The 575687-nt window shown below is 47.1% G+C and overlaps 10 protein-coding genes and 1 non-coding gene across 23 annotated transcripts; 6 read left to right on the forward strand and 5 right to left on the reverse strand.

Annotated features, from left to right (window-relative positions):
* Nucleotides 1–2240: 2240 nt before the first annotated feature.
* EIF2D (eukaryotic translation initiation factor 2D) lies at nt 2241–21046 on the forward strand. 2 transcript variants are annotated; one of them, XM_012760405.2, is made up of 15 exons: nt 2241–2567; nt 3510–3700; nt 4845–4928; nt 5416–5506; nt 9260–9367; nt 10894–11150; nt 11645–11762; nt 13584–13629; nt 14058–14161; nt 14283–14432; nt 14797–14886; nt 15939–16034; nt 17082–17202; nt 19061–19235; nt 20844–21046. In XM_012760405.2, the coding sequence occupies exons 1-15, from the start codon at nt 2512–2514 to the stop codon at nt 20912–20914; spliced, it is 1758 nt and encodes a 585-aa protein (XP_012615859.2). In that variant the 5' UTR covers nt 2241–2511; the 3' UTR covers nt 20915–21046. The 2 variants fall into 2 exon arrangements, with proteins under 2 accessions (XP_012615859.2, XP_075853017.1); XM_075996902.1 differs by lacking the exon at nt 14283–14432.
* Nucleotides 21047–24026: 2980 nt separating this feature from the next.
* Nucleotides 24027–90856, reverse strand: RASSF5 (Ras association domain family member 5). 2 transcript variants are annotated; one of them, XM_012760423.2, is made up of 6 exons: nt 90387–90856; nt 67348–67472; nt 29825–29935; nt 28561–28858; nt 27954–28069; nt 24027–26483 (listed from the first exon to the last, which is right to left on the reverse strand). In XM_012760423.2, exons 1-6 carry the CDS (start codon nt 90835–90837, stop codon nt 26331–26333), a joined length of 1254 nt encoding a protein of 417 aa, XP_012615877.2. In that variant the 5' UTR covers nt 90838–90856; the 3' UTR covers nt 24027–26330. The 2 variants fall into 2 exon arrangements, with proteins under 2 accessions (XP_012615877.2, XP_012615887.1); XM_012760433.3 differs by lacking the exons at nt 67348–67472; nt 90387–90856 and adding an exon at nt 50606–51052.
* Nucleotides 46434–46514, reverse strand: LOC142864031 (small nucleolar RNA SNORD45). Its single transcript, XR_012914627.1, has one exon. It is a non-coding gene; the product is annotated as a small nucleolar RNA SNORD45 (small nucleolar RNA).
* A 9495-nt stretch (nt 90857–100351) lies between the features above and the next one.
* IKBKE (inhibitor of nuclear factor kappa B kinase subunit epsilon) lies at nt 100352–123107 on the reverse strand. Of its 3 annotated transcripts, none has more exons than XM_020284382.2 (22): nt 122841–123105; nt 122183–122272; nt 120501–120618; nt 119749–119889; nt 119284–119413; nt 118253–118434; nt 117591–117751; nt 116717–116827; nt 116238–116417; nt 115454–115650; nt 114699–114763; nt 114514–114605; nt 114308–114394; nt 109819–109888; nt 109586–109698; nt 107240–107316; nt 105268–105307; nt 104448–104549; nt 103192–103288; nt 102937–103043; nt 102658–102732; nt 100804–101153 (listed from the first exon to the last, which is right to left on the reverse strand). In XM_020284382.2, exons 3-22 carry the CDS (start codon nt 120585–120587, stop codon nt 101120–101122), a joined length of 2148 nt encoding a protein of 715 aa, XP_020139971.2. In that variant the 5' UTR covers nt 120588–120618; nt 122183–122272; nt 122841–123105; the 3' UTR covers nt 100804–101119. The 3 variants fall into 3 exon arrangements, with proteins under 3 accessions (XP_075853019.1, XP_020139971.2, XP_020139970.2); XM_020284381.2 differs by having other exon boundaries at nt 109819–109894; nt 122841–123102; XM_075996904.1 differs by lacking the exons at nt 102658–102732; nt 102937–103043; nt 103192–103288; nt 104448–104549 and having other exon boundaries at nt 100352–100944; nt 105291–105307; nt 109819–109894; nt 122841–123107.
* Nucleotides 123108–131224: 8117 nt separating this feature from the next.
* Nucleotides 131225–351406, reverse strand: SRGAP2 (SLIT-ROBO Rho GTPase activating protein 2). 7 transcript variants are annotated; one of them, XM_012760329.3, is made up of 24 exons: nt 351237–351405; nt 348825–349433; nt 262287–262479; nt 232923–233085; nt 198263–198325; nt 190047–190262; nt 189276–189404; nt 181761–181985; nt 177813–177914; nt 176582–176779; nt 167637–167721; nt 164242–164269; nt 162361–162385; nt 155261–155321; nt 152007–152084; nt 150941–151075; nt 149048–149153; nt 145695–145919; nt 141895–141974; nt 139666–139846; nt 137724–137870; nt 133846–134170; nt 133080–133174; nt 131583–131669 (listed from the first exon to the last, which is right to left on the reverse strand). In XM_012760329.3, exons 2-23 carry the CDS (start codon nt 348889–348891, stop codon nt 133085–133087), a joined length of 2922 nt encoding a protein of 973 aa, XP_012615783.1. In that variant the 5' UTR covers nt 348892–349433; nt 351237–351405; the 3' UTR covers nt 131583–131669; nt 133080–133084. The 7 variants fall into 7 exon arrangements, with proteins under 7 accessions (XP_012615766.1, XP_012615756.1, XP_075853020.1 ...); XM_012760312.3 differs by lacking the exon at nt 133080–133174 and having other exon boundaries at nt 131225–131669; nt 181761–181982; nt 351237–351406; XM_012760302.3 differs by lacking the exon at nt 133080–133174 and having other exon boundaries at nt 131225–131669; nt 351237–351406.
* Nucleotides 351407–351895: 489 nt separating this feature from the next.
* FAM72A (family with sequence similarity 72 member A) lies at nt 351896–366018 on the forward strand. 2 transcript variants are annotated; one of them, XM_012760364.3, is made up of 4 exons: nt 351896–352970; nt 356407–356484; nt 358987–359111; nt 364806–366018. In XM_012760364.3, the coding sequence occupies exons 1-4, from the start codon at nt 352819–352821 to the stop codon at nt 364898–364900; spliced, it is 450 nt and encodes a 149-aa protein (XP_012615818.1). In that variant the 5' UTR covers nt 351896–352818; the 3' UTR covers nt 364901–366018. The 2 variants fall into 2 exon arrangements, with proteins under 2 accessions (XP_012615818.1, XP_020139974.1); XM_020284385.2 differs by lacking the exon at nt 358987–359111 and having other exon boundaries at nt 364806–365928.
* Nucleotides 366019–412946: 46928 nt separating this feature from the next.
* AVPR1B (arginine vasopressin receptor 1B) lies at nt 412947–418576 on the forward strand. Its single transcript, XM_012761001.2, has 2 exons — nt 412947–413886; nt 418254–418576. The coding sequence occupies exons 1-2, from the start codon at nt 412947–412949 to the stop codon at nt 418574–418576; spliced, it is 1263 nt and encodes a 420-aa protein (XP_012616455.2).
* A 5723-nt stretch (nt 418577–424299) lies between these two features.
* On the reverse strand, nt 424300–428272 carry RHEX (regulator of hemoglobinization and erythroid cell expansion). The gene is made up of 5 exons (XM_012760277.2): nt 428262–428272; nt 427919–428019; nt 426462–426602; nt 425063–425124; nt 424300–424515 (listed from the first exon to the last, which is right to left on the reverse strand). Exons 1-5 carry the CDS (start codon nt 428270–428272, stop codon nt 424315–424317), a joined length of 516 nt encoding a protein of 171 aa, XP_012615731.2. The 3' UTR covers nt 424300–424314.
* Nucleotides 428273–477496: 49224 nt separating this feature from the next.
* CTSE (cathepsin E) lies at nt 477497–488508 on the forward strand. The gene is made up of 9 exons (XM_012760986.3): nt 477497–477699; nt 478365–478521; nt 479121–479238; nt 480252–480370; nt 482038–482237; nt 484342–484464; nt 485461–485602; nt 485704–485802; nt 487691–488508. The coding sequence occupies exons 1-9, from the start codon at nt 477632–477634 to the stop codon at nt 487853–487855; spliced, it is 1191 nt and encodes a 396-aa protein (XP_012616440.2). The 5' UTR covers nt 477497–477631; the 3' UTR covers nt 487856–488508.
* An 8196-nt stretch (nt 488509–496704) lies between these two features.
* On the forward strand, nt 496705–512274 carry RAB7B (RAB7B, member RAS oncogene family). Of its 2 annotated transcripts, XM_075996908.1 has the most exons (7): nt 496705–496893; nt 498562–498725; nt 503847–503915; nt 504449–504575; nt 505301–505516; nt 510390–510515; nt 511480–512274. In XM_075996908.1, the coding sequence occupies exons 3-7, from the start codon at nt 503863–503865 to the stop codon at nt 511555–511557; spliced, it is 600 nt and encodes a 199-aa protein (XP_075853023.1). In that variant the 5' UTR covers nt 496705–496893; nt 498562–498725; nt 503847–503862; the 3' UTR covers nt 511558–512274. The 2 variants fall into 2 exon arrangements, with proteins under 2 accessions (XP_075853023.1, XP_012615708.1); XM_012760254.3 differs by lacking the exon at nt 498562–498725.
* Nucleotides 512275–550179: 37905 nt separating this feature from the next.
* Nucleotides 550180–570501, forward strand: SLC26A9 (solute carrier family 26 member 9). Its single transcript, XM_012760215.3, has 20 exons — nt 550180–550362; nt 552981–553120; nt 553249–553359; nt 554021–554196; nt 555957–556121; nt 556685–556837; nt 557154–557236; nt 558013–558160; nt 558404–558517; nt 558711–558788; nt 559318–559413; nt 560923–561029; nt 561489–561558; nt 561678–561770; nt 561864–561977; nt 562605–562886; nt 563857–563911; nt 565055–565200; nt 567097–567168; nt 568202–570501. Exons 1-20 carry the CDS (start codon nt 550238–550240, stop codon nt 568247–568249), a joined length of 2376 nt encoding a protein of 791 aa, XP_012615669.2. The 5' UTR covers nt 550180–550237; the 3' UTR covers nt 568250–570501.
* The last annotated feature ends 5186 nt before the right edge of the window (nt 570502–575687 follow it).

The following is a 575687-nucleotide window of genomic DNA, read 5'->3' on the forward strand; positions in this document are numbered from 1 at the left end:
ACTCATTTATTTTTGAGACAGGGTCTCACTGTATCACCCAGGCTGGTCTCAAACTTCTAGGTTCAAGTGAGAGTCCTGCCTCAGCCTCCTTAGTAGCTAGGGTTACAGATGTGAGCCACTGTGCCTGGCTGAATCATACACTTTAAATGGGTGAATCATATATGAAACAAACACAGATTGCTGGGTCTTGCCCTCAGAATTCCTTAATTTGTAGGTCTAGGGTGACATCTGAGAATTTTGCATTTTTAACAAGTTCCTGGGTGATGCCTCTGCCACTCTAGAGATTCTACTTTGAGAACCACTGGTTTAAGGCCCTCTGGTAAAGGATGGGCAGGGAGGCAGGATGAGGTGTGGTGGTCACAGGTGAGTGGCAAGCAGCCCTCGGTGGAGCACTGATAACTGTCCACCCATCTTTCTCCACCCTTTTCTTTTTTTCAGTTAAGTCTCTAAAAGATACTATAGAAAATACTTTAGAAGATCATGGTCTGACCTGAAGGTTGAGATGAAGAAAATGCTACTTTTCCATAAGGAACCACTAAGGCTTTGTTATCCATTAACTTACCTAAAAGTCTTTTGAATATTTTTTTCATCCCGGGTCTCTACTTTTGGCTTGCAGGTTGTTCTGTTGAATCTGAGGTGTGGGATAAGGTCAGTGTGGGCAGTAAGCAGCCTGTGTGTCACGACACCCTTTCTGGGCCAGAGGAAGAAGGGAGAATGGTAACCACTAGCTGGAGAAGGCTCCTTAGTCACAGCCTTCTTTTCTGAGCAGCTCAGATTCGGCTTCAGACGTCTTCTCAATATGGCTCTCCAGACTGCTAGTAACAACCTGTGAGAGTCGGCATGGGAAACAGAACTTGACTGACATCCTGGGATCAGGGGCTCTTGAGGAAACTTTGATCTCATTAGTCTGGTTAACTCTGGTTAACTCTAAAGTTTAGCAATGCTACCCTTTTTTGTCATGATCCTCTTCCTTGTATATAAGATATTTGAATTGTTTCCAGGTTTTGGCAAGTATGAAAAAGGCTCTATCCCATTTATGTCCTGATTTGTATGAACACTGGTTTTCAATTTGCTTGGAGAAATTCCTAAGACTGGGATTGCTAGATCATATGGGATATGTATGTTGACTTTATAACTGCCAAACTGTTTTCCAAAGTTAGGAACCATTTTGCATTCCCACCAGCAATGTATAAGAGTTCCAGTTGCTCTACATCCTTGTCAGAACTCAGTATTGTCAGTTTTTGTTTTGTTTTAACCATTCTAATAAATGTGTAGTGGAATACAAACTCAAGGGGACAGAGGTCTGTGGGCACTGACCACTTCTGGGCTTCTGTGACATTGGCTGTGTGGCTGGGGTACTTGAGAATAAAGGCCCACCGCTGGGTCAGACGTTTCGGATGAGTTGGAGCAAGCACCTAGACCACAATAGGTGGTGGGAAGACACTGTGGAAGGCCTAAGTTTTGGACTGCCAATGTGGAGTTCTCCTCTGTGCAACTGTGTCACCCAATCAAGCAATTAGGATTTTTTTTATTGGTGGATGGATACTCTGCTCTGCAGTTTTAATATGCAAAATTTAATTTAGTAGGGGCCAGGACCCTCAGATGTTTAAATCTTTGTATGTGACGTCTTATCCATGACATATGATGTGCAACAGTTTCTTCGGCTTGAAATTTCTAGTATTCCCCTGAATAACTTTCCTCAGCTCCCTAGACAGAGGCTTCCTCAGTAACTGTGCTGCAACAGACTCCAAGGTTATCATATACCCCAAGCCTGGCCAAATATGGGCTCAAGGGGACAGAAGTCTGTGGGCGGTGTCCTCTTCTGGGCTGCTCACAGGGAAAACTAATTTATCTTTCCTGCCTGTGTGACCGTCTGTAGCAAATCCTGGGACAACAAGGGGTTCTTTGTTACTGAATTATCTAAATTAAAAAATCAGGGAGGAAAAAAATCTTAGAGAAAATTCTAGCTGATGCCCCTAGCTTACAGTACAATGTAAAGATCTTAATTTAAAAAGCCTTTAAGAAACGCAAGTATAGTAAACTGCAAGTATAGTAAAACATGCATTCCATTAATTTTGCAGAATTGAACCCAACCGAACAGACGTGAACTGGCCGTGCAGCTCAGACAAGTACCTAACTCAACAGAACGGAAGGAAACCATCGGAGTCGCGTAAGGGCAGTCGGGTCACTACAGACGAGCGCCCCGAGCTGCTCGCGCAGGCGCACAGCCGTGCGAGGGCGGGGCCGACGGGCGAGGGAGGAGAAGTTCTCCAGGCGCCCTGCTCCGCTCTGCTTCAGTTCCCTTCATCGCCGCTAGGGGCGGCCGCGGCCTCCGCAGCGGCAACAGCCGGGAAGCTGAGCGGCCCGCGTTTCCAGCCGGGCCATTTTCTCCGCCGGGCCCCAGCATGGCTGCCCCCAGGGCTGCGGGCCGTGCAGCTGCAGCACTCTGGCTTTCCTGACATCCCCTGGCTTCTGTGCTTTCCTTGCCTTCCCCGGGCCACCCCAGCAGACATGTTTGCCAAGGCCTTTCGGGTCAAGTCCAACACGGCCATCAAGGGGTCGGACAGGTGAGGGAGGGAACGGGCCTGCTTAGGCTGGGATCCAGTCTTAGCTGGACTTGATCAGCAACCTGGAGCGGAGGCTGAGGGGTACAGCCAGAGAAGGAACCTAAGGGTGAAAGGGTGTGTGTGTGTGTGTGTGTGTGTGTGTGTGTGTGTGAGGGCTAGACACATTTTAAGGGTGAGTATGGAGAGAGGGGCCTGATTTACCTCCCAGGCTGTCTTTTGGATATTCTAGTGAGTTTAAAAGAAAACATAATTCAGGCAGCGTTTCCTGACTGTAGACTAAGGTGTTGTGAAGGCTGCAAAAAAAAAAAAAAAAAAAAAAAAAAAAAAAAAAGGAATACAGGCTCCTTGCCCTCTAAAGAGCTTAGAGCTCCTTGGGCGAGATCAGACGGGGTACCCAGAATTAAAAGTATATAAGAAAAAGTGTCTGGTGATTAATTCTGGTAGGAGAGACAGCTGGAAGCTGAGATGGAAGGGAATACGGCATCTGTGGTAAGGAGAACTGTATCTGTGCAGATACCACCTTGGGAATTTTGGAACTAGTGTTCTCTAATTGTCATTCTTGGTGTTATGGTATAGCCACTTAATCATAAGCTGACAGAATTGCCAAGCATATATGAGAAAGGAGTGGGTCTGAGGGCCAGGAATGGAGTCTGGAAGGCAGGGCTGAGTTTTCTGTGGCAGGAAAACTTGGGTTGCTCTCTGGGCCTCAGTTTTCCCATCCACAAAACGGAAAGACATGTCTCAGGATCGTGTGAAAAGAGATGTCAAGACACAGGATGAGAAAGAGAATAAGATGTTCTGGAAGAGTGTGTGAGACTAGGGCATCATAAACCAGATAGTGTTTCCTTGGCCCTCATGATTTTATAGTGAGTCCTTCTGAGTTCTTGAAATTTACCGAAGTCCATCCAGGCAGCATTCATGGTGCTGGTGTGCTTTCCGCAGGAGAAAGCTTCGGGCTGATGTGGCAGCTGCTTTCCCCACCCTTGGAACTGATCAGGTCTCTGAGTTAGTACCTGGAAAGGAGGAACTCAACATTCTGAAGTTGTATGCTCACAGAGGGGATGCAGTGACTGTGTACGTGAGTGGTGGTAACCCCATCCTATTTGAACTGGAGAAAAATCTGTATCCGACAGGTATGACAACAGGATGGAGATGGCCATTACTATAATCCTTGCCTAACATCTGCTTCTTTCTTTTTCTTCCATTAACTTTCCTCCAAACAAACACAGGATCTCTCGATACCATCCCTAAGGATCTTTGTAGATCTAGTGTTGCTGGATTTGGGTTTTTCAGAATCAGAAATGGCTATAGGAGAAAGAAAAAAAGGGCTAACACAGAAAGAGAGGATGGTTGCAAAGGGAAGTACTGAGATGAAGGAACAATGGCTGAGGAGTTTAAAGTGGGCTAACTAGGGATAGAGCAGAAATCTTGAAAAGGATGGAACTTCAGAGCATGTAAAAAACGTTTCTAAAAACAATTTATAGCAGGATTTCCCTAAGATACTGAAGAGAGATACTGTGATAGGAAAGAAGCTGGTTTAATTAAGCTCCATACCCAGCTGTCTTTGTGATACACTTCAATCACATGTCTCACAGGGATTCATTTAGGCTCTGACTGGCTCTCTAGGATTCTTTGCTTTCTCTTTGTCATAAATCTCAGGGACTCAGTCTCCTTTTCTCATTTCCATAGCTGTTGATACCTACTTTGTCACTTGGGGCTTTTTGTCCCCCAGGGTTGGCTGCAGCAGTGCAATATGTTGTCGTCTTAGGCCATTCCTGCCCCTACCCACCCCCTTCCCTGCTGTACCTGAAGACAAACACAGACCTTTTTTGAAGCTAAGTGTTTTATTGCTAATCACTGTGAAGCATAGGGAATAAAAATGATAAACATGGGAAAGTTTCAAAATTTCTTACAGGCTGGTTTGCTCTTCTCAGGTTACTTGCTTCTGAATCCATAATTGGAAGCCTCCTTGGTTCTGTGCCCCTACTTTTATCCACTGTGACCATTTTCTGCTACTGTAATCCAGGTGCCTCCAAGTCTCAAATGATACTTGGTTTCTTAGGTCTTTGCCTTCCTCCAGAATGAAACCTCTTTGGGCATCTCCTCTAGCTTCGAGTTGAGTTTCTTTTCTGTATTCTAATTCAGCCTTCTCTCTAGCTTTGAGTTGAGTTTCTTCTCTGTATTCTAATTAAAGTGACTGTAATGTGAAGCTTTGTCAATTCCTTAGGGGATTGACTTTTTGGTAGTAAGTGTTTTCTGGGTCTCTTTTTTGTACAGTGTACGCGCTGTGGTCTTATCCTGATCTTCTCCCAACCTTCACAACATGGCCTCTGGTACTTGAAAAACTGGTCGGAGGAGCAGGTAAGAGGATTTTCCTATGTTCTGGCTATCAGCTGAAATCTACTTAGTACCAGCCTACTGATTTAATACATTTACACATTTCCTGTGTTCATATGGTTGAAAAATGGAATTTTTTCCACTGTGTGCGTTACATCTCTCACTTGGCTGGCTCCATGAGCTCTCTGAGCCTCTCTGACCCTGTTGTAGGGCTTAAATAAGTAAGTACCTTGTGAACTGCCCTATACTATACTTTAAGTCAATAAGCTGAATTTAGGAGATCAGGACAAGATAGATTGTGGTATAGGACACTCGGTCTGGTGCGTCTGTTTGACGTCTAGTCACCCCCCTGCAAAGGGAGAAGATCTCATACTCAAGTTGTCCTTTTTCACTTTTATTGTGAATAACATACATGTTTCTTTGTCAGGTGAGTGAGTAAATGATGAACTAAAACATGGGATTTGATGGAGGCAGAATGTAGGTTGTGATGCTTTTGTTTTGTTTGTTGCAGATTTGATGCTGCCGGGACTAGTTGTGCCCCCTGCTGGTCTGCCGCAGGTACAGAAAGGGGACCTCTGTGCCATTGCCTTGGTGGGGAACAGGTACTGTGCCAGGCGGCTGTGCCTTTTCAGGGGGGAGAAACTTAGGTAAAAGAGGGTTGAAGGGGAATGACAACTTCTAAAGCATATGAACAAAAGATTGAAAGAAAAAATAGATTCTTCTGGCTAGGTGTGTTGGTTCATACCTGTAATCCCAGCACTTTGGGAGGGTAAGGCAGGAGGATTGCTAGAGGCCAGGAGTTTGAGACCAGCCTGGGCAACATAGTGAGACCCGATCTCTACAAAAAATTAAAAAATTAACTGGTATGGTGGCACATGGCTGTGTTCTCAGCTACTCAGGAGGCTGAGGCAAGAGGATCCCTTGAGTCTAGGAGTTGGAGGCTACAGTGAGCTATGATTGTGCCACTGCACTCTAGCCTGGGTGACAGAGTAAGACTCACTCTGTCTCAAAAAAACCCAAAAGGTTCTTTTGAAAAAAGCAGAAAGTGGGCCATTGGGGGAATTGCAGTGAGCCTGAGCCTGTTGGGAAGGGTCCATGCATCCAGGCTGAATGTATTTGCTGTGGCTACTGCTGCTTTTTTGGTTTTAATATTTTTTAAAAATAATTTTAGATTTACAGATGAATTGCAAAGATAGTAGAGTTCTGATTTACTTTTTTTTTTTTTTTGAGACAGAGTCTCACTGTGTTGCTCAGGCTAGAGTACTGTGGCGTCAGCCTAGCTCACAGTAACCTCAGACTCCTGGGCTAAAGCAATCCTTCTGCCTCAGCCTCCTAAGTAGCTGGGACTACAGGCATGCACCACCATGCCAGACTAATTTTTTCTATATATATATATATTTTTAATTTTATTTTTTGAGACAGAGTCTCGCTTTGTTGCCCAGGGTAGAGTGAGTGCCATGGTGGCAGCCTAGCTCACAGCAACCTCAAACTCCTGGGCTCAAGCAATCTTTCTGCCTCAGCCTCCTGAGTAGCTGGGATTACAGGCATGCGCCACCATGCCCGGCTATCTATAGACATATTTTTAGTTGCCCAATTAATTTCTTTCTGTTTTTAGCAGAGACAGGGTTTCGCTCTTGCTCAGGCTGGTTTCGAACTCCTGACCTTGAGCGATCTGCCCGCCTTAGCCTCCCAGAGTGCCAGGATTACAGGTGTGAGCCACCGCGCCCGGCCCCGATTTACTCTTTACCCCAGCTTCCTCAAATGGTAACATCTCACATAATCACAATATGGTTATAACAACTAAAGAATTAGCATTGGTACAATACTGTCAACTAAACTACAGACTTTATTTGTATTTCCCCAATTTTCCACTAATGTCTTTTTTTCATTCAAGGATCCGGTCTAGGATACCACATTGCATTTAGCTGTCGTGTCTTCTTAGTCTCCTTCTGCCTGTGACACTTACTTGGTCTTCCCTTGTCTTTCATCACCTTCATACTTTCCCCTATCATCCACATCAGCAGCCTCATCTTTTTAATTGTTTTTAATAGCTTTATTGAGATGTAGTTTATATACCATAAAATTCACCTTTTAAAAATGTGTATTTCAGGCCGGGCGCGGTGGCTCACACCTGTAATCCTAGCACTCTGGGAGGCCGAGGCGGGCGGATTGCTCGAGGTTGGGAGTTCGAAACCATCCTGAGCGAGACCCCGTCTCTACTAAAAATAGAAAGAAATTAATTGACCAACTAAAAATATATATACAAAAAATTAGCCGGGCATGGTGGTACATGCCTGTAGTCCCAGCTACTTGGGAGGCTGAGGCAGGAGGATCGCTTGAGCCCAGGAGTTTGAGGTTGCTGTGAGCTAGGCTGACGCCACGGCACTCACTCTAGCCTGGGCAACAAAAGTGAGACTCTGTCTCAAAAAAAAAAAAAAAAAAAAAAAAAAATGTGTATTTCAGTTTTTATAGAGTTGTTCAACCATCACGCCCCTGCTTCTTTTTAAAAATAAATTAGGAAGTAATTGTCTGAACAACTTTTAAAAAATCAAAAGCTCCCTCACCCCACAATTCTTTTCCCCTAGAAGTACTCGTTATCATTTTGATGTGTATCCTTGCTGCCCCTCTTGAATGCATAGATACAGATGTATATGAAAAATATGTGGTTTGGGGTACGTGTGTTTAAAAATATATAAAGAACACTGTGCATGTATTGTTTTTTTCACTTAATATAATATGGCCATTTTTCATGTCAGCACACACAGATCTGCTGAATCTTTTACTTGCTGCGTAGTAATGGAAGAAGTCCCCTCCCGATGGACACTGAGGTTGCCTCCAATTTGTCTGTATTACAAACAATACCTTATTGATGCCTCTAGGGCTACCAGTGCCAATATTTTTCTAAAGTAGATGCTAAAATGCAGAACTGGTGGGTCGAAAAGCATGTGCATTTTCCGTTTTTCTACAAAAAAGCTGTGTCAGTTTTCACTCCTGCCTACAGCGTATGTGGGGCCTGTTTCCCTGCACCCTCACCAACACCGGGTATAATGGATCATTTTCATTTGTGTCATCCCAGTGAGTGAAAAATGAGATCTCATTACTCTAATCATTGCTTCTTTGAGAGAGAAGAAGAGAGAGACTGTAGGCATAAAAGGGGTCAGTGTTTAAAGATCTTGTTTTTGCTACTCATATTCTTCTGTTTTCCTTGAACCTTTTGGAAACAAGCACATAGAATCTTTTCTTGTTTCCGTATAACAGAAATTACAGTTGAAAAGAATGGTGACATCATTATTTTTCCCCCTGTATTCTATCCAAGATAGGAGGAAACTACATTAATGAATATTTGGCGTATTCAATTTAGCCTTTAAAGCATAGCTGGGGATGGTTTGTGGCAGGGGTGAGTTTATGAGGGGTGGGAGGTTGTTAAAAATACAAGTCATGTTCAAGACGGGAGTTCTCAAGCCATTGACCTTTGCAAGGAAAAAAAATTCTTTAAAAAACGCTTTTTAGAAATGGGAAAGAAGCCAGATTTAAAATGGCTATGATAGGAACTGACCTATAGGTGCAGTAAATGGAGCCACCAGATTTAGTAAAAAAGTTTTTTTTTTTTTTTTTTTTACTACACTTGAGAACTCTGCCCTTGAATTTTCTCCCTTGAACCCAGGCTACGTTGCCAGTCCTGTGTATCCCCCACTGTCACCCAGCTGGCCCCCTATCCCACAGGCAATATGTGACCAATGCTTGAGTAACACTAGGTTGACAATTTCTCATTTGGGCTTTGGGAATTTTTGTAGCTACTATCAATGTGGTTGTTTTTGATATCCTGGAAGTACCCAGCTCTTAGATACATAGTTATACAGGGCAAGCACTGTCATGAGGAGCCAGCTCAGAAGGAACCTCTCTGGCTGTCCCCACTGTTTGTCTCTCCTCTCTTCCCTATGGCATCCCTCAACCCCAAGCATGTGAATTGCTTCCCCTCTGAACTTCCTTGTAGGATGGCTATGACTTCTTTAAGGGAGAGGAGATAATTTATATTTTTGAAATTAAAGGGAATTATAAATATCCTTCCAAGTCCTGCCTGGGTTTAATTCATAATAGTAATAAAACAAAGGTAGTGATAACCTCAGCAGAGGAGTTATTTATATAGAAGAGTAATGTTTGTTTAAAGGATTTTTGAAAGTTATACTTACAGGTAATCTGAAGAAAACTGAGACTGGACTGAGTTTAGTTTTACGATACAAGAGGATGTTCACGTTGGTAGCTGTGGTGTGTTTGCCACGCATGCGGAAAGATGGCCTTCACATGTGCTTTTCTGGTAGACTTTCCCTGACCCTGGTCTCTGGCTTCCTTCTTAGAGCCCCTGTAGCAATTGGAGTTGCTGCCATGTCCACAGCTGAGATGCTGACTTCAGGCCTGAAGGGAAGGGGCTTCTCAGTGCTCCACACTTACCAGGACCATCTGTGGTGGGTACAGCGTTTCTTCTGTTGATGGGTGCAGAGAGCACGGGGCCCGAGATTCAGAAATGGAAGTGTCGGTCCCAGCCACGTCCTTAGGCAAGTTGCGGACCCCAGACTTTCATTTCCTTGCCAAATATGGAGAAAATATATATTTTTTTTCCTGTTTGGACAAGAAATGAGACAGAACTTTGTTTTTGGGGTGAATTACAGAATCCTAGACCTGAAAGAAGGCCTTAGGGATTGTCTACTCTGCCCCTGAGTACGGTGATATTCAATTTTTTATAGTTCTGGTCAGTCTGCCCTTAGCTACCATGCACACTTTAGGCATCATCTGGTCCCGTGGTGAGGACTTCTGAATCCAGATCAAAGCAGATACAGCCTCAGGCACCAGAGTGCTAGCCAATTACTTTTATGTTATTCAGATTTCACATTTCAGACTCCTCCTCACTATGGAAGTAACACTTTCTGACCATGACAGTTGCTTTCTTGAGCCAGATACCAGTTCATTTCCAGTTATTTTCTTGTCATTTTACCAAAACAATAACCAGTGCTTTCCTCGAAAGCCAAGTACCTGGTCTTTTAGCCAAGCGTTGTGACCTAGACGGAGCCATCCTTATGTTTTCTAGCCCAGTCTCGGAGTTATTCATTTTACAAGGGTTGTCCAAGCACTACCTCATTAGCCTAATTTTTTAGCAGATACTTGAGGGCTGAGGGCTGGTGTTCCTCTAGCACCGTGTGGATTGTCAGTCCAGGCAGTAGCAATCATGGTCCTGTTGTCTAAGTTGTTTTGTCAACAGCTGCCCCACACCTTAAAAGTGTTTATGGTATTTACCTGATCAGAATAGCCTAACCATACACTTTGGCCTTACTGTTAAAAATACAAATAAGCCTTGCTATAGGTATCACTTAAAACGTAGTTTGATCTACATGTCTGTGGCTAATATAAAGCTTTTTCCCTCTCTGCGTGCTCTGCTATGTGGCATCGCTGTTTTTCCTGTCTTCCTAAGGCCTAGTGGCATAAAACCTTGGTAATCTGTACTCTCCAAGTTAGACTGCCTTGTATTTAACACAGAAGCCACTGATTTTGCAGTCCCTGAGCAGTCCAGGTATTCGTGTGTTGTTCCATGCACAGGAGCCCTGGGTTTGTCTTTCACCAAACTGGTACTACAGATGCATTTATGATCTTAATGTTATTTAATTCAAAATGGTTTTATTATTAACTTATATGAAGGGAACATTTTGGGGGCTTACCTTAAGCTACTTTTTCTTTAATCTTTCTTTGTCTTGGAATGCCTATGATTATCTTTTTAAGGAGAAAGCAAGACTTACTGTCCTCATTTCAGAAATGAGGAAACTGAGGCATGGAATTTTCTAGGCCCAGAACTGAAAATAGGATTGAGGTGGGAGCACAGGCTCTCTGCTCTTCCCTGGACATTCCTGCCTGTCTCTGAATTCCCTGCTGACTCTTCCCTGACCAGGGTCGGAGAGTGTTGTGGCTGCTGCTTGGTGTTTCTGACATGAGATTTTTCCAGGCGATCTGGAGACAAGTCCTCTCCACCTTCCATTGCTCCACTGGCCCTGGATCCTGCAGACCTCAGTGAAGAGAAGGAGTCTGTCCAGGTGAACCCTGCCTTGCAGGGAGACATGGGGCGCCTGACCCTGGAGGGAGAGGAGGAGGAGAATGGGGAGCTTCACCAGGCGAGTGGGGAGAAGGCCCTCTCAGAAGCCTCAGAAGATACCAGCACTGGGGGCCTGAACCAAGACTCCACAGACAGCAAAACCCTTCAAGGTAGAACTCTGGGAGAAGGGCCCATCTCCCCTCCTCTCAATTTAGGAGCTGAATATGCTCTAGCTCACGTCTGATTAGAATGGCACCGAAGCTCCAGGAGAGGAGGGAAAAGTCCGTATTTCTATGAGGGTGGTGCAGCAGCCCTTTGCTGTCCTGGAGTCCTTTCCACATAAGTCATATCTCCTGGGGTGCCAATCTGCCCTGGCATTTGGACTATTCCCAGCTACAGAGCCCTCTAGGGCTTGGTTTCTTCTGGCTCTGATATGGGTGAATGCCCCTGGCTTGGTGGGTCTTAGTGGCTTGACTCATCTGGGGTCAGCTCTCTTTGAAGGCTCAGTGCTCAAAAGAGTGTGGGAGCTTTGGTACCTGGGAATGGGCTCCTTTTCAGGGCCAAGGGGATGAGGGGGGACAGAGCTGGGGAGGTCGTTTTCTGGTACTGCAGCAGGCATTCTGTACCCCTTAGGAAGGATGTGGTTCTTGTCTTTTCCTTGCAGAGCAAATGGATGAATTATTACAGCGATGTTTCTTGCATGCTTTGAAGTGCCGAGTCAAAAAAGCTGACCTCCCTTTACTCACCAGCACTTTCCTTGGCAGCCACATGTTCTCCTGCTGGTATGGAAGGCGAAAGGCCAGGGATTGGGTCTCGCTCCTGTGTCTTGGCAGTAGGATAGGACAGGGCCCATAGGAGGCTGGTTGAGGGACGTGCTGTACAAAGAGAGGAGTAGGGGGTTGATCTGGCAAACTAATTAGGTCCTGGGTTTTAAACACGTAAACTTTAGTTAGTGGAAGGCTCTTGAGGAAATGGAAGGTTAAAAGTGTCAAGATTCTCTGAACACTGCCTCTGCTGTGGTGGTCCTAGGCTGTCTCTGATGAATCAGGCAGCATTTCTGGTACGGGAAGCGTCCCAGGGGCAGCCTGTCCGTCAGGAGGCTTCTTTGGGAATGTTCAACACCCTCGCACTTCTGAAAAGTACGTGGGCCACATTAGGTTTTATCAGGAGGAGGAATTGGTGTGAACCCCCAGCCCACTGAGAACACGAGGCACCAGGGAGGTGGTGTTACACGTGGATGGAATCGGACTTTGAAGATAGACCCATCTGGGCTAAACCTGTGGCTCCCCTGGGTGTCCGAGCAAGGTAGATTTCAACTAGTCACTGGGCTTCTCTCAACCCTGCTGGCCAGTAATCACAGGGCTGCTGTAAAGATTAAGTAGCCTGACATGTGGCAAGCACTTGATAAATACTGTCATGTCAGGAGGTTTGCTTATTGATTTTTACCTTGAGATTGAACATCTTTTTTTTTTTTTTTTTTTTTTTTTTTAAGGAACCACATTTTCTGCTAATTTTTTATTTTCTTTTTTTTTTTTTGAACATCTTTCTTTTTGAGAATCTTGCTCTAATTTTTAAAACAGTAGTTTCTAATGTAATCTCTTCCCATTTACACACGAACTTCTTTAAGGCATTCTACGACAAGTGTGGTGGGACACTTGGTAATTTGTCTTGACCTTGCTGGGTTGTAAGTAGCTAGGCAAAGGGGTTCTGGAATATTCTCTAGGATAGAGGTTCTTAAACCGGGGTGGGTGTAGAGGGGCTCCCTAAGAATCCCACTGCTCTTGTATGTCACATTTTGAGAGAAGGTGTGAGTTCTGGGGAGAGGAAAAGATTTACACTTTTTGTCAGGAGTCTGCCTCTCAGAACTAATTGCTCTAGGGCAGGGGTCAGCAGACTTCTTCTGTAAAGGCCCAGTAGTAAATGTGCTGTTTTGCAGGCCATACCATCTCTGTTGCAGCTATTCTACTCTGCTATCGTGGCACGAATGTGACCACATAGACAGTGGATAAGTGATGAGTGTGGCTGAATTTGTCCCTAGGATTTTATTTGCTGAACCCTGCTATAGGCCTGGCTGTCTATAAGTGTCAGCTTGGTGTTGGAAAGGTTCACCTTGAGGTGGAGCTTTTTTTTTTTTTTTAGAGGGAGAATGCTCTGATGGATAGAGGTGGAACTTTTGAGGCCACTGAAGCTTGTCTGTTCTGAGGGGAATGTAAAGCTATATCCAGTACAGTAGCCACTAGTCACATGTGACTATTTTAAATTTAAATTAATTAAAGGCAAATAAATTTTAAAATTCAGTTCCTCGGTCACATTAGTCTCATTTCAGGTGCTGAATAGCCACACGTGGTTAGTGGCTACCATATTAGACAGCATAGATAGAAAACATTTCATCTTCATGGAAAGTTCTATCTGACAGCACTGACTGAGAGTCCCATAGTCTGCTTCCCTCTCTGTTCCCACCACTGGGCAGAGAGTTCTGGAACGGCAGCCTCTCTCTGAATCGTGGGAGGGGCAGGCTGAGGAAAGAGGCCCTCCTCTCAGTGTCAGGCGGGCTCCCCCCCCACTGCTTGCTGGCTTAACTTGCCTTTTCCATCTGCCATCAGCCCTGAAGGACGACAGCTGGACATAAAGAAGTCAAGCTACAGAAAGGTAAGCAGACACCTTCTCTGCATCCCACACACAGAGTTGTGTAGGGGCACACGTGACATGAGCCAGAGGGACACTGGGGAAGCCCTGTCTAGAGGGCTCAAACTGAAGAATTAAGTGTTTTGATTCCAGGTGTAAGGGGGAAAAAAGAAACTCTTCCTGAGTCGCAGCTGTTGGTGGCAGCCACTCCCCTTTCCCCTTTGACCCCTTTATGTCTGATTAGAGTTCTAAGAGTCTTCACCAGTTAGTCTCTAGCAGCTTCTTGCTACCTGACCCTCAGGGTGGGGGCCTTGCAGTTCCTAGATTGATGAGGGCAGGGACTGTCCCACTTCCCTGCACAGTTCCTGCCTGGCTTGGTCTGGCATATCCTAGGTGCGCAGTATGTGTGTGGAACCAATGAAGTCCCCTACCACTAGCCCTCTCTCCCTTAGCTCTCTAAGTTCCTGCAGCAAATGCAGCAGGAGCAGATTATACAGGTGAAGGAGCTGAGCAAAGGGGTGGAGAGCATTGTGGCTGTGGACTGGAAACACCCGAGGTGAGTGCAGGGGGCCTGGTCACTAGAGTCCAGCCGACCCCAGGGCACCTGGGCCCCGGACTGGGGATTGCAAGACACTAGTATAAAATGTGTTCTTTTCTTTCCTTCTGCTGGGTTTTAGGATCACCTCTTTCGTCATGCCCGAGCCCTCCCCGACCTCCCAGACTATCCAGGAGGGTAGCAGGGAACAGCCCTATCACCCTCCAGATATAAAATCCCTCTACTGTGTCCCAGCCAGCATGACCCTGCTCTTCCAGGAGTCTGGCCACAAGTGAGTTTTTGGAGAGCAGCCCTTCTCTGCCTGCTTGGTGTTCTGGCCTGCAGTTCTCTCAACCTAAGTAGTGTTCTTCTGTGACTGGCAAACCTGCTCTGCCACGTTCTCCCTTTCTCCCAAATCCAGCTTCAAACCTCTTTCCCCGGAAGTTTCTCTGGACCAAGCGATCGAGAGAGTAGGTCTCTCCCTTTTCCACCTGTGATTATTCTTCACACAGTCATGCTCACCTCGGTCAGGAAAAGGGAAGAAAATAGAGGCAAAAGCTGAGGAGAGCTTCCTGCTCAGCCCGGAGTGAGGCTGAGGATGTGCAGCGTGCCCCCTGGCGCAGCGTGAGCTAACCCCCTGGTCCCTCCTCACCTAGGAAGGGCAGCGTGCTGGAGGGCAGCGAGATCCGAACCATCGTCATTAACTACGCCAAGAAGAATGACCTGGTGGATGCAGACAACAAAAAGTGAGTGGATGATGAGCAGAGCTAGCTCTGTCTTAGTGGGTATTTATCTTTAGCAGACGTGGACACATTTGGGGAGGGTGTCTGGAACCGGGTGTAGAAAATCACAGCATCTTAGAAGTAATCAAGACGGTTGGTTTCCAAACCATGGGCTGTGGACACCCAGAGTTAGTGCCTGGGGTGTTCAGATCTATATATGCTGTCAACACTGATGTAGACGGAGCAATTATCTCACTTATACCTGCACCCGTGATCTTCAAGGGACGATTGTGGGGAATAAATGCACACATTAAAAAAAAGTTTACTGAAGTCATCATGGCTTTTTGGTATTCTTTTTTTTTTTTATTGATACATGATATTTGTACATATTTATGGGGCACATGTGATATTTTGTTACATGTATAAAATGTGTAATGATCAAGTGAGGGTATTTTGGGTATCCATCAACTCTAGCATTTGTCATTTCTGTGTGTTGGGAACATTTCAAGTCCTCTCTTTTAGCTGTTTTGAAATATACAATACATTGTTATTAACTATAGTCACCCTACTCTGAACTGAACTGATTGCTTCTATCTAACTGTATGTTTGCATCCATTGTGGTATTATTTTCTTAATAAGTGGATACTGGTGGTAAACTACCAGATGAAGAGAGTTCAATGAATTATTTTTACTTTAAAAAGACAGCACCATGATCAAAAAGTAGGGGCCTACCAGCCTAATTTAATGCCCGCATTTTCAAGATCCCCACTTCCTGTGTTTCACCCCTGCTAGCCTACTATGAAACTAAGCCCAGAGAGCTGCAATCACAGGGTCAGTTAGCAGAGCTAAACAAAGAATTCTGGTCTTCAGATTTATCTCACCCCACTTTCCCTTCCACCACCCGCTTCTCCTCCTGGGAAAGCACACTTGTACCTCCCATCCACAGGGTACGTTGCTTGTCAGACTATGGTCCCGTAATTGATTGTATCCTGGATGACCATAAGGACATACAAGACATGAATCCTGAGTTGCCCCTTGGGTCTGGGATTTCCTTACTGCCTCTTCTTTCCCTTCAGTCTTGTAAAGTTGGATCCCATCCTATGTGACTGCCTCTTAGAGAAAAATGAACAGCACACAGTCATGAAGCTTCCATGGGACAGTCTCCTGAGCAGGTAACAGGCATTAGCAGTCCCTCTCAACTTTTCTGTCCCCTGCCCTTAATATCTCTGTCACATTGAATTTTAATAATGTCACTATGTTAGTCTCTGACTTTCTTTCTGTAATTCATACCATGTCAGTCTACATAAACATAGGCTTGAGTAATTCTGATGTGGAGTCTCTAGAACAATTTGAGCCAACACAATATAGAGAACTTGAGAGGAAGAAAGAAAAGGAATATTAATTAAAAATAAGAATACCAATAAGATTTAGAAGCAAAGGAAGTTTGGGAGGAATTGTCTTAAAAAGTCTTCAAAGGAAAGATTCTTAATACTCCTTGTTTTCCACAGAACCATACCTAAAAATAGTTTAGTAAGGATTCAGCAAAGTACTGCCATTGCCTGCCACCTGTTTTTGTAAATAAAGTTTTATGGAACAGAGCCACATCCATTTATGTGTTGTCTGTGAGCTGCTTTTCTGCTATAATGGGAGAATGAGTAGTTGTAACAGAGACCAGATGGCCCACAAAACCTAAAATATTTATTGTCTAGCCCTTCATAGAAAAAGTTTATCTATCCTGTTATATGTAATAGCAAGAGAAAATTTGGTTAGATAAAAGGTAGAAATTCCTTGTGGGTAAAGGTATTCTGTAAAACATGTCAGAAATGTGAAGCGACACTTGCAGGCAACAGGCTGGATAAGGTACATTCTTAAGACAGGAAGTCACCTCCACAGAGTGGACTGGGCAGGTTCTCAGGCAGCCAGGCCAGTGGACAGGTTCCAGGAGCTCAAGTCACTGATGTTCCCTTTCCAGAATCAGTGGGTCTCGACCTTGGCTGCACTTTGGGGAGCCTTAAAAAGTGTGTCTGGTCAAGGATACTGATTTAATTGGTCTGGGGTGCAGCACCCCAGGTGATTTGAATGATTCTAACGTATAGCCAAGGTTTCAAACCCCTGCCCTGCAAGATTTTGACTTACATTCAACTGCCTGCTGGTAGTGGAGTATGAGGAAATGGTTTCTGTTGGCTTTATCAGCGTACGACTCATAACTCCCATTTCAGATGTTTGGAAAAATTACAGCCTGCCTATCAAGTGACCTTTCCCGGACAAGAGCCCATTGTGAAGAAAGGGAAAATCTGTCCAATTGACATCACCTTAGCACAGAGAGCTTCTAATAAAAAGGTAATTTTCAAAAGATACAATGTTTGAGGATGGCGATTTAATGTCCTTGCCAAGTTCTGGTCTCCCTAATGTGATTGGGGTTTTTAGATTGGTCTCGCACACCTCAAAGGTTGTTTATGAAACACCCGTGTTTGTGGGCTCTGTAAGAAACAGGTAAAGCTGGCTGGCTGCCCTCTAGGATTTTGTGCTGGGAAACTTGCTAGAGCCTGGTTCCTAAAGTAAACAGGATTTTACTTTTATTTTTTTCTTGGAACTATGTTATGAGCTTTCAGCTCTTACACATCCTTTTAACTCTTGGGCCTTGCTCAATGTAACTAGCTTGTAAACAACTGCTAAAAGAACTGAGTGTTTAGCTCGACAACACAAAGTTGTAGGGAACCAATTATATTTGCCCTCAAATATGTGGAACGCTGTCCTCTGGAAAAGGAGTGCAGAAACAGGATTCGTGGGAAATCCCAAGAAGACAGACTTGAGTTCAAAATAAGGAACTTTCTAGTAGTGTATGGTTATGGGCATGGGCTTTGGACTTAGACCTGGGTTCAAATGCAGCCTTTGCCTCACTCCTTGACCTCGAGCATGCTACTTAATCTCTTTTTATCTGAGTTTCATTGTATGAGAAATGGACCTAATACCTACTTTGAGGATCAAATGAAGGAATATATATGAGTGAAGCACTTAGAATAACACTTGGCATATCAGCATTCAATAAATGAGAAACATATTGATAAATTTAATAATAATTAGCAATAACCACTATTTATTGAATGTTTAATTATGTGTCAGATACCATACTAAGCAATTTTTATGTGTATTAATTTATTTAAACACTAATTCTCTATTAATAGTATAATAATTAGAGTTGTCCCAAATTGAAATTGGTGTTTTTCCATAAACTGTTTTGGCATAAAAAAAAGGAAAAAAAAAAGAAATTGGTATTTAATGAAATAGTGAGTTATTTTCTGGAGGTCTGCAAGCAAAGATTAGGTGACCACTTTCAAGCGGAAGATGTAATCGTGGGTTCGTGTATCAGTGGGTTGGAATAGAGGTGACCTCTAATGTCTTACTGATTCTCAGATTCTCTGGGTCTGGAGTCCCTTGACAAGCTTAAAGCCATTTGGAACTTTTATAGACTTTATTGATAGCAGTCGTTCCCACCCACCCTGACAGTAACACACTTTACCATCTATAGTCATGAATAAGAGAGATCTTGTTTAAAGCAACAAAGAGAGAATCATGATTTTTAAAAAGCATTAATGTTTTTCTTTTTTATCTCAAAGTCAAATACTTATCATTTGCAAAGTTGATGAATAATAGGAAAATGAATATCTTGCTGACTAGATACTTGATATTAAAGAATTATTGGTAATATATTTTTAGGTGTGATGATGGTTTTATTTTAATGTTAAAAAAGATGTAAAAGCCTTATCTTTTGGATATGCGTACTGAAATATTTACAGATGAAATGATCTGATATCTAGGAGGATTTACTTTAAAGTAATACAGGAGTCAGGAGTAGGTGGGGATATAGATGAATCAAGGTTAGCCATGAGTTGATAATTGTTGAAACTGGTGATAGGTATGTGAGGTTCATTATATTATTCTACTTGTGTTTATAACTTCTCCATAATATAAAACATTTTCAAAAAGCATGCGTTGTATGTAGGATACAGAATATCCTACTAAATATATAACACATATATAGGATGGGGTAAGATCAACTTAGCACAAAAATAATTTACTGGATAAAAAGGTTCCTCAGTTACAGGGATGGTGACCTATCAGAATGCAGGGGGTGGCTCCAGAAGCGTGCATTTGCGTCGCCACCACCACTGGTCTTCTTTCCCCACTGTCCCTCCAGGTGACCGTGGTCCGGAACTTGGAGCCCTATGGTCTGGACCCATGCTCAGTGGCTGCCATCCTCCAGCAGCGATGCCAGGCCAGCACCACCGTCACTCCTGCCTCCGGGGCCAAGGACAGCCTGCAGGTGCAGATCCAGGGAAACCAGATCCACCACCTCAGCTGGCTGTTGCTCGGTGAGCATCCTCTGAAGAGCAGAGGCCTCGGTCTAGCGTGGCAGAGACCTTCCTGCTGACTCAGCTCGGTCTAGGGTCTAGTTATCATAATACCTACACACGCGCGCGCACACACACACACACACACACACACAGCAAAAGGTGGAGCCAGTGTTTGAACCAGATCTTTGGCCCCTTTCAAATTCAATGTTCTCTCCACCATACTATTAGAGTAGTTTTCTTTCTGTTCTTCTCTTTTTATAAAACAGTTGTTGAGCACCCAATCTCTGCCGGATACTTTGCTGGGCTTGTCGCAGGCATCGCTACTAATCGTAATGATGTTGCAGAACTGTGACCTATTTTGCAGATGAGGAAACTGAGGTTCCAGAGAGGTTCGGTGCCCTGCCCTGAGATCAGCTGACTCTTGAGTGCTTCAGCTCGGCTTGGAATCTTTTTAGACTCCAGAGCCCAAGGTCTTTCTGCTAACTCTGGGCCACCTAGCTTCCAGTTTGTCCTTAGTGCAAATCAGCTTCCACATCTCTGTCTGATCAGCTTTCTTAGACAAATGTGATCATATCACTCCCCTCTAAAACACTTTTCTTTTCTTTTTTAAAAAATTTAAAAAGTTTTTTTAAAGGACACAGTGACTGGAATCTAATAAACTTTGTATACCTCTTCTATGCTTTCAGAATAAACTCCTAAGCTAGTAAACGAGACCCTCCCAGCCTGAGCGCATTTTTCCTGCCGTCTGTCTGGCAGCTCGGCACCCCCATGCCAGGCATCGCTGTGTGCTTGCTGTCCCCAAATACACATGCTATGTCCTCACTTGTACACTTTCACCTGGGCTGTCCTCTCGTCTAACGTACTTTCCCGCAACCTGAATCTGCTTCGCCCTCAAAGCTCACTGGCCCAGCTCCAGGGTCGTGGGGAGCCTGTCCCAGAGCATGGCCTATTTCCCTAAATTAGCGTTTAAAAAATTGCTAACGTAGCACTTTCCCATCGTGTGTATATTTCTGGCTAGTATCTGCAGCTCGGCTAATTTTTTTCTATCTGAACCCCCTGCCAGACTGAGCTTCTCAAGGCAGAAACCTCCCCTTGTTCATCCTCAGGGCCTGGTACACAGTAAATGCTCAATAAGCAAATTCACGTCACGGCCTATGGCAGTACCCAGCAGCTAACTTCTAGAGTGGGGTTCCTTTATGTGAAGAACCCCATGTGAGGTGCTGAGAAGAAATATAGAGGAAAATAGATGAATGCACGATTCAACACAGACACATATATTCTCTCTCATGAGAAAATTATAAATGCCCGAAGCACACCTAGAAAGCAGCTAATCAGTGCGAAGATTACTGAAACAAACACTTGAGCCTTGAGGTACAGGGACAGATGGTCCATCCAGAAGGCCTCCCTGGGAAGCTGGGTTTGAGCTGGGTGTGGAAGAGCAGATCACATGACGGGAGTTCTTGATGGCAGGAATGAGCCCTGTGTGGGGCTGAGGGGGCCGGGGGTCAGCTGTGGCCATGGGGTCGGGGCCCAGGAGTGACACGGTGAGCCGAAGGGGAAGCGTGGGGGGCCAGCGGGGGGGCAAGGTCATGCCCCACTGAGGAGTGTCTGCTTTTTGGATTGTAGAAGAATATCAGATCCCTCGAAAATACATCCAAGGCCTAGAAAAGGCCCCCAAACCTGGCAAGAAGAAGTGACAGACTCTTTGTTTCATGCGCTGATCCAGTGGAAATCCAAGCTCTTGGGGTGGTAATTTTTATGAACATTTTCAGCTTTTGCAAATACAAAATATAATTCTTTACCCAAATAAATTTTTATTCTAATCTAAATATGATTTCCCTCTTGTTTCCTCCACTTAGCTAAAATGTTATACTAACTTTTAAAGCCAGAAGCATTTTAAATCGACAGAAGAGGCCACAGTGGTGAGCCTTTTCCAGTGACTCGGTTTCAGTGGTTTAGTTCCTACCCTGTTTTCAGGACAGACCATTCAAAAGTTCAGGCAGGTGTCCTTCCTGTTTTTAAAGCCCCGCTACCAAATATTCCACAGCCTCTTGCTCATCTGTTCCTACTACCTAATTAACCTCCTAGCCCCAAAATAGTCCCTTCACATCTCTAAAGAGTTAGTCATATAGAAACCAGTACACAGCTGTTCTCTATCATCAGTCAAGGCAACAGAAGAAAGAATCGATCCCAAATTGCAGCAGACTTTAGGCCAGCCAGAAGTAAGAAACAATAAAAGCACATGAGGACATGGGTTTCTACAGGACAGTGATTCCTCCCCAACTTCAGCACACTGCCACCGGCTGGTAAATGTGTGATACCCCTCCAACGCGGTGGCTTTGTTACAGTGAAGACTTGTACCCAACCAATGCCCTCTTCAGCCCCAACTTCTTAACCTGGGCTCATGGAAGTGGTCGTTAGTTTGTCTTCAGAGGCTCCAACTCCCGGAAATGGTGCACAAGATTTTGTATGATCGTTTTCCCGACAGAGGGGCGGTGCTTTTTATCAAATTCCCAAAGAGATCACTTGAGGCCAAAGAGATTCAGAACCGTGGCTCTGGTCCCTGCTCAGCTCATGGAAGTCTTTTCTGTGAGCAGACCTATCCTTGTACAACAGGAAGGAGGCAGAGCTGGGCTAAATTCCTTAAGAGTTCTTGGGTTTTACCATTAAGAAACAATTATATCTTGGGAGGCCGAGGCGGGCGGATTGCTCAAGGTCAGGAGTTCAAAACCAGCCTGAGCAAGAGTGAGACCCCGTCTCTACTATAAACAGAAAGAAATTAATTGGCCAACTGATATATATATATAAAACATTAGCCGGGCATGGTGGCGCATGCCTGTAGTCCCAGCTACCCGGGAGGCTGAGGCAGAAGGATCACTCGAGCCCAGGAGTTTGAGGTTGCTGTGAGCTAGGCTGACGCCATGGCACTCACTCTAGCCTGGACAACAAAGTGAGACTCTGTCTCAAAAAAAAAAAAAAAAGAAACAATTATACTTCAACTGACTTCCTTTTTCTTTCTCATCTTACTTTTTTAAAAATTTGAGATAAGAAAGGCTTGAAAATATCCATAATATCCACAGATTACCCATATGAGGCTTGAAAAGGAAGAAAGGATGGGTGTGAAGATGAGTGTGGGATGCCTCTTACCTTTGTTATCAGGCCCAGAATAGGCCTCTTCCCTTGTAAGTAAGCTCCTTAATCTCACTAATCCCGTCTCTACTGGTATGAACGTATGGAACTGGGGAAGGGCTTTCTGGAAATTGACCCCCAACAGGATCCTATTACAACAAAGCCTTTAGCCAGCCAGTCTGATCTCAGGGAGCATGAAATGTATAATAGTAATGAACTATGGTCCTTATATGGATACAAATAACATGTAGTACTGTGCAAAATTCTTTCCCAAACACGATGCTTTGCACAATCTTGGAGGGATCAGAGGCGCAGAGATGTTACGTCTTGCCTTGTTAATCCCCTGCTAAAGACACAAAGCCAGTAAGTGGTAGGGCTGGTTCTAAATTGAACGTCTACGCTTAACTGTGGTTTGACCCAGAATTCTGCCGTGACACAGTGCTGTCAAGACCTGTGCTGTGAATGGTTTTTCCAGTAATGGTGACACATTTGCATGAGTCATCTTCCTTCTCCCCTGTATGAACAGCATAGGGACGTGTACGAAGGTAGAATAGAGTTGGACTGTGTAATAGGTTCTTTTTTTCTAGGTGCTGAGCCAAATAATCTAGATCAAGGTCAAACGTACAACTTTGAATTTATTAACCCCATGCTACAACCAAATGAGTTTCAGTGAAAAGCAGAAACTGGATCATTTCTAGCTTGGGCAAAAATCACTGAAGGATACTCTTCTTGGAGGTGTAGGTGAACAGCTGTTACAGATGTGCCCCATTCTTGGGTAATTTTAAGAATGTCTGCTGGACATTCATTCTTTCTTTTGGACCCTATTCATTGCATTCTATGTGATCAATACTGGAAGGCAGGTAAGAATTTATTTTTAATAACTTTTATGTGATTTTTTTTTCTTCTGTGATTACTGCGATGTTCCTTTGATGGAAGTGAGAGCATGCTAAAGTGAAAAGGCCATTTTGATCATCTAATCTAGTCTTCTCTCTCCAGGTGAAATGATCTTAAACTTTCAAAGACACATTCCTATCTATCTTTTGTTTTTCTCTAAAGAGTCAGGGTCTCACTCTGTCACCCAGGCTGGAGCGTGGTGGTACCATCACAGCTCACCGCAGTCTCGAACTCCTAGCCTCAAGTGATCCTTCTGCTTCAGCCTCCTGAGTAGCTAGGACTGTAGGTGTGCACCATCACACATGGCTAATTTTTTAATTTTCGTAGAGATTTGACTAGTCTCAAACTCCTGGCCTCAAACAAGCCTCCCAAAGTGCTGGGATTATAGGCATGAGCCACTGTGCCCGGCCCTATTTTATTCTTAAATAGTTCCAGAAATAGAAAAATCATTGCTTACCTCAGTAGCCTGTCCTGGTGTTCAATCACCCTTAGCTCCAGAAAGCTCTCCTCTTTTTCTAAGTCAGCATCTCCTTCTGTACTAAGTCCCTTTGACTCTCCCCAGCTCCGTGGAGACAACAGAATGGCCGGTCACCAAGGCAGTGCCTTCCAGCACGTAACATTTGGACAATTTTCTCCAAATTATTTGAACAGTAGCTTTTATTCCTCTGCACACTGGCAAAAAAGAAAATCTGAATCTGCCAAGAAATATGGGATTGTCTCTGTTCCCCTTCCAACTCCCGATTTCCGTAAGATGGTGAAGTTCAAGGAAGACGTTTCCAATACGAATCATTTTTGCAACAAGCTTTTATTACTTTTTTTTTAAAACCCATATAAGAAAGACATTTAAAAAGAAAATATCCTCAAAACAAACACTGACACGCTGAGCAACACAACCATAGAAGGCACTACCAGCAGTTACACCCACCTCTGGGAGGGAAAGATACGCTATAATATACGTTTTTTCAGAGGCTTAGACCTCAGCATAGGTCCTGGGTCTAACTGTGCTTTAGATAAAGTCTGAATTCATAAACACCCTTCTCTCTTTATATATACCATATGCCTTTATGTGTATATATATATATATATATATATACATGATTTTTTTTCCTTCTCAAAAATAAAATAGCCATCCCCTTGGAGGGAGGTTCTCAGCAGCATTCACAGCAGTTGCAGCAGGAGCCATGCCTTCTATCAACGTTAGAGACATGCAGGACGAGGGGAAATGACTCTACCTGCTCCCTTTAATATACAGCAGGGAGAGAGATTTTTTTAAGGGAGGGAAGTGATAAGGCTGAGCGTGGGATGGTAGATAACCAGGGTTTTTGTGGCTTAAAAAAATCTTAAGAGTTGCGAGCTTATGTTACTTTTGCAGCTCTGAAGACTGCACACAGTTCCTGTGACAAGGGGTCAGCATTCCTTCTGGGATCAGGGCAGTGTGGACTCAGCCTGGGTCAGGGCGGGAACTTCTGAGGCTACATGAAGAAGCAGCGTGGGCTTGAACCAGCCCGGGAGAGACTGGCAGAGGACAACAAAGAAATGGTTTCTCAGAGGCTGGATTGGAAAACCCACCCTGCTTTGAATGACGATTGCCAGTCCTTCTCCCTCTGCATCGGAGCGTCTTTGCAGTCGCGGCTACTCGCTGGCATTGTGCGACTCATTTATTTTAGGGTTCAGCCTGAACGAGAAGCCAGTGCACATGTACAGTCAGGAATCTGAGCCTCCCTGTCAACGTGGTCTCATGTCACTTCTTGGAAGTCAAAACTCAGGTACCCAGATGGGAAGGAGGTCTGTGACCCTCACCCGCTACTCAGAGTGAGGGCCCTGCAGGGCTCGCCTCCCACACCACCCTCGTCCACTTCCTGGTACGAGTGGGCCGGCAGCAGAGCTTCATGCACACACGCCTGTGTGCTCCTATCTCTCTCTGAAAACAAAAAGGCACTGAGGTCAGCGGGGAGGCCAGGCCCAGGGGCTCACCGGGCGAGCGCTGGGCCGGCCCAAGCTTCGGAACAGAAAGGACTCCGAGTTGGCCGAGCTGGAGGTTCCCCCTCTGTAGTCAAGGCAACTCCTTAGGCAGCACCTGGAGATCCCAGCGTCCCCACGGGAGGAGGGAGGCAGTGCTGGAGGCCAAGGGCAAAAGGAGGCAGCCCAGGCCCTCCTCTGTTCGCTAGCTGGGGGAATGGTGAAGACGGCTTCCAGGAGGTTCTCTGCATCGCTTTTGGGCTTTCTCTTACTGCCTGATTTCCCTACTCAGCAGGAGACTTTTAAAATGATAAACAGCTGGTTTCCCTTTGGCGGAAACACATGAGGGTTATGGCAATATTAAACTCAAATTTGTAACTTATAAAGAAATAATTGTCGACAAAGACGTGACTACTAAGTACCACACGTACGCAGAGATATATGCCTTTGGGTTTACATGTGCACCGTCTCTTGGGCAGTGAGGGCCAGGGCCAGGGCAGGCTGCAGCTTCTCTGGAAATCTCCGAGCCAGTCGTAGCTTTGGTGCTCCTAACCCTGAGCCCTGGGCCAGTGGCTCTGTGAACTTCCCTTATGCATGAACAGCGGGCACCTTGGGGCAGTGGGGACAGTCCTTTTATGAGCATCTCCCTGCTTTCAGGGTCTCAGCTCAGACCTGCTAAGGGAATGTGCTACAACTTTTCACTCATAAATAAAGGTACTGTAAGTGGCAAATACGGACATTGAAGAAGAATCAAAGCCAGAGAAAGAACACGTAGCTCTAAAACCTTCCTTCCTTCCTTTGCCGGCTGGCGTGGTAGGTTCCAGTCTGGTGACGAGAGAGGCAACGATTTGGTTTGCAAAAGGCTTGCAGAGTGAGAGGGGACAATGGCTGTTTGTTTCACGTGAGTTCTGGTCCCCGGCAGAGCCTGGCGAGGAGTCAGCGTCGGGGTGAGCAGGAGTCACCCCGCACAAACGCTTGTCCACGGAGGAGACTTTGTGCCACGGCTGGAACTGCTGGGCGGGCACAGATGCACCCGCCAGAGGTGTCCTGAGAAAAAAGTGTCTGTTGCAAAATAATAATTAATAATAAAAATAAATCCGAGGGCATCGGGAGGAGAGGAAGCAGGACCGGTTACCCGGGTTTGCCCTGGGATTCTCTTAAGGCCTCCTCCAGTTTCTGCCTAAACTTGTCGTACTTCTTTTGCACTTGCTGGATCTTGTCCTGCTCCTCTTTCTCCAAGATGGTGAGGAAGTTCTGGAGTTCAGGGATGGAGAAGGCATCCCACTGTGAGGCGACAGGGAGAGAGATGGGGAGAAACAGAACAGGAGACGAGTTAGAAGCGGAGATGGCCTGCAGGGCCCTGCTGCCCCCTTCTTCCCATGGTTTACATGTGAGGTCCACACACAGTTTGCTAGTGGATAGGAAGGTGCAGTGAATGCAGCTTGGGTTTTACATGTCTGTCCTACCGGCAGCAAAATCCCAAATCCTGGCATCTTGTGACCAAGAGTTGCTGGTCCATGAACCATGCTTTTATTTGGAGAATCAATAATCTTGAGTTCTATGTAGTGGCTGAGTTCTTGACGATGATGCTGGAACCACCCCAGGCTCCCAACATGCAGACCCTCGAGGGGCAGGGGAGGAGAGCAGGACGTGGACTCAGGAGACCCGGATGTGAGCCTGACTCTACCTCTCACCAGCCAAGTGACCTCGGGCACATCACTCCACCCTTCCCAGCCCACTTTCTTATCTGCCATGGAATCTGGGTGCCGACTTCCCATGGCTGGGAGAGACCATGAGAGTCTGGCTGGCTCAGGCTGACCCAGGAGCAGAGGCCCATGGGGCCAAGCACTGAGACTCCTAAGCTAAACTAAGCACAAAGAGCATTAGGGTTTATTTAATTTAGTCCCACATCGGATAAACAAGAAACCTGAGGTCCACGGAGGGAAGGTGGCATGACTGTGATCACACAGCTTATGGAGCAGAACTGGAACTCGAGCCCAGGCCTCCGAACTCCCAGGCCTGTGAGCTTCCCACAGGGCCAGCCGTGTTCACACACTTCTAGTGGAATACTTTTTCCAAACATAATCTTTCACAGTGCCAGTATATAAAGCAGATGGAAGGCAGAGCTGCTCTGGTTGAAATGGGAAGAGGGGGCTGAGCCCCACCCAAGACTGCTTCTCAAGACCCTAGGCCTCCACTGAACACAATGTGACAAACTGCTCTTGGTCACTCATCCCAGGACACAGGGAGCACCAGCCTGGTGTCACCCTAGTTTACAGCACAAGACCGGACACGAGTTAGCCCCCCTAGGGGGAAGGAGGGGCAGTATTTAAGAACAAGAGACAGACAAATGGCTCAAAAATGTCTACACCCAGTGAAGCTCAGCGGTGGAGCTTACTGGACATCCGGCCATCCTGGAGCAAAAACAGCCTGGGCCTGAACACAGGGAGTTTCTCAGCCCCGGGCCACCCTGAGTTTGCAGGAACAAAGCACACAAAATCCTTTTCCAGGGTCCTTGCCAGAAAACAGGCCCTGACTTGCTCCCCCAGGGCGCTCAGTCCTGGCTGACACGCTGAGCCCGGGCGCAGGGCTCACCCCGGGCGCAGGGCTCACCCCGCTCAGCTTTCTCTGCAGCCATGGTCCTGCCGCTGCGGCTGCGTGGCCCCCACCTGTGCTGGCTGGTTAGGACGACACCCACCTGCACCCACGCAGGGTGCCCCAAGGGCTGGGTCTGTGCAGAGGGTCCAGACCTACCTCCACCTCTCCGGTTTCGTTCTCCTTTAGCACGAAGCTGAGGATGTCAGTGTCGGGCCCAGCGAGCAGGCGCAGGTAGAGGGGGCAGTCGGCGACGGACAGCTTCTGGAAGAGCACTGCAAAGCAAGGGGGCGTCGGGGGCTCATCTCGGGAAAGGAGGGTGGGGCGACGGGCAGGGCAGGGGTGGGGTGCTGATAACTGGAAGTGGACATGCATAAAAGTCCTTTCAACCTCACGACATGAACCTGACAAGAATAAAGGAGCCATAACCTTTTGTCGTGGGTGTCTGCTCAGAGTCTGAAGCAAGTTTCCATTCACATCCTCTCCTAAAAGGTTAGGAGTGGTGGGCGGATTCCTCCCCTCGCACAGATTGGGAAGTGGGAGCCCAGGGTGTGGTTCTCCTGAGGCCACGCAGAGCGGCATGAGCTGCTCTCGTCTCCCAGAGTCCCCCGCGTGTGGCTCTTCCACAGATCTGAGTACCACGTGGACGGCTGGACCCCCGGGACACAGGAGAAGCCCACTCCTACCCTCCACGGCTGGCAGGGGTTTCGGAGGGTGGCAAGGACAGAGCTGGGAAAGGCAGCCCTGGCTGGGATCTCTCTCATACCTTGTCCGTCCTTGTGTGTCCGCTTAAAAAGTGCAAACTTCTGGGGATTGTCCACGACCATGAACTTCTTGAGCAGCCCCTGGATGACTTCGCTGACCGTGGTGGTGCTGCTGATGTGGAGCTGCTTGATGGCATCGAGGGGCAGGTAGAAGGACGTCCGCTTGTCGGTGGTGGCCGCCAGGTTCACTTCCTTGATGGCATCATAGATGGACTGGGGCCGGATCCCAGCAGGCACGGTCACTGGCCGCCGAAGTTTCAGATGCACTTTGATGAAACCCGTGTAGGTGCCGTCTTCACTCTGCCGGTGGGGGGGATGTCACATGGGGTCAGGGAGGTCTGTCTTGCACTGCCAGACCTGCCGCTCTGGGCTGTTGCACCCACCTGTCTCCTTGAATTCCTTCCTGCTTCTGCTGACCTGGGCTTGCAGGAGAGCAGAGATGCACCCCCCCCCCCCCGCCATGGCAGGAAGGAGAAGGCTCATGGCGTCCAGCCACCAGAGAGGACTTGGGGGGCACAGTGGCTTTCCCTCTCCAGAGCTTCAGGCTGGCTGCCCCCAAACCTGCCAGCAGGCAGACGCGACGGCCTTTGGTGAGTCCCCCTCTAAGCAGCAGGGTACCATTGGCCTCTCCAGTTTGCACCTCTGAACCAGGCAGCAGCAGAAAGGGCCCATGGAGAACAGCCCACTGGGTTTTTCTCCTGCGTCTTTTTGCAAAGGACCCACAACCTTTACGATTTAAACCAGACCCACCTGTGACTGGGTTTGCTGGCGTCCCATGGGCTGAAGCCCCAAAGAGCCAGTTGCTGCCGGCCACCAGCAGGGGGCAGGGTTCTCCTACCTGCACCCCTCCCCACTGAGGCTGGCCTCTCCAGCCCAGTGCTAAACTGGGTGCCCTCCCCTCTCCGCACCCTGCACAGTCTAGGGGGGAGGAGGAGGAGCTGCTGCCCACTCCCCTTGTCAGGGGCTCCCTGGTGGCCAAGCAACACCAGGCCCTGGGTCATCGTATATCATCTGATCTCTTAGTTTACAATGAAGCTCAGGGAAGTTAAGAAAGTTTTCCAAAGTCACATGCCAACAAGTGGAAGGGCCGGATTGGATCTGGGTCTCATTCCCAAGCCCGTTCTATTTCCTAAAGCACCCGGAGGCCAGCGCCTGGCTGTCAGCCCTCCATGACCCCGGAGGCGCCTGGAGACCAGGAGAAAGGGGAGGGCCGTGCAGAGGAGTCGCCAGGGGACCCAGGCAGAGGGGGCAGGAGCGGGTGCTCACCAGCTTCATGCCCAGGCAGTTCTTCTCTCGTGTGTTGTAGCTGTCGATCTTCTGCCTGATCTCCTGCAGTGTGGGCGGGCGCCGCGGCTCCTCTGCAGCTCTGCAGACGCTCTGGAACAGACGCGGGAGGGGGCGGTTGGGTGTGCAGCGGTTCTCAGGATGAGCCCGGGACGTCGCGCCCTCCCAAAGGCCTGCCAGGCCAGGCCAGGAAGGATGGAGCACCAGCCCCATACCCTGAAACTAGTCGCACAGACTGCAGCGAGACAGCGAGAGGTCAGGTCCCAGCTGCGCCACTGCAGAGCCGGCCATCCCTGGGGAAGCAACTCACATCTCAGCCTCAGTTTCCTCACCTGTGAAATGGGACAAGCCCCACAGGCTTGTCTCGAGACCAGTGAGACTGTGTCTGGCACATGGGCCCTGCTCATTTGCATGTGGACGGTTGCTGCGGGGAAGGTGCCTTTACCCGCCATGGTGGATGCAAGCCATGCTCCGTCTCCTCCAGGCAGTAACAACCAAGCTGGAGGGACAGGCGTGTGTGCGTGCTGCTGGCGTGTGCTGAGGGGAGAGACAGGAATTTCCCCAGACCCAAAGGACCAAGAGACGCAGACACAGTTCAGGCCCCTGGTCACAGTGCTTTGCACATAACAAGCAGTAAATGTCTATTTGTCAAAGGAACGCGTGAAGTGGCAGCGGTCAGCAGCTGGAGCCCTCTGAGATAAGCGAGGAGATAAACCTCTTCTGCTGGGGCAGAGGGACAACAGCACTGACCTAGCACCAACTCTGTGCCGAGTACTCATTTAATTCTCACAAACCAAAACTGCAAGATAGCGTATTACCCCCACTTCACAAGTGAGACTACCAAGACTAAGAATTGAGCAAGTTGCCTAGTGCGCTACAATCAGTATCGTGTTTCCCCGAAAATAAGACCTACCCACAAAATAAGCCCTAGCAGGATTTCTAAGCATTTGCACATTATAAGCCCTACCCCGAAAAGAAGGCCTAGTGACGGGCGTGGCTACGCAGCGAGTTTGCACAACCCATGCATTTCGTCATGGAGCGGGAAAGAAGACGAGCAGCCCTTCTCATCTGCCCCGTGAGAGCTCTATCGCTCGACAGGAGAGATTGGGGCCAGTGGTTCTAAAGGAAATAGAGTCGCAAGACATTCAGGATGGAATTCGGGGTTTGGAGAGTGATGATGATGTTCCAGAAGAAGACGACTTCACTATATTTGAATAAATGTAGATTGTTGTACCGTACTTAAAAAAAATAACACATCCCCTGAAAATAAGCCCCAGGGTATCTTCTTGAGGAAAAATAAATATAAGACCCTGTCTTATTTTCGGGGAAACACGGTTTGTACAGAGCTGAACAGAAATTGCAGGTCTGTCCTGTTGTGTTCTTCCTACAACACCAGGATTCATTCTTCTCCTAGGTTCCCCTGATGGCCTCTTCCCCGGACCTCTGGGGAAGGGGAAGGGGAAGGGGAGAAGATGGAGTATAGGGGTGAGTTCTGGGGTCTAAGCAACTCTGCCCCTCAGCCAATTCCCTGGATTTCTCGAGTTCACGGCCACCCACTTCCCGTGGCCGAGAGTGCTGGAAGAGGTTGGCCAAACCTGCTGGGAATTTGCCTGATCTTGGAAATCTAGTAGGCTCAGGGAAGATCAGGATACTCCCTTGGCAAACAAGGAAACTGAGGCCCACAGAGGGGTGCCTCTGATGCCACGTGACACCTTCCTGTGGGTGTCTGGCTTTGGCTGGGAATTTCACAGCCACCCAACATCACGCACAGCGGAACACAGCGGGGCACCCGCCACAGAGCCTGCGCCTGGCCCGCCTCCCCGGAGCAAGCCTGTCTCTGGGAGACGTGCCACACTGAAGGGTATGCCCCCACTTCCTCCTCTCACTCTCCACTCCCACGGAACCGGTGCGGCGTCAGGCTCTGGCTGCCAAGAGGGGCTGACGTGGCCGGGCCTGAGTGTGGCTGCAGCCTCCCAACCCACCCCCAGCCCTCAGCGCGGGGGGAGCCGACATCCTCTCTCGTCATAGCATCTTCCCCTGGCCTGTCTGCAGCCTCTGGACTCTTGCTCCGGGGCTCTTGATCTCCTGCTAACAGCAGCACTGTGCTGGGTACTTTCTTGCATACCTTCTCTTACGTACTACCTGTATTTTCCAGATTACAAAACTGAGGCTACGAGAGGTTAAGAAACACACCAGGCTGGGCATGGTGGCTCACGCCTGTAATCCCAGCACTTTGGGGGGCCAGGGAGGGAGGATGGCTTGAGGCCAGGAGTTTGAGACCAGCCTGAGCAACATAGCGAGATCTTGTCTCTACAAAAAATAAGAGAAATGAGCCAGATGTGCTGGCACACACCTGTAGTCCCAGCCTCTCAGAAGGCTGAAGTGGGAAGATCATTTGAGCCCGGGAGTTCGAGGCTGCAGCGAACTAAGATGATGCCACTGTCCTCATGCCTGGGTGACAGAGCAAGATCGTGTGCTAAAAAAGACAGAAAGGAGAGCGAGAGAGAGAGAGAGAGAGAGAAGAAGAAGGAGGAGGAGGAGGAGGAGGAGGAGGAAGGTGGAACAAAGAAAGAAAGAAGAAAAGAGAAAGAGAAAAGAGGAGAGGAGAGGAGAGGAGAGGAGAGGAGAGGAGAGGAGAGGAGAGGAGAGGAGAGGAGAGGAGAAGAGAAGAGAAGAGAAGAGAAGAGAAGAGAAGAGAAGAGAAGAGAAGAGAAGAGAAGAGAAGAGAAACAAGCAAACATGCCACAAGCAAACATGCCTGTGGTCGCACTGCTAGTGAGTGGCTGAAGAGAGACTGGAACTAAGTCCACCTAAGGCTGGAGCCCACGTCCACGCACCACGTGCGCCCCACGCCGGGGCGGCCTCTGCTGCGAGGGGCCGGCCCGCCATGCCCACAGTGACCGCGGAACTCCGTGCTGCAGGGATGAGCAGCTGCTAAACCAAGGCCTACAAATACCCGGCCTGTGGAATGTTCATCCAAGAGGCAGCTGACCAGTGGGTCGGGGCCCAGACCCGGCCCTGCACCTTCACGGGCGCTGCCTGTCGCCTGTGAAGACGGCAAGGAGGGCTTGTAACCTGTGGAGCGGGCTGCAGCCTCCGGGATGCAGGGCCGACCCTCTGCCCGTGTGCCCGCCCGGTCTCCGGGACCGGACCTGACCCCGCGCAGGACCACGCGAGGGGAGGCACTGTCCGGCCATCTCCCGTTTGCCTGAGGTGAGTAACAAGTGGTGTGAGCCTCACAGACCGTCTTTATTCAGTCAGTCATCAACCCGGGGACTCTCAAAATGGAGCCTCTCACTCCTGTTCCCTTCCTCAGTCGGCTCCTGGAGCTCCCGGTCCCCGGTGCCCGCCAGCCGGGCACGTCTCTGTGGCCCAGATGCGGCCGGCCCCGGCCCTACCCCGCCGTCCCTCTCAGAGCTGCCACTAGGAAAGACCAGCTGTCTGGGAGCTGTCGTGTGCTCCTCTGTCTCTGAAGCAAGGAGGCCGTCACTCCTCAGGAGTTAATGGCTTCCTCATACCCATCTACAAAAAGAGACTTAAATGATGCAAAGAAAACTCTAGAAGCTCTTGGAAGAGCTCCTCTCACAGTTTCCAACCGAACTGCAGCCATTTCCCTGCAGGAAAAGGCAGCTGTCGGCTCTCAGAGGCCTGGTTCTGAGCACGGCGAGTCCGAGCTGCTTTAGCCTAAGGCTTCTTCTTCTTCCTGTTCCCCTTTTCCTCAGCAGATAAACCATCTATTCTCTCTCTCTGCCGCCACGAACCTGGGGAAGTGACTCAAGTGGCCGCGGGTGCCCCTGCCTCCCAGGGCTGACGCAGAAGACGGTGGCTGTGACCTCACCGTGCCGAGGCCCTCTGGGTGTGGCGGGGAGCCCATCTGGGAGGGCCAGGAGCCCCGCGTGGGGCCCACACTACAGACCTCACAGTCCTGGAATGTCGGCACCCGGGTCTGGGACGGCTGCTGCCCACGCCAGATCCCGCAGACGAGATCTGACCCGTGGGCTGGATGAGTCACCTCCCAAAGTAGGCCAGCCCCCAGCCGCAGCCACGAGGTGGTGTGGAATCTAGACCAGTCGTTCTTTTTTTTTTTTTTTTTTTGAGACAGAGTCTCACTCAGTTGCCCTGAGTAGAGTGCCGTGGCGTCAGTCTAACACACAGCAACCTCCAACTCCTGGGCTCAAGCGATCCTCCTGCCTCAGTCTCCCGATTAGCTGGGACTATAGGCATGCACCACCATGCCCGGCTAATTTTTTCTATATATATTAGTTGGCCAATTAATTTCTTTCTATTTATAGTAGAGACGGGGTCTCGCTGTTGCTCAGGCTGGTTTCGAACTCCTGACCTCGAGCGATCCACCCGCCTCGGCCTCCCAGAGTGCTTGGATTACAGGCGTGAGCCACCGCGCCCGGCCAGAGCTGACACTTTGGCACCAACGAATATACGCTGCCCCAGAGGTTGACCCAAAAGGCAGTATCTGTGGTATGAGCAAGATCAATAATGTAGTCATCTTCCGAGGGTGAGACAAAGACCTCGATTTCTATTCATCTGACAGATTCTCAAGTCTTCAAAGCGAAAGATTGGTCTCTGTCCATGTGTACACCGCTAGAAACCCAGCAGATAAGAGTTTCGTCTCTCGGGGTGACCCAAGATGGAGACAGAATGGGGAGCTCTTACGATTTGACAAATACAGGCATTGGCCCGTGAGGGGTCTCTCCTGGGGGGCTTACACATCTCCTTGCATACGGCAGGGAATTCATCTGCTCCGAGTAAGCCCCTGGCATTGGTGGCAGATGGCTGAGCTGTCCCCAATGCGCCGGGCACATCCAGGGCGCCGCTGAAGACTGGGTTTGTGCTCACACGTGCTAAGCTGTGGGAAATGGCCGTGTCCTCTTTTAGCTCTCGAGCTTATTGGGGTACAGCCAAGTGCGGAGGCTGGGCGCTGGGAACAGAGCAGGGGGACCCTCCCCTGAGCGATTCTCTAATGTTTCCACAGAAATATTCTCAGCAAAATCAGGAGGACCACACCCCTGTAGTCTGGACCCCGTCTCAGAGCTGATTTGCCCTGAGTCGAGGTTTCCTTTATCCTATTTTTAAAACAACAAAAATGAAACTGGCTAATTCTGCATTCTAATCAATGACATATACAAAGTCTTTTTTTTTTTTTTTTTTTTGAGACAGTCTCACTCTGTTGCCCAGGCTAGAGTGCCATGGCGTCAGCCTAGCTCACAGCAACCTCAAACTCCTGGGCTCAAGCAATCCTCCTGCCTCAGCCTCCTGAGTAGCTGGGACTACAGGCATGCACCACCATGCCCGGCTAATTTTTCTATATATTTTTAGTTGGCCAATTACTTTCTCTCTATTTTTAGTAGAGACAGGGATCTCATTCTTGCTCAGGCTGGTTTCGAACTCCTGACCTTGAGTGATCCGCCTGCCTCGCCCTCCCAGAGTGCCAGGATTACAGGTGTGAGCCCCCGCGCCTGGCCTACAAAGTCTTAATTTTGCTCACTGAGGAGTGACCCAGTGCTCTGAGGACAGGCTGTAAGTGAGTCTTGTGGCTTCTAGTGTCCCCAGGTGGGCACAGGGTGCCCAGGAATGCTGCAGCAACAAGAGGGGCATCCCAGTGGGAGGAGTGGGCTGAGGACAGTGTGTTCCCACCTGCAGTGCCGCAGCCATCAGGTATATTCATGCCCACTTTTTCTTGACCTCAATCACACAAACCTTATTTTGCTAAAAACTCCACTCTCCTTTTTAAACTTGTCAGTCTCTTCTCCTTTCTGCTCGATACTTTCACCCTATCACTCCTGTCTGCCCATCTGAAGTCCCCTTATCTGTTAATCGCCCTTTAATGATCCCATCCCTGAATGATGATGACAATGATGATGATGATGATGGTGATGATGGTCCTTCATTACATCTAATTAGGGACCATGCACTATTCTACTCACCTGGCACGTACTAGCTCACTTCATCCTCAAAGCAAATTTATGACAAGATACTATTTTGATGCCCATTTTATAGTAGAGGAAACTGGGCCACAGTAAGGTTATAGCTAACCTGCCACTAAAGCTAACACTGTACTATCTAGTACTTAAATATGCATCTATTTATATTAACCTCCAAGTCGATCATCTGTCTAAGTTTTTCTTCCCAACTAGACTGAAGCTCTTAGTGACTTACATCTCCCTCCCTCCCTCCCTCCCTCCCTCCCTCCCTCCCTCCCTTCCTTCCTTCCTTCCTTCCTTCCTTCCCTCCCTTTCTTGACAGGGTCTTGCTATGTTGCCCAGGCTGGAGTACAGTGGCTATTCACCAGCTCAATCATACTGCACTACAGCTTTGAACTCCTGGCCTCAAGTGATCCTCCCACTTCTCCCTCCAAAGGAGCAGGAACTACAGGTGTATGCCACCACACCTGGCATACTTCTATTTCTTCTCATGCTTGGTGGCACTGAGCATGAGGCAGATAGTAAATATCTGCCTAATACCTTGAGTAAATAGTTGCTCAAGAAACTTCCATGGTTAAAAAAAAGGTCTTAGTTATTCCTAGGAATGACAGTGCAGACAGCCTTGGATTTCGCCTAGAGTGAGTTCTGTGAGAGAGGCAGCCACACCTGTCTTGTCTGCCACGGCATCCCAGGGCCTGGTTCCAATTTGACACGTAGTAAGGGTTCCATAAGTATGTGCAGGATGAACACGAGTGCCTGCCTTTTGACTCCCATTATAAACTATGTGATCTTGAGAAAGTCAGATAACCTCCTTAAGCCTAAGTTTCTTCATTTATAATTTTGGAATAAAAATCCTTGCCTCATAGGATTTGTGCAGAGATAAAATCAAATGACATAATAATGGGTTTGAAAGCGTTTTGCAAATGATTAAACCTATCCAAAGGCATATATTGTTATTATCATCCCAGGAAAACAAAGCCCTGCCCCTCTGAGCCAACCTCATTTCTCACTTTCCTTGAGCACTTATTCTAGATTTGTCCCATACCCTCAGAGTCCACTCATTTCGTTCTCAACTCCAGTGTTTGGCAGACTTCTTCTGTAAAAGGCCAGAGAGTAACTATTTTAGGCGCTGCAGGCCAAACAGTCCAATGCAGACTACTCAAGTCTGCCATCATAATACAAAAGCAGCCGCTAGAGGAGTGTGGCTGTGTTCCAATAAAACTTTATTTATAGAACCTGGCCCACGGACAGTGGTTTGCTCTACACCATTGTTTGTGCAGTCTAGATTGCATACCAGAATACATACTCCTCATTTCCCCTAGTTCCCTCTACCCCATGTAGTTTCCCAGTGAAATTTCTCCAGCCCACAGCAATCTCCCCATTCTCTGCTCTCCTAATATATCAGATTCCTGATCCTCAAATGGAGAAAGATACACACAGTTTTGCCCGCGTCCCTTCCTTTCTCCTGAATCGGACTTCCTACATTTCCTGTGTATTTCCTCACAACACCAGTGAATGGGCCTTTGTCACTTTACTCTCGCTTAATGGACGCTTTCCATGAGTAGACAAAGGCTTGCTCACCTCACTGGAGTTCTGCTCACTCCCCATTCTCCAGGGAGGAGGTAAGAAAACTGGTGGGGGCAGGGATGCAGGTGGGTGGCTAGGCCCACTCACTGGCTCAGAGACTCACTCCTGAACACCAGCCTTGTGGCCCCAAAGTCTCCTATTCCTGTTGCAGCAAAACTGCAAATGACCATGCGTCAGGGATCTCTGCAGCTGCTTGCTGGTGTTAAATCCATACTGCAAGAACTGATGGAGGTGATTTCAGAACCTGTATGGCTGCATTTGCCATCTAATTATAGGCTGCTTTTTATTGTTTAATGATTGCTTCACATATGTTAATCCTATCTCCCCAATTAGACGCTCCCTGGGGGGAGACTGACATTAGTCTGGTGCTCGAACTTCTTTGGCACCCGCTGTGGGGCTTGGCTAACTACTGGGCTGACCTCCAAGAAGGAGTCAGATAAATACCTGTGGATTGGGCAGCAGGGCAGCCTGGGTGAGTTCCAGCCCAGAGCCCACCCTGGGTCATGGACACCAGGCAGCCTGGGTCCAGGAGCCCCTCCCACTGTCCTGCACCCACAGGTCTAAGGTCAAGTGCCTTGGCTGGAAGCCAGCCCTGCGGCTTGGCTCTTGCAGCTTGCTGGTGAGAATGAATGTAAGACCAGCAAACGATCTGTGACCTTCAGCAAGTCACTTCCCCTCTCAGGGCCTCACTTTCCTCATCGGTGGAATCATGAAGTGAGAGCAGAGAAGCTCTAATAAGGCCCTTTGCAGGATTCGAATCTTCCACATAAGATAAGGTGGTTTTTTTCATCACTGCTTCCTCTTCTATTTCAGAGAATTGGGTGTGGGAATGGGGGGCCTCTCGGAAGCTCGCTGGGCACCTCTGAATTGCAGCAAGAACGCCTGGTCTAGCAAGTACTTAAGAATGTGTCTAACCCCTACGACTTTAGTTTTTTTCACTGCTCGATACCTGCTTTCTCTGCTCGGCAGCAAGACGGGGCCAAGCTCAAGCAGGTCTACGCCTTCTTAACTCATACACGACTCAAGAAAACAAAACAAAAAATACCCCGGAAGCTTGAGCCTTTGCCACATTTCCTCTTTCTCAGCTCTGAGCAAATCTGTCAGCAGCAATTCTTTCACCCCCGCCCCACCTTGGGCGGAAGAAGCATCTCCAGGCCTGAGCCATCTCCTGCAGAAAGACCACCTGCAGATGCTGGGGGCCTGCCCTGAACAGGAACCCTGGGGGCAAGGGGCAGCCACCCATCTGCGTGGGCCGGGTTTCAAACGCCCTGCTCAACGTCCAAACCACACTCAAGGGTCATCGGTCCCCTTGTGATGATCTCAACCAGAAGGAAAAACAGGGCCTCATGGCAGGGCCCCCTCCCAGGTCCACCCATGGCAGTGGAAGGGTAGATTCCCACAGGTCCCTCCATGGAGCTGTCCATCGTCTCCAAAACAGAAGGGTTAGAAACTCCTAAACTGTGTTCTCCAATAGGTTATTCGCTGCAGAGCCAGGAAGGGGCTTCGGCATGGAACCATCCGTGCAAGCAGCTCCGGCAGCGAACAGCGGAAGGGCAGGGGAAGCAAGGGGGTGGGGGCTTGAGCAGCGAAAGAATCTGAAGTCCCAAAAGACAAAAATGCAGCGCAGATGGTCAATGTCCACAGTCAGTCAACAGAAACGCATTGAACTGCCTCAGGGTGAGGACTGTGAAAGGCACCTTGGGAGGTGGAGCAGACAGGTGTAGTCCCTGCCCTTGGGAGCCCCCAGATTATCTAGGAGGGAAGACAGAGACGCATGCGCTGCTGTGGCACACACCAGAGCAGGCATAGTGCAATGCGGAACAAAAAGCCTCAGGCAGCCCAGATCAGCTTCCTGTGGTGAAGGTCATTCCAGCAGGTTCCCAGGGTGCCAGCATGTCCCAGAGCCTGGGCACAGGGTCCCCATTCTTTGAGGTGGCTATCTCAGTCTATGCACAGGAGCAGCTCACCTAGGGTGAGTCAGGACCAGGAGGGAACAGAAGCCCCACGCAGCAGGCCAAGGGCTGCAGGGACCTAGGCTCAAGCCCTGCAGTGCCCCGGTATAACAATAAAAACTGCCAACAGCCGGGCACCGCCCTGAGGGCTTCACAGTCAGGATCTCATTCAATCCCCTAAGTAACTCAACAAGGGAGGCACCCTTCTACCCAGCACCCCTGCTCTTGACCGCTAGACCATGCTGCCATGCACGCTGGGCCTCAGGTGGCCTGCGCTGGCCATGCCCTTGGTCTTCTGTGAACTTGAGCAGGTCCATCTCACTGAGAGTCAGATCTCATTGTTTGTGAAATGCAGTTTACCCATTTGTTGTGGCGATTACAGGAGGCTGTGCATCTGAAAGTGCTTAGCACGATGTGAGTACACAGTAAGCGCTCAATAAACGTTAGCTAGTGCATCATCATCTGAATCATCATCACCATCATCATGGTCGTTTGTCTAGCAGGATGAAGGAGAGGTTGGAGACTGACCCAATATGGGAGTCCTCATGCCTCTGACCTTGATCCCTGCCAGTGCCAGCCAGGGCCACATCATGACTTTCATGGTCCTGAGCACTTTTGTCTTTGGGGACAGGGGACCGTTCCTCCATAAAAAGACATTGAAAATTATATTTTTATGATTGCACTGGTATAAAGACAAATATATTAACATCTCATATTTTCTTCAACTTAAAAGTTCATTTTTTTTCCTCCTGATTTTAAAAGAAATTAAAACATTTTTATGGGCGTCTAAAGTCCTGTGGGCCCCTCTAGTCCCGGGCCTGCTGTGCCTCACAGATAAGCTTGGCCACACTTTCCAGCTGTTCATCTCAGGTAGGTTGACCAACTGTGCTTGTGCTGGTTTGCCAGGAGTGAGGGGTTTCTCTGGGTGCAGGACTTCCAGTGCTAAAACCAGGGCAGTCCAGGGGCAACCAGTACTTCTATGACCCTAGCCCCAGTGACCCCCACTCAGGTCTAGAGGGTCTGCGTCCTCTCTTTTCCTCTCTGCTGCAGGACCCAGGGACACTGTGTGCTCTTCTGTCCTCTGCAAAACTGCACCCATGGACTTGATTTGGAGGTTCTTCTGATACCGCCCCTGACCCCAAACACACACCTTGAGGTCAAGCCATGGCCTAGGACCCAGTTTGGTGGCTGTCCCAGAAGATAAGCACCATCCCTGCAGCTGGATCCAGGAGGCAAGCTCCTCAGGGCAGGGACTTGGCCGTGTGTACTGGTGCCGCCCCCAGAACACACCAGAGGGGCTCATTAAACATTTGCTTAATGAACTGAATAAAACACAAAGTAGTAGGAGAACACACACACACACACACACACACACACACACACACACACACACACACACACACCTCAAATCCCCAAATCAAATGTAGGGAAATTGAAATGTTCCAGTATTTTATAAAGGTCTGGATTGTAGGATTCCTGGTCCATGCACCTATTTAATTCTGAGACAGTAAGTGAACATCAGACATGACTCTGTCCTCTATGTCTAAGGCTAGATAACCCAAACCCCTTTTCCTCCTCTGCGTCTTCATGAAGTCCCCTTTTCAGCTCAGAGGTCTAAAGTAGGAATCCAGGCAGAATAGGGTAATACCCATTCTTCTGAGATGGCCACAGGAATTTTCCCTCTGGGCATTTTCTCATGCCATAAAGAGTTTCTAGAAGGTCGTTCTTCAGGTCAGTTTTCCTCATTGGGTTTCCAGCTACGTGCCTGTCCCCTCACTCAGCCTCACCTAGGTCAGCCTCCTTCCAGTCTCCCTGAGCCCTCAGTCTGACCATTCGGCCTGGGAAGTCATTCTCTTCATTTGATAGGACTTGCCCCCTGGCCTTGGAACTGACAGTATGTCTTTTGGGATACTCATTTTTATCTAGAATTAGTGGATTTTCCAACAACATCGATGTATGCCCAATTATTCCAGCACTGATTCCATCCTCTGTATATTAGTGTTAGTGGTATAAGCCAGTCTTCCCCATTAAACCATGATCACCCCAAACTCAGCGATTGCACCTTTTCCGTCTTTGTATTCCCAGACCACCCTCGATCAGAGTGCTGTGGAGTGAATTAGGAACAGGTGTGGGCTACGGAAGTGAGGAAGTGAGCCGTCCCAGTACCCTGTCCTGGGGCCCAGGCTCTCCTAAAGCTAGACTCAACTCTTTCAGAAGATTACATCTCATATCATATATCTGATAAGGGATCGATTTCGACTATATATAAAAACTCCTATCATGCAATAACAAAAAAATAAACAACCTGATTAAAAAATGGACAAAGGGCATGAACAGACATGTCTCTAGAGAAGATCTATAAATGATCAATAAGCACATGAAAAGATGCTCAACATCACTGGTCATTAGGGAAATGCAAATGCAAACTACAGTGAGATACCACTTCACCTCTATTAGCATGGCTATTATTAAAAACAATAACAACAGAAAATAAAGTATTGGCACGGATGTGGAGAGATTGGAACCCTGTGCATTGACTTTATGTGGCCATAAAGTCACAGTATGGTGCAGCCGCTGTGGAAAATGGTATGGTGATTCCTCAAAAAATGAAACATAGAATTACCGTATGATCCAGCAATTCCACTTCCGGGTACATACAGAAAGAACTGAAAGCAAGGATTCAAACAGATACTGGAACACCCATGTTCACAGCAGCATTAATCACAATAGCCAAAAGGTGGAAGCAACCCAAATATTCATCGATGGATGAACAGATGAACAAAATGTAGCGTATAAACACACACACACACACACACACACACACACACACACACCCCAGAATATTATTCAGCCTTAAAGAGGAAGGAAATTGAGACACATGCTATAACATGGATGAACTTTGAAAACATCATGCTAAGTGAAATAAGCCAGTCACAAAAGGGCAAATACTGTATAATTCTACTTACATGAGGTTTCTACAGTAATCAAATTAACAGTGACAGGAAGCAGAACGCTGGTGGACAGGCCTTGGGGAGGGGAAAACGGGAGTTGCTGTTGAATATTTCAGTTGGGGAAGATAAAAAGTTCTAGAGATGGATTGGTGGTGATAGGTGCAAAACAACGCGACTGTCATACTTAATGCCACTGTACTTAAGAATGGTTACGATGGTAAATGTTATGTTATGTGTATTTTACCACAATAAAAAAAAAAAAAAAAGAGGATTCCAAGGGCAGGGGAACGTGGAGGCCATGTACCTGGCTGGTTTGATCTGGTCTCCATGAAGCTGGAGCTTCCCTCGTGCTCTGTATTCCAAGCAAGTGAGGAGTCAAGCCCACTTCTAACTAAGCAAGGCAGCCCCCTTTCGTCTTAAGACCTCCAGGAACAGACTCTTTTCCTAGGACGAAGCCACCCTCCTGGTAGGAGCACTGAAAAATGAACGCTAGGGGGGAAGTGGACAGCCCAGCCCAGCCTGCTCAGAGCCTCCCAGGGTCTCCCCAGAAAGGAGGTGAGGGCACAGAAGCCTGCACCCCTGGATCTGGAAGGGGCCCCAAGATGGACTAGAGCTAGCGCAACCTGCGGTCATGGGGAGACTCAGGTTGTGGGGACTTCCCAACCCGCTTCAGATGCTCTCCCAATGCCTTGCCATGGCAGGGTCAGGGAGCCGCGCCTGGCTTCCCAACCCCACAGCACCTACAGAGATGGGCGAGGCCATAGAGGCACGGTACGCTCCTGGGGCCGCAGAGCTGGCGGCTGGCCACCGAGCTCGCCATCGGAGTCATCCAACCCCACCTTCAGATCCTTGCTCTCATGCAGCGGAGAAAGCTTTAAACAACGTCGTTTCAGCTTGACACACAAGAGTCCCAGAGGCTCTGAGAGCCACAGAGCGAAACCTGGCAGAATCACTAGGCCTTGGGAGAGAGAGGTGGCTTTAGGCGCCAGGCTCATGGCTTCTGACCACGGGCTGCCCAGGGCCAGGTGCTGTGACTGTGGGCGGGCGCACTCTCCCCCGCCACCTGCTGGCTCCAGCTCCCTGCAGGACAGGGCGTTCAGCTCCACAAACGATCCGGACAATTCAGAGGTGGCAAGTGGGGCGTGGGAGCCGAGCATCCCTGGTGGCGAGCCAGTGCCCAGCGCCCGGCACACCCGCGCTGCCCGCACGTGCTAGGAGGGGAAGGGCGGCTCGGGACTTGCGCCAGCCGCCAGGACACCGGCCTGCGCCGCCCGCTGGAAACCCTGGCCCTTCCTGGCTCCCCTCTGCCTTCGGCTCTGGGGGCCGGGGTGGTGCTGATGTCGCAGCCTCTTCACCTGCCCTCACGTGTCCTCCCCTCACTGCGCCGCCTGCCCTGCCAACCCTGCCCCGGCCTGGCGGTCCGCGCACCCAGGGCTTCAGGGATTAATCTGTGATACTGAGACATGTCCTAGTTGGTCATTAAGAGCTCTGAGTCTTTTTCGGGTGTATTCCCTAACTGTTCCACCAATGCCCAGGGCCAGGGGACATTTGATTTCCTGTATCCCCCAAATGGCCTGGCAAGATGTGTTATCCTGAGTACAGCTGGCATGGGGTTGCATTTGGGGGTACCTTCTGGCCTCACTGCTGGGCTTCAGCTACTTGGAGGATTCTGGGAGGAGCCACAGGAGAGGCAGGATGGTTTAGTGGTTAGAGTTCCGGCACTGGACTACTTAGGCACAAATCTGGATCTGCCGCTTACTACTGTGTGACCCGGGGAACATTACCTGGCCCCCTCTGTGCCTCCGTGTCCTCGCCGTCAAATGGACACGATCACAGAGACAACCTCATATAGTTGCTGTGAGGATTTAGCCTACACGTGTAAAGCACTTAAAACGATGCCTGACAGCCAGGCGCGGTGGCTCACGCCTGTAATCCTGGCACTCTGGGAGGCCGAGGCGGGTGGATTGCTCAAGGTCAGGAGTTCGAAACCACCCTGAGCAAGAGCGAGACCCCGTCTCTACTATAAATAGAAAGAAATTAATTGGCCAACTAATATATATAGAAAAAATCAGCCGGGCATGGTGGCGCATGCCTGTAGTCCCAGCTACTTGGAAGGCTGAGGCAGGAGGATTGCTTGAGCCCAGGAGTTTGAGGTTGCTGTGAGCCAGGCTGACGCCACGGCACTCACTCTAGCCTGGGCAACAAGGTGAGACTCTGTCTCAAAAAAAAAAAAAAAAAACCGATGCCTGACACACATAAGGCCCGATGATTAACCGTCACTCTCACATGTCATGCTCGCAAAGGGTTGTCACCCAGACAACCTTGAAATAAGAGTTCCGCACGTTGTGACGAGAGTAACAGAGAAAGCTCCAAGCAGGACCCAGGGAACCTGAGTCCTCAGTGCTGTCCCTACGTAGCTGTGTGACTGGGAACAAATCCTTAATCCCTCTGGGCTTCAAGTTCCAACCTAGGAACCTCTCAGGGATCTGTGACAAACTGTCGTCTTATGTTCCAATGGGAGCCATCAATTGCCACATAGTTCCTAAACACATGGTTCCTAGATTTCAGCATATATGAGAATCACTTGGGGAGATAAAAAAAAAAAAAAAAAAAAAAAGCAGGCTCAAGGGTTCTATCTCCAAAGATTCAGGAGACAGTAGGTCTGAGGCGGGGTCCCTGAAACTCCCTTTTCAAAGAGTGATTCTGATGCAGGTGGCCGGGGCCACCCTGTGAGAAACACCAAAGCCTGCAGACGCTGCGGAGAGACCAAAGAGGTGCTGGGTAAGGAAAAGCATCTGTCCTCAAGCAGCCCCCAGTGTAGCTGGGGGAGGCAGGACCAGTCCCAGAGGCAGAGGAAGGAGAGGCACAAGGTCAAAGAGACAGAGGTCATGCCCTTCTCCAAGAAGATATGAGCAGAGCTTCAGAGGTGGCTGGTGCAGAGAGGGTGGAAGGAGGAACTCTCGTGGCAGGGACAACCAACTGCTGACCACGACCTGCCTCCTGGTCCGCCGGGGCTCACAGCTGTACTTCATTTCCCAGCCTCCCCTGAGGCGAGGCATGGCCACGTGACGGAGGCCCGGCCAATGGCACGGGGCGGAAGAAACACACCATTTCCGGGCCTGGCCCACAAAACTCTCCCATGTGTTATCCTGAGCCCACACCTGCCAATTTTACTTTACGTAAAGTGGGAAATAAACCTCTTAATAGATTCGATGACTGAAAATCAGGGGCTGCTTGTTGTAATTCAGTCCATCCTGATTGTACAGGACACAAGAGAGAAGACAAAGCAACTGAACCCAACCAGCACTTAGCGCCTGCTTTCCTAACCAGGTACTTGGTCTTGCAGTGGACCCCAGGGAGATGCGATTTCTGATCTTACAGGGCTGCCAGACCAGAGGAGGCAACGGGCAGTGAAGTCCCCAGGGGTGGGGGACAGATGACATTCCTAAGGGGAAGGCCAGTATGCAGAATCTTCTGGGTTTGGCTTGGGCTGTGCGAGCTTTGAGATAACACATAAAAAACAGTGAAATGGTCCAATGGTTCTGAAGATTCTTGTTTTATCTTTATTGCTCAACTTTGGAGCTAACTTATTGTTAGTATTCTTTTCTCTCATGTGAAGGTGGTGAGCAGCAGGTGCCTCGCCCGAGGCCTGGGTGTGCCCACTGCTAGCACAGAGAGGATTTCCCCGGCTCTTCCCAGGACTGTCAGGGTTGGCTGGTGTCCCTGGAGGAGCGCAGAGGCCCTGTCCAGGGAGGAGGCAGCTGGCCAGGCCGGCAGAGATGGAACAAGTGCCAGAACGGAATAGGCAGTTGTCTGCTGTCCTGAGCTCCAAGACTCCCCTCCTCTCTGCATTTTCCTTAAAGAAATTCAATGGTGTCAGTGTAGACCTGAGAAGGCCTTGGGGCCTGGGGACATGGGAGGGTGCTTAAGGAAAACATTTAACCATAAATATTGTCAGCCTTCTGTTCTTCATATCCACAAAGGAAAACACACAGGAGCGAAAATCTGCAGCAGGAGGATAGATTTTTATCTCTTAAAATCTTTCAATTTTAGCATAAACAGGGAGAAGAACTTTTACTTTTTTTGTTTGCTTTTCTTTTTATTGACCTGGCGTTCTATGATGATGAGGGAAGAACTTTTCTTTTTTTTGTTTTTGTTTTTTCAGGTCTCAGAGTGATTCTAGAGCTAAAGTAGTAATAATCAACTTTTTAGATTCAGAATCCATGCCAACTCATCATCGACCAGTTTTAAATGATTAAAGTATTAAGATCACAGGGACTTCCTTCCCGCCAGTGTGAGACGTAGGGCCAGCGTAACCTTGCCTTACGGAACAGAGGGGTGTAAGGACCTTACTCAGCCTGCGGTCGTTTGAGTCTTTCCGTTTTGTAAAAGGCTCTGAGAGGACCAAGCCTACAGTCTGTCCTGGGTCACCCACTGAGTAAAACAGAAAGACCAAGAAGAAGAGCACTTGACAAGGAGTCCAAGCGGGGCGTTAGTCCTGGCTCCACTGGGCCACGTGCATGGCCTGGCGAAGTCCTTCCACCTCTCTGGGCCTCAGTTTCTCCACCGATAAAGTGAGCTGCTCTGACGTTCTGCAAGAAGCAGGTTTTATGTGTCCTCAGTGTGCTCAGCCCAGGGCTCTCCAGCGGCCTGGGGTCCCGGAGCCCGTCGAACGTGCAGGGAGAGCCCAGCGTCCCTGCCCAGATGTCAAAACCCTAAATGGCCACCACCTGCAGGCATCTGCGAAATTAACAGGAATGGAAGCTGGCCCCAGATAGGAGTAAAGGAGCAAATGGCAGGGATGGCCAGAGGGCCTGGCCTCGCTTTACAGTCCCCAGCCCTACAACCACCGAACCCTGTTGGTTGAGAGACTAAAGCGGAACATTCTCTGGGCCAGGAGGCAAGAGATGTAGGTTCTAATCCTGGGTTCACCATAAGCTTGCCCCGTGACCTTGGCTAGGTCCCCCTACCTCTCTAGATGCCAGCGTCTTGGACCGGGGCGACTGTGTGCCTTACTGAGCCCACCCAAGTCTGCACCGCCCGAGCACCCAGGCCGGCTCTCTCCCCAGGCCCACGTGGACACGCGTGACCCAGGGAAACCCAATCTGACGGTGCCCAGCCAAGCAGGAAAGCCCCGGGACAGTACCGCCTCAGCCTCCTGAAACTTCGTGGTGTGACTCAACACCAGGTCCCCCGCCCCTCTCAAATGCGACACATGGCCCCAGGAGGCCGCCATTTTCTCAAAGGAGACATCAAGCTGGGGCCTGGCCCCCTTTGCCCCTTGCTGTTCCCCTGACCTTCAGGTGCCTCCTCTGTGAGATGGGGACGCCTGCCCCACGCCTCCCGCCTCCCACCAAAGGGGACTGGAGAGAGGTCTCGGGGACTCCTTGGAGACAGGCTGGTGACAAGTCCCAGGAGGTGGCACGGGAACAGCAGCGCGTGCGACTTCCCCGAACCTGCGTTCAGCCAGAACACTGAGCAGCAGACACAGGTTGTTCTGACAAGGCTATTTATAGACGCCGGCGCAGCCTTCCCCAACGGGGGCCTCGGTCTCTCGGCGACCAGGAAACATATACACTCCTTTCCTTGGAGACAGGAAAGAGAATTTCTCTTAGGAGCTCAGACGTGATCGCTCTTTGGGTGGGAGAAAAACATTGTTCGGGTCGGAGTGAGGCTGGGATATGACAGATCTCTTTGAAACCCTTTCCAGAAATGACTGCATGGAAGAAGCGAAGGCTAAAAAAATGGTATTAAAGGGGAAAGAAATGAAAGACTGAAACCTTTGGAGGAAGCGTCCCAGACCCTCAGCCAGCCACACACCCTGCTGGCAGCCTGTCTTCCCAGCCAGTGGGCCCACGCCGGGCCTGCCCACCAGCCCTGCCCCTCCCTGGAGAGTTCTGTGCTGAAGGCCAGCTTGGAGCTGGGGGACACTGTCCTTATGCCATAGTTGGGCAGAGCTCAGGGATAAGGGGGTTGGTGGCCACCTCCACTTCCTTCTCTGAAGCATTTATCCCTTAATGCCCTGACCCTGGTTCAACAAAATCAGTTTTTTTAGAAAGGATTCTGGCCTTCTAGGGGGTGCTAGACTCTGGGAAAATGAGGCAGGGATATATACAGAGGCCTCAAGATACGCAATGGATTCAGGATACAAAATAAAGAAAGAGTTTCTGTGGACAGCAAACTAAAGATGTATTTTCAGGAGTGACACTAGGAAGGAGAATTTGGGGGAAGAATGGGGAAGGCTGCTTAGGCCATGGAACAAGTCATTCCCCCAGCACCAACCCCATCCCAGTGTATTTTCTTGTAGGCTATTTCTATCTCTTCCAAGAAATATCAGAAACAGCTATCTTTTTTCTTTTTTTTTTTGAGACCGAGTCTTGCTCTGTTGCCTGGGCCAGAGTGCCGTGGCGTCAGCATGGCTCATAGCAACCTCAAACTCTTGGGCTCACGAGATCCTCCTGCCTCAGCCTCCCGAGTAGCTGGGACTACAGGCATGAGCCACCATGCCCGGCTAATTTTTTTTTCTATATATTTTAAGTTGGCCAATTAATTTCTGTCTATTTTTTTTTTTTTTTTAGTAGAGATGGGGTCTAGCTCTTGCTCAGGCTGGTTTCGAACTCCTGACCTCCAGTGATCCTCCTGCCTCGGCCTCCCAGAGTGCTAGGATTACAGGCATGAGCCACCATGCCTGGCCTAGAAACTGATCTTTTTCAATTGCCAAGTAAAAGAAACCCCAGCTCTGCAGTGCCCCTTCTTCACCCAGTTATGCAAAAATCTCACCCTCTGAGGCTTACAGCCTCACTGGCAGCTGAGAGGCAAGCACAGCAGCTAAACCTTGTTTTAAAAACAGGAACCATTTCCTTCCCAGGCAGCAACCAAACTCTCGAGCAACAGTTCCAAACCTCAGCTGCATATCAGAATCACCTGGGGAGCTTCTCAAAACCCTGATGCCCAGGCCAATTAAATAAGACTCCCTGGGTGGGGGACCCAGGTATCATCAGTATTTTCTCAAGCTCCGGCGATCCCAGTGTGTGGCTAAGATTGACACCCGCTGGTCTGAAGACCCAGATAGCAGGCAGGCCTGTGGGGGAGGGGCAGGCCACACCAAGAGGCAAGAACCCCAAGAGAGGGTGGGACACCACCCCTCTGCAGCAAAGGGTGTTCTGCATGAGCCCCACTTAAAGCCAGAGAAGGGGACACCTGTCCCTTTTCCCCTCATCTTCCAGAACATTCCCCCACCCCCAGCCACATCAGGGGGTGCCCCAGAAAGCAGATGCTGGTTCCAGGGGCCTGTTTTAGGTGATTCCTTCAGACAAAATCACAACCTCTCCTTCATTCAGTTCCTGGGCGTCCTCCCACAACTGGAAGGTCCAGTGCATCTGCCTGACTCTGGGACCCAGCAAATGCAGGGCCTACAGGCAAGATGAATTATTAAGGAAGGAGGCCTCAGAGTCAGGCCTGGGGATGTTTTGGGTTAATTCTAGTTTGGAGTAGGACTACTGAATTAATGATGATCCTGCCACACACCTGTGACATTTAACAGCTCACTTCTGACTATAAACAGTCCGGTCTAGGTAACCTCTCTGAGGACCAGGCTTGGAGTCCTCTCATCTAAACAACAAAGCAAATAAACAAAAATAGCTTTACCCCCACTCCTTCCAAGATACCCGCAGATCTGTGGCCCTGCAGCCAGCTGGGAAAGTGCCCAGGGCGCCCAGGCTTGCTGGGTGTCTAGAATCTGACACCTTTGGGAAATACATACAGTCCCATCAGAGAACACACACAAGCCCTTTAGGTTACCCAAACCAGGAATTTAAAACAGTAGCATGACAGCAGCCTAGGAGAGACATTTTAGTTTGCTTCTGAAAACACCCCGGACTTCTGCAAAGTTGCCGGACTACGTTTTAAGATGGTTTCTGGCCCCTTCCAATACGGAAGTCTCAACCTAAGAATGTTTATCCTACTTAGGGACGACTGCATGTCATCCACCTTCCATCTAGAACTTCTAAAGGAGGATTTGGGGGAAAAAATGAGACAGAGCAGTGTGGCCCGGTCACCTGCTCAGGTACAGGTGAGCATGCAGCCAAGTGCAGTCCCTGAGCCCAGTGCAGTCCCCAAATCCTAGCGAGCCATTTTGAAGAGGACTAGGGTAGGAGGGCTGACCCGAGATTGGTCTGCTCAGCCAGCAAGTTCAAGAGCGCTCTCCAAGGGCAACTGCCCCACCAGTCTCCTGACAACAAGGCTTAGCGTGTGTGGGGGAGCCAGGTTTCCCTTCTAGACCACAGGAGTTATTCCCCCACCCGAAAGGCTCTTGTATTCCTTTATCCTGTTTACCTTTGGAGCATGTTTGCTCTGCGCGTTCCTGAAAAAGGTGGTCTTGGCAGTGAAGAAGCAATCTTCCAGCTCCTCATCCAGGCTGCAGTACCCACTGCTCATGCTGCTGTCCACGGTCATCTAGTCCGGAGCCCCGGCCCGAGGCCGCCAGGGCATGGGAGGGGGCCGGGCTCGGGATGCAGGACGCGGCAGAGGGAGGTGGGGACCCCTCCCGGGGCTCGCCGTGGCGTCAGCCCCCAGCCCCGCCGGGAGCTAGGCGGCTGGGAGGCCGGGCACAGCCGGCGTTTCCTCCGCAGTGGCTGGGGCTCGGGCAGAGCAACCTGTCCCCGTCCCTGCACCGCCGCCCGCACTGCCCGGGGCGGCCCTGGGCGCCCGGCTCCACTGGCGCTCCGCTCCCCGCCTCGCAGGGCCTCTGCGGTTTCATCTGCCCGGCGCCGGCTCCCTCCCTCCGCCCCGCGTGCACAGCGCCACCGCCACACCTCCCCCGCCTCCTGCCTTTCCTGCCCCTCCAGCGGTGGCAGGCAGTGCAGTTCTGAAGCCACTTCCTCTGCAAGGTTCCTCAAGGCGGGCTGGGCCGTCACTGCGCACTCCCCCGCCTCCCCACCCACCTGGGTGCCACACGACCAACCAACCGACTGTGGACCCAGGGCACCGCAGGTCAGATTAGGGATGCCGCGAAGGAATGGGCCAGGATGGATCTGGGGGCGCGGATGGAATTCATTCCTTGTGTTCCTTCTTCAAAGAGCCCATTCTCATCACCTATGGTGACCCGGGTTCACGCAGCAGACAGTGGGGTAAGGTCAACGCCATCCACCCCCCCTTCTCCCCATGCACCGCCTAGGCCCACCCCACCCCCAGCCCCCATTGGCTGAGTGGGGGAGCCAGGCAGTCAGAGTGGCTGGAGAGGTAACCGGAGAAGAAGAAAATCAGTATCTGGCCTGCCTGGGAAGCAGCACTATTTGAACTTGGAAAAGCCAGAAGAAACTGCAGGCAACCCACAAGCACATGCAAATCACATGCAAAGTTATGGCTACCTGGAGAGAGAGCTGCTTTCCCGCCCACAGAAGCAGGCCCTGGGGCTTCTCAGGATACCAAAGGAGCCTGCAGGCACCACCCGGGATATCTGTGCCTTTTCCTGACAATCTGGCCAACAGGGGTCTTTGCCAGATCCTGTGTTCCTAACATCAAGGATGGCTCATTTGCATCTCTCCATCCTGGCCCTGTCTAGGGCGAATCCCTTCCAAACAATTAGGGCGACAGCCCACAACTTCTCAGACCACAGTCTGTACCGTAGTAGCTACAGCTACCGCTGTTTGTGCCCCTGTATATGCCAGGTGATTTGCATGCAGCCTGTCATTTAGCTTCCCCCACAGCCTTGAGATAGAGACTATTTATGGATGAGGAAACTAAGGCTCAGAGTCACACAAGTAGGACATGTGTGGTGGGACTCAGCCCCCGGTCTGTGTGACTCCAGGGCCCATGCTCTTAGTCACTGCGATATACAGTCGCTTGGCAGAGATGAGACTATTTTGGTGGCCACCCTGTCGTCTTTAAATGCAGCAGGGCCCGGAGTCGTAGGAAAAGCCTTCAGAGCCTGCCACCATGCTGGCGGAGTCTGGGGGTTTGTGGACCCCGAGGGGGGGGGGCACTCTGGACGGTGGCCCGGAGCAGCTATCAGGACGCTGCCAGTCGGTGTGACTTTTCCTGCGGTTCCGAGACAACCCAGTCCTGGGGGAGCACACACGCACGCTGGGTGGGGGACAAGACTTAGCCCCCAGACACCAAGCTGCCAACTCCATTTTTCAGCTCTGGTTACTTTTATGAGGAACCCTCTTCCTCCCCCACCTTTGCCAAATCTGTCAGTGCTCAGGAGGGTTTCAAACTGCAGCCCAGTTTGGCTCCATCCTCCCACACAGTCTTTTTCCCAGAAGCCTGCAAGGGCCTGGCAGGCGCAAACAGGAGAGAGCTGAGAGCCGGCGCCCCAGCGGGCTGGCCGCCCCCGGCTCAGGAGAACTGTCAATACCAGTAGCCGCTTCCTCTGGCAGGAAGATACTACGTGGAGGTAGACAGCGGGTGAGGACCAGGTGTTTGTGGGGCGAGATCTCGATCTCACCTTAATGCGGTTGAAGACAGGTTCTGGCTTTGCCTGGAGCAACCTTTCCTTCAAATGGGTATTTCTGAGGCTGTTTGGAGGAGTTTCCCCCATAGAGGGGGTTCTCTGTGTCTTTGGGCCATCAATAGCACTCCACTTCCTTTTTCCAGCAGCTAAGAACCATAATTTCTCTTTTTTTTTGAGATAGAGTCTCACTCTGTTGCCAGGGCTAGAGTGCCGTGGCATCAGCCTAACTCACAGCAACCTCAAACCCTGGGCTCAAGCGATCCTCCTGCCTCAGCCTCCCGAGTAGCTGGGACTACAGGCATGCGCCACCGTGCCCGACTAATTTTTTCTATATATTTTTAGTTGGCCAATTACTTTCTTTCTATTTTTAGTAGAGACGGGGGTCTCGCTCTTGCTCAGGCTGGTTTCGAACTCCTGACCTCGAGTGATCTTCCCGCCTCAGCTTCCCAGAATGCTAGGATTACAGGCGTGAGCCACCACACCCGGCCCACACTTTTCTTTATAAAAAGAAGCTCCTTACTCAGTGGGAAGATAATTAGGATAAAACAGGCCCCAGATTCTCTGCGGCCACACTGTGCCCCTGGTGTCACGTGGGGAGCTCTGCAATGCAACGGCAGCGCGACACATTCAAAACGTGTGATCTTAAACTACGGCCAATAACAACTCCTTCAAACACCAAGCCAAGGTACCCCAGGAGCCAGCACGCATCCCTCCTTGTGAGCAACTCACGAGATGCCAAACCTGGGTAGGAAAGCTCTTGGGATACTGTGTTCTTGTAGGGTGCCGCTCTGCCATTCCCAACCATATGCAAATATGGTGTCTGATTAGGGCTTTTCAAATCCTTTTTCACATCCGTTACTTCACGGAGGCTCCCCTACAACCTTGAGAGCAGACATTATGCCCATTTTATAGAAGGGGAAACTGAGGGAAGTAGCTTGTTCCACCACAGCTCTTTACTTTCAAAGCCTCTTGACTTCTAGCTAACATCCGTTTCCCTGCCCTACCCCAGGGACCCTAGGACGGGAAGAAGTATGCAACGATCATATGTGATATGCCAAGCTGGCCAGCCTGCAGGAAGTAAAATCCAGACTGAAGCCCCAAGGTCTCAAAGGGAGGAAGACAGGACTCTCCTTAGCATCTAACGACCCTGTCGGAAACCTCTTCCCTATGAATAATCGATAGTAGCGATAACTTGGCCATGGTAAGGGGGAGGGGGCGTGGAAGAGCCTGAGCAACAGCCTTTTAAGCCTCTGAGAGGGGACTGCACAAAGGATGGGAACTGGCTGCTCCTGTCTCTGGACCCAGGAAGAGGGGGCTGGGCCTAAAGCTCAGCATCCAGAGCCCTAGGTCCATGGCGCCGTGCTGGGGCTCAGAAAGCTTCACTGCAGTGATGAATGGGCCACTTTCATGACTTGAAGTGTCAGATGATGAAAGACGTTATTTTAAGCTTTCTTCCTTTCTCAAGTGCAACCCTGTCACGTGGCCAGACCCCCTTGTGGGATCTACCCCGTGGTTCTGCATGTTCTAGAAAGGCTGTGGTACAAGACTGGAAGTCGGGAGCTGGTATTCCAGTCCCAGCTGCAACTCCAGCTTGATAGGGCATCTTCAGCAACTTTGGACTTCAGGCTTCCTCATCGGCTCAACTGAAGGGTGTAAGGGGTGGAGATCAGACGTAGGGCCTCATGGCCTACCAACATACTCTGAGACTGAAAACCGGGGTGAGGTGCCACCCCACTGCTGAAATGTATTTTGCAATCATTATTAGCTCGTCTGAGCAGACACCGTACTACTGACACCAACGTGCATCATGTCAATTAATCCCCACGGCAAACCTAGGAGGAAGCTATGTTTATCATCACTATTTTGCAGAGAGGAAAGGGAGGTTCGGACAGGTTAAGTAACCTCACATAGTCACACATGCTACTTGAGGGAGCGGAATATCACCCCAGGTAGGTCTGACTCCAGATCCCACGTCCTTGAACTCCACACTCCATGGCCTCGTGGTCTACCCCTGGGGTTGCTCTCTTACTAACCACACTGCCTGAAATTATAGCCCATTGCAAACAAGTCAGGAGCCTCTTTCTCAGCCTGTCTGTGCCCCTTCCCTTCAGCTCACTGGGGTCTTCTCTTCTCCCCCTGTATGCCCCTGCTCTCCCCGGGGGTCAGTTTCACCAATGCCAATGGTATCAACCACACCTGGAAGACTCAGGGCTTATAATTCTCTCTCTTGGCCGGGTGCCGTGGCTCACACCTGTAATCCTAGCACTCTGGAAGGCCGAGGTGGGCGGATTGCTCAAGGTCAGGAGTTCAAAACCAGCCTGAGCAAGAGCAAGACCCCGGCTCTACTATAAATAGAAAGAAATTAATTGGCCAACTAATATATAGAGAAAAAAATTAGCTGGGCCTGGTGGCGCATGCCTGTAGTCCCAGCTACTCGGGAGACTGAGGCAGGAGGATCGCTTGAGCCCAGGAGTTTGAGGTTGCTGTGAGCTAGGCTGACGCCACGGCACTCACTCTAGCCTGGGCAGCAAAGCGAGACTCTGTCTCAAAAAAAAAAAAAAAGAGAGAGAGAATTCTCTTTCTCCCAGCCATCTCCAGACGGGTACCTGCAACAGCTCCCCGAGCACCAGCCCTCCCCACTGGGGCGTCAGTCTCAATGCGTCCAAAATGGAGCTCACTATTCCCTGCCTCACCCTCCACCTGCTCCTCCTCCCCCTTCATGATTTCCCATCTCGCTGACGGCACTGACCTAGATTGTTGCAAAGCCTTCCAGGAGTTCCCTTTGTTCCCACCTCCGCCTCCTCCAAACTCCACACCCCCTTGTCGCCAAAGTTACCCTTCTAAGATCAACATCTAATCCCGTCCCCTATCATAAATCCTTCTACTCAGGTTTCAACTGATAATTATTGAATAATTACTGTGTATCAGGTTCTAGTTGCTTATTTTTTCATTCATTCATTTAACAGATATTTACTGGGCGCCTTCTGCATGGCAGGCACCAGACTGGGTGTTCCAGTTCAAGCACGAGTAAGACGCAGTCCCTGCCTTCTCGCAATGTATCGTCTATAGGACAACGACATTCAATAAGAAGGTCTATTCAAGTCCCCGGGCTCTTACACATGTCGTCATCTCACTTAATCCTCACATTCCTGCAAGAGGGCGTTTTACAGATGAGTAAGCTGAGGATCAGATTGGCTAATGTGCCCAAGCAAGTAACTGGTAGGAGCAGATTTCAAACGCAGAACCCCTGTGTCTCAGTTTCAGTTGTAATTGTCCCTCCTCCATCGAGTCCCAGTGCCTGTTCCAAACTCTCCAGCCGGTCCTCCAAGGCCCTTCGGGAGGCGTGCCCGGCCAACCGCTCACTCCCAGCACCAGCCACAACCCAGCATCCCTTGTTACAGCCGTGCAAAATTCGATTTGCGTTCCCAGAAACCATCCTGCCCTCTTGTGGTGTTGCTCTTGCTGTTTTCTCTGCCTGTCAAGATCCTCCTCCTATGTAACCCCCAATCCCCCCCGCCCAGCCACCCCCTCCTTCCTGACATGTGTTCCCCAATAACCACACTTCCCACACCTTCTGTGCGACTCTCGGAGGCACCGCTTCCCAGACGTCCTAGCTGGGTTGAGTCGTAAGAATGCCGCCCACCATCCCGAGGGCAGCGCTGCCTGGCGTTAAGTTGGCTGTGTACAGCAAAGAGCTCAGTTTCCCCCCAGACGACTTCCTACCGCAAGAGGTAAGTGGCTGCCCAGCATTTAGGATCTCAGGAGTGCTGGCCCACACCACGCTTCTGCCAGGCTGCCAGGCTAACAGCTTTGACAGGCCACGATGCTTACAAAGACTGAAGACAGGTAAACCACCCCAGTGGTCCAGAACAAGAGGCAGAGACCCTTCAAGAGCTCATGATTCTGCCTCCTAATTGCCTCCTCCCTTAGCGGGGACAGAGAATGGCCAAAGATGTTCCTGATCAGCAACCCTCTCCCTCACCTGCCCCTCTCCAGAAAGGGCCAATCCTCCCACGCCCAGGGCAGCGTGGCCAGCAGTGGGAGACGTGAGCAAGACCTAGCGAGGAGGGTCTTGTTGCCCCCAACCCCAGACCTCAGGGCTGAGCTGGCCCAGCCACCGGTCATCTCAGGCAATCCATTGCTTCCAGAACAGAGGCGCGGGTGGGGCTGAGGAGCACAGAGCAATGTCTCAGGGCTTAAGGATCTCTAGAGAAATAAGTCCTCGAGCTCTGTGATCGCTCCTTGGAGGCAGGACCTCAGGGGCCTCCTTGTTGGGAAGCGTTTCCACTCTGCCTGATCAGAAGAAGAAGTGGGTGCCAGTTGGTCCAGCCTGGGCTGGTCGGATAGGCCTTGGGGCGGCTCCCGGGAGGGATGGCTGTCTATCCAGTGCAGGAGAATCACTGACAGCTTTGGCCGGCACTTCCGGCTTGGGGAGCGTGGCCGGGAATCTGGAAGGAGCGGTGGAGGGAGCTGCCCCAGATGTCGCCAGAGTGGGGCGGAAGGAGTGGGAGAACTGGCTCCTTCCTTCCGCACTTGTCGGGGGGCTGGCACTCCTCTGGCTGCCGATGGAATCCTCTGAGAGAGGCAATCAGTGCCTTATCAAGGGAAAGAGTCTGGAGAGAAATCAGTGCCCAATTTTAGACTCGGAAGCCAAGGAAATATGACTGAGAGACTAGGCAGGGTCTAGTGTGTTCTGCTCCCCAACCCACCCAATCTGCCAGGAGAGATTAAATCTGAGACCCTGGTCTCTGACTTACGTGACATTCATGCCATGCCAGCGGGAGGTGGTGAGCCTCCTCTTATTTGTGGCAGATGACAGAGTATGCTCTCGATGTCAGTTGGTTGCTAGATTGTAAAGGTATTAAGCTATCGAAAGCCAGGTTATAGAGCTGAGGACACTGCCCTCACTCCAAGATGGGTTGCTTCCCCCAAATCAGAAAGGGGCTGTCAGCAGCCGTAAGGACTGGGTACCAGGGTGCGTGTGCTGATTGCACAGGGGACGACAGAAATTCCTTTTTTGGAAAGTGTTACCATATTTTGGACTGTGAGAGCAGCCATGCTTCACATCCTTAGCTGGCTTGAGGATGATGTGTTTGCAGCACCGTCCTGCCAGGCTGCAGGCTCTCAGAAGCACGGTGGGGCATGGGGAACTAACAGGTACACACCACACGCTAGTCCTATTGTGTATATTCCTTGTGCAGGGTGCTGGGGGCACAACAAGATATATAAAGTCCATGTTCCATGGAGCTTACAAGTACTTTTATACAGTTGCCACGACAACCACACTGGTGTCCCCATTTAATAAGTAAGAGAGGTTACACATAATACTTTCCCAGGGTCACAAAGACAATTAAGTGAGAGAGCCAGGATTTTGAATGCAGGACAAATTCCTAAAGCCCAAGTTCAAAATCAAATGAAACCTGGGTGTGGTGGCTCACGCCTGTAATCCTAGCACTCTGGGAGGACAAGTTGGGTGGATCGCTCAAGGTCAGCAGTTCGAGACCAGCCTGAGCAAGAGCAAGACCTTGTCTCTACTGGAAATAGAAATAAATTAATTGGGCAACTAAAAATATGTAGAAAAAATTAGCCGGGCATGGTGGCACATGCCTGTAGTCCCAGCTACTCAGGAGGCTGAGGCAAGAGGATTGCTTGAGCCCAGGAGTTTGAGGTTGCTGTGAGCTAGGCTGATGCCAAGGCATTCTAGCCGGGGCAACAAAGTGAGACTCTGACTTAAAATAAAAAAAAATCAAATGAAACCAAGGACTTACTGAGCACCTATTGTATGCAAGGCTCAGTGCACTGTGAGGAAGACTAAATGCTCTGCCCTCAAGGCACTGACCTAACTCACAACGGTGGGTATCAAATGCATTAATATGTATAAATTGCTTAGAACAGTGCCTGGGACTGCTGCTTCTGGGAAAGGTGGAGTAACAGGGTTCAGATATTCCCTCCTGATTAAAACAATCAAAAAAAATGGACAAAACTTATGAAACAATGGTTTTTAAGATACCAGATATCAGGCAATACGGGATGCAATCCCTAGAGACAGGCGGCAAATGAGATGATCCCATTGATCACCCCCAGCACACTGCCTTGAGGGTTTCCAGGCTGTGGTGCAGAGAGGAAACTGAGACGGAGCCTAGAAAACTTCCTGGAGTTGAGGAGATGCTGCTGAGAGTCTGGGAAGACCAAGGCAGCTGGAGTCCACAGGACATAGTGATTGAATGGAGACAGCTGCAGAGAGAGAGAGATCTGCAGGAGGCCCTCCCCGAAGTAGTCAGCCGATCCATGCATGCATGTGAGGAAGTGGCCCATGGCTAGAGAAAGAACCACCTAAAAGGAGTAGAGGTGGCAGTATCTTGCCCCAGGAAAAGTGCCTGTTCCCATAAGCCAGACTAAAAACCTCACGATTCATCAGACATCGGGTAGAATACACAGAGTCATACCTTAGTGAGTGGGAAATAATTAACCCCGAGCACTGCTTCAATCCTACCTAGCAAATCTTAAATGCAAGACCCAAAAGGATCAAACCATTTCCGAGCAACTTAACTGAGCCCCCAGAAAAAAGCTCAAGAATATTTATAGGAATGTGAAAATATTCAGCACCCAACAAGGTGAAATGTGCAATGTCTAGTATCCAATAAAAAAATTATCAAACATGCAAAGAGGCAGAAAACCATGACCCTTAATCAGGAGAAAAATAAATCAACTGAGAATCAATCCATAACTGACACAGATATTAGAATTAGCAAAGACTCTAAAAGCTATTATAAGTGTATGATACTTACTCAAAAAGCGAAGTAGAGACATGGGAGATATAAAAAATACCCAAATCAAACTTCTAGAGATGAAATTGACAATGTCACAAATTGAATTGAGATTAATAACAGTAGATGACATTCATTGAGGGATCCTTGTATTCTGTCTACTTGTTTCATTTATTATTGAGAAAGAGGTGTTGAAATCTCCAAGTATAATTATGGATTTGCCTATTTTTTCTTTACAGTTCTCTATTCCTGTATTTTGAAGCTCCATTATTAGGTGCATAAACTTTTAGGATTATTATGTCCTCTTGATTAACTGACCAGTTTATCATCATGAAATAATTTTCTTTATCCCTGTAAACATTCTTTGCTCTGAAATCTACTTTGCCTGATACTTATACCCACTGCAGCTTTCTTTTGACTACCATTAGCATGGTATTTCCTTTATCCATTCTTCTATTTTTAGGCTATTTGTGTCTTTTTTTTTTTTTTTTTTTTTTTTTGAGACAGAGTCTCGCTTTGTTGTCCAGGCTAGAGTGAGTGCCGTGGCGTCAGCCTAGCTCACAGCAACCTCAAACTCCTGGGCTCGAGTGATCCTCCTGCCTCAGCCTCCCGAGTAGCTGAGACTACAGGCATGCGCCACCATGCCCGGCTAATTTTTTTTTTATATATATATCAGTTGGCCAATTAATTTCTTTCTATTTATAGTAGAGACGGGGTCTCGCTCTTGCTCAGGCTGGTTTTGAACTCCTGACCTTGAGCAATCCGCCCGCCTCGGCCTCCCAAGAGCTAGGATTACAGGCGTGAGCCACAGCGCCCGGCCTATTTGTGTCTTTATATCTAAAGGTTATTTCTTTTTTTTTTTTTTTTTTTGAGACAGAGTCTCGCTTTCTTGCCCAGGCTAGAGTGAGTGCCATGGCGTCAGCCTTGCTCACAGCAACCTCAGACTCCTGGGCTCAAGCCATCCTCCTGCCTCAGCCTCCCGAGTAGCTGGGACTACAGGCACGAGCCACCATGCCCGGCTGATTTTTATATTATATATATTAGTTGGCCAATTAATTTCTTTCTACTTTTTTTTTTTTTTTATGGTAGAGACAGGGTCTCGCTCAGGCTGGTTTTGAACTCCTGACCTTGAGCAATCCGCCTGCCTCGGCCTCCCAGAGTGCTAGGATTACAGGCGTGAGCCACCGCGCCCGGCCTAAAGGTTATTTCTTAAAGGCAGCAAATAGTCAGATCTTGTTTTTTTATAAATCCAATCTGATCCTCTCTACCCTTTAATTGGAGTATTTAGATCATTTGCATTTAATGCAATTGTTGATATAGCTTGGTTTTAAGTCTATCATCTTGCTATTTGTTTTCTATTTGCATTCTATCTGTTCTTGGTTCCCTTTTTCCTTTTTTTCTGCCTTCTTTTGGATTAATTGCATATATTCTATAATTCCATTTTATCCCATTTGTTGCCACGGGCTTTAATCCTTTGTTTTGCTATTTTAGTGGCTGTCTTAGACTTTACAGTATACAGATGCTCTTCAACTCACGACGGGATTGCATCCCAATAAACCCACTGTAAGTTGAAAATATCATAAGTGGAAAATGTATTTAATGCACCTAATCTACTGACCATGACAGCTTAGCCTAGCCTACCCTAAACATGCTCAGAACACTTACATTCGCCTACAGTTGGGCAAAATCATCTAACACAAAACCTATTATATAACAAAGTATTGAACATCTCATGTAATTTATTGGATGCTGTACTAAAAGTATGGTTTCTACCGAATGCATATCTCCTCCGCAACATTGTAAAGTCAAACAATCCTAAGTAGGACCATCGAAAGCCAGGGACCGTCTGTGTGTCTCTATCTTATCACAGTCTACCTGTCAAGTGACATTGTACCACTTCACGTGTAGTATTAAAAACCTTGCAATTCAATCTGATAAACACTTATTGAAACTTTCAGAAGAGACCCAGGATCCTGGGGTCCCTCAAGACTCAGCGTTTGGGGGGGACCCTAGGACCTCCAGCAGGGACACCCCCCACCCCACCCCCGCCCCAGCCCGGTTCCTCCCTTCCCTTCGCTTCCCTCCTTGCTCCCTGGCTCCCCCGTGTGGTAGTCCCGGGTTCAACAGGAGGCGGCCGGGCCGCGGGACAGGGCGGGGCGGGCCGCGGGCGCTTCCCCTTCCGAAGGGCCTGGAAGGGCAGAGCCGCGGGTAATGGAGACAGCGCTGTGTCTGCGGGAGGGAGCTCAGGGCCAGGAGCCAGGAAACTCGGAACTCGACGCCAGCTGAGTCACCACTCTGCTGCTGCAGGGGCTGAGGGCTGATTCAGGCAGGGGCCCTGCTTGGCGTGGCAGCGGCCAGGTCCCCATTTGGGGGTGTGCGGGGCAGGACCTGCGGGGCTAATCCGCGGGTGAAGGGGACCAGAGTCCTCTACAGAGTGCAACAGTGACTTGGGCCTCAATGTTAGCAGGGGATAACTGCAAGTCTCAGCACAAAGTGCCGGCCCAAGCCAAAGTCAGTGTCCTGGCTTTATATCCAGGACAGAAACCCAACTTCCTGGGATTTTCAGGAGTTGGCAGGGCTAGACCATGGAGGGTTTCTGATCCAGATTTAGACGCATTCTGAGGGCAACAAGAAGCCACTGATGGTTTTCATCACCGGAGTGACATGATAAAAAATGCCCAGTAAGGCTGTCAGGGGGGCCAGAGGTGGCCCAGGACTGTTACCCAGTTTTGTCCACACAGCACGTCTCACTGGGGCCACACGACCGCCCCGCGCACCCTCCCACTGCTCGGAGGAGAACCTGAGGCCCCAGACACTGGAAAGGCAAGTAATTCATCTACACAGTCCAGATTGGAACCTAGCTCTTCAGTCCCCCAGGCCAAGCCTCTCCCTTTTCTTTAAGAGAACATTTATTGCCCTTTCAAAATAATATATTAGGAACATAGGGAAGCATTTGGCCATTCAAACAGCACAGAGGCAAACAGCAAAAGTTGAGGACCTCGCTCCATCTCGGTCCATTTCCACCCGCTGCGGAGGTAAAGTCTCTTTCAGTAGATAGCTGGGCACCAGCCAGGCCCCTGCCCTGCATTTACACACACATGTATACAGACGTACACAATACAAACAGCCTGGTCACATGCGTACTGCGGGCAGGCTTGTTTTCACTTGTACTCTTCCTTATCCCTGAATACGGACCTCCTTTGGAAGGGCACCTTGGTACCAGTAGGGATGGCTGGAGTTTCCTTCCCAGCATCTCTTTAAGCTCCCTCCACGGCTCCTACTGCCCCCGAGGCACTCCGTGGACCCTGTACCCTGGGAGTCCAAGCACCAGATGACCAAAGACAGTAGCCTCTGACAGGCAGCGTCTCCCACAAATGACACCCAAAGAACCTGGCTTAGTAAGTATTTGTGGAATGCATTTAAGGCAGTCCTTAGGCACACCGATTTTAGAGATCAAGTATTAATTTATTGTGCGCCAGGGAAAAAAATCCTAAGTACATCAAACCAGTGGTTCAAGGATATTTGACAATTTCCTTTAATATAAGTTTTATTTAAGTTTAATAAAATGAGTCTATTTAAAGAGGCATATTAAGTAAATGATGGCACAGGTGGAGCATGGATATGGCAGAACCCTAAGTGTGGAAGGTGCCTGATGAGGTCTGAGAACTGCAGTGGGGAGGGGCTGGCTTCTGCAGAGGGGGGAGTGCCTGAGAGCCTGGTGTCCCAGGTTGCTGCTCAGGGTCTCTGGAGGGCCAGGAGGAGGGGGGAGGAGCTCTGGCCTGTTGGATGTGGGAGGATCTGAGCGCTGGCCACAGGGGAGTTGAGTGGAAGGGGGAGTGCTTATGATTCAGTTTTGCAATCTGTGCATTCCAAGCACCAAAGGCCAGAAGGACACAGCTGCCAGGGTTCCCCTGGGTCGCCGTGGGTTATAATGAGAGTCTACAGTAGTGGGCAAGGACGAAGGCTTCCCTGAGGATCGGCTTCCCCATAGGCAATGAAAGAACTGGGCCAAACCCTCAGAGGTCTCACTTGATGTCAAGCAGTACACTGGGAATCCACTGAGGGTTTTTTCATCCCAGAGGTGACATGATAAGAGCACCTTTAAGAGGACTGGAAGTCTAAATCCTTCAGGGCATGCCCCTAAAGAAAGGAACTGCAGCTGTTTTGGTAACTGATTGGGTCTTCAACCGACAGCAATGATGTTCTCTAGCAAAGAGGCTTAAACTGAAGAAGGGGGTGGGCTTGAAGGAGATTTGCTCAGTGACACATGGGTGCCCAGGGAAGAGTCAGACACCACAGACCTGGAGATCTCCAAGAAGAGATTCCAAAACCACTGGGTCTGGAGTTGACCAAGACACAGGCGGCTGCCAGCCCCCCCTCCTCTGTTTCTGATGCCTGCAAGAGACAGGCCAACCCGAGTGGCCTTGTGAGTTTGCAGCTGGGGGCTCTGGGCCCATCCCTGCCCCCTTCCACGTCTGTTTCTCCTTCCTCCCCCGCTGCCTCCCTCTGGCATGGCAGAGAAAAGACAGACCGGGGGATTGTTTCTTTTAAAATGTTGGGGCCAGGTACTTTTCTACAGATGGTCTCAACCATGTTTTGAAAAATGTATGGCTGTACAGGAAGAACATACACAAATGTTAATGAAGAGTGGTTCTCTCTGGTTGGAGAAAAATCAATGGCTTTTTTTTTCCCCTTAAAGACCAGAGAGGAGAAATGCTACCAAGATGAGCCCTCCTAACAGTCAAATGCCCCCCAAACTAGCTGAGCTCAGACCTGGGCCCCGGCTACAATAAATCCCCCAAGAAAGTGGCCCTCGCACACGGGGTTAGCTCAGCCCTTGGTGATGTCAAGGTGAAAGAAAGTTCTATTTCTGTATTTAACAGAGATCCAAGCCAAGGCGGAAATCAGCACAAACAAGCTTTTTAGCAAAGGCGAGTGGGCCTGGAGCGGGGCCCGGCTTTTATTGATAGAGGGCTCGGTCCTGCCCCAGTTCTGCTGAAGCATGCAGCCAGGCCTGTCCAAGGCAAACACAGCCGCCCGATCCAGCCGGCCTGAGAGCAAACCCCACGCAAGGCCGTTTGCCAGCCGGGCGCTGCTCAGGACCCATGCGGGACTCTTGGCTCCTTCCCCTGTGATATTTCAGTGGTGGTTCTGCTCTGGACACAGCCCTAATTTAGCTTGCCAGAAGGTTCTGAGCTTGACTCCTCTCTCCAACAGAGGAAAGGGGGTCACTCTGTTTCTGAAAACCCAGGCCTGAAAGCACCTCTTCTCTGCTGACATTCAGGGCATGGGACAGTGCACACAGCAGGTCCCAGGCCCTTCCCTGGGCCTTTGCCCACCACACCTGGGGGGGTGGCCAATGTGCTCTAGGGCAGAGTTTCTCAATCCCAGCACAATGGCCATATGGGGCGAGACAATTCCTTGTCGAGGGGCTGTCCTATGCAATACGGGGTGTTTAGCAGCAGCCCTGGACTCTACTAGAAGTCAGTAGCACCCCCCAAGTTGTGACAACCACAAGTGTCTCCAGCAAATTAGAACGATAAAAGTTGTTTTAAGTAAGATTTTTAGGAAATGTTGCTATAGCGTGTGCATCCTTTGCCTTTTAAAGAAAATATTCAACAGAATTCTGCATTGCTCATCAGTGCCCTGGGAGTCAGATGTATCCCTTCTCCTTCCACCGTCCCCTTCTGGATGGATAGGTTCTGGCTAAGGCAAGGCCCTCCCAAGAGAGCTGGTTACATTCAGGCCACGCTATAAACAGTTACTATTCCAAAGTTTATAGAGGATGCACAGAATTTTTTTTTTCCTTTTTTTGAGTCAGGGTCTTGCTCTGTCTGCTGGGCTAGAGTGCAGTGGCATCATCATAGTTCACAGAAACATTAAGTACTGGGCTCAAGGAATCCTCTTGCCTCAGCCTCCCAAGTAGCTGGGACTACAGGTGCATGCCCCCATGCCTGGCTAATTTTTCTGTTTCTTTGTAGAGACGGAGGGTCTCGCTCTTGCTCAGGCTGGTCTCGAACTCCTGACCTCAAGTGATCCTCCCACCTTGGCCTCCCAGAGTGCTACGATTATAGGCATGAGCCACCACGCCTGGCATTTTTTTAAAAAATGAGTCAGAATCTTTCTCTGTCACCTGGGCTGCAGTGCAGTAGCATCATCGTACCTCACTGTGGCCTCGAACTCCTGGGCTAGAGTGATTCTCCTGCCTCAGCCACCTGAGTAGCTGCACTACAGCACCATACCTGGCTATTTTTTTTTTTTTTTTTTAAGCCAGAACTAGAGCTTACAACTGGCTGGTCTGGAACTCCTGGTTTGAGCGATTCCTCCCACCTCAGCCTCCCAAAGTGCTGGGATTACAGGTGTGAGCCACTGTACCTGGCCCAGAATTTTAAACTACACATCTTAGAACCAATTCAATATCATCTTGATAAAAACATACATCATACTTGCTTTCTGATAATGCTTTCCCTGGGGGAGAAAAAGGCACGGGGCGATAGCTGGGAGGCTAGAGACACCACGGCAGATAAGTCATTTGGATGCAGTTTGATCATGTATATCATGGCCAGAAAAATCACGTGGGGAGCTACTCTGGGGACTTGGGGCTGTTCTTGAGCACCCCACCCAGTATCTGGGTCCCCAATTATTGTCTCCCAGAGCACCCTGGGATCTCCTCTTATAGACCCTACTGTAAGCATAGGATGGACAGGGGCCATGTCTGTTCCCTTCATTACTAAGTCCTCAGCTTCCTGGGCCTAGCACATGGCGATACTCAAAACATATTTGGCGGCCGGGTGCAGTGGCTCACACCTGTAATCCTAGCACTCTGGGAGGCCAAGACGGGAGGATTGCTCGAGGTCAGGAGTTCGAACCAGCCTGAGCAAGAGCGAGACCCCATCTCTACTATAAATAGAAAGAAATTAATTGGCCAACTAATATATATAGAAAAAAAAACATATTTGGGAAATAAACAAAAGGCTGATCTCCTGGAATACTCCTTACTTCCCTGGCTGGCAACCTTTGACTCACGCATTAAGGCTTAGATCAAACATCACCTCCTCTGAGAAGCCTTCCCTGATTTCTCTCTGCAGAAACAAATGCACTATGTACCAAAAACATGTGCTTCGTACTCCTATCACTCCGTGCCTCACAGTATATACCATTTGGTTGTATTCTGCCTCCTCTGCCAGCATGCAAGGTCTCCAAGGACAAGAATCGGGATGCGTCATTTATTACCGCTACTCTCACCAGTGCTTGGCACATAGTAGAGAGTTAATAAGTGCTTGTTCACTGCAAGAATCAATAAATGCACTCCTCTGTTTCCATTCTAAATCCTGGACACCAAAGTTCAGACACATCATATTTCAAGTGTCCTGGCAGGACACAGAACCAAAAGCTGTGTTGGACATCAGTTTCCTGGTCCCGTAACACAGGGAAGAAACATTTGCCCTGCCCCTCTGAAGGCTGCTCTGACCTGGCTGGAGGGTGTGCTTGAGAAGCCTTCGCCCCATCACCCCGCTGCCCCAAGGGACCTCCGGAAGGCTTCTCTGGGACTTCCCCACCCCCTCCCACACCCCTGGCTCAGAGCCCTAGGCCAAAGTAGGCTCTGTGCTTGGGGAGAGCTACGGGGGACTCTTGAGTATCTTCTAACATCTCCATGTCACTGCCCCCAGTCCCCTTGGAAAGGGGGGTGCCTATGGACTCCACCTGGCCAGAGGAGGGGACCCCAACACTCAGCACACATGGCGTCCTGAAGCCTCACGCCACCTCCTGAGCACCGGAGCTCCTGGGAGACAACGTGGAGCCCGCAGCACCTGCAGATACTGTTCCCAGCCGGGTCCGCAAGCCTTGCTGCCTACCTGGCTGAAGGGCGGGCTGAGGGTGTTTTCTGGAGAGGGCCTGTCCCGGGACGACGAGCCCTCCTGCTGACTGCAGTCCAGCTGGATCAGGTTGCGGCACTCTGGGTGGCAGGTGAATTTACAGTCTGCAGGGAAAGAACCAAAGGAGGGTTAGGGGCCAGGCAGAATTCCTACCCACCTCCACCCAGAGAAATGACCTGGGAGGTTGCACCTAGTTCCCGATGGGCACAGCAAAGCAGGAGAGACGCGGAGGGATGGAGACAGCGTGAGAATGCCACCGTGCTCTCTGTGCCACCAGGAAGTGCTTTACACATTTGCAAACTGCTTTCACCTACATTCTCTCCTGTGACCCTGCAGTCATCCTTATTGCCACTTTAGAGACAAGAAATCAGAGCCTCGGGACTTCAGTGACTTTCTCAAGGTCAGACCACCTGGCCCTGGACTGGTGCTTTTCCTACTAATTTACGTTAATCACCATTGTCCCTGGATCCCCAGGGAAGGACTGAACTTCTCTGGGTCTTTTTTCACCAATCTGTAAAATACATAGTGGAACATCTCAAATCTGAAATCCAAAATGCTCTAAAATCTGAACGTTTTTGAGCACTCACATGATACTGAAAGGGAAGGCTCATTGGAGCACTGCAGATTTTGGATTTTTGAACTTGGGATGCTGAACTGGTGTAATGCAAATGTTCCCCAATCCCCCCAAATCTGGAACACTTCTGGTCCCAAGTATTTCAGACAAGGGATGCTCAACCTGTACAGGTAATAGCTGCCGGCCTGCCTGTTGCACAGGATGTTTATATTAATATTTACAGGGGAGGGCAGGGCTTGAAGAGTTAAAGGTGCTTCCAGAGACAAAGGCATTTTCACCAGCAGGAAGGGCTGTTACCCCTCTCTGACCCTGAGCGGTCTAGAAACGTGGGCAAGGCTGCTGGAACCCAGGCGACATAGCCACAACCCAGGTGACAACATCCCACGTCAGGTACGCAGGGGGACGTACACCACAGGCAGTGCTCACTTCCATGGAAGCAGAGACTTCACGACCAGAGTCGAAAAGATCCCCGGGGACCACCTTAGAGATGGGGAAACTGAGGCCCAGAGAGGTAAAGGGAGGTGCCCAGTGACACACAGCTCATCGGTGGCAGAGTCAAGGCTGCTAGTATTTTCTGGCTCTCTTGAGGCTCTCCCTGGAGGTTCCCTGGCAGAGGGAAGTGACGGCCAAGGGGCCAGGAGACATCGAGGTGACTCAGCGGCTCGAGGGGAGGGCAGGAGATGGGGGCAGGGGTGGGAGTGAAGAAAAGGGTGGCGGCAGAAGAAGTCAGTACAAGGCCATCAGCGACAAGACGCTTGGATCCGAGGCGGGGTCCCCGCGGATAGCTGCTGGGTCAGCCACAGTCACCTGTCCTGGGGGGCCACGGCTCAGTGGGAAGGCCCAGCCTTCTAGGTGCCGGGGTCTCCATGAGTTTTCCTTCCTGAGTGTGAAGTCAGGTGCATGGGGACGGGGTGGGGGGCGCAGGGCTCGTGGCGGGAAACTCCCCAGCCTGGACTTGCTGGGAGGACGTGGGGATGAGGGGACCACTTTGGGTTGATACAGGCTGAGGCCCCCTGAGACTCTTCCTTTCTTCTAACAAGCTCCAAAAATTCAGCATATTGGTCCTTTTTTTTTTTTTTAAGCTGCCATAGCAGACTCTATCGTGGGGTGGGGGTGGTGGCCCCTCTTCTCCCCACTCTTCTGGAATGAGACTCCACTCTCCCCAGCTGCCCCCTTCTCTAACGCCCCCAAAGACACGCACCTGGGCCACAGTCCTTGTATGGGTTTTGCCACCAATGTCAGCACGGGGGCACCTTGACAAGCGTAGGGAGGCACAGAGATTCCAGAACCCCACAGCATTCTTACGCCACGGGCTGAATGTCCTAACGACCTTTCTGGGCTGGGACGGTGTTGAGAAGCCCCCCTGCTCATCTCCATCCTCTCCAAAGGTGATGCCCACCATCGTGCCGTCTTTCTGACCCTGCGCTTCTCTACGCCTCCCTCCTGCTCCCGCCTGGGGACAGAATGGGTGACTGCCAATTCTCTGAGGCATGTACCGTCTACCTGCAGGTGCCCAGCGCCGTTCCGGGCCCCTCGGCGGGAGATCTCCTGCTCGGCCTGAAAATAACCTCCCCCGTTAGTGGGGCGAAGGGCACAGCGGGCTGTGCAGGCCAGGCCTCTCCTGTCCCCGGTGCCCCAAAACGCCCCGGCTTTGATAAGCAGGCGCTGAGGCCGGAGCCCACAAAGAACAGCATTGTTCCTGGGCTTCGGCCCTGGGACGCACCTGCATGGCTCCTGGCCATGCCCCGAGCCACAAGGAATGCTCCGGGGGTGCCAAGCAGTGGGAGCAGAGAGGGGAGGAAGGACGGGAGCTCTCTCGAACTCTACCGCTACCGTCCATGCGCGGGCCGGAAAGCATCTTTGAATGGGAGAACGTTCTCTTTCCTCTTCCAGCGGCTCATCCTGTTGACACAGGCCCTCCACCTCCACCTGTGCATCCAGATCTCCCTCCCTTTCCATGCCGCGTGCTCTGACATCCACACTGACATGCCCGGACAACAGCACCCACGCCTCAGAAAGATCTTTTTACAGGCCTGATGCTGAGCTGGACAGAGCGAAGGAACAGAAGACTCCCAGAGAAGTGTCTTGGGATTTTATAAAAAGCACATGTGAGCACTGAAGACTTTGTTCCATCAGACCGGGTAATCACAGACTGCAGCAAAACCACCGAAGCACGTCTTCCTGCTCCCTGAAAATGCCAAGACCAGGGCTTTCAGGCCAGCAGATATGAGGTCAGAGCTTCCATGCCCTTCTCCAAACACAAAAGCAACAGCCCGTAGGCCTGATGTGTCTGAGCAGCGGGGAGGCCCGCGGGACTCCAAGGACAGGGCGGTGCCCCAGGGACGCGGTGGTGAGCCCCTGCAGACCGCCACTCCCCCATGGCAGCTCGTCGCCAGGTGCTGCCAAACCAACCCCTGCCCTCGGCATCCCACCGTCCTCCACAGCCTTCCACGGGTGCTCAGTTTGGACAAGGACAGGAAGAGGGAGCCTGGGTGGAACACGGCCACGCAGCCCCCCGGGAAGGACCCAGCCGGTGCCATGGTCCCTGCCAGCAGCATCCGTGTCCCAAGCCCGGGCATGCACGTGCTCCGTGCAGCCTGAGGGTGAGGATGAGTAAGACAAGACTCCCGGGAAGCCCAGGCTAGCCGGGCGGATGGGACACACACGTGAAAAGACAACTGACGCCCGAGACAGCCCAAAGCAGGGGCCCGACTGTGGTGCAGATCTAGAAAGCTCGTCCAGCTAGACACACCAGCGCAGCCAGGGAGGCTTAAAGGTGCAGGAGGCTCTGGGAGGAGCAGAATCAAAGGACCAGGGTCGGGCAGCTCATAGGACCTTATCTCAGGGGCCAAGAGGAGGCAGGGGGCTCCGGCATCTCTAAACAGCTAGGACGAGGACCTCGTCAATAAGAGGCAGCAAAAGATGAGGAAGCATCATTCGCGGGTTCCGACTGTAGCTTCTCTGGGGGAGCGGGCATTTCGTGACCTTCGCGTTGCCATCCCTGAGACAGAATCACCCCTCCCCTTCTCCATCCCTTCCTTTTGACTGTAGCCCCTGTCTGCATTCCCAGAGGAGGAAAATAAATGTGCTTCCAGGATTTGGAAGAGGGGCCGTGTTAGTCTGTTTAGGGTTGCCATAAAGGGAATGTCTGGGGCTGGGTAATGGATAAAGAAGAGAGGTTCGTTCGGCTCCCGGTTCTGCAGCCTGTGCGAGCACGCACGGCGCCAGCATCTGCTCGTGGTGGTGGGGGCTTCACGGAGCTTCTAGTCAAGACGGAAGGCGGAGGGGAGCAGGCGTGTCGCAGCATGGCGAGAGGAGGAGCCAGAGAGGGAGGAGGCGGCGGTGCCAGGCGCATTTAAACAACCAGCTCTGGCGTGAGCTAATACGGCGGGAACTCGGTCATTATGGTGGGAGGGCACCGCGCCATTCATTCATGAGATCCGCCCCCAAGACCCAAACACCCTTCCACTTGGCCCTACTTCCAACACTGGGGATGGAATTTCAACATGAGATTTGGAGGGACAGGTATCCGAAATATGTCAGGGCCTATGGACATAGAAGGGGCCGAGTGTCAGGAGAAATGAAGGAGACAGACCACAATAGGGGCCCCTCTTCCAAAGAGGGAGCCGTGAGCCTGGATGCAGCCGCCCTCAACACTCAGACTGTGTTGGGTTCCTGGGACTGCCCTCACCAAGCACCCTGGACCCAGCGGCTTAAAGCAGAAGCTTATGAGCTCAGTTCTGCAGGCTGGGAGATTGAAACCAAGTTGTTGGCAGGGCCAGGCTTCTCTAAAATACGTAGGGGCGTCCTTTCTTGTCTCTCCCTAGCTGTGGCTGGTCTGCTGGCAATCCTTGGTGTTCCAGCGGCATGACTTTAATCTCTGCCTCCGTCCTCACATGGTTTCTCTGTCTCCTTATACGAACACCAGTCACCCTACCTCAGTATGACCTCATCTTAACTAATACGCAGGTTGTCATGTGGACATAAGTTTTCTTTTCTTTTTTTTTTTGAGACAGAGTCTCACTCTGTTGCCTGGGCTAGAGTGCCGTGGCGTCAGCCTAGCTCACAGCAACCTCCAACTCCTGGGCTCAAGCGATCCTCCTGCCTCAGCCTCCCAAGCAGCTGGGACTACAGGCATGCGCCACCATGCCCGGCAATTTTTTCTATACGTTTTTAGTTGTCCTGCTGATTTCTTTCTATTTTTAGTAGAGACAAGGGTCTAACTCTTGCTCAGGCTGGTCTCGAACTCCTGAGTTCAAACGATCCTCCCGCCTCGGCCTCCCAGAGTGCTGGGATTACAGGCGTGAGCCACCGCACCTGGCCTGGACGTAAGTTTTCAACTCACTTGGTCTGCCTCTATTTTAGAGATGAGGAAATTGAGACTTGAAGCGGTGAAGCGGCCTGCTGACTGCCTGACAGCTAGCAAGTGGCAGGTTGGCAGTGCAGCCCCATCACACCGCCTGCTTCTTCTTGACAGTCCTGTTTTCTCATCCAGTGGCCTCTCCCTCAGACAAGTCCCCTCCACTTGGTCCTGGTCCCCCCTACCCTGCACTGCTTGAGGCCAGGGATGGGCTTCCCTGGGGATGGGAGTTAGGGTGGCCCGAGGCCAGAAGAGCCTGGGTTGAAGGGAAGTGCTTTTCTCTCTGCTCCAGCAGGTAGCAGCGAGCCTGTCCCTCCCCGAGGCCTCCGCCTTGTCCTTATAAGGCCCGGATGTCACAGCTCCCCTCCCAGCTAAGCCAAGCCACTCAGCCTTGGAGGCTGCCGGGCCCCAAGAGTTTACGAACCTACCTGTACCCAGCCAGTTCTCCATCCACGCCCCCTTTGTCTCCGGGATGCCACCGCTGGGAGAACTACCCAGGCAGCGGCCACAGGTGCTTGTCCTGGGCTCTCCGGGCAACTTCAGCAGAGAGGCCAGCTCTTTGGCCAAGGTCAAGCTCCAGAAGGTAGCAAGCTCTTAATCGCCCCTCGTCAAAGAGGCCAGCGTCTGCAGACCTGCTCCCCGTGGCGCCAAATGGACACAGGGCTCCCAGCGCCCTGGCACCAAAGTGCACCCACGTGCCAGCTGCAAACCAGAAACCTTTACACAGACTCTGTGGTCCCTTGAAAGGCACCGCCTAACCTGTGTGACAGAGGTCTCTGAGGACGAGTGCAGAAGATGGAGCACTCAGGCCGGACAGGAGCTAGGGAGTGGAAAGAATTCGGATATTCCAGAGTCACACGGATCAGGGTATGAACCTGAGCCCTGACTCTAATTAGGTGTGAGATGCCTGGACCATGAACCTCAGTTAAATATGGCGTCCACTTGGTCTCAGTTTCCTCACCTGCAAAATGGAGGTGATAATATATTTCTTGCCAGCAAATTTGTTGTCGAAATTAGAGAGAATGTATGTAAGTCATCCAACAGTGCCCAGCACACAGTAGGCGCTCAATAAGTGGCAGCTGCCACTTTCAACACTATGGGACTCAGGGGTCTGGGTACCCAATTTTTTTCTGTTGACTCGGCATGTGATGCCAGCCAAAATACCTCTCCAGTTTCAGGTCCTCTTCTAATGTGCTAAGGTGGGAAGAATCGTGCAACTTTGCTGCTTATCTAAGTTTCTCCTACCTGCTCCCACCTCCCTCCAACCTCTGCCTCTGCTGGGCACAGACGTAAGGCAAGGGATGGAAGGGCAGGCCATGCTGGTGAGTGGGAAGGTGGAGAGACGGGAATTGCCAACCTTGGAGGTCTGCAGCCATTGCCAAAATCAACACGATCTATGCATTTTTCAGACTCCCGGCCAAACTCCTAGTGAGGCCAGCAGCAAAGGAATGGAAACTCCCCACTGCTGGGGTCCGGCGGCTCCGGACATCTGCATCTTATGTTTCCAGGAAGGAGCCTGGAAACCCAGCCCTCTTGAGGCCACGCACTGAGGTTCCTTGTTTCAGAAGATGGACCACCCAGGAGGGCACTCAGCACCCCCCAGCCCAGCCCAGAGGGCATGGAGCAGGGGTCCTCAAACTTTTTAAACAGGGGGCCAGTTCACGGTCCCTCAGACCGTTGGAGAGTGTGCACTATGGGCCCGGGACCAGTCGGCTGCTAAGCAGGACAGGCAGCGGCGGCAAAAACACTCGGTGGGCCAGATAAGTGTCCTAGGCGGGCAGCATGTGGCCCCGTAAGCTGTAGTTTGAGGATGCCTGGCATGGAGGTGCACAACTGCTTCTTGCCCTATGCAACCCTAACCCTAACTCCAACACACATGCGCCCACACACATACACACACGCAGGCAGAATGAATGAGAATGTCATGTAAGGGTAAGACAAGTGACCTAGAATTCTCAGTCGGAGCTTGCCAGCCCCGCCCACAGACAGGCAAGGGGGCAGCTGGGCGTGCAGGGGCTGTCGTCTCCATGGGAAGAGGCAAGAGGACGCGCCCGAACACGCTCCGGTTTGGGCGAGATGTTCAGTTCCCGAGTAAGACCGTGGGTGGGGCCGGCGCGCTCTGTGGCAGCGGCTCCTCCAGGTCGGGCTGAGCAGAGAAAGTGCGGGAGAAGGTGGGGTCACCTAGGGAGGCTCAGCTGAACTGAGGACACCCCAAGAGCCTGGGCTCTGCTGTCTCCCAAAACAACCCTACCAGTTTTGCGTGTGGCAGGGCTGGGTGGGGCTGGCATAGGCACTTTTTTTTTTTTTTTTTGAGACAGAGTCTCACTTTGTTGCCCAGGCTAGAGTGAGTGCCGTGGCGTCAGCCTAGCTCACAGCAACCTCAAACTCTTGGGTTTAAGCGATCCTCCTGACCCAGCCTCCTGAATAGCTGGGACTACAGGCATGCGCCACCATGCCCGGTTAATTTTTTCTATATATTTTTAGTTGTCCAGATAGTTTCTATTTTTAGTAGAGATGGGGTCTCACTCTTGCTCAGGCTGTCTCGAACTCCTGACCTTGAGCGATCCTCCCTCCTCGGCCTCCCAGAGTGCTGGGATTACAGGCGTGAGCCACCGCGCCCGGCCTGGCACAGGCACTTTTAAGTGACCTTCTCGTACTGAAGGGAAAGACAAAAGATCTGCTTGGTTGTTGCTCAGAGACCAAAGCAGATCTTACAATTCTGGAACCTTGGTCCCTAAGATCTAATGCATCAGCTGTCCGTTCCCCAAGCCTGGCCCCTTGTCACATTTCCAAGCAGGCTGCATGCGTCCCCTGGGGCCCTCCTCCCAAACATACCCGGCCGGCCTGGCAGCAGTCGGGCGCCCAGACTAGCCCGCAGTGGCATCACCCCGTCCCACGTGGGAGGGCGTGGGTGGGCGTGCCCCCCGGCAGGCCCATTCATCATCTATCTCCAACACGGCCACACATCCCGAGGCTGAAAACACCAACAAAAGGAAGGCGCTGTGGCCAGGCCAGGCTGGGTGTGTTTGAAGAGGAGCAGGTGGAGGGAGGGAGGGATGGCAGTTCACAGCAAGTTCAGACGGATGATCAGGAGGTAAGAGACCCACCATGTGCCCAGGACATCGGGGACAGGGCTCGGTCCCCGGGTACCTTTTCCACAAGGCTCGTTTCTCGCCACTTTGCTTTTTGGGGGTACTGTACGTTGATGCCCGCCCCCACCTTGCCCTGTGCGTATGTGCATGTATGTGTAAAATGACAAACAAATTAATAGGGGTGAGCCATTTTTAACAATTCATGGTTCAACTTCAGACAGTGTTAAGTGACTGACTCCCTGCTAGGGCGATGCTAGAACCCTCTTCCCCATCCCTTCTGCCCCCATCCCCTGTGATGTTTTCAATATTTTATTTTTTACACTTCCAACATTTATAACATTCACATTGTTTTAACCATAATGCACCATGCGGTTGTCTAAAATTCGCTCTGCTTTTAAATGGATTATGTCCTCTTACGATAGCTAAACTATTTTTAATTTTTTTTTTTTTTTTTTTTTGCGACAGAGTCTCACTTTGTTGCCCAGGCTAGAGTGAGTGCCGTGACGTCAGCCTAGCTCACAGCAACCTCAAACTCCTGGGCTCGAGCGATCCTTCTGCCTCAGCCTCCCGAGTAGCTGGGACTACAGGCATGCGCCACCATGCCTGGCTAATTTTTTCTATATATATTAGTTGGCCAATTAATTTCTTCCTATTTTTATAGTAGAGACGGGGTCTCGCTCTTGCTCATGCTGGTTTCGAACTCCTGACCTCGAGCAATCTGCCCGCCTCGGCCTCCCAGAGTGCTAGGATTACAGGCAAGAGCCACCTCGCCCGGCCTTAATTTTTTTTATCTTAATTCATTTTGGGGTGGACTATATCTGAGGGGGTTACTTATATTTTTATACACGTTCTGTTTCATGATGATGCTGTATGCACCTTAAAGAGACACATCCCAATTTTTTGGCCTTTTTATACTGTGGCTCTGTGTTCTCGTGCAGTGCAGTCTGCTGATGACAACGGTCAGGAGAAATGTGGAAGGAGCAGGAAGAGGTGGGACAGGCCACAGGTTTTCAGTGCAAGCCACAGAGCATCCCTGAGAGTCCCTCCTTGGCCAAGAATGGTAAGAGGCAGATTTGGGGGAAAAAATGTAAGAGTAAATGGTGTGAGGCAGGGTGCAAGGGTGAGCAAGCCAATGGACCCCATTCCTCACGTGCCAGTGGGTGTGGGAGATTTGTCATCCGGACCCTCTGACACCACACGGCAAAGGTTCAAGCTGTGTGCAGCCTGTGGCCAGGCAGAGAGAAGTGCAAAGATACAGCACGAGTTTTGAACAAGGCAATTAAAGTATGTGGGACCATTTGGACACTTGTACTCAGAGAGACACAGACAGAGTATTAACCCTTTCAATCTGGTTATGTCTCCTATCTTTCCACATCTACCTAGTTCCTAACGGGTTTTTCCCTTGTACATGCAAGCATTCGTTCAGCACGTATTCACTGAGGGCCTGCCGGGGGTCAAGCACCTTTCCAAAAGACAGCCAGCTCCATCCAAAGGCCTGTGTAACAGGAAGGAGTGTACGGGAGCATGCCAGAGATAAGATATATCCTATGTCGATTGTCACCACAGGAAAAAAAGAAATCCTATTACCAGAGTGCCTTAAGAAAAGAAAACAATACTTTAAGACATTGTAGACAGTTGGGTTTAAGGGAATTTAACGGACGGCGACAAGCCCACAGTATCCAAAGTCAGATACCAGAGCTGGCAGATACCCTCTCGGCCCCCCGCCTGCCCAGGAGGGGCCCCCTTCTCTCGGCATGTGTCATTCTGCGCTGGGTGTAAGAGAGACAAACCAGCAGGGCCCCCCCCCAGCCCCAGGCTTGGTCCCCCTACCCCCATCCCCGGGGCCGCTAAGAAGACAGGAGGCGGCAACCCAGGTTCTAGTAGGGAGGGGCACAGACAGACGGAGAGAGAAAGGGAGGGTTTTCTTGCTTTTGTTTTTTTGTTTTTAAAGCAGAAACGCCATCTTTCAGAAGCGGGAAAGGAAAGCCTCTTCCTAAGCTGGAGGATATTTTTGGTAGTGTCCCACAGACCCCAAAGATAAGGACAGCCAAGTAGGTTTGCACGCGTCTTGCCCTGGCGTATGACAGCAAGACCTTGGAGCTTGTGCAGGAGCTCAGATGTTGAACACACACACACACACACACACACACACACACACACAGCTACATGTGTACGGGTACGCCCCGTCCACGTGCCAGGGGGTCACGGGAGGCCAGAAGAGCAGGCAGGTTCAGTTCTTCTTGGGACAACCAGGCTACTGCATCCAACTGGTTTTTCCACACCTGCTTTGCTGTCACTTGCAGCCATTCAAAGCGCCAATCGCCAGATCACCAACCGGGCGAAAGCAGACTTTGCAGGGGGAAGCAAAGCAAACAGATGACGTCTGCGCAGGCCTCTCTGCCGGAGGCGCACGAAGGCGTCCCTCACAGCCCTGTCGCTCCAGCCAGGCCCACCAGAGACTTCTGGAGAGACCCAGGCCTGTTCCCGCTGACCCCCAAGCAGCCTTCCTTTTAAAATGACATACGCCTTGCTCCTTGGCGGCATGCCTGCTCAGCTCCTAATGATGCCCGGTGGGCTAATCTGGCTCTGCCTGTTAATTGCTCGCCGTGGTGACCTCAACGACAGGAATTTTTCTGGGGAGTGCGTGTCAGATTCCCTCCTCCACTTTTGCCCTTCAACCTTCAACCCGACCTCTTCCGCCGACACGCAGGCAGCCCACCTTGCTCCAGGTGCAGTGGAAGAGCAGACAGCCGTGTTGGGGGGCTTGTCGGGATGACCCCCCAGAGCAGCCGCTGGTCTTCCCGGGAGCACTCCAGCACATCCGCTGCCCGCACGGGGCGCGCTCTGCGCCAAGCATCGCACGAGCTGTTTCACGTGGGAGGTTGGGTTTAATCCACCGAACGCCAGCTTGAGGTCGGAATTCTCTGCCCCATTTATTTTATACTTGAAAATCCCAGGGCTTGGGCGGGTTAATCTGTAGGAGGAAGGCCCTACAGCCAGGAAGTGCCAACTCCAGGACCCAGGCTCAACCTGACCTGGCTCCAAGCCCATTTTCTTAAACGCCACACTCCAGGTAGCTCGTGGAGTCCTGTGAGATGAAGATATTCCAGAAGTCCACGCTCCCTTCATTGCAAGGATCCTGCCTTCTCCCTCCTCTTCCGTCAGTTAAGCCCAAACACTAACACAAGTCAAGCGAGCGCGCCGTAGCTGCAGTGCGGTGTTTGCCTGACCTTAATGCTGCCACTCCAGGCCCGATCGATTTTATTAAATCTATAACTCCTTGGGCTGAACAGCAAAGGAGCAAGGAAATGATCTGTTGAATAATTCTTACAGAGAGAAGGAAAGAGAGGACGGACGTGAATGCACAAGTAAGCATTTCAACGAGGAGGTCAGTATTGGACTCCCTTCTCAGCAAAGGTTACAGTATATGTTATTAGGCTATTGATGAGGATAAATTATTCAGGCTGGCTAAAGTGCATTTGCTTCCAAAGGGGGATTAGATCTAGATGAATTAAATTTTTCACCTCTCAAGAGGAAAAGCCTTAATCGGAAAAATTATACTTCTTAGAGTCAGGATCCAATGGTTTTTCAAACTCTGCTCCCCCAAACTTAGCCCAGAGATGGCACTGCACGGTTAGTTCCATCCCTAAGACCCGCTTAGACCCTCATCTCTTCCTGAAAGTATATGGGAACAGAGTGGGGACAAATGGAGAGGGGAGCCCCGAGGAGAGCTCCAAAGACTGTCCACCAGCAAAGGAGGCAGCTCCAGACCTCACTGCACGGCAGTGACCTTCCTTCTCTGGGCCACCTCATCTGTAAAACAGAAGAATCCCTTTCCCGTTCCCACCATACCGCGATCTGGAGGGAATAAGTGATATCAAAAACAAATAAACGTAAATGCTTTGTGTCTTTAGCAGAGAGTGCCACAGAGATACAAGATGTTGGAGACAGGAGAAGGAACCCGAGGCTGGAAGGCAGGTGCCCGGGGTTCCCAGTCCTGGCACCGCCACCAACAGGGGCCTTTCGAGGGTTCAGCTTCCTTTCTTTGAAAAAGGGGAGTCGGACAACCTAAGGGACTAGGATCATCTGGATTGCTATTGTCTCTCCTTCTCATCTTTCACTCACCCCATGCTGTCTGTTATCTTTCCCCGGGCAAGGACTGTTCTCACCCTCATTAGTGCTCTGGAAAGGAAATCAGTGGCCCAGGCACAGCCTGAGGCTGAGGCTCCCGTCCAGCTGTGTTCCACCCTGCAGCCTCCAGCCCTACGTGGCCTGCCCACTGGGGCTGCACCTCCACTAACAGTGCAGGTGAGAACTCACTGCCTAGGACGCCCCGCTGCTCCCGGGTCCTCAGAAGGCTGACTCAGCAGCTTGGCAAGGTCTGACGCCCCTTTAGGGCGGACAGAATGTAGAACAGCAGCCATGCAAGATACCCATGTTCTACCAGCTCAGAGACCCCGATTAAGATGACTGCTTAAGCCCTGATTCTCAGCCCAGGAAAGGGTGTCCAAATCCATGGCCAACACGAGGGCTCTGAAACAGGCTGCCCACGTCCTTTCGGCCTGGCTGTTCGTCCCACACTGGGCAAGGTGACAGTACCTGAGCCTTGGTCCCTGCACAGTCAGGAGGGCCAAGGACTGGTGCCGAGTTCAGCTGCCAGGAGAACCCTGCACCATGGCCACTAGCAGAGACCTCCGAACCCCAGCACCCCTGCACGCCCCCAGCTGGGTGGGCGGGGACCTACCCTGAGCCCGCCGGGCCTCTCTTCGGAACCTCTGCAGGATCTGGAGCTTTTCAGAGACCGAGCGGCTCTTTGGGAGCCTGCGGAAGAGCCGCTGGAGCCGGGCAGCGACCGTTCCAAAGCAGGCAGCAGCCACCTCCTCCTCCTGCTCCTGGCCCTCGGTCATCCCGGCTGGGCTGCGGGAGATCGATAGCTTTTCTCCAGGCCTGGCGTCAGGGGTGGAGTGCTCAGCGGGGAGGGCTGCGACCCGCTCAGGCAGGCACCTGGGACCTGGGGCCCTGGCACCAGCACAGAGTGGCCGATGCCTTGTCTTTCCCGTAGGTCCTTTCCCCTCCACCTCCCCCAATGGAAAACTTTCTATTCCTGGGGCTTTTAGCTTGATAAGATAAAAATGCCCCCAACCAGACGGGCTGCAGGGAAGAGCCTGCCCTGAGCCTCCCTCCTCAGTCTCGCCTGTGAGTCTGAAAATCAATGCCTCCAAAGTTTCCAGGGACGACAGAAGTGATCGGTTACCTCCCGCCACACGCCCGGACCAGAACTCGTTAATGGGTTTCTTTGGGGATGGCGGATTAATAATGCTTTACCAGCCGAATAGGCCCCTAAGGGACAAACTGGAGCTAATTCACATCCTCCCGTGCTGAGCCCAGGGCGGGGGAGGGCCCATGAGGAGGCGGTGTTGCTTTTAAGAGGGTCAGACCATTTATCTGAGACCAGACACCTGGGCAGAAAAGGATCTGACCCTATGGGTACAGAAGGGAAGAGAGAAAAGGAGAAAAAAACAGTCAGGGCAGATATGCTGTTCTCTTGCCCTAAAACAGCCCTCACAGGGTGTCCCCTTACTCTGACTCCCAGGAGCAGCCAAGTCCCGATGGAAAAAGTTCCAGGAGGTCCCATTGCCCAGGCCAAGATCGAGGACTGGCGCCAGATAGGTAGCAGAACCTTCCAGAAAGGCCACTGGAAAGGGGTGATGCTCCCAGGCTGACCAGAGATGAGAGGACTGCCCTGCCAACCGCCAGTGGGGGCCAGTTCAACTCCAAGGAGGAACACTCGTTCTTTAACCAGAGGAAATGAACCTCAGAGGGCTCACGCGCTTGCAGAACCCCTGGTTGAAGATGCATCGCACACCTGTGCTCAGGCCAGCGTGCGTGAGGTCCGGGGAGTCAGCACTCACGAGCTCAGATGTGAGCTACGCGATACCCTGTGCAGCCACCAACCTCTGGCTCAACTCCTTTGTGCTGTCGTTTTCCCCAGGGCCCAAGAGAATGCTGAAGCACGTGCTCTCCTTGGGCTTACTTAGAGAAGAAAATGTAGAACAAACCTAAGCTGCACTCCGATCACCTGCCCTTCTCATAGAGGATCTGACCAGGAGGTCTGTGTTGAGATCACCCCTCACTACGGCGGGCCTCAGAATTTAGTGCAGCAGCAAGCAGTAAAACACATTGTTCACAAGTCATTTACTCTATATAGAAACACCTCAAAATGTCACTCTGCCTTAGGCCCAGACGTTGGTTCCTTCTCCACAATGCTTCCCGGGAAACACTGGGCTGCCCATGGCCTTTTGTTGTGGCCCTCTGGTTTACCCAGCAGCCTCTGCACCAGAAGAGGGTCACAAGCCAGCCCAGGTCCTGAAATGACACTCGGTAGCTTCAGGCAAGGGGCAGGAGCCCAGGTTCCCGGCCCTGCAGCAGCTCTGACCCTTGCACCTGAGGTCGCCTCGGGGGTCCAGGAACTCGGGCGTGGCTGGGCCCAGGCAGGGGCAGCACCCACCCTCCCGCCCTCAGAGAACAGAGCACAGGCCTGCTGGGGGGTGGTTTTAAAATGTGAATCACGTGTAGTCGGGGAAAATCCCTCCCAAATGCCCCATTTGGGCTCAAGAATATGCTGACCTCACTTCTCTTTTTGCCTCATCACAGAGCTGCTCGTCGACAGGGAAGCCAGCATGAAAGAGCTGGCAGAGATAGAGACAGGATCTTCATTCCTGGCCCCTGAGAACTAGAGAGGGTCTCTGCTGCAGCAGTGGTCTGAGAGGAGCACTGTCTAGAGGCAGGGGAATGCCTGCAATGGCCTCTTGCTACCTCTGACCCAAGAACCTCCATGCTGCAGGGGAGTCCAGCCAAAGCCCAACATAATTTGAATCAACAGCCTTCACCTCCTTAAGGGCTGGTATACAATGTATTCTCACCCTATTTATATAAAGGTACCTCCAGATTGCTTTTAACAACACTCGTCACTAGAACAGACATTCATGGATGGCATGCTCAACTCTTTCTCTCAAAACTCTTAAGTTATGGAATGTGTTGCTCCATTTGTTTTTTTGTTTTGTTTAGAGACAGGGTCTTACTCTGTCACCCAGTCTGGAGTACAGTGGTGTCATCATAGCTCACTGTAGCCTCGAACTCCCAGGCTCCAGAGATCCTCCTGCCTCAGCCTCCCAAGCAGCTATGACTACAGGCATGCACCACCACACCTGGCTAATTAAAAAAAAAAATTTTTTTTTTTAGAGATGGGGTCTCACTATGTTTCCCAGGCTAGTCTTGAACTCCTGGCCTCGAGCAATCCTCCTGCCTTGACCTCCCAAAGTGCCAGGATTACAGGAATGAACCACTGCAGTCGGCTTGTTGTTCTATTTGAATATTAAGGCAACCTTTGAGTTTTGGGGGATTTTTGCTACTTTTCTCAGATACAGAAAAAACATAATTGTTTCAACAGACACCACCAAATCTCCAGCTTCCATTCAACTTGGATGGAAAAAACAGCCTCCTCCAAGTCAGCAAGAAAAGCAAGCGATGATACCTGTTCCCAAATGGGAGCCCGACCTGGCGAAATATACAGAGAGCCGGAGCTAGGTTGCGGGTGGGGGACTTTCCCCAGATTTGCTATTCCCAGTGGGGCCACACCACTGCCCGGGATTAGAGCCAGAGGTCCGTTATGCAGATCTCAGTTTATTTTCTAGTTCCTATCCAACTCTTCTTCCCTCTACCTAGCCCCTCTGGGATCGAATCTGTTCATGTCACTTTGGTTCCTGGTTAGTCCTGTGTCATGAACTCTGACAGATGGGTCATGGCAAGGAGGAAGCATGGAACAGGAAAAGATCTACCTGCCTGTCCACACCCACCCCCCTACACCTGCTGAACGCCAAGGGGATGGGGTGGGAGTGAGGAGGGACGTGCTTGCTTCTTTTAACTTAGGATTTGGAAAAACTTCACCCTTTTGTTTAAAGATCTCATGATTTACGCATGTTGATGATCAATTTAGAAACTGCTGAAAGCTGGCGTTAAGTACAGCCAGCTCTCAATTACCCAGACACCGAAGGCTTCTCTAGCTTGCACTTGGCTCACCCCTTTTTATTTTTTTCTGTATCTCCTTTTTTGGACATTTCAGCATTCATTGGCAGAAGAGGGGCCTGAGGAATAAGTAAACTCAACTAATTTAATGATGTTCGCTCATAAGGCAAAATGCTATATTGGGTTCTGGTACTGGCTTTGCTACTAATGATCTGGGTCATCTTAGAGAAGTCACTTGATTTCCCTGAATCCTGCATTTCCTCATCTGTAAGATGGCCATGATTAAACCAGCCCTACCTACCTCACAAGGAAACTGCAAGGCGAACAGAGACAGTGCCCATAAAAATGCTTTAGATACAGCCAAGCATGATAAAAGTTATCTCTGCTCCCACGATCTCTTTGCCATTCTCAACTCTTCCTATTCCATGTGAATAGTCCCATCCTAGCGGGTGCACAGAACAGCCACTTATATCTTCAGCAAACACGATGATAATTCTTTCCCAGATCTAGCATCCAGTAGAAACAAAACATAAAAGGATTAAAAAAGAAAAAAGACAAAGAGCATTCGTCTTCTTTTAGGCCTGACTTTGAAGAACCTGCAGTCTGATTTCTTCAAGGTCCACGCGAGCCAAGTTTCAACTTTCTAGCGGCCCCAGCCATTGGTTGCTGCAGACATCTGGATTAGAAAGAACTGCCCCACCTGGAGATGTGTTTGTTCAAGAAACAGGGAGGGGGAGCCGAAGGTAGAGCACAGGCCCTCCACTGAAAGGTAAACACGACCCAGCCCAGACGCGGTCACAGGTGAGTGTCACACTCGGGCCCCCGCCTGCCTGCCCAGTGACACACAGGAATGAACCGGCCTCGCTTTCCAGCACAAACACCTTACAGATCTTCAGCACAGGGTCATCCTGCGCTTCCTGCCCCCACACCCATGCCCTCAAAGGGGACCAGGGCTGTAGGTGTAGACAGGAAAATCTGAAGAAAATCTAGGACCTGCTATAGCTCCCAGGGGTCACCAGACCCCTCAGCCAAGATGGGGCGTTCTTCACCAGGAAGCTGGGCACATGCAACAGTGCCAGGAGGGACTCCACTGCTCTTCCTCCTTCCTCTCCAAAAAGGGCACGAAAAGAACCAAACCTCATAGGTTTCCCTATGGACACACCCTTCCGGAACTTTCCCCTACTCCAGCAAGCAAAGGCAGGCCAGCACAGGCCTGGCATGGGCTTGCCAGCCACTTCCGCCAAAGACTACGCCTTGAACTTTTGGGGTGCACCAGGTTCTTCCCATGTCTCAGCATGGCATGTGGGTGCTTTGGAAAAAACCCAAATATCACCTCCCCAGGGCCGAGTCAAGATAGTCTTGGCCTTGGGGCAGGGCTGCCTGTGACTGTTCCCAAGCCCGGACTGTATCCTGCTTAACCAGTGCTCCCAGGGACCAAGGCCTCTGCCCTGTCTGACATCATGACCGCAGCCTCCTCGCTCTTTCCCCAAAGCCCAAAAGAAGGCTCTGCTTCCCTCTCAGCCCTGAGATCCAGCCTGGAATATGGGAAGGGAAGCTTGCCAAAATTCTTGGAAAAAAACCGAAAGTGACTAAATGAAAAGCCATCTCCCCAGTCAGGGCTGGCCTTCCCTGTGTCAGCTGCCGCCAGGGCTTCCCGAGATGGGGCCGGGGAGAGCCAGAAGAAAGCCCTGCGGGAGGGGTGGGTGGCGGGAGTCAGCAGAGACCAAGACGGGGTGGGGACGCAGAAAGCACCCGCCACCACCAGCCCAGCGCAGGCCGGCTCTGCGAGCTCAGGGAAGGGATGGCAGGAGCTGGCATTGCCCAAACCGCAGGAACGAGGCTCAGTCCCGGCGGCTGTGGGGTGGGGGTGGGGGTGGGGGTGGGGGTTGCATGCTTTGCACACCCACAAATACTCTCCCACCCAAGAGTACTCACCTTGTCATCTAAAGAATGGGAACAGGAAGGGCCTCTAATGAGGCCAGAGATGTGTTTACAGTTCCTCACCAGCCTTACTAATGCCCGGGGCAGGGCAAGGGTGGCAAGCAGCTGTCCTCCAGGGGACACTGAGGAGCGAGGGGTGGGCGTGGGAGCCAGAGAGCGCCCTGTGGGGGAGCACTCGGGCTTTTGGAGCTGTGGCCCACACCCATGGCTGTCCCGTCCCAGGGGCTGCCTCAGACACAGCCCTGCTGGGCACCTGAGCGGGTCCAACGTCACTGCTGCCCCTCGCAGGGTGGACAGGTGACCCCTGGACAGGTGAGTCCCTCTCCACGTGGGATCTCGGCAGAAGCATCCCTGCATTCTGAACGCGTGAAGCTATTCTGAGGAGGAACGGAAACACTGCGGGCTCTTCAGAGAGGAGGCATTGCTGACTTGCGGGGAGTCCTTCCTGACGGGGTGGGCCTGGCATGAGCCTCCCGGGCCCCCCCCGTCCCCCCCCCCCCCCGACGGGACGAATTCACCCCGGCGGGGCCCGTGGGGCTGGGCTGGGGGCTGTCTTTCCCTTGTCACAGGCTTGGCACAGGCTGACGTACCAGCGAACTTGGGCAGGAGAGGAAAGCTCCCAGACGGAACCCTCGGTGCGCAGGGGGACGGCAGTTCTCCCCCACCTAATAACTCGGCGGGATCAGCAGGCAGACACGCACGCTCATTACCAAGTCTAATTAGGCTGGCAGACAAGTGGCATTAATCATTTTTGACTGTACCTGGGATTCAAGCCCCCCACACTCCATAATCAGAAAATTTCATGCTCTGATGAACAGTAGGGAAAATTAAGCCCACATTTAATCCTTTCCCTTTCATCTTTTGAGAAGACTGGAAGCAGGGAAGAGAGGAAAACAGGGGTGCAGCTGGGGCGAGCTGGGGGGAGCTCAGAAGGCCTCTTTGAAAGCATTCCGGGTCCTTTCCCTGTCCCCTAATACACACACCCTCCGATAGGACCTTTCTTGAGAAGAAAACCCCAGTGAGAGCTCAGGGTAGGGGAGGGATTGGGGGTGGGAGATTTTCACCGTCTCTAACAATAACATATCCATCTCAGCGCTTTTCTTAAACTCCAAAGTCAAACATGAGCCTAAATCAATGAAAATGCAAGCCACGCACTGAACAAATACCTTCCAAGTGCACGAAGTAAATAAATACAAGAGCCGCCAAGACAACACAGGACACTGTCCAACATTCCTGAAATAAAGACTGACCTTTCTCTGCTACAGGAAGCGTCAAGGCCAATGTGCCAGTGGCCTCTTGCAAAGAAGCCACAACAGGGCATGATGGGTCTGCAGCAGCCCGGGGCTGTCCCACAGGGCGCTCCAGTCATGCAGAGTCCAGATGAACCCAGCCGTTAGTGCAGGACCAAGACTAGAGAGGCCGGACAAGGGGGCCCACGCGACACCAGCCACATGCAACAAAAAATCCTTTATGCCCCTCGCTCAGGGCTGCACGGCAAACAGCTCATGCTCACACCTGTAATTAGAGTCTATCACCAGAGGGGGAGGTCAGGATGGTGAGCCCCCCCGGGCCTCCCTTTCCACCCTGTAATTCCAATCACTGAACGCTTCACTGGGAATAACTCCCCCGGCTGGGGAGAGAGACTCTCAGCCCAGGAACAGAGAGGTGGCACTCACGAACTGCGTCCAAGGTATGTCTAAGCATCTCCCGCAGGAGCGTTTGGTCCAGGATGGCTTACACGCCCGCCAAAATGACATGACAGGTAAGAGGCCATCTCCATGTGCCTTCCACAGAAGAAAGGGTCCACGACCTGCAAGGGACAGTCCCTGAGAACAAAGCTAAAGGGCAGCCGGTGAGTTTCCTGGGTTATTTGCTGTTGACTACTCCCTCCCGGAGTGCTGGAGGTGGATTCTTACCATTGCCACCACCGCCACCCCAAACACACGTGTGCATTCACGCGACCTTTCTTTTTCTCGCTCTCTTTCTGCCTTTCCACCAGTCTGCACGGGATTTCCTTCTCTATCTAACGAATATGATTTCTTTAATCCTAAAAATTAGCATCCGCTCTGAACTTGTCCGTTCACAAAATCCAGCATTAACCAGAGGTTGGTGACAGACCTTGAAGTCGGGGTAAGCTTAAGTTAGATGAACTTTCACTAAGAAGGCAGGCAGGCAGTGGGAAGACAGGCTCCTAAAAGCTTCCCTTCCTGGAAGTCCATTTGCCAACACGGCTCCCTAACCCTGTGTCAGCCTCCTGTACAGACAGATGTCATTCACACACCCACTGTCCCCCTGCTTGTCTCCAAGAGCAGGGAGATTTAATAGTACAAACGAGCCACCACCTTCATCACCTACCACTTCTTGAGACCCCGCTCTGTGCCTGGCACTTACTGGGCACAAGTGATAGAGACAAGGCGCCAATGTCTTTGTGGCCCTAGGCCAGGCATGGACGGGTCTCAGCCACTGGCATTCTGCGTGCCATAGCAGGCTTCCCCCAAGGACATCAGGCAGGAGCGGCATTACCCAAACTTTCTAGAATACCTACAGTACTCCTTTCCTACTTAGCAACTTGCAGAGTTTAAAAACTGTACTTACTGCTTGGAAAGGTGATTGTAGGAGATGTCTCGAGCCCAGGCTAATCGTTACAGCTGTTGGATGGGAGGGAATAATAGCGTTCGTATCTCATTAAACATTCATATTGCATTTTGCCAGGCAGTGTTCCGAGTGCTTTACGTATATTAATCCATTTACTTCTCACATTAACATGATGAAGTAGGTAATATTATTATCCCCATTTTTTTTTTAAAACAAGGAAACAGAACACAGAGATGCCCAAGGTCACAGGGGGACTAAGTGACAGCCAGGATTCAAACTCAGGACTCTGGTTCTAGTCCCTGCTTTTAATCACTGCATAGTATGGCCTTCTAAAGGTCCTATTTCTGACCCTTGCTTTTCAAAATGAAGATAAGACAAACCAGCTCCGCCATGGAATTAGACCTTCAACTTAAAAGAAAGATGCTTGGTGCATTTGGCCTGCTGTATCTCCATCTAACAGCCCTCACCAGCACATCAGAAATTTCTCAACGTTTCCCATCCAGCCACAGGGTCACAATTAGTTAAATATTAATAATGACAAACAGAGACTCCTCTCTGTAGCCCCTTGATTCCAGTTCTGCCTCCTCTCTGGTGTTCAGACATCCTTAGCTGGTATTACACCAACTATGTGGGGGGTCATGGGAGCAAAGACCTCACCACGTCAACCACGTCACTCACAGAGTCAGAGGTACCACCCGTGGACCTGGGTCTTCCTGCCACTGGCAGCTATTCATGTCCAATCAAAGGGAATAAACAATTGTAATGTGATGTGAGGATAAATGCATTTAATCACGGAGTGCCACACATATGCTTATGGAAACACATACAAATATACCATTATCACCAAACAAACAAAAAAAATCATCAAACTATGCACAAAGCACTCAACAATTGATACAGCCTCCAAAAGTCTAAATACAAACTAGAAAGCCAATGAAGCATATTTCCTGAGATTTCAGCACAATAAAACCCACGACAGTGAGGCTCCTGCCTCTCTGTCCCCGTGTGTACGGTTGGTGGATATGGCAGAGAACTCTTGAGAAGGCAAAAGCTGCCAACACATCAATTCTACTGTAAGGTCGGAGGAGTTTACCAAGTGACAGCATTCCTTCCTTCCACAACATACACCTCTATAACTTCTGCTCTTTCCTGCTTACTTAGCACCTGCATCGGGAGTTCTGGTGATGGCAAAAGCAGCTCCCACTCCCCGCTCCCCCCCCCATTCTTCCCCTTCCATGTGACCCTGGCTTAGCGTCTGAGCTCTCCTTCCCCGCTGCCAGCTGCAGTGGGCTGTGTCTGCAGACAGAGGAAAGGCAGGGGTCCCTGATGCGGGAGTAGCTGCTGCTGTCCAATGCCCCAGTCAGACGGGACATGTGAAGCTGCCATCGTGGGGGAAGGGAAAGATGCAAACCACAATCCATTTCCAGAGATGCTCGTTAGAGGTTGTGCCATTATCCACGCTCTGTGCTTCAGATATTTCAAATATCTATGTCAACACATAAACACACGGCCACAGATATCCTCTGCCAGACCCAGCTACAGCAAATACAGGGGTGAGGCTGGAGGGAGAACACCTATTAAAGGAATACACATACCTAACAGTAGGAGAAGAAAAATAATAAACCCCAAGAAGACTGCAGATTTGCTTAGTAAAATCTATACAGTGGGTGCCCAGTGTTTTGGGGCTTTGGAAGACGACTTAGGGGGTCTGGGGCTGAGAGCTCTGCTGAAGAAGGGACCCTGCCGGGAGTTGGGTGATGTTAGAACATGAGGACTGGTGCAGGAACCCAAGAGGAAGAGGAGGAGGCAGGGCACAGCCCCACACTGGAACAGAGCCCAAAGGTTTGAGGGGCACAGGTGGAAGGCAGGAGGGGGTGCAGGTTCAGGGTGACTTCAGGCTCTTTTCAGCTTAGCAGCCTGCTTCCATCCAAAGCCTAACCAGTCTCCTCCCTGTCCCGCCAGGTCCCCCTGGAGGCGGGGTCTGGGTTTGTACCATAGGTGGACAAACAAGCCATTTGGCCATTAACCCAATAAGCAAGGGTCAAACGGTCATCTCAATAGCAGCCTCACGACCTCCTCCCAAGAACTCACAACGAAAGCATGAGGGTGCACAGGGAGACAACGGAATGACCTTGCGGTGGCGGCCATCAACCTCAACCCGCCTGCTGCAGACGCGCGTGTGTCTGGGGAGGGCCCGGGCGCCCACCTGCCGGGAGAGGTGCCCGTTAAATACCGCATACCGGGGCAGCAGGCACTCTCTAAAGGATACCCAGCAGGGCACCGAGGAGCACAGTGTCTCGTCCAGGGGTTACCTCACTCAAAGTGGGGGCTCCCCTGGCGCCAGAGAGGGCACTGGCCCCTCTCCCTGCCCGGGCAGCGCCTGGCGGCCCTCGCCCCGCCGCGGTCTCCCGCGCCCCCGCCCCGCACTTACTGGCGCAGCGCAGCGCCTGCCGCAGCACCTCCCGTCCGCACAGGTCGCACCAGCCGGGGCCGCCCCGCAGCGCCAGCTCGGCGAAGCGGTGCCCCTCGCCTCGCTCGGCCGGCACGCGGGGGTCCTGCGGCTGCTCGAAGATGCTCCGCACGTCGCGGGGTCGGGGAGCCCCAGGCCGCCGCCGCAGTCTCTGCTGCAGCCCGGGCCGGAGCGCGCGAGCCGGCCGGGAAGCCCGCGGCTGGGGCTCCAGGCTCCCCCGGGCAGCCCTCCGGGCGCCGCCGCCCTCCTGCGCCCCGGGCGCGCTGGAGCGGGGCGCGGGCACGCAGCGGCGCGAGGACCGGCCGGGCGGCGGCGGCTCCGGGCCGCCCAGGCTCTGCAGATAGCGCGGCGGCTCGGGGTCCAAGCGCAGCGGGTACGGGCGCTGCCCGATGGCCGGGGACGCCATGGCCATGCCGGGCTGGCGGCGGCGGCGGCGCTCACACTCCCGAGCCAGCCCCGGGAGAAGGGGCGGCCCCGGGCGAGCGCGCCTTTAAAGGGACCGCAGCCCGCGGGGCGGGGCGGGGGCGGGGCCTTCGGAGCGGGGAAGGACCGCGCGGGGGAAAGACCGACGGACCGCGGGGCAGGGTCGGCGGTGGGCGGTGTGCGCGCGAGCGGGGCTTTGGGGACGTCGGGAAGCGGACTGGACAGCTGGGGCGGCCGAAGCATTCCGCACGGGAAAGGCTCTATAAAGTACGGCCCAGAAGGCGCGTTCCTGTAGGGGCCCTTGGCCGTCAGCGCTGCCCCTGCCCCTGTCCCGTCACTGCCCACGACACCAGGGCCACCCCCGCCCGCCGCCCCCCGCGCGCCGGGGAGGGCGCGGCAGCCGGCTGAGGATGGAAGGGGTCTGGGCAGGGGTCGGTCCTCCGTCCAGGCGCCCACCCGCCGCCACGCTCCCGGGGTTGGAGCCGGGAGGCCTGTGCGCGGTCCTCTTCCTCCCCGCGCCCCCAGCCCGGCGACGGGCGGGAATGCCCCGCTCGCGCCCAGGGACGGGTGGCGCGCTGGGGGCGCTTCCGAGGCCGACCGCGGGAAGCCGCCGCTGCCGCTGGCAGAGCCGTCGCGTGCCGCTTTCGCTCTGGTTGGAGTTCCCCTCCGCACGGCGCTGCCGGGTAGGATATTCCTCTTTCCCGGAATGGGAGGAGTGGTATGGGGATCTTGTCCCCGGACTGTGCGGGCGCTCCCAGCCCGCCAGGGGTCGGGGGAGTTTTTCTCCCGAAGCCAAACCCTCCCCCCTCCGGCTTGCAGCTGCTCGCGCGATGACTGTGGGAACACCAGTGCCCCTGAACGCCCTGCTTTGTACCTGGTGTAGACAGCTCACCTGTGGGACCCGGAGAGCGATCTCTCTTCTCCCAGCACTTTTCCCGGCGAAGGCTTGCTTAATGGGCCCCTGCCTGGTTGGTGGCTCTGCCGTCACCATCTTGAGCGTCTTAATTTTTGCACAAAGGGCCCAACATTTCCCCCCCACTGGTTCCCGCAAATTATGCAGCCGTTCCTGACCAGCACTTCGCCGCTGAGACAGGCCCATCTCGTGGACGAGGAAATGGGCAGAGCCAGGACTCCCGGATCTTTGAATTTGTGTGTCCTTTCGGGGACCAGCAAAGACCCTTAACAGACCTGGGCCCCCTCTAGCCCCGGGTAGCTTAAGGGTAAACTGGGCTGGGGGTGGGGAGACGGGTGATGCTGTCGTAGTACTCTGCAGTTCCACTGCTCTGCTTCGATCACACGTTTCCTCTTAAAACACGGGTTCCATTTGGTTAATTTAGCTCTGGTCACCAGCAACCAACTTTGGGAATAGTCTCAATTCTTCTGGACGAGGGTCTCTTCCTCCTCTTCCCAGGCCAGAGATGGGTCTCCCCCTAATGTTTGGTAGGGGAATCTTCTCTTTCACTTTCTGTTTTCCCTTTGGAGGTAATTTTTACGTAATTCCTAAAATTTTTTAGTCCAGTGGCCAGGGAATTCCCAACCTGCTTTGGTCTATGGCTTCTCCCTCATGCTGGTGGTAATCACAGGCTCCTCAGCCTCGGGAATTTGTAGCACAGGACAGGTTCCTCGGTCTGGGGTGACTGCTTCTGTCACCAGAAACCTGAGCTTCTCCCCTCTGGAGGTGGTTTCTGAGGAATGACCCACAGGGCCACCAGCCCCACAGTGCTGCAAAAGAGAAGGAGCTCAGGTCCGGGCGCGGTGGCTCACGCCTGTAATCCTAGCTCTCTGGGAGGCCGAGGCGGGAGGATTGCTCAAGATCAGGAGTTCGAAACCAGCCTAAGCAAGCGTGAGACCCCATCTCTACTAAAAATAGAAAGAAATTAATTGACCAACTAAAAATATATCGAAAAAATTAGCCAAGCATGGTGGCGCACGCCTGTAGTCCCAGCTACTCGGGAGGCTGAGGCAGGAGGATCGCCTGAGCCCAGGAGTTGGAGGTTGCTGTGAGCTAGGCTGATGCCACGGCACTCTAGCTAGGGCAACAAGAGTGAGACTCTGTCTCCAAAAAAAAACAGGAAAAAAGAAAAAAAAGAGAGAGAAGGAGCTCGGATGGGGAGAGGACTGTGAGCTGCAAGCAGCCCCCTCCACTCCACCCTTCCTCCACCTTTCCTCTCCTTTTCTGAACCTGACTTTCCCTACATCAGTGGTTTTCCAACCCTGGCATGCATCACTATCGCCCGGAGGGCTTATTAAATCACAGATTACCGGGCTCCACGCCTAGAGTTTCTGAGTCAGTAGGTTTGGGGCTGGGGTTTGAGATTTTGCATTTTTGGCAAGTGCCCAGGTGGTATTGATGCTGCTGACCCAAGGACCCCACTCTGAGAACCACTGCTCTAGCTCTAAGACGGTGATAAGAGAATGGGCTTCTCTGTTCTCCCCACAAAACTGGTGAACGGCAGGGGACATGACTGGGAAAAACCCAACAGGGGCTATTCCTGAATACTTTCTGCAGAAGGGAAAACACACCTTGCTTCATGTGCTCTCTTCTTCCCATCTCTCCCACTTTTTCTGCAACCAGTTCTCTTGGGGTTGTTGCAGAAACCTGAGTTGCCCATCAATATTGGCTTGTGTCCACCCTATGTTATCCGTCCATCTCCACTGGCTTGAGACTTGCTTGGTGATCACCTCCTCCTAGGACGGTGGCGGGCCAGGTGGGGTCCAGGACACGAACCCAACTTGAGCTCCGGGTGACAGCCTGGTGTGGCAAGAAGCAACAGGGATCAGGCAAAAAGTACATCAGGGGAAGATCAGTTTTGAAATGCCATTTGTGAAATAATTGCCAACAACTCCGTTTCTGTCCTTCCCCCCAGCCCAGATTCCCCAGGGTACAGGGGCTCGCAGGGGTGAACGTCAACTCTGGCCATGGGAAACTGAGGACTCTGTGGAATGAGCAGGCATAAAAGCCTTCCCAGCTGTCTGAGCCGCACAGAAGCAAGCTCTGGGCTTTGCTTTCCTGCTGCAGCTCTGGCTTGCTGGAGTGGCGGCTGCTGTCAGTGCCGAATGTGGGAGGAGATTGTGCAGGGCCAGATTTGGCTTCTGGGTTGGGAACAGAGATGCAGATGGAGATAATATAACTTCATGTAACCAATCCAAAACCTTTGTCAAGTTTATCTTGAGGCTCATCTCCCTGAGCCAAGAAATTGAGGTCAGAGGAGGTAGCTGCCTCCCTCAACCTCAACGGGAGGCTCCCTGGCTGGAACTTGCCTCCTCCGATGCTGTCGTCCCTGCCTCGACCCCTTCTTTCCTGAAACAGCATCCCCTCCTACCACACACACACACGCACGCACACACACACACACACAAACACACACACGCACACACAGTAGCAACTCGGCATTTCTCCTTCCCCAGCGAAGTGTCTGATGCCTGGACTTCTAACATTTTTTTGGATCTGTCTTTGGTCATCCAGCCTACAAGTATAAGGCCACAGCATCTGCCAAGACACCTCCACTGGGAGTTTTTCCCATTGTTAGCAGATCCTCTTAGCTCAGAGCTATTGATTTTTTTCTATCTGTGACTCACTCCCAGCAGAGTGGGTGTGCTGCTTTTATTTTTGACCAGGGAGAAGGATCATGACAGCGAGGTTTGGGTGTGTGGTCAGCGTGTGAGGTCACTTCAGAGGTGGTCCCAGAGCGTGTTGGTTTCTCTATTGGGCGAGTTGTTTCAAGGCTGTCCCCAACTTCCCCCCACCCACCCCTGTAGAAGGAAGGAAAAGGGAAGGACAGAACATGGCCTGAATTCCTGGAGGGGAAATTCTAGGTTTTGTTTTGCTTTGAGGCGTTTGAAGTCTCCTGAAATCCCCAAAGCTTTTAGGGAACTCTGAGGGCCCCTGGCAGGTGTACAACTGTCTACATAGAATTACTGTATCAGTCAGGACAGATTAGGTTATACCGCAGTAACAAACAAGCCCCACATCTCAGTGCTTTTAAACAACGGAGACTTCTTCCTTGCTCACATTACATGCCCCTTGCAGGTGGGCAGAGGCACTCTGCTCATCAAAGTCACCACGTCTAGCATCACCAGCCACTGTGCTAGAGGGAAATTGAAAGATCTTGGAGGATCACCCATCAGCATTTAAAAGCTCCAGTCACTTTTGCTCATAGCTCATTGGCCAGAACTAGTTATATGGCTCCACCCTGCAAAGAGGAGCAAGAAGTACAATTCTACTATGTGCTCAGAATATTCTGGAAAGAGCTGGAAATAGCTGGGAGTCAGCACCAGTGTCCAGTGCAGTCTCCAAGAGCATAGAACAGTTACTCATTCATTTAACAAGTAATTCTCTAATATCCACTATGCATCAGGTGCCGTCTTAGGCACGAGAGGCACAATGGTGAAATGGACATGTTTGTGAAGGTCACATTTTAGCGGGAGAGCCAGACAATAAACAAATAAACCTAAGTGTAACATGGTGTCAGGTTGTAAGTACTTTGATGAAAAATAAACCACATTAAGGGAATAGAAAGTGACAGGGACACTTTGTTAGACTGGGAGAGATCTTCTTGAGGAGCAAACATTTAAACATAGGCTTGAACAGAGCAAGCCCTTTGTCTATCTGAGCAAGAGTGTTCTAGGCTAAGAGACCCCAGACTTTCCCAAACTGTATTCACAAGTCTGTTGTGTAGATATCAGCCTGTATTTTACAAGAGGCTTTGATTGACATGGCTTAACAGACCACACTTTGAAAGTGGGGGCTGCAGCAGTGGGTAGTTAAAAGTGTGTGCCCCCCCCCACCCCCGCCCGCAACACAGGCATTTGAGGGTTGACACCCTTATCCTTGTTCCCTGCGGAAGCACAGCTGCCCAGCGCTGCTTCCTGCCGTCCTCGGGCAGCATGTTGCACACAGAGCTCAGCCTCCCAAAGAAGTGAGCACTGTTCACAGCGTGTAACGGGGGTCAGGAACACCTTACATCACTAGACTGTGAGCAGGGACTGTGACAGAACGTTGCTGGATAATCAGGCGGCTTCTCTGAAAGTCCGTTGTATAAGGCCATGTGTGATACATATTTGCTCAGGAAACATGCATTGAGCATCTATTATGGGGCGGGCACTTTTGGCTGCATGATTTCATCCCCGTGGCAACTCTGTAAAACGGCTGGCACTCCTATTTTACAGATGAAAACATCGAGGCTTGGAGAAGTCATGTGACTGACCCAAACAGATGTCCCAGTCTGGACTCAAATCCATAATTTGCCTTTGCACTGCCCAGCGGGTGTGGTAGAAAGGGCAGTGTTTGGAATCGCCGATCTTGCTTTGTAGGTGCAGCTTGAAGAATCTGCAAACTCTTTCCCCAGTTTCCTCTCCTCATTGAAACCTGCTCTACCTTCAAGGTCTAGTCCAAGTGCAAAGAGCCTTCCCAGAGCCATCCGGCTCTAATCCATCGCTCCTTCTGGGCTCCCAAAACAAGTCCCTTGTGTCTCTAACATTCCTGTCATTCTAACGTGAGTCGCAGTTACGTTTTACATTTTTGCCTCCCTCACTTGGGTCTTTTTGGTCTTTCTGATTCCACTGTGCAGGGCACATGGGAGGTGCTCGTTAAATGTTTAATGAAATGAACTTGGCTGTAGGCTCACAACTTATTCCTATTCCAACATCTCTTAGCACCCCTTCAAGTCGTGGCCCCTGCACCCAGGGAGGGGGAGATGAAGGGATTGTTTGATCTAGGGAGGGTGGCAGGTGCCCGAAGACCTGGGGTGGGGGGTTGCTGTGCAGAATTCCTCCAAAGACTCCTGTACGCGCTCCACGGTGCTGGCCAGTGGGGTGGATTTCCTGCCTCCAGATGCTTGGAACTGGCCAGGAGTGAGGGCTAGCAGGGCCCCGTGCCCACTCTCAGTGGGGTGGGCTTTCTGTGTGTCACCAAACGCCAGTGCTCCCAAGGGGATCTCCTAGGTCCTTGATCGTACTTGGGGACAAGAAGGGCAAATCAGGGTGGGAACATGAGCAGGGATCTGAGGGTTCCCGGAAAGATGTCACCATGTAGGGTGGAGGCTTGTTTTCCACCAGTTTAGTGGCGCCTCCTCCATCTGTGCCTCAATGATGGACTTTTTCCATCCCCAGCCACTCTGCCAAGCTGATGATAAGACTGGTGTGTGTGTGTGTGTGTGTGTGTGTGTGTGCGCGCGTGTGTGTTTCTTCCCGTGTTGGAAAACTCAGATATTCCAGGCAGATTTGTCAGCAGCTTTTCCCTAAGCCAGAGGGAGGCTCCAAGCCACAGCCACTTACGTCCCCGCACTGAGCCGGCTCTGCGCCCATCACTGTGGCAGGAAGCCACTGGCTGGGGTTATGACAGACCAGTGACAGCAGAGTGGCCTGGATGACATCACGGCTATCCCTGCACCACCTCTGCCCCACCCATCTGTCTCTTCCTCAGTGTCTCTGGGTGGGCCGGTCGGTGGGTTGTGCTGCTCTCATTTCTGCCCCCTGTACCCCCTCCCCGCTCTTTCTCTTTCTCCCTTTCCCTCTTTGTTCCTCACTCCCATTTCTCACCTCGCCCTCCCCTCTCTCTTCACTAAGGGTGCAGGGAAAGGACCCACTGCTCCAAGTGGCAGTGATTCTGAGCTTCCAAGGAAAATAAACCGAAGCTACTTCAGGTCATCCTGGCCCCTTCCTTAGCACCTCCCATTGGGGCTGCCGATTAGGGATCCTTTGTGAGATGCAGGGGAAGCAGCCAGGACTTCCACCCTTCACAAATTCAATGAGGCAGTTTGGAAGCGAACCCAGCATGACCAGTTGCAGCCATCCTTTGAGGATGCTGAAGTGAGGCGGCTCCAAGAAAGCAAACGGTGGTTCCAGAAGGAGGGTAGCCAGGCCATGGTCAAGATCCAGCCTGTCCTTACACTGGCTTCCCTGGTCTCAGCTGTCAGGGTGGGGCGTGGCGTGGGGCACCCAGTGTACCACCCGCTGCCAATTGGCCTATGCTGGGCCATTCTTCACATCCTCTAAGGGACATTTGCAAACCCTGCCTCGGTGTTCTCAAGCTTGTGTAAGAATCACCAAGGAAGCTCATCAACCATGCAGATTCCTGGGCCACGCCCTTATGGGCTGGATTCAGGAGCTGGGTGGGGTCCTAGGATCTGTGTATTGAACCAGGACACCAGTCTCAGAAGAGGAAACTGGGGATTCTGAGAAAGAGACAGCGGGACAGCCCTGCAGCACCAAGGCACGAAAGCAGCACGAGACCCTCTGAGCTGGCTGTGCTTCCAGCCTGAGGAGCTGGGGCACCCTGCACCCTTCCAGCGGGGCCCTCTCTCACTGGAGCCAGCCTGTTTTAAGAAGACAGCTGCTACAAATCTGAATGCCACATGGACTCTTCCCAGATATTCGCGACCTTATAGCCAAGTGAGGATGTGCATAGAACTGACATTGTATTTTAGGCACTTTATGGAAATATCTAATCCATTCCTACCCATCACTTTCCACCCACCTGCCTCATACAGGCACCGAAGAGTAGTAGCTTTCAAATCCCAATTGGACTTGACCTAAAACCTGTCTATGAGAAGTTCTCTGAGGTCAAGCTCAAGTTCCTTAATGTGGCCTGCAAGAACTTTTTGGGGCTGGTTCCTCCCATTCTGCAGTACCAACTTACTGCTTCCACTTGCTCTCTAGTAACACAGGAATACTTGTAGTTCCTCCTGTCTCTGGGTCTCCGCTGCTCCCGCTGCCAGGAATGCCTTCCATGCTTTCTGGGCTAGGTATCACCTGCTCACCTGCTAGGACTCCACTCGAGTCACCTGCTCTCAAAGTCATTCCCTGACACCCTCCCAGCCTGGCCCAAGCACCCTCCCCTGTGATGATGGTGACTCAATGTTAATACTACACTTGAGCTATGCATTCCTGTCATAGCACTCATGCTGTGACTTTGGGGTCACCTGTTGGCATGCCTGCCTGACCCCATAGAGGTGAGCTCCTAAGGGGCAGGCAAGGTGTCTTAGTCACCTCTGTAGTTCCAGCACTTAGCGTGGGGCCCAAAACACTACAGGTGCTCATTTCATGTCTGGTGACCTAAACAGGCTCTTTTTGTTTGCAGGGTTATGTAGGAATCAGGGCAGACAATGGAGAGGGAAGTTTAAGTGGTGTTCAGACACCTGAGATCTTACAGGTCGCTCTGGCCATGGGCCTTGGCCCAGTTGCTCATTTCCTGCTGAGGTGGACTCAGAAGCTCTGCAGGACTCCAGATGGGGGAGGCCCTCAAGCCAGCCGCTCCACCCAGCGTAGAAACAGACAGAAGCCTTGGCGTGAGTGTGCCCCCACGGCTCATGGGTGTTGCTCATGACATCATTACAGCCCAGATCATATCATCTCCCAGAAATCTGCATTTGGCCTTCATCTCCCAGAAATCATGCCCTGGCTCTCTCAGTGAGCTCCGCCGAGCCCGTGGGGGCCACAGCAGCTGCAGCTGCCAGGGAAAACCCACTGTGGGACTTCCCTGAAGGGCCACTGATGAGCCGGAAGTGTGGGGCTGGAATTCACAGCAGCAGAGCCAACCAGAGGTGGCATAGGGCCCAGGGGACATCAAGGCAGCAGCTGGCCCCCGAGGCCCGGGGACTTGAACCTGTGGGCTTAAGGGACTCCATGAGCTTGAGGCCCAAATAGCAATCATGGAGCCACTTAGGCCTGATGCACGCCAACAGCCTCCAGCAACCCTCCCCTGGGTCTTTCCCCAGAGAAGCACACAGAGGGTGGCAGCTCCCGGGACTCACGGTTCCTCACTCGAGGCCCTGCTGGGTCCACAGGTGGAGGAAGCTCAGGATGTGGCGGCCCCCATGCAGATGGGCTGGAAGGATCTCTGGGGTTCTCTGGGCTCAAGCATGCAGTCGTCTCTGTATTGCAAAGCCCATAGCGGGGCTTCCACTCATCCCCCTCTCCTCCTGGGGCCATCTTACTGTGTCCCCTTCCCCTTGCTCCACCCCGCCCCAGGCTAGGTGGGTGGTCCAGCTCTGGCTTAAGGGAGGGCTGGAGGTATTGCAGGGGAAAGACTAAATTTGCGAGCAGTTTGCACAAATCGGAATGCCTTGACCACCGCTTCCAGACAGAATGAGGGAATGCTTACAACGACCCCTGGTAGTACTCAGACCCGATATTTAGGACACAGCCTAAGTTTTGAACAGTGCCAGGGATGGGAAAAAGCAGCAGGAACTTAGATGGTGGGTGTGGGGTTAAAAAAAAATGGACCTTCTTTCTCTCTAAATTCCAGGTCCTTCGTACAGCTCCCCAAATGACAGGGCCGGGAGGATGGAAGGAATGGGAAGGCCCTCCCAGCAGGGGACATCTTCCTTGGGCTCTTCCCTGAAATTAGAGCCCATTTAGGGGAAAGGCGGGCATTGGGAAATGACAAGTCCCCATTTCCTAACACTTCCCACAGATCCCCACCCAGGCCCTGCTCTCTTGCCAAGAGCCTCCAGCTGGGAGCCTCCCCTCCCTCCCGGACACGGCCCAGAGAGCCACAGAGGTAGAAAAGAAGAGAAGGCGTTTATTCCGTTTCCTGAAGGTGCCGGTGCTGACTGCGAGGCCTGTGCTCCTGGGGTGGCCGCCCCTTACTGCTGGTGGCTGCGTGTCCAGGGCCAGGTGCTGCCTCAGAGACAGGGAGAGGGGCCCCGGGGCACAGCCACCTGGCCTGGGTCACTCATTTGCTCCATCTTAGGCTCAGCCAGAGCAAGAGTAGAGGGAAAATGAGGCTCCGTGTTGCCTGGGGCTGAATGCGGTCACTCCGGAAGCCACTGGCCAGCAGACCGAGCTGTGTCTAATGTGAAACGCCTTAGGAGGAAGGAAGACTGAGATGAGGTCATTTGACCCTGCACCCTGGGTCCCCTCTCTTGTTCCCCAGGGAGTGAAGCCCTGTAAACCAGAGAGGCAGGGTGAGAGGGCATGGGGCAGCCACTGTCCCCACGACCTGGCCAGGTGCAGCCATACAGGCCAGGGTGACAGAGGAGCAGTATCTGAGCCTGGATAAGATAGAAAGGTCAGCCCAGGCAGGGGCTGCCACACTGTTGCTTGTGGGTCTGGACAGAGACGGCCTGGTGCCCCAGTCTTGGATGTGCTGCTTCCCGGGCGGAAAGGCAGTGGAAGGTAATGCTGGTGGCATCTCCCGGCCATTGGCCAGGAGGGAGGTAGGCTGATGAGATGGGACCGGACCTCGCCCTGGGCTGGGTCCCATAGTGCAGGAGAGCAGTGTTTGAATCTTTCTAATGCTTCAGGATGCCTCGTGCACCCCATGGAGCTCAGACATCAGGAGCTGCTGGGACTCTCCTTAACCTGCAAGGAAAGGCACAGGTGAGCTTCGCCCACCTGCTGGAGCAGCCCGCAGGCCACACCCCAGGGCCCCGCACCATCAGCTTTCACTGAGCCCTCCATGTCTTCCGCTCTCCTCGTGCAGGGTCTTCATTCCCCAAGGTCCCTCTGCTTCCCGTCGCTGACTGCACATTAGAATCACCTGGGAAGCTTATAAAAATCCCCAACCCCGGCTGCACCCAGATCTCTTGGGCAAGACCCAGGCGCCTGTACTTTTAAAAGCTCCCCTGGTCATTCCAACGTGCAGCCAGGGTTTAGGAGGAGGGAAAAGGAGTCCCAATGGGTCACTGGGCTCCTTGGCTATGGCTCTGAATAAGGAAGTGAAAATTCATTAAAACAAAGTTTTGAGCTGTCTGTAAGTAGATTACAAATCACAGCAAGAAAAATTTATGTCGGCACTAAAATTGGAACTTCCTGCTCAAGAGAGCTGTTTTGGAAACTCTTTCCAAGATGCTGTGGAATCTCCTCTTTGTGGGTATTTAAGAGGGTGAGTCCTCCTCTTGCTGGACTAGGACAGGGAGAAGATGCCCCCCTCATCCAAGGACCCTCTGACACTCTGGGGACAGACCACAAGCTCTGCTCCTGGTTTCCCGACCTCTCGGTCCCTATTCTAAGGAGGCTGGTAAGAAGCAGAGGCAGGATTCAAATCTTGTTGGATTGCTGCTGACCCTTCCCACGCTGCCACTGCTTCCCCAAGGGGGGACGACGGGCAGGAGGCTGCCGGGGAGGGTGTGGGAGTGTGCACACGTGTGTACGTGTATGTAAATAGGCCACTAACCTTCAGGGCACGCAAGGACCATTCTTTCTTCCGAGACCATCTCTTTGGTGTTAAATGCGCTGTATGAAGCGCGACTACAGGATGGCAGTGTTTTCCCCCTTTCAAATGTGCTCACTTTGGTATATGGGTGGTTGGCAACTCTGTCATTCTCCAATTTTCTTTTGTGAGTTTTACACAGATTCCCGAAGCCCGAGCCCTGCTGCATTCCCACACCAGCCCCTCCACTACCCCGCAGCCCCCATCCGGAGCCCGTCCAGGGTCTCTGCTGGGCCTGCAGCCCGGGGCCGGCCTGTGAGCGCTGGCGGGAGGAACGGGGCCCCACGAGGCCGGAGGAACACAGGCCTTGGACAGTGCTGTGGGGACGGAAACGGCACCCACTTTGAGGATGGCTGTGAAGATTAAAGGAGGCGATTTGGGGAAAGCCCAGGCACGGTCCACATTCAGCGCAGAGCTGGACACGGCACAAGTCCCTGCCTCCGAGCCCCCTCTCTGTGACAGCATGGAGGGTCACATTGTAAAGACTCAGGACGATGACTCATTTGTGGACAAGGCCTAAGCTCTAGGACAGCTGTTTGGAAAATGGACAGGTGTCATCAAACCTGCAGGAGCAGGCACAGGGACTCTCTCTGCAGCCCGAGGCAAGGAAGGCTCGACCCCCGCCTTCCCCGGCGCACAGTGGGAGCTCCTTACCGTTCGAAGATGATGCGGTTGTTGTCCTGGAGGTCAAACGCCAGCCGCTTCATCTCCTGGCAGAGCTCCTCCATGCTGTCCAAGGCGGAGGCAGGAGGGGCAGCTCAGGCCAACGTCGCACTGCCCAGACCCCTTCCCCGGAGGCCCGGCCCCCACCAAGGCAGCCTCTGCATTCCTGCCTCTTAGGCCTGGCAGGAGGCAAAACTCCTGGGGCCCTAACCTTAGCACGCTCTCCCTCTTCCGCTCCCCTCTTCCACACTCCCCCTCTCCGGCACTTACTGGAAAATCAGGTCCTTTGGCATAGGACAAGGAGCTACGGGGGGTGGTGAGGCTGGGGCCCCCTGTGTTCTGTCCTGCAGGAGCTGGTGAGACAGCCGGTCCAGGATCTGAAGGGAAGCCGGGCTTTAGTCAGCTCTTACGAGCCAGCTTACGAGTGGCTGCGTAGGGCCGTGCTGAGGAAGGGCGAGAAGGAGATAACAACGCTGCCCCCGGTCTGCACCCCTGGCCTGCCCAGAGTCCTCCGGCCTCTCCCACCTTGCCGAGGCTCTCCTGGGCTCCCTGGGCTTCGGTGTTGCAGGCGGCCACGGAACAGCCCACCAGGCGCAGGTGGTTCCTGGTGTCGTGCACCACCCTTGAGAGAGCAGATAAAGGACTGGGATTAGAGCAGGGCTCAGCCCACTCTTCCCCGGGGCCACCTGGCTGGTGTCGGGTCACCACACGGACACAGATAGGTCCCAGGCATTCACCCCGATCTCGGCCTCTGCCCTTCCAGCTGTGGCCTCACCTGTCCCCTGCCCCTTTGCAATAATGCCGAGGAGCGTGTCTGACAGAGGCCAGGAGGCGCCCACCAGACCAGAGTGGGGAATGCTGGCAGCATGCGCGTGGCTGGTGACACATGCCAGCTATGGTGGGCGTGGCACAGGGAAGGCTGGAGAGAGGCAGGGAACTTATACGGGGGATGGCCCACACTCCTGTTTCCAGTGTGACTTCCTTCTCTCTCTCTAAGTGGAAGGAGTGAGTGAAAACACCTGCCCCAGCCCCAGCGCCGTCCCCCCAGCGGCTGGTCCTTAACCCTGCTACACATTAGAATCACCTGGGAGAGCTTGTCGCCTCCTGCTACCCCAGCCCTGCTCCAGAGAAAGGAAACCAGCATTTGGCCTGGGTGGGGGTGGGGAGCCGGGCGGCGGAATTCTGAGAGGAGGGTGGGGAGGGCCTGGGCCTCCGCCCCGTTACAAGTGCACAGGTGGCCTCACTCAGAGCCCGGCACACCTGGGAACTGCCCTCTCTTCTCGGGAGCGGCCCGTGTTCAGGCAGGCAGGGGAGGGAGGGCAGGCCTTGTCTGGGAAGGGAGAACCCCAAACTCCTGAAGGGGACAGTGTGAGAGAGGGTTCTATTTATGGGTCACTGCCACCTGTCCTTATCCCAGAGGGACCTTGTGTTCTCCCTAGAGAGATTCCCCAACACGGCCAGCTGGCCCAGTGGGAAGAAGAATCCAGATTTTAGAGGCCGACATACCACGTGCTAGAGTTGGGTCTGCCACTTACTAGCTGTGTGAGGAACAGGCCTGTTTCCTCCCTGCAGAGTACGGTGCTGATAACTACTGCACAGGCAGGTGCTGTGGGATTCAGTAAGCTGATGTGTGTGCACTCGGGCACACAAAACCACTCACGTCCTCATACTCCTTCACCGGCTCCTCCCTCTCCACCAGGGCTCCGCAGAGCCCAGGCCCTCTGAAGCCTGGAGCGGCCAGGCCGGGCCCTGGGACCCCCGAGCTCAGGAGGGGCCGTTACCTCATCCGCTTGCCATGCGTGACTAGGGACGCCTGGTACTTCTGCACACACTCCTCCTGGAACACCTGCAGGAGCCTTTTGGCCAGGTGGCTGAAATTCACCCTAGAGCGACAGGGAAGGCAAGGCTCGGAAGTGAGCAGCTGGGGCCACCTGTGCACACGCCTACCCCCCCCCCCCCCGTCCGGGTCTCCAGCGTCACCGTGGCATCAGTGCCCAAGCCCTGGGCCCACAGCAGGGCTGGCTGTGTCTCCGGGGACAGAGAGGACAGTCACACACTTGGATAGCGAAGGGGAGAGGCCAGCAAAGCACACGCTTCAAGAGGGAGACCTGGGCCCTGGGGGACACACCCCCTCTAGCTCAGACCCCAGAGGGCAGGGCAGAGAGACAGTCCATGGAAGGAGGGTGTGTGTGTGTGTGTGTGTGTGTGTGTGTGTGTGTGTGTGTGTGTGTAGGGCGGGCGGATGGGTGTAGAACTGGGGGGTAAGTCTCCAAACGGCCATGAAATCAGGGAGGGCCTCCTGGACAATGAGAATGTCCCGGAAACAGAGGAGCAGGGGTCAGGAGCAGGAAGTGGGCAGCAGTAAATCAGTGAGGACAATCAAGGGCGCAAATCTGCAAACAGTCCCGTCCGTGCAGGAAGTAAAGCCAGCTACATCCAGATTGCTTCTGGGGAGCCTCCGTCCACTGGCCCCAGGTAACCTGGCCCAGATGGGGTGGCCCTTAGCTCCGCCACAGCCTGGCAGGGTCAGGGCCCTTCCTCGCTCTGCCCTGGCGACACCCACCCCCCGCCCACCCGCAGGCCGGCGGACGGGCCACTCACTTATCCAGCTTGTGAATCTGCTCCTCGTTGTAGCCAAGCCCTGAGGGAAACAGACAGGACCGAGGTCACCTACTCAGCCGGCCAACGGGACAGAGTGCCGCGAGGGTCGGGGGACAGTTACAAAGAGGAAGACGGCTCAGCCTGGGCCCTGCTTTATGGAAGCTCACGGCCAACAGATCGGGGAAGGGGAGAGGAAGGAAATAAGTACCCGAGGGCGATTGCATTTGCCTCCAGAGGACTCAGTAGGTGAGACGGCCCTGATGCTCATGTACTAGCGACATGCTGCCCCCTGCTGGGCTTCGTGGGAATTGCCCTCCAGGGTTGAGGCAGCCCCAGGATGCAACGGTGGTGCAGGTTGCTCTGTGGGCCAAGAGCAGAACCCCCTTCCTGGGCCCTGTGCACCGCCAGCTGAGAGCACTTAGGAAGTCCAAGAGACGCGGGACAAGTCCCAGCCCGGCCTCCTGTTAGCAGGTGGCTGTCCGCAAGTGACTGCACCTCTCTGCACCTGTGTCCCCGTCCTCACAGCACATGACACAGGACTCCAGTGAGGACCAAGGGAGGAGCACCCGGAGAGCCACTGCCCAGCTTAAAAAGTGGAACCTTCCAGCACTCCGGGTGTTTGCAGCGAAGGGTGCATTCTGAATTTTAAGAAAAGACTCTTAAAGGCCAGGGGAAGTCAAACTCCGCTGAGGCTGTCAAACGGGGTGGTCAAAAGCAGCTGGACATAGATAGCTTGGGCCACTTAGCTCTTGCTGTGTCTGGGTCTCAGTTTCCTCCTCTAAGAAATGGGCAGGGAAATGGAGCTAGAGTTTCTGTGAGCATTAAATCACTTAGGAACGTGCACAGGCCCTAGGACGGTGCCCGGCACGAGGGGGGCGCCCAGTTTAGATCACAGGATTGTGGAAAAGCCACTGAGATGCTCCTAAAATCACAGCAAAGGGTCCAGCTGGATACAAGGCGCCGGGTCTCCCGGGAACAGGAGGGACCCGAGTTCCCCGCCTCCTGCGTCCTCCCCCACACCCTAAGGACAGGCTCAGAGGCAGGGTGGCAGCTCCCAAGCAGAGAGAGTCACTTTCCAGATCCTTGTGTCCACTACAGGGTCGGCAGGCACACAGAGCTACCGAGCACTTGCCACGGGCTGGTGTGACTGAGGAACTGAATTTTCAATTACTCTAAAGCTTAAAACAGAAGCAGCGTAAACTATTTTTTCCCCCATTAAACACAGCTCTGTTATTTTGGTAAGACTATGTTTCACTTTGGTAAAAAGTTAGCTTCCCAATACAGATGTGCTATAAGTGCAAAATATATGTGGGAATTTGAAGGTTTAGCACACACACACAAAAGACATTAAGTATGTCTTCAGTAATTTTGTTTATATCGATTACATGCTGATATGAGACTTTGGATATATTGGGTTGAATAAAATATATTATTAAAATTAATTTCACCTGTTTTCTACTTTTTAAAATTTGGCTACTAGAAAGCTTAAAAGTACATATGTGGCTGGCGATTATAGTTCTATGGAATGGTGGTTTTTAGATAATCCCAGGGATAGAAGATGAAGCCCAAGACCATCAGGCTGTATATTAGGAGATGTTTAGCGCATTGGAGGGGAGCTGGAGGGTTGGTTCCTGGTATCGGAGGGGGCCTCCCCAGGCTCCCTCTGACCCCATCACTAGCTCTCCCCTGGGATGACCCTGCCCCATGATGGCAGCCACCTCGGGCAAGCGGCTCCCCTATCCCTGGGCACGTGAGTGGGCTGCCCCTGCCCAGAGGGTCTCTGCGAGCCTTGTAGATAACAGCCAAAATGCCTGGCCCAGTGTCTCGAAATGGGACTTCTCCTGATCCCCCCTTTTCTAGAAAACCTGGTTATCTCAGTGTTCCAAAGACACAGTGCCCAGGGCGACTCTCTTTAAACAGTAAAGTGCTCTGCCACAGCGAGGGGAATATTTTGCCCTCCCCGTCGGCTCACCTGGCCTCAGCCTAGATTTCTTGAACTGTTTGTAGATGAGGTTCATCTTGTCCAAACAACACTGAATCTGCTGGTTGCTGTGGGCAGGAGAAGGGACCGGGTGTTGGAAGAGTCACACGGCACAGAGTGACGGTGAGGGGGGAGTGGGATGGCATGGGAGGAGGGGAGGAGCCGTCTCCCTGCAGAAGGAGCCTCACTGCCACGGTTTTGGGGGGCCATTCTGGAGTGGGGGTGACTGCCCTTTCTCCAAGCTTATTTGAGACCCCCTGGAGCAGCCAGCACCTCTCACCCTCATGGTTTATTCTCTCTCCCTTACACACTCATACACTCACACACACACTCACACACACTCACACACACACACTCACACACACTCACACACACACACACACTCACACACACTCACACACACACTCACACACTCACACACACACTCACACACACTCACACACACTCACACACACACTCACACACTCACTCACACTCACACACTCACACACTCACACACACTCACACACACACACTCACACACACTCACACACACACTCACACACTCACACACACACTCACACACTCACACACACACTCACACACACTCACACACACTCACTCACACACTCACACACACTCACACACACTCACACACACACACACACACACACACTCACACACACTCACACACACACACTCACACACACACACACTCACACACACTCACACACACTCACACTCACACACACTCACTCACACTCACTAACACACACTCACACTCACGCCACCAGTTAAGTAAGAAAGCCAATCAGGACAGGCAGCAGGAACTGGCCTTTGCTATATAAGAAGGCTCGAGAATAGACCCCGAGAAGGAGCCCAGGCCCCTGAAACCTAAGGGGGTCTGGACGTGATGGCTGGGGACGGAGCGGGGCAGGAATCTCTCTCCGGTCACCGGCAAAGGGCAGCAGCGGGCAGCTTCTTGGCGTACCCAATGCCTGGCACAGAGAAGAATCTTAAATACTGAATCAACAACCCTTGTTTAAAACAAGAATGATTCGACCGTCCTCGGTCCTGCCTGGAGGTGGGGAATCTGGAAGGTGACCTCTCAGGGACCTTCTCAGGCTGGGGTTTAAGGTCACGATCGTTTCTTCCTTCCGCTTTTCAGGCTGGATGCAAACACACTGAGAAGTCGGGTGTGGGGCGGGGGAGCTCTTCCTCACCCTCAGGCCTGTGTGGCTCGCCTTCCTCCCTCGAGCACCTCCGAAGGACCCCATCTCCGCTATTTCTGGAGCTGGGCTCTGGGCAGAGGACAAGCGTGTTCCCACCTGCCCCGGGAGCCTGCCCTGCCAGGAACACTGGGGCAGGGGACCAGGCGGCTGGGATGGGGCCTCAGACCCACAGCCTGTGTCCAGAAAGCTCAGGGCCAAACGTATTCTGAATTCAGAATCGTCTCCTGATGTCAGAAAGGCAATTCAGGCCAGGCACCGTGGCTCACACCTGAAATCTTAGCACTCTGGGAGGCCGAGGCGAGAGGATCGCTCAAGGTCAGGAGTTCGAAACCAGCCTGAGCAAGAGTGAGACCCCCATCTCTACTAAAAATAGAAATAAATTATCTGGACACCTAAAATACATAGAAAAACTTAGCCGGGCATGGTGGCACATGACTGTAGTCCCTGCTACTGGGAGGCTGAGGCAGCAGGATTGCTTGAGCCCAGCAGTTTGAGGTTGCTGTGAGCTAGGCTGATGCCATGGCACACTAGCCTGGGCAACAGAGTAAGACTCTGTCTCAAAAAAAAGGCAATTCAGCACACCCAGGGCATGTTGTGGACCAGCCCTGGCAGGGTCTGGGCAGCAATTCCTGATCCAATACATTCACACCTTCAGAGAACCATGGGAATATTTGCCCCAAGTGGGATAAAGTAAGACTATAAAGAGATTCATGCCAGTTTGGGTTAGGTTTTGCAGTTAAAACAGTTGAGAAAAAACCCTGCGGTTTTCAGAGCTTTTTGAGTTTAGAATTGGGGTCGTGGGGCTGTGGATCTATGCAGGCTCCGATTGCAGTGGGTGTCATAGAAAACGTTTGGGGGGCTCTCCCTGGGGCAGCATGCTTGGGGATTGGGGGAGGCAGGGCTCTGCACACATCAGACTGCGGGGCGGGTGGGCACTTTCACGTTTGTTAGAAAGGAGAATGGGGGCTTCGAGGTCGTGAGTCCCTGCCTGGGCTGGGCCAAGAACAGAGGCTTAGGAGGCGGACGGAGCAAGGGAGGAAGCAGGCTGACTTCCACAAGGGCTCCTGGCGCTTCCGGGCTGCACGCCCCCCTACCCCACCCCACAAAGAAGGAAAATCCCACAGACCTTCTGTCCTCATGTACCTGATCCCGGCTCTTCGCCAGCTCCAAGCTCAGGCTGCTGAGGCCCGCCTGGGTCTCTGTGATGTTTTGGGAACATTTGGAGAGGACCTCAGCCAACTGCGGGGCGAAAAGGGAGACCCGAGTGGGACCCTCAGTTGGGGGTCCGATGTGCACGCTGGCAGGACCACCGCCCCGCCTCTGCCCCTGAGGAGCCCCCCGACCTGGAGCCCCACTCACAGTCCGCAGCCTGGACCTCAGCTCTGCCACCTCCTGCAGCTCCTGGACCTCAGGCACCCCAGCCACGCTGCTGAACCTCGAAAGCAGGAGAAAGGCCACCTTTAGGGGCTTGGGAGGCAGCTGGACAGCTCTGGGACTGCACGCCGGGCGTGGCGTAATTTTGGACAGCCTTGCTGGCTTGCGGGATCTCTGGGGGTTTTGTGCTTGGGACAGAGGAACCAACTTGAAGAGGGCCCTGCTCACCGAAGTCGTGACATCGTTGAGCATTGCAAAGAATAAAGTTTGAGGTGGCTTGAAACACCTTGAATCTATGAAAATTCATGAGCCCATGATGCAAGGCAGCTAAGAATGAACTCCTTACCAAGAAAACTTGTAACTAAAGGGAAAGAATTAAATTCTTTTCTGGCAGAAACTGTGTTTTCTGATAACCAATAGCTTGCTGACGAGGGGAAAGCTGTATTTCGTAGACTACTAGCCAATAATGTGCCAGAACTTGGAACATTAGCGTCCTGCTGCCCTAGTAAAATTCTTCTCTTGGGTACAGTGTTAAAATCAACGATGAATGGTGAAGAGGTGGACATCTACGTGGTGATACGGTAACACCATGCTGCTTCTTTGTTTTGCAGGGAAAATGGAAACGCACAGTAGAGCAATCAGATTGTCACCTCCCCCCCCCAATGCTATGTCGACATGAAGTGCCCAGCATCGTCTGTGATGTATTCCAGCACAACATATTCAACCCGAATCCACCCTGCCTTTAGAACTCCCAGTTTGCAGGAAATGCCAGGACAGAAGAACAAGGCAAACTTAAGAGGAAGCTCTCGGTGAGTCCAGAAGGTAAGACAACAAGGGACAGGTTGCTGGTGTCATGAAAATTGGGGTGGGGGGAGGGAGGGCCAATTTGTGCTCCATTCAAACAGACTTAACCCTTTGCACTCGGATGTTGAGTGTGACTCGACACGGTTAGCAAAAATTATAGAGATTAAAATTACTCTTTGAGTGTATCAATAATTTGAAATATAAAAATATCCAAATAAATAAGTTTGTATGAAAAGAAACTCCAGTTTTTTATTCTACTGCCGCACTTTGTAAAATCTGGGGTATTTAAAAAATTAAATCCCTAGTAGAATAAAGGAATCGAGAAAAAAGCGAGTGCAAAGGGTTAAGGAACATCATAACCAGATACACAGTGTGGTCTTAGACTGCATCCCAGTTTGAACAAAGCTAGCTATGCAAGGAAATTCTGGGGACAATTAGAAAAATTTGAATGTGAAGTGGGTCAATTAGATGAGATGAAAATGCATTGACACGGAGGGGGGAGCTCATTTGCTGGGAAAAGCAGGTTATAAAACAGCAAATACACAATAATCTCATGTTGGTTAATGTATATACTTATACAGTAGGAAGATATCTACTAAGGTGTAATAACCTATCTCTGGGTGGTAGGATATGGTGTTTTTATTTTCTTAGTTTTACTTATCTGTCTTTTCTAACATTTTACCATTAACATATACTTTTTTTCAGTAACAATAATGATTTAAAAAAGTATCTGGTATATTTCGGCCTAGCAAAGAGTTTAGCACATAGTAGTTACTCAATGCATGATTGTTGAATGAATTACTGAATGCACGAATGGCTTTTAGGGCATTTAATACTTGATGGCAGAGGAGGATGAGGCTGACCCAATCCAACTGAGCAGGGAGTCAGTTGTTTGTTTTTTGAGACAAAGTCTCACTCTGTTGCCCGGGCTAGAGTGCAGTGGCATCAGCTCACAGCAACCTCAAACTCCTGGGCTCAAGCAATCCTCCTGCCTCAGCCTCCCCAGTAGCTGGGACTACAGGCATGTGCCACCACACCCAGCTAATCTTTTGTTTCTATTTTTAGTTTGCCCAGCTAATTTTTTTCTACTTTTAGTAGATACAGAGTCTCAGTCTCGCTCTTGCTCAGGCTGGTCTCGAACTCCTGACCTCAAGAAATCTTACCGCCTCAGCCTCCCAGAGTGCTAGGGTTACAGGTGTGAGCCACCACGCCAGGCCAGGAGACACAGGTTTGAGTCCTAGTCCTAGTGGCCACACTTGCTACCTGCATGATGATCTTGGGTGAGTCACTTTAGCTCTCCAAGCCTCGGGTTCTTCATCTATAAAATGGGGAGACAAATTTCCTTCCTGCTACCTAATAAGGTGTCTGTGGGGATCAAATGGGACCTCAGAGACAAAGGTCTTGGCTAGAGAGCACATTTACACAAACACACACTTTTGGGGGCGGGGGTGAGGGAAGCCCTGGGATTCCTGAAGCCAGTCCCCGCTGAGCGGTGTCTCCGGCTAGCAGCAGCTACCAAGGCAGGCCTCGGGACAAAGGCAAATCTGCCCTGCCAAGGGAGCAGCCTGGGGAGCCTGAGGCAGGAGGAGCACCGTGGGGCAGAGGTGAGGAACCAGGCTGGCTACTGGCAGGCCATTTTGCACCAGGTGTTTGGACTCCTGCAAAAGTGACATTCAGCTCATTAAAGTACCTGATTCCACTGGGGGAGGAGCTAGCGGCTTTGGACCTTAGAAGGACCTGCAGGTCTGAGAATGAGCAGAAAAGAATGGGATTGCAAAATGTTGGAGCTGGGAGGCCTCAGAGATCATCCAACCCTCTCGTTTTGAAAAGGAGGACATAGAGGCCCAGGTAGGGAAGTGACAATGGCCTGGGGTCACACCGAGAGCTGCTTGAAGAGATTGCACCTGGCCCTCCGACTCCCTGCTCGGGGCTCTTTCTGCTCTCCGTCCCCTCCTTGACTGAGGCTGCAATAGGCTTCGAAGCGGGCACTTGTCTGACCTGAGTTCTCTAGACCAGGGTGCAGAATGTGGTTCCGGGGACAGATGTGGCATCATGTCACGCAGAGAGGCCCATGCTCCGAGTTCTCTAGACACACCACGCCTCAGAGCCAGAGTGGGGGAACCGCAGCCAGCAGACCCCAGGACTCCAGACCTGGGCCCGTGGGCCACCACCCACACTCCCGTCAGTCCAGGCCAGTGGGCAGAGAGACGCCCCGAATGCTTTCTCTGCACATCTTCCCAGAAGGAGAACCTACAAGGCTCCCTACTGGTCATTTTATTGGGGTCTGACCTCCTTGCATGCCCTCCTCCGTCCCTCTCCGGCTCTACTCTGGGACGTTTGCCATCCTGGCTATGGCTTTGGCAAGTCTCACCTGCACTCCCTCCCTCCGCCAACATACGGCCCCTTCTCTGTCTCTGCACAGACCTTCCCACCTGAGGTAGTCTCCTTCCTCGGCCTAAACAGCCTCATCTTCCAGGAAGGCCTCCTTGGTTGCCCTGACCCATCTCTAGTCTCCCCCTACGCAGCCAGCCTGTCAGCCCTCACACGCCTGGGAAGGGCTAACAGCTCCGGGGAGCATGGGCCTCTCCGTGTGACACGATGCCACATCTGTCCCCGGAACCCCGTTCTGCACCCTGGTCAGAGCTCTGCTCAAGGAGCTTCACCAGCAGCTCTGCTGAGTGACCCCTGCTCTTTGTCACCGTTTGAAGGGGGCTTAGCCACGAGCCGGACTCCATCCATGTCACCTGGAGACTCCTCTTCCTCCTCTCTGCACCCCACCTCCCCCCGCCCCTCCGTCCGTGTTGCCTCTGCCAGGCCCGAGAGGCACGCGAGGCTGCAGTGAGTCGGACCACTGCCGGGAAACTCCCTGCACCTCCCTGGGGACAAGGGCTGGGGGTGGCGGGTGGAGGGGGGCCTTCAGGCATGCTTGGCAGTCTCTGATCCTCTGTCCCCAAGACTCCCACCACCTGGCTTCCTCGGGCTGCAGAGCTCCCACCTCTCGCCCATAGCGTGGCCCGTGCCTTCAGGACCCGGGTCAGTGCCCGCTTCTCCACAGTGCCCTGGCCACCTCCTGTGTTCCCCATCCTCAGGCCCTCAGCTTGGCGTCCTCTTCCTCCTCGGTCTCCCTTTTCATCCAGCCCATCCTCCCTAACCAGACCAAGACAGGGGAGTGGAGGAAGGGTGACAAGGATTGGGGCAGGGGACCCTTAGAAGGCAAGGACACGTTGAAGACCCAGAGGAAGCAGGAGAAGGGGCGTGGAGGATGAGACCACCTGGATCTCCAACGTGGGTCACATCTGGGCACCGTGCGTGGGTGTGAGTCCTTTCCCTAGACACCTGCTGTGGGCCTCGGTGCAGGGTGAGCACTCAAAATCATTCAGAAAAGAGCCTGGCAGGACAGAGGCCCCTTCCTGGGCCAGGGAGGCTGCTTTGGGACCTGGAGAACCAGTGCCCCTTGTGCCCCCCCAAGTGAGGGCCTGGGTTGGGGGGAGAGATATGGAGTCATCTGGGGCAGTGGGGGGATGAAGGACAGGGTGGGGGCCCTCCCTAGTCCACCAGGACTGCAGGAGAGCTCTGGGTGGGGAGGCGAGGTGCAGCAGGGGTATCAGGGGTGAGGAGCAGACAGACAGCAAGGCTGAGAGGCCCCAGCTGGCCCGGGCAGGACACCTACCTCTCGGTGCCCAGGCTGCTGCTGAGGAAGAGGAGGGCTGTCCTCGTGACCTCTAGAGTCCGCCTGCACGTGGTCTGGAGCACCTCCCTGCCCGAGGGGGATGGAGTCAGAGCCACCTTGCCCAGGGAGACCAGGGACGGGGACATGTCCCCGGGCGGTACAGAGAGGTCACGGCGGCCGCCTCGACCCCCCCCCAAGGCACTCACGCTGCCCAGTGCAGCCCGCGCAGCATCAGCTCCTGCCCGTCCAGCAGGGCCCCCGCCAGCCGCAGGGCCTGGTAGCCGGCGCCCAGCACGGCCTGAAACACACAGGTGGGCAGGGGCAGGTCCCACACCTCCTGCCCCCCACCCCCGTCTGCACCCCTCCCTGCCACCGGGGGGCCGCCCCTCACCTTGGCTGTGTTGTAATCTGCCTGCAGGTCCACTTTGGGGACAAACTTGGGGACGTCCAGGGCAGCTGCAGATAAAGACCCCTGTCTCAATGGCCTGCCTTTATGGTTCTGGGTCTACTCCGAGCTCACCTTTCGCTATTTGCAGCTGACACCGCTCACCGCCAACCCCACACCCCCGGAGCCCCCCAGCTTCCAAGCCTCGCACCTAAGACCTGTCTTTACCGTGCGGTCCTTCACTGCCACCTTGTGGCCACTTTGAGAACTACACCCTCATGCCCAAGGGCCCCTCTCAACAGCCAGAAAGTGGACTAAAACCACCCTCTTGCCCACGTGTTTCCAGGTTAATTCCAGAGAAGAGGACGAAACTGGCATCATTCAAATGAGAGTGAATGATGTTTGTGCTATAACTTGGAGAAAAGACAAAGCTCTGGACCCCTGACCACCTTCCAGCAGTTTGGGCTCCTGCTTCCTCCGGCACAAATGACCTGAGGCAGAGAGTATGTTAAATCCGAATCTCTCTGTTCCCACTGGAGTTCCCCCCCCCCCACAGCCTTGTGGATGCTGTGAAGCCCAGAGAGGTCAAGCCACTAGCCCAAGTCACGCAGCATCTCAGAGGCGGCTGCAGAATTAGAACCCAGCTCTGCCGTCTGCACCCTGTGGGCCCCAAGAGACACGCACGCACGGGGAAAACCAACCAGACTGCAAACCCCTGCCTCCTGGAGGAGAAAAGACCCAGCCTGGGTGGCCCTACTCACGGTCCCTGAAGGCCAGCCCCTTGGGGGTCTCGCTGGCCATGCTGAAGAGGGTCAGGGGGCTGCTTGCCGTCGTGTGGGCGATGTGCTGTGCTGACAGGCTGGGCTCGAGGACACAGAGGTGGCCCTCGAAGAGGTACTCCTGGTGCCGGGGGGCCACATTGGTCTGCTCATACACGGCCTCCAGGAAGATGGCTATCCTAGACACGGCAGGGGGAGGGGTGGAGGGCAGGGGGAGGCGTCAGCAGGCAGGACGCAGGGTCAAGGTGCCCTAAGCCCCTGATAAGACTTTGCTCGTGAACAGGGCTCAGTGTTTTGGGGGGTGAGTACTGGGGTGGTTTTCTCTCTCATCAAGGGTGGAGAGAAAGAGCAGAGAGTTCGTGTCATATGAGTAGATGGAGACAGGGTGGGGACAGAGCCCGGGAGCCCCGGTAACCCCGCCTCTGCCCCGGCCCCTCCTCACACCACACTCCCGTTAAAATTCACCTAGTCCCACAATGCGCCCCAGGAACGAGGGTTGGTTCTATGGGCAATACATTTAGAAAACGTATGGTCAGCACACAGGCGCTTCTCAAATGCATGGTGCATCTTAGCCGCGCAAAGGTGCGGAATCTCTGAAGTCCACGCCAGGAAACCTGTTCCACTTTGTGAACTAGAGTTTTCCCAAACAACCCGTAGGTCTAGACCTAGAGGTTTCATCTCTAAACACTCCCTAGCCCGTGCTTTGGGAGGTGCCCCTTCTGCCCGGGTAGGGGTCCTCGCGCCGCCCCCCCCTCGCCGGCCTTACGTGTTGTGGGCGTGGATGTAGACGTGGTGCAGGACCGCCTGCGACAGGGAGAACACGTGGAAGACCACACGCTGCAGGATGTCGCTTGTCTCCGCGAAGAACTGGTCGAAGCCCCAGCACTTGGCCTGCTCCACCTCCAGGATGTTGGCCAGGATGGGCACCAGCTGGCTCTGCAAACCCCTGCCCTCCCGGGACACAGACACCGTCAGGGGCTGGGCCCCAGCCGTGTCCCCGAGCAGGTGACAGGGGCAGGAGAACGCCCTGAAGATCGAGGCCGGGGTGGCCGGGGAGGGAGAGCCGGAAGAACACGTTCCAGCATCCGGGTGGAAAACCTGAGGCCGCAAGGACAAGTGTGGTGGTGCCCCAGCCCTCAGTGTGCCCGGGGCCCCGCTGGAACAGGCCTGGGACATCCTGGCTCAGCAGAGAGAAGTGACAGGCAGCCCAGACTCGAGCATCGCCTGCCCAGCAGGGCCACTCACTTCGACAGGCGGCAGGTGACGGGGAGGGTGTAGCTCCACTCCAGGGGCCCGTTCTCCCGCCTCTGCGTGCCCGCGATGGCCCCGGGTGGCTTCTCCGTGGTGATCCGGTGCCTGGGGTGAGGCAGGGCCGGGTCAGCAGGGTCCCAGACATCACACCTCCAGGAAGGACAGACTCAGCAGGGAGGGCTCAGGGCACTGGGTCCTGTCACCCAGCCACTCTACGGTCACCAGGAAAATGGAAGTGGAGAGGCCCCAGCTCCCAGCCGACGAGCTCGCCTAGCCTGGGAAGTCCCCTGCCAAGCACTTCGCTTAGGCAGAGACCTTTGTCCTGTCCGCCGCCTCCACACCTTCGCCGGGGCGGTGGCTGCTGCCCGCAGAGTCTAACCTTCCCTGACAGCCTGTCCGTGCCAGCGTCCTGCCCCTTTCCGGAAGCCAGAACAGGTTCCGCTCGGCTCGACCCCTAGGCTGAGGGTGGCCCACCTCAAGTCTGCCTTGTTCTGGGCAGGGCACTCAGGGACAGCAGCCACTGTCTCCAGCCACTTGCTGCGCCCGTGCCAGCAGGAAACCAAGAGGGACCTTGGCCCTGGGGACCGGATGCTGGTTCCTGGCCCACTTTTGACCCCCACGCCAGGCGCTGTGACCTGGGCAAGTCGAAGGTGGGGGAACATTCGAAGGCTCCCAGCAGGCCACGGGCAGGGCCCGGCTCCGCCTTTGACCGACAGTTTAACAAAGGACGTATCTACCGGGAGCCTGGCCCGGGCTTGGAGCGCAGGAGGGTGGCAGAGTTCGAAGGGGGAAGAGGGGATGCAGCAGGGGCCAGCAGGGGAGAGCCCAGGGCCGGCCCCCCTCCTGCCTGGCCCGCGGCCCACCGTACATGATCTCCTTGTTGCGCCGCGGCCCGCCGAAGGGGATGAAGGGCAGGCTGCCGGTGGCCGCGTGGTACAGGGTCACCCCGATGCTCCAGAGATCCACGGTCACCCCGAACGCCTTCTGCTGGGGCTTGCGAAGCACCGCGCGCTCATACATGTCGGGGTGCTGCCGGGGAGGGAGCCGGAAAGCAGCCATGGTGGGGGCAGGCAAGGGCCCCTCCACCCACAGGTGAAAGCGGGACTACTCAGAACCCTGCTCCTTTGTCACCTTAAAAACCGGCGTTCCTTTCCTGGGGGGCCACCCGGAGCGTGTCCCCCTGCCCCGCCTCGCCCTGGGGGTGACGAGTGGCCCCGTCCCACCTCCTCCCAAACAGGTCCTGGGGGCCCCTCACCAGGCAGGCCGGCCGGGCAGGGTTCTTCTGGCTGGGTGCAGGGGGTGAGGTGTCACCCTTCTGGCTGGGGTGCAGGGGGTAAGTGAGGTGTCACCCTTCTGGCTGGGTGCAGGGGGTGAGGTGTCACCCTTCTGGCTGGGTGCAGGGGGTGAGGTGTCACCCTTCTGGCTGGGGTACAGGGGGTAAGTGAGGTGTCACCCTTCCGGAAGTGGGGGGTGGGCCGGCCCCCTCCAGGGGGCTCTGAGGGGTCACGGTGTCCCCAGCGGCTCACTCACCAGGTACTCCTCGGTCCCGTAGACCGAGAGGAACTTCTCGTCGTCGTCCAGCTCCCGGGCGGCCCCGAAGTCGGTCAGCTTGTAGATGCTCTGCCCCTCCTCCCCCACCAGGCGCATGATGTTCCCCGGCTTGATGTCGCGGTGGACGACGCCGTTCTCCCGCAGGTGGTTCATGCCGGCCACTGGGGACAGACGGGGGCTGCTGGGTGGCTCTGGCTGGGGACAGTCTGGAGCCGGAGGCCTGTCTTGGTGGGAGGCCGTCCTTGCCTCCCGGTAGACAGGGCTTCCCGAGGGCTGACGGGGCCACGGGACAAGCAGGGAGTGGTGGTGGGCTCGGGGACAAAGGAGGGAGCCCCAGGGGCACTGGGCACGCAGACTCCAGCCGTCTTCTCTAGAAACCAAGGGGGTGGCGGCTCTGCCTCCCCCAGGCCCAGACCCCTTTGTGGTACTTATTTAACTGTGGTAAATTATGCAAAACACAACTTATCAGTTCAGCCATTGTTGGGCGTACAGTTCGGTGGCGGTAGGCTCATCGTCTTGCCACCCTCACCACCATCCATCTCCAGAACTTTCTCATCCTTCCAAACAGAACCTCTGTGCCCACGGAACACCGCTCCCCAGGCCCCTTCCCCGCCCCTGGCACCCGCCACTCTACTGTCTGTCCCCATGAACCCCGAGTGAGAGGAATCGCACGGTGGTTGTCCCTTTGTGACCGCTTATTTCACTTGGCATGGTGTCTTCCAGATCTGCCCATGTTGTGGCGTGTGTGCGAATCTCCTTCCTTTTGAGGTGGAATGATATTCTATTGCACATATGCCCCCCATTTCGTCTATGTATTTAGGCCCTTTGCACCCTCTGGCTGTTGCAGACAATGCTGCCGCCAACGTTGGTGTTCAATCTTTTTTGAGCTGGAGTTTTAAACCGAGTGATTCGCAGGGACCAGACAGCCGGGTGCTGCCCAGTAGGCCTGCCCCGGGCTTGTGGCTGGTGGGGGTGCGGCCGGGCGGGGCGGGGGCGGGGCGGGGGCTCACCCACGCAGCGCAGCACCACCAGGAACTCGTCCTCGGGCAGCCCGAAGGCGTTTTCGGGGCTCTCCAGCACGCTGAGCAGGCTGCCGCTGGCGCAGTACTCCATCACCAGCACCTTCTGCCGGCCGCACCCCTGCGCGGGACAGAGGGGCGTTGGGAGGGTGCGCTTCCCCTCCCCGCCCGTCAGGAAGAGGTGGCTCAGCCTAGAGCCCCCACTCTCTAGGGGGCCTGGGCTCCCCTCCTTGGCCTCACACTGATCCCACACACTGGAGTCCAAGGCCGCCTTCTCCGGGAAGCCCTCCCTGCTTAGGCACTTATTCCGCCCCTGCATTCCTCGCTCCCCTCTGCAGCTGGCCTGCTCCGCCTGACCCGCTGACGAGCAGGCCTCCGCTAGTGCGTGGCTCGGCTCTCCCCCGGCTGGGAGGGCCAAGGCCAAGACCACCCTCTCCGACCCAGCCCCGCACCCACCGTCTCCTCGACGGCGAAGAGCTTGACGATGTTCTGGTGGCTCAGCTTGCGCAGGACCTCGAACTCCCTCACCTGCACCTCGCGGGGCCGCAGGTAGCTGGCGACGTTGAAGACCTTCACGGCCACCAGCTCCCCGGATTTCTGCCACGGGGGAGACAGCAGGGGCATAATACAAGTCTCACCCCGCAGGGGAGCAGCCACACCCCAGAGCTGAGCAGACAGCCGGTTGGAGGGGGGCTCCCGACCTCAGCTCCTTCCCCTACTTGGGGGTAGATGGTCCAGCACCAGGATGTGACAAGGGCTTGGCACACCTGACACCTGCAGAGGGTGGCTGTTACTGTTATTATAGGCCCCTGACAATAACTGCAATGGCAGCCGACACTCCTGGCGTTGGCAGCAGAGCAGGGATTGGAACCCGGCCTGTCTGGAGTAGCGCCTCTTAGATTCTTGCAGGAAAAATCCAACACAAGTGCTGCTTCCCGCCTTTGCTATTCCTAATCCCATTGCTGTTACCTCCCTTGGATGCTTGCGTGGTGACTTCATCTTTCTCTTGTCCCAGCTCGTACCTGACAGAGGCACCCTCCCGGGGAGCCCTTTCCAGCTCCTCACACTTCTGCTCAAGCCCATGGTGGCCCCTTCCCCGGACTGTGCTGAACCAAACCCAGAGGCCCCTGTCCGGCCGCGAACCACCTTTGGAGCGCCCTGGGGGCCGGCTGGGCCCCCGTCCCAGGGGCGAGGGGCCAGACCCCTACCTTGTTGCGGGCCTTGTACACGCTGGCGGTGGCGCCCTGCCCCAGCAGGTCGTCCGTGTGCCACAGGTAGTTGACTGTGCTCTGCATTTCCTCTCTAGGCTGGGCGGCCACCTCCCACCTGAAAAAGAACGTGCTAGGGGCTCAGGGTTCCATTCCTGACCAGGGGTGGACACTGGTGACCAGAGGCCATGCCCCAGGACCACCTCACGGAGGGCTCCGCATGGCCATTCCACAGGCAAAGGAGCAGGGGAAGTGAGGCACAGAAAAGTTAAGTAACTTCCCCAAAAAGAAGCAGAGCACAGCAGCAAGATCCTCTGCCTGTCCCCCTCATAGGGACTTTGCCTGTCCTCACTCCCCAGGGCCCCTTGGGCCCCCTCCCCAGACAGGCCATTCTGCTGAGACAGACCGTCTCTGTCATCTCTCCCAGGAAACTGAGAATTCTGGGTTTTGGCCTCCAGGCCTGGGATTGTCCCAGGAAGCAGAACAGCGCTGGAGGAAGGGCCCCGGGTCAGGCAGCGCTAACCACACCACCACAAATCTCCAGGATTGCAACACAAGCCTGGACCCCCCCCACACCCCACCCACTCGCCCGCCTGCCAGGCCCACCACTTCCTGCCGCTGCGAGCTCACAGCTGCTGCTAGCCAGGCGGCCAGCACGGCCAGGTCCATCAGGGGGACAGGGTGCTGCAGGGTGTGAGCGTGTGTGTGTGAGTGTGTGTGTGAGTGAGTGTGTGAGTGTGAGTGTGAGCAGGGCTGGAAGAGGCAAGGAATCATCCCCCTAAGGGCTTAGGAGCTCCGGGGAGGATCTGAAAGCCCCTACACTCCATTCCACATCTTTGCCCTCATCCTCTTCTCTCCTAAGGCTGGTTCCTCCATAGCCACTGGTTCCAGAAAGTGTAGCCTCAGAAGTTAAACTCAACGCCTCTCTGGGAAATAGGGCCAGAGCTGGCCTTTTGGGGATGCCTGGGGCCAGGACCATAAGGAGGGCCACCATCCCTTAAATACTGTTAAATAAGGCTGGACTGGAGAAGGCCTCTTCCTATCTCGACATCTTATAAGTTCTCAAACAGAGGGTCCCTGTGCCTGGAACCCTATGTCCTTGGCTCGGAGCCTTTCCTCTCTGGATTCCTTTTTTAAAATGCAAATTCTTGGGAATGTCCCGTTCCTGAGCCAGAAGCCACACGAAGAGATCAGCAGCCAATTCCTAGTTTCAGGTACTGTACCAGTGTTTGCCTTGCACGGAAGGACTGGGGTCCGTGGAGGCTTCCTGAAGACAACACAGAGCTGGGTGTGACTAGGTCAGCCAGGCTTTCCCCGAGGCCGAGGGGTCAGTCTGCAGGTCTGGGATGCGGGGCTGGGGCAGAGCACGCGGAAACCACGGCAAGGCTCTGGGACTAGGGCGAGGAACACCTGAGGACGCTGTGGTGAAGGGCAATGTGGTGCAAAGGGCAGGCCCCGCACAGGCAGTGTGGCCCTGGTTCTGTGTCCAGGAGGTCCGACTGTGGCACAGATGTACCCGGCTCAGCCCTGCACACCCTGCAGCCCCGCCCCCCGCACCTGTGCACGGAGGGGCGCAGCAGCCTCGGTGAACCTGCCGACCCTCCCACCGCCTCCCCTCCCTGCTCGACCCTCCCACCGCCTCCCCTCCCTGCTCAGGCTCTCCTGTGGCCAGATGCACTCACCCTGCGCTCCGAGCCGCCCTGAGTCAGGCGGAGACTGTCCCTGGCGAGCGTGTCTTACTCGGTCTGTCTGTGGCGCGTCCAGGAGCTGAGCTGCACCGGAAAGAGGAGGGCGGGTGAGAGGCGCCCCTTGGTGCTGTTTGCTTCTCAGCCTCCATCAAAGGCCACCACCGGCCCTAGCCCTTTGACCCTTTCCTGTGTGCCACCCTCCCCCACAGGGCTGGGGGGTTTCCAGCCCTGATCCCTGGCTGTTCCGGGAGACTGTCCTGGCCACTCCTACTGCTGGGACTCTGGTGGGGGAGACAGACCCAGGAGAAGCGAGGGAAGGCACTAGAAGCTGCCCCTGCCTGCAGGTGTGGGTGAGCAGAGCCCAGGGAGGCAGCATCATCCCCATGGCCTCTGTCCTCCGTGCCACAACCCTCCCTGCCGCCCACTGGCCTCCGAGCAGTCCTTTCCAAGAGTGCCAGCCGGAGAGGGAGTAGGGACACCACCGACCCCCAGCAGCCACAGAGAGACACAGGGAGGGGGCGCTGGGCCTGGATCACTGCTGCTGCCACTGACTGCCGGCACCTTGCGCTCAGCTGACTTCTGCCCTGGCTGCCCCGGCCTGCTCCCTTCACCCCACCCGCCCCCCACGGACAGACAGACGCTGTGCACTCACCCCATCTCGGCTGCAGGGGACTGGGTGGCACCCCAGAACTTTCAGGGCTTTCTGTCATTCATGGGCGGTGCTCCTAGCATCCTGGTAGCCACAGGCCCCTAGGACCTGCAGGCAGGGCAGTTGAAACGGCCTTGTGCCACCCCGGGAGCGGGGACTCCTGGGTTTCTCCTGCCTCCTCGCTCAGCACAGAGCCCTGGCTCTCGGCTCACTCACACTTCCTGATTTCGTTCTCTCTCTCTTTCTTTCTCTCTTAAAGAGACAGAGGCAGCTGAGTACAGCCACCACTTCAGCAGGAAGGAGAAAGAGGATACTCTGAGTTCCCAAGTGGAGGTGCAGGAACCAGAGTCTGAGTCACAGAGAGGCCAGGGACCCTGGCCCTGATGGCGGGGGCTGTGGCCAGCCGGCCAAGGGTTGCTGTCCCCTGTCTCCTGCAGTTCTCTGGAGCAGGGGTGCTCAGGCTTTGCCCAGAGTCAGCAGAGCGGGTTGGGCAAGTTAGCCAAGTGGAGCAGCCTGGGAAGACCAAGTTCCCACACCCAGGAGCCCCGGGGAGGTCCAGGACCTGTGCCTAGCCAGTTCTTGGAGCAGCTGGATCTGACTCAGCTTTGCAGGGAAGAAGAGCAAGCACTGGAACCCGGGTGATGCCCTCGGGCATGGCCTAGAGCACAGCACACAGCCAGCTTTCTCACCCAGAGCACGAGGAGGGTGACACTCACGCTGTGGGTGGCATGGATGGCAGGGAGCAGTGTATTTGGAAATGCCTGGCAGGCTGGAAACTGATTTACAGACAGGCATTGAAGGCACTGAGGCCTGCACCGCCTCAGCAATTTGTCCCCGATCTTCAGAGACTGCTGGGGCTGGAGCCCAGGTGCCAACTGCCCAGCCAGGACTCAGTGCCCCAGATCGAATGTCCTAGGGGACGGGGGAGGTCTGCGCCGCTCTGGTTAGCTCTGAGATAGCAGTTGGATATGAAATGGTTAAAACCAGGAAATTCCATGTTTCTATAGAATGTTGGAGGGACTTTCCCATGGCCACACCTGGTGGTTTCCTCTGCCGGCCCCACCCCTGCCATAGCGACACCAGAACAGGAACAGAGCTGAGAACTGTCTCATCCTCAGATATGTGTACCTGCTGGGGACACCGGCAGCCCGAGACATTGCTGCAGGGTCTTGCAGCAGAACCAGAGCCTCGTGTTCCACCCAGTGTTCCCAGCGCTCCACAGAACTGCACTTTCTTGGCACCCCAGTCAGGGGGGAGCATGTGACTTCCCTACCACAGCATTTACTTGCTGATGCAACCCCCCCCAGCTCCGCCCTCTGGCAGGGTGACTATCATGAGCAGAGCCCCCCTGCTGGCCCACAAGGGACATTTGCCTTTGGGAAGAAATCTACTCTTGTCATCTTAGGCCACTGAGGTTCCCAGTGTAGCTTATCCCTAAGCACGTACCTATTTCCCCATGAACCTGCTGGGTCCTCCCCAGCGTTCTTCCCTTCCTCTCTGTAGCACGCCCAATCTCTTTCCCTTTCTCTTTTCCTCATTGCCCGCAAAGACGATGCGTGTCCAGCTCCCACCAGGAAGCAGGCACTGTGTGCTGACATGAAGGCGAGACCTAGGCATCCCCCCAGGAGTCTGGGGGCCACAACAGCATGGGGATGATGTGAGACACACACTGCAGCAGCCAGCGAGTTTGTGAACCCTGCCGGCGGGAAGGGGCATCGGAGGAGGAAGGTGGTTACGCAAGGCTGGCCAGGAGAAGGCTGCCTGGACTTTGGCGAGAGAGGAGTCAGGTGGAGAAGAGGGAGCTGCAGGGAGGGATTCCGGGCGGCGGGCGCATGCGCAGAGGCACAGGAGTGTGAGAAGAGCTGGACCACGGCTGGAGAGGAAGGGGCGGGGGAGGCGGCTGGGACAGATCAAGTTCCCTTGGGCATCCTCTGTGAGGTGTGGATGAAACGAGGCAATGCCTCACCTGGGCCCCAACTAGGGGTTCCATCCCGGGAGGGGCAGGAGCCTGGTGGGCTCCCAAAGGGAAGGAGAGTCCTTAAGAGGCCTCGCCACGTTTTCCTGAGTGGCTCTGAGGAGTCATAGGAACAGAAGTGGCAACCCAAAGTCCTGCAAGGACCAGAGGCGGGAAGAGGACGGTCTTCGATGGCAGCTCTCAGGGACAACTTTTCACGTCTGCCTTCCACAGACAGGGGGAAGGGCGGGAGCTAGTGACGGCCCCATGGCGGTGTGAGTCCTGAGTCTGCCGCTTATTCTGGCCGACCTTGAGCAAGGCGCTCGACCCTTCTCATAGAGTCGGCCTGAAAACAAGAGACGAAGTGCCTGGCGCCTGGTGGGCTCTGAATAGATATTAGTTGTTTTTTCTGCCCCTGAAAACAGGGCCTGAGCCAGTTTTCTCAGCCACTCACCTGCCAGTGCCTTAGGGAGAGGGGAGAGAAGGGTGTGTGTGGGGGGTTATGTGGAAGAGGCTGGGGGTGGCATTTCAGGGCAGTGTGTACTCCCTGTGCTTGGTCACAGGTCTGAAGGGCTCAGTGACGAGGTCTCAGAGCTCCTCACCACTTTCAGGAGTCAACGCCGCGGGGAGCTTTGGGTGCGGGAGGGACACACATTGCAGCCAGGCCTGGAGCTGCTCCCCCGAGCAGCCGAGCAGCCGGGGCAGGAGATGCGGGAGCAGCATCCAGGCCACTGAGGAAAACTGGTCCCCGCACCCTCATGTGTCCTCTTTCCTAGTGTGGAAAAGCAAGTAATTCAGACTCTCGACTCTTCAGAACTCCTCCGCAACATTCCCTCCCATGCTCTCAGCTAACGAACTTGAAATAAAAGCGGCCATGGAAAGGGAACTCCTTTATTTTTTTATCCCAACATCCGCCGCCTGCCTTGTGTCTGTGCTCAGACACCTGCCTTCCTCCCACGAGACAGGAGAAAGTGCTTCTTTTTTTTTTTGAGACAGAGTCTCACTCTGTTGCCAGGGCTAGAGTGCCGTGGCGTCAGCCTAGCTCTCGGCAACCTCAAACTCCTGGGCTCAAGCGATCCTCCTGCCTCAGCCTCCTGAGTAGCTGGGACTACAGGCATGCACCACCATGCCTGGCTGATTTTTTCCTATATATTTTTAGTTGGCCAATTAATTTCTTTCTATTTTTAGTAGAGACGGGGTCTCACTCTTGCTCAGGCTGGTTTTGAACTCCTGACCTTGAGCGATCCTCCCACTTTGGCCTCCCAGAGTGCTAGGGTTACAGGCGTGAGCCACTGTGCCAGGCCAGAAAAGTGCTTCTTGAGACTTTTCTAGTGGCTGTGGCTAACCCTTCCACTTGTGCCATGTAACCCCCCCCTCCCGCCCCCAGCATGCTCATTCTTCCCATCCTACTGGGTCCTTCCCACCGGGCAAACATGCCTCAGTGTTGTCCATCCTCAAAGCAGAGATCTGGCCCCTTGACCCCTCTCGATGCTCCCCATTCAAGAGCTATCATGAGTTACTGCCTCCTCTTCCCTTCCCATCTGCTGCCTAATCTAGTCTCATTGAACTCATCTCCCCTCTCCCCTAAAAATGTTCTTGTCCAGGTCACCAAATGATTCCCTTTCTACTCCAGCCTCATCTCACCCCAACGGCATCCAACAGTTGATCCCTCCTCCTTTGTTGAAACATTTCCTTCTCTTGGTTTCTGTGACCCTGTGTTCTCCCAGCCACCTACCTCATTGTCACTTGCTCTTTCTGCCTTCTTCGCTGGCTCCCTCTCTCCTCTGCTGGATTTCTAATTACTGGGACCTTCTCTTTATTCCACCTACACGTTCTTCCCAGGACTCTGTTTGAATACAGCCATGGCATAATAGCTCCTAATATGTTTTCAGTATGATCTCTCCCTACAACTCCAGATTCATATATCCGGGTGTCTGTCTGCTATTTCCACTGGGATGTCCACTAGTCAGGGCAACCTCACCACGCCCAGCACAGTTCTTGATTGCCTGCATTGCTCCTTCCTGCCATAACAGCCTTCCTGGCACTCACTATCTTATTACATTGTTTCAGAGTAACAGTTATTTTGCTTTATTTATCTGTCTTCCCTGATTAAAAAGAAAGCTCCGTTATCTATTTCTTCAGTTTGATACTATATAACAATACTCGCACAGAGACGATTCAAGTTTGTTAACTGACTAAATGAGTCTTTAGCATATGCAATATGCCAAGGTTAACTAACTCCTCAGTAGACGGTAACATCACATACCTATGGATATAAACATTTAGATTAGATCATCTTAAAGACTGTTTCCTAAATTTGTACCTCCCAGATCTCCTTTTTTGGTTTCTATCTGGATGGAATGGGCTTGGGTTTTGACTGTGTCCATTGCCACTAGTTTCCGTCACGATCCCATCAGGATATATGAGACGAATGAAGAGGACCCAAAACGCATGGCCCGCCTTTGCCTGAGGACCCTCCAAAAAGGCTCTTTGGTCCTCTGCTCACAGCCTAAGAACTGGCTCCATCTCACAGTGACCCTGGGGTGTTCTGGGCCATCCCCACTCCACCTCCAGGCAGGGAGTGAGAGCTATTCATACCACAGGGTGGCACTCACACAAGGCCAAGGCAAGAGAAGCTCGAGGGGTAGCTATTCCTTTAAAACAGGGGTGGGTAGGGGAAGATGACGGATTGTAAGAGCATGACAGAGCTGAATGAAAGATAGAGATGACAAACCTCAGAAGCGGATGTAAAGTGTCTGGCGTGAGGCTGGGGGTAGGATTCCTTGTGTTACCACTATACACAGAGTACCCCCTTGGACAGAAGAGATGTGACCCTTCCCTGGGGCATGTGGTATCAGAACAAGCCAATGAAAGATCTAGGATCCCTTTGGAGTTGTTACCTTTGTATAACTGTACCCTTGAACTTACGCTCTGCTAGAATCAAAATCTAACGGAGAGAAAGCATCTCCTTTCTCCTCTACCCCCCCAACAGTGCCGGCATATTGGGTAGCTCTTCTAGGGTGGGTGGGGGGGACTGCAGAGGGAAGAATGACTCAGGGCTTTGGTTGTGGAAGAAACAGAACTTCTGGTCACCTTTGGTTGTAGCTGGCAAAGTTTCCAAGTAACTTCTTAGGCCTCACTCCTCCCAAGTGCAGAAACCTGAATGGAGATAGAAATGAGAACAGTGCTCACTGAACACAGGGAAGGTGGATTCTGAGAAGGAGATGGTTCTCATGGCAACAGACTGCCCAATGGTGAGCCGGCAGACTTTCTACAAAGCCTCTTAGGCTCCACCATAGGCTGAATGGAAATGCAGGGCAGGGGTGAGCAGGGTGGGGGGACCCACGTTCTAAATGCAGCTCTGCCTGCCTTGGTGACGAGGGAGAAGGTGGCTGGCTCTAAGGTCATCTCATTTCTCCCTGTTGCCAGGCAGGGCTCTGTTAGCACAGACGAATCAAAACCCCTCCTGGGCAGCTGCACTCCTGAAGCAGTGATCTCAGGGAGTGAGGAAGGGATATGAACTGCAGCATCGAAACCTAAAAATGTATTTTATTTTGAAGTTGTGCTTTGGATTTTCCCCAATCCAACATCTGTTGAGTGACAGTCTTAGGTTCACACAAAGCATCTCCAAGCATACATACAATATTCCAGTTATCAACACTATTGTAAAGAATATGCCATTTTACACAAATGTGACATACAAGTCAGACGCCACAACATTGCAATTCCCTGGAAGATCTAGCTTCTCTTCTGCACGTGAAGTACATACACACCAGCCCTTCCAGTGCTCTGTTCGTCCTGACGCTGGCGTCATGGCTCCTCATCTTCTTGGGGAGAAACCAGGGCGCCCTGAGGAGGTTGGCTGAGACCAGTGTTTCCAGTTTACAGGCTGCTGGCTACAAACTCCTCTGTGTTTCCAAGTTGGGATGCTGGTAGCCCCACCCCACCTCTCTTCCCCAAAGACTGACCCTTCAGCGTCCACACCAGGAAAAGGATCCACGCCACGAGGGGCAGAGCGGGGGCTCTTTGAAGCATCATGCTGGTTTCGGCAAGCATATCTGAGGAAGACTGGTCTCCCTAGGCCCTGGGTGGCCAGCTCCATTTGGCTTTTCGGTGTAAAAATCACAGTGTGCAACCTCAATTCCAGTTGATCGTGGTGAAGTCTGCCGAGAAGGACTCTCCTCCTATCGGTTCCTCGTCCTCTCGACAGGACCATCTCGAGGGTGTCAGGAGCACCAGAGATGGGGAAGATAGCTCTGCTCCCAGAGTTGGGTTGAGCAGGTGGCCATTCACACTGTTCAGTTCATGACGCAAATCAACAGCAGATGGACACTGACCAAGGGGATGGTGAACACGAGTCATGTACAGGGTTGAAAGAGAAATAAGGCAGGAGCAACAGAACAGGCCCAAAGCATTGTCATTAAGAAAGCTTTGCTTTTACTTTCTTAGAGGGGAATAGGCTGGAGAGAGGGGGACAGGGCAGGTGTGGGTGCCAGTTTTGATCAGTTGGATTAGAAGGAATGTAAAGTGAAGGGTAGGGCTTCATTTCTAGCAAGGAAACAGCTCCTTGGGTATGGAAGCCCCCTGTTGGCCGAGGACCTGTACAAGCCCAGGTGACAGACCAGTAAACGGAGCAACAAAAGCCAAGAATCCAAAGGATTGTAAGTTGCCCCTTGCAGGCCGACTTGCTTTACAGAAGGAGTTCTTTGGTTCTCCCCTTCTAGCTCGTGGAATGGTTTCTCTGGTGCCAGAGGTTAGCTTTCTCAGTGGCGGCTTCCCACCAAGCTCCCCTTTCCCTTCACACAGAATGAGAAAAAAATCCTACCGCATTCTCTAGATCCAACTACCAACTTCACAGCTTGGTCCAAAAAGGATCTCTTCTAGGTGAAAGATAAGAAAATAGATTTTCCTACCTGAATGGCAACCCACCATCTCTCCTGAACTACAGAAGATATAATAATAAGGCTAAAATAAAAGCACAGCTTTAAAACCAGAAAACATAGAGAAGAGGAATGAGTTTTAGCTTCACTCAAGTAGCAGTCTGAGATCCATGAGCCTGGATTTCTCCAGTCCTGGGACTCCTGGGGTAGCAAGACGCTAGGGGAGCCAGGACCACGGGCAGCAGGTTTGCAGACTGAATTGGAGCAGACAAGGGTACCATTTTTGCAGTTTGGAAGGGAACCAGAAAAAAGGCCAAAAGAGAACCAAACTATTCAGCATCTAATTTTTAATTTTTGTTTAGATTCTGGCTTTGGGAAGGCTTTAGAGCCGGTGAGGTCAAAGTACCCTTAGTTGTCCTTGTTGGCATAAATGGAAACTGGTTTTAAGGGACAGTGTCTCTCTTTAATCTAACTAGGGCTCTTAAGCCTCTGTTGGTCCCCGAGGAGAGACTTTACCAAATAACCAAACTAAGAAGTGAACTTAAAATAAGTTTTCATTTGGGAACGATTTTTGGGTTAGCAAAGCTGAATTCAATTTTGTAACAGAAGAATGAATTTAATGTTTTAAGTGCCAAAAGCAACAGTAGGAGGAAGAGGGACCCATTTCTTACCTTTTCCAAACCTGCCACAAACACAATAAAACTCCCTTAAGACTCTTTACCCTAAAAGGAACCAGCTATAAAACTGTCTTATACAGGAAAATGTCTTAAATGGAAAATGGTCCATCAGAGAAAAAGATAGGAACCCGGGAAATGTCTATACATTCGGAAAAACTTTAAAAGCTCCTTAATAAGATCGGAGTGTACTTCTAGAGGATGGAGGAGAGCAAGAGCAAACACCAACGACCAATTCACACCAACAGAAAGAAGACAGAGAGAAAGCCCCCAATCCCAGACAGGTTACAGGATTGTCCCATCCTGTGAAATTTCATAAGATGGAGAGATTTCAAAGGCCAGGTTCTCTGGCCCAGACAGAACAAAGTTTGTAACGGAAACAAAGACCCCTGGTGGCTCCTGTGTGAACAGCCACAATAACTTACAAAGAGACTGGTCTATGACCAGAAGAGGCTACACATGCCAGAAACTAGAAAACCTACAAGTATGTGCGTGTGTGTGTGTGTGTAAAATGAAGAATGGACTATATATGATTCTCTATAATCAGTACCCAAAACAAGATGCCACTGAGAGCTAGATGGCAGCAGCCAGCCATCTGGTCAAGGCATCCCCTTGGTCTGAGGGGACTGAGACTGGAGCTCACGTCCTTCTGACTTGCCTCACCAGATTTCACAGTGACTGATAATGAAAAACTGTCTCTGGCTAACCTAAGAACGGCATGGACTACAGCTGGCTGGATTACGACGACTGGGGGAAGCAGAGGGAAAGGAAGGGAAAGGCGATAACGAGGGGTTCATTCTCAAGGTTTAGGGTGATGGGGAGGCTAATTCCTGCAAGAACAACTTAGAATCTAATTTTCAACTGAAGTCCCCAAGCTAGTTAAATAGGAAGATTTTAATAACAGTCAGTCCCCTTGTCTAGAACAATTAAATTATATGCCTCAGACAGTACAAGACTTGTCAGTAGACTGTGGGGAAGCTGAAGAGTTGACACCAGGGCTAGTGGCATTTGTTTTGGGGAAGACAGTGGGCTTGGGCCGGGTAGCTGGTGGTTTGACCGGGGCGGCCATCTTGACAGACTTGACAGGCCGGAAGGTGCAGGCGATGTCCCCAGCGGTGCTGGCGCTGCGCTGGAAGGTGGGCTCGGGGTCTTTGAGGAGCTGTGTGTGCAGGGGGCTGGAGGGCTCTGATGTGGGGGCCACCACCGGGGAGGTTTTGAGGGGCTCCAAGGTGTCCAGAACCACATCAGGGGTGTGCTTGACGCTGCTCTGCCGCTCTAGCTCCCGCAGCTCGTTCAGGGCTGAGTTCATTGTTGTCTCGATGTCCTGTAGAACAGGAGGAGGAGGAGGTGAGGCAAATGCAGGGAGGAGTCCCCAAGGATCCTATTTCAGTAACAGAGGCCAAGTCATGAAGAGACCACTATCCAGATTACTGCACTTGGCCCCAAATCCTGACAATATGAATTCTCAGAATGTGGGGAAAGGGGGACAGAGGGGTTTTCATTATCCTGAGATGTTTTCATTTAGCAGGAGTGGTTGAGAAGTTCTTAAAATGGAGACCTTGGGTTTTAGAGACAGGTACTGAAATATTTATGGACAAAATGACATATCCGGTGGGGAGGGGAAAGGTGGGTGAACTAAGAGTGGCCAGGAGTTTGGTCAGGGGTACATGGGGACTCATTATCTGATTGTCCCTACTTTGGGGTAGGTTTGAAATTGTACGAAATAATCAACTTATAAAAAAGTGGTAGAGATGAAGTATGATCTTTATTCTCTTGGACTTCAAGGGTAAGAAGGGTTAGTCCTTCCTCCTCGGATGCTGAGGAAAGTTTCAGGAGGCCAGTCCCTTACGATTCATCAGGACACCTCCTCTGGCCCCTCCTCCCCGGCTCATGGAAGTGTCTAACTTGAAAGCATTTTCATCTACCCGTCACCATGGGAGGCGACCAAACAGTGACCAGGAGGGGGCGCCAAAGCCCACATAGGTGAATTGCCTGGAGCACTTCAGATCTTAAAGAGCAGTCCCAGCCCAGGGGTTCAAGGCAGAACCAAGAACCTTTGTAAGCAAGCCAGCTGCCTCCCAGAGAGGCCTCCCAGCTCCCCCTCCCTCCCACAAACTTGTGTCTGCCACCCCCAAACCGCCACAGGACTCCTCCTAGGGATTAGGCTCACATTGAAAGATTCTATGTTCCAAGCAAACGCCCCTGGTTAAGGTTTCTTTGTCCTACAGAGCGATCCATGCTTTCTGTTGACAGTGATTCAATTTTAATTAAAATTTTTTAATTATTATGAGTACGTAACAGTTGTATATCTTTATAGGTTACATGTGATGTTTCGATACAGGCAGTGATTCAATTTCACTCGTCCCCATGACATTCTCAAGCCCTTAAAATGCTCAGGAAGAAGCTCCTTCCTCAGTCATGCTCTGCAGCAAGAGTCTGTCCCAGCTATGCACCTTTTCCTGACATTCTTATTAATGCCCGGCCAAGGGGGGAGCTGGGAGGATTCCCACGGTGCAAGGCAGATTGCAGCCAAGAGCTTAAACAGAGGCACAGAACAGAAAGCTAGCAAAGCGAGACATCTCAGGCTTGCCAGATACACCTCCGTAAGCAGAACACCACAGTTTAGCCAATAGAGACCACGCCCAGCCTCTATCGCCCCCCTGCAAGACGGGGTGAGGAGAATCTCAACTTGGTTGAGACCATAAGAGGGCAACAGTGAGCCCTTAGTTCCTACCTGGTCTAATGAAAATTATATAGTTGGGAGAGACGTCTGAGTGAACTGCTTGGAGTGGCCCCGGTAGTCGGATTTTTAGAGATGGGGTTGGATCTCTAATATTTCATGGAAAACAGACAGTCATCAGTGTGATGCGTACACGGAAGGAAGACCCTGCAGTCAGGAAGCTCATTTCCACTGCATCTTGAGGTTTGGCCTGGAGATCCTTTTGGTACCTGAGCTCTCAGGAGCCAGAGTATTTCTGGGCCTTTAAGACCAGGTGGAGATTGTTCCAATTATATATTAATTGCTTTATAGATCAAAGAAAGGTGCAGATTGTTGATTGATCATCTATCTGCTAGGTACCGGAGAGCAGCCTTAGGCATTGGGATGAGCAGAATGATATAAAAATGTGGCCAGAGTGATATCTGAGCCTCCATACTTGGGTATTGAAGTCTACCAGGGTCTGAGACTCCAAACTTGGGCTGAATGGACTCTATCAAAATACTCCAATTACTGGCTTTAAAAATTAAAACATTCCTGCAAATAGCCAGTGTATGAGCAAGAAGCCAGAATTCTTTTATTCTGGGGAGAGAGGGAAAGGCAGATTGCTGGTTAAGCCATCTTATTGGGTCCACATGGCCAAGCGTGGACACGGATTTGGTATATAATGTACAAAATACCATTTTGTTTCAAGTCCTGTTATCATTAGCATGGGCTGCCCTAAGTATAGAGTATATATAGATGAGTATCGACTCATGCTGTTTGTCCAGGAGCCCTCAGTTACCTGTGCAATGACCTCAGGGTCCATGGGCCGATGGTTATTGAAGCTTTTTGACCTTCCTGCTGTGGCAGTCTTCCGGATCTGGGGACTGTCCAGCCGGTTCTTCAGGGATGAATGGCGGCTGATGGAGTTGAGGCTCCCGTGCCCACTGATGGAACACTTTTCTGGCCCTTCTTTGGGGAGACTCTGGCTCAGGATGGGTTGGGAGGATGGGCGGCAGCTAGCCCCCACCCCCGGGGAGGAGGAGTCAGTCAGGGAACTGCTCAACCCATGGCTGTCACTCCGAAATGTTTTCCGGATGCTTCCAGATTCTGGACGCTTCCTTTGCCTTTAATCACAAACAGAAAAGGCAGTGTGATCAGGGAGCCCTGGCTCCAAGGAAGTTAGAAAGAGTGAGAGGGGCAGATGATGGCACCCAGGGACTTCTGGAAGGAGAGGGACACAGAGTACATTCTCTCCCCAGTGTCACCTTCTCTTGTATTCTCCATATCTCTATTCCCCTGCCACCCCCAACCTGGGCAAAGGAGAAATGGATACTTACTTGGTGGTTATGGGCTTTGAGTTCTCAAGATGTAAGGTGCTGTCAAAAAAATGTCTGCCTGGTTAAGTGAAAGTTTCTAGTAGGAGATAGATTCATGGAAAGACCCTCTCCATTACCTGCTGTGAACAGAAACCCAAGGCCCCAAGTAGGAGAAGAAATCTCACCATCACCAAGGAGGTGGGGAATTGCTGGTAAGAGAAGAGTTAACTTCAAATTTTAACATGTCTCCTATTCCAACGAGACTATAATCATTTTGGGTGCTGGCAAGAGGTTGCTCTTGCTAATTCTGTAGACATGGAAGCAAAACAGTTTTCAAGAGATAGCGATGGTGCAGAATTAGGGCCCAGTTTGTGCGTTTTCTTACTGTGAATGTTCATCTACATGACTCCTAAGTCAACCAGCACTGGGTTGAGCCCTGGCTCGGGGTCAGTTTGTTCCAGACCACTGAGGGCTCTCATACAAAAGAGCTTGGCAGAATCCTAGTTCTAAGGGTGTTGCCCGCTGCTGAATAATTTCATTTTCTCTTGGAATCAGATTTTAAAGGACTTAAATCTAAGAAGCAATGAAACTTCTGGTCCACATGGTAGCTGGACAGCTCTGATCTTGAGTCCACCAAGGGAGATTGGGACTGAGGCTGCAGTTGAGGGTGGAAGGAGAGAAGAAGGGGTAGGATTCTGGAGCTAAAGAGTGGTCAGTGTACGAGGCAGGCACAGTGCCTAAGCCAGTCCTGGTCCTACTCATCGCTGAGGTCCTTAGCTTTCTAGCCCTGGGGCCTGGCCCAGGACCTGGCACATATCAGCTACTCCATGAATCCTGCCTGCTTGGCACTTTTAGCTTTGTGAGTCAGCCCTTCTCGAGTGGAAAAAGGATGTTCTCAGAGTCTTATAGGCCATGCTGAAATGACCTCTCCTCTGCAAAGATTTCTCTGGCACCACTACTGCAGGCAGAATGGGTCCCTCCCTCCTCCGCTCCTCCAGAGCGTCTATGACACTACTTGTTAGTTACCTGTTCATATGGTCTTCACCCTGCCAGACTGTGAGTTCTGAAACCAGCGGCCATGTCTTATTCATCTCTGAATAGCCAGCATGCGTGCTTGGTACAACAGCAGATACTTAATAGATGCATGGAATTAAGTTGAAATGCCACACCCTAATAATTTTTTGCTGATTTTCTTTTTCCACTCGAGGATGGCTGACTCACAAGCTTGAAACTGCTGAGAAGGCAGATATCTGGAGAGGCCGCAGGGCGCCTCACCCCGAGCCAGGCCCCAGGGATGGAAGACGAGGAAGACAGAGTTCCTGGTTCCAAGGAGCTCAGTCTGGCGGGGATCTGAGTCCAGCATGAGTACCAAGAGGTACTCTGAATGCTTTGGGACATAGCATAAGGGCACCTGACTCAGGCCTGGGGCAGTCTGGGTGTCAGAAAAGCTTCCCTAAGGAGGTGCATCTTTGGACTGAGTCCTGAAGGGAGAGGAGGAGTTGATCAAGTGAGGAGATGGCAGTCGTGGAGGCCCAGAGGTGAAAGAGAACCCGGGCACTCAGGAAACTGAAGGAGCTTGGGAGGAGTGATGGGGGCGAGCGGGAGGTCAGGCTGAAAGGCAGACCTGCTCCTATGGGCCAGTCATGCCCAGGGGCTGCCGCTTACCCCCCCCACTGGTACCTGTGGCTTGTCCTCCAAGAACTCCATCATGAGAAGCCTGACACCTCCAAGCAAGGAGTTCAAGAGAACCACCTTTCTACTAGATGTTCATCTTTTGACTATTTCAGTTGTTAGTCTCCACAGTTTCTTTGTACAAATGGCATGAAATATACGATGGCTTAAAAATATGTACTTAACTAATTATTTAGCTCTTACTCCACGAACCCCGCCTTGGTTGCCAGGTTAATTATAGGCTTACGACCTTATGATTGTGGGCTTATACTATAACTAATATAGGCTTGTAAAAAGAAGAAAAATGTGATTAGCCCACAGTTACTTTATACTAGCTTGCCCTCCTAGCAGGGCAGTATGCTGCAGAAAAATAGAAAACCTCATTTTTTTTTTTTTACTAGTCTGAATTAAATTATAACTACACTGAGTAAGTGATCTGAGCCAACTACTTTACTAACTTGAGGGTGAACGAGATGGAAAAGAGCCACGTGCCCCAACCGCTCCCCCGGCTACCGTCTGGTTGGAAAAAAGCCAAGAGATCTGGGAAAGCTGGTAGAGTTTAAAAACAACAAGCATCTTTTATTCTCCTTCCAGTCTCGGTGTCCAGAGGCTACGGTTAACAGGTTTTCAGAGTGCAAATCATTTCATTCCTCCAAAGCCAGAGGGGAATAAAAACTGTACATCATCTCCAATCCATATTCATCAGGAGTGCCCTGGAGCTGGTCGTCCTGCTGGCACGGGGCCAAGTCTCAGGGGCTGGCGGAAAGAGGTCTGCAGGCTTTGGGACTTGGTGTCTGGCCCCTTGAGATGAGATTTAGTTCTCCAATAACCTGAATGCCCCCTGGGGAGGCAGCAGCACACGCAGGCGTGGAATCCCTCTAGCCAGCCAGATCGGGCGTGGGTGGACTGAAAACCCCAGGATGTCGCTAACGGCCACAATGAAAGCTGGGGGTCAGAGGTAAGAGCCTGCTGGACAGGAGCGGGAATCCGCAGAAGGACTAAGAAGGAAGGATGATACACAGGGCTAGCGCAGTGGGAAAAAATGAAAACTTCTTTTCCCTCGTGAAGGAGCGGAGTATAAGGGGGAGCCAGGGATCAGGCGGTGAGCAAAGAGCTCAGGACAAAGCTTTCCTTGGGGACATCGTGGTCTCCTGTCCTCCACGGGAGTGAATGCAGGGCGGGGCAGCCACAGACACATGATATCAAAATAAACCCACCTGGGCTGACATCAGCCTAGCAGGAGACACACACGAGACTCTGAATCTTTGCACAAACGAGGGTCAAGGGAGACAGATAACAAAGACTATTCTATGAGAAAAACTGGAGAAGAGAAGGCACCTCTGAGAAACAGTACAAACCAGGTTGCATAAAGTGACCAAAGCTTTGGCCAGAGTTTTAGCCAGAAGACTGCCAGGAGGTCTGGGCTGACAGACACTGTGGGAACACACAAAAGAGCACCGTACCACAGCACAAGGGCAGCTAGCTGGAGACCTGGACTTGTCTCCGAGGCCTGTGGAAGCTTCCTCAGCCCTGTCCGCCTCGTAGCAGCAATGAACACATGCAAACGGTTAGGCCGGGGAGAGCCGGGACCCTCTGCGCAGCGCAGGAATGGAGAGGGGGGTTAGGCCAGAGGGTGACGCTGGGGGTGGCAAGTCATTCAGGGGAGCAGAAAATGAAAAGCAGAGCTTACTTGTTGATGTTTGCAAGATAAATATCGGCTACATGACCCCCACTGGGACAGCTGGCCCCCGCTCTGGCTGTCACCTTTTCTTCAGGTGGCTCAGATATGACCTCAATCTCAGACTTGGGGCTGGACCTCTCCACGACACCGTCCTCGCTGGGGGAGAAGGGGCAGGCAGGCAGGGAGGAGGGAAAACAACAACAACACAAAAAGCAGTGTTAAATCGGCAAGATGGCCCCCCGACACACACGCGACCCCACACAGCTCTGAGGCGGCAGCGACACCTGGCTGGGCTAGCTCTGTGAGCAGAGGCGAGGAAACCTAAGGGCCTTTGGAGGGTTGTTTAAATAAAAATAAATAATCCGCTGAGTTCTGCGGGCTCCTCAGCTCCTCAGGAAAGCTTGGCTAGGGGACACCTGGATTCGAGGCATCTGCTTTCTACCCCACGCTGCTTTCTCGGGGCGGCCGCGCCGGGGCCACCTCCTGGGGAAGGAGGCGGCAAGTCCAGGTTGTGGTTTATCTGCTGAGGTCCCGGGCGCTGCCGAGTAAGGACAGTCAGCTCTGTGGTGGCTCTGGAGATGCCGGCGTCGAGGAAGGACACCGCCACACGCTGTCGTAGCGCATCTAGCCCCGCTTAGAGAGTCCAAGCTGGTCCCAGGTTTCTCCACTGCTCTCCTGGCCCCTCTGGCTACTGATGACAAAGAAAGCCCCTTCTCCCCCACAATTCATCTTCTCTTGATCCTGTAGTGAAGTCATAACGCTAAATTTGGGAGGGTCCTGTCCACGCACAGATTGCCACCAGGTTTGCGATGCTATCAACAGAGGGAGGATTTCCCTGCAGAACGAGCCGGGGAGAGGCTGGGAGGGTGCAGACTCATTCAGGATATCAACCTTTAAGAAATAATATTAAGGGAAGGACTAAAAACACTGACAGCATCGTATCCAATGGGAAGGGAGTTGGGCGCACAGGCAGGGCAAAGGGACAGGGAGGCAGGTTGGGTGGGCCCAGGGGACACTGTGTCAAAGTGTGGGAACCAACCGATAGCCCATCTGGGGAGATCTCTCCGGGGCCAGCTCAGGTTCCCTTTGTTCCCTGACATCCTTTCCCTCCTCTCCCCCATCCTGCCCTACATCAACCACATCTGGGTTAAAGGAACTGGGTCACTTCCATAAGGCTGCTTAAGCCAGATTTCTCCTAGAAAAGTAACTTGTCATTTTCATTTGCAAGTTGAAAAGTGCCACCAGCAGCTCAACAGGTTGGGGCGAACCTAATTTTTGAAAAAAAAAAAAAAAAAAAAAAAAAAGACGGAGAAGCAAAAATGTTTTCCCAGACTAATCTTCCCGGAAAGGAAATGTAGGTGGTCACATAAAGATTCTTGGCCTGGTGCGGTGGCTCACGCCTATAATCTTAGCACTCTGGGAGGCTAAGGTGGGAGGATCGCTTGAGGTCAGGAGTTCGAGACCAGCCTAAGCAAGAGTGAGATGTCTTTGTACTAAAAATAGAATAAAAGTAGCAGGTCATGGTGGCTCGAGCCTATAGTCCCAGCTACTGGGGAGGCTGAGGCAGGAGGACAGCTTGAGCCCAGGAGTTTGAGATTGCAGTGAGCTATGATGATGCCACAGCACTCTAGCTGGGGCAACAGAGTGAGACCCTGTCTCAATAAATAAATAAATAAGTAAAAGAAATAAAAAACCCTCATTATTACTCATCAGGTATAAATGTAGATGAGTACTGGCTGGCAGTTTCTAAAATGATTGGATTGGGGGCAATCTGCAGGGGCACAGATAGTGGAGAGATGTTAAAAAATTCTCTACTGCGGAGGGTGGAGGGGGAGAGGCGGCTTTCAAGGAACTGTGTGAGCCTCAGGACCACACTGGCGCCCCCTGGGGGTTGGTTTTCCTCATACAAATGAAGTCTCACTCCCACAGTGCAGCCAGGGGCCCAACGTACGTGTCTTGGACCACGATGTACTGATGGGGGATGAGTCCGTCGATGCCATTGTGCCGGCCTTCCCACCAGTCGTCGGAAGCCCGCTGGTAAAGCAGCAGGGACGCCCCCTTCTTGAAGGACAGCTCTCGGGCTGTCCGGCCCACGTAGTCAAACTTGGCAATGGCCTCGATGGGCTCACATTCTGAGAAGGGCAGAAAGGAAGGAAACACATGTTCTTGGGACCTACAGACTCAGCAAACTGGGTGGAAAAGCACAATTAGCTGAACTTACAGTGGAAGATAACTTAGTGTGAAAAAGAAGCTTTGGATGACCTACAAAGCAGGTAATTCTCACATAGACTGTGCATTACCCTGGAAGCACCTGGATCCTGTTCCCTGCCTTTGCACATGCTGGTCCCTCCACTGGGAATCTTATTCTCTTTCATCTCATCAAGTCACAACTCAAACATCCCTGCTTCCTATGGCAACTTCTCTGGTGTTTCTACAGCTCTGTAGGTGGAGGTCTATCATCAAACTTGCCATACTGTATTTCAAGCATTATTTCTTTTCTGATTATATAATAACTCCATCAAATTGTAGAAAACGTATCATACTGCATTTTAAATATTTATTTGTATTATTCATTCCTTCCAGTAGAACATGAACTCCTAGGCTCTATAAAGAGAAAATAACTTGCTCAATCAACTTTCTAAGGAACAAAATAGGGAAATGTATTTGGTGACCATTATATGGGAAAATATATATGAGACTAATCTGAAAAATTAAAAGGGGTTCACAAATACAATATATTTTTACTTTTGTGTGGCTTCTGTCTCCTCATCTGGAAAATGGGGATAATAAGAGTGCCTTTGTCATGAAGCTCTTATGAAGAATCAATGAATTACAATTTGTAAAAGGGCTTGGAACCATGCCCGGTCCCTAGTAGGTGTTCTGTGTGCATGAGTCATTGTCACCATTATCTTATCTGTTCTGTGCTGCAGGCAGAGGTCAGAGAGTGAAAAGAAGGCTCTCAGAAACCTGGAACCTGAGATGAAAGTCAGCTATTCTGGGTAGCAGAGAGAAAGGCTGATTAAAAACAAGACTATGCCTAGACAGCCCCAGCTGGTGGGTCTGCTCCTGTACGGGCAGGGCCAGAGATTTCACTGTAGGAGGCTGATCAGAGAAGGCCTGTCTACACACCCCAATCTTAGTTCTTTCTCCACAGCCTCAGGTATGGCACTGGACCTCTTTGACCTCCATTTTCTCAACTATAAAATAGCGGCCATATCTATATCACTAGGGATTAAAGAAGTAACATATATAAAGCCTCTAAGGGTGCTGGGCAAAAGGTAGGCTCTAACCTATACTAATTTCCCTAGTCCACCTACTCCCCTCCTAGAATGTGGCAAATGATCATACTGATCCTTCTGACATCAGGATCTAAATAAGGCAGTCCTAATTTTTTTCTCCTTTAGAGGTTGGCCTAGGATTCCAGAATTCCCAGCAAGGCAGGGAGCGGGGAAAGCTCTGTAGACTGTGCCATTTCATTCTCGTGCCCAGAAAATTCTGAGGCCCCTTGTCAGCTGCTGAGACTTCCAGAGCCCAGGTGACCCAGAAATAGAGGTGTGGGACTGTTGGAAGGAGGCGAAAATGTGCTGGCGGGACAGACCCTAATAAATCACGGGCACCGCAGAGGGGCCCGAGGATGACAGCCGAGCATTCTACCCCCGACGCACACCCACAAGGCTGCTCGGCGCTCGCCTGTCTGCACTTTGGAAGGGTCAGTTTTTCCAGTCGGCAGGCGTGAAGACGTGTGGTTTCTGCATCCTTACCCCCACTCCCCTCTGGCTTGCTTCTGTTGGGTTCTGGGTATCCAGCTTCTCTGTTCCCCAGGCTTACTGTTTTTTAATGTGTTTTCCTTCACTTTGGTCTCCAGCTACCTGGCAGGAGTCTGGGCTGTGATAAGGGACTGACATCATGCTGGACCCAGGCCAGACAAGAAGCTGGGAGGTGGGGCAAGAATATGAAAGGTCTAGTTCTTCACTTCTGGTTTCATACAGAGACCATTCTATTTGAAGAGGCGGGCTGTCTCTCCACAGAAGGGAAGGAATGAAAATGAGAGATGGGACAGCTCACTGCCCGTCCTCAGGGGACTGCTAGGCAGGAAGGTTCGCCAGGCGCACAGGATATATAATCACTTCCTTCTGCTTCACCCAGGCGGCCCCACTGACCCGGTAGCAGGGCTTCGTACCGTCATCGCTGGTGTGGTGCTCTGTGGTCACATCCTGGGCTGAGTCTTCAGCCAACGTAGTCTCTCCATGAGGGCTGTCACTGCAACAGAAGCAAGAGTGACTGGGGCATCAGCGTTGGCTTATAAAATTCCTGTCTTCCCCTTCATACAGCCTGGAGCAAGGGTATCAAATCGATCTTATGCTCTCTACACCCTAAGCGCACACAACAGACAGATGCTTGTAATGAAATATAAGGCTCTAGAGGTTCTCTAGCCTAGCTCCTGCGACAAAAACTACTCGAGACTACTTGGGACTTAGAATATCTCAAGACAAAGAAAAGCCCTGTTGAAGTTATAAGTTACATTTTTTAGAAAATATAGAGTAATGCCTTAAGGGCTAATTCTCTATGTGAATTCATTCCTAGTTCTCAAGGAGGGAGCCTGGTGGAAGGAAAAACTGGGCTTTAGCATCAGATACACCTGGATCTGAAAACCAGCTCTGACACTTGGTAATGTGTGACCCTGAGCAAGTTACTTAATCTCTTTAAGCCTCAGCTAACTTATCTACAAATTGAGGATAATGATCCATATACTTGATAGAGCTGTGTGAGGATTTAATGAAATAATTTAGTAACAAGCTTGGCACAGAGGGGGTGCTTAATACGTGATACTTCCTTTCCCTATTTTGCTTGATTCTTCTAGGTTGCTTTGTGGTTAGACCATGTACTGGTGAGAAAGTGGAAGGTGAGTCACAGGAGTAGGGAGGAAACAGACGTAGGGGAGGAAGAATCTGCTGGGGGCTAGACTCGACAAGAGGGCAGGCATGGAAGCCTGGTTAAGTTCTTGAAATAATTCACAGAATCTAAAACCATCCAGGGGAGAGAATCGAGGGTGGCCAAAGCTGTTACTAGCAAAGTCGTTTCTATTCCTGATCTCCCAGCTTATGGACTTGACAGTTCATGAGGATGCCTGGAAATTCTTATTTCCTGAAAAGTAGAGAAACCCTGTTCATCTCTAAAGGTCTCCCCCTCTCCAGGCAGTTCTGTGAAAGCATCACCACCCCCTCAACCCCACAGCCTGGCCACACAGTTTCTACCTCTGAGGTCTACAGCCTCTTCCTCCCCATGGGATGGGTCCTACACTCCTAGGAAGTTCCTCAAAGAGGAGGTGACCAGTTCAGAACTCACCCCTTATGGAGCAAGTCAGTTCCAAGGTTTTTCCAGACTCCAGAGAACATTCTAGGAGAATATCAATAGGGGTTCCTCTTTGTCAAAAACCATAGGCACAATTTCTCACTGTTTTCTGGGCCTAGAAACCCTCTGATGAGGGAAAAGTTCTGGGATCCCTTGGGGCCTCCAGGGGTGCAAAGGGCAAAGGTAAACTTTCCCCTAGGACTTGAAGTTCATTTACATGGCCATCCACTGAGGCAACAGTTCTAAAATTCAGGGAGCTCTGGAGGGCTTGTTAAAAAACAGACTGTCACACCCCAGAATTTCTGAGTCACTAGGTCTGGGTGGAGCCAGGGAATTTGCATTTCTAACCAGTCCTGTGTGATATAGGTGCTACAGGGACTTTGCTTTGAAAACCGCTATTTTACGGTAAGGGTAAGATGGTGGTTTTTAAGGCCCTTCTTGCCCTAAAATCCTATGTTTCTCTCGTTACACACCCTCACCCCCAGCAAGACCCCTAGTAGGCCCACCAACGCCTGAGGTCTCATAAGAAGCCCACCATGCCCCCCAGCAGGCAGTTCCAGAAAACTGGGTTCCGTTTCCAGGCTGGAAGTGTGGTGGAAGGGATGGGCCTCTCCTCTCCATGGTGCTGGGGAGGACAAGGGGCCTGGTGCTCCCCTCTCCCTGGCTGAGCTGGCCTCCTGGCCATTATCCAGGCTCCTTGGAGCTCTACCTCCCCTTCTGCCACCCCCGGCTCACCTCCTTCACCATCCTAGCTCACTGTGCTGGTGCTTCTCTCTTTCCAATGAAGGGATCGCAGAGGCCTGGAGCTTTCTGCGTGAACCCAGTGGTCTGAAGGGCTCTCCCAACCCAGGGTCACCGACTCCTGCTCCTCGGGGTCTGCTGGCCTCCTTACCCGGTCTGTGGCAGTAAATTTCCCAGACTAATCTTGTGGTTTTTCTGGGGGCTGCTAATAAATGCTGGGTGCGTGACAAATGAGGGAGGGGACTTGGGGAGAACACCTTGCAGAAAACTGGAGGAAGGGGCCCACCTATCTGTGTCCCCATGAGCCACAGACTCCCGGGGCTGTCTGTTCCTCTGTGCTGGGACTCCAGTGCAGGGCTGTCGGGGAGCTCTGTCCCCTGGGCATCGGCCCTGAGCCTGCAGCAGTTTGATATTTGAGAAGTAAAGGCAGACATTCTGCCTGACTTTAGAAGGAAGGTAAAGCAAGAACTGGGAACCCTATTCTACAGCTTTTCACTATTATGCAAAGGGGAAAACTATCTTTGTAAGTCACATGCACAAGGACAGCTCCCTGGAGTTCATCAGCCAGTACGCTGAGACCTGAACTGACCAACAACCTCCCCAGTCACCACCAACCATCTGTCAGTGACAAAAACCTCTCTCTCCCAGCTGGCCAGCATAGGTTGCTCTAGCTCAAACCCAGACACTGAAAGCTGCAGTACAGCGCCCAGGGATGTCACTGATATCATTATGTTCACAGACATCTGAATGCCAATTTCTTCCCTCCTTGGGCAAGAGGCTCTTCTGTGGGGGTCAGAGAGAAGTGTGGCCCAACCGGCCTCTAATTAAGTAAACAAGCTCCCCCGTCCTGCCCTACTTCAGCCGATAGCGATGGGGCTGGCTGAATTGGTTCCAGATGTTGAATTCAGATGGAATCCGATTTGGGCTGGCTTGTGCTTTCAGCTCAGGCTGAAACGCTATTTAGGGGAAGAAGGGAGGGGGAGGAATAGGAGGAGGAGAGGGAGTAAGGGACGTTAGAGACTAAAAGAGAGAGGCAGTTGTCTTTGTGTTTAGCAGAAAAATGACATCCTCAGTGGCATAGCGGTGAGCAGTGTGGGGTGACATATGGTGTCCTGTACTAGGTGATAAGAGATCAGGGTTCCCTCCTCACCACTGGGGTGGCCTGAAGCACTGTCACTGGCCTCTCTGGGCTGCAATGACTGCTTCTGTCAAATGAAAACAGTGCTTTGTCTGATGGAGGGGTCTAGGGAAGATGTCCCCTAGGGATTCCAGTTAGATCTGTTCCAAGACGAGGTCATGGAAAACCTTGCCCCACGGAATCTAATCCTGCTTTAGGGTGGGACCACGCCTGACCTGCCAGAAATGGAGCTTACCTCCCTTTCTCTTCACAACTTTCTGAAATCATTCTAAAGCGTCATCTTACAAACTCACAGTCAGGCAATTATGCCTCATCTCTAAACTCCTCCTAGTAAGAATGGGATTCCCTGGGACCCAGGACTGTCTTTCTCCTGATAGACGGCACAAAGCAGAAGTCTGAGAGACCCTGTTGACTAGAGAACAGCAGTTCTATTACATATGCAACTTTATAAAAAATCCTTCCCTGTAGATTTTAGTATTATTATTAATGTTGTTGTCATTATCTTTTCAAATGGTTTCTAACTGCTCAGAACTCACAAAAAAGGGAGGTGGCACAAAGTGGCATTTATTTTGTAGGTGCAATGAGGTGGGGACTGTCTATACCATCCTCAGACCCTGGCAGCCTGAAGAGCCTGGGTGTGGGAGGCTGGGAGGATCTGGGTGTTTCCTTTGGTTTTTGTTTGGCCATCTGGCCCCCATGCCAGTGTGCGTTGGTGACTCCCTCCCTTCCTCTAGCCCCAAGTCCCCTACCAGTAATCCTCCATGCTTCCTCCTCTGCTGTAGACAGGGCCCTCCAGCTCCCTGGGGCTTGGGAAGATGTTCTCATGCTGGATGATGATGGTTTTGATCAGCTCATTCACGTGGGCTTGGCAGGACACCTGGTCGTGGCCCTCCGGCACTGACATCAGCGAGGGCCCGAAGCAGATGGCGAGGTTGTAGGGGTCCATCATGTTCTCTTCACTGAACTGTGATAAACTGGAGGAGAAGGGAAAGGGGGCAAGCTGGAGAGCTCTCGCATGAATGCCCAGAAAACACAATCACAGAAGGCACTGCCAAGAGCAAAAGCAGAAGGTCCACAAATTGTCACCTGCCTTTCTGGGCGTCAGAGGCCTTCCAGAAAGTCAGCTGGGGAGAAGAGAGTGACCACCAGGATGGTCATTCAGGAGCCAAGGAAAAGCAAGGTGGAGGTACCTTCTTGCAGGTCTGATCCTTCCTCTCTCTCCATCCTCCTTACTGCCCCATCCTCACCCCTACCATAGCCCTTGTCCACTGAAGCCATTCTGCCTTGGGAAAATACTCTGCAGAGCTGAAGATGGCTCTCATAGACCAAGGCACTGAGCTGCCAGAGCAGACAGGGACCCCAGGCTGCCCTGGTAATGATATGGCCAGAAGGCACAGGCATTGTGCATTGTGTATCCTCTTGCATAACAAAATAATCAAATTATTAGGGATATTCTATTCCAGCCTCTAAGACTTATTAAAAAAAAATAGCCAACTGATTAGCTTTTGTATTCCATCAAGCCAGCGAATTTCTTTCTGCAAGAGCTAATGCAATTGTTTTTCGTTTTCATAATATCCTCCCATATTATTACGTTCAGGATTTATTCAGGAAAAGGTCAGCGTGCTGTTCAGCTTCTGCTCAGCTTCCTCTGGAGGCTGGCTGACTTAATTCTTGGGTGTTTATTTATTCTGGGAACTCCCCCTTCTCAGCCAGCAGCTGCTCCAGCCACACCTCCAGCCTTGGCCAAGGACCCAAGGCCTTCAATGAGCCACTGCGCCCGATGAGTGCCCATCAGGCCTTGTCTGCCCAGGCACTGGGGGCCGGGCCAGCTCTGGACGCACCCTCCCGCCCCCATAGCCTTCAGAGCTGTGAGCTCTGCTGGGGAGAGTGGCCTCCCTTATGGGCATCAGCAGGAAGTCCCCAGCACCGGATTCTGACAGATCCTATGAAGAAACCAAAGCCCTCTGATGGGAACTAGAGGCCTGACACTCAGCTGTCTTCATCTGAGCAGCTGTTCTTCTGTATTGGAAACTGTTTATTTCTAGGGTGCCCCATATCCAGACTCACATTGCAAAGCAGGTTTTTCTCCAACCCAATGGTGTTCTCCTCTCCTGGAGATTCTGATATGTACCCTTGCCCTTTCAGGAATCACTGCAGGACATGAGAAGTGGCACTATGGATGGGAACGACTGTCATGCAAAGAAAGTTGAGGATCACTATTCTCTAGGACCTAGAACCAAATGCAGCAGAGGCCAGTGATGGGGAAGTTACAGATCTCAGCAGCTGGACTGCTTCACCAGAGTCCTTTCATTTTTTGGACACAGGTTCTCACTCTGTTGCCGGGGCTAGAGTGCAGTGGTGTCATCATCACAGCTCACTGCAATCTCACACTCCTGGGCTCAAGAGATTCTCCTGCCTCAACCACCCAAGTAGCTGGGACTATAGGCGCGAATCACCACGCCCAGCTAATTTTTTCTGTTTTTAGCAGAGATAGGGTCTTGCTGTTGCTCAGGCTGGTCTCGAGCTCCTGAGCTCAAGCAATCCTCTGGCCTTGGCCTCCCAGAGTGCTAGGATTATAGGTGTGAGCCACCGAGCCCAGCCAACACTGTGATTATTAATGCTGTACCACTAACACTTTGATGAGCTAATCAATCTTTTTTTAATCAGAAAAAAACCCAACCAGTAAAACAAAACTAATAACTTGAATTGGTGCAATTCCTACATTTTCTCCATTGTGGCCACCATCTCCAGCACCACGCCGTGCTCGCTCTGTTGCTTCTCCCATTGTACTTTCACACACAGCCAACCAGGCCCTGCCTGCTCCCCCATGTCCCACTGTCACACTCCTTGCTCTGGGGGGACAGACTAGGCTCATGTTGAGGGCAAATATTGGTCTACGAGGGGAGACAATGATTGGTGGCCCTGAGGGGACTGACTAATTGCAGAGTAATTAGCAGGGTTTCCAGGCTGTGTGTGAACACCCTGTGTGAGTCATTAGGGGTTTTTAAGCCAAAGGCGGTTGCGGGCTGAGTCAGGGCATGGCTAATGAATGGAGCAAACGTGGCCATGTGGAAGAGGCCAGCTGGGGAGCAAGGACCCTCTGTAGCCCTACAGGGCTAACAGTGGGGCCACGTGATGGTGTGGGTGCCCGAGAAAAGGTCTCAGGCATGGGCTGCCAACTCAGATGTCTACAGGGCCAAGCTGAACTTATAAGCAAGCTGGGGCTTGCGAACTGGCCTCTAAAGTTGTATTCCTTTTAAACAGAGACCAATCTTGCAGGAAGACTCTTCATCTTCACAAAGAAATATGTGCTAAAATACCTTGGCCTGTTGGTTTACCTTTTGTTTTCCCCTTTTTGATTTATGGATATGGGGAAATATTTTTATGCTATATGAAAAGCCACAAGGCAAGAGTGATGATAAATGACACCTGAATTCAGCCTCAGGCTTGGGAAGTAACTGCAAGGGTGGGCTGGGCTGTGCCTGTCCCAGCTAGGGGGCAGCCCTTACTGCACGAGGAGTTGCCACTGCATGGGAATATAGATCTAGTATTGCCAGATCTAATAATTTTTCAAAGGAATCTAGAAATCTAGGTTTTTGAAGAGTGACATCTTCTGCTTGCTTCCCAAATCCAAACCCATTTTTATCATTAGCTTAAAATCCTGCATGTCTTTATGGCTCCTTTTCCACTTCCTTTAGGCTGCTGGTTGCACACCGTCTTCTCAGAGAGGCCTTTGCTAACCACCTATGTACAGTGGCTCTCCCTCCTTTCATCTCCTCCCCTGGCCCCATTCAGATCTCTACACTCTCTCCCTCTTCTTTACCCTTCTTTATTTTTCTACTAAGCACTTATTCCTCCTGACATATCTGTTATTGTCTCTTTTCCCTTGGAATGTGAGTTAAATGATATTAAGGCTTTCATCTCTTCTTTAACAAGAAGAGATCTGCTTTTTTAGCATTCTTACAGCCTAGCACTGTGGCCAGCACACAGTAGGTGCTGAATAAATATTTTTTGGAATGGATGAATAGACACAGGTCCATCTGAGAACTTGCAGTTGCCAAATCAAGGCCCGATCCAGTTGTTCACCAGGAAGGCTACTCACTGATTGAGGAAGGCAAAGAGGTATCTCATGATAATCAGAGTGGTTTTGGGCAGGACCAGGAGGACTTTCCGGATGTGCAGAGCCCTCTCCTGCAGGTTGTCCATTGCTGAAAGAAGAAAGCCACGTGTTACCCTCATTGTGACTGAGACCCCAGGGAGTAACGATCAGAAGTCCTCACGACCAGCAGGAGCAACACACAGAGCGTCACTTCAAGCTCACACACAGCACTGGTGCACAGTGACAGGCTTTCATCCCTGTTGCTTCTCAGGTTGAGGCTGCTGGGAGAGGACGCTTACCGAGGCAGGGTGCAAGGTATGTGCTCCTTGGGCCCAGAAGGGGTTGAGGATGTTCCCCATAGCCTCTACTACCCTCTTATTCAAGTGACCACAGACAAGGAGCTGTCCACAAACCTGCAATGACTGCTCAACATGAATTCTTAGAGGGCCTACATCTGGGGTGGGAGAGAGGCTGCCTAGGTCCTGTCCTGCCCACTCTACACATGTGTCACTTTGTCCTCTGCACAAGTCTGGCTCATCTTCCCCCTCCCTTATCTGCAGTCCGGATGAGCAGAACGTGGTCAGAGGTGGGAGATGGCAGGCCCCTCGGTAAGGAATGATATCCAAGAAGAAGACAGAGAGGTTTCCTTGTGCTGTAACAGGTTAGTTACAGGCATGGCTATGGGCCTGTGGCCTCCACCATGGGCAGCCTCCCACTGCTACAGTGCGCCATGTGCAATTGTCATTTTCTATGAGCGCCATTATGTGAAAAGAGATGAGAAGTACTGGGTTAGGAGGAGGAGTGTATCTCAGGGGAGAACTGGGCAGCCAAGGGATTTTAAGCTGTCTTGGCAGCCCCAGTTTGGTTTAAGATACTTTACCTAGGCCCAGTCCTAGAAAAAGACATGAAGACATGACCCACGGGATGTATATACTTAACCACCCACATAACTCATTTCCACTAGCCTCCCACAAATAGCTGGTCAATAAACAAAACCAGACAGCTGCTTCCTGAATGTTCTGGGCCTTTCTCTCTCAGAATAACTGAGAGAAGGAAAAGTGCTCAGGGCAGATATTGAGTCAGACTGGAAACCTGGGGAGCATGAAGACCCTGGCTGACCTAGGAAGAAGGATCATTTTTCCATTTAAATGGCACTATTCCCTCTGGCCTCTGGAGCCATCGTTCAGATGGGGTCTGCTTCCAGAATGGCCTGATATTAATCCAAATTTCCACTGATTGTTTTCCATAGGAAAAAAAAATGAGAGGATGTTCTAGTATCGCAAGCTAAATGAAATGGCTAGGAATAGCTTTTTACGACCTAAATTTTAGAGTAAGAGGTAGAGAACCCCTAAGAGAGTAAAGTAGAGAATATATCTTTCTCTTTGGGAAAGTATATTACCACTGCACAGAGGCGTTCGTTCCTAGAAAAACACACATTAATACATCTCACAGGTAAGCCATGTCAGGTTTAAAGCAACAAGCAGGAAATATTTGCAACACTTATGCTTTTTCTTCTTGTATCGTGAAAGGTACAAGCATTAATATGTAAGCTTCAAATACATAATTGAAAATCACCAGGTCTTATATATGAATATAGAGGTATTTTACTAAAGGAAGATAACTCCCAGAGAAGCAAAAGTGTTGAAGACTGAGATGAATTATAAAGAAAGAAGCCAGGAGCCCTGACCTGGGGTCCTAGATTCTTACTAAAAAGCCATTTCTCCTCCTCACCCGCCAGGGGCTAATGGAGTTGAGGATGAGGGGGAGAAACTTCGCTGGGGAAAAGGGAAGCTTTACTGAAAAGCTTATGAGAAAACAGAGACTCTGCATATTTTTTATCTCTTGCTGCCAGGTGCTCCGGCCCAGAAGGCAGTCTGAAGCCAGGATGGTACTTACTGACACAGGCCATCAGGTCATGAAAGATGTCCTTGGGGAAGAGAGGGTGTTCCAGCCCCCGGAAATAAAGTTTCAGGACACCAGCTATAGAGTCCATGTCGTGGTCATTCTGGTCACCAGCCAGGGGGTCCTCTCCTGGGGATAAGCAACCCCCCCCCAAAAAAAAGAGAGAGTGAGAGAGGCGAAAACATATAGGACAAAACAGAAGTGGTGGTGGGGGGTGAACTATTTGTACCCTTTCCAGTCTATCAGCTCTCTGCCCAGCATGGCGGCCATGCGTAGGGCAGACCAGGGAAAGATAAAGCAAAGACTGCTCAGTTTCAGGGGGCCCAGGCCCAGAGGAGGGCAGAAAAGTCCATCAGCATAAACTCTTTTGTGCCAGCCCAGCTCAGAGACATTCCCTATGGGTTAGGGTTGGGACACAGCAATTGTTTCTCTCACAAGAATCATGAAACCAGGCTGGGACGAAGTCTCTAGGGGAGGAAAATGAGGCCAAGGAGGCCAGTTCCTCAGACAAGCTCTCATTCCTCCTGGCCCACAACACAAAAAACACTACCTACTTACAGGAGAACAATCATGCCAGAGCTCCCTATGGAAAATTTCATATCAGATGTAATTAGATTTAATGATAGGACCAACCTCAAATTGAAACTATATATATCCATTACAGTGACGGAAATTGCCAAAGCTTGCCCATTACCTTAATAGCCCACAAGATAATAAATGGGCTACAATGAACTTGCGCATTAGCCTTGATATTAACTGCCACCAAGGGTTCCGGATGAAACCATAAACCGCCCAGATATCATAGTTAACTTCTTGGGTTTTGGCAGATCATTGGCATGAGAGGCAGGATGATTGGGGCCGAGGAGGCAGGAGGGAGCTGGGATGTGCCCGGTATCTCCCCGCATATCCCAAGGGGAGCGTGTACAGGCGAGCAGGTGCGCTTTGAAGTGGGAAGCGAGCTGGCTTCTAACCTCTGGGGACCTCTCAGGGGAGAAAGGGCAAGCCAATACCCTAGGGGGTTGGCAAACATTGGGCCTTATCTTCAAGGCTGTTGCCTCACCTCTCTCAAAGGCGTTTTTGATGTCATTTACTTCCACCTGGGATCCTGACACCCGGAAAATTCCTTCATGCTGTAGTCCTGGAAACACAGGAAAAAATGACCAAGGAGAGGCAAAAGCAAATTCACACCCATAATGCCAAGCTGAGTTGGATGCCTATCTCCCCCAACCAGTGCGTATTTAAGCACCCTGCTCTCTTCTGTAGGCCATAGGAGAAAAACATGTGCAAGGATGTTGGAAAAGTGACTGGAATGATTACAAAGCATTGGACTAAAGAAAACATCGCATCAGAGACTCCTCCTGACTCCAAGGGTGACTATGAAGCAGGTTCCTTCTCTTGTTTTTGCCTCTGTGCCTCTCTGTTCCCGTCTAAAAAGTGGAGAAGTAACCCGCTAGTGTTTTCTTATCACGGAGGATCAAGAATAGGGAAATGGAGCCTGAGCAATCAGGTGAGACCTTAAAAACTCTTATAAACTAAACTAAAATAAAAAGGATGGGGAAATGGGTCATGGCAGCCAAGACATTACTTACCACTGGAGGAGTTCCATAAAGTCTGAGATTATAATTATTGTGTTAGCTGCACTAACACGGTTTGATTGTTCCAGTGGGGCAATGCTTTCAATATTTATGAAAACCAAAGGACAGGAATATGTAAGTGATCAGTCAGCAGACAGCATTGCCCGGCACTGTGCTAGGCACTGGTACCTGACTACAGGACCAGCTCTAAAGACAACATGCATCAATGTTACACTATGATAATGGGCACAGAGAGTCTGTCGTCTTAGGTTTTGTTAGAAAAGAAAAAATCATGGAGAAGAAGGCTTGTATAGTGATTGCTGCTAATAAATGCTTTCACATAGATAATTCATTCGTCCCCACAAGTGATAACCTATGACAAGGTAAGGGTTGGCAGCAGTCCCATTTTCTAGGTGAGGGGATTGATGAATGACGACCAGCCTGCAGTTACATAGGGAATAAAAAACAGGGCCGAGACCCAAGCCCAGGCCTTGTGGCTGCAGTGGTGTACCCAGTCCTCAACACCAGGCTTGTGTGGTCTGTCATTGTGCCAATGCAGAGAGAACAGGAGCCACACTGGTCAGTCTGAATATGGATGGACATGGCTTACAGACAGCGCCACATATACAACTGTAAAAACAGTGAGAAATCCAGGACGCACTGTGCCTGCACAGGGGCAGAGACAGGTACATTCAAGCCACAATATCCAGAACCTGTTTACTTCTCAGCTAATACCACAGCTAACACCCCAGACCTGGCCACCATCATGTCTTCCTTGGGCTACTGCAGTGGCTTCCTATTTTCTCCTTATGGCCTTATGTCCATCTATACAGCAGCCAGGGACCCTTTAAAAAGATGACTCCCTGTTGAAAATTCTCTAATTGGTTTCCCATGTCGCTCAGAATTAAATCTGAATGCCTATCTTAGCCTATGAGGCCCTAAGGATCTGGCTTCCAGCTTCATCTCCTGTCGCTCTCCTCCTCATTCACGCTGCTCCAGCCCCGCTGGCCTCCTGCATGCCACTCCTTGCATATACCAAGGGTCTCAGCACTTGCAGTTTTCTCTCCCCAAGATACTCTTCCCCAGATATCCACATGGCTCATGGTCTTGTGACTCTGCTCAAATGTCCTCTTCTTAGAAGAAGCCTTGTCCCTGAACCCACCTAGAAGAGTGCCCCCTCTTTCTTCTCCATCCCCTCACTTTGCTTTATTTTTCCTCATGACATTCACCAACACCTGATATGCTGTATTTATTGGCTGATCAACTGATCATCTGTTCAACTAGCCTTCAGTGGAATATAAGGTTCCTAAAGGCAGAAACTTTTTATTGGCACACAATAAGCAATCGATATATATTTGTTGAAAGAATGAATGAAATGATGAATGAATAGTAGTTCACACTTTTTTCTTCCTAAAGACACAAATAATTCTTCTTCCTCTGAACTCAGTTTGGACTTATCTTTGCCAATTGCTTGACCATTAATCATTACTATCTTGTGAAATTCCTTATATTGCTGTTCTGAATTACTACAGCTTATCTCTATTTATTTAACTTATCACTTGCTTACTTATTTTCTCCCAAGTGAATCATAAAACCACTTAAAGACAGGAATAGTGTATTACTGCTGTTTCTCTTTTCCTATTTGGCAAAGCATGGTGCTCAGCATTGATCAGGGACTTGATAAATATTTGTTGACTATTCAATAGTGATATACAATGCTGTTTCTTCAAGTGAATAGAGATAAGATTTAAAAACTGTAGCTGATTAAAATGAGGTAAGTTGTAAACATGCTAAAATAATTACTATTCCAAAAACGAACCTGAGAAATGCCCCAGTTGAGAGGGAGAGAGGATGGCAAGGAGAGGGAGAGAGAATGGCTGCCTCTGCATTTAGACAAGCAATATTTTACACATTTCCTTAGCTCTAGGAAGGTCATGCTGTCCTTTTTCCTATCACTGGACAGGACAGCATCTAAAAACAATTTCTGATGCCCAGTTCCTAGAAATCTTGGTAGCACTAGCTCACCTTTCTAAATACTCTTATACTTAGAAAATCATTTCTCTGGTAGTTATCTCCATCCCTAAAGTCTGCCAACCAGACCAGTAGCTGGTGAGGAATGACATTTATGAGATTCAGCTTTATCCAAGCAGAAGACAACGTGATTTGATTTAGGTTGAGAAAGGGCCAGCCCCTCTAGGCTCTCAAAAGTTAGATACAACTTTAAGACCAGTTACTAGCTAAGCTCTTGGGGACATTGTATTCAGTGAGATCAAGCCAGAACAAAAACTGAATTTTATTAATAATCAGTGCAACATTAGAAAAGGAACTGTTTTCGAACCAGTCTTATACAGAACGCCAACGTGGCAAAGCGGTCAGCTGTGTGGTGGGCACTACCTGCGCACCCAAAGGCCATGAGTAATGGCGAAACTGCTGCCTCCATGTAACACCAGCTGTACTTATTCACGTAACAGCTGCAATTTAAAACTCACTCTCAATTAGAAAAAAGGGCGTGTGATAAGTGGCTGAGTCCATTTTGGGTCCAAACTTATGATGTCATTCTATGTCTAGGTGTGGCCATTCCGAGGTGGCAAACATTATGCGAACAAATAAAAATTTATTCCTTTTCTGAGAATGTCAGGATGGGAAGTCAATCTCTATTCTTATTCTACAAAGAATTCCTGGAAGTTCTTCCCAATCTTTGCACAAATATGGGCAAAAATATGGCTGCAATCCTGCTTACCGTGTCTGCTGATGAACCGGATACAGCTTTCTACCACCAGAGGAATTGCCTGGCTGGAGTCCTGGAAAGCCAAATAGAAACACATTAGAATCTTCGAACAGAGACAGCTCAGGGTCAGAGAAAATGGGTCAAACAGTGTGGATCATGTCTTGGCGGCCAGTCCACAAAGAAGCACCTGCCCTGTCTTCCAAGCTCCAGCATACAAAAACACAACCACTAACTTGGAAAGCCACAGAGATGCCTTCAATTTAGCATGTCCTAAACAGAACTGATCATCTTTTATCTCAAATCAGCTCCTTACCCCTGGCCATCCAATCAGTCATTCTCTCAAGTCTGCCTCTTAAATTTCTCAAATCCATTTACTTCTCTCCATTTCTACTGCTACCAACCTAGCTCAATCCACCAATATCTCAACTCCCACCCTTGCCATCTTCCCATCTAAGTTTCTCTTCCTTCACAAAGTGGTTAGGTGATCTCATTTAAACTCTCTCAAAGACTTCTCATTGCTCTCTTCACACTGCCTTGCATATCTAGGATCCTGCCTTTGCCTCCATTTCCATAGTCTGCTCTTCCCCTAGTTTCTGCTAGGTCCTTTAAGTGGATTGGTTCTGGTAACAACCCTATGGAGTACATATTATTATTATTATTGTAATACTCATTGGACAAATGAGGAACTGAAAGCTTACTGAGGTTAAATAGCTGCTTATGGTCACATAGCTGGTAAATGGCAAATTCAGGATTCAAACCCAGGCAGTCTCCCTCTGAGACTGAATACTGTACCACTACCATACTGTACCCTAGGAGTTCAGCAAATATTGCCAGGTGTACATATCAACTATTACTGAAAACTAGTAGGGTTTTATAATGTAGCTAAATGCAAGCTGTGTGAAAGAGATTAGGCAGAGGGGCCCAAAACCTAACTAGAAAGTGCTTTAGGTGGACAAATATTGGACTCTCAAGTGGTATGGGTCTGTGTGACTTCTGCCCATTTCACGGGTTTGCCTGTGCCTTTCCCCTGGCTCTAAATTTTCCACTATAGCCAAGGGGTTTGGCCACTTTTAGGGAAGCAGCTGGGTATAATGAAGAAGTCAGGATGAGAAAAGAGCTGGCTTAGCCTCTAGATCCCAAGCTTGCTGGGAACTAGAGATGCTGCCAAAGGGAGTACTGCACGTGCCCAGGTGGAGCTGGAGTCAGGAAGGCCTCAGCAACCCAAATGCTCATCTTTGTGACCCCCAAACCCATCTGCTTCCTCCAGTTTTCCAGCTACAGTAGCCACTGTCTGCCCTCTTGTTGCTGGTATCACTGACTTTTGCCAGTCGGGGTAATCTTAGAGAAAGAATCTTTGTCTTTCTTTTTTACTGTAATGAAGAAACTGGGTTCCACTATAAAAAAGCCAAAAAAGTCTCAATTTGAGAGAAGCCTTTTTTATGGTTACAGACTTCTGTTATTGTATTTTTCATTTATACATAGTAGCAACAGGAGAATGAAGCTAGACCCTTATCTCTCACCAGATACAAAAATCAAATCAAAATGGGTTAAAGATTTAAATGCTCTTGGGAGGCCGAGGCGGGCGGATTGCTCAAGGTCAGGAGTTCAAAACCAGCCTGAGCAAGAGCGAGACCCCGTCTCTACTATAAATAGAAAGAAATTAATTGGCCAACTAATATATATATAAAAAAAATTAGCCGGGCATGGTGGCTCATGCCTGTAGTCCCAGCTACCCGGGAGGCTGAGGCAGAAGGATCACTGGAGCCCAGGAGTTTGAGGTTGCTGTGAGCTAGGCTGACGCCACGGCACTCACTCTAGCCTGGACAACAAAGTGAGACTCTGTCTCAAAAAAAAAAAAAAATAAAAAATAAAAATAAAAAATAAAAAATAAAAAATGTTAAAAAAAAAAAAAAAAAAAAAAGATTTAAATGTAAGACCTGAAACTAATAAGAAAATATTGGGGAAATGCTTTAGGACCCTGGTCTGGGCAAAGATTTTTTGGATAAGGCCTTAAAAGCACAGGCAACAAAAACAAAAACAGACAAATAAGATTACATTGAACTAAAAAGCTTCTGCACAGCAAAGGAAACGATCAACAGAGTGAAGAAACAACCTACAGAATGAGAAAAAATATATGCAAACTATCTCTCTGACAAGGTATTAATAACCAGAATATACAGGAAACTCAACTCAATAGCAAAAAGGCAAATAATCTGGTTAAAAATTGGGCAAATAGTTTTAGTAGACATTTCTCAAGAGATATACAAATGGCTAAAAGGCATATAAAAATGCTTAACACCAGTAATCACAAGAAATACAAATCAAAACAATGAGATATCATCTCACCCTAGTTAAAATGGTTATTATCAAAAAGACAAAAAATAAAAAATTCTGGTGAGGATGTGAAGAAAGGGGAATGCCCCTACACTGTTGTTGGTGGGAATATAAATTATTAGTACAGCCACTATGGAAAACAGTATGGAGGTCCCTCAAGAAACTAAAAATAGATCTACTATATGATCTAGCAATCCCACCACTGGATACATATCCCCCCCACAAAAAAGAAAGAAAATCAGTTTATCAAAGTATCAGTATATCTGTATTCCCATGTGGACTGAAGCACTATTCACAATAGCTAATATATGGAAGCAACCTATGTATCCATCAATGGACGAATGGATACAGAAAACGTGGTGCATGCGTGCATATGTGTGTGAGAGAGAGAAAGACACACACACACACATATATAATGGAATATTATTCAGCTATAAAAAAGAATAAAATTCTGTCATTTGCAGCAAGATGGATGGAACTAGAGGACATCATGTTAAATAAAATAAGCCAGGCACACAAAGACAAATATCACATGTTCTCACTCATATGTGGGAGCTAAAGTAGTTGATTTCATGAAAGCGGAGAGTAGAATGATAGTAACTAGAGGCTGGGAAGTGGGGTTGGGGAAAGAAAAGAGGTTGGTTAATGAGTACAAAAATACAGTTAGCTGGAACAAATAAGTTCTGGTGTTTGATAGCACAGCAAGGTGACAAGAGTTCACAATAATTTGTTGTATATTTCAAAACAGCTAGAAGAGAAGATCTGGAATGTTCCCAACACAAAAAAGATAAATATTTGAGGTGATAGACATATCAACTTCTCTGATTTGATCATTGGACATTATATGCATGTATCAAAATATCACATGTACCCCATAAACATATACAATTATTATGTATCAATAAATTGTAAAAAAACTAGTAGCAGCAGTGATAACAAGAATAGTGACATGAGATTTGTAAAGTTTTGCTGGTCCCAGATTTATATATAAAGACCCAGAGGGAGGAAAGTTGGGAAGCTTACAGGTTATACTGGCTTCAACAAGTTATGTGAGTACAAAATTCTGCCTGGACCCGTAGGAAATGGAGTATCAATGGTAGTTAAAGGTAAATACGAAGGGTTGGTAGGAAACAAAGCATCAAAGATATCAAGCTGCATGTCCATGGTTGCCAGTAGCACTCAGAAGTAGCCTGATAATCTGTGGCAGACAAGGATAGGCTAGCGATGGCCTGTCTTAACTACAGAAGAGGATTTTCCTAGTCCCCACTGCTCCAATGTACACTAAGATAGAGTCCAGTGGAAGCAGAAAATGGGCAAAGTTACAAAGGCTTTGAACACTCCTGCCATCCTCCTCTCTCCTTGTGATGTTTCTGAGCTGTGAGTGAATTGATCTCCCTGAGATGTGCCTGTGTGCTCCTGTGGTGCCCCAAAGACCTGCACTTCACTTGACTTTGCATACAGCTGACTGAACAGTTTCTTGGTCTCAAACTCCTGGCCTTAAGTGATCCTCCTGCCTCAGCCTCTCAAAGTGCTGGAATTTTAAATGAGTGAGCCACGTACCTGGCCATGACCATGTGGTTGCTATTCACTGTCTGTCTCTCTTTCTCCTTCTCTTCTTCCCTCCACCAATCCATGTCAGTTTAATTCTTTTATATGTACTAATTTTGGTCATATAACCTCAGATTTGGAAGGGGTTTTTAAGGACCATCAGGCCAAATTCTCATCCAGTCAGATTAAGAAAATGTTAAACAGCCAGGCGTGGTGGCTCATGCCTGTCATCCTAGCACTCTGGGAGGCCGAGGCAGGCGGATTGCTCGAGGTCAGGAGTTCGAAACCAGCCTGAGCAAGAGCGAGACCCTGTCTCTACTATAAATAGAAAGAAATTAATTGGCCAACTAATATATATATAATATATATATATATTAATTGGCCAACTAATATATATAAAATTAGCTGGGCATGGTGGCGCATGCCTGTAGTCCCAGCTACTTGGGAGGCTGAGGCAGGAGGATTGCTTGAGCCCAGGAGTTTGAGGTTGCTGTGAGCTAGGCTGACGCCATGGCACTCACTCTAGCCTGGGCAACAAAATGAGATTTTGTCTCAAAAAAAAAAAAAAAAAAAAAAAAAAAAGAAAACGTTAAACTAAAAGTGGAGGAGGGAGAAAGGTAGAGCATAACTTGGAGAAGACAGTACAGCAGCAGCAGTCCAATGATTTGCAGGTAAAACAATCACAACAATCAGAGAAGTAGCCAGATAATGTCTAAATATACATTGTTTGGCATAATTTCTTACAAGTAAGAGGGTTAGGGTTTTTGTCAGGACTAACCTCTAATTACATTTGTTAATTTCTATTGTCACCAAAGGAGAAGATAGATCTTGACAACTGATTAGATGTGGGTAATGAAAAAAAAAAGGCATCAAAGATAAGATTTGGGGCCTCTGGGACTGTGAAAAATGGAGAGTCCCCATGCACACAAATAGACAAATGAAGGGAGGAGCTAAGGAAACCAGAATGTGGTGGGGGCGAAGAGACTGGTGCTGAGAGTAGAAGGTGCTACTGTAACTTCAAGCATAAACATCCAGTTGATCACTGAGGAGTTAGATCCAAAGACTCAGAAAGACAGCATTATAGAACAAAAGGATGCTTAGAGTAGGAGAGAAAGATTCATCAAAGGGAACAAGAGGGACAAAGGAAGAAACATGGAGAGATGTCAAGAGAGGAGCAAACGCTGGGGGAATGTCTAAATTTAGAGGAATAGAGAAAGAAGGGCCAGCAAAGATACGGACTTCATGGCCACGGGAGAGAAAATGCTGGGCTTGCAGGGAGCAGGGAAGGTCTAGAAGTAGCAGTGGAAGTGTCTGCTTTTTAAAGAAAGGTCTGGGATGGTTTGAACCTAGCCTTTGTCAAGGTCAAAAAGGACTTGAACCCATTAGGGATCCTTAAAAACCAAAAGCTACAATTCTTTCTCTTGTTTGGCTGATTTGCCATAAACAAACAAACATTTATTTCCTGATTATTTATATAACAGTGCTCATCTTCCAAATTACTTACTATTTTAGCCTCCTGACCATTTTAGAAAAGCTTTTTTGCTGATCCACCAGTAGATTTGAACTGCTAGAGAGAAACTGGGGCAGCAAAAGGAAAACAAGGTCGTTATTTGATCGGGGTTTTTGGTGTATCCTGGAACTCTCACTCAAATCTAGCACCAGGCAAATACACTTTGCCTGCAACTGCTTATGCACAGGAGGATGCAAACCAGCTGGGTGCCATTCCCCACCGATGGTGAGCCCAACCAAGGGCACGTACCACCTGCCAAACTGTGGTCTCCGTCACTCCTGCAGCCAGCACAGAGGCTGCAAAGCCCTTACACATACATACGTTCCATCTACATGCAAGAGACCCAGTTTCAGTCCAGGAACTGAAAGGAACAAACTTGTCCATTTCTGTTCTTAGTGTTAAAGAGAAAAAGGCGTATTCCCTCTTCATGGTATCCACCTATTATTAATAATTTTAAAGGCAATAAATTATCCCTGGGGGGCACTCCAATCCTATCTAGTTTTAAATGAAATTAATGGGAGAAAGGAAAGAAGAATAAATAGAGGAACAAGTGGAAGGAGAGTTGCAATGAAATTTCTATAATTAAAAAAAAAAAAGTCAGTACATCTGATGGCATTCTCTCTCATCAAAATGGGGTCCAAAGTAGAGAGAGGGAAAAATAGTGACAGCAGAGCTAAGACAAGTGAGGCCTATGTCATCTGAGTTCCCCAGATGAACCACCCACCCAGCTGGAGCAGTCAGATGAGCTGAAGAGACGCTAGGGCTGCTGACACCACAAAAACCACGCACCCTCTACATTCGATTATCTCCCTGTGGCTAGAGCTGCTGTGAATTACCCAAAATGATTTTTTAAAGCCTGGATCAGCTTTCCCTTGAGCAGATACAAAGATATTTCTGAGCTCTCTCTACCCCCTCCCTGCTAACTGCCGACTGCATAGCTGATATAAGCTTAGGGGACTTAAAATCATTTCCGTGTTTGCCATAAAGTATAATTAGGAAGTCAAATTTGCTACTGCAAAAAAAAAAAAAAATACTTCAATTAATTTTTTTTTTAAACAAGCACAAGTGCTGTTTAGATTATCCACTGATGTGGATTATCCACGCCGCTGCTCTCTAAGATCCCTCCTAATATGGGTAATGAGAGCTGGCTGCCCAGTAGCAGATTTTAATACAACACTGAAGATCATGCACAAAATTGCAGAGTTGAACAGCTCCTGCCTATCTTTCCTAGACCAGACTTAATCTTTGCATTGTTAGCATGTCTTAGGAATACATCCAGATGACTATACCACCAGAAACAATCAAACAAAATCTGCAAACTTGAAAGCAGACTGTCTAGTCTAGGTAATTAGCTGTCGTGAGTTGCCCACATACTAGCACAAACGAAGGAAATGGCCAGCCTTTTGTGATCTCTTGGAAAAGGATGCCATAGGTAGTTCTGGACCAATCTGTCCCAGTCAAACCAAATCCCTAGTATGCAAGAGGATAAACGACTAGAAAGGAAAGGAACAAGTCAAAAAGACCATGACCACTCCAACTGAAGTTAAAGCAATGAAGTTGCCATAACATTAAACATATTATGACTAAATGGTACATTCCAAGTGTAGGCATGAAGTCAGAAAAATGTCTATCCTGCCCGCCCACATTGGCGTTACATAAACGGCTATGGGATGTACTTGATTTTCACGCCAGACCAGCCTGGCTCTTGTCGGGCCCTTACCTGTTTCCTCACAGTTGAGCTACGCCTGTGTTCGATCCCGTGGAGTCAGAGACGATCAAGACAGGAACAGTGAAGAAAAAGAAAAATATCGGGATAGAATGAGACAAATGATCTCTCTTAAACCCAGAAGTAAAGTTTTTAATAATTAAAAACAATCTGTGTGCTGGTAATGGAACAAGTTACATTATTCAGCTCAGTCCTGAAAGTGGCTAAGAGACTTGATCAATTACTTCCCCAATAAAGCCCAATAATGCTCTTTTCTTCACAAAAGCATAGCAGTCCCTGCTCTTAATGTCTACCACCACTCAAAATTAGAATAGGAGGGAATTAGTTCAATTTACTAATTCAATTTACTAGTTCAACTTACTAAAATATATTTAGGTTAGACAACAAGATCTTTCTGTTTGCAAGGAGAGACTGGTAAACACCAAAGGATGCTACAGGGTTTTTTTGTTTTGTTTTGTTTTCCTCTTAGAAATCCTTGAAGATCCCTATCTTTATAGGAAGCAATTTTTCTGGATTTAAAGGGTAGAGCATCCATTCTAGAAGGAACCTTAGGGATCCTCTGGGTCAATGTTTTTCAAGCTGTGTTTAGCCTCAAAAGCCTTTTCTCAACAGAAATCTGACTAGAGTCACAACACACAAACCAGGGAGGGCAGTGCTGCCCTGCTCTGAGTGAAGGCAGCGACCAGAACCTGGCCACCAGGCCACTCCTGAGGAACCTCTTTGGAATTCTGGAGCTCCTAGGACCTAGTGCAATGCTCCTGTCTTACAGAAGAGGAAACCAGAGTTCAGAGAAGGGAAAAGTGCCGCCCAAGGTCACAGAGTGAAATTACCCAGCAGCAGGAAATTCAGCTCAGCTCTTTTCAATCCCACAGAGTCTTCTGTAGATAGAGGACCTCAGGTGAACTTGCACTAAGACTCTATCACCAAGAAGATATATTCCACAGAATTCCATTATCCTAGGCCATTATCCTTGGACTAGTTGCCTGTAGTCACCAAGACTGGTATATTAATGGGATCTTTATTGTAATACACAATGACAAAACAATGAAAGCCAAATGAAGCTCTCTCTAAATAATGAGCCCATAATTGTAAACGGCCTCATGATTATTGTGTGTGTTGGCAGATATAAGTGGTTGATATAACGGGCTAACCCAGGGTCTCTAAGGAGTCCGGCCCATTAAAGCCCTTCCTCCAGTTAAATCAGCACATTTGAAGGCATCTTGACTGCTGGCTGAATGAGCGTGCTGCATTCTGCCAGCTCACAAGTTTTCTCACAGCAGTACCATGACTGGGAGGGAAAATATTTGGCTGGGTGAGGGAGGGAGGGAAGGTGGGGAAAGATCAGGAGGGCTGCATACTTGTATGTCAGGGAAAAATTTCTACCAATGCTGTCTGGCAAGCCAACGTGCCGTAGTATTTCGTTATCCGGCAATAGTCACTAATTAGGGGCTGTCATCTTTTCCAGGCATAAAAAATCAGATCAAATGCTATCTCTCAATATTCTTTCTCTGGCTCAGAGACATCCCAAAGCCCACATGTTGAAGTTTAGTTCTTAGGGTTAGGTTACCAGGATCCTCCAGAGTTGAACATTTATTTTCCTTGCATTGCAGTGGCTTTTCAGAGTCTCTGAGACTATTTCAGCAAAGGATAATAATCTGCTCTTTCCCTAAAGTCTCAGAAAAGTCCATTTCCATCTGAGACCAGATGGGGTCAGCAAGGCAAAGAGAAGGAAACAACCCTCTCCCTAGGCCACTGCTTTGCAAAGTCACTGGATGTCTTTACAACTCAACTCCTTGTCCCTTTCCCAGGCTGGGAATGCGCTGCCCCATGGGCCTCTCTTTATCGCTTCCCAGCCCTGTTCCAGGCCACACTTACCTGGCTAGACTGCAATCTGTCCGCTGACCTGTTGGAAAGACAAAAGCAGAAAGCATATTTTTGTGCTGTGTTGAAGCAGAATTGCCACGCCCTGCCCATCTCTCCAGATAGCCACTAGTACAATAACAGTGTGACAAAGAAGGAAAAAAAGACAGAAGCACCCAGAGCCTCTTTCTGGGCAAGAACTGTTTCTGATGGTGATTCCCAGTCCAGGGTTGCCAGTATCCCTAAACCTTAGGTTTGAAAATTCTGCTTTCCAATGGGAAAACAGGGATGGATGTAGGTGAACAATAGCAAGACAAATCATACTTTATACAACAAATTATTAGAAGCCTTCCCAGAGATAAAATTCAGCTATTCAATTTCTCTTATCTGTATATGGAGTTTGCGGGGGAATAAGCTTGCTTGCTCTTGAGTAGACAAACACACACACACATACACACAGAGTTGGGGTTAGGAAGGGAAGAAGAAAAAGGAGCTGTTTGGGGAGAGAATGGAGAGATTTAAATGTTGATATTGCTATCAAATCATGGTTCTCAATCCAATAGTGGGCCCTAAAGTTTAATGGGTCATTGCCAGCTTTAAAAAATGAAATAGAAAATCTTAAAGCTCATAAGAAGTATTCTTATGCTTTTTTTTTTTATTTCGGCATATTATGGGGGTACAGATTTTAAGGTTTGAATAAATGCCCATTTCCCCCCTCCCCCCAAATGTCTGAATCTCCATCATGACCATCCCCCAGATGGTGCACATCTCACTCATTATGTATGTATATACCCGTCCCCCTCCCCCCTCCCACCTGCCCAATACCCTATTACTGTAGTACCTATGTGTCCACTTAGGTGCTGCTCAGTTAATACCAGTTTGCTGGCGAATATATCTGGTGCTTGTTTTTCCATTCTTGGGATACTTCACTTAGTAGTATGGGTTCCAGCTCTAACCAGGAAAATATAAGATGTGCTATATCACCATTGTTTCTTAGAGCTGAATTATTCTTATGCTTTTAAAAAATATACATCCATGTATACATGGGCCAGGCTTTAATACATATTGCTTTCTTTGGGTCCACAGTTAAGGAAGGCTGATCTGTATTAGACCTGCATTATTTAAACCAGGGCCAAACCCCAGCAGGTGCTAAGCTGGGGAAGTAGAGATTAACTCCCACACTTCTCATCCAAACTCGGGAAAGGCAACTCCAAGGGCTGGAAGAGTGGGGGGGGGGAGGCTTTTCCCTGCCTTTAAAGGTTGCTAATTGTTGATTACAGATCAGTTCATCTTGAGCAAAACCATCCCCCACCCCTAACAGCCTCTCATTACCAAAGGCTCAGCTTTCATCTGCAAAAATATTATTCTGAGCCATTATTTTCAACATCTGCCCCATTTCCATTCTGGAATATTCATACACATCAATTATCCCTCTGTGGCAAGAACAAGGGACTCTTGCATTATGGTGACAAATATATACAGAAAGCAATGACATGATGACTTGCGCACAGGAAGACTTACAATTTTTTTTTCTTTAGTGCTAGAACTTGTCATCTTTAGATTAAGGCAATTTGCAGCCTTCGTCCCTCCATAGTAGTACGGTTGGTGCTTATATGTGCACGAGCAAAGCCATTCACTCACATGCATGCATGCACATCTGTGATCCCAAGGCCCTGTTCCTTGTCTTACTTATGGGCTATGCTCAGATTGTCTCGACAAAAAGAAATAACAGCCATAGTTTGCTTCAAATAGTTCTGGGTTTCCTTTCCTCCAGTTCCCCATGGAGCAATCTGATAACCCAAGAGTAAAGATTTTCTATAAGCAAAGTTTGGCTCTCAGTGTGCCCAAACCTGTTTAGTCTGAGTCCCTTGGGTGGTGGGGAGGAAAGAGAAACAGAAGTTAACTAACAGGTTTTCTTCACATAAAAGAAAATGCCTTAAAAAAAAAAATCACAAGATGGGGGGAGGGGGCACAAAAAAGAGAGAGAGGGGGAGAGAGAGAGAGAGAGAGAGATCTCACAAAATCAAAGACTAAAGAAAAAAAAATTAATCATCTGGGGGAATTGTCCCAGGTAGGAAAAGGATAGAGTAAGAAGGGTGGGTAAGAAGCTCTGGTATAAAAAGTGGGCTCATGCCTGTAATCCTAGTACTCTGGGAGGCAGAGGTGGGAGGATAGCTTGAGGTCAGGAGTTCGAGACCAGCTTGAGCAAGAGTGAGACCCCCGTCTCTACTAAAAACAGAAAAATTAGCCGGGCATGGTGGTGAGCACCTGTAATCCCAGCTACTCGGGAGGCTGAGGTAGGAGGATTGCTTGAGCCCAGGAGTTTGAAGTTGCTGTGAGCTAGGCTGACGCCACGGCATCCTAGCCCAGGTGACAGAGCGAGACTCCGCCTCAAAAAAAAAAAAAAGTGGGGCTCCAATCCTGGGCCAATGAGTACTGCACACTTTCCTACACTCTGCAGTTTGTCTGAAGAGTGCTCAAGAATTTATTTAAAAATGTTAGAGCTCTTTGTGAGTGCAGGCTTGTCTGTCACTGATGTTAACACATATTCCCTGTGGCCTCCCTCCTCTTCTTCTCCCTCACATCTTTACGTGAGGAGATTAGTGGGGGAGGGAGGAAGGGCATTCAGAGGCATCCCCAACCTGGGAATCCCATTAATCATAGGATGCAGAGAGCTAGGCAGGAGACCCGGGCAGGGCGCCAAAAAACCCCGGGGAAACTTCTCTTCCAGCCTCCGCCTTCTGTTTGACAGCCGAGGAGAGACACTGCAGAGTGCCAGTCCAGTTCTCTGCCTCGCTACTTTCCAGGGTCTGGTTAAAATCATCCTAGGAGACGAGACAGTCCATTCAGCACCGTGGCCTGAGCACAGCCACAGCAGAGGGACCTTCAAAGCACTTGGACAACGTCAGGACCCTTCAAAGCAGAGGGAAACTGATACTCATGCTGGAAGCTACAGAAAGTGGCAGTCTGTCCATCCCTCCTGCATTTGAGGATCCCCACCCCTCCTCAGAGTGGCTGGGGATCTCATCTCACAGCTCCCTGCCTTCTTGCTCCAGCCTGGGTCCTGCCACAGAGGACTGAGAGTTTTAACAAAGCGCCTGGAGAGTGAGTGCCCCTCAGCCCGTTACCCCAGCCGCGGCAGGCAGTGGAGGAGGGGGACTGGGCGGAGAGCAGACATGCTCCATTTAAACAAATAGATGATGCACGTTAGTGCTTCATTAAGCATTGGCCTTTCCCCATTACTCAAGCAGTCACTGGGGGCACGTGCTTCCACATCTAACAGGCCAGGAAAAGAAACGCATTCGAATAACGAGATCGAGTCCACTTGGCTGAGGATGGAGGCGTGAGCTCGACAAGAAAGCTGAGCTGGTCTCACTGCCAGGCTCTAGCAAGAGGGTTCCCACACTCACTTTCTCCTAGGGTTTTCTGCAGAAGGTCGTGCTTGGCTTGTAATTTGGTGATGAGGTTCCTGCCCTCCAGGTACTCCTTCATTTTCTACAAGAGAGGAAGGAGGAGAAAGAGTCATCAGTCTCCTGAAGAAGGAAAAAAATCACGGATCTCAGCTGGACAATTCAATTCCCTGTTTTAGAGGTTATTTGGTTTCTGACCCAATTTCCACCAGGTCCATTTTTTATTTCTTTAAGGCCCTGAGCATACGGGCAGCTGCTGATTTTCATGGCAGATTAGTATCGTGTTCCACGTTTTGCTGGGAGCTCCACGTTGGCTAGTGTATAGAAACTCTTTCCTAGAGCCCCCATCTGTCTGCTTCAGTTTCCCTGAAGAAGAGCAGGGAGGGTGGATAGACCCCTGAGCCCCGGTCTTCTTGGTACAAGGACACACACCTGCTACTAGACACCTCCGCTGACATCCTGTCCTGCCTGGCCCCTCTCCAGGTGCATTCCATCACACCAGGATCAGTGCCACTGGCACGCTCAGCCCCGCCTCAGCTGCAAGCCCGGCATGCAGAGCATCTTTGTCTGAGCCACATCCCAATCAGCCTCCTTCTCCGCTCTAATGGAGTCTTTCTGGAAAGCTTGGGAAGTCGAGCACTCAGGGGAAGGGGCTGCCGCCCCCCGCCCCCGACTTGCATACACACATACAGTTCCAAATACAAGATGAGGTTTTGGAAATGTTATCCCACCTGCTCTAACAGTCAAAATATGATTGCTGTGCTGCACTTGCAGGTTTGCTCTCTCTCAACCCTTGTCTGTCCAGTGAGAGACTGTATTTTCCCAGACAATTCATCAATCTTTAAAACAACGCTAAGAACTATTATTATCATTATCCCCATTTTACAGATGAGGGCACTGATGTTTGGAGAGTTTAATTAAGTTGATCAAGGTCAAAGAGTGAGTGGGGAATCTATCCAAATACATGCAGTCTGACAATACAGCAGCGTGTGCTCTTAACCATTATGATAAAATGCTCCATTCATTGTGACGCAGAGCAGAAGGAAAGAAGCAGAATTAAACTTCACAATATTAATTCTTTTTATATGTGTAGCAGCTTGAGGTGTTTTAGAGCACTTTAGTATATATTTTCTCATTTGATTCTCATAATAACTATTTACAGCACATAGGGTAGACTATTATTTCCTTATTACAGATAAGAATATGAGCTCAGGGGAGGGGGTGTTAATAAAATTGCTGATTGTTGCAAGCTAGTAAGTGGTAGTGGCAGGCCTGGACCCTAGGCCTTTGAACTTGTCACACAGTGTCTTTTGCACTCTCCCCCACAGCCATTCTTGGGATCTCAGTTTGCCTTGGTTGTCTCCTACTGCAGTAGCTTTTAGTTAAAAAGTTCACATTGTACAGAAAAGTATAGAGTAAAAGTAACTCCTGCTGTCAGTCTGCCAGACTGGAGGTCATCGGCCCATGTCTAACTCAGAAGCCAAATGGCAGGGTTTCCCAAAGTGTGACCTGTGAATCACTGGTGATGTGTAAGATTGTTGAGGTGGTAAGCAGATACAACATTTTAAACTAAAATAGTTTTGTCTGTCTTTTAATGTGTATTAAGGAAAAACATAATTATACGTCAAACCGTTGTTTTCATGGCTATTTACCACTTAGGGTTAAGACTGGTAGAAAGAAAAGGTGAAAAAATGTGAGTTACTTTTACTCTATACTTTTCTGTACAATGTGAACTTTTAACTCAAGAGCTTGTCTCTCTCTCTCTCTCTCTCTCTCTCAAAAACAAAAGAAAAAACCTGCTTTCTCCGGGATGCAATCCCTGGCCCACCTGTGCTCACCCAGATGGTCCTGTGTGTACCTTGAAAATCTGCATGACAGCACTTCTCTTAAAGCCCTGTAGCAGAAGGTTTATCACTCATATGTCTTTCTCTCTAGACAGCCTCCTCCCTATGGTCAGAGACCATGTCATTCATTATTCTCTGTGTCCCTGATGCTTAGTCTCAATGCCTTACAGATAACAGATACCCAATGGGTAAATAAATGAGTAGTCTCACTCTCCTCTGGATAGAACCTTCCTCAGCAGTTATAAACCAAGCCCTTAAGTGTGCCCCTCATCTCTAAATTAAGTATAAAGCAAAGCAAAACACACTGTATACCAAATCATTCCTGCTGCCTTATTCACAACCTGTTCCCTCTGCTCCTTTATGCTTTTGCACGAGAACATCTGCATGAAAATAGGCTCTGTTGTCACCTTCCCTTTTCCATCTGCTCCAGCTGCCAGCTCACCTGCTGTCAGTCTTCCCTGGGTGATATCCTAATCCCCAACCAATGCTTAATTGTGGGCTTGGAACAGTACTTTAGGACCCATAGGTGAAAAGCCTTCAGGAAACATCCACTGGTAAGGATGCAGTCCTCAAAAGCCTCTCTTTGGAAGGAGATTCTTAAAGGTTTCCTAATGAGGAAAATTCACCAAGAAGCTATAACCCTCAAAACAAGACCAGACTGCTCAGAAAACAGATGAATGCAAATTCCTTCCCTTCACTCATGTTTCTACTTGTGATTCCAGAAATCATTTTTTCATTCATATTCCCAGTTCACTAGCTAACTGTGGCTGTCACTGGTGAACCATTAAAAATAAATAATAATCTGATAAAGAGGGATGATGGATTACCTTTTCAGGTTCCATTAAACCCTGAAGGATCAAAACTGTGTCAATTGCATCCCTTATACTGGCGTGGAAACCATGGCTGGGAATTTTCCATCTATGTGAGCTGGGGTTGGGAAAGTAAAGGCATTCCAGAGTTTGTAGGCATGTTGTGTATCACTCCCCCACCCCGCCCCTAAGTCAGCATTCATGTGTATGAGACCTAAGCTGGGGATAAATGGCCTTGCCTTTATTGGTAGAGCTGAGTTAGAAGGAAGATTCCAGGTGCTGCGGGACAGACACACAGAGAAAGGAGCTGAGACAGCTGAAGGCAAGGGAAGAATAGGTGACCTTCAATGATTTCTGGAGACCAGGAGGCCAAGAAAAGAGCTGCTTATTATCTCAAATCTCAAAATTCCCTCCTTGAGCAATTAGGGTCACTTTCCTTATTCAAGGCATGTTCCAATATTAGGTCATTAATTTTCTTTCATTTCACTTCCTATACTCAGCTTCCCTCAACAAATGCGCAAAAAAGTAAAGTGATTAGCTAGCTGGTGGTTTCCTCAATGGAGGAGCAAAAGAAAAGGTAATATTTTATTCTTGGTATCACCAAAATAAAACCAAGTTCCTAAAACACAGTCTGACCAGTGCCCATCCCCCACAACTTTCACACTCAAATGGATCAAAACTGAGAATTTCTTCAAAAAGTAGGATGGGAGGCAAAGAGTCTATTGGGGGTTTTATTTTGTTTTGTGTTTTACCATTGTGAAACTTCAATTCAGTTTTTATGATTTCATTAATTCATTTCCTAATAATTCCTAATTGGTTATTAACTGTCAGCAATGAGTTTTGTTTACTGAAAAGTATTAACATAATAATTTATCTTTCTGAGTCCTCCCTCCCTGACATTTTAGTTGCATTAAAATGAAAAAGATTGAGTTGGAATATTCTACACTTACTAACTCTTCTAACCTGGGACAGGTCACTTAACCCCTGCCTCCTGTCTTAGTTTCTCCATCTGAAAAATGGGAATAGTATCTTTCTCACAAAGCTGTTGAGAATGAAACTGGGTAACAAGCAGTACTGTGATTGGCACAGGGCCTGGCACATAGCAGGTACTCAAAAAGTGTTCCTTATGCCTGAATCACCTGCTCAGCTAACTTAAAAACATTCCTTCCCTAAACTTCTTTGCTTTGTGCTAAAATGTAAGAAGCTGAATCAAGGCAGAAGGTTTTGAGCCTTTCAAAAAATTAGTAAGAGGCATGAGAATACTTTTCAAATCTTTACTTTAAATACACTCTTACCACGGGGGTATAAAACCCATAGGATCTTGCTTATGCTTTGGATTCAATCTGTGTGAACCCAAGGCCGTAAGTTTCCACTGCCACAAAGGGGTGGAGTGGGCAGCAGGAATCTACGCCTAGCCAATTGCATGCACAGAGACACACAGATGTCATCATTGTGCTGCTTCCCCACCATCCAGGCACGCTGACATTTCCCCTCCTCCCCATCAATTTTTAAAATAGGAAACAGCTGTCAGACAGAATACATAATAGCGTAAACCTCAAATGGAGCACATCTCCCCAGTTTAATTGACATGGCAGGGGCATTCACTCATTTGTACCTGCTTAGCACACATTTACCAAGGGCCTGCAAGAAAATACCAAGATAAAAAGATCTTAGATCACAAGTTGGAAGTCCAGTGGTCTAGCCCAGTGCCCCAATGGCCAAGACACTGCCTTCTCTCTTATTACCTTACCTGAACCTGTCCCTAAGAATTCGGGCAGTCTAGCTTTGTTACTCTATCAGCTATAATCCTTAACCCCTTCCTTGCTCCATTCCCCATACAAAACCTCATACTCCAACTCCCCATACAAGGAAACACTTAGGAAAAATGCCAGCCTTAATAAGGCTTGGAATCCTTGGCTAAACAGTGAGGACTGCTGCCGATGAGCAGGGAACTGGTTAAATAAGTGATGGTGCATCCAGACAATGGAATTCTGTCCAGCCATTGAAAAAGGAGGCAGATCTTTTTGGACTAATATAAAAATAATATCCAAAATAAATTAAGTGAAGAAAGTAAAGAACAGTATGAATGGAATACTTCTATTTTATTTCATTCCATTTCTAATGTAATTTATTGTATTAAGGGGTGTTCATGGATACGTCAGTTGTTGCCCATATATAGCCTATTTCTGGAAAGACACAGAAGAAACTGGTTTCAATCACCAGCAGAAGGGAGGAGAGAAGGGGTCAGGAATGAAAAGAAGCTTCACAATACTTTCTCCTGTATGCCCTTTTGAAATCTTTGCACCTTAAAAAAAAATCTATTTTTAACAATCGCAATAAAAAAGGCAATGGGAAAAAAGTAGGCATTGCTGAATTATGTGTTATAATAGATGAGTGATAGACACAAAGCCAAGGAGATCAGAAGACATGTCCCCACTTAGGGCAAATAAGAGGAGAAAGTTGCTGAGCTGCTCCTGAGCCTTTCCCTTGGTCTCAGCTTCTTCAGCAGGGTGGAGAGAAAAAGCCTGTGTATAGAGACCAGACGACCAGAGTTCCCGGTTCAGCCCTACTGGAGAACCCTGAATGACCTACTCATCCTCTCTGGATTTATTTTCTTTCAAATGAGAAAGGTTGGGTTAGAGGATTTTTAAAAATCAATTCAAGTTTTAAAATTTCATGATTATTTTCCTGAGACTCTTGCAAGCAAGATCTTTATAGAGAATGTTTCAAATTTCTAATTGATGTCATCTGGCAAATCAGTCTGATGATGGCCACCAGTAGTCAGAAAGCTTTCCTACCAGCTATGGTCACTAGGCATACTACCTAGGAGTCAAGCCATGACAAGGGACTCCTTTCTCAACTTTCCAAAAAGAGCTTACAGGATGCACTGCTCTGACATCTTTGAAGGGCATAGAAAAAAACACAGGGGCAACAGTTTGGTAGAGGCAACAGACAAAAAAAGCACATCTGCATTTATATTGGCTTTATATGGGTTGCATGGTAAATTGGCAGCCACTCTGTTTAACATGGGCACTCCTTTTCTTAAATGTCTATTTCACTAGCCAAAAAAAAGCTCTTTTATCATGAAATGAATTATATGATGCATTTGAAGCACAAGTCACAAAGATGAGGAACTCTCTTATAAATCCATTACTAGACAAGTCTAGACAAAAATTGTTCCTGCTAGCCAAGGAAATTTGCACACAATTTTGATAAGTAGCACTAGGGCCACAAAAGACAGGAAATGGGTTAGAGGACAATGCATTCAGACAGAAGGCGAAAGGGGGAAAGGATTTGAGAGGTCACCAGTTTGAACACGGTCATTCCTGCTTTTACTAAAGGTCAACCCTGAATACAAATTTTATAGATTCATTTAAAGCCCAAAAGCAATTCTGACAAAGACTGTCTTTTTTTTTCTTTTTTTCTTTTTTTTTTTTTTTTTTTGAGACAGGGTCTCACTTTGTTGTCCAGGCTAGAGTGAGCGCCGTGGCGTCAGCCTAGCTCACAGCAACCTCAAACTCCTGGGCTCAAGCAGTCCTCCTGCCTCAGCTCCCAAGTAGCTGGGACTACAGGCATGCGCCACCATGCCCAGCTAATTTTTTAATATATGTTAGTTGGCCAATTAGTTTCTTTCTATTTATAGTAGAGACGGGGTCTCGCTCTTGCTGGTTTCGAACTCCCGACCTCGAGCAATCCACCCGCCTCAGCCTCCCAGAGAGCTAGGATTACAGGCGTGAGCCACCGCGCCCGGCCTAAAGACTGTCTTAAATACAGATTTTTAAGTCCAAAATTTCTTACTTAACCTAAAAAATGGAAATATTCAGCAATGTAATGAGATTGGGTTATTTAAATAGTGTTATATCTATGCAGTCCAGACAGACCAGCCAAACAATCCTATTATTAAAAGCCTCTAGAGAGTGTTCAACAAGCTCCTTAGATAATGAAGCTTGGGGAGGTGACACATCCCTCATTATAGTCAGAAAATTCTCTTAACACCTAAGCCAGGTTTTTGCATGCCTTTATGCTTTTGCACATGCTGCTCTTTCCTCAAGGAGTGCCATTCTCCTCCCTGATTCCCCGCCTGGTTCGCTCATCCATCAAGATCAAGCACAAAATCACTGTGTGTGTGATGCTTCCTCAATTCCACTCATCCTGGTTGCCATTCAGGAAGATGTGCACATATGCATTTAAAAAATTTTTATTGTTTTGATTTTATAAAAATCAATCTATTGTAACTGTTTAGGAATATATGAAGTAAAAATGAAAGTTATCCCTTTACATACCCAATCCCATCATTCCCTCTTCATATTACACTGTCAGCATTCCCAACTTGTAGTACTGTGTCTGGCAAACAGTAAATCCTCAATAAATGATCAATGAATAATAAATAAATTCAATGATTAATAAACAAATTAAGAATGATGATGGTGAAAATAAGTTTTTAGCATTTATTGAACACTACAAAATCAAGCAGCATATTAAATATTTTACAAAAATGAATGCGTGAGCCAAAATATCAATAATTTCTTGTGTAGATTTTATTATTTAACTCATAAATATGCTTAAAGAATGTTATAATTAAATGACTTAGATTGGAAAGCAATATATATGGCAGCTTCCCATTCTTTGTAATAAAATTACAAATATATGCTCATATGTTTATATATGCATAGAAAAGAGATTATAAAGGAATATATTCCAATGCCATTATCTCTAGGTGGTAGGACTATGGATAGTTTTCATTTATTTTATTATTTTTTATTTATTTATCAAGACAAACTAGTCCTGAGCCCGCATATTCATAGCTCAGGAACACAGGTGAGTGACAAACTTTTATGTAAATCAATGCAAAGAAATTCTTTATATTCCAAAATCACTTTGCACTCTGAAAGATACCACCCTTCCTCATCTCCTCAAAATCTTTCATAGAATCATAATTTCTGTAGAAATCTGCATATGCCTTCTTTCTTGGTTCAGCCACAGCAAACCTATAGAAAGCTGCAACTCCCAGGGATACAACGAATGCTCCGACAACACGAAACCACAGATGCCTGGCCAGGAGGCCACGTACCTGAGATTTTGTCCAAGTGCTGGAAGCCATGGTAGTTACTGTCATTGATGGCTATGCCAACCTCAACATGTCCTTCCTGGCTGATGGAGAAATGAACTGCCTATGGAAAATTTTAATTTTCTTCTTTTTCCTTCTAAAGTTTAATAATGAGCATGCTTTACTTTGTTATAATAATTTTTTAAAAAGTTGTTTTAGAAGAACAATACTGATAAATCACTCTCTTTTAGCAGTTTTCTCTAGGATAAAAAAAGTCTGAAGTTTGAGCTTAACTAATTAAAAAACAGATTTCTTAAAGAGAAATTAACAAATCATTAGTGTTCTTAATAGATAAAGGGTGGTGTTCAATGAAGAATTAAACAAATCATTCCAGTTGGAAGAAAAATTCAATTTACTGTATGCAGACTGTGTTTCTTAACTGAAGAACAAGTTAATTCCTTTCATTCAGAATCAGTATGCATAATCACTGGCTACATTTCATCCTACATCTGCAAACTTAATTTTTCCTTTCTTGGTCATCAGAAGATTAAGAAATAAATTTTAGTCCAGGCAATGAATCCTACTTGGCAAGCTCAAAATCATTATTAACAAGCAGCACCAAAGACCAACTAGCAACCTTCCAAAGGACTGTTAACAATACTTAAAAAAAATTAGTCCATCTGTCTAAAAGAAGACTGCAAATAAATGAATAATAAAATACAATGTTTTAGAATTCTCTGTAAAACAGCAATGCTATATATTACCTGTCCCTTTGAATTTCACCAATAATTATGAAAATAGGTTCCCAACAATGAAAGTCATAAAATAATGTCATCATATCACCTAGAAGAGACTATAGACTTTTAAAAATAAGATATGTGCTATCCAAAAATTTGGATGTAGTTCCTAAGAACTAAATAATGAATTCCCCCTTTTTTGATCCCCTGTGGCTGAGAAGGAAGCTTTCAAATGAATGCCTACTAGCTGGTTAAAAATTTCTTAAAAAAAAAAAATCTTATTAGTAGTATACTTAGGAGCATCCTTTCTCTTGGTGGTCCCTGTTAGTTATATACAACTTCTAGATATGTATTCCTTTAAGTGTAGGGCTGGTCTCAGAGTATGCCCATATTCAAATCTATGATATGCAAAGCCTGCCCTTCAGACACTTCACAAGGACTGTGAGTGCCAAGTCTCCCTTGTGTGCTGCAGTGCTGATGCTCTTTAAAGGCCACAGAGCTCCCTTACCGTGAAATAAAACTGCTCTGTCTCTTGCTGGTTGGCTCTCCTCTTAGCAATGCTGGGCTTGCTCATGAAGGTTTCTGAGACTGTGGACTTGACGGACTCCATGGAGTTGCTGTACTGGAAGCAGTCAGACACATCAAAATCCTCGACAGTCACAATGTCCTGGATGGTCTGCAGAGTGGCCTCCATTGTCTTCTTTACCTGCAATAACAAGGGCCAACATAATGTTTGGGGGTATGGGGGCTGCGAAAAAGCAGGGGACGGAGAAGCTTGGAGAAGTGGGGGAGGGAGCGGGCTGGGGAAGGACAGAGAATGCCACCAGAGGGTGCAGCTCTGCTTCCCACCGGACAGTGTGAAGGGAGTGATAAACATCACGTGGACTCTGCGACAGCACGCTACTCTCTCCAATGGGAACCTAGAAGCCACTACCTCCTTTGAGCTATGTATTTGACCTAGTTCTTTTATTTAATGTTAACTTTTAAATTTTAATATTAACTCTTCGTTATAATGTAAGTGCTAAGGGAAAGACAATGAAACAAATCCAAACCAACCCCTCTGTACACACAGCTAGTTAAAATGTGTGAAGGGCCTAGTCCTCCAAAGCCCCAGGTTCTGTTTCATGACCTTCAACAAATTGATGAACCTGTTTGCTCATTTGCACACGAAGTGACCCATCCCCAATCCTTTCTGATCTTCCTGAGAAAAATAAGAATTACTGAGATGCAAAGTAAGAAGCCAACTGAGCTCAACACAAAGCTGGATCATCAATCATATTGCCCTTTTGAACTGGTTGTTGAAAGCAAATATATTGGGACCAGAAGAAAGTCACCCTTTCCTAAGAGGATGGAGATGTTTAAAGTGTCAAAGTCAAAGGCCTCTGTTTGTTTGAAAATGCTGGAAAAAACTAGGCATGAGGGGGTGGTTTCAGAGACACAATATTGTTCAGACAGCTGCCAAGTGCCATTTTGATTAAATGTGTAGAGGGGGAAAAAAGCATTTTACAAAAGCTCAAAATAGAGCACAACCTTTGGCAATGCAAGAGCAACTTCCTGGAGTTCAAGGGCAGGATGTAGCAGAGGGGGAAAGTCCAAGCCTACATTTGGCTAGGAAATGTTTGCGGCAGCCCGGACATTCTCTGCATGCTCCTTCCACCTGCTCCCAGATGGGCAGCAGCAAGAGGTTCAACAGGGGAACTCCGAAGGTGGCTCTGAGCCCCCCTAAGCAGAAAACTCACCTCTTCATTCTCAATCTTCAGAGTGGATAAGCGAGACTGCAGTTGTTGGCATCTCTGCACCAGCTCACTCTGGACAGGCTGCTGGGCACAGAGCTGGGAAGCCTGCCAAAAGAAAGCAACACCAGGTCAGGAAGAGGATACGGTTCTTTTGGTGGTTCCAGAGTTCCCACTACTGGTAATAAAACCACTCATATTCAAGGTGTAAGGCTTGCAGTTTCTATGTTGAAACGAAATCCAAAGCCAATGTGTGTGGATCCTTTTCAGGACCAAATAGCTCATGAAAGGAATGGGGAAGGGAATCAGTTTGGAAAGATCAGGTCTCTCTCTTTGGAGCTCACCTCTAGGCTGCTGCTTGGCAGGGGCAGCAGCTCCATGGAAGGCTGACAGTGCTAGAGAAGAGTGCCGTAGGCAGCCCCAGCTCCAGAAACACAACGCTTTGGCACACTGAGGATTTCCTGCTAGAGGTCCAAGTGGCCACCTCTCTGGCCCCTCCCTCGTCCCCCTTTGTGCGCCAGAGTGAAAGCAGGAGAGAAGTGGGTCAGGAGGCTAACTTGCTGCTGCTGGCTGCCAGCATGTGTTTATAAACCCAGGCTCCATGTGAGAGCTCTGATTCAATGAAAGAGAACGTGAAGCCAGGAACAAGATCGTATCACAGGCTATGTTAGAGGGCCCCAGAGGGCATGGAATCTGGTGGGACTTGGCATTTTCCAAAGAGCCATCATTTTATCCTAGGTCATCAGTAGATCTCTGTGGGAGAGGAGTCTGCCTTTCTCTCAAAGATTATTGTCAACTAGCTTTCCCCTGTGAAGGAATGGCTGGATCCATTGTCTCCAGATGGGAGTGTGCCTACGGCATGAGGTCGCCCACAGTCCCCAGGATGACGGATGAGGAACAGAAGGCTGGGAGAGTTGGGAGGCAGGACCCATGTGAAGGCAACTCCTGTCACCTCGCTACCATGTGTCCTCTAGCCTCTTGTCTGCAGAGAGCTATCGGGATAGAACCGGCCTCCGGCCTCCTCGGCAATGAGTGGGCACATTCACAGGCCCACAGACCATTCTCTTGCTTGAAAAGACAAAACCTCTCTTCAAATGGAGGGAGCTGGGACTTGACCTTTTTCTCCATTGGCTTTTAAGCTCCCAACTGACTTGACCTCCTCCTCCAGCTGAAAGGCTGGCCTGAGCCAGCTCTCAGATCTGAAGAGAGCTGACTTCACTCTGGCTCTTGGATAATCAGACACAATGGAGAAAGCTCAGTGGCCAGAATGTGTTAGCGCCAAGAGTGAAACTCTCTGGCTGTCTGATGTCACCGGTCAGGCATCCAGAGCCCCACAAGCCTCTGGGGGCACCAAGAGTGGAGCCAAGTACCTCCTCCTAGTACATCTGAGAGCACTTGGCATCATTTCATGTGCTGAGCGCCCCAGAAACACCAGTCAATGTGGGGCCTTGGCCAATTCCAGGGCTTCCGGTCAAAATGCCACCCGAACTCTGGCCCTAGTTCAAGGACTTCCAGGCAGCTCCCTTTTGTTGCCTGCATAATCTACAGACAGCCCACACTGGTGGGGATAGACTTAGCTGTAGGGCCCAAGAACGACTCACCCTCTCATCTCACTTTATTTTCACTCATCTGAAAGCTAGACTGGAATATAGAACCTTTACAAGCTCTAGGAATGGCCCTGGCTGCTGCCTGGCTCAGCCACTGATCAGCTATATCACACAAGGGGAGGGCCCAGGCAGAAGAGTGAGCTATTGATTTTAAAGTAAACCAGACCTAGCAGGGAGGAATCATGGAGGGAAAGTCACCTCCAAGCCTGTTCCTTTAAGAAGCAACTGAGCTGTGGATGCATGGTTTGGCAATGGTCCGCTACCGGGGTGCAAGGTAATGCATTCCAGCTGTACTCTGGAGTATGGAAATAAAGCTCTGACAGGGCGGGGAGGGGGCCTGAGCACCCAGCATCTGGATTCCCCCTTTATGGAGACAAGCTGTTTGGCTCAGAAGGCAACCCAGTCAACACGGGAAAATGTATCACTCCACTCAGCTGGTCCCCAAGTTCCACTGATCCTTGGGAAGGAATCTCAGCGGCAGCTGGAGAAAGGGCTTGGAAGGCAAGTTTGACCAGAAGCCAGGGCAGGTGAGGAATGGGGCTTCCTGGGGCTCGGTGACACCCCTTCCCTCAATTCTAATTGCACATGCTGCCGTCTCACTTCCCCATCTGTTCAGACACTGACATTTCCTAAGCCACAGCAATGGAAGCAAACTGTGAATGGTTTGATTTTCCCCAAGCAGGAGAGGAAAGAAATCATCTCCACATTTTTGTCTTTAGGATAGAAATGACCTCCACTCCATGGTGGCCTATTGATGACAGAAGATCCTCTGTTTACACTGCTACAGCTGTCATTTTGGTACAGATATTTCTAGAGAATCTGGATACTAATCCTAAGGGAAGCACCATTGCTAGGGAGAGCACGTTGTTTTTTTTTTGGTCCCCTGGTATCCGCTCTTCCTTCTTTTGCAACTTTGGTCTGACTGCCCTCTGGGGGACCCCACTCCACCACTCAGGCCATGTGCTCTGGATGGAGCACGTGACCCCAGCATAAGCCAACCCGCCAGCTGCAGATACCTGGGATTGGCTTAGGGATAAGCACTTCACCCAATCAAAACTAATGACACACACGATGCTTTAGTGAGGGCTTTGAGGAGGGAGGCAGATATTCTTTCCAGTAGATTTCAGCCCACCAGGAAATAAGGCTGGAAATGTAGCCACCTTGGCTCCACGGGACAAGGGCCTACCTGAGAACAAAGCTAACACAGAGGAAGTAGAGCAGAGAGAGTCTGGGTAAAGTTCCTGGTCCTAAATCCAACCATGCCTGGAGATCCATTTGATTTATTTTATTATTATTTTTTTGAGACAGGGTCTTGCTCTGTTGCCCCAGTTAGAGTGCAGTGGTCTCATCATAGCTTCCTGCAACCTCAAACTCCTGGGCTCAAGTGATCTTCCTGCCTCAGCCTCCCGAGTAGCTGGGACTACAGGCATGAGCTGCCACACTTGGCTAATTTTCTATTTTTTGTAGAGACAGGGTCTCACCGTCTTGATCTTTTCTATTACATAAGCCTATATATCCTCCTTCTGATGTAACCAGTAGGTGAAATGGTGGTTCTTACCCACAGGAATGAGGTTCTTTCTGACTTGTATGCACAGCCATCACAAGTAGAACCAAAAGATTCAGAGCAATGAAAACCCAGGAGCTTCTCTTTCCTCTCCTTTTAGTTTATTTCGGCCCTTTCTGTTGTAGTCATTGGACGTGGTGCCCAGAACAAGGCCCCTGTGTTCACGCTCCCCTGCCTGGGTAACCAGCATCAGGCCTTCAGAGTGGTATCTTAGTAGGCACCTATTCTTTTTTGGTCAATACTCAAGCAGAACTATACACTTTATCATAATCTTCTAAACTCAACAGAATATGATTCTTCAGAACTCTGCCAATTGTCAAAGGATCACGCCATTCCCCAGCTTAGTCCCCCTCCCCCATAAGAGCCTCTAGGACATGGCCCCACCTCAGCCTTCTGGCCTTACCACCACCTTCCTTTCACCATGGTGCACTGTTAGTAGTTTTTAGAATGGACCTGCTATTTTTCACCTTCTTTGATCCTGCTGGGTCCCTTCAGATGCCTCCCCCATGCATTTTTCTAACTCTCTCCTAATCTCAGAAGTGTAAGCTTGCTGAGGACTCTAATCTCCAATGTCTACAGCTAAGCCTGGTGGACAGCAGGCACTCGGTAATCGTGTGCTCAGTGAGTAGAATGTGCCTCACTCACCTGACAGGGAGCCAGTCCCAGGCCTCCCTCCCCACCCCCCTCCTCCCCCCAAATAACATGGCTTCTGTGTAATGAATCTAGGCGCAAGTGCATTCAAGCCCGTTGGGGAGGGGGGTAAAGATAAGGAGAGGGCCTCACCATGTCCCCCATGTGGGGCTGGAACTCAAACTTCATAGGGGGGCAGAAGACGTTGTTGTACATCTCCATGAGGCGCTGCTTGTCACTGGTTGCATCCAGGTTTTCTACTGCATTCTCGATGGCATCCAGCCCTTCGTGCTTCGACTGTTCCAGATTTAACTCAGCGGAGAGGAAGGTGCGCAGAGCCCGGTTCAGGCTAGCATGGTAGCCTAGGTCACAGCACTGCTGTGGGAAGGAGAAGGAACATGAGCACACCATGGGCCAATCCACGGCTTGGAGGAAAGGAAGGGTGGTCCTCAGGGCAGATCTGACCACGTCAATGAGACTGGCTGTGGGTGGCAAGAGGGCTGACACTCTGACTTCCAAGGTCTGGGTGAGAGGCCTCAGTTCTTGACTCCCAGTTCAATGGTTAAACAGAGAGGACTGTGCAGTGGTTAGAAGGAAGAAAATTCATAAGAACAAAATGACATTATTTAATTAAGCCCTGTACAGTAATAGTCCATAAATAGGAAAAGAGGTAAGAGTTAAAGAGAATCTTCTTCCATTTTCAGGCTTATCTGGGAATGCCCTTATAACAAAATTCAATAATAAAAATACAGCCTGCTACTCCCTGAGGGTTACTGTGGTTTAGTCACTACATAGCAACCAAACCAGACCATTTCAGCACTCAAGGGCCTGAAAGGAGTGTTGCAACCGCAGCTAATTTATGCAAACGCAACTCTAGGTGGGAGAGGGAGAAAATGGGGGGCTGACTCTGGACAATCATCCCCACCGACTCCCAATGCTCTAAGGCAGGTCTGAGCTGCAGACTAGGATTTCTGACATGCCTCCTGCTTCCCAGCATCTGACAACAGATGCCCCTGCCCTACAGAAATAGCATTTATAAGGCCAAAAAGTTCTAAGCATAGTGTTACTACTGGGGAAACTCATATCTTATAAGGGATTCTGATTTTCTACAGCAGAACGAAAAAAGAAACTTGTATGGAAGAGGCAATTGTATAAAAAATAAAATATACTAGAGGTGGAATCAAGCAACCTTGGGAAAGCCACTCCCCACCCCCAAACCTGTTTCCTTCACAGTACAGTGAACAGCATGGACCAGGTCAGTGGTTTCCAAGCTGTAGACCAGAGTTCTAGGTTCTGTGCCAGCTCTCAGGCTGCCCTTGAGAAGGGGGTAAAAGGGCAACCCAACTAGTAGGACCTGGAGCCTCCCATCCTTCCTCTGACCGAGCCAGCTCTGTTCTTTTTCCTATTTGATATTCTGGGATTCTGTGTAAGGTCGGGTTTGAAGAAAGAATTCTTTTGCTAGAGAAAAAGTCTGAAACTCCTTGGACTAAATGTCATCCCTAAGGCCCTCTTCAGCAGTGGCATTCTGTATCTCTGTGAGTACATTCCCCACCCCTCCAAAAGGACCCAGAGATCCTGATTCTTTGGCCACCCATTATCGCCTCGGTTGCTTAAGCATCTTAGAGGTCCAGAACCTGAGAAGAAACATCAGAGAAGAATCCATGGACAGCGTAAGGCCATCCGCCTGATTGCTAACTCATTGCATAAGCAAGCATCACATTAACTCGCTCCCGAGCCTTTCCCTCTCATCATGATCACATTGGGAACAGGCATTATTGGGGAAGAAAAAGCATGTGACATGCCTCCTCCTTCCTGGCACCTGACAAGAAGCTCAGTGAGAGCATCCGTCAGGCTGGGCTCTGGGTTCAGTGCCAGCAGGCCCCGGCAGGTGCCTGGCTGCGGCGGAATAACAGCAGTTACAGCTTCACTAGAGGCCGAGGATGGAAAGACGTTACATTCAGTCGGGGGGAAGAGCAAGTGGGAGCCAGACAAAGGCGGCTGATTAGGAGGCTGCACGTGCAGGATCCTCCCACCTCTGGGAGACGCTGCTGGTCTCACCAGGCTGCCCAGGAACCTGTAAGCCTTCCTGACCAGCTCTGCGTGGACCCTGATGACGAACTCTGGGCCTGTGAGTCGAACGAGCAGAAATGACACTGCCCACAGCGTGTATGTCAGGGGGCAGGTGGGTAAGGGGTCGAATTGGGGGGAGGAAAGGTGCCCGTCAAAAACCTTTACCTATTTTTGGTAATTCCCTTTTCCTCTCCATTCCCACTACCTGAACCCTCTTTCATACTCTTACCATTTTACAACAGTGCCACCTGCTTCGCTGCCTAAAATGTGACTTTTATTCTGCCACACCCCTGCTGAAGAACCTAAAATACCTCTCATTTTTTTTTTTTTTTCCTGAGGTAAAAGCCAGCTTCCTCAATCTGGAAATTTAGAAGATGCTTCTATTCACTATGTGTGCTTACTATATGTCAGTCAGCGTGCTAAGTGCTTTACATACATTCTATTTTAATCCTCACGATAACCCCAGTGAGCTCGGTATTATCTTAATTTTTCAGACTCAGAAGCTGAGGTTCAGTGACGATAAATAACTTGAGCAAGGTCCAATAGCCAGAACAAATTATATCTGTCTTCAGCCCCGCCATCCAACACCAGCTCCCTCTATCTTCTTTAGATTCTTCTGCTTTGAACCAGTGATGTACTTTTTGTTTAGGGGCGAGTGTTAGAAAAGCACAGGTCTCAAATCAGCCATATATGACCATAAGCAAGCCACTTAATCTCTGCGCCTCCAATGAGGATAACGCCAGTCTCATAGGTTGTTGTGAGGCTAACAGGCAATCTATTTCCATATATTTGGCACCATGTAGACACTAAACAAACCTGATATATCCAAATCCACCAACTTCTGCCCCTCAGCTCTTAGAATATCCTCTTCCTTCACCTACTAGAATTGGATCAGATCTTCAAGATCCAAATCAAATTCCCAGCCTCTGGGAAGCCAGCTGACCCTGCCATCCTGACCTCCACTGACCCCAGGCCTTAGAACCACAATCTTCTGCTGCCCTCATTGACACAGAATACACTCCCTCGTTCTGTGACTTGCCCATTTCTTCTCACCCCAACCAGAAGGCAAGCTTCCTGAAGGCCTGGCCAGTGTCTCATCCTTCTTTATATCTCTCACCATTAGGCCTTGCTCACAGCAGGCATCTAATAAACTCCTCGTTGATTGACTAATGCTACAAGTACAGATTCCAGCTTCTCAGGAAATGACACACTTAGGCTGAATACTGACCTAAGTCAAGTGGATGGATGAAGCCACTGACGTCTTTTGTTTTGCTCACTCTGTATGGCCAAAGGAAGGCTGGGAGATTTCCCAGGCTAATGCACTATCTCTATTTACATAACAGTTCTGAAGCTTTTCTGTGTCCAGGAGTGGGGCTCTCACTCATAGTGTGCCCCCTCGCTCCTCCATGCCTCTAGCCAACTAGGGAGATTTGTAAGAGAAGAGTTTTTCCAGAATCTTGGCTATCTATATACCTGCAAGGGCAACAGCCAGAAACTGAGCCTTTAGCAAAGAAGCAGTATCTGGCAAGGTTAGGTAAGTGAGATCTGAATATTTCCTCCTGTTCCCAGGAGAATCCCAGGAAGTAGAGGCAGCACATTATTTTGTTCACAATAGGGACAAAGCAAGCTTTCCATGGCTTCTGATGAGTTCTGTGGCCACGCTGGGCTCCCCTAGCCATTTCTGGGTTATATAAATGTTTGATGAAAAATCTCTCAGGGGAAATCAAATTTTTATAAGAATTTAATGACAGCCCATCCAGATGTATGACTTGAGTTGATAGCCCATTAACCCTTTACCAGCTGATATCCTCACCCAGAGACTCTATAGAAGGCCTAGGAAAGAAAAAGGAGTGTTTCATGACACTCACTTCACGTTCACACAGAAGAGAAAAATAACTGCCCTTAATACAATTTCTTATTGAACAAGCCAAGTTCCCTCATGTCTGACTTGGGTGCACATGGTGTCACAGACTCTCTATCCACGTACATGCACTCACGACACTCCAGCTATGCACGAGGACAAGGCCCTGTTCTTCACTCGTCCATCTGCTCCTGTGTTGAGACAGCCACAGGAGTACGGGGGAGGAAGATTGCATTCCAACGAGCCCACAGTTCTTAGACACTATCAAATGAGCTCAGAATGCTTTTTGGCTTGAAGTCAAGGTTTTCCTGGTGTGTCAGATGCCTCACGCGGATTCCTATAGTCTGAGTTTAAATCTTGTGCCACACTATAAAAAGAAGTTGAAGGCTAGTTCTTGTGTCAATGTAATGGCATGGACAAAAATAACTTCTTTTCACTTATGCTCAAAGCCTTAAGCACACGCTGAGCTTCAAAACCCTTAGGAAGGAGGCAGAATGGGGTATGGACAGATGGCAATGGACTGGAACAAGATTCATCCCCGGTTTTAAGGCAAGTTCTGGATACTGTCAAGATGAGGATGCCAATGTGCCCACTTACTCCTGCTCCTCACTTACTCCTGCTCTGTTGGTTCATTGCCAGAGCATCCTTTTGGCCCTTTTTATTGCATAGATCAGCAAGAAAAAGAAAGAAAACACTGATACACACAAACAACATGGATGAAGCGTAAAAACATCATGCTGGGCAAAAGAAACCAGGTAGAAAAAAGTGTATCTACTATATAATCCCATCTTTGCGAAGTTCTATAACAGGGACAATGAACTTCTAGTGAAAGAAATCATAACAGTGGTTGCCTTGGGATGGGGGATTGACTGGGAAGAGATAAGAGGAATTTTCTGAGGTGACAGAAATATATCTTTCATCAAAATATTTATTCTATATCTTGATACAGATGTAGGTCACAAGCATCTATAAATTTATCAAAGACTCTGGAAACTGTAACATTTAAATTCAGTATTTGTATGCAAATTACATAAATACCTCAAAACAATATTAAAAGGCACAAAAAGAAAAAAAATCTTAGCTTAGGGGATCATCTTTTTCCTCTCGCTCTTCTTCCCTTCTTCCTTCAATGAACATACTACGTGCTCAGCTATGCACTAACACACGGGGGCTACTGAGGGAAAGAAAACCCTTGGTTCCTCCCCTCACAGAACTTACAGAGAAGGCCTAGAGATCTTCCCCTGTTCATAGTACTGTGGCTCTCAAACTTCTCTTTGATCCCCAACTCAAAGTAAGAAATACGTCTTATATTTTAACACACTCACGCGCGCATGCGTACGCACACACGTACATACACATGTAACATAAATGTTTTACACAATAAAACTTAACCTTACTAGTAGGATACACCCTGATATTTTCTTTCTAACTCTAGCCTAGCCTGGTCTATTCATTTGCAAAAACAGGTCAAACTCATAAAAGTGATTTCATGACTCCCCTAATGGATCTGACCCACAGTTTAAAAAACATTGTCATAGACTCTATAAATACCTCCAGGGCAAAAACCACTACATTCCATTTGATGCTGAGCACATAGCCTCACCCTAAATAAATATTTACTGAACAATTATATAGCAGAGTAATATTATCAGCTTTTTAAAAAAATCTATTCTCATCCTAGGAAAAATATAAACAAACAATAAACAAAATAATATACAACCAAAACATAGCAATAAAGAAATAAGAGCAACTTTACTACCCATGTGGCCTGGACTTGCTCACAGTGACCTAGACCCACGCCCTGCTGAGTTCTAAGAGGCTTCTTTTTCAATGGCACTTTACACCATATCCTGTGAAATTGGACTCTTACCAGATTTTTTTTTTAAATGCAATGATAGTAAGGAATAAGAGAGCTTGCTTCTTGGACTGATCTTAAAACACCTGCTCACACCTGACGGACAGTCTATGGATTGCACAGGTAGTAACAGAAACAGCAGTATCCCCTCTGTTCCCCTGAAGTCAGCATTTTGGTGAGAAAAGTAGAGAACTTGCCCTGGGGACAAAAGAAGGAGAAAAGAACGAACCAGTAGAAGAGGTATGGCAGACTGCCTAGTCCAATTTTTTACCAAGTAGCAGAAATTGTCCATAAGAAAGAACTGATTCTCTTGCTTAGGCTGAGAACAGGCCTCTCTCCCAACAGTGAGGAGCTGCTCCCCTGAGGAGGAGAAAGGATCTTGTTTAGGGCTTTGACCTCCATTGAAGGACAGTGTTCAGATTGGCATCAACAAGCAGAGGGAACAAAGAAGTGCTTGGACAGGGACCAGGGCTCCACTTACCCAGTGAGACTGTGACACTCAGGACATTAAGAGACTAAAACCTACTGAACCAAAAATCCCTGGCTGAAGGGAGACAGGAATCTGTATTTTAGAAAAGTTGCCCAAGCAACTCTGATGTGAGGCCAGATTAAAGTCCCAATGATCTAGTCCAGTTCTTCAGTTTGTTAGAGGGGGCAAGAGATGGGGTAGGAAACAAAGCAGATTTCTAGAACAGTTCAGTGACAATCCTAGATGACACAGCTAGTGATATAACAGTGAATCTTGGACTAGAACTCCACATGATGTATAGTGTGGCAGGTTTGCTTGTGGAGAAACTGAGGCAGGAAAGCGTGAGAGATCTGGCTAGAATCTTGCAAGGCTCAGCTGCTGCCGCCAAGAGCCTGGAGCAAGTGTCAGGTGTCGAAGAGAAGACTGGCTGGGATATACCTCAAGCCCCAGAGACTGAGCTGCCGATGCTAAATCAGCTGGCTCCAGAAGCCCTACTTTGGTGACTAGGGGGAGAGGTGAGAAAGGGTGTATTCACATAGCTTCACATAGGACTGGATCAGGAACTGGGCCAGACTGCAGTCTGCAGGTGAGAGGGCTTACAAGACCCAACTATAAGGTTGGAGGAGAAACAGCAGGAAAAACAAGGCCAAGGCTGACTCACAAGGCCAAAGACAAAAAGCCTATCCCTTGTGCTTGCCCCATGCCAAACATGTGCCTACTAACCTGCTTTTCTCAATCATCTTTGTGTCACATATCAAAAAGACTGGGCCAGAGGTCAGGGTCATCTGGATACCTTCTCGACAGGACCCTCATTTGCAGTGTAACCTTGGCAGGTAAGTCTCTTAACCCTCTGGGCCCCTAGCTTCCTTATCTACAAATTGGAGATAGCAATGCTTATCCATAAGGGTGATGTGAAAATCAAATGAGTTAATAGCAAGAAACATTAAGTGCTATGATATATAAATGTAAGGTATGGCATTCTAACTCTTTAGTTCTTGCCACTCAGTTCTATGTTCAAGAAGCAGATGTAAGGGAGTATTTCCTGGCAGACAGAAGAGTACAGTGTTTATGAGCATGGGTTTAGAAATCAGACTTAGGTGCAAAGTTTGCCTCTGTCATTTATAATATTAACTGACTCTGGGTAAATCACTAAATACTTTGAATGCTAATCTATAAAAATAGAGATAATAATGCTTTCCTCCCAGAATTGTAGTGACGATTGAATGAGATAAAATATAAACTGCTTCACCTCGTACTTGATACATGGCAAGCTCCCTGGTGGATCACGGCTACTACCTTCATAATTGTTCTCAAAATGCCCCAGATGTCTGAACAATGAAATTGGGGAACGTCTGACCAGGATTCTGAAACCAGAAAAGAGGTGCCCGTAGGCCCCTGGCTTTAAGCACTTACATCAATAAGGTCAGACAGGTCGTGGATGTAGTACTTGAAAACAGATGCATTGGTTGCCTCCAAAGCCAGTAAGTACTCATTCCGGGCTTTAATGGCCTTCAGCTTATTCTCTGTGTACTTGGCTTGGCGCTGAAAAGGGAACAGAAGTTCAATTTTATTATTTTTTTTAAAAGGAGAGATTGTTCTCTAAAAGATTAAAGTACAGTACATTCAAGAACCAGAACTGTGCTGCTACTCCCTATACACGTCTGCCTTAAATTGGGTTCTAATTCTGTTTAATGAGATTCGAGGGCATAATGTAGATCATTCCAGGAAAGGTTAATGAGGCTCCCTACTTCAGATGCGTGCCCCACTTTGATTCTACGTTCAAATACCATTCTCCATCTTGGCACTGCCACTCTGAAGGAGGTGCCACTATCCTGTCCCCGAACACCTGATACCTGAAGCCAAACCCTAGGTTCACAGTCTCCTCCCATCCCCTAAAGCAATAGGATATTGAGTTGTATGTGGAAAATGGATTTGGAAAGGTGACTACCTGTTTTTGTTTATCTGCTAGAGGTTAAAAACTTGGAACTATGTGCCCAAGTTCTTCCAATACCTACCTAGTACTCCTGCCAGGGCAAAGAGCAAGGACTCGCTTTTGGTCATTAGGCACTAAAGGAACCCAGAGCTCCCTTATTCTGCTCTTCCTGGTGCCCACTGGGAAAGCCCTATCAGTCTTGCTTCCAGAACGTTGGTCCCCAGCTCCTATAGTTACCGGAGCCTACGTACCTTCTCCTTCATCTTCTCGATCTTCTTCACTGAGCTCCTCCGGACATGTTTCTCCTCAATGCGGACGTTGGCTGTGGAGTCAGGGGAGCGTGGGGTCTGCCGGTCTTCCTGCTTGACTGATTTACCGATTTGCTTTTCCTCCTGCTTTTCCGCCTCCTTTAGCTTGCTCTGAGCACTGATGCTGTCGGCATTGTACATGTGATACGTCTTCATGACCTGCAAGACACCCCCCCGCCGCACCCCTAGAGGTCAAGCCAATGGGTCAATTCTTTCTCTGCTTTACAGACTAAGGGACTCAGCGGGACCTCTCCCCCATGAAGCAATAGCCTCACACCCCTAAGGGAAAAATCCAGAAGCATTTGGTTTAGCAAACATTATATATTAAAGACCACTTTAAGGCACAGGAAAGCAGTATTTGATCTGAGCCAATGTGGCTTCTTATTGAAATGACTGCATGTCTGTCCATAATGTATTATTAACTTCTATTTATTATCATTTGTAATCATCACTCTTTTATATCGGCCAAGTGATTTCTATTGCTTAGCCATCTCACAATACCAAGTAGATGGGAAACAACAGCACCAGCTCTCAGACCCCGGGGGCAAAGCCTTCCCGGGTGGGTTGGGAACCCAAAGAGGGAAGTACAGCCTGTGGAGTAGCCTAGACTTTGTTTTCATTTTTCAGATATAAAATGGGGAAGAGAAAAAGGCTCCAAAAGCTCTTTCTGCTGGTCTGGCATTCTGGGGATCTGTCTGGCCTGCTCTATCCAGATCAAACACCTTCTCTCACAGCAACTGGGACAGCAGCAGCAATAACAATGGCAACTGTCATTTACTGAGCACTTAGTACATCCCTGGCTTTGTGACAAGTGTCACACATACATTTTCTCATTTCATCCTAGCAGTTCTACGATCAGACAACAACCCTATAAGACTGTAAATCTGTACAATTCAGGTAAGAGCCTGCCTGGGAGGGAGTAAAATCCGTATCAAGTATAACTAGGGTTCCCAGAGGAAGGAGGTAATATAAAAGGAGAGGGATGTAATTTTCAAATTTTCCATCACAGTGACTATCTAGGAGTCTAATCCTGTTTTTTAACAGGGAGGCCAGGAAGCCTGAACTTGAGCTTGTTTCTAACCTTCCCAAATATACTACTTCCAGTGACACGGGGCCTGCTCTGCTCTGCTGGGGGTTTCTGTTTCCACACGAGGAGCCTCCAGCTTCTTTCTAGGAATTAAAACTGCTTGATAACAAACCAAGCAGTCTGAAGTTCAAGAGTGCTGAAATGTTCATGCCATGAAATTTCTCTGAGAGGGAGAATTAGAGTGTGTAGGAGTTGGGGTGGATGTGCGTCGTGTGTGGGAGTTCTTAATGACAGAGGAAAGTGAGGGTACAATATTAATATTCATCTCTATCACTTAGTACATGCTATGTGCCAGGGCTGTATGTATGTCACCTCATTTGATTCTCACAACACCTCTGTGAAAAACATGCTATTATTTATATTTCTAAACATGAGGAAATAAGGCTCAAAGACATTAACTGTCACACACAGGGTCGTACAACTAGTAAATGACAGAATTGGGGTACAAACCCAGGTCTGTCAGACTCCAAAGACTAAGATCCTAGCCACTGAGCAGCAGTGACTCTCCTCTGCATAGGACTGGAGCTGAATTAGTTGGGAAGAAAGGTTAAGAATGGTCTAGACAGTCTTGAAGAGAGAAATTGCTTCCATTTATGAACCTGAGTTAGAGCAGTGTCTCAACTGCTTCTCAACTATTTTGGCCCCCAGAGGACATTTGGCAACATAAGTGCATATTTTTGATTGTCACAACTTTTGGTCTACTATTGGCATCCAATGGGTAGAGGCCAGGGATGCTGCTAAACACCGTATGCACGGAACAGCCCCCCACAACAAAGAATTATCTGGCTTAAAATGTCAGTGGTGCTGAGAAAACCTGGGTTCGAGGCACTTTGCAGGTATACTCATAACCCTTAGGATTAGCTGGAGGTGAAGGAAGAAATACAGAATATTGGAATACTAACAAAATCAAAGTACATTCGAGTCTGAATTATGTCTCATTTGGTTGCAGAATGTTTTAAATCAGCTTCATTTTGTTCTGAACATGACACCATTTCCCCTAAGATCCAGTCTGATTATACTCTGCATATTCTCCATGCAAGAGAAAAAATATTTTTAACAACCAATAGCATTAAAAAGCCTTTCTAAGTAATTCAAATAGACCTCCAGCTTCCCGGGTTGACTAAGACATGGGAAGGAGGCACCTGTTCTCCTGGTTGAATTACTGTAGATGGGACGGATGCTCCTTTCTTCTCTTTTTTCACCTGACTCTGACCAAGGGATTCAAAAGCTGGAATGAACAGTGATAATAGTAAATGATGTTCTTAAAAAAGTGATTTTCTATTTCATAAACGTGCATGATAGAGGAAACACTATGCATGAACATAACAGATAAAAAAGAGCTCAAAGAATACTGCCAACCAGACAACAAATGAAGTAATAAAAATCAGCAACTTACACTGTTCCTTTCCCCTAAGAAAACATAAAAACCTCTTTTGTCAAAAGAGAGTAAAACACCACCTAACCTAAGAAACTAAATTCCTAAGGGTAGGAATCACTCCTTCTTTTGTGTTTTCCTTTTTTCTCCATGGGAAATATGTCATATAGGCAATGGTGGTTTTATAATCAAAGTGGCTCCCCAAATGATTTAATGACACTGAATCTCATCTCTGGGGAAATAAGGGAGAAACATTGCTAGTGTCCTCCAACTCCAGGGAAAACTCAGGCACCCAGAGGCTGAAGCTTTAATAAGTGATGCCAAAGCAACTGAGGAAATAGGGAGGTCAAGATAAGACTTCGAGAAATATGTATAGCGAGGCAAATACAAACTAGGGAGAAAAAAATCAAAAGTCTACATTTTCAGTTCTACATAGAATATTTACTTTACTTTGAAAAAATAACTATTGAATTCATGCATTTAGCTCTGCTCCCTCCCTGAGCCACACTAAAATATTAGAAAAAAAGTTTTTATTACTTTTTAGGTATAAACTGAGGAAAACAAAAAGAATGGAAGCAGAAGCCAAAAAGCATGTAGGCAAGTAGTAAGTGACCTACTGAATCCTAAACCAAAAGTAGGGAGAGCCAAAAAGCAGCTGGACTTATATCACAGAAGCCCTAAGAGAAGCTGGTAGCAGTGGGATGAAGGTAGAGCTAAAAACAAGAGGGACTATTGAAAGTCTGGGAACAGGGAGACTCCCAGATCCCCTTCACTACTGCAGTGGAAGACAAGGGGGTCCATGGACTAGGGGACACCAGGCTCAGCTGGGGATAGGGGTATGAACAGGAGGATCAATTGAAAGTTCTATACTGAATGTTAAGATGCTCCAGGCCTCTTGACAACTCCACTCCCAGACATAAGTGGGAGATCGGAAATGCCTTCTCTCAGTAATCTGAACACCCAAGATAAAAGACCTAGAAATAGTGATGTCAGGGCTGCCCCAAGAACACAGCCTAGTCTGATCACCCTACAGTAAAGTTCACAGTTGACACAGAACTTTTTAGTGCCCACTTTACAATGTGAGCAGGCAGCAAAGGATTATCACACATTTAAGGAAATATCTCACGTGAAAGACTAAGACCAAAACTAGCAATTTAGAGGAAACAGTATACAGAGAGACAAAACTTTGAAAACAATACATCAATAGTAGCCTTAGAGAGAGAGAAATGAGAAATGAAAAGATCTGCGTCATGAAACAAGAGCTGGATGCAACAAAAAAGGAACATGTAGAGAACAATAAAAGAGTTCTTGGCAATTAAGATGCAATTCAAGTATTCCTCCAAGGAGCCTGACTTCATGCCTCTCCTCTGTGCAGATATGTAAGAGTTATCACCTCACTTTTTACTTGCTGCTTTATTTTTCTGTCTTTCCTCATTAAAACTAAATGTCTTGGGTTTAGGGACATCTCTTCTTTTTGCATCTGTATTGCCTAGTGCCAGGATCAAATAGACAAGCAGAGTTGGGAGACTATTAACTGCCATTGTTTGGAGGGAACAGGTGCTAAATTCCAGTCTAAAGTAGCTCTGCAAGCAAGCAGCTGCTGCACCCAGTCGAGGGACTATATATTTAGGGAGAGTACAGAAGCCTAAGACCTCTGGGACATAACAGCTCCAGAGTGTCCTGACCCCTCTTTGTTCTTTCTTTATTCTAGAGTTTTCTTGACCCTTCATACTCAGTCAATCCATGTGGCTTCAAATACACTCCTTCTTCCTGTGGGGGCTTGCTAGGCCTTTTCAGACACGGCCTCTAAGTACAACTGAGGCAGCAGAGAATCCCAAAGTTCTTTGGGAAGCAGTGTGGTCTGACTTCAAAGGCATTCCTGGAGCATCAGTTAGAAAATGAAAACCACTTATGCCACGGCTCACACACTAGCCAGCTCATTATGGGGGAAACACATGGAGAAGCATGCTCACTGGGGCTGCTCTCTGAATAGCAGCTGTGGGGAGCGGGCCCTGGCACAGAATGCCAAGTCAGGGAAATCAAAGGCCCTTCAGGCAGAAAAAGAGGAAGGTGCAGAGGGGCAGCTGGCCACTTGTGGTGGGATTCTGGACCTCTTCCCAAAGGCATTTTTATTTGGGAACACCTGGGATCATCAAGTTCAAAAGTACTTAAATTACCAACCTTTGGGTAATCAGTCCCCCAAAAAGAAGTATTCATGGGCATCAGGGATAGACACGAGGTAAGAAGAGCACTGAAAAATAGGGTGCATTTCTTATATCCTTGTTTCCTTTTCCCAGTGTCCCAGATAATTCTATTGCCTACAAAGTCACTAAAATGAGAGGCCCTTTCCTGCCTTCCTGGTGAGCAAATAAGGGGAAAGCTCTCCTTTATTCTCTTCCTGACTCCTCTGAGCAAATGTGTATACAGCAAGTAGCTTCCCAAAGCCAGCATACAGTAGCTCCAACTTCCTACTTGAAGAAACCGCTATCCCATGCAAGGTAACCAGGAATTTTCCCAGTTTAAGCACGGAAAAGTCTCAAATCTCAGGAAACTCTTCAGTTGTATGTAAACTGGGACAGTCACTCCAATCTCATGGTGTCTTATTCAGACCAGTCGTAAGCTTACCTCACTTTCCAGAAGAAATAACTCATATGTCTGTTCTCTGAACTTTCTAATGGCCTATAGAATCTGCAAACTCATTTGACCCTTCACTATAGTCTGATATTTCAGGAAGTATAACCCCCAACTATTCTGCCCCCAGGATATGGAGCTATCAGTACATTGAGTATACTGAGACACCAGGGTCACAGAGGCTTGGAGTATCCCCCAAGTTCATATAGCTAGTAGTCAAGACAGGGCAGAATCTCAGTTGCCTAACTCAGGAGACTCCAGTCATTAGACCAGGGTCTCTCAACCTTGGTCTTTTGACATTCTGGGCCAGATAATTCTTTGTTGTGGGGGGCTGTCCTATGCATTGTAGGATTTTAGCAGCATCCCTGGCCTCTAAGTCTAATATTAGATGCCAGTAGCACCACCCATTCCTCCAGTTGTGACAACCAAAATTGTCTGCAGACATTGGCAAATATCCCCTAGGGAGAAAAATCACTCTGTTTATCACTGCACCAGACTGTTCTGCCTTCTCTGGAACTTTCTAGTGTCTTCTATTCCTTTTTTCGCTTCCCATTTCCTATTAGAGGAAAAAAAAAATCAAATTTTAATTTTGGCCTTGGACAGATTATAAGAGTCCCTCATAGTACGGGACAGCACATTTAGGCAATTCTCAGTTTGAACACCAGTGGGAAGATTTTATGCTCTGCCTTGACTGTGGCCTCTCCATAGTGGCCAGCAAAGCAGCTGGCCAATATTGAACTGCCTGAAGTCTGCAGTCATGGGTAGCAGCATGGCCCTCCTCAGACCAGAGAAGCAAGTTCCAGAGTTTGCTTTCTCGCTTGGACACAGCTTACAGACTTTCATTTCCATTTTTGAAAATCATTGCATATGAAAAGATCTAGGACTCTAGCGAACGGATCCTTAGATACCATTCTTCCTTTGCTGCCTCGAGTCCCACTGCAGAAGCGGCGCACTGGATGGCTTGCAGTTTGCTGGTTATCCAACCTACTCCTCCCTAGAAACAGCTGCAAATAGCAGAGGCTCAAGATGCTTACAGGAAAAATAAAAGGATTTATATGATGACTACATGTGTCATTTTCTCTCTTAGGGAATTCTCTGCCAGTAGAAAGGAGTAATAGCTCTTCTTGGTGCCTAGTAGATGCTCTAAAAATAAAAAGCAGAAGTAAAGCATTAAAAAGACAAGGTTCAGGAAACCCATCGAGTCTGAAAATGGTTCGCATCGACGTGTTTCTAATTTTAAAAAGCCTTAACTTCATTTGAGAGAAGTGAAAACTTGGGAGCTGAACCAAAGGGTACCATCTATCTGCTTGGCTTTGGCGCGGAAGAGTCACCAAGTAGAAATTCAAAACAAAAACTGAGCAAAACTGAGCATCACTGGAGACAAGTCATATGATTCTACCCTATTTACTTGCTTAACAGTTGCTATGACAAAATGGCCACACCTAGGCTTCTGGATCAAGAACATGGAGTTCTCTGATCCCAAATGCTTGTGATGCATGTCACCAGTGCCTGTTCTTTTTGTGAATTAAGAAAGAAAAGAAAGAAAGAAAGAAAGAAAGAAAGAAAGAAAGAAAGAAAGAAAGAAAGAAAGAAAGAAAGAAAGAAAGAAAGAAAAAAGGGAGAGGAGAGGAGTGGAGAGGAGAGGAGAGGAGAGGAGAGGAGAGGAGAGGAGAGGAGAGGAGAGAGGGGAGGGGAGGGGGGGAGGGGGGAGGAGAGGAGAGGAGAGGAGAGGAGAGGAGAGGAGAGGGGAGGGGAGGGGAGGGGAGGGGAGAGGGGAGAGAGGAGAGAGGAGAGAAGAAAGGAAAGGAAGGGAAGGGAAAGGGAAAGGGAAAGGGAAAGGGAAAGGGAAAGGGAAAGGGAAGAAGGGGAGGGGAGGGGAGGGGAGGGGAGGGGAGGGGAGGGGAGGGGAGGGGAGGGGAGGGGAGGGGAGGGGAGGGAGGGAGGGAAGGGAAGGGAAGGGAAGGGAAGGGAAGGGAAGGGAAGGGAAGGGAAGGGAAGGGAAGGGAAGGGAAGGGAAGGGAAGGGAAGGGAAGGGAAGGGAAGGGAAGGGAAGGGAAGGGAAGGGAAGGGAAGGGAAGGAAAGGAAAGGAAAGGAAAGGAAAGGAAAGGAAAGGAAAGGAAAGGAAAGGAAAGGAAAGGAAAGGAAAGGAAAGGAAGAAAAGATGGGGGCAGCAAGTAAACACGGAATCAATTTCACCTCCAAACAGGATGGGGCAACCCTGGAGAATGACACAGAGCACTGGCACAGGCGAACTGGAGAAGGGTCCCTGAAAGGTGTTAGCTATACAGTTTAAGTATTCCCTGTATGACAACAGGAATTTCCTTGGTGTGCATGTGCGTAAGAGTATGTTTATTTCAATTATAATTAATGAAATATGGCTGGAGGAGAAACAATCATGAGTACCTCTCAGTGCATGAATTAATACGCATCAGCCACTGGCATCATGTGCTTAAAGTGCCAGTCACTTCAGAACAGATTGTGTTCTCTTCTCCAAGCCCACAGCCTACTTCTTCACTGAGGTTTGGCCTTTATAAAACTCCAGGAAGCTGGTGCAAAGTTCTCTCTGCCTGAAGTGATCCCTCATATTAGGGGCATTTAGGACTCTGTACTTCCTCTAGAGCACCTGCTCTAGTCTCAGAACTGCAGATTATTTCAGGATCTGATGCAAAACCTTGAACAATAAATCCTTTCCAAGAAGCATATATTAATGGTACAATGCAGGCTATGTCCTTGCCATTAGGTTCAGGGTCCCATGTTTGCTGCTAATGGGGTCAGCTGTGCTGGTGACCTAGGCCTTGGTTGGTCTCTAGTGATCATGCCCCAAAGAAAGCCAGGACGAGCTTGCACAGCTGAGGAGGAATCTTATTTTGAGAAAGTACTTTTTGGCTCATTCAGTTTTGAAAATAAGAACGTGAAAAAAGAGATGGGTGGGGTCACCCCCAGTGGGGACCATGCACTGTCCTCAACCTCAGTTCAGTTCTGTTGCTGATGTGACTGTGGCTGAAAGCTGCCAAATGCTGCTTTCCCTCTGCTTGTTCAAGAGCCAAGCAACCCATCTGATTTACCGAGTAGAGCTCGTTCAGGACCTTCATCAAATCATCTTGGAGCTGCTGGCCGACTTCTTTACTCTGCAAGGAAAGAGGAATGAAGGTTAATTGGGAAACAGAAGGAGGAAGGAGGGGGCAACAAAGGCAAGGCAGCATCAGCTCTACAAATAACCCAGACTCAATTAAGGCCCATTATTTAACCCAGCAAATCAGATAACCACTCCAATCAGACCCAATTATGGTCAGATTACTCAAAGAGTTTTAATAAAATGAAATGTGCCCTTTCTATAGCCTAGCAAAGGCAATCATGTGGAGGGAGGGTTGTAGCCTTTGATTTTTCTATTGGTCCCCAAAGGGCTGTCCTGAAAGCCACATCCTACCTAGCAACTGTTGTTAGGTGGAACATACTTGCTCAGATACTTGTAAGTTGAGCATTCCAGAGGATTGCAAAGGAAAATTGTGTATGTAATAGGATGAGATAGGAAAAAGAATATAAACATTCAAGGACTTCAAAGTCCCTAACTAAATAAGAAACTCCAAGCAGGAAGGAACTATATTTCTCACTTGCTTTATTTCAACCCCAAACTCCCAGGGCAGTGGTACCTCAATATTGACTACTTGTGAGATTAGCTAATGTTACTTGATTCTGAGAATATATGTTAAGGGGTCTCCAACTGGTTAATTCTGAGCAGTAGTAGCTCTCAGATTCTTTGCTGCTGCCACCCAAGACTGACATCTACATAGAGCAGCAAAAAATAGAGAAGAATGAGGAAGCAGGAAGGAAACTGTCACATCTTCTATAGCGAGTGTTATATACCAAGCCCAAGAAGGTAGGAGATAAAACAGATTGGTATCACTGGGTCATTGAGAGAGGAAGCCCTTGTTTTATTTTCTGCCAGCTCCTTCTAGTTCTTTCCTACTAAAAATTCGGATACCAAAAATGCCCTCCAAATAGAAGGTATAATACTGCCCCGATAGATTAGCTCTTAGGCAAAGAAAGGAAGAGGACTTTCATGTCAGAAATATATTCATTTAATATCTTTGCTTTTTATCAAGACACATACATCTTTATCTTAAAAATATTTTTTCTGATTACAAATGTAATATATGTTTATTGTAATAAATAAGGAAACTGTAGAAAACCTCAGAAAACAAAAATAACCTTTACTTTCTGTCACTAAGAAATCACCACTCTAGACTTTGTTATATATATATATATTTAATCATCTCTCTCATTATTATTTTTACAAAATTGGGATGGCATTATAAACTCTGTTTTGTAACTTATTCACAAATATGTTGTGAGCATTTCCCAATGTGTTATTCCTTTATTGCATTTTAATATAGATTGATGTAGCTCCTATTCTTGGACATTTACTTTGTTTCTAATTTTTTGTGATAAAAAATGTGGTATATTAAATTACTTTGTATATAATCTATGCACATACCTTTCATTATTTTTTCCTACAAGTAACATTGCTAGGTCAAAGACTACTCATTTATACTGTTAAATTGCCCTTGAGAAAAATGGTACCAATTTAAAATACCACCAGCAGGATGCAAGAATGCTATTTCACTGTTTTCTTGTCTTGGCAATTTGATGTGCTATCTATTGTAAAGTCCTTTGATTCTAGTAAGGCCAAGAATTTTTAAAAACATGTTTATCAGTCATTTTCATTTTTTCTTTTATGGTTTGCTATTTTTCTGTTAAGGTGTTCTCTGTCCATTTTTCTATTAAGATATTCATTATTAAATATAACATATGTGTGACCTCTGTCATGAGCAGGCATGAATTTTTACCACTGGTAGTGGGAAAAGGGGTGGAAGGAGCCCTAAATGAGCAACTGCAAGAGTCTCCTCCCAGCTCCTCCATTGCCAAGGAAATAACTTTAGACAACCTGGTTAATCTCTCTGGGCCTCTATTTTCCTTTCTATAAAACGAAAGCCTTCAGCTAAAACATGTCTACAGTCTTTCCCAACTTTGCCATTCTGTGATCCTACAAGATCTTTTACCTGGCTTCCTGAGTCCATGTTAGTTTCAAACACCCCCTCCCTCCTTCAATGAACAGTCGGTTAGCTACACACCATAGCATAGAAGATAATGAGCAAGTTCTCCTTAGGGACCCAGATGCTCTACAAAATGGATGGCTTCAGGGGCACCTTGCCAGTCTTAAATTCACCATTCCCAGTGTCTCCCATCCAATGACCTCCCCTGCTGGGAGAAGCCACCAGAGGGAATGGCCTGCGTCTATGCTCCCACACACCAGCCTCTCCTCCCCATTGAGAGAAAAGCTGAGCTTCACCGAAGCAGCAGAGGCCCCAGGAGGTGCAGCGAGGCAAAATGACTCACTGCCAGCCCAGAGTCAGCAACAGGGTCAGGAAGCGACCACAAGTATCACTTCCCACTGCCCTGCCCTCCCACCTCCAGGCCAGCTCCCCCTACCAGCCTCCCGTCCTCTCTTACTACTTCCTTCTGTTTAAATGGCAGAGGTTAAAGGAGAAAGCTCCTATTCCTCCACCCTGTTGCTTACCCATGACTTAAATAACTTAGTCCCAGAGTGGGGAAGGGGGGAGAAGGGGAGAAGGGGGAAAGTGTAACCAATAAAATAGCAATTAAGCCCAGGCAGATGTTTCCTTTCATGTACTGATTAGTTGGGAGGACCCCTCAACTATTATCCCTGTTTATTTGAACAGGCTGCTGAAGCAATCTAACTTACCGCTCCCTCTGGCTGAGGGTTGGGCTGGGAATACACAAGTAGCTCACCCAGTTGCAATGTACGATAAAGCCCCTAGCAATCAGGCACAATTCTGACACAAGGCGAGAGGCAGGAAATTGTCAGCGTCTCTCCTTTCACAGATGATAAAAGGCAACGCGCTATTTCAGAAACCTCAACTGTGTGCCTTTGGTGGGAAGCGTGGCCCCAGGAAGGGCTTCCGTGCTGGCCACTGCGGAGGGGCTGACCTAGCTGGGAAGCCACAAGGGGGCCCCACCCAAAGACAAGGGGGACATTTATTCCTGAGAACAACAAAACCTGATGAGGCTGAGTACATGACAATGAAGACTGTAGAGCCTTTCCATTCCCTATAAAAAAGCAAGGGGTTTCTAGGCAGGGAAGAAAAAGAGAATTTACAGAGTAGTCTTTGTGCATTAATATACAGCCTGCATGTCTTTTCTTTAAAATTTCTTGGAAGAGAATGAGTCATCTAAACATTGCAGGAAACCAAATAGAAGTGGGGGGGGGCTGGAAATTACTCTGGGCAAAGTTTTTCTCTTAAATGTTTGCATAGTAATCTTTGCCTGGAAAAAAAAAAGATGCCTAAATTTAGAATAGAGATGTGGCACAGTTAACAATGCTCGTTCTGTGGGATGGGAAGTGAGATGGTGTGCTGAGGCTGGGATCTTTTATTTTGAAACTCGCCACAACCATTTGGCCAGAGTGTGCTTCACTCTGCCTGCTGCCGAGGAGAGGCTGATCGGAAGACAATGAGATTGCAACAGCTCTTGCCAGTTGTGGGCTTACAAAATGGGTAGGGAAGCTGCCTTTTGCAACAGATAACAGCAATGGAAACAGAACTGAAATGCACAGCACCCTCTCTGCAAGACTGTAATGTTCCAAAGCCTCCTTGCTCACAGGAAGGATACAGGAGCAGAAATGTAAGGAAACATGAGCTACATGGTCTGGGCTACCTAGACACTAGGCTGGTCTTTCACCTTCAGAGCTCTTTAAATCTGTACATTTCCTGGGCTTGGATGGGCTTGCCTATTAACATTTCCCAAAGAACATCAATTATGAGGGTTTTCAAACCAGTTCTCATCTGGGAAATTACCTATTACCTATTCTCTATTTACATGAACACTAATGTGCTTTCCAAGTTGGGAGTGAGGTGGGGTTGTTGTTTATTGGCTATCTACACTTCAAAGCTGTATTACTTGACAGGCCCAAAATTGCCCCCTATTTGCATGAAAGAGGTGGCTGGGAGAGGAAGGCACATCTCTGCCATGTGGTGAGACAAGAGCTAATTTCAGCCCCATCCCGAGGTTGAGCCTGTCAGCAGGTAGAAACAGTAGGGCCATTTAGTTCTGTGCTGATTAGCCTGTGTCAGCAGTTTTCCAAAAAAGAATCCAATTTTCAAGGGCACACATATAATCTACCAGTGCTAGCATCCCCTTCTCGCCCCAAAGATTCTTCAGAGACCAACTGTTAAAAAATTTCAGTTTAAAATTAAATTTACTTTTACAGATTTCAGAGGAAAGGGATATGACCCTATGTTAAGCTCTGGCAGCAGCAGAAATGCCACCAGACATAAGGTGATGGTTTCAGGGGTACTCGCTCACCACTTCAAAGAGGCCAAGTTTCATGAGCTGGCACTTTGCCGGAAATGCCGTTGGTGGCGAGGACAGGGCTAAAAGGAGTGGCTGTTTGGCAGCAGGGACAGTGCTAGGTGATGGTGAGCAGTGTGTCTGGCCTCTCCCCCACCTAATTCAGTCTACCAAAATAGGTGGCCCCGTGTGAGGCTGGGTGCTGAGGTTGCAGGGGTTCAGAGGGTGGTGACAGAGCAGGTCAGAGCTCAGGAATGACTTCCAGATTTCCTCTCGACCATGCTACTTGCATATATGCAAGCAAGGCTCTTTCTATTTAGCATTCACTTATAGGTTTGGCTACCACGTTGATGGCTCTAATAAAAGTTGAGCTCCAGTTAGAACCTCATACTCTGGGGAGCCCAAGGATGTATAAAATATAAATATACTGAACTGTAAGACTTTTATAAAGAGGTAGGCTAGGAGCTGCCACAAGAGGGACACCAGAGGTGCTTTTGCCTCCTGAAGATGGGTAGATCAAGATGTTCAAAAAATATACTTTTTATTGTAACAATATAATATGCGTGCCTACAATAAAAGTACTTATGTGCAGTACATATAATAGTTCCTACTCTTTCCTATTTTTTTTACGTTGCTCATAACTCACTAAACTTATTTTACAACTCATTAATGAGTCACTATACACAGGTTTAAAAAGACTGGGTACATACAAAAGACTGTCATTGTGGAATGAATAAAGAAAATAGCAGTTTAAGGATAAGAGCCCACCAACCAAGACGGGAGTTAAATAACTTGCCCTGTTAATGTGGCTGATTGGATGTTTCAAAGCAGGTTCAATTACTGGATCCTGGCAAGGGAGAAGTGGCTGGATTTCAGGGAGCCAGCAATAAAGAATCCATCAGCAAATATTTATAGAACCTCTATGATGTGTCAGGCACTTGTGGTTTGAATACGAAACAGATAGTTTAAAAGTTTACAATCTGCTCAGAAAGATGGACATTAATCTGATGTCTGAGCCCATCAGAATGCAATCCTTCCAATCTCAAAAGCATTACTAGAAATGAAATTTCTTAAAGTTAATTTTCAGTTTAAGATCAATTTTTGTTCCTATCTCAGCCAAGAGGTTTCCAACACTATAACCTAACTCCTGAGCAAGTAAGATGTTGAATACAGCTTGCTAGAAACAGAAATCTGATTTCAAAAAATCCAGCTATTACACATTAAATTCTTTTTCTTTAATTTTGCCCTTCTAAATTAGTAATAGATATCTCAGGTTATAATGCTATTTCTTCAGAATCAGTGACTCCCAAAGCGGTCACATTCCATTTTTAAAGAATCCCTTAAGCTTACAAGCACCATAAAAACTAATCTCACCAGTAGCTCCTTCACTCAGAAGTTAATGGGTATTGTTAAACTTTGCTAGTGACAAAGTTATATATTAAAAGAAAATGTCAGAAACTAGACAAAATTTAAGACCCAATACAAGTTTCAGGATTCATCTTCTGAAATATGAATGATTTCTCAACTTGATTTCTGTTTAATCATCTGAAAAACCTGGTCTGAAAAAAAAAATCCCAAAGCTACTAAAACATGAAACCATCTTAAACTAATAGAAGAGACAGATGATAACTTTTGAAGCATCTTTCTGAATCCTCCGTGGTGCTCAGCTCACTGCTTGGTACACAATAACCATAAAATAATCAGCTGTTGAATCAACTAAATCAACATTCAGTTCAGGCTTAAACACTATGCTTTCACATAATGACAAGAAAACAATATAGCGGCATTTTCTTCACATAGATTATTAAAAGTGGAAACTCCATCAGAGGTTATCCCCATAAACTCTCTTTGGTTACACTTCAGAGATGAGTCCAGAAAGTCGAAATGACTTTTCCAGAGTCACACAGCTATTCAGTATTCTATCAGGGAACACAGGCAGTATTAGAAGAAGGTTAAACATGTAGGCTCTGGAGCATGGTTTGAATCCTGCTTCTACTCCGCAATTATATGACCCTGGGTAAGTTATTTAACCACTCTGTGCCTCAGCTTCCACATCTGTAAAATAGGGTAATAATAATAATGAGATAATCTGTGTAAAGTGTTTAAAACAGAATATAGCACCTAGTATGTTCAACAAATGTTAGCTAATATTAACATTAGAATCCAGCCTTCTCAACATCCATTTGATTTCCACTGCACTATGCTGCCTCCTTACGTACTCTCAAATATGTTCATGACATGTGGACTTGCAAAGGCCTCCGGAAGCCACTTCCCAGGCATGATTCCTCCAATGAGGCTCTACGGACACACAGGGGAAATGGTTCTTCGTTTTTCCTAATGTCCGCTGTTGCACAATCCATTTCTCTCTCCAGTTTTAGTAAAAACTAAAGTAACAATGACTGTAAGAAATAACGCAATTTTCCTGGGGAAAGAAAACAAAACAAAACAAAAAACTCAAAATAAAGATGACAAAAATATTTGGCAGAAAGGAGGAAATGGTGGGGCCAGGGGTGGTAGAAAGGAATTAAGAAAGATGTCGTTATCTTCGATTCCTCCAGGTAGATGAAACAGAAAAGATCCTTCTCAGCTGCACAAGTAGGACATGGTTCAACTGGGGTCATAAATTAAACATCCAAAGGTAGGAGCTCCCTACGACTTAGGTCACAGAATACCAAGACTACCCATGATCAAGTTCTGGTTTAATGAAATCTAGGATCTCCTCTAGGATACTTGTTTCTGAAAGCCATTTCCTTAAGGCTTTTCCAGGAACTCTGCATTGCGAGCAGTAACACTTAATTGATAACTCACAAGTAATACCAGTGGCTGTGGGAGAACATCCATTCCCTGACATGGATTCAGCTTCTACCCTCTGTGGATGCTCACTCTGCTCGGTTACAACTGACCAAGCCTCTTGTCAGAGAAACACATAATCCAGACAAGATTGAATACCGCTGGGCTGGGATAGGGGAGTTGGGGATTGGAGTAGGAAGAGGCTAAAGGCCTTCTGCTCTCCTAGGACCTCTGACAGCACAGTCCTATAACATTCTGAATGTTCCTCCATGGTTGTTTTACTCTCTTTGAATGATCTGTCCTAATACTAAGAAAATAAGCTCAAAACAACATCCCTTAACATGGAAGAGATAATCAAGTCTGAGACTTGAGTGGGGGTGTAAGGTCTTCAGGCCCTGATCTCTCATGACAAAGCATTTCTTGAAGTTATTCTGAAGATGAATGATCATTCATTTCCCAAGCAGGACACTAAAGGCATAGGAATGGTGTCTAGGTGACTGTGGGCACCCTTGAGTAGACAAGGACACAAGGGACAAAAGACACAAAAGCAAACAGGCAACACGAGAACTCAAATCTCTCAGCACCTGTAAAATGAACTCAGGAGGAAAAGCAATCAGTGGCCTGGAACTGGGAAAGAAGGGGGGAAAAAAAGGAGCCAGAATGATAAGGTGCTTGAAAGCATATGCCCTACTCCAATAAGAAATTCTAGGAGCTGGGGGTTGGGAAGAATGCCTGTGTGGCTCCCAGATGGCTGGGCCAGGAGGCTGGAAGAACAGGAGTTAATAGAGCTCATGTGAAAATTGGCAGTGTGACTACCAAGAGGAGGAGGGCAGCCTGGTAGGAAGTAAAACAGTCAGCAGCACCCGTACAGGAAATGCCTGGGGCACTGGGAAAATCGCTGATAAAATACTTTTAAAATAAAGAGGAACCCAGAAGCAAAGCCAATTTATTGAGGGATCTGTGTAGTTTTAGAAGTCTTGGAGTTGCCTTAGAACCCTACTGTCGAGAGAAGAGGCTCCTGAGGGTTCAATTATGAAAAGAGCACTTTCCTCTTCTCTTCTAGGGACAGGATCTTGCTCTGCTGCCCAGGCTGGAATGCAGTGGCAGTCATAGCTCACTGAAGCTTCAAACTTCTGGACTCAAGTGATGCTCCTGCCTCAGCCTTCCAAGTAGCTGAGGCACACCACCATGTCTGGCTAATTTTTTAAAAAGATTTTGTAGAGATGAGGTCTCACTGTGTTGCCCAGGCTGGTCTCAAACTTCTGGCCTCAAGTGACCCCCACCCCCCCATCTCATCTTCCCAAAGTGCTGTTATTATGGGCTTGAGCCACTACGCCTGGCCTGAGAGCATTTTCTTGACACCCCAGGTGCCAGGGTTGGACATGAGAGGAGCATAAAGCCAACCTTTCGTGTGCTTGTTGGTCATTTGTATATCTTCTTTGGAGAAACACCTATTCAAGCCTTTTGTCTATTTTTTAATTGGGTTGTTTGTCTTCTTGTTGTTGAGTTGTAAGAGTTCTTTATGTATTCTGGATACTAGACTCTTATGAAATAAATGATTTGAAAATATTTTTTTCTCATTCCATAGGTTGTCTTTTCATTTTCTTGATAGTGTCCTTTAAAACACAGACGTTTTTGATTTTGATGAAATTCAACTGATTTATTTTTTCTTTTGTTGTGTGTGTTTTGGTGTCATATCTAAGAAACCATTGCCTAATTCAAGGTCGTGAAGATGACTTACACCAATATTTTCTTCTAAGAGTTTTTTAGGTTTAGCCATTTATATCTTAGATCCATTTTGAGTAGATTCTTTATTATTTCCAGTTTTGCTTATCATTTAATTTCATAAACATATTAAACATAGTTAATTTAAAGTTTGTGTCTAACAACACCATTACCTGGATTTCCTGTGAATCTGTTGTTTTCCTTAGTTTTTGGTCACAAATCTTATTTACTCATATGCTTAATTATTTATAATTGAGTGCCAAACATTGTATATGAAAAACAATGAGAGATATATAGTAGGCCTAGGATAAAAGTATCTTCCTCTAGAGAAGATTTAAATTTGCTGCTAGCCACTAGCTATCCTAGATCACCTTAATTCAATTAGAGATTAAGATAATTTGAAGCTAGGCTTTAATCCCTGTGAGACTGCTAAAGTCTATTTCTGCCTTATCCTTACTTCTAAGTAATATCCCTTTGGTGTCCCAAAACCTGGGGGAATTTTACCAGGGTGCCCCTTCCTTGGTCTTAAATTCCAATTTTTGTCCTGTTAGCCCTACCAATCTATTAAAAGATGTACTCAGCTTCTCACCCCTCAGCATTCTTTTCTAGAATGGTAGATACTTCTTGGGGGAAGGCAGCTCCTGAAGCAGAAGAGTTGGTCTGAATTACCTGAGCTGCTTTTTCCAGAAGCACACCTCTAAGTTTAAACTTTGAACACAGATTATTATATGTTTATTTGTATCTCTCACCAGGTCCAGTGCAACTCCAGCTACCTAATACACACTGAAATGTGCTTTGTATGAAAGAATGAATGGATACTGGTGATAGGGAAGGCACACCACACTTTTGTTTTAAAGTTGTTCATTTCCCAGGACATGGTAACCAAAGCATTCTGGTCAAACAAGAGAAAAGCAAGCCTGAGGTTTTAAATATGGTTCCTCATTATTTACTTAGGGGCTTTTCAGAAACCACAATCCATGAAAGAGAAAGAGGAGGCTGAATTTATCTCAAACAAAGGGCATTTTTGAAGTTATCTGAGTTATTTAAGAATCCAGATTCAAATCTCAGAGATCCTCTGGTGACCCCCAAGTTCACCAAATGGAGGAGTTCTACCAGAAGTTTGAAAGATGAACACATACAAAAGTAGTCTATGGGGCCATTGGGGCATCTAGTTCCTGAGACATATGTGAGAACATCAGCTTTACCAGCCATCTCAACTTCTATAACAGCACACTGGCCTTTCCTAAGTGATACTAGCATAAAAATGGAAAGAAGTAATCATTGACTTCTAATTGCTCTCCAACAAGTGGCCACATGCTGTTGATTTTTCCTTCATGATGCGTCTGACATCTGTCTCCTTTGCATTCTTCCTGTCACTGCTACCACATCGCAGGCCCTGATTACCCTGTCCCTGAATGAGAGGCCCAGTCTTTTTGAGCCAGCAGCACTATTATAACATTTTCCTGTGAATAAACCTTCTGTGGTTCCCTAGTGCTCTCAGAATAAGGTGTGTTCTTCAGGGCTCTTCGTGTCCTTGGTGTGGCATTCAGGGCTCTTTTCAGCTTTGTCTCAGCTGCTCTCCTCATCAACAATCTGATTTAGCCAAACTTTTTACTCACCACCCTTTGAAGAGTGCTCACACATTTCTGTGCTTTCATCCTGAAGCCTGCTCCTTCCATATGGAATGTCCTTCCACTCCAGCTCCCCCTCCACACTCACCAACTCCTCACTTTTTCATCTTTAATTACTGAAATCATTTTCATTCACTAAAAACCCAGCTCAGATTTCACCCCTCTACTTGCTGCACAGAAAGCACTTAGTACTTATAGGTGCTAAAGCTCAGACAGGTCAAGCAATTTGCCCACGGGAACAGCTATTAAATGGTAGAGTTGGAATGTGAACTCACAAACTCCTGTTCAATGCTATTTTGTCTTATTTGTATTCCACTCATCTTGTACAATGCCTTGCATATCATAAACACCCAATAATTATTGGATAAAGATGGGAGGGAAGAAAGACCATCAATTTTCACAGCAAGAAAGAGAGGGATAATAGAAGAGAATATTCTTAATTTATCAGTTTTTAAATCCTCAGGTATATACTGCTGAAAAAGTTGTGATTCCATCTGTTCAAAAGAGAATCATATATGCAGAGCTATAAAAATAAGCTTTCTGGTGAAAGGAAAGGAATCCAAAACTTAATCAGCTTTTCAATCCATTTGCTGTATTTGGATGGCTGGCAGTTCAAAGGGCAAATGGCAAAAGCATGTCTCATGAAGCACCATGCCCACAGTGCAGATGGAACTAAGCCAAGGGGTTACCCATCTAGAAAGCATTACTGCTTTCCCAGTGACAGGCACAGTCCCGGGGAAGCCTTCAACAGTCCATCTGTTCTTCACTTTGGTCTTCAGACTTAACGATGAATGAGAGGAAGATGATGGGTAAATGACAAGTGTGGGCACTGCTTCTCGTTCTTGCCCTGTAGAGTTCAGGCAATAATCTTCTTGGGGAGCCCCAAGCAAGGGGGTGGAAAGAGGCTGAAGACAATGGGTGCTTTCAGGAGTCCTCTTAGTACCCAGAAGAGAAGCAAAGAGCAGAGGGAAGGTTTGAACACCCAAAGAAAAGGAAACCACTTCTTAATCCCTTCCCAAAGCAAGGACCATGATCAAAGAATTGCTTGCTGTAGTTATAGCAAAAAGAAAGCAACAGCATGCCTCATTGCATTCCTGCCTTTCCATGCCCGGCTGTCTTCTCAACTCGAGATGAAGAGCATGGCTGCCGGCTGGCCTCTCCGCAATCACCCCCACACCCCCCACTCCTGGGGACAATTGAGCTGTGTCTCTAGCATGTGTGGAGCTGCAGGTCATGGCCATATTTAACGAGAACATTCACTCTCCACAGGCGCTACAAGGCTCCTCAAAACGCCCTTTGTGAGACTGTGCCTTTCTCTCCACCCCCCTTGACACTAATTTAATCAAGATGTCCTTCTAGTTGTAGATGGGGTGGACTCGTCAGTTCCGCATTCCTTGTGGCATTAGGACTTCGAAGTCAAATACGCAGGGCTGAAACCAGCAAGTTGAGGAGAGGGAGTCAGGGTCTCTAAGCCACACAGCATGTCAACCTTTTATGTAAACCCTAGGTATAAAGAGTGCTCTAGGTTTGTGGTATGTTTTTATAATTTTTAATTAACCCTAAATATTCCAGAGAGGTTGAGAAATATTTTCTTAGGCAAGTACACAGACATCTAGAAGCACATTTTTTTAAAGGCAAGAAAAAGGAAAAAGACAGGATTTTATCTATATATTTTTGGATTCTTTAGCACTGTTTATAGAATGTGGAATTAGAAAAGAGAGCCCACTGTCACAACTATGCCTGCCCCTTTTCTCCTTTTTTCTACTTTGCGCACCCACAAGTTTACAAAATCTGAAAACTTTAATTGTCTTGACCGTGAACCAGATGTTAATTCAAATTTGCCTTCCTTAGCTATTTCTTTAGATCACTATCATCCAGCAGTAAATGTCAAAATTGTGGTAGGGAATTAAACCAGTAAGAAAAATAAACAAAGAAACCATCTGGAGGCCTGGGTCCCCACCGAGATTACCTGATTCTTGATCTGATTGTTCTTTTCCTACGCTGTGGTATCTCCCAAAGAGGGCTTCACTACTCGTCACCACTTTCCTGAGTTGATTTGTGGACACCAAGCCAAACCTCTGAAGTGTGTGTCTTGTGGGCCACAAGCAGTCAAGTGTATTTGAGGATGGCATGAGGCAGGCCTGGGGAACTTAGACAATCTATCTTAGGAGCTGATTTGAATGCGTGTTGAAATTCCTCTGTCAACCTCAGATCCAACTGTCTTGACCTCCCGCCTGGGACATGTAACCATTCCCTCCATCATCTGCCTGCCAGTTGAATCAGCTCACATCAACAGTGGCAGGAATATATTTAAAGGGCTGTTGTTTCACAGGCACAAGTGTATTTTCAGAAACCAAGCAGGACTCCAGAATAGAAGAGGGGTATACTCGCCATAGCTTTTGGAGCAAAATGCTCAACTCCGTCTCCTCCTTCTTGGCTCAAGTAGGCCATTGACCTGGGGTCAGGAACAACCCAAAATTCTTAGGCCAAGTCCAAAGTTCTCTTCAAGTAATTCTATAAACTCAATTAAATTCCCAGTCATGAAAAACTGAAATGCTCTTTCCAGCTCCCTTGCAAAGCAATGCTGCAAAAGTTCACCACGCTCAAACAACACCCCCATGCTACTTCTTAAGGTAAGAATGGAGCCTTCTCTCCTTTCCTTTCTCTCTTTATGCTGACTTGCTTGTTTTCTCTCTTTCTCTGGAAAAGCCAATAAGAAATGCTTCCTTGATGCTGTCAAATCATATGACCATGGCCTACAGCTCCAGGTTTTGTGTTAGGACAGAGAGCACTAATTCTGAACTCAAGAGAGAAGGATACTAGCTTGGCCAGCAAGTAGCAGAAATTTAGGAAAAGGGCCAATGGAAGTAGCCTTTGGGTTATAGAGAACACCATCTGGTTTGCTCACATCCTAGAACCAAATGGTGAGCACATCTACACTGGAGATTAGAAACAGCTCTGGACTGAACAACATGAATTTGGTCTGAGAGTCATCCAGGTAAAACCCATTATTGGAATCGTTTCAGTTAAGAAGCATCTTTAGAACTTAAAAATTAGTGAGCAAAGGAAGGAGAAATAGGAGGAGAAGACACACTTTGTGAAATGTCATTTAATGAGATCCATAGTATGTTTAATAAAGCCAGCCACTCTGGTTCTTAGAGAAGTAACACAGAGGTTACACAGATACTTGATAATCTATGGAAAATGTGATTATTTTTTTTTTTTGCCTGTCTCAGAATTTTGCCAGCATTTAAATCTGTAGCACAAAATGTAAACTCTGTTTATTCTGATTCCAAATATAGCTAGAATGTCTCTATTCCTCTCACTGTCTCCAATCAGGACCCCATCATCTCGTAAATGAACTATTACAATAGCTTTCTCACTGTTCTCGAAGCTCTCTAACACCCAAACATCTCAGAGTAATCTTTATAAAAGGTAAATCTGTCCATGGTGCTCTCTTGGTAAAACCCATTACTGGAATTGTTTCAGTTACGAAGCATCTTTAGATGTTAAAAATTAGTGAACAAAGGAAGGAGAAACAGAATAGTTACATACTCTCAAAGTATCCTTACCAGATACTTTCTAAAGTGCAAAGGGAAAGGTAGTAACTTTACAGTAAAGTAACCTGGGAGATACCCACCTTAACCAAGTAACCAAAATTATCGCCACCAACAATGGGACAACTTGACAGAATGTGCCTCCTGATATAATGCACTGAGAAGAACAGAACATTACTTCTATGGTGTTCTTGCTGAAATTGCTTAACCTGAACCTAATCATGAGGAAACATCCGAAAAACCAAACTTGAGGGAGATTATACAAAACAACTGGCTAGTACTCTTCAACAGGGTCAAAATCATGAAAGACAAAGGAAGACAGAGGAATCATTAGAGATTAGAGGTGACTAAGGAGACAGTTCACCTCAATATAATGTGTGCTCCCAAACTGAACCCTGATCCAGAAATTGAACATTAGTAATCAGCGAAATTTCAATAAGATCAGTATTGTATTGTGATTATAGTATTATATCAGTGTTAATTTCTTGTACCACAGTTATATGAGATTTTAACATTTTGGGAATTTGGGTTACGAGTACGCAGGGATTTTTGTACAATTGTTGCAATCTTTCTTTAAGTCTGAAATTATCTTAAAGTGAAAAGTTAAAACCACAACATTAAGAGGGCTTCTGCTTCACTGGCTCCAGAAGATAAGCCCTTTAGTGTAACATACAAGGTCCTCCCTGCCCAGCCTCCTTGCTTGACATTCCTCTACAAGGGACCTGTGCTCAGCCAGCCTCACTAATGACACCTATAGTTCTGGAACACTCCGCACTTGTTTATATTCCCTTCTTTCCTGGCTAAGCTGTTTCACCTCCCAGGAATTCCTATCCTTTTCTCTCCAAAACTACCACTCTCCTTAAGACACAGAAAACTTCATAAGACAAAACTCACCTCATGCTTCCCTTCAATGAAGAACTCATTATTGCACTGCATTATTATAGCTTATTTACAAGTCTGTCTCTCCCACTAGACTCTGTGCTCTTATGTCAGGGGCCATGTCATGCCATCTTCATAGTTTCAACAAATGGCAGTGTGCCCCTCAGAGCCAGAACTCAATCAACTATGTGTTGAGTGAATGTACTATCTACACTTAGAACTCGCATAACACCCCACACATCTGTGTAGTGTCTAATAGTTTGCCAAACACTTTCACAGAAATTTCCTCACTTAATCACAGAATTTCAGAGAGAAAACTCAGAAAGACTAGTACAAACTCTTATTTTACAGATTAGAAAACCAAGTCCTGGAGGGGTTACAGGTTACAGAGTTAGGTTGCACTGTGAGTCAGTGTGAAAGCTGGGATAAGATTCTCATTCCCAGATCAGGATTTTTTTTTTAAATTCATAAACCATAATAAAGGTCTCTTTCCTCCACACCAACAAATACCACAGTGTGTTTGCATGCAGAACTGTCTGGGGCAAGGGTAGGGAACCTGTGGCTTTAAGGCCACATATAGCCTTTCTAGGTCCTTAAGTGTGGACTTTTGATGAAATCCAAATTTTATGGAACAAATCCTTTTATTTTTATTAATACATTTATGTTTGTCTTTTATATTTTTATTTTATTTTTAAATTGAATGTATTTAAAATACTAAAGAATAAAATATGTTTCAACGAAATAATCCTCCAAGATTGACTGGTAAGCCATAAGTGCTAAATTGATGGCTGCTACAATTCATGATTAAGCTCTAACTTCCTGCCTGACTAGCACCATTACCAACATGAGGCTACCTGGTAAGTTTATGGGGGTTTCGTACACCAATCTGTTACCAGCTTTTGACAACGGTATACTGTATTTCTGTTTGAAGTGGAATTTGTGAATAGTTTGCACAGCTCAACAGTAGTTTTTAATTCTGTCTGCTGAACAGCCCATTACATCAAAGAAGACCAAGAGAACACTGAAAGAAGAAAACAGATTTTTTAAATGAGGATTGGGAATTACAATATTATCTTGTTTCTGCTAAACATAAGGTGATTTGCTTGCTTTGTGATACTGCAATATCAACATTAAAGAAATTCAATGCTCATCAGCATTATAACACTCATAAGGATCACAAATATTTTAAATTAGAGGGAGAAGTGCGAAAGATTGTATTTAGAAATTAAAAGATGAAAAGCAAAAGCAAAGATAATTTTTTCAAGCAGCAATAAGACCTGGAAATAATGCCACTGAAGCAACTTCTAAAGTAGCTTGTATACTTGGGAAAAAAGGAAAACCATTCAGTGCTGTAAAACTTGTGAAAGAATGAATTGTTGTAGTTGTAGGATGTGTAGACCCAGATAACGTTTCAAAGTACAAACAACTGCTTCTTTAAAGGAGAACCATACTGATCAGCAACATGAATTAGCCTTCATCTTATCAGAACAACTTCATGCAATACTTCAAAAGGAAAATATATATTATTCAATTGCTTTAGATGAATCAACTGATACTACTGACTTGGCACAGGTTTTATACTTCATTCAGGTCACGACAGAAGATTTTTTCTGCTACAAAGAGTTACTTGTTTTGGGAACTCTTGTGAACAGAACATGGGGAATAGATATTTTCTACAATTTTTGAGATAAATGTCGTGACATTGGACTGATTTTGATAAATTTAGTGAGTGTACGTACAGATGGTGTACCTTCCATGACAGGAAAACATGAAGGGTTTATTGCACAGATAAAAAAATGTATTAACAGATCTAGATGCTCTCATTTCTTTTTATTATATCTTGCATGAGCAAAATCTCTATGCTAAAGCTAATATTTTAAGTGATACTTTGCAACAAGTTATATAACTATATTTGTACAAATGCAACACTGCATGGTCAGTTTCGTGACATGCTGAAGTTGAAGTAGGAGGTATTCAATGTGGATTTGCATATCATTCTAAGTTGCACTGGCTATCACAGGGACAGGAATTAGCTAAAATATTATCTCTGCAAGAACAGCTAGTTAAATTTTGTGGAGAACAGAATTAGCAATGTGAATTATTGAAAGAAGGTTTCTATAGGAATGCAGTATTTCTATGTGATCTGTCAAATCAAAACAACTTAATGTTTCTTTGCAAGGTAAAACTAAGTCTATATATGATATGTGGCAAAAAATCCAAAGCATTTCGAAAATAGCTATCTTTTTTCAAAATACTTCTTCTTCAAAAGGAAATTTTGGATGAACATTTTCTCCAGTTAGCAAAGGTCATTGATGAGCAGGATGATATTAATATATGTGAATCATTTGAAGAATACACAGCTGTTACAGACCTATTAATTGGATAATACAACAAAAGGTTCACTGACTTTTAAAAGTCATGACATCACACTCAAATTAGCATTTCAGCCTCGCCTAGTTGATATGAAGGCACCTAAAGAACTACAGATGGAATTGATTGAGCTCTCAGTAGATGACATTTTACAGTCATTGTCTGATGCTAAGAAAGATCCAACTGAAATACGGAAAAATGTAGTTGAATATTCATGCTTTTGGCAACATGCCCAAAAAATGCTTTCTTACTTTTCAACCACTTATTGCTATGAACTATATTCTCCTGCCTAACCCAAATCAAGATGCCCTTAAGATCACAAATGACTGACACCCATCTAAAGGATCAACTGAAACTGCAGACATCCATGCTGCAACCACATATTCAAATGCTTTCCAACAAAAAGCAGACACAACAAAGTCATTAAAAGGTGAGTTAACTTTAAAATTAACAAATAGCTTTCATTTTTTGAAATTATTAAGTACATAGTAGTTAGGTTTTTTACAAAATAATGTACATTTTTAAGTGTATCTAATTGAAGTTTCTTCAACGTGGCCTTATTTGCTTATAGCTAAATTAATGTGGCCTTCCAACATGAAAAGGTTCCCTACCCATGGAGGCCTGGTTGTGGTGCTTGGGGAAAGTACTTAATAAACGCTTGCTAACATGAACTGAATCACCAAGGAGCAGCACCTTCATTCCTCATTTCATTCTTGTTGACCCTGAACAAAGTGTGACTTCTAAGGTCTAACCTAACCAAGGCACTAACTGCATCTTCTGAGAAATGTGCAGCCAGAATACACTAGTCTTAAGAGAGAAGGCCTGACTTTCCACCTAAGAGATCTCTGATCCAGAGAGAGCAGGAGCCTGGCTTTCCTCCAGGGCTGGTGGAAGGATGAGGCAGAGACTACATAGCCCCAAGCTATGTGGTATCGGGCCAGAGGCAACAAGCTCAGATCACATCCTTACATCTAACCTGAGGAGGAAGCTCGTCAATGTGTCAGAAATCATCTGCTCTGATTACAACACCCTTTTTAATCTTCCTGGCCCAAGAGGGGATATGCACTGATAACTTTAATAATGCCAGCAGGTACAATTAATTTCCATTCCCACTCTTCTTATACTGTTACGTGAAGGGGATTGGAAGGACAGAATTAGACTCCACTGGGGCTTCAGCCTGCAGCTCTGAGACAGACAGACTGCTCCAAACTCTGCAGAGAAAACCTTGTCGTGTGTTTCACCAAAAGAACCAACGCTGACCTCTCAAAGCTTGAAAGACCTGAGTGGCCTTGAGGACAGGGGTAGTTGTTTTGTGTTGGGTAACAATGGCTACAAAATGAAATTAAATGAAAAGACCCAGGCAGGATTTGATATGAGACTCCTGGACATAGATATTAAGCAATATTTTTTGTTGTTTTAAAGAAGAATATCTATTTTATTGGTCGATGTGTTCTGCATTTAATGTATCTCTAATGTAAAGTTTTTTAAATGACTTTATCAAGCTTTTTAAAACTAAAAACATAAAGTCAACTAGAAAAGGTTATCTTGATTTATATAACATTTCTCTTCCAAAGCAGTTTCCCATCCTTTGTCATTGTTATCCTCACATGATCTCCAGCAGGCAAAGAGGGCAAGAAATGTGCTTCTTGTTCAGTTAATAGATGGGCACACGGGAGTCTGGGAAGGTCAAATTCTTGTGTAAGATTCACAAGAAGATAATGCTACAGTTGGAAGGGAATTTATTTTTAACTCCCTATCTCAGGCTTACATTATTATATTCCTTCTCATGATTAGCTTAAAAGGCAAGAAAAGTGCTAGAAATTTTACAGGAGGTTGTGTTGAGGGCAGCACTGTTTCCAAGCTTCCAAAATCCAAATTTGCTCAGATCCCATTCTTCCTGGCCCCTTCACAGTACCCATCATTGAGTCCTCTCATTTAAGTGCTATGAGCCATATTATTCTCATTTTCCTTTTAATTTGTTCTTCTCTCCTCTTTACTAGCTCTTCTGTGTCCTCTCTCTAGGCCTGAAGTGCCCTCTACTCTGAGTACTCACTTTCATGGCTTCAAGTCTCAGTTTTATGCGGTTAATTTTCAAATCTCCCTTCCAGCTCTTACACTCACTAAACCTTCCCTTTACCATGTCTAAAACTGACCTCAGGCAGTGTGGTGTGTCCCGGGATGAGCAGTGAATAGAAGTTAGAAGACCTGATGGGTCTGGTCACATCTCTACCACTATCTAACTGGGTAAACTAAGGCAAGTCACTTCTCATTGGCTCTCAGATTCTTCACTAATTATAGGGCGGGGCTAGAATCAGTGGCTCTTCCACATATTTCACTTAGTCAATGGCAACTCCAACTTCCAGTGGCTCAGGCCAAAATGCTTGGGGTCATCTTTGACTGTTCTTTTTCTGGCATGCCACATGCAATCCAGCAGGAAATCCTGTTGGCTCTGTCTTCAAAATATATCCCAGAATTTGACCACTCCTCACCACCTCCAAAGCTACTACTCTGTTTCAATACACTATCACCCTCTGCCTGAATTATTTATAGAAGTCTCCTTAATTGGTCTCCCTTTCCTGCTTCCACCTTGCTCCTCCTTTAGTCCTCTCTTACCATAGAAGCCAGAATAATCCTATCTAAACAGGAGTCAGACTGTATCACACCTCTCCAAATCTTCCAATGGCTCTCGAATGGTTTCCAAGGCCCTTCCTGATGCAGTCTGTCCCCTGCCCCCAACCACATCTACTACCACTCTTCTTGCCTACTATGCACCAGGCTTCCTTACTGCTTCTCTAACCAGATATGCACGTTCCCATCTCATGGCCTTATACACTGTTTATTCTGCCTGAAATACCTTCCTCAGAGGCGAGCTAACAGCAAAATCCCTCATTTGCCCCAAGAATCAGTTAAAATGCTAGCTTATCAGTGAGGCCTTCCCTAACCCCCCTATATAAAGTAGCAATATCTCTAGTACTCCATCTTCTTTACCCTGTTCTATTTTATCATCATCTGATATATATTTATTGATTTATTTATGTATTATCTGTTTCTCCTACTGGAGTATAAGCTCCAGGCAGGCAAGGACTCTTTGTTATTTGCTGTATTCCAGTGCCTAGTACAGTGCCTGGAACATGGAAGGGCCATTATAAATATTTGTTGAATGACGAAGTCAATTTTGATTTTTCTCTCTCGCATTTACCTCCACCCACCCACCACATGTCATGTCACTTGGTCCTGTCTATATTGTCATTGTTTTGTCTCTTAGTAAATCTCATTCTTTCAGTTCCCATTGTCATTATCTAAGAACTAGGTTCCATTATCCCTCTGAATTATTATAACAGGCTCCCAAATAGTTTCTTCCACCCTATACCACACTGAACAGTGCCACCAATAGCATGGAAATCATGGTTTTCAAGATTTCATTGTCCTGCCTAAGATGGTGGATGGCTCCCTTTGACGTATAGTTTGAACTCCTCTCACTGCCATTCAAAGTTTGCCATACTCAGGCTCCAAGCTCTTCCCACATATTTCTCTCATTGCTGGCGAAAAGGAAGCCTCTGTATTGTCAGACTGGTCTCATGACTGGCATCTCTAGTAGGAATGAAGAGGCAGGAAAAGAAGTTGGTATTAGATAATATGGAAACATTTAAAATATATTTCCATAAGAATATTGAGAATTCTGGCAGCAGGTAATGAAAAGGACATCAGCTCAATTCTTTTCCTTCTATGATGCTTTCCTGACTCTCCTCTCATGAATCTATTCCTTTTCCAAGTTCCTGTAGACAACTAATTATCTGTACCACTCATTAAATTGCTGTCTTAAGTTGTAACCTACGTCAGGAGTCTCTGGCCTGTCTATTCAGCTGAGATGTAAGAAATCTAAAATCTTGAACCATGTTGAAAGCTTTCTCTGTAGCCCTTTTATAGTGTCAACTTGAATACTGAGCAATTACAGACAATCAAACAATATTAGTAAATTGAACTGAATGAACCAGTAGTGCTCCTGAATCTAAATAAAGCAATGCTTTTTTTTTCTTAAGAGTCCCTGAAAGAAGGGTCAGGTAAGCTCTGCAGTTTTCCTTGACTAAGAACTCAAAGGCTCAGAAAGGCCACTGACTCAGAGAGCAGCAAAAAGAGAATGTGTTTTTCTCCTCTCCACCCTCAAAATGAACATCAAAAGGAAAACAAGGTCATGGGAAGAGGCAAGGCAGGAAAGGATGCGATGCTTATGTGGGCAGAAGGCTTGGATTATCTTGGCTTTGGAGAAGAGACAATTAAAGTTAGAGACTTCTGGATCTCCCAGTTTGCCTTCTGTATTTCCTTTCTACCCTATATGATAACACACTGCTAAAAAAAGATTAGCTTAGAGATGCAAAGACCATCCTAGTTGGGAGATGGCACAAGACACACACTCTTCTACATGAACATAACCAGACATCATCTGGCCATAACACAACTCTACAGAGCACTTTGTTCCCAGGTTTTACTGATTCTTATGAAAAGTAAGGTTATGAGTAATTTTCTTGTGTAAAGATGAGGAAACTGAAACTTGGTATCGTGAAAGAACTCCACTGAGCCAGCCCAGGCTCAGGCACAGCTCTGAGGTTCAGATTCCCAGCTGAGCTCAAAGACAATGAGGAAGACAGAAGAGGAAGAAAAAGAGAAAGAAGAAGAGGGGGAAACCCTCTCTCCTTGCCTTATATTAAATAAAAGTAGGGTATTTCCAAATGAAAGCACAGGCCACCTAGTCACTCTAAAAACAAGTGACTCCCAAGAAGATATCAAGGAGATTCCAGATTGCTTCTGGATGTACAAGAACATGGTCCAATGGAGAGTCAAGACAACATAACCAAAGAACCAGAAGGAATGTATGAATAAACTATGGGATAGCCAGAATATTGAATGCTGTATAGTCATAAATAGCAATATTTTTAAAGATGCAATGGCATGAGAAAAATGCTTGCTCAAAATGTTAAATTAAAGAAGTACTTATATAACATATTATGCAATATGATCCTCATTTTCTAAAGAAAACTATGCATAGAAAAGAGATTAGAAATACAAAAACATTAGTAATGATTCTAAGTAATCATTATTTTCTTTTTATTATTTTTGTTTTTCCCCATAATGTCTTGAAAAAACATGTATTACTTCTATAATTGGGAAAAAAAGCCAAAGCTAAAGGGTTTTTGGTTTGTCTATTTAAAAATTAAAGGAAAAATAAAATAAAAACAGAAAATGTTAATTCCCAGTCCTGTCCCTCAGCAATAACTACTTAGCTTACCAAGATGATAATTTCACGAGTTCTTGAGACCATGAAGAGAGATGCTCCTAGGTTCCTGTGGCCTTTTGAATAATTAGTGCAGACAACTCAAATTAATCTATAACTGTAAGTTACATGTTGAATAAATGCTGGGGAAAGCTGGCTATAGACACAAATGACTTGTGGAGTATGGGGGAAAGGAAGAAAAAGAAAAACAAAACAAAATAAAACAAAACCCCCAAGGGCTGGGCTTAAAAGCAAAGAAAGGTAGGATTAGGTAGAAAAACTAAGAGATCAGAAAAAGTACAGTATTGTAAGGAAAGAAGACAATGAAAAAGAAAAAACAGATGATGCTATCTCAAAAGAAGGAAAATTTAAATTTTGTTCTTATTTTAAATAAAAATCATGCTCAGACAAGCAGGAAGAAATTCAAAGGAAAACTCTCAACAAAGATACATAGGAGAATCAAAAGAAGCCAGTCCTGCAAGAAGGGAGGCAAAAACCAAGGGTACGTACTCTGTCTGTACAAGCTAGGCAAGAAGCAGAAGCAGAAAGCACAATGGAAACACTGGCCTGACAGAGGCATAGGAATGTATGAGTAGAATGCATGAGCCACTAATTCCCTGCACAAGCACTGGCTCTTTAGCTTATGAAGATGACTGCCACCTTCCTACACGCAAGGCAGCAGAGCATGATGATGTGAAGAGATGAGGGGAAGCCAAGTACCTAGGCTCGAATCCCAATTTTCCAATCAACCAGCTGTATAACCTTGGGTAAATTGCTTAACCTGCCTGCTGATGCTCTTATCTCCAAATGGGGATGATAAAACCAGCACTCATCTCTGAGGGTTGTTGTGATGATTAAATAGGTTAATACATATAAAGTACTTAGCACAGTCCCTGGGCATGATTAACACTCATTTGGAATTAGTTATAATTTTTTTTATTATTGCTGTGAATTGTGTAATAAAAAATTGATACCTAGTCAGTTTGCACACCATTAGTGTGTATAGTTTCTCCTGAGACTAATAAGTTTTTGCAAACTACTGTTTGCATGGTACCTGATGAGTTGTATTAATAATCCTCTCGTTTCCTCAGAGAGGCATCTTGCAGTCAAGAGCTGGTAAAAAGTAACTTGTCTAAAATTATCAACTGATGTTTAAATTATCAGATAAATGATTGAATTGGTACCCCAACATTTGTATGATGACACCTGCATAACATATTACAATCAGCTTTCTATCATGTGAGAAAAAAATGTAACTATAAAATAGAAGTTCAGACTATCACCATCCTATTCTTTGGCATAAATATTACAAATGCAAATAGCATCACTATTGGTGAGTTAACTAGATATTACATATTTTCTGATGTGATGTAACGTGAAGTACTAATATTGCTTTATTATGCACTCTAAATCAAAAATATATAACTTGAATCCATTTGGGCCTTTAAAAACAACTTCCAATTTACAGGAAATACAGGATACAGGCAGAAGCTAAACAACACCACAAGTAAACAACCAGGCAAATCTAGAAGGTGGGACATTTTGCAGGACAACTGGCCTGGTCTCTTAAACAAATCAGTGTCATAGAAAGAGAATAGTACTAGATTAAAGGAGACTTAAGGGACATAAACCAGTGTGCATTAGATACTGGCTTAGACAAATCAGTTGTCAAGACATTTTTAGGACAAGAGAGAAATGTTTGCATGGCCTAGGTATTAGATGAAATGAAAATTCACTGAAATGTAAAGGTAAAGATCTTTACTAAAATAGCAGATTACAAAAAGGTATGTACAGTACAATCTGCTTTTTTAAAAGTCATATTTTTGTCTGTATTTTCTAATTTTCTATAATACATATGTACTATAAAATGTTAAAAGATGATTCAAAAGAATAGACGGAAGGGAGGTAGAAAAAAGAGGGGAGAAGGTAAGGGAAAGGAAAAGTAGAGAAAGGGGAGATGAAAGGGAAGAGAGGGGAAAAAGAAGGGGAAAGAGGAAGAGGGAGAGAGGAAGAGAGGGAGAGAGTGGAAGAGAGGGAGAGACAGGTTTTGAATATACTATCGTTAAAGCCTGGATTGTGACCAGGTTCAATGATACATTGGAAAGAACAACAACCTTCCAATATAAGGTTCATAGCAACATTATTTAAAATAGCCTCAAACTGGAAACTATCCAAATCCTATCAATAGAATAGACAAAATTGAAAATTTCATGTCCCAGGAACCATCTCAACTCAAGGCAAACTAGGACACTTGGCCATCTCAGGTGCTGTCCACTGCAGAGAAGATGTGATTTATAGTTCAAAGCCTGCCAAGTTAGAGGGCTTGATAAACATCTTGGATTTCCATTGAAACCCTAGAAAAACCACTCCTTAAGTATATACAATATGTTTCAGGACTAGGGGTGAAACCAAAATATGCCCACATTAACAAAGCATATAATCAACCCCACACAAGTCCAAGCTGGTCAACCAGTAATTTAATGCCCTATTAGAACAAAATGTAATACTCTTCAGAGGAAGATAAGCACACCTAGAGTCTATATGCATCCAATATGTCTCTACAATGTCCAATATATAATAAAAAATTAGTAGGCATGTAAAAACAAATAAAGAAATGTGATCCTTAGTCAAGAGAAAAATCAATAAATAGACATACAGATAATGTAGATGTTGGAAATAGCACACAAGAAATTTTAAACGACTGGCAAATATGTTTTTAAAATACCCATATGATCTTGGGAGGCTGAGGCAAGAGGATGGCTTAAGCCCAGGAGTTTAAGTATAGCTTGGGCAACACAGCAAGAGCTCATCTTTAAAAAAGAAAGAAAGAAAAGAAAAGTATATCCATAAGAAAAGATGGATATAATTAGTGAAGAGATGTGAAATCTTTATTTCAGGAGATATATAGAAACTATAAGAAAAGAACCAAATGGAAATTATAAAACTAAAACACACAATATCTGAAATAAAAAATTCACTGGATGGCATTAATAGCATATTAGATGCAATAAAAGAAGGAATTGATAAACTTTAGAAATCATCTAAACTAAAGCACAAAGGAAAAAAAAAGGTTGAACCTCTGGGACTGTATCAAGTAGTCTACTATACAAGCAAGAGAGGAAAGAGAGATGGGACAGAAAAAAAATACGTGCCAAAATTTTTCCCAGATTTATCTACAGATGAAGGATATCAGAATACCTGAGTATTGTATTTATTCAAGCCAAATGAATACAAACAATGAAAACCACACTTAGACTCTTATCATAGTCAAACTGCTAAAAACCAGAGATAAAGAAAAAATACTAAAAGCAGCCCCCCAAAAAAGAAGAAAAGAAAGAAAGAAGATATATTACATATAAGTAAACAATAATAAAATCTTAAGAACCACAACTGCCTTCTTATCAGAAACAATGGAGGCCCAGAGACAAAAGAATGATATATTTAAATTATCGAAAGAATATTATCTGATTCCACTTATATATAAAAAAATTTAAAACAGGCAAATACTTATATTGTGTTAGAAGTCAGGATAGTGGCTACCCTTCAGGGGTAATGACCAGAAGAGGGCAAAGGGGGGCTCATGGGATACTAGTGACATTTTTTTTCTTTATCTGGGTGCTGGTTACCACTCATTGCACTATATATACTTTATGGGCACTTTCTCTAAGCATTTTATACTTCCATAAAAAGTTTAGAGAAAATACCTTGCAAAATAGATAAAAGGATTAGAGAAAATATACATTTGGGGCCTACTACAGCGGATGGTATTCATAGTAAGCATTTTATGAAAAGTTGCTACTATTATTATCATCATCATCCCACAGAAAGTTTTGGAAGATTTAAATAGACTGAGCTCTAAGCTCCCTGGGGGCGAATCTTACTCCTCAACTTGATTTTTAAGTTCTTTTAAGCACCTACCATAATGCTGTGTTTACAGTGTTCACTAAAATACTTACTGACTGTGTGATTTTCTAATTTAGGGCAGTGTTCAAATGCCCAGGCTGCATTTGGACACTCTTGTTTTCTGTCCACTGCACCTCTCTAGCTCATACTCCATTTGTTAGACTGCTCTTCTTCAGCTTCTCTTAATTGTTCTTTGATCTATAAAAATCGAAGTACCATCACACCTTTGAATGTTCTAAATATAGCACCTTGAGCTGTTTCCAAAAAGACAGATAGATACCTAAGAACTAAAACACCAAAAAGGCAAACATACAAACTAATCTAAGCAAAGGACATCTTTGATGCACACATTCCCTTTGAGCTGCATCTTCCTAAGTCCAAAAAAAGCCTGGACCACCCAGAGAGAAGCCTCTAGGGAGACCATACAGATGCTGCTGACCTAGTGTCACAGAAACCAAAGCTAAAACACCAGCAACTGCACGAGCTGCAAAGCTCCCCTCAGTGTTGGCTTTGGCAGCAAACCTGACGCCCCTTATCAGCAGAGATACCTTTGAAGTAGCTGGCAGCCTTCCATCCCCTACTCAAATAAGCTCAGCTTCACATCCTATTCTTTTCTCCAAAGAGGATCTTTTCATCAGATATGAGAGAAAAAAAGCTCAATTAATCAGAACAGATTTTTGCTACCAACAAGATAAATTGGAACTGGAACAACTGTCAGCAAAGCACCATGCAACACTGTTAGTTAGTGACCATGTTACAATGTGGAGGAAATTCAGTCAGTAACAGATACTGAGTTCAGTGGGAGAGAAGGGTATGGTGGCTGGGGAAGAGAGGGAAGGTTATCTATTCCTTCTCCCAGAAAGTTAAACCCTTTCTCAAGGGCGCAGAACACAGCGATGCAATCTCTGGAAAACCATGCTTTCTCTATTCATTCATTCATTCATTCATTCATTCATTCATTCATTCATTCATTCATTCATTCAATCAATATTACCTACTAGAGATATTCAACTACGCCAGCATTGTGTGTTATTTCTTCTCCTCTTCTTATTTATGAGAATAACACCACCCAGCATGCCTCCTCACAGTATCATCACGCTCCCTCCTCACATATGCCAAACAGCTGGACTCAAAGACTTTGTAGGAAATCCTATCCCAGCCCAGAGGGGATGAAAAGATAGGTAAGATGCACTGCTTTTAGTTTGAAATCCCCTTTATCCTCTTGTACTACCAGACTCATTTTCTTGATGCCAAAGGAAATGTGACTGTCGTGGCAATTCTCCTGTGACTGATTTCCTAATGGTAAAAGGGACATGTTTAACATCTGAGGGCCCTGGAGAAAAGTATTAATTGAGCCTCTTACATTCCTTCCTCAGCACTCTTCTTGCCTTCCCCACTTCCTGCAGCTGAAGGAAGCCAGAGTCAGCCTTTGTCACCAGATTTTATCTGAAACTGATTCACCCTTCATCACCCTCCAAGAATACATTAGGAAACCACAATGGGTTGCCTAGAGAAACTGGCTTAAATTCTTCAACACTGCGTTGCAGGGGCAAACATGGCTCACATACAGACGAACAGGATCTTATGGCTTCAGATGTCCTCTGTGCTCTGCAGTTTGCCCAAGATGGACAACAGCGTGTAGCAGCGGTTCTCAACCCTGGCTGTATGCAACAACCATCCAGGACCTATTCCAGAGACTCTGATTCAATTGCACTGGGGTGGGGTCTTGGCACGGGTATTTTAAAAATTATCTTTTAAATCAACTTTATCAAGGCATAATTTACATACAATAAAATGTAACATTTTAAATGTGTGATAAATTTTGTCAAATGCACCGCCAAGATCACATAATGTTTTTGTGACCATACAAATTCCCTGTGTCCCCTTCAGTCAATCTTTCATCCCCACCCTGATCCCAAGGCAATCACTGATCTGTTTTCTATCACTATAGATTAGATTTCTTTTCTGAAATTTTATATAAATCGAATCATACAGAATGTACTCATTGTGCTTGGCTTCTTTTTATCAGGATAATGTTGGTGGAGTTCATTTACATTATATCTATCTAGCATTTTGTTTCTTTTTATTGCTGCCTAGTATTCATACATGGATATACCATATGTTTTTCCATTCATCTGTTAATGGATGTTTGAGTTGTTTCCAGTTTTGGCTGTTATAAAGTCGTAGTTTCCTATGGCAGCTGTAACAAAGCAAACTTGGTGACTTAAAACAACACCCATTTATTCTATTATGGTTTTGGAGGTCAGGACTCCAAAACTAATTTCACTGGTCTGAAATCAAGGTGCCAGCTGGGCTGCCTTTGCTCAGGAGGCTTTCAGGAAGAATTTGTTTTCTTGCCTTTTCTAGCATCTAGAGTTGTATTCCTTGGCTCATGGACCCTTCCTCCATCTCCAAAGCCAGTGGCATAGCATCTCCTCTCTATGACTCTGCTCCTATCACATGGCCTTCCTTTCTTTTACCTGTAATCCCCCTCTTATAAGGACACCTGTGATTGCATTAAGGGCCAACTGGATAATCAAGCATAATATCCCCATCACAAGAGCCTCAAACTAGTCTTATCTGCAAAGTCTTACATGCATAAAGTAACATTCACAGGTTCCAGGGGTGAAAACATGGACATCTTTGCAGCAGGGGGCAGGGAGGATTATTCAGCCTACCACAAAAGCTTTATGAATATTCAGGCACAAGTCTCTTGTAGACATATGCTTTTATTTCTCTGGAGTAAATATCTAGAAATAACTTGAATTGCTGGGTCATATGATAAGCATGTATTTAACTTTATAAGAGACTGCCAAACTAGTTTCCAAAGTGGTTGTACCATTTTACATTCTTACCAGCAACATATGAAAGTTCCATCCATCCTCACTAACGCTTGGCATTATCAGTTGTTTTAATTTTAACCACTCTAGTGAGTGTATAGTGTATCTCCTTATAGTTTTAATTCGAATTTACCTGATGACTAATGATATTGAGCATCTTTTCATATGATGATTGACCATCTAAATATTTTCATTAGTGAAGTATCTACTATATAATAAAAATTTTCCCATTTCTAAAAATTTAGGTAGTTTTATTATTGAGTTCTAAGAGTTCTTTATTCTACATACTGATATAAGTCATTGTGAGATATGGGTATTGCAAATATTTTCTCCCAGTCTGTGGCTTGCCTTTCATTTTCTTAACAATGTCTTTCTGGCCAAGGCAGGTGGATCGTTTGAGCTCAGGCGTTCGAGACCAGCCTGAGCAAGAGCGAGACCCCATCTCTACTAAAAAATAGAAAGACATTATATGGACAACTAAAAATATATATAGAAAAAATTAGCTGGGCATGGTGGTGCATGCCTGTAGTCCCAGCTACTCGGGTGGCTGAGGCAGGAAGATGGCTTGAGCCCAGGAGTTTGAGGTTGCTGTGAGCTAGGCTGACGCCATGACACTCTAGCCCGGGCAACAGAGTGAGACTCTGTCTAAAAAAAAAAAAAAAAAGTCTTTCGAAGAACAAAAGTCCAAGACCTAACAAAGTCCAGGTGATCATTTTTTTTTTCATGCAAGGTCACAAAAATTTATTTTTAACTTCCCAAGTAATTTTCATGCTCAGGCAAAGTTGAGAACTACTGGCTACAGGAAATATGATCTGGCTTTCTCAATTTAACCTGAGTTTTTGCCACAGAAACTTAGAATACTAAAGGCAAAAAAGGAGTACAGTCAACTGGAGTACTGTAAAAACAAGGGTGCAATTGAGAGTGTTAGGACTGTCTGAATTGACCAGCTTCCAAACTTAAGTGTGAGCAGCTGTCAGGGCTAGAAACAGTGACAGAAAAGTCAGAGGTACTTTCAGTGCGTTCCAGCTAAGTAAAACGAGGAAGAGAGAACAGGATTGTCCTCTCTCCTGCGGGAGAAAGCACACCCAAGTTTACTTCAGTTTAAACCGAGCAAGGGGGAAAAATTATTTCTGATCCTGGTGGGATTCTTTAGAACATGCCTTTTACAGAGACCACATGAAGATGGGAGTCAAACCTGGCAGTGTTTGGCCACCGTTTTTTGAAGCCCCGCATTAAACAAATGAAGGTGACAGCAATAATATTTGCCCAAACCTTAGGTCCAACAGGGATTAGACAGACTGAGCTTTCATTACATGAAAGGAGATGTCAGGAGCACCGAATGGGCTCAATTTTCCCTGGAGTGCTAGACAAAGTCGGTCTGTTTCTAAGCTGTGGACAGGAGGCTACTTTCTCCAGATGTTATATTTAGCTAAAGGAATCTCCAACATGCTTCATGCAAAATGTAAAATATGTCCCAGCAGACATAACCACAAACCAGAGGGCTAGCAGGGTGCATCCCTTAAGGGGGTTCAGTAGCATAGAGGGGCCAATTGTGCAGCCACCCTGACATCCCCAAATTAGCTAAATTAGCCGTGAGCCAGATTTTTGGCCAGTACTCACATTTAATGAGTCTTTGTTCCTCTCCCAGAGGGGCAGAGAGATTCTGCCCCTGGGGAGAATAAATAAACATACTGCCCTATTTCCCTCCCAACTTTCAGCTGCTTGCTTCAACCCAGGTAAGAGAAACAACACAATGTTGATGTTTAATGGCTCCATACCCTGTGAAGATTTGTGTGCAAAAGATTAGATTAATTCTATAACTAAATGAAATATCTGAATTCAATGGAAAAGAATGAGAAAATTCATAATACTCCCTTCCCTGCACTCCATACAGAAAGAGTACTGGGTTTCATTTAGATGAAAATATTAGGTTCTAGAGCTAGATAACTGGATTTAAACACTAGCTTCACCTCATTTTTACTTAATGTCTTTAAGCCTCAGTTTCCCTCTTCATAAGTAGAGATGATAATAACAGTAACTACCTTATAGAATTATTTTAAGGACTAAAGGAGATAATGTATTATATAAGGTGCTTAACACAGTACCTGGCAATAAGAGTTCAAAAAAAATACTGACTTTTATTATCATAGCTTTTACCAGTGAATTGTTAAGTTTTATAGATTTTTTTTTAAACAAATTTAAAAAAGAAGACAATCTATGACTTTTGCTCACAACAAATAGATGCAAATTCACATAAAGGACAGGTGTCCATAGTCAAAACAGAAATAAAGGTATCTTTTCTGAAGTCTATGTCTCCAGAGAGATGGATTTTCCTTTTGCTACTGGAACCAAATTTACTAGAAAAACAAAAGATACACCTATTTTATACATTTGGATCTCAGTTTGGCATCTCTTGGCTGATGGTCACTGTAGATAGCAGCATCTGAAACAATGCTTCATTCCTCAAGAAATTCAATGTTCATTTGCTTAAGCTAGCCCTCTCCATGCCCACACCTACTTTTGTTTGTCCTTATCTCTGGGAGTGCAATTTACCTATCACAATGTAACAAATGTTACCCAACAACCAGAAGGACCCCCATCCTACCCACCCAGAATACCCCTGTCATCATAGAAGTGTAGTATATTGGATTTAGAAGGTACCATGTGAATCATATAGCCCAAACTTTTTTTAAGTTTAGGGAACTGAGGCACAGAAAGCACAGAAGCAACTGTCCAGAGTCTTAGAGTTAAGAGCAGAGCTAGGCCCAAGCGAAAAGATCACTTGGAAACGGTCTCTGCTCTGACAGTGCAAAGCAAGCCCAGGGGAGATTCACATAATAGACTGGCCAGGCACATTCCTTAGGTCTCTTTGTCTGATTACTATATATTAACCAGTGGGACTCTAATTCTTCATGTACAACACACTCTAAACAAAAGAGATAGAAAAATTAGGGCATGAAGAATGTTTCTAGAAAGCAGAGAGGCTCTCGCCCAACCAAAATAGAATACATCTATTCTTATGATCTTCCAACCAGCTTGTACCTTAGAGCTCCCTGTCTACACTGGAATTCCAGGGGAAAGAGAGAAGAGATTGCTCACCCTGTGGGATAGCAGTCATTGGCCATTCAACAATACTATGTGTGTCTCTAGTCAACTACAATTTAACTGATGCAAAGTTATAAAGACCAACAGAAAGTCCTATGATCTTCAGCTATACACAACAGTATGAATAAATCTCATAAACATAATGTTGAATGAGAAAAACCAGACACAAAAGAGTACATACCGTATGATTCTATTTATATAAAGTATGAAACCAAGCAAAACTAATCTCTGCTGTTACAATTCAGAACACTTGTTATCCGTGGGGATTTGGAGGTGGGGAATGACTAGATGGGAGCCCGAGCATGGGGTGCTGAAATGTTCTGATTCTTGATCTGGCAGCTGATTACACAGGTATGTTCAGTTAGTGAAAATGTATTTAGCTATAAACTTATGTATATTTTTTTCAATGAAATGTAACGTATTAAAGTCCTGTGAGAAATAAGAGAAGTTCTTCCTTACACTCTAGCATAGAAATGTATAGCTTAAGGAGGTCAGCCCTGAGCTCAGAGCTAGGAAAATCATTCATGGGTGGATTTTCCTTCTGGAGGTCATACGCCCCATGCTTTGTATATGTGCCATGCACACAGATCCTTAGTAAAATGTGTATGGGACACTTGAAGAGCCAGGTACACTCAAAGCTTTGCTGTCTGGCTGCCTTCAGCATAAACATCTCTGAGATCTGGAGAGGCTATAAGAGTCAGCTGGGTTCTTCTCTAACCTTCTAAGGCTCGGAGAAAAGGGAGCTGAGAGATTGGGAAAATTCTAGCTAAGTGAATACCTCTCACAAAAGTTTTTTTCTCAGATGAACAGAGAAAATGGAGGTGGAAACTATCAGTCAATCTCTTTCCTTCTTGAGATAGTCAAAGTGGTTGTCATGGTCACAAAGAAGAGCCAAGGTGGTGCTCAATTACTGTCAAGGTTTCACCTAAATAGGTTTTAATTTTAGTCACACACACACATCACCGACTACTGCAGAATAACTCAAATTAGTGACAAGCAAGTAAGAGAAGATGCGGGAAACCATGAAAAGTCGGTCAAAAGTACACTTACCCCTAAATGAAGTGTGGCCCCAACCACAGCACAGCCGGGCCACTAATAATAGCCAGTGAGCTCTGCGAGGAGTTATCTTTCTCTTCATTGTTTTCTTTGTCAGATGTTTGTACCCTCAATATTCTGTCTCTAAGACACAGGGAAAGCATCTCATGGATGCAATTATGTAGATGGATGATTCTAAATCAGTTATTTTATCAAGAAATTATGTATTAATTTCAGATCTAGTGAAAGCTGGAAAACTTCCTAATATTAAGAATTAGAAAACTGACCATGAGCTATGGCTAAATCAATCACAATCCTGTTTACTGCAGTCTTTTCTCTCATAGCCTCAAATCTTAATACTCAATTTTGTCAACTGGAAATTGATGGATTCTAAATATACCCGCTTCCTACCTACAACCTGTAGGAGGATTATTTGTCTTCTGAAAAGTCTTCAGAGGATGTTGGAGCTTGAATGTTAGACATGGCCTGTCACACACAATGGTTGGGGCCTTTGCCATCATTTGTAACCAGTTCACGAATAGATGATTACACTGTGAGCTCAAGTTGAGAGAGCTTAGAAAAGAGGTTCCTGGGTTTCTAAGAGGTTGGTTCCACCACTGATAGGTAAGGTGAATTTGGCAGAAAGTCCTTAAAATTACTGCAATTGAGTTTTCCTTCATCAAGTTGCTCAACCTACACTCAAGAATTGTGCTAACAATTGAGCTTCAGAAAGCATTCAATCACCCACAGACAAAGACATGTCATGATAAGAATAACCAAATTCATGAGTCCACCTTGGCTGAGATGAGAACTTGGAGAGACAACTAAAGCCAAAACACAAACATACATGAATTTGCTAAATGAACAAGAAGAGGAAAACATAAAAAATGACACTGAATGTTCCCAAAGCTCAACAGCTTCACAATTTACCTTAAGAAAACTTCCCCAAACACAGTTATTATTAATATATGCATATATTATTCATAGGTACCATGTGAAGGTACAACCCTGGGATTGCTAGGTATGACCCTGGGATTGTACCTTGCAAATGGTTACTTTTCCAGGGCTACTATTAATTCAGCTCAAAAAGGAAGAAAGGAATGCCAATTCAAATATTTTTTCTGCACAACTATGTGGTGAGAATTACCAGTGGAAAGCCTTTTAAGTAGGCCAATAATATATTCTCTCTTTTATTTACAAGATTGTATCACTGCTTAACCCAAGAACCTCTGTGACTAGGAACATCTCTATACCTTTTTAAAGAGTCTTCCTGAGTCCTCGCTGACTTGGACAAATCGAGGAATGATATTATTCAGGTAGATATCACTCAGGGTGGTGTGGTCCCTGCTCTCCCGCTTCACCTGGTTTAAGAGGAGATTCCAACAGTTGACTGGTGAGAGAACATTCTGATCCTTCCTGCAGAGAAATAGCAAGGGGAAAAAAATCATCATTGGTAAGCAGCAAGGGCCAACATCTACAACTATAATCTATGTTATAAACTCATAGCAATCAAATCCAAACCAAAAACAAAGATATCTTTCCTAAAGCCCATCTCTCTAGTTTTCTTCTTTTCTAAAAACTCAGTGGAGAAAAAAGGAGAATATAAGAATAATAAGAAGGAGAAGGAGGGGAAATGAAGAGGGAAAGAGAAGAAGGAGAGGAAGGAGAGGCAGAACTATCTGTTGAGCATCTACTGTGTTCTAAGAACGTGGTGAATTCTTTATATGTATTATGTCATCTAAGCTCTATCATTTCACTGTAAAAAGAAACTACCGTTATCTCCATTTTACTGATTGGAAAACTGAGGCTCAGAAAAGGTGTGACTTGCCCACAGATAGTTAAGAGTCACACAGCAAGTAAGAGGGAGTCAGGGACTAGAACAACAGCTCCACATTGTCTGGCTAGAAAAAGTCTAGGTTGTCTGAGTCCAAAGTCCATAACCTTAGCCACCAAGTCATTTGGTTTGTCTCTAGGGTTAGAGACAAAAGTTACAGTTTTTGTCTAGTGCACTACAGACTAAATCCCCACAAATTTATCCATTGTAAGGATTCAGTAAAGACAATTTTGGAGACATTTGCCATGAAAAAGTCACTGAAAACTCTAGAGTTCTATGGAACATAGGAGGTTTTGATTTCATTGACTGATCCCTCATTTCATGTCCCACACAACCAAGAATACAAACCATATCTGAACATATGTGTTCCTAACATGTCTACAGCTTGAGTGGAGCAGTAAAATGCTAAACCAAATGCTTATTTCTAATGAAAACATTGTGATTCAAAAGAATTATTGATTACCTCCTCAGTTCACAGCACTAATTTAAGCAACAAGAAAGTTCTGCATCTGGAAGTTGAATTTAAGGAGAGAAACAGAAAGTAGGAATCATTTACAGCACTATTTATCAAGGGACACTGTATACTTAGCATATGGCCAGGCCCTTTCCACATGTTGTTTAACTTAAACCCCACAACTACCTGATGAGGTGGGTGTGATTAACCACATTTGGCAGATGAGGAAAGTTGAACTAAAAAAGGTTAAACACTTTGCTCAAGGTCACATAACTAAAAAGTAGCAATGTTGGAATTCAAACCAAGTCTATCAGAGAGTATTTTCAACCACTGCAAAAAATCAGTGTTCATTCCCATTTTCCCTCTTCCTCTCTCCAAACTCTTAATGCAAAGAAAGTGAGTTGAGAGGGGCTTGCTTCTTGAGTCAGCACTGCCTCTATTCAGTGCTGAAGGCTGCCAAGCAGCTGCGATTTGTAAAGCATGGAGAGTTCAACTTAGAAGGGCTTTTCCAATTCTGTAGTAATAACTCTTAAAAAATAATCATGCCGCACCTACTTGGGCTTCAGAACACATCAGACAAATTAAAAAATCAAACTGTTCTAAACCTGTTCCTCTACCCTCACCTCCTGCCCCAGGCATCACTTTTCTGTAGCCAGAATCATTAACATTTATGTGCCAAGTACTGTGATAACATTATGTCCACTTACCTTTCTAGGGAAATTAAAAGATTTCTATGGAAATTAAAAGATTTCTATGGAAATTAAAAGATTTCTATGGAAAAAATATATACTAGCTGAGAGGGAGAAATACATATAATTAATCCATGCCTTTCAAAATGTTTAGCATCTGAAAAAAAAAGTGAGCAGGAAACCATCCTAAATTCAAAATAGTGAGAGATTTGAGCAAATGTATTCAATGACATTGTATGTTTCCATCACAAGAAAACTTTCAAATTGATTATAAGTTGGTTTCAGTTATAAAATTCTAAATAATTTAATTTACATTTTTATTAAGTGGTTTCTCTTGGCAATATACCCATGTCCTCAGTAAGTATGGACTAGACCAGGCAATTATACTTGCTTTTTAAAAGCACATGTAAGACCTTAAATTGACAATTGGTTTCAATCTGCTTCTTAGGGGAGAAAGAATACGTGTTGGTGGTCTACATTAGTTCTTTTCTTATGGCTCTTTACACACAAAAAAATGATGCTACAATTCAATTCCATAAATGTATAAACATTTGTATCTTAAATGAACAAGGTGCAGCATTAGGTGATTTGGTAGTTACAAAAATAACAATGTCACAATGCAGTGTGGGAGACAAAAAAAGATCTATAATAAAACAGAATTGTAATAGAAGGCCAGCTAGCTCACAAATATATGCTGCAGATCACAGAGAAGACAGGGGAGGCAAAACCAACTTGACACCATGGAAAAGGATACACAATGCCCAGGGCACCCTCAAAAGAAAGGATGACGAAACAAAGATGGGTTAATAAAGAGGGTGAGTGGAAGTAGAAATCTTTTAAAATAAAATGCTTCACCACTTAACACTAATAAACTTGAAGAACTTTTAAGGTGCCACAAGTACTTTTACCACATGTATTTATTTCTATCCTTACAGCATATAGTGGGATAGCTACAGTATTATTATTGGTTTCACTGAGCAGGAGCTTTTAAGCTGTGTTCAGAAATACTTTGGAATTAACAGTCAATCGCATTGCAATGAAAACAACTGTAACACATCCATCCAAATGAGCAACCTACATTCCAATGAGCAAGGGACCCAGGACACAGTTGCTCTGCATTAGATGCCACCACAATGTCTCAAGGGCTGCTAAGTGAGCTTTGTTGTATGCAAGCCCTGGAATAAAGAATCACTGCATGCTCCAGAACCTCTGAACAATGTGCTATTGGTTAGAATGGGTGTAGCTCTGCACAGGCTTATTTTTTCATTCAAGCCTGCATGTGCCTCCTCAGATAAAGCTGTATAGGTGAACACGGAACTTGACATACAGCAGCCAGGTTCAATTACATGCCACCGATGGCTCAGGGGCCTATGCTGGGTTCATGGTAGACCATGGCTGGGCAGCAAGAATCGACATGTTCAATATCATGCCATCTCATTATCAATTGTTACAGTGCTTATTATACATGTTGGGGCTTATCCAATTAATATTTATGAAGGAGAATGGGAATAGCTGCCTGGTAACATTAGTGATTCAACTTTAAAACAAAAATATCTTATTTTTCAAACATCTAAATCAATTTAACATTATCTCAAGATTATAATAACTTATCTGTCTGAATCAAGATTGTCTTGATATTGGACTACCCAAAACAAAACCAGAAATGTCTTGGATGTTGAAACTGATATAAAACTGTAACTCTTATTAATAATCCTGATTTCAATATTTTTATTTCATGAACACAGCCTCATTGTTCTCATTGACTCTGTAATAAGTACTCACTTCAAAAGTAGATTTAGGCCGGGTGCAATGGCTCACGCCTGTAATCCTAGCACTCTGGGAGGCCTAGGAGGGCGGATTGCTCGAGGTCAGGAGTTCGAAACCAGCCTGAGCAAGAGCAAGACCCTGTCTCTACTATAAATAGAAATTAATTGGCCAACTAATATATATAGAAAAAATTAGCTGGGCATGGTGGCGCATGCCTGTAGTCCCAGCTACTCGGGAGGCTGAGGCAGAAGGATTGCCTGAGCCCAGGAGTTTGAGGTTGCTGTGAGCTAGGATGACGCCACGGCACTCACTCTAGCCTGGACAACAAAGCGAGACTCTGTCTCAAAAAGAAAAAAAAAAAAGTAGATTTATACCATCAAAAATGCTGCTTTGATCTATATCATATATTGGGGTTCTATGCAAGATTTTTATTTTTTAAAAAAGAGTCTATGGCTTCAAGAAAAACCCAGCATTAGACCCTGTTGTGTGTTTCTTACGGGTTCTCAGTCTCTTTTACTACTACTGCAGCTTTTCAGACACTGGTCCGTTGAGTTCATATGCTTTTTCACACATATTCCTCCTTTCAACTGAGGTGTTTTAATTCATTCATTCATTTATTTGGGGGTAGGGTTGGGGTAGGAGAGGTACAGAGAATATGGGAGGAAGAGATCACAAATATACCATACAGACAATTTTCCCAGCCAACATGAACAAAGATGAAACACATTTCAGGATGGAAAATAAGCAAGTCAACGAGACGTGATTTCATAGGGAGCATATTAAGGCTCTGCTAGAGTGGTTTCCTGCTCCAGAAGCTTTGCAGCCTCATTTTATTTGGGGCCTCTGGAGCCAAGGGAACTTCATTTGGTTAGGAGATTGAAATTTGTCTTTACATCTTTTCCATCTATCATTTGTTTGCACAGTCTCTTTACTTTCCCCACCCCCAGAGCCCTAGGTTGTGTAATACTTGGGCATTTAAAGAAAAGGGGCTGCATCCCTTAGGAATGTGCTGAACAGCTGCAAACCTCCTCAAACACTAATCCCTAAAAAGCAGACAAAATATCCAGGAGTATTTTTCTTACTTAAAAAAATTTTCAGGAGGAAGATCAAGAAAACATCATACTGTACATGAGAGGGAATGACTCTGGAGTCAAAAGAAAGGAGACTCAGAAAGTTACAAGCTGCCTGTGCATCTGCAGAAGAGATTATCACCATAAATGCACTGAAAGATATAAATCTGCACAGCTGAATCATTAGCTTCGAAGACATTAGCCCAGGTTTTGTCCCTCAACTTAGACTAATTATGGATGGCCAACAAACTCTGCAGCAAATGCTCAGAGGGATTTCTTTAAAATATCTAGGGTGAAGAGCCAAGTCCATAAAGGTTCAAGTTGGCTTCTATATTATACTTCCCTTTTTTCCATATTCCCTCTGTTTATTTTCGATCATCTCATCTATAAAATGGACACATGGCCTGTCAGTGTACATCTTGCTCCCTAAAGATCTTCAAAGCATGCTTGTAAAATCCTGGAAGCTCTCCTGGCCTAAGGTGTCATTTAATTAATTGCTATGTTCATGGCTCCACAGATGGAATGCATGGCATGAGGTTGGCATTGCTGGAATGGCTTGAGCTTCTGGTTGCTATAGTGAGGTATGTTTCCTTTTGGGCCAATAGTCTCTGACTGGCCCACTTCTCAGGGCTATTGTGTGGATCAAATGAGATGATGGATGCAAAAGAACTATGCCAACAGCAAAGCATTATAAAAATGTGAGGAAATATTACTACTTTTATTTCCAAACAAACTAGGACTCAGCTTTCATCAATTTCCAACATGCTCCTCACCCGGCCCTGGGCCAGGGCCAAGATCGCAGCCTGCTGAAAATGCACAGCCCTCAGCAAATAATGACTGGGGTAAGACAGCAGCAACAGGCAATTAACAAAGCAGCTGTAAGTCTCTGGGAAGACGTGAGGGAGATACCAACTGGAGAGCAGAATTTAATCTTCCACTGTCCTTTCCCTAAGGGACAAAGTGGAATGATCAGTCCTGCATTCCACACTGGGAACTGTGTGCTGAGGTTGACAGGAAGGAATCCAGAGGGAGCCAGATTGCCAGAACCCTAGATGCTTCAGTAACTTCCACTGAGCCCCCACTCCCTGTCTCAGAATTCCTATCAAATCTGCCAGTCTGGATAGAGAGATGGCAAATACCAACACATCTAGGAGGAATATCATTTCTCACTTTTAAAAATAGACATGTCTGTGATGACAGACAAAACCCAAAATGAGTTAAATATATCATTCGGTATATGTTACTGAGCATCCAACTATGAGAATACAAAAATAAATAAATAAATAAAGGTACATGCATAATAAAAAGAATCGCTTAGGGATGGTTGAACAGGGAACTAGTGACAGGGAGGAGGCTGGAGTTTTTAACCTAAATTCCCTCCTGGCACCTTGATTAAAATGAAACGAACTGAGGCAGCCAAAGAGATTATTTTATTCAGATGAGTGTTATTAGCCTTTCTGGCTTATTTTCTCTATTATGCATTTTGCTGATGCTGACAGAAGCGGGCAGGCCGGATAGAGAGGAAAGCTGCAGCGGATTTATGGTCTGACAGTGCCATGCATAAAATCAGACCCTTGCTGACCCAGATAAGCCAGAGGATGGATTGGATTTGCTGGGGAAGGTGTTAAAAGAAGGAGGGGGAAGAAATCACCAAGGTGTGAACTGACTTGAAAAAGATTCTGCCTCAAATGGTGGCTGCTGGTTATGTGACCCAGTAGTACCGTGGCAGCCTGGAGATACCTTTCAAAGACAGGTGGGCAGGCAGGGGGGCAGACACACTTCTCTGGGCTTATCATAGCTTGGGCTTTAGCTTTGCCAGCAATGAGATCAGCGCCAGAGAGTTCAGAGACAGAAAGAGAAAAGTGCCAAAGGCAAAAATAATGTATTCTATGTATGGAGAAATGAGCTTTCAATTTTTCAGGGATGAGTTAGTACCACAAATTGTCTTCAGTAGCCTAGACAGATGATTAGAAAGGATTCAAGCAGTGGTGTACCCACCTTACTCAAAATAGCCTAAATTGTCCCCTATAATAAGGTTTGGGGAAAGAGCAGTATGGAAATAGGATTCTTGTGGCTCTGGATTAGTTCCATGGAGCCCAGCCACACCCTTGGGAGAATGGCATGCCCAAGAGCGGGGAGCTTAGGAATCTGCTTTGAAGTAGAGAGCTGGACGAGCAACTTGTCTGACATCTATTAAGTGTTAATAAGAATTTTCTGAATGGTTATAGCACCAAGGTTTTTCAGGGTAAGGTCAGAGACCTAAGAATGGCCCCCAAATACGAGCCATAGCTGACACTCAGTAGAAATGTCTTTATCAGTTTATGTCAAGTGAGAGACTTTACCTTCCCTTCAACCACCCCCTTGGTACTGTGTTCACAGCAGACAGGAGGTGGTTGGAGGTTCTTCACATCACTCAAGACAGCTCTATGGACCCCATGAAAGCAAACATGGTGCTCTACCCAAGATTTGAGTCTCTGCCATCCAGAATTCTTGCCTAGACTTCTGACATCTTACTTTCCAGGCTCCTTCTCTGAGTTCCTGATCTCTCATTTCATTCCTTCATTCAACAAATATTAACTGAGCACCTACTATGGGCCAAACACTGTTCTATGTGCTAGGAGGATAGGATCAACATTTTTGTTTCTGACCTGCTTGTTCCATGTTTGCAGACTTCCTGGATCCAAGACAGCACTTTCCTGCTCCTAGACTGTGCATCCACCAGCTAGCTGCAACCACATCTTAGCCTGGTCTTGCTGCTGGACCTGGCCTGCCTGCCAACCCTCTCTATGGCTTCTGCAGACCTGAGACTTCCCCTTCATTTATATCCCCCATTTTGGCAATAGCATTCCCAGAACTATAAAGAGGAATAAACAAAGAGGCTATTAAACCCTCCTGGGTTCTTTAGGTACAATCTGAATGCTAGAGCACAAGGACTATGCACTCCACCCCAACATGATCCATAGAACTATGGGCCTAGAAATTCACTGACGTATTAAACATGCTCCCTGAAAGTCTCCCCAAATAGGCTATGATCACATCAAAAGGCCTGAGCTCACTAATTCATTCAATTCATTCAATTAAACTAAAACGAGAGCAAAAGACATACAAAGGTGTGATCGATGACCAAGGAACATAAAATTGATATATATTTCTCAGTTTTAAAAGAATCCGTGAGCATCTACATTATGTTGACAGTTGGATCCACATATTCTATAGAAAAACCTGTGAACAACTCTACAATTATATCTTCAGTTTTTACTTCTCTAGTTAATTAAGATGTCACCAGAAACCCCTAAGTAATTATAGCACATGACAAACATACAGAGAAAAAAAATACAAGCAGATGTGTTAGCAGATTTTTAAAATAAATGAAACCTTGGGAGATGAGTGAGGCAGACAGTCTGGCTCACCCCTGATAGTTCATTCTAGAGAAATAAATACCTGTCTGTGCCAAGGTGGAATGACGTCACTCAGAAATCTACACATTTATTTTCAAAGTGGTAACCACCCCTTTAGGAGCAAGCATCTCCCTGGCACCAGGCATGAGTGGAGAAGCTTGATCTACAGCCAGTAATTCCTCCTGGCTGGCAAACAGCACTTAAGTATGCCAAGCACCAAACAAGCCACTGAGAAAAAAACGTATCCATAAGGGTGTTCTCCCTTCCCGAATACCTGTTCCTGGGACAATGAGTCCCCTTACATGGCTCATGCCAACAACGAAAAGGAGGAAAAAAGTAATATAACTTGATTCTATGACACTATAGGCCTAAATGGAATGAAGTCTACATAGTCATCAGATAAGCTGCATATCTCATTATCAGTTCTCATGTGTTATTTTGATATTTATTGGAAAGAAGTCTCCTGAGGACAGGGTCTATTTTGGAACATTCAATGAACACATAACACCAAGAATGGGTGGGTCCTTAATCAGTATTGACTAATAACAGAGGCCGCAGCCAAAGAAAACCTATAAGTGTTGAACACAGAAAAACTATGATTCATTTAATGAATAGTTAATATCTTCAGCCTCTGCCAATCTTGCCTAATCAACTGCTCCAGCATATATCTTGTGCTCACTCTCTGGGTGGCTATTAAGTAATGAATTTGTACATCCATTGACTTGTGTGCCCTAAATTATGCCATATCATTAACCATGTTGATACTTTACTGGCAAAACTTTAAAGGGTTGTGTGGTGTAAGAGATGCCCTAGTCAATTTCCAGGTTAGTAGGTCAAATTATTGAGTTTGAGTCCTTAGGAAATCTGGATGAACAAAGAAATCCCAACCATACTCTGCAGAAAGCACCCAGAACTATGCTTAAGACCCAGAGTAATTCGAAGTTATGCCACTTATTATCTAGGTAAATTTGAGCAAGTCACAAATGCACTCTGGATCTCAAAATTTTTTCATCTGTTGAAAAAATGGGAGCCAGGCCTGATGGCTCACACCTGTAGTCCCAACTACTCAGGAGGCTGAAGAGGTATGATCTCTTGTGCCCAGGAGTTTGAGGTTGTACTGCACAATGATCTCACCTTTGAATAACCACTGCCCTCCTGTCTGGAGTGTCTTTTTAAGTCTCTTTTTAAGAGAATGTGTCTCTTAAAAAAAGAATGGGGACAGCAGACCTGCCCTGCCTACTTCATATGACTTTTGTGAAGATCAAGCCAAACAAGGTGATGTCCATAAAAAACTTTATAAACATGGAAGTGTTTTAACGATGATGATAAATCAGTTATCATCATCATAATTTCTTATTATTGTAACAATAATTTTTTTTCATACCTGACAGCCCACAAAATGAATTCACACCCACAAAACAAAGTGGCTGAAGAGACAAAAACACATCTCAAAATTCCTAGGCCTTATTACCCAATTTTACAATAAACTAGTTTTATAAATCTCCTACTTCATCAGTACACTAAATAGGAAGACATTTTATTATTATTAACTTATCATCTGGTTCTCTGGAAATTCCCAAACTCAGTGAATCTTCTGTGCCCAACCTAGCCAAGGCTTTAAAGGGAAGACTTTTAAAGAGAAAAGGCCAGAGTGTACAAAAAATAGAATCATGGAATTTCAGAGCTAGAAGGGACTTTTAAGATGGGCTAGAGTCTAGACCAAACCTGTCATTTTCTAAATGAGGACAGTGAGGCACAGGGAGCCTGAGGTCTCACAGATAATTGGTGGAGCAAGGCAAGAACCCAGGTCTCCTGACAAGTAACCATTTTCTTATTTCATTGTGGTGGTTGTTACATTTCAACCCAAAAGCCCTTACATCTCAAAGGCCTGGTGCTAAAGGAGTTAATGGACAATGAGCTATTCTAAGATAACACATAACAGGAATACCAAGGGTCCATGAACCCAGAGGGAGCAAAACTGCTGGTGCCTAACGGCGCCTGAAAGCATGTTGACACACTGCATGCGGTTACACATGAAAGGCAAGGGAATAGGAAAAGCAGTTTTGAATCCCACCCCATTCTAATTTGGGACAGGCTCTGGGCACCTACTGGAGGGCTGGGCCACACCCCAGCCACTCTGTAAAATGACCCTTCAGTTCCTTCACTCTCTATTCTGTGGCCCTCATTAACCCCTTCTCTGCCTTCATAAGGGCCATAACAGACATTAGAAAAAGAGAACGATCAAGGAACATCTACTCCAGAAGTGAGTGTAAGTAACTGGGGTCATTCTGTGATGAGAAGAGGCTCAGTCTGGATGCAGCTGATTCCTGTTAGCGACCACCCTCTCCAAGCAAGTGTGTGATTGGAAGCCTTAAACAGCCAGGCTCAGAAGTCCAGAGGAGGAGCAGTTTCTCTAAGTGTCAGGCTTCAAGACCCAAATTCACCTTGCATCAGAATCACCTGGAGGACTTGTTTAAATCGTGGATTCTTGTGCTCCTCTGCCAGAGATTCCAATTTACTAGGGGTGGGGTGATGCCCAGGAATCTGCATTTTAAATAAGCATCCCAGGCAATTTTATACACACCAATAAATTAAGAATCAGTGCTCTTAAAGCAATGTTTTACAAACTGCGGGATACAGCTCATTAGTGGGGTTTTAAAAAAAAGGTCAATTCATAGGGTACCACCTAGCATTTCTCAAAATATGAAACAGAAAATAGTAGAACAGAATAACAGAACAAAGTAGAAAATATCAGAGTACACCATATAGAGCAACGGTAAGTACTGTTTTGTGAAAGTGTTCTCAGCTATTTATTTAATAATATAAATGTGTGTGTGTGTTTTCCACCTTGCAGTACAAAATATAGTGATTCGTGATCAAAAAGTTTAAAAGTCACTGCTCTAGAGCTATGGTCCTAAATTTTGGGAGATGATTATATACCCCAGATCCTTTTGAGAACTGAGGATATTCTTTCTAGTATTCTCTTCCAAAGGAGGAGGGGAGGGAGGGAAGGAGGGAGGGAGGGAGGGAGGGAGGGAGGGAGGGAGGGAGGAAGGAAGGAAGGAAGGAAGGAAGGAAGGAAGGAAGGAAGGAAGGAAGGAAGGAAGGAAGGAAGGAAGGAAGGAAGGAAGGAAGGAAGGAAGGATTATTTGTACTAATATATAAATCTAGGGGGTCCCTGAACTTCTGGAAGCCTATTCTCTAAGGACTTGTTTTTTTGTTTTTTTTTTTTTTACCTTACTCAATGCAGAGTGATAAGGACTTGTTTTGAAGACAGCTCCTATATCGTCTAGCACTCTGGTTACAGTGGGCACCCAATAATTACTGGACTATGCCAACAGTTTTCTCCAGATGCTCTGTAAATAATGGCTAGTGTCTTCCTTATACACCTATAAGGCAAGTATCCCTACTACGTTGATTCTTTTTCTCTTATTTTCAGGGTGACTAGAAATGCTGAATTTAAACAATCTTCTACAAGACATTGGGAGAAAGCAGTTGGCAAATTCCAAGAATAAGGATTCTGAAAGCAAAGATGTGGGCACAGCATCACTGTTTCCCAAGGAACATGCTCCTCTCTACAGAGAGTGTCTACAGGCTCCCTGCAAGGGCTGGCAGTGGCACTGGCACTTTTTTGCACCCTCATTGATAAAGTCAATAGAGAAATATCTACTTTATTCCCAGGTTGGTGAATTCTTTGACCTACCCACAGCACAGAGGGCTGAGCCTCACGTTCTCTATATGATCAAAAGGGACATAAATTCCTTAGTCCTATATGGAAGAATTTAAAAGGGTTTAGAAAATTAGAAAACCAACCAACAACCATAGTTTGATTATCAACACAGTCCTATCCCAATGGTTAAACCTATTAGTACACAAAAAGAGTAAAAATGAGGGCAAAGGTCTTCAAAACCAGCCTTTATCAAGTGAGGCCTACAAAGAGGTGATGGAAAGTGACAAAGTACAATGAGGTGGGTGAGGATGCACCAGTGAGAAGACAGAATCGAACCCTAAAACTATTCTAAAATTTCCTGAAGCTTTTCAGTAATTTGTTTTCATGCAGTGGAAATTGGCACAACATCTAGGATGTGCTGGTCCATCTGCTTTATAACTTTAACTGTAGGCAAGATTCAGAACAGCTGGAATCAGCAGCACTGACCGGCTTATATGTGTCTGGAGGAAAGAGAAATAAAATGAGTGTGTGGGAGATGCAGGAAGAGGGTTAAAGGGGGCAGAGGAAAGGAAATCTGGAAGCCATCGGGAGACAGACAGAAAAAAATGGCCAGGTCAGAATTGATGCAAAAGAGCCACTAGCAAGGCCAAAAGCTAAGGAGGAGAAATTGCAGGGGCAACAGATCAGGGAGCTAGCAAACAGTCCAGGAGCTGGACTTTAAGTTCTACAAGTTTGGGTGTCAATGAGAGTGCCCTGGGGCTTCACCCCTGAGAGATCAGATCAAGATCATCCAAAGGTCCTACATGAAGCATATTACATGAGCTAGTGGTAAACAGTCTGCGCAATCATAGTCTGGAGCTGAGACACAAGCTGGATTCTTGGTTCCCTAAGTGCAAAAGAGGTGATCAGATAGAATGTCAAGGAGAACCTAAGAAAATAGTCATTGGACAAATGGGCATGTGTCCCAATCTATCAGATGATGGGCTCAGAGACAGGGCTGGCCCAGGAGAGGGGAAAATGTCTGTAGAAGAGTCCTTGGTGCACGCTCTTTGTCTGGCTTATAGCCCCACCACTGACTTCTTAAGGCCTGACTTAAGCTATGAATAAGCAGGTCTCTCGCTTTTACTGAGACTGCCCAATCTCTACTCAAGAGAAAAGATTTGGCAGTGAGAAATGTCAATCAAGACCTCATTTTGGAGAGGAAAAAATTAAATATAAACAGCAATAAATAAACCAAATTGTATGTCAAACAAATATCACCATACTAAAAGTCTAGGGGCTGGGGAATGTTATGGTTTGAAAATGCTGTGTGTCTTCCAAAACTCCTGTTGAAATTTGACTGCCATTGCAGTGGTGTTAAGAGATGTTTGGACCATGGGGGAGGATCCTTCATGAATAGATTACTGCTCTCTTGGGAGTGAGCTCTCACTCTCGTGGGACTGGATTAGTTCCTAAGAGAGAAGGTTGAGATAAAGTGAGTTTCCCCCTATGTTTGCTCTCTTTGCACTCACCTTCCTGCTTCTCCGCCATGTTGAGGAGCACATGTCCTCGCCAGAAACTGAGCAAATGCTGGCGCCATGCTCTTATGCGTTCCAGCTACCACAACCATGAGCCAAATAAACCTCTTTTCTTTATACATTACCCAGTCTCAGGTATTCTGTTAGAGCAACACAAAATGGACTAAGACAGGGGAGAAAGAACTAGCCAACTAACTTTTGAACACTGTGTTTTGGCCCTCAAGGCTGAAAACAAAAAGAATTCTAAACCTGTATTAATGCGTAGTTAGTAGTCTTCTTTTCAGAGGCATGGGTTAGTGATTCCATGCAGAGAACAGTGGAAAAGGGAGAAAACTGAATAAAACATGTGGTATTGGATTGGAATTGAAGACACTGATATGAACGCATAGGCTGTAATGTAGATAAGCATATGGATAGAGAAATAGTTATAGAAGTACATGGGGGGGTATCGGCGTCTGTGTGTACAAGCATCTATCTATGACCTCCGTCTGCAAAGAGGGACTATATACTAATGGTATTCCAATAACAAAGAGCACACCCACACAGCACCCATGGTTTCTAAATACCATTCTCCACTAAAAGCAACCAAGGCTCTCTCAAGAAATGGCCAACACTAGAGCTAAGGCTAAGAAAGTAGAAGGTAAACCTGGACCATCTTATTGTACCAGAAGGAAAGGAAGTGCTCAAAGAATGATGGGAACATATCAAAAGGACACAGGAGGCTGGGCACAGTGGCTCATGCCTGTAATGCCAGCACTCTGGGAGGCCAAGGTGGGAGCATTGCTTTGAGGCCAGGAATTTAAGACCAGCCTCGGCAACAGAGAGACCCCATCTCTAAAAAAAAAAAAAAAAAATAGCCAGGCACGGGCCTGTAGTCCCAGCTACTGAGGAGGCTGAGGCAAGAGGATCACTTAAGCCCAGGAGTTGGAGGCTGCAATCAGCTATGATCATGCCATTGCACTCCACCCTGGGCAACAGAGTGAGACTCCATCTCTCAAAAAAGAAAAAAGGACACAGGAGCCAGCTTATAGGGACTCTATTGGCCAAATCTGGGACAATATGAACATTAAAATAAAGATGATAAAGCATTATAACTATTGAATAAAAATCCACAAATCCACATTAATATAAACAAAATACTAGATAAAAAAAATGGGAACAATGGAAAAGTTCTTCCTTTTACAATAGAATTCCAACTGATAAATGTAGAAGGAATGATGGAAACTGGAAAAATGACTATTTGGTAATCATCACAATAATAATTGATTCAAGCAAGAATTATCAATTAATGCTAAAATTAGTTGAGTATAAGGGCTGAAGAGTAACTTGAGATTTACATGATACTCTAAGTATCTCTCCACAATATATTCATTAATTACAAAGCATAGAATAAAATAACTTTATGGTAGAGAAACCTGGCAGATACCACTTTAACCAAATGGTCAAAGTTAATATCACCAGCAATGGGACAGATCATCAGCAAGTGCCTCCTGATATGATGTAGGAAAGAATATGACATTACTTTTATGGTATTCCTGCCAAAAGTGTATAACTTGAATCTAATCATAAGGAAATATCAGAAATTATCTGAAATATCAAATTAAGGGATATTCTACAAAATAACGGGACTAAAAGGTCCAAAAAATGTCAATGTCATGAAATACAGACTTCAAAATCATTCCACATTAAAGGAAACTAAAGATTAACACAACTGAATGAAATGCATAACCATGAACTTTCTTTTGCCAAAAAGAACACTTTAGGAACAATTGGTAAAATTTGAATGTCTATGGATTAGATAATATTAATAATGTATCAATTTTTATGTCCTAATTTTGATGGCTGTACTGCAACTGCATAAGACAACATCCTTATTTTTAGTAAATATACCCTAAAGAATGTATAGATAAAAGGGCATCATGTCTACAACTTACTCTCAAGTATATCAGGGAAAAAAAGTGTATGTGTGTGGATTGTATATGGAAAGAAAAAGAAGTTTAAATCAAATGTATCAACATGTTAACCTTTTGGGGTAATCTGGACAAGATGGTGGTATACAGATATTCTTTGTACTATACCTGCAGTTTTTCTGTAAGCCTAATATTATGTCAAAATTTTTTAAATGTTTAAAGATTCCATTCTGGAGAAAAATGAAATCATTTCTCCTGAGTATATGCTATTTTGTGTTATCTTTTTCATATAAGCCTTCTATCTTTCACACAATACTACAAGCCTCCTAAGGGCAGGAGCTGGGTCCTACACCTACCTCTCTGTGACCCCAGAACCCGCACAGAAGCTGTTGGTCATTGTTGATGATTAGGATGAAGCCAAGTGTTTATTACTGAATCACATGTAATAAAGATGACTAAAAGGGTCACTTATCATTCAACAATTCTGGTTCCTTGACCTTGAACTCTACGCCTTCTTAGAATTAACACATGCACACATACACACACTTAAAATATTTTACATTAAATAGTAACTTCCATGAGCTAGAATGGTAGCTTATTTTCCTGTGTATATTTAATTCCAGCACAGACCTTGACATAGAATAAATGTTTTCAGAAATAATAAGTGAACTTCACATACCAAGATTAGTGTTTCCCAAAACTTCCTATATTAATGGATAAAATGACCAGTAGTGGACTTATTTTTCAGATGGAATAATACACAAAGGTGTTCTTAGCCCCCCAAATAATGTGATTTTATAAAACAATTTTAAGTCAGCTGTTTCTGGCTGATTAGAATGACTCAAAAACATGCCCTGGCCTGATAAATTGCTTTTTCCCATTTGATTAAAGGCGAGAACCTTTCTAAAGTCTTTAGTTTGGTAGCAAAAAAGCCTACTAAAGATGTATCACATTTTTCCATTATGGCTTCCCTGAACTGTGTTGTAAGGTAGAAGATTCCTAAGCACTCTAGTTACTGGCTAGAAACTCAGTATATGTGCTTGGGGACTCGGGGATGGGGATAAAGAAGAGGCAGCCCTGAAGTCTCTAAAAGCCCTTTTATCTTCACCCACCTCCATTTAATGATGTAACGGAGATCTGGCAAAATCAACATTGAGAAAGTATGAGAATAAGGTTAGAATCCAAGACAAAGCCAGTAACAATAGCCCATTAATTAGTATATCATAAAAGCCTACATTGCTTCCCTTAGGAGGTGCGAATAGGAGAGACTATGCTGAGCACCTGTGTCTGCACACATAGAAAACAGAAGCAAGGAAGAAGTTGATAATCCAGTCCAGGTATAAAAGGGAGTGAGGGAGGGGAGGAGGGCAGGGAGTCAATACATCTAGGAAGCTAAGCCTTTCTTTACTGTGCCTGCCTTCCTGGGTTCACTTCACTTGCCATGCAGAGTCAGCTCAACAGCATAGGCCTTGTCTTCCAAGGAAATCCATCCGAGGAATCATTTCCACCTGTACACCGCAGAATCACTTCTGTACAACTTCCTCCTTTTGCTAAATCCCTGAGATGCTGCCTATAAATTCAAAGAATTTCAAGCATCAACAGTAACCCCTACCCCCACCCTAGAACTTAGTTATGAACATCTGTTGTTTACAAGGGTTCAGGCTGAGAGCTGCCAGACTTGTTCTGCAACCTCTACTTTAACACAGAGGCTGCCAGGGAGGGGTGTCTGAATTTCATGCAAGAATGCCCTGTCCCGACTGCTTAAACAGGAATTGGCAAACACAGCTCAGCATCCTACTGCTGAAGATAATCCTAGTTTGTTCAATTCATTTTCTAATACTGGTTCTTTAACCAGCTGTACCCAAAATATGTTAAGAAGCAGAACTGTGCTCATTGATCCTCCCTGAATTTAAACCTCGAGGGGCAATGATGGTGGGGATGTATAAGCAGGAGCCAGCAGAGAAGGTGATCCTGTTTTAACTTTAAAAAACCCAAACCCTTGGTCCTTGCCTGCGAGAGTGGCCACTGCGTTGGTGCTCTGGGGCTTGGACCCTGGCTAGCCAGAAATAAAAAAAATAAAATAAAAATAAAAAAAAAAAACCCAAACCCTACTTTTTTCTCATTCTCCTTAAATCCTTCATTAATACTGAGTCCCTCCCATATGACTCTGTTTCTCCTCACAGTGTGATAGTTCAGTGCAGTACAGGAATTAGATATTAAAGTCTTTACTTCAATTAACTTGGGACCAAATCTAATTGAGAACATAACTGTGCTATCTTTTACCTTTCCCTGACTGAAGCAAGCACGAGTCCCTCCTGAGTACTCCACCTTCCTTCTCTTCCCAGTGACTACTGGAACCTACTTTAAATGGGATCCTATTTTTAGATTCCTGTGCACATGTGTTCTTATTATTCGCTCTCAGCCTGTCTGATTTTCCCCATTGCAATTATAAAAGTCCGTATAGCAGAGACTATCTTTTCTTCTCATCTCATAAACCCTCCCACTTAACACAGTCAGCTCCCAATAAGATGGCATGGCTTTTGCCTTGAAAAGAGAACTGGATCAAAGTAAATTCATTTAATTGGCTGCAAATTCCTGAGAATTAAAGATTCCCAAGAACACGTTGCCTGGTAGAAGCAGGAAGCACATCGCTTCCTGTGTCTACTATGAAATTATTATGGGGCTTACAGAAGCAGAGAAAATGAATCTAAAAGCTCTCCATGCCCCAGCACTGTTGTCAAGGAACATGATCACCACTGTCATTGCTCCATGGAGCTGAAAGCCTGAGGAATCGCCTGCTGACATTCCAGGGGCAGATCCTAGGAGACACAGGAAACTCTCAGGAGTCTCCAACATCCTCCCAATTGCTCATAAAAGCATGTCTTGCTTCTGACCTGCCCTCTTATCATTCCCTACCCTAAAAGGGTGACATACAGATATTTATGCAGAAGCTTGGGAGATTCTGTTTGGCCTCATGAGACAAACAACTTAATAAACCACATTCTGTTGTGCTCATGACTGCAGTTTGTATTACACCAATGTGCTGGTCTCCAAGGCTTACAAAACTGGCCTTTTTGTATTCATGCAAGTCAAAACTGGGACCTGTGGGCCTCAACACTATATATCTTTATGGAAAATCAACAATTTGGCAACAGGACTAACTATTGACTCCCAAGGGACAAGGAAACCAGAGGGTGGCTATATGACAAGTTTCCTCCACTTGATGACTGTGAGCCTGGATCTAACACATCAAGGTTGAACTACGTCACACCTTACAGGACAAAACATACAATTGCTGAGTTTTTGTGGGGAATGGCCATACAATTATATAAAGTCACACAATTACATATGTCCTGCCCATTGTAGCCATACCATACAAATCAGGAAGGAGGATGAATTTGTCATTCAGGAGGACCCATGGGGGTTTCTGAAGAAAATGGAGACTGACATGATATTACCTAGCCAGGCTTAGGAATGTTTACCTCTGCACAGGAAGTGACTAGTGAATCTAATCTACCAGTGTTTTATGTACTATGTCTGTGCTGAGTCCCAGCTCCCAAGGATGATGATAATGGTTGCTATTGCTTAAATTTACTCCCTGCTGGCTGGGTATGGTGACTCACACTTGGCAGTTTGAGAGGCCAAGGAGGGAAGATTGTTTGAGGCCAGGAGTTCAAAACCAGCCTGGGCAACATAGTGAAACACTGTTTCCACAAAAAATTTTTTAAAAATTAGTGGGGGGTGGTGGTGTGCACCTGTAGTTCCAGCTACTTGTGGGACAGAGGCACGAGGATCCCTTGAGCCCAGGAGTTCCAGGTTATAGTGAATTATGATCATGCCACTGCACTGCAGCCTGGATGACAGAGCAAGACCCTATCTCCAAAAAAATGTTAAATAAATAAATAAATTTACTATGTGCCCAAGCACCGTCCTAAGGGCTTCACATATATTAGTTCACTTAACTAGCACAATAATTCCTTGAAGTAGATACTATTATTATACTTATTTTGCAAATGAGGAAACTGAGGGGATTAAGAATCTTCAGCTAAAATGACACAGCTAGTAAGTGGGAAAATCCAGGATTCTAACACCAGGAAATCTGGTTCAAGAAATCTGGTTTGAGAACTATCATGCTTGACTCCTCCTGCGGTGATGATAATTATATCAGCTACCATTTCTTGGGTGTCTATTAGGTTATAGATACTAGCCTATTGCTTTACATATATTCTATATAATCCTAGAACAAGCCTTCAAGGTAAATATTACTCTCCACCTTTCATAGATAAGAAAACTGAGACTAAAAGGGGTTAAGTGACTTGCTGAAGGTCATACAGCTAGCTATGAGCAAAAGAGATAGGATTCAGATCCAAATTTGTCTGGCTCAAAGCTCTGAACTTTTTCTAAGTCACAAAGATTTCCAAAGAGCTTTCAGGCCGGGTGCGGTGGCTCATGCCTGTAATCCTAGCACTCTGAGAGGCCGAGGTGGGCAGATCACTCGAGGTCAGGAGTTCGAAACCAGCCTGAGTAAGAGCAAGACCCCGTCTCTACTATAAATAGAAAGAAATTAATTGGCCAACTAATATATATAGAAAAAAATTAGCCAGGCATGGTGGCACATGCCTGTAGTCCCAGCTACTTGGATGCTGAGGCAGGAAGATTGCTTGAGTCCAGGAGATTGAGGTTGCTGTGAGCTAGGCTGATGCCACGGCACTCACTCTAGCCTGGGCAACAAAGTGAGACTCTGTCTCATAAATAAATAAACCAAAGAGCTTTCAATTGAATTCTTTCTCCATTCCAAAGACTGCCCACCACCCTATCTTGCTGATCCCGAAGCAACCTTCTTGTGTCTCTTCCGTCCTGCTTTACCCACGTGTGAGAATTCCTCTCAACTCTTCCTCCAAAAAGGACTCAACTGCCACCAAAGCTTCTATATGGACTGGGCCCATGAAAAACACACCAAAGAACCTTTTGTTAATTTCTAAATAAAGGCAGCTTAAGCCATGGGGAAGGAAAGCCAACCCTTGCTCAACACCAGATGCTACATCTGGGCAAAATCTTTCCTAGGGGAACAAACAGCTCCCAAATATGTCCAAAATGAATGAGTGACGCACTGGTCCCAGGAAGTCAGGGGTTCTCCCTTCCTGCAGCGTGATGTTTCCGCCTATTTCCCTCCTCAAGGTCACCCCATACTCAAAGAGGAACTTTCTGGTCCTCCACCCTTTGCTGATTTGCAACCATGGCTATAACATTCTCCATGGTCAACTGACTCTGTACTTTTCAACCTGTGAGACTGGTGAACAACTCTGAACTCAACTTCAGAGGAGGAATCCACGGTTTGGTGCAGGTTGATGTAACTACAGAGACTGTGCACATTCAAATGCTGGGCCTAAGGCCAAGATCATAGACTCGACAAGAATTTCTCTTTAATTAATTGTGTACCTAACCTCCCACTGAAAGGAGTATTGCAAGTTGAATGTCTATCAAATCCTTGAGATACCTATGTCCTGCTCCCTCACTTCCCTTCCAGTAGTAACATAACTCATAACCAGCCAAATACACAGATTTACTTTCCATGTGTACCTCCCTGATATACTGCAAATTTAATGTTAGTGAAAATAGGATATTGTCACGTTCCTCTCTATACCTAGTACCTAGCTCAATGCCTGGTAGATAATTAGGTCCCAAAAATGTGTACTGATTGATGCACAAATAAATATAGCTTTTAAATCCTTTTCAACCTTTTGTAATCTGAGTACAAGGAAGTTTCCCATTTTCCTTTTAAAACCTTATTGCTAGAAATCACAAATATTTCCACAGCCTCAACCATCCCCTCTCTATGAACATGGCCACATCTCCACCAATAGCCAAGACCTCTCTTTAGCCTTGCATACAACCATTTATTTTCTGTGGAGCATTGGAAATTTCAGCTTTGGTATCCTCCCAATACCTTAAGCTTAACATCTCAAAACCAAATTTCTCGTATTCTAGCCCTTCAAAAATAATTTCTTCTCTTAACTTCTGTATTTCTGTTAAAGGCACGGTTAATTTACCCATCACCCAAGTCCAAAAGAAACTTCACAGACCTCTTTCTTTTGTGGCTTCCAAGTTCACTTGAAACCTGAATCCCATCAGTCTGTAGATTCTTCCTGCCAGGTGCTGTAAGCTCCAGGAGTACAGGGGGTGGTATCTGCCTTGCCTGGCATGTGTCTGGCACGTGGTAAGAGCACGATACATATTTGCTAAATGGATGGAAGGATAAATGCCTATTCTTTTCATTCCTACCATCCCACTCTAATTTAGATCCTTATTATCTACTGTAGCAACTGGTTTCCCCATCTCAAGTTTCTTGTCACTTAGTAAACTACCACCAGGTTAATCTTCCTTAAGCAGAGTGTATACCTTAGCTTGGACACTAAGCTATTTAAATCTTCAGTGGTTTCCAGTGTCTCCTGCATAGAGTCAAATCTCTTAGTCAAGTGTCAAGACCCTCCATAACATGATCCTACCTAGTTCCTTTATATATACTTGCTTCCCCAGCCAAACCAGTCTACTCACTGCACCTCAAAAGTAGTTTGTACTTTCCTCCACCTGTGCCCCTCTTGCCTAGAACATTCTCCCCTCCCTCTCTCTCTCCATCTATCAAGATCCATTTTCTTCAAAGCCTGGTTCAAATACCATTTCCTCACTGAAGTTTCCTGACCACACCAACTGGGCATCATCTCTCATGTGGCATGCACTTGGTACTTGCGACAAATAGTCTTACATTGAGCATTTGTGTTCTTGCATTCAGATTTAATTTCTCTCTGATTAGATTATACATTCATGTGGGAAAGAATTACTACTTTTGCTTCTTTGGATTTCTCTCCTCTAAGAAAGAGTGTAGAATAATACCTTTAAAATGTTCAACAAATATTTGCTGAGGAGAAGGAAAAGCTGAAAGAAAGAAAAGACGTTGACAGTGGGTTATAAAATAGCATTAGGTCTCTGTAAGGATCACAGCAGGATAGCAATGTAGAAGTATTCCTCTAAAAACTCAACAGAAAAAAAGCTACCTCAAAATAAAAGAAAGAAATGAGCTATTAAAAATAGGAGATCAAAACCAAGTGAGCTACAACTGAAAGGTAATTTACAGCAAGTCTGTGTAAGGGAAAAAAAAAAACACAACAAAAACAGCCGATGCATTATCAATTAGAGTCCTGCTGGGCAATATTAACACAGATTCCACTTAAAAGAGACAATCAAAGGCTCAGCAACAAATAGGAATACATTTATGCTCTTCAAGGAGCCAAAGAAAATGCAAGAACATCTTCCCTGGGAAGGCTTCCCACCCTCACATAATACTGTATAACTGCTCTTAATCAAACCAGGCCAACAGAATTTCAGACATTAACAGGGTCCTCCCACAATTCACAGGGATGAGGGAAGCCATGTTACCTATCTTAAACAAAGCAGAATAAGGTAGAATCAAACAATCGCCCTAGTTCTATCTGCAGCATCTCTCGCTCTTTCTCTAGGGGAGGGGGAAAGGAGAGAGACGGGACCACAGGGTCAGACTTTGCAACAGAGTCTGAGCTATGTGGGCTCTAATGAGGATGTCTGCTCTGAGCACAGTGTGGGAGAGGACAAAAGGTGAGCAGGAGCAAGGCAGAATAGGCAGCAAAGCCAAAGGGTGACAAGGGAAGCAGCTTCCAGGGGAAGAAGTCGTCCAAGAGACGAAGAAAGCACTGCAGCAACATTTGTTCCTAAATGCAGTCACTTAGAACTGTAACAAAATCCCCAACCTCACCCAGTATGAGAGGCTGAAATCTAGCCAGAGAAAGTGGCCTGGAGAAGGGTGGGATGAATCCATGTGGACCAACGTAAGCCCCAGCCAACCTGCCCCATCCCAAGTTGAATAGTTTCCACGTCCCTGAGACGCGTCTGTCCAGAGTTGCCGCTGGCAGCTGCTCTCCTGGCAGCACAGGGAGACAAATTCATGGCATTGCTGGGCCAACAGCTGCTACAGCTCCGGGGGAGGTGATGAGTGCCCGCTGAGATGCTCTGGGCAGAGAATGAACTATTCTGGGACCAGTCCTAGAGTCAGCAAAATCGAGGCTACAGTTCACCAGCTGAATGAAAATACAGTACGATCGTCACTGCAGAGACCCAGGAAACCAAGAGCCTGGGTCTGTCCCAGTTTCTCAGACTTCAATTGATGCTTGCCCTCACATTTGACCCCATTTTGTCTATTTCCAAGGGCATGACTTCAGTTTTGGCCCACATTAACCTCACCACTGGACTGCCATACTTTCTTAACAGGTCCTCCTCCTTCCAGCCTCTCCACTCCAACTGATCATATGCATCGTTGCCATAGTTACCTCTCCAAACAAAGCATGGCCATAATTATGTTTCTTGCTCAAAACTATCAATGATTCCCCTATGCTTACAGAATAAAGCCCAAACCCTGTTGCCTGGCATTCATAAATCTCTGTAATCGTCTGGTCCCTACCGCCTTTTCCAGGTTTATTTCACGATCACATTTATAATTCTTATTCTTCAGCAAAACAGACAAGTTAATCCACCAGTCTTATTTTTCTCAGCTCTCTTAACCTTTACTAACACTGCAAAAAATGCTTTCTCTCTGCAAAACATGCTTCCTCCCCTACCTTTTCATCTTCTTTCTATAACTTCTACATTGTCTCAATTATATTATGCTTATAGAACCAACACTAGATTGGCACTTTTATTTTTCCATTTTCCATCCATTGAACTTTACCTCCACAGAGCCCTCCCCAATCCCCCAACAAAAATAAATCTCTCTTCTTGGTGCACCTGTGGCACTCTGTATGGATGGGCAGCCATAGTCTTTCATACACCTGCCCTTCCATACACCACACAGGGACAACATGGCAGATGCTTCTGACTGTCCCTTAATATGTTTCCCCTTCTTCCACATTAACAGAAACTCTGTTGTCACCCAAAATAATAACTACCTTTCCCAGGCTCCCTTGCAGCTCAGCATAACCATGTGACTAAGTTCTGGCTAGTTGGCTGTGAGCTGAAGAGATGTGTGTGCCCCTTCTAGACTGCACCTTTAAAAAATAAGGAGGGGACGGATATAATGGGTGTGGTGCACACTGTCTGTGGGACGGACATGCTTATAGCACTGACTCGGGTGGGGCAAAGGCAATATATGTAACCTAAACATTTGTATCCCCATAATATGCTGAAATAGAAAAAATTAAGGATGTGCCTACCTCTTGCCCTGTTGCCTTTCCTGCTGGCTGGAATGGAAACATGGTGGCAGTGCGCCATGTTGTGTCATACAGAAAAAGACAACACTCCAGGGATGGACTAAGGAGCCTAACACAGCCAAGGGTGGCTAACACCCAGACTGTTACATGAGAGAGAAATCAACCTCTATCTTGGGTAAGCCATTATTACTTGGCACCTGTTACAACAGCCAAACCTATAATATATCTTAACCAAATCAGACATGCCTCAAATGCCTTTCCTGTGCCAAAATGTCAACTTTTTGGTTGCTAAGAAATGTTTCAAGTATGGCCTAGTAATGCTGCCCGCCAAGTGCCTGTTCAGTTTCAGCTGGTACTACGCAAACACCTGAATACCTGGTTATCTTTTGCAATATAGAAATGAGTGGCAAATGGAAAAATGAAAGTGCTGTTTACTAGTGCTACCCTGAGAAGTCGCAGTCTCAGCACTGTATTAATAAGACAAAGGTAGAAACCATCAGCCATATGGACTCTTTACAAGCTCACTGGACTTAAGCAGGAAGGTTGTGAGTTTGATTGTGGAAAAAGGAAAAAAATTAAAGAGACGGTACAAATAAATGCTGAAAATATATCGAGTAAGGTATAATTCAGAATTTCACATATACACTTATAACAATAGAACCTGCCTACTCCATGGAAAACTGCTGTTAGACATTCAATCACTTGACTTTTATATACATTTTTAGGAATTATGTATGAAAGCAGGATGTTGCCTGGACCTCTCTTATTGAGCTTCTCATCATCTTGCCTTACTAAATGCATTTGTACATATGTCTCATCTCCTCTTCCATTAGGCTGTACCATATGAAATTGCCACTACGTGACCATTTCTTACCTATAAAAACACCAATGCCTTATATATGAAAGCATATCAGTAAGAAATCACAGAGATTAACTTTTACAGATCTTCTACTTGAAACATTTGTAGTTCCATCAGACAACACTATTCTACTTCACCTTCTACCCTACCAAAAAATAAACAAAAACAAAAAACCTCCCCTGTCACCCAGGTAACTTTTACTTCTCATAGTAGTAAATTTTACTACTCCCTAACATTGGGTGTCCCCCAAGCCTCAGGTCCTGGATTTATCACTTTCGTTCTCTTTCTCATCCCTGAGTTCATACACTTTCTAATCTTCCACAATCACCTATACTGAAGATTCTGCTACTAGCCTCAGTCATAACCTCTTACCTCAGCAGTACATCTATCTCTACCTGGATACCTCAAGGCCTCACACTGCCCCAAACCCAACATATCCAAAGTAAGATCACCATTCACAACAGGTTTCCCCTCAACATTCCCATTTCTATTATGGATGCCACAATTCTTCTAGGTTGCCAAGTTAGAGACACTGGGTCACCTTTGACCATTATAGATTTTACCCAATCAGTCCTGTCTAGTCTCTTGAACACCTCTTGAATCCACTCCTTCCTCTCCATTCTTTTTTTGCTATCACATTATACATGGATTATCCCCAAACCCTCCATCCTAGCCTTCTCTGACATAAAAATTCACTCTTCTACCATATTTTCCCTCATGTCTCTCTCCCCACACAAGAACCCAGAGGGCTCACTACCATGCTATCACATCAGATCTTAACTCTCTGCTTGCTGCAAAGAGCTATCATTTGGAGTCAACTCTCCTTATGTAACCTTGTTTTCCACTGCTTTTAAAAATATCTGTGTTCTCATATCTCTAGTATAGTGCTTTTCATATTATATTGTTTACATGTCTCTTTTCCCTGTTAACTAGGAATTCTGAAACTTATATTAGTCCCCATAGGAATCAGTACAGAGCACAGCACCGATATTTAAAAGTTTGTTGAATAAGTAGATTGTTACTCAGGATAAGATTAGACAGGAGCTATTGGAGTAAACCAGACACAAAGTGATGGCCAAAGGAGTGGAGAAGTTCCATTTCTCTAGGTTCCTGTACCACCTTGTACTTTCCTTTCACAAAACTTACCCCAACTTTAAATTATGTATCTAATCATGTGATTTGTTTAATTCCCGTTTCCCTGTTCTATTGTAAGTGAAATGTGGAAGAGGCAGTGCTTGTTCCCTGTTATATCTCAAGGCACATGAAGGAGTTCAAGGAAGGTGCAATGAAAATAGTTGGACGAATGCAATAGTTAAGAACCTTCCGTTTAAGGAAGCTGGATCCCATATTATCCTCTACATCCCCTCATCCCCAAACATTCCTGCCTCCTCTCACCTGCACATGCTGTGCTGCTCTCCTACAGAAATCTACCTTTAAAAATCTAACCTAGGCTGGGCATGGTGGTTCACGCCTGTAATCCTGGCACTCTGGGAGGCTGAGGCAGGAGGATCACTTGAGATCAGGAGTTCAAGACCAGACTAAGCAAGAATGAGGCGCCATCTCCACTAAAAAATAGAAAAAATTTGCTAGGCATGGTGGTGCACACCTGTAGTCCCAGGTGCTTGGGAGGCTGAGGCAAGAGGATCATTTGAGCCCAGGAGTTTGAGGTTGCTGTGAACTGGGCTGATGCCACGGCACTCTAGCCTGGGTGACAGAGTGAGATTCTGTCTCAAAAAAATAAAAAAATAAATAAAAAATAAAAAATAAAATAAGATCTAACCTAAATTCTACTTGTTTCATGAAAACTTTCTTGACTATTCCAGATCCTTTATCCATCACTGACAAGTTTTCTTTGACCTCTTATCAGATCTATGTTCTAAATAATACCAACAATCTCTTAATGAGATCATTATTGCTTTTTCCTCTAATTGCTTCTTATATTCAAAATCTTTTCTCCCCAACCAGATATGACCCCCTCTGGAAACACACAATGAACTTTTCTTGTATCTTCAAATACCCTGTACAATACTGAGCACAGAGCTAGTTCTCAATACATACTCACTGGCTACTTAAGAAAAAATGATGCTACGTACTAGCTTTATCAGAAAGGAAATTTATTCTTCCAGCCTTGGGGGAAAAACCCTGTGCCTTGTATGTGATCTTAATCACAGCAATACAGATGATTTAGAGATTAACACATATGAACCTTGGTTTGTAATAAATACATCCTTAAGCTGAGAATATGATATAGTACTAAAAATCACATGCTATTTTAAACTTAGGAGGAGCTTACCAACAGAATAAGCCTAATTTTGAATCATTTTCTAAAGCAAATGATTTCTCCCCTAAGTCTTCATTTATCACATACTAAAATAACATTTTATTATCAGTTGATTCTCTTATCATAAAGAGAATAGGACTTGGGGAAGATAAGAGACTCGGAGGAGAAAGCATCTGGAAGAAATTCTCATTCTGGCTTATTTTGAGAATGTAATGGTCTCCTCAATCTTACCCTCCATATTTTTTGCTCAGAGCTGGCTCCTACAGGATAATTTTTGTCCTGTATTATCAGATCATAAGCAAAAATAGAAAATAGGGAAAATATAATATTAACTCTTAAATTCATCCATTCATTTACTCATCCCACAATATTCAGTGAGCATCTAATATTAATATATACCACAAATTATGCTCAGCACTGTGGGAAGATGAATCAAATAAACTTGTACAGTCCACTAAGGGAAGATAATAGACAGCGCTGAATGCCCTAAGAGAAAAATAAAAGGCTGTAAGAATTCAGAAGATGGAGAACATTTGTTCTTCTGAGAGAATCAGGAAAGTTCTTGGAATCTGAGATGGGTCATAAGACATGGGTATGTCTTAGACATGCAGAGATATAAAGAATGGGCACATAAGCTCAAATAACAAGATGCCAACAGCCCACTAGAGTGAACGTTCTGTCTGGCTAAGGTATAGTGGAACAGAAATGGAAAATATGGTTAGAAAACTGGTCAAGGCCAAATGCAGTGGGGCTTGAAGACCAAGCCAAGAAGAATGCATCTTTGTGAATAGAGCAGCACTTCTCAAACTTCAGTGTGAACACAAATCACCTGAGGATCTTGTTATAGCAGGTCTGGGATGGGGCCTGAGAGTCTGCGTTTCCAACATTCCAGATGATGTTGACACTTGGAGACCACAATTTGAGTATCAAGAACATGGACAATGGGTAGCCATTGAAAGTTTCGCAGAAAGAAACTACCTGATCCCCAGTGTGTTCCAGGAAGACTAAATCTGATCATAGTGAAACAGGCAGAATGGAGCACGGAGAAACTTCAGACTGTGGTCCTCAGGGCTGCCTGTTCATTAGAATCACCTGGGAAGCTTTTACACCATCCTATTACCCAGGCTTCACTCCCAGAAATTATCATTTAATTGGTCTGGAGTGGGGCCCAGATTTCTGTATTTTTAAAAAGTTCTCCATGGAATTCTAATGTGTAGCCAGGGTTGAAAATCTCTGCTATAGATAATAGACTAAGTATTGTAATCATTTAGGCAAAAGATGATGATCTAAACTAAGGCAATAGCAAGGGAACACAATGAAAGGGCCAGTTGCAAAAATATTGTAAATGTAGAAGGAATAAACTTAGCAACTGCCAAGGCAGAGATTTAGATGTATGGCTATGATATCATTCATTTCTTCTGGCTAAAGACAGTTTGGTGAAATGGTTAAAAGTACAGACCCTAGAGCCAAACTGCTTGGGTTTGAATCCCAGCTCTATTTACTAGGGACGAGTTGTGTGTGTGTGTGTGTGTGTGTGTGTGTGTGTGTGTGTGTGTGACCTTGGGTTAAGTTCCCTAACCTCTTTATGCCTCAGTTTCCTCATCTGTAAATTGAGGTTAATAACAATAACTAACGTATGGAGTTGTTGTGGCATTTAAGTGAGCTAACATATATGAAAAGCTCTTAGAACCATATTTGGCAGTAAAAACAGCTATAAAAGTGTTTGCTGTAATTATTAGTGTGGTTCATCAATATCTCTAGGATATTGAAATGCACATGAGACTGATCTGAAAAAAGGGAAGTTCTTGAGGGCTTTTAACCAATTTGACATCAGTAGCTCATGAATCCAACTGGATCTAAGTGGCACACTCTGCCTCCCTCTACCCCAAACCCCACTCCCAATATCTCTAAAAGTAACAGCCACAGAGTCCCTACTTGAATTGCTGGTCCTTGGTGCTACGTGTCTTGGCCAGGAAGCGCTCGGCCAACTTCTCCAGGTTGCGGGAGTAGTCCATCTCAATCTCAGCCTTCTTCCGGAAGAAGTCCTGGAGGTCCTGCAATAGCTGCACACGGAGCTCACACTGCTGGTCCAAGCATTTCATCTGCTCTGTGAGCTGAGCACGGATCTCTGAAACAAAAACAAAGGAAAACAGTCAGACAGACAGCCCTAAATAAACACCATACATGTCAACATTCACCCGCCTTCAATTTACTTGCTCCCTGTGGTCTGGGGAATTGAAAGCCCTTAATAAAAAAGCCTTAAGTCTAAACTGACCATTTGATGTGAGGCACCTCCAAAACTCCACCAACTCTTTTTGGCATTGAAGAATATTGTGAATCAAGAATCTGCTGAATCATTTAGGAGATGCTGCTTATTAGACATAATAATATTCAGAGTTACCATTTATTGAGCAATTTACTGTGTTTCTGGCATAGTACCAGAATTTGGGTTCTCTTCTGGCAGAGGGCCCGAAGGAATTATCTCCCAACCACTGTATGAGATAGGTTCTACCGTGTTTCCCCGAAAATAAGACAGGGTCTTATATTTATTTTCCCTCAAGAAGACACCCTAGGGCTTATTTTCAGGGGATGTGTTATTTTTTTTAAGTATGGTACAACAATCTACATTTATTCAAATATAGTTAAGTCGTCTTCTTCTGGAACATCATCATCACTCTCCAAATCCCGAATTCCATCCTGAATTTCTTACAACTCTATTTCCTTTAGAACCATTGGCCCCAATCTCTCATGTCAAGCAATAGAACTCTCATGGGGCAGATGAGAAGGGCTGCTCATCTTGTTTACCGCTCCTCGACGAAATGCATGGGTTGTGCAGATACGCTGTGTAGCCAAGCCCATCACTAGGTCTTATTCTTGGAATAGGGCTTATATTGTGCTTACAAATCCTGCTAGGGCTTATTTTATGGGTAGGTCTTATTTTCGGGGAAACACAGTATTTTATCCCCATTTTCAAGATCAGAAAACTGAGTCTTGAAGAAGTCACGCTTTTAAGTGGTGGAGCTGGGATTCAAACCCAGAATGACTGACTCCTACATTTTATATTTTCTCCCATCATTTCAAAATGTTTTCTAGCATCTTCATGATGTAGAGTGAGGGTCAGGATATTTTAATGGAGGTAGAATGGGATCTGTCCAAGGTCAAATGGGAGCAATCGAACAAGACAAGAACCAGGATTTTTAGGCAAGCAAACAATTCGCTGTCAATTAGATTTCACAGTTCGCACTATCACAGAATGTAAATCAATTTTCAAGAAGTTGACTTGGAAAGAGATTTTTTTCACTAACAAATATCACTCATATCTCTGTTGCTTCATTCTCACGAATGCCAAAAAGCTTCTACGGTGTCACAGCTAGAAACATTTCTGGTTAAGTTTTAACTTGCAGATTTCTGGCTGGCCAGAGGCCATGTACAGGGCTAGCAAACACTGTCTCCCTGGAACTGCAGCAATGGTAGCTCCAGATACAACCAGATCTGCCTCAAATGCAATACTGCATTTGTTACTGACAAGAGACCTGGCACTCACAGGAAGCAATCTGCCAAAGCTAGACTTTTCAGCTCAGAGAAGGCCTGCAGGGTGTATTCTGCTGAAGTTATGTCCCAAGTCCCAGCTGAGTCAGAATGGAGCCATTTCTTTCACCCCCTTCCCCTGCGAGCCTGCTCAGCTCAAGTGTATTAGGATGTGACAGTAACTCCAATCCCAGGGAAAAAGAGTACCTATATTATGCCTCTCCTTATGCATGCTCCAAATTCATTCCCAAATAGTACAGTTGTTAACAATGCCTTCTATCTATGCCATGTAATGCATGGTTACAGAGGCTGGTGGTGTCTAGAGTTTTCATCTGTAGCTAAATCATAGGCAAATCCAGGACTGGATCTATGATGCTGAAAGGTTCACAACCATTCCTCTCAAGAAGCAATGAAGATGGGTAAATGGTGCATTTAGCTTTGCCTTGGAATCACTGGTGGTCCGTAATCTATCCCCATCTATAATTTTTGTTTCTGTGTTTACAGATATCGGTATGTAGTACAAGTATCTGGTTCTTTGTGGGTGATCTTAGGTGATCTGTAAGTGCAGTTCTCACCCTCTTCACCTTCACGCCTCCCCCTTGCCAACCACCAGTGCCAACCAGCCCTGCAGTAACCTCACCTGAACTGAAACTGAGCACGGAAGGATTGTTTGAAGCAGACAGAAGGCTGTACAGAAAAGCCGCCTACCTCATCACTCATCAAAGCTCTCTTGTTCTGAGTTTTATGGAGTCTGATTACAAGGGTGTTGGGGTAAAAATCTGCAGAGGTCACGTTAAGCATTTGGGCCTTGCCAGGGATTTCTGGATCTCTTAAAGGCAACAGCCCTTTTTGAGACTATTCCTGGAGGCATCTGTCCCCTTCTACATACTACTGAAAAGCTGGCAGTAGTAGCCATTGCGTGGGCAGACTGTGGGTAGAGAGGACACTCAAAATGCTCATTGATACTACTTACAACTTGACCATTAAATAAGAATCAAGGCCTCCTAAGATGAAAAGCTTTCTGGGTACCCAATCAGTAACAGATGTACAGGGGATATGGATGGGCAGTAGGGCTGTCAGGCCCCTCTGTGTTGCCTATAATTCACTTACAAATTTGCCTCAGTAACATCACCAGGGGAGCAGAAAGGAATACTTAGATTGCATGACCCAACCGCCACCAAAAAAAGAGAGGTCTAGGCAAAGTCCCATGATAACTAGGAAGTTCTAGGCCACTCTAGAGTTGTCCTGTCCAAAAAATAAGCACTTCATAGGAAGCCTCTATGATTTAATCTAAGGCCCCAGGCATATCCAGCCAGGATGGATTTCCACCCTGACTTTCTCAGAGGCAATACAATAAACTGCATCCCACTCTCAGCCACCCACTCTGGGACCCTTTAAGGGAAAGGAGCATGTGTTTACTGAACATGTTTTCTGGACCTTTATACATATCATATCATCTCATTTAATTCTCATAACTAGTCTATAAGGTAGCCCCAATTATCCTGATTGCACAGATGAGAAAACTGAAGTCAGACTCACTAAGTAATTCACCAAAGGGTCGGCAATTAGGTGCAAGTGGGGTTGGAGCTAAAGTAAGGTTTGTCCAATTTGTCAAAGAGATTGATGGTAGGGCAGGGAAACGAAAACAAAAAATAGAACACTAAGTTGGAGTCTCTGATGGTATTTCCGGGAAAATCACAGTGACTAAGACTCCCCCCTAGAACACAGCCTTCTCCATCTTCCAGCAGAGGAGGTTCAAGCCCCCAAAGACAAGTTGGACTAGCCCACCAGATCATGAGCTAGCCCATGTTTCAGCCTGTCCACAACCAGACTAGATCCCTTCCCTACTTCCTAGATCTACTCTATAGGGCAGCGGTGGAGGAAGTGCTTTTCTGTGAGCACAACCTGAGGTCTGCCAGTAAGCCTAGAAGACAGAGAAAGTAAGAAAGTGATATCTCCACCGCTGATCCAGAAAAAGAAAAGGCTCTGCTAATAGATACCACCTGCCACTGTGGCTTCTTTGTGACATGACACCACTGAGCATCTCCCCTCCCCCACTACCCGTCTCAAAGAAGCCTCCCTTGCTACCATCTTCAGAGCATCCACACAGACATTTAAGGGACACTCTAAGCACCCCCACCCCTAGGCCCACAGCTCCAAGACAGAACAGCTGCTCTGTCCAGGGGCAGAATGTGCTGCTTCAGGCTTTGCTGCTGCTGCTACTGGGACAGAGACAAACAATGGTCCCCAAGAAGGCATCTATGCCAGCCCCAGTCCTCTGTCCATGCACATAAGGGGCAGGAAACAATAGGCCACTGAATGCCAGCATGCCTGGGCCATGTGCCCAAGCTGGAGGCCCCTCTGCACTCTGGCCTACCAAGAAACCAAAGGGCAAGAAGAAAGGGACAATTTATAAAAACATGGAGAATTTCCTGACAGTTCCTTTGTGAGCTTAGGTGAGCATGCACGTGCACATGTGTGCACACTCAAAGACTCACACCACGGGGTCCTTGTAGATTCCTTCCTTATACTACATGGGAAGAGGTCAAGCTCTCACATTATAGAGGCAGTTATATCTCAGGAGTATGAAAGAATTCCCTGGCTATCCACAAAGCCAAAGCACTAAGGTCACCATGAACCACCTGGAGTGATACATACCAAAAACAGCCTCCCCTGGGCACCCAATAGAGCCCATTTATTTAGCAAATCTTCCTGAGCCTCTCCTGTATAGCAGGCCCTATGCTAGGTGATAGTGACAAAGGGGAACAAGATAGGCCTAAGCCCTGTCCTAATAAAGCACAGCTTGACAAAGAAGGGAAAGAAAGGAAGGTCAAGAGAGCAAAGAAAGTCTTACTGTTTTTGCTTTGAATATTTGTTATTATAACAAAGCCATAGTAATAAGCCCCAATCTAAAGACCTAAGATTCAAAAATCATCAATAGCAGAAAGAAAAGAAAGTAAGTAACAAACCTAAGAAGGAATCCATGTCCTCTGATTCTTTTTTCTATCATGTTTTTAAAAAATAGCACTTGAATAAAACCTGAAGTTTCCCTTACAAGAAGGAACATTCATTATTCATTCATTTACTTGAGCCGCATTGGTGGTATAGTGGTGAGCATAGCTGCCTTCCATTTACTTATTTATTTTTATTTAAATTTTTTAGAGATAGGATCTTGCTCTGTCACCCAGACTGGAGTAAAATGGTGCAATCATGGCTCACTGTAACCTCAAACTCCTGGGCTCAAGGGATCCTCCAGCCTCAGCCTCCAGAGTAGCTGGGACTACAGGTGGCACCACCATGCCCAGCTAATTTTTTTACTTTTTGTAGAGACTGGTCTCTCTATGTTGACCAGGCTGATCTAGAATTCCTGGCCTCAAGTGATCCTCCTTCTCTAGCCTCCCAAAGTGCTGGGATTACAGGTGTCAGTAAGCATGTTTGGCAGGCTTTTAAACAAGTTTCTTGAAACACAGAGTTGACCTCTGATATTTCATTCAAAAATACAAGATGAAATTTAACCCCACTGTCTTAAAATTAAGATAATGGGTGATGGTTGTACAACCTTGTGAATATACTAAAGAAAACATTGAATTGTACATTTAAAAAGAATGAATTTTAAGGCATGTGAATTATATCTCACTAAAAAAATAGATTAAAAAGATTTAACCCCACCAAATAGCATATTTTGTTGAGCACTATCTGCCAGCTAAGTGGAAAATGGCCCAACAAACAGGAACCAAAAGGAGGAATAAATTCTTGGTTTCCATTTCTCCATTTGTATGGGTTAAATCAGTTCTATATTGAATATTTCCAAAGCAAATCTTGGAAGCTGCCCCTTTGGACAGCAGGGTTGGCCATGACTTTAAACTCCATTAGCAGATCACCATCCCATCATTTCCGAAGGGTGTCACATCAAAACTTGGCAAGGAATGTTTTTATGTGTGAATTCCAATCCAGGATCAGCAGACACACCCAAGAAAGCTTTCCCCTGGGAAATACTGCCTCCTTGCTCATGCTTGGCCACAGCTGAGATACCAGCTACACCTGTCCTAGGATTTAGAAAGATGCTTTTGATTTCCTTTTCAGAAAGATGCTGAAAGATCATCATAAGGATGCAACTGGAAGAAAAACTAGCCCTAATAGATTACTGATCGTTTAACAAAATCAGGGCCTTACCACACTGACAATCATGTAGACCCTACATTATAACACTTGCCAATCCAGGTGACACAGTCCTCTGAAAACCGTCCCCACTTCAGAGGACACCCAGGGAATTCACCAGTCAGCACAGTACAGGGGGCGAGGTGGATTTAGTTCAGCCGACTGCTTTCAATCCAGAGATACCAGCCTCTCCCCCATTCAAAATTCATTTCCTTCTTGAGTAATTTTTCTCTAAATCTTGAATCCTACATTTCTAAGGAGAAAATGGGGTGGAAGGGCAGGCTTGGAAAAAGACGTGATCTTTCAGGAGAGTCACATAGGCACGTCCTTCCATTCTCCTTGATGTGCCGGCACCCAGGGGGCAGGAGCAGCGACTCCCACAGGCTGTCGCCAGCGTGCAGAGCATGAGATCAGCCTGTGTTCCCCATTGGGAACCTGGCCAGACTGCCAGTCTTTTTCCACCAAATCTGCCTCACCTGCTTTTAGCCCTTTCACAAACACATGATGTCACCTCGGCCATCTCAGGAATATTAATTCCTAGTACCTTTCCAGCAAGTGTTATGTAAGAATACAATTGAGGCTTTCATCAGGCTCTGCCCTCCATATCTCTTACCAAGACTTTTTATCACAACAGTAATCGGCCCCTCTCAAAACTGTTCCCCAGGAAACAAAATGCCGGAATGCCCTGCCAAGTCTCGCTCTTTACCCTGCTGGTTTGCGTTTCTGCAAACTTAGTAAAAGGGAAGACTCTTAAAAATCTTTGCTGGACAGATGTGAGAGCCGGAGCCGAGAGAAGCAAAGGGGACTGACCATGATCGCACAGCTATTTAGTTGCAGATCTAGGACTGAAGCCCAAGGCACTGGGTTCCCCAAGCCAATGTTCTTTCTTACTTTTATTGCAAACATTTATTTGAGTACCTTCCAGATTCCCTGGGAATACAAGACGAAAGTCCTCATTCAAAGTTGGCAGGGTAGAAGGAAAGAAACAAGAAAAGAAACCTATAAGAAACAAGGTGAGATAATAACATAAGTGTATGAGGTATGCACACAGAGCAGCAAGAAGGGAGGAACAGCACCATCCTCGATCCACTTGTTACGACACATCCTTCAGTCATTGACATTATTGCTTACTTAAGAGTAGTCAGTTTCCCAAGAAAAGCCCATCAAGCTACTTTTGGTAAACTAAAAAACGCTCCCTGAACTGTGTTGACTGGTGAATTCTCTGGGTGTTTTCTGAAGTGGGGACAGTTTTCAGAGGACTGTGTCACCTGGATTGGTAAGTGTCATAATGTAGGGTCTACATGATAGTCAGTGTGGTAGGGCCCTGATTTTGTTAAACTATCAGTAATCTATTAGGGCTAATTTTTCTTCTAGTTGCATCCTTATGATGAGCCTTCAGCATCTTTCTAAAAAGGAAATCAAAAGCATCTTTCTAAATCCTAGGACAGGTGTAGCCAGTATCTCAGCTGTGGCCAAGCATGAGCAAGGAGGCAGTATTTCCCAGGAGAAGCTTTCTTGGGTGTGTCTGCTGATCCTGGATTTGAACTACTCTTCCTCAAGGAGTGTGAATGATAGCCTTTTTCCCTCATTACTTTACTGTATTAAATAAACTCTACAGAACTATTCATAGACATGAGCTACTCCAAACAACCAACTAACAAATAGCTATTAAGCCCCTGGAATCATTGTTTTTCATCCCTTACATCCATTCCTTCCCCACTCTTAGTCCATATGCTTTTGGTAAAACTGATTCTACCCCTGCGCTCTCCAAAGATGGTGGATGTTAATTCCAGGCCTTGGCTGGGAGCTACTAGACCAGGGAACAATGAAAGACTGAGATTGTTGCTGCTGTCCTGCCACTGTGAGTGGAAAGCCTGACTGATAATGGAGCTGGCCTGGAGAAGCAAACTGAGAGATGGGGGAAAGGAAGCACGAGCACCTTAAACAAGTCATGGCCAGAAGCCGGCCCTATCCCTGGACTTTTTAGTTTTGAGTTGGACACAAGCCAATTCATTCACTTTTGCTTAAAACATTTTGCATTGGGTTTTTGGTCACTTGCAAACCAAGGAGTCTTAATGGATAAGGTGAGGGATTCTGAAATCTTCAAAAGTATGAAGGTCCCTGTTCTCAAAGAACTTGCAATCTAATTGTGAAGACACAATCAAAATACATAATACGTTCTTCGAATTTATATAATTATTTATATATTACATAATTATACAAGATATAGAATTATATAGTATGTAAATTTTGGTGTTATCATATATTACAAGCACATGAAATTAAAAATAAATGCTACAGCCAGGCGTGGTGGCTCACACCTTAATCCTAGCACTCTGGGAGGCTGAGGCGGGCAGATCGCTTGAGCTCAGGAGTTTGAGACCACCCTGAGCAAGAGCAAGACCCCACCTCTACTAAAAAAATAGAAAGAAATTAGATGGACAACTAAAAATATATATATATATAAAATCAGCCGGGCATGGTGGCACATGCCTGTAGTCCCAGCTACTTGGGAGGCTGATGCAGGAGGATTGCTTGAGCCCAGGAGTTTGAGGTTGCTGTGAGCTAGGCTGACACCAAGGCACTCTAGCCTGGGCAACAGAGTGAGACTCTGTCTCAAAAAAGAAAAAAAAAAAAAAAGAATAAATACTACAAGTAAAAATTTTGAGGCTCAGGAAGATTAATGGGCACTAACATTACTAAAGTAAGACTTCCTGAAGAAGATTAAACTCCTTGAGAAGAAGAAATTTGTTCAGTTTATTAATGTATTTTAGGGGCCCAGTAGGACTGCAAATTTGTGGAGGGAAGGTAGGAGAAGAGAAAGACAGGGAGAGAGAATGGGAAGAAATAGAAGTCTGAGCTACTAGAATACTATTCCGAGGATGTGTTAGAATATCAGTAAATGAAGGATGAGGAAAGAATATTCCAGAAGAAGATAAAATGTAGGCCCAGAGATGACTGTGTTGAGTGTGACCTCTTTGTGAGGCGGTGAGGAGGATTACTTGAACAAAGGGTGACACTGGGGCGTGGTCACAGATAAGGGTGCAAGGGGAGGAAGAGCGGCTCCAAAAGCCAACAAAGGAGTTTGGATGGCCAGAAATGTAGCTGGTAAAAGTTTGTGTCATGATGAAAACAACAGAGTTGAAGGAGGATCACAGTGGAGGAGGTCTGCTGGATGGATTCCTGGGCCTTCTAAATGAAGAGGTGGAGCGCGCATTAATAAGCAACACATGGCAGAGAGGTCTAAATGAGTAGGAGGATTCCACGAGTGGAAAATTCCTGTACACATTAACACTGATCATTAGCAGTAATACGCACTTTAGAGCCCGTGACCCTAAAGTGTGATTCCAAACTATTCTTCCCTTTACAGTGGTGAGTACACTGGACCCATAAGAGAGATTCCTGGGTTCAAAGGTAGGACAGTAAGCATGGCAGGAGGAAGTGGGGGCAGTTGTGACTGGAGCCCTGGCCCCTTGGCTTTCCTTTCTACTACAATTCTCTCGATTGAACTTTAAATGTAGCCATCTTCAAAACTGTCTACCTTGTGCAGCAGATTCTTCCAAAGCTATGAAAGAAAGAACCTCTCCTCTCCTTACACTAACTCCACACTACCTAAAAACAATGCATGCAGCTTTGGAGACAAAGAGAAACCAACTACTGAGAACAAGAAGGAGAAAAATGGCCCTACGAGTTTCCAAAGGATGCTCAGTCATCCATTAACTTTCCAGCTTCCAAGAGAAGGCACAGAAAGCAACTCCATAAAGCTGACAAGGAGGGAGGGTGTGGAGGGGGATAGCTCAATGAACTTTAATCCTCATGATTGCTCTGGCAGGCCGCCTTAGCTCTTTCAAGTAACTCAACAGCAAGTCAAAGACAAAAGGCTCCCAAATGAACAAGCTGCCACATCAAATGCCAAAGTAGTAATTTTAGCTCCTAGGCTTTGCCTGAGATGTTTAAGAAACAGAATTTCCAAGGTCCAAAATCTAGAATTAACTTGTACTACAAACTAAAGACTCAGAATGTGAAGACCAACAGCTCCTCTGGGAAATGTCACCTTATCTGATGCCCCTGGATTCATTGCTAGTGACAAGCTACAAGTCAGTTCCCAAGGACCAAGATAACTAACAGGGAAACCCAGCAAATATTTATCTAGCACCATCTCTGTGCAAAGATCTGGGTGAAGAATCACTGGAACACACCTGACAATGTAAGACATAAACACAAGAAAATGTCAAGCATTGTCTTACCCTCAAGAAGCTTATAATACAACTAGGAAAAAAGAGACTAAAGTAATTCAACAATATAAGGCTGTGCCTGCCAGGTGCCAAAATCATAGTCCCAGATGGTGTTCAGAAAAGAGAAGGCAAATAAAAGCAGCATGGACCCGAGTTAGTTTTGAGAGCTTGAGCTGGGGAGAATTGAAAGAGAAGTAGGAGTGCTGATGGAATAAGGGTTGTGGTTAGCAGAGCAAAGGCAAGGAGGCTGTGAGTGGAGCACTGTGACTTAAAGTTTCACGCAGAAGAGTATGATGAGAGAGGGTGGTAAACCAGGCCAAGGCCAGCAGGGAGAGCCTTGCATGCTTGATGAGCAGAACAGATACAAGCACAGTCCACAACTCTGGACCAAGCAAGATAAGAGTCCTGAAAAGCAGGACAGTTCAAAGAGCGCCAAAACCCAAGGAATTTCCTACAACTCCTGAAAAGACCAACTATCAATTCAAACATGGCCACTCTGTTAAAGGACAAAGGTAAACTGTATGTTGCTCAAGTCTCCTGCACAATCAAGTTGAAAACAATCCAGATCAATAGTGAAATCCAGACCATACATTCCTGGAGAGAGCTGGCTCTGGAGAGTTTATTTTATTTTGTGCAGGACCCAGCTTCGCATACAGTATTGGCACATTGTTTTAGGTTTAGTTAACAAGCAGGGACCAAGCACCTATTAGTTATCAGGGAGAGGGATAAACAAAAATTATTAAAAGGAGGACTAAGAGATTTTGTTGGTCCGTGAAATGCCTATAAAGCATTCTGTTGGAAAAGGCAGTTGCATTCTCCAGTCTGGAGTTCTCAGGAGAGATCAAGTCTAGAAATAGACATTTGGGAGCTATCAGCAAGAAGCTGGGAGTTAGGAAGTTAACCACGAAAGTAAATACAGCTGTATACAGAGAGCATGAATGTATGAAAAAGAAATAGGCCTAGGCCTGGGACACCCCAATTTAGATGGAAAGCAAAGGAAGTAGAGATAGGAAAGTAGAATAAGAATGAAAAGAGATGTAGTACAAAAGTGTCAATAACCACAGAGTGTTTAAATAAGATAGCAGGGCAGAGTTCATTAACTTTGGCAATTAGGGCACCCAGTTTATGCATCACTCAAGATGGACACAATTGCCTTGCTGCTGGCTGGACCAGCCTGCAATGCTCCTGTTGCAATGGCTATTCCTGGTGCTTCATGTTGTTGGTGGACCAGCCTGACAGCACCTTGCCTTGTACCCACGCTGCATGTCTCTCAATCCCAACATTGAGGGTTTCTCTATTTCCACTATGACATGAGATTTGGATGGACCTGCTCAGCCAGCAGCCATGTGACCAGTAAGTACAGAGGAGGTGAAGTTCTATGAAGTCAGACTTTGACCTATAAGACATGGGACTTGATGAATGGAATCTTTTCCCTGCAGTGCACTGTTCCAAGATGTAGTAGCTTCACAGAGTTATCTGAAGATGTGTCAAAAGACCAAGCAATCAGCCTCTCATGAAGCTATGGCCGGCTTATTAGCAGTGCCTTATTTCGTTCTTTCTGCTTCCCTTCTTCACTTCCCCTTTATCCTCATTCCTGCTTCTCTGGGATGACTCTCCCAAATAAAGTGTAAGCCTTTGCCCCTGGTTCTATTTTTTAGTGAATCTGGACTAAGATACCTACTACGCACCAGGCACTATTCTAGATGCTGGGTAGATAGTCCCTTCTTTGAAGAAACTTTTATTCCAGTGGAAGAATCTTTCCAGTGATCCTTGAGAATAACCAACCAATTATTTTTCAAGAGCTCAACATATATATTAAGTAATTGGTTGGTTACAAGAACTGATTTAGTTGACCACAGTTTATTTTCTATGGAAAGGAAAACTGTCTCCACAAAAGTTAAGGCAGACACATCTTACAAATTTACTAGTAATCACAGATACCATGTATTAAATGCTTACTATGTGCCAAGCAGGCTCCTATTAAGTTGAGTCACTATTCAAGTATAAAGGCACATTATCTTGTTTAATCCTCAAAACATCCCAAGGGGATACATTTGTAGTAAAGTAGAGTGGTTAAGAGGACAGACTGCATTCAGAAAAACCTGGGTTTTAATTCTCGCTTGGCCACCTGCTAGCTCTGTCTCCTTGAACATTTAATCTCTCTTAAGTCTGTTTTATTATCTATAAAATGGAGCTTGTATTAATAACAGCAACCACTCCATCAGATTGTTCTGAAAAGTAAAAGAGATAATGTACATAAAGTGCTTACTATTAATACATGCCTACTACCTAGTAAGCCTTCAGGAAAAGTCAACTATGATTTCTCCCATTTCACAGATGAGGGACCACTGAGGTTCAGAGAGTTTAGTTAACTACATTAGGTCATTCAGATAGTAACAGATCACAACAGGATTTGAACCTAGATTTGTTTAATTCTAAAATCATTGCTCTTAACCACTCTTAACCAGAGCTGAGATATGAGGCCATATCTTATTTGTACATTTGTTTACAGAGCTGAGATATGGCCTCATTTGGTTATCTTTCACAGTGGGATCCTATAGTTCTTTGATTGGTTACCAAAAAGGATCCCTGAATTTATTCAACTTACCAAATAAGAGGGCTCACGCTCACTGTCTTAACTCTGAATGTTTAAGAGTATGTATTGAGGTTAGGGTGGAGAAACAACTTTTTTCATTTCTTCTTGAAAGAGATAGCAACAAAAAGTCCATGCCACCACCTAAAGATGCTATCAACCAGAGAGGCGGCAGAGAAAAGTCTGATTCTGGAACCAGACTGCTTGCGTTCAAAATTCGAGCCCCACCATTTACTAGCTGTGTGACCTTCAGCAAGTTACTTAACTTCTCTATGGCACAATGGCCCCAGCTGTAAAACTTTGTTAATAATAGTATCTATGTCATAACATTTTTATGAGTTAATATTTGTAAAGTTATTAGAACATTGTAAGCGCTATATATGTTTTTGTTAAATACACAAATAAAATCTATCTCATAGCTCTTTGATCCTTTATCAACAAGAAGGTATAGAAAGTGATAGGAATTGAATAGAACAAATTAGTAGCTTCAAACTTCTGCAAGCCAACATACATGCACACATACACACAACTGAAATAAGTTTCATGAAACAATATTTATCCTTAGAACATGCCATGAACTGGTTGTAGTTCACTAATTTGCTTTCATGATCTAAAAGGTCTTGATCTGCAGTTTGAAGAGCTCTAGAATGAACCACGTGGCTACCAAAGGCAGAACTAGAACAGTTTTCAAACCACTCAGCTCCTTTTTCATGGTTATTATTAAATCAGAAAGGACCTAAGTTTCACTTCTTGCTGGAAAAGAAACTGCACATTCTGGATCCTCCTCCCATGCCCTCTACAGTTCATGTGAGCACTAGAAATTCAGAGAACACCATGGAACCAGTGGGTACTTCCTGTGTATACAACTCATGTCACTGTTGCCCAATGTAAGGTATTCCCATCCCACATCATAAAGAGTCCTGTGTCCTGTTCTGAGTTTCATCTTCCTGATTTTGAGAGCCAGCAGCTATAGTCACCCACTGCACCTTCAGAGCAAAGAAGTCGCTCATCTAACACAACAAAGCAATGTTGTTATATATTTAATGAATGGATTACAAACAGACTAGATGAACCTTATTAATGACCAAGTTTTTAAAAGAAGAGTTCTTATCACTTAGAGACAAATGTTAAAATATTCAAGAATGAATAAGGTCTGGTATTTTCTTCAAAGTAACGGAAGAGAGTGGCAGTGGGTTGGGGACATAGATAAAACAAGTTGGCCATGCATGAGCTGGTAATTATTGAGGTAGGGCAATGAACACATGAGAGTTCATAACACTGATCTCTCTACTTTTACATGTTTGAAATTTTTCAACATAAAAACTTTTTAAAAATATAATTAATGTTATATTTTTTAAAAGGCTTAAGATTCTCACAGTAAATGCAAAAAAAGAAGATAAACCAAAAAAAAATTCAGAAAACTACATCTATGAATAGAAAAGGCACACCATAAACCAAAAAATGAACACAGAATAATCAACATCAAGACATATGATGTTTAAATTTTTGACCTTCAAGGATAAAGAATGAATTACATAAGAATTGATGAAGAAAAGGCAAATTTACTAACAAAGTAGGAGGGAAAAGCAGGTTGGTCTCAGACCTTTCCATAGCAATATATTCAAGGCATAAAGATAATGTAGCCATGTCTTAAAAAATTCTGAGAGAGAGCAATTGTGATCTAAGAATATTATGACAAGCTGAATCACACTCAAGTGTAAAAATGGTTCAGACATTCTCAAACTTGGAAGATCTCAGCCTATATAGCACCCACGAACCTCTCTCTTGAGAAACAGAAATCTTGGATCCTATTGATCAATCAAAACAAAAACCATAGGAACCAGGAAGCAGATAAAAGAATAGGTGGTTAGATTCAGCACCAAGACCAAAAAATGGAAGCATACAGGTTTAAATGTAAATGTTAAAAACCCTGCCAAGAGATAAAATAAAAGATATATAAGCTATAGAAATTGGGAGATGGGGAGGAGAGGCACAGGAAGTATAAAAACATGAATCACCTAATTCTTTCAGTCAATCCATCTAAAAGTGAAGATATAGCTAAAAATGCACTTTAAAATGTTAATGACTTCAGCCTCTTAATGGTATTCATAATCATTTTCTTAACCTTAGAGAGAACTTTTAGGAACTATTATCTTTGGTGGAGAAGCAACATTATCTGAAGTTCAACAGTTTCTTTATTTCACTTCAGTTTCCTTTTTTTCTGTTAAATTCAAATAAAAAGAAATGTAAAGTAAAAAGAATTATTTTTATTCTTAAAGCACATATGGTATAATGCCATTCTTATAAAATTATTTCACTCTTACTAGCCATCCTTCTGTTTGTGTACCGAATGTTAACAGTGGAAATGAAAGTCCATGTGCCTCATTATCAAATCCACAGCCTTCTCCTGCCTGCCTGTGTCAGCTCCTATATCCTAGGTTTATCTCCCAACCTGCAAACCAGAACCCATCTCTTCTTGCTTACTCAAGTCCTTTGCTCCTAAAATAATACATTCTTGTTTTCTGTAGCATCATTTTTCCCTCTCTACTTGCTCATTTCCACAAGCAAATAAACATGCTCTATTTTTCCCCATCTTATTATTAATTAAAAAAAAAAAAAACAGACACATTTGCCTTGATCTCTCCCTTTTCCCCACCCAAGTACCTTTTCATCTTGACTTCTCTTTACAGTAAGATTCAAAATGGCTGTCCATACTTTCTGCTTCCACTTTTCCTCTTCCCTTTTTCTCTTTAGCCCACTATAACCAGGCTCTTGCTTCTACCACTCTTGGGATGGGTGGTAATGACCTTCACATTGCCAAACACAGCTGGCTCTCAAGACTACACCCACTCCACCACCACCAGGACTGACCCCAGGACTCTAACCCCTCCTGATATGTTTCCACACACACATTCTATCTCCTTTGCTAGATCTTCTCCTTTTCTGACCTCTAAATGCTGAAATTCCCTAAGGCTCAGTCATAGGCCCTCATTTCCAGCTCTACTTGCTTTCCAGCACATCTCATTCAGTTCTATGTCTGTCCGGTGATCCCCACATTTGTATCCGCCATCTAGACCTCTCCCTGAACTCCAGTGGTAACTGAGTTGCCATTTTCTCTTAGATAATCTAACAGGTACCTAGAACTTAACATGCCCAAATCTGAACTCTTGATACCCTGTCCTGACTCCCCACCCTCCCCACCATGTTCCCAACCCCAGTAACAACACCACCATTTACCTGCCAGGCCCAAAACCTTCAGCGTTCTTTTTTTCTGGAATTCTAAAATCTTTCCTGATTCAGAGTTATTATTGATTCTTCTCTCAGCTCTACCTTCAAAAGGAGTCTAGAATCCAACCTCTTCTTATCCTTTCCACCATTCCAACATAGCTCAACTCCGCATCAGTTTGCTCTGAATTACTATGGTAGCTCCTAACTGGTCCTGCTACCTACCCCCCTTGTTGCCTTGCAGTCTATTCTCCATACTGCAGCCCTGCTCATCACCCTCCCATGGCTTCTCACTAGAGAAAAGCTAAAGGCTTTCCAGTGACCAGTGCACCCTTACTCACTGGCCTCTCAGAACATGGCCAGCACACTCCCACCTCAGGGCCTTTGCATGTGCTTCCCTTGGCTTGAAGCACACTTCCCTCAGATGTCACCCTCTCAAAGCAGCCTTTGCAACCACTCCATCTGAAAGAGCCCCTGACACTCTCTATGCCCTTACCCCATTTTATTTTTCTTCACAACACTTACAAATCTATTTAGGTACCTGTTTATCATCTTCTCCTCCCACTAGAGTGTAAGCCCCATGAGGGTAGGGACATTGTTTTGTTCTCTGCTCATCTTGATGCCATAGTGCCTGACACCAGTAAACACTCAATGACTACACAGTTGAATGAATGAATGAAGAGCCGTTTTAGTGTGATGGGATTTGGAACAATTTATTGCTGCTGACTTCTTTTTACTTTTCAGTTTTGCTTGGAACTTTTATGAGTATTTACTATTTTTTTTAAAAAAACCAAGAGTTATTCCTTTAAAAATTAAAAAGGAAAACCAACCAAAAATCAGAGAGATGCATTATCTAGTCATCTCTGCTATATTTTGACAAGTGTTTTTCCCCCATTATTTATAATAGCCACAAAAGGATTCCAAAGTAATGCCCACAGGGCATTTTTCATAATTAATGAAATCTTTTTAAGAGGAAACTTTACCAGAACAAAAGTTTTAATTGCCCAGAGCTGACTAAGGAGTATGAATACAAGGCTTCCAAGTAAGAATAAAATTTGACAAGGTTTTCCTAAATTTCACTCTCCACTGTGATTTTTTTCCCCCTAATATTGCTACCATATCCACATGCCAAAATCCAGGATCTGCTAGCAAACTACAAATAAAAAAGTGTGATGGTCATTGGTAATACTTAAATGGAAAATAAGAATATCACTTTTTGAATGGGAAATAGGAAGCATGAGTGGCACCCAAGGCCAGGTCACAGTTTCAGTCTCTCCTCTCTATCTCCCCACCTCCATAATTACCTACATCTTCTGCTCTTTTCATGATGAGGAAGGAAGCAGCCATAGTATGTCCACACTGGAAAAATCGACTACTAATCTGGCACCAGAGAACTTACCATAGAAGGTTATGCAACCCTTTTTTTCTTTTTTTTTGAACCCAAGATTCAAAGCTTGTTCTCCTAACACTTATGTCTAAGTTTTCTAAGGCCGTCGACTGTCGACCAAGCAGTAGACTGTGAACCCCCAGAAGTTCACAGAAATGTTCCAGGGTCTTCACGCTGCTAACTGCAATCACCAACACTGCTCATTTTCTTTTTAAAAAAATCAACAACCTATTGTTTTCCCAATTATCCCTTTAAAATTGGACAGTTTAGAATTGCTGCTATATCAAGAGAATGTGCACAATGGTTAGCAGCCATGAGCCAGGCTAGACCAAGGTGGGTTTTTGTGATTACTGTAAAATGTAACAACATAAAATTTACCATTTTAACCATTTTAAGCGTACAATTCAGCAGCATTAATTACATTCATGTTGTTGTACAAACATCACTACAGAACTTTTTCATCTTCCCCAACTGAACCTCAGTACTCATTAAATAGTAACTCCCCACTCTCCCCACTACCCCAGTCCCTGGCAACCACCATTAAGGCCAAGATGGTTTTCAGCATTCTCCAGTTTTTTACTGCTTTAATTCTTTGTCATATATCATAAAATGTACAATTGTACTGGATTATAGGTTAAAAACAAGAAATATAAGAACATAGATGATGAAATCCAATTGTCAATTACACATAAAAACAGTATCAAGTCATCTAATTCACATCAAGATGATCTTTGACAGATCAGTGTGTTATGTTTATCTGATTAACTCTGTCGTACTTCAAAATCCAATGCTAAAGACATAAGAAATAGGGATAATCATGTCCAAACTGGCTTTATAGGTATTAAACGAAAGGCATTCCATACCTACAATGTGTTATTCCCTTACAGATAGGCAGTTAGAAACTCTGTGGTACCCCATGACATATAAGCAAAATTGAAAAATTATATGTAAGAAGGAGTCATTTTTTAAGACTGCAAAATGTAAAAATTCCAAATATTAGGTCAGGAAAGCATGTTTCTCTTATTTTTAAAAACTTGTGTTAGCAAGTAATTGAATTTCCAACTACATATTTAATGTACATTTGGTCTCAAACTAAGTATCATATTTTATATTAAAAAATTTTTTTACAAATCACACATTTCTTACATAATTTATTTAAATAAATTAAATAATGTACATCACTTGTTAAATGAGAAAAACTATCTTCATAGGTAATATAGGCTATTAAATTTTAAAGTCTATATTAAAATAAGTTGCATAATATTTTAATAAGGTTGATATAAAAGAAAATGTTTACCTAAATTCACTTCTTTATCATAATTTATAAAAGTAATAACATTATTTTTTAAATTCCAGAGCAGGTTCACAAAATTATATTACCCTAAAAGGAGCTCATACATTTTAAAATGTTGGGAAATGCCAGTCTAATAGAAAAGATTCTAGTAATTTTCACCAGCTTCCTGGGCCTGCCTTCCAAAGGAATCTAGTCTATCAGAAAAGACAGATTGTAAAATGTAATTGCAATCTGATGAGCCCATTATCAAGGGAAAAGAGGATGGTGTAGGAACATACAGTAATTGGTCTAGGACTCAGCAAGGAGCTCCCAGAGGACCTGGATTTAAAAGACTGAAATTAGCCAGAGAAATAGGACAGGAAAAGTACTCCAGAGGGAACAGCATGTTCAAAGGCCCAGAGGCAAGAGGAAGAAAGCCACATGCAAGAAACTGAAATAATCGGAAGAAATTCAGAGTAACTGATGCATAGAATTTAAATGGGAAGATGAAAAAAGATGAGACTGTTGAGGGAGGTAGGGATCAAGCCCTGGAGAACACTGCAAATAATCTGAAGAAGTATGGAATTATTCCTAAGAGCCATGGGAAGCCATTAATGTGAACACGGAGTAGAAATTAGATAAGCAAACCACAATGTTTTTAATGACATAAGTGCTTCTCTCCAACAGAGAGCCAAAGTAGAAGGGAAATGTGAGACTTTTCATTTTCAGAGGGCTCAAGGCTTCTAAGAATCTTCTAATAATGACTCCCTCAAGCTGAATTTTCCAAATAAAGCAAAATGCAAATAACCCCCCCAAAACACAAAGAGCCTGGCAATCCAAAGCTCTGAGCTTGCAAGCGGACGGTCCCATAGTTTAGATATTAGAGGCAGCAGCAGGACCACTGCATGAGTCAGATTTGGGCCTCTGGGTTTCACTTTCCTCATCGGAGGAACCTCAATTAGTATTTATCCTCTGCCTACCTACCTCACGCCATTTAAAGGCCACGTCTCAACCACATGCCTCAACAATATAAGTGGAAAGGATTCTGCCAGCTGCTTTGACTCAATCCACCAGAAAAAGACAACAAGAAACAAGCAAATGCTTCATAATGTACAGTCTGTCTAAAGTTACAAGGCCGCCTGATCATTTCACACCTCTGAAAAAACACCCTACTGTTCAAATCCATACGTGGGCATATTCAGAATTTGCTTGAGGCAGGAACAAAATTCAGAGCCAAGTCAGATAACAACAAAAACCACTGAAATAAATAAAATAAGAACCAAATAAAAAGATTAAAACTTAACTCTTCATTCAATCTGGTACCACGGTCATGGACCAGGCTTAGTCCAGATGCAACTGATAGAAGTGAATCAGGCTGGACCCGCGAAACCTGGATTCTAGACCCTGAACAGACTATGTCATTTGCCTTGATAGCACTTTTGTAGAATTGGTTGTGATTTTACATGTCCCAAAAATTTAGTACCGGTTTTTAAGATCAGTGAGAAAATGAAAGCAAAGTATTATGGGTTCCATCACAGAAAAGCACTCAAGTTCTTCTTATTATGTCTGCCAGACTTTTTAAGACCATTATAGAAAATCGCTTTAAATTATTTTATGTGTCTCCAAACTTTCTGGGCAGGGACTATGTCAAAATTGATTTTTTAAAATTTTTTTTTTTCTTTTTGTTTAGACAAGAGTCTCCCTCTGTTGTTCTGGTTAGAGTGCTGTGGCACCAGCCTAGCTCTCAGCAACTTCAAATTCCTGGGCTCACGCAATCCTCCTGCCTCAGCCTCCCAAGTAGCTCAGATTACAGGCTCAAACCACCACGCCCAGCTAATTTTTTCTATTTTTGGTAGAGACATGGGTCTGGCTCTTGCTCAGACTGGTCTCGAACCCTCAACCTCAAGTGATCCTCCCACCTCAGATGCCCAGAGTGCTAGGATTACAGGGTGAACCACCTCATGCAGCCAAAAAAGAAATTTTTTTTTAATATTAGAATACTTTTAGAGGAAAAGACACAAAATAACACAATAGCCTGACTGGATGAATCTGATTCCTTAAAAATTTCATTTTCCTTTCCAATAGAGTAGACTACCCCAACTTTTAGAAAAGAAATCCCTATTCCAGTCCTTTATTATTAAATGGCACATTTCTCAGAATAAAAGGCTGAAAGCATAGTTCCTCTAATTCATAAGCTCTATTCTGTAGCATTTTACACACACTCTCTATTATGACACTCAGCACAATGTACAGTAATTAGCAATTTACATCTGTCTTCCCTGCCAGGCTAGGAGCGCCACAAGTCCAAGACCATGTCTTATTCATTGTTAACAACCCCAGCACCTAGCACAGAGCTGGCATAAATGTTGAATTGAAATAAATGGAAATGAGTTGTGCTTTCCCTGTCTTCAACAATGAATCTTTGGCAGATTCCAACAAAGCCTCCAAGTTAACTATGTGCAGATCCTGGGTCAGCTAGACGCACAATGAAGATTTCTGCCTAATTGCCTCTTTCTCCGCTCTTCCTTCCCCTTCCCTCTTCACCTCCAGAGGGGAGTTCCTGCTGGAAATTGCACAATTCTTTGTGCAGAGAGAAACAACAAGCTTAGTTCCTGTTGACCTGAACAGCATAATGTTCTGGCACAGTATCCTCCACCTTCACAGAAGAGCAACAAACCCAATCTGGGTTGTTTTTCTAACTGAAAACAGTCATTTGAACTTCTACTTTTATCTCACCGAGACATAACCTTCTGAGGCACTGACTTCTCTTCTAAACTCCTCAGTCCCATAAGAAGCAAATACAACTTTGGATGGCCTCAGACAGTGTTTTCTGAACTTCTTTTAACAACAACTCAAAATGTACAATATATGTTATAATGTGACCCAGTACATGCACACATGTGGACACAGACACTATACTAAAAAAATAGTTTGATATATGAATATTTACCCTTTCTACATTCAATTCACTTTAATATTTTCTATTCTTTTTTATCCCATTCCATTTATATTTTCAAAACCACCAGCAAGTAGTCAACTAAATTGGCTCCACAACCTACTCTGCAAAGGAGTCATAATCTGCAGTTGGAAACACACCTGTCTATGGACAGGGCTCTGGTCAATGTTTTCAAAATCAGTTTGGAGATTTTAAGTAGCTCTTAAAAACAAAACAAATAGAAAACCAGGTATACAAGACAAAATATTAATCTGAAATAAACCACTTCTTCCTTCCTGGGTAAACCACACCACTGCTGGACTTTGTAGCACAAAGGAATATAGGGATTTGGTGAGGAGGTCAGGGCTAGACTGGATCCAGATATGTCCAATATCCAACCAGGCCATGAGAGAACTCCCACTCCCATTGAAATGAAATGCCTCCAAAGTGATCCTCTAGCTATGCTTTTTTGGGTGTGAAAGAGGGTAATGAACAGAGTGGATACAGCCTGATTTCTTCCTAGAGTCTGAGTTTCAAAGTGCTTTCAATTCTATTACTTCATTTAATGGGATGCTGTCAGAAAGTTCATTTCCAGAATTAGAAGATTATCAGTTAGGTGGTACAGAAAAGTATTTCAGGATGCTGTCTGGGATAAGACAGTCAACAGTGGTGAAACACCTTCAGAAATTGATGAAAATAATGCCAAATATGCCAAAAATCATAAGTATTTGAGATTCTTGAAGCAGAAGAAGGAGAAGGCTGGGCTAAGAGTAAGCTATGTAGTCTTCTTATTCTGTGTGCCTGGGAAAGGGGTGAAAGGTACAGGGAGTGTCACCAACTTACCAAGTCTGAAAAAGGGTAAGTTCCAGGTTTCTAGTAAGGCTTTGATGCAAGTTTCTCTATATCCCCCCTTACAATCAACCTTTCCCACCTCAACTACTAAGGAGAGACCTTATGGAGTTTAGAAGATAGTAAAGATGGAAAGCTGTAAGATCTGATGGTATCTACGTGATACAGATATAAATTGATATAGATACAGATATGTTCAGAATAAAAGCCAATGGCCTAACATGACATGACATGATCAGGCATCCCCTCCTCTCTGACCTCAACTCCTAATACTCCTCTCATGTCCACCAGACCACTCTGCTTCAGCCACGGTGGCCTTCTTGCTATTTCTCAAATATACCAAGCACACTTGGGCCTTAGGGATCTACTTTAAGGCCTTATGAATGGGCTGTGTCCTCTTACTGGAATGTTCTTCCTCCAATATCCTCATAGCTTACGCTCTCCTTCAAATCTCTGCACAAATGTGACCTGCTCTATGAGGCCTCACCTAAAAGCTCCCTGTCTCTCATTTAAAAATGCGACTGACTTCACTACCACCCAGCATTCCTGAACCCCTTTGCTATACTTATTACCTTCCAAATACTAAGCAATTTACATATTCATCATGTTTCTTGTTTTGTCTCGCTCCTCTTCCACTGGAATGTTAACTCCAGTTATCTGGAGATCCAGAGATCTTTCATTTATTAACTGAAATAAACAAAGCACCCTGAGTAGGGTCTGATACATGAAAGATGATCAAAAATATCTACTAAATGAACAGATGAGTGAATGAATAAATGAATGAATAAATCTATAACCTAGTATGTAAGTATCTTTTCACCTACTTGATAATGGCTAAAAAAAGAACAGGGCCTTCTAATCACAGATGGAGACAAGTGACTGAAATGCAAATGTTCATTTACATTAAAGACTAGAGGTCAAACTGTCAGGATAAATTAATAACCCCAGATCCTCCTCTGTTTTTATGAGGGAGGAGTCGTCTGCAGGGTAGTACTGGCAGCCACCATAAAGGAAGGGAAAAGAGCAAAGAGAGAAGAGATCTATACAAAAAGCCAGAACGTTCACCACTTATCCATGAGCTAGTTCTATTAACTTTTACCTAAGCAGGAACAAACCAGAAGTTTTAGGAAATATTTTTGTCAAGTCTCTGAATAGCATCATTTAGAATGATCTATGAAGAAATATGTTTGTACTTATTTAATGCAGAGTTCCTTATAGAACAGTATGGCCCTGAAACGTGAAGAAAAACAGTTTCTCCTCATTCTGGCAAGATTTGAAACCAAATTTATCCAATAACCAGAGAGTCAAAACCACCAAAATTTTCGGTGTGCCTACTGGCCCATGAGAGTATCAGATGAGCACTTGGGAGGGGTGGCCTAAAAGGCAACAGCTTGAATTTCCAATCCTGAAACCTTAACAGGACTGGGCAGCAAATACCCAGCTGCCGTATGATAACAATTCAGGACCCTAAGCCTGCTTCTCTGTGGGAAGGCAACACCCTAAAAATAAAATAAGGGAAGTTAAAAGAAGATTCTTCACCCGTCTTCTCATTCTCATGGAGGAGCTAGGCTAGTGCTTATAGAGAGGTAGATTTATTTTTCACCAGCAAGCACTGTCCCAGCCTAAGGAAACCCCTAGACAGGATTTCAGGCCACATGGGGGCAATTTCAGAAGGATGAGGCCATAAAACAATTAAAGAGGGAAAGGGTTAATCTGTAGCTGGTTATAATCCATAGCCCAGAGCAGCACTGCTACAAATGGCAATCTCACATCAGCCACTGGCTTTTCAACCCAGGCAATTTTCTTCACTCCCCCTTCCTTCCCCCTCCCCCCCCCCAAAAAAAAACATGTTTTATAAGGGTGGAGAGGTGGAAAGATGGCAGAGGGTTAGATTTCTCACATCTAAGGCCCTCAGGCAACCTGAATTTACGGAAGCCACTCTCCCAGGAGGGGGCATATTGTGACCAAGCTTTCCTGCAGTACCTCCTGCCATCTGCAAAATTAAATTAAATGGTCCTTCGCTTTTGAAATCCTGCCATCAGTGTACCAAAGGGAATATCTGAGTATACCAGGCAGGGATGATGGCTTTTCCTTTTTACCAACACACACAAATCATTAGGAGATTAAGTCTCTGAATAGCTAATGTGCATTTTCATAAAGAAGGCGAAGTTAAACCACTCAGTCTTAACACCCACGTGGAAGGGGTTGAAAGGGACTGAGATTGCACTTGCTGCTGCCTTTGGAACATGATTAAAAGCGGGGCAGACAGAAAGTTAATGGCTTTTTCACCTCACTTTCTGAGGTGGGGGTGCCAGCAATGGACACAGGAAATCAGGTGCCAAGAGCTGAAGGAGAAGAGGAAAGGGCTGTTGCAGGCCTATAGTGCACTGGGGAGGCCCCTGGAAGGAAAAAGTATCCCCACCCCAACCCACGGAGCTGTTCTCTGAGGGGGTTAAACGCAAGGACATCTGAAGACCTGCATTCACCATACTGCCGATGGCTGCTCTAAGAAAATTGAGATTTAAAGCAAAGCAAGGTGCTCCTGTCACTTTTTGTCCTTTCTGCTCTACCTGTTTCCATTTTCTGACCCTAAAACCCGTAGAAAAGATTCTGATAGCTTTAGCCATCCCCCCACCTTCCCCTGACAGAACAATTTAATTCAACAAAGTTATTTCCACACTCACCTAGTCTCACTTCCAATATGCCTAAATTTGGAACAATGGAAGCAAGTGGGTGAAAAGGAACAAAGAAAAGAAAATTCAGGAAATGACAATCTTCAGAGTAGTGGTATATAATTTGAAAAGTAACTCAGACTGGGAACAGACTTTATTTGAATATAAAATTGCATACAAATCATATTTAATTCAAACCACTTCAATCCAACAAATCTTTACTGAGCACCTACTACTATACCCTGTGGGGAAAGACAAAAAAAAAAAAAGCAAACCGATTGGTCAGAGCCCCATCCAATCTCAAACACAGCAGGCTCCTATTCATGCACCAAGAGGGGACTTTTGGAAAAATTTAATAGAGGCTTTTCATTAGAGAGATATAATAAAGAACATATGCCCACCTAAAAGTCACTCTTAACAGTGTCTTTAGACCCATTTGCCACCCCTTCCAACCCAAGAATAGACAAAAAGGAAAGTGGGAAGGGCCAAAGCAGAGAAATCAGGCAGTTGCCAGCAAAGCTCAGGAATATATGCTTCTTGAGAAGACTTCTGGCAGGAAGGGTGAGAGAAAGAATCTTTACATCATATTCTTCTCTGAGAAATTATAATTCACAGGAGAGATTATTCACCAAGATTTTTTTAAACCACTATACTTATTAATAAGCCTGTTTCCCTTTTTCCCTGTCTTGTTCTGAAAGATACAGAATTTTCAGAGGGAGAAACAGGAAAAAAAGATCTGAGATCTAGCAAGAGATACTAGGGTATCAGGACTGACAGAGTAAAGGGATGGAGAAAAAAAAATCAAAGAAGCTGGGAACAAGGGAAGTCTACAAAACTCCTTGCCCCAGAATGTCTACACTCCCAAGCCCAACATCCAGTTGTTTTTGTATTATAGAAGCACATATTCTAGTATCATAAAAATGGCATCAACTGGAAAGGCTGATAAATTCTCATTCTCAATATAGTGACTACTCACAGAAGGGTTTTTACAAAAATGAAAAGCTCCCCCAGAAGTCTTAACTCTAAGGGTCATCAAAATTAGGACAATCTCTTTTGAGCTTACACAATGCTGTGTCCTCAGAGGGGCTCCAGGGTAGATCTGAAACTGAAATAACATCAGACCTCTCTGACACTTATTCCTACTGTCAGTGTCTGCCAGCAACTAGCCAAGAGCAAAGTCCAGAGAGTTTCTTTAGGGAAAAGGAGCCTCACTCTGGATCCCAATTCTACTCTGAAAAATGCAACAGTACAACTAGTATTTCACACCAAAGAGGTTCACTTTAAAAACCCAAGGACACAGAGGGAGAGTCAGGGTGACAGAGCTTGAATTCTGGTAGAAAATACAAATCCCAAGATATCTTCTTCTCCTGTCCAAAATCAAGAGCTGACCAGGCTTAGAGAGGAAATACTCCTGCGGAGTGCAGTATACAATACTCCTGCTCATTCCTTCCAGAAAGCCCTCTTCTTGGGATACGTCCTCCAGAGATGCAGGGCGTTCTCCCATTCTGCAAGGCTTCAAAGCAAAGCCAAGGAGCTGCCTGCTGTATTTCAGTACTCTTAGAACGCAGCAAGTTCCAGTGAATTCCGGTGAGTTCCAGGGATAGTTCCAGCTATCTGTGTGCCAACTCCCAGCTACTCTAAGATGTAAAAAGTGGAACACAGGAGTTTGTGGCTGCAAAGACGGAGAGAAAATGATAGCTTAAAAGAAAAGGGCATCATCTTTCTTGATAATTATTTTCTTCATTTTGGTTTTCTGTATTTTCCAAATTTGTCTATGATAAACATGCTGCTTTTCTAATCAGAAAAAGCAATAAACGTTATTTTTTTAAATCAACAAGAGCACTATCCTGAATGCTTTGAGGCAGTGCTCTAGGGGTGGGTGCTTCATTCCTTGGTGAGGGTAGGGGACAGGAAGCCTTTTCAAAAAAGAAGATGAAGAAATTCTAGGGGGTTAGGAAACAGTGGTGATTTCCTATGCTTTAGTGTGCACACTTACAGTGAAGAAAAAAATAATTTATAACAGAAGGCACCTAGTTAGTGCACTGCACAAGAAAGTATTCAAAATAGAGAATCATTATTTCTGGGTATGTTCTGAGCAGAAAGAGTTCTACTTGGATGCGTTGTAATCCCTGGGTGTGACAGGGTTATAAAGCCCAAATACAATAGAATCCTAAACACTTAGGGCTTCTCTAGTGTCTCAGTAGCTTTGCCTCCTGTTTCAGGAGGGCCAGAGTCACTACTGGTCACTGCCAAGCAGACAGGACAGGAACACCGCTCCCCCTTGTATAAGGAAATCTCAGCTCACCCTCCGTTTCTGTTCTCCTAATGGCTTCCTGGAAGACTAGGGTGATACAGGTTCTTCACCATGAGTGCCATGAGAGAGTGTCCTAATGTTAATTCAGTGTTACACGGGCCTGGGCTCGCAGGAAGCACACATACATTACGGGGAGAAACAGATGCCCATTTCCAACAGAAACATCTGCTCCTTCCAGTTCAGGAAAATCTGTTGGCAGAGAATTGTGTGGTAGCATTTTTTTTCTTAGAAAAAAAAGCTAAAAAGCACACCACAGAAATATGGACCAATTCTATTAGGATACAATCCATCCTCCATGCTTAAGGGAAAGGTACCAAAATCCTGCTTCCTGAACTCTTGCCCACTGTTACCAACACCTGAGCACCATAAGTCTCTCCACAAAGGTGCGACGGTGCCTGGTTAGAGCTCCCTGACTAGTTCACTGATCCAGTCTACTATGATGGACTGAAAACCATGAGCTATAAGAAAGGAAATTTATTTAAGTTTTCTTCTAAGTCAAGGTCTACAGCTGTCCATGTTGGTCAAGACCCTGCCAGACCCTGAGAACTGGAAAACTCTGAAGTTAGATACCTTTAGACTCAAACAGCACCACCACCCCACTCCACACTCTGCCATGCTCGGAAATTAACAGGGGCACTTTTTGTTTGCCACAATGTCTGGAGTAGTGCTACTGGCATTTAGTGCAAAGGGCTGGGAATATAATGTCCTATAATCTGTGGGACTGTCCCAAAATGCATTCAAAATGCCAACAGCATCTTTACTAAGAATCATTATGGACTGTACAAGTAGTTTGGTTTTGTTGGTTTTGTCTTCTGTTTTCCTAAATGGGCATAACATTCATTCACCTGGGGGAAACATTTTCAAACAGTAAAAGACAGTAAACAATGAAAAGTAAGTTTCCTTCCTATCCCTGCCCTGCCCCAAAGTTCTATACCTCTGCAGAAATCATTGTTACTATTTTCTTGTATATTCTTCTAGAAATAGTGTATGTGTACAGAAGCATCTGTGCGTTTGTCCCTTCCCTTTTGAAAACGTGACTCATACACCACATTTTTTTTCATTTAATAGTGGTATCTTGGAGATTCTTCATATAGTACATATCAATCTGCTCTTACTTTCTTTTGGCTATATAGAATTCCACTGGATAGCCACACTTTCATTTATTCAACCAGTCCCTTTTTGATGGTCCCTGACATTGTTTCCAATTTTGTGCCAACATAAACAATGCAGAGGTAGGTATATCTTAGAGTAAAGTCTTGGAAAGGAGCCAATAAGTCAAAGGGTCCATTTAAAATTCTTTCTGATACTGCCCAACCAACAATGTATGAAATTTCCTGCTGCCCTGTACCCTGAGAATGCAACGTATTAGCAAATGTTTTTATCTAATATGTGAAAAATGATTACACATTGTAGTTGTAATTTAATTGTCTTTCCCTATTATAAGTGAGATCAGGCATCATTTATTTCCTATGACCATACATTTGTATGTTGCAATTAAGTCTGTGGTTGTTTGTTTGAAATAACAGTTCATGCTCTTTGCTTACTTTTTGTTTGGGATTACTAATCTTTTTTGACTTTTTGTTGGCTGTGTGAACACTTTATCTATAAAGGAAATTAGCCCTTTCTTATGGGCTGCAATTATTTTTCCCAGTTCGTCTGTTGGCTTTATGATATATTTTTAACCATGGAAAACTTTTAAAATTTATCAATCTTTTCTTATATAGCTTCCAAATTTTCTGTCATGCTTAGATTATATCCATGGTTTAAAAAAAATACTCCCATGTTTTATTTTAATATTTTATAGTTTTGTTTTATACATGTATATTTTAATCAATATAAAATTTACTTTCCTATAAGGAGAAAGATAGGGATCCAATTTAATTTTTTCCCAAATGGCTACCCAATTGTCTCAAAACCAGTTATTGAAAAATCCATTTCTCTCACCTGTCCTACCAATTTGAAATGCCGTAGTTTACTCAATGCCAAATTCCTGTGTGTATTTTAGATCTACTTCTGAATCCTCTATCCTGTTTTTCTGGACTCTACTTATAATTTGGAGATGGAAAAAAACAAATCTAGGGCTAAACCCTGCAGTGTCATAAAGAAAAGGAAATAAAAGGAAATGGCCTTTGAGAGGCTAGAGGCACTGTTCATATAAATTGGAATGAAAAAGCACTCTCTCTGATGACTTTAAGTCCACTATTCCATGGGACTTTACCTGGCAACTTGTCTTTTGCTTGTAAACAGTTTATATGTTTAAATATAAGCCTTTTATTAAAATGTAACATACATACAGAAATGACCACAACTCTTAAGTATCCAGCTTAAACAATTTTCACAAAGTAAACAAAACCATGCAACCAGCACCCAGATGAAGAAACAGACCACACCAGCACTCCAGAAGCCCCTTTGAGTCCCCTTCCGGTCATTACCCTCCCCCAAGGGTGACCAAGATCCTAATTAACTATCACCATAGATTGGTTCTGCCTGTTTTGAAACTTCACATAAATGAAATCATAAACTAGGTACTCCTGTTTCATGCCTCTTTCACGTTTATGATTAGGAGAGTGATCCATGTTGTTATATGTAGTTCTAATTCATATATTCTCCTTATATACAGCAGTGTTCCACTACAATTTATATTTATTCGTTCTGCTTCTGATGAGCATTTTCATAGCTGTTTGGGTCTTACAATTAACACTGCTAAGATTATCCTTGTATGTCTTTTAGTCATCCTACTGATTTTAGCCTTTCTAAATCCTTTTGTTTTAGGTATGTCTCTTGTATACGACAGAGTTGTGTTTTTGCTGTCAAGCCAATCTGAAAATATTTTCCTTTTATTAGGAAGTTTCAGCTCATTTGTATTGTTACATATATTCAGTCTTGAATCTGTCTGTCATATTATTTTACATTATTTTTGCTGTTTCTATTATGTTATATTCATTCTGTGATTTGTTTTCTTTGCTTTTTTTTCCATTTAGGGAAATTTGTCTTTTTGTCTAGTGGTTATCTTTATACTAATACTTTTTATGATGTCCTTAGCTGCCTTTTTCCTTTACTTACTCTCCTACTATTTGGCTTGTCAGCTTTTAATGACTCCTTTAACACTCGCTTATTTATTAATTTTGTGACAATTGTATTCTATTCTCCCCTTTCTACCTATTTTCTTCCCTTCTCCCATTTTTATTTGCTTTATTTCTATTTTTCAGAACACATACAATTTATACACATTATTCTTCTACTCTTATCCTTACCTTTGCTTTAGTCATTACATCTATCTTAAAATATATTCCATATTCATCATCAGCCCTTTTGTTAAAATTTTTCCAAGTCATATTTACATGGAAGAACTTGTCACCTTCAATTTAAAAAATATGTTCACTGTGCATATAATTTTATTGGTGCATTATTTTCTTTATTTTGAAGATATCAATCCACTTTTTATTCTGGCTTCCTTTTTTTTTCTATTAAGAATTCATCTTTTCCTCTAATTGATTCTCCATTAAAGTTAAATGTCCTTTTTTCTCAGGTTGCTTTTAAATTTTTCTCTTTGTTTTTGTTTGTCAGTCAGTTGTACTATCATGTGCCATGGCCTGGTTTTCTAGATTTATCCTGTGTAGATTCAAAGTGCTTCTTGAATCTGTAGTTTGATATCTTTTGTAGTTTTGAGAAATACTCAACATTACCTCTTTAAGTATTGCTTCTATCTTTGTCTCTCTGTCCTCTCCTTCTGGGCCTCCAATTGCTAATGCATTAGATCTTTTCTATGTGTGGTTCTTTATATCTCTAATATCTTTTCTCTATTTTTAAAAATAATTTTGGTCTCTATTTCCTTTTGGATGTTTTCTTTTAATATATGACATGTTTACTAATTATTTATTCAATTATATCCACTCTACATAAAACCCATCTACTAAATTCTTACTTTAATTTATTATACTTTTTAGTTTTATACTTGACTTTTTTTTAATTTATTTATTTATTTTAATTTTAGCGTATTATGGGGGTACAAGTGTTAAGGTTACATATATTGCCCATGGCCCCCCGCCCCCCTTGAGTAAGAGCTTCAAGTGTGTCCATCCCCCAAATGTTGCACATCTTACTGATTGTGGTTGTATATACCCATCCTCTCCTCCCCCCTCCCACCCTCCCGACACCCGATAAATGTTACTCCTATATGTGCACTTAGGTGTTGATCAGTTAATACCAGTTTGCTGATGAGTACATGTGGTGTTTGTTTTTCCATTCTTGAGATACTTCACTTAGTAGAATGGGTTCCAGCTGTATCCAGGAATATACAAGAGGTGCTATATCACCATTGTTTCTTAAAGCTGAGTAGTATTCCATGGTATACATATACCACATTTTATTAATCCACTCATGAATTGATGGGCACTTGGGTTGTTTCCAGAGCTTTGCAATTGTGAATTGTGCTGCTATAAACATTCGAGTGCAGGTGTCTTTTTCATAAAGTGACTTTTGATCTTTTGGGTAGATGCCCGGTAGTGGAATTGCTGGATCAAATGGTAGATCTACTTGTATCGCTTTGAGGCCTCTCCATATTGCTTTCCACAGAGGTTGAATTAGTTTGCAGTCCCACCAGCAGAGTAGGAGTGTTCCTCTCTCTCCGTATCCACACCAGCATTTGTTGTTTGGGGACTTTTTGATAAAGGCCATTTTCACTGGAGTTAAGTGATATCTCATTGTGGTTTTGATTTGCATTTCCCTGATGATTAGAGATGTTGAACATTTTTTCATGACATTTTACTCAGTTTTTAGTTTCCAGTTCTCTGCCAAAATTATCAATCTTATTTTTATCTTACCCTTAAGCATATTTTGCAAAATTATTTTTTAATCCATATCTGATATTACCATTATCTGGATCCTCTGTGGATTTGTTTCTATTGTCTATTATGTCTCTTAGTTTCAAATCATATTGTCATTTTACCTCATATGTCTGGCTATTTTTGATTGCATACTGAGCATTTGATATGAAAAACTATAGAAGTTATAAAAATAATTTAAGACTTCTCCAAAGAGGATTTTCCTTTACTTCTGAAATATGAAACCGGCCATCAGTCAAGATCCTCAACCCAATTAGGGAGTAAGAGGATATGAAGCTAGTCTCAGTCCCTATGAGGGATAGTCTAGTTAATTTCATGTTTGATCCTAAAGTTCAGCCCTTCAGAGTATCAACTCAAAGCCAAAGATCTTTACCAAGGCCCACCATCCTTGGCAAATACTAAATTCAATTTTGAACTCCTAGCCCTATGAATGTATAAAAGTTTTATTAGGTTTCTAGCCTCTCAGGTGCCTCATCCAGAATCAGAAGATGCCCCCAGAGGGAAATCTATCCCAATGCTACTTTGAGTTTCCTTGTTTTCCATGATCTTGGCCACATAATGTCTTACTGCCTTGTTAGTTCTCCAGTGACTTCAAAATAATTTATAAAATTTTTTCCAACTTTTAGATTATTCCATATGGAATTACCTTGTCCATGATATCCAGAAGAACGCCAATGTTCTGAAGTTGGGACAAGCATAGTTGGTGAAACAGCTTGATAATGTCATTAGGGATGCAGGGCTCTATCTATTATTCTTCAGCTAACACAGCCCTTTATGTCACAAGATGGCAGCTGAACTTCCAGGCATCTCATCATATGTTAAGCAATAAAAAACAAAGAGGATGAAAGAAATGGGACACGACAGCCTGGTCTGTGTCCTTCTCATATATTTTTAATAAACAAGAATTTCCTCTTTGGGTTCTTTTTGCCCTATTCATAATAATTTGCCTTCTCTTTTATTATATTAGCAGCAACTTTGAACAAGTCACATAACTTCTCTAGGTCTTAGTTTCTGTCAAATGAGTAACCTGTACTAGATGATCTCTAAGCTCCTTCCAACTCAAACATTCTTAGATTCTATTAACTCACTTATTTTCTCATTATTTTTAGGAGAAAAGTATAAAGAAATAGGAGAATCCACCTATTTAACAGGCAAGAACTTAAGTCTTAAGTCCAGAGCTTTATCCCTTGGATAGCAGAGGTCTCAATTTAAGTTAAATCATTATACTAATACCTAGGTTTAAAAATTAAACTGGAGAGAAAGAAATATATTCCCTTTATGAAAAATAATTCTAGGTCTTGTTATAATGTTTTCCTAATGCCTTTAAATTATGCTTAGATTTATAGTAATTCAATTTGCACACAACTTTTAAGAATGCCCATACACTTTTTTGTTCATGCTTACGGACTATTATGTTCCTGAAATAGACCAATACTCCTTGGGTTTCCTATCACCAAGAATATCAGACATTCCTTTTCTCTTGGTATTTCTCGCACCACCCTTCTATGACATTAGGGGCAATTTTCTAAGTGCTTCTCAAACCCAAATCTTTAGCTATTAGCGAGTATTCAAAGAAACACCTTTAAACCTCCAGCTTGAATTTTTATATATTTAATTCTTTAGAGGTGGAATGTTGAGAGATTCCATATATTTGCTTAAAAGAAATATGAAAAGATTCCTTATTTTTCTCCACCCTTTCTCACATTCCTCATAACCAACCAACCCTCCCAAAAGGGGGGCATAATTTGCCTACATTATGCCAAATATTTCAGCTTTTATTTTCACCATGGAAAAAGCATTAAACTCAGCTGAATTATTCATGAGACCCTAGGTAACATGATCGTTGTTTTTGGCCTTCAGCTCCGATATTTTCAGTCTTGCAACTCATTTTAGGGTTTCTGAATGGGGCTAACAAGGGACTTTGCTATACACATCATTAAACTGTTGGCATGTGTCCTGGCATGGAAATTTACACTGTATCAATACACCCATATATTTGCAAGGATGCATGTGTCTTCAATGCTGGGCTATCCATTTTTCCTACTTCCCTGGAGTTTCATCCAGATCGGATTTTCAGAGTATATGCCAACATGCGATGACTAAAATATTGAAGACAGAAAAAAACATCTCAGCTCCAGTTTGGAGATTCTCAATCTTTCTCCAGAGACTGGCTTGACTGATGAAGGGCAAATATCACCATGTACAAGCCTCTGGATTCCTTCAGTGCAGTTGTAAAAGCATTTTTCTGAGTTTGGACACAGAACTGTGCAGTCCATACTCTCACAGTGTCCCAAGTTTTGAATGAGTTGGTTCATCCTTATAACAGTCATTTAGACATGTCTCTTCTCTTGACCTTCTCCATTCTCATTGCTTTGGTTTGTCCCAAAGAAAAGGAAGAAAAGAAAAGCAGATGAAGCTCTCCTTCCCCCATTACAATTCCCAAGCACCACTTTTCTCACTGCTCCCATCAAGACAGAATAGGTGCTGCCCACTTTTGTACCAAGAGATCTCCTATGCTCATACAATGGAATCCTCAACAATTGGATGAGCTTCCCTATAGAAAAGCATCCCTATGCTTTTTCCAGAAAATCATAACCAGTCCCAAAGCTTTCATTGGGGACATTTAAGCAAGATTTAAGGAAATAGTTCATTGTTCTATTTCTTTCCAAAATCATATTAGACAAGAAATAAGAATTATGCATCCATTTCCATTCCCCTTTCCCCAGTATAAGAGCCAAGTTAACACAACTTAACTGGACCAGTAACCACTAAGCAACTGGATCTCAGGACAATCTGACTGCTGAAGACAGATACCCTCAGGGAGGGGCTTAACACAGCACATAAACAAAGCTCCAATTTTATCTCCCACTAAACCCAGTGGGATACTAATGAGTTTTCAAGGATGCAAAGCAAACTAATATTATTCTTGGCTGTCATTTATTTTGGAGTGTAGTAGGTATTTAATTTTGTCACAATGTTACCAAGTAACAACATGTTTCTCTCTTGCCTTCAGTGTTATCTCCTTTCCAAGGCCTAAGACAGTACTCTGGAAATACCCAGTCTTAAGACATATAGAGAAATATTAAAAAATATTAACAAGGGTCATGGGGGATTCTCATTTCCATCCCATGACCTGTTTGCTCTTTGAGACTTTTCTATGGATGTCCTTATTTATTTTCTTTCATATCACTTATCTCAATTTGTAATTATCTTTATTTGTTTACTTAAATTTATTGTCTGTCTCCCTCATATAATGTAAGCTACATCAAGGAAGAGACTTTGTCTGTCTTGTTCATTATTATATCTCCAACTTCACAGCGTCCAACACAAAGTTAAACACTCAATAAATATGTACTAATGACTATTAAAGCATCAGGATGGGCTGGGTTCTGCAACAGTAACAAGCAACCCCAAAAACCTCAGTGGCTTAAAACAACAAAAGCTTATTTCTTGTTTATGCTGTGTGTCCAACAAGAGTCAGGAAGAATGAATCTGTTCATCATTCAAGAGCTCAAACTGACAGAAGTTCCACCTGGTCACAAACTTTCACAATCACCAAGGCAAGAGAAGGAGTACTCTTGTACTAAACTGCCCCATACTGGCAACTGCTTCTGCCCAGAAGTGCCATGTATCGCCACGTTTCACTGGCCGATGCAAGTCAAATGGCAACCCCTAACTTTAAGGGGAAGGAGAGAATTAGATGTGAGTGAGCACTGTGCAGAGAATTAAATAGCAAATCTAGAATCATGATGTTGTGAGGGGTTTTATTTGGTCCAGTCGTGTTTCTGGGCAAGGTTGCAATTAGAAGATAACAGACAACAGCAGATGTACTAAAGCAGTGGTCCCCCACCTTTTTGGCACCAGGGACTGGTTTCATGGAAGACAATTTTTCCACGGATGGGGGGAGGAGGCAAGGGGGAGGTGGATCTCAGGAGGTGATGCGAGTGATGGGGAGCTTACCTCCTGCTATGCAGCCTGGTTCCTAACAGGCCACAGACCATACCAGGGGTTAGGGAACACGGTACTAAAGAATCAAACAAACTAACAATGGACATTACGTATATTCTACCAAAAAGCTTTTCACAATCAGTAATCAAGAAGCACTACCAGAAGAGTCTTTACAAAAATATTTATGTATGTGTGTATATATTTATACATATGTGTGTGTCTTAATTGCCCAGTCAAGAGGAAATACCTATATTCATTATGTCATTTACCTTAGGAACAAAGTAAATGATTAAGGTGCACTCTGTATTCATGCTCCCTGTAATTAAATCCTGCTTGGAGACTAAACCAATTGTAGAAAAACATACAACAGTTTGCTGTCATGTTTTCAGATGACAAAAAAAGAAACACAACAGCTTACTGAAATCCCAATTATACATTTATTTTTTACCCAAGTAATACATGAGAACAAAAGCAATAAACTAGTGGCAGCATTTAGGCCACTAAGGCACATCCACCTATTACCTCAGAAGCCTGCATATCATTCTGACTCATGTTTGGAACTTTCTCTACAGCACATCTCTCGGTATTTCCTGCAGATACAGAGCGAGCAAGATTTCATTCCTGCCAGACGAGCCTTTTTTTATCTCCACCAGTCAGTCTCTTACAGTGAGATAACCTCCAGTCACAACTCTCCCTCCAAATGAATTCCCAAGTTGCCATGGTAACTAACACCTTCCTCCAATACTGTCAATATGCTTCCCAACCCTAAAGGCAGCCCTCTTGATTCACTGCCAGAAGTACCAATCTCCTCATGCAAGAAAGAGCACCTGCCTTTGCTCGACAGATATAAATGAGACCCTTTAGAAGACTCTCTGTTAATAACAGTAGCAGCTACCACCTATTAAGAGCCAACTTTATATCTATTATCTCATTTAATCATTTCAAAAAAATACTGCATGGTAGATATTCTCCTTATGTTACAGGCTAAAATAATTATAAATCAGAGGTTACATACTTGGACAAGGGACAGAACCAAGATTTGAATACAGAATTCTCTGACCAGATTATCTCTGAGGCTTCCTCCATCCATATAAACCTTTTCCAGCTCAGAAAAGTAACCTTATGTGTTTGTTCTCTCAGCCTATCCCTGCTCCTTTTTCCAAAAGGGCTTTCTACATTTCAAGACAATTTAGTTTGCTTTAATATCAACACAATGCTGCTGTAACTCCAACAGGCACTTTAAGGTGTGTTAATGCTGATTAAACATTAAGAAAGAAAAGACTTCATTCTCCTGCTGTGTATCTCCAAAGACTTTGGTGTGGAAGAGATAATAAGTGTTAAGTGTTTTATACTGAGGATGAATGTACAGGATCCATTCCTAGCAGATGTTAAGGCATCCGCAATGTGACCAGGTGCCAAGGAATGTCCCTAAGGGTGGGACCACAGCCAAGTCTCCTGGATTTGCTTCCTTGGGCCCCTTCAAAGCCTGCCCCACGGCCCCACCCCTAAGACCCACACCCTCACTGTTCGCCTCTAAACACAAATCCAGAGACACACAAAGCAAGCACTGTACGTACTTCTGAACTGATCCGTCCCCTCCCCCATCCCCAACACACAGGGAGACTTTATGTTAGCCTTGTAAATAAGAGTGAAAAACTTATTTACAGTTATTTTTCCAGTCTGCCTTTTTTTAACCACTCACCTGGCAGCAACTGTTATATCCCTGGCCAGCAGCTATTTGTAAAACTGGTCTGCCTCCCTATTTTCACACCAAAGATACTAATTTATTAGTAGAAAGAATTCTAAATAAGACAATTAGCAAGTCACCTAGAATTTCCACCCACTCCACAAAGGCACACAAACAAGAGAATTAACCCGATTTGTTGTCTATAATAAACAGGATGTTCTACTCACCACAGAGTCCCAGAGGCTGGTCCCAATGACTAATCCCCAGTAGTAATGGCTATAATGGCCCAGTTCCCTATTTTATAACTATGTGCTGAAATTCGTAAGGTGCTCCTCCCCCACCCCATCTTCTTCTGCATACTTCTGCACATCAATCCATTAAGAATCTGAAGTGTAATTTATCTTATTCACTATTATCCTGTTAAATTGCTCTACAGCTGCCATGGCAGTAATTGCAGTGATCAGTGATTCAGACTTCTTGAGCAAAGGGACTTAAGTAGGTTTCATTATTAAAATTTCCAAAGGTTTTATTATTAAAATAAACCTGAAATAGAGCAGTATGCCTCCATGGGGCAGGCATACTAATGATTCTTAAGTTATGAAGGGATGTCGGTCTCATCATCAATGTTTCACTAGTGAATACAGGTAATTGGGAATTTATCAACCAATAAAACGAACCAGCATTCTAAGAATGAAGAATAATAAGTTGAGTTTAAGTAGTGTATGCAGTGCTATGCAACCCTTTAAAAAGCTGCCTTTGTTCACTGAGGTATTGCTTGCAATAGTAAATACTGGAAACAACACCACGTGTCCATTTGTAAGGAACTGGTTTAATAAACCAGGAGGTAGCAGTGCACACAATGGAATACCATGCAGCTCCAATAAAAGAATGAGAAAGCTCTCTCTGTACCAACATGGAAAGAGGCCCAGGATATACTGTTAAGGACATAAAGCAGGTTACAGAACAAGTTACATAATGAGCTACCTTTTGTGTAAAAGAGTAGGAGGGAATAAGAATATATATTCATATTTGCTTGTATTTACATAAAGAAACACCGGATAGATATATAAGAAACTATTATGATTGGCATATAATATGGAGCAGCGTTTTTACAGGGTGGACCAGATAGAGGAGGAAATAATATTTCTCAACATATACCTTTCAAAATAATTGTTTCATGTTTTAAATTTATATTTATTTACTACTAATTTCATTTGTGGAGGGAAGGTTGGGGCTCCATTTCCTCCACTTTGGAACCAAGTAATCAGGCTTCAGACTTCTTACCTCTGCTGCCAGAAGTCACTAACCTCAGGACAGGAATAATTTAGGTCAAAGGAACAGCAAGACTAATACTCGAATGTCTCCTTAGGGAAGGAGAAAACTGATAAAACATGTGAGCCCCTAAAATGTGAGCATTATATATAAGGCTGGGTTAAAATGTCTTCCAAAAATGTACAAACAGCAGAGGTGTGACAATATTCTTAAAAAATCAGAGTGAGGGAGTAGAGAGTGGTCCTCTTTCTCTACGCTCTTTACAGTTTTGATTTCATTCTTGGATTTTCATAATGGACTTTCGTAAAGAGGGGAGATTTACATCCAAGTCTAGGATTACAACTATTTCAAGGCCACTTTCGACATAAGTGCTTTTTTTATAAATCACTTCCGTTGTTCCCCTTCCCCAGATAAGAAGTAAAAAGAGAAAAGGAAAGGGGCAACTATTGTTCGGTGCAAGTCAAGGGTTTATCTAGCATCGTGGGTTAAAAGAATTGGCACCAAAATGAATAAAATTAAGCTATTTGTTTAACCCTAGTGTCAGAGAATTCTTGCTCCCACAACACACCAAGGACAACTAGACCTTCCCACCTATCCATAATAGCCTCAACTAGATAAATGCAAACATGAACCAACTGTGGAGTTATTAATAAAAGGCCACAAATGTTCCAATGTTAGTATGGAATTGGGAAGGAAAGAAGCCCCCAGAGCTGCCCCAGTCATCCCATGTAAGAGAAAAAGGCTGGCAACCAGAGAGTAGTTAAGGCAAGCCCTCATCTGAGCCCATCAGCCTTTGCAGAAAAAACAATCCGTAGTCACGGGATGACCAGACTAACAGATACAAACTATCCATACAGCTAGTTTGGCTTTGCTTCCTCTCTAGGTCCAAACTGTATCAGAAATAAATGCCATATGAGATCTATCCCTGCCCTTTTCATCATATACCCTCCTTAGAGAGCCCACACTAGCTGACTGCTCCAGAATTCTTGTCATCACCAGTCCAGACTCATGCCACTGAGCTCCAGACCTATCTTCCCAACTACCCTTTAGACATCTCTACCTGGATGTAGCAAGGAGCAAGTCTTGTTATCTTTTCATCTCGGGTGCCCAGCACAGTACCAGGAATACTGTTGGTGCTCCATGAATATAAAATGAAAGCAATCAATCAACAGGAGTACAATAACCAGCACAGTGCAAAATTCTAAATGCAACAACTCAATAAATACCAATTTTAAAGGCAATGAAGCAAGATTTTGCACAAGACTCTTTCTTTCCTTTCTTTGGAAGCAACCCCAGTAGAGGCTATATGTATAACTCTGAATAGGACTTTGGCTTTTGTCACCCAGATTCTACCTGGCAAGCAGCCACTCACCTCTTTCTAAAAGACCGGTGGGCAAAGGCAGAGAGAGAGGAAATGCAAATCTATCATGTGGTTTCCTGTGAGCAACTCAGGTAAAAGGATTAGGAAAGGAGACATAATACACAAACTAAACTGCAATTTAGGGATTCTCTATGGGTTCCAAGTACTTGCATTCTCCCTGTCACCTATTAGCAAAGAAAAACCAATGCTGGCTGTTTTGCTATATAAAATAACCTAAGAGGTTCAGGGAATTTCTTCAGAACTGCTTCACCAAGTAGAATGGAAATTGTTACTTCTAGAAGAATTTTCATTAGCCCTTTGAAATCCTTCAACATTCATTAAGGCCAAAGAGTATTCACCTAATTCAGTCTGATGGGTATGAGAATAGAGTCTTCCTAGGGAATACAGCTCCCAAATTGTTCAGCTGGGAAGTGAGGAGGGAATTTATTACTCAAAATCAAAGGAAAATGAAAAGAGGCCAACCCAGAATGTCATTACTCTCTTTCTTGGGTGGAGGATTGAGTTCCAGAGTCACTCTGTTACCTTTACATGACCTCCTTACTTAGTATCTAAAAGCTTCCGGTGTTGGGTGCAGCCAGCGAGGTTCTCTTCTAATGTAATAGAATCTGCTTCAGCTAAGCTTGTGCAGAGGCATCTCCAGACTCCAGAAATGATAGGCTATAAATTACTGGATCTCCTATTTGATATAATGAAGTGTAAGTTACTAACTGCAGTCCTGAATGACCACTCCACATGCTACTCAGCCTTGCCTGAAGTGAATCCAACTGAAGGACTGGAGAGAGTAAAAGGCAGAGCTAGATCTGGGATTAACTCACTGGAGTCTAACTCATCACTACTCACCTCTGGGTCCAATCCCAGAGCCCAAGTAGAAGATAAGGGAATAAGGCTCCTGGGTTCTTCCCTAATATCTGCATCTCTTCACATTTGTTATCTCTATGTGAATTAGCTAAGCAGGCTAAAGTAAAATAACTAAATGTTTAAACCCTATATAGAGAATCTCCAGAGATTCACAAAACTGCATTCAAGATAGCTACATAGTCAACCTTGAGGATGACTAATTGATGAACTAGCGATCAACCAGATTTAGGACCATTCAAAATTCCCGTCAAGTATCTGCCAGTATCAACAGGGAGCCAAGAACAAACCATTCAAATGGGCCTCTTTACAAAGCCATCTCCTCATATTCTTCTCTTTAATAAAACTGTAGCCCATTATCTACCCTGAAAGCCCTTTGCCAATAGTACAAAGCCAGAGCATGCCGCTCCCTGGCAGGAAATCAACAGGATGACCTACTAAACAGCACTCTGAAGATGCTCAGATCTGTGAATTACAAAAGGAGAGATAGAGAATTAGTCAGCCAGGTATACGCTGTGCCAAAAGCACACTACAACCTCCCCACCCCTAACCTGCCTAATCCTAGCAGCCGATGCCAACCTGATGAGACAGGCTTATAGGTCCTCAAACTAAAACAGGAACTCCTGAGTTGGGTTCTTTAGAACTCAGGAAGCAGCAGTAAATCTTTAAAGATCAGATAAGATCTTGATGAGGTGAGGGAGGGTTTCAGATGAATGGAATGCTGGTAGAACACAGGGCTTGCTTACTAGAATATTTGGTGTGGGTTGGGGCAACTATTCTAACCTGAGAAATGGGCCCCAGTGAGGCCCGGTCTGCAGTCCAAGGCACATGGACAGGGCTAGCAAAATTCAGGGTGACCGGAGCAAAACTGTCAGAACCAGGAAGACCACACCAGCGGGGAGAGCACAAATTTCAAGAGATGAATCTTTATAAGAGTACAGCAGAACTACACAGTGGTTTCAGAAGATCTGTTGATTCCCAGCAAGAACTTCATGCTGGATCTGAGCAGGGATGCAGGCTATAGTACCAGGAGAGGAGGTTCACTAAAGTAATTCAACCCTACAGCCCAGACTGTATTCCCTACTAAAAGGAATCAAGGCTCCCTAGAGAAATGGCGGATTCCATATCTGGTGCAGGACATAGAGCCTGGAACATCTTGTCGTACCAGAAAGCAAAGAACTTATCAAAGTCCAGTGGGGTCATGTCAAAAGTTACACGGGAGTCAACTTGAAGGGACACTTACTGACCTGAGATGAGACAATGTGAGCATCCAAAACAAGTAATAAATAATGACCTAAAATGAGCCAAAACACATCAAATGCATAATAATCTATGAGTTCATAATGATAATTCAGAAAAAAAACAAAAAATATTATTGGTCACTAGTGGAGATTACTAGGTCACTAACTCAGTGAATGTAAATTCAACCAAGAGAAGCTGGGGAAATCGAAGGCATGAGAAAGGTGGCAAGGACTAGCAGAGAAGTATACATAGGTTAAGGGAAAAAATGACAACGCATCGTATAGTCCTGACTACTTTATCAAAAGCACCCAAAAAAAGATCTCATCATTCCCCTCACCTCCACCCACATCTAAAGAGCGACACACAGCACACGCAAAGGCAGCAGAATGAGGACAGCATTCTCAACAGACCAGCTGTGAGTACCCAGACAGACACCCGACCTCAACAGCTCACAGAACAGCCCCTCCCTAACCACCACTCAAGTAACCAGCTGGGAAAGTATTCAGAAAACCCGCATCCTGACACACCATTGCCAAACAACTTAAACAGCAACGAACAACCCATCTAAACAGCAATGCTGACTGCCAGGAAAAGTTTTGCAGGGACAAGGAGTAAAAGGAAAAGCAGATCCCTTGGGGTCCACCAAGACCCAGTCTCTTAGCTTTAGCACTTACAAATGCAGAATCCATACACCTCTGGGGCCTGTGGAGCTCCACGAGGCAAGTTGTCTCCCTCCATCTCCTCAAAGATAAATGAGCAGGCAATCTGGCCAGAAAACCACTCAGGGCATTACTCTTTAAAGAATCTTTTATAGGGTCAAAGAGGAATGGGTCTACAGGCTACGTGTATTCCCTACTGATTCTGGGGATGATGTCAGAATCCCTTTCCAGATGTGTTTAACACTTTGTGGTCACTTGTATTCCTGCCACTGAGCGTCAGTGCTTTGCTAATTTGAACTGATTCCAAGTCTGGCTGACCCCAGCTCCCTGGATCTGGTTACCATTCGCTAAGATTGTCATCCATACTATACTCTTTCAAAGAGTTCTAAAAACAGTTCTTCGCCTACTCTTCCAAGTAATAACGTTTGCCAAAGAAACACAGGTAATACAATTAGCATACTACCAAGAGAGCAAAAAGTGGAGGGAGAGGAGAAACTAGGAAAATAATATGTGGACTCATATTTATTTCTAAAGCTGGGTTAATATCCTTTTGCTTGTGCCTAAATGAAGCACCAATTTAAAACTGCTACTGGGAAAAAAAGAAAAAGAGAAGGAAAGGAAGCCCAAATCTCAAAGTATAACTTTTAGCATAAAAAATAAGAACTGATAAGAAATCCATTTCCTGATTATTTGCCCCACTGGCTGAAGAGCTGCCTTTGCCACTAAGGATCAGAGCACTCTGTATTTGATGGTGGAATCTAAGTCAGAATCCAGCATAATCTCCAACAAGTGAAAACATCAAGGTGAGTGTCCTTCTGACCTTGAGATTGCTTCTCTAGCTCTTTGAGAAGAAAATATACAAGAACCAAGCAGAAAAGCCCCTTTTGCCACGCCAGTTGTTTAAACTCAGTTACTCAAAGTTCACCTTGTCCAGATTAAGGGCTCCCATGACTAACTGAGAGTCAGATCTGAAAATCACTCAGAAAGCTAAAGGTAATCTTGCAAAACTTGAAAAGGGAAAATTCAGCTGGTGCTCAGAAACTCCACTTGCCCAGACTTAAAAGAAATCATCTACAGAGTAGCTCTTAGTTCCTAATTCTAGGCCTTATTGTTTTGCTGGGTGTCTTAGGGCAGCGGTCCCCAACCTTTCTGGCACCAGGGACTGGTTTCATGGAAGACAATTTTTCCGTTAACAGGTATGGCGTGCGGAGGGGTGGCAGGGGATGGTTTCGGGATGATTCAAGCGTATTACATTTATTGTGCACTTTATTTCTATTATTATTACATTGTCACCTGCCACTCACTGATAGGGTTTTGATATGAGTCTGCAAGCAATTGCTTTATTATGGCCTTTGTGCAGTCAAACCTCTCTGCTAATGATAATCTGTATTTGCAGCCGCTCCCCAGTGATAGCATCACAGCCTCAGCTCCGCCTCAGATCATCAGGCATGAGATTCTCATAAGGAGCACACCTAGATCCCTCGCATGCGCAGTTTACAGTAGGGTTTGTGCTGCTATGAGAATCTAATGCCACTACTGATCTGACAGGAGGTGGAGTTCAGGCAGTGATGCGAGCAATGGGGAGCAGTAAATACAGATGAAGCTTCCCTCGCTTGCCTGCTGCTCACCTTCTGCTGTGCGGCCTGGTTCCTAACAGGCCACGGATCAGTACTGACCTATGGCCCAAGGGTTGGGAATTGCAGTCCTAGGGCATAGCCCTAAACTTTTCTGGCTTTTATTATTTTGCCTGCCTAATGTAAGAAAACTAAGCTAAAAAATTTGTTATAAGCAAACCAAAATGAAGCTCTCTAGGTGATCTGGCTACCATACTCAGGAGACTTGAACTTCCCTAGACCCAAAAATGGCTATCTGGAAGTCAGCATTCCCAGAGTACATTTCAGATCTAAACTGGAAATATGTTGGTGTAAACTAAGAAAGTCCAGAGCCTTTGCTTAAGTAAAACTAGATGCAGCAAAAAACATGGGCTTTTTGCATGATTGGTATTATAATAAAGGCTGCAGAGAGTAGAATTAAATATGATGCCTTCTTCACATATGATCAAAGTACCTTGTAAACTGAAATTGGGGCACCATATATCACAAACCAGATGGCAAGAAATTAAGGAAATTTAAGTCTTTTGTATGCCATCTCAATTACACCCTGGTCAGTTGACAAACACAGTCCAGCAAATGCTGGAAGAGTTTTTCTCTCTTTAAAAGTCCTCTCCCACTTCATCCTGCTTAACAAAAGACCTCATGCACTTAGAAAGAGGATGGAGATGAGCCAGCTTCAGGACATGCTGCATGGGGAGAACTGACTGTCCCAAAGAGAGGGCTCTACACCCCTCTGACAACTCCACAATAGACTGGCTACACACAAATGCCTGAAATAAGGAAGTCCATCAAGAAAATGAACAGTTGGCGAGATCAAGGCTTCTGGCCCAAAGGGCTTGCAGCTGGTCTGGCCATTCATCAAAAAATCTGAATTTAAATGGAGACACATTCGACTGTGACATGTAATAAAAGAACTGGAGCGGCAAAGGGTCTTGATTTTGGTTTCCTTTCCACCCTACATATCTCCTGCCAGTGGAAGGCGGAGCATGCCTGTGGTGCTCCTGGCACATCTGGGGTAGTTCCCATTCACACTGGTGAACCTTTGGGATTTTCCACACATTACAGGGTCATCGTCCATCTATGCTAACCTAAAATGTCCAGATAAAAGCTCCTGTTTAGAGTCTGGAAAGAAATTGTCAAATCTGAAAGCCCGTGAACTCTCTCAGCCAGGGGACCACATGCAGTAAAGACTATGGAATCAGATGTCAGAAGCCTAATTTCAGATTGGCTCCTAACCAGCTTGATGACTCTGGGCAATTCACTTACTTTTTCTAGACTCTGTTATTCTCCCATCGATGATGAGAAAAACAGACTGAATGGTCTCCCAGATCCCTTCCAATCTTAACATCCTCTGACTTTATGATTAAAGAGTGATACTAATAAGGCCAAAACTGTGGCTTAAATCTGATAGGAGCCTGTTAGGATTATGCTAAGAACAATTATTCCAGCCAGACAGAGCCATTCTGACCACATCCTCCCCACACCAGCCATCGGACAGATATGTGCCCCTGGTCTAAGAAGTCCCTTCTACAGAGAACACTGACTGAGTGATTCAGTAATAGGCTGATTTATTCATTCAACCAACAGATACTTTCTGAGCACCTTAAAGGCATTAGGGATACAGCAGAACAAAACAGACAAAATCTTTTCCCTTATGGAGCTTGCATTCTAGTGAAGGCAGAAGAGAAGTCAGACATTAATCAAATAGGAAATATGAGATAAGGGTACATTTTATGTGAAATAGCCTGGAAGGCCTGTTGATAAGGTAATTTTTGAGCAGTGATCCAAGACAGTGAGGGAATGAGCCATGCAGACAGTAGGGGAAGAATGTTCCAGGCAGAAGGAACAGCAAGGCCCTGAGACAGGACAGGGCCAAGCATGCCTGGTATGTTAAAGGAAACACCATGAATGAGTCCAATGTTGACGAAGAGGAGTAAGAGCAGGAGAGTAGTAGGAAGCAGGAAGTACTATCAGATAAGTAGCAGAGGCCAGATGACGTAAAAACTGGAAAGCCACTGGAGGATTTGAACAAAGGAGTAATGTGATCTGAATTCCATTTTAAAGGGATTTCGCTAGCTGTTGTGTTGAGAATAGACTGAGGGGCCAAGAATGAAAACAAGGAGACCAGTCAGGAGGTTACTGAGATAATCCAGGTGAGAGATGATGGCAGCTGGGTCCAGGGACATAGCAGTGAGGAGTGAACAGAGAGAGTCTGGGATACATTCTGAAGTGGAGACAACTGAACACTGGGGGATAGTATTTTGGAAATTTTTGGCACTACTGCAGAATCTAACGAAGGTAAATGAGACTAAATTCCAACATCCACTGTGAGATCCTGGGATTAGGGATTTGTTCATCTGTCACCTAGTGTCCAGACAGTACCTGGTACATAATTAGCATCCAGAAAATGTGGAATGAATGAATGAGGAACCGAATATGTTCTGAAACCAAAAGATCTGCAATTTGATCATTAGGACACCAAAAAGCATTTGATATTAGACATAATTTTACTAACAATGGATCTCCCTCCCCTGAGTGAATCTATCTTTTTTTGTAAAAAGTTCCCCTTTATTTCACAGCAGTAAGCAGTGAAGCTGACAAACAACTTCATGTAATACAGCTGAGAATCTGAACAACTGGGCCATTTCCCTAAGAGGCCATATGTAGTCACCAAATCTCATATCATGTCAGCACCTCCCACCTAAAACATAGGGATGAACGTTTCACAAGCAAGCTCATGTTTTTATAAATACTGAGTCATGCGGGTAACTAAAAAGATACGCTTATGAATATTTTTATTATTACTATAACAAGCAATGAATAAAATAAGCCAAACCTATACTATTCCTATAGGAGAAGCCAATAGGCTATTCTAGAATGTGCTCCATTACCTCTGTGAAGTTGAGAACAGTAATTTCTAGATTTCTTTCCCAATAGCACTGCTCTGAGAAAGGTGACAATTCCTACTACAGAACTACCTCTGTCAAGGTAACCCTTGAGATTCCCGAAGTTCTTAACCCACAGAGACTGACAGTGTGCAAAATCTAGGAGCAGAAAATCCAGCATCAGGGAAAAATAATGAAAGTTGTGCTATACACTATATTCTGGCAGCAGTTTTCTTCGTTAAGTCATTGATCATCTTGAAGAGCTAAATTAAAATCCAACATTAATCAGACAGTAGGTATAAAAAACATCTTATTTACCAAAATAGAAAAAGGAGCAAGAAAAACAAGACATGGAAAGTGGTTGAGACCAAATTACACTGCAAGGGAAGCAGCAACATTTGGGAGACCAAGTCCTAGACAGATTCATCATCTGAGTTGGAAATCATTTGATGCGACCTTGGGCCAATTATTTAACTTCTGTGCCTCTGTCTCCCATCTGTGCCTGAGTCTCCCACTCAGTGTATGGGAGAACAAATTATTTCAGGCCCCTCCTATCGTAACAAGGATGTTAAGAAGCTGAGATCATGTCTCTAGGAGCTCCAGGGGTTCCCTGGAGAAAGACACTGCACTATCTTTAGTAAGATAATTAAGGAATAAGCTGCTCTTAGAAACAAGCACCCCCACAGTATGCAGGTACCCTCTCCCCAGTATCATTTGGCTTCAGAGTTGGGCAACCAAAATATGCCTGCATAATATTCCAAGCTCAGGGGTAGGGCAAGCCTCTTTGTGGGTACTGTCAGGAGCCCTAAATGTGAATCCATTCTCACACATATAATAACTACATTCAAGTGTTTAATAAACATTTAGTGATGTTTTAAAATCATTAGTATCTTCAATGAAATGACCACACTGTTGCCTATCTATTAAGAGGGATGGTGTGCAAGCTATGAACTAATAGGAGGCCCTGATCATGAACCCCTGGGCAAGTTCTGACCCTCAATTTCCACCTCTGTATTATGGGCTTGACAATATTGAGGATTAAATGTAGTGACATGTGAAATGCTACTAGCACGGCCCTTGGCTCATAGAAAGAGCAAAACAAGTACTAAAGTAGCCCTCCTGTCTTCCAGGGCTCTGCTCAAGAAATAACAAGGGCTGTTAATCCTTTAATCATGGATCCAGAGGAAAATGAAACAGGAAAGGGTTCACCTACAAGTATTTATCTGTCTGTATCCCCTTATAACTCCTTGGGTGGAGCAGAATTAAACAAGCTGAATTTTAATTAGAATCATAACATGGAATGTCCAAGGTAAGCCAGGCTCATAAACTCCAGACAATTAGAAGGAGACTGGTCTCTAATGGACTGCTCCATACCTGGCCTTGTCAATGACAGAAGCAGACCCAGTCCTTTGTCCCAGCTTCCCAAAGAAATATATTAGCCAGGCACACATGGCTCCAGTGGGATGTGGGGTCAGAGGCTTTCTATTCCGGCGATTGTGGTCTAAGAATAGAACTCTTGAGCACAAGGCAAATAGACTCACAAGGATTGTGTTCATCTACTATCCACATTACCATCTGAGGACTATTTAAAGCATAAGACCAGAAAGCTTCCCTGTGAATAGGGGGATGGAGGAGGGGAAATAGACAGTGTATGTTTTTAATATAGTTCTTCTACAATTTATAAATATACTACAACTTGTACAACCCCAATTTGGGTCCCAGAATCTGGAGATGCACATCCATCCTCACAAGCTCAGATATCTTACTTGGCTCCCTGTCAACCACTGAGCAAGAAATGTCAAGTTCATTTGACAAATGGAAAAGTGGGAAGCATGGAGGGACAAGCTTGCATACTGCTAAGTCCACTGCTAATAACAGAAACAGCTAAAGCTGATTGTGTGCTTCTATATGCCAGGCCCTCACTAGGCATTTCCCCTTCACTCACTTTAACCTTATAACATCCCTATAAGCTAGCCAGTTATTTCGTTCACATTTTACAACAAGAACACTAAAGAACTAAAAGATTAAGCAATTTACTTTCATAAAACTTACATGTGGCATAGGTAGGATTTGAACCCAGGTCCCTCTGACAATAACACTTGTTTGAGGTGTAGTTTGTTTATAGTTACACCATGCTGCCTGCCTCTCTTGGTTTCTCTCTGCTAACTTAGGAATGCAAGGAACCTATAATCCAAAACCATACTCTAAACACTACTAAATCTCATATCTTATTACTGATGTCATCAATTTGGTGAGCAAAGAGAATTAAGTAGTCCAAGACCAACAACAGAGTCTTTAGGGACAGAAACCACACCATAATTCCAATTAGCTAGACAAAACAGATCAATTTCATATCAAAGGAATGTTTACTAGAAAAGACCAGGTGACCTTCAGCCTCTGATAAGACTTCATCTCATCACTTTTCCTATCCTGACATCCCTATACTTCAGCAGACTTCATATATTCTGAATCCATACCAAAGACTAATCTAGGATTTTGCCATTACTAAGCCAAAGGTAAGTTCTTTGGGTTTGCATCAATATAAAGTTTTTATTTTGCAAAGCCAGCCTCTCTGCTGTATTGTAGACCTGTCAAACTTCAAGTTCCCAGAACACATCCAAAGTGACAACTCTGAGCCTTACCATGTTCAATGGAACTGGTCACGATTTGTCAGACCAGGGGCAAGATCAATTCTCCTGATCTTCCACATCTTTTACAGAAAGTTGCTTTCACTGGCATCTCTAGCATCACTCAAATCATCGACAGCAATTAAGGAAAAAAATGACACAAAAAATTTAATAACAAAGATAAACCAGAAAAAGTACATATGACACAGTCCAAACTAAGCTGGGCACGTTCTCACAATCTGTTGGAAACGACTTTACCTGAAGGCTGTGTGATTCATTTTAACTCAGTGCTAATATGGAAAGGTCTAGGCCTCTACAGGAGCCCCTGGTAGAAACCTTCATGCTTTCCCAAACCAGGCATCCAGGGCCTGGATCTGATATGGTTTCTCCACTGTCCTCCTCTCCATCAGATGAAGATAGTTGACTGGTGTTTGTCTTATCTAAGAAAGCTAACTGGCAACAGTGATGCAGTATGACAAATGGAAAGTATGGGGATCTTGAATAGGCAAAGCACATAGTTAACACACACAGGAACATGCTGTTAACCAAATCAGTCTATAGCAAGTATTTTCTCTACATTTCTTTCTCATAAATCTTAATCAAATCTGGAGAGAGGGTGAAATGATGCTGTAAGATTCTGTGTACCACTCTTAAGGAAGAAAAAATTTCCTTTCTTTTAAGAAGCGTGCCCTAGCTATAATATCTTTTGAGGTGGTTGAATGGACTTGGTGTTCTGAGTAAGAAAGGAAATAAGATTTTTGTTTTCCATTTAGTGAAATGATCAAGTAGAATAGCTTATATACAGACCCAAATCCCTTTCAGATAATCTGCTTGGAGGTAATGCCACAATTCCAGGCCCTCATTGAAGAAATCCTATCTCATATTGGGTTCTAATTAAAAATGTGCCATTTTAAAATGTTAACCTGTAGGTCATCAATATTAAATGATAAGCATATAGGGTAAGGACTAGATGTATATTTGCCTTACTATACTCGCTTCAAGTAAGTTCAAAATAAAGATCGTTCAGTGATAGTGACAGTGACAATACAGACCCTGGCTAATATCATCACCATTCTAATCCTGTGGAAAATGTTATCTGGAAACAGTCCTCTCTATCAATCACACCATCAGACAAGGAAGCTGGGTAATTGGTTCAATTTCCAGACACTAATATATTCAAATCAATTAATCAGTAGTCACTGAGTGACTAGAAAGTGGCCAACACTCCACTGTGTGCTGTAACATCCATCAGACATTTCCAGTCCTGCTCTTTAACTTTCAAAGGCAAATCAGGTTCAACTTCAATGTGAAAGACTGAACAACAAATCAAAGAGCACTTAAACTGCTGAAGAAGGTTTAGTCCCGTCAGCCAAGGTGCCCCTTTCTTTCCCAGACACTAAACCCACTCAGAATGACAGGAGCTGTGCCATCAACTAAGCAGATGCAGGTCATCGCTACGGAAGAAACAGGACAGGTTGGAAATCCTCTTTTTGAGAGTTGATCTACCCTTTCTCTCCAGATCCCTTAGAAGAAAGAGTCATCCCCTCCTCCACCTCTGTCTGAGACACACAGTATAAAATTTCCTGCCCAAAGAGGAAGGTCTAAAGGACACTAGCAACTGTTAGGAGTTTCCCTATGACTCGAAGCCTCTTTGCTCTTGCCTGGAGCAGGCAGAGTCCACATTCAGAAGCATCTTGTTTCCTGTTCTCTGGGTTAGAGCCCCAACTAAGAATAGCACCCCATTCATACTGCTATGTACACATCCTTTTCATTTGCCGTTTTCTTTTATATATGCATGAAACCCTGTTCTTGTACATTCTCCAAGGTAAATGGAAATATTTATAAACGGGCACACAGCAGCAGTTTTATCCCTTGTCTAGTCTATAAAAAGGCATTGCCTAGACGAAGTCTACTGCAGAGCTGAGTGTCACAGGAATTAGCTGGGCTACAGGTTCCCTACCTGAAGCTCCAAACAAAACTCACACTCAGAGATTGTAACCCAGTGACAATACATACAGGATGCTCACCCAGTACCTGCTCAGAACCTCACCTTTGTGCATGTCCTAAACTTAAAGAAAATTAGAAGACCATAAAAATTGGTCTCTTTTTAGTAGGCAGAATCATGTGAAATTACCTAAAAAATGGTAATTGCATATGGTTTAACCTAATAGAATCCTAAAAAGCAAATTGGGGATTTTGCTAATGAGCAAGAAGGCAAAATCCATTGTTTCCCAGTTGGCTCCACTATGGAACACCTTGTAAGACAGGCCAGGCATTGATAAGAGACAACTATTCATTCATGGTTCCATATCCATACCTCTATCTGTTCCTGGCCCTCAAGAGTTCACAAAGGAATAGGCAAGTGAACAGGCAAATACAACACAGTATGGAAACTGCTACTGTATAGACAAGCACAAAATCAGAACTCTGTACACAACTCAAGAATAACGTTTCTCACACTGAATTTTGCCTGATTGTTTGTTCATGGACCTCCCCAATTAGATGAAGCACACTTAGCGGCAGGAACCGTATTCCCTTCATCTTTGAAGCCCAAGCACACAGCCTAGTTTGTGCACACCATCGGTGTTGAATGATGTCTGTCTCATGACTAAATGACTTAGAGGCTGAGTAGCCTCTTTGTAAAAATAAGGTGAGTGTGAAGTATTTCTGTTAGGAACTCTCAGGTTCTTGTATTTTAGACCAGACTATTAATTATAGCACTAGAAAGAGAAGAACAGACTCCTGATTATAGAACTATAAAGAAAAGCAGGCCGGGCGCGGTGGCTCAAGCCTGTAATCCTAGCACTCTGGGAGGCCGAGGCGGGCGGATTGCTCGAAGTCAGGAGTTCGAAACCAGCCTGAGCAAGAGCAAGACCCCGTCTCTACTATAAATAGAAAGAAATTAATTGGCCAACTAATATATATATATATAAAATTAGCCGGGCGTGGTGGCGCATGCCTGTAGTCCCAGCTACTCGGGAGGCTGAGGCAGCAGGATTGCTTGAGCCCAGGAGTTTGAGGTTGCTGTGAGCTAGGCTGACGCCACGGCACTCACTCTAGCCTGTGCAACAAAGCGAGACTCTGTCTCAAAAAAAAAAAAAAAAGCAGAAAAGGGGTGGGAAGGAGACTATACTTTATAATCAAAATAAGCCTGAAATTACAGGCTAAAGTCTGCCTCTTTAGGATGGTAGCTATGGAAGTCAGAATTATAACAGCTCACCTGCTGAATCAACTAGCCAAAAAATTAAAATTAAAAAAAGTTTTTAAAAAATATCTGCCTATAACTGGGAGTATAGCAGCATCTTTTTCTCTCTCAACTTAGTATCTTTTGATTTCAGTTGATTTCCCTTATTTTATGAGCAGAACCATCAAGAGCAAAGGAAGTAAAAGGTGTTCTGTGAACTAAAGCAAAGGGGACTAACCAAACCACTGCAGCTCAGGTGTGAGAGAACACTTTCTATCAGTCTTTTGGAAAAGGTGGGCATTATTCCCTCTAGGAGCTGGGATGCCTTTTATAAGTTAAAAAAAAAAAATCGAATTTATATGGACACCAAAATAGGCAATTAAATGTTGAATTAAATAACCAAGACAAGAAAAGAGGTTAGGCTGACTGCCAGGTGTCAGAGTTGAAGGAGTTAAAACACACACACACACACACACACACACACATACACACACACACACATACATACACATTGTCTACAAAACCCCTCCCAGACTTAAAAAAGTCATTTGAGTCACCTTTTAAACCTACACAGCAATCATTTCTGAAAGAAAGAGCAGTTAAAAAGCTAGCCTCAAAGAAAACCTATCAAGAAATCCATCCCTACCTCCAAATAACCAAAGCTTTAGAAAGGGATGGCATAGAGCTTTTCCTGATATGAAATCTTTTATCTATACATTAACTTCTAAAGAGGGCCTGGCCAGAGCACCATACTGCTTTGGAAGTAGAGGAAGTCTTTATCCTAATGAATTGATCTCATCAATTTAACTGCACATTTGATCCCAAGACCCTTTGTGGGCCTGATAACCCAGGGGAGGCCCTTAAGTGAGGCTGCCCCCAGGGTGGCCCACTTCATCACAGCCACCAGCAGACAGACAAAGGCCACTAGGGAGATTCTTATTTTATTATGTAAATCACAGGAAGCCACATTTAGCTCCTGTACTCCCCTGCAGCATCCCTATTTCTACCCAGTACAGACAGCAGAGATGGAAGAGGAAGTCTGTCTGCATAAGTGAAAAGGGCAGGGCTGCCCGCTCCTGTTTGGTGGTGGATGAACACAACTGTAAACACCCACAGTTAAGTTTCTCTCTTTTTCTCTCGCAAACCCATTTCAGTCAATTTAATTCCAAGAAATGGAAAAGTTGACATAAATGGCAAAGGGTTAAAGTCGAGTTCAGAAGCCCTGTGGGAAAACCATAGACTTTAGAGGCAGACTCTGAGAGCCTGGATCTCAGTTCCTAGGACCTGTGTGACTGTGGGCATGTTACTTAATTTTTCTGAGCCTCGGGTTCCTCATCTTTAAAATGGGGATAAGAATACTCATACCACAAGGCTGGTGTGGGATTGTTTTTTGGAGCTTCTAAGACAAGAGGTTTACTGAGGGCTATATGACTTCATTCTGTCTCAGGGAAGCAGAAACTGGATATGAAACTGAAGAACTAGATAGGGCCTAGGCATGAACAAATTCTGCTTGCTTGCACGCATGGCTGGGGGATGTTTGTGTTTTCGGGGAGTCAGCTCCATGAGTTTAAGACCAAACTGGAGGAACCCTCCACAGTGATGGGTACAGAACATTTCCATAGATGTGCTCAAAACCACTGCAGAATTCTCTCCCTATTCTAGAATTCCTGAGTTGGTTGACTTTATCCAATTCAGAATAAAACCCAAAGACTGCCATGATCGGTCAATGTCTTTCTTTTTAAGGAATATTAAGTAATCCAAGAAAGACCCAGACAACTCATTCTATAATGAAATCAGCATTGCTAATAAATAAAATTACTCTCTCAATCAAAATCTACACTTTTCTCAAGACATCTGTCAAAAATTGCAAATGCTACAGACAAGTGGAAAGACTGGCCACAAGGCAGCATAAAATCCCTCTGGCTGAAAAGTACATCAAGAATCATTTCATTTAACTTCCAGGCCAGGGTATCAATTTAAAGCCAACCACAAAAGTAGCTCCTGCTCTTCTTTTGGGAAGAGGGACTTGAGAAGGTAGCCTCCAATACCATCTCCTTCCTTTTACCACTGTCTCCTAATAACCTACAAAAAAGGGAAAAGTCTGACATTCAGCATTAACCTTGCAAAGAAATTCCCTTTGCCAGCCCACAGGCATTTTGTTTGTTTGGTTAGCTTTTTGCCATTGCTGCTGCTGTCACCTTTCTGACCAAGAGGCCTACAGACTAGCACTTTTTTAGATTCATTTCTGGCTGTGAGTAAAATTTGGAAAGACTGAATTTGTGGTATCTACTGGGTCCCAAAAGCATGGGAAGACAAAAGACCATAGCTCTTTCTCAGATTCAGCTCAGAACTAGCCTTATGCCAACAGCTAGAAAAATCACTTCCATTAACACTGCTTCCAAATGGAACCCTTCCACCCTCTGCCCAGCTCCCAGCCCAGGACCTGGGACCTACACTGCTGTTTGTTTTGGCACCTGCAAGCTTCGTTCACATGCAGCCAGACTACAGTGCAGAAGCAGTTTCAGAAGGGCCCTCCAACAAAGGAGAGGCCTGGGAGGAAAGTGACAGGCAGGGTCTAATGTCCCACAGTAGCTTGTTTCACTGCCACTGTGGCTTTACCTGCCACCTGCCAGAAGCTATTCAAATACTCTGAGCAATGTCCAGCCATGAGGATCCTTTTAATTCTCTGGAGTCAAGAGGGTGTTCCCAGAAAACCAAAAGCATCAGTTTCTCCCTCTCGGCAGTTTCTTTAGATTTTTGGGTTCCTTTCACCCTGTCTCAAAGGACCCTCAACCCTTAAAATAAGAAACAGCATTCTGAAAACAAATTGTACTCATTACTCAACTGTTCAAAGATTAAACCTTATACCATATCCTTGTTGGCTCCCAAAGAGTCCTCATCTGTAAAAGGGAATAATAACATAATATGCCTTGTGTCTTCTTTTAGGGCTATGGAGATTAATTGAGATAATATACCCTTAGTACAGTGGAGGACCCATACTCTAAGAAAAAGGCCCTGGCTCACATTAAAAGATTTGTGAATGCATGTACATTTATATACTCTTAAGTTAAAATAAAATGCTTAGGGACTATTTCAGTTTTGTTTTTAAAGATTCTTTGTTTTAACTGCCTTTTGGTATTAACTCACCAACTAGCAGCCCAATTACCCCAGATAAGAAGGTGTCTCCAGTATACCTTCCTATTTTTTTTTTCTTCTTTTTTTTATTTCTTTTTAAATTTTCTTCTTCTTTTATTTTTTCTTTTTTTTTTCTTTTATTTTTTATATGCCACTTCGCCAGGATACCTTCCTATTTTTTAGATTGATAGCAAAAAGAGTTTATATTCACTTAGCTCAAACCAATCAGGTAGCAGAAAAAGTTGGCTTCGGGTTTTATAAAATAGACCTGTTAAATACCTCTCAAATAGATAAAATGCAGGTGGGATACTAAATTTTAGCCATATTTCCACAGACTGAGATGCAAAGCACAGGACAAGAGATGAAGGATGTCTCAAATGCCACCTCAGCTTTGGTCACAGGTCTGGATACAGACCATCAGTTGATCCAAGCATCTGATGTTTCCAAATGGCATGTGATGCTATCTCTTCAAGGAGAAAATGTCTCAGGTGATGTTTTATTGAGAAAAGGTCCAAATACCAATTATCAAAGAGGAGAGAGATCCCTTCCCAAGACCCCTTTATAGTCAGTGTAATACATTTCAGTTTATTTGCCTAGAATGCTGGAATTCTAGGCCACATAACTAGATTCCATGCACTGAAACTAAACCAACATCATTAGCTTCTCACCAGAGCTTTCTGCCATCAAAATGTAGTCTGTCAAGGGAGGCAGCACAGGGCCTCATGTCAAGAGAAGTCTGCAGCAGCAGAAAGGCAAGTGAAAAGGAGACTTCAGTGGAGTTTCAGTCACCTGACAACAGTCTTAAAACAGATATTTATCCTATAGAGGATCCCAGTGATGGAGGAAAGAAAAGTAACTAACTCTTTATTTTCTTTAAAGATAGGCATTGGTATAAGAGGAGAGAAAAGAACTGGGGAAGCCTTTGTGCATTAAGAGCTGAGTTTATTTTTACACTGCCAACAGAGGCAAGGTAATTCTATAAGCATCATTTAACTCTCCCACTAGAAACAAAATAGAGTAAGCCATTATTGCCTTGCATTCCACATCTCCAACGCCAGAATCACTTGTTTTTTCCCCAGAAATTAAATTGATTCTCACAGAATGGCACCCAAACGTGTGCTTTCAAAGGCAGATCCCAAAACTGATGGGGTCCTCAGTGAGAGGCATTTTCCAATTCAATTTCGAGTCAGGAAATCTGTGGGTCTCTTCTCTTCAGTAGGGGTAGGCCTAGATGACTTCTAAATCTCCCTCTTTCCCAAACTCTGATTTTGAAGAAACAAAAGGAAATGAGTTTCAATTATAGCTGTCGAGTTTTAAGTCAGGTATCTGCAAGAAATTCCTAATCTAAGCGCTGTCAATCAGTGAAACAGGTTTCAAAATAGGTTGTGGAATCTTCCCCAGAGACAGTTAAAAATAGGCTAGGCAGCCATCTGTCTTGGTAGGGTACAGCCCTTCCAGGAGGTGGGCATCAGAACAAAACCCTCCCTCCTTCCTAGGGTATCTAAGAATGAGAAGTGATTAGGGCTAAGAAGAAAGAAAGAAGGAGGGAGCAGCAGCCCATCTGGGCCCAGGTACAGCTGTGGGCTAGGCAGCTGAGATTTCCTGTGGAAGGGGAAGCTACACAGAGGAATATGTGAGAAGAAAAAGGAAATAACCACACACCTCGGTACTCTTTGGGGAGAGTTGAGCCAATCTGCTTCCTAGCTGTGGCAGCTCAATTTGGTTCTGGGGCCTGAGAGCTCAGCCATAGCTCCTTGGGGAAGGTATTATTCCCCTCCCTAGCTCCCAAACAAGTGTATACATGAAGCCTAAGTGGCAAATGGGAACTGTCAAATAAATCCAAGATCTTCCCAGGTGACCAGCAGCACCCATCAAGTATCTCCAAAAAGTTTTCCTTTAAAATATACTTTTTTTATTCTTTATCACCTTACTTGGTCATCTGTAATCTTACCCATTTCCTGCAGTTCTTAACATTTCCTTCATTGCTATGGAAAACTCTTGGGGCATGAAAAGGAATGAAAGCTTCATGGGCCTTTAGAAATCAAACTCCAATGGGAAATGGTAGAGAGAGAGCATTGCTATGGCCTGTGACCTCTGCAAAACTGGAATTGTCCCTCTCTGCAGACATGGACAGCTCTTTGCCCCCATCTCTGTGCAAACACTTCAGATGCACACACTGGGGGGGGGGGCATCTAAAAGACTTAGTACACTAAGTCTTTGTTCCTACCACTGTGTCTTCCTGAAGCACACTAGAGTCAGCCACATGGCATTGGCACATGAGTATTCAGGTACCCAGCTTTGCTGACAGACAAAACACACAAAGCCCACTATTTTCTAAGCCTCCATGGTGCAAGAGGCTCCTGCATGGGGAGGAGAGGGCAGTGAGGTCAAGGAGTCAACACCAGGGACTCACCAAGCTGGGGTAAGCAGCAAAGTAAAGACGAAGGTGAGGGATGGCCACCAGCTGTTGAGAGCTAGACACTAGGAAGTACAAGGCAAAACTAGTGCTTGAGGCTCAGTTCTCTAAAACTGAACTTTTTTCTGCTTGAGATTGCCAGCTCAGGAGAAACCTGAAGCTCAAGCATGCAGTCTGGTGATTCTTCCCCCCTTCACAAAGCCAGAGAAATTTGTGAAGATAACTAGAAGAAAATCAATACTGCAGGGCCCGAGATTTAAGATGAGCTTTTGCAGAGGAGAAATCTGAGTCTGTTCTTTCCTTGCAGCTGTCCTACATCAAATGAGATGGGGCTCTTACCCGAACAGAAGATAGCAGACTTACTGAGAACAGGAGATCATGGATATGAAAGGGCCCTGAAAACTCCAATAGCCCAAAACAAATGAAAGGGATTAATAGCAGAGGGCTGCCCCTCAACTGGGTGGCTAAATGGGAGCAAAGGTCACCTAGAAAAGTAGAGACTGCCATTCTGGGTCATCTCCTGTGGCCACCGTAGGGGCTCAACAAGGGCACCCACCTTTCATTTTGTTGGTCTCGGGCAAAGCTGGCTATGAAGAGTCAGGCCCCAACCTTCCTTTGCTGGATGCCACACAGCAACTCCAGGGAACACTTAGGGCACAGCATCTGGGCAGACATCCTAACCCTCTGGAATGTAGTTTGAACATAGTGGATACTATGTTCAAAATCCGGAACTTAGGAACAGTATATCGGGGAGTATCTCTCCCCAAGGTAAAGAGAGGGATCTGTCTAAGACCTGCTGTATGTAGCTATGAAACTCAGGTTTGCTCACTGGGATTCCTTCGTCAGATTAGGAATTCAGACTGCTTAAGGCCTTGGGAAACTGCAACTAGGCAGCAGAGAGCTGGTTTCCAAGGAGTAGACTGAGTAAACAATACAGAAGTAGAGCATCCTCTAGAGGTTGTCTCGTCTACCACCTTACACGCTGCCTCCTGCTCCCCTACCCCCAGCAGGCTACTGGGAAGCCAGTGCAGACAGGTGAGTGGGTGTCCTGTTTTTCAAGCTTTCCTGGGAAGGAGAACCTACATTATCTTTCTATAGCCTGGAGCTAGAAAAAGAAGGGAAGGAAGGAACTAACAATGGAGTAACCAACCCACTAACTTCCATTCACTCTCATAACTCAACACGATGAGGCAGGCTGGCTGCCAGCCAGTATTCTCTCCAGAAGCATATCACTGAAAGGCTGTCAAATCAGAGTGTGGGACAGTGAAAATAGCATTGGATTGGACATCAAAAGATCGAGGGGGGAGGTTAAGGCAAAGGAGCATGAGGGATTTGGGGGGACGATATAAATGTTGAATAAGTTGTTTATAACATTTGTCAAAACTCATTTAACTACAAGTTTAAAATGAGTGCATTTTATTGTATATAAATTACACCTCAATAAAGCGGTTTTTAAGAGAAAAAATAAGCATTCCAAATCCTGATCCCACCCCTATTAACTATGTGGCCTTGGACGTGTCACTTAGCCTACCTAATGCCTTAGTTTTCCCATCTTTTAAATAGGGTTAATAATTTCTGCTTTGCTTACCTCACAGGATATTTAAGATTCAATGAGATAATATACATGAACCCATTTTAAAAAGCACAAAATACTAAGCAAATATGAGGTAATTATAATTATGTTTGTTCCGTAATACTTGGGACCTCCCTTGCTATATATTTCCTGGTGACTTTCTTTTTTTTGCTTTTGCTTCTTCTTCTTCTTTTTTTTTTTTTTTTTTTTTTTGAGACAGAGTTTTGCTCTGGGGCTGGAGTGCAATGGCATCATCATAGCTCACTGCAATCTCCAACTCCTGGGCTCAAGCGATTCTCCTGCCTCAGCCTCCCAAGTAGCTGGGACGACAGACAGGTATGTGCTACCACATCCATCTAATTTTTCTATTTTTTGTAGAGATGGGGGTCTCGTTCTGGCTCAGGCTGGTCTCGAACTCCTGGTGATCTTAAGACGGGAAAATTCTGTTTTATTTAATTGATAATGGTTCAAAAATCTTTCCTCTAGAAAACCTTGACCTGAGTATACTACTTGCTTCAGACTGTCTGCTTGCCCACCTCTTCACTAAGTTGTAAATGTAACTCACATTTCCACACAGGCCCTTCTGGCTCCCACAGATAAGCACCCCAGCTTGGGAGCACAGCCACTGAACACAGTTGCCGGACCAGAATGCAGACACCAGGGCAGATACCATTCTACGAAACTGTGTGCTCTTCCCTTCCTGGGGAAATTAGTGAGTTGACATTTTATACGTTGCCACAGAGAGCTGTCTCTGGCAAAGGAAAAGGAAAAAATAAAAAAAAAGCAGGATCTCCTCACAGAAGGACAAAAGGGGAAAAACACTGAAGCCTGAGCAGTTAGGTACAAACCTACCCAGTTAGGAGAATTAGCTCAAAGGGACTATGAGGATCTATTCCAACAACTTCATTTCACAAACAGGAAAACTAATTCGTATTTGTGAGAGGGTGAGAGTTCAAGGCTAAGCAAAATTGTTAAGTTGGTCCATAGGCAGGTGTCCCAACCTTCTCATTCTAGCCTCAAATACCTACTTACTTTCTGGTAAGGTGCCCTCCCTCCCTCAGTTGGCACTTAGTAGTTTTAGGCCCTTAATCAAAACCTCGTACAAGAAACAAATGCAATCTCACACTAAAGTATAAACAAACAAATAGCCTTTGGGGTGAGAATATGGGGGAAAAGATCATTTTAAAGAGGTAAAGCTGATAGTAGAAGAGATGTCTTCAGCCCATCCACCTATAGGGAGCCTTCCAACAGCCCTAAAATCACACCCAATCTGTGGTTTTGTACCTGACTACAGGCAAATAGTGTACCAAAGCTTGAAACTCTTCCAGATAAGTCCAAGTGGCCTTACAAAGAAGTTCAAGTGGGCCTATAGAGTTGAAGGTCTTATCTGCAAACCTGCCTTTCCTTCCTATAGAGTGTGTGCTATAAGTAGCAACACTGGCCAATAGAAAGGTTTTACTCGTCAAAGTTCCACATACACCCCTGCCAATGCCATTCTTCCTTGTAAATGCTCAAGTCCATATGGGACGAATACCATTCATTCTGGTCTCACCTAGTGGAGACAGAAAACAAGTCTCATGTTTGTCCACCTAGTCTAAGCCACCATCACCTCACTCGATCACTACAAGAGTCTTACAACCAGTACTTTTCCTTCTACTTTATACCCACTACCATTCACTTTCCGCACAGCAAGCAGAGCGATACTTAAAAAAATAAATAAATCAGATGTGTCACTGCCCTGCTCTTTGCCTTCTAGCATCTTCCCATTGCACTAGGAATCAAATGCAAAGCCCTTATCATGTGCTCTTAGGCTCTGTGAGGCCTGACCCTCCCTGCCTGTTCCACCTCACTCCGTATTCCTCTCCCACTTGCTCACTACCCTCTGGCCACACAGACCTTCTTTCTGTTCCTCAAACATATACAGGCCCATTCACCTTCAGACCCTAGCACCTGCTGCTCCCTCTGCCCCCAGATCTTCCCTTGGCTGGCTCCTTCCTTCTTCTCATCACAGTGTCAGCTCAGGCATCATCTCTAAGAGGCCTTCCCTGACCTTGCATGGTTAAGTACGCCCTACTTCCCTGCCAGCCACTCTCACATCACCTTGCTTCTATTTCCTTCAGACCACTCAACTACCCTAAACTACGCTATTAACTTATCCATTTATTTATTTATTGGCTATTTCTCTCACTAAGATTACAGCTCTATGAAAGCAGGAACTTGTTCTATCTTGTGGATAACCCTATCTCTAGCACCAGACCAGAGCCTGGTACATAGTAGACATACATCACTATGTATTTTGAGTACATGAATGAATACTTTTTTAAAAAAACAAACCAAACTGAATATCTTCAAAGACAGGCTAGGGTCCTCTGGTAGACACCACAGAGATAGCATGTCCTGGGTCACACTTGCACTCACAAGAAATGCCAACACTGGCATACACTTCACCAACAGGCAAATACATCTATAAGCTGCAGAGGTAAGATCAAGTGCTTCCATCGGGCATTTTCATAATTAATCATCAGCATTCATAGGCTAAGATACCTAACATACCAACTTTAGCATTGATCTGAAGAAAATCTATTCATTTAAACAGACAAAACATGCTGTCATTTTTATTTCCCTTACAAAGTGTGCCAATGTAGCAGGAACATTTTGATTGACTGAACATCTTTCTCTCAATGCAAGTGGCAATTGATAGGTGTACCAAGGGACTAATAGTCCAACAACTCAAGTCAAAAGCAGAGAAAACTTTTCCCTTCTCTTAGAGGCATAAGTAAGATATTTCAAAATACATGAAAATTACTAATACTTTACATTCTCTTTTAAGAGACACTAACAGTGACACTGTTACCCATTCTGTTTGGAACAAGGTAAGATGTATATATTAATATATACATGTATACATGTGTGTTTAAATAGATATATCTCAAGAAGTAACCAGAAGAACTCCTACTAGGGCATGGACTCCACAGCCCAGTAAGTGATACACCACTTCATCTCCATCAAGATCTTAATTCTTGCCTCTATAGAGAATAAATGAGATGACAGAACTAAAAGCACTTTGAGTTTCTAAGAGAAAGAAGCTATAGAAATCCTGACAGAAAAAAAGAAAAAGTACAAATAGAATCTCTGAGAGGATAAAAAAAAAAAAAAGTGTTGCATAAAAAGAGAGTCAAGGTGTTAATTGCTGAAGAGTCCTTCAGGTTGCAGAGCGGGATCCTTGACTATTCTTCCATATCCTGCAGCCCCCTCTTTCTCTTCAAAGATCAGCAGTGATTAAGTCCCCCATTCCAATCAGCCTGTTTATTCAGTGGCCTTTTGACAACCCAATGCTAGGTGCTGCACAGGTGTGGCCCAGCCACACAGGCCTGTACAAGTTTCCACCACACCCAGGCTTCAGCTTGGTAGAAAATGAAAAAGGCCAAAAGAGTTTTAATGAGTTGTTAATGATTTAAATGTTCACAGTGATAATGCTTGCAAGATAAGACAAAAGGAACATAAGAGCAGTGAAACCAAATCAAACCAAGAATACATTCAACAGCGTGAATGCAATTACACAACCTCTGCATAAATTTAGGAAGCTTCTGAAATAGGACAGGAAGATCCAAAGGTCTGGCCTCCTGCCTCCACTCAGAAGCCCACCCAAAGTATTCTGCCCTTTTCTTTAAACTCTCCTGGAATTCAAAAGCCTTCCCTTGTAATTTTATCTTATTGCACCAAAAACATTTGGCTCCTGTCTAATGATCCTACCTCTTACCTGCTTACTGAGGACAGGACTAAACTTGAGTTGTTCCCTATAGACAAAAGTACAATGGTTGACACTAAAGATCGCCTATTTGAAGTAAAACTGGTTTTAAGCAGGTTCTCGCACTTGGTGTATTTTTCTAAAACATCCCAACAACACAACAAGATGAGATTGGAAAATGGCTCCCTTGGCTAGTTGAGAAGGAATGTAATCCTAAAAAAAAAAAAAGGCCTTAATGGAAGGCATCACCCTGCTAGGGAACCAGCAGACACATGCCATTCTTTTGTACAATATTTTTGCAAGCAAATTTGATTTTGTTTACCTAAATTTGTCCAAGTTAGGGATAAAAAGAAATAGTACAACACCAAAATAGATCTATAAGAAGGGTCTCCAATGTCCCATTCTCAGCTCCAAAATAAATTAGTCAGTTTAACATTAAGTCAAGACACTTAGAATGCTGCTACATATGAATGATTCTAGGTCATGGTTAAGATGGCTCTTTAAACTATCAACAAGAACATGGCTTAATCACCTGTTAAGTGCCCAATACTATGTTAAACACCCATGGCAGGAACAAAAGAAGTATGAAATAAAATTCCCATCATCCACACCTAACAATCTAGAGACAGCCTTCAATTAATTTACCAATAGGGTGCATGCATTGCTTAATATAATAACATAATTTGTAAATTTGTTGTTTGAAGTCCAAACACATTTCACCATAAAAGGCACGCTATGGTGTTTCAGTTCTCAGGCTGGTAGAAAACCATCTTAGCCTGTAATGTAATTGAAATACCAAGTACTGGATGTGCAAATGAAACACGATATGGAAAACTGGCATAATATTAGAAATATCTGACATGTATATGGTGATTTGTTTGCTACAAAGAGTTCTTCATACACATAAACTTCACTACAATACTGTGGACAGGGGATTATTTGGTAGTACATGGTAACATTTTCAACATTTGAGGAAACTTAAGCACAGAAAGCCTAGAAACTTTTTCAAAGTCACAAAGCTACACAAAGTGACGGCAGGACTCTAATGTCAGCCTTCCAACTCCAAATCCCATCCTCTTTCCACTAGTGTTAAAACTGAATAAGAAATAGGTGCAGAGTATTTTGTTTTGCTTTGTTTTTTAAGACTGGTGTCTGAGAAAGAGGAAATTTTATTTGAGAAAGATGAAGAGGTAAATGGAGACATTTAGTGATTCAAAAGAAGGCTTAGGGGCACTTTTAGAAGCTTTCAAGGTTGACAGCACTGGTGTTAATTGCTTTCATTTCACTTTGGTGCCTTGTGGCCAGGCTTTTCCTTCTTTCAGCTTTCTCACTGAGGCTTTTCAAGTTCAACTGCCTTGATTAGGATATGTTTGGTTTGGGTTTCCATTCATGAACAGGAATACACCATCAGCAAGAAGGGTTTGAAAAGATTTCCTTAGGGTAACTGGATAAGCACTAGAAAAGACAAGAGAAGAAGTAGTCGAAGACAGACATGTGGATGAGAAAGCTGCCTGAAGTGGAATTAACTGAGTGGATAGCCTTGAAAAGGAGGCAAAGGGGGAGGGGAGCTGAGGGAGGGTATTTTTCTATTAAAGAGGCAGGGGTACTAATGTTGAGCTAGTCCTCACCACTGTCCCATCAGGCCAGGGCAGCTTGGCAGGAAGGCAGAAGAAGAAGGTAGCAGCAGCCATAATTCAGCTATGCATAAACATGGGTCTTCCCCATGACTCCCACCCCATGAGGGTCTATAGTTGAGAAGACATCTATGAAATTAGCAGGTGACAATACAAATAATTCCACATCTATGCCTTCTACAAAAATCCTTCTAATTGAATAAAAGTAAAAAGAGTTTCATTCATTCATCCAATTAACATTTACTATATGCCAAGCACTGCAGTAGATGCTAAAAAAACAAGATAAACAAGAACAGTCCCTGCCCTCAAGGAGCTCATAGTTTAGCAGGCAAGAAAGACGTATAAACAAATAAATGCAAAATAGTGGTACGAGCTTATCTAGTTAAATACCAAATACAGCATTGGCACAGTCACACTTCAAGCATGGACAGAGCCCAATAGGTTTTCCAACATGCTCAACTTGGCCGACTTGCTATTTATCACTTACCCATCCATATACAGAGGCCCACACTAATACTTAGGCCAAATCTCCATTATTAATCACATATTTACCAGCTAAGTCACTTTTCTGATGTCTATCCTGCCCAAGTCACTGTTTTGTTTCTAAGGGGCAGGAATGTGTGTGTTCATAAATCTTGCCCAAATTATGTAAGAGCAACGTGAACCTGGGGTGATGAAAAAGGGGTTCAACACAACATGGCATGTCACTTCAAGCATGGCCCAGAAAGCAACAGGAGAATCACTTGAACAAACACACTTGAGCCGATGTTATATAGGTTAAGTCCCATTAAAACAAACACCAAGAGACTGTCCACCTTCTTCTGTCACAGCAAATAAAATCTTAATTTGTACTTGTTTGAGCTATGTTATTTATGAAGCTGATGTTGTCTGAGCTATGTAATTTACAAAGCTGATGCCCAAGCATTGTATCATTTAGTCAACACAACCACCTCTAGGTGTAGGAATTACTATGTTCATCTTATATCTGAAGAGGCTGAAGTTAGGAAAGATTAGGGATTTACCCCAGGGCCATGCAGTTGATGGCAAGGGTCAGAGCTGGGTCTGGTACCCAAGCCTTCTGACCTCTAGCTGGGTGTTTTTTCCTACCAAACTACATCTTAAAATTTCCCAAGCCAATTGTGCATAATCTTTGTTACACAGGAAGGGAAAAAAAAAAAGGAGGATAATAATTCCTATAGTCTTCTTGGATCCAACATACTGGATGAGAAGTACTCCAGGCTACTCTCCTCAAAACAGAAATAACACTAAAAGTTCAAAGCTTTTGAAGGTGAGGATAGAATACATTAAGTTTGAATGCCAATATCTAAAGTATATTTTCCTACAAATAGCTTTAGCCTAATCTCCTCTTTCAACAAGTCCTACATTACAAACTCCAATCAAATCCACTATCAAAGAGCCATCTCACCATCCCCAAGTTTATTCAAATTCAGGAGATTAGCCACTCCTGCCTCCACACCCTGAAACAGCACCCGTACCACCCAGTCATGTTTTGCTAAACTCAGCCTCTCCCACACTCCCTGGGCTGTCTTTAAAATAACTTGTCCATTAGCCAGCTCTTCAGTCACCCATGGGAGCTCAGGTGGTAGAGGGTGGTGGCAGGGCTTCACTTGACCTTTCTTTAATTCACAGCTGACCCTCAGAAGAGGCTTCCAACCCAACTTAGAGCAGGCCAGCTCAGAATTCAAGTTTTTCCTTTCCTTGTTTAGCTGTGTTCATCTCCTACAAGGTGTGGGTAAAGAAAATGCTATTAATTCCAGAATGCAAACACACAATCCCCTTCAAGGGAGAACACTTCTCAAACTGAAATGTAAAGAAGCTGCAAAGGAGGTCAGGTATTTGGCATGTACCGGAGGTGTCATCTATTTCACAGTTTCTCTGCAACATTCCTAATTTAGAAGAAAGGAAAATGACAGGTTTAATGAAAGGGGGGAATGGGGGGTGGCATTGTCACTTGCCTAATGAAATTCCTGCTTGAATGGAACTGTCATCTCAAACTCAGGATGTCTAAAATAACGCTTATTCTTTCATCAACTGCAGCATCTCTTCCTGATTTCCCCATGTCTATTTCTGCCATTAACACCATCATTCTCCCTGTCTCCCAAACTAGAAACCTCAGGCATTCCTGACTCTTACCACACCCCTAGTCCCCACACCCATCTCTGCAACTTATTTTCCTACCTTAGCGGTGTCTCTTGATTACAGTGTGGCCGAACACAGTATTGAGGGTGAAACAACAAGAAGGCCTTGGAGTTAAACAGACCTGAGCTGCAGTCCCCTCTCCACCATGGGTCACCATAATCTCGGATCATCTGCCCAAACTCAAGTTTCTTATGCAGTAAATGGAGAATCACACTTCCCCATAGGTGGCTCTAAGAATTGATCACATTTAGCAACACACCCGCAGCACCCACCCGCAGGGCCTGGCACACACTACCATATACTGTACAGACAGAAGCAAACCTCCCTTCCCAGCCAGGCTACCCAGAGCAACCAGGGAGTCCCTCTGAAGCATGACTTCACCACACCACTCTTCAACTCAGACTGCCTCCATTGTTCTCCACTGCCTCAGTATAGGGCCAGACCCTGGCTGACCTTCAAGATTATCAAAAACTATCCAGTTCCATCTTACTCCTCTGTCTATGACTCCTCTGCTCCAGCCAAAGAGTCTACTCACTCATTCAGCACACATTTATTGGGTGCTGACCACATGCAAACATGGTGCTGGATGCTGGGAATGTTGAAATGAAAGGCTGCCCACTGCCCACCCTCAAAGAACTCACAAGCCTTCTGGTAGTGAGTGTGGTCTGGGGGGGAGGGAGCATGGGGTGGGGGTGCGGGTGGATAAAACCATCATTGTATTAGGGTGTAGGAAGTGATGCAGGAGCGGTAAGCATGGTGGGGGCTGTGGGAACACCACTGAGGGAAGACACACTGCCTCTGTTCTTTCCTCCTACTCTCCACTTAGCCAAATCCTACTCCATAAATCAAGGTCTTATTCATTCTGGCCCACACCTCTCCCATCTTGGAATTCCTCAAGTTCTTATCGACACCACTCATTTTCAGTCATCCACTGGCTGATGTCATTTCTTGCATTGCTGTGGGCTCATTTTTTTTTTAATTACTCGTAGGCTGTTTTTCTCCACTGGTTTATACGATCATAGAGGATAAGGGCTAGACTCTAGACAGCTCTAAATCTCTCACAGAAACTACATAGTCATTATTTGCAGCATAGGTAATATATTTGGAACCACTTACAACCACAAAATAATGCATTTTCTTCCCCTCACTGCTAGGTCCTGACTTCTGCACGGCTTACCCTTTTCATCCAACCCAAAATGAGAGAAAACCCCTGGCTGTCTCCAAAAAACTTTTCAAAATTTTCTAAAAACAGTAGTTTTGACTTTAAAAAAAATTTTTTAAAGTCAAAAGTTATTCAAATTAAATATCAGGTGGACACGCACTAAATATTGTAAACATATGAGCAAAGCTGTTCTGGTTAGAGCTGTTGTGATAGCCTAGTGCTGCCTTCCTCAAAAGGGAAAGCACTCAAGTCCTTCGCCAACAACCAACCCCTGTTGTGCAACCAGGGCCAGCACCACTAAAGCACGATGGAGAATTCATCTTGCCCACAAATAGGTATAAATTACATATGTGTACAAAAGAGACATTACAAATGAATGGGGGAAAAGATGGACCCTTCAATAAATGTAGCTAAGACAAACAGCCATATGGAATATAAAATAAAGTTAGGTTCCTACCTCACACCATTCATGAAAATAAATTCCTTGTTTATTCAAGACAGATATGTGAGGGCCGGGCATAGTGGCTCATGCCTATAATCCTAGCACTCTGGGAGGCCAAGATGGAAGGATCGCTTGAGGTCAGGAGTTTGAGACCAGCCTCAGCAAGAGCAAGACCCCGTCTCTACTAAAAATAGAAAGAAATTCGCCAGACAACTAAAAATAGAAAAAATCAGCTGGGCGTGGTGGCACACACCTGTAGTTCCAGCTACTCGGGAGGTTGAGGCAGGAGGATGACTTGAGCCCAGGAGTAGGAGGTTGCTGTGAGCTAGGTTGATACCATGGCACTCTAGCCCGGGCAACAGATCAAGCCTCTGTCTCAAAAAAAAGATAGATATGTGAGAAGCAACATCTTAAAACTTTTATAAGAAAATATAGAAGAATATCCTTATGATTTCTGGATAGGAAAAGTTTTGTATATGTGTGTGTTTTAAATAAGTTCAGACAATAAAGAAAAAGTTAGATAGATCTGACTATATTAAAATTTGGAATTTCCTATACATCAAAGAATTCAATAAAAAGTCAAAAAATAAGCCAACTCTGGGAAGAAGGTATTGCAATCCACAATCAACAAATGATGAGTATCCAGAATATATAAGGAATACCTACACATCTATAATAAGAAAATGAAAGACAATCTAAAAGAGCTAGCTCTAGATTGCAACTTAAGAACTACTCTGGTGGACACCCACTAAATATCCTAAACATACGAGCAGAGTTGCTCTGGTTGGAAGAGTTGCTCTGGAACTGTTAGGAGAGCCTCCAGCTCCATTCTCCCAGAGATTAAAGGACAGAACACAGTGAGGTGACATCTTCTCTTCCTTGCATATATTTTTATATTTTATTTAATTTATAATATTCATTATCATTTATTATCTCAGTTTATATAACAAACCTGAGATATAGCCAGAACATATGTTATGCCATTTTATTTTTATTTATTTATTTATTTATTTTTTGAGACAGAGTCTCACTCTGTTGCCCGGGCTAGAGTGCCGTGGCGTCAGCCTAGCTCACAGCAAACTCAAACTCCTGGGCTCAAGTAATCCTCCTGCCTCAGCCTCCTGAGTAGCTGGAGAGTAGCTGGAACTACAGGCATGTGCCACCATGCCCAGCTAATTTTTCTATATATTTTTAGTTGGCCAATTAATTTCTTTCTATTTTTAGTAGAGATCGGGTCTTGCTCTTGCTCAGGCTGGTCTCGAACTCCTCAAACGATCTGCCCACCTTGGCCTCCCACACTGCTAGGATAACAGGCCTGAGCCACCGCCCCTGGCCTTATGCTATTTTATTGATAAGAAAATTGAGACTCAAGAAGTTAAATGATCAGTCCAAGGAGATATATATATATACATATATATATATATATATATATATCTTCCCTAGTGAGAAGCAAAACCTGGTTTTCTACCTTCTAATTCATAATCTTTCCACACACACAAAAAAAAAAAAAAAAACCCTACCTCTACTTTTTAAAAAACACCTATTTCACACAAAATCTGTACATGAATGTTCATAGCAGCGTTATTCAGAATAAACCAAAATTGGAAACAACCTGTGTCCTTCATAGGTGAATGGTTAAACTATCACACATTCATATCATGGGATACTACTCAGCAATAAAGAATGCACTATTGATAATGCACAACAACCTCAACGAATCTCCAGAGAATTACGCTGAGAAGAAGGGGAAAAAAAGGTCAAGGCTACATACTTTTGATTCCATTTTCATCATATTCTGGAAATGACAAAAATTATAGACATGGAGAACAGATTAGTGGTTGCCAGTGTTAAGGACTTGGACTAAGGTGGGCTGGGATGAGGGAGTGAAGGTGGGTGGCAGAAAAGAACAAGATGAGGGATCCTTGTAGTGATAGAATTGTTTAGAATTTTCACTGTATCAATGTCAGTGTCCTGATTGTGACATTGTACTATAGTTGCTCAAGATGTTAACAATCAGGGGAAACTAAGTAAAAGGTATGTGCAATCTCTCTATGTTATTTCTTACAACTGCATGTGAATGTACAATTATCTCAAAATAAAATATTACAAAAAAAATGAAAACAAAAACAAAACAAGGCCCCAAATCTTCCTGCTCTATTATAGTACCATTCTGAGGTTAAATGACATAAAGTATGGGAAGGCACTTCACAGACTGCCATGTGCCCCATAAATACTAGTTAACTATCATCATCTTCCTCCAGCAACCAGCCTCATCACCATTACTCACTGTTAGACTATTCCCTTGGCCATAGGGCCTTCAACATCCCTCTACTGTGATCCTATCAGCTATCCTGTGTCATCTGTCTGTCCCTCTTGCTAGTGTTTGAATGCCCTTTCCAAAACAAATGTTGAAACTTGATCACCAGTGTGAGGCCTCTAAGAGGTGATTGGATCGTGAAGGCTTTGGATTAGTAGGTTATCATGGGAGTGGAACTAGTGTTTGTAAGAAGAGGAAGAGAGACCTGAAGCAGCATGTTAGCAGGCTAAGATCTCCCACCATGGGATACCCTGTACCACTTCAGGACTCTTCAGAGAATCCTCACCAGCAAGAAAGCCTTCACCAGATTCAGCTCTCAGCCTTGGACTTGCCAGCTTCAAGAATTATAAGAAATAAAAGTTTCTTTATAACTACCCAGTTTCAGATATTCTATAATAACCAACAGAAAATGGACTAAGATACCTTAATAGGCTGAAGCTCCTTGAAGGCAGAAAGCTTTTTATTTCTGTATACCCACAACCTAACATAGCACAAAACACACAGTAGATGCTAAATAAATGGGTGCCGGGTTGAAATTAGCTCATGATCTTCTTGTTCAATACAAAGTTCCAAACACTGGAGGGAGTAAGGAGGGGAAGGGACTGGGGAGAACACTCTAGTAGCCTTGAGCCAACGCCTTCAAAGTTTCATTAATAGTCTCCTCCTTCCCGAGTTGCTGAGATCCCCAATGAAGCAAAGGTCTGTACAGAGGGTGTGGCAGCAGCAACAAAAACATGAGTTCAATTCATTAGGGCTCTTCTTTATTCTACTTCAAGCTCTGCAAATGAAGGAATTGACCATTTATAGTTTGGGTCACTGGAACAAGATGGGAAGGTGAGCTGTGGTGCACTCTTTTGGAAAAGATTTTAAAGGTTAGCTGACAGCCCTTTTCCTGAAATGATTAGACTGAAGAATTGCCTGGGGGCAGAAGAATGTATTAAATGATCTGTCAAGATCACTCAGAGACCGCACACTCTCTGCCTAGGCAAACATATTTGGCTGGTGGGGTAGGGAGGGGGTTCCCACGCCCTGAAAACAATGCCAGCTCCTCACTCCTACTCCAAATAGTTTCGAGCATGAAAAAGCACAAGCAGTTGCTTTGCTGCTCCTAATGTTATCGGATAATTTTTCAAATTCTTACTCAATTACACATCACGCTCTTATCTGCAATCTCCACAGGCCAAATAGCCCTGCTTTCACATCATGCCCACTAAGCCTGCAGAACACAAGTATCCCTCCCAAGTAATTCCCGCTCCCATAAACATGAGATCGTTTTACATTAAGTTTTGTGAGTGTGTGAGTGTGTGAGTGTGTGTGTGTGTGTGTGTGCGCGCGCGCGCGGGTGCACATGTACATATGTAATTCCTTTTCTTCTAGGAAGAGTAAGGAGGAGATTTGAGGCAAGGGAAGTTTAGAAAGTTGGGAGAATTCTGTTTTTGCCTAGATAATGATTAACTCTTTTGCTGCTGAATCCAGAAGAGCTGGCCTTTCTGGACTGGCAGTCCTGTTCCCTGGCCAAAGCAGCAAAAGAAAGCTCACAGGCACACACTTCTTAGAAAGAAGCAACTCAAATAAATCAGTTTCAGCTTTGGCAGTGGGTGCAGTACTGTTGTTTTAAGGAGAACTAGGTGTTTCAAAATTGTGTTGTTACTGGCCTTACAATATCCAGATCAAGAACCTCATTAATCAAAGTAACATGTCATCTACCCAAAATGCTTTGCTGTTTGGTTTAAAATTGCTGACAGCAAAGAATTGAGATAACTTACATCACCATGAATCATTGAATAAATAAAAGAGATCAAAAGATACAGCACAATTGACCCCAACAATGTCTAAAACATAAAGCCTATTAGTGTCATTTAAAGATGAAACCTTAAATCAGGAGTAAGAAAGAGAGTAGAAAGAACTCATGGCATCTAATCTCTGGTTTCTATCCTTCCCCAGATTGGGAACAATAATCAACATTTAGAGTCTATATGACAACTCACTTTATAATAACCATTTTTTGTTCATATGTCCTCATAATGATGAAACAAGGAACTAATAATCCATCTTTTCACTTTCCAGCTGAGAAGTTGAGAATCCCCAAGGTGGAATGACTTATCCAACATTACATAGCTAGTCCTCTATTACCCTACAACTCTCCCTCCCTATGAATGATATTTTTTAAATTCTGTAATGATAAAAATATGAACTGTCATTATTATTAATAGTGCTCATTTTAAAACAACAGACTGTTACTTAGCCTATTCATTAGGTGAACAGAAAACAAACATAAACATGAAAACATTTCAGCTCCATATTACAGCACACTTCATCACAATCCTCTAAGAAATCCCTTAGTTAACAAAGGGCCTAAGGTACGAAGAGGGGTATAAGAAGCAAGAGGCTGGCCAGGTGCAGTAGCTCACGCCTATAATCCTAGCACTCTGGGGGGCTGAGGCGGGCAGGTCGTGTTTGAGCTCAGGAGTTCGAGACCAGCCTGAGCAAGAGCGAGACCCTGTCTCTACCAAAAATAGAAAAAATTAGCCGGGCATGGTGGCGCATGCCTGTAGTCCCAGCTACTCTGGAGGCTGAGGCAGGAGGATGGCTTGAGCCCAGGAGTTTGAGGTTGCTGTGAGCTAAACTGATGCCATGGCACTCACTCTAGCCTGGGCAACAGAGTGAGACTCTGTCTCAAAAAAAGAAAAAGAAGCAAGAGGCCATCCTACATCCTAGGAGGGCCTGAAGTCACTTCCCCCACACCCAGATGTCTAGATTAACCCTCTGCCAGTTCCACATCCACACCACCACCCCCAGTTTGTCCCAGCCCAGATGTTAGGAATTAAAAGCCTCCCACTTCCCTGTTATTTAATTTTCACGAAAGACAATCAAATTCCTTTTTCTTTTTCTTTTAAATTCAAGTACTACACACAGTTACATAAATGTCTATAATGCCAAGAGTTACACAAATTCCATTTCTGGCCTACCGGTATGGATAAGGAAAACCATACAAACCAGTTAGAGCAAGGAATTTTCTCACTCTCAAAGTCTCTGAGCTTATTAGAAGTCCAAGGTTTAATATAGTTATCCTGATTGAAGCATTCATTGTCCCTAGTGATCCAGTCACAAGTCCACCAGTAGATCCATTGAGTAACTGTTCCTTCCCTCGATTTCTCCAGCTGTGAGGCATATCTTCTATTAAATCATGATACTTAACCAAGTATCACTTCAACTGCTCTCCAAGCCAGCTGCCACTCTGCCACCACCTCGGGTTTACCTTCCATATGCGTGCAACAGTCATTCAGGCTTAGCAAGCTCTGGGGCTAGGGAGAATGTCATTCAGAGAATACAATTTTTGTACTTACAAGTGTACCTGCTTAAAAGGGACAACATCATCATCTTCAATATCTTAAATAAGCAAGAATCACGAATCATAAAAGCTGGGAGGATCTTAGAAATTTTCTAATTTAACCCCTAATTTCCTAGATAAGAAAACCAAGGAGTAGTCAGGTCAAGTATGTATGTAACAGGAAAACATTTAAGACATTGTATTAGCCCTTTTTAGTACCAAGATACTAGGAAATGAGAACAATCAACTAAATGTGTATAGCATTTCATAGTTTCAAAAGCCTTTCAAGTGAATTCTTCCATTTGAGCCTAACAAAAGTGTTAATCTGTATTCATCCTCTGTCTTTATCACTTACTAGCTTTGTGCTTTGGAACAAGTTATTTAACCTTCATTGTGCTTCATTTGTAAAATGGGGATAATACGTGTAGCTACCTCATAGGACTGTTGGGAAATACATGAGTCAATACATATAAAACACTTAAAATATAGCTGAGACATAAAAAGCACTCAATAGATATTAGTCAAGAATTGTTGGCCCTTGATAATAATAAAATTGTTGGTCAAGAATCTTATAGATGAGGAAACTAGGGGTTTTAAGACCTTAGGTGAGTTACCCCCAAAATCACAGTAGTAAATGACAAACTCAAACTAGGACTCAAGCTTTCTGCCTCCCAATCCACCACTCTTTCCCTTGAAACCATTCGTCTATGCATTAATAGAATCCTGTAGTTCAATTTGTTAGAAAGTACTCTATTGTACAAAAAGAAATACTGCTCTAAAACAGGTACCTCAGGCCCGGCGGGGTGGCTCACGCCTATAATCCTAGCACTCTGGGAGGCCGAGGTGGGCTGATCGCTCGAGGTCAGGAGTTCAAAACCAGCCTGAGCAAGAGCGAGACCCTGTCTCTACTATAAATAGAAAGGAAATTAATTGGCCAACTAATATATATAGAAAAAAATTAGCCGGGCATGGTGGCACATGCCTGTAGTCCTAGCTACTCTGGAGGCTGAGGCAGCAGGATTGCTTGAGCCCAGGAGTTTGAGGTTGCTGTGAGCTAGGCTGACGCCACGGCACTCACTCTAGCCTGGGCAACAAAGAGAGACTCTGTCTCAAAAAATAAAAAAAAATAAAATAAATAAAACAGGTAACTCAGCCAAGATGCCTCCCCAAAGAACTATATTCATCTGATAAAATCTGGTTGAGTATCCTCCCCCTAAAATTAACACACACACACACACACACACACACACACACACACACAAGTCTAGTGGGAAAAGGGAGCAGATTTCTAAAGAATTTCAATTTTTGGAGAAATTGTTGCTAACTCCTCAGAAACAGGATGTATTTCTGAAAGCTCATGGCATGGTACACCTTGGCCAGGCTCGTGTTTTTGAGTCCCTTTGTTTCTGTGCTTTGTCTTACTGTGGAGCCCTGGCCACCCAGCCACCCGCAGCTGCCAGAGTCATCTTCTCCAGTGAGAGCATTCAGACCCTGCCTATCATGTTGTGATTCTAAATGCAGGATCTGGGCTCAAACAGCAAACACAAGGTCCCAACTTTCCTTGGTGACTTTGGTGAAAATGACAAAGGTGACAATGCCTTTTGAGTCACCTGCCCACTGATTAATGTATTTTTAGAAGATATAGTTAAAACTAAAAAAACAAAAAACAAAAAGACTCTGCCTTCTCCCTAACAGATGGTATCCTAAAATACACACAAAAATGGAGGAACACTTCTCAGCTGTTTTGCTTCCTCGCAAATATATATTTCAAGTTCAGAACCATTCATTCACAATGCATAAATAAAAGTCAAGGCTATTTAATACCAGGTGACTTGAAAAACCAGAAGGGAGAGTTTTCCTGTTTGTCCCTTTGGCCCTTTCCTCCCCACATTTACCATAGATCACCCAGCTGCTTCTAATCAGGCAATAGCTCTCTCCAAACCCTGCTTCGAAAAAGTATGACAACAGTTCTCTTTTCAAGTCAACCCTGTTTTAGTTTTATTTTTATTTTTTTTAAGACAGAGTCTCACTTTGTTGCCCAGGCTAGAGTGAGTGCCGTGGTGTCAGTCTAGCTCACAGCAACCTCAAACTCCAGGGCTCAAGCGATCCTGCTGCCTCAGCCTCCCGAGTAGCTGGGACTACAGGCATGCGCCACCATGCCCGGCTAATTTTTTCTATATATATTAGTTGGCCAATTAATTTCTTTCTATTTATAGTAGAGATGGGGTCTCGCTCTTGCTCAGGCTGGTTTTGAACTCCTGACCTCGAGCAATCCACCCGCCTCAGCCTCCCAGAGAGCTAGGATTACAGGCGTGAGCCACCGCGCCTGGCCCTCAACCCTGTTTTAACTCCTGGTCAAGACAGATTAATCATTCTCAAATTTAGACTGTGAATATCTGTTAAAAATAGTGAATAAATCCTAGACAAATGCAGACTTTATTTTGCTCCTATTACAGAAAGCCTTACATTTGTTTTAAACTCTTAGGAATTTCAGAGTTAATATTTTCCTTGGTTTTTAAGGTAAGAGACGTGATTGAAGAAATTTTGTCAACTCAAGTATAGCTCTAGGGCAGTGATTCTAAAAAGGGCAGAGGGGGTAATAAATAAGGAGAAACACATCCCCTTGGTCTGTCGGGGGAGCCTCTAGAATGCTATATGGTTTGTCCTTATCCTTGTGTAATGACAATATATTCACAATATTTAACCTATTTCAAATTTCAAATAACATTAACATAGGGAGTGGGCTTTTTATTGGAGTCGGGGAGAACTGCAGAAGCATGGCATCATGGTACTTGTCACATCCAACATCAGGAAACAGTTCAATTCAATTTACAAACATTTTAGTGCCTACTATGTACCAGAAGCTGGACATGCAGAAATGAGTAAAAGACAGTTCTTTCCAGAAGGTGCTCAGTGAGTTGTAAACAAAGAGATGTAAATGAAGAGATTACAAAGTAACATGATGAGTGCCATAATACGAGTATGCACAAGGATGTAGCAGAGGAGATGCTGAGGGTGCCTTGACTAACCCTGTGCAGAAAGCAAGGGGAGATGCTGAGGAATCCTGCTTGGGATCCTACACAGGGTTACTGTGCAGAAAACAAGGATACGCAGGGGAGCAGGAAAGACTTTCTGGAGGTAGTAATATCTGAGCTGGGATGAATAAATTTTCCAGGTTCAAGGAAAAGAGTCCATTCCAAAGAGAGGACAGAGCATGGATAAAGCACAAATAACACAATCTAGGAAGGAAACTTGAGGCAGTTCAGCTCTATGGTGGTATAAAATATAAGCAGGGGAAATGGGAAGGAATGAATATAAAGTATTTTATGCTATGACATTAGCAAAAAAATAAGGGTTCTTTAATCTCTTTGGTGATATTGTGCAAGATATACGGTCAAGATGAAATTAAGAAACTATTTCTAAAAGATTATTTGCAATATTCTAGGTCATCCATTTATTCATTCATTATTACAGTCAATAAATGTTTACTGATTTGAGCTGTAACAGTGTTCTAGACACATTTCCTATATGAAAGAACCTCATAATAAGAGTTTTTTGTTTACCATTTAATATTTGCCACACACTGAGCCAGTAGTTTAAACACAATAGCAATAAACAGCAAGGTAGGTCTTGTTATTGCCACAGAAGAGGAAGCTTGGAAGAGAAGTTGAGTGACTTGAGCAAGGTCATAGAGCAAGAAGGTGATATTGACAAGACTACACCTGAGGGGTGATTCTAAAGCCCATACTGTTTGCACTGGACTTTACCAGGAAGGTGACATTTCAGTAGATGAAGATGTTGAGTGGGCAGTAAGAAAAAAGCATTCCATAAACAGCATTCAGAACTCAGACTCTGGTGACAGTTGAGGTTCTATTCTAATTCCTGTTCCATCCTTCACCAGACCCTAGGTGAGTAACTGAACATCCTGTATCTCACTGTCCTTATCCGCAGAACGGGATAACAGTAATACATTCCTCCCAAAGGTAGAGTAAGGATTATTTACGTAAAGCATAATGCCCCAAACAAATAGCAAAATGTTACCTAATAGTATATATGTTTAAAAATGGCAAACAGGGCAGATAGGCTTCTAGTCCTCTCAAAGTAAAAGGAGAAATATGGTTGAAATGATAAGTTGCAGGCAGATTGAGGACTGAGCTCATGTCTACCTGAGAAAGCTGTTCTCTATTCAGCAGGCAATTAGGGAGTCGATCACTAGAGGAAAGAAGCCATATTCATAACGTTCTGAGTGATTCTCTAGTAGGAACCCCCACCCCCTCCCCTTGGCATCTGACTCATTTATGATCCTTTCTAAAGAGGCATGAGGCCCTGGGGACTGGTTCAAACAAGGTCTGTAGGAAAACAGATACTGTCACTGCTTAGCTCCTAACATGGCAAGGTTTTTTTCTTTTTCTTTCTCCCTCCATCCTGTACCTTCCCTCCTAAAAACATAGTGATGACTGAGGCACAATCATTAACCCAACTTCCCTGGGAGACTGTGCCTTAGTTAAACAAATTTTCCAGAAACCAATCTGGGTAGCTTAGATCATCATTTACTTATAATTTTTTAAAACTTGGTAATACCTGGTTCTTACTTATTTATCTTTAAGTTAATGTCTTTTCTATAATATAACATGGTTATTATGGTACTCATTTATCAATACATTTTAATGAAGAAACTTCTGGGGTGATGGTTAGGTTCACTATCTTGATTGTGATGGCTTCATGGGTATATAACATGTCAAAGCTTATCAAATTGTACACTTTAAACATGTGCAGTTTATTAAATGTCAATTAAATCTCAATAAAGCTATCAAAATACAGTAAGAGTTTAGTCAATTCACATAATTATTGAAAGGTATAGAGCTTTATACTTAATATACAATGTTCATATTATGACTATAATACATATTGATAATATGAAAATATGAATGCATATATTAAAACCTTAATTCTAAAAAATTTATCAGGACAGGTGATTATACAGAACTATATATTCAGGCTTGTAAAACTTTGGTATAGAAGACATTTTTAACAAACAGGAATATCTCTATGTTCACAGCAGCCTTATTAACAACAGGCAAAAAGGTGGAAGCAACCCAAGTGCCCGACAAATGAATGAATAAACAAAATGCAATATATACATACAATGAAATGTTATTCAGCCTTAAAAAAGAAGGAAATTCTGACATATGCTACAATATGGATGAATCTTGAGGATGTTATGCTAAGTTAAATATGCCAGTCACAAAAGGACATATACTGCATGATTCCACTTACATATATACATATATATATAGTACCTATGCAGTATATTATATATATGCAATACCTAGAGTTGTCAAATAGAGACAGAAAGGACAACGGTGGTTGCTGGGGGACAGGGGAGAATGGTGAGTTATTGTTTAATGGGTATAGAGTCACAGTTTTGCAAGATGAAAGTTCTGTGGATGGAAGGTGATGGTGATGGTTGCATAACAATGTGAATGTACTTAATGCTACTAAACTGTACACTTTAGAATGGTGAAAATAGTCGATCTTATGTGTGTTTTATCACAATTAAAGAGAGATATGAGAGTTCCTACACATTGTTGTAAAATCAGTAAAGGTTAAGTTATTTTGTAATTTTTTAAAAATATTTTTAAGTGTTCCTATTATTTATTTTTAAATGAAACATTTTCCAAAGTAACTTTCCCAAATTCCCCAAAAGGTGAATTCTGGAGCTGACATCAGGTTAAAACCGTTCACTTGAATTTTATTACTAGTAAAAATCTACAGATCAACTGGTTTTTCCCTGCAGCATGACATTTTCCTAATGTCAGAGGTCAAGGATATAAGGTAAGCACAATTCCCACAATGAAGTTCCCTATTCTGGAATGAGAACTCTACAGGTGCCACTGTGTAGCCCCAGTTGATCTGGAATGACTAGCAGGAGTCTGGGTTTGGGCACCTGCTGATTTTAAAGGGGGGGGGGCATGGGGGGGAGTGTGTTACTACATATCAGGGTCAGCTCAGACTCTGTAAACTTCATAGTAGAGAAATGATCAGAGCTTATCTAGGCTTTCAACCTGCGTGATGCATGTGGATGTGGCCATAACTACCAAATAGGCCAACTACCAAAGGAAATTTCTGTTCCCAATCCCCAAAAGAATGCTGAAATTGGAAAAGCTAAGGACCCCTCCTGAAAACGCATTTCCAACCATTACTACGTTGCACAGCACAAGGCATCCCCTGGCTCCTTGCCCACCACCTTCCTCCAGGGTCTGTCAGTTCTGAGATGCAGAGTATGGTACTTGAATTTTTCCAAGAGCTTCGTTTTCTTCCGGGAGTTCACCTTACTGCAGTCACTATTTTTCTTTCTTTTTTTCCCTGAGCAAGGGAAGAGAAGCCCTCAATCATCTCACAGGAAAATGATAGCATCTGCTTGGGGATTCCAACTAGATGTTTTACTGCAGCTTTTCACAAACTGATTATATTTAATGCTCCCTTGGGGAATGGGGGTGGGGAGGAAAGAAGCCTTGGAGAAGACCTTTGTTGGCATGAGTAAAGAATTGCTCAGACCTCCCAAGGGAAAACGCTTGTTTAAATACCAGCAATCGGCATTCCCAAGTGTGTGTGCACACACAATATAACTAGAGCTTTATATTTCATCTCCCGCTCTCAAAGGGCTCTGAACGGGTTAAACTGTTCCAGGCGAAGGCCTGCACTTTTTCTATCAAAATGCTCCAGATGGAAATTACAAAATTTCACTTCTCAGCTCTGTGGTATACACACACTGTTCTCCTAAGACATTTAAAAAAAGAAGGAAAAAAAAAAAAAAGACAAGACCCCTAATGTTCTCAAGAAAGAAAATTTGACTGCTCCGCATACAGTGCCACTCTGTTTCAGACCATTCCTCCTAGAATATTTGTATTAGCTGTCAATCTCAAGCTTTCTGGGAGACTAAAAACTCAAGGTATGGAGAGCATAAAAGAAAGGGGCCTTAAATAAGGAAATGACAATATCTGGGAATATATGCAGTGATGTGAATTCACCCAAATACCACCCAGACTAACAGCTGTGGTAACCATGCCCTGCACCTTACCACCTTTTGCTGCTCCAATCCCAGCACAAAGCTAACAGGCTAGCGGCTGAAGGCCTAGGTTATGACCATGAATCTGACCAGGGTTGTAAAGAATTTCCAGAAATTAATGTGCAGCTGGCCCTCCATATCTGTGAATTCCATGTCCTCAGATTCAACCAACTACAGATAGAAAATATTTTGGGGGAAAAATACAAATAACAATACAATAATAAAAAATAATACAAATTAAAAAACAATACAGTATAACAACTATTTACATAGCATTTACATTGTATTAGGTATTATAAGTAATCTAGAGATGATTTAAACCATATGGGGGGATGTGTGTACATAGGTTATATGCAAATACTAGGCCATTTTATATAAGGGACAAGTATCCTCAGATGTTGGTATCCTCGTTGGGGGTGGGGAGTCTTGGAACCAATGCTCCCTGGATACCAAGGGACAACTGTATATGAAAGCACTTTGTAAATGCTCTTTGGAAAGAGCTATGTAAAAAGACTAAGTACATTATTGCTTTCGAGTCAGACATCGATAGACACGAACTTTCAAAGGAATCTGAACACCCACAAACCAGAAACAATGATGGTTTTTAATAAGGCACTACAAGGCAGGCTGACTAAGGAGGCATGCCCTTCATAAAACCACATTGGGGTAGGGTTGGGGTTGTAGCCTCAGAAATCCTTCAGGGCACATGCAGGCAGGCAGTTTAAGGGGAGGTAAAAATCAAGAGATAAAGAGGGTCCCATAAAAGGTCCCATTAGATGAGGGTCCCATATAGAGTCCACTTAATTCAAACTATTCTGATTGACATACAGGACCCAGAACTCTGGTCAGAGACATACAGAGCTACAATTAGACAGTTCACCTGTTCATTCTACTGAAAAGGAAACTGATATTCAGGCAGTTTAAATGACTGACCAGAGATACCTATTGTTACTAATGGATGAACTTCTAGTAGAACTCAAATTTCATTCTTTGACTTGTTTCCTATCATTTAATAGCTGGCAATTTAGGAGTGAATATGCAATGTAGCCGCAACAGTAAGGCCAACTGAGCAAAAAGGAAAACTCACTAACAGAGTAGACTATACCATTATTGAGCACTTACAAGTACCAGACACTGTTCTAAAAGATTTATATATACTATCTCATTGACTCCTCATAACTACTTTAGGAAATGCATATTATTTCCAAATAGGGAAACTGAGGCTCGAACAAGTCACATAACTTGCCAGAGCCACAACGCAAGCAAGTGATAGAACCAAGAGTGAAACCTGAATCCCTTTGACTCTTAAAAACCATGCTCTTAACCACCAAACCAAACTGCTTGGATGTTACAGCAATTCTCTTTTTCATCTTGGCATCTATAAGTGAAGTAAGGCTGGCAGTACCATAAGTCCCATATAACACATAAACACCTGAAAGTCATAATAATTATGACCCAAGGCTTCTACTTAGGAGGGGACAGAGCAAGCCCAGAACACAGGTCTTTGGTCTCCAAATCCTGTGCTCTTCCATAGAGAGCGAGGTTCTAGAATGTAAGCTCCATGTGGGTGAGGGCTTTTTCTTCTTCACTGCTGTATTGCTAGCCCCCAGAACAGGAGGCACTCAATAAATAGTTAATGAATAAAAGAATGAAGTCAAGCTGCCATGGTTTGGCTATGTGACCTTGGAAGGGCTTCTCCTCTCTAAGCCTCAGTTTCCTCATGTGGTGAAAGGAAATTGACAATAATACCCACTACCTAGGTTGATGTGAGGATTGAACCAGACCATTCATATAAAGCACTTGGGACAGGCTAGAACACAATGAGCATGCAAAATGTAGTCTATTCTTATCATCATTACTACAATTATTCATTGACAGATTTGGGGTCCCGAAGAATTTTTTACATTTTTTTCCCCACCCTCATCAGATGTTTCATAGTAAAGATACAGAATGGGAAATTGGAGTCGGTAAACCTGCTTCCAGTTTCAGATCTGCCACCACCTAGCTGTGTGACCTTGGACAAGCCTCTTCAATTCTCTGTACTCTCCTCAGCTGTAAAATGAGGGACTAAACTATTCAAATCAGTTCCGTGAGCATTAATCGGGCACCTTCACTGAATAAGACATCATGCTCATCCACCTATAAAATTCTATGATTCTTAATGGTGTCAATGGAAAAATATCAGAGCAAAGTAAAACAGTCTGCTGCTTGTGACAAGGTTGAAAAGAAAACCCAAATAGCCAAATGCATTACATCATCTCAACGAACGATGTTTGTAAATACACAAAGTGTTTAATTTTGAGAGACTTGTGAGAAATCCTTTACCAAAAAGAAACTGGCAGATACAGTAATTAACACCTAGCAGTCCTGAACCTTCCAAAAAATAAACATGTAAAATCACTTTGCACCTTAGTCAAATGGCATACTTCTAGAGAGGAATCTGGGAAAATCAAAGTTATTAACACTCCCTATGGCAACAGTTTAAGAATAGCATGTGTAAAAAAAAAAAAGAATGACATATCTGGTTAAAACTGCAGGGGGGATTCCAGGAGCAGAATGCAGTGCATCTGGACAGGACACAGAGGCCAGTGGCCTATTGTTTACAAAAACAGGCCGGGATTATAAACACTGACAAGAAGCCAAGACCTCAATTATAACTCACAACCACACCTCTCTCAATCCCAGTTCAACTAAAGCTATCAATCAGTCAACTCCCCCATCTCTGTAATAAACCTACCAATATTTGCAGCCAAGTGGATAGAAGGTCCCTTAGGGCACCTCCAGCATTGACCAAACTGATGACATAAAAAATATTCTGTAGCACAATGGAAACTCTTAAACTACCTTCCAACCTTCCAAGAGATAAGGGAAGCTGCCATTTCAAACTCTACCCCTGTCCCCACCCCAGGCAATCATTAGAGAGAAGACATGGCCCTTCCCAAGTCCTCTATGATAGGAAAAGGTCTCCTTGCTCTGGTGCAGGGAAAGAAGGAGGGGCCCCTCCCTCTGTACTCTGAAACAAAGGAAAACCCAGAGCTCCAACCATGTGGTGTAACATTCAAGGCCACCCACCTCTCTCACTCCCCAGCTAAGGTCTCAATGGGCTGGAGCCACATGGTTCTTACCAGTGACTGACCAAGAAGGGACAGTGCCCTGCACAAACACATGCTGGGGCTCTTTAACAGGCAGGAACCCTTCCTAGGGGAATTGCTGGTTAAGAAAAGGCTATCTGAGTACAAGTTCTAATTCATAAGCCAAGTCATGCAGTTGACTAGATGAGAAGACAGGTCACTTGGTTTCTCCAGTCCACATTTGCTTTACCCTTCACATTGTTGCAGAGGGAAATAGGGCTTTAAAAGCATGCATTCTGGAGCAGAGGGCGACAGCACAGAAGGGTTAAACAATTATGTCTTCTCATTTTCCAGAATCAGCACCACCCAGAAACCCTAATATCCCAACTCTATTCAGATTTAGGTGAGGGCGGAGACAGGGTGTGGGTGGCCTTATTCTTTCTGTTCTCTGATCTCTGATGGTAAGCAGGCTGACCAGGGATCAGGCAAGCACAAGGTGCGCCCAAGGTGGCTATAGACTTTCAGTGTCCAATGCCATACGAAATGTCATGTTTTAATATAGTGTATCAGAAAAAAAACCCTGCCTCTCTCAGAGCTCTCCAAATGGTACACCTTCTCAAGGTTGCCTTTCTCTCTCTAGACTCGTCTTCAATCTCTGAAATAAATGTCCAAACACCTGTCAGATTTCAGTTGTCCTTCAAGGAAACCTGACCCAGACACCCAGAGGCAAATTGTGCCTTTCTCTCTCCAAGAACCTCTTGCCCCTCCCCCCACCCTGTCCACCTTGGGGAAAGGGCTGCCAAAATAATGGTCAGCCCTACAGAGACATTCTTAAAGCCCATACTGAAAATTCTTTTCCAGCGCCCGTAGCTCCTGGCACTGCCCATCCTCCGAAGGTTCAGACCCACCTATGAAACCACCTTTGGGGTAGCTCAGTCTACCCCCACCTGCTCCGCCCAAAGAAATGAACAGCCTGCAAATCAGGGTGGAAATACATGCCCCACCAGTCCACAGAGCACTTGCAGTATGCTATTTTTCAAAGCCCTTACCTTTGACCTGAGTATCGTACTCTGCTATGATCTCCTTATCCTTTTTGAATTTGGCTGGAGACGTCATGTTTTCCTTCTTTCTTCCAAATTCGAATTGTAAATTGATAGATCCACGGGAAAAATCCAACCACCAAAATCAATACCTCCAAGACCGCTTCTCCCGAGGGCACAAGGGGCCCCCCGCGGTGGTCTCCAGCGCTCCGTGGAGCGCGGGCAGCGGGATGGGCAGGCGGCTACGGCGGGCACATGCAGACGGTGGGCGCTGGGGCCGGGTGCGGCAGTGGCTGGTTCCTGTGCTAGAACCGGAGCCGCAGCCTCAGCATTAGCCGGGAGAACTGCAGCGCCCGGAGGCTGGCCTGGGGTCTGACATCAACGACACAGGCGGGGAGTGGAAGTCCTTCCGCACAACATGATGTGGGGGTGCGGGGGTGTGGACGCGCCCAGCTGTGTCCCCGGGAGGGAGTGGGTGCGTATCGGGGTGCCGGGGGAGGGCTGGGCGTGCTTCGCGGTTTTTTGTCGTAGAGGCTCCAAGATGCTGCAAATCAAATCCCAAACGGGAGCCGCAGCAACGCAGACTGGATCGGAAGTCGTTTGCTCCGGTTCACTTGCCTGTAAATGCAGGAAAAGGGGGAGGGGGTGATCAGCCAGAGCGCAGATCCCAATCGCAGCGGGGGTGGGGTAGGGGACGTCTTTCCCAGCCCGGCCTGGGCCCATTCATCTCGGCCAAACGCCGCCCGGCCCGCAGAGCCAGGCGCTACGAGGTGGAGAGGAAGGAAGCTCCCTCTGGATTTTGTTTTAAGGCTGAAAGAAAACACTTTGGAGCAGCCGCCCGCGCGGGCTCCGGGCGGGGACTGCGGCGGGAACGCGGAGCTCCGGGCGGGGACTGCGGCACCTCGGCGGCCTCCCGAGCCCCGCCAGCCCCGCCAGCTCTGGGCAGCGGCCAGCCCGTGGGGGCCCTCGGGGCCCTGCCCCCGACGTGGCCCCTGACCCCCGGCTGGGGCACCTCCCTGGACATCAAAGAAGATCAAAGCCAGGGAGGGACAAGCCACCCGGGCACAACTTTTCTTCCCCTCCCGCCCCTCCTCCCAGTTGTTTTGTTTTGGGTTACTAGCTTCTCTTGGCAGCTAAATGTTGGGGCGGGTGGGGGGGATCTGCAGGAAAAAGCCTGCTCGGCAAGGGACGCATCCAGGAAAACAATGTGGTCGGCAGAAGCAGGAAACGGGTTAGAGGATAGGGTCGGAGCCGGGAAAACAAGGGGCGGGGGGCGGAAGGCAGCCGTCGCCTCCCCCAAGCCAGGGACAAGAGTGACTCTAAATGTCACCCCCAATATTTTTTTGTCACCCAAGCCCAGGGAACCCGGATACCGCACCCAATCCTAGGCTGGGGGTGAGGGGAGGTCAGTGAGGGTCGCAGTCTCGACTCCTCGCATCAGGAGGTGCGGGAGCAGATCCTGCCCTGGCCAAGGCCCGGGAGGCGGGAGGGAAGCAGGCGGGAGCGCCGAGCCCGCGTCAAATTCCCCCGCGTGCCGCAGCGGCGACCCTCTCTCCGTGATGGCCCCTGCCCCTCTGGCCACCGGGAGGAGGAGACTCTTGCTAGTGTCTCCCACTTCCCTCAGCTGGAGGAAGGGCCACACGGAGGGAGGAAGAGAGGGAGCAGAGGCGGCGTGGTTCAGGCGGGCAGGAAGCGGGGAGGCGGGCGTGAGGTGGGGTCCTGAGGCTGGACGGGCGCCCGGGGACAACAGGAGCCGCACACGCTGGGCAGGCGGGAGAGGGCTGCCTCGCGGGTGAGGGGGAGCTGGGAGACTGTCGTGGGCCAAGACGTTACGTGACGCGCGAGGATGTTAGCAACTTTGGGGAGCAAAGCGCTGGTCTGGGAATGGGAGTGGGTGAAGAGAAGCCCACTGGGGCGGGCCGGGGGGTGGGACAGGGGAAGAGCCCCGGAAGCTGTGAGGAACACCCATCCTCCGGGTCCCAGGCTGTGACCCCGGGCTGACTGCCAGGGCTTGGGAAGAGGCCAGCCGAGGGTTACGCGCGACGCCGACGACGGCCGCCCCAAGGTGGACCGCAGCGGCCGAGTGCAGGGGAGCTGGGCAGGGGCTGGGTGCGGGCTGCGCTGCGGCGGTCTGTGAGGCGGTCTGTGAGCCCGGGCAGAGTCCCAGGCTGTGCGGTGATGGGCGGAGAGACGCGCGGTCCTGAGAAGTATTATGGGCTGTACTGGGAGATTTGGAGAGGGTCGGGAAGGGGGGCGATCTGAGGGACGGGGGGCGATCTGAGGGATTCCGGGCGGCACCGCTAAGGCGATGCCGCGAGCAGCATCCGCGCCCTCTCCTTCCCGCCCCAGCCCGGGTTTGTTCAGTCAGGGCTCCAGCCCGGCGGCCGGGAAGAAGAAAGGAGAGAAGGAAGGAGCCTTTACCTGGCTCTGACGCGACGGGTCCCAGGCCCCCGACTCCGATTCCCCGGATCTCCTCCCTCTCTTCCCCGCCACCCGCTTCTACGCAGATCGGTCCCCCTGTCCCTGAGGAGCCTCGGCCAACTCCGCAGGACCCCGCCGGGAAGCAAAACCCACCCCCTTGCCAATCACCGCCCGTTTTCTATCGACCGATGGGGCCTATAGCCAATAGAAATAGCTGATCCCGAGAGGCCAGGAATGAGGGGGAGGAGCTGGCAAAACTCGGAGGTGTGACTAGCACTGTCCAGGCGTGGTCACAGGTTAAGCTCCTCCCCTGGCTGTCGATCCCTAAAATAGAACTGATGGGCGGGATTAAGATGGAACCGACAACCAAACACAAACGCCTGTGCTAAGGCACGACCAATTGGACCGAGGTAGAGAGAAGGGGGGTGTTGCGGGGAATTTTAGCCAATAGAGAGTAGAGGCTGGCGGAGACTGTAGGACGTCTTCCAATAAGAAGCGCGAGGGGCGCGTCTTGCCACTTTCACCAGGGCGGGAAGAGGGTTTGCCGAAACCTCCCGAAGCCGGCCAATGAAATCGGAGGCGGAGCCAAGCTCGGCCAACCAGAAAGCCGAGCTGATCTCGGCACCGTTACTGGGGCGGGGCGTGAGGTCTCCACGCACTAAACTCTCGTCAGGGGAAGGCCCCGGGGCCTTCCAATGCGGGACTCGGGCGAACTCTAGTTCTCCCAATCCGTGCGCGGCGCTGGCAATTCAAACTGACAGCCGGTTGAAAGGCAGAGAAAGCGGAAGAGGGCGCAAAAAACGACGTGTTTGGTGACAGACCCCAGCGCCGACTGAGCCCCCAAAGCGACCTCCGCCCCTCCCCACCAACACCACCGCGCGCTCGGGAGCGGCCGCTGCGGGAGAGACCTGAGGGGACAGCGCGGGGCCCGAGGGAGAGCTGAGGGGAGGGAGGACGCGAGAGAAACGGCGCGAGCGCGAGCAGGCTGAGGGCCGGGGGCCGCCCCGAGAGGGGCCCGCGGACCAGCAGAGCGGAGGAAGGTCGCGGGAGAGAGCGGGGAGACTGAGGACAGCCAGGGGTCGTTCCGGTGGAAAAGCTGAGGGAGTTCCTGAATCTGGGGAAGAGGGGGCGTGGGTGGGGACGCCTAGTCCGCGGATCCGGGAGTGGAATTGAAGGAGGGGCTTAATGCCGGGAGAGGGACGTCCTAGGAGAAGTTTCCAATAAAAGACAACGGGAGAAGGCTGAGGGAATTGCTCTAGGGACGGGGGCTAAAGAGGAGGGGATCCTTTTAGACAGCAAAAAGGCAAAACTGTTGAGAAGTCCCCATCAAACTCCACTCCCTTCTCTGAAACGTTAAAAGGGAAACCAAGTTTGCTGCTCTCCCCTGTTGCTACTCAATAAATATTACTTTTACCCTTCCACGGGGGAAAAAAAGGAAAGAACTCTTTTCCTTCCCAATTTTAGGGCTTAGCAAAGCTTGAAGCCTCCTAACTTGGTTTTTAGCCTGGAGAAATCAAAGTAGAAGGACTATCGCTCTTGGTTCCTTTTTCAAAACCCCACGCTTCATCCTTCCTGGGACGCCATGTCTGCCAACAGTTGTAGTTTCAAGGACCGGTGCGTGTCCATCCTGTGTTGCAAATTCTGTAAACAAGTGCTCAGCTCTAGGGGAATGAAGGCTGTTTTGCTGGCTGATACTGAAATAGACCTTTTCTCTACAGACATCCCTCCTACCAAGTAAGTCACGCTGGAGGCGGGCAACAGTAGCCTTTAACTAAATGGGAAAAGTGTATAGCTTGGATCTCTGGGAGTCAACAACAAGGTTATTATCATTTTGGTGTTCCAGCCACTCCCAACAGTCTGATGATCCCCTTGGAATATATCTAAGTAAGCAGACTGTCTGGACCAAAGTCTGTGGTTTAGCTACAGTGGTCAGTCCTGATGCAATGCTTCTAGGTCACTTATGGTCACGTGACCACACATCCCTTAGGTTTGAGCCCTGGCTGGGTGCCCTGCCCGACCATCCTATTTTACTAAATCAAGTCCATGACTGGGATTCTTGGTAAATTCAGGAAAGATTTTTCTGTACTGTTGGAGAGGAGAGGTCGTTTAAGTTTTTCGTTTTTATCCGTAAAGTTTTACACACACACACACAAAAAAAAAAAACCAACATAGTTTTCTAACATTATTTGCAATTGGCATGCTGAGTCAAATCCATTATCCATCAAATTCAGTATTCTCTCCTCAAATCTTTCTGTTCCTCTCTGGGAGAAATACATTTATTTTTACAGGACGAAAAATAGATTTAGCCTTAAAATAATCTGTATCTCCTATAAAGCCTGTTTGGGGTATTACACGTTTGTTTGCATAATTGAACCCTTTTAAAATCTATTTTCAGTCACCACCCACTTTCGGGTGTAGAGTCTTTAAGAATTTGCTACCTATTTGGTATAATAGCCATTTTATTTTACTCTACACTTTTTTCTATCTCTAAAAGGTATTTTATCTCTCTATAGTCAATGTATATGTGCCCTACATGATTTCCAAGATTTATTTCTTTATTGAAATCTTATTATTAGAATGAAAGAAACTATCCAAAATATAAGTGGATAGCTATTCTTTAAGTCTTTGGACACAGAGCCAGAGGGAGCAGGCTAAAAACCATAATTTATTTAAAATAAATTCCATGTCTGGGCACAGTGGCTCACGCCTGTAATCTCAGCACTTTGGGAGGCCAAGGTGGGAGGATCTCTTGAGGCTAGCCTGAGCAACATAGCAAGACCCCCGTCTCCACACAAAAAAAATTTTTTTTAATTAGCTAGGTGTGGTGGCCCACACCTGTAATTCCAGCAACTTGGGAGGCTGAGGCAGGAGAGTTGCTTGAGGAGTTTGAGGATGCAGTGAGCTATGTTTGTACCACTGCACTGTAACTGGGGCAACAGAGCAAGACTCTGTCACCAAAAAAATTTTTTTAAAAAGAATTTCATCATAATCAGAGAAACTTTAAAAGTTTTAAAATATATCCAGGTAAAGCTCTGGACTCTTCCTCCCTTTAAATCTTTTCCAAATTGGTCTAAGTGTAGTCATGCCTATCAGCAAAGCCAAAGGTTCTCATGTATTGCAAATATAAATGGGTTGATATTATAAGTTTGTGAGTGTGTGCATGTGTGTTGCAAAAAAGGAAAACACTAGAAAATAAATCATAGAACTTACTGCTGCAAAGATTCTATGATTTATTGCACTTTTTTTAGTGCTTTTTTTCCCCTTTTTTTCTTTTCTTTCTTTTTTTAAGATACAGGGTCTCCCTCTGTTGCCAGGACTGAAGTGCAGTGGGCTGATCATCATTCACTTAACCTCAAACTCCTGGGCTTAAGCAATCCTCCCACCTCAGCCTCCCAAGTAGCTGGGACTACAGGCCCACATTGTCACACCCAGCTGATTGTTAAAATTTTCTTTGTAGTGACAGAATCTTGTTATGTTGCCCAGGCTGGTCTCAAACTCCTGGCCTCAAGCCATCCCTACCCCTCACACAAAGTACTGGGGTTACAGGTATAAGCCACCATACCCAGCCAATTCTTTTTAGTGGCACATACACACACAAATTTAAAACATTAACTCATTCATCTTTGCAATAGCTGTGGTAAGTAATAAGGTAGTCATAAGGAAGACTCAGGTAAACTATTAATATTATAGGTTAGATGACAGTCTAGAGTAGAATCAGGTTTTTCCTATTGTCTATTCCTTGTAGAGGTTATGAAAGCGATGGATTAATGTGCTAAACTGCAGCGGTCCCCAATCTTTTTGGCACCAGGGACCAGTTTCATGGAAGACAATGTTTAGAGGGGGCAGGGAGGGGAGAAAGGGGATGAGGGAGTATGGGCGGAGCTCCGGCAAGACTGATCCCTGACCTGCTCTGGGGTTTGGGACCACAGTGCTAAAGTGTGAATCAATGAACAGTAGGTTTCTTTTTTTTTAATAGAAGTTTTCTCAGATGTTTGTGGTGAGCTCACAAATATTAACTGACTCTTACAATATATACTGTAGTTCTACATTAGTCTCTTTCAGCTCTTTGGATTTACAAAAGTTGTGCTAAATCACATTTAAAAGTACATTAAAAGTTTAGGTCCAGCGTGGTGCCTCACGCCTGTAATCCTAGCACTCTGGGAGGCCGAGGCGGGCGGATTGCTGTAGGTCAGGAGTTCAAAACCAGCCTGAGCAGGACCTCGTCTCTACTAAAAATAGAAAGAAATTAATTGATCAACTAAAAATATATATAGAAAAAATTAGCTGGGCATAGTGGCGCATGCTTGTAGTCCCAACTACTCGGGAGGCTGAGGCAGAAGGATTGCTTGAGCCCAGGAGTTTGAGGTTGCTGTGAGCTAGGCTGATGCCATGGCACTCACTCTAGCCTGGGCAACCAAGTGAGACTCTGTCTCAAAAAAAAAAAAAAAAAACACTATAAAAAAAGTACATTTGATGATGAGGATGTGGAGAAATTAGAACCCTTTCACACTGCAGGAATGTAAAATGGTATAGTCACTATGGAAAACTGTATGGTAATTCCCCAAAAAATTAAATATAGAATTACCATATGATCCAGCAGTTCCATTTCTAGGTATTTATACAAAAGAATGCAAAGCAGAAACTTGAAGAGATATTTGCATATGCATGTTTTAACAGCATTAATCACAATGGCCCAGAAGTGGAAGCAATCCAAATGTCCATTAACTCCACAGATGAATGGATAAGCAAAGTATGGTATATACATATAATAGCCTTATAAAGCAAGGAAATCCTGTCACATGCTACAACATGGATGAACCTTGAGGACTTTATGCTAAGTGAAATAAGCCAGTCATCAAAAGACAAATACTGTATTCCACTTTTATGAAGTATCTAAATTAGTCAAATTCACTGAAAAAGAAAGTAGAATGGTAGTGGCTTGGGGCTGAGAGGAGGGGAAATGGGGAGTTGTTGTTTAATAAGTATAGAGCTTCAATTTTACAAAATGAAAAAGGCATGGAAATTCATTGCACAACAATGTGATTATATTTAACACTTCTGAACTGTACACTTAAAAATGAGTAAGTTGGTAAATTTTATCTTATTTTTTGGCCACAGTTAAATTTTTTTAGAAGCATATTTAACTGCCTTTATACTTTTCTCTCTCCAGTGCAGTGGACTTCATTGGAAGATGCTATTTCACCAAAATCTGCAAATGTAAACTGAAGGACATCGCATGTTTAAAGTGGTAATTTGTAGTAATATTCTAGATAGCCTTGGGTTTAGAAGATGGATGTTGACATCAAAGCACAGAGATAGGTTCAATGGGCTGCAGGGAGAACTGATATAACCCATGCAATGAGCCATTGAAAAAATCATTTGTTACTTAGAGCTACTTTTTAAAAGGATCTTGTAATACTTCACATTTGTATATGATTTTACAATTTTCAAAGTGCATTCACAAGTATCTGCTTTAATTTTCAGAACAAGGCCATATAGTTTGGGGAGAATACTTTGATTTACAGTAGTACCTCTACCTTACTTTCTATGTGGTCTTGAGTAAAGTCCTTAAACCTCTAAACCTCTGAACCACTGTTTCTTTATTTAACTTCTATCTTATTAATATAATATCTCAATAAAATAGAAATTGTCTTTTTTATTTACCTTATAAAGTTGTAAATATCAAATGAATTATGAATGTTAAAAGGCTTAATAAACTAAATTACAACACAGATGACAGCCATTACTATAACCTTTTGAGAGGTAGATGAACGTGTGTTATTATTCCCATTTTAGGGAGAAAAAAGTTGAGATTTTCTCATTCAAATGGGGTTTGAATTATAAATTGTAATCCTAATCATTTAACTTAGCAAACTCTTCTTATGTGCTAATAATGACTAGTTGATTTCATTCATTCATTTATTCATTAAAGCTATATTTATATTGAGAACCTACGATATGCTAGTCAATATTATAGGGACTGGAAACACAGCAACAAACAAGATAAAGTCACTAGCCTTTGGACATTATATTCTAAGATGATCAATCAATAAGATATTTAAATAAATAGGATATTTAATATGGTAGAAAGTACTTCTGAGGAAATAATAATAATAATAAATGATAAAGGATTATAGAAGTTGAGAAAGTAGGTGAGAGCTATTTTAGTTGTCATGGTCAGGAAAGCCTTCTTATAAAGAGTAAGAGGAAATAGCAAATGCAAAGAATTGATGGCAAGAAGCTTAACATGTTCAAGGAACAAAAGACTGATGGCTACCGTGCTTGAAATGTGAACATGGAGGGAAAATAGTATGAATAGTTTACATATGAACCCAGATAACCTAGAGCAGTGTTGTCCAATAGAAATGTGCAAGCCATATATGTAATTTAAATTGTTCTAGTAACAACATTTTAAAATTAAAACAAAATAGGCAAAATTAAGTTTAATCATATATTTTATTTAACCCAGTATGTCCAAAATATTCTCAATTCAACATGCAACCAACATAAATTACTAATGTAAATTTCACATTCTATTTTTGGTATGAAAGGGTTTTTTATTTTCATTTTTGGTCAGTTGGAAGCCATTGAAGGGGTTTTAACAAGGTAGCAAAATGATCTGATGTAGCCCCGCTAGAATGTTCACTCCATGAGAACAAGGACTTGGCTTTGTCCACTGCTATATTCCTAGCACCTAGAACAATGCCTGGCATATAGTAGATGTTCAGTAAACATTGAGTGAGTAAACGAATGGATGAATGAATGAATATAGGGGATAATTAATGCCATAGAATTTACTCTTGCAATGTAGTCTTATAAATAACTGTCAGTCCTAGTCCAAGAACAACTTTTATTTTCATTTGTTTGCCTTTCAAGCAGGTTATGATTAGAAGACATATTTTAGGTGGGCTGGTACCTTTTATAGTAATCTTTATAGGGTCTCATAAAAGTGACTGACTCCCACATCTCACAGGGTGAAATGAGGCTATAATAAGAATGTTTATAACTCAAGGTATAAACAGTTCATGTTGCATTTTTTTTAAAAAAAGTACTAAAACATTCCCTGTAGGTTCACTCTATTTAATATGTAACTAGCTAATAAAAAAAGAAAATTGTGAAAGAGTAAGGTACTTATAATTAGCTAGATAATACTGAAGACAGTAAAACCTTTTGCAACTTTCTCTAGAGGCTGTAGATATTCTTTATTTCTGAATTCCTTCAAAAACACTGAAACTAAAATTAGAGCAGCCAGCTTGTGTTTGGTTTACAGGGACTCATGCTGTCTTCCTACTCCTCCATCTGTTGAAACAGTTTTTAGGTGCTGGGATGGAACTAGAACATGTAAGAACCCAACTTGCCACAGTTCTGAAATAGCAAAAACCTTTACCCACTGATCTGAGTTTATTTAATTTATTTTGTCTGTACTGCACATCAATTTGGGTACTTAATGGAACAAATCACAACCTGATGGCATCCAGAAGCTAGCTTCTAAAGGGAGAATGCATAAAACGATACTATAAAGAAATGCAAGAATATGTTAGTATTATTTCACTTAAAGACCATTTTCCCACTTAATGGTATAACTACAACCATTATCAGAATAGCTCCCATCCCAAAGATCCCAGGAATGGAGGTTGTTTGGAGGAAATGAGATCTAAATTATATGGTCTGTGTATTTATATTAGCACGTAAAAATGCTTATCTGGCTCAGTATTACATGGTATATAACAGCATTTACTTTCTTTTTTAGTGGGAACATCGTAGGTTATCATGTGATTGTTCCATGTACTTCCTGCCTTCTTTCCTGCAACAATGGACACTTCTGGATGTTTCACAGCCAGGCCGTTTATGATATTAACAGACTAGACTCTACTGGTAAGAAGCAATAGATTTAGACATTCCTTTAACATTTCTCTATAAATACCTGAGTGAAACTCCCAGTAGATAATTTCAGGATTCCTTTAGACCTTCTTAGCTGGGTTGTATCAGCTACAGTGAAACTCCAATCCTTTTTTCCCCAATCACATGAAAGTTATTAGGCAAAGTTCATTGTCATTTCTATATTCATCATTGTATTTTAGGGCCTCAAACTAACTAGATTTCTTGGTCTTTTAAAATTAATATCTTAATTGCTTAAAATTAATATTTAAATTGCTGTATTAATACATATTCTGACTCCAGAGAATTTTTGAAGATTTTTAGATTCGATAGTCAAATGTGTGTGTATGTGCACACATGCACATGTAAGAAAGGAAGGGAGGGCTAGGCAGGGTAGTAGGGTTGAGGGGAGGAGAAATAGGTAACCTCTATATGTGGTGATGCTTCAGGATAAAAACAAACATTTTGGCATCTATATTAATAAGTTATGTAGAATCTTAGTTGAGGGAAATACTTGGTACCAATATGTTGTACAGGCATACCTTGGAGATATTATAAATTCAGTTCCAGACCATTGCAATAAAGCAAATATCATAAGATATTTTGGTCATAAGATTTTTTGGTTTCTCAGTGTGTATAATAGATATGTTTACATTATACTGTAGTCTATTAAGTGTGCAATATCATTGTAACAATGTATATACCTTAATTTAAAATACTTTATTGCTAAAAAATGCAAACAGCCAGGCATGGTGACTCATCCACATAATCCCAGCTACTTAGGAGGTTAAGGTGGGGTGGATCATTTCACTTGAGGCCAGTGACCTATGATCATGCCACTATAACCCAGCCTGGTACAGGCTAGACCCTGTCTCTTAAAAAAAAATGCTAATAATCACCTGAGTCTTCAACAAATCAAAATCTTTTCCTGGTGGAGGGTCTTGCCTCTATGTTGATGGCTGCTGACCGATCACAGGGTGGTAGTTGCTGAAGGATGGAGTGTCTGCAACAACAATTTCTTAAAATAGGACAACAATGAAGTTTGCCACATAGGTTGACTCTTCCTTTCATGAAGGATTTCTCTGTAGTATGCAATGCTATTTTGATAGCATTTTACCCACAGTAGACATTCTTTAAAAATTGGAGACATTCCTTTAAAATCCTGCCACTGCCTTGTCAACTAAGTTTATGGAATATTCTAAATCCTTTGTCTTCATTTCAACAGTGTTCATAGCATCTTCACCAGGGGTAGATTCCATCTCAAGAAACCACTTTCTTCACACATCCATAAGAAGTAACTCCTCATCTGTTAAAGTTTAATCATGAGATTGCAGCAACTAAGACACATCCTTGGGTTCCAATTCAAATTCTAATTCTCCGTTTCTACCACATCTGCAGTTAATTCCTCCACTGAAGTCTTGAACCCATCAAAGTCATCCATGAGTGTTGGAATTAACTTCTTTCAAACTCCATGAATCTTGATATTTTGACCTCCCCCCCAAATCACAAATGTGCATTTCCTGAAGCTTTTCAATTTACTTTACACAGATCCATCAGAGGAATTACAGTCTATGGCAGATATAGCCTTATGAAATGTATTTCTTAAGTAATAAAACTTGAAAGTCTAAATTACTCCTTGATCCATGGGCTTCAGAATGGACATTGTGTTAGCAGACATGAAAACAACATTCGTCTCCTTGTACATCTCCACCAGAATTCTTGGGTGACCAGGTACATTGTCAAAGAGCAGTAATACATTGAAAGGAATATTTTTTTCTGAGCAGTAGTTCTTAACAATGGGCTTAAAATATTTAGTAAACCATGTTGTAAACAGACACTATCATCCAGGCTCTGTTGTTCCATTGATAGAGTACAGGCAGAGTACATTTAGCATAATTGTTAAGGAGCCTAGGATTTTCAGAATGGTAAATTAATGTTGGCTTTAACTTAAAGTCACCAGCTGCATTAGCCTCTAACAAGAAAGGCAGCTTGTCCTTTGAATTTTGAAGCCAGGTATGACTTCTCTCTAGCTATGAAAGTTGTATATGGTATCTTCTTCCAATAGAAGGTTGTTTTGTCTGCATTAAAAATCTGTTGCTTAGTGTAGCCACCTTCATCAATTTTCTTACCTAGATATTCTGAATAACTTGTTGCAGCTTCTATATCAGCACTTGCTGCTTCATTTGCACTTTTATAGAGATGGCTTCTTTCCTTAAACCTCATGAACCAACCTCTGCTAGTTTCCAACTTTTCTTCTGTAGTTTCCTTGACTTTCTTAGCCTTCATAGAATTGAAGAGAGTTAGGACCTTGCTCTGGAGTAGGCTTTGGCTTAAGAGAATGTCATGGTTGGTTTTGATCATCTATCTGGACCACTAAAACTTTCTCCATGTAAGCAATAAGGCTGTTTTGCTTTCTTCTTTGTGTGTTCACTGGAGTAACATTTTTTATTTCCTTCAAGAATTTGTTCTTTGTATTCACAACTTGGCTAATGTTTGATGCAAAAGGCCTAGCTTTTGGCCTATCTTGGCTTTCAACATTCCTTCCTCACTAAGCTTCATCATTTCTAGCTTTTGATTTAAAGTGAGAGGCATGTGACTTCATCATTGTAGGGATATTAATTGGCCTAATAATTTCAACATTATTGTGTCTCAGGGAATAGGGAGCCTGAGGAGAGGAACAACTGGTCAATGGAGCAATCAGAACATACATAATATTTATCTATTAAGTTCACCATCTTATATTGATACAATTCATGGCACCACAATACTGTTATAATAATAACGCCAGAAGACTGCTGATCACAGATCACCATAAAAGGTATAATAATAATGAAGAAGTTTGAAATATTATGAGAATTACCAAATGTGACACAGAGATATGAAATGAGTATATGCTGTTAGAAAAATGGTGCCAATAGACTTACTCAACAGAGTATCACAAACCTTCAATTTGTAAAAAGCTCAATAAAGCAAAGCACAGTAAAATGAAGTATGATTGTACTAATTACTTTAGTAAGAAAATATACTACCAATTCTTAAAAGATATTTACATATTTTTATATTGTCTAGAGCTGTTCAATTTTGTTATAGGACACATGTTCTCGATGTCTAATATCTATTTACACAACAGACCAAGTTGAGTTTAAGGAACTTGACAATCTAAGTTGACACTAGCATTCTTAGGGTTCTAAATGTATGTTTTAGTCGTCTTTGGAACTTAAAATATATTCCTTTTTTAAAAAATATGATTCGCCTTCACACATCAAAAGATCATGAGTACAAGCTAGATTATTAGGATCTTTAAACCCTCTAATTATGCTTAGAGTTTTATAGACTTAATTTTTTTTATCATCTGGGATTCAACTGTGGCTCATGATTCATCATTTGGGGGTCTTAATTTAAGAACCTAGCATGTTAAGAAAGCTATTTTTAAACAAGGATTTATGTGAACTCCCCTAAGTAGGATAGAAGCTCCTAATTTAGACCTCCATTTTTGTTTGTGTTGCTCACGGGACTCATTAAAGGAAGTCTCTGCTTTGATACTATTTTTCCTGCTTCATAGAAATAAAAACATAGGGTGGAGATTTTTTTATTTTGATTTACTTTTTAATATTGGTCAATTTTTCAAAGATAAAAGCCCAGAGTCTTCTATGTGCACTGAATCTAATCCATAAGAAACAGATGTATCACAGGATTTCCTTCCTGCCTTCTTAACAGAGAAAGGAAGGTACCGCTTCTGTCAGATCCAATCTCGTAGTTTATTTTTCCTCCTTTGAACCAATTGTGCCGAGCTGCTTCATGTTTCTGAGTATTGACTCCAAGACTACCAAACTTTTCCTTTGTAACCCTAATATTGCAATTTAAAGCAATATTTTCTAGATGCTTGGTATAAAAGAAGGTTTCTAATGGTCTTGGAACTATCCTTGAATCACCTGATTCAGCAGCATCAAAGGGATACATACACAAGCGTTATAAAATTCTAGAATGTTTAGATTGAAAAGGCCCCCAGTAGGATTGTATTCTAGGCTACCATTCACAGAGAGGCCTGATTTCTTAGAGCTTTCCTAAGGAACGTTGGGAAATCTCAGCCCAATTCCTGAAATTGGCAAATACCCTCAACGGCAAATTGGCTTTATCTGTCCATGTAGTATAGGTTCTAATTTTCACTTAGATTTTGGCCTACCACTTCCTTATAATCCCGTCAGCTCTTCAATGTCATATTACCAGAAGCAGAACACCATTTATTCTTGGTGGGGTGAGGAGTGTTTTTTATTATAAGCAATTCAAACACAAAAAGATTACAGAAAATATGAGAGATGTGTATATCCTCACCAGTATCAGATAAATGCTAACTTTTTGCCTAATTAGATTCCAACTCTCTTTCAGCTGAGATAGACAGTTGACTATTTCAGCTATTACAATGTCACACCGCTCCTCCTTGTACATGTCTCCTTGGGCACCTATGCAAGAGGGACAGCTAGAGGAAGGGCTCTATTTGCAGTATCTTAATAATTTTTCTTAAATTCACACAATGTAATACTCTAAAGAAATAAAAATAAATTAGCTAAATCTACATACATCAACATAGATAAACCTCAAAAACATAATAAGCGAGAAAAGAAAATTAGGAAAAAACATGTAGTATCATACCATTCTATAAACATTTTAAATATACAAAGCAATAATATATGTTGTCTGTGGTTGCATGTATTCATAGTAAAGAAAATAAAACTATCCATGGCATACTTGTAGTGGTGGAAACCAGTTCAAACCAAATCACCACACCCTGGCTTATTCCTTTCCACCATGTGGCTGCTGTCTCAGTGTGTATGGAGTGGGTATCCACAATTGTGGAATCTTCTTTGTGTCCATACTGACAAATGCACAGCTTGAGATTTGCTCTTGTTGAAATTCATTGGCTATCCTAGAGGTCAATTTTCTTCAATTTAGTGCTTTTAATTTATAGTACATGGCCAGAATAAATCAAATCATTGTCCTCTAATGTCTGTTTGGTTATTTACTATATACTCGTTCCGTGTTCTTCAGTATGAAATCTGCTATTCTTTCTCAATGAGATTTTAGATTATTGTTTTGTTTATTATATTGACTGCTACAAAACCGATCCTAAAGTTTAGTTTACAACTCTGCCTTGACAGTCTCTAGACTGAAACCCACCTATATGAAGTATTGCAGTTCATATTATAACTGGCTCTAAAACTTTGCTTTTTTTAATGAGAAAAATGGCACCAGCTACTTCTATGCTTATTGAAGAGATGAGGCTTATTCAGGACTTTTCCCTGCACCCTCCAAGTAGGTACTTAATCTAAAAGGATCTTGTGAGATCTCCATTCTTAGAGATCATTAAAATAGATTAGAAGATTATCAATCATAATCATTATGCCAATGATTATGGCATAATGTAGCTGGAGGCAGAGTTTGAGTAAATGGATTCCTGAGACGTTTTTGAGTTCTAAGATTCTAGAAGTCCAGCCCTTGCTTAAAAGGGTTTAAAGAATGTTTGTTTAGGTCCTAGATGGATAATATTATTTGCAATACATTTTTTAATGGCTTTTCTCTTTACTGCTAACATGATGGGTTATCGAAGAATGTTAACATATAAAGTTTCATATATCATGTTCTGAGTTGTATCAGTAGCAAGCACTAAAGAATTTTTTGACCTTTTATTTTCAGGTGTAAACGTCCTACTTTGGGGCAACTTGCCAGAAATAGAAGAGAATACAGATGAAGATCTGTTAGATATCTCAGCAGAGGAGTGTATTAGATGAATGGAATTATGATACATATAATATTCAAACTTTTCTATTTAAAAATATATTAATGGATCAACTTTAAAATTGATAGTAACGGTTTGCCAGTGATTTCTTTCTTTGGAAAACAAAAATGGGGCATTTGCTGATTTATTTATTTGCTGTCTCAAATTAATTACCTCAGTTTAATTTAAGCCAATGGAATTGTTCTTTTCTTCTACTTCTCCCTGTCCCCTACCCTTTTGCCTAGTATAGGTATATTCCTAAATTCAGCTAGGAAAAGATTCTTTCACATGTCACTCAGCTACCTCCCAATCTGGGGGAGTTTTTCTTACAACTTGATGCCAGATACCATTAATTTTACATTCTTGAATAAAGGGCATTAGTACCCACACATATATCAACCACGTGTATAACAGGCATGTATCAACTGAGTATTAACAAGGGATTTTAAAAAATGGGCTGTTTGGTTTCCATGGGTACTGGTTCTCATATGTTATATTGGCAATAACTGCTTTAATATGTAGCAAGACTTTGTGAATCAGCAAATACAGTAAATTAAAACTTTAAAATATGTGGAGGAATCCTCTTGATTCCTCAGCATGATCTTAGATAAATGAGTTTGTCAGAAAATTATCAATCTATACTGTCTATCAATGTTATTTATTTACATTCTTCTAAAGCCATTATGGATATTGTATTATGAAAGCCAGATAAACTCAAACTCTGTCTTTAAGTTATCCAGTTCTCTAGGGCTTTCTCTGTAAATAGCAAACTTTCGATGAGTAGTCTCAGTCCCAACTCTTAAATAGAAAAAAACTAAAGTGGTTTGCTTAAGCCATTATACATTATAAAGAGCTATTTTGTCTTGTTTTGTTTTGGTGTTTTCAGAGCCGCATTCAGAGCCACACAGGAATAGGAAACTGGGATAATGTTGGATTCTGTTTTTATGTAAAGCTAAAATAAATGTATCTCTTTTAATATCTCAGTTGTAGGTATTTTGTCAATAGTGATACTAAAGCAGACTGAGTTGAAGTTTTGTAAATAAAGTTTGTTCTAAAAATGACCATTTTTCCTTTAATTTTTTATTATACTCACATATCTAAAAATATAGTTATAGTATATAAAGTATAGAATTATTTTATTTATTTATTTATTTATTTTTGAGTCAGAGTCTCGCTTTGTTGCTCAGGCTAGAGTGAGTGCCGCGGCATCAGCCCAGCTCACAGCAACCTCAATCTCCTGGGCTCAAGCAATCCTTCTGCCTCAGGCTCCCGAGTAGCTGGGACTACAGGCATGCAGGCATGCGCCACCATGCCCGGCTAATTTTTTCTATATATATTAAGTTGGCCAATTAATTTCTTTCTATTTATAGTAGAGACAGGGTCTCGCTCTTGCTCAGGCTGGTTTCGAACTCCTGATCTTGAGCAATCCGCCTTCCTTGGTCTCCCAGAGTGCTAGGATTACAGACGTGAGCCACCGTGCCCGGCTTAAAGTATAGAATTATTAATATAAGGCTAATGTTTATTGAATACTTACTATGTGCCAGACACTGTTCTAAGTGCTTTATGCATTTAACTCACTCCATACAACAAACCCAGAGGTAGGTACCATTACTATTCCTTTTTTTACTGATAAGACTGGTGAAACAGAGATGTGAAGTAACTTGTCTAAAGTCACATAACCGGTCAGAGGTATGGCCACATTCAAACAGCAGACAGACTGACTCCAGAGCTCCCACTCCTAATCTTTACGCTATACCCCTGACCACCTCCACACATGAATTATGATCTCACTTAGCCAGGATAGGTGCTGGGTAACTAACTACATTGTTTTGTACCCTAGGTGAGGACAGAATTTGATTTGAAGATTGAACCAACCCATACCGGTCTTAGGGTAAAAGTGTCCTGAAGGCATTAAAACAGCCATTTGCTGTAAACCAAGATAAAAGGTGCTTCAGGAAAAGCTGTTGCTCCCACCTGGAAAACTTTTCCAAAAGCCTTTCACTCTTACCATCAACACTAACAGATAGCCGTCAAAAGAACCAAAGGAATGATTGAGGAACAATTTATTTTCAGATTTTTTTTTAACCTCTCTTAAATTCTTTCTGGAACAAGGTGGGTACAATGAATAAGAGGAAAAAATATATATACTTCTTGGGTTAATTTGTTCAATTAGAGAAGAATAGTTTAATGCTCGAGTAAGGAATGTGGCAAGTTTAAAATTCAATAGAGTTCATCTGGTTTCCGTTCAGCTCATGCCTTCAAAGGCTATGGTTGACTGAGGGGCTCTTTGAAGAGCAAAAGCAAGACAGAGGTGTGCTGGGTGAAGCAAACCCCAAATATGATCCCACTCCAGCTGGAAAATATTTCAAGTTATTCAGCTACCTTTAGCTAACTGGGTTATGGGAAAGCCAATTTTAAGCATATAATAAATTAATAAAGTTTTATCTAGAGAAATATATTCATGATGCTGTTTTTTTGGTTTGGTTGTTTTTGTTTTTTTTTAAGACAGGGTCTTGCTCTGTCACCCCAGCTAGAATACAGTGGCATCATCATAGCTCACTGCATCCTCAAACTCCTCCTGCCTCAGCCTCCTCCGAGCTCAAACAATCCTCTTGCGTCAGCCTCCCAAGTAGGGGGGACTACAGGCATGTGCCACCATGCCTGGCTAAATTTTCTGTTTTTGGTAGAGATAGTGTCTTGCTCTTGCTCAGGCTGGTCTCAAACTCCTGACCTAAAGCAATCTTCCCACCTTGGCCCCCCAAAGTGCTAGGCTTACAGGCACTTTTACTGCTTTCTAATAAAAACAAATTATATACACTCTGGTTTAAGACCAAAACAGAATCACATATGTGGATTTAGTATACGTTTTCTAGCCTTAGCATAATTCTTTGGCCTAGAAAACCCATCTATGTTTTGATCCTCTTTTAAAATTTGATGCAATTCTATAAGCCTGTATTATTCTCCCATAGTGTGGCAAGAATTGCACAATGACATGTTCATACTTCAGAGAGTACACAGTGAGTTGGAGAAAGGATAGAATCCTACAAGTCTGTCTAATTCATCGGGTCAAGTGATTTAACAAAGCATCTTAAAGCGCTATGACTCCATAGATGAAAGAGTAATCATTCTGAGTAGTAGGAGAGAGCGGGAGTTGAGAAAGCTACTGAGAAGAAATGAGACTTGCTCAGGCTTTGATGGACAGGAGTTTGCCAACTCAGATGAGAGTTTTGGGCAGACAGAATAGTGTAAGCAAATGGATGGGGGTTTAAAAGTATCTTGCCTATTTGGGAAATTATATGTCGTCCTCCATACCTCCCAAAATATGTAATAAGAATTAATTAGAAGATGGCAATAACAAGGAAGGTTAAGATCATGGTTAGGAAGGTTAAGAAGGGTGTTATGCCATTATAAACTTAGACTTGATCCGGTGGTGATGTGGAGTTATTGAAGTTTTTAAGCAGGAGAATAAAATGATCAGATTTAGGGCGATAGCTCTGATGATAAAGTGTAATCCACTTTAGTTTTCCAAACATCCTTTCTTTGATGCACTTAACAACTTGACCATGGAAATTATGTTTGCTGTCTTTACCCTAAGAACCCATGTAGTTCTTTAAGTTCCCTGGGTTTTTTGTCTTTCATGGAACCTCTGGTCTGCAATTGGGCACTTTTTTCCTTTTCCACCCTGACATTCCTGAAGTTCAAGGAAAGGGCAGTGAGTCATCGGCTCACGCCCCATAGCCTTTTCTGCTATTTTATCTTTTTCCTCAACCCAGTTTCTCAACCTCAAAGTCCAGCTCTGGTGAGGCATCTTGGGGCCTAATCTTAAAGCCATAATATTTTGAATAATCGATGGCTCTGAAAACCAGGTCTTTAAATAGTAATTTAGGGAGATTGCCCTATAAAGAACTGCTCTTTTGATCTCTGAATCACATTGGCTTATTAAGAATAATGTATGTTGCTTCCTTTGGTGAGGAGGAAGTGACCACGACATATAGACCATAATCTAGAAAATTAATCAGAACACAAATAGGGAGTGAGGGAAGGTAAGTGAGAATACGGATCAAATAGTTTCCCTTCAGTGGTGAATTACTCGATAAAGTCTTTCCCTATTTTAACATTCATGCTTATAAAAGGAAAGTTTCCTTTTCTGCCTTTTTTTTTTTTAATTTTAAAAGCAGCCTAAAACATAGTTTCTTTCTTGCCTGGTATTGAGCAAATGCCAAATCTACCCTAAACTGCACAGATGGAAAAAATTAGTCTATGTCTGTGGTACCTCTGGGGTTGAATATTTTTAGTACTTAAATCTTTAGCTAAAGATTCTTTCTTCCAGCACTCTCAAAGAATCATTTTATTGTCATCCAATGGATAAATTTACTGAGATAGAAATTATTAATAACAATATCATGTTTTTATTTATCCCTTTATAATTTATTGAGAGTTTTAACATATACTTTAATCCTCAGAATAATCTTGGGAGCTATCATTCCCATTTTACAAATTAAAAAATAAAATCTTAGTCACAATACCCAGAGAGTTAGAAGATCTAAACCTTAATCTGGATCTTCTCATCTTAATTTAGGGTTTCCTCCCACTTCCCTAAGTGACCCTAAATTAAGGTCTATTTTCCTTCACTTAGGATTAATTTTCTTTGACATTCAACCTCAAAGCCCAATTACTTTCATTCATTAATCCATTCAACACATATTTATTGAATGCCTGCTATATGGACAAAATAGATGCTGGGGATATAGGACTAAAAAAGACAAAATTTCTGCTGTCACATGGAGCTGACATTCTAGTTGAGGATAAGGAAGAAAGTTAACATTGATTATTTTCCGTGTGCCAGGCATTGTTCTAAGTGCTTTACATGTAACTGCTGACAGATGGATCCTATTATCATCCTGGCGATATAGATCAGGAAACTGAGGCATAGAGAGGTTAAGGAACTTGTCCACAGTCACAGGGCTAGTAGACGATACCACTCTAAGATTTGGAGGGACCAAAATTAATTAGCTTAATGGCTGTGCTTCCTTTTTATTTTCCAGTGTAGTTATCTTCCATCCTAATAAAGTCATGTTTTCCATTAGCAATCTTCCTATACTCCTCTTTCCCTATTAGACCTTTGTTGATTTTTGTTTTATTTTACTTTAAAAAAAATTTAAGAGATGGGGGGGAGGTCTCACTATGTTGCCCAGGCTGGTCTTGAACTTGTTTTCAAGGATCCTCCCTCCTCAGCCTCCCAAGGCACTGAGATTACAGGCATGACCGCACTGAGCTGAGTTTTGTTTTAAATTGAGATGGGAACAACATCTCCCTTTTCAGTAATGGAGACTCGGTTTACCTGTGAACAATAAGAATGCTAGTCTTATACACTATGGAGAAAGGAAAAAAATTACGCAAAACTCTTAATTTCTAATTTTGTTGTTCTTCTATCTGGAAACAAAGTCTTTTTTCGCTAGTCTAGACTTTTATAAACAATAAAAGTTCACAAGAAAGTAAATAAGTTTTTAAAGCTGTTTGTCTCAAATATCTCATAATAAAAAGTGAATTAAATGACTACCTTTTGCAAATTGCTCTAATCTCAGCCTTCCTTCTAAGCTTGAATTTAAAATCTATTTATATGGAATTTCAGAAGCAGCCTTTTCTTAAATGAGCACCACTGAATCTTCATAACAAGATTATGTATGTCTTATGAGGAAAGCAAAAACAGGTAAAAAATTTTGCATTTGGAGACTTATACAAGAGTGGGTTGATAAATAGCAAACAATTAATTGAATCTGCCAAATATGGGCATAATTGAACTTTGCCCACCAAAATGCCTCTCTACACTTCCGTTCACACAAATCACTTCCTCTGGAAGGGCGCCCATGGTAAAAGTAGGCATATGGGAATGATTCACTTGGGGAAAGTTGTACCCAGAATATCAAAACAGTTTGCTTTCTGTCTCTATCCTTGCCATAATTTTTCTACCCAAAGGAACCACCTGCTATTATGGCCGTGACACCTGAAAAGCTTTCTGGATATTTCGGGAGATTGCTCATGCGTGGGTGGATTTTCAGGCTGTTCCATGGTATTTTAAAAAATGTTTCTTTGGGGAAAATATTCTCAGAGACTGGAACATTGCCGTGTCTTATCAAAATTGCTCTCTAGTCTTGTTCAAAAATACCTTAAAACATTGAGCTGCAGATGGAATTCAGTAGAAGACATACTGAGCTAATTTCCTTTGTGTGACATTACCCAGAGAAATCAAGCTGTCAGTATCCTGAAGAACAAGACCTCAAAGAGAGATGGTGGCCAAAGCCATAGGAAACAGGAATGATTGAAGAGCTTGCCCTTCAAGAACTTCTCCACATCCTCCCTCTCATTTTTTCTAATGAAAATTTATTACAAAAAAAATAAACAGACTCAGAATGTTTGACTTGGGATGGCTGTACAGTGATAATAAAGATGGCAAATACTAGGTGAAAAAAAAATCTTGAATCCTAAATCTTTCTTGATACTCCAGAATGTATTCATAAAAGGGAATGACAGTAACTAACACAGGGTTTTAGGCATGTAGAATTTTATACTCTAAGCTAATAAGAGACAATCATTTCTAAATTATGCCTTCCCTTCATCAAACTTTAGTTCAATCATTTAACAAATATTTAATGAGCGTCTCTTTTGTGTGGACATACACTATTTTAGGTGTTGTATAGTGAACATTTTTAAAAACCCTTTCTTCTATGCCTTTCCTCAATGCATAGGCTAGAAAAATAACAGTTACATTTCCCAGACTCCCTTGCATCTAGGGGTTCAGCCACAATTTGCTCTCTCCTAGTTATGTGCACTCACACAAGTCTTGATTTCAGACTTGTAAGTGACTTTTTGTAAGTGACTTCCTGATGCCCAAATTCTAACAGGCTCTATGAACAAATTTCAATGACTCCCCTCTCTATATATATTTTTATAATCTTCTCCTTTAACTAACTATAATACTTGATCTTTTGAGTTGTTTCCCAAAAATGGTGGATTTTCTGCAAGACAAAGCAGCTGAGATTCTGAAAGCCCCCGGGCAGTCTTTCTGATGTAAGGACTCACCATCCCTCTGTAACCTACTTATTGCACTAGACCCTTGTTATTTTATTTTATTTTATTATTTTTATTTTGAGACAGAGTCTCTCTCTGTTGCCCAGGTAGAGTGCAGTGGCATCATCGTAGCTCACTGCAACTTCAAACTCCTGGGTTCAAGCAATCCTCCTCCCTCCGCCTCCAGAGTAGCTAGCTGGGGGCTAACTTTTCTATTTTTAGTAGAGATAGGATCTTGCTGTTGCTCAGGCTGGTCTTACTCTTGCTCAGGCTTGTCTCAAACTCCTGAGCTCAAGCAATTCTCCTGCCTTTGCTTCCCAGAGTGCTAGAATTACAGGTGCAAAAATTGCAACACAACTTGCGCCCCCCACCCCCAAGCCCCTGGTCAATTTCCTCTGCTTAAAAACCCTGACTCTCCGCTAGTGGAGAAGATGGATTTGAGACAGCTTCTCTCTTTCTCTTGATAAGAGGTCTTATTTTAAAAATTCCTTTCTTCCTTGGCAATCCTTGTTGTCTCAATAATTGGATTTTTGTGCAACGAGTAGCTGGACCTAGGGTGAAACCCCCTTGTGATTTTGATAACAAGATTGTGACTAAGCGGGTGTATTTCTGGAGCTAGAAAGTGGTGGATGGCTTCTTGATCCTTAGCTTCTAGATTATGGTGTGAGGGGTTGAGACATTGCATACCTGCAAGGCCCACACCCCAGTGGAGCCGGAACTAACATCTGGCTTCTGGAAACTGTTGTTTGCTTGCCATGGAAACCGTTGCTTGCTTGCTTGTTTGCGCCAACTTTGCATTGTTTGAACCCCTATATAGTGGGGCTACCAGCCAACCAATCATGTTAAAGGTCAATGCACGATCCACACGTGATCAGCCACTGCATAGCGTATGCACCATAGGGATAAAAGGCACGCTGCAACCCCAGTCGCTGCAACCCCAGTCGGGGTCCTTGCCTGCAAGAGTGGCCACTGCGTTGGTGCTCTAGGGCTTGGACCCTGGCTAGCCAGAAAATAAACCTCCTCTTGTGTAATTACATCCTCGATGTCTCTGCTTTTCTGTCCGGTGTGGCTGTGGAAGGTCGTTCCCTAACAATGGCAGAAGTAACAGCCCTTCTAGCAGGCCAGTTCTGCAGTATTATTCTGGGAGCCATTCCTTGAGGCTGTGCTTAGAGCCTACCCCTCCAGCCCTCAAGTGGTTTTGCAATCCTGAAATTCACTGACATATCAGTTATCTGTGGCTGTGTAATGAACACTTTCAAAGCTTAGTGTGGTTGGGCAATTCTGCTAGTCCCACCTGGTCTCAGAAGTGTGGTTGTATTTAGCTGTCAGCTGCCCTAAATTGAGAGGTCCTAGATGGTCTTACTGACAAGACTGGGATTTTGTGGGAATGCCCTAAAGTCTGATCTCTCTCCCTCTGTCGCTCTCTCTCCCTCTGTCCCTCTCTCTCATCTCTCATCATTCAGTAATATAGCCTGAGCTTCTTTACGCAATGATTGCCTTCTAAGAGGGTGAAAATGGGAGCTGCAATGCCTCTTAAGGCTAGGTCTGAAAGTCACACAATATCACTTCTGCCTTATTCTATTGGTCAAAGTTAATAAGAGGGCTGGCCCAGATCCAAGGAGAGGGAAAAATAGACTCCATTTCTTTACGGGAATTGTGGCAAAGTCACATTGCAAAAAGGTGTGAAACGGGAAGGACTTGTAACATAGTGTCACTCTGCCATAACTGTCTTAAATCCCTTTCTGCTTCAAATAGCTAAAGTAGCTTCTGTTATCTGCAGCTAAACTCTAGCAGATACAGAAAGCAAGCTGTGAGCCCAGATAGGAGGCACTGCAATAGCCCAAGGAAGAAAGGAAGAGATAGATGTAGGACATACTTTGAAAGTAGCTGACAGGACTTAGATGGATTGGAAATGAGTAAGAGAGAACACAAGGAAGATGGCAAGAATGAAGTCTATCTAGAGTGACTTCACGGTCTGGTAGGGGATTGTGGTGCATTTTACTGAAATGACAAAGGACAAGTTTGGAGAGAAAATTAAAGATTTTGTTTTCGAATATGCCTGTTAGACATCAATCAGGCAGTTGTACATAGGATTCTGTGGTCCTTGGGAAGAAGTATGGGCTACAGATATAAAGTTTAGATCCATCTGCATATAAAAGGCATTTAAAGATGTAACATTTGATTTTGTCAACAAAGGAGAAGCATAGATAGAGAAGAGACTGAGCTGTTGGGGACAGCAATGTTTACATGTAGATAGCTAAGTAGAATCCATTTTAGTGTATACAGGAATCCCTGGAAACACTCGCTAACACTGTAGATTCCAGGGCCCTAGTCCTATCAGTTATAATTCAGATTTAATTTGAAGGCCTGGCCATCTGCATTGTCAACAGTGCAGGTTATTCCAAAGTAGATAATTTGGGAGTATCCTCTGAAAAACACTGAAATAGACTACCATCCATCTAAGGAAACATTTTATGAGTCTTTAAATTCCAGGATACTTTTTTCTGTCTCCCCACTTCCTCTCATCCATCATGCATGAAAGACTTCTTTAAGATGCTGAGAGAGGAACCTGGGCCTTTTATTTTTTTTCTAATTGCTTTTTGCAGAGTGGTGAAAGTTAACTGCAAACTCCTGCTGGGAAAAGGCGAGACAGTATAGACCTAAAAATAGTGTCTGCTCTCCAAGAGAGGTACATTCATCTTCAAGCACCCAGTCTGATGCCCATTGGTAACACTTCATGAAGCAAAACCAAGAGCAAAGTCCACACTTCTTTTTTCCTTAATTATAAGCAGCATGTGCTCCTTCCATATCTCAGCAAGTGAAGAACAGTTACACTCCTCCCAGTGTTTCACAGAGGGTTTATTTTATTGCTTATTTTTTTAAAATTATTATGGGTACATAATAGTTGTATATCTTTCACAGAGGGTTTAGAAGGAGATTAGATCAAAAGCCAATACTGATGTCGATTTTACTTTCCTATCCATCAAAATTAATGCTGATTAGGCCTCTGTAATGGGAAAATGCCCCCCATTGTTTATACCGTCATAATACAAGACTGAATTCTTATTGACAGTGAACGTGTATTTCCCAAACACATAAATGTGAAAATATTTTCACTCCTACCTAGTCTGGGAGTGTAAATCAAATGTTGATGGTGGTAAAATTATACAGATGTATTCTCGCCTTTTGCAGTTCAGTGGTTGCAAGGGGGCCTGAAGCGGCAGAAGCCACGTGCTGAAATAATGATCGCATTGATTAAGTGCCAATTACTCCTGGAGACTTCTCAAAGGCCTTTGTTGCAGAGTTGAAACTGGGCTTTCTGTCTGATATTAGATAGATCTTTGTAATCCTAGGCGATCGCTGGTTTAGGATCTCTAGCAATTACTTGTGTCATGCACTTTAATCAGCAGCCTGCTTACTATTATAATAAGTCTCCACACCCACTAAGAAGCATTACTCAGACTCTGTTTTCCTTAGCCCCCACCCTGCTCCCATGAACCTGAGCTTCAGACCCGTACATGATTAAGTGGCTCTGGTGAATCATCCTCAGTCAGATGGGAGAGCCTTCCAACCAGAGCCAGACCTTCACCACAACCAACGAATGGGGTAATGAATCCTATAGGCCCAACCAGAGGTCCAGTTACCTATCTAGTTGTTCCTCTGGGTATCAATCTTCTGGCTGGAATTAATTCTCCTATTTTGCACACTTGCTTCCATTAGCAAATATTTAGAAGGGACCTATACTTGCATATTGTTCTTTCCTAAAGTTTTGAATCTAATCACCATCATTGGCTGATTTTGCCAAGTCTTTGAAATACTTGCCAGACTATTCCATGATAGAACATGGATGGACTGAAAGTTGAGCTAAAAGGGTGACTAAGTCACCAACTTGCTGTGCGACCTCAGGCATTTGTTTCCAAACAAGCGAGTTGAGCAATAAGTTTTCTGAGATTCCCTTCCTATTCTAGCATTTGATGGATTCATTTCATTTTTGCAGTCAGCTTCTTATTCAGTTGCCAGAGGCAATTGTATTAGTTTGCTAGAGCTGCCACAGCAAAGTACTACCAACTGGGTGGCTTAAACAACAGAAATGTATTATCTCACAGTCTGGAGGCTAGATGTCCAAGACCAAGATATTGGTGGGGTTGGTGCTCTCTGAGGGCTGTCATCTTCATATTATGTTCCTCCTTTGTGCATGTCTGTCTCCAAATGTCCCCTTTTATAAGGACACTGGTCATATTTGATTAGAATCCACCCTGATGACCTCATTTTAACTTGATTACATCTGTAAAGACTCTGTCTTCAAATAAGGTCACATTCTGAGGGACCATGGGTTAGGACTTCAACATATGAATACTTAGGGGACACGATTCTACTCATAACAAAAAATTAAGTATCAAATATAGATAAGGAGCAAAGAGTAATGATTTGACTGATTTCAAGGCTGGTGACTGACAAGGGCATGATAAGCTGCAGATTGTTGAATTTCTATTGTATACCCTAATGGCTTAAACCTATACTGACACTAATCTTTGCCTTCCACGTATGGATTTTGCGTAAGAGTGAGCTGTGAATCCCTTTGTATCTGAAATTCTTAGCTTTGCCATGCTTTCCAATGTTATTTCATCTGTTTTTATAATTGAATGTGAAACTTTTTTTAAAAAAGAGTCCAATGACTCTTTAACCAATTATTGCTCAAAGAAGTCTCCGAAGTGTTAAGTAGGTAGGTCATTATTTAATTGAATGGCCCTGTTGAGGTTTGATTGAGATTGGCCAGCAGAGGATATAATTATGAGTAGAATATACTTTCCTGTGCTGATATGGTTCTCCTGATTACATAGTGTTATTTATGTACTAAAAACAGAGAAAAGGATGCGTTCGTTTCTGCTGACTCACAGCTACACATTTGGCTTTAATGGCAATAAGTGAAAGAGTTCAATCAATTCAAATAAGGTCAGGTTGGGGTAGAACAGGGTATTTGTCAGTAAAGAAACTGACAGTGGTGCAGAAACTGACTGATAAGTCCAGATTTATCACCACAAGCACCCTTCTCATCACTGATCTCTTTTCCAGAGCCTCTGTAGTCTGGAACTCCACTAGATGGAGCAAAGGACCAGGAATTAGCCAACCAAGAGTGCTCACAAGCAAATATAGACCAGTGTTGCAGCTATTTTTCCTCTATGAAACCTAGACAAAGGCTGGAAGAAAATCAAGTTCCTGAAACTGCTTGAGATCAAATGTTCCCTACTCATTAAAATGGACAGTAGCTCAAGGAATAAAGAAACTCAGATTTGCTGAGCTGGACATAATTACTAAATACACAGGAGGCACACCCATCTTGGACTGTTTCCCCATGGCTTGGCTCTCCTTACATATTTCCTTTCTGCTTTCATTGGTGTTAGATGGAATTCAGGGCAGACCTCTTACCCAAGCTCTTGTAGTGGAAAGATCTTATTCTCCTATTCTAAGATCATGCATCTCCTTTTTCCTGCCTGCTATAACCATCCCAATGTTCTGGTATCAACCTGGTTTCTATTGACATATGTTCTCTTTGATTCCAGGCCTTTGGATTCTAATCTCCTCTTCCTTTCTGCACTTATATGTTGGTTAGCTGAGCAGGGGCCAGGGACTTGGCTGATTCTTATTTGAGGACTTTTAAGCTGTCAAGGGAGACTGTCCTATTTCCCTGTCAGTTCTTTGTCCCTTATGCAAAGTGTACTCTGTCTGCCTTTGCATTCAAACTGCAGGTGTTAACTGTTCTATGCCTCAGTCCAAATCTGCTACGAATGGAAGACATAGTTTCTTTATCGCCATCACCATTCCCCAACACACAAGTCCGAACACTTGCAGAGGGACATTTAATGAAGGAGGTTAAGTTCCAAATCCAAAATTACTCTGTTTTTCTTTTTTTTTTTTTTCATGGCCATGACTCTATGGCAGGACAATCTATCGAAATATTAATTTCTTTGTCTAATTCCTATATTTTCTCTTCCCTTCTGATCTAAGGCCTTTAGTAATTTCTCACCTTAGAGATACTTTGCACAATGATCCTGCTGTCTTTGGATAAAACCTGAACTCATTGAAGAGAGTATTATCAGTGTCTTCGAAAGCAGCAGGAAAAGGAAAGGAGAAAATTTCCCAAGAATATGAAGAAGTTTGCAGTTGGCAGGTGAGAGTGGGTGTGGCAGGAGGGTGTTGGACTGGGCCAGTGGGGTGAGTTTGTCAGCTTCTCTCTGCCACAATTTTCCCCCCCTGAAATGGGGATGATAATAGTATGTCCCTTACAAGTTTGTTGGTTGAACCTAATCAGAGAATGCATGCAAAGTGTTTAGAAAATCAGTACTTGACATACAGCAAAATGTAATGAATGTAAGCTATTATTTCTATAGTTTTTTTTGCACCATTATTGTGGCTGGGGAAATTTTAATTTTTAAAATACATAATACACACAAATGGTACAAAAGCATTTAAAAAGATAGACAATGAAAGATAAGGGTGTATAATAAAAGACTGTTTTCCTAATTTCCTCCCTAAATGCAACCTGTGTCACTAATTTCTGTACATTATCAAATGAAATTACCTATATATGTTTCTGCATCTTTTCCCCCTTAGCAATACATCATGGGAATCGGTCTTTAATAGCATTCCACTATATGGATATACTCTAGCTCATTAACTTGTTTAACCAATCTTTCTCATAGACATCTAAGTTTCTGATTTTTTGCTCTTACATATAATGCTACAGTAAAATCTTTATATCTACATCTTTGACCACATCTGAAATATCTGTGGGATAAATTCTTAGAAGTGGAATTACTGAAGTGAAGGCTTTGTACACTATAAAACTTGATATTGTCAAATTGCCCTCCACACTGCAAATTATACTCCCACCACCTATATGTGAGAATTCCAACAGAGATTATTCATTTTTTTTTATGTTTGCCAATCTGCTAACTCCTCTTATCATTTTTATTTGCATTTATCTTAAGAATGAGATTGGGCATATTGGTTTTCTTTCTTTTTTTTTCTTCTTTTTTTAATAAGGACAGGATCTGAATGGGCATATTGTTTATATTCTAAAATCCCATTTCCATTTCCTGTTTGAGAAACAATCTACTATAAAATGGATTGTTCAGAAGTGAAAATAGCATATCTGCCAGTTACATGAAAATCCTTCTAATCTCATCACTGGGAAGAAACATATTTCTGTCATCACAAGCAGCCTGACAGTTCCATTATGTGATGTACTCTGAATTCTTTGTGGTTATCCCTCAATTCCACTGCACCAGGGAGCTAACAGAAGAAGATTCTTGTTTCCTTTAGCGTATGTGGTAGTGAAAGGTGCCCAGGGATCAACGGATGAAAATGATAAGATGCCTCCTTGGACACATTCCTACAGACTGTCACTTGCTCAAAGCATGTGGAGCATCCAACAGCAAAAGAACTCAAATTAATCTTTGCATCCAAGACACCCCAGCGAAAGCTTTCAGACATAAGAGAAGCAGAATGAATCAAATTTTATAAAATGCCTGAATAATTTAAAAATGGTTATCTTGTGCCGTTATACTCTCTTGCAGTTTTTCTGTGAAAGAGAAAAATAAGTGCAACGGGAATGGATCCATCAAATGTCAGCCCATTTACCAAAAGAACCTCAAGGCAACCATAAGCTCCTTTCTCCAGGCTGTTATCTGGGAAGGAAGAGACTCCAGGAGAGCTGCACACTCAGAGCTAACAATAACCCAGGGAAGAGGGGGAAAAAATGATCAAAAGGAACTTTTCTGTCTAACACACACTATTTCTTTCCCAGGAAGGAAACGCTGCTAACTAGGGAGCCAAATCCAAATGTAGGGATTTAATTAATTTTCCATTTGGAAATTGCAATCAGGATAGTCAGTGTCTACTCTACGCTCTCTGCCACCCTGAGCATTAGCACACCTATATGCGTAATTTACCTAGAAGGTGGACTGTTACTCCAACCATAAGATGGGCAGAATCAAAACTTGCAGGGATCATCTAGTTTATTATTTTACAGATGCAGGAATCTGAGATGAGAGTCGAGTGGCTTCTCCAAGGCTGCATTGTGCAGAGCAGGTACCATTACCGGAACAGAACTGCAGACTACTGGCCTCATCATGCTACAGTCAAAGGCTCTTTCCATTGGTAAAACCAGCAGTGCGGCTACTGCAAGATTTGTGGTCAAAGATATATTTACATATAAATCTATATTAGTCTGCTCAGGCTGCCATAACACTAAAATATAGCAACAAACCAGTACCAAAATATCAACAAACAAATACCAACAACAAACAATATAACAAAACACCACAGGCAAAATGTCTATTGCACAACAGACATTTAATTCTCACAGTTCTGTGGGCTGGGAAGTCCAAGATCAAGGTGCTGACGGTTTTGGTTCCTCATTTGCAGTCAGCTGCCTTCTTGCTATGTCCTCACATGATTTCCAGCAAGCTCTGGTGTCTCTTCCTCTTCTTAAAAGGGCACTAATCCTCCCATCACAAGAGCATCACCTTCGTGACTTTGTCTAAACTTAACTATTTTCCAAAGGCCCATCTCTAGGTACCATTACATGAGTGGCCAGGGCTTCAACATATGAATGGGGGCGGGGTGGCAATTCAGTTCACAGCAAAAAAACCCAAAATAAATAAATAAATACACACACACACACACACACACACACACATATGTATTAGTTGTTGTTAGCCTCCTCCCACCAGGAAGAATGACCCATGAGAGCAGGGACTTGGTCTGTTTTGTTGGCATATATTGAGCTACAACTATATTCAATAAACATTTGCTGAAGGAGAAGGTTTATTGAGTGCTTGCTATGTGCTAAGCACTGTTCTAAGCATTTCACATTAATTCACAGAATCCTTGCAATAGTATCACAAGAATGGAAAAACAAGCACCACATGTACTCACCATCAAATTGGTTTCAACTTAACAACACTTAAGTGCACATATAGTTGTAACATTCATCGGGTGTCGGGCAGGCGGGAGGGCGGTGGAGGGGATGGGTATAGCCATACCTAATGTGTGCGGTGTGCACTGTCTGGGGGATGGACACACTTGAAGCTCTGACTTGGGTGGGGCAAAGGCAATATATGTAACCTAAACATTTGTATCCCCATAATATGTTGAAATAAAAACATTTTTAAAAGAATCCAATCCTTGCAATAGCTTTATAAAGTAGGTACTATTATTCCCTCGATGTCTATGTGAGGAAATTTAGGCACGAAGGGGTTAAATAGTTGCCCCGTTTTCATAGGTTTCACAAAACCAAGTTTTGAAATAAGGCAACCTGGCTCCTTAGCCCATTTCCTCATCCAGTACATTATGCACACAGTGTGCATTTACCCCCCAAAAAACTACTAGGGGGTGCCTATGGACTTACAAATTTGCATGAATATAAGGTACAATGTTGGCTGATGTGTTGACTTTTTCTCCCAATACCCCATAGTTTCTAGAAATGCTTCTGATTATAACACCCCAAATTCTCGAATATAACAACTGTTCTGGTGGGAACAGTGTTTCCATTGCACTGTTGTTACCTAGGCTTACACTGTGGATGTGGATTACTGCCTCAAGTCTTGTTCTTCCAGTAGCTGGTGGACAGGTTCCCCCTGACTCAGATTCTTCACAACACAACATTGCCATTGACTTAATTTTCCATTCTTGGGGCTTCCCATCATTGTGAAAAGTGATAATAAAGTGGCCAGGCATGGTGGCTCACACCTGTAATCCTAGCATTCTGGGAGGCCAAGGCGGGAGGATCACTTAAGGTCAGGAGTTCAAAACCAGCTTGAGCAAGAGTGAGACCCCGTCTCTACTAAAAATAGAAAGAAATTAATTGGCCAACTAAAAAATATATGGAAAAAATTAGCCGGGCATGGTGGCGTGTGCCTGTAGTCCCAGCTACTCGGGAGGCTGAGGCAGGAGGATTGCTTGAGCCCAGGAGTTTGAGGTTGCTGTGAGCTAGGCTGACACCACGGCACTCACTCTAGCCTGGGCAACAGAGTGAGACTCTATCTAAAAATAAAAAGTTATAATAAAGTAAGAATACTGATGGCAAATGGACTTAGGGGTGGAAGCGGTGGAGAAGACCTTTTGCACCAATAGCAAAACATGACACAGCTGGGTTTTGAGATAAAATTCCACTTTGCTGGTAAGGATCAACATTCTAGGAAAATAACAAATTGCATGTTTACTATGGGCTGGACATTTTCACAATTCATGTTATATAATCCTTGCTTAACTTTGAGATAACTTTTCCATACAGAGAAGAACCTGGGGGCTCTTAGCTGATAAGAGGAGGAACAAGGATTTAAAACCAGGTCTGCGTGATTTCGGCCGTCTGCGATTTCACCAGCCTGTGCTGCCTTCTCTCCAAGGAGTGGCACATCCACTAAAAACGTGGGATGGAAGCCCATCTCATGTATTCTTTAAGTAGGGGTCCTCAAACTTTTTAAACAGGGGGCCGGTTCACTGTCCCTCAGACCGTTGGAGGGCCAGACTATAGTTAAAAAAAAACTATGAACAAATTCCTATGCACACTGCACATATCTTATTTTGATGTAAGAAAACAAATGGGCAAAAACACCTGCATGTGGCCCTTGGGCCTGTAGTTTGAGGACGCCTGCTTTAAGGTGTGTAAGTAGTTGCATTTCTTAGGGGTAGGAAGTATGTGACCAAAGCAAGAAGCATATCGTGTCATCATTACATCACAGTCTGAACAAAAAGCAAAATTCATCAATGTACCAGAGTCATATTCCTAACCAAACTCCAATTCTTTTCCTGTAGCAACTGCACAGTCATTCTCTTTCCCCTACCCTCACCTCTCTCTTTCTCGCTTTTCCTTCCTCCCTCCTCGAATAGTTATTGGAGGTTGATTTTCACTTGAAATATATTAATGATCAAAATATGCATCTCTTTTCATTTTTTTTTGTAGCTTTATTGAGATAATTTGCATGCCATAAGGTCCACCCATATCAAGTGTGCAACTCAATGGCTTTCAATATATTCACATTACCATATCCTAATTTTAGAACATTTTCATCACCCCCGAAAGAAACTGTGTACTCATTAGCAGTCATTTCCCAATCGCCACTTTCCCAGCCCTAGATCACCACTCATCTATTTTCTGTCTCTAGATTTGCCTATTCTAGACATTTCCTATAAATGGTATCATGCAGTATGTAGTCTTTTGGGGACTGGATTCTTTGACTTAGCATGTTTTTGAGGTTCATTATGCTGTGGCATGTGTCAGTACTTCATTTCTTCTTAGTTCCTGCAAAGTCTCCTTTATAAAAAGCCTTCCTTCATCCATCAATGTGTTCTGAATTTAGGCTGATCTCTCCAGTGAGCCCAGCCTTGCCCAGAGCCTGTCTCCTGGGGACAGGAGCTTTGACACGAGACAAAACAACGTCATGATAGAGACATACAGATTGACCCTGGGTTCCTGTCCTGGCCACTGTCAGAAATCCCAGAATTCCTTTGAAGGACAAGGTGGGGCTCTGTGGACGGCAGGTAGGGAATGACATCAGGACCTGTAGTGGCTGGGGCTGATGGCACCAGTTCCTCACCCTGTTTTGTTTCGTTCTTGTGTTGAGTTTAGATTTTTAGATGAATAATTTTTATCCAAAAGCTGCTTCTCCTCTGAGAACCATTTGAAGCTTTATACAGTCTCCTCCGGAAGCTTCTGCAACCAGAAAACTTGATTCTGCTGCCACCTGCTGTCCTTAAGCCAGAAACAACTTTGGAAAAGAGGGCCTCGCTCAGGCCTGGTTGAATGAGGCATGAGTTTCAGTTTTCAAAAGCTTTTTTGCTGATGCTGTGCTTGTATATTGAGGTCTCTTCTTTATGTCCATATTTTTGTGTTTTCTAGCTAGACGGTCTTATTCCTTGAAAATGCAACAAAAGAGCGTTCCATGAAAGCTTTGTCAATACGAAAAGATCCCTATAAGCTTTTTTCCTCTTCTTAATCAGACCTCAGGTGCTAGCATGGTCCATGGAATCCACGTCTTCACTTCCTTGCCTCTCTCTTGTCCTTCTTGGATCTGACAGGCATTTATTTGCTGCTTATTTTGGATCAGGTTTTGGGAAGGATGTGAAGGTATAGAATGTGATTGACCTGGGTCATTGTCTTCCAGGAAATGACACTCTTGGGGACAGTTATACCCAGATAGCTGGGATGGCCTCTGGGACAGTAAGGAAAAAAATGGAAAAATTTTAGAAATAGAATAAAGCTCATAGAATAAGGATATAAAGAAAGAAAATTTTTTGTACAGCTTGTGTTTTAAGCTAAGTTATATTACAGAGTTTATATTACAGAGTCAAAAAGGTTTAAAAACATGAAAAAGTTTATAAAGTAAAAAAAGCCACAGTCAGCTAAAGTTAATTAATTAATTGATTAATTATTCTTTTTTTTGAGACAGAGTCTCACTCTGTTGCCCAGGCTAGAGTGCCATGGCATCAGCCTAGTTCACAGCAACTTCAAATTCCTGGGCTTAAGCAATCCTCCTGCCTCAGCCTCCCGAGTAGCTGGGACTATAGGCACACACCACCACTCCCGGCTAATTTTTTCTATTTTTAGTTGTTTGGCTAATTTCTTTCTATTTATAGTAGAGATGGGGTCTTGCTCTTGCTCAGGCTGGTCTCAAACTCCTCACCTTGAGCGATCCTTCCACCTCGGCCTCCCAGATAGCTAGGATTACAGGCATGAGCCACCGTGCCTGGCCTAAGTTAATTTATTATTGAAGAAAGAAAAATACTTTTAGGCTGGGCGCAGTGGCTCACGCCTGCAATCCTAGCTCTCTGGGAGGCCGAGGTGGGCGGATTGCTCGAGGTCAGGAGTTCGAAACCAGCCTGAGCAAGAGCAAGACCCCGTCTCTATTATAAATAGAAAGAAATTAATTGGCCAACTAATATATATAGAAAAAATTAGCCGGGCATGGTGGTATGTGCCTGTAGTCCCAACTACTGGGGAGGCTGAGGCAGCAGGATCGCTTGAGCCCAGGAGTTTGAGGTTGCTGTGAGCTAGGCTAATGCCACGGCACTCACTCTAGCCTAGGCAACAAAGTGAGACTCTGTCTCAAAAATATATATATATTTTTAAATAAATTTAGTGCAGCTAATGTTTGTGAAGGCTACAGTAGTGTCCAGTAATGTCCTAGGCTTTCACATTCACTCTCGGCTCCCTGACTCAGCCAGAGCAACCTCCAGTCCTGCAAGCGCCATGCATGGCAAGTGCCCTATACGGGTGTGCCATTTTTTATCTTTTATACCGAGTGGAAAAAACACAAACTTCTTCCTCTGCTCTTGCACCATAACTTTCAAGCCCGAAGACGTCTGTGATCAAATGTATGGGTTTTTCTCCTTCCTAGCAAGCAAGCAATCAGTTCTGCCTCAGACACCGGCTGGTTGTTCTCCAATCCGATTCAATTCTGATTCCATCCACCTGGAGGTAGCGTCAGCTGCCACAGGTTGAGGGTTCAGTCCCACAAGGCTGCCCCCCACTTCAGACACCAGTCACAAGTCTGGGCCTCCAGAACCTCTGGCTTTTAGTTGGGGTTCCCACACCCCCCTCTTTAGGCTCCATTATTTTGCTAGAGCAGTTCGCAGAACTCGGGGAGGCGCTGAGGCTGGTTTATAATAAAGGCGACTGCAAAGGACACAGATGGAGAGATGCACAGGGTGTGGGAAGGGACGAGGGAGCTTCCCTGGCCTCCCTGGGTGTACCACCCCCAGGGACCTCCACGTGTTCAGCTGTCTAGAAGCTCTCCGTGCCCTGTCCTCTTGGGTTTTCTATGGAGACTTCATTGGATAGGCATGATTGGCAGCCATGCAGCAATGAGACTGGACAGTAAAGGTGTGGTCTAGCACTAACAGACTGACTGGGGAAACTGAGCAAGGCCCACCTGTTCGGATTCTTCATGGCCTCCCTGCACCCTTCCTTCCTCCAGGGTCTAGGCAGGACCCCTTCTGAAATGGGGGTCTCATGACCTACAATCAGACAAGACAGGTCAGAGAATTTCTTGATGGCCAGCTCCAAAACAGAAAGGCAGGGGAAGATTCCTGCCTTGGGAAGAAAAAGAATCAGGAGAAAGGAGGACAGGAGAGGGTCAGAGAGAGGGAGAGATTCCGTTTTCTGAGGCTGCTTCTGAGACCTAAATCACCCCAACCTCATAACAAGGGCTATGAACCAGGAATGGCGGATGAAAACCAATATATATACCATAATGTCATATCTACCATATTTTTGTCGCACCTTCTCTGTGTTTAGATATGTTTAGATGCACAAATACTTACCATTGTGTTTCAGTGTTCTACAGTGTGCAGTACGGTACCATGCGGTGCAGGCTTGTAGCCTAGGAGCCATGGGCTACACCGTATAGCCTGGGGTGTCCTAGGCTATCCCACCTCTGTGTGTGTAATACACCCCATGATGTTTGCACTACCATGAAATCACCTAATGATGAACTTCTCAGAACGTATCCCCATGGTTAAGTGACCTGGATTTGGGGCCATCCTCTTCCCCCAGCTATATTGCTAGAAGGAGGAGGAGGCAGGAATCCTGGGGTATCTTACAGCTGATGTCTTCCAGCCCATCTCTGCATGGATCCTGATGTTGCCAGTGCTGTTTGGGTGTTCCCTCTGCTCCTAACCTAGCAGGCTGTCTGAAGCCGTCACTGTCCCCATGATCGAGGAGCTACTGCCCTGTTTGTCAGCCTCTATGCCAGTCAACACCTGGCCTCAAGAAGCCACACACCAGCTTGAAAGTTTCCCTCCTTGCCTTTTCTAAGCACATGGCAGCACTGTTCTTGTGCCTTAATGATCTCATTCAAACTACAAATATTAATCGAGTGCCCACTAGCTATCAGGCACTGTGTTTGGCACCAAGAGTACAACAGTGAACTATAGACAGGGTCTCTGCGCTTTGGAGCTTACAGACCAACAAAGCAAACTGCTCTGTAACCAGGAAATGACAATGCACCTTGTAAATGCATGACAAAGGAAGTCCAGGATCTGTCAGAGCACAAAGGAGTGGCACCTGATTAAGATTTAGGAGGTCAGAGAAGGCTTCGGGAAAGAAGAAAGCTCTAATCTGAACTCTAAAGGCTAAATCTGACTTAGCAAGATGAACAGGGAGAGAAAGCCTGGCCCAGGGAAGGCAGCTTTTATTTCATTCGTTTTATGGATTCTTACAATCATAGAAGCCTGGTCCAAGGGGGCAGATCACAAGCCTGTCCTGCTGCTGCTGTTTCTAGATGCTTAGACAGTGGTAGCCTCTCCCTCTGGTCTTGTGTCCACTCCCGTATCAGCTGGTACATCCTAACTCCCTCTCTCAGAACTCCTTCCCCACTTGGTGCACTGCTTTGGGGCTGGGCCAGATTGAGACCCGCAGATACATAGGTTGTATTTTCGTTAAATATTTCTCCAGTGCCCAGTGGAAGAAGGCCGAGGAGGAGGGCCACTGGCAGTAAAGCCTCCAAAACCCAGGAATCTTTAGCTCTAGCCACAGACTTGCAGAGCCCTCTCCAAAAAAACCCAAACCAAACCAAAACAAAAAACAGCTTTGTAGTTCACTTGGCCACCCTTCTTAGAAGGACCATCTATTGTCACCCAAAGCCCATGAAGGAGGGGAGGAGGGTCTTACCTTCTAACTGCGTCCCCTAGTGGCTTATCAAGGTATTTATTCCAACCCCATTTAATGCTCCCATAAGAGGATTTCTGATGAAACATAATGTTCTCTTTGAATTTATATTTCCAGTGATATTTTAGTGCCCTAGTGACGTTTTACTCCTTATATATTGACAGCTAAGGCAGTCCTGGTTTACCCCTTCATCCAGGTTTCCCTTGAACAGTTTGAGAGATGAGATGGTTGGAAAGTAGCACCTGCATGTCCCATCCCATATTCTTCCCACAGGTTCTTCCACCTGTTATGTAAACAGCAGCCTGGTGGGCCCATCTCTCCCGCTCACCCCCACACGCCTAGACCTGTCTGAATGAGGCGAATAAATATAGCTGAGACGTACACACTGGGGCCCCAGTTGTACTTGTAACTTGATCGAGGAGGGACAGGGATTTATTATCAAGAGGCCAGAGAGATGAGCTAACAACTGCTAGGTTTTAAAAAAAGATCGATAATACTAATACTAGCACCTTCTTTTTTTTTTTTTTTTTTTTTTTTCCATCCTAGTTTGTCCTAAAGCACCTTCAATTTTAATGTACTTTATAATGTTCAAAGATCTTTCACAAGGAGTTCATTGACCGCTGATCTCCAAAGACCCCTGTGAGGAATCAGGGAAGGTATTATTATTTCACTGTTAAGAAAACAAGTTAAAGAAGAATAAGTGTTTGTCAAGATTTTCTCTTAGAAGGAAAGCTTGGAGTAGAGGGCAGTGTCATGTGTTTTCTTTTAGCCAGATTCTTCATGGGGACATTGAGGGGGAAAGTTCCACACTCCAATCTTACGTGACACCACATTCTACCAAGTTCACACCAATCAGGCATGAAATTCCTTTTTTTTTTTTTTAAAAAAGATACCAGCTTTCTACAGATCTTCTAAGTTTAAACTCTCTGGAAAGAATCTTTCCCATTCTGATGTCTTCATTTCTTTCATTATCAGGAAGTCCATCTTTACATCTAGCCTTTATCCTTTTGTTTCAGAAATTAAGAAACACTTCTCTACCTCCTAACTTTGTTAAAAATGAAGAATTAGGTGATACCTTTTCTCTAAGAACATAATTTAAAAGACATTTTGGAACGACTCCAAGGCATTCTATTATTCCAGTTCATTCAGTTTTGCCCCAGAGGCCTGTCCTTGGACCCCCCGCCTTAAAGCTCTGACCTGGTGTTGGACAAATTCTCTTTCCTTGTGTTCCCTTAGCATAGGAGGACATTTCCCAAGATGTCATTACTTGATACTCAGAGACAGCAAAAAGAAAATTAGGTCAGGAAATACACAGCATATAAAAGCCGTCAAGTTTTCAAAGAACAAGTTTCTGGTCCTAAGATAACGTTGAAGGGCTCTTCTGACTTCACGGCACCTGGTCGGATTTCTCCGCCAGGTGACAGCTGAAGCCATCTAGCCTTCCTGACCCTCAGTAGCTGGTCTAATTGGTATCTCGTCCTTTTCCTGGATAAGCACGACCCACCTGTCTGTACAAAAACACAAGCTTTCCTACCATTTGAAGTCCTCCCCTCTTAATTTTGGTGTGTCCTAAAGTTGGGCTCCACATGCTGCCCCAAGCAATGAACAGAACTCTCACACCTATCCCTCATTTTTTTTTTTTTTTGAGGCAGAGTTTCACTGTGTCACCCTGGTTGGAATGGTGACAGAGTGGCATCATTATAGCTCACAGCAACCTCAAACTCCTGGACTCGAGCGATCCTCCTGCCTCAGCCTCCCAAGTAGCTGGGACTACAGGCGTGCACTAAGAAGCTGGGCTAATGTTTTTTTAATTTTTAGCAGAGATGGGGTCTTGCTCTTGCTCAGATTGGTCTTGAACTCCTGAGCTCAAACGATGCACCTGCTCGGCCTCCTAGAGCGCTAGCATTACAGGTGTGAGCCACTGAGCCTGGCCCCCATGCCTCATTAGGCAACCCTTCCAGGTCTGGGATACCAGCTCTCCCGCCTGAGGATCCTGTGGGAGTCATGCTCACCCATCACCAGTATACAATATAACAACAATTTAATAAGGCAATAATCATAGCATAATTTAGCAACAATAAGATTAATTCCCTTAAAGGGAGGCAAGACATACACACAGGAAACAATTACCTCTAAGGGCCAGGCAATATGTGATCAAGTGCCAAAATGATGGGTACCGTTGATAAGTAGGAGTCGAAAGAGAAGGGGAGAAGAACGTGGGCTGGAATAGCCAGGGAGGCTCTGCAGAGGCCTGAGCAGCACTTGGGATGAGCTACGAATGTGGCAGCTCAGGGTGTGATGGGGAGAGTTAGGGCCACAGCTGACCCACCCAGATGGCAGGTGCAGCCCACACCTGGCACACGACATGGTAAGTGAAGTCAGTGAAGCCCTCTCAACCTCTCCAGATACCATCTACACCATCACAGGCATTGGCCGCTCCATGTTGGGGATCTCTTTGGGAGTGGTGGTAGATAAGGTAGAATCCTTGCTAACATGTGTCATTCATTGCCTCGAATGGGGTAGCTATTCAATAGCAGGTGCCTCTGCTTCTAACTTCTATGGGGCTTCTAAGGGGTGAGTTACCTATTTTAGTATTTAATCTAGTCCCTTGTCTCCATTTTATGGGCTAGTTGAAAGCAAAAGTAACCATCCCAGCCTGCTGTCACTTTCCTTTAACTAAAAGGTCACTGGTTACAACAGGAATACCATATGCATTAAGATAAGGTCTCAACTGTTTTGTTTCTACATGAACAAATAAGATAAAAAGGTTTCAGGCTGCTATTCATAAGCACTTTCAACAAATACACTGTGGGTGTAAAGAGTCTCCACTCCCGGTAAATGAGAAGCCAAATCAGATAGGCTATTATATTAAATACCTTGGGGTCCATCTGAGTCCCCTTGCACCTGACTTTGCAGCACAGATCTGGGTTCCAGTTCCAGCCTATGGGGGGCGCTCTAGAGCCAGCGTGGAGCCCTTGCTCAGGGGAATCCTCTGGTTTCTTGGTTTGGGTCAGTTTTATAGTGTTGTTTTATTTTGTTTGCAGGACTGGAAGGCAGCCTCTCAAAATGGTCTCTGGCCATCCATGCTTTGGTCAGTTTAAGCACGCAATGCAATTTCAACACTGAGCAGGCAAAGATGAGGTGGAGGAGTGACTGATTAGCTGGATCTCAGGCAGCAAGGGGTCCGGGATTCGTTATTGCCATTCCAACTGTGGCTGTGTCACAAGTAGATTCAGGAAACAACAGGAAGTTGAGATTCAAGTATGTCCCAGAGAATACTAAGGCAGTGTTTCCTAACCAGCGGCCCGTGGCCCTGCCAGGTTTACCATGTTGCCCCAGGGGCTTTATATCCTTAAAAGTGGGATTGCTGTCTATTACATTTTTTAGAAATTTCATAAGTCAGTTTCTCAAAAGCAGGATAAAAGAATCAAATATCAAGCCTTTCAAAGTAGTTTTTTCTTGTTATCATATGTAAATTTCAATGTGTATTTTAATATTGCAAACCCCAAACCGAACACTATAGAATATACCTTTTCAATATTTATTTGTTGCACAATCATACCTTTTTATGCAATTAATTTAAAGTAAATTAAGGAGCACCATATCATTTGTTGAACGGGGAAAAGCAGAAAACTGGCTCAATGTCGAAATATTACAGTAAAATGAACATTTTAATGCAATCGTTGATCTTGTACCGAGCTAAAAATATTTGCATTTAAGACTGGACACGGTGGCTCACTCCTGTAATCCTAGCACCCTGGGAGGCCGAGGCAGGAGGATCTCTTGAGGTCAGGAGTTTGAGACCAGCCTGAGCAAGAGTGAGACCCCATCTCTACTATAAATAAAAAGAAATTAATTGGCCAACTAAAAATATATAGAAAGATTATTTTTAAAAAATTTGTATTTAAAATCATGTTGTTATTATATACTTTGTGTAATAGCATTTATCGTTCTCTTTTAGCCATCTAGATGCTTTGGACACTCTTTTCATATTTGGGACTCTCTCATCTAGTGAGTCTGCCTTTTGAAAATAGAAGCGAAATTTCTCCAGCTTCCCTTGAAGTGAGGGTGCAGGCTCGTGGCACAGACCCCTCCGATCAGTGCTCCTGTATGTGATTTCAGGGTGGGAAACAATGTCATGAAGATGGGGCCCTGAGTGGAATCCATTCAGATGAGAGCACAGAAACAGCTAAGAGACATCCAGCTTCCGGCGGAAGTAGAGGCCAGCACTTCCCATAGCGTCCCTGCCCGGCATTAGGGCTTTGCCCAGGGGCAGAGACCGTAGTCGCAGTCTTGGTTCCGGCTGCCCCTTTTAAGCTTGCTTGGTTTCCTGGTTGTCTCTCCTGGAGACTATGCAAAGGACAATTATGCAAATCTTCTAGAGATTACACTAATAGCTTTTAATATAGCGGTCCTTTAACATTTATGTATGCATTCCCAAAACAAATTTAATTAAGCTGATTTTCTAAAGTGTTCAGGTCATTACATAGTAAATTGCATTTTAGGACCATTTTGTTCTACATAAATGTTCTGCTGTTAAGAGTGCAGTTTAATCTACCTTGCAGAAAATAAACAACAAAAGGAGAAGGTGTTGAAACACCAGTAGGTGTGGTGGTTACAAAAGATATAGTAATTGTTATTTTAAGTGCATTATTTACAGTTGAATTCACAACATATCTCCATTAAGTCAATCTAAATCTAATAAGCACATACTATGAATGACTAAGCTGGCAGAGTAGTGGCTGATGAGGAACAGCAAGAGAGCGTGTCCAAGTAAAAACCGAGTATGAATTTATGACATCAACAATCCTTTGGCCAAAATTAATGATAATGTTTCTTCTACAAGTCTGAAGGAGCTTTTAAGGAAATACACAGTGTCACTGCTTACTTTCTTTTCCTAACTTGAAAGACATAAATTTATTCTGTCCGAAGTGAAGGTGGGACTTGCCATCCATCGGCTCTTTGAAATAATTCGAAACACTCAACTGACATGCGGGTGAATGCAGGTGACGTTTTATAGCATAGTCCTGTTCTCTGACATACTTTTGACAGAATTTGAATATCTTAATTCTAAGATGGATAGAAAGAAGATAAAATAAAGGGAAAGAGTTGGGGGGGGGTGCAGGGTGGATAAGGCCCGGAGTGCTGCCATGAGTTTGTCGCCTAGGTGGAATGAGCTCTGCTAAGTTCAGTGTTTTGTTCTGACCTTATCTCTCTGCTTTGCCTGCTCAGTAACTCTTCTGGAGCAGCAATGCATTCTTTGACAATAGCCAGGGGATGGAAGAGGCAAGATCATTCAGCACAATCTGCCATTGCTCCTGCCACTTCCCTCCTCAATATACATGAACTCAGGACATCCCCAAATTCTACACTATGTTTCTCGCTCATCAGAAATATGGAGAAGAGAGAAAAAGACATGCAGCCCTGGTATAAGATGGCAATGTCTTGAATGAAGGAGGCTTCAGTATATTGAATCATCTCAAAATCATCTTGGAGGTTATTATACCCCAGTGCGATGCCTCATCATTAAATTCAGAAGGTTTAAAGATATGCTAGTCATTCATTCATTCACTACTTTGTAATAAAATGGAGCATGGCAATTGTGAAAAGGGCGTTGGAAATGAGGAAACAGTATGATGCCTTGACTTCAGACATGTAATAAGACACTGATTTCAGGAGAGGAGTGCTTTTAGAATTCAAATAATTGAAAATTGGTTTCTTCTAAAAGTCGAAGACATGGAACCTGTTCTCCAAGGCTGGAAACTAGTGATCTGTACATGGAATCTCCATCTCTAAGCATAAAACCTATATGAACTCTGGAGTTCCAGGCACCCAAAGTCTGTCCAGTCTGCCTCTGTGCCCTTGGACAGATTGTCCGGCCACACTGAACGTCACCACCCCCCATTTCATGTGAGGAGGGAGCCAGACAAGATAGTCGCTGAGACCAGTTCCAGCCCTGGCATTCTGTTCTCTGCCTCTGTTTTATGCCTCTCTCTGTTAAGGCCCTCTTCCCCTTGTCCTCGAACATTGCAAGGCTGAATGAGTTTGAGGCAAACCAGGCCATCTGAGCAAGGAGAAATCAGATTAGCTTTGATCCCACCCTGACCCCTTCTCCCTCCTGTGGTTTCCTCCATTATTTCAGCTGTTGCCCACAAAAGAGTTTTTTTTTATTTGGTTGAAGCTTCCCATTCAACCCAGAAAATCAAATACCATTTTAAAAGATCTTGACTTTGTAAGTTAGCCTGGCAGCTGCCTGGGGAGCCTCACGATCCCTCTCTGTTCAAAGGCCGGTCCTTGCTCTCCACTTTATAACTCTCGTCTTGGCCTCTTCTTTCCGTGTGGGTGGGCTTGGCTGCCCAGGGGACTCTGGTCTGTTTGTGCCTGGGTCCAAGGAGGGGAGGGTATTGGGGTCAGCAGACTAACCGAGGAGTGGAGTGAGTCTTCGGGGCGTCTCTGGGCATTTTGCCTGAGGGCAAGTACTTCTAACTGTCTTCCATATACCTGAAAGATAAACTTCAAGTGCTTTTTCTTGATTTATCAATTTTAGACATTATGCATTTAGTTCCTGCAATGGTTGGTGACTCTTTTACACACTTACACATCCTAGCTCCTCTCTTCCTTTTTCCTAATACAGTGCTGAGGGTCTTATGACCCTGAAATATTGTCGACCCCAGAACACGCACATACTATGCTGTGATTACCTTTCTGTTCCTCTCTAGCTGTTCTCTCCCCCGACCCCCGGGGTTCTGTGTTTCTTTCTTTTTCCTCATACTATTTGCCTTGATTCTTGCCTCATTTTTTTTTCTCCCCAAACCTCCATCATCTCACCTATTCTATCTGGCCCCTTTCTTCCCAGAGATCCCCTACACAAGTCCTCTGTGGAAGAAACACTTTCGCTTGTTTAAAAAACAGGCATTGAGTGCCCACTGATGGCCAGGCCCACTTGGGTGAATCCATTAAAGCATTGAATCATTTCTTTCCAGAACCATATGCTGGGTGCCTGCTATGTGACAGGCACTAGTCACACAGAGTTAAATAAAACGTAACTTTTGTGCCCGTGTAGCTAGCTCTCTCCCTCACCTGGGCCCAGGTCCCATTCCTGGTACCTAGCCCAGTACCTGGCAGATAGGTGGCCCTCAGTAAACATTTATTATTGAGAACATTATTGGACCCATCTTTCGGGCCCATCTTCACTCATCTCCACCCTAATCCTGCCCCCTTCAGGCCCAGGATAAGGTGTTCTGGGCTGCATCCTGTCACAAAGTCCTTTCTATCCCCAAGCGAGGCAATATATGGGCCTAAGGTACCCATACATTGAAGTTTCCCATTCAACCCAGAAAATCAAATACCATTTTAAAAGATCTTGACTTTGTAAGTTAGCCTGGCAGCTGCCTGGGGAGCCTCACGATCGCTCTCTGTTCAAAGGCCGGTCCTTGCTCTCCACTTTATAGCTCTCATCTTGGCTGTTTCCCCGAAAATAAGTTTCCCCGAAAATAAGACCTACCCATAAAATAAGCCCTAGCAGGATTTCTAAGCATTTGTGCAATATCAGCTCTACCCCAAAAATAAGCCCTAGTGACGGGCGTGGCTACGCAGCGTGTCTGCACAACCCATGCATTTCATGGTGGAGCGGTCAAGAAGACAAACAGCCCTTCTCATCTGCCCCATGGTGACAGCTACTATCCCAGAGGTGACTGGGTGAGGGCAGCCCCACCAACAAGGTCATCTCCCCCTGTCAGGTCCCGGCCATCCTGTGCGTGCTGCAAGCTGAGGCTTTGAGGGGAAAACAACACATCCCCTGAAAATAAGCCCTAGGGTGTCTTCTTGAGGAAAAATAAATATAAGACCCTGTCTTATTTTCGGGGAGACACGGTAGGACTGTGGAACCGGAGCCTAGGCAGCTGATCTGATGTCTTCCTCACTCTCGAAGCTGAAGGCAGCGCTCCCCTGCTCCAAGCCTGTTCCCCTGACTACAAACTGTGACTTGAGACGGCCCCCCTCTCCTGCCCCTGCCTGTGGTTTAGGGCAAGGTGGAAGTTCTCGGCCACGCGAGGCCTTAGGAGGCACGGCCGTGTACTCTTTCGAAGGATTTCGTTTCAGCTCAGATGTCTTCTGCGATTATTTCGCAGTGACAAAGAGCTCGTGTGTGCATCCGGCGACAGCTTCCTCCTCCTGCCCCGAGGAAGTCGGCACCTGCTCGCTCAGGACAGGCTTTCCCACAGATTGTCCCTGCTGCTGTCCTCCCACCTCAGGTCTCTGGTTGCTGCCAGAGCCATCTCATCTCACCCTCCATCTGGACGGCAGATTAAAAGTCCACACACAATGCCAGGGGCCATTGCAGATGGTCATGCACCTGGGACTCTTGAGCCCCCGGGCCTCCTCGGGGCCTGGCTTTGGACTTCCCTGCTTGGCCGACAGCCTTGGAAGCTCCGGCTCATCTAGCAGGGAGCTGTAAAGCTGGCCCCTCCTCAGAACAGCCTGCAGCCCGAGTCCACGCTGAAAGGAGGTGTTAAACTGACATATGTAACTTAATATCTGGTGACTTCGCCCAGGCAGGGCACAAAAGTGATGCGAGCCCAGCCACTGTGACCCTATGTGGCTGGCATTCGTGGTCCTTTCCCCCCCATAGCTACAGCCACAGTGCCCCCCACACAGGCCGCCTCAGCAACTCACAGGGAGACGTTCTCATGACCCCTCGATATCTGAATCTCTCCCTCTCGTTGGTCTCTGGTGAAGAACCTGGGCCCACATGCTTCCAACCTCCTTTCCACATGGCAGCCATAAAAGTATATATTTTATTTTATTTTATTATTTTATTTTGAGACAGAGTCTCACTTTGTTGCCCAGGCTAGAGTGAGTGCCGTGGCATCAGCCTAGCTCACAGCAACCTCAAACTCCTGGGCTCAAGCGATCCTCCTGCCTCAGCTTCCCGAGTAGCTGGGACTACAGGCATGTGCCACCATGCCTGGCTAATTTTTTTTTCTATGTATATTAGTTGGCCAATTAATTTCTTTCTATTTATAGTAGAGACAGGGTCTCGCTCTTGCTCAGGCTGGTCTCGAACTCCTGACCTTGAGCAATCCTTCCGCCTCGGCCTCCCAGAGTGGTAGGATTACAGGTGTGAGCCATCATGCCCTGCCCATAGAGCAGTGGTTCTTAAATGAAGTTCAGGACTAGCAATATCAACATCACACAGGGACTTGCTAGAAATGCAGATTCCCCAGTCCTACCCAGGTCTGCTGGATCAGAAACTCTAGTGGTGGGACCCAGCAATCCATCTTGCCGAGCCCTCTAGAGGATTCCGAGGCAGGCTAAAGTTTGATAACCACTGCTTTAAAAAGGGGGCTGTCAAGAATGGAAAAACAAGCACCACATATACTCACCAGCAAACTGGTATTAACTAAGCCGCACCTAAGTGGACACATAGGAACTACAGTAATAGGATATTGGGCAGGAGGGAGCGGGGAGGGGGCAGGTATATACACACATAATGAGTGAGATGTGCACCATCTGGAGGATGGTCATGCTGGAAACTCAGACTTGTGGGGGGAGGGGGGAAGGGCATTTATTGAAACTTTAAAATTTGTACCCCCATAATATGCCGAAATAAAAAAAGGGGGGGGCTGTGTTGCCCCTACTCTTTTCACTTGGTCACCTTTCCTTGGCATCCATGATAGGAAAATGGGATGCTCTTTAGGAGGGTGGCCACCATCCTAGTTTATGGGGACTGTCCCCATTTACTGAAAGTCCCACATTCCAGGAATGCCCTCATTCCCCAGCAACCAGAACAGGTGGACCCCCTACTATCTAAAACCCTTTCCACTCAAATACCACACCCACCAGGCACGTTGAATAATGTGTGATAAGTGCACTGGTGGGTTTTAAAATGTTAGTTTGATCTGATATCCTGTGAGGTCTCTGCTAAGTCCCGCAGGAGAGGTGCACGGCCATGAGGTTATGCCTGGTCACCATGGTTCCCACGTCACATGTCTGCGTAAAGCAAACACTGCTGTGCCTTGCTCAGGCCCCTCTCCCTTCTGTGGACAATTTGGTTTTGTTTTTCAAAGCAGGGCACCATGGTAGTAAAAAAAAAAACAACCCCACAATTCTCAGAGACCCCTACTACCACCCACCTACTCACATAGATGGCTCCAAAGAAAGTGAAAATAGAACTTTCCATCCATTTCTCGTGCAGGCAAAACGAAATGATGACATCATTCACAGGTTGCAAAGTCCTCATCCGAGAGCAGCAGGAACTTCCTTTTTTTTTTTTTTTTTCCTCTTCAAAATGTATTTACTTTCAAATTTTCCAGTTAGCTGGGTGTTCTTTAAGAAAGCCCAAGGCCGGGCGCTGTGGCTCACGCCTGTAATCCTAGCTCTTGGGAGGCCGAGGCGGGCGGATTGCTCAAGGTCAGGAGTTCAAAACCAGCCTGAGCAAGAGCGAGACCCCGTCTCTACTATAAATAGAAAGAAATTAATTGGCCAACTGATATATATATATAAAATTAGCCGGGCATGGTGGCACATGCCTGTAGTCCCAGCTACTCGGGAGGCTGAGGCAGAAGGATCACTCTAGCCCAGGAGTTTGAGGTTGCTGTGAGCTAGGCTGACGCCACGGCACTCACTCTAGCCTGGACAACAAAGCGAGACTCTGTCTCAAAAAAAAAAAAAAAAAAAAGAAAGCCCAGAAATTTGGCTTCAGATTGAAATTGCAAACCTGGATCATACTCTATTGAGACTTCCTCCCAAACCAATGTTTGCAAATGAATTTAAAATCTAAATGCCCAAGGAAGCCAAAGAAAGAACCCCAAGTTCCTTGTAATGCAAAGATTGGCTTCAAGAGTGAGTGTAAGCTTTCTGATGGCCACGGCTAGGATCATATGGAGGTGGTTTATGATCGAGGGGAAAAATGATGACCCAATTCTCGTCCCCCCAGAAAACCACAGTGTCTCAGCTGAGACCAGCTAAACACACGGTCAAGTTTGAGCTGGCCTCTCCTCTGGACGTACGCTGCTGCAGGCGAGGAAATGTGAGAATATTTGATTCAGCATCAGATCGGTCTTGGTGACGGATGCCGACCATCGGATTGGACCGACGTTCAGCGAGCATCTATTCGGTCTTGGGTCTCTGTCTTTGGTGGTTGCAGATCCTGGATCTCGCGGAAATCTCACGGGAACTCTGGGAGGAGTGCAAGGCCAGTGTGAACACTTCCATTTGCTAATGGAGGAAACCGAGGCTCAGAGAAGTTCATCAACTGGAACAAGATGACATAACTAGCATTCGGCAAAAGTAGAATTGGAATCTGGCGTCCTGACTTCAAGTTCAATGCCAATTCACAGCTCCCTCGATTCCAGCAACCAAGCCCTTGAGCAGTTCAGTTGCTCGTTATTATCACCACCACCACTACTACCACCCCTCTACTGCTAATCCCTCCACAGTTGCCATTCCTGCTGTGGTTACTGTTTTAGTTCCTGCTGTGCACCAGGCCCTGTCCTGAGCCCTATTCATGTGTAATCTCGTGTATTCCTCTCTACAGCCTCATCTCAAAAGGATGTGGACGGAGACTGAAAGAGGTTAAGTCACTTGCTCAGTCACTTAGCTGAAGTTTGACCCTTGGTCCATTTGACTGCAGAGGCTGAGCTCTAGAATCAGTATAATAAAGTGTACCCCTCTCCAAAATGCCATGCCTGGTTCCCCTCCTTGCCCCTCCAGGTTGAATTTCTGCCTGGGTTATTTGTCTGCTACCACAGTTCCTGGAATTGGGCCCCTGTTTTGTTCTTCCCATTCCTTCTGGGAACTCTTATCTGGGACTCCCAGGATTAGACCTCTGCCACCCTGAGCTCACCGCTGTAACCTCCCCTTCACTGGGGCCTGTGAGCTAAGCTTAGGGTCTGCCGGACCCCTCTCCCTCACATTCAACGTTCACCTTCCCAGTTAGAATTTCTCGGTAGCCCCTAGTAGTGGGTTCTTTTGAGATGTGTCCCCGTCATCCAACAGCCAGTACTATCTGCTACACTTTCTTCCTCTTTTCGCATCATGCTGAGTCCCACCCCAAGTCTCCTCTCTCCGCCCCGCTCTGATGGGTGCTCCCAACCCCATGCCTGCAGGCTCCAATAGACCACCACCCTTTCGCAAAGGCCTGAAACACTTTATTCTTAAATTCTCGGGAAAAAGACAGTTTGGAGAATTGTCACGTATTTACATGGAGTGGCAATTTTGTAAACGTTCATGTGCATGTCTGTCATCCTGTCAGGAGCAAGCCTGTTGTGCATGCGTGTTCTCTACTCTCTCTTCACGAAACAGAGAGGAGGCCGGGCGCGGTGGCTCACGCCTGTAATCCTAGCTCTCTGGGAGGCCGAGACGGGCGGATCGCTCAAGGTCAGGAGTTCGAAACCAGCCTGCGCAAGAGCGAGACCCCGTCTCTACTATAAATAGAAAGAAATTAATTGGCCAACTAATATATATAGAAAAAATTAGCCGGGCATGGTGGCACATGCCTGTAGTCCCAGCTACTTGGGAGGCTGAGGCAGGAGGATCACTTGAGCCCAGGAGTTTGAGGTTGCTGTGAGCAAGGCTGATGCCACGGCACTCACTCACTCTAGCCTGGGCAACAAAGGGAGACTCTGTCTCAAAAAAAAAAAAAAAGAAAAAAAGAGAGAGAGAGAGGAGCGGAGCTATCTCCCAGCGCATGGGCTATGGGCGTCCCTCCCCTTCCCCCCAAACACCCAACTGCTTGTCTAAGGGGAAACTTAGGTAAACTAATAATTAAAGAAACTGTGCTAAATTTTATCTGCAGAGGACTTCACCAAGTACTATGGACTCAGAGAGAAGAAAGGGCCTAACCCTGTCTGAATAGTTAAGGGAAGGCCTCCCGGAGGAGGTAACATTTGAGCTGTGTTTTGAAGAATCAGCAAGAGTTCTTAGCATGTTGAGATTTTACTATCAATTTATAGCTTTCCATGTTTACTGAAAATTCCTCCCAACCCAGCCCTTCAAACTTCTTTATTCACAAGTTCTACGGCTAAATTCTAGCTGGTGAGATGACAAAAGAATGTAAGATATAGTCACTCTCTTTCAGGAGCTTGCAATTTCGTTGACAGAGAGCATACCTACATGGGTAAGAGTCAGCTAGCTTTTCAAGATGGTCTGTTAAGGGCTAGAATGGGAACCATCGCTATCTCGTTCACTGCTCTGTCTCTGCGTCTTATTATTGCACTTGACATTCAGCAGCCCTCGGTAAAGGCTGGCTGAATGCAGGAATGAATGATGAATGCCTGGTGTGGGGGGAAGACTTTGATTTGGACCCTGAAGGCAGGGCCATGTTGGGAGAGACAGCAGGGAAAGCACGTACTGCCTTGTATTCTTTTGCCTTTCTTGTGTGCGGGTTGGTGTCCCCAACTAAATCACAAACATCGCAGCGAAAGGACCATACTTTATGCATCTCTTACAGCCAAAGACAACCAGGCACTTAGTAGATTCCCATAAATATTAGTTAGATTCAAGGGCGAGCTAGAGTTTTATCAACCCTCACTCAAAACTAACGACAACCCCCATCCTCTCTGTGTTACCTACTGCCTCAGAGGAAAATGGGGCTGATGTGTTCCTTCTCTCCTTCCCCACCGCCTCTCCCTCTCTGGGTGTCCCGGGGTCTGAGTCGAGCAGCTCTGTGACCAGGCAGCTGACAGACGTGCACGGGACAATTGCTTCTCACTTCAGAGACCCACCGCAGACTGCTCGCTGGCCCGACGCCAGCACCGTTCTCGCGTCCCCTTGCTCTGCCCTCTGCCATCAGCCAGCCTAGGAAGCTGGGAGGTAGCATCTCAGAGGGAAGAGACCCCTAAAATCAAGAAATGCAGCAAGCAAAGCAAGGGTCCCCTCAGGCATCGCTGGTGGGTGGTCACCAGGCCCCGCTGAGACGTCTCGATTGGAGATTCTTTCCACGAATATTTACAGAGTGCTCTCCTGTACCAGGTGCAGTGCAAACACCAATCAGGGTCACAGCCCTGTAACATCTCCCGGGGACGGTGAGAGCTCTGGAGCAAACTCAACCAGTCTCCTATGGCAGACCCTGGAGCTGGGGCTGAACGCCCAGCACCCCGAAATCTGGACAGACCCGTCCCCCCGTAGCCAATTTACAAATGAGCCATGCATGAGCACAGCCATCCAGTGACCGGAAGGCTTACACCTGCTTTCCAACACACACCTCCTGGAATGGAATTTATAACCAGGAGGTTTCTTGGTCAGCATGGAATCAACCCAAAGGGAGGGGATGGCTGTGGAAGAGGCTGAGGACTTTTCTGGATCTTTTTATATCAGAATACCTGTGTCCACTGATGGGAGTGCATTCCCTTGAGTGCATTCTTCTCCTTGAAACACCTTTTTCTGGTGGGCACATAACGTCATCTCCAAAGATTACGACTTTATTCAAATCAGTTATGTTTCCAATTGTGCTTTCCCGAGGTTACCTTGATGTTCCATGGGGAGTGTAGGTGACTTAACAGTGCCCAGGAAACACCCTGGCCCAGGGCTCCCTACCGTACTGGTTCTGGTATGTCTATATCAGTGTCTAGAGGTGGGGATGGTGGGGAACAGTTTGGCAACTCTTGATCTGGTCCTGTGTGGTGTTGACAGGTGTTACAGCAGGGCTCACAGGTTTAAATGCAACAGGGACCAGGTGCGTCGCATAAAGGAGTGAAGCAGCCTGAATAAAGCAGTCTCTCGAGCATGCATGTGCTTCTTAATGATCTTTACTACAGGAGGAAAAGAGCACAGGCGTGAGGATTAATGGCAGCTGATGCTCAGTGAGGCGAGTGCTGGGGACCCTGTGAAGCTGGGGAGGGCGTGTTCCTGTGCAAAGTGACCGCTGTTCCCTCCAGCAGACAGTGGCCCTGGGGGAAGGAGGTCTTGAACTCACCAGGTCTGGTTTTTTTTTTTTTTCCCAAACAAAGTTGGTAATCTGGATTTTTAGGTGAAATCACCTGATTTCTTATGTGTTAGCAATCAACTCAAGCTCATTTGAAAAATGCTTCCTGGGCCAGGTAAGGTGGCTCACACCTGTAATCCTAGCACTCTGGGAGGCGGAGGCAAGAAGATCACTTGAGATCAGGAGTTCGAGACCCCGTGTCTATTAAAAATAGAAAAATTAGCCGGGCGTGGTGGCGAGCGCCTGTAGTCCCAGCTACATGGGAGGCTGAGGCAGGAGGATCACTGAACCCAGGAGTTTGAGGCTGACGTGAGCTATGATGACACCACTGCACTCCAGCCCAGGCAACAGAACAAGACCCTCTCTCAAAAAACAACAACAACAAACCTCCATAAACAAAACAAAACATGTTGGGGCCAGACTCAGAAAGCAACTTCTGCCTTAGATGTAAAAGGATCCCGTGAATAAATGTTTTAGGAAATGCTGGTTTCAAAAAACAACATAGACAAAAAAAAAAACAAAAGCAAATTTTGCTGTTGTTTTTATATCACAGAACTTCTCAGGGCCTTTCAGATACCGATGTGTGTTTGAATGTCCAGTTCAGCCCTGTTGGCCTCACACAGACAAAGCATCTCCTCGGATGGGTGTCTACAGGTGGCCGTGTGCATCCATTCCTAGTTGATTGTCCAGCTTCAGTCCAGCCAGGGCCGTTTTCTGGCCCTCTCCCCAAAGCCAAGGGTGCCTTCTTCGCAGGGCTCAGAGCAGGGTGTGCGGCTGCTGGCTGCAGAGGAACCCAGGCACGGAGACAGCCTGCCCTGCTCCGGAGGGACATTGCATTTCTATCCAGCTCACCGTCCGGGCTGAGTTCAACTTGGCCGAGAAGCTGCAGACCCTTTGCCCCTGTCGGTCTCACCTCCTGCGATGCTTCCCTCCTCCTTATTTTCATTCCAGGATTGTCACCCTGTGTGAAATCTGGCTCAGAGCTCCCCATCACCACCCCCTCCCAAAGCATCACCTGACTTATTTCCACCCTCCCTACCTCCCCAGCTGGTGCCGATTCCTCCATAGACAGTCTAAGCCAGGGGTCCTCAAACTTTTTAAACAGGGGGCCAGTTCACTGTCCCTCAGACGGTTGGAGAGTGCGCTCTGTGGGCCCGGGAAGAGTCGGCTGCTAAGCAGGACAGGCAGCAGCGACAAACACACCTGGAGGGCTGGATAAATGTGCTAGGCGGCCCGTGTGTGGCCCGCAGGCCGTAGTTTGAGGACGCCTGGTCTAAGCCCATACTTAGGGCCCAGCAAAGCAGAGGAACCATAAAAATGAGAAAAGAGCAGCTGTAATGAATTTATCCAGAATATTGCATTTGGACAATCTAGAAAGAAGTTTTTAAAATGTCAGCATTTATATGAGCCTCCAGTGTTTCAGTTGGGATTACACTCAAGGAAGGCCGATCACCATCTCTCCAGGGCCCGGGGCCTCTGCTAGCAAAAATGGAATCAGTTTGTTTGGACTATTTCATACTTTTTATTTGTTTGTCGTCTATAACCTTCCAACTTCCAAAAGGGATGGGAGACTGCCTACAATAAAATACACGGATATGACGGAGGTTGACATGTGGCATCTGCCCCCGTCTTTCCAGCACCTCCAGCCCTTATCTGACTCTAGGCTTGCTGCCAACCTCCGAATAGAGCTTCTGCCTCTAGCTCCCCTCTCACGTCCATTCTGCGTACTCCTGCCAGAATAACCCCTTTAAAACACACAGTCATTATATTACCTTCCTGCTTTTTTTTATCATCTCTACCTATCTTGTAAGCTGCCTAAAGAAATAAACTAGATTTCTGTATATTCCCTAAGTCATAGCGATTCTCAAACTCTGGCGTAGAACTTATTTGAAATGTAACTCCCTGGTTTTTACCTCCAGAGACTGATTTAGTAGGACTGGGGTGAGGCTCAGCAATCTGCCTTTTATGTCCCAGACAGGCACCCCAGAAGACTATGGTACTAGTGGTCTATAGACTACTAATTGAGAAGTATTATCTTTTATTTTTTTTTCCATTTATTTATTTATTTTGAGATGAGTCTTGCTCTGTCGCCTGGCCTAGAGTGCAATGGTGTCATTATAGCTCACTGCAACCTCAAACTCCTGGGTTCATTGATCCTCCTGCCTCAGCCTCCCAAGTAGTTGAGACTACGGACTCGAGTCATCACTCCCAGCTAACTTTTCTGTTTTTTGTAGAGATGGGGTTTCATTCTAGCTCAGGCTGGTCACAAACTCCTGGCCTAAAGCAATCCTACCGCCTCAGCCTCTCAAAATGCTAGGATTATAGACGTGAACCACCGAGCCTGGCCTATTTTATTTTATTTTTTCCTTAGAGGTGCAGTTTTGCTATTAGTATGGTGCTCAGGCTGGACTTGAACTCCTAGCCTCAAACCATTCTCGCATCTCAGCCTCCCAGAGTATTAGGATTACAGGTGTGAGCTGCTGCATCCAGCCAGTGTTGTGTTTTAAATCTGGTAGGGACCTAATAAATGGATATAAGTTGAGCTTAGTTGTTCTTAAATTACCTGTATTTTGTTTTCTCTGAAAAGATTTTATTTCCCCACTTTCTTCCCTCTAGGATCTGGTAGACTGTTGATTAATTTCATGCTAAAGTGGTTGGAGAAGCTATTCAGAAGAGAAAAGAGGAGGAAGGAGCTTCTAAATGGCTTTCACTGCATACCTGGGGAATTTGCAAGTTCATACTTCGGAGGCAAAATGTATTGCTAGTGATGTCCGAATAAACCAAAGTGAAGGCCACTGAAGAAAAGTCTTTTCCATCTCTGCCTACCCACACCATCATTTACTCCTCCGGAGAAGAATGCCAAAAAAGACGGTACAGACAACAGAAATATATTTTAGGCCCCAATAGGCCCCATGCAGTGCTCACTTTCTAAAAGGAAAAAAGGGAGCCAGAGCCAGGAGGAGCAGCAGGGAACAGCTATAGCATCAAATAATAACATGACGTGCATTGCATTGAGCACTTACTATGTACCACGCACTGTGAGGCACACATAATCTCTAATGTTCACAATACCCTCAAGAAGGTATTAAGTGTTCCCATTTTATAGATACGGAAACTGTCTTCCTACCTTCTGTTACATCAGCATGACTCCAGCAAGGGCAAATGTGGAAAAACACAGAGCAATGAAAAGACAGCCACGTTTCCCACGAGTCGAGCTCTAGTGCAGAAGGGAAAGGGGCCTAAAGAGGGAGAAGAACTCAGGCTAAGGGATCTTCCTAGAGGGTAGGAAATGACCCTTCCGTGCCCAAGGGCTTACGGGTGACTTTCCCCTGCGTAGGTATAAACACCCCCAAACAGGCCTCGGAGTGCTTGCGAGACTCTGTAATCTGCTCAGTTCATTGTCAGCCAAAGGTGAGTTATTAGAAGTAGCTGACATTTCTCTTGGACACTGATTCCATTCAGTTGATCAGTATTACATTATCTCCAAAAGAAAAAATCACAAAACACCTCTCTGGGCTGGACACAGTGGCTCACACCTGTAAGCCTAGCACTCTGGGAGGCCAAGGCGAGAGGATCGCTCAAAGTCAGGAGTTTGAGAAGAGCCTGAGCAAGAGCAAGACCCCCATCTTTACTAAAAATAGAAAGGAATTAATTGGCCAACTAAAAATATATAGAAAAAATTAGCCGGGCATGGTGGCGCATGCCTGTAGTCCCAGCTACTTGGGAGGCTGAGGCAGGAGGATCGCTTGAGGCCAGGAGTTTGAGGTTGCTGTGAGCTAGGCTGATGCCAGGGCACTCTAGCATGGGCAATGGAGTGAGACTCTGTCTCAAAAAAGAAAAACAAAAAAACCCACCTCTCTGGCTCAGACTGTCCCCGTCCCCCCCACCAGCGACACTGTTGCAGTCTCTGCTCACATTGGGGTGTCCTCCTCAGCTGTGTTTTGGGCTGCAGTCCTTCTGACCACCTGGTGAGGTTCCCTCTCTGGGCTTCCCCATGCTCGCCACGTGCCTCAGACCCTGGTTTGGTGTGCCCCTCCCGACGCTTCTCCTGTCACAGGACTTGGCCACCAGAAAGGGACGCCGCCCCTCCTGCCTCCCAGCAGACGTGTTTACTCCCCTGTTCTCCTTTCACTGCTACCCCGCCGAGGACCACCCCAGTGTTAGAATCCGTCACCAGGCCCCAGCCAGAGTGGCCTCTGCTCTATGTCCCCCAGCACTTCCGGTGGCAGGGCCCTTTCATTCGACTTGTTCTTCCGGTTCCTGAATGTTCCTCTCAGGAGGAGCCCAGCTCAGCGGGCACCTGGGGCTGAGCTGGAAGGTGATCCCAGCGCCACCGCGGAAGGCTGCTTTGAGAGTCTCATATGCACACACTGACTTGCTCCTTTCCCCCCACGATGAGTTCATTTCCCATCCGGGACGATGTCTGGGAGGCTGGGAGAGGCCATCCATCCCTGGCATCTCAGAGTCTGAGGCTCGGGACACAGCCATCAGCTGCCGTGAGTCCAGTCATGAATGCACCGTGAAACCCTAAAGCAAAGACAGCCTCCAGTCTACCAGTCCCCGCCTGACCCACTAGCCCCAAATTTGTAACCGATACCCAGTTGAGTCCCATGGCGTGGGATCCTTGCTACGTATATTTTTTGAGTAGCGCTGCTAGCATGGGGTCCGTACTTTCTGAACCCTAAACTGCACGCAGGATCTACGTGTTGCAAGAAGCAGCCTACTTGAAGTTGAGCGTGTCTCAGACACGTGGCCGTTGGGTATCGAAGACGTATCGGAGACATCTGTTGGTGGTTCCCTCCATCAAACGGCACAGTCACAGGTTTGCTAGGGAGGCATGGAAAATTAGGGGCGACCACGTTCCCAAGATCAAGTTCACCTGCGCTGTGAGGCTGGGAAGGGGAGACTGCCCTGTCGTCCGGAGTTGTGGAGATGAGACGCCATGAAGGCTGGGGTGAGTGAGAGATGACAAGCAGCATTCTCAGGTGAGGGACAGAGGCAGCAGTGTGGACGGAGGCGCCCTGGAGGCAGCTTGAGCAAAGCAGAAGGTTGGGGGCATGAGAGGCCAGGCTTAGGAAAGGTGGCTTGATCTAACTATGCGCATAGGGAGGATTTGTGACGTTATTTCAGGATAATCAGCCAGCAGAACGAGGTGGCACCATTTGACAGAAGTCTAGAGGTAGGGAGACCAGCTAGGTGCTATTGTATTAGTCTTTTTTTTTTAATTATTTTTATTTTTATAGATTTAGGGGATACATGTGCAGATCTGTTACATAGACACATTGCATAGTGGCGAAGTCTCGGCTTTTTGTGTAAGCCCCATCCAATTAGCGTGCGTAGTACCCATTGGGTAGTTTCTCACCCCACCCCTCCCCACTCTCCCACCTCCGCCCTTCTGCGTCTCCAGTGTCTATTAGTCCACTTTCTGTGCCCACGCTGTTGCGCTGGTCTTGCTGTCAGCTGGGCCACCTGCTCCTCGGGGTCTGGAGAAGCTGCACCTGAACCCCTGCCCCCACCGCACGCTCTGTGAGGTCCATACGCCCCTGCTCACTCCTAGTCACCTTGAACTCCAGCGTCCGGCTTTGCTGAACGCTCATTCTGCATTTGCCAGTTTTCCCTTCATCTCTGCCTCAACATTGGCAGAATGCAAAGGATGCAGCCTTTTCTCCATCCCCTCCCCGCGTCCTCCCGAAGGTGTTTACGCGAGGCAGCTGTGCGTGGAAGGAAGCAATGTGGGGCACGTGTGCGTCACGGGCACTCAGAGCACACAGCTGCTGAAAATCAGACTTCCCCGTTCTTAAAAAGCCCACATGCCATTCCTGCTGACTCGGCGCTCGCCTGGGTACCAGCTGTCTCTCCCTCCTCCTCCTCCTCCTCTCTCTAACTCTCCCTCGCTTTCCAAATCCTATTTACCTTTCGTGCTAGTGGTTTAACCATCTCCTCCTTGCTGCCTTCTAGACCAAACCATCAGGGTCTTTCCTCTGTCTCCCCGCAATCCATTAGGTCTTTTCCTAGGCAAAGACAATTCCTTCTTAAGAGAGGCTCTGATGACAGTTTTGTGAGTAACGACTTTTCTTGGAGCCCCCCCCCCCACTTCCGCCTTCCCCTCTGTCCCACTTTGGAAACTGGTGGGCTAGATACTTTTTGAGAGCCCTTGCCTGCTTCAAGCTCTATCAGTCTATGATAGACGATTAAAAGAAAAGCCAAAACTTTTTCATGAACTGATGCTAACTAATGGAGAAAATTTCAACTGTTCCCCAAAAGAAGCCAAGGGTGATGTTATCTGAGTGTAACAAGAAGCTGTGGCAGAGAGCTAAGTACCCCTGGAGACTCTAGCCCCAGCCCCAGTGAAGCTGTCTAGCACGGACTCTGCCTCTCCTCCCTTGGAGCTGAGGTCTGCCCTGGGGCTGGGCAGGGGAAGTGTCCCTGTTGTATAAACGGCCACCCCTCTCCAGCTGCCTGCTGTGTTTCTGGTTGCCAGGATGCTCGGGCACCAGATCCCATCATGGCCACACATTTCTGTGGCATATGGTCTGAGAGGCTCCCCAAAGCCACTGTACACAGGTGATTTGACCCTAGCCTAATGGGGCTGTTGAAATTCTTGCCAACATGAGAGTCACTTCCCTGATCTCCCTGTCAAAAGGCAAATCACATACTATACAAATGATTATGCTATTCTCTCTACTTTCGTGGGTTTAAAAAAATATCTGCAAAAATAAAGCGATATTACCTGGAGGGGATAACTCATTTACTCATGTGTGCCCATTACATTCTGAATTAACATTCAACGAAAGTTTATTGAGCTTCTATAATGTGCCAAGCACTGAGTTGACTTTATTAGCTTCGGTGTTGCATCTTGTTGCCTTAAGGCAGTGAATCAGACTTTCTGTGGGTGAGGCCTGGATATTCATGGTTTGTCCAGGAGGAGATTTGCGTAGACAGCAGGGGGAGAGCACTGGGTAGACCTGGATCCTGGTCAGGGTCCGACCCTCCTTCCTTCCGTATCTGTGTGTGATGTTGAGAACTTCATTTGCCTCTTTGGCTTTCAATTTGGACTCTCCTCTGAAAAATGAGAGAGTGGCACTTGACGGTCTTTGAGGTCCTTTCCATCACTCCTATCCAAAAGGACATCTCTTTCACTGCAATATTCCGAGACCGTACAGGATACCTTGTGAGAGGAGCAAAGTGGAGACTTACTGGGAGTCCCTGAAGTCAAAACTGGTTAGGCTGACCCTCCCATCCTCCACATTGTTCCTGTCACCTGTTAACCTTCCATCAATCTCCAGGTTAAACCAACTTAACGCAAGATGGTGGCAACACCAAGGGCTGCTCCCAGCTATAAAAGATGCATTAGTCCCCATAATGGCCCAACTTCCCAGATCACTTCCTCCATCTGGACGTTTATGGGAGAGTGAATCGAGAGTTGCCCAGAACACTCTCTGTGAGACGCCAGTTGTGGCAAGTAACAGCACTCTGACAGGGCTCTGTGTCCTAGCTGGGAAGAGGTCTCTTCAGGTCAGGCTCCCAAAAGCTGCGGGAGGAAAATGTCCTTTCTCACTTTCTTCTGCTCGGATCATGGTGTGGCATAAGAGGGACACACGTCCCCGCTCTTCTTTGGCCAATAATAATGCAGGAAGAATTTTGAGTTCACCCTTTTGGCCCAAATGGGAGATTATTAAGGAATGAGATACTGTATTCATATTGTAAATATGTATTCTGAAAAACAAATTTTATTTTTCACGATAGGTCTATTCCTGACAACACTGTGTTCCAGCTGAATATATGAAAATAGAACCCTTCTTTCTTCTTCAACGGAAGTGACACCTAACAATTTGGATGTAGATTTCTCTGCCTCTTAAATCTACCAGTTAGTAATATAGAAACCAGCATTAAAATCCAAGGAAGCAAATTTCTTTTGTAAAGGATTTGATTACATTATTTGAGGATGAATCATGTCATTTAAAAAAAAAAATTTAAATACTTTTGGGGGGAGAAGCCTTTATAAAAATCTTCTTATTCCCTTAAGATTCAACTTTCAGTTCGTATGGCTGCAGTCTCAGATGGGGACTCACAAGTCACTGTGCCCCTAGCCATGTGGGATCAGTGGGGCAGAAAGTGTGCATGTGTCCCTGCTCATCTACCAAGGGGAAGGCCAACAGATGATGCTTAAAACCAAAAAAAATCAAGAAATAGATTAACAGCAAATAAATCTACTAAATGAATTTAAAATGGTGGCATCTGTCAAGAAATACCGTTAAGTCAAGTAAAAAGATCAATGACAAAATGGGGAAAAATATTTGCAACTTAAAATGTCAGGCAAAGGTTAATTACCGAGGTCTATAAAGTTTCCCAGAAAAGAGAATTAAAAAGGTCAACAATCACAGAAAAAGCAGCTAGAGATAGCAATCATTATTAGGAAACAAAATGCAAATGGCCCTTAACATTACGAAAAGGTGTTCGACCTCACTTAAAAGGCATCCACATTAAAACTATACTGAGATACTGTTTTTAATTTTATCAGATTGGAGGATGCTACCACGTGTTAGGTGAGAAATGTTAAGTGTGATGAAATGTTAAGTAGGATGAAATGAGGGAGATGGATTTGTAGGCTGTTTGGGAGGTAGAACCTTCGAGAAATGATGAGATGGACGGATGGGTGGCGTTGTAAAGGTGAGTCTGGTTTGATGAAAAGTCAAGCTGAAAGAACTTCCCTGCCATGAAAGACCTTGCTCTGAGAGTCTTGGACCATGCAATTGTCTCTCCTGATGAACTGCCAACCGGCCCCAGGGAGGGTCCCCGGAATCCACCTTGTGTCTGTGCCGAAGATGCGGTGAATTCCACAACCGGTACCCTGCGATACCTTCTCTACTGAGCTCTAGTAAGCTTTCTCTGGGTGGGATGTTGTTCCATTTTCATTTTTAAGCTCAGCACCCGGCGCCTTTAACACAGCGGGTGATAGTCAAGCTGCCGACGCCCAGTGTAAATGGGGCTGCTGTGCTATTAGAAAAGCACCCGCACCCGGGCTGGTTCCAGCCCCGCCTCTGCCATTTACCAGTTATCTCATCTTCTAGAGCAAGTCCCATCACTTATCTGGGCCCCTGCTTTCCACCTCTCAGGGCGGTTAACTGCGTTTACAATATCAGAAGCACCTAACGAATGAAGAGCATGCAGGTTAAGGCCAGCGATTAAGACTTCCCTTGGAGACTGCAAATTCTGGGAATTTCTCCTGTCGTCTGCTCCGGTCAAGTGCGCCAGGGTTCCCAGGTCTAGCTCCGGCCCCTCCCCACCTCGCTCCTCTCCCCACCATCCCCCCCCCCCGCCCCCCACAAACGTCCTCACTTTTCCTTCCTCCCCTATGGCTCCAAGTCCCTCCCCAGAGTCCCTGGCCCACTTGGCCACCCCTGAAGATTTGGGGTGCTTGGTTGGCTAACGCGGGGCCTGGGGCAGGGGCGCGCGCAACAGCGCCACCAGCTGTACTGTCCCTGCGCGGTTGGGAAGAATGACCGCCTCTGCACGTCCTCCCCCCTCCCCAGCCCCCCACCCCCGTGTGCACCTGTCTGGAGAGACAGACAGTCCAGTCCGAGGGTTCCAGGGCGAGAGCGCAGAGAGGTTTATTGGTCTGTCTGTCTGCGGGTCGGTGGATCCTGCCGGCTGGTGAGCGCTTTGCTAGCATCAGAGCCCGCTTCTCTTGCTTCCCGGCCCTGGTCCACCGTCCCCTCTGTCCTGCCTCCCTCCTCCGCACTCCCTCCCCCAGCCGGCCTCTCGGTCCTCCTGCCCAGCGGGTGCCTGTGACTCTCACTCCGCCCTCCTCTGCCGGAGCCACTGGCCAGCCCCGCCGCGGGGCTCGGCTGGAAGCGCATAAAACCCGCTGCGCTCCCGCCCCGCAGCTGCCTGCGCTGGAGCTGGGGACTTGGCTGGGGCTTCCAGCCCTGAGGGCGTCGCCGCCGATGGCCCCGGACCGCAGGCTTAAGGGCGTCCGCTCTCCGCTACCAGAAAAGTTTGGGGAAAGTGAACTTGGGGGGGATTTGGGAGCAGGGACAGCTCCCCCAGTCTTCTTTCCTTTCCAGAAGCCTCACTCGGCGGCGCAGCCTCAGCCGATCTTCCCCTTCTGATAGCAAGTCTCCCTGCCCCTCCTGCTCTTCTCCCGGGTCCCCTTCCCTGCACTGGGATCCGCCATCTCTGCTGCATTTTCTCTTTCCTTATCTCATTCTCCATCCCTGTCCTCTGAACCATTTCCACCTGTTTTCACGCCTTCCCCATCATTCCCACCTTTCTCCTTTCTCTTCGCCTTAAACCTTCCCCTGCCCCTCTGTCGTATCCATCACACCTGTCTACTCGCATCCACGCCCTCCATCCACCCTTCTGCCTCCTCCTCTTCCCTCTCAGCAAACCTTGACCATGGATCCTGGGCTTCCCAGGGCTGCCAGCCCCACCCCGCAGGGCACCCTCTCTGCGCCCAATGCCACAACACCCTGGCTGGGCCGGGATGAGGAGCTGGCCAAGGTGGAGATCGGAGTCCTGGCCACTGTCCTGCTGCTGGCCACAGGGGGCAACCTGGCCGTGCTGCTGACCTTGGGCCAGCCCGGCCGCAAGCGCTCCCGCATGCACCTGTTCGTGCTGCACCTGGCCCTGACCGACCTGGCGGTGGCGCTCTTCCAGGTGCTGCCCCAGCTGCTGTGGGACATCACCTACCGCTTCCAGGGCCCCGACCTCCTCTGCCGGGCCGTCAAGTACCTGCAGGTGCTCAGCATGTTTGCCTCCACCTACATGCTGCTGGCCATGACGCTGGACCGCTACCTGGCGGTCTGTCACCCGCTGCGCAGCCTGCAGCAGCCCAGCCAGTCCACCTACCCCCTCATCGCTGCTCCCTGGCTGCTGGCCGCCGTCCTCAGCCTCCCTCAAGTCTTCATTTTTTCTCTGCGGGAGGTGATCCAGGGCTCGGGGGTGCTGGACTGCTGGGCAGACTTCCGCTTCCCCTGGGGAGCACGGGCCTACCTCACCTGGACCACCCTGGCCATCTTCGTCTTGCCCGTGGCCATGCTCACGGCCTGCTACGGCCTCATCTGCCACGAGATCTGTAAAAACCTGAAAGTCAAGACAGAGGCCTGGCGGGTGGAAGGAGGGGGCTGGAGGACTTGCGACAGGCCCTCACCCTCTGCCCCAGCGGTGGCCGCTCGGGGGCTGGCATCCCGGGTGAGCAGCACCAGCACCATCTCACGGGCCAAGATCCGAACCGTGAAGATGACCTTTGTCATCGTGCTGGCCTATATCGCGTGCTGGGCACCCTTCTTCAGTGTCCAGATGTGGTCCGTGTGGGACGAGAACGCCCCTGATGAAGGCAAGTGTGGGGTCTGTGTGGGGGCAGAGAGGCGGGAAAGAGCAGGAAGGGAGGCAGGAGGGTTCAGGCAGGTCCCAGTGCCTCCCAGGGCCAGGCAGGTGACAAACCAGTGGAGCAATGAAGAAAGCTGGTGCCTGTTCCACGTGAAAAGGGGCAGCGACAGCTCCCTTCCAGCTTACCGATGCCACCTGAGTTTCTTTTATGTGAAGTTTCCTGGTTTTTAAATATTGGTAACTAATTTAACAATCTTAAAACACTATGTGGCACTAGTGAAATATGACTGTCGGCAGATTCGGTCAACCGACTGCCAGTTTGCTAGATGGGCTTTGGAGTCGTAGAATGAGAGAGCCGGAAGGGATTTTTGAACGATCTGATCCAGGTGGCAATCCCTGGCCTGTGAACTGCCTTGCTCGGCACCCTTCCCTCTTGCACCTGGACATGACTTTGGGCTCCTTCTCAGCAGCAACTTCCAGCTAATTAGGATTGGCACGTGACAGCCCTGAGATGTCAAGTTCAACCCCTTCCTTTTTTGCTAATGAGGAAACAGAGGCTCAGGGAGGAGCCATGGCTTGCCCAGGCCACACAGCTAAGGAGTGACAAAGTGGAGAGTAGAACCCAGGCTGTCCTTTCCCCAACCCCACTCCTAACCCTGGATCTGAAAGTGGCTCTAAACAGAGGGAGGCCTTCCTCCTATGTGGTAAAACAAAATGGGACCCTCCAAGAGGACTGTGTTCCAGTTGGCATGTGGGAGCCCTTGTTCTCGTCATTTTCTGGCCCTCTGAGCTTCAGACAGTGGCTGGTGGTCCTGCCATCTGGAGGTGAGCTTGTTCTGGAGGGCGGGAGCTGTGTCTGGGTAGCCTAAGTGGTGTCCAAAGACACTTGCACCTGCCCCTAAGCAGGAATGGGACATGGGGACGCATGCATGTCACCTTGTCTGGGTGGCCGTGGAGAGAGGTGACTGTGCCCCGCATTGCATCGCCTAGTGAGGCAGCTCAGGGTGTGTGATGGGTGCAGCGCGCAACTGCCCAGGGAGCTCTGTGCGCAGGTCCCACTGGAAGCTTCCAGAGAGTTCCCTGACCAGCAGACACAGGCTACCAGTTCCTCCCAGCCCTTGGGGACTTGTCCCCTTCTCATGTGTTTTTTATTTCTAATCTCATTTTGCTCATCCCAGGACCTGCTCAAGCCAAATGCTTTGCTTTTCTGCAGAGATGAAATAGGGGAATGCTATTCGGGAATTTAACACAACCATGGAAGAGAAGTGCAAAAACAATGCCAATCCATTATGATCCCCTGGATCCCTTCTTAACCACCCTTTTGACATCAGTCTGGACAAGAGACTATATGCAAATTATCGTTTAAGCAATAAGCATATTAATACTTGGTAATTTAATTTTTTTTTACTTTTTTCAGCATATTATGGGGGTACAAATATTAAGGTTACGTATATTGCCCTTGCCTCCCCACCCCCTCAAGTCAGAGCTTCAAGCATGTCCACCCCTAGTTGGTGCACATCACACTCATTATGTATGTATATACCCATCCCCTCCCCCACCACCTGCCCAACACCTGATAGATGTTATTCCTATATGTGCACTTAGGTGTTGATCAGTTAATACCAGTTTGCTGATGAGTACATGTGGTGTTTGTTTTTCCATTCTTGGGATACTTCACTTAGTAGAATGGGTTCCAGCTCTGTCCAGGAAAATACAAGAGGTGCTATATCACCATTGCTTCTTATAGCTGAATAGCACTCCATGGTATACATACACCGCATTTTATTAATCCACTCATGTACTGATGGGCACTTGGGTTGTTTCCACATCTTTGCAATTGTGAATTGTACTGCTATAAACATTCGAGTGCAAGTGTCTTTTTTAATGAGTGACTTTTGTTCTTTTGGGTAGATGCCCAGTAGTGAATTGTTGGATCAAATGGTAGATCCACTTGTATTGCTTTTAGGTATCTCCATATTGCTTTCCGCAGAGGTTGCACTAGTTTGCAGTCCCAGGCTTTCTCTATTTTACATCTGAGTAACTTGAGGCTCAGAGGGGTCAAATAACTGGTCCAGAATGCCACCGCTGGTAAGAGATGGAGCTAGGACTTGAATCAAGGTCTTTATGGGCCAAACCTTATCCATGGTGTGGCTTTACTCCCAACAGTTGCAGCTGAGCCAGTGGCACCAGGGGTGACATGGTCTTTGGCACCTTTATTGAGGGGCCTATGAAAAGACGGGGATCCTGCCACTCAGCCGGTGCAGACTGTCTCGCTTGCCTGCGGTGTCCACTGTTGTCACGAGCCTGTCCCTCCACACCTTATCCATCACTTGTGTAGAGTGAGTATAAGTGTAGGCCACTTACCAAAGGCCTTCTGGGCAAGGCGTGCAGGAACAAGTGTTCTCTTGCAGACAATGTGCCCTCTCAGAAAAAGGAAATCCCTTTGGGCTGAGATTCATTACCTTAAATTTACTTTCCAGTTTCCCTCCATAGCATGCTGGCCCCGGCCCCAGGCCCCGAGTCTGTGGTCAGAGGCTGCGGGGCTCCTTGCCCCTGCCCTCCCCCTGGCTGTCAGCTGAGTTTCTGCCAGGATGCAGTGGCTGCCACCCAGACTGGATACAGTGGATCTCGAGTGCTGGGAAGCGGGGCCTCTGCTGGCTCTGGTCCTTCCCCTGCGGCCCATCTCCAGCCCCTGTGCTGGGCCTGGCTCAGCTGGACCAAAGCAAACAGACACTTCCTGAGTGGAGGCACTTGTGGAACTCCTTTGTTCCTGGCTTCACCTGGGCACTGCACTGATGGAGCAGACAGGATGAATAGCATCTCCCCTGCCACAGCTGCTTCCTGAATCTTTTGTAGCTCATGCTTATATGGTAACCAGGAAGCAGACCAGAACCCAGGCAAAACAGAAGGAGGCTGAGTTTGTTGTTGAGGCTGGTTTCCCTCCACCTGCAGGTGCCCTGCCCCTCGCCCTCACATCTGTGCCCTAGACCTATCCATCCCGGCCCAGATGCCTCCAGCTTCCTTCCCTATGACCTGTGCCTTCTAGCAAATGCTCTTACCCTGTGTCTTCCCTTTGCATGGGCCATGAGTGGCCACACCTGTGAACACACCCATGCAACATGTACAGAAGGAACCGGTGTTTCTGAAGCTTTCACGGTACCTTGCAGAGTAGGCACTTGAGTTTGCTGGTTGGAGCTACAGCGGGGTGCAGGATCTCTGCCTTAGAGCTAGAAGACCTAGGTTCGAGTGGCAGTTCTTATTAACTGTGCCATAAAAAATTGGAAAGTTTACCATCAGGTTCCTTCGAGCTCTGACATGGCTTTCAGTGAGATTCTGCAATGTCCACTGAAAAGCAAGGTAGCTCAGCACGCCACCTCCGTCCGCCACCACGGTAACCGGGGCTGATCGGCAGGAGGCCAGGGCCCACCCAGCAGCTTTACCGTTGGCATGAGGAGTTTCATTTAGTCTTCAGAGAGAGCATCGTGTCTGGAAGGAATCTTATTAGAGTCTTTGCACGCTCACATTTTGACTGCTCAAGAGAGAAATCGGTTTTCCCTGCAGGAAGGTGCATTCTCTGAGTGTAATCTGAGAACACAGAACAATTGCTGGTCTGCAGTGGGATGCTTGAGTGGCCCTGTCCCAGAAGTTGTCCCCTCTGCTGCTGGTGGCAATGACGACCTGGGTACCTGTGGGGCAGTCAGGCTCTGCCAATTGCCTTGCCAGGTCCCAGGTTCAAGTCCTAGCCATGCTCATCTCTAATTATAGAACCCCAAGTGACTCCCGTCTCCTCCCTGGGACTCAGTTTCCTCGTCTGTCCAGGGAGGCTTGGACTCCCTCCCAGGGTCCCTGGCAGAGTCGGTGCCCACACAGTGAGTGACTGTCCAAGTGAGCGGGACTTCCCCGAGGGCTGGAGGAAGACAGAATCCAGAGGGTGATGTGAATCCACGATCTACGACGTCAGTGGGGACAGGCGTGGAAGTGGCCTGAACTTGGTTATTTTCCCTGCGTGCTTTATGGAAGGTGTATCGTCCTAGACATACATCCGTTAGGGGATTCAGGGTCTATATTTTGGAACAAAGACAGTTTCTCCTATCTGGGCTGGTCCTACCCCTGGCAGCGTTCAACCACCTCAATTCAACTCGAAGCAAACCTCAGTCCCTACCCTCACCTGTAGTTACCAAACAAAACCCAAAAATGATCAGTGAAAGAAGACCGTGGAGTCCGGAATCCCAGGTTCAAGTCCTAGCTGTGCTCATCTCTAATGATAGAACTCCCAGGTGACTCTCTTCTCTTCCCTGGGACTCAGTTTCCCCATCTGCCCAGGGAGGCTTGGACAGATTCATTCTAAGGCTCCTCGTGCTTTTCTCTTGGTAGATTCCACCGATGTGGCTTTCACCATCTCCATGCTTTTGGGCAACCTCAGCAGCTGCTGCAACCCCTGGATCTACATGGGCTTCAACAGCCACCTGTTGCCGCGCCCCCTGCGTCATCTTGCCTGCTGCGGGGGTCCCCGGCCACGCATGCGCCGGCAGCTCTCCAACGGCAGCCTGTCGAGCCGCCGCACCACGCTGCTGACCCGCTCCAGCTGCCCGCCCACCCTCAACCTCAGCCTCGGAGGGACGCCCCGGCCCGTGGAGTCCCTGAGGGACTTAGAGCAGGTGGACGGAGAAGCCACCACTGACACCAGCATCTTCTAGGGAAGACTCCGTGGAGTCTGGCGGTGCCCCAGGACTCGTGGCAGGTCTCTGCCCACCCCAGGCACTGGGCGGGCGTAGAGCTGGGAGGGTCAGGACTGGAGTTGGGGGGTCCCACCCGAGGAGGCAGAGTGGAGAGGCCAGAATGGCTGCCCTTGCCCTGGTGTCACGGCCGCCCCTAGTGTGAGGGCTGCCCTCATGGGCTCCCAGTCTCAGTGCTGGGAGTTGGGGACAATCAAACTGCCCGCCTCCCTGGTCCCACCACACTCACAGGGTGTCTGTGAGCACCTCGGGTGGAGGATGCCGTGCCCCGGGTCTGGGCAGGGCTAGGATGGAGCCGCCTGGGGGTCCACAGGTGGCAGGAACTCAGAGGCTGGCCTCGTGCCTTGGCTACCTGCCCCCTTTCTAACCTGACTAGCTTGACCAGGAAAGGGGGAAATGAAAAACTGTGAGGAGGACCCCATTTGGATCCTGGATTACTGTTGTTGTTTTTGTAGAGAGAGGATTGTTTAATGAAGAAGTGGATGAGCAGGTGGGGTGTCACCTGCTGTGCCCACCTGTCCCCTGAGGGAGCTGGACGGCCTAGTGGAGATGCAGGACATAGTAGGAACTCTGCAGGGGCCGGTTCCTCTGCTCCCCATCCCGCCCCCATTACAGGGTGGGTGACGGGCAAGTCTTGTACGTCCTCAGTGGTATGGCCCACTGGGGGCGAGGGTGGGAAGAAAGAGGGAGAGAAGGAGGAGATGAAAATGGTCACAATAAAATTAAGAGTAGGAATAAGCCTCAGAGGCGTCAGGGATGAGTTACCCACCCTCCAAGGGATCCAGACTGTTCCGGGCTGCCCGGAGGAGACATCCTTTGAGAAACAGTGACATGATCATGGTTCTGGATGTCCTTGAGGTTCTTCAGAGTTTCCATGAATTGTGGATGCTGTGGTCGAGCCAGAAGCCCGGATTTGAATCTCAGCTCTGTATTCAGGTACCTGTATGGCCTTGGGTGAGTCCCCGCCCCTCTCCTGGCGCCAGTCTCCTCATCTGTAGAACAGGTGAGATGATCTCTAAGGTCGTTCCAGGAGCTAACCTCTCATGACTTTGAAAGACTGGAAATGGTGTTACAGTAGAGAGCCAGCTCTAGAAGAATTGTTGGATTTTCATGACAGTGATGTTTATACCCCTTGACTCAATTTTGGTGACTGCGGATCCCATCGTGGCCATTACTGTCCACTTTTGTCCTTGGTCTCATGAAGCTGAATCCTCCTCCAAGGCCGATAGACACTGCAGGGCCAGGTAGAACCTGGGGCCTTGCCCTGCTCCTCCTCGTTATCTTCAACCTGTGGGAAGCAAGTGGGCTCTGTGCTCTCTGGGGTCAGTCCGGTTTCCAACGGCCAACCCAGGACAAACTGCACGATGCTGTCTCTGGGCTGGGCATTCGTGTGGAGTGTTTCTGCCATCCTGTGGCCTGTGCAACACCGTACTTTAGTCCCTTAAAGCCCGTTTTTAGGAGCAGGAGGTGAGGGGCATGCAGGGCTGAGAGGATGGCAGGAGGCAGTAATCAGCTGACAGTGGGTATTTCTCAAAATGGCTTTTCCTGTTGTTCGATATAGGCCAGTAATTTCCTAGATGAATACGTCTGTGTTTTGTCGGTAAATAGGTCTTCTATCTCTCCCGGAGCTGTGCATTCAACCCAGGCTGTAGCAGTTTACTCCTGGGTCGGGAACCCAGAGACGTAGTTGAAATTGACCAATAAAAGTCTTTAATATCCAAGACATTTCTGAGCATCTTCATTTACTAGGGACAATGATAATGGGATGTGCAAGATAAAATTAAAATGTGATCTTCTTGAGCAAAGGAGTGAGGGGGAGGACAAGGTGACCTCCTAGGAGCCCCTGCCCCCCTCCCTTAGCGAGAAAAGAAGAGTCTTGGAGTTTGCCCTGGAGCCACAAGGTGGCAGTGTGGAGCTGAAAGTGAGCCCGGGCTGGGGAGGGCGCTGAGTTGGGCAGCTGCTTCCTGACAATCCAAATAAGGTCCCTTCTCCAGCCAAATATTGCTGAGATCCAGGGCACGTGCTTCACTTCTCCTGGAGGTACAAAGCAGTAATGCCCTACAGAGACAGGCTGGAAAAGTCACCCAGCCTCTCAGCCTCAATGCCATCGTGAACTTTCTCCTAAAGTAAGTTGTGAAGAGCCTTGGCCTGTCATTTGACCCAGCCCCTCTGAGATACCTGGACATACACTTCCTTCTCTCTACGCCCGTGGAGGATGTATTTGGCAAGGGCAAAGAACAAGAAGTTTCTACTGCAGTGAGCATAGAAATTCCTGCCTGCAGGGCAGTGAGACACATGGGTGTGTGTTTAAGGGAGCCAGTGGGACCTCAAAAAAACCACATAAGCTGGAGTTACCTTACTGTGTTCTGCTTTAGAGGCTGGGGGCATGGGTTAGGAGGCCCCTTTAGAGCCTCCCTGGGCCCAGCAATATGTTCTGATCCCAGGAGCAAACAAACCCACTGATAGCATAAAATACCTCCTCACCCCAGTAGGTCTGGTTGGCTCATGAGATACGTAATGGAACTTTGCTGCAGTCCCCATGGCGGGCATTGGGATGCTTGCTCCTTTAGAACAAGAATTCACTGGAAACAGGTCACATTTGCTGTGGTCTGCTGAGGTTTATATTCCCAGTTCATCGTTGGCATGTAACCAACCATCTACCGGTTGCCAATAGCAAACCAATGTCTTTGTATTTTACCATCAGATAATTTTGGGGAGATTTTTTTTCCAGTCCTCATCTGTTCAGGAACCCCGCCTGGAGCAGCATGACTGTCCCCTGGAGGTGCCAATGACATACAACATGGGAGAATGTGACTTCGTTGAACTGGACACTATGTTCCTCAAAGGGTGATTACTCACACAGGTGACTATTCGTACGGATTTTAGACAGTTGACCTTCTGAGCTCACAGAAATATCACGAACAAAAGGCCATTTTATCTCTAGCAACATGGCTTGCAATGACTTTAAGGATTATCTCAAATTGTTAGCTGGCTCTAGTCATCAGCTTATCAGCTCAAACTCCTTCGGAGGTGAAATCAGCCTTCGTTCTTACATATTAGGGCATCTGAGGGGTCACTGAAGTTCAAAAACTCTGTAAGTCACTTGGTGGAGTCACATTTTCAACTCTACTCTTTTATTTACTTATTTATTTTGAGCCAGAGTCTTATTGTGTCGCCCGGGCTAGAGTGCCATGGCGTCAGCCTAGCTCACAGCAACCTCAAACTCCTGGGCTCAAGTGATCCTGCTGCCTCAGCCTCCCGAGTAGCTGGGACTACAGGCATGTGCCACAACACCCGGCTAATTTTTCTATTTTTTGTAGAAACGGGGTTTTGCTCTTGCTCAGGCTGGTCTCGAACTCCTGACCTTAAGCCATCCTCGTGCTTCGGCCTCCCAGAGTGCTAGGATTAGAGGTGTGAAAGGCAGAAAGAACAGCACTTGCCAGGCCTGTCCCTGTTCTTTCTGCCTTTTCTTTCATCAGTGGATTTTCTACCCTTCTTCCTGCACTAAGCTCACAAATCACCTCTCTCTGGGATGTTTCTCTGATTAAGTCCATCTGATCCTAAACATTTTATTTCCCCAGATCTAAACGTTGATAGGCTTTGCTTTCATTTCTCTGTGTTAATTCCCTTTGTTACGTGTTCTTTTCTATGTGTTCCTGTCCCCACAAGTAGGACTTAGATGCTTTGACCCCACCCTGATAACCCCAGATAATCAAGTCTTCTTTTTTGTTTATGTCTCTTCCCACTCCCCAGGGCCTGTCCCATAATTCTGTAGAAAGCAGGCACCCTATCTGTGTCACCCTAGTTGTCCCCTCTCCGGGAGTGGGAACTGTCCTGGCACTGTCCCTGCCCAGTCTCTCTTGGGTGCACTGTAACTTGTCTGAACCTTTTCAGCATACTCTTAAATTTTTTTTTCCTTTTTATTTATTTTTTAAATTTTATTTTATTTTTGAGACAGAGTCTTGCTCTGTCACCTAGGCTAGAGTGCCGTTGCATCAGTCTAGCTCACAGCAACTTCAAACTCCTGGGCTCAAGCGATCCTCCTGCCTCAGCCTCCCGAGTAGCTGGGACTACAGGTGCACACCACCATGCCCGGCTAATTTTTTTTCATTTTTAGTAGAGACAGGGTCTCACTTTTGCTCAGGCTGATCTCAAACTCCTGATCTCAAGCGATCCTCCCACCTCTGCTTCCCAGAGTGCTAGGATTACAGGGCTGAGCCACCACATCTGGCCTTTTTTCTTTTTTTTCCTTTTTGAAGGACATCAATAAGAGGTCGAGTTTCATTTTTTTATGCAAGGACAATGTTGTTGTTATTGTTGGTGTTTATTCCTCATTCATTCTGCCTCTCTAATCAGTAGAATCTCTTGTTGTCCATTATGCAAATCTTTCTAAGGAGAGGGGCAACAACAGAAGCTAAATGGTGAAGGAACAAACAGACCAACAAAATTTTCCAGCCCCAGAAACCCAAACCAGAACCATCCCTGTAGATCACCCTGGGTAGGAGGAACAAAGAGGGAAGTCCGCCCATGCTCCCAGCGCTGGAGCCTGCAAGGCCCCTCCCAGCCAGCAGGTGGAGCAGTTACTACATCTCGGGTCCCTAAGACCTGAAAGCCAGGTTGAATTTAGCTAGGCACAGGCCGACAGTTTCAATTTGGGCGGCATGTTTGTTTAGGTATTGTGAACACATATGTTTTCATTTTATGTCTTAATTAGCTGTTGAAAAAAATATATATTTCTGTAGACATTGGATATTGCTCGTTATTGATTTTAAAGCATTTTCATTCTCTGTGGTTTCCCAGGGCTAGGATATCTGCAAACGATGACAAATTTATCCCCCTTTCCAAAGGTTATAGCTCTTATTTGTGTTAACTGTTTTATTGCACGGATGAGAACTTCCAGAACCATGTTAGATAATAAAGGACATGGCAGGCTTATGGACATTCTGACTTTGTTTCTGACTTCATGGGAATGTGTCTAAGACCTTACAGTTAAATATCATGTAATCTGCTGGTTTGAGATAAGTGTTCTTAATCAAGTTAAGAAAGCGTCCTTGTATTCCTGATTGGTTTTTGTTATACCTGGGGAATGGATATTGGATTTTATTGGATTGAGTTTTGGAAGATCTTTCTTGAAATAACAGATTGTGGCGCTGGTTGACATTTACCGGGATTCTATCTGCCACCTTTTGCTCATAAGAAACGCAGTCATTATAAGCAAATTCAAAGGTTGATGGACGGCGGGCCTCTTAAATGGACCATTTAAAGTTCTGAGGGCAGAGCAGGGTTACTCGGCAAAACACATCACTGCAAAAAAGGGACCACTGCAGGGTTAGGCAACAGAAAGGGAGGAACTGGTGGTTGCAATTTTATTTAAAACTTTTAAGGACGTTGTTCATTGCCAATAATTAAAGAGCTCAAAGAGACGTCATTTAATCATAAGACTGCCAAACAGAACTCTATTACAGCTGATTAAAACTTTAAAAAAATTTTTTGTGGGGAGAGACTTCACTCCTTTCTTTGCTGATGGACTCCAGTGCTTTACCTGGAAGTTCTTCCTGACATCTGATCTGAATCTTTGCTGGGGCATAGGCCTATTTTTTTTTTTTTTTTTTTTTGCCCATCCCTTAAAAAAAAGTATTTCCCTAAAAATTAAGTGTGAGAATGCATAGAAAATTGTACCCCATTTAAAAATCTAGAATTCACATGGCCACTTGAGTGTACTCCACCGGCTCACAAACAGCAGGATTCACAAAAGTCCAGAAATTGGGCACGTGGCTTTTGGGATTGACATTGACATAATCCGTGCCTTCCTTTATGTTCTCATAGTCCAGGGCAGACTCGTTTTTCAGTCCTGCGGAGGTCGAAAAAACCACTGGCGTGTAATTCACATCCTTGGTGGCCTTAGGAGAAAAGCAGAGACGTGGGGGTCAAAATCTCTACTATGCGTGGAGGAGGTGAGGCCCCGGCACCGAGCGCTCGCTCACAGGGGCTTGCCCAGGGCTTGGTAGGGAAGGACCTGGGTCCAGGCAGCTGTGTCTAAAAGCAGTCCGGGGCCATTAGGAAGGCACCAATGGCTTTGTCCTCCTGTCTGCAGGGAATGGGCTTACGGATGAGCAGGTGGAGGAGAAGGGACGGTAAGATGCAGGGACTCAATCCAAGCGAGGTCAGGACTCGGAGCAGATTTTGGCCCAGTGACTGGGGTAGGGGGAGAGGGAGGGGTCTCCTCTTAGCATCTTCATTTTCATAGTCTGCTCAGACCCACTTTGCCTTGATGATCTGTGCTGATTTGGGGGCTGTGGGTGGAAGCCTGGCCACCGTCACCTAAGGATGCCGTGGTGACTCAAGAAGCCCTCTTTTCTTGCTCCCACCCCCATCGCTTGGGTGGCCTGAGTGCTCAGAGTTTTGCAGCAGGGACCCCAGACTGAGGTCACCAGGCCTGTCCATTACCTGGTGGGCGAGAGGTGGGCTGCTGGAGCTGTCCGAGCTGTCTGAGGATGTGTCGCTGTCATCTGGGGAGAAACAGAAACGGTCCCTCTTCCAAGGCCAGCCAGAGGGTGTTAAGGGAGGACAGAGACAGTGGAAGGGAGAACTCTATTGTTGTCAGATAAAGACAGAGGCAGAGCTGGCAATGCAGAGTAGAATGGGGAAGAGAGATACCTAGCCCCCCAAAAGAGAAAGAAGGGGAAACAGAACAGAGAACTCATGGTGGGAGAGAGAACCTCCAAAATTAGGCAGAAACATGTCCAGGAGTCCAGGCACCGCTGCTTCATTGCACTCCACCTAAGATCAATAAAATATCCACAAGGCTTGACTGAGCTTGGGAAGGACTGTCTGCCGGAAAGAGAAGCCAACGGGGACAGTGTGGCCCCACCCAGACAGAAGTCACAGGCCCAGCTTGTAGTCCAAAGTTGTCATTAACTCTAGGTGGATCACGTCTCCTTTCGTGACCTGGTTTGTGTCCCCTGTGAAACAAGAGGGCTGAGCAGTGATCTCTGAGGTCCCTGTCAGCCAGGCTCTGACGCCGGCCAGGCTCTGGGGCAGCACTGGGCGCCTGTCCCGTCTGCCGCAACACCGGACACGGTGAGCAGCTCCGCGCCGTCTGGCTGCTGCAGACACGGAGTCCTTATCGCAGCTGAAAAGATCAAATCAGAAGGGCAGAGCAAACTCGCACGAATCAAGAGATGAGCCCGTGGGACGGTGCCATCTCCAGTGAGTGAGCCGCCCTGGGTGGGCAGGTGCCCTGCTGCTGAAGCAGCGATTTCCACTGTCAACCGTGACCCGTTGGGTGTCCTGGCCTGTGGCGGCATTCCTGTTGGCTCGCTTGCAGGAGGGCGATGCAGACGTGAACCGTCACTGAGACCTGTATGTGTTCAAACGCCCAGACACCCATGCAGATCTAAGACCGTGGGGAAGGGTCCCTCTGGGGGGGGGGGGCAGCTCCTGGAGCCAGCCCCGGACTCTGGCCACGGCTGGAGGCGGGCAGACGGGGTGGAGATTTTAACCCCGCTATTAGCTGGCCAAGCAGAAGAAATGATCTTACAGTATCACAGAGAGGAGCAGAGACAGTCCCCAAGCCCCACTGCAATTGTTTGCACATGCCCAAGCCCAGAGAAGAACTTAGACCCACAGGAGCCCAGCAGGGTCTCCCCACGTGAGAGACTGAACCCCCTTCTGAGGAAGGAGGGCTGGCAAGGCCTGGCCTGGTGCAGGTGTGAGCGGGGCTCAGGCTGGAGGCTTGGGCCAGCCGGGACGGACTTGGACTGCTGCGGGGAGTGTGTGTGTCCCTGGGTGTCCAGACAGAGCAAAATAAGCTTCAGGACAAGTTCTCCCCCGGCCCCTTACTCACGCCTGTAACGGGGGTCAGCCACAGCGGGGCTTCTCTCTGTCCCAGTCTCCATCTCCTTGGCAGCGGGCGGCTGACAGTGGGCAGAGCCGGGCTTGGGGGTCTGGAGCCGGGCCCCTTTCAGCATCTGTTCAGTCTGGTGGGCTAGCGGGGAGAGGGCAAAGGGCAAAAGAGGAAGCTGCCTGGGTCGGGAACGTCCTCTCTTGAATCTAGTGCCTCCTGAACGCTGCGCTCAGCCCTCGGGCCTCCCGACCTCGGGGCTGCTCGACCCCTTGGAGTCAAAGCCAAGCCCAGCGCCTGAGGCCCTCCTCGGCCTCACCCCTCCTGCCTCTCCGGCCTCTCTGCCACCTCTCTCCGCCTTCTCCTCTGCTCCGGCCTCCCGGCCTCTCTGCCCCTTCTGGCGTGTGCCCAGCGCCGCCGCCTTCCGGCCTTGGCAGGTGCGACTGGGTTCTCAGGCCCTGCGATTTGCACTCGAATGTCAGCATCTCAGGGTGCCGCCACCCCAGTCCGCATCTCCTTGCCTGCCTTCATTTTCCCTTCTACCGCTTACCATAGCCTAACATGCCTATGTTTTACTTATTTATCTTATTATATATATATATATATATATTTTTTTTTTTTTCTGAGACTGAGTCTCGCTCTTTGTTGCCCAGGCCAGAGTGAGTGCCGTGGCATCGGCCTAGCTCCCAGCAACCTCAAACTCCTGGGCTCAAGCGATCCTCCTGCCTCAGCCTCCCGAGTAGCTGGGACTACAGGCATGCACCACCATGCCTGGCTAATTTTTTCTATATATGTTAGTTGGCCAACTTTCTATTTATATTAGAGATGGGGTCTTGCTCTTGCTCAGGCTGGTTTCGAACTCCCGACCTCAAGCAATCTGCCTGCCTCGGCCTCCCAGAGTCCTAGGATTACAGGCATGAGCCACTGCGCGGGCCTTATTTATTTTATTTCTTATCCCATGGAAGGAAAGTTCCATAGGGCTGCAATCATTGTTTCGTTCTCTGTTGTGTGCTGTTGTATAGCCTGGGCCCAGAAAGTGCCTTAGGTGCTCGATAAATATTGGTTGAATGAATGAATGGGTGGAGAAACCGAGGCTTCCTTTACTGCAAACACCCTCTAGACATCATCTTGCCCAAGCCCCTGTCTTGGCACAGCCAAAGCGGTGCTATTTTATTTTCCCCAGTTACAATCCCCTCTCAAGACAGAGCTTCTCCACCTGCTGTTATAAATCAGTTCAAGAATTTAAACCAATCTCTAGTTTAATCTCTAAGTCCAGCCGTATTTCCATCTGCTACAATGCAAAGCCGTGCCTTCATTTTCAGCGTTTGGCAGTGATGAGGAAATTTAATTAGGCCCAGGTTAAGCGAGCCCTTCCTCATAAGCGTTGCAGCAGCGTGTGTCTGGGCAGAGGAAGGCAGACTCTGAGGGTGACGGGAGGGAGAGGATGCTGAGCCGGTTACCCATGTGCCTGCTGAGCAGGTAGTTGGTGGCTGCGAGGAGGCAGGCCTGCAGGAAGAGGGACACCACCGCGATCACTAAGCCATGCCAGACCTTCATGTCTCTGTCGGGAAAGGAGAAGGGGCAAAGTCAGAGATTGCAGAGATTGTTAATACAATTGCAAACCTATCCCTGCCCCAGCCAGAGGCAGACGTCTGGCATTGCTGTGTGTCCCAGAGCAGGTCCCTATGCCTCTCTGGGCAATGCGGCTGGGGCAGCCGGGGAGGGTGGTCTGCCTGCTTGGAAGCCAGGCAGGCCCCAGGCAGCCTGCCTGCAGCCCCGTCTGGCTCTTCTCAGCCCACTCACTCCGTCAGCATGGTGAGCTGCTCGCTCCTAAGTGGGGCTCAGGCACTTTGAGGAACCACCCCGGGCGCTCGTCTCCAAGTGGGGCCACCGGCAGGACTTTCCCGGAGACCTGCAGGAGGCAAGGCAGCCGGTCAGGACTCCTGGGCTCTGTGCCCAAATGTCCCCCAGGCAGACGTGGTGGCTTGGGGGTCATGTGCTTTCCTCTCCCCAGATTTCAGTTTCTGAGTCTGTAAAATAGGCAGTAACAACGTCAATACCTAATGGCCAGTGGGTGATCACTTACTTGATGACAACCATAGTACCGAGCCCCTGGCACACCCGCCACGGCCCCCTTACCAAGGCACGCAACAATCCTATGACACAGCTGCGATCACCCTCCTTCCATGACCAGCCACAGAGGCTCAGAGAGGGGAGTGAGCCTGAGGTCACGCAGTTGGGTGTGGCCATGGCTACATTCGGGCTCTTAGTCCACAGCCCAGCTCTAACCATGCCCCTCTGCCCAACACGAGTGTCGCCCACTGCTGCAGACACAAGGGGTCCTCCCCGAGCAAATGCACTGCTGCGGTTACTTTGAAGACGTCCACATCTTAAATGCACACGCTGCTTCATTGGGCTGCGCGGATGCTCTTATACCCTCACAAATAAGTTTATTTTAAAAAACAGTTTATGAATTCCATCAATGTGTTGGCAAATATAGAGGGTTTTTTTTGTTTTTTGTTTTTTTTTGCTATATGCAAAGTCATGATAATTTCCAAGCCTTTGCAATAAATACTTGCTGAGCACTGAGACGAGGTCGTGCCCACCGACCCGCTGCAGACCTGTAAACCTTTTGGCGGGAGGGTCGGGGCTGGGGGTGGGGGGAGAGGCAATTTTATTCCACTGCCAAGGAAGTTGGTCAAACTCTAATGTGCATAAAATCCTCTCAGCTGGGGCCCTTCAATACTCCTGCTGGGACGGCCATATAAGGAAGGTTGGACTTGACACAGAGAGATTTATGGCATCACAGAAGACACAAAAATTGTGGAAAGGGGCTAGAAGCTGGTTTGGGAAATCAACAATGTTCCATTTTTAAAGGAACTCTGGCGCGGTTAGTATTGGTTACCTAATATCGAATGTCTCATTTGTCCTTAATCACCGAAACCATTTTCCCCCTAAAGAGGATGGCCAGTAAGCCAGGGTGGTGTCCTAATATGACACTCCAAGTCTTCCATTTTTTAAGGCTCCTCTCCTGATTTATTTATTAAAAACTACACAACTAATAGATATTTGTAGAAGAATTAAAAATATAAATGATAAAGCATTTTACAGAATCATCTCAAATGGTATTCCGTATCCTTCCAAAAAATGTTCTCGATATTTTCTTGAATATGTGTACTCTATAAATGTGTGAATGTGCAAATATGTGTGTACACATATACAATCTTTTAAAAACATGTGATCCTGCAGATTAGTATCTTCTTCTTCACTTAGCATCATACACGTGTTTTCCGATCAGAGAAACCTCCATTAAAAGGACCCAATTCGGGGACTCGCAGGCCAAATTTGGCACCTAGATGATTTTTGTCTGGTGATGTGCTTTAGAGGCTTGAATTTTTAGGCCCTAAAATGGGATTTGTTCCCTTCAGTTCCTCACTGATCCCTGAAGGCATCAGTTTGCCTCCCCGGAGTTTGATAGCGTCATTTTAAACTACCACCATTTCGCTCTATCAGTGTTTGCCACTAGTGCCTGAGATTTGGGGGCTAGGCAAGGCCTCGCTGTCTAGAACTGTTGTACACACTGCAGGACATGGAGCATCCTGAAGTCCCACCAAGGTCAGAGGTCAAGCGACTAGCAACATGACCACATGCATTCCCAAATGCTCCCAGTTGAGAATCACTGTATTTGATAAATGTTTTGTTATTTTAAAACTAACATCTTATTTTGGCTTTTTTTTTTTTTTTTTTTTTTTTTTGAGACAGAGTCTCACTCTAATGCTCAAACTAGAGTGCCGTGGCATCAGCCTAGCTCACAGCAACCTCAAACTCCCAGCTCAAGCAATCCTTCTGCATCAGCCTTCCCAGTAGCTGGGACTACAGGCATGCGCCACAGTGCCCAGCTAATTTTTTCTATGTATTTTTAGTTGTACAGCTAATTTCTTTCTAGTTTTAGAGACGGGGGTCTCACTCTTGCTCAGGCTGGTCTCGAACTCCTGACTTCGAGCAATCCTCCCGCCTCGGCCACCCAGAGTGCTAGGATTACAGGCGTGAGCCACCACGCCCGGCCCTTATTTTGGCTCTTTATACAAAACTAAAACTTTCTTCCATCGTTTAAATATACTATGAGTATCTTACTGACCAAATGACACACAGCAGCTGTGTTAAATGAAAGCAGTATACAGCATAGACTTCAGCCAGAGCTAAATATAGATCCCAGTTTCGTACCCTTGTAGATGTGAATTATTGAATTCAGTGCCTCAGTTTTTATGCCTGTAAAATGGGGAGAATAATAGTATCTACTTCACAGAGTTCTTGTGTGGGCTCAGTGATTTCTGCTGTTTTTTAAGACCTTTATACAATGCCAGGCACATGGGAAGCACTCAATCATTATCAGGTATTATTCAACCCTAAAACACACCACCACAAATGTGACTAGTGTAAATCGATACTAAAAATTGGGTTGGAAGCCGGGCACAGTGGCTCATGCCTCTAATCCTAGCACTCTGGGAGGCCGAGGCGGGAAGATCGCTCAAGGTCAGAAATTCAAAACCAGTCTCAGCAAGAGTGAGACCCCGTCTCTACTAAAAATAGAAAGAAATTAATTGGCCAACTAAAAATGTATATATATATAAAAATTAGCCGGACATCGTGGTGCATGCCTGTAGTCCCAGCTACTCGGGAGGCTGAGGCAGGAGGATAGCTTGAGCCCAGGAGTTTGAGGTTGCTGTGAGCTAGGCTGATGCCACGGCACTCTAGTCTGGGCAACAGAGTGAGACTCTGCCTCAAAAAAAAGAAAAATAAATAAATAAATAATAAAAATTGGGTTGCTCTATTTTAGAAAACTTAAGCATTTTCTTTTTTGAGTACAGTTTGGAGATAAGGAAGATCCAGGACAGGATGAGGTATGAAAATTATGACAGATGTCATTATTTAAGTGGTTAATGGCCCCTAACCACAATGAGCAGCTTGTTCCTTGGGGTCTAATTGATGATTGCTGATCAGGCAGAAAATCAGCAAAACATCTGCTCATGTGGGTGCACACATCCCTCCCTCCCCCAAATAAGTAGGAAATGAGTAATTTAAGGTAATTATGTTGTGAAAAAGCTCCTGGACCGCGTGAGAGCTTAGTACATCTCGGTCCAGCGTCAGGGTGGGGACTGTCCTGCGCTCGTCCACTGTGCTGAATTTTGACACCCAGGCCCACACTGTGCAGTGCCTGCCAGGCGCCTCAAAACCACACTCCATCAGGGTGCTGGGAGCATTTATTCTGTGTGCTTCAGAGCTATAGTCAAAGCCGGATTCCATTTTATTAAATTTCCCTCCTCTATTGATGAATGAGCTTTCTCACGGCCTTCCTATTAATAACGCACGCAGCATAACGCCAGGGGCGGAAAAAAGGACGCCCCTTTTCCTGCTCGACACTCTGTTTTCTCAGGATTGATTTATTCTAGAAAGAATGATTTAAAATGAGGTCACACACACAAAAAAAGATTGTTTCAGGCCGGGCGCGGTGGCTCACGCCTGTAATCCTAGCACTCTGGGAGGCCGAGGCGGGTGGATTGCTCAAGGTCAGGAGTTCAAAACCAGCCTGAGCGAGACCCCGTCTCTACCATAAAAATAGAAAGAAATTAATTGGCCAACTAATATATATATATATAAAAATCAGCCGGGCATGATGGCTTGTGCCTGTAGTCCCAGCTACTTGGGAGGCTGAGGCAGGAGGATGGCTTGAGCCCAGGAGTTTGAGGTTGCTGTGAGCTAGGCTGACGCCACGGCACTCACTCTAGCCTAGGCAAGAAAGCTAGACTCTGTCTCAAAAAAAAAAAAAAAAAAAAAAAAAGATTGTTTCTCTGAAAATCATACAGATTAAAGTAATGACAATTACTTGTCAACATTGTCAACATTGTTAGACTGACTTTATCAATTTTTTTAAAATTAGCTTCTCCCAGCTCTATTACCTGCTAATGGTGAGACCTTGGACGGGCAGCAGTCTCCTCAAGGCCCTAGTGAATTAGCGGGCTCAGCAAGGTCCTCCTAAGACGCTTTCCAGCCCTAAGCATTCTGTTCTATTTTTTTTTTTTTCTTTTTGAGACAGCCTATTGCTCTGTCACCCAGGCTAGAGTACAGTGGTGTCATCATAACTCATTCCAACCTCACACTCCTGGGCTCCAGCGATCCTCCTGCCTCAGCCTCCCAAGTAGCTGGGACTACAGGCGTGCGCCACCATGACATAGGGAATATAACCACAGAGTCAGAGAGATAAAAAAAAAATTGTGGGGCGACTAAGATTTTTGGGATGTGATCTCAATAAAATTGGTGATTTCCTGAAAAAAAAAATAAATTAGCAAAATTGATTCCACAAAGCACAGGAAACTTTTTTTTTTTTTTGAGACAGAGTCTCACTTTGTTGCCCAGGCTAGAGTGAGTGCCGTGGCATCAGCCTAGCTCACAGCAACCTCAAACTCCTGGGCTCAAGCGATCCTTCTGCCTCAGCCTCCCGAGTAGCTGGGACTACAGGCATGTACCACCATGCCCGGCTCATTTTTTCTATATATATTAGTTGGCCAATTGATTTCTTTCTATTTATAGTAGAGACGGGGTCTCGCTCTTGCTCAGGCTGGTTTCGAACTCCTGACCTCGAGCAATCTGCCCGCCTCGGCCTCCCAGAGTGCTAGGATTACAGGCGTGAGCCACCGCGCCCGGCCAAGCACAGGAAACTTAAACAGACTAAAACCTAAGCACAATAACAGGAAAGAAATTTGGGAAGCAGCATAGTTTCTGGCCACTAATGTTGGAGTCAGACTGCTTGGGTTGAAATCCCCACTCATTCCCTGCCTGAGGTTGGCCTGGTTATTAACCTCTCAAAGCCTCAGTCTTCTCATATATATGATGGGACAATACTCACTAGTGTCAGGATTGGATACGATGAATATAAATGATACTTCTGAGGACGGAATAAGATGAGGTATGCGTAATAGTTATTATGGTTTTGGGCACATCATAATAAGCATCCACTATTGCCAGCTATCATTATTTAGAAAGTAAAAGCATTATCAGAGTTATCTCCTAAAAATCCATATCTAGATGGTTTGACAAAAGAGTTATTTCAAACTTTCAGGGAACATGTAATTCTTATGTACTGTAGGCCAATTTAGGGCACAGAAAAAGATGGAAAACTCTGTAGGCCCATCTCACGTATGAATACAGAGAAAAACATATGGTGATATCAAGAAGTTAGCCCAGCATGGCCAGGAAATCGATTATCACAACAATGGAAACTAACACTGAGAATTTATCACGTACTTTAATCCTCTCACTCTATGAAAATAGCCATGACCACCATTGCATAGATGATGAAACCAAGGCGTAGAGAGGTTGAACGATTTGTCTTGTTCCCTGGTTGGGGGAGTCACTGACTCAAACGCCTGAATCCCAATCATTACAGGGAGCTGCCTTTTATATAGTACAAATATGACATCGATAGATCCAGTTTTAGAAATGATGATCTTGGTAAAGTGCAAAGAGTATTTGATGAAATTGAATACTCCTTTCTAATTTTTTCCAGTTCATAAAATATGAGGAGCGTTTCTTACTACAATAGAGAATAATAAATTGGTGCAGGACTGATAACTGCACCAAATAAGCACTATCTTAACAAATGGTAAAATATTTTAGCAGTTATCTGAGGACAAGGATGTCTGCTGTGACCATTTTTTGAAATTAGTCCTAGAAGTTCTAATTCCTGGAAATTGAAAATTCCTCCAACCTCTTATAATAATAAGGATATAAAAATTTATCAAGTATGTTCTATGTGGCAGACACTTTTAGATATATTAACTCATCCAATTCTCAAAACCACCCCAGGAAATAGGTACTATTATTATTTCCAATTAACAGAGGATAAAACTAGACACAGAGAGGTTACTTAACATGCTTAAGATGGTGAAAAGAGTTCACGGGGCTTCGTACTGAGGCAGGAGTACAGAAGCAGGTGCTGGAGCCTGAGCTATTAACTGCTGCATTAAAGAAATGAAAGTATAGCTTTGGGCAAGGAGAAATCAAACTCAACCTTATTTGCAAAATATATGATTTTATACCTAGAAATCCCAAAAGAATCCCTTGCAAAACTAGTGGAATTAATGAGGCTACCCAGTAACGTCCTGTAGAGAGGATAAATATTCTAAAATTACCAGCTGTTCTTATTAGTATACCAGCAAAGGACAAAAAATAGAATGGGAAAAAGTACCATGAGATTTAGCAACCACCACAACAGAAATATCTAAAAGCATCTTGGCTGGGCGCCGTGGCTCACGTCTGTCATCCCAGCACTCTGGGAGGCCGAGGCGGGCGGATTGCTCAAGGTTGGAAGTTCGAAACCAGCCTGAGCAAGAGCAAGACCCAGTCTCTACTATAAATAGAAAGAAATTAATTGGCCAACTAATATATATAGAAAAAATTAGCTGGGCATGGTGGCGCATGCCTGTAGTCCCAGCTACTCGGGAGGCTGAGGCAGGAGGATCGCTTGAGCCCAGGAGATTGAGGTTGCTGTGAGCTAGGCTGACGCCACGGCACTCACTCTAGCCTGGGCAACAAAGCGAGACTCTGTCTCAAAAGAAAAAAAAAAAAAGAAAGAAATATCTAAAAGCATCTTAATTATCAGAAAATCTTTGAAGAAAATAATAAAAATTTACTGAGAGATATAAAAGGCTTAAACTAATCAAAAGACGTGTTACGTTTCAGATTGAGAAGATAGAACACTTTAAAAGATCCCTTTTGAAATTAACTTATTGATTCAATATAATTCCAATCAAAATGGCAGTGAAAATTTTTTGTAACTCAAGATTATTCTAAAATTTATCTGGGGAAAAATAAGAACAATCAAGAAGAATGGAGTAATATTTGAAAAGGAATTGTTACAATGTAGGTTTCTGACTATCACTTTTTAAAAGTAGCGTAGACTTGAAAATAATATGCCAGTGTGTACAATAAATCTGTCACAAAAGTGGTTCACAAAGCAAGTGGAGGAGAGGAAAGCATTATTTAACAAACATTACGCATGGGACAATAGGATAGCTGCCTGTAGGGAAAAAGAAAATACTAGATAACAAAATAAATTCCAAAGGGATTAAGGACGTAAATACTTTTAAATTGAGCCATTAAAATGAGAATGAAATGGGATTTGATATTCATATACATAATAATATTTATTAAATCCCCAGATGGGAGAAAACTTTCTCAGTTTAGATGCAATGGAAAAAATCACAAAGGAATACATGAAAAATAGATTTGACTCTAAAATATGAAAACTTCGTAAGTTAAGTTTTAAAGGCAAATGGACAAAAAAGTTGGGTAAGTATGGCAAAGCACAATTTTGAAGAGTTTACATCTTTTTCTTAACATAAATTGTTAACATAAATTGTTAAGAAAAACACTAGAATCGCCAAATGGTAAATGGATAAAGTGTGTGGAACAGACAATTTACAAATAATCCGAAGCTATTACTGCAAAAGAGCTCTAGACAGTAGTGATTATAAAAGTGAAAAATGGGAAACACTCTAAATAAAAAACCAAAAACTAAATAAATTAGGGCTAAGGGATAAATGGAATATTATATGGCCATTTAAAATTACATTTAGGAAGAATTCGTCTGGAGAAATAAACCTGTCCGGTGAAAAGGTAGAATGCAGTTGTATTTAGCTACATACAACACAATCACCCTGTAAAAAGTGAACATAAAAAGAAAGAAAAATTGCAAAGAGAGAAAACTCTGGGTCATTAAACTTCTTTCTCTATCATATTAGTTCAGCAATAACCCACCCAATCAATTTGATTCAGTTCACCAAATCCAGTAATTAATCAAGTAATTAACATATGCATGACTTCATATATTTATTAGGTTTTGTGGTGCCAACACATAAAATCTACACTCTTAGCAATTTTTAAGAATACGATACATTGTTATTAATTACAGTCAAAAAATGTTTTAAAACACTGAAACAAGCCCAGATTTCCTGAGTGTCTTAAGTTAGCGCGCCACCAAATTTATCTACGTAAATTATAGCGCATCACGTCGATAGAACATGGAGATAATCGGCTAGATGTCTGAACTTCAGTCAATCAAATATCGACTGAGTGGTCTATGTGCATGGCCCTGTGTGAACTACTCCGACAGCATGAAGGAGAGAAAGCCATTTGCACCTTCAAGAGCTCATTTGTACTTGGAAAATAATATATAAAAAGTTGGCAGGGCACAGTGGTTCATGCCTGTAGTCCCAGCAACTGGGGAGGCTGAGGCAGGAGGATCGCTTGAGCCCAGGAGTTTGAGGCTGCAGTGAGCTGTGATTGCACCACTGCATTTCCAGCCTGGGCAACACAGTGAGATCCTGTCTTAAATTAAAAAAAAAAAAAATTCATATACATATATATGTGTGTGTGTATACACACATATGAAAAGTCAAAAAGCAGAAGAAATGCCACAGCAGAAGAATGATGAATTTCCAGAAGAAGTGGCGTCAATAACACATTATATTTCAGAGGAAAAAGAGATCCCCGTGTGATAGAAGGAGAGTCACCGAGAGGGCATTATTTGAAGAACAGACAGTGGGTGGATGGGAAGAGGGTTGAATGCCACCCAGCTGCAGGGGACAGCTTTAGTGGAATTGGTTGGCTTCCGACAGCGTTCGATCCATATTTGACCACATGTAAATAAGATAATGTGGAAAACACTGAGTGAGTGAGTGAAAACGGCGAGTGAGTGCAAGAGAAAGGCCAGGTGTGGGGACTTGTGGCCAGACAGGCTGAGCTGCGATTTCAGCCCTGGGCTTCTCAGCTGTGAGTTTCTTTACCCCTCTAGCCTCGGTGACAGATCTGTAAAATGCAGGTGGCACCTGTTTCGTGTTTTTAGCTCACACGTGTTGTGTGTTTACTATGTACATGCCAGCACCATAAAAACATTTTAAATATGCTATCTTGTTTAGTCCCCAGAATGACAACCATATGAGGTAGGTACTATTGTTCTCCTCACTTTACATGTGAGAAAGCCAGGACCTCATCCCCCCTGGAGGAGACAGAATTTAAACCCAGGTGGTTTGGAGCCAGAGCCTTCGCCAAGCCGCGTACAGGATTGAAAATGCTCAGTGGAGGCCGGGTGCAGTGGCTCACGCCTGTAATCCTAGCACTCTGGGAGGCCGAGGAGGGAGGATTGCTCGAGGTCAGGAGTTTGAGACCAGCCTGAGCAAGAGCGAGACCCCCTGTCTCTACTCAAAATAGAAAAAAATTAATTGGCCAACTAAAAATATATAGAAAAAATTAGCCAGGCCCAGCTACTTGGGAGGCTGAGGCAGGAGGATTGCTTGAGCCCAGGAGTTTGAGGTTGCTGTGAGCTAGGCTGACGCCACGGCACTCACTCTAGCCTGGGCAACAAAGTGAGACTCTGTCCCCAAAAAAAAAAAAAAAAAACCACAAAAAAACCAGAAAATGCTCAGTGGAATGCCTGGAATATATGGGTGCTCAACACGGTATGATCCTTAGGACAGCGAAGAAGATTCGACCCCAAGCTGGCTTACCTATACAAACACACACGGGGCCCTGTGGGAGCACTGGGCTCACTCATAATTTTCAGGTGGGAGGTATAAGCAACCCGTAGTACAAGCCATGGGGTCCTGGGAAGCCCCTTGTCCTAAATAGTCCCTGCTCTAGTGACTGTCTTCCTGCTCCGGTGACTGTCACCGAGCCCACTCACCAGGGGACAGAGAAGGGCAAAATACAGGAAGGGAGGAACAGAGTCTGCCAAATACCACGGGGAAGGGGATGAGAAAGCTTTAGGGCATCACCTTTGTCCTGGGTATGAGAGAACTCTCTTCTGGATTCTCTTTGGCTCCCGTCACCGTGTCGGGGGTGGTCAGGACTCCTCTGGAATGTGGGATGAGAATCTAGACGAACACTCCAGCTCAGCGACTTTATAAATTCAGCCACCTTGGGCACATCACTTCCTCTCCCTGAGCCTCGGTTTCCCCGTCTATAAAATGAGGGCGGTGGGCTAAATCGATTTAGTCTTGACATTTTGTTGTTCTAGAATGCCGTGATTCTAACATGGGCATAAAGGATTAGATTCAAATTAACCAGAAAGCAACTTGGGGTCTCAACCAGAGAAGCTGCATCTCTCGCCACACTTATTTCTAGTTGCAGGGACTGCCAATATTTTCAGGAGGAAAGCAAGTCATCCAGTTTCTGATTAGTAATTTTAGGGGAAGCATTTTTGCAAGAAATTCCTTGAGATGGATGCAACATGAGTGCAACTTAGTTCCAAGGCTAAATCAGCAAAAACACAAAGAATTACAAGCAACTTTAACAGTGTCCATAGATTCTTTTTGCTAGTTCCCACAAAGCTCCAGGTGGATTGTAAAGGGCCAGATTATTCTCCATTTCCTCAATTGGCCTGTTGAATTTCAGAGATACTAAGCACCGTCTACAGATTATGCTGCCTTTGGTGGCTGGGACCATGTCTAGTCCATATTTTACAGTCCACAGTCATAGCATGGTACTTAGAGACACTGGGGGTGGGGGATGGGGAAAGCATTTTGTAATACTCTGTACACATAGCAATGAAATCAATTCACATGTATTAATAATAAACACTATTTAAACTTGGGGGAGCCACTTAACATCCCTGAGTCTCAGTTTCCACCTCTTTGCATTGGTAAGTCAATTATCTCCCTCACAGAATTATCATGAGGGTTGCACGAGAACCTTCTAGCACTGTTCCTGCCTCCTTATCGGGACTCAGGGCCAGGGCGGGCTCCCTGGGCTTGCAGCCTGTGCAACCTAGCAGGGTCCCGGGCTCACAAGGGCCCCACAACTTGGCTTAATGCTTTGCCATTGCCGTCTTTCAATTCTTAATAATTTTTGAACAAGAGACGCCAGATTTTCATTTTGCACACTAGGTTCCACCGATGATGTAGTCGATCCTAATTCAGGCATTGTGGTAGAATTGCCAATGGGGTAGAATGGCCAACGCTCACAGGGTAAGGTCAACACACAGAACAAAAAGCAGGGGCAGCCAATCTGCAAGTCTCCCTTGAGTGCCTGATCCGGCTCCCAGCCCCTTCTCGGGCTGGCGACACGCTGGAGAAAGGCCTGGTCTGGGGGCGCTTTTCTGCGCTGAAGTTCTCCAGTTTTCTTTCACTGATTCAGTCAAGTCATTCAACACCCCGGTGCCTCAGTTTCCTCAACTGGAAAGCAGAGCTACTTATAGCACCTACATCTGCAGTGTCGTGAAGATTAAATGAAGCAAACCACGGAAAGCTCTTAGAACGTTCCCGGCATACAGTGGGCTCTCTGTAGGGGTTGGCTCTTGCTGTTCTGTTGTTCTTGTCGGCCTTTCCTTGCCCAGATGTTTGCGTGGCTTTTCCTTTGACAGCATGCATTTTCTGGCTTCTACTCATAACGTTTTAAAACTTCTAGGCTGATCCTTTCCCTCCACACCTACTAGAACCTTGCAGCTCAGGCAAATCCCAAGGAAAACACTGCTATGCGGAGGTATCTCTGAGATCTGGCTCCCATTTGACTTATCAAAAAAATTAATGGCTACATTTTTTTTAAGAAGGGTCTTACTATGTTGCCCAGGCTGGAGCGTGGTGGCTATTCACAGGCACGATCCCAGCGCGGACCAGCATGGGAGTTTGGACCTGCTCCATCATTTCTGACCTGGCTTGGTTCACACCTCCTTAGGCAATGGTGGTCTCCACTCCTGGGATGTCACCATACTGATGCTGAACTTAGTGCGGACATTTGATTGGCACCGCACACTACAGCCCAGAACTCCTGGGCTCAAGTGATCCTCCCGCCTCAGCCTCCCAAGTAGCTGGGACTACAGGCACCAGCAATAGCTACTGTTGATAGAGCACTGTACTGGCACTAAATGTATATTGTCTGAATCCTTGTAGCAACCCCGTACAACAGGTGTTTTTATACCCATTTTACAGATGAGGAAACCGAGGCTTACAAAAGTTTAGTAAAGTGAGGATTTGAAACCAGTTTTTTCTGGATCCAAAGTCTATGCACTTTCTAGCCAGAGCCCTAACGGCTGCTGCTGCGAAGGCAGACAGATCCCAGGTCTCAGGAATGAGAGATTAATGCCCATAGAGTGCGAACTGCTGAATCTTAGGCTCACTCCAAGCTGATTGCAAATTGAATTCCACACCCTGGAATCCCAGCACATAAACGGAGAATCCTCTCTAAAACTTCAACACATACACATTCACAAACAAATGCACACCCTTCAAACTAATTCAAAATCCTACCTGCCCCGACAGTACTTACCCCCGGGACCATGAGCAAGGTCTGATCCTGGCCTGGGTTTCAGCGATGGCCTCATGGAAACGTCTCCCCCGCCCGTCCCCAGCCCCACCCCAAACCTCTGTCACTGGAGGTCAATCGCAAATGTTTCATCATTTCCAACAAGACGGTGGCACTGCTGCTCGGAAGATAGCAATCTAGCTCAGCTGAGCAGAGCAGGGTGAAGCCACAGATAACACTTTCCGTCTTTTTTGACCATGCTCTGCCCCGCTCCCCAGCGCAGACAGTTTGTGTAGATGGAGGAGATCAGCAGTCTCTTTCCCTCCTTATGTGAGCACACATTTAAATACTACAGAGCAGACAGCCGGGGGTTAGAGCAGAAAGAGCACTGGAGGAGGAGTCGTGAAGCCTGGGTTCAAGTCCCAGCACTGGCACCAACGCACTGCATGAGCTCGGACAACTCACTCCCCCACCCAGGGACTCATGTTCCCCCTCTGTAAAATGAAGTCGGTCTCCAGATGTGTTAGCAAAGAGCCCGTCCGACCTGGCTCGTCTCTGAATCTGAATGCCACGTGGCTCTAGATTAAGAGTGTGCGTACGTATAGGACACAGGGCAGTGGATGAGAGTAATTTTTTGAGGATAACTTCTTTGCCGTTAAGCACCGGTTGAGGACAGCCCGAAGTGGCCGCTATCACAGTGCATGTGACAGATAATGACACAAGGGAAGGAAGGCCAATTTCAGGCTCTTCGGAGATCTCGAGCGAAAACCCCAAGATCTAAACTTGGGAGTGAAGAAGAACGGTAGGAGGATAAAATGACCCAGATATAAAACAGACAGAGAAAGCAGAGATGTATGGGCCTCTATGATGTCACACCCCTGTTTGGGACAAATTGCCTGAAGCCATTATTTCAATCCAGGCTCCCCCACTTGGTACCTGGGTGACTTGGGAGAAAGTTACTTAACCTCTCTGATCCTCAGTTTTTCCAGCTGTAAAACAGGGTTAATAATAAATATCTAATTTTTAAAAAGATCTCATAAGGTTGTTCAAGGTTAAAATATAAATAAGAAGGCAAAGCATGTTAACAGAGTGTCCTTTCTGTGGTAAACAACAAAGGACAGCTATTAACATTTCTATTTTTTTTTTTTTTTTTTTTGAGACAGAATCTCACTCTGTTGCCCCTGCAAGAGTGCGGTGGTGTCAGCCTAGCTCACAGCAACCTCAAATTCCCGGGCTCAAGCGATCCTCCTGCCTCAGCCTCCCGAGTAGCTGGGACTAACAGGCATGCACCACCATGCCCGGCTCATTTTTTCTATATATTTTTAGTTGATCAATTAATTTCTTTCTATTTTTAGTAGAGACGGGGTCTCGCTCTTGCTCAGGCTGGTTTTGAACTCCTGACCTTGAGCAATCCTCCCACCTGGGCCTCTCTGAGTGCTAGGATTACAGGTAGGATTACAGGCGTGAGCCACCCCGCCTGGCCTCTATTTTTCAAATGAGAATCAGAAAGCCTCCCCTCAGGCTGAATCTCTTTCAGTGCTTTATGAGCCATTGATGTAACACAGCTACCTGTGGAATTACGTCTGTAGCTGCAGTTTCCTTCCTTTGCATAGCTTATGTTAAGAACGTGAGGCTCCTTCATCACTCGAGATTTTAGGACAGCACAAGAACAGTGGTAGCGGCTGCATGGAGTGATTTCCTACCTGGGCTCTCCACACCTGCTCCAGGTTTGCCCTGCCAGTATCCATACACGCCTCTCCCTGCTCCCAGCTCGGCCACGGGCTCTAAGTCACTCGCTCTGGCTACAGTTAAGCTGTGGCAATCAAGCCAAGATCCTTGACTTGCTATTTCTATTACCTGTTTGCATGAACCTGGTGTAGACAGGGCAGCCGCCAACATCACGCAACATCCCATAATAGTCACGCTGCTCCAGTCTCCTGTGTGGACGGACCACTCTTGGGCCAGAACCTTCCATGATGCTGCTCCGAGGCTCCCAATACCGTGTAGTTGTTGAGGATCTTTGAATACAACATATTTTGGGTCCTCCGTGTGCCATTTTTAGAGATCCTCATTTGACTGGGGACTAGGATGGGGCGTTTTTAAATCCCATGCCAGGGAAGGTGGCACCTTTATTTAATAGCTACACTTCTGTGCACACTCTCGCTAGGACAGTGCTGCAGCAATACGCTTCCGTCTTTGTAAGATTTGTTGGGGTTTAGTGGAAAATCCACTTGACCTAAACTTCAAAGTCCTGGAGATCTGAGGCATTTATCCTTTCTGGACGGCATTTTTTCTCACAGATGATTATAAAGAGTTTCGAGTGGATTATTTCCAGCATCCTTTCTGCTCTAAAATGCCTTGATTTTGTGTCTTAGGTGTCATTTGCGACTGCGCCCTAAACAGCAAAGTGAGAGCTGTGGAGGTCTGTGCCTCACTCTCTGTGTCCCCTCTTGCCAAAACTCTGCCAGCACCTAGAAGGTGCTCAATACATGTTTTTGGCGTGGATAAAGGGCTGGATTAAAGCGCGCTGTTACCCATGCATGGTGACTGCCTGCCATCTTACCTGCTCCTGTCACTACACGCAAACACTTGTGAAAGAGGAAAAGACGATTTGCTCACAAAGGCTTTTTGCGCCTGCTCCTGCCCGGAGGCCGGAGGCCGCTGGGAATGACCTCAGGCTCCTGCTCCTCTCCGAGGCCTGGGTCCAGGCTCCACGCCAAGCCCGGCATGATACCGGCCCCCTTCTCTCTGCTTTCGGCTGACAAGGCTCCAGCCCCAAGGGTAACAAGCCAGGGGAGATCAGAACAGTGATAGATGAAGCTATAACGCCTGTACCATTAAGAGGAAGCTATTTTTGATAGTTTATCACCTGGTGGAGAAAGAGACTCTGATGGAGGCTGATAACACGAGTTCGCCTCCCACCCCAGCCCCTCACCGTTTCCTAAGATAACAGCCTCCCTCCCTTCCAAGCCCGCCACCCCTGCTGTGCGTCATGTCTCCCACATTGTTGAGACACGATTTGTCTCACAGAGAACAGAGCTACTACTCTCTGTGGGAGAAAGGGGAATGGAGTGCCAACAGGATCAGGGATTTTCCAAGAGGGGAAAAAGTCCTACTCATGATCCAATCACTCTAATATATTTTTGCATAATGGCCTTGTCTGTATACTTGCATTTTTAAAAAACTAGTGGTGTTTGTTTGTTTGTTTGTTTGTTTGTTTGTTTGTTGGGACGGAATCTCACTTCTGTTGCCCGGGCTAGAATGAGTGCCGTGGCGTCAGCCTAGCGCACAGCAACCTCAAACTCCTGGACTCAAGCGATCCTCCTGCCTCAGCCTCCAGGGTAGCTGGGACTACAGGGATGTGCCACCATTCCCGGATAATTTTTTTTTTTTTATGTATTTTTAGTTGTCCTGCTAATTTCTTTCTATTTTGAGTAGAGACGGGGTCTTGCTCAGGCTGGTCTCGAACTCCTGACCTTGAGCGATCCACCCGCCTTGGCCTCCCAGAGTGCTATGATTACAGGCGTGAGCCACCGCACCTGGCAAAAATAGTTTTTAAAATTGTTTTCCACCTTATAACTAAGGAGCTTTTAATACACACAATTCTGGTTATGTCACTCTCTGCTTAGAATTCTCCAGTGGCTTCCCATGGCATTTAGGATGAAATCCAAGATCCCAACAAGGTCTATCAGGCTTCCGTACTCTGGAACTGCCACCCTTTCAGCAGTGTCCCTGCTACTATGCTTGCTTTGCTCTTTTGACACTCTCCCAGGCCTCCTCCCACTGCAGGGAGTTCATAAACGAGGGTCCCTCCAAACCCAGACATCTCTCATAGTATTTGTAATGGCTGAGATCACCTTGCTGATAAAACCCTGAATTCCAAGCCAGTCCTGTGGGTCCTCATCATTCAGTTGTTTCCAACGTTCTACTATTGGAGATAATGCTGGGATGGATACCTCTGTATATGTTAAATTTTAGAGGGCTCATTTTATTATTTTGTTTTATTTTTGAGATAGGGTGTCACTCTGTTACCCAGGCCGAAGTGCAGTGGCGTGATCACAGCTCACTGCAGCCTCCAAACCGTGGGCTCAAGTGATCCTCCTGCCTCAGCCTCCCGAGTAGCTGGGACTGCAGGCGTGCACCACCAAGGCTGGCTAATTTTTATTTTACTTTTTGCAAAGATAAGGTCTCCGTGTGTTGCCCAGGCTGGTCTTGAGCTGGCCTCAAGTGAGCCTCCTATCTTGGCCTCTCAAAGCTCTAGGATTCCAGGCGTGAGCCACTATGCCCAGCCTTTTGGGTTATTTTTGATTATTATTATATTATATTTATAATATATATTTATATTATTATATATTTATATATTATATTTTATTATATATTATTATATATTATATTTTATATATTAATATGTTTATATTATTATTATTAGGGTGAAGTTCCAAGAGCAGATATTGAAGTCAGAGGAAAGGTGTCTCTATTGCTCTTGCATTATATTGACCTTTTGCTGTAAGAAAGTCCATCTTACAACTCCACTAGCAGTGTTTGAGTGTATCCATTTCATTACAACCTGGGAAGCAATAAATTGTCATTTTGCAGTAATTCTCTATAGTATCTCCATAGGTGTTTTAATTTATTTTTTCAAATATGTATATTACTAGTGATAAAATGACTTAACTGTGTTTTGAGCACCAGCTACTCTATCAGTTGTATGCCAGTCTATACCACTGCACCAGCCACCACGCGCCAACCCAGTTAATGCTCAGGACAACCTTACGAGGAATGGTTTGGATTGATTACATTGTGGATACTGTTTTAAAATGAAGAATCTCAAGACTGGAAAGGTTAACTTGCCCCAAATCACCGAGTGGTGGTACGTAGCAGAATTGGAATTCCAATTCAGATCACTTATTAGTATTGTCATTATTATTTCAAAAGCTATTTGCTTTATGCAGTCTTTCTCTACCTTCTGTATCTTCTAGCTAATTGACATTTTGCACACTCAACCTGCCACGTTTCAGGGTGCACCCAGCAGGCAGCAGGCCTAGATAGAGGACACATATGCAGCCCCGGGCACTGTGCCTTTAGGGCAGGCGTCCTCAAACTACCGCCCACGGGCCACATGCGGGCCGCCTGGCACATTTATCCCGCCCTCCGGGTGTTTTTGCCTCTGCTGCCTGTCCTGCTTAGCAGCCGACTCGTCCTGGGCCCACAATGCCAACGGTCTTAGGGACAGTGAACTGGCCCCCTGTTTAAAAAGTTTGAGGACCCCTGCTTTAGGGCAACGGTCTGTAGACAGTGGCTTCTTGCTCCCCAGCCACCTCTACCACCCTTTCCCTTTCTTGCAGATTACACTTTTTATTGATTAAAGATCTCACTCTATACCCTGAAGCTGAACCCTAGTGACAGATGTATTAAAATGCCTACCTCGTAGTATTGTTCAATATTCCATGAGCCCATATGAAGTACTTTGTTAGTTATAAAACACTCTACAAATGCCGGGCTTTATTATCTTTAAATACAGGTTGAGTATCCGTTACCCAAAAACGTTCGTGACCAGAAGTGTTTTGGATTTTGGATTTTTTCCCCCTTCTGGAATATTTGCATATACATAATGACATATCTTGGGGATGGGACCTAAGTCTAAACATGAAATTCACTTATATTTCATATATATCTTGCACACATAGCCTGAAGATAATTTTATACGATATTTTTAATAATTCTGTGCACAAAATAAAGCTCGTGTACATTGCACTCTCGGAAAGCAAAGGTGTCACTTGTCCCAGCCACCCATGCGGACGATCTGTGGCTGTCTGTTATCCCAATCATTCTTGACCCCAAATTCAGGTGCTATTGATAAGCAATCATTTTCTCACTATTATTCACATCTAAGTACTTAACAGTAAAAGGCCTGACATGCCATTTACACGGTGAAAAACTAACGTGTTCAGGGCAGCTAAGCAACGCCGCGGCACCACCGGGACACCTGGACCAGCTGTGAGACCAACAGCCTCATCAACAGCTGGCGTCTCATTTGCAGCGTTGAAAACGTCTTCAACATGCACGTCTTCCAGCTCACCGACGGACTCTGAAGGTAAGTATTTTGCATGTGTAAGGAGATCAGACATCCTTTTTTCTCTTTTGACATAGGGAACCCTTCAAAGTCACCACCTCGTTCCTCATCGTCACTGAATGCAGTCAGGGGGCAGCAGGTGCGTCAGGCATGCACACCTGAGTCCCTAGTCACCGAGTCCCAAGTGTTGGCAACTGCACGCACGGCGTCCTTCATGCCAAATTTCTTTCGAAAACCTTCCATACCTACGCCTCTGTTCGTTCACTGCTGCTGGCGTGCTATTCAGGAAAACGATTTTATATTTCCTCTTCATTGATCTGAGGGAACCCTGGTCACGTGGCTGATGGATGGAGTCACATTTGGCAGGAGGTACACGGCACAAACTTTGTCTTGGATGCGAATTTCGGCTGGAGGATGAGCAGAACAGGTGTGACGGGAGGTCAGCCTCTAGTCCGGCTTCCCTGCTGTGAGCGTGAGTCTCTGGCATGAAATGTTTGTGAAATCAATCAGCAAAGATGTCCCTGGTGATCCAAGCCTTCTTGTGAGCATAATAATGGACCGGTAAGAAATCGATTCTTTGAAAACAGTGAGCACACTGGCTTTGGCCTGTCGCTGGAGGTTTACACTGATGCATTGGCACGCCCCAGCACAGTTATTAAGATTATGTCCTTGGCATCCTTGATCCCTAGAGGGCTGTAGTCAGGGGCAGTGATGCCCAAGCAGTGATGTTTCAGCAGCATCATAGACTTGTTCTGGTGTCAGATGCTCATCAGGGACAACCTTGGCAAACTCATCAGTGAGTTTCTCCACTGTTTCCCGATCAGCATATGCTTTATCACCACACATCTTCACAGATGTCATGCCGCGTCTTTTAAAAATTCCTGCAACCAGCCTTTTGAATATTTGCAGTTTCCTTCCATTTTTGAGGTCACCGTGATAGATGTGTGCTTGCTCCCTGATCACACCGTGAAGCGGCGTGTGTTCAGTCTTCAGTGCATGGCCGAATCTTCAGTTCTGGCTTTACGTGGTGTTCTTCTGTTTTTCCTTATCTGCTACTCGTCACTTTCAGCAGAGAACTTGAACAGCGGATCCTTCTGTTTCTCCGGGTCATGCGTGGTGGTCGTTCCAACACCACACTCTTCGCTGAGATGTTCCACGCTTGCACCGCTGCCCAGTTCCTCTAACAGTTTCACTGTCTGTGCTATAAAGAACATAAATGCTTCCTTTTCTCTTATCACTGTTAGCCATGGGGTTATCTACAGGCTTCTTTTTTAAAAAAACATTTTCAACAATATCTTTTTAGCACAGAACAGAGAATAAGCAAAACAACACAATGAATAATGCACACACGTCTTGGACCCATGGGAGGTATCACGGGGTCATTGGCACATCCGGGTACCATTGGCACATCCAGCCTGCACTCAAGCCATTGTATTGCCCTTTGTGTACGTGCGTGTTGTCTGGCAATTGCACGAGGCAGACATGCAAGGTAGTCAGCCATGCACGTGTCCCCAGCCATGCATGTGACCCATGAATTCACTCCTATGGGGTGTTAACTCCTGACAGGGCAGGATAGGAGAGACAAAAAACAGAAGCTGGGCCCTGAACGGTGTGAATTCCCCCTTCTCAGCCCTTGCCTCGAGAGGAACAAGAGCTACCGTATTTCCCCTACCTACCCATCAAATAAGCCCAAGCAGGATTTCTAAGCATCTGCGCAATACAAGCCCCACCCCGAAAATAAGACCTAGTGACAGGCGTGGCTGCACAGCACATCTGCACAACCCATGCATGTCGTCGCAGAGCAGTAAAGAAGACGAGCAGCCCTTCTCATCTGCCCCAGGAGAGCTCTATTGCTCGACAGGAGAGATTGGGGCCAATGGTTCTAAAGGAAATAGAGTCACAAGAAATTCAGGAATTCGGGGTTTGGAGAGTGATGATGATGTTCCAGAAGAAGACGACTTCACTCTATTTGAATAAATGTAGATTGTTGTACCGTACTTAAAAAAAAATAACACATCCCCTGAAAATAAGCCCCAGGGTGTCTTCTTAAGGAAAAATAAATATAAGACGCTGTCTTATTTTGGGGGAAACACGGTAGAAAGAGCTCCTTTCTTGGCCAGTCTGTCTCAGGAACCTGACTCTGGGGCTGGGGGTGGTCTGGGTGAGCATGCCCCTTGTCTCTCGTATGTCACTCCTGTCCATTAGAACTGCACGCACATTCCAGTAACGAGAAGGAACACTCAGCCATTTACCTCCATCAGGACAGGTTTTATGCATTTTTTAAACACACACACACAAATACACAAGTCTAAAGCGAGCGCTGTGCAAGGTCCAGCCAGGGCCCAGGTCTGACTCTCCGCTCCGAGCGTCTGGCTGGTCCCGTCATTGGAACACGATGGAGGCGTACTCCACCTGGTCCGGGGAAGTCCTCCTGGGGCGGTGGAAAGGGGGCACGTTGGCATAAATGGCGAATCCGTCCCCCTCCCGGGGGGGCAGGCGGATCACGTTGGCGTAGATGGCATCGGCGTGGCAGGACAGGTCCTAGAGACAGAACCCTGGTTAGAGGCAGATGGCCGGGCGCCAGGGACTTGCAACGACAAAACCAGGTCCTGGGCTGTCCCTACAGGACGGCGGGGAGAACACGGGGTTCTTGCTGAGCAAGCCCGGGTCTCCCTCCGTTTCCACAAGCACCGTCTTCCAGGCCTGCTCCCTGCCTCGCCCCCACCTCCCGCTGTGTGGGGTCTGTCTAGGGACAAGAAGAAATCCCTGTGGAGAAGGCCCGGAGCCCCGCTAGGTGGGACTCGACTATTTCCTCACCGAAGATCTGTGGAGAAAGTTGCTCTGATGCCTCAGCTGTCTCTTGAATAGTCCTAGAAAAATCAACGAGCTCAGCGTCAGTCTGACTCAGGGTCGTAGCCGTCTTTGCGTGGTTGATTTAGGGCTCAGCTTTGAAAGGCGAAATCCACCATGTTCGACCCCAACGGGCCTCTGAGACTAAGTTAAATTCCCAGGAAGACAGGGTAGGGGAAAGGAGTACACTTTATAATTTTGTTTTTATTTAGAGGAGATGATTTGGTGTCAATATTTCTTTTTGTTGATGTGTATAAACCATAAGTGCGTATGCAGATGGCGCATACTGTATGTGGCTCTCAACAGGAAGAGCTTGTGCGATGGACACATCTTATTGTCACGGACGGTGTCCCTGGCAACTCCAGAGAAGAAAACCTACAGCCCGCCCACTCCCCTCCTCCCCCGAGGCTGCCCCTTGGGAAGGACATCCCCATCTCTGCCTCAGTTTCTCCTCTTCCTTCACCCCCAGTTCCAGGGCTGGGGATGTTCCACTCACTCTCGTGCCTCCATTTCTTCAGGGTCATGTACAAAAGACACAGCAGGAGCAGGATGAGGGCCACGACACCAATGGAGCCAGAGAGGACCGTGGCTGCTGTGCTCAGGCTGAGGGAAGCAACCGAGGGAAGTGAGGACCACCCACTGCCCTGGCCGGCTTTGGTGACCATCCATAAAATCGCCCCACTCCTTGGGAATCCCTCCCAGCTCTGGGCTTCCACCTCCCCAGTGGCCGGCCATTCTGGGCCCTTCTCCTCGGCCCTGCCCGCACAGTCCCCAGGGACCCCCTCCCGTGGACCCCGGCCGCCCCCTCCACGGCCCAACCCTTCTCTCACCCACCTGCTGAGCCCTGCTGTTTCAGCCTCTGGCTGGACGGCGGTGCTGTTCTCTGCAGAAAGGGAAGGAGAGGAAAAGCAAAGGAGATGTGAAAGTAATTCTTGCACACCTGTGCAAACGGGCTCTACAGGATCCTCAATGGTAACATCAGCTACCATTTGTTGGGGACTTAATACATGCCGGGCACACCCATTATCTCACACAATCTTCATAGGTAGGCATGAAGTAGGAACAATCATTGTTTCCATTCTACAGTAAAGAAAACAGCTCGCAGGGATCAGACTCCATCAAGGTCATGGAGCTGGTAAAAGGCAGAGTCTGGACTTGAACGCACGTCTCTCTGGAACCCACGTCTGCTGCCTCCTTGTGATCGTTTCACTCCTGAGCTCTACTCTTCTTGCCAAGAGTAAGCAGATGTGGCAGGACGTCCAGAATAAAGACAACTGGGGACAGAGATACGTATGGGGCAGGGGTTGTGACAGGGGGCAGGGGTCGTGACAGAGGTCAGGACACAAGCAGGCTGGGCTACGAGCGCAAAGAGGTGGCAGGTACGAGAGTGTCTGCCCGTGTTCTGGTAAGGAAGGGGAGGATTATTCTCAGTGAGAAAGAATTTCTCCTGCCTCCAGGGATGGAGACACGGAGCCCATCACCTCTCCAGCAGCAGTGTGTCCCCGGATTCTCGGAGTGAGAAGGAGTCTTAAAACCCTCCCGCCTACAGGTGAGGAGCGCAGCGGAAGGCACCTGGCTGCGGTACGAGCTGGAGTCAGGACTTGAGTCCGCGTTTCTGACTCCAAACGCGAAGCTCTCTTCCCCCGCACTCAGGCCCCTGCCTAAGTCTTCCCCAGTCAAGTGGCGCTGTGTGATTCAGCCCTCCTGACAGGTGCCACCTCTCTGGCCCCGCGTCTTGGGAGCTGGCTACCCAGATACTCTACCGCAGAGACTGCTGTGGGGGGTTGTGGAGGGAACATATGGGGCGACCAGGGCAATGTAATCCTCACTGCTGGCAACTAGCATGTGGGGTGCAAGCAAGCCTCTCGGGGCACCAAGGCCAGGTGGAATCAGGTTGGCCCTCTTAACAGCTCCCTTCCTCTCTGCCTTTTTCCCTCTCCGCCCTCTGACCTCAGGGAGTTTTCCTTTGACAGCTCTGTCCACCTGCTGGACGAAGGGCAGGGAGGGGCTTGGACACCATGTCTTCCCAGTGTCTGCGGCACCGGCTGTGAGTCACCCCAGGTGAGGCTCCAAGTCACAGGGCATGGTGTGTGGGCGCGTGTGGAGGGTGAGATGACACAGATAGCCCTGAGCGATGAGAGGGGAACTTGGGGCGCCAGCTGGGGGAGGCTGGCGGGGGTAGGGCACACCTGTTTACAGCAAGGTGGAAAGACAGCATGCGAGTGTCCAGCCGGGGCCGGACAGGCCAGCACCCACCCCGGGAAGGCAGAGGAGGGGCGTGGGGGCGGGAGGAACAAGCACGAGGGATGACGTCATGAAAGAGCCTGAGATTTAAGGTCCAGTCACCCGGGTCTCGTGCCTTCCTAACTGCGTGATCCTAGGACACCCACGTAACCTTTCTGAGCTCATCTGAGAAATGGATGTGATACGAATACCTGCCTCACAGAATTGTTTATGAGCTCAGTGGTCTGACTAATAGTTGACAGTAAGTAACCACCGTTTAGCATTGGTCTCACCTGAGCAGAGCAATGGAGTAGGATTGTCCAGGGAGGCGTTGCTGGCTTCCAAGTCCTGGAACCTACAGTCGGTCCCATTCATTTTGCCAAGGGGTCCATCCAGATCCATCCAGGGTTTCCTGTTCCAGGTACTGAGGTTCCAAGGACAGGTGGTCCCCGTAGCTAGAAGCAGAGTTTCTCGGCGGTCTTTAGCAGCAGCTGGCAGACTCGGGACCCCGGGGAGCTGGCGCCCCTCTTCTCCTCCACGCCTTTCATCCCTCCATGGGAGCCTGTCGGACGGGAGGATGTTAGAGTCACCACCGGAGGGTGGGGGGTGGCCTCAGAGGGCACGGAGATAGCACCGCTGTCCAGATGAAGGCCTGTTCAGACAGCACTTAGGCAGCACAAGTCCAAAGGCAGCTCCCAGCCTTTCCGTCTCATCTATCAGTATCTGAAATTACCCCAATCATTCACTTATTTACTTGAGTATTCTCAGTCTCTCATCACAAGAATGTGAGCTCCACAGAACAGAAACCTCCTCTGTTTTGGTCACCACTGCATCCCCAATGTGTAGAACAATACCTCCTGCGGGGAATAGGTTCAATATATATTTGTTGAGTGAATGAATTAATGAATGAATTAATGAATGAATTAATGAATGCCAAAGAGTCCTTCATAGCAGCCTGCCCAGGGTCACCCAACCTCTACCAGAATTTTGAAGAGCGAATCTCTTAGTTGATGGACAATCTTTATCCTTTGAAGAAGAAATTGGTTTAAAGTATCCCAAAGTTGCTCTGCACAAGTCCAACTGTGCGATAAAAGTAGGTGATAGTTGAGCTGGGTGATGCCAGTTTCAGAAATCGAAGGGCAAGGGCAGTGTCCCGGGGGAGCCCAGAGGAGGAAGCCCTGCCTGGGTGTGTGTGGCAAGCAGGAGAGAGGAGAGGAAGAGTAGGGAAGCCTTGGTCCCAACAGTCACCGTCCCAGGCACTCGCCCACCTTGGCCTCCAGCCCCTGGTCAGGGCGTGACGCAGGAGAGAGGTGTGCTGAAGACCAAAGGAAAGGAGATTGTCACCTCTGCTCCCCCACCCCTGCCAACCCCCCACAAAGAGATCTGCAGGAGCAGCCAGGAAATCCCCTCTCTAACAAGGCAAGCGTTGGAACCAAGAACCCAGGGGGCATGGATGAGTCACTTCCCCTGCTTGGACTCAGTTTCCCTATTTGCGAAATGACTCGAGAGTGACTAAGAAAACGATGAGTTCTTTTCACAAGTGCCTCTCCTTGCCCCTTTCCGTTGTGTCCTTCTACCTGTCCCCTTGGACATTGTACATTTCTCCTAAAAATCGTGCTACTGCTCAGAGAATACTCAGAACTCTTTTTTTGGAGAATAGCCTTTCTAAGTGTCAGAAATTGTTTTTATTTTTAATTTTGTAAGGAGGGAGGACATCATAATCGGTTTGGGGCATTTAAAGTTTTGCTTCATTATGTAACATTCAGATGGTTTAGAATTCAAAAGTGATGAAAGGATAGTCCTTGAAAATCTGCTCTTCTACCCTTGACCTCAGCCAACTCGTCGCCCTTCCTGGAGGCAGCCAGCAGGCCCAGTTTCTCGTCCACCTTTTGCATGCACGAGCAAACACATACATGCACACTACGCAGGTTTTTTGCCTACAGATCATAATGTACTATACACATTGTCTTACCTTTTACTTTTGAAAAAGTATGTCTTGGAGTTAATTTATTATCAGTATGTGCAGAGCTTTCTCATTCTTTTCTTCAGCTGCAGAATGTTCTAGTCTATGGATGCCCACAGTTTATTTAACTGATCACCCAGTAGTGGACCTTTAGATTGCTTCCATTTTCACTCTTGAAATGATGATGCCGTTATTAAGTTTCTACAAACATCATTTTGCACATGTGTGAACACATGCGTACACTTAGATGGCCATTAGATTTGCAATCCGAATTTTAAGAAGGCAGTACTACTTTTTTTTTTTTTTTTTTTTTTGAGACAGAGTCTCACTTTGTTGCCCAGGCTAGAGTGAGTGCCGTGGCGTCAGCCTGGCTCACAGCAACCTCAATCTCCGGGGCTCGGTGATCCTCCTGCCTCAGCCTCCCGAGTGGCTGGGACTACAGGCATGTGCCACCATGCCCAGCTAATTTTTTGTATATATATTTTTAGTTGGTCAATTAATTTCTTTCTATTTTTGGTAGAGACGGGGTCTCGCTCAGGCTGGTTTCGAACTCCTGACCTTGAGCAATCCGCCCTCCTCCGCCTCCCAAAGTGCTAGGATTACAGGCATGAGCCACCACGCCCGGCCTGGCAGTACTACTTTTAAGAAATTCAAAATTCAGTGTCGCCCAATGAGACTACAAGATTTCACTGTGAATGTCCTTTGGCTGTTTCCAAAACTAAAAATGCTCCTCAAAGAGCAAAGATTTGAGACCACTGAGGATATTCGACAGAACTGCCAACTTCTCTACCAGCGTCCTCCAAATACCTTCAACAATAGCAGTATCACTAGAATAAGGGGAATAGTTGCCCAGACGATGGTTATGGGTGGGATAAACTCACAATGACACAGATATTTCCAAATATTTCAAACAAGATGTACTGAGTCTCAACTATAGTCTGTTTAAAACCCAGACTGCAAGGATGAACAGAGAATGGCCTTGTCATCAAGAAACCTACAATCTAAGGTGCTAGTTCTCAAAGTATGGTCCAGGGATCCCCTGGGGGTTCCAGAGATCTTTGCCGGGGATTGGTGAGGTCAAAACCATTTACATGATAATATTAAGATGCTAATTGCCTTTTTCACTCTTAGTCTCTCTCAAGTGTACAGTAGCGTTTTCCAAAGTCTACATGACATATGACACGGCAACAGACTGAATGCAAAAGCATATCTGAGAATCCAGCTCTCTTTTATCAAGCGAGAGATAAAATATTAATACTAAGGTTTGCAAAAATGTAAAACAATGCTATTCTCACTACATTTTTCATGTTTTGGAAAACAGTTATTTTTCATAAAATATGTTTAAGATATAATAGTTTTAGCACCATTTTTAAAAGACATTAAATCAACATTTTAAAACTTCTTTAGTTTTAATTTCTGATACGGCCAATAGAAGTAGATATGAAACAAATAAACAACAGCTCTTTGGGTTCCTTAATAACTTTCGAGCGTGTATAGGGGGTCCTGAGATTGAAGAGTTTGAGAACTGCTGGGCTGATGGCATTTCTGTGAAGGGTGAGAGGGGAGCACTTTGCCAAGAGTGTGTGATCTCACGGAGTGCAAGCCAAAAGATGCAGGGGGACAGAAATGGGTGTTCCCAAATAGTATATGTGTCAAGGAGGTCGGCAATCTCTTGGGAGCGAGAATTCTCCCGGGGGCTCCTGGCTGGCAGAGCGGCAGCTGTATGGACCTGGGGGAGGGGGGCCTGAGACTCAAAGGTGGGGGTGGGGGCTGGACAAACAGCAGCAGCCATTGGCCAGACTAGGCTGCCCACTGCTTCCTGTTGCAATCCCAAGGGTCACCTGCCGGAAACACTTCCTCGGTGGCTGCTGGTGCCTGAAATTCCAGTGGAAGTGTTTCATGCCCTTAGCGAAAAGGCAAGCTCAGTGCCAACAATGCCAAGCATGACTGGAGCTTACACAAATGCATAAATAACATTATAGAAGATAGATTAGGTCACACTCTAACACAACAAGAGTCTACGGCAGCAGTGGGATAGGGTGGGTGGGGGAGTGTGTATGGAGAACAAGGGGGACTAAAATATATGAAATAAATAGAGCATAAGAACTGTGCATGGCCCCATGGTGGCAGAGTGACAGCAACTAAAGAGTTTTATCAATCTAATTCTGGATAGCTAAAATTAGAGAGGGAGAGAAAAAAATACAATCCAGCCAAACTTTTTTTAGCACGTGGTATGTGTCCAGCAGTGTGAGACAGGTGGCAGGGGTAGAGAAGAACGGCACATGGGCCATGGATGCAGAAAGGGCTGCCCCACGCCCACCCCGACCCCAGCCTAGGTGGGAAGACACCCACCCTGGCCCCAGCAGCTATAGCCAAAGGCAAGTATATGGTCAGTGCTAAAAAGAAAAGTACAAAGAAAGGGCTGTTGGATCAGAGAGGAGGGGCCAGTTGTTTTTAGCTTGGGTGATGAGGGAAGGCTGCGTGGAGGAGGTGGCATCTGTGCTGTCCCTGGATGCACGGGAAGGACTCCTACAGGCAGGTGGGAGGGGGCCCGGAGCAAAGGCATGGCAGGTGGAACGTGCAGTCATTTTCCCTTCGGTGAACGTCTGAAATCATGGTAAGAGATGGAGCGCCGGGCTCCTGGGGCGAAGGGAAGGCTGTCACCTAGGATGCAGAAGGCAGGAAGGAAGGAGAAACAGGATCTGAGGAGAAAGACAGAGAAAGTGCGAGAAAGACGGTGCATGAGCCCTGTGTGGACCGAGAGCCTGTCCGATTTCACTTATCTCCTGCGCACCCCGGCCAGTGCCTGAGACACAGCAGACCCTCTCTAAAGCTGGGTGAATGAGTGACAGCCGCTGCACGCTCCCTTCTCTCCTTCCCAGGCTGGCCCAGAGGCAGCGCTGTAACCACGCAGAACCCTCCGGAACGCAGGGGAAGGGGACGTTCCGCAATCTTCTTCCGGGCTTCCGTTGAGGCAGACACTCTCCCCATTTCTGGGACTTTCAATGCTTTTCTGGTTGTTTTTGCAAAATTTCATTTCTCAAAATAGAAACCCTGTGTCTTCCTGAGGTTTTTTTTTTTTTTTTTTTTTTTTTTACAGAGCCCTTTACTGGTTGGGGTTGCTTTAAAGATCACCATCGGGTTCTCAGTTCTCTCAGTGGCTCGTTTGCAAACATCAAACAAGCCCTGAACATTTGGCTTCCTAAGAAAGTCAAAATGTCAGCCTCTTGGGCTCCCCCCTGCAGGGCACCAATGAAAATGGGAAGCAGGTGACTGAACAGGAACCGACCCCACGTCCATGGGAATCACTGTCTTTTACTGGCCCTGCATGTATCCTTCATGTGATTTAAAAACATAATAAAATTCTTATTAAAAGCAAGCACATTTTTAACAAGTGCCAAATGGTAACCTTACTCACATCTCATGATTGCATTTACTACTCAGAACCGGGGATATCTCCTGTGACTTTCAGGCAGCAGTTTGAAGGATTAGGCATACTTATCCCCATTTGGAGCTCAGGGTCACAGTTAGCAAACAGCGAAACCAGCATCCAATCACAGGTCTCACAATCCCTGAAACTACGCTCCATTTACCGCACAGGTTGTTTCTATGTGGCCTTTATTAACGGTAATGGCCACACAAACGTTTAGAGTAGTTAAGGACGGTTGTTCAGGTTGTTTATTGCTCAAGGGTGTGACTTCTATGGAAACTATCATAGACATCATTATTTCGAAGGTTTTCTCACATTTTTTATTTAACTGCCGACTCCAAAGGTAAGCAACTTATATTCTTACTACAATAATTTGCTGGCAAGTAACAGTAAAATGTCTTATCTAACAAAAACCCATTTATTATGATAATTTCTGACAGATGGAAATAAAGAGACTTTCTAACAGGGTTGACATTTACTTGCTTTGTAAATTGAAGTAGAATGAGTTTGATAAAGACCTTATTGTCTTGAATAACTAGTGTTGTAATAATGTGTTTCCAAACAAGGAGTTGCTTTTCCAACTTAATTTTTATCTAATTTTTTAAAAAATCCTCTAATTGTTTTGTGCTTTCAACTAAACTTGAAGGTTTGCATTACAATTCGTATTGTCTGCCTGAATGATAGTTCTGAATTTTTAATTTAGATCTAAAAGATTTTCATTATGACATAATTCACTTTTGTAAAAAATAATTATAATGCCATTATATATCCATAAAGTTATTATTTTATATTCATAAATCTGAGACTACTGTATAACAAATTGCTAATTATATCATAACTATTGCTATGGTTTGTTAAAGGAAATTTCTTAAGGACAAAAATTAACTGCTGATGAAGTTTCCTGGCTCATTGGCCAGGCACAGATACTATAGGCCAGGTGTGGTGGCTCATGCCTGTAATCCTAGCACTCAGGGAGGCCAAGGTGGCCAAGGTGGGTGTATCACTCAAGGTCAGGAGTTCGAAACCAGCAAGAGCGAGACCCTGTCTCTACTAAAAATAGAAAGAAATTAATTGGCCAATTAAAAATATATAGAAAAAATTAGCCAGGCATGGTGGTGCATGCCTGTAGTCCCAGCTACTCGGGAGGCTGAGGCAGGAGGATCGCTTGAGCCCAGGAGTTTGAGGTTGCTGTGAGCTAGGCTGACAACCATGGAACTCTAGCCTGGGCAACAGAGTGAGACTCTGTCTCAAAAAAAAAAAAAAAAAAAGGTACTATATTATTTCTCCTGAGGTATTGAAAAGAAAAAAAAAATCAAACCAAAACCAGAAAATGAAAAGCTGTCTACAGAAGAAGTTAAATAAAATTGTTTGGATTCTTGAATAAATTGGGGGAGAAAAAGGTAGAATGCCAAAAAAAAAAAAATAGAGTTTAGAGTCATTGGTTTCCATGAATGTGTCACAGAAATGTGAGTGGTATTTGAATTCGCTTTTTAGTTCCATTGTCAACCATAATGAAATTTATAAAAATATCTAATTTTTAAAAATGCAAAGAATCCAAATGCATGGCCATGTAATTTGAATATGAAACAAAGGCAGACCCTAGTTAAAAATCATTCACCTCAAGTAAGAAATTTTTACTTTATAAAAGGTAATACAAGTTGAAAGTTTTGGGAAATGTAATGGACATAAAATTTTCCCAACTGGTGGGGAGGGGGAAATGACTAGATTCTGGTTACTTTATTATACTTCAAAGGATTTTTCGTTTTGCCAGCTTTTTGAAAACAAAACAAAACAAAAATCAACTGGAAAATGAGAAAGAATGCAAAGATTGTAATAGTTTAGGATGTTTTTAAAAATAAACATGGAGAATCTGAAATGATCATCAATAGGAGTGCTAAGTATTCAAATTTCAAATCTGATTTGAAATATGTAATTATTAATGCTGCAAAACAGGTTCCATATGATAAGGAAAATATTGGCCTGCTGTGGTTGAACACATAATAAACACAATTCCATTTTGGCAAGACCAATCTGGTATTCAGAGAATTATCCAAGAAAATGTATGAGCAGTATGACCAGAATTTTCTTCATTTACAGAAACCATAGAAGATTCCTAGCATTATAGCAGAACATTTACACAGAATACAAATATAAACACCAAAAAACATTTACACATTATTTAGAAGATGAAAACCAAAACCAAATAATTAAAAATAGCAGATTTGTTGACTGAAATCATTTTGAATTTTGTAAGAAATGTTAAATATCACACAAACAACTGAGGTTCATCTCCTAATGTAAGCCATGCGGAATGGTTAACAATTATTTTTAGGTTTGTAAATTTTCAAGAGGCAATTATGTCTATGTAAATATTTAAAAATTTTTTCCATAGTAAATAATATTGCTGGAGAAGGATTATAAAGATTTTTAGTAGACCACCAATAAAAAAAAAAACAACCCACTGATTCTAGGCTAGAATCAGTGAGGAAGCAAAAGAGATACAACAATGATGAAAGAAATGTATGACAAACAATGAGTTTCAACATTAGTCCCTAAAAGATTCTAAGGCTGCCTATTCTTTAAACCTAGTAGTGAACAAAATATTAAAAAGGGTTTTTTTGACACCATTTATTCCTATATCATCCAAGAACTGTTTGACTTTAGCAAAACATTGGAGAGTATTGAAAACAGAATAATCAAGCATAAACTTGAGACTACTGTCCAATACATGATAGAAATATCAATTTGAAACCATTGTGACCCAAAAAAGTCAATTAGAGGCATATGGAACGTTCTTTAGAGATCACTGACACTGATAAAGATAATAAAGATTCTAGAACACAAGCAAATCTATACTTTTGAAAATATATAATTTCAAATATATTTGCTCAGCACTAATTGGACATGATTTTTTTTTTTTTTTTTTTTTGAGACAGAGTCTCGCTTGTTGACCAGGCTAGAGTGAGTGCCGTGGCGTCAGCCTAGCTCACAGCAACCTCAAACTCCTGGGCTCAAGCGATCCTCCTGCCTCAGCCTCCCGAGTAGCTGGGACTACAGGCATGCGCCACCATGCCCGGCTAATTTTTTTATATATATATATTAGTTGGCCAATTAATTTCTTTCTATTTATAGTAGAGACGGGGTCTTGCTCTTGCTCAGGCTGGTTTCGAACTCCTGACCTCCAGCAATCCGCCCGCCTCGGTCTCCCAGAGTGCTAGGATTACAGGCGTGAGCCACCGCGCCCGGCTTGGACATGATATTTTAATTAAAATTTACAACAACATAAATACTAAAATAAGCAGAAATCAAAAGTTCATACACCCAACGTCCCTGAAAAATATCAATAGGATTAAGAAACTCTTGGAAAAAAATAAACTTTTACCTAGTTTGTTACACAATGTTTACAAAAATATATATTATTGATGCTAGACACGTTGTAATCCCATGACATTGATGCCAGTTTCTCCAAAATAGAAAGCACTAAACAAAGGAAAGAGATGACTCATTTTAACTGTGACTTGTGTGACCAGCCCTTCCACCATCCAGAGGTCAATATCAAAGTCAATTTTATTCTGTTATTGGAAACAATAATAATTGCTCTTTTAAAAAGGCTTATGGATCTCAAAGACTATCGTGGCCTTTTCAGTATTTTGGTTAACATGTAGACTTTGAAAAATTAATGATAAATGTGAGTTTCTGCAACCAGAAACATGATTGAAAATAAATGATTGTAAAAATACATGATTGAAATTGAGGAACATCGTATGAAGTGTGACGCTGTGGATGAGACGTTGGTGTTAAGGGGAACTAAAATCTTTAAACTGCTTTCTAAAATCTAGATGACTCACAGGAAGTGGGTAGATATATTTGCAGTAATGACATACTGGACACATTTTACTAAAACCATCGAAGCTCTCCCCCAGTGGAAATCGTAGCTTCTCACATATAAAATTTACAAAAACACTACTATTCACAACGTCACAAGAAAGACTATCAATTTTAGCGACCCTTTCTATAGAAAATAAAGTGCTGCAACAACCCAGCATTGAAATCGCCACGGACAATTGTGTTCCCATGAAAATTATTTTACTACCGAAATTATCTTACAACGAATCGCTCTGTCCCAGGGATTTCTGAGTTCCTGATTATTGCGACGAAAGCACTAATTTTCTGGTGTTTTGGATTTAAGAGGGAAAGAGGGGGAGTGGCCCAGGGAGAAAGGAGAGACTGGGAATTAGGAGGGCAAGAGGGAGGGATGGAGTTGGGAGCCCAGCTCTGAGATAACAAAAGCTTTGGAAAGGGAAGAGAGTTTGTGGAAAGGAGAGTTGAGAGGCAAATGGAATTACCAAAAGGCAGCCTGGGCAGAGTCGAAGCTGCCTGTGAATGCAGCCCCTGGGGGGGAAAATATTCTCATGGCTGTTCAACTTCTTTTTACAGCCCTTAGGGCTTTTCCCCCCCTTACTTACAGAGCATCTCTCGTTTTGGCATCTAGCAAGGCTCACAATTTATCTTGCTGCTCCGATCTCTCTCTAGTAATGCCTGCTGCTTTTCATGTAGGTCAGCCAAGCAGCTTTGCAACGAACTTGGGTTTTTTTTTTTTTTGCAGCAAATCTATTTTGATATGTGATAACCAAGGGTTAGACGACCTCCACTTTCCTGCTCTTCTATTTTAAAACACATTTCAGTAAACGTCCTCCCAATCTGGGACACCTAGCGCCTGAGCCTCGTTGGAGTCACTTTGTATTCGGCTCACTTTGAAAATCGGTATACTTTGAAAACTTAATGATAAATGTGAGTTTCTGCAGACAGAGCAGGTGTTCAATACGTGTGCTCGTGGAGTAGGGGGGGAAGCTGTGAAGGAAAGAGAGCAAGTGAGAGCACAGCCGAGGCTCGGTGAGAACCTGCTGCCTGGGCAGGGACGCGGGTTCTAGTCCCAGATCCTCCTGTCCCTCAGCCCCCACTCTGACCTGCCCCTCCGTCAGCCAACAGGCACTCCAGCCAGTTGTTTCTTTCTTTCTTTCTTTCTTTCTTTTTTTTTTTGAGACAGAGTCTCACTCTGTTGCCTGGGCTAGAGTGCTGTGGCATCAGCCTAGCTCACAGCAACCTCCAACTCCTGGGCTCAAGTGATCCTCCTGCCCCAGCCTCCCCGAGTAGCTGGGACTACAGGCACGTGCCACCACGCCTGGCTAATTTTTTCTATTTTTAGTTGTTTGGCTAATTTCTTTCTATTTTTAGTAGAGACGGGGTCTCTACTCTTGCTCAGGCTGGTCTCAAACTCCTGAGCTCAAGCAATCCTCCTGCCTCGGCCTCCCAGAGTGCTAGGAATACAGGCGTGAGCCACCGTGCCCGGCCCAGCCAGTTGTTCTTGGTCTTTTCTATTCGCGCCGCTCTTGGGAAGGACTCGCTTGGGATCACGCAGAGGGAGGAGGGGTGTCCAGCATCCAGCCGGCTCCCCCGAAGCCTTGCTTCCCCCCAGGGCCGGCAGCACCAGCCTAGTGCACAAGTGTGCCCTCCCTGGAGCCGGCCTCTTCCCTCCCCCCTTGTCCATCCCTCCCTCATCTTCGTTCCAGACCCAGCACGCCCTGGGCACCCTGGGCTTTCTCTCCTGCCCTGTCCCTTAGCGGCAGAGCCCTGGGGCAGCTCCAGGAGCAGGCGGCAGGGCCCGGCAAGAATGGCAAGTCAGCAAAGTACTGGCTCCTCACCACTTCCTGTTTGTTCAGCATTTATTGAGCACCTACTGTGTGCTCTCTGCTTTGAAAGGCCCTCAACCCAGTTAAAAGTTTACATAAATTTCCTTCAGCAGTTCCTAAAAACACCACAGCATTCCCTGGGGGTGACGATATGTCTTTACAACCTTGTTAAGATTAAGGTCATTTTTACCTTTGTTTTTTGTTTTTTTGTGTTTTCTTGAGACAGAGTCTCACTCTGTTGCCCAAGGTAGAGTGAGTGCCATGGTATCAGCCTAGCTCACAGCAACCTCAAACTCCTGGGCTCAAGCAATCCTCCTGCCTCAGCCTCCCGAGTAGCTGGGACTACGGGCATGCGCCACCATGCCCAGCTAATTTTTTCTATATATATTTAGTTGTCCAATTAATTTCTTCCTATTTTTAGTAGAGATGGGGTCTCGATCTTGCTCAGGCTGGTTTTGAACTCCTGACCTTGAGTGATCCGCCCGCCTTGGCTTCCCAGAGTGCTAGGATTACAGGCATGAGTCACCATGCCAGGCCTACCTTTGTTTTTTAAGACATCTTCCCTGTTTCTGAAGCTCTTGGTCTTTGGGGAAGGTGGTGGTGGTGGGGGAATATAAATAATAAGCTTTAGCCAAACAGAAAACCATCTTTAGCTTGTTCTTCCCATCAAAGCTGCTGCCTGCAAGGTTAGGCACCTTCCGGTGGCCTTTTCTTATGGACTTTCACGGGAAAGATGTATTTTAGAGGTTACGTACGTCCGTATATGACTTGACAATCTCCACTGTCAACATATCGAAAGATCTTTGAGAATTTGTCTGTTTTCCAGAAGTAACTCTAACAGGGCTTTTGTTGATCAAAAGTGTTTTTCCTGCTTTTCTGCACAGCTACACAGCGACAGGCAAGGCTTCCTGACTAGCAGTCGTGGCCTTAAACAACACGCGGGCCCTGGCTGCTAGTAGGCACATGTAAGAAACAGGTTTTCAAATCCTAACAGCTCTTCCTGCCCCTTCTCCCCCACCCCACCTTCAAACCCCAGGAGCAAATTTCAAAGGGAGTTCGATAAAGGACGCGTATATCCCTGATCCCTGATCCCTTCTTCTTCTTCTTCTTCTTTTTTTTTTTTTTTTAACATCAAGGCTCAAAGACTTGAAGCGAATTAATTCAGGGCTCAGCCTACTTAAACAGATAAAAAAAAAAATCGTTATTCAGGCCCAAATCCATTTAGAAGTACTAACGACTGCAGGGCACTTCAATGTACCCTCCAGGGATTTGGAACAAGAAATGGGAACTCGTTTGGAAAATCAATCTTCATAGGCCTTCTTAGCAGCAATCAGCGGGCATTGAATAAAGAAAGGAGGGTGAGGCCGGAGTGGGGGGCGGGTGGGTGGAGGGGCTTTAGCTGTCTTTGGACTAATCAGCTCGCAGCTGCGAAGAGGCCCCCGGGCTGGACTTGATTCGCTCTTCACATCGAGTTTTGAAAAGGGAAGAGGCTGTCAGCCTTAAAAGAGTGGACTCCTAAGGGCGGCCCAGCTTTGATGCTGCTCTTATAAATCGGGCTTTTCAGGGAGGATTATTCATGGCAGGCTTATGAAAGGACTTGGCACCCCTCTCCGATCCGCCGGACAGGTAATGAGGATTTCCAGTCATTCGAGCCATGACACCGGGTCGCCATTCCCAGGACTCGCACCCAGTGTGCCACCGCCCTGGAAACCACCTGCTGAGTGGGCAGCCCTCAAAAACCCCCTAATCCTCGACAATGAACTTGAGGCTTTCTGCCCACCCACGCGACCTGGACTCCCTGGCCCCGAATTTAGTGCTCAAGACATTCAGCAGAAACCCGAACATGAGGAAATAATAAGGTTTTCAGATTTTTTTTTTGTTGTTTAATAAAAATTCTTCTTTAGAAAATATTTCTCTAATTCCAGATGTAAGCCATTAGGGATTAATCTACAGGGGCAGCTGGGTGAGATGGCGGCGCTCGTCTATAAGTCCCAGCTACTTAGGAGGCTGAGGTGGGAGGATGGCTTGAGGCCAGGAGTTTGAGGCTGTGATTTTTGTCTGTGAATAGCTACTGTACTCCAGCCTGGGCAACATAGGGAGATTCTGTCTCAAAAAAAAAAAGAAAAGAAAAGAAAAGAAAAAGGGCTACAAGGGCAGCTTGATTAGGTTTCCCCACCCAGCAGGCTCAGGATCACAAACAGCAAACGGTAAAGGTCCGTTTTGTTTTACGGAGGTAGGAACGCTCCCTGTCCTAGGTCACTTAGTAATGGGACGTTCCCGGGTGCTCTGAGACCCAGGTGGGCTCATTCCTTGCACAATCTAGAAACCTGTGATAAAGAGTAAACCATCCAGGGTCTCCTTAATGAACCCCTTCGGTGGGCAGGCACCACAGAACATACAAGCGAGTGGGGGAAGCCCTGGAGACTCAGCTCAAATGATGCAAACATGAAGCCACGTGCTACCAGTGCGGGAAAACTTGCTCTCCGACTCGGGCCCTCCATGTTTCCAGCCCTGACCCTGCGCTTCTTACTAGGGGGATGATTTGGGGCGAGTTATCGGAGCTCTTAAGCCTCTGTTTCTTCATCTGCAAAAAGGTAGAGAAAGCAACGCCTACTTTACCAGACTGTTAGGAAAATAAATTTAAAGAAGATAAAATGTGTAAAGCTGGTAGCCCGGGCGTTCAATTAAAGTTAGTCCCTCTCCTATTTGCTGCTGCCTGAATTTCTTTATCCTAGAAAAATGGGTGCAATTATAGATAAGGCTTAAATGACATGAACAATGAATGCACTTAGTAAAGTGTAATAATCAGGGATTCGACAAACATAAAGGGATCCCGCTCTGGCCAATTAAACATTCTGAGGGCTTTAGAAGCCCAGGGAGAAGGACGTCCCTAAGTCTGGTTAGAGGTTAAGGGCAGCAAGGGAGGGTGGGAGAGGGGAGGCCGGGGAAGTATAGACCAGAGATGTTCAATAGAAATATAATGCAAGCCACGTGGGCAATCTAAAATGTTCTAGTAGCCACATTTTAAAAAGTAAAAAGAAACGAAACAATCTTAATGGTGTATTTTATTTAACCCAATATATCAAAATATTACTATTTCAACTTATACTCAATATAAAAATTATTAGTGTTTTCTATTCTTTTTTTCCCTACCGAGTCTTCAAAATCAGGGTGTATTTTACACTTTAGTGCAAATCTCAAGTCAAGTGCTGGACAGTGTAGGTATAGACAAATCCTCACGTCCAACAGCTGTGCTGGGTGTTGGGGACCAAAAAATCCAGACTAGAGCCTGGGGCCTTGCCCTCGAGGGACTCAGTATCTAGTTTGGGATCTAGGACAGTTGGGGAAAATTCACCCAACGGTATGCATTTTCCTGTGGGTTCCCAGGCTGCCTATCATAAGGTACCAAACCTGTAGCTCCATCCTTTGCCTATAAGCCTTAGACAGACCCCGACCTCAATATTCCGTCCCATTGTCCACATAAGCAGTTGTCAGATCACGTATTTGATTTTGGGGGTTTGGGGATATACAGCACCCTAGAAAGCAGTTCAAAGGAAGGGGGGGATGCCCTTCCTCTCTAATCCCTTCGGGCCACATGGTGCCCGCTTTACGCTGGGTGAGCCCGAATTCTGCACAAGTAGGAAAGGAACCGAAAGAGAAGCCTCAGCCCTACACGGACAGTTTACCTGTCTCCTGGCCCAGCAGCGGCGGCGGGAGGAGCCCTCCAGGCTGAAGAGGCAGCTGCTCTCACTGCCTGCTGCACCCGCGCCAGCCTGTCTTCTTCCCCTCGCCCCTCCCTTGACAGCCTCTTCATTTCCTCCACTGCCTGGCTCAGCTCTCGGGGATGCTCGCACCACGCTGACATGAAAAGCCAGTGGCTGCTGTGGCTTGCAGAGCAGTCCTCGCGCTGGGAAGGCAGGAGCCTCAAGCAGAACCAGAAACTGAGGTTTGCTTTAGATTCCCTAGTGTTTTTTGGAAACCCTTTCTGCCTTTCTGCAACCCCACCTTTCTGCCCCTACCCTAAGATTCTTCCTTAACTATCTCTGCTGAGAAACTAATTCATACTAAAGGGTTAATGACTGCGTGGGCCATCTTTCCCAGGGATAGTTGCATTTTTAAAAGACTAAATAATAACCAAAGGGAGAGCTAAAATGTACTGAGTGCTTACTAGCTGCTAGGCACTGTGCTAAGAGGGTCATGCCTCACTCTAGGGAATGACTAGACAATGGCAGGATTTCAAGCACGGTGACAACAGGTGCAATAGAAGTGTCTTCCTGGTGCTTTTAAAATATTCAGTAGACAACTTCTGTGCAACCCTACGTATGGGGGATAGTCAGTGGAGTGTATAAGAGAGCTGCACTTTCTTTCCCCTTAAGTTTTCAATTGTAGAGCCATTTTTGTTGTTTATGGTTTGAGGGTAAAGGAATCAAAGTTGTTTTCATTCATTCATTCATTCATTCATTCATTCACCAAATGTGTATTGAGTGCTTCCGCTGAGCCAGGCAGTAGCGTAGGTGCTTGGGAGACAGACGTGATCGAGACAGGCACAGCTCAGCTCTCGTGGAACTTACAACACGGTGAGGAGAGACAGGCAATAAGCAAACCAGCAAAACAAGGCAATTACAGATTTTGGTCATCCCGTAAACAAAAGGAACAAAGGGGGGCGATACAGAAAAACTGGGGAGTAGGCTGGAGGCTCTTCAAATCTAGGCTGCAGGGGAGGCCCCTGGAGGAGGTGGTGCGGTCTCCCCGAATCCCACTGGTGCTCCTCCCCCTACCTGTGGGCTTCTGAGCATCAGCCGAAGCTTCACCTCTTCTTCATCAGAGAACTCTCCCTGGGTGCTCTTGGCCAGCTCCATGGCTTCCACCACTTTCTATATACCGATGACTCTCAAATTTCTATCTCCAGCCCCAACAAGTCTGATGAGCACCAAACCCACAAACTCAAGGGTCCGAGCTGCTATCACCCCTGAAAAGTCTACTGGCACCTAAACCTCCTATGCCCAAACAGACCACTTCTTCCAGCCTGTTTCTGCTCCCTTGATCCCTGCACTCAGTAAACGGGCTACTATCCACCCCATGGCTCAAACCAAAAGTTTGGGAGTCACTGTATTTTATTTATTTTTTATTTTATTTTATTTTATTTTGTTTTATTTTGAGACAGAGTCTCACTGTGTTGCCTGGGCTAGAGTGCTGTGGCGTCAGCCTAGCTCACAGCAACCTCTGACTCCTGGGCTCAAGCGATCCTCCTGCCTCAGCCTCCCAAGTAGCTGGGACTACAGGCATGCGCCACCATGCCCGGCTAAGGTTTTCTATGTATATTAGTTGTCCAATTAATTTCTTTCTTTTTATAGTAGAGACGGGGTCTCACTCTTGCTCAGGCTGGTTTCGAACTCCTGACCTCGAGCAATCCGCCCACCTAGGCCTCCCAGAGTGCTAGGATTACAGGCGTGAGCCACCGTGCCCGGCCTTGTCTTTGTTTTTTAAATTGTTTCTGAGTAGGTAATTGTGGTAGGCAGAATAATGGCCACCAAAGATGTTCATATTTAATCTCTGGAATCTGTTCGAAGGTTGTTGCCTTACATAGCAAAAGGGACTTTGCCCGTGTAATTAAATTAAGGATGTTGAGATGGGAAAATGTGCTTGGATTATCTGGGCAGGTGGAATCTAATCACAGGAGTCTTTAAAAGAGGGTAATCTTTCCCAGCTGTGGTCACAGGGAAACATAGCTTTGGAAGAAACGTCAGGTACACAAAACACTGCTAACTTAGAAGATGGAGGAAGGGACCATGAGCCAAGGAATGTGGGAAGCCTCCAGAAGCTAGAAGAGGCAAGAAAACAGATTTTCTTTAAGGGCCTCCAGAAAACAGCACATCTCCCCAATCCCTTTATGTTAGTCCACTAAGACCTGTGTCAAACTTCGAACTTACACAACTGTCAAATAATAAATTTGCACTGTTTGAAAGCCACTACCTTTGCGATCGTTTGTCATAGCAGCAATAGAAAACTAATAAAGTGATATGGTCCCGTGATTCAAAATTCAAAAAAGTACAAAATGATATACAACAAGCCCCCTTCCCATCCTGGCCCCATTCACCCAGTTCTCCTCCTGAGAAGCACCTAATGCTACTGATTTCTTGGTATTTCCTTCCAGAGACACCCTATGCGTACATAAGCGAGTGGGGCTATGTCGATTTTCACCTTTTCTTTTATACAAATGGTGCATACTATACGTACCACTCCACGTTTTCCAGCCCAGCAATATAGTCTAGAGGTTTCCCTTTGGAGCTTCTTCATTGTTTTATTATGGTGCCCCAGCATTCCATTGCTTAGCTGTAATTATGTAGCTATCTCTTATTGTCGCCTATTTCCAAGTTTTCCCATCACCAACAATGCTCTGTGCACAAATAACCTTGAACCTGCAGCATTTCGCTCAGGTTAACTGTGTCCGTGAGACAAACCGGGAGTCATCCTTGCCTTCATCCCTCTCTAATCCACCAGCCTGCCCTGTGGGTTCTATCTCCAAAACAAGCCTCAGCCCACCACCTCTTCCCTTGTCCACCACCCCACTCCATTGCGGCCACCGTCATCTCTGGCCTGGGCCACCGCAGTGGACATGTCCCCCTGAGAATTGGATCAAGAAGACCGAGTTTCCTGCACTTGCGTCTTGCTCTTTCGGGGACGAGCTCTCTCACGGCCTGGGATTTCTAGTCTCTCAAATAGGATCAGTGAGACTAAGCATCCAGATTTTTCTTCGAATGCATAAATGGTGTTTGCCAAGGCTTCAGTGAGGGGGCTCCATGTGGAAGCTCTCTTATAAAAGAAACTTGTTAAACCCGAAAGGAAAATCAGAGAGCGTCTCCCTGTCTTGGAAGAGACTTTATCTTAATTGCATCTGTAGCATGTGTTTTCTTCCCCCTGCGTTCCCAGGGCATTTAATGGGCTGGGAACAGGACAAGAGTTTTTAGAAAAGGAGATAAATGCACCTTATGCAAGACTCTGAGATGGAAATTTTGCCTTTATCTTACTTAGCTGTAGCCTAAATCCTTCCCTGAGGGCTCTTGAGAAAGTTCCAGGATGGAAACTGAGGCAGAGTCCAGCAGGAAGTAGAACATGGGAGAAAGGAGCACTCCAGAGGGAGGCCCCTGCCGCCATAAATCTAAAAATGAAAACCTGTGGAGACTCACAAAGGGAAGGAACCGGATGTACGATGTCCTTTGCCTAGGATGCTATGATAATAAAATTTTAACCCATTATTTTTGAACGCTTACTATAGGTCGTGCGTTTTTCACGTATGCTTTTATTTAATTATTCTAACAACCTCATTTTTACAGATAAGGAAACTGAGGGTTGGAGAGTATTTTTATTATCTAGCCTTTAATGGCTGAGCCCTTGATTGCAGAGTAAGAACCGAGGACAGGTAGAAGCCTCAGTAGTGTTCCTGAACAATTAAAATGCCCATAAAGGGTGAACAACCTTCAGTATGTATTTCAGTCTGTTAACATATACAATAACATACATGTGAGCTATACATGGCAGCTGAGGTGGTTTAAGATCACAGACTTTGGAGAGAGACTTCCTGGGCTTGAGCCTGGTTCCATCATTACTGGCTGTGTGGCCTCAGGCAAATTGCTTTACCTCTCTGAGCCTCCTGCTGATTACATTTAAAGCACTTAGAGCAGTGTGTGGCATAAAGTGGGAACTCAGTCAGTGTCAGACACTGGCCCTGGCACATGTGCTTTGGCCAGGGTACCTAGACTGAGGGCTCACTCCGCGTCAAGCACTGGGCCGGGTGACGCACAGAAAGCACTCGTCCCAAGCATGGTCTCACGGAAACCTCACAACTGCCGGCGAGGAAGGCATCCTTCCTTTTCTGTAGTGGAGGAAACTGAGGCTTCCACACATCCCTGATGTCATGCAATCGTCTGTTCAGTGGCAGAGCTGGAAGCCAAACCTTGCTTTTTCCGCTTTCAAAGCTGGGCTCAGTAGCGAGCGCAGAAGTTGGTGGCGTCAGGGCTCCTCTCTGGCAAGCCCTAGGCATGATCTGCTCCTCCCACTTACGGGTACAGGGACACATGCACAGGTGTGCACACACCACACACACACACACACACACACACACACAGCCGCGGTATTCAGGTGAGAAACTTCCCCAACGCCTGCGCCCTCTGCTGACGGTGCTGTCGCAAATTCTGGTCTGAAAGGCACTCTTCTGCAATAGAATTGCTGGGGGTTTGAGAAATGACTCAGAGCAATTGAATTCTTGACGTGGTGAGATGCTAGAGACTTTGGATCCTTCTTATTTACTGTTGCATGAAAACGAGAGGCTCTGACAAACCAAAGCAGATCAGACACAGGAAAAGTAAGCGTTTAGTGCCAGGTGCTCTCTTTTAGGAATAAACAGAGGGTTTGATCACTTTAAACTTTTATTTTTTCCATAATTCAGTGTGTGGGAGGGACCAGTAGAGTGCATGGGAGGATTTTGCACCTGTCAGCAATGCAGCAATGATCCTGGCCCAGAGGCTTCCTGAAGGTGCAAGAGAAAATGTCTGCAAAGATTACGCAGTGCGAAGATTTCTCATCACGCATCTCCACACTCCACACCCCACACTGCACACACTCGTCTCTTCTTATATTAAAAGGCCTCAAATTTTTCACTATGCAGGGAATTCTTCTTTCTCTCTTTCCCCTTCTCCTTCTTTCCCCCAAACCCAATTTTCTTTTCCAGAAAGAAATTCTAAAATGTTAGACCTTAGAGATCATCCAATACAGCGCGATGGGTAAGAATACCCGCTTCGGAGCCAGGCAAACCTAGGTTTGGGTCCCGGCTACAGCACCTTATGCAAGCCACTTGAACCCTCTGTGCCTCAGTTATCTCATGTGTAAAATGGGCTTAAAAATAATACCTACCTGATAGGGTTTGACATTTGAAGGACATTTGAACAGCTCCTTCAAAGGTCCTTCAAAGGACATTTGAAGGAGCTGAATGCTTATAAGTCCCTTAGCTCAGAGCCTGCCACGCGGTTTATGTCCCTAACGTGTTCCTTGTTGTTATCACCCAAGCCAACCTCTTTCTTTATTTTATAGACAAGGAGACTAGACTCAGAGAGAAGTGATTTGTCTGCAGTCATATGGCCAGTGAGTGGCAGAGACAAAAAGAGGTCCAGGCGTCCCATCTCAGCCCTCTTTCTGCTGTACGCACACAGTATCATGCATGGATTTTCCCTCATTTATTAACTTCAAACCAAAAGGCATTGGGACATTTTCCAGTTGCCAGAGCCAGGGCCCCCTGGAGGGCATCCTGGAGGGCTTCCTGGAGGGCATCCTAGAGGGCTTCCTGGAGGGAATCATGGAGGGCTTCCTGGAGGCCCCGTCCCTCTGATCAGGAGCCAGCTCGTGTCTCACAGGAACACACTCTGTCCTGGGAGCTCTCAAGCCCCAATACAGTTGATTCCACAGAGCACCGAGCAACTGTCCTCTCATCATTAATTCACCTTCTAGAAGCTGAAGCTCCAGAAAGGAGAGGTTGACTTAGGTAGTGTCGCCACCAACAGCTTTCCAACATTCTGCAAACAGACGAAACCTCCAAGCCACATTCCTGAGGGTCCCTCTCTCTCCCCAGAGACCCTCTCCCATGGCTGAGAGACTGGATCCATTGCCTAGATTATGCCTCCTTTTTGCCTACAAAAACGTGGTACCGTTTTACCCCAAATGATCCTCCCTCGCCCTTTTCTCACAAGACACACGCACACACTGGCAGGTACACGCCCAAGGGCTTTTGTTCCCTAGAAAATGTCCTCATTGTCCACAGCGGTGTTCCATTCTGGCTGGGAGGAGCCAGGAATCTGCAGTCTGTTTTGGTTCCTGGTGTTTCTGGAGAAAACGGATCCCACGAGCTCTAACAAACATCCCACGCTCTTGCTCCTAACCTTAGTCAAGCCTTCCAAATGCTAGCCAGACCCTGGGGCTCCTTGCAGGCAGTCGGGCCGTGTCAGCCCCGCTCGGTGGCCAGGCAGCCCACAGCTGCTCCGGCCAATCAGCATAGTTTTCAAGCCTAGGCCAGCCAACCCTTCTCAGTGTGAGGAAAGGTCTGGAAGATGGAAAAGGAGACAGAGGTTACGGTTTATGCTCATTTCAGCAGTTCACTTTGGGAGGCTGAGGCAGAAGCATTGCTTGAGGTCAGGAGCTTGAGACCAGGGCAATCGAGAGACCCTGTCTCTACAAAAAAATAGAAAAATTAGCCGGACAAGGTGGCGGGCACCTGTAGTCCCAGCTACTAAGGAGGCCGAGGCAGGAAGATCGCTCGAGCCCAGGAGTTGGAGGTTGCTGTGAGTTATGATGACACCACTGCACTCCAGCCTGGGTACAGCATGAGACACTATCTCAAAAAACAAAACAAAACAAAAAAACCAGTTCAGTGATAGTGATGTTATAATTCCGTAGCAGAAAGATGGCTGCACTAGAAGTTAGGCAGCCTGGGTCCTAACCCTAGCTCTGCCATTATATGAACCAACCACATGGTCTTGGGTCAGTCACTTTGCTCCTCTGTTCCTCAGTTCTCCCATCTGCTCTATAAGTGGGTTTACCTTGAGGGTCTGTAATAAGCCTTTCAGTGCACAGTTTTTATAACGACTATCTTCAGTCCCTAGTACATGTTATAGTTTTCAAAGTACTTCCACATATAGGCATACCTCAGAGATGGTGTGGGTTTGGTTCCAGACCAGCACAATAAAGTGAATATTGCACTAAAACAAGCCACACAAAGTTTTTGGTTTCCCAGTGCATATGAAAGTTATGTTTACATTCTACTTTAGTCTATTAAGTATGCCATAGAATTATGTCTAAAAACACAATGTACATATCCTCATTGAAAATATTTTTTTTTGAGACAGAGTCTCACTCTGTTGCCTGGGCTAGAGTTCCATGATGTCAGCCTACCTCACAGCAACCTCAAACTCCTGGGCTCAAGTGATCCTCCTGCCTCAGCCTCCCGAGTAGCTGGGACTACAGGCATGCACCACCACGCCTGGCTAATATTTTCTATATATTTTTAGTTGTCCAATTAATTTCTTTCTATTTTTAGTAGAGACGGGGTCTCGCTCTTGCTCAGGCTGGTTTCGAACTCCTGACCTTGAGCAATCCACCCGCTTCGGCCTCCCAGAGTGCTAGGATTACAGGCGTGAGCCACCTCGGCCTGCCATTAAAAATATTTTATTGCTTAAAAATGCTAGCATTCATCTGAGCCTTCAGTGAGTCATAATCTTTTTGCTGGTGGAGGGTCCTGCCTCTATCAGGGTCCTGCTGACTGATCAGGGTGGTGGTTGTGAAGGATGGAGCAGCTGTGGCAATTTCTTAAAATAAGACAACAATGAAATTGTTGACAATGAATTGTTAACAGTCTGAATCCTTTGTTGTCATTTCCACAATGTTCCCAGCATCCTCGCCAGCAGTAGTTTCCATTTTAAGAAACCACTTTCTTTGCTCGTCCATAAGAAGCAACTCCTCATCCGTTCTCGTTTATCATGAGATTGCAGCAATGTAATCACATCTTCAGGCTCTGCTTCTAATTCTAGCTCTCTTGCCATTTCCATCACAGCTGCAGTTACTTCTTCCACTGAAGTCCCGAACCCCTCAAAGTCATCCATGAGAGCTGGAATCCACTTTTTCAGACTCCTGTTAATGTGAATGTTTTGACCTTCTCCCATGAATCGTGGATGTTCTTAATAGTATCTAAAATGGTGAATCCTTTCCAGAAGGTTTTCAATTCACTCTTCACAGATCCATCAGAGGAATCACTCTCCATGGCAGCTATAACCTTGTGAAGTGTATTTCTTACATAGTAAGACCCCAAAGTCCAAATTACTCCTTGATCTGTGGGCTTCAGAATGGATGTTGTGTTAGCAGGCATGAAAACATTAACCTCCTTCTACATCTCCCTCGGAGCTCTTGGGCGACCAGGTGCATTGTCAATGAGCAATAATATTTGGAAAGGAATCTTTTTTTCTGAGCAGTAGGTCTTAACAGTGGGCTTAAAATATTCAGTAAACCATGCCGTAAACAGATGTGCTGTCATCCAAGCTCTGTTGTGCCAATGATAGAGCACAGGCAGAGAAGATTTAGCATAATTCTTAAGGATGTTCAGAAGGATAAATGAGCATCAGCTGCAACTTAAAGCCACCAGCTGCATTAGCCCCTAACAAGAGAATCAGCCTGTCCTTTGAAGTTTTGAAGCTTTGAAGCCAGGCATCGACTCCTCCTCTCTAGTTATAAAAGTCCTAAATGGCATCTTCTTCCAATAGAAGGCTGTTTTGTCTACTAAAAAAATCTGTTCTTTAGCGTAGCCAAACAACATCATCAATGATCTTAGCTACATCAAAGATCATCAATCACAGATCACCATAATAAATATAACAATAGTGAAAAAGTTTGAAATATTGCGACAATTACCAAAATGTGATACAGAGACAAGAAGTGAGCACACGCTGTTGGGAAAAGGGTGCCAATAGACTGGCTTGACACAGAGTTGCCATAAACCTTCAATTTGTAAAAAAAAAAAAAAAAAAAAAATGCAGTATCTGCCAAGCACAATAAAGCAGAACACAATAAAATGGCTTATTTTGTATATTTAATCCTCCTTAAAAATCCACTGGTGACAGGCAGGGTATTTGTCAGATGGCAAAACTAAGGTACCTGCTGGTTAGGCAAGTTAGGCAAGTATGGGCACACCATGGCGGAGCGCAGTACTAAAACAAGTTATCTCAACTTCTACCCAGTCTGACCCAGGCTGCCCTTCTGGGAGTAGACCTCTCCCTCCAGCGAAAGGTCAAGAGGCAGCCTCCTAGGAGATGGGTAAATACTAAAGAGGCTTTGTTGCCTTGGGGTCAGAAGTCAAAGGTCTAGGTTGTTGCTCAAGTCTTTTTGATGTCTTTTTCACATTTTTGGGGACCCAAGGGAGGGTTTGCCTTAGTCCCACACTCCAGGTTTACTTGCTTCCTGACCTTCAGAGGTGGAGTTAAGAAGCCCACAGCAGCTAAGAGATTTGCCAGAACACTAGCCGGTCAGGGCAGAGCTAACCTAAACCCAGGCCACCCACTTCCTGCTTCAGAGCCAGTGCCCTCTGGACACACTGGCACGTGTGACAGTGGTGGTGACCTCAGCTGCCCTGGCTCAGAGGGTCCAATTAACTTGAGTCAGGGTCAGGAAGGGTTTTCCTTCCCTTCCCCCCTCCACCCCCTCCTGAGACACCCTCTGCTTAGAAGGCGCACACCCACAGACATGGGCTGATGGTGAGTGGGCTTCACACAGGATAACTAAGGCCTGAGGCCCCCCTCTCCTTAGTCCCACTTTTATTTATTTATTTATTTTTTGAGACAGGGTCTCGCTTTGTTGCCCAGGCTATAGTGAGTGCTGTGGCGTCAGCCTAGCTCACAGCAACCTCAAACTTCTGGGCTCAAGCAATCCTCCTGCCTCAGCCTTCCGAGTAGCTGGGACTACAGACATGCGCCACCATGCCTGGCTAATTTTTTTATATATATTAGTTGGCCAATTAATTTCTTTTTATTTTTTTAGTAGAGACGGGGGTCTCGCTCTTGCTCAGGCTGGTTTCGAACTCCTGACCTCGAGCGATCCACCCACCTTGGCCTCCCAGAGTGCTAGGATTACAGGCGTGAGCCACCGCGCCCGGCCCTTAGTCCCACTTGACAGACTGAAGATCCCGTGGTCCCTGGGCACTGTTAAGGGATGAACTGTGTCCCCCCAAAATCCATATGCTGCAGTCCTGCCCCCTAGGACCTCAGCATGTGACTGTATTTGGAGAGAGGGGCCTTAAAGGGGTATTAAGATGAAACGAGGTCATTAGGGTAGGCCGACTCCAACAGGGAGAAGAGAAAGTCTGGACACAGGCACATGCAGCGAGCGGGAAGAGCGATGTGAGGACCCGGAGAGAAGGCGGCATCCACAAGCCAAGGAGAGAGGCCTCAGAAGAACCAACCCTGCCAACACCTTGATCTTGGACTTCCAGGCTCCAGAATGGAGAAAAAATGAAATTTTTGTTGTTTAAGCCACCCAGTGTGTGGTGCTTTGCTGCGGCAGCCCCAGCACCCTAATACGGGCGCCTATTCCAGACCCAAAGGTGACAATCCAGCTTCCACCCCTCCCAAGCCTTCCACCGGACACCTGTGGGAACAGTTCAGTAGGGCGGCTCCCAGTGTGCGGGGACACGCCGCTGTCTCGATTAACACGGGGTTTCTTGGGCAAGGGTAGTTGCCAAGGCCCTGGCGGAAGCTGAGCCTGGGTCGACCCTCTCATGCCCAGAGGGGCGCGGAACCCCAAGTTGTCACCCCAGACGCAGGCTCCCCTTGTGGGAGGGGAAGAGATGGCGGGGTGGAGGGGGAACGCCCCACGCGCTGTTTACTCTGGGCCTGGCTAATGACTCCAGGACCTTATCATCAGCCCCCAGGCGGGGCTGGGCAGGGCAGGTCTGCAGTCCCGCAGAGCCAGTCCCACCGCAGAGCCAGTCCCACCGCAGAGCCAGTCCCACCGCAGAGCCAGTCCCACCGCAGAGCCAGTCCCACCGCAGAGCCAGTCCCACCGCGCTGGGGGAGAGAGGAGGAAGAAGAGGGGAGGACGAAGCTGCTGTTCAGACGCACAATGAAAACGCTCCTTCTTTCGTTGCTGGTGCTCCTGGACCTGGGGCAGGCCCACGGGTCACTTCACAGGTGAGCCACCTCCCGGGCATTGTGTTCAGCGGGCGCAGTCCCCTGGCCCCCAGCTGAGGGCTGCCCTGGGAGAGGGAAGCCGACGGGAAAGGAAGGGGAGAAGACGCTGAGAGCTTGCATGAATCCATGCAGGTTTACGGAGTGGTCACCTTGAGTGCAGCCTTAATATCGGCTGGGCGATGACAAGGCATCCCCCCACCCCCGCCTCCACCAGCAGTGGAGGTGCCGGCTCAGGTCCCCGGGAGCTTCTCACTTGCCCAGAGGGCAGGAGCTGCAGTTGTGCTTTGTCGCTCAAAGCTCCCAAGTTCTTCCCTAAGGGACTGACCATCGCTGTCCTCAGGAATTTCTCTGTCCCTCTAAAGCAGCCCTTCAAGGGGTTCATGCAAAACTGCAGACTGCCCTACATCTCCCATCTCCCTAGAGATCTCAGAGCCTGTCTGCAGGGGGGGCATGCCCGCCCTAGGATCTGAGAGTGCACGGGGCAGAGATGAGCCTGGGCAGGGGGGCGGCAGAGGCCACCGATTCCGGTCATACCCCAGCTACTGCCTTGCGGGCCCCCTCCTGTGCCACCTCTAGTTAACCCCTGAAGACGTGGGACGGGAGGAGGGGAGGGGACACGAGGGAGGCACAAGTGCACCTCCTCCTCACGCGGGCTTTGTCTGCAGGGCGCCCCTCAGGAGGCATCCGTCCCTCCGGAAGAAGCTGCGGGCTCGGAGTCAGCTCTCTGAGTTCTGGAAATCCCAGAATCTGGACATGACCCAGTACACGGAGTCCTGCTCAGTGGACCAGAGCACCAAGGAGCCCCTCATCAACTACCTGGATGTGAGGCATCCCGGGGAGGCGGCTGCGGGCTGCGGAGGGAGGAGGCTCAGCCTCGGGGCAGGGCCAAAGCCACTTGGGCAGCCTTGACGGCCGTGGCGGATTTCTTCACTTGGATGACCCACACGGACTGATCCCCGGGGTCCCCGTGGACTGGGCTAAGCAGGCCCCAGTGGGCCCCAACATGTAGAGCTCCCTGCTGGCGGAAAGCAGGGAGGGTGACAGGCATCCCGCGGGGAAGGCCCTGCTTCTGCTCTGGGCTGGGCAGCTTGCTGGCTGCGTGGCCCGAGACGAGACGCCCAGCCTCTCCCAGCCCCCTGATCCGCAGAATCAGGTGTTACCTCCTCCTGGCCTTGCTGGCAATGTAATTATGAGAATCAGGATAGTGCAAGTGAGATCAAACGAAGAAGCAGGCGGGGGCTTGATTTGATGATTTGCTCCCTCATGGCCCTGTCTCTGCTCCTTTGGCCTTTTATCTCCCACCTTGCCACTTCCCAGGCTCTGCGCGCTCTCGTCTGTACCAGCCCAGGTGCTGGCCCTCTGGGGAGCACCCTTGTCCCTCCCCCACCCACAGCCTCCTTCCCTCTCTGCCTCCCTTGCAGGTAGAATACTTCGGCACCATCTCCATCGGCTCCCCGCCGCAGAACTTCACCGTCATCTTCGACACCGGCTCCTCCAATCTCTGGGTCCCCTCCGTGTACTGCACCAGCCAGGCCTGCAGTAAGTGGGGCCGGCAAGGAGTGGCACACCGGGGGCCGGGGAGGCTGGGGTTCCCGAAACTGGCCACCCCTGCCACGCCAGCTTCCCCTCCCCATCTCTGAGTCTGCCCTGCGACGGCTGACAGCAGAAACAGGGCTGGGCCAAGGAGAGAATTAAAATTTGGCCACTATCCAAGAGAGCAACTTCCATAGTGGTCAGAATTAATAGGGTGAAACTCAGCCACATAAAAGAGAAATCTTTGACACACTGACTCACTTCCTTCAGAACACCCCAAGGAATGCAGAGGAAGTTCCATTGGATTGGCTATTTCTGGGCAGGTGGCGCGGGGTCAGGTTCTAGGGCAGACTGTCCACCTGCTTCAAGGAGACCTGGTAGCCTGTCTCCCAGGCACCAGAGCAGGGGCTGGTGGGACACGATGGGCCAGGTGGGTCCATTCGGCCAGAGGTAATTCAGGGGTTTTGATGAGGATTGGAAAAAGAAGAAGCTTAAAAAAAAGATGTCTTGGTTGGTACAGGACAAGTTCCAGAGACACTCTGTCTCAGCAGACCCCAGGGCTTGATGTCCACAGATTGGGCAAAGAGTTGGGGGTAATTTCCCGGGGTGGCAATGGTTTACCCCGGAGTTTCTTTTGAAAGCCAAGCTCTGACCCACGCTGGGTGGCAGAGATTGCGGCTGGCGCCTGATAAATGGCACTTATCTGGGTGTGCCTCATGAGGTCATTGCGGACAATTGGGTTTGCCCAGGGACAACTGTTTGGTTTCCAATTAAGCCACGCCCGGCTAGAGGGAATTGGAGGGCATTAGAGGGAATTAGAGGGAATTAGAGGGAATTAGGCTAGAGGGAAATGGAGCTGCTCACCAGGCAGGGCCGTGGCGGCTGGCCTTTCTAGGGGCCCCCACTCGGTGTTCGGAGCTGAGGGAAGAGACCCCGAGGCTCTGGGGCTGGGGGGGCGTCAGGGCCGGGACGAAGAGGGAGCCAATGGCCGAGGCAAGAGCAGCACCCTTGTCTTCCAGAGACACATGCCAAGTTCCACCCTTCCCAGTCCAGCACCTACAGCCAGCCGGGGCAGCAGTTCTCCATCCAGTATGGAACCGGGAGCTTGTCCGGGATCATCGGAGAGGACCAAGTCTCTGTGAGTGCAGTTTCTTCCTCTTTCCTCTCTCGGCCAGAAGCTTGGAAGACAGAACATGGATCAGTGGTCTCAGGTTTAAAACCTGCCTCAGGAACAGGTGGAAACAGGGGGAGGGGGAAGTTTCTGGAGGCAAGAGGGAGTGGCAGCAGTGGGCTGGTCTGCCCGGCGTGCTGGGCCCTAGAGGGGCAGGTTGAGGGCGACTCCCGCAGAGAGCAGCACCCAGGGTGCCACCGAGCCTGGTGGCTGGAGCACCGGTCCCCAGGCCTCCATCTGGAAGGCCAAGCCAGGGGCAAGATAGGGACTCAGTTATTGATATCAGGGGACAAAGTATTTTGAAATGGGAGTCCAGCCTCAGAGACAAGGCGGGATCCCAGATGTCAAAACAAAGCCCAACATCAGTGCTGAGCTCGTGAGCTACTCCTTAAACTCCCTCTGACCAAAGGTCCTATGGCTCCGAGAACTATGGCATCAGACAAATGTGGGCACAGAGAACCAGAAGAGTCCTGGCCCTGCCTGGGGACTTCATGCAGGTTTATAGGCAGCAATATATGCCTCGGCCTTGGGGGAAATAGAGGTGACCTAGTCCTGACGAGCATTGGAAAGGGAAATATTTTATAAGTTTGACTGCATTAAAATGCATGTCTTCTGTTCATCAAAAGACACCATTAAGAGAATAAAAATTCCACCCAAAGTGTGGGAGAAGATTTTTGTAACACCAACAAAGGACTCGATTCCAAATATATAAAGAACTCCTACCAATCAACAAGAAAAACGCAGACAACCCACTTCATAAAAGAGGATATCCAAATGTCCAATTTCATTAGTCATCAGGAAATGCAAATTAAAACCACAGTGTAACCCTCTGCATATCCACTAGAAGATTAAAATGGAAAAGATAGGCAATACCCAGTGTTGGTGAGGACATGGAGCAATGATAATTCTCAAATGATTGGTAGTGGAAACATTGATTTGTACCGTCACTTTGGAAAAATCTTTGGCAGTATTTACTCGAGCGGAACACTTGTATACCCTATGATCTAGCAATTTTCCTCCTAGTCGTATACATATCCAACAGAAATACATACATGTGTTCAACAAAAGACATGTACAAGCAGCACTACTAGTAATAGTCAAATAAAGGACACAACTCAAATATCCATCAGTGGTAGAATAGATAAATAATGGTGAAATGTTTAAATCATGGAATCCTAATAAGAATAAACAAATTACAAAAAATTGCAATAGCATGCAAAAAGCACAATGTTGAGTGACAGATGTTAAAAACAAAAGAGTTCATCCTAGATGATTCCATTTATGTAAAATTCAAAAACAGGCAAAACGAATACATGCTATTAGAAGTCAGGAGACACATTACTCTTTTTTTTTTAGTTTTTTAAAATTATATTTAAAAATATATTTTTTTTTCACCTGAGGCTGTGAGCTCATGAAGACACATTACTCTTGAGTAGGGGTATAAGATTGGCAGGTGCACAAAGGGCCTTCTGGGTTGGGATATCCTGTTTCTTGGGAATATGGCAAAAATCTTCGTGCCCATTTAATCAAGGAAGGTAGAGAAGGAGAAGAATTAGCTTCTGGTCAGAGGAAAATCTAGGAATCCGAGACCCTTTGCCAGCGTTGCAACTCTCCCGTGGGCTTTCTCCTGCCAGGTGGAAGGGCTGACCGTGGCTGGCCAGCAGTTTGGAGAAAGTGTCACGGAGCCAGGCAGGACCTTTGTGGATGCCGAATTTGATGGAATTCTGGGCCTGGGGTACCCGTCCCTGGCTGTGGGAGGGGTGACCCCAGTGTTCGACAACATGATGGCTCAGAATGTGGTGGATCTACCGATGTTTTCCGTCTACATGAGCAGGTAAGTCCTGTCACACCCTAAGGCCACTTAAGACTACAGGGAGACAACATGGTGCACTGGACTTAGCAGCCAAAAGACCTGGCGTGGATCTCTTGGTTGGCCTATTACCAGCTGTGTGATCTCGGGCAAAACACTTAACCTCTCTGAATACGGAGGGAGCGGGATTTGCTTCACAAAGTAGTTGTGAAAAGCACTTTGTAAACTCTACCACACTGGGTTTAATTTAAGGACTCTCTGGGATTGGCTATTCATTTATGCTGTCAATAAATATCGAGCTCCTATTATAATATATGCTGAGCATGATGCTGAACACTGGGGACAAAAGGAAAGAAGAAGGACAGTCCCTGCAGTGGGCAAGGGAGGTGAGGTAGGGAAGAGAAGCAGAAACAAATTAAAAATTAAGCTGACAATAAAATAATTGCATGTACATTAGATGGACAAACAAAATGTGGTATATTCAGACAATGGAATATTACTCAGCCTTAAAAAGGAAGGAAACTCTGACGTACCACAACATAGATGAAACTTGAGAACATTATGCTACGTGAAATAAGCCAGTCACAAAAGGACAAACACTATATGATTCCACTTATCTGAGGGACCTAGAGGAGTCAAATTCCCAGACAGAAAGTAGAACGGTGATTGGCAGAGCCTAAGTCTGAGAGGCCAGTGGGCAGTTCCTGTCTAATGGGTTTAGAGTTTCAGTTCTGCAAAGCGAAAAAGTTCTGGAGATGGGCTGGACGACAATGTGAACGTGCCCAGCACTACTGAGCTGTAGCCTCAAAAATAGGTGAGATGGTAAATTATGGCATGCATATTTTAATTTTCTTTAAAATTGCCTATCGTAGTCGGAAAAGGTCGTGGGCTCATCTGCCTCTAGACACTCTTGCCTGGGGTCTCGGGAGGATAGTCTTACCTTCCTCCTTACACAGGAAGGAGATTTCTGACTTCTTTGACTCACTCACCCCATTTTGGGAGGGCCCTGAGTGTCCTCGTCAAGCCGGCTTCCTCTCCAGCCCCCCTGCCCACCGCTGGGACCAGGCCTGGGCAGAGCTGTGCGTCAGAGAGGCAGGTTGTCTGTCCACCTCTGCTTCCCCCCCCAGAGCTTCCTGCAGCCCCAGCCTGGCAGAAGCGGGCTGCGACGGGAACTTTGCAGTCGGCTTTGCAGTCGGTCTGGCCTGGATTTAAATCCTGTCACTTACTTTTGCTTCACTTTTGCTGCAGGGGCTTTGCAGTCGGTCTGGCCTGGATTTAAATCCTGCCACTTACTTTTGCTTCATCTCGCTGAGGCTCAGTGTCCTCAGGTGGACACTGGGTGGGGGTTCAGTAAGTTCAGGTGGGCGAAACCCCAGCACACAGGGCCTTGCCCGGGGGCCAGCAACAAATGCCAGTCCCTTTCCCTGCTCCCTGTCTAAGACCACTTTCCTAGCACTCCTGCAGATACTCAGTTCTCTCCTCCCTTTACTACCCTGACTTGCAGTGCCTTGACATTTTCTATTTTTGTGATCCTTTTCCTCCTGAAAATGAACCCGTTTTGTGTCCTATGTCTCTAGAATCCTGCTAGGTGCCAGAACAGAATCTGAGAAATCAATACGAATGAAAATAAGTAAATATACAAGCTCTAGTAAGTCACCATACATCCAAATTAATCTCTTTGCCTTAACACAAAAGAGTGAGTGACGCAGACACTCCAGGTACCACCACAGCCATAGTGGGGAAGTTATTTTGGGAAAAGGTATCTTTTTAGGGGGTGGGGTTCAAGTCCTACAGTGTGCACACACCAGGGACAGCCCTGGCCTTGGTTCTAAACGACCAGACCTATTGCCCCCATTTCCCACCTCTGTAACCTTTCTATCCAAGAAGCAGGAGGATATTCACAAAGTGTTGAACGGAGCTGTTTCTATCCTTGTGCCCAAAAGGTCCAGACTAATCAGCCTGCAGTCGTGACAAGTCCTGGTCCCCAAGCCCAGGCTGATGTTCCTGCCTGCCAGGCTCCCGGTGCGAGCCACCAGACCGCGAAGCAAAGGGTCCAAGCTGAGGCTCACCTCCAGGGCTTTCCCGAAGCCCTTCCTAAAAGACAACTTTCCTCTCTCTCTCCATGCAGTGACCCCGAGGGCGGTGCAGGGAGCGAGCTGATTTTCGGAGGCTACGACCACGCCCATTTCTCCGGGAGCCTGAACTGGGTCCCCGTCACCAAGCAAGGCTACTGGCAGATTGCACTGGACAAGTGAGTACCCTCCACGAAGCGGTCACAGTGTGGTGGATGAACTCGTGACAGGCACAACTCCGATCGAGACTGCTGGCCGCCAGGATAGGATGCTGGGAGCTGGCTGTGTGGGCTGCGGGTCTGGAAGTGCAGAGCAAAGCTGCAGGAAGGGGCATCGGTAACCAGGGCGGCAGCCACAGCTTCCTTCCTCGTACCCGAGGTGGGCCTTCAATCCGACAGGCGTGAACACCAACAAGCAGCCTGCTGCCCTTCGTGCTTTGACGTTAACACGCGAGGCAAGGGCTGAGTGGCGTGGGGAATGCGAAGGTGAATCGGACTCAGATTCTGCCCTCACAAAGCTTACACAGGAGATAAGACCCCCATACGAATTGCTGTCATGTAAAGTGGAAGGTGGTCAGGGCTCCAACAGAGGTGCCACCACAGCGGCCCAGCAGATAGGGCAAGGACCGCTTCTATCCGAAGAAGCCTCAAAGCGTTTCACAGAGGGGGTGGCATGGAAACTGAGCCTGGAGCCACTGGGGAAGTGGGACTAGGTGCTGCTACTTACCTGGTGCCCAGCTAGACGGCGCAGGAGCTCAAAGACGTGCAATTCAAGTTTCAATTCAGCCGAGATTGAGTTCCTGCAAGGTGCCAGGCATTAGGAATGCAGAAGTAAAGAAACAAAAAGCCCAGATGGTTACTGTCTACTGAGGGTTTTTCAACCTGTAGAGGTTTACCTATCTGTGGGTCATGGCAGCATTTTAGAAGATCATGACCTACATTTTTTAATGGAATAGAATACAATAGAAAATGCCAGCATGCGCTTCAACTGTGTGTGGCTGTGTGTACGTACTGGTTCAAGAAGTAACTGCATTTCTTACTAAAGATACCCGTCCAGAAAACCGAGCAGCCCTCCAGGGGAGGGAAATGTGGCCCATGTCCTAAGGAACCCGACATGCATGGAGCAGGCGTTGCCTGGGATCAGAGGGCCGGGCTGACCGCGACCTCTGTCCCCAGCATCCAGGTGGGGGGCTCTGTGCTGTTCTGCCCCGAGGGCTGCCAGGCCATTGTGGACACAGGGACCTCCCTCATCACCGGCCCTTCCGACAAGATCAAGGAGCTACAGAAGGCCATCGGGGCAGCCCCCGTGGACGGGGAGGTGAGTGCCTGCCCGCGGTGGGGAGGGGTGGGGGCGGGAGAGCCAGCCCTGCTCTTGGGACACGGGGAGCCTCTAAACGGAGCCTCCGTGTGGTGCTTTAGTACGCAGTGGAATGTGCCAACCTCAGCGTGATGCCGGATGTCACCTTCACCATCAATGCCGTCCCCTACACCCTCAAGCCAGCTGTCTACACCCTGCTGGTAAGGGCCGCTTCCTTCTTCTGCGAGTGCCAGGGCTCCCCCTGCGCCTGCCCGCAGCTTCCTCTTTCCAAACAGTCCCCTGCACTCGCGCTTCCCCTCCCCGGGCCCCCTCCCACCCCGTCCTGCTCTGACGTGGCGGTCCCTCTGGAAAGACCACCGGGCTAGTTCCAGTTTCCAGTTCTGCCGTGATCAGCAGTGAGCTTCAGGCGGGCCATTTAAGGAGGGCATTTTTTAAATGCCCTCAGCCACCAACTCAGACTGGAGACGTCACTGACCCATTTTGCAGATGGGGATATTGAGACTCAGAGAGATAAATGAACGGTTCAGGATGTGAGCTGTTTAGGGAGGGGTAGAGAGTAAGGTTATATTTCTTCTTTTTTTTCAATTTTAATTTTTTTTTTTTTTTGAGACAGAGTCTCCCTTTGCTGCCCAGGCTAGAGTGAGTGCCGTGGTGGCAGCCTAGCTCACAGCAACCTCAAACTCCTGGGCTCAAGCAATCCTGCTGCCTCAGCCTCCCGAGTAGCTGGGACTACAGGCATGCGCCACCATGCCTGGCTCATTTTTTCTATATATATTAGTTGGCCAATTAATCTCTTTCTATTGTTAGTAGAGACGGGGTCTTGATCTTGCTCAGGCTGGTTTTGAACTCCTGACCTTGAGCAATCTGCCCGCCTCCTCCCAGAGTGCTGCGATTACAGGCGTGAGCCACCTCGCCCGGCCTGTATTGCAGTTCTTTGGCAGCACATGTGAATGTGCTGATTTCACCAAGAGTCCCCCACAGGGTTGGGGTGACTGAGCCAGAATAGAGTCACAAAGGTGTAGTCCCTGGGCTTTAGCCTTGTCCCCCACGCCTTGATCTCCATCAGCTCCTTCCCAAAGCCACCAAATAGAAACAGACACTCCAAAGAAAACCAAATGCTTGCTTTAAAACACAGCTTCACGGTAAGCCCCCAAGCCTCCCGCCACTGTGCACACCACTCTGGGGACCGGCAGGACGTTCAGACGGAGCCCTGGTTGTCAGTCTGTACAGCGTCCCCTCCCCAGCACCCTCTCTGCCGCCCTCTCCCACCTCAGTCCCTGCTGATGGCCACGCCCTTCCCTGTGGCCAACATGGCGCCTGCATGGTCCTTTCCCGCCAGGGATTTCAATCAGAGCCAGCCCAGCCCACCAGGGACGCCCTAACGACTCCCGTGTGTTATTCCCTTCCTCTCGAGAGGGCTCCTCGAGTCCTCTGCGAATTTCCCCACGCCTTCATCAGCAGCCTCAAAGCTCACACGGTTGTTGGAAAGCCCACACCTGCCGGGCAGAGCACAGGTCTTTGCCAAGCTAGAAATGAAGGTTGGGGGAGGTTAGGCTCTTCTCGTGGAACAAGGGATGCCTGCCTGCCTTTTATCTAAAAGGGATTACCCAATGGTTTCCTCCCAGAACGTCAACAAGAAAACAGCCACGGCTAGCCACTTACAGAGCAATCTCTCTCTCTTAAAAAAATTAAAATGAGCTCTGCTAGAAGCTAAAGACACCAGAATTTAAATCAAGGTCTTCTAGCACCAAATTTTTTGTTCTTCCAGCCAGCAATAGGTTCCAGTAGTAAAATGGTGGGGGAGGGGGAGGGGTGGGGAGGAGGAGGGGGTCGGGGTGGGGGAGTGTAACAGATCAACAGTTCTGCCCCTGCCCAAATGAATGAACTTGTGCAAAAAAACCACTTCATTGAGAAGACTGAGGTAGTGGGGTTTTAAGTGGTAGGAAGACCCCACCAACCAGAATGGAGGAAGCCACCAGCTGTCCAAGGCCATTCAGTGCAGCCAGCACAACCACACAGGACAGCCTCTAGGCAGCACTACTTCCTTCTTCCCCTGTATGTCATTTACATGCTTGTTCTCAACCCCAGGACTTCGTGGATGGAATGGAGTTCTGCATCAGTGGCTTTCAAGGACTTGATATCGAGCCTCCATATGGGCCCCTCTGGATCCTGGGGGATGTCTTCATCCGACAGTTTTACTCCGTCTTTGACCGTGGGAATAACCGTGTGGGCCTGGCCCCCGCGGTCCCCTAAGTAGGGCCCCTGTGTCTCTGCCTGCCTGTCTGCCGCTCCTTGGGCCTGTTAGGTTGCAGCATGCTTTACATGCCAAAAAGCTGTTTTCCACCGAATGCTGCTGTTCCCAGAGGTACAGCATGAACCAGGACCAAACAGAGCGTGAGAACACGCCCTAACACACACACGCACAGCCTCACACACACTCCACCCATACATGCCGTCCCCACCACCATCGTGATGCAAGAATTCAATTGTATGTTCATATGTTTAATTGATTTGTTAACTTTTTATTATGGGAATCCCCAAACATGGACAAGCAGAGGTGACAGCACAATAAATCCCTGCACGTCTCCACCCAGGCTGGACAACCTGTCCACACGCGGCCAGGCCTGTTTTATCCACAGTGCCGCCTGCTCCTCCTCTCTCCAGCCCCTCTCACTACTACACCTGGATTATTTTGAAGCGAATTCCAACTATAGCATCATTTTGTCCCCAAATACGTCAAAGATCCTTAAATATGCAGTCAATATTCAGATGCGTCTCCCATTGTCTCACACATGTTTGGCTGGTTTTTTGTTTTTGTCGTTGTTGTTGTTGTTGTTGTTTACAGTTGGCTTGTTTGTGTCAGGATGTAAACAAGGACCCACAAATAGCATTTTAATTGAAATGTCTCTTAAGTCTCTTCTTCATCTGTAGCCTTTCCCACGTTGGGAATTGTCCGGGTTGAAATCCAGAGGTTCATCTAGCGCGTTCTGGGAGCCCGCCTTTCCTATGAAATGGGATTGGCTCTGGAGGCCTCGCTTTGTGATGAGAACACTCTATAGGTGGTGCTGGGGACTTCCCGCTGAGTCCCCCCTGGGGCAGGGGAGCCTGGCTCCTCCCTGTTGCTCACGTTAGCACCACTGAGTCAGTTTGGAATCTCGGCCTTAACCGCCCACGACAAAGGTCCCTTTGGCGTTTCACCTGACGGTTTCAGCAGCCGCCGGTGGTCATTGCTGAGACGCACGCTAGCATTGGGGGTTGCAGAACAGGGGTTTTTCTGATTCTGTCTATTCCTTCTGTGTTTGTCAGCTGGAATCCTGTCAAACATAACCTTTCCTCATCAACGATAAGAGACGACAACCACTGGGGTTTTGTTTCCCTTTCTTTACCAGTTTTCGGAATGAGTTGGTGCTAGCGTAAATGCCAGTGGATTTTATTTTATTTTTTGAAACAGAGTCTCACTCTGTTGCCCAGGCTAGAGTGAATGCCATGGCGCTAGCCTAGCTCACGGCAACCTCAATCTCCTGGGCTCAAGCAATCCTCCTGCCTCAGCCTCCCGAGTAGCTGGGACTACAAGCATGCGCCACCATGCCCTGCTACTTTTTTCTATATATATATTAGTTGGCCAATTAATTTCTTTCTATTTATAATAGAGACAGGGTCTCACTCTCACTCAGGTTGGTTTCGAACTCCTGACCTCGAGCTATCCGCCCGCCTCGGCCTCCCAGAGTGCTAGGATTACAGGCGTGAGCCACTGCGCCCGGCCTGCCAGTGGATTTTAAACGTATGCCATCTGTTTCAACTTGCTGTAGCTTTTAAAATGCTCACAGCACCCTGTCTTTAGCCAGTGAGTGACCTTCCAGTTGGCTCCTGTGGGCTTTTCCCGCCTACCTTGCCCCCGTCAGCCCCATGTGTGGCACCAGCCATTGTCCCCAGGAGTCCTGGTTCCTTGTAGTGTGCCCATGTTTGTTATAACCGAAAATATTTCATGGCACATAGAGGATGAGGACAGAGAGCACGAGGTGGAGGAGTAGGGGGAGAGAGAGAGAGACAGGAGGATTGCGAGAACATGCTTTCCACCTTTAAGACCCCAGGGCCCACCCCGCGGTATCCGACATGGAGAATTCCGGTCTGAGGCACGTCCCCGTTCTGATGCCACCAGAAACAACTCATCTTTCTCTTCCTCCCTTCGGCTTTTGCTTCTTTCAAAATGGAAGTGTCTTCAGTTTTTTTCTTCTTATAAAACACATGAGATTTCTCCATAATCCTCCCCCTCAGAGGAAAGCACTGTTATCATTTCAATGTTATCTGACACAGACATTTTTGTTTGCACATATCAACAGATAGAGATGGTATCGGTAAGGAAATCTTTTTCTTTTTTTTTGAGACAGAGTCTCACTTTGTTGCCCAGGCTAGAGTGAGTGCCGTGGCGTCAGCCTAGCTCACAGCAACCTCAAACTCCTGGGCTCAAGCAATCCTCCTGCCTCAGTCTCCCGAGTAGCTGGGACTACAGGCATGCGCCACCATGCCCGGCTAATTTTTTTTTTCTTTATATATTAGTTGGCTAATTAATTCCTTTCTATTTATAGTAGAGACAGGGTCTCGCTCTTGCTCAGGCTGGTTTCGAACTCCTGACTTCGAGCAATCCGCCCGCCTCGGCCTCCCAGAGAGCTAGGATTACAGGCTTGAGCCACCGCGCCCGGCTGAAACCTTTTTCTTTTTACAAAAAAGGAATCATACCCCACATTCTCCTCTCCAAACTGCTTTTCCCATCTGGCGGTAGATTCCCCGGTCAGTGCAGACATTCCTGTACCATCTACAAGGTGTCCATTTATTTATCAAATCCTCTTTGAATTCACATTAGGTTCATTTGGGGTTTAATTCAATCCAACACGGTGAATATTTATTTTATGGCAGGCACTAAGCACTAAGACTTCTAAGATACCTGGGACAGACGCTGGCCGTCACATTTTGGCGGCAGGGGTGGTAAGAAACACAGCAGGCTGAAGGTCAGATAGCCTGCATTCACATCTGAGCTCTGCCCCTCGCCCATCTGGTGACCTTGGCAATGGCTTCGAGTCCCGGAGACGCTCACTCGCAGAGCTGCCGGAGAGCCAGGGAGCTTACCTCGGTGGAAGCACTTGGCTCACAATGTCCTCGCTTCCCCTTCGGGCGTCACGCTCAGACTGGGTCACAGCTACACGCGTACACCACGCACACATAGCTTTTTTGTTTTGTTTTTACTTTTATTTTTGCCTTTTCCACCAAATTATTGCCCTCGGGATTGATTCAGAGCCGTGTCTAACCCAAACAAGCTACCCAGGCAGCGTAGTAGAACAGTTAACAGAACGGGCTCCGGAGTCAGACAGGCCTGGGCTTGATTCCTACAACCAGCTGTGGGACCTCTGCACCTCACTTTGCTCATCTGTCAAGTGGGCATGATAATAGCAACTACAGCTGGCGCTGGAAGAACATGGGTTTGAGCTGTGCAGGTCCATGCATAGGTGGATTTTTTTTTTTTTTTTCAACCAAAGGTGGATCGAAAACAGTATTCGTGGGATGCAAAACCCGAGTCTATGGAGCGCTGAGTTTTCCTATACGTGGGTTCCGCAGGACCGACTGCAGGACGTGAGCCTGCTCGGATTTGGAGATGTGTGGGGGTCCTGGAACCAACCTGCGTGTACCAAGGATCGCCTGCACTTCACGGCGTTCTGGTGAGGATGCAGTGACACACTGCACATGTGTGAACACGTAACTGGCTCATCTGCCTGTGCTCATCAAAGAGCAGACCTCACTTGGCATAGGAGAATCTCATAAAAGGCAGAAATGCCTAGAATAGAAAGGCTCCGTGGCTCTTCCTCTAAGACAGGGCACCCCAAGAGCCACGGGGGAGCCCATCGTTAGATAGCATGGCTTCCGGTTTCTCCTGGCGGGTCACTCCCGTGCAGGGGCCAGCCCTGGTGTGTTGAGTGTGCCGGTCTGGTGCTGCACCCCATTCCAGCTGACATGGCTTTCAGCCCTCTCCAGCACCTAGCCTCAGTTTGCCCTCCATCCTCCCTGGACATCTAGTTTACCCCTCACCGCCCCAAACCGCCTACAATTTCTCGTTTGCACACGTTGCTCCTGGAATTCCCCCTCCTCTGTTCAGCAGAGGAGCACGCCCACCGCTCCCCAAAGTGGCCCCTTTGCAGAGAGTGAAGAGACAGTAGACACGGAGCTGTGAAATCTCAGCCAGCGGACCCCTGTGAAGGCACTCACCGGCAACTCGGAGCCTTGCCTGTGCACTCTCTCCCCTGCCAGCCCGACCTTCAGCGTTTCTTCTCCCGCTCCCCCAAGTCACTGCTCCTTATATTGAACCTGACTGTGCACCCCCACTTACCACACACCTGCACGTGCTCCTGTCCTCTGCACCCTTCAAGCTGCAGTTCAAATTCCTTCTGTCCACGAGGCCCTCTTTGATGCCCCCTAACTAGAATTCATCTCATCCTCCTCTAAACCCCCACACCCCCTTCACTGTGTTTCTTACACCATGGTTTGCTCCAAATCTTATTTCCACTGATAAAATGCAAGAATCAATTTTTGTGTCCCCCAAGGGGCCTGCCATGCTCACACGATGGAACGAAAGCATGCAAGAGGGCAGGAAGGAAGAAATGCAAGGAACGCAGCCAGGCATGAGGCTGGTTGCCATTCTCCCTTGCAGCATGTGTCAGAGGAAGAAAAGGGAAGTTGATTTTTGATTCACGTGGGTGGAGGAAGTGGGCCCAGAGCCTGAGGGTAGGTGGCGACTTGGCTTGCAAAGGTGTTAGTTCTGCAAATGGCCCCTGAAAGTACCTGTTTCAGTCTCATGTTCAGACGCTGTTAAGGACCAGCCGCGGCCAGCTCACTTCCCCTACCCCAAAGCACCCTCAGCAGCTGCAGGCCCAGGAGAACTTTCCCATGTTCTCTGAAGGAGGCTCAAATGTGCCTCTCCTCCTCCAAGGGCTCCCACTCTCTTTCTCCCATTCTCTCCCCCACTCCTCACACCCAGAATTTTGTTCATTTAAAACCTAGTTTCAGCTGGGCACGGTGGCTCACGCCTGTAATCCTAGCACTCTGGGAGGCTGAGGCAGGCGGATTGCTCAAGGTCAGGAGTTCAAAACCAGCCTGAGCAAGAACGAGACCCTGTCTCTACTATAAATAGAAAGAAATTAATTGGCTAACTAATATATATAGAAAAAAATTAGCCAGGCATGGTGGCGCATGCCTGTAGTCCCAGCTACTCGGGAGGCTGAGGCAGGAGGATTGCTTGAGCCCAGGATATTGAGGTTGCTGTGAGCTAGGCTGACGCCACGGCACTCACTCTAGCCTGGGCAACAAAGTGAGACTCTGTCTCAAAAAAGAAAAAAAACCTAGTTTCAGAAAAAAGTGAAAGAATATGGGCGGAAAATTCTAAAGGGACACAGTTTAAGAACAAGTCAGCTATCACAAATCAGTGTTTGTCCTAAGGATGGATTGATGCACACTTTCCCAAGTAACCAAAATAGAACATTGTGGGTAAACGCGCTCTAGAATTTTTCCACGTACGGTGTCCAATATTACACTTCACAGAAATCTTTGTGTCCTCCCCCTACGCGTGTGTGCTAATGGAAACAAGGAAATGAACTTCAACTTTAGTTCTACCAAAAACTCCGTAGCAAGGCCCGTGCCTATCACTGAGCAGGGCCAGGAGCAAGATTCGAGGACATCCACTCTGCCTTTGAGGAATGTGTAGTCTAATTGACCGGACTTAGACATGGACAGTAGCAATACCGCAGCATCAGGGACTTAGGAAAAACAGGAAGAACTTTTTGACAGCCAGGATTATCAAACAGAGGGGTGGGCCACCAAGGAGGCCAAATCCCATCTCAGAAGGGATGTGGGGATACAGGGGTACATCAAGTACATTACACGCCTTGAAAGCATCTCTTGAGATCTGATGATCCACTTAACTTGGGTACTTGGGCACGTCTAAACTCACTTCATTCCCCTTTCATCTGCCAGTCATGGTTATTCAAGGCATGGCTCCAGGAAATTCAAAGAGATACTGAAATTAACTTCATGCTAACCACATTTTATTATTTTTTAATTTTTATTTATTTATTTTGGTTTGCTCTTCCTTTCCCAATTCCTTAAGATAATTCATTAGATTTTTGATTTGTGATCTTTTGGACATAGGCATTTAAGGCTATGAATTTTCCTCTTGGGACTGCCTTTGCAGAATCCCACAGATTTTGCTAACTCGTGTCCCCATTGTCATTTAGTTCAAAGAATCTTTTGATTTCCATCTTAATTTCCTCCTTGGTCCAATAATTGTTTAGCAGTAACTTATTTAATTTCCATGACTTTGTGTAGAGTTGAGTGTTTCTGTTGGAATTGATTTCTAATTCTGTTCCACTGTGGTCTGAGAAGATACATGATATAATTTCTTTTTTTTTTTTTTTTTAATTTGTTGAGACATACTTTGTGGCCTAAGATGTGATCAATCTTAGGGAATGTTTCATAAGCTGATGAGAAGAATGCATATTCAGTAGTTTCAGGGTAGAATGTTCTGTAAATGTCTGCTAGGCCCATTTGTTCTAGAGTTCTGTTTAAGACCATTGTTTCTTCATTTATTTTCTGCTTGGAGGACCTGTCCCACCTGTCAGTGGGGTGTTGAAGTCCCCGGCTATTACAATGCTACTGTTTATCATTTTGTTTAGATCAAGTAGGATTTACTTTATGAATCTGGGCTCACCTGTGTTAGGTGCATAAATATTTAGGACTGTTATGTCTTCTTGCCGAATTGTTCCCTTCACCATTATATAATGATCATCTTTGTCTTTCTTTACTATTGTTGATTTTAAGTCTATGTTAGCTGATATGAGAATGGCTACACCAGCTTTCTTTTGGTTTCCATTTCCGTGGAATATTTTTTTCCACCCCTTCACCTTGAGTCTGAATGAGTCCTTATGAGTTAGATGCAGATACTTGGAAATAGCAGATACTTGGCTTGTGTTTTTTTCTTCATTCAGCCACCCTGTGTCTCTTCAGTGGGGAGTTTAAACCATTCACATTTATTGAAAGAATTGATAAGTGAGGTGGATTTCAGTTCATCCTGTTGTGTAGAACTTTATGCTTTGTTTTACCTTTTGAGCCATTGTGGTAAGTGGGCTCTGAACTTTATCATTTGGATGGTTTTAAACTGGTGGGTGTCTCTTGTGCTGATCCATGTAAAATGCAGTTTTGAGTACTTCCTGCAGGACAGGTCTGGTCTTGACAAATTCCCTTAGCATCTGCTTGTCCGAGAAAGTCTTTATTTTTCCCTCATATAAGAAACTTAGTTTTGCAGGATACAAAATTCTAGGTGGGCCACTATTCTGTTTGAGAAGACTGAGAATGGGGCCCCAGTCCTTCTGGCTTGTAAGATCTCAGCTGGGATCTGCAGTTAGTCTGATGGGTTTTCCTTTGTCAGTTACCTCGTGCTTTTGTCATACAATTCATAGAAGTTCCTCTTTCAGGTTAATTTTGGCCAGTCTGATGATTATATGTTATGGTGATTCCCTCTTGGTGATGAATCTCCCAGGAGTCCATTGCACTTCTAGTGCTTGGATGTCCAGATTTCTAGCAAGACCTAGAAACTTTCTTCAAGTTATTCCCTCAAATAAGTTTTCCAGCCCTTGTATATTTTCTTCTTCACCCTCATGGAGGCCTATGTTCTTAGGTTAGGCCTCTTTACAGAATTCCATATTTCTTGTAGGGGTTTTTCATTTCTCTTATTTCTCTCTTCTTTCTTTTTGACTGATTTATTGAATCCAAAGTTGTTGTCTTCTAGCTCTGAGATTCTTTCCTCTGTGTGATCTAGCCTACTTTTAAGGCTTTCCACTGTGTTTTGTATTTCCTTGAATGAATTTTTCATTTCCAGAAGATCTGCTTGATTTTTTTTTTTTTTTTTTTTTTTTTTGAGACAGAGTCTCACTTTGTTGTCCAGGCTAGAGTGAGTGCCGTGGCGTCAGCCTAGCTCACAGCAACCTCAAACTCCTGGGCTCAAGCGATCCTCCTGCCTCAGCCTCCCGAGTAGCTGGGACTATAGGCATGCGCCACCATGCCCGGCTAATTTTTTTTTTTATATATATATCAGTTGGCCAATTAATTTCTTCCTATTTATAGTAGAGACGGGGTCTCGCTCTTGCTCAGGCTGGTTTTGAACTCCTGACCTTGAGCAATCCGCCCGCCTCGGCCTCCCAAGAGCTAGGATTACAGGCGTGAGCCACAGCGCCCGGCCGATTTTTTTTTAATAATTCCATTTCTTTGGTGAATTTTCTATTCATCTCCCACATTGTTTTTGTGGTTTCTTTGTGTTGGGTTTCTATTTTCTCTTGTATTTCATTGAGCTTCCATGTTCAAAATTCTTTATTGGTCATTTCAATATTCTCATTTTGCTTGGTTTTCCTTCGTACGGAGTTTATTGCTTTCTTTTGGGGGTGTCCTTTCACTCTGATTTTTCACGTATCTGGAGATCTTTTGCTGATTTCTTCTCATCCTAACAATATTTTAAATTTCTGTAGTCTCCTAGGTTCTTCTGGTTGGCTCACACATCCTCACCTGAGAGGCCCAGGGAGATGTCAGGACTTGCTTCATATCTTACAAGCCTCATGTGGGGTATTTTGCATGTGTGTGTGTGTGTGTGTATGTGTGGTGTGGAGTGGGGAGGGGTGTGTGTCTGTAGAGTATTGGGCTGAGCAAAAGGCATGAGAACCAGAACATTTTCCTGCCAGGACTGAATCTACTACACATTTGTATCTAAACCTTCCACAAACAAAAGGGCCCCTGTACTGGGTGGCTTCCAGCAGCACAGGCAGAAGTTCCCAAAGCCAGCCAGAGACACTTGATGGTGCCCACAAACTTGCCACATCACCCTAGAGGCTGCTGACCCACAAGCTCCCACCCTCACCCCCACAGGCCAGAGTCCCCATCAGCTGAGTTCTCCAGGGGCCCCACGTCCAAAAACATCAGCCCCAAAGCTCAGAAATCTCGCTTTCCCATTCCACTCCACCCCCTCCACCCACACAGCTGAGGTCACACAGCCCAGCCTCTTTTGCAACTTTCCCAAGTCTGTGCACGACAGGGAGAGGAGGAAAACTCAGACAGAAGAAGTAGCCTGACCTCAACAATCTCTTTTGTGCTCCCGAAGTCTTTCTCCTGTGGCCCAGCCAAGACTGCTGCTCTAAGAAGAGACCTCCAGACTCAGAGAGAGCCCCCATCTGGCCTCGGAGGTTGAGCGCTGCTCAGCCACAACTGTAAGTTTTCTCGGTCCTTCTGTCTGCCCCAGCAGCCCCAGGAGCTATTTGGCAGTTTGGGTGAAGGAGTGGAGGCAGGGGGTGCAAGGATGAGGCTCAGAATCTGGCAGCTGCAGGGTTTACATGCAGTCCAGAGAGCCCCACCCTGGAGAAACTCCCGCAGAGTGACAACAAGAAAGGACTTCCCTGGCTGCCCGGGGAGCTGGGGCCCAGCTCGGGGACCGAGGCAGGACGCAGCTGCCGGCTCAGTCGGAAGAGGGCAGCGCTGCTCCCTCCACCCTGCAGGGCTTGCCAAAAATCAGAGCCCTTCAGGTGGGCTGAGTCCACTTGGCACCCAGAGTCCCCTTGCCACATGGCATCCCTTCTGGGATGGAGCTGTGTCAGCCAAAGGGTCTCATCAGGGGAAGGGTCGCCCCCGGAGTAGGGGATTGCCCCTCTTGTTCTAAATCATAAATGCTCCTCCGGGAGCAGTGCTGGAAAGATCTGGGTGCTAGGCCCAGCTTGCCGCTAACTACTTGTTCTTATTCAGGAATTCATTGGGCTATAATGCCATTTTGTAAACTGCAAGTGCTCTATAATTGCTATACATTATGTATCAATAAAAATAATTGGGGGGGGCTTTAAGATCAATCCCCCATCACAAGGGCCCCAGGAAGATAGTAACTTGCCTGTACTCTCAGACCTACATAGTGCGGGTGCATAGTAGGCATGTGCTGCATGAGCTGGACAGATGGATGGAAGGATGGATGAACAGACGGACAGTTGGGTGGGTGGCTATTTATGGAAGCCTCTATAATCCCAGCAGCAGGCAGGGTCTTCAGGGGGGACACAGAGAGGTGTGAGGCAGTCTCTCCCTCAGGCATGGACAGTCTACTTGGGGGAGACAGGACTAATAATTTCAAAGATCTTAAAGAACAAGAGCTCTGAGCTTCCCGAAAACCAGGGTGTGGGGGCACTTCCCGGAGGAAGCAGGTCTGGACCTGCCAGTGGGTAAGGCAGGGCTGTACGTGTTCTTAGGAAGCAACAAAGCCTTGAGCTCCCTAGAGAGGCTCTTTTCCCAGACAAACTTCACTCCCAAGATGGCAAGTCCCATTATTTTTCAGGGCAGATATATTTGTCATTTTCCAAGGTGTGGGATCTGGGAGGGGGGGGTGCTGAAAAGTGGGACAAGGAGCCAAGTAAGATTGTGATGGGAGGTGGGGTGACTGTGCCTGCTTCAGAATGCTCGGCTGCCCTGCCCACTGGGCTCCCTGTCGGTGGAAACGACTCCTCACTCAACACAAATGAGGCAGAAGATGGTGCCTGGGTCCTGGCTGGGACCAGAGGGGTAAGGAGGGGAGGGAAGTGCAAAGGTGAGAGCAGAGCAGGTCCAAGAGTGCTTGTAGGACTGGCCCCAGGCGGGACAACTCAGTTTTTCTTACTGCACAGGACTCAGCCACATCGTAGCTTTGGCACATGGGCGGGGCCAAGGCACATGGGCGGGGCCAAGGCACATGGGCGGGGCCAAGGCTCCTGGCTTAGAAGTGCTGCCAGGCAAGAGGGGAGAAGAGCTGGTCACACCCAGTGGGGAGTGGGTCACCGCAGGTTCCGCTCTGTGTGGACCTGCTCTGGCTGAAGGCAGCATCCAATCCTCCTTTTCCAATCCTGCTTTTCACTGTTACTTAACAGTGGAGGATGACTCACATTGGCCTCCAGGAGGATGTCCTTCTTTGAAATGTGAGTCAGCTGAGTGGGTGGGAGGAGGCTTCGAATGCCGGTCATTGCCAAAGCCCAGCAGAGAGGACGTGGGAAGGGACTCCAGCCACCATCTGAGATCTGCATATGCCTCCTAGGTGAGCCAGCCTGTGTCTACCCCTAAGCGGACCGCCCCCACCACCCTTGCCACCGACCCAGTCCTGGTCACTCTCTTGCTCTTGCTGGTGATCCCGGACCCAAGGACCAGGCTATTTTTAAACAGCAGCCTCAGCAACGTCCTCCCCTCCTGGGCGTGGGGTCGTGCAGCCTGCAGTGGCAACACATTGAGCCACATCCCGGGGAAGGGGCCAGGGCGGTGGGGAGCTGGGACAGCTCAAAGTTAAACTGAGACAAGTTATAAGGATCTGAAGAAGACTCGAAACCCAAAGGGAAGACTTCTAACCTCAGAAGGGCTGGCAGGTGGCAGAGGAATTGGGCGTTTCTGGTGGGGCCCCGCAGGAGAAATTCTCCCCGAGTAGGGAGAAGAAGCTCCACGAGGCAGGTCCGGCTCTATCGTCCCATGAGTGTGGTAGAGGGGGCTCAGGCTCAGCTGAGAGACTGGACTAAGTGGCCTGTGTAGTAGGGTGCTGGTGCAGGGTCTACACTGGTGGCTTGAAATCAGCCGTCGTGGGAGTAGTGACACCGTAGAAAGTGGCAGGCACTGCAAACCAGGTCTCTGACCCCTGCACTCCTCCACATCCCGGTTGTTGAGCATTTATCTGAATCTTTCCAAACGTGGGGAGGCTGTTGTGATGTAAGAGCATGGCACTTGCTACCTGCAGAGGAAGCCACAGCCAGGAGCGATGCCCATTTTACCCCTGCGGGAACAGCCCACCCAAGGTCAAGTAACTCGCCCAAGGTCACGGATGTGCGGAGCTGGGATGAGAACTCTGACCCCAAAACTCAAGATCACTCCATGGTACCAGGCAGCCTCCCTCTGCTGCCCAGACACGAAAGCGAGTCATCCTATTAGAGAGTCACACTCAGATGACTTTGGGCGGCAATTCATCCGCAAGCTCTTTTTAAAGAAATGTTGCGGTCTCCAACCCCTGGGCCACAGACCAACACCGGTCTGTGGCCTGTTAGGAACCAGGCCAAGTCACCGCCTGAGCTCCACCTTCCCCCACCATCTATAGAAAAATGGTCTTCCATGAAATTTAGGAACTGGGCTGCACAGCAGGAAGTGGGCAGCAGTGAGCAGGGGAAACTTGATCTGCCTTCACAGCCTCTCCCCATGACTCACATCTCCCCAAGCTCCAAATCCCCCAACCCCTGTCCTCGGAAAAATTGTCTTCCATGAAACTGGTTAATGGTGCCCAAAAGGTTGAGTGGGAACTGCTGCTTTATGAGACTTCAGTTGGTTACTTCTTCATCTTCTTTGCCCATTTTTCTGCTGGTATGTTGTCCATAGGCGTGTACAACACGCGTGCATACCCATCCTCCGTTACATACACCGCATACACTTTCTACCCGCCCCGCCCGCCCCAGCCTTCCCTCCATAGCACACGGCTGGGCTCCCTGTGCCGAATCCTCACCCATCCAGCCCCTGAGCTCTCTGTCAGGGCCACCACCGAGCAGGGTGTGTGATCCGAATTCTAGTTTGTAGACACAGAACCTAGCAGTTAAGCGTGTCGTCCCGGAGTGAAGCCTACCCTCCAATCCCAGCCCCACGTTCAGGCTGCCCCACTTACAACATCTGAGTCTTTAGTGGCGACCTGCCTCACTTCACTTCTCCAAACGTGTTTCTTCAGTGGTCACACGGGGATGACAACAGTGGCAATCCCACAGGCTGTGTTTGTGCGCGATTAAATAGCTGACATGTCTCGAGTCCTTGATTAAATAGCTGACATGTCTCGAGTCCTTAATTTGTGCCAGTGAGTACGTCACAGTAGTGTATATTATATGTGTTAAACGTATTATAACAATGTGTTAATTCATTTAACCCTCCCAACAGTATGTGTGTTGCTTATTTGCATATTCGCAAAGCCCTCGGCAGGGCGCCCGCCAGGTCAACGTGAGCGTATGGCGTGAGATGTACCCGTGGTCATGTGACAGCGTGTGGGTGCCTCCCCTAGCGTGGCGGGTGTCACCCTGGGGTCAGGCCTCATGCACAGCTGCCGGTCGGCAGCCGCAGTTCTCTGCGCTCCCTCTGTACCCCTCTGTCCCTGTGGCTGCCTTTCTCTATCTGCCCCAGCTCCTCTAGGGTTTTGCGGACGTTCACCAGACCCGCGCCCCAGGTTCCTGGGCACACGGAGTGCCTGGGTTCCATCTCAAGCCATCAGGAGGCAACGTGACAGAGAAAGAAGCCTTCTCTGGCCTTCGATCCCAGCACCGGCTTTCCCTTTTACTCCCTGTGTGGCCTTGCGTGACTTGCGAGTGACTCGCCTCTCCCAGCCTTGGTTGTTCTCATCTCAGGGCGGCGGTGAGGGTGACCCGCGCTCCGTAGGGTGCTTAGGGCAGCCACGGCGGTGCCCGGCCAGCGCTAGTTCTTCTCCACTGCTTCTTCCTGCTTCCCTTTTGTTCTGATTCCTTTTCTAAGGCATCGCATGCTGTGCCACAGCCCACCAGCTCCCCGAAGCCCCCAGGCCCCTTCCACCGTGACAGCTGATGCTCAGACACCCACGCCTTTCCTTTCGGGAGCTTCCGAGCCGTTTCTCCCCTGGCTGGTTTCCTTGTGGGCGGCAACATCCATCGCAAAATGCCAGCCCAGGTCAACGGCTCGGGCTCCCTTCCCCTGCATGTCTGGAGCGGGGGACTCGCTTGCTGCGTGAATGAATGCATGAATCAGCGTCAGGATCCCCGGTGGGACGGTCACAGCCCGTGTTAATCTTGTTTCCTCCCAGGCTTTTCTCCCTCCACACCCTTCACCTCACCCTTCCCTGGAGCAAATCAGCCACCTGCTCCGTTCTCCTGTTCCCAGGGCTTTGGTTGTTTCATGCCCTCCCTGTGAAGTGTCACCCCCCCAACTGCGTGCCCCATTTTTCTGGGCCCGATGCAGCTGGACTCCCACAGCACCTTCTCTGTGCCTCTGTTGGGACACCGCACACTTTCTGTCTAGTGTCGTCACTCAGCCCCTTCCTTTCGTCCTTCATGAGTGCAGAGAGTGGGTCCCCCCTTCCCGCATGTCTGTGCTGCTCTCCGCGTCCAGTGCAGGGCTTGGCGTGCGGTGGGCGCTCCGGCCTTTGCTGACATATATATTTTTCTCTTATAATAAGGAACAAGACATGTTTGTTGTTTAAAAAAAAAATTGGAACAGGCTGGGCGCAGAGGCTCACTCCTGTAATCCTGGAACTCTGGGAGGCCGAGGCGGGCGGATCGCTCGAGGTCAGGAGTTCGAAACCAGCCTGAGCAAGAGCAAGACCCCGTCTCTACTAAAAATAGAAAGAAATTAATTGGCCAACTAAAAATATATATAGAAAAAATTATCCCGGCATGGTGGTGCACGCCTGTAGTCCCAGCTACTCGGGAGGCTGAGGCAGGAGGATCGCTTGAGCCCAGGGCATTGAGGTTGCTGTGAGTTAGGCTGACGCCACAGCACTCACTCTAGCCTGGGCAACAAAGTGAGACTCTGTTTCAAAGAAAAAAAAAATTGGAACATACTAAAAAGCATAGAGAACAAAAATAAAATCATGTCATTTCCTACCACCCAGAATTAATCACTTACATTTTTTAATTGACAAATGAGAATTGTTGTATATATTTGCCATGTATTTCATGTCGTTTTGAAATATGTACACATTGTGGAATGGCTAATTAACAGCTAATTAACATAGCCATTACCTCACGTACTTGTTTTTTTGTGTTGAGAACACTTAAAATACACTCTCTTAGCGATTTTCAAGGTTACACTATATTGTTATTGACTGTAGTTACCATGTTGTGCAATAGATGTCTTTAAAGTATTCCTCTCCTATGTAACTAAAATTTTGTGTCCTTTTACCAACATCTCCCCAGCCACCCACCCCCAGCCCCTGGTAACCACCGTTCCACCCTCTATTCCTGCGAGTTCGACTTTTCTAGATTCCGCATGTAAGGGAGATCATGCAGTATTTGTCTTTTTGTGCCTGGCTTATTTCACTTATCATAAAGTCCTCCAGGTTCATTCATGTTGACAAGATTTCTTTTTTAAGGCTGAATAGCATCTATTATGTATGTACCACATTTTCTTTATCCATTCATCTGTTGATGAACGCTTAGCTTGATTCTATGTCCTGGCTATTATGAATCGACTGCAATGACCATCAGAGTGCAGATATTTCTTTACCATACTGATCCCATTTCCTTTGGCTATATACCCACTACTGGGACTGCTGGATCTGAATTTTTTATATATTCCTTTCTAGGCCTTTTTCTATGCAAATAGGAACTCGCTTAAATTTTGGGGGTGATGTTGTATGCACACTTTAGCATCTCCTGTTTTTCATTTGGATCCTTTGGCATGAGCTTTTCCCCTCATTACTATAATATATTAATACTCAAAACCTCCATTTTAATGACTACTTAATAGTTCATTGTGTGCCGTGATTTAACCCCTTCTTTATTGTTGGATGTTTATAAACACTACTGTGAAGAACATTCTTGAAAAGAGTCTTTACCCACATTTTGGATTATTTCTTTGGGACAAATTCCTAGAAGTGGAGGGCAGGAACAATTTTAAGGCTCTCCACGCTTGCTGCCAATAGCTTTCCAGAAACACGCACCAACTACACTCCCACCGGCTGCATTAGAGAAGAGCCCTTTGATTCTGCGATTGCAGCAACTCTTCGGGCTGGGGGAGGGGCGCTCTCCCATCCAAAGACTCCGGGTGCTCCTAACAATGGACCCCTTGTCCTGCCCACCCCCCATCACTTCTTCCCGCACTGCCCTCCATCTCCGGCTCCAGGCTTGGCTGTCTGCGTGGCCTCTGTTCGATCCAGTCCTGCCTTCCTGGCGCTCCAGGCTGCCTTTTGGGAGCAGGGTTGGTAGAGGTGAAGGATGAGAGATTTGCCTGTCCTGTGTGCCACCATCCTGCCAGCCCCGAGGATGTCCCCGGGGGTAGCAAGGGGGAAGGCATATAAGGCTCACTGAATTATGTGCCTCTTTCAGAGAACAACCCCACCCAGTCCTGGGCCAGGGCAGTGATCTGCCCACGTAGAAGGGGAAAGCCAAGGCCAGCCTCAGTGACAGTGACCACAGGGGACACTGGATCACCTCTGTGGATGACCTCTGTTTCCCTGCAGGCTCTGAATCCCCTCCATGAATCCTCAGAAGAAAGTGGACCTGAAACTCATCATCGTTGGAGCCATTGGGTAAGCTCAGCTCAGTCTGGGAGTTGGGAAGCAGCCTCTTACCTAAGGACAGTGAGACCTCATGGGTGGGTGTGTTCCCACCTGCCAGGGGTCCCTTTTTGATTCACCAGGAAGTGCATCCCACCCCAAGGAAGGGAGCTTAGTTGGGAAGAAGAGGCTGGGAGTAAGTAGATGGTTTCTGGCCCCAGCTCTGCAGTCACTCTGCAGTGACCAGCTGTGTAAATTAGGCAAGCCATCGAGCAGCTGTCTGCCCTCCTGTCTCCTACCACACGCAGGAAAAACCGGACCATTGCTGTGAGATACTCACTTCTCTCCAAACCAGTCTGCTCACTTTGATTGGTTCCACTTCTAGAAATAATGTCCTAGTTCCTTGCTACTCAAAGTGTGGTCCATGGGCCACAGGCATTAGAAATTCAGAATCTCAGGGAGAGATAGTGGCAGGAGGGACAGGATAAGATTCTGAGGATGGTGCGAATGCATGTGCATGTGTGTTTCCATATGTGTGTTCACACGAGTCTGGGGTTTTTCCTCAGCGTGGGCAAGACCTCTCTGCTTCACCAGTATGTGCACAAAACGTTTTACGAGGAATACCAGACCACCCTGGGGGCCAGCATCCTCTCCAAGATTATCATGCTGGGTGACACAACTTTGAAGCTACAGGTGAGCAGCCCTCCCTTTCCCACTTGAACTTGCATACACCTGAAAATCGCCCCGCACTGCCTGGACAGCCACTCATGTGGCAAGGTGCACCAGGAGCTAGAATGGTCTAGAGCAGAGATGGGCAGACTTAAACTCCTGGGCTGAATCTGGCCCACCACCTGCTCTTTTGTAAATGAGTTTTCCCCGGGGCACAGCCACACCCATTTGTTTATTTGCTGTCTTTTGCACTATCATGGCAGAGTGGTGGAATAGTTGCAACAGAGGCTGTGTGGTTTGCAAAGCCTAAAATATTTACTATCTGGCTCTTTATGGAAATAAAAAAAAAAAGTGCTGATGCCTGGTCTAGGAGGAAATCCAGTAGGAGTTGGGAAAACCCACATTTAGTCTCAGGTTCCCTGGAAAACTTGGCGAGTGGCTTTGGGCAAGTCATTCCCAAGGTCCAGGTTTCTAAATCTGTCGGATGAGAACAACAACCCCCGCCCTGATGACCCAGAGGGAAAATGAGAGCTCAGAGGTGAAGTACTCTCAGGATGCTAAATGTCACTGCAAAGGTGTCATCGTGTGCATGGGTGGGACAAAGTGCCACAAGCACCGTATGCACCTGTACCAGGGCCTTCTGCCCGTTCGCTACTCAGAAAAGGAAGCTTTGACATGAAAGAGCCAACCTGGTGGGCCTGACTGCAGCCACTCACCCCAGCCCCGTGGGGCGGTGCTCTTCCCTCCAGATCTGGGACACAGGCGGTCAGGAGCGGTTCCGCTCCATGGTGTCCACGTTCTACAAAGGCTCGGATGGCTGTGTCCTGGCTTTTGATGTCACCGACCTGGAGTCCTTTGAAGCCCTGGATATCTGGCGGGGCGATGTTCTGGCCAAGGTTGTCCCGATGGAGGAATCCTACCCCATGGTGCTGCTGGGGAACAAAATCGATCTGGCAGACCGGAAGGTACAGTTGATTCATTCATTCATTCATTCATTCATTCATTCAACAAACAAGTGAGCACCCCCCCCATGTGCCAGGTACTGTGTTAGGTCCCACACATACAGAGCTGAATCAAGCACCGTCCTTACTTCAAGAATTTCACAGGCCAGTAGTGGACACAGACCCTGTAAAAGACAATCGTGGTATGATATGGTAAATGCAACGATAGAGATTTATCTTGGATATTTGGAGACCACAATAAAGGGACATCTATTCAAGCCCAGAATATATGGCAGGCTTCTCATGAGAGGTGGGTTCCAGGCTGAAGAAATAGCATGATGCGAGTGAAAACTGAAGACAGTTTTGTCTGGAGACACAGAGTGGAGGAGTTTAGGCATCGTAGATGGGCAGGAGTCAGGTCTCGGTGGAGTTTGAATCCATCTGTGGAACAACAGTATTTCTGCCTAGGGTCGGGTGGAGGGTCTGCAGTTATAAAATTCCTGGATCTGTAAGTTTTCTAGGAGAGCAATAGTTTTTTGTTAGCTTAAGCATATTCTGGATCATGGGCTTAACCACTTGAGAGCTGGTCCGCTCCTCTTGCCTGGGCGCCTGCCATGGCAGGCCCGCCGCGGAGAGAGCTCTTTCAACCAGCACCTGCTAATGAGGAAAGAGTACAGCTAGACTTCCTTTGTAAGAGATGCCCTTGTGCAAAACGAAGACCAAATGACACCCAAGAGAGCTGTTTGGACCAAGTTTTCTTAGCATTTCAAATGGAGAAAAAGTAATGAGGAACCGAATTGTCATGTTTGAACTACATTTTCACAGTGGTTCAAACAGAGAAAAGCAGTAGAAGGAGGTATTATTTGGCGCAATTAAGTGTGTTGATGGATAGAAGGCGGGAGGGAGGAAGGACGGAAGGAGGGAAGAAGGGAGGAAGGGAGGGACGATGCTTCTAATTGAGCCACCACCGGGAAAGGAGAGCTACCTGTTCATAAAATGATGTGTTTGGTTTGGACGTGCTGAGTTTGAGACGCTTGTAGAACAACTAGTTGGAGATGACCAGCAGGCTTTGGAATACATAAGAATGAAGTTTTGAAGGAGAAGTCCATTCTAGGAAGCCAGTCCTATATTCTGGGTTTGAGTAGATGCCCCTATCTAAGAGATATCTAGCAGTCACCAGTTCTGTGGTCACTTCCCGGTTGGAAACTCAGTGTCAACTCTCTAATTACAAATATGCAGCTTCAGGTCATTCAAAGCCAAGGTGTCTCCCTTTCTTTTCCCCACTGGGGCCAGCTGCAGGTGAGAATCCTGAGCTGGTCTAAGAGAGGGAGCAGGGAAGCCAGGTTTCGTGTCTCGGGGGCCCTGGGAAGACAAGGCTGACCCGGACCGAGGGTGGGAGGGCAACTGTTTGTTGAGGGAGGAGGAGGCCTGTGTGGATTGCGAAGTCCCATGCAGGAGGGGCACCTGCAGGGCCAGAAGGGCTGTGATGCCTCCCAAGGGTCGGGGGGTCCCATCCAAGCCTGAAGTTAGGGGTGAGCTTTGATTTGCAGAGAGAGGAGGAACAAAGGTTTGAAAGGGGCAGCGAAGGACCAGGCAAGCCACCACTTCTCTGGGACCTGCATGTGTAGAGCCTGCAAACAGCCCCAGCGGAGAGGGCAAGAGGACAGTGGCGACCCCAGGAAGAGCCAGGGCTCGGCCAGGCGGGGAGGGGGAGGGAGGACCCTGGAGCATGGAGGATGAGGGGAGTCTGTCTTTCAACAAGGTAGGCTGTGAAAGCGTTTGGAGGGAGGTGGCGCAGGAGGGGCAGAGTCAGTGGGGTGGAGACCAGAACACCGACTTCCTGAGAAGTCGTTAAAGGAAACAATACAACCGTTACCCTCCTTGTTACCATCTCCAGTGGATGGGCTGGGGAAACACAGCAGCCTTTCCTGCTTAATACAAAGACAATGAATATTTTAAAATATATTGCTAGATGCCAGGTGCGGTGGTGCACCCCCGTCACCCCAGCTACTCGGGAGGCTGAGGTGGGAGGATCACGTGAGGCCAGGAGTTCAAGTCCAGCCTGGACCACATAGCAAGACCCACTTATCCCCACCCTGTCTCCTATATATATATATATACACATATATATACACACACACACACATATATATATGTATGTATATGGCTAGATTTGGGAAGATGAGAAAGTTCTGGAGATGAATAGCGGTGATGGTTGCACAACCGCACAAATATAACTAATGCCCTTGAAGTACATGCTTAAAATGGTACATTTTATATTCTGTATATTTTACCACAATGAAAGCACACACAAGTATATATACACACACGTGTGTGTATATGTGTATATACATAAATATGGGTACATATTCGTGTATATACTTTTTTGCCAGAATGATTTTAAAGAACTTACTGACTTAGCTTTAAAAATGTCCCTATTCCTTCTATAGAATGTAATAGTGCAAAAAAAATTCATTTATTAGAAAGCTTTGCTAGCATCTATGCTATAAGGAATTTATTCACTGGGATGTGAATTCTATGGTCTGTGTTCAGGTAGGTAATTTCTGACTTACCACTGATTCATAGAATTAGGATCATGGTTCCTAAAAATATTCTTTGTTATTTTTAATAATGGTTTAATGGTTTAGTCATTAGTATTTGACATGCTAATTTTAACGCTTGTATAATCCATCATTTTAGATGCATATGAGATGGAAAACATTATAAATAAAATGGTGTAAACTGAACTAGTTTTGTCAAAAGTATGGCCCCCAATGAGCCAGCAAAACTGTAATAAGAAAAGTAAAACGGTAATAGTATATTGTCAACCAAAAGCAGAATTAATGAAAGTGACACTTCCGGAGTGTTCATACTTCTCATGTCCTTATTTCTGGAGGTAGAGCCTAAGTTATAAATAACTTTCATTTTATAAATAAAAGATGAGATGATTTTTTAAATCATGGACCCGTAGCTGGAATTGGAAGAGAAAAGAGAAAAGTACTGTCTGGGTGGTTTTCTTCCCAAGCCGACTTTCTGAGGTTGAGTAGCGGGGGAGATATAAAAAGAATGTTCATTTGCAACATAGTCTCCACTGATATTTTGGAATCTGTATTCAGTCCTTTCATATAAAACAAATAGAGACTTAAAAAGATACAAAACCCTTGGTTCTTAAAATGCTATCAAGGTATAAGGTGTTAATTTCTAATGATTATTTATGTGCATGTTACCAGCAAAGGCAATAATATTCAGTGGCCCGGCCATCCTTTATTCTTCCTCCAGATAGATAGCTCAGGATTTTGCCAGAGCTGCGGGGCTTTCTTGGCTACACACCAGGCCTTGGGCATCTACGCCCCACGGGAGGGAGTACTCTTGGCCAATTCTGGGGTCACTCCTCCTAGAGGTCAGAGGCCAAGGCTAAGGCCTGAGGACTCTCCCTGCTGTGCTCAAGTTCGGCTGTTCCTGGGCATGTGGGTGTCCCCTGGGCTCCCCAAGGCTGGCCCTGGCCTTCATGGGGTGTGAGCCTCACGATGCCAGAGTACCGCTGGTGGACAACAGAGGCATTGTGAAAGAAAGCCACCAGCCGCTGGGCCCTCCTGTCACTTCTGAGGCCAAGGAATCGAGAACCAAAGAGACAGAGGACAGTGATGCTACTTTTTATCCCAGTAAGATAGATGTCCCCAGGACCTGCAGGATTTGAACGGGGGCAGCCTCTGATCTTCTCCTGCCTGCACTGTGTTCTGGGAGGAGGCAGAATGGTCCTTTCTCTGCAAGAGAGACCTTAAATAGATTGAAATAATGATTATAAAATACCAGGCACAGAAAGTGCTCGATACGTCATCATTTCCCTTTCCCCGAAATAACTGGACGTCAAACCCAGTGGCACCAGTCGTCTTTGGGAGTAACTCAAAATGCTGCTGCCAGAGCATTTCCAATCCAACATCCCCAAACCGTCATCAGCCGTTTGCACTTGGGTAGAGGTGTGTTCGTTCACCTGTGCTGCGAGGCTCGTGGGTGGCAGGCCAAGAGCTGAAAGGGTCTGGACTCTGAGCTCAAGGAACCTACAGTCTAGCGGGAGGAGCATGGAAAAGGAGGAGCATGGTTCTTACACGGTCCCCTGCAGAGGGCAGCTCAGACGCCAGGGGAGTGCCGAGCCGGGGCTGCCTCCAAGCTCTGCCTTCTCCCAGCTGTGTGGTCAGGGGCCAGTTGTTGAACCTCTCTGGGCCTCAGTGCTCTTGTCTAGAAAGTGAAGCTAGTAACACCCATCTCACAGGGTCATTGAGAGGCTGAGATGAGTTAGTGTTTGATAAAGCATCTAACACAGTGCCTGGCCATTAGTACGAGCTTATTAACTCCCAGGATTCTACCCTGGGTAAAACCCAAATCTCTGCCCAGAAACAGGCCTCCCAAGTGTGGGCCTGCCCAGCTGGCTCAGAGTACCGAAGTCCTCCCTTCCTACCCTTCCTGGCTAGTGTCTGTTGTGCCCATCTCCCTTTGTAAGGGACTGAAGGAGCCAATGGCAGGAAGAATCTCCTAAGATCTTAGAGCTTACAAAGGCAGCATAGTGCAGTGGGCTCTAATTCCACCAGCCCCGTGTTCAAATCCTGCTCAGCCTCATACAGTTTAAGAAATTTCCCCCTCCAGGCCTCAGTTTCTTCATCTGTGAAATGGAGCCAACAATACCCACCTTGCAGATTTGCGTTGGGGATTTAAGAGCCAACATGTGTGAAGTTACAGTCACGTGGAAGGTGCCCAATAAACAGGCATGGCGGCAACGATGGTGGTCATGGTGCTTATGTGAGGCTGACGCCATGATGGTGGCCACGGTGGTGACGTGACCATGGGGGTGATGGCAGTGATGACGACTCGACGAGAGTGATCATGTCTTCCCTTCATCCAGGTGCCGCAGGAGCTGGCCCAAGGCTGGTGCGAGGAGAAGGATATTCCATACTTTGAAGTCAGTGCCAAGAATGACATCAACGTGGTGCAAGCCTTCGAGATGCTGGCGGGCCGGGCGCTGGCGAGGGTGAGTGGCGGTGGTGGCAGCACCTGCCAAGATGGGCCCCCGGGTGGAGAGGAGGGCTGGGAGGTGGGGTGGGGGACTGGGGGGTGGGGTGGGGGGCTGGGAGGTGGGGTGGGGGACTGGGGGGTGGGGTGGGGGACTGGGGGGTGGGGAGGAGGGCTGGGAGGTGGGGTGGGGGACTGGGGGGTGGGGTGGGGGACTGGGGGGTGGGGAGGAGGGCTGGGAGGTGGGGTGGGGGGCTGGGGGGTGGGGGTGGGGGACTGGGAGGTGGGGTGGGGGGCTGGGGGGTGGGGTGGGGGACTGGGAGGTGGGGTGGGGGACTGGGGGGTGGGGTGGGGGACTGGGAGGTGGGGTGGGGGGCTGGGGGGTGGGGGGGGACTGGGAGGTGGGGTGGGGGACTGGGAGGTGGGGTGGGGGGCTGGGGGGTGGGGTGGGGGGCTGGGGGGTGGGGTGGGGGACTGGGGGGTGGGGGTGGGGGGCTGGGGGGTGGGGTGGGGGACTGGGGGGTGGGGAGGGGGACTGGGGGGTGGGGGTGGGGGACTGGGAGGTGGGGTGGGGGGCTGGGGGGTGGGGGTGGGCTGGGAGGTGGACAGGGGAAGAGGAGGTTGGGGGTTTGGGGATGTTTGCAGGAGAACTGAGGACTGGCCGTTGCCATCCCTGCCTGAGCCCGAAGGTCACCTCTGCTGTCCCCTCTGGAGAATGGGAAGTTGAGACCTGGTTGGAGGTCAGGGGGCCTGGGCTCCAGCCACGGAGCTGCTCCAGGCTCCTGGGAAGAGGCATGTCGGGGAGGCAGGGGAAGGAGAGAGATGGGGAAGACCAGTGGCCTCCTCCTCTGGGCCTCAGTTTCCCAACAGTGCAATGAGGAGGGGGGACGAAGGCCCACCCTCCAGGGGCCACTAAGAAGCCGAGGGCGGCGGTGGTGGTCGCCTCTCGGGCGCGAACGCTGGCTCCTCCTCTCCCCCCGCAGTACCGAAGCGTCTTAGAGAATCATCTCATGGACTCCATCAAGCTCTCGCCGGAACCGTCGAGGAGTAGCTGCTGCTGAGCCCCGCCGCGGACGCCCAGAGAGCGCGGGCCTGCCCTGGGCCTGGCCGTCCTGCCCGGGAGCAGGCGACAAACCAACCCCTCCCGCCCGCCGCCCGCCCAGGCTCAGCCCGGGGCCAGATGTGCCGCCCCTCGGGCTGGGTGCAGCAGGGCCGGGCTGGGCCCTGCGGGGCCTGCAGGAAGCCCAGAGTGTCACAGCCAAATCCTGGCCTGGGGAAGTCACAGATCCCTCGATGGCTGCAGCTTGCCTGCCACCTGCCCTCCCCACACGCGCTCCCGCTCCAGAACGCACGTCTCCACGGCCACAGGCACAGCTGTGCACAGTGGTGCAGCTCAGCCTGCCTGAGCAGTCAGGCCACACAGGGGGCTCTGGACACGCATGCCGGCTCCTCAGGCCTGGGACAGGCCTCCGCTCCCTCCAGGACCGAGGGCCAAGGGAGCACAGGAAAAGCCACCAGCGACTCTGGCTCGTTCCTCCTTGCTGGGTGCTCAGGCGACCCACATAAATCTCCGAGTCTCAGTTTGCCCATCTGTCCAATGGGGGTGATGTGTGCCCCGCCCACATGGGAGTGTGGTTTTGAGGACCGGAAGCTGTGTTTCCGTCTCAGTCGCTGTTGTCGATAGGCATCCATTCGCTCCTTCAACAAGTACGTGTGAGTGTCGGCCACGTAGGACGCGCCGAGGTCCCGGGACAAACAAAACAGGCCGGGACCCCCCCCCCCAGCCTAGTGGTGAGGAGGAAGGCAACAGACACAGGAATTTAAACGGGTATTTCCAAAAAGCAGGTAAGTTCTGCGCACGAAGTGAAACACAGTAAATGGGAGAGAGAGAGACAGGGCCCGGGATGCGGTGCTATTTTGACAAGGTGGTCCAGGAGGGCTTCCCTGGGGAGGTGACATTTGGCCTGAGAGCTACAGAATAAGAAGGCAGCTGCCACCTGAGAGCTGGAGGAAGAACGTTCCAGGGAGATGGGGCCGCGAGGGCCAAGGCCCGAAGGTGAGAGGCCACCTTCCAGGAGCAGAGAAAGGACATTCTTTGACCTGAGGACTCAAAGCTGCTGTCCCAGAGACGGGACAAGGCAAAGGGGACCCAGCGCGCCGGGCGGCTCCCTGATGCTCTGCAGTGCGGCCAGCAGGGGGCAGCAGTGCTCCTTGTCTTGCTCTCCGGCTCAGGGCATGGGGCAGAAGATTCTAATTTCTGCAGCCTCGAAAGAAACGGGCAAAAACCACAACGTATGTGATTCGGGCAAGAAATCGGCGTCCGTGGCAAATAGCAGAATGATGTGCCTGGAGAGCGTTTGGCTTCTCTGTCCCTGCAGAGTCTGAGGCCACAGTCTACTTTGTCTTCTGGCTCCAGACAACAGACAGAGGGCCCGGCCTGCAGGGGCGGACAGATGTCCGTTCAGGGTCTTCAACAGCCAAGTCCCTGTCCACACGGGGCACCCTTTCCTGGGTGCCAGGCAGAGCTGGGGCGTCAGCTCAGGACCGCCAGCGTCATCTGGCTCTGAAGATGCGCCTAGAGGCGGGGACTGGGGGGTCAGCAAGGGGATTTGGGGACCTCTTCTCCCCCCGCCCAGCTCTGGAGCACGAAACGGCTTGTGCTGGCGGCAGCATGAAGCCGGCACGGGCGGGGGCAGCGTGGGCCTGGAGCACACCTGTCTGGGACAGGCCCTCGCGGCAGGGGGACCGGGCGTTTTGCCGTCAGGCGCGCTGTCCTGGGAGTCGGCGAGGCGGCGTTGCACGTGCCCTGCACGGGCGTGCAGTCGCTCCCGCACCACAGTGCACGCAGCGGCCCTTTCTGAATGTGCACGACAGATAATAAATACGCGCCTCTTTGGTTTTTATCCTTGGCGGCATTTAGTTTTTATATTTACAAAGCACATCTACGCAGCTCACAACGCAAAAGACACGAAAGGGCGGGCGGCTACAAGTGAGCTAAGACTGGCTGCACGATTTGTGGGGTCCGGTGCAAGACGAAAATGCTGGGTCCCTCGTTCAGAAATGATGAGGGATTTAAAGACGGCAACAGCAGAGCCTTAAATCGGAGGTGGGCATGCCTGAGGGCAGGCCACGCATGCGTGAAGCCCGTCCAGAGCAAACACGAGTTTTCGGTGGCCCCCGGAGTGACGGCAGTGCTGGTCGGGCCTGGCCCAGTGTGCCCCGGTGTGCCTGGGCCTCAGACACGCTGTGGCATGAAGGGAAAGATTTCTGAGTTGGCAAGAGCCAGAGCCATGCTGAGATTCGACCTAGGCCCACAGCACACATTTTGCAGGAGTCAGGGGTCAGGATAGAATGTTCCACGCTGGGGGTGGGGGGCTGGAGAGCTGGGAACGCAGAGCATCCATGCATCACAACCAGGGGACACATGGACCATCGCCAAGGAAGAGGGAACCGAGCCGACAATCAGGGCACGGGAGGGCCCCCCTGAGGACCACCCCCATCCACCCCCACCCTGCCTGAGTCTGAGGCTGGCCCTGGGGACCCTGCCCTGTAGGTGCAGGGATTGGTGGAGGGAGGCGGCACCTAGGGGGTTGGGCCCTGGACGGGAGAGGGGTGGCAGCACTCCCAGGGTCCCTTCATCGCCCCCCTTCAGAGAAGAGGACCCGATGGACAAGGCCACTCTGGCCCAGGCTGCTCCCGTGCCCGGCACAGCCCTGCCCGAGGAGCAGCCCCAGACAGCCGCGGGTAACGGAGGGGCTCCAGGCCGGGCCTCCGGGCCTCCTCACACCCTTCGGGCTCGGGAAAGAAACAAATCCAAATCTTATCACCAGATAGACCTGGGCTGGGCCCGGCGGGCTGCCAGGCCGCCCAGGGAGATTCTGAGAAATGCTGTTCTGCTCTTTGCTCCCACTCGGCAGAGTCCCCAGCCCTTCGCCCATTGGGTGGCCCGGCTGTCCACCAGCCACGGGCAGCTCCTCCAACCGTCCTGGCACAGTCAGGCACTCGGCGGCACCCGCAGGGCGGCTGGTCCTGGGGCTGCACCACCCAGGGGGTGCGCGGAGCAGCCGTGGCCCACATGGGACTGACCGAGGCGGCTCGACAGGCCCAGCTGGGACAGGGCCGTGCGCACCCCGGGGCTCCTCTGGGGCGTGTCGGGAAGGCCCAGCGAGGCAGGAAGTGTAGCACACGTAGAGGGCAGCGGCAGGATTGCGTGTATGTGTGCGTGTGTGTATGTGGGGGGTGTATGTGTGGTATGTGTGCTGTGTGTGTGCTGTGTGTGTGTATGTGGGAGGTGTACGTGTGCTGTGTGTGCTGTGTGGTGGTATGTGTCGTGTGGGGTGTTTATGGTGTGCGTGCATGATGTGTGTGTGGTGTCATATGTATATGGCATGTGTGTGGGGCGTGGTGCGTATAGGGTGTGTGTGTGGTTTGTATATGTGTTATGCGCACGTGGTGCTGTGTGTGGTGTGTGTGGTGTGTGTGTGGTCTGTGTTGTGTGTGTGGCATGACATGTGTGTGTGGCGTGTATGTTTTCGCGTGTGGTATGTACGGTACGATGCGTGTGTGGTGTGATGTGTGTGTGGTATGGTGTGTGGGGTGGTGTACGTGTGGGGTGGCATGTGTGTCCGCGTGTGTGTGGCGGTGTGGGCAGCGGGGCCGACGGGCAGGGGCAGCATCCCTGTTGGATCACGGAACCCTCACAGCCGAGCTGACGGGCTGAGGAGACACAGGGAGCGCGCGACAGGTGAGGGACGGGCGCTGGGCTAGGTGGGGGCCGCCAGGGGCCCTGCCCTCCTCAGTGAGTCCCCGGAGCCCCCCAGGGAGGAGGGCACGGCCTCCTGCTTAGATGACAGGCCTGAGGCCTCCTCTCCCTCCGCCTCTCATCAAACAAGTCCTGTCAACATGCTGGTCTTATCTCTTGGATCCATTCCCTTCTCCCCTCACCCTTGCTCCGCCCTCCCCACAGCCTCCGGCCTGCCCTCTTGCCCCCTTCCTCGTCCCTGCACATGGTGGCCATCCCTGTGACATTCGTCAGGACAAAATTCTTCTTGTGGCCCGCAGGGCCCCCCGCCCCAAGACTGCCTGCCTCTGCCCCCTGGTCAGGCCTCAGCTCCCCCAGGGCTCCCGAGGAAGGGACTTCTCTCTGTTCCCCGCCGCCGTGCCTGTCACCTCCCTGCCCTGGCCAGCGGGAGACTGCTGCAAGGAACACCAGCCCCGCTCCAGCCCCTCACCTGGCTGATTCCTCCCCAGCTCTCGGTTATCAGCTGAAACCGGTTCCCTGCAGGTAGACTTCCCGGACCAGGTGAGAGGCCCTACCTGGAGTCTCCACCTCCCCCCAGCATCCCTTGTCCCGGCGCCAGAACGTCAGCCGCACTGGGACGGAAGTGGGACCGGGACTCTCACGGGCTGTATTTACCATCACCCTCCTGTTGCCCACAGCAACGCCTGGTGAGCGAGTGGTGCTCAGTGTTTGGGAATGAATGGTGCCTGCAATACGTCATTGCAATTGTCTGTCTGTCGCCCTTAGACTGTGGTCTCCCTGAAGACAGGGCCTGTTCTGAGTCATCATGTCAACCCCAGCACCCAGCACTGGTGCACAGCAATTGATAAATAAATACTGGTGGAATACAATAGAATATTACACCGCCATTATTAAAAACAATGATGACATGTTCTGTCAAGTGGAACTGACACCCAAGATGTGTCATGATGTGAAAAGGCAACTGCAGAATCACGTGCATAAAGTGCTCTCCTCTCTATCATAGGAAGTCCAAATAAGACCATATATTCATTTTTGCTTGTACGTAAAGAAAGCTCTAGAAGGATGTATAAGAAATGAATAAAAATGACTAGCTTTCATCAAAGGGACCAAGCAAGTGAGAAGTCAGTAGTGGGGGCCAGTCTCCTCCTTGTATAACTTGACACTTTGAATCTCCAACTCTTTGAATATATATGATCCAATCAAAATTTTAAAAGGAGGAAAGCAAATATGGGTAGAAGGAAGAGGGGGGAGAGAAGGAGAAAGAGCAAGCAGGGAGGGGCGGGATCCCAACCGGGACCTAGCTGCCGCCAGTCTTTCACACCGTGGCCTTGAGTCCGAGACTGACAAGGTCGGATTCCGCCGCAAGAGAAGGGCACAGGTTTCACCTGCCCTGGCAGAGGTGCCACGTCCCCTAGATGGGGTGAGATTGCCTCACTTGCTCTTGCTTCTCCTGTGGCAGAGGAGAGGCCAGTTTTCTCCTGGGATGTCGGCCAAACAACAGCAAGCGTTTGCAAGTATTTCCAGGCTCAGCTCTGGAGATAAACTATCAAGTGCACGTACCGCTCCGTGAATTACCACGTAAATGACTGTGCTCAGGGTAGATACCTCTCAAGGTTAATCTCAAGGCCTGCCAGTGAGTTGACAGCTTGGAGGCCCCCTTTCCTAAGCCCAACACTGGCCCCCTCAAAAGACCCTCGTCTAGCTTGGAGAGTCCGAGGTAGTAAATTAGTACGACTACTTCAGAGAGGTGTTGAATAAAATGCACCACAAACAGGCTCTGGGACCCTGCAGTTCCAGCTCCGCACATATACAACTCTGTCGGGTGCACCAGAGGACACGATCAAGAATTTTCTTTGGGCCGGGTGCAGCGTCTCACGCCTGTAAACCTAGCACTCTGGGAGGTTGAGGAGGGAGGATTACTTGAGCTCAGGAGTTTAGACCAGCCTGAGCAAGATCGAGATCCCATCTCTACTAAAAATAGAAAAAATAAGCCAGGTGTCGTGGTGCACACCTGTAGTCCCAGCTACTCAGGATGCTGAGGCAGGAGGATCCCTTGAGCCCAGGAGTTTGAGGTTGCAGTGAGCTATAGCCCAGGATGACAGAGTAGGAGTCTTGTCTCAAAAAAAAAAAAAAGAAGAAGAAAAAGAAAAAGAACCTGACTCCCCCTTCATATTAAAAAGTAAAATAATAATACAAAAAATTTTCTTTGCAGCATTGTCTGTAATAGCAAAAAATCCCCCCAAAACCTGGAAATGACCTAGACATCCTTCTACAGGAAATTGGATAAATAAAATGTGGTGCAGTATATTCAAACAATGGAATTTCAGAGCAGTGGAAATGAATAAACTGAAGCCACACACATCAATGGGATGAATCTCAGAAGCATGTGGAAGCCAGCAAGCAGGGGAAGAAGACGTGTTGTATAACATTTACAGAAAGTTGAAAATCAAGCAAAACCAAATGGTTTACCTTTGCACATGTTTATCAGAAACACATGTGATAAAAACAAGGGAATGACGAAACCCACATTGAGATAGAGGTTAGCCTGGAGTGGGGAGGGGCCGGGGCACACAAGGCGATCCTATTGGAAATGGTCTAGTCCAGACTCAAATCACCTGGTTAGCATTGTGGTCACTGAGAATTTAAAATGCAATTCTTACACCTGCTTCGAGTCTCTGGCAGTAGGTAGCTGAGGAGCTTAGCCCCAGGAAGATTCTACCTCCACCCTCTGAACCGGACAAAAGACCCTCTGCCCCCCAGGGCACCTGGCACAGTTCTTGGGCCCACCAGCCACCGTAGAAGAAGCTGCTCACTGGGAGGAGAGGCGGGCGGTCGGCGGGGAGCTCCCCAGACATTTGCAAGCTGGAATCTCTCACTCTTAAGCCTCTAGGAGTTTTCCTTGACCTTAAACTCTCTCAGCAACATTTGTCATATTTGCAACAGCCCCATGATTAGAGAAAATTAAATGGATTTCCAAACCCTTCATTTTTAGGCCTTTTGAGAAACTCTGCCAGCCTCTGATATTAATATTTTGTTTGTTTGTTTCATCTCGGGCTGGATATGGAGGTGGAGATTACCCATGGAAGCATGTTGGATATGGGGGGTGGAGATTACCCATGGAAGCATGTTGGATATGGGGGTGGAGATTACCCATGGAAGCATGTTGGATATGGGTGTGGAGATTACCCATGGAAGCATGTTGGATATGGGGGTGGAGATTACCCATGGAAGCATGTTGGATATGGGGGTGGAGATTACCCATGGAAGCATGTTGGATATGGGGGGGTGGAGATTACCCATGGAAGCATGTTGGATATGGGGGTGGAGATTACCCATGGAAGCATGTTGGATATGGGGGTGGAGATTACCCATGGAAGCATGTTGGATATGGGGGTGGAGATTACCCATGGAAGCATGCTGGATATGGGGGTGGAGATTACCCATGGAAGCATGCTGGATATGGGGGGTGGAGATTACCCATGGAAGCATGTTGGATATGGGGGTGGAGATTACCCATGGAAGCATGTTGGATATGGGGGTGGAGATTACCCATGGAAGCATGTTGGATATGGGGGGGTGGAGATTACCCATGGAAGCATGTTGGATATGGGGGTGGAGATTACCCATGGAAGCATGTTGGATATGGGGGTGGAGATTACCCATGGAAGCATGTTGGATATGGGGGGGTGGAGATTACCCATGGAAGCATGTTGGATATGGGGGTGGAGATTACCCATGGAAGAATGTTGGATATGGGGGTGGAGATTACCCATGGAAGCATGTTGGATATGGGGGTGGAGATTACCCATGGAAGCATGCTGGATATGGGGGTGGAGATTACCCATGGAAGCATGCTGGATATGGGGGGTGGAGATTACCCATGGAAGCATGTTGGATATGGGGGTGGAGATTACCCATGGAAGCATGTTGGATATGGGGGTGGAGATTACCCATGGAAGCATGTTGGATATGGGTGTGGAGATTACCCATGGAAGCATGCTGGATATGGGGGGTGGAGATTACCCATGGAAGCATGTTGGATATGGGGGTGGAGATTACCCATGGAAGCATGTTGGATATGGGTGTGGAGATTACCCATGGAAGCATGCTGGATATGGGGGTGGAGATTACCCATGGAAGCATGTTGGATATGGGGGGTGGAGATTACCCATGGAAGCATGTTGGATATGGGGGTGGAGATTACCCATGGAAGCATGTTGGATATGGGGGTGGAGATTACCCATGGAAGCATGTTGGATATGGGGGTGGAGATTACCCATGGAAGCATGTTGGATATGGGGGTGGAGATTACCCATGGAAGCATGTTGGATATGGGGGTGGAGATTACCCATGGAAGCATGTTGGATATGGGTGTGGAGATTACCCATGGAAGCATGCTGGATATGGGGGTGGAGATTACCCATGGAAGCATATATGGAGCAGTACATTTCGAAGTCAGATAAACTTAATTAAAGCCTCTATTCGACCTTGAGCCAGACTCATCATCTCTACCTTCAGATTTTTCCTCTGTAAAATAAAGATAGCAATTATTTCCTGCTCACTTCACGAGGATGATGTAAAGATAAAATAAAACCATGAATATGTCGGAGATTTGGAAGCTACAAAGCTCTATATAGCCTGGTAAAGAGGAAGAATTCTAGATTTAACATCAAGATACCTAGATTGAGGCCGGGCGCAGTGGCTCACGCCTGTAATCCTAGCTCTTGGGAGGCCGAGGCGGGCGCATTGCTCAAAGTCAGGAGTTCGAGACCAGCCTGAGCAAGAGCGTAGACACCGTCTCTACTAAAAACAGAAAGAAATTAATTGGCCAACCAAAAATACATAGAAAATACTAGCCAGGCATGGTGGTGCATGCCTGTAGTCCCAGCTACTGGGGAGGCTGAGGCAGAAGGATTGCTTGAGCCCAGGAGTTCAAGGTTGCTGTGAGCTAGGCTGATGCCATGACACTCTAGCCTGGGCAACACAGTGAGACTCTGTCTCAAAAAAAAAAAAAAAAGTTACCTAGATTGTTGTTGTTGTTTTTTTTCAGTTACCAAATATGTACTGAGGTTTATCATGTACCAGGCACTATTCTGAGTTCTTTATGAATGTTAACTCATTTAGTTCTCATGATAATCTTATGAACTAGGTGTTATATTATCATTCCCATTAGGCAGAGGGGGGAAACTGGAGCACAGAGAAGTCAAGTAACTTGTCCAAGTTGCACAGCTAGTATGTGGCAAGGCCAAAGTCCAAACCCAAGCAGGTGGGTTCCAGAAACTGGGCCCCTTAACTAGCTATTCTGCCGCCTGCTTGAGAGGTTTGAAGCCTAGCTCTGCCATTCACTAATTCTTCTATCCTTCATTAATTCATTCCACACATGTTTGCTGGGTGCTTACTATGTGCCAGGCACTGTTGCAGGGGCTGAGGGTGGCACAATGAGCAAAACAGACTGTCACAGAGCTTGCATTCTAGTGGTCACATATAAGGTGTCCAGCGGGGTAAATGCCATAGAAGAAGAATAAGGCAGAGTGAGGGGACAGAGCATGACCTTGGGCCAGTGGTGTCATCCCTTTGTACAGGATGTTCTCCTTTTGTAAAATGGAGATACTGAGGCATGCCCTGCCTGCTTTAAAGGTTTAGGGGGCAATCAAGTGAATTCTGTAGGTGGGCGTGGCACATAAATTGGAAAACGCTATTCCAGTGAAGGGATTGCAGAATTCATTGTTGCCTCTGTGGTCTTGGGCGCTTGGTTCATAACTCTGTTTAGCACACTCGCCCTTGTTGTCGCAGCCGGGCACTCAGGCCTCTGTGTCGTTCAGCAAACTGAATCTCTGAGGGCAGGAACAAAGAGCGCCTGACACAGAGTAAGTGCGAAACAAAGGTATAATTATTGATATTAATAATCAGTATTTCATGAGCCCCTACTAGTGCCAGACACCCCCAGACGCTTATACACAATGCTGAATTTAATCTCCAGTGTAGAAGTTAGTATTATCCCTGTCCCAGAGGAGGGGACAGAGAGCTAAGTAACCTGCCCATGCCCCTTCACCAGTGAGTGACAGAACCACAACCAGAACTGGCACCTCTCTGACTCCAAGATCCACCATCTGTCACCAACCCCATACTCATGCATACTCACCTATTCAACAAATGTTTCTTGAGCACCTGCTATATGCTAGCTGCTTCGCCAGGTGCTGGAGCACAGAGATGGCGAAAGCAGATGAAGTCTCTGTCCATGTGAAAGAGAGAATAAACAAGTTCCCCATAAATGAGATAGGCACAGATTTGCTACGTGGGGTGGGGTGGGGTGGAGGCGGGGGACAGCAGAGCTTCACCCTGTGACTGGTGACAAGGAACTGGCTTCAGAAGACCTTGGAGGAAAAGCCAACAGAGGCAAAGGAGCTGAGGTGTGAATGAGCTGGGAGTGTTCTCCAAGCAGGAGGCAGCCAGGGGCCTGAAGAGAAAGGGGACAATGGAAAGAGGTGAGGTGAGGAAAGAGGGCTGGTCCCACACCCTGCAGGGCGGAGAGGCTGGGTAGCGCAGTGATGCGATCTGAGCTCCATTTGAGAAGAATATCACTTTTATGAATTGTTGAAATAGCACTAGAGTTTGCTAATAATAATTATAACAATGTTTTTTTTTTTAAAAAAAATCTTATTTAGAAGACAAGAGAGAGTGAAAAAGAAGCAGGCGGGAAGATGGGAGCAGGCTGGGAGGAGAGAAAAGGTATTCGGCCAGCAAATGACTTTTGCAAGTGTTTCAGCTTAGCCTCAGCCGAATCAAGCCTCATTTATCTTATATACAGTAATTGGCTGTAAGTAGAAATAACCAAATAGTTTTCCAGGCTTCTGCTGTGAGAGGGATCAGATTTCTTCCCCCCTCCCACCCCAGGGAGAGAGATGGTTCATAACTCTGGGGAAGAGGGGCCCCTTTTGCTACTGCTGGGGACAGGGGGTATCTGTTGAGGGGTTTGGAGGTTGGTTAAGACCAGCCCCTTCTCCCCAGGAGCAAGGCTCTTGCCTTCTAGATGCAGGTCAGTCTCTGCCAACACGTGGACTGGGGGTCAAGCTCTCTGTGTTCCCTTTCTGTGGCCTTGGCTGCCCTACGGGGAAAGGGCAGACAAACCAGCCTCATCCCTGATCCACTCCCACGAATTGGCGTGTGGAAATAAGATCCCACAAGACTCTGGCAAGGGGAGGGCTTAACAAAAACATCCCACACACCTCAGGGTCCTTGGGTGTCATGGGTGGGATGGTGGGAGCGGGAGATGGCCCAGACCTAGCAGAGACCTCAGATGTCTACACTGTCCCTCTTCTCCTCCAACTCAGATGTCTACACGGCCTGTCTTCTCCTCCCCACCCCCGCCCCATGCTCCTACTCAGTCCTCTTCTCTCTCCCGGAGAGGAGGCAGATCTGCACTTTAGGAAGCTGACAGGAAGCCAAACAAAGAAAACTCCAAGAAAGAGAAACTTTTAGGAAGCAAAATGATGGAATTTAAAATTTTCTGGAAAATTGATTAACCGCACCCTTGAAAATGACACAGAATTATGCACATTTATGCAAATCAGTCACATGTCTTCCTCTTTATTTCCAGCCCCACAATTTTGCACACCTGGGGGTGTCTGGAGGTGAGGGGGCCCTGACAGAGCCCCCCATGCTAACGCAGAGCTTGAAGAATTGAGTTTTCTAACTTCTGCCACTCCTGGGATTGCAGATTCTCCCTCTGGCTCTGTTTCTGTCCACCGACCCCAGGGAAACTCCCTTACCAACCATCCCCCTCCACATCACCCTTGTCCTGGTCACTGGACAGGACATTTATGTACTATATTTATTAATGATGGAGCAGGTTTGGAGGAGAGAGGAGCTGAAAATATAGACTCATGCAAATATAATCTGTTTATGCTAATGATATGCAAATGCAGCCAGTTTCCCTTTCCTTGGCCCCCTGGAGCCAAGAAATGACTTGTTTGTGTGCAGTGGACCAAAAAGAGGCCAGGAGAGGGAGAGCTGGAGGGAGGAAGAGGGGAGAAAGGCCTGAGAGGCCTGGCTGACCCCCACCCCACCCTACCCCCAGACACAAGTGACCCCCGGGCACAGTCGACAAGGCATTCTGGGCTGCCCAGGGACAGCTGTGGCTCTAGGCATGGAGCTTGGGGTGCATGGGAGTGCAGGGGGGTCACCTGTGTTCCTGAGCTTTCAGAACAGGTGCTGTCCCATGCCACCCCCCTAGGGAGTGCCTCTCACCACTTCCCTCCACCTGTGTAGAGATTGTCTCCCTCTGCGCTATTATCTCCTACAATTGCCCATAAACGACAACACCCCCAGCGGCCCGCCCAGCACTTGAACCCCTTCAGGCTGGGCCGCTGGCCGGAGGATCAGCTCCTCTTTGGAGATCCCACAATAGCCCTCCATGTCCTTTGTGTCTCTGTTTGCAGCAAATATTGAAGCTCTTTCCCGAAACCCATTACAGGCCACTGGGACAAAGGCTTCCCACGGGTCTCCAGGATAGAGCCGGTGCCAGGATGTTCCCGGCTTCTGTACCCGCTGCCTCACCTGCTGCTGCTTCTCCAGTTACCCCCGGGAGGAAAACGATCCACATTCAGGCCGGGCATCTCTGTGCCAAGGCAGTGGGCGGAGCAGACTCGACAGTGCCCACACCCAGTCTGCCCACGGGAGGAGAAGCGGGGAGCTGGGCAGCCGGGGGTGGGCAGGGGTCACAGGAGTTGGAAGACGGAAGGATCAAGGGTGAGGACACAGCGGCAGGTGTGCGGCACTTTTTCCGCCGTCAGGGCTTCATAGCGCTGTTTCCTCTGCCTGGAACACCCCTCCCTCCCACTCCCCAGCCTAGTTTTCAGGGGCTAGTTTTATTCATCCTTCCAGTTTCAGCCAAGACTTCACCTCCTCACCTCCTCCAGGAAGCCATCCTTGCCTCCCCGATTTAGGTGTTGCTCCTCAGTGCTCACACCTGGGGTTTTAGCCGCCCACTCACTTTCTGCTTTTCCCGTCCCTCTGACGGCCCAGCCTGTGAGCTGCCAAGACAGTTTGTTATTGTGCCCACGACATCCGACACAGCTCCCAAACACGGCAGGCAGCCGAGATCGGATAAACCAGTGAGCAAATGAATTCGGCAGGTGCGAGCTCTGCCTCCTCCTGGAGTCCTCGGAATTCTGACTCAAGTGGTGTTGGGTCATGCAGGGCCCCGGGGGAAAGACGGAAAATCTTCCGTGGCCTTCCACGTGGCCAGCTCAGTTCAGCGAAGAGGGCACCGGGCCAAAACTCCCTGGGTGAGTCTCTGAGCCAACCCAGGCACAGGAGCTGCGTGGAAATGAGGGCCATGAGAGAAGTCACGGGGAGGGGAGGTGACAGACCCTGGCTCGGGGCAGGAGAGGAAGCCGAGGAGCTGTTTGGGCAGGTGTTGCTGCTCTGGAGGTCACCCAGAGGCCACTGTGACAGGAGCTGGTTGGGAGAGGACGTGGGGGTCCTGCTTCCAGGTCTGAGAGACGAGGAGGCGTCCTGGGGCTGGGGACTTCAGGAGGCAACTCCAGGGCCTGAGAGCCACTCTCCGCTCTTCCCCCTCCAGGTTGCTGTAAGTAAAAGAGTCTGGCCGGGCAGGCTGAGGTCTGAATCCAACTACCTACTGGGCAAGTTACTCATTTCTCCTCACCTCAATTTCCTCCTCTGCAAAATAGACATAATAACAGCGCTACCTCGCAGGGTTGCTGAGAAACTTAAACGAGATAAACGATTTAAAGTCTTTAGCACCCCTCCCAGCACATAACAGGTGCTCAATGAACATACTGCGTCATTCCCGCCTGCCCCTTTACTCGCCCTCGCCTCGGTTCGGGGAAGCAGAGAGCGTCCTGCCATTTCACAAAGGGGGACCCCGGATAGGTTCTGGAACTGAGCAGAGGTTATCGGCGACTCGCAAGTGGGAGTTAGACACAGGCCTGGGCTGTCCAGGTTTCTACTCCCATCTCTTGTGCTTGGGGGCTTGAATCATTCCCTCGTTGCTTCATGCGAGCAGTTCAGGCCACCCTGCAAGGCAGCGACAGAGACGGCTCCTGTGTTCCTTTCACTCTCTTGGCGGAGCTGGGCCGTGGAAATCCTCAAAAACTGAACGATGGGATGGCTGACACATGGAGAGAGGGGCAGCAAAGCAGAAATGGTTTTCCGGTCCCACCAGGCTCCCCCAGAAGAATCTGAACTGAACGGAGGCGCCCTGTGCTGAAGAGGAGTGTCTGAGGGCCACATGTCTTGCAGTGGGGGGCAGTGCCTGGGTGGCTCTGGCAGCCACGAGGGCTTGGGGTGGGGGCGGGGAGGTGCTTGTCGGCCCGGCCAGCCAGGCTGGGGCGCCGGTCCTGGGGCAGCAGTTCCCCGCACGGCCCTGGAGCTCCAGTGGCCGCCTGAGCTGCTCAGTCTGGCCGTATGACAGGGCTTTTCGTCATCTGGAAGGAGGCTGCTGTGGAAAGGCGGTGACATGTTTGGGAGCCGGCAGTGGCTGATGTTCTAGAAACGTCCCCGCACAAGCCGTGGGGCCAGTCGGCAAGCGAGAGGGCACACTCACTCACTGCACAGAGGGCAGGCCGGCTGCCCCCACCACCCCGCCCCCCACCCAGGGTCCCCGGCGCATCCCCACCCCACCTCCAGTGCCCCTTGGGGATGCAAGCCACGCCAGGCCATCTGGGCAAGAACCACGCCTGTGCGTGCCACGCGGGCGTCTGACGGGGACAGGGAGAAAGCTTTCCAGGCACTCAGGACTCTCCGCCTGACCTTCGGCTCATGAGGGAGGAGTCATGTGTCCCTTGCTCATGGCTCTCTTCCCTGTTCCGAGCAAGAGCCAGGCGCGGGCCAGACGCTAAAACACACTTAAGGAACAACTGTCCTCGGAAGGCAGCAGGCTGGAGGCTTCCGCGGCCTTCTTCCCGCCCCCGCGTCAGCACCCCACTAGTCCCCTCCTCTCTGCTCACCTCGGTCCTTTCAGCTGCGGCTTAATCTCTGGCTGTTTGGTCGAGAGTCTAATAAATAAGCCTCTCCAGGTTCTTGGAAGGCGATAAGGTCCCCTCTCAGCCTCCTCTGGAACAAGTGATCCTAAAAATATCTTTCTTCACTTCCTGGGCTCTCCTGTTGGCCCATCTCCAAGCCTTTCCTCAAGTTTCCTCTTTGGACCCAAACCGGAGCGTTTCTGGTCGGCTCTGCCGAAAGCAGAGAGCTCTTGTGTGCAGAAGTCTGAGGCGGGGGTGGCGTGGGGTGAGGACGGGAGGTGAGAAAGCAATTTTCTGCTTCAAGGGCGCCGGGCCAGGGGCCTGCCTTCCTGCCGTGTCTCCAACGCTCTGCTCATTCACCCGGTCTTATCTCCCCGCCACCAACCCGACTCCTTCCTGCCATCCCCGGAGACCAGCCCCTCCCCAGCCAGGGACAGTGGGATGGTCTCCTGCCCAGGCTCTAGGCCTTGCTGTTGCTAAGAACTCCCAGGGGAGCTCATTCGAATGCAGATGTTCAGGCTCCATCCCCCCTAAAATTCTGATTCCAAGGACGGAGAATGAGGTCCAACCAGCAAATTCTTAAGAGGTTCCCCAGAGGATGCTGATGGCCCAGGACCACCTTCCCAGGAGACCAAAATGCCTAATGAGAGGGGACAGCTCCTGCAAGGAGGCAGAGCCCTGGCCTGGCTGCCCACGGAGAGGCGGGGGCAGGACCTTGGGTCTGGCCATCACAGGAAAGTGAAACCCTCTCCCACCAATCCCCCCATTCAGGGCTCAGAGCAGCAGGAAGCTGGTACAAGGAGGCCTAGGAAAGTCCCAGAGAAGAGAAGAAATGACACAGCCTGGCCTGGCCACACCCTCTGCAGTGACAGAGGTTTCACTTGGCCCAGGGCACCAAACCAAGGCAGAGGCGGGCTGCCTTGCTGATGAAGAGGTCTGACTGCTGGACGAAGGGGGAGGAGGACAGGGCAAGGGTTGAGTGGACCCTCGATGGCCTGTGAGGCTGTCCACTTGTCCCTCCAGTCTCGGCCTCCCTGTCTCTTAGGAGTCATCCCACCCCCTCCGCCTGACAGCCCAGCTCGAGGCTCCCGAGCTTCCCAACACAGCCGGCTCCCGCAGCCTAAAGGTGAGCGGAAAACACTGCCCGGTCTCCTCTCGGCCCCATCCAGTCTGGGGATTCCCGCCATGGCCCTGCAGTGCCCACTCCCAGACTCCATCAGCCTCTGTGCAAACTGGCTGCCCACCCCCCCCCTCCAGGGAGCTCCACGGAGTTCCAGACCTCCTGCAGTGCAGAATGTAGAGCCGGGAGGCCTGGCCTGGGAATTCCATCTCTGCTGCTAACCAGGCGTGGGGCAGGCTCCTGGCATTTCTGAGCCCCAGATTTTCATCTATCAAGTGGGGCTACTAATCCCCAGCTCCCTGTGAGAGCCAGTGAGACATGCCATGCCGGGCACCTCATGTGAAACACTCATTCTGAATGCTCACTATGTTTCTGCCATAAGCTCAGCTTAGGGAAACGATGAAAGGAGACGTCTATATATTAGCGCCAGTGGTGGTCAAGGAGGTGACTTAGAGAGAAAGACGCCCTAAACCATTGTCCTCCACCTGAGTGGTGTCTGGTACTCTCCAGAAAGGGGGTGCTGGATCAATCAAATGCACGCTCTGTTGAACAGACACCGCCTGCTCAGCCTCAGCCGGCCTGGCCCTGTCACTCACCCCCCCGACACCCAACCCTCTACGCCCACCCACACGCCCTCCCTCGGCATAGCCAAACCCTGAGCACTTTTCAAAGCCCAGCTCAAGCCCCAGCCCTCCCCGGCCCCCTCAGACCCCAGTGCCCAAAGAGTTCTCCCATCCCTCCCAGATCTGGGTCGCTTGTCAGACTTCTCCCCCCCGCCCGACTATATCCCAAACTCCTTTGAGAGCAAAATCAGGTCCCAAGGAAGTCAAATGTAACGAAAGATACATCACATAAACCATCCCCAAATCCGTCCCTCCCCGGGAGGGTGGAAGTAGTATCAGGTAGGGTCACAGTGTCCCAGCCCAGAAATTCAGGGTCGGGGGAGCTCCAGTTGAAGGCCTGCCTGTCACAGTGCTCCTGGGCCCGACTGGCAGGGGCTGTAGTGTGAGACGGACCCTCCCTGGTGGTGCTGGCCTTTGTTCTCACAGCCAAGTGACAGCACAACGTGCAGGGGCAGCTTGTAGTACATCTTGCTTTTCAGAGCACTTAGAACGTGAGAGTTGGAAGACACCTTGAGAACCATCTCGTCCGGCCTCCCCCCACCTCCGTTTTACAGATGAGGAAGCAGCAATGACATGCCCATAGTCCCCTCGGGGTGAGGGGCAGAGCTACAACCCCACTGGGAGGGAGGCAGGACAAAGAGCTCTGGAATTCACAGAGCACTCTAACATTCATGCTTCCTTTAGTCTTCTCCCCTAACCTGTGAGGTCGGTGTTATTGGCAGCATCCTAACTTTCCCGTTGCGAAAGGAGGCTCAGAGGGGTTATGGCACCTGCCTAAGGTCACACAGCTGGTACACCTGGAGCTCTGTCCCCGGGGAACCAAGCATGACAAGAGTTATTAGAGAGAGACCTGAGCTCTTTGTGTTTCACTGGGCTTGGGAGGAAAAAGGGTTTTTGCCTCCCAAGAGAGAGTGGGAGAGCGGCCATGGAGGGAGGTAGGAGGGAACCTCACTTTATGAATTCTCACTCTGATGGCATCCTGGGGGGACTTCCCCCAAGGTTACAGAACCAGTGTAAGTTAGGGGCAGCTCTTGGGACCAGGCAACATGGGGCTCTTCTGTCCTTGAGTGGTTGCCTCTCTCTGTAGTCCTCTATCCGAATATATAATCAAAGTCCCGTGGTGGGGGTACCTGCTGTGACCCAGAACGTATTCACCCAGTTGCTCATTCAACAAACACCTATTGGGTGTCAACCATACGCCAGGCAGTGTGCTAGACACTGGGGATGCCAACTCGAGTAGGACAATCGGATAGAGCCAGACGAGTGGGGGCTTTTAGGGGACAGCTGTCAGCCTGGACCCTCACTTCTTGGCCACTAACCAAATTCCAGTGGGGGAGACAGACACATAAACAAGGAATTGATCATTCATCGTGCTAGGTAGGCCCTGCGATAAGGCTGTGTAGGGTTCGGCGAGGCCAGGGAAAGACACCTGGCCCCATCTGGGGGTCGACAGAAGGAGAAAGTGGGCCAAATGCAGAAGACTGCTGGTGTCCGCCTGGCACAGGGGAGGAAAGGACATTCCAGGGCAGGGTAGACAGCAGGAGCAAAGGTGTGGGGAAACAAACAACACGACACATATAAGCTGTTTGTACATGCTTAGAGAGAGATCTGGAAGGGTGTACACCCAACTGCTAAGACTGGTTATCTCAGGGAAATTAGATTAAGGAGGCTTTTGCTTTTTTTATTGGCACGTGACTGTTTTATTTGGATTTTTACAGTAAGCAAGAACTACTTTCGTAAGCAGAAAAAAATATAACTAATAAAGAAGAGAGTGTTCTGTGTGTATGATGGAACTTTAAGAAGCATGGTTTAGGAGCGTTTACATTTAGGAGCATAGCATTGGAGGGGGGTGTGACTAGGAGTGGAAGAGAAAAGTCAGGGAGCTGTCACAAGTCCCTGGGCCTGGAGAAGGAGCAGGTTGACACCAGCCTCCAGGCAGTGGCTTGCAGTGCTCATTAATTGGGCAATTCCTTTGCTGGGAAGCTGCAGGGCAGACTGGGGGAATGTCCATCAGCTCAGGCCGATGACCCCCCAGCTAGAGCCCCCCTCTTTCCTTCGGGGGGAGCCACTCGAGGCTGAGGCTGAGAGCCGGTTCCCACCAGCAGCATCAGAGGGTTCTAACTGGCGTTGTCTTTCTTGGCCTCTGACTCTTTCCCACCATCTCAGTCCCCAGCCTAGACCCAGGCTAGACTGGTAACGGACAAAATGCTGAAAGGTCTTTGAACAAGGTCATTTGCAAATATATATGTATATATGTATACATTGACCTTTCTAATGGGTTTTCTACAGACTTCAGTCATTTCTCTATAGGAGATCATCCACTTGTCCTTTGCTGCAGGAGGAGGAAATAACGGGCAAGCTGTAACCCAGGTGTGTCATTCAAACACGCACGTCACAGCTTCTTCCCCATAAGAAGCAATCTAAGGATCAACAACCATGTCCCCAGTTCAGAATAACCTGTCCTTCACTGGCGCTTGGAATTTTGTTTGGGGATTAGACACCGCTCATCCTCTTCCTAGAGAGTGTGTGTTTGTTCTCCCTTTCCTTTTACTTTTCCCCCTTATAGTGGACACCTGGCTAGGTTAGGAGGGGTTAAGCCCCGGCGATTTCATGCAGGCTTGATAGTGAGGACTCTTCTCTGTGGAGGTCACACACCAAGATGGACTCCTCAGTTCCACTGCTCAAGGTAAGCCCAGCAAAGAGGTGGGGTGCCTGGGGAGATGGGCTGGGGTCCCGGCAGGTGTAGATTACCAATGTCCCCTCCTCGCTTTGGAAACTGAGGAGATTCTTCCCCCCAAAAAAAGATTAGGAGAATCCAGTCATTTTGAGGAAGAGCTTGAGACTCAAACTCACAATGAGCCAGTCCCTAATTTGACCATTTTGCTCTTGGCTAGAAAAATGTAGAACTGCACTCTCCCAGAGGGCTGTCCTGCCTTCTAGAGCCTCAGTAGATTAGGAGCCGCTCCAGGGGACAATGGCCCTGCTGACAAAGAGATGACTCCAGTAACAGCGTAGAAACAGCAGGGAGACAGAGGCACGTTTCAGAGAGTATTTGATTTAAAAAGTGATGATGTGAAAAATCATCCATGATCAATCAAAATGATCTCATTTGTGCCAGAAATCACAGAACACATATTTGGGACGTGAGGAGGGGAGGAGGGCAGGATGAGGGTTGGGCAGGGCTTCCCTTGCCTGGCTGTGTGTTTGGATCAGCTTAGCAGCTTTTACAAAATACTCATGACCAAGTCCCCCGGAGACATAATGAACTTGAACATCTAGGGGCAAGGCCTAAGAATCTGTTTATTTATTCTTTTTTTTTTTTTGGGGACAGAGTCTTACTCTGTTGCCCGGGCTAGAATGTTGTGGTGATAACCCAGCTCACAGCAACCTCAAACTCCTGGGCTCAAGTGATCCTCCTGCCTCAGCCTCCCGAGTAGCTGGGACTGCAGGCATGCACCACCATGCCTGGCTAATTTTTTTTTGTATTTTTAGTTGTTTGGCTAATTTCTTTCTATTAATAGTAGAGATGGGGGTCTCGCTCTTGCTCAGGCTGGTTTCGAACTCCTGAGCTCAAGCAATCCTCCCTCCTCGGCCTCCCAGAGTGTTAGGATTACAGGCGTGAGCCACCGCGCCCTGCCCTTTTCTCAATTTTTATTTTGGGTCTCTGGTCACTGCCTTTGGGTCTTTCAACATGTTTAAACCTTTATATCTCGCTCTCTTTCTTTCCTTATTTGTTATTGCTAATGGGTCAGCTCTAGACAGTGACTGTCACCTCCCCTCTGGGCAAGACGTGGCCATTGGCATCACCCTGCCCACCATCCAGGTGTGTCACCCACGGCATTGCTTTTGCGTCCTCAAGACTGTAAGTCTCTGCAGTTTGGCTGTGGGTCCTATCTAGGAACAAGCAGGAATCCATGGCATCTCTTTAAGGAAATGCTGCACCTGTTGAGCATTGCTTCCTCCTGTGGGGACACGTTCACAGCTCCCTGTCCTGCCCTGCGGGGGCCTGAGTGCAAGTCCCAGAGGCAGCGGGAGGCCAGCCATTTGGAGAGAAAGACAAGTCATACTCTCTCCTCTCTCAGTAGAGGCAACACCTCGGTGGAAGGGTGGAAGGCAGTCGGTTACAGTGTAACCGGGACTGCCCGTTATCTAGTGTAAATGGCAGTTATCAGATCCATCTGGTTGGGTTTGGGAGGTGGGGGAGGGTAAGAAGAAGTCAGAGACCGAAGCGCCTGGAGCAGGGAAGAAGACATGGGGTGGCGAGGGGGGCCGGTGGGGCTCCAAAGGGCAGTTTGTAGCAGAAGCAGCAGTCTGGGGGCTGAAAACCCACCAGCTCAGAGCCCCCGCTCAGCCCAGCCCTGTCACCTTCAGCTGGCCGAGGACAAACAGAGTGAGCGCACCGCCCATGCCCTTGCAAACACAGCTTCCCTGAACTTAATGAAGATTAGATTTGAGGACATATATTTTGGTGGTTTAAGACAAAAAAAAAAAAAGTCTGGCTTTATAGAAAGCAGACTCTTTCCCAAAGAACCCAAGAGCCATTCTGCTGAGGGACATAAACCTTGACCAAGGGTACACATTGTATGACTTCATTTATATGAAGTTACGGAATAGCCAAAACGAAATCTGTGGCAGAAAAAATAATCAGAGTAGCTGTTGTATGGGAGTGGGGCGGGGATTTATTGGGGCTGGGCATGAGGGAACCTTCTAGAGCCGTCCTCATGTTCTGCACCTTTGGAGGGGTTCGAGTTGCACAGGTGTAGGCATGTGTCAGGGCTCGCACATGGTACACGTAAGATGGGTGGCTTATCATTACAGGTAAAATTTATCTCAATAGAAAAAAATAACTTCAAAAAATATTGAACTCTTATTAGTGATACAGTGCTGAGATATTGGCCTCGATGGGTCCTGACATCTGCACCTTGCTCCGAAATGCACCTCAAAATACAAGGGATTGAGGGATGGCTGGTGGGGCAGACACGTGATAAAGCACATGTAACAAAATGTGAATGGTGGAATCTAGGCGGTAGGTCTGTGGTGTCCATTGTGGAGGTCTTGCGACTTTTCTATACGTTGGAGAATTTTCATAATAAAATGTGGAAATAAAAAGAATGAAAATGTCACGGAATCGTCCAGTCTCCTCAGGATGCTCTCGGCCTCTCCCACGGGCCTTGGTTCACGTGCCCTGGTGGATTCGGGCCGCGTGCGCGGACTGGCCCCTGGCGGCTGTGCTACAGCTGTCACCTGGCTTCCCATCTTGCCCTGGCCCCTGAGTCCACCTGCCTGGGCAGACCGGATAGCCACTGCAGATGTTATCAGGCTGCTGGACATGGGGAAATCTGCATTCCCCCCCCCATCATCCACTTTCCTTTCCGAAAGCCAGAGTCCTGCTTCCCTGATAACTAACGACTTGCCCCGACAGGCAGGCAGCCCCTGCTCCCTGTATGCAAAGCATATCCCCTCTCGGTCCACTCCCAGGCACAGAGATAAAAGGGTATTGGCCCCTTATACCTCTTGCTTTGTTCCTTTATTGCTTTGCCTTCTGCCTGGGCTTGAAGGCTGTGGCCAGTAGGAATTTCACACCTCATTCATCCAGCCATCTCTGGGCAAGTCCAGTCTAGCTCTCTTTCGATCCCCAAGACCAGGGGATAAGCATTTCTTTCACATTTATAGAAACTATCACGCATCCTTCAGAAGATTCCACGCTGTTCAGTCTCCGATCTAATGCAATCACTCTGGGAAGTTCTCTTTTGTGTCTAACCTAAATCCTGTGTGCTACTTTTCTTTTTTTTTTTTTTTTTTGAGACTGAGTCTCACTTTGTTGCCCAGGCTAGAGTGAGTGCCGTGGCGTCAGCCTAGCTCACAGCGACCTCAAACTCCCGGGCTCGAGTGATCCTTCTGCCTCAGCCTCCCAGGTAGCTGGGACTACAGGCATGTGCCACCATGCCCGGCTAATTTTTTATATATATATCAGTTGGCCAATTAATTTCTTTCTATTTATAGTAGAGACGGGGTCTCGCTCTTGCTCAGGCTGGTTTTGAACTCCTGACCTTGAGCAATCCGCCCGCCTCGGCCTCCCAAGAGCTAGGATTACAGGCGTGAGCCACAGCGCCCGGCCTTGTGTGCTACTTTTCTATAGGAGCAGATGGGGCCCTGTGGCCCGGAGCTTGTGGCTCTTGCCGTGTGGATGTGTTCGTGTCGGGTCCACAGGTCTGTGTTTGTGTAGCTGGTGGGGCAGCGAAATCAGGGGCACTGGGGTCACACCACCCTTTCTTCCCCACTGGCCCTTGATCCTGCACTCCACCCAGGCACCTGGGGCGGCTGGGCCACTGGAGGTGAAAGAGCAAGTTCCCTTCCCCCCAGTCTCTCTGGGCTGAGGACTTCTCTCAAATGGCGCTTCCCCACCCAGAGGACAGCCTCGTGTGGTTCACCCTAGGTGAGCAGATCTGGGAGCAGCCGCAAGCTACCTCTTCCTCCCCAAACCCCAACGTCCTCAGACGGGTCTAAGCCCACCATCCAGTTTACCTCGCAGTCTTCGAGTAAGGGCAGGACGGGCACTGAGTGTGTGCAACGAGCAACAAGCTCTCCGCTTGGTCTGGGAGGTTGGGAAGTGGAGTCCAGCTTGGCTGTCACATGCCCTGCCACAGTGTGACCTCCGATGGTAGACAGCGAGCCGTCCGCACCACAGCACCGTCAGCGTTGGCACAGCACAGCAGGACACAGATCGGAGAGATGCCACCACCCACACTTCTCGGTGACACTTGGCATGGCTGCCGGGCATGGTGTGCCCTGAAATGTTGGGCCCCCCAGGGTGGGAGCTCCGGGACACAGCGCCAGAGCAGAGGGCAGAGTTTGCGGGAAGGGGACCCTCTTTCCACGGCTGGCGGGCAGTAGACAGTAAGAACGAGTCTGGACCAGAAAAGCCTACCCAGAGACACCCCGAGACTCGGGCTAACCACGGCAAACTGCAGCCCAGGCAAGGACGCAGGCTCTGAGTCAGAGGAAGGGGCTCTCGCCAGCAAAACGTGGGTAAGTCACAACAAGATGAGCTCACCAGCTGGTGGGGAGTGGCCGCACCTGAAGCCCGACTTTGGGGCCCTTGGACCTCCTAAGAGCAGAGCTGAAACCACAGTAAATTACGGTTCTTCTAATTGCCCCGGGGCAGGACCCGGCTGGGCATGTTCAGTCATAGGTAAGCGCCCACGTTCATACGCTTAGTACGGTTTGGTCCGAGAGGAAAACAAAATATGCAAACTGCCCAAATCCCATGCTCCAGGAAGGAAGCCTCTTGTAAACCAGGAGAGCCGAATCCCTGACAGCACCGGGTCAAGTGTCTGGCTAGGGTCACCACCTGAGAGTGCCATGGGATCGCGGGTACAGCCCGAGCAAGCAGCAGGCTTCACGGAGACACGGCTGGAGCTGAAGGACCTGGGAACTGAGCAGGGAAGGGAGGACATTCCCGGGTGGATGGGAAGAGGGCATTGGCACAGGCGGGGCCCCTCTGGGGTTGAGGAAGTGTCAGGATTCAAGCCGAGTGCTTTCCATGCATCACTCTCCGTAGGTGACGTTACCGCCCACATTTTGCAGCTCTGGGAAGTGTAGGATAATAACTTGCCCGGGAAGTGCAGGATAATAACTTGCCCGTATCTAACAGCTTGTTCTTGGGGGAGCCAGAGCCGTCTCAGGACGCCCAGGTTGCAGGGCCTGCCTCCGCCTCCTCACCAGGGCCGGCGAGGATGTGGGAACTTCCCGGGCAAACTTGCTCCTGCCCTTGGCAGAAAGCCCCAAACAGTCACATACATCCCAGGCTGACAAGCCCCTGCCACTTCCGAGCTCCCTGCTTGGTGAAGCAGTCCCAGTCCTGCCCACAAGCCTGGCCTCCTGCCTGCCCCCTGAAGATGTCTCCAGTCGGAATCACAGCCAGCGAATGTACCAGCGGAATGAGACAAGCTAAATGCTCGAGAGGCTCCCGGAGAACAAAGAGGCTCTGTGAGCTGCCCCGGCCAGAGCGCAGCCCTGGAGGGCTGCCAGGGACTCGTCCCAGCCGGCCAAGAACCCACTCGCACTCTGGGGGTGAAGGTGCTTCTTAAGCCTTACTCAGCCAGCCTTTGTCACACCCACCCCTGGGTGCTGTGCTGGGAGATGCAGAGAAGTGGCTCCAGCTGAGGTCCCAGTGGGCTGGCCCCTGGGTTCCCCCCTGCACCGTCATGCTGGGACCAAGTTGCTCAGGGAACTCCACGCACAGCTCACACCCACCTCGCTCCCAGAGGGAGAGCGGGCCTCTGGCTGGCCAGGGCTGAGCAGGCAGGGGGACCTGAGTGCGTCCCAAGCTAAAGCTGTGACTTGGTCCCAGTCCCCTTCCCGGAGTAGACGTGCCCCTTCTCTAGGGCTGGAAACCTATCCCTGACCATGCTGCCACCTCTGTCTTAGCCCTTGGTGAGCAGGTCTGGGGGAGGTTGCTGGAGGAGAGAGAGAGAAAAATCAGGATGCTAAGTGCCCTGGCCTTAGAAGGTAATTTTTTAAAAAGCGCAGCAGTAGCAGGTTGACTTTGTGGAAGAATGCTGGTAAGTTTCTGGACTTGCCTCCCGAACACGGCCCCTGGGAAAAAACTCCCCTCCACCCTCCCTCCTCTCCAATGTGAACTGGGGGCAGCCCAGCTGCAAGTCTCTGTTCTTGCAAAGGCTGCCCGCACCCAGCGAGGGTCCAGCCCTGCTTCATTCCTTAAGTGGGAAAGCTCCAGGGATCTAGAGGGCCGGGGGTCCAGCTGCATCCAGGGCTGGATAGATAAAGGACCCCCGGTCACCAGGGAGCGTGTGGAGGTGAGGAGGGAGCAAGAGGAAAGGTGTTCTATGTGCCCCCAGGCCCCTTCCTTTTAGAAAAGCATTCTTGCTCTTGCTCCGTACGCTGCAGGCACACACACGGGTATGCACGCCCTCTCCACTTGGCACCCCCTAAAAGGAGAAAAGGCAGTGGGGACCAATGCAGGTAATGCCATGATGTTTTGGCTCTGCTAGAGAAGCTTGGGAGAAGAACCTTCTGGAACCTATCCTGCCACTTGGCTGCGTCTCCGGGAGACTGTGAGAGCGAGGCCTATAAGCGAGGGCCCAGCAATACTCCCGGCTCCCTGGGACGAGGGAGTGAGGGCCATTCCTTGTGCAGGGTGTCACCTAGCAGGGGCGTGGCTGACAGCTGAAGGCAGTAGGGTAGCAGGGAGACATGGAGATCCATGTCTGGTCATGCATGGGCCGTTCATGCCCAAAGGAAAGGAAACTGCGTTACAACAGCACTGCCTTTTGCCACTTGCCCCCTTTCACAGATGAACAAACTGAGCCTCAAGGAGGTTAACACTTGGCCTGATTTCACAAGACTAGCAAACCCCAGGGCCAGGATCTGACTCTAAAGTCTTCATTCTTGCCATGATATCCTGACGTTTCTCGAGGGCATGCGACACAGTCCCTGGCCTCAAGGAGCTGCGGCAGGGACAAAACCAGCCTGGAAGACCTAGAGCACCTCCCCCTCGGCCGGAAGGGAGGGTCAGCGGCAGAGCCAGTAGCACTCAGAGAGCCACGGCCTGTGCGGCCAAGTGTCCCCGGGGAGGAAGAGTCGGGTGGGCTGGACTGGTGGTGGGTGACAGGCACCTTCCAGTGTCAGACTCATCCTCGGAGAAGGTGGAATAGGAAGAGCAGACAAGAAGATATCGTTTTGGTATGACTCTCCCGAGGTCGCAAACGCCACCTCCTGACCTCATTCCCTGGCCGCCCAAGCCAGATCCCGGAGACAGCGCGAGGCCCTGGGACCCACGGACACCACCTCCACGCTCCCCCGGCAATCTCAGCTCTCCCCGCATGGGGGTCGAGGCCCCCCACGCCCCACCCTTAGACGCATCCCGAATACCCAGGTTAATGTGTACTCGGCTTAAGTCCCCAGAGGCAGACTTGCAGCCAGGAGGCCTGTCAGTCAACACCCACAGCCTGGACTCACCCCCTCCGGCCCCATTCTCCGCATTCTCGGGGCAGAGCGAACTGCCTCGAACACCCTCCCCCAGTCCACCGATTTCTGGTACTGAGCGGAATCCTTTCCTCCTTCTAGAAGCCGCAGGACCCGTCCACCTGTGAGTCGCGTCCCCCTGGGCTCCCGGGCGCTGACACTGCAGACCTGCCTCCCCCCGCGCCACCTCTCCCCGGCACAGGCAGCCGGGGCTCAGCCGGGAAGGACGGAAGGACAGACCTTCCGCAGCGGCACGTGCCCACCCGGGAAGCACGTGGTGTGTCTGGGTAACGACCGGGTGGCGCTGACACTGGGGAGTGGGAGCAGGTCCCCTCTGTGGAGGGGGAGCTTGGCTTGTGCTCCAGGGCCAGGGTGGCGGGGGGTGGGGGATGGGGGCTGGGGACGCGCCGACCTAGGCCGGCTCCTCTGCTCTGCCACTGTCCCTCTCGGTGACCTTGGGCAGGTCCCTGGCCCTCTCTGGGGCATCAGATTTCTCACCGGTAAAATGATGCAGGAGAACCAGAGGGACCCTGAGGTCCCTTCCTCGTCTCCCCGTTCTGTGGTCTGTGGCACTTCCTTTCCTCTGGTCTCAGATTGTGGCCAGCGCTGACCTGACTCTCTCCAGACCTCCACAGTTCAGAGCCCACCCTAAGCTCCCTCCCAGCCTGCTGTCCCCCGGCTCTGTCCTCGAGTGTATTCTGGAAAGCCCCCACCTGCCTGAAGACCCCGTCAGGGTCTTCACCTCCCAAGGACCGGTCCTCACTGGACCTTGCATCCCAAGAGCCTAGCACAGTGCCAGGCGCACGGCGGGAGCTCGGGATCCCTGTGTTGAGAGAGGGGACACCCCGTGCCCTTGCCACCCCCTGCCTCCTGACCACCCTGAGAAGCTCACGGCTGGGCCGCTGGGGACAGAGTGAGGCTCAGCTATTCCCCGGGCTCCTCGGCAGCCCCACGAGCTCCCGTGCACCCGTGCGTGACACCGGCAGCCACAGGGCCGGGCCAGACCCTGTCACTGCAGGGCAGGGTGGCGGAGACATTTCTGTCTTCGGCCTCGAGGTGTTTGCTTAAGTCACTGGGCTGCTCTGCCCAAAACACGATCCTGCCCACACCCTTGGCACCCACACAGGGCACATGTGCAAGAAGCCAGCGGGTGCGGGTAAGGCCAGAGGCACAAGGATGGCCAGAGGTCCAGAGTGTGTCTCCTTCCTGCGGGGCTAGCCTCAGCTTGCTCACTGGAAAAAACAGCCGTTGCTTAGCCGGACCGACTCAGAGGTGAGACGTGTCTGGAGCGCAACTTGTGAACACTTTGGCTTTATCTTCGGAACCCAGTAAATCCCCAAGACCTGTTAGGTGTGAGAGAGACAGAGAGAGAGCGTGTGTGTGTGTGTGTGTACATGTGTGTGCATGTGCGTGTGTGTTTGGAGGAAAATGACCGAGCTCCGGGTCAGAGGGGAACACAGGGATGGGCTTTAAAGTGAGAATCTCGGGTGGGTTCAGATGTCAGAGAGGACTTGGGGACAAGCTAGAAAGCCCTTCCAGAAACGGCTTCCAGGGGCAACCCACGCCCCACTTCCTCCTGGGAGTGCCCCCGACCCAGGTTTATAGCTCAGGTGTCTGGGCTGCAGCCAAGGCAGCCCCTCTGTGTCCCTCTCGTGGGAAGTCCTCCCAGACCTCCCTCTCCCTGTCCTCAAGGGCTGAGCCAGGTGCCCCTGCCCTCTGGTCCCAGGGCACCCCGTGTTTTCATGCTATAATGATCTCTTCTCCTCCCTGTCTTCCCCACCAGATTGTGAGATCTTTTCAGGACCGGGATGGCGTCCTATTAATTTCAGTACCCCCAGGACGGGACCCTGGCACTAGATAAAGGGTTTTAAGTGAATGAATGAGCAAATGCAGCTCATTTGCTTCTAACCCTAGGGGTGGAGGTGAAATAGGTTGCTTCCAAAGGAGAATCTATACAGCTCTGGAGAGGTATAGGGCTGATGTTCACCTGCTTTCATCATGAAAAACAGACAATGACTTAACAAAACTCAACACTTGGCTGCGTTGGACGTTCATGCATCCTTTGCTCCTTTCTTTTTGTTTCTGAGTTGTGGTGTCCATCTCTGTTTCTATTTCTGCCATCTGTCTGTCGGTCTCTCCATACCTTGGTATTCTCTCTGCCAGCCCTAACCCTGCCCCACAGTTTAATTCTATCCGAGATGCCCCTAAGTGCCCTTTGCAGGCATCAGGGCTGCCCTCCCTCCTACCCTCTGCTTCCCCGACCCCTGGCCTGACCCCCTCCTTCCTGGGCTTCCCCAGATTCTGAGGCTCCTGTCCATCTTCCTTAGTGACTTCAGAGGAACCTCTGGACTCACCTAGCCCTCTTGCCCCTGTTACGCAAGGCCTACCTGCCCAGAACTCTACTGGGAAGTAGAAGAGTTATGGAGGAGAGCCAGCAAGTTCCCAACTCCAGCACGTGACTAGGAGGCCCCAGCCATCCTCATCCAGGTGACTTTGGGAATTACACCTGAGAGGGAGGCCGGAAGTGTCTAAAAGGTAGGGTCTTGTGTAGGGTCTCATCCTTAGCTTTGCAGGTTCAAAGATTAAGGTGGACTAAGCAGAGGATTTGAAGTATAACATCCAAGTTAGATGCCCGTCCCCTTCATCCAGATCTTGTGACCATGGGCAAGTTATTTCACTTCAGTCAACCTCAGTTTAATCACCCAAGAAATGAGAGTACCATGCCTACATGGCCTGGTAGGTATGAGAATTAAACTAGACAACCTGCGTGAAATCCAAGTGTTACTATGGAAAGCAGGTCAGACTCAGGGGAAACTCACATTAACAAAACGCACACTAGACCAATTGGTAGCCCGGCATGTCTGTGGGCCATTTAAAAGAAAATAAAGTGTACATGCTGGCAGCCCGGGATGCTCCAGTCAGCTGGTCAGTGCATTCTCTGCCCTGAGGATGCACAACCAGAAGATTCCCTGGTGGGCATGGCATCTCAGCAAGGGGGCTTAGCTGTTTGACCTTGGTGGCTGCTGTCGCCTGGCTGTAGGAAGAGCCTGGTGACTCACCTGCTTTCTAGGAATTTCCTGGCAAAGTTTAGGACAGGTCAGGCTACCGAGGACACTGGACAGTGCTGGCGATACGAGGACAAGTTCTTGCTCTCTGGCTCTGTTTTGATTAAAGGCTATCCTGTAATCATGCATTCATTCCACAAATCTATACTGAGCTTCTACTAAGTGGCAGGCCCTGGGCTAGGTGCTAGGGATACAAAGACAGGCACTGCCCACCTGACCTCCCTGTGGAATTTACAGTCTTTGGAGAAAAACTAACGACCGAATGCATAATTACCATTGGTTGTGATCGGAGTGAAGCAGAGGAAGCCACGAGAACAAACGTGCAGTGTGGCGGCAAAGTCCATGCAGGGGCTGGAGAAGGGCTCCCAGAGGCAGAGTGTCCACACGCTCCCTCCCTGGCTTCCTTTGGCCGGTTGTCTGGCTACACCCTGACAACTCCAAGTGACCTCGGGTGTTCCCCTAGTCCCCACAAGCAGTGCGGCTACAAACCATCCCTTGGGTTGGGCTTGCAGACAATTCATTCTTTCATTCATTTAACAAATATTTATTGAGTCCCCATTATGTACTGAAGCTAGTTCATTTCACCTTCCCAGGGACACGATTGCCTCCACTTCCAGGGGTGCCTCACTAAGGCCCCCCTGTACTGATTCTAGCCCACTTCGGAGCGCCTGGCTTCTTTGCCGGAGAGGGGAGGATAATTCGGGACTGGGACAGTGCAGCCCCAGATGTCTCGAAGAAAGGACATCTAGAAGGGTGTCGGGCAGGGACTCTCCCTCCCAGGAGACGTGTCGAGAAGCCCCCCCACCCCGCCTCCCGCCCCTTGTCCGGAACTTTCTGAGGTCCTTCCACAGCGCTCAGTGGCATGGACGGGCAGCCCTGCCCCAGAAGGCAGGACCAGCCGGACATTAATTCCTAGAGTGGCAGAGGCCTGTGAATCGGAGATTTGCTAGGTCACCTTTCATACAATTGCTGTAAGTCCAGTTTCTTGAGCTCCTTCACCGGGTCCTAAACTTAGCACATGTTCTAGAACTTTGCACGCCACCTGGGAAGGTAGGAGGGCCAAGAATACTCTCCCTGTGGTACTGCTGGATACACCAAGGCACAGAGCTCGCAAGTGACTTAAGGCTGGGGACAGAACCGGGAACCAGGTCTCCTCCACAACCCCAATTCCCAACAACGGCAGGTTCTCGGGGCCTCCCACACTCGGCTTGTCCCCTTCGCCAGGGGTGTTCAGAGGCCCACGGTCCCCCACCCCCAGATCTCCAATCTTCAAAGCAAGCAGCCCCAGGACCCCACCCCTCGGGTGGCCTCAATGGCTCCCATTGTCCAAGAGGCTATTTGGCTTGACCCCCAGCCCCATAAGCGGCAGGACAGCAGGCGCAGAGAAGAGTCTGCCTGTCCCCCTGCCCGGCCGGCCGCAGTGGGGGAGCCTGTGTGGCAGCGGCCCCGCTGAATGTGACCTATTGTCTCCAGGGTGGATTTAGGAAGTGCCAAGCTCCCATCAAACAGACCTGCTCCCCAGGTAAAACAAAAAAAGGGCTGTTCATTTGGGACCTTTTCCCCCTTATCTCCTTTTCCTATCTCCTCGGGCTTAGCTACGGTGTAGTGTTCAAAACCACTTCCCCTCCGAGCCAATCAGAAGCCGGGGCTCACCCCGTGGCCCAGAGGTAAAGTTATTTATAAACGCCTCCCTGGATTATTTGAGCAGAGCCCTTTCGCACACCTCAGGAACACCTTTCAGCCGCCCGCGCCCCGGACGCACCTGCGGCCCTGCCCGGCGGCCCTGCGCACCCACCGGTAAGCCCCACCCAGCCCGGCCCGGCCCACCCTGCCGGCGGCGGGGTCAGCCCTGGCAGAGGGCAGGCACGGGGGCACCGAGAGGCAGGATGACAGGCTCCGACTCGCCCCGGGGCCCGGCTGTGTTCCAGCCTGAGCAGGAATGGGAAGGATACTCGGGCCCCAGCCTTTCCCTCCCGGGAGCCCACTGGGTCCTCGCTCCCATACAAGGACCTCAGCTGCAGGGCCAGGCTTGGCTGAGCGAGCACAGGGGACCGAGGCCGTGGTGGAGGAGGTCTGCCAGACCCCCAAACAGAGGCTGAACAGCCACCTCCTTTGCAAGGCCTTCCAGGGAGAGGAGGTGGTGGACCTCCCTCGGGGCATCAGCCTTCGGAGCCGCGGGCTGCACCTCTCCGCTTTGCTTTCAAGTCTTGGCAGCGAAAGCTCGTGGTGCTTGGCTCACCCGCCCACTGTGTGTGGCTGCCCCCACCCTTCCGCCCCCGAGACGCCCTCCTTCGCTCATTCACTTCTCCAGCACCTCAGGGCACTCGGCATGGACGGCATGGAATCCCGTTCGTCCCCATGAATCCTGAGGGTTGCAAGAGGGGGAAGGAGAGGAAATCGAGGCATGTGAGAGTGGGCAAGGGACCAGCTCCTTCAGGCAGGCGGGCAGGCAGGCGCAGCACCCAGGGGACCTGACTCCCAGTGGATGCTGCCACGCAGAAGGGTGCGGGCCAGGGCAGCGCACGAGGAGCCAGCTTCTCGGCTCCCGGCCTCGGAACCCCTCATCCTGCAGCTCCGAGGGCCCCCAGGCTGCCCTCAGGCAAGGTGCCCATTCCTCAAACCCAGCCCAGAGGGTTCCCAGCCCAGGCCAAGAAAATCTTTTCATCATGCTGGCATCAACTCCACACTTCCACTTGCCCCATTGGGTCTGAGCACCAGGAGGAATTCCGGCTTTAGAGGCATGTCCCTTGGAGTGACATAGCCCCCCAGGGCTGGCTCAGGGCTTTCCCCAAATGGCTTCTCTCACGTGGACAGCCCTCTCCTGGAGCCCTGCAACTCCTCTCCCCCACCCCCTCCCCCAGCAGAACCTGGCAAGACTCTGCTTGGGGGTCTTGGAGGCCAGGACTCCAGGAGCACCTCCTCACCAGGGTGGCCTTCCCGGGCACTTCCCAGAGCCCTGCCACCTGCTCTGAGGTTCATTTGCATGGAGTCCTGCAGGCAGAAATGGACTCTTCTTTATCTCTTCTAGTCTAGAATCTTCTGCAGACAGTCACACAGTATTTAGTGAGTGCACGTCGAACTGAACTAAAGAGCCAGAGCCTGATCAGCAGTGAGCTCTCGGAGAGAAGTGGGGACCCGCTAGACACTGGCCAAGCTCTGGGGGCTGAAGGAGTCACTACTTGTTCAATGGAAGCCACAGGGCCACCTCTTCAGGGGGAGTTGGCCTTGACCTTGTGCCTTTCTGACCTTGGACTGTGACTCCTTGCACCGGAGCAGCTGGGCCCTTCCCTGGTCTCCTTGTCCAGGCCCCTGCTTGCAAGTGGGAGTAGCCAGGTCTCCCTGCACACCTCCAGGAGTCTAACCTCAGGTGTCCGTTCCAGGGATCCCATGACCTTGAGAGTGCTTCCTAAAGTCTAGCCTCGGTCCCTTTCGCTGGAGCTCATTTCCTCAGCCAGCACTGTCCCTCCTCCCCAGCAGGGACCGGGACAGGGAGGGGAGCGTCGGCTGGGAGGGATGTGGGGGTGGTAGGAGCGACTCTCACCCCTCCTCGGGATAAGTCCCTGAACAGCCAGGCGGGGGGAAGACACCTTAGTGACAGCTCATCCTCCCCTCTCAGCACCCACGAGGAAATCAGGCCGGGGTGGGGAGGGGTGGGAGATTGCCAGAAACACAGGGGCAGTAGAAAGAAGAGGAGTGCTTAAAAATGCCTTGGGGGGGCCGGGTGCAGTGGCTCAGGCCTGTAATCCTAGCACTCTGGGAGGCCGAGGCAGTAGGATCCCTGAAGTTCAGGAGTTCGAAACCAGCCTGAGCAAGACAGCAAGACTCCGTCTCTACTAAAAAAAAAAAATAGAAAGAAATTAATTGGCCAACTAAAAATATATATAGAAAAAAATTAGCCGGGCATGGTGGCACATGCCTGTAGTCCCAGCTACTCAGGAGGCTGAGGCAGGAGGATCGCCTGAGCCCAGGAGTTTGAGGTTGTTATGAGCTGGGCCGACACCACGGCACTCTAGGCCAGGCAACAAAATGAGACTGTCTCAAAAAAAAAAAAAAAATGCCTTGGGGGTGCACTGACCTCTACATTTTCCCTCCTCCTTCTGGGGACACACTCTCCAGCTGAGACCCAGTCCTCTCGTCCCATCACCAGCTCACACCCTGACCCTGGCCACTCCAAGGCTGTCCTCGCTCCCAGCCTAGATGAGACAGGGAGGCAGCCGGAGCAGAGGGGACCTCAGAGTGACCTTTCCTCTGCCCAGAGCAGCCACCAGCTGGGCAGGGAGCCGTGATAAGGACGCCAAGCCGGGGCTGCTCTCGTGCCTGGCACATGTGCGTCAACCCCCCACATACACACCCGTGCACACCCTGGGCAGGGCTGAGGGAGGAAGTCGGTCTGGGCCACAATGACAGGGTCACCTCCAGACGGGACCAAAACCCCACGCAGACAGGCTCCCCTCCTTCCTGCGCCCAAGGTGCTCCGCCCTCTTCTAAAGAGGTTTTCTGCTTTTCTTCTTGCCAATCCTGGGAAGGTTCGGTGGGGTAAGGGCATGGGGCACTGGGTATAGGGATGGATAGAAAAAAGAAAGCCCAGAAAGGCAGAGGGACCTGCCGGGAGTGGCAGAGCAAGGATGGGAATGCTCTGGAGGGACAGCAGGAATGCTGACGGTCAGTTATGGCTTGCAGCCCAAGCCTTTCCCTGCCTTAACTCGGGCACGGTGCCCACGCCCGTCTCTGCCCACAGTATTCTGACGGGGAAGAGGCGCCCATGGGCTTTCTTTTGTGTGCGCTTTTTGTAGGGGAGATCCCCGAGAAACCCAGGGGATTCTGCTCCAGCCTGTGCCCACCCCCACAGAGCCCATCTGCCCTTTGCTCCCCCTGCCCCAGCTCCTTTGCTCCACAGGACCCCTGGGTCTCCTGCCCCCACGCCAGATTTGACCGCACTCCCCCACTAGGACTTAGCAATTGTCCATGCACCACGTCTCCCACCCTCTGCTCTCTCCTCTCTCTACTCCCTTTAAGCCCCACAGCACCCCCAAGTCCCTCCAGCTCTTGGGCGCTGCCCCTCCTTTCCCCCACAGTGGGGGGGGGGGAGCAGGGTTACCCTTTTGTTCCTCAATATTGTCACAGGGCACCGCTATGTATCCCTGAGCTGGTGGGGGGATGGGAGGCAGTGGAGGGGCTGGCACCTGTTTGGCGGGGACAGGACAGGGTTGATACACACCTATGGCAATAGGGCACTTGACTTTTTTTGCAGTGATGCTGACATCACTCAGCAGGGCTGTGTGTTTGTTTAACTGGGGATCAAATTGTCAAGTTCCCTGTCGCTGGCTCCCTCTCTTGCTCCCTCTTCCCCCTTCCTACCCCTGAGCTAGCATTGCGAGGCTCCCTCTCTGGGGATCCGCCTGAGCTCTCTGAGACCCTGGAAGCCCGCCTGCAAGAGACAGGGCCCTCCCCACCCGCTCACCCTTTTCCGCCTCTCCCAGGCCCCTTTCCTCCACTGCTCCAAGGCCTGAAGATTGGCTGGGGATGGAGTGACCTCCCCTCCTAAGCCCCACCCCACCTCAGCCCCTATTCCTGGAATTAGGATTGGGCAGGAGCACCTCCTCGCAAGGAGCTGCAGATTCCCTGTGGCTGCTGATTTGCAACGCTGCCTGTCATTGTCCTGGGAAAACTAATGCTGGGGGGGTGGGGGGGCAGGCAACCACACACACAGCCTTCAAGAGCAGACACAGAACCCAGAAGTCCCATCCTGTTAGCTGGGGTGGCAAGGCCACCAGGGTGGTCCCAGAGGGGCAATCTGGATGCCACTCAGGGAAAACCCCCAGGGAGCAGCGTCCTCGTCCATGGGAGGTCTGGAGCACTTGAGCTGGAGTCAAAGGCCCAGCTCGGTTCCCATCCCACCTCTCTCCAACGTGCAGTTTTCCCACCTGCAAAATGAGAGGACTGGAACAGCATGGTCCTCGAGTTCCCTTCTAGACAAACTTCCTGATTCCACCTGGCTGCTGGGTTCTCCTCTTTGTACAAACTCAGGATTGTGACAGCTCCCAGAGCCTTCTCCCCTTTGGGCAGAGAGTATGGGACAGGGACAGACGTGACATTCCGGTATAGCAAGGGAGTAGTTTTTCGCTCAGTTAGCCTGTGTCAGAGGGGACTGCCCTGGTGTCTAGTGACCATCTATCGGGACGGGGCAGAAACAACCCTGAGTCACCTGCCGGCTGCTGTCGGAAGGATCTCCACCAGCCCCGCGGCTTTCCTCCCGCCCTTCCCTGAAATGGACAGCCGGAATGGCCACAGCCAGCACTGTGTAGCTGGATGGGTATGCGGGAAGGAGATGCCCCAGGGCCAGGAAGGTCAGGAGAGGCTTCCTAGATGAGAAGGAGGAGGGGGAGAGGGAGGAGAGGGGAGGAGGAGGAACGTAAACAGGTCTTAAGGATGGGCAGGTCTAGAAAGGCAGAAATGAGTCAGGGCATCTCAGGGAAGGAGGAGAATGTGAACAGAGACCCAAGCTGGTTTGGGGGCGTGGAACAGCCAAGCCTGGGTGGTGGGGAGGGACCCAGCCAGCAAATTTACTGAATACACCAAAACAAGGCCAGAGGATAAAAAGCAAAAATGCCAAAAAAAAAAAAAAAAAAAGGAGTTTGGTCTTCATCCTCCTGGACATGGGGAGGATGGAGGTTTCTGAGCAGGGGGTGCGGGACCAGGTGGGTGGAGGCACAGAGGAGATGGGCAGGAGAGAAAGAAAAGGAAGAAAGGAAGGAAATGGCGACAGGATTCGATGAACAACTGAACGTGGGGGGTGAGCGGCAGGGAAAGGGTGGGGACAAGTGTGGGAGTGGGCTAGGAGGCAGGGAGAAAGGTAGCACGGAGGAAATAGGGAAATCGGGGTGGGAGGGCAGGGAGGCTGGGATAGCAGGGCTCAGTAGGATCGGTGCTGACAGCACCCCTCCCACAAGCACGCTGCTGCAACTCACAGCCTTCGGAAGCAGCCTGGGAAGAGGCTTCAGGCGTCGCTGCCTGCTGGCTGGCAGGGAAGCAAGCTGTCCCATCACCTCCCTTTCCAAAGGGCTGTCCTTTGCTGATTCGCCCCCCACCCCCTTGAAATTTCTGGCTGTTTGTTTGCAAGCGGTCTGTTCAGTGGACTGGGACAGGACTCCGCACACCACGGGTCTTTCTCTGTAGCGAGGTCTGGAGGTCTGGGCTCCTATGGGGGGGGCAGGGTCGTGCTCCCCAATGGTTCTCCCAAAGAGCTCACCAGACAAAGAACCTGGAAAGACAGACTTTTGCAGACCCCTGAGAGGGTGGGGAGGAAAAGCAAGATTACTGCGCCTCACTGGAGGGTGAAGGGCTGGAAGCCTCTGAATAGTCTCTCCGACGAGGAAGAAAGCACCTCCCATCTTAATAATAGTAATCACCGCCGTTACCATTCATGGGTGTCCATGAAAGGCCAGCCACTTCACACACATGATCTCATCTAATCCTCGTTGCAACTGCGGGGACTGTTATTATCCCATTTATAGATGAAGAAACTGAATCTTTGAACCCAAGTCATTCCGGCTCTAAAATTTCTGCTGTTTTCCTTATGCCCCTGTCTTTCATTTCTCCCACTGAAATGTCTCACATGCCATTTTCCTTACTCACTTCTGCCCATGTCTCCTCCAAACTCCCATGTATCTCGATTCACTCAACCAAGTGCCAGGCACGGGGCTGGGCACAGGTGCTGTGGGGGTTCGTTCTCCCACCCTTGCTTCTTCCATCGGGCATCGTCTGTGGGGTTCTGCCAGGCACCGGTTCCCAGGGGACCTTGAGTCTCGAGACCGAATGAATGAGTACACCAGCCCAAGCTCCACCAACTTGAGCACAATCTTATTACTAATAGTAACTCACGTTTGCATCGTTCTTTACATTTTACACAACGCTTTCTTATCCAGCGACTGCTTTGGTCTTCACAACAACTCTGTGAGACGGGTATGTTACCCCCCTTTTAATGATGAAGAATCTGAGGTTCAGAGAAGTAATGTCACCTGTTCTGCCTCACCACTAAAGCCAGGACTAGAACCCAGGTTTCTGGACCCTTCGAGAATGTTCTATCTTGCCCCAGTGTTTTCTTCCGCAAGGGGCATCAGCCAAGCTGCTCCCCTCTGCTAACTTCCCCACTCACCCGGTGTCTCCCCTAGGAAGTTGGGGGCATCTCTGGCTCCCGTGAGGTATACTCATTTCCAACCACATCTAAGTCTTTTGCCAAACTGGCCACAGCCACCCCACACTCCCCACCTCCCAGACCCAAACCCTCCCTCTAAGCCTGCCCCCATTTCTTTCTTCTCCTTCCTTCTTCCTCTGTGGTCCTTGAGCAACTTCTCCCAGCCCTGGGGGCCCAGGACAGGAGGGGACTTGTTGTTAGAGGAGGGAGAGGGAAAGGTCCCCACAGGGAACTCCTCTGGGCCTCGGGGGCCCTGGCACTCAGCTCTGCCCAGCTCGGCTCCTGGAACGCCAGCCAGGTTGCGCAAAGAGCGAGGAGGAGAGGAACTCCGGTACACAAGGGTGGGGGAAAGGTTAGGCACAGGAAGCCGTGGGAGAGCGAGCAGGCGGGTGGACCATCCTGATTTCCCCAAACACACCATTGTCTCCCCGGGAAACCTGTCGGTGAAGTTCTAGGCATCTTATTCAAGAAGGGTCCTCCTGAGGTCACCACGGCTATCCCCATGCCTCCGGGCAGGCTGGTCTCTCTGTTTCCTCCAAGCTCATTGGCCGAATGGTATGAGCCTTTCTGCCAGGGGAATCTATGGTGTGGGGATGGGGACTGGCTTGCGGGGGCCCCAGGGGCCGGGGGAGAGTAGGACCCACGTGCTGAAGCCAGCGGTGACTCCTGCCCTTGCACTCCCACCTCCTCGTTGCCTGGTGTTCGGCGGGGGTGACGGTGATGTCACAGGTGTCGGGTGCCAGCCACGTGCTGGGCGCCAAGCAAAACAGCCAGGGCCAGTGCGTGCATCATCAGCGCCTGGGAAGGAAGGCCACCAAAAGCAGTGAGTCTGGTGGAAAGACTTGACAGAGGGAAGGGAGGCACCTTGCTGGTTGGGGGCGGGGAGGAGAATAAAACTCTGCTGCCGCGAGGACCAGAGAGAGAAGGCCCGGGCCGGCACTGGGGAGGGATGCTGCCTCATCCTGCCCTGCTCTGCTTCTCCCAAAGCTTGTAAATGCCCCAGACATGAGCCAGCCCAGGCCCCGCTACGTGGTAGACAGAGCCGCGTACTCTCTCACCCTCTTCGACGATGAGTTTGAGAAGAAGGACCGGACGTACCCGGTGGGAGAGAAACTTCGCAATGCCTTCAGGTAATGTGGCCCAGAGCCCAGACTCCTCTGCTCTCCTCTCCTCCCCACCAAGTCCTGCCTGCACCAGTGTCCCTAAGACGGGCTTTAGGGAAGCCCTGGGGAAGGAAGGTTCTGAACCTTGGGACCCCCAGGGAGGATGGGGAGGAGGAGCCAGAATCTTCCACAGTCTCAGAAGGGTTATAGGGCATCCCTGACCCCTGCATGGGGCTGCTCCTATTCTCAGTCCACTCAAATCTTCTTTGGGGTTTTTAAGGAGCTGTACAGGGCCATGCTACAACATGGAGGGGCAGGGAATGCCACCCCAGGCCCTATTCCCTCCTCATCAAAAAAAAACCTGAAGCCACAGTTACCCCAAGCCCTTTGCCCTTTCTCTCCCAGATGTCCCTTCCTTTGGCTGGCAGAAAATGCCCAAAGGGGACCCTGAATTCCCAGGCTCCCCAGCAGGGGACCTACCAGGGCATAGTCCTAGCAGCTCCCAGGCTGTCTCCACTCTCAGATCCCTGGAACTGCTGGTGGGTGGTGACACCTTCCCTCTAAGCAGGGGGCTACCCCGGGGGCCTGGGGCTGTGAGCTTCACCCTCCCCCTTCCCAGACTCCTGGGCGGCCTCGCCGAGGCCTGGCCGTGGGCTGGCTCGCTCTTCCTCGCTCCCCTGGGGAAACAGCTGATTCAGTTACCTGGATCGAGGTCACTGGCAATGGCTGAAGTGGAGATGCAGGTGGAACTGGTTCAGGCCGGGGGAATCACCCACTTGAGTTTTTACTAAAATCCCCAGCCCAACCCTGTTTCTCTTGGGAGGCTCCATCTCTGCCCAGTCACAGTCAAGGCCTTGGGGACTCAGCACCCACAACTATGCTTCTCAGACAGACAGGTGGGGCTCCGTCGGTCTCTGCGCCCCAAGCGTTTAAGTTTGGGTCGCTTCTGTGCTGGAGGGATGAGGGGGTCTGCTGTTGTCCCAAGTGCTTAGGATGATAGAAACTACAGAGGGATGCAGGGAACTGACAATTCCCATGGTGCTAGCAGGAGAGCCTCGACCAGTGCCTGGCACACAGAAGGTGCCCCAGTAAATATCTGTGTAATGAACGAGTGAATGTGAAGACAGCTGATCTCTCTCTCCACTTCCCTCTTGGCCTCCACTTTCAGCTCTTCTTTCAGGCTTCAGATGGCTTTGTCCAATATATGGCACGCTTGCAAGTAAGGTTGGGCATGGACTAGCCCTCCAATGAGTTGCTTTTCTTTCTCAAGCCAGCTCTCCATTCATGAGTCTAATCTTCTTTGCCACAAACAGACCCGATAGACTCCTACAGGGCTGGTCCTCTCTTAGAATGAGGCTCTAGAGGTGCATTAAGCCATTTCCCACCAGTCCACCTGGCCTTCCACCATCCCAGGGATGGGAAAGCCATCACGAGCCCCGTAGGAGACTGGGGAGTCAGATGTTGGTGAGGATGCCGTTGCATGGAGTGTTCGTTGGGAAAGAAAATCTGCCTAGACTTTCCAAGGTACAAAGCATTGTCTGTGTTGGTTTCAGTCTTGGGTGACATCCAGGGGACCCAGTGTCAGGGAAACTATTGTTGAGCAACAGCAAAGAGCAGGAATAGGTGCCGGGCAGAAAAGGAAGCCTAATCAGAGCAGGTCAGTGAGTCACCAGATGGGCCCTGAGTATTTGAGTTCCCTCAACTGGGAGAAGAAAAGCAAATCCCCCCACCCCGCTCCAGTCATCAATCCACTGGCTGTCACCCTGGAGTCTGTAAGCCCTTGTTCCTACCGCTCCTGAGTTTCTATAAAAGGACCTCAAGGTGTTCAACAAACAGGGAAGGGATCAACTCTCCCCACCCTGCGTTAACCAACGAACAGCACCCCCCATTCTTCCCTCCTCCACAGATGAATTAACAGGGGAAAGAACTCCGGTATTGAGTTATCACACACAAAGGAGGGTGAGTCAGCAGAGGTGCAGCCTGCAGGAACAATAGGGCCTTTCGTGGTGGGGGCAGTCCTAAGAAAAAGGGCAGCAGGAAGCCCCCACTCAGACTGAGTCTCGATACCGGCCCATCCTTTCACTTATTCATTTATTCAAATAATATTTGCTAAGCACCACTGTGCAATGCTCAAGGTGTACAAAGATGAACGAGAGAGACAGACTTCTCGCCCTGGTGGGGTGGGGTGTCTCGTGGGAGAGAGGGACAAAAAGTGAGCAATTACAAACAGGGTGCACACAGAGCTGCAGGGGCCCAGGCGAGTGTAGACAGGAACTCAGAGGAGCCTTTGCAGGAGAAAGGCCATCTGAGCTTGGGCATGGCCCCGACACCTTAGAAGGCTGAGCCACCATAAAATGCACACCGGTAAGCCAAGTCTTGTGGACTTCCCAGGGGAGCAGCCAGCAGTCTGAAGACATCCAGCTAATGCCCAGGGTGTGTGGACGAGCTGTCAAGAGGAAGTTCCTGCCTTTTTTTCCTGGTACCCCTGGCACACACCGTGGGTGCTCAGGGTCGTATCAGAAATCTGAGCGAATTTGGAATGAACGGATGAATGAATGAAATGAACAGGATATTATAGTCCCTCTCCAACTCTGAGTGTCCAAGCCATGCAGGGCCGACTGGAAACCTGCCCTCTCTCCCTCCAGGTGTTCCTCCGCCAAGGTCAAAGCCACGGTGTTTGGGCTGCTGCCTGTGCTCTCCTGGCTCCCCAAGTACAAGATCAAGGACTACATCGTCCCCGACCTGCTTGGCGGACTCAGCGGGGGATCCATCCAGGTCCCACAAGGTGAGGGGCTCCCCTCAGCCAGGCCTGGCCTGCTGCTCCCCATTCCTCTCCCCACCCCCACGCCATCCCACTGTGACCCCTATAAGCTGACTGTGCTCCTGGGCCTTCAATGTCTTTGTCGTCTGCAGGCATGGCGTTTGCTCTGCTGGCCAACCTTCCTGCGGTCAATGGCCTCTACTCCTCCTTCTTCCCCCTCCTGACCTACTTCTTCCTGGGGGGCATCCACCAGATGGTACCAGGTAAGGCCTCTCCCCTCTCGGCAGGCAGGTGACCTGGGCCAGGAGGACGGGGTGGGGGTGTGGCAAAGAGGGGTGGGTGCTTTTCCGTCTGCATTCTCCTAGAGTTGGTGCTGGCCAGTCCTGGAGGGACGGTCCCTGTGAGTGTCAGTCCCACATCCTTGGTGGCCTCGGAGAAGCCACTGAGCCTCTGTGAGCTCAGTTAGAATTACCTGTCCCATCCTCCTCCCTGGAATGAGAGGAAGATTTGGCAGAACAAGATACACCGTGTGCTATGAATTGCTAAACAGATGTGAGCAATCACTGTCTAACTCCCAGGCCAGTCCCAGCAGGCCACTGCAGGGACATTTGGACTTGTCTGGCGCTAAGTGACATAGAGAAAAAGGACCTGGCCACAAGGTCTGGTTTGTGGTTCAGAGTCTGCGTGTATTTCTACGTTTATTTCCCCATGTGTCCAATGAGATAATATTGACAGCTGCAGTGAAGCACCTTGAAAAGCGTAGATTATGGTTAGCGGTGAGCGGCCGTTACCGTGCCGGAGGTGACCTTGGAGGTGTGAGGATCCATCACCCTGGGGGGCCGGGGAGCATCTCTGGGCCCTTTTCTGGTTTCCATGGGCGTGGTCCAAACCTCTGATTTTTGATGGCCGGACGGGACACCACAGGTACCTTTGCCGTTATCAGCATCCTGGTGGGTAACATCTGTCTGCAGCTGGCCCCAGAGTCGAAATTCCAGGTCTTCAACAATGTCACCAACGAGAGCCACGTGGACACGGCAGCCATGGAGGCAGAGAGGCTGCACGTGTCAGCAACGCTAGCCTGCCTGACTGCCATCATCCAGGTGAGGGGGACGGCCCCCAACCCCGCCAGGAGGGCATCAGACCACCTGCCCCTGCCCCAAAGCTCCCGTTTTGATGTTAAGGATGTTACATCAGTGTTTGATGTTAAGGATGTAACATCCCGTAAAGGATGTTAAATCTGGTTTAGGGCTCTACCTCCTTCCTTTTCCCATCCCAGGGCTAAAGAGCAGGGGTCCTCAAACTTTTTAAACAGGGGGCAGTTCACTGTCCCTCAGACCGTTGAAGAGGGCGCACTGTGGGCCCGGGACAAGTCAGCTGCTAAGCAGGACAGGCAGCATCAGCAAAAACACCTGGGGGCAGGGCAGATAAATGTGCTAGGCAGCCTGCATGTGGCCCACGAGCAGTAGTTTAGGACGCCTGCTAAAGAGGACCTTGAAAATTCAGAGTATCTCGCACCTGTAGCTGGCAGGACCATACATAGGAACAACAGCTGCACCTGATAAAACTGTCTTGAGCCTAAAGACTGTCTCAAAGGCACACAGCCTCCCTCCACTACCCCAGGAGAAACCCCACTCTCTGGCAGCACAGCCTTCCAGACTCCCAAGTTTCTCTAACGTCCCTCACCCCCTCCAGCCCCCTCTGCTCCACGCCACAGCGGCAGCTGCACAACATAAACTCAGCGTCTACAGAGGATTGCAAAGGAGCTAGGTTTTATGAAAGGAAGCACAGCATGACAGAATGCAAGAGCAAGAAGCAGTCCCAGAGAGCGCCTTTCATTCATTCATTCCATTAATGTTTTGCTCCAGGAACTGGGATACAAAGATAAGCAAGAAAGAGGCCCAGTTCCTAAGTGGCTCACAGCACAGCAGAGCAAGCGGCCATGCCAACAGACAAATTTGTATGTCGTGAGATAAGCAGCAGAGTAGGACTGTGTACAAAGAGCTGAAGGGACACAGAACAGAGAGTCAGGGAAGACCTCAAAGAGGAGGGGACACCTGGCCTGTCTTAAAGGATGAGTAGGAGTTAACCGGTAACCAAATGAACAAGGTGCGGAAGGATGGTCCAGGCAGATGGAACAGCGCCCAAAAGCATCCAGGGCTAGGAGAGTATGATCTGACCGGGAACAGCAAGGAGCATGGTGTGGCTGGGGGGTGGAGGGCCAGAGAAGAGACTGGAAAGGTAGGCAGAGGCCAGACAATGAAGTCTGGGGTCTGTCCCCTAAGCAGCAGCTCTGGGTCCGATTGGCAGTTGATGAGGATCATTTGGGCTGCAGAGACTCTGGGTGGGAGGCGGATTAGAAGCAAGGCAGGGGACCCGTTGAGAGACCCTGCAGAGGGCCAGGCAGGAGCAATAGGGGACTAGACTAGGTGGCCCTGGCGAAGGAACTGGGAGTGGACTTAGGGACGTTTTGCCAGGAGCATTAACAGAGCTTGGTGACAGATTGGGTGTGGGAGGCAAGGGAGGACGACTGTCAAGTTTTCAGTTGAGCAACCAGGTTTATGATGGTGACATTTATGGGGAGAGGAAACACTGGGGAAAGACCAGGTTGGTTTTACAGATAAGGAAACAAAGCCAGAGAGGAGAAGTGACAAAGAGGCCCGGGCCCTAAAGGAACTAAAGGTCTGGTGGCAGCAGGCACACAGGGCACAGCAAAGGGCAGCACGAGGTCACGGGCTCATTTCCCTAGAGCTGCTGCTCTCCCAGGGCTGCACGGGGCTCCGGGCCTGGGTCGGTGTCGGGCAGGTTGTGGGAACGGCTGGCCCACCTCGGCCTTCCCCCAACACCCCTTTTCTCCTTGCAGATGGGCCTGGGCTTCATGCAATTTGGCTTTGTGGCCATCTACCTCTCCGAGTCCTTCATCCGGGGCTTCATGACGGCTGCCGGCCTGCAGATCCTGATCTCGGTGCTCAAGTACATCTTCGGCCTGACCGTCCCCTCCTACACAGGCCCGGGGTCCATCGTCTTCGTGAGTCTGGGGACGCGCTCCTGCGACTGGGCAGGCTGGGGCAGACACTCAGCAGGGTTCGAGGGGCTTTTCGTTTCTCACTGTGAGATATTCTCAAGCCGGGGCTGGCTGGCCCACTGTTTAGGGAGGATTCCAAGGGGCTTCCCACCTTGAGAGGGAAGGGCAAGTGCATGACCTCGACAGCAAGCTGAGGTTCCCTGTGGTTAATCTCTGCGGGAAAGGAGACTTGCACTCTCCATCAGTTCCCCATTCCGTTGCCTCAACCCCTCCTTGCCTAGAAAGTCCTTCCTTATGTCTGATCTCTACCCCTCCTCCTTTAGCTGGAACTCTAGTCTAGAGAAAAATAAATAAATAAAAGCATTCCCATCGGAGCATGAGCTCTCAGGGTGCGCTTCAGGAGAGGGTGGTGGAAGATGGGACAGTGTTCGTGACCGGGGTCTGGATTCTGCTTCGGTGCGCCTCTGTTAGCACTGCCGGCAGGCCTTCCCTGGGCCGGGCACCCAAGGGTGGGTAACGCGGGAAGGAGGAGTGGGAGCCTGTGAGCGTGATGCTCTCTCCCCCAGACCTTCATTGACATTTGCAAAAACCTCCCCCACACCAACATCGCCTCGCTCATCTTCGCCCTCATCAGCGGCGCCGTGCTGGTGGTGGTGAAGGAGCTCAACGCCCGCTACATGCACAGGATCCGCTTCCCCATCCCGACGGAGATGATCGTGGTGAGGACCCCGCCCGGAGCTGGGTGTTGGGGGGGCTGGAGAGGCTGCGGGAAGAGGAATCCAGCTCCAGCCAGAGCCCGGGGAGCCCCAGCCCACCCGCACCCCACCCCCTCCATTGGCAGCCAGTGGGACCTGAAGTCAGACGTGAACCCATCCCATCCCATCCCCCTGTGCGTGGCTGTCCCTCTCTTCCTGCTCCTGAGATTCCTCCCCTCAAGGAGGCAGGACTTGGGACCCCCAGAGAAAAGGCAGACTTGGGAGAGATTCCTGCCCCGGCCCCAACTTTAATCCCCATTCTCCACTCTGGGGTTTGCAGGTGGTGGTGGCAACAGCTATCTCTGGGGGCTGCAAGCTGCCCAAAAAGTATCACATGCAGATCGTGGGAGAGATCCAACATGGGTGAGTCCATGCAGCCCGGCCCCCCTCCCCTCGTCCCCTCCCCGCCAAGGCCTGGGCTCAGAGACAGAGGAGACAAACGCCTCTGTCTCTGAAAGTGCATCATACACAGTATGGCGCTGACCATATGGGAACTACTAGTATTGCTTGTCACTGGGCAGAGCCACACGGCCAGCCGGTGCCGGCTGCTTTATGAACAGTGAGCCTTAACTTCCACGCTCCCCTTCTGAGTCTCATTCGATCAATGCCGTTAAACAAAGCCTCTCTGATCAGCCCCTTGCCGGCTCTCCGCCCTGCTCTAATGCCCTGGGCTCTTCGTCCGTGCGGAAAAGGAGCTATTCGGATCAGCACAATTCATTAAGCAGCCCCCATGTGCCGGCACCACGCCGGGCCCTGGGCGAACCGGGGCAGGCGAGGGCGGGAAGGGCTTGGGGCACTGGGGGTCTGGGGGTCTCGGGGTTGTGAGCACAAAGTCCAGAGTCTGGGAGTAAATAAACCAGGCCCTACGACGTACTGGCTCTGTGACCTTGAACAGGCTGAGTTCTCTAAGCCTCGGTTTCCCCTTTCGTAAAGTGGGAGTGATGGCACCCACGCTCCAGGGTTATACTGAGGATCTGGGCTGGGCAGGATAACTTATACAAAGACGCAGCGTGGGGGCCTGGCTGGCCCCTGCAGGCTGGTGAAGGACGCAGTGCCACCCCCCCACACTCCAGCCACCCCATCCCTCCCGCGCGCCGCTCACACCCTTGGGCCCTGCCTCCTTTCTGGCTCCTCGGCAGGTTCCCCACTCCGGTGTCGCCTGTGGTCTCACAGTGGAAGGACATGGTTGGCACAGCCTTCTCTCTGGCCATCGTGGGCTATGTCATCAACCTGGCTGTGGGCCGGACGCTGGCCAGCAAGCACGGCTATGACGTGGACTCCAACCAGGTAGCTCCGGCCATGGCCAGCAGGGCTGGGTAGGACGGGCCACCTGGGGCCGGCCCCGGCTACGAGATATCTTGGGGCTCTTTGGGCTGGGGCGCGGCGGGCTGCCTGCCAGCAGGGGGTGGGGAGTCTCTGACCCTGAGAGGCTGGCCTCGTCTCGACTGGGAGTGTGTGGCCTTGCACGGCTGGCCGTGCTCGGTCCGGCCCGGCCACCACTGGCTTCTGATCCCGCCCCTCTCCCCACAGGAGATGATCGCCCTGGGCTGCAGCAACTTCTTTGGCTCCTTCTTTAAAATTCATGTCATTTGCTGTGCTCTCTCTGTCACTCTGGCTGTGGATGGAGCTGGAGGGAAATCCCAGGTGAGCCCTGCGCTAGGGGAGTGAGGCAGAAGGGGTCGCTCGCAGGACAGTTGCCCCAGAGAAGCCCAGGCGGCCCGGGCCAGAGCAGCGCTATCTGGCCCTCCTCTTTCCTTCTGAGTCTCCATTCCCCAAAGGCATCTACTGGACACAAATCAGGAGCAAAACTGGCATACCTACCCTCTTTCTTGGACAGGTGGCAAGCCTGTGCGTGTCTCTGGTGGTGATGATCACCATGCTGGTCCTGGGAACCTATCTGTACCCTCTGCCCAAGGTAAGAGCCCAGCCAGAGAGCAGAGGACGGCGGGAGACTCCGGTGAGGACAGTCCCTAAAAGTTGTGTAGCAATTTGCAGATTGTAACAAGCCATCATTGTCATACTTAGTCTCGATCACAACCCGTGAGGCAGACAAGGCAGGTTTATTCTACCCATTTCACAGATGAGGAAAACTGAGGCTAGTCTCAAGCTCTGGCCTTCTGGCCTCAGAGTCTGATCCCCAGGCAGCGTTTCCAAGCACCTGCGAGCGCCAGGTGTTCCTGCCGCCCAGCAAACAGGGCTCTGGGCATGAGCCACTTAGGGGTGAGGGAAGAGAGGAAAGGCAGAGATGGGGCCAGGATGGACCCCATGGCTCTAACGCCAGCACTTTCTAAACCTAAGATTGAGTGCAGAGACTTGGGGGCTCCGCCAGGGGAAGCGTCCTGGAACTCCAGCTCTGTCCTGCCGGGCTCCAGGGTCAGGCATGTGGAGGAGGGCAGAAAGAAGGGGACACCCGGGTGACACGGAGCCATGTTCTGCTTCTCCAGTCTGTGCTGGGAGCCCTGATAGCTGTCAACCTCAAGAATTCCCTCAAGCAACTCGCCGACCCCTACTACCTGTGGAGGAAGAGCAAGCTGGACTGCGTGAGTATCCAGCCACCTCTGGGTCCCCAGCTCGCCCCCCGACGCCACAGCCCTGCCAGGTAGCCCCGTCCTAGCGGCGAACCCTCTGGTCTGCTGCTCCCTACATGGCCTGAGCGTTAAGAGCCCAGACATCAGGGTGAGATGTCCTATGTTCAAATCCTAACTCAGCCATTCACCGGCGCCGTGGCCAATGGCTAGTCCCTTACCCGCTCTGAGCCTCAGCTTCCTAATCTGCAAAATGGGCGCTGTAAACTTCCTATCCCCCAGTGTCTTTTATGAAGAAGAAATAACATAATATGAGTAAGCCGCATGTTGTCTGAATCGTACCAATGCCAGGGGACCGGGGTCTGGATCGTGTTACCGGACTCTTGTGGGATCCTATTTCCTCATGTGTGAGCAGGCGTGGCAGTCGTCGCTGCGTCACGCACGGGCTCTGAGGATTAGACGAGATCACGGTGGGAAAGCACCGCGCAGCCATAAACATTCTGCAAACGTGACTGGCGGTCGCGATTAGTCACTCACTGCACGGCGGCTTCCGCTGCATGATAGCCACACCGGCGACCGTGGGCTGACGACACTGCAGTGTCGTCACTTAGGCCCCACCATGACCTCAGAGAGATTTGCTAACCTCCCTCAGAGATGGTGAAACCCAGGCCCAGAATGGGTAGGCGAGCTGCCAAAGGCCACAGAGGTAGGAAGTGCAGCTCCAAGTCTTGGGCTGCAAACCTCCCGGGCTGAGCTGTCTGCCGGGCGAGGGCGGCTCATCCACGTGGCTCAGGGAAGGAAATCCCGAAAGCAGAGAGGTGAGGGCCCCACCTGGGGTCCCCCCAGCGAGGGAGCGATGAGGGCGGAAGATTATGTCACAATCCCCAGCCCTAGGGTCTGCTTCCACCACACCCAACAACTCCCTGCTTTGCCCACAGTCCCTGATGTTCGTGTAGTGCTTTTTGCTTCCATTTGGTTTTCGGGACAATTCTCTGCAGGAATCCAGGCAGATTCCTTTCCTTTAGAAGAATCTGGGGGACCTATCCAGACTTCACCCAGTCCTGCCCTCCACCCACACAGCCAGGCCCCAGCCCCAGGCTGCAGGCTCCGGACAGGAACATGGAGCTTGCGTTAGACAGAAAAAGGGAACTAACAGTTAGTGATCACCCACTGGGTGTCCATCACGAGGCTAGGACCTTTGCATTCCTTAACTCTTTAATCCTTTCATAAAGTAGGTATTATTATTCTCCCATTTTGCATTAGGAAACTAAGGTTCCCATCGCTATTAACTTCGCACTTGGTGTCAAGTGTGACTCGACATGGTTAGCATAGGAAGCAGTAAGAGAAAAAAGCAAGCGAGTGCAAAGGGTTAAAGAACGAAACTTTGAACCCAAAATGCAATTAAAAAGGGAAGGGTGGGTCTGAGGTTGTGCTAGCAGAGAATGGCCCTAGCTAATCCAGGAAGACTTCCTGAAAGAGGCAGTTTTCTCTCCAGGCCAGCTTTTGACCTGTCTCTTTCCACAGTGCGTGTGGGTGGTGAGCTTCCTCTCCTCCTTCTTCCTGAGCCTGCCGTATGGTGTGGCAGTGGGTGTCGCCTTCTCCGTCCTGGTTGTGGTCTTCCAGACCCAGTTGTGAGTAACAGCCTCCTCCCTCCCAGGCACGGGAGGTGTTGCCAGGCCCAAGGAGAGCCCGACCTAGCCAGGACTGTGGGCTGGGCTGCTTGACTTCCATAACCTAAAAACCACAGAGGAGCATGGGCTAGTAGGGCTGGGGAGAGAGAAAGTAGGGGAAGAACAGGAGGGTGAGCCTCAATGTCCTTCCAAAGGCACTGCCAGAACCCCAAACCACAGGGGGCCCCACCCCAGGACAATACCCCCACCGCTTCTATCCCCTGAGTCCCCGGTCTGGCAGCTGCGTCAAAGGCTTGCCACCAGCCCCCAGGGCAAAAAGACAGATACAGCGATCCTGGGAGGAGGACAGGACCCCATCCTACCCTGGCTCTGCCCCAGCCCCCACCCCAGCCCCAGTGCCCTTCCAGGCCCTCGTGCCGTCAGCATTCTCTCACGTCTTCCTTTCCCTCCTCCATCCAGTCGAAACGGCTACGCTCTGGCCCGGGTCGCAGACACTGACATTTATGTGAATCCTAAGACCTACAACAGGGTGGGTAACCCAAGCCCATGACATCCCTCTCTTGCCCTGCCCTGTCTCAAAGAGAAGCGGTTTTCTTAAAAAGCCAATGAAAACATTTCTGCAACCTGAGCTCAGTCTCCCGGTCACAGGTCCAGGAAATTCAAGGGATAAAGATTGTCACTTACTGCTCCCCTCTCTACTTCGCCAACTCAGAGATCTTCAGGCAAAAGGTCATTGCCAAGGTAAGGCTCTGTCCTTGGTGACCAGAGGGGCCGGACAGAGAGTGGCCAAGAGAAGGCCCCCTACAGAGGCGGCTGTTGGCTCTCTCCCTACAGACGGGCACGGACCCCCAGAAAGTATTACTGGCCAAGCAAAAATACCTCAAGAAGCAGGAGAAGAGGAGAGCGATGCCCACCCAACAGAGGAAGTCTCTATTCATGAAGACCAAGGTGAACCGAGGCTAGGAACAGCCCTCCTGCCCCGTTCCCCTGTGGCACTCCTGGGACCCCACTTCTCACCCCAAGAGGCAAAGACAGAAGGTCTCTGTGCACACTGCCTGGTGGCCACTGGGCATTCTCCTTCCTGGGCGAGGGGCTACTGGCTCCCAGGGCAACCGCCGAACTGCCCCGGCCCCTCCCATTTCCTGGCTAAGATAGGACATGGCCCATGGGCTTACGAACAACCCCAGAGGGGGAGCAGCAGAGGGTTTTCTGGGGTGCCCAGCCAATCTAGAGCTGGCAAGGCTGGGGTGGCTGTGGGAGTTCAGGGGGGATCAGGCAGGCATAGAAAAATGCAAGAGGAGCTCAGTTGTCCCCCAAGGGGCCTCCCAGAGCAGAGTGGCTGAGGCTTCAGCGCCCCTCTCAAAAGGGTCGTCTGACTTTGGGTCATAGGAGGCTAAGTTTGCAGGCCCTGCCAAGGAAGGGGCTCTGGGAGAGGGGGTGTTTCGGAGCCTGCATTCACCACCACCGTGCTGATTCCTCACCTCCACCTGCTCGCTCCCTGCCCCTGCTTCAGCCTAGCAGTCCTGCGCCGTTCGGGGGGTCCCTGACTCTGCCCCTCCCGCCCCACCCCTCCAGACTGTCTCCCTGCAGGAGCTCCAGCAGGACTTTGAGAACCCCTCCCCGACCGACCCCAACAACAACCAGACGCCCGCTAACGGTGCCAGCGTGTCCTACATCTCCTTAAGCCCCGACACCTCCTCAGCTGCCCCATGTGAGCCACCGGCCTCTGCTGAGCCCCCCGGTGAACCCAGTGACACGCTGGCCACTGTCCCGCCCTTCGTCACCTTCCACACCCTCATCCTGGACATGAGTGGTGTCAGCTTTGTGGACCTAATGGGCATCAAAGCCCTGGCCAAGGTGAGGCGCTCTGCACCAGCCTCTCCGCTCCCCTCTCTCTTACGGTCCCTGTCCTCGGGGCCCCCACTTCAGCAAGCTGAGGGAGGAAGCACGACACGGAGGCCAAAGGCTCCAAAGGACCCTCCTTTCCCCAGACCCGACGGGGACAGGGCGCTCTCTGCAGAGCAGGCCCGGGCAGCCCACGACAGTGAGTTGCTGGAGAGGCTACCGGAGCGTCAGGCCCTAGTGATCCATGCCCCTCCGGCAGAGGACATCCAAGTTCCCTCCCAGGCCACCAGGATCCCACCCAGGGTCCTCAGAGCAGAGTCCAGCTTGGCCCCTGGTTCCTGGCCTGCTACCCCTTATTGTACTCACTGGCCACCTAGGCGAGAAGAAGAAATAACCTCAGTGCCCACACCCCCAGGCCAAACAGGCAGCCCACCGGACACCCTGAATGAATGTATCCATCTGATGACTTGTCAGCGGCCACCTCTGATGGCAGGGAGTCAGCAAACCTCAGAACTGGCTCGGATGGAGGCAAAGCAGGGAAACAGAGGGGCAGAGAGAGCATAGGGGCTGACATCACCACCAGCAGGGTGTAGAGAGGGCCCCGTGCCCCACCTTGAACCTCAGCCTGCTTCCCTGGCCTGGCTCTGGAGTCCAGACCAGCCTTGGCCGAAGCTCTAGACCCTCCGAGCCTCGGTCCCTCCCTGCAGCTTCTGTCTGAAGCCGCAAAGCCATAGGAAGGGGCCACGGTGACTTTAAGTGCCCACCACGTTGGCAAAGCCCCATTTCCGCCCTGCTTTTTGGAGGCGCCCTCAGCCACACTCCAGAGAGAAGTGGTGTGCTTTGCTGCTATTTTTGTCTTTGGCCGCAGGGCTCTCATGCTGCTTACTTGTTTGGCTTCCCCTCTCAAGTGCGTTTTGTGAATCACTTTTAAGACCCACTCAGAACATTCCTTCCCTTTTGTCTCTCCACCCAACACGTCCAGCTGAGCTCCACCTACGGGAAGATCGGCGTGAAGGTCTTCTTGGTGAACATCCACGGTAAGAGAGGACGTTTGGGGACCGAAAGCCTGGCACGTGGGGGGGGGGGGCAGTGGGGACAGGCTGCTGCAAGGTCTGAATAGTGAAGGGGTGGAAGTGGGAGGACCCAAACACCCTCCCAAACTACCGCCTGCTCGGGAGAGCTTCGGACACAAGTCCAGGGAGTCTGGCCGGGTCGCCCTGATAACAGTGGGGGCGGGGTGTCGTGGAGTTGGGAAAGCACAGCTAGGATTCTCATTTGCTGTGTATCCTTGGCAAGTCACTTTATCTGTCTAGGGACCCGTTTCTCCCTATGTAAAATGAGGGGCTTGACGAGGTGAATTTGGGGATCCTTTCCAACTCAGATAGCACGTGAATCTTCTATAGGAGGCACAGAACACACACATATCCTAACCGCCCAGGGAACACACAGATATGCAGTTTTATAAGCATGTAATCCCCGAAGGGGGTGTGCATGTAGCCTCGAGGTCACGGCCACAGAGCAAGGGACAGTCCCCTCATCAGCACATAAGCAAAGTTGCAAGGACGTGGAAAGGCAGCAATGCACACAGACACACAAGAGAATGCCATGGGGCACAGCACACACGCCGGCCTCCCGAGGAGGCTCAGATCCCTTCCGGCAAGGCTGCACGGCCCAAGCCCTGCGGAGACCCCGCTCAGGGAGAGAATCTGCCTGGCGTCGGCCTGCCGCGACGTGCTCCCGGGTTAGAATGTGTGCATTCCTCCCACCCTCACGGGACACTCGCTCAGGAAGCCACCTTAGGATTCGGTAAGAGTAAGGGCTCTGCCACACGTTGGAAATTGCAGGAAAGATCTGGGTAAACAAGAGGGAGGATGGCCCCCCGGGGGACAGACCTGGCAGCAGCTGCCTTACAGACAGTTTAGCCTTCCCCTCTCAAATCGCCACCAAGTACTGACTCCCTGTCAAACTGCTTCCTTCTGCCCTGGGTTGAAGTTCAGCATCCTCGAGCTCCAGTTGCCCTCTGCCGTCCCGAACGGATACTGCAATGCCAACGCCCGCCCCGAGGCAGCTCGGGCTTTGGGCTTCTCTCTTCTTCCCCCACTGCCCTGCTCTCACCCTTCTCCCCCACGCCCAGCTCCGGTCTCTGGATCTCTCTGAAGGTTGATCTTTCCTCCTTGCAGCCCAGGTGTACAATGACATCAGCCACGGAGGTGTCTTCGAGGACGGGAGTCTAGAGTGCGGCCACGTCTTTCCCAGCATCCACGACGCTGTCCTCTTTGCCCAGGCAAATGCCGGAGAAGTGGCCCCCGGACGCACCTTCCAAGGGGTAAGGTCCCTGCACCCGGGGAATTCTAGGCCCCGGGGGCACTGAAATAGCAGGACCAAGGGGCATTAGCAAGAACACAGGAGAAGCTTCCAGTTCCAACATGGATTCTGCCATTTAACTTTTCTGAATCTCAGTTTCCTTATCTGTAGAATGGGCACCATCAATGAACATTACCTACCTTACAGCGTTTTTCTTTTTTTTTTTTTGCTTTAGGATTAAATGATAATTATCTCTCTATGTCATTTGAAAGTACCTTGTGTACGGTAAAACTCCTTTCTTAACTCTAATTTCCCGATTCCATAAACCAAAGCACAGTACGGTATGCCCGCTATTCTGGCCTTACTCCCCAGCCTCTTCCTCCTCTCTCCCTAGAAAGGGCTTTGGGGGAAGGCGGGGAGGGGAGTAAGCTTGCCCGTTTTAATTTAGAAAAGCCTGGAGATTTCAGGCCGGTGATGGATGGAGAGGCTGGGGTGGCGTTTTGTCTCAGCCTCTTGACATTTCATTTACTAGCTCAGTAAGTGGTATGCAAATGAGATACCAAGAACACTGTCTAGGGCTCCAGAGAGCTGAGGAGTCAGAAGAAGCCCACCCCATTGGGGTCCCGGCCCAGATCTCTCCAGCCACCCCTCACCCCCCAGGGTCCCAGGGTCCCCTCCCAGCTCAGCCCCTGCCCTTGGCTTCCCAAGACTCTATGTGTACCACAGCCCTTGGTGAAACAAATAAATAAAAACCTCCCCTGCCCTCTGTGAGTCGTAAGAAAGGCTTTTCTGGCCCTGGAGCAATGATTTGCTCTTTGCCTTAAGGGACGGATAAAGGTGAAGCCATCTGTCCTAAGTGCTGAAAGACTGCCCAGGAAAACACGGGGCCTTGGCTCCTGCCCTCCCGGCTGAGACCTAAGGAAACTCCGGGCAACGACAGACTTCCTGCTTCCCGAACCTTGTCCCCAGGGCAGTCAGAGAAGATTCTGGACGCGTGCTCCTTGTCGTTGCACTAATAACGTCCAGTTATTACATTTACTTATGCAAGTCATTTACATGTCTATAAATAATTTGTATTATGGAAAAACTTTATATAGGCCGGGTGCAGTGGCTCACGCCTGTAATCCTAGCTCTCTGGGAGGCCAAGGCAGGCGGATTGCTCAAGGTCAGGAGTTCAAAACCAGCCTGAGCAAGACCCCGTCTCTACTATAAAAATAGAAAGAAATTAATTGGCCAACTAATATATATATATATATATATATATATATATATATATATATATATATATAAATTAGCCGGGCATGGTGTCACATGCCTGTAGTCCCAGCTACTCGGGAGTCTGAGCCAGCAGGATTGCTTGAGCCCAGGAGTTTGAGGTTGCTGTGAGCTAGGCTGATGCCACGGCACTCACTCTAGCCTGGGCAACAAAGTGAGACTCTGTCTCAAAAAAAAAAAAAAAAAAAAAAAAACTTTATATAATTACATACTGCAGAATATTTTCATACATAGAAAAGTTACACACACATACACCCTTATCAACCGCAGGGTGAGGGGCAAAGCCAGCACAGTGAGTCTGACTGTCCTACGTTCACAGATGAGGAAACAGACTCCCAGAGAGGGTGAAGGAATCTCTGTAGGCCCGGCGGCTAGCCTCGTCTTTGCAGGCTAGGTGAACCTCCCTGCCTCTAAAAGCACCTCCAAGGAAGGCAGACTGTGATGCACACCTGTCTGGCGTAAGGGGGAGACCACAGCGGGGCCATACTTTGTGAGGCAGGTGAGAGGAGAGGTGAGAGAATGGGTTATGTGTTAAAAAACATGGTGCTGACCCAGAGCCAGCCACGTGTCCTTCCTGCCACCGTGCGCCGACTTTGCTGTTCTGTCCCTGGAGCTCATTCTGCATCGCCTTCCCCCCTTCCAGGCTCCAGGGGACCCTGAGCCCTCCTTGTACGATTCAGAGGAGGACAGCCCCAGCTACTGGGACCTGGAGCAGGTGAGTGGAGGGGCGGGGCTGCGAGGGGGAGGGGGAGGAAGGAAGGAGATCCTCTCAAATGCAATGTGTGCACTGGGCTCTCTCACCTCCCGGCAACAAAGTTCCATCCTCATCTTTCCTTTAATAACAGATCTTAATTCTTCTCATTCCCTGAGAGGCATCATCACAGGGCAGGGAGGGTCACTGGACCCAGTCCCAGAGAACGAATGTCTATTCTTAACTCCCCAGTGCATGAACCATGGGATCTTGGGCAAGCCACACAGCGACCCTGGGCCCCACCTTTTATCATCTGCAAAATAAGGGAAATATGGGTAACCCCTGTCTCATCCAGCTCACAAGATCAGCAGGGGAGTCATTTGTTCTTTCATTAATTCAACAGGTATTTGTGGCTTGCCTGCTACTTGCCCGACACAGGTCCAGGAGGGGCACACAGCGGCGAACAAGCAAAGACCCCTGCCCTTAGGAAACTTTCGGATAGAATCAGATGCATTATAGGGGACAGATGAATTATTACTGCATGTGGACACGCAAACTAAAAGCCTTACAAACTAAAAACTATGCAGATACGAGGGGGTTACTATCCCCACGGGGCCTGTGAATATTAGCACCACTGTGATGCCCGGAATGAAGAGAAGCTAGATGACTAGTTTTAGAGAAATCCGGCTCCAGGGTCTATTAGAAATAACACCTCTCTTTGTGTTTCTTCCCATTCTTTTTGGGTTTGAATTCCACGGTCCTCTGAATGTGTCTCTCAGAGCGCCGATGGCAGGTGGGGGACATTAGAAAATAGAACTGGAGCCACAGAGATTGGGCAGGCTACCCTCTTGGAATCTCCACCACATTCCAGAAAACTGGGATAGAACCAAAATAGCGCAGCAAAGTGAAAACGAACTTCAGGCCTTGTCTGGTCTTGACCCTTTTTTAAGAGTCCTGCCCAGGGGTCCGTAGGGTCACCTCTTGGTTGCAGCCACTCTGACCCCAACATGTCTAATGCTCTCCCTTCCCCTCCCCCTTCCTTCCTGTGGCCCTGCAGGAGATGTTCGGGAGCATGTTTCACGCAGAGACGCTGACCGCCCTGTGAGGCCAGTGGGTGCTCGTGCTGCCTCCAGAGTGCCTGGCCCTTGGGACTTCCATGAAGGATGAGCCGGGATGGCAGGGAGTGCCGGGAGAGTGCGTCCGCCAGGGCTCCAGCCCCTGTCTCCACTCTCCCTCCTCTCCCCTTCCCCTCTCTCCCTCCCTGCATCTCCAGAGAGAGCTTCTCAGCAGCAGGGAAAGCATACTCTTCTTACAGGAGTGAGAGTCTGACAACCTGCCCTTCACCCTTCCTCTGACCCTCAGGCCCCAGCCGGCAAGGAGCAAGCCTCCAGTCTCCCCCCCACCCCCCACCCCCCGCCCATGCTCTGCCGTGGCAGCTGATGGACACCTGGGCTTCCTGACTTACAGAGTGAGTCAAGAACAGAAGGGCACACACAACTGTGCCGACCTGGTGTGCAAGCTTCAAAAGGTGTCCTAGAGCCTGCATGGCTTGGTGTCAGATGGAGTCAGGCTGTCACAGGACACAGGGACGAACTTGGTTGGGACTCTCTGGCTTGCCTGGTCCGGCTGCCCCGCCTCCGTCACTGGCAGCCTCTCCACACCCAGGAGTCCCTGTCTTGGTGACCGACTGCCCTTCCTCCTCATCCCAAGGCTGCCGAGGCCTCCACTACTGTCCAGTCCGTCAGGCTCTAGCCTGCGCAGTGACCGGGACCCTCAAGTCCAGCGGAACTACCTCCCCCGGGGACAGCCCACCAAGAGACTGCCTCTGCCTCCAGAAACAGCACGCCCCCTGCCCTGGGGGGCTGCTCCCTTTCACTTGAGGCTGGGTAGGAACCCAAAAGGGGGGGGTGGGTAGCTGGCAGAATCCTCTGGCAACCTAGCAATAGATACCAGTTATTCTGCACAAATGCTTTTGGGAATCCCTGTCTGTACTGGAAACATGGAGGGGAGGAGGTGCTAGTGCCAAGCAAAGGTGGACTGGTGGGACCTGGGCCCCATCAGGGAAATACCTCCCCTCGGGACATCTGCCTTGTCCTTCTTTACTTGGCAAAGAGCCAATCATTTTAACTCTCCCTTATCAGCTTGTGGCCCAGAGCCATGATGGGGGCCTCCTGCCAGGCAAGGGAAACGTCCTCCAGGGGCCGGCCGCAGCCCCTAGCCGGGTACAGATGTGCACAAAGGCTGGTCCAGACTAGATCTTCTTCCACAGGGACCCCCCCCCCAACAACCTTAGGACCTGAGGCTATCTTCTTCTTAGAAAGATGAAAATTGGGGTTAAGTTCTCCATATATGTAGGGGGTATCTAGAGGAATCCTGCCATTGACTTGAAAATAAATAGGTTCCATGTGCACATGTTTTGCAAAAGTTCCACAGAAGTGCACAGCAAATCTTCTGGCCTCTCCTTCCAAGCTTCTTCAACGTAATGACCCTGCCCTACAAGGCTGGGCTGGCCCGGCCTGGGAAAACGTCCCAGTGTCTAACTTCAGCCTGACCTGCGTCGTCTGTCTGCGTGTTGAGTGAGCTGGTCAGCTAGCGAGGCTGCTTAGAGTTAAAGGAGGGAGTGCCGGCGACCAGCCAGCACATTCTTGGCCCATGAGCATTGCTTTTTTGTGAATTCATTATGCCATCGGGCTGCCAATGGAACTCAAAACTTGGAAGGCAGAAAACAATGTTATCTGGGATTCACTGTGCCCAGCACCCAAAGTGCCAAATTCCAAGAGGACAAGAGCCTCAGCCAATGACAACTCACCCTCCCCTACTCCACCTCCTCCAAAGTCCAGCTCAGGCCCAGGAGGCAGTGAAGGTCACAGAGCCTCAGGACAGGCTAAGTCAGAAACCCTTTTGAACCAAGGGTCTAGATCCCCTGAGGACTTGACAAAGTGACCATTAGTGCCCAGGCCAGCCCCGGAACTGAAGGGGATTGCTGACTCGCAGTGGCCTGGAGTTGGGGCTCAAGGAGGGATCTGCAACTAAGTACTCAGAGAGCCCACGTGGGGGTATCACTGGAAACACGTGGGGCAGAGGGACGACATGGAAGAAAACTTCTCGGTTGGAATATTTTGGAAAGAACACAAATTCACACTGACTGCTCTTCTGGACAGGACTGAGGCAGGGGAAGGGGGCAAGTTAGTGAAATAATCCAGAATTTCAATACTTTTGAATGTGCTTAGTGCTACCGACTTGAGATGATACGATTCCCAGGGAGGACCGGGAACCTTATCTCTTGAGATGTTTGTGTAACTTATTTAATTTAAATGCCATTCTCCTTTTGTTCATTTTGGTAATAAAGTGGATTGAAATGTGAATAAATGCACGTGTTTGGGTGGCTTTACAGACGGGCAAAACCAGTCACCTCCAAGGATGGCTGGCCGTGCTCTGCACCCCCTGAGCGGAGGGGCAGCAAGCACCGAGACTTCCCCAGGAGTCTCCCAGCTCCTCTCCATGTTCCGATTTTCCACTCCTGGGAATGAATGAACTTCCATGAGCCAGCTGAAGGAGCCACACACTCAGGACAAGTTGCCAGAGCCAACTCTGGGATTTTGTGGCTATAAGGGAAGTCGAAATCCCAAGTCATCCCTTCTGCATGCCCACCGCTAACTGATTCTTTCACATTCGTGAGATGTCTATGAAGGGCCAACCCCGCCAATACTCAGCAAAGCCTTGAGATCCTGAGTTTGGGGGAGCACATAATCTAATCCTACCCTCCTCTCCCCTGTTTGAGAGACAATGCAAGAAGGGTAAGGTCTCAAGTGTCCCACAAGCTAGGGTGCCTCCCAACTTTGCATACCACAGCAGGACACAGAAGGACATGAGAGGAAAACAAAGAGGAAAGGCGTGAAGGAGACAGAAACAGGATGAAGCGGGGAGAGATGAAGGACCAGAGGGAAGAGAAAGCAAAGAGGGAAGGGAGATGAATGGTCAGCAGGACAGAGATGCGTGGGCACAAAGAAATGGAAAGAACTAGAAGAGAAAGAGACAGATCAGGGAGGAAGATTGGTCTCAGACGCATAGAAGTCTGTGAGTTCCAAAATATTTATTTAAGAAATAATAATCTTGCTATATCCTGCTATTCAGCTAGGCTGGGAGATTTGGGTAAATTAGCAATTAGCATCCTTCCACATGACTTTTAGATTTTTTTTTTAATGATGATATCTTAGCCTGGATTCCCCCTAGAACAGAACCTGACACCAAAGCCTGTGCACAGGCTATTTGGGCATGACTTCAGGGAACAGGAGTGACGGAAAGGAGTGAAACAGGGAGGCAGGGAAAGCCAACACAAGAATGAGTCACCAAGGCAGCCACTGCAGAGGGCAGCTGGGGCTGCAGCCCACCGCCTTCCCAGGAGTCCTGTGAGACGCATCTGCAAACTGTCCTGCAGAAGCAGTTAGCCATCACCCCCATCCTCACTGATCAAGGGGGCCTCGTGGGTATGAACTCTCCAACAAGTACAGATTGCAAGGGTAGGAGGGCAGAGTAGTTTCCAAGGTGACCCATGTGACATCAGTAAAGCCCCTGCAGGAAAGAAGGGATGGGGCATGGGACCAGGGAGGAGCCAGCAGGAAAACTGCTCAGAACGATCACCCCAGCAGAGGCCCTAGTGGGAGGGTTCTGAGTGGCATATACGTGGCATCTAAATCGGGTACATCTCTTTAACTTCACATCTTCAAAACCCAATGTTACCTATAGTCGTATAACTACAACATGGCTTTGGTAGTATTTAGAAGTAGAATCGAAACATCTGTAAGATGGCCATCTCACCACTCTAAATTAGAATGGGATACTGTTAAGACTGTGAATTGCTGAATGTGTTCAAGAAGGAACAAGCTAATCACCCATCAGGGGTGCTGTCAAAGGAGCCCCAGCTCCAGATGGCCGATCATGCAAGATGACACAAAGACTTCTGGACTCTAATCCACTTCAAATAACTTTAAGAAAAAAAAGAAGAAGAAGAAGACTTTCTGACTCTTAGACTAAATGGCATAACATGAAAGCAGATTCTTTAGAATTATGTGAGCTACTTCCTACTTTCCAGAGCTATCAGTATACACTTTTCCTTCAATGAAGATTTTTTTTAAGAAAGTATTTTTTTTTTAACTTTTTATTTGGAAAGAATTTCAAACTAAGAAAAAGTTGTGTAACACAAGGAACTCAGTATGTCCTTTACTCTAGTTCACTTATTGTTAGTATTTTACCCTATTTGCTTTATCATTTACTCTCTCATTCTTTCTCCTTTTCTTTCTCTCTGGGGGCATACATGACTTTTTTCTGAGCCATTTAAGGATAAAGTCCTTTAGTCCTAAATACTTCAGTGTGTATTCCCTCAGATAATCTACATAATCACAGGACAGTTATCCCCTTAATAAGTTAACATTGATATAATACTTTAATCTACCATCCACATTCCAATTTTGTCAGTTGATCTAATGAAGTCCTTTGTAGCATTTTTTTCTCTCCAGCTCAGGATTTAATCTAAGGTCAAGTATTGAATTTAGTTGTATCTCTTCGGCATCCTTTAATCTGGAACATTTCCACACTTGTCTTTGTCTTTTACAACACTGACATTTTTGGAGACTATGGTTCACCTACCCTTTTTCTTATATTCCTCATTTTGCATTTGTCTGAGATTTCCTCGTGATAACATTGAAGTTTTGCATTCTCTCCCAGAATACGACATAGGTAATGCTCTGACCTTTTCTGCCTAACATCTCTGCAAGCACATGATGTCCATCAGCCTCTCAAGGTGAAATTAATTTTGATTACCCAGTCAGGCTATTGTCCAATTACTATACAATTACTGGGTTTTTTTTTTCTCCCTGGCAACTGATAGTTTGTGAGGAGACACTTTAAGACCATGTAAATATTCTGCTGCTTATTAAAATTTCCCCCTAGATTAAACATCCATTAACAATTCTTGTCTGATCCTGTCATTTCTATGATAGTTGCAAAATGATTCTCCAACTCTAGCACATCCTCTACATTTACCAATAAGCCCTCAGCATCCTACTATGAGCAAGAGACCTCTCTTCTTGCCCATTCTCTCCAAAATTTCTGAAACGTATATATGTATGTTTGCATGCCTGTTTATGAATATATATGCGTGTGTATATATGTTTGTATGTACGGGTATGCAGTCATGCACCACATAATGATGTTTCAGTCAATGAGAAACTGCATTTTTACCATACCTTCTCTCTGTTTAGATACATTTAGATGCACAAATACTTACCATTGTGTTTCAGTTTTCTACAGTATTCAGTACAGTAAAATGCCATACAGGTTTATAGCCTTGGAGCAATATGCTACACCATTTAGCCTAAGTGTGTAATAGGCTATAACATCTAGGTTTGTGTAAATACACTCTATGATGTTCACACAATGACGAAATTGCCTAACAACGCATTTTCTCAGAATGTGTCCCCACTGCTAAGCAACATGTAACTATGTGCATGCGTGCATGTGTGTGTGTGTGTGTGTATATACATGGATATATTTCATAGTACTGACTGCTGAAAGGTCCACTAAGCAAAGATACCCAGTATCAATGAATACATCTAGCACTCTATTTCAGCTTCTAATACAATTCCTGTCTATAAGAAAATATATCTCCTTGGAGAAATGGCTGATTCCAGGGCCAGGGCAGGATTGGTACAAGATAAGTCTGCAACATATTTTTATGTAGGAAAGCAAGGAATTGTTCACAAAAAAATGATGGAAGCATGTAACAAGGTCAAAGGAACCAGAATAAAGTGGTTTCTACTAGCCAAATGTGGGACAATTTGAACACCAAAATAATGAAATACAATAATGAATTTTAAACCATTAAAACAAGAATTGAGTCCATACCAATGAGGATGAGTGATAGGTAGATAGGTATATAGATAATTATTGAAGCTTTGTAGTTGCTATGGACTGCATATTTGTGTCCCCCTAAAATTCATATGTTGAAATCCTAACCCCCAAGGTGATAGTATTAGGAGGTAGGGCCTTTGCGGGTGATTAGGTCATGAGGGTGGAGTCTTCATCAATGGGATTAGCACCCTTATAAAAGAGATCCAGAGAGATCCCTCACCCTTTCTTCCATGAGGGGATACAGTGAAAAGACAACCATCTGTAGACCAGGAAGAGGACCCTCACTAGACATTGAATCTGCCAGGACCTTGATCTTGGTCTTCCCAGTCTCCAGAACAGTGAGAAATAAATTTCTGTTGTTTATACGCCACCCAATCTATTGTATTTTGTTATAGCAACTCACAAAGACCAAGACAGCAGTATTTTTTAATATCTGATAGGGTCAGTCCCCACCTACAACAGCTACAAGAGCCCAACAAGAAATGCTTAAGAGAGTCCTAAACTTGGAAGTGAAAAGACATTTATCATCATGAAAATACATAAAAGTATAAAACTCACTGGTAAACCAAACACACAAATGAGGAAGAGAAAAGACCCAAGGGTACTGCTACAGTAAACCACCAAACCACAATGACAATCAGTAAGAGAAAAAGAAAGGAACAAAGAATATATAAAACAATTAGCAACATGACAGAAATAAAAACTTCACATATCAATAATAATTTTGAATGAAAATGGATTAAATTCTCCACTTAAAAGATAGAGACTGGCTGAATACATAAAGAAACATGATCCAACTACATGCTGCCTATAAGAAAGGCACTTTACCTACAAAGACACATATAGATTTAAAGCAAAGGGATGGAAAAAGATATTCCACACAAACAGAAACCAAAATCAAGCAGGAGTAGCTATACTGATATCAGACAAAACAGACTTTAAATCAAAAAGAAAAGAAAAGAAAAAAAAGAAAGAAGGTCATTGTATAATGATAAAGGGATCAAGCGAGCAAGAGGATATAACAATTCTAAATATATATGTACCCAACACTGGAGCATAAAACAAATATTACTAAATCTAAACAGAGACTCCAATACAATAATAGTGGGGGACTTCAACACCCCACTCTCAGCCTTAGGCAGATCATCTGGACAGAAAACCAACAAGGAAACATCAGATTTAAACTGTACGTACTCTGAACCAAATAAACCTCACAGCCATTTACAGAACATTTTATCCAATAACTACAGAATATACATTCTTCTCATCAGCACATGGAATATTCTCCAAGATAGACCATATATTAGTAGCCACAAAACAAGTCTCAACAAATTTTTAAAAATCAAAGTAATATCATGTATCTTCTCAGACCACAATAGACCAAAACTAGAAATCAATACCAAAAGGATTGGAAACAATATAAATACACAGAAATTAAACAACATGGACTGGTACTGGTCCATGGCCTGTTAGGAATCAGGCACAGGGCTGCCTGAATTCTATCCCTCCCAAACCCTCTGGAAAAAAATTGTCTTCCATAAAACTTAGGAAACAGGCCACACAGCAGGAGAAGAGCAGTGGGCTAGCAAGTAAAGCTTCTAAGCTTCATCTGTAGTTACAGCCACTCCCCATTG

The sequence above is a fragment of the Microcebus murinus genome, chromosome 23, assembly GCF_040939455.1.
Source record: "Microcebus murinus isolate Inina chromosome 23, M.murinus_Inina_mat1.0, whole genome shotgun sequence".
Lineage (NCBI taxonomy): Eukaryota > Metazoa > Chordata > Mammalia > Primates > Cheirogaleidae > Microcebus > Microcebus murinus.

Bases quoted from the DNA above. Each gene is read 5' to 3' on its own strand.
- EIF2D (XM_012760405.2), top strand. From the start codon at position 2,512: ATGTTTGCCAAGGCCTTTCGGGTCAAGTCCAACACGGCCATCAAGGGG. The intron at 2,568-3,509 runs GTGAGGGAGGGA...TGCTTTCCGCAG, and splicing joins GCCATCAAGGGGTCGGACAG to GAGAAAGCTTCGGGCTGATG. The intron at 13,630-14,057 runs GTAAGCAGACAC...TCTCTCCCTTAG, and splicing joins AGAAGTCAAGCTACAGAAAG to CTCTCTAAGTTCCTGCAGCA.
- RASSF5 (XM_012760423.2), bottom strand. From the start codon at position 90,837: ATGGCCATGGCGTCCCCGGCCATCGGGCAGCGCCCGTACCCGCTGCGC. The intron at 28,859-29,824 runs GTGAGCACCCGC...CCCCACCGGCAG, and splicing joins ACTGCCTGGGCATGAAGCTG to AGTGAAGACGGCACCTACAC. The intron at 26,484-27,953 runs GTAGGTCTGGAC...GTCGCCTCACAG, and splicing joins ACGAAACCGGAGAGGTGGAG to TGGGATGCCTTCTCCATCCC.
- IKBKE (XM_020284381.2), bottom strand. From the start codon at position 120,587: ATGCAGAGCACAGTCAACTACCTGTGGCACACGGACGACCTGCTGGGG. The intron at 118,435-119,283 runs GTGAGCCCCCGC...GTCTGTCCCCAG, and splicing joins GGTGGTGCTGCGCTGCGTGG to TGGCCGGCATGAACCACCTG. The intron at 103,044-103,191 runs GTGGGAGAGGCC...GCTTCCCTTCAG, and splicing joins CCCAGGAGAGCCTCGGCAAG to ATCCTGGACCGGCTGTCTCA.
- SRGAP2 (XM_012760302.3), bottom strand. From the start codon at position 348,891: ATGACGTCTCCAGCCAAATTCAAAAAGGATAAGGAGATCATAGCAGAG. The intron at 152,085-155,260 runs GTAAGCAGGATT...CTGTGTTTCCAG, and splicing joins CCGGTTCATCAGCAGACACG to GACTACAGCATGAAGGAATT. The intron at 139,847-141,894 runs GTACGAAGCCCT...TGCCCTTCTCAG, and splicing joins GCACCACACCAGCGATGACG to AATGTGAGCCCATCGAGGCC.
- FAM72A (XM_012760364.3), top strand. From the start codon at position 352,819: ATGTCTGCCAACAGTTGTAGTTTCAAGGACCGGTGCGTGTCCATCCTG. The intron at 352,971-356,406 runs GTAAGTCACGCT...TTCTCTCTCCAG, and splicing joins ACAGACATCCCTCCTACCAA to TGCAGTGGACTTCATTGGAA. The intron at 359,112-364,805 runs GTAAGAAGCAAT...TTTTATTTTCAG, and splicing joins TAACAGACTAGACTCTACTG to GTGTAAACGTCCTACTTTGG.
- AVPR1B (XM_012761001.2), top strand. From the start codon at position 412,947: ATGGATCCTGGGCTTCCCAGGGCTGCCAGCCCCACCCCGCAGGGCACC. The intron at 413,887-418,253 runs GCAAGTGTGGGG...TTCTCTTGGTAG, and splicing joins CGAGAACGCCCCTGATGAAG to ATTCCACCGATGTGGCTTTC.
- RHEX (XM_012760277.2), bottom strand. The intron at 426,603-427,918 runs GTAACCGGCTCA...TCTCCCCGCTAG, and splicing joins CCTGCTCAGCAGGCACATGG to CCCACCAGACTGAACAGATG. The intron at 424,516-425,062 runs GTAATGGACAGG...TTTTCTCCTAAG, and splicing joins GCCCACCTCTCGCCCACCAG to GCCACCAAGGATGTGAATTA.
- CTSE (XM_012760986.3), top strand. From the start codon at position 477,632: ATGAAAACGCTCCTTCTTTCGTTGCTGGTGCTCCTGGACCTGGGGCAG. The intron at 479,239-480,251 runs GTAAGTGGGGCC...CTTGTCTTCCAG, and splicing joins CTGCACCAGCCAGGCCTGCA to AGACACATGCCAAGTTCCAC. The intron at 482,238-484,341 runs GTAAGTCCTGTC...CTCTCCATGCAG, and splicing joins TTTTCCGTCTACATGAGCAG to TGACCCCGAGGGCGGTGCAG.
- RAB7B (XM_075996908.1), top strand. From the start codon at position 503,863: ATGAATCCTCAGAAGAAAGTGGACCTGAAACTCATCATCGTTGGAGCC. The intron at 503,916-504,448 runs GTAAGCTCAGCT...GTTTTTCCTCAG, and splicing joins ATCATCGTTGGAGCCATTGG to CGTGGGCAAGACCTCTCTGC. The intron at 510,516-511,479 runs GTGAGTGGCGGT...CTCCCCCCGCAG, and splicing joins CGGGCCGGGCGCTGGCGAGG to TACCGAAGCGTCTTAGAGAA.
- SLC26A9 (XM_012760215.3), top strand. From the start codon at position 550,238: ATGAGCCAGCCCAGGCCCCGCTACGTGGTAGACAGAGCCGCGTACTCT. The intron at 561,559-561,677 runs GTGGGTAACCCA...TCCCGGTCACAG, and splicing joins ATCCTAAGACCTACAACAGG to GTCCAGGAAATTCAAGGGAT. The intron at 567,169-568,201 runs GTGAGTGGAGGG...GTGGCCCTGCAG, and splicing joins GCTACTGGGACCTGGAGCAG to GAGATGTTCGGGAGCATGTT.